Genomic DNA, 494,711 nt, shown 5'->3' with positions numbered 1-494,711 from the left:
GATGTCCATGTGCAGACTCTTCTCTTGTGTTGCTGGAAAAGGGTGTTTGCTATGACCAGTGTGTTCTGTTGGCAAAACTCTATTAGTCTTTGCCCTGTTTCATTCCATATTCCAAGGCCAAATTTGCCTGTTACTCCAGGTGTTTCTTGACTTCCTACTTTTGTATTCCAGTCCCCTATAATGAAAAGGACATCTTTTGGGGGGTGTTAGTTCTAAAAGGTCTTGTAGAGAAGATAGTGGGTCATAATTATGGCACAGTGGTTTTTAGTCTTTTCTCTTTTGCTGGCCTATTGGATCCTCACAGGCATATCCGAAATTGGTTAGACACGCAGAGTTTGGAGCCCAGCAGGCCTCACCGCAATTCCAGCATTACTTTGTGACAACATTTCACCTGCTTGTGAAATTAAATGAGATTACATGAAGTAACACTTCGGCACAGAGTAGTAAGAGTCGGACAAGACGGAAGCTATTTACGTGCACGCAATCCCTCAATAAATACTAGTAATCATTTTCACACCTTGTATATACCCTTTGGACACAACAAGTTTAATAAAGGTGAAAAGGGAGTTAAGCATAAAGTGATATTTGCGTAGGATACTATGCTGATTACTAACTTGTTAGTTACTAATAGACTCAATTCAGTTCAGTTGCTCATTTGTGTTCAACTCTTTGCAACCCCATGGACTGCAGCACACCAGGCTTCCCTGTCCATCACCAACTCCCGGAGCTTACTCAAACTGATGTCCATTGAGTCAGTGATGCCATCCAACCATCTCATCCTCTGTTCTTCCCTTCTCCTCCTGCCTTCAATCTTGCCCAGCATCAGGGTCTTCCAGTGAGTCAGTTCTTCGCATCAGGTGGCCAAAGTATTGGAGTTTCAGCTTCAGCATCAGTCCTTCCAATAAATACTCAGGACTGGTTTCCTTTAGGATTGACTGGTTGGATTTCCTTGCAGGCCAAAGGGCTCTCCAGTCTTCTCCAACACATCACAGTTCAAAAGCATCAATTCTTTGGCGCTCAGCTTTCTTTACAGTCCAACTCTCACATCCATACATGACTACTGGAAAAACCATTGGTTTGATTAGATGGACCTTGTTGGCAAAGTAATATCTCTGCTTTTTAATATGCTGTCTAGGTTGGTTATAGTTTTCTTCCAAGGAGCAAGCATCTTTTAATTTCATGGCTGCAGTCACCATCTGCAGTGATTTTGGAGCCCCCCAAAATAAAATTTGTCACTGTTTCCATTGTTTCCCCATCTATTTGCCATGAAGTGATGGGACCATGATCTTAGTTTTTTGAATGTTGAGTTTTAAGCCAACTTTTTCACTCTCCTCTTTCACTTTCATCAAGAGGCTCTTAGTTCTTCACTTTCTGCCATAAGGGTTGTGTCATCTGTATATCTGAGGTTATTGATATTTCTCCTGGCACTCTTGATTCCAGTTTATGCTTCATCCAGTCCAGCATTTCTCATGATATATTCTGCATATAAATTAAATAAGCGGGGTGACAATATACAGCCTTGATGTACTCCTTTCATGATTTGGAACCAGTCTGTTCTTCCATGTCCAGTTCTAACTGTTGCTTCTTGATATGCATACAGATTTCTCAGGAGGCAGGTAAGGTGGTCTGGTATTCCAGTCTCTTGAAAAATTTTTCGCAGTTTGTTGTGGTCCACACAAAGACTTTGGCATAGACAGTAAAGCAGATGTTTTTCTGGAACTCTCTTGCTTTTTCGATGATCCAGCGGATGTTGGCAATTTGATCTCTGGTTCCTCTGCCTTTTTCTAAATCCAGCTTGAACATCTGGAAGTTCATGGTTCACGTACTGTTGAAGCCTGGCTTGGAGAATTTTGAACATTGCTTTGCTAGCTTGTGAGATGAGTGCAATTGTATGGTAATTTGAGTATTCTTTGACATTGCCTTTCTTAGCTATAGATTAAATTACTTGAAAAACACTTGAAACCTTGTCCCACTCAGTCCAGGGAAGCCTTTGTTATTCATCTGAATTGATCAAAGAATGCTCAGCCTGTGCCTTTAACAAACAGAGCTTATTATCATGACCATTCATGTGTAGATATGTCTTATCTCTCTTTTGACACTGAGCTAGGGTTGTGTCTGGGCAATTCAGTCTTCCTCCTTTTTGTATTTCTGCTGTATAGAAATGTGTGGGAGAGTCAAAGATGAAAACCACCCTCTAGAGGCAAAGACAATGGAGAGAGCCCAAGCTCTTCCAAAAGGATGTGGACAAACCTGATAACATCTGTCTCTGGGAAGTGGGAAGAGGTTTGTGATTGAGAGTGCTAGTTGAAAGAAACTATAATTTAATCTGTAATGTTTTCATTTCTACATGGAGAAAGTACTGGTTTTAATTGAAGATTAACTTTTAAGAAAAGTGAAACCAGAGACCATGTGTTAGCTTGTACAAGCTATGTTTCCTCTCCAGGCCTCAATTATCTCTCGTTATTATATTTTAAAATGTCTGTTTTTCTATTCCAGGCATACTGCATTGGGTGCTTTCACTAAATTATCAAGGAAGAAGTCCTACCTAAGATTTAGAATAAGGGGGAAAACTAAGGGCATCAAAGTCCTAAATCCGCTCTGATTATAGTTCCTACCACCTGAATGCAATAGAACTATCCTCGGAAAATAATCTCTCCTGAGGGATATCACCACCACCTTTTTCTACCCAGCCTGACTGAGAAATTGAAACTAATTTCACACTACCATCCCTTTCACTAGCTTTTGTTTAAGTGGTCTTGGCTGGACTGAAGGGAGAGCATTTCGAGGTGATAGAAAATACACTGGAGAAATTCTCAGAAGCCTGGGTTTTTAAGTCTGTACCTAAGGTAGGTGAGTGAAATTAGTCATTCTGAAAAAAGGCCCATAGAAAAAAATCAGTAACTGGTAGCTTCCATTTAGGAAGGTTGAATCAATGTGTATAAATTTCAAAGGATTTTCATAATCTAGACAAAATGAATCACTTTTCAAGTCTAATCTACTCATTTATGGTAAAATATAGGCTTATAAAGGATTTTCACAATATAGATAAAGCTAATCACACTTCAAATCTAATTATTCACTTACAGTAAAATAAATGATCATAATCAAATGCATTATACCCTACATGAAGAATGTGATAACTCATAAAGAATGGTCTGTATATAATCTTAAAAAGAATCTTAAGCAAAAATATACATCATGCAGGGAAGACAGTGACCGGACCCATATGTGGGACACTCTGGTCCCTTTGGCAGATCTGCATTTGGCAGATAGAGATGAGTGCTCCATGCCTTACTATTAATAAAGATACCCCGAAATTCCCAACTCACCAACAAGCTAGAATTAAAATTTGGCTTCTCATGATTTTTCCTCCAGAGGTGTGAATGTGTTATTAACTGGAAGACCATATGTTGTTTTGTTTGGCTGAAAATTAGTATAGTGACAATGACAAATTGGAATATACCATCAGTTTCTGAAGTATGTTTATGCCCAGAGCCAGCTGTGGGCACTCTGACCTTTGAAAATAGTAAACAAACAGTTAATGTGTGAATGAGTCTGTGTGAGACCTGTGTGGAATAGCCAAAAAGACTCCTTGGTGGGGCTCCCTTGTAGCCTCAGTGGTAAAGTTTCCACCTGCCAATGCAGGAGATATGGGTTTGATCTCTGGTCCAGGAATATCCCACGTCACAAAGTAACTAAGCCCAAGTGCCAACTACTGAGCCTTGCTCTAGAGCCTGGGAACAGCAGCTACTGAAGCCCACAAGCTCTAGAGACTGTGCTCCACAAGAGAAGTCACTGCAATGAGAAGCCCACACACCACACCTAGAAAGTGGCCTCCACTCACTGCAACTAGAGAAAAGCTGATGTACAGCAATGAAGACCCAGCATAGCCATAAATAAATAAACAAAATGATTTATTTAGGAAAAAAAAAAAAAAACTCCTTGGTAACACTGTTGTGTCTCATTGCTCTAACAGTCCAGTTCCTTTCTAACTCTACTAATTGATAACTTGTCCTTTCTAAACTTATTCTTTCATCTATATAAAGGAGCTAAATACTGCTAACTTTATAAGGCATTGTCAGGTTCATATCAGATACTGCCTATGAAAATCCCCAAAATAATTGGACCATAAAAATTATAGGGTGCTATTATTATCAGGAAGAACTTTGATTACACCAGGACCTACATAGCTCTAGTCAGTGGTAAAGGCATGAGTTCTAGAAGAATCCAAGAAGGCCTGGATTGCAGAACAAGGGTCAGCAAACTACAGCTTGTGTGCCAAGTCCAGCCCACCTCTTGTTTTCTACAATTTACTAGCTAAGAATTGTTCTTACATTTTTTAATGGATTAGAAATATTTCACAACACACAGAATTTAAATTCAAATTTCAGTGTTAAGTTCTGATGAAGCTCAGCCATGCTTATCCATTTATGTACTGTCTATGGCTGCTTATTTAACTTATATTTACAGTGCACCACGCAAAATGCCGGGCTGGATGAAGCACAAGCTGGAATCAAGATAGCTGGGAGAAATATCAAGAACCTCAGATATGCAGATGACACCACGCTTATGGCAGAAAGTGAGGAAGAACTAAACAGCCTCTTGATGAAAGTGAAAGAGGAGAGTGAAAAAGTTGGCTTAAAGCTCAGCATTCAGAAAACTAAGATCATGGCATCTGGTCCCATCACTTCATAGGAAATAGATGGAGAAACAGTGGAAACAGTGTCAAACTTTATTTTTTTGGGCTCCAAAATCACTGCAGATGGTGACTGCAGCCATGAAATTAAAAGACGCTTACTCCTTGGAAGAAAAGTTATGAGCAACCTAGATAGCATATTCAAAAGCAGAGACATTACTTTGCCGACTAAGGTCCGTCTAGTCAAGGCTATGGTTTTTCCAGTGGTCATGTATGGATGTGAGAGTTGGACTGTGAAGAAGGCTGAGCGCCGAAGAATTGATGCTTTTGAACTGCGGTGTTGGAGAAGACTCTTGAGAGTCCCTTGGACTGCAAGGAGATCCAACCAGTCCATTCTGAAGGAGATCAACCCTGGGATTTCTTTGGAAGGAATGATGCTAAAGCTGAAACTCCAGTACTTTGGCCACCTCATGCGAAGAGTTGACTCATTGGAAAAGACTCTGATGCTGGGAGGGATTGAGGGCAGGAGGAGAAGAGGACGACCGAGGATGAGATGGCTGGATGGCATCACTGACTCGATGGATGCGAGTCTGAATGAACTCTGGGAGTTGGTGTTGGACAGGGAGGCCTGGCGTGCTGCGATTCATGGGGTTGCAAAGAGTCGGACACGACTGAGCGACTGAACTGAACTGAGACAGCATATTAGAAAGCAGAGACATTACTTTGCCAACAAAGGTCTGTATAGTCAAAGCTATGGTTTTTCCAGTGATCATGTATGGATGTGAGGGTTGGACTATAAAGAAAGCTGAGCACCAAAGAATTGATGCTTTTGAACTGTTGGAGAAGACTCTTAAGAGTTCCTTGGACTGCAAAGAAGGGACTGGGAAGAAGGCAGGGTTCAGTACTTTTTGACTGCAACCCAGAAGAAGAAATGTGCATGCTCAGTCAGGTCTGACTCTTGTGACCCCATGGACTGTAGCCTGCCAGGCTCCTCTGTCCGTGAGATTTCTCAGGCAGGAATACTGGAGTGGGTTGCCATTTCCTTCTCCAGCGGATCTTCCTGACCCAGGGATTGAACCCAAGTGTCCTTCACCTGCTGCAATGCAGGCAGATTCTTTACCACTGAATCATCAAAAGAAATATATACTCATACATATAAAACTGAAATAAGTTTTATAAAACAGTAGCTGTCCTTATAATTATGTACTCTGAGTTTCATCCCCTTTATCTAGCATCCCTTAATGTTAACATTTTACAAAATCACAGCACATTAAACTCTGATATTCTATTCTATTTCTGTTTTTTAAAAGTAGAAAGAGCATTCAATGACCAAAAATGGAACAACTTGAGCAGCAAAATAAATAATGATGGTATTTAATTATACCTCAAGGAATAAAATAAACATCCAGTAGTAAATGCTGATATAAATAAATGGAAGAATAAATAAGGAGAAGAGAAAACTCTTCCATACAGAAGAATTCCAATTAATATACATGGGAGGAATGAGAGAAAATTCACCTTTATAATATTCACAGTAATTATATGAATTAATACAAATACTTAGAACATTGTCTGGCACATTATAAGTGCTGAGCAAATATTAGTACTAAGATCCAAAAATATTGTTTATTTTCTGCCAGGTTAATTTTTTCATTTTTCAAGACAGATTAGCCTTTAGTGGCTGAAAATGCATGGACCTCAATATAGAATGGCATGTATCCTCTGTGCCAACCACAGTTCAGGCTAAAGTAGAAGAGCTGCTGCTCCTAAGTCGCTTCAGTCGTGTCCGACTCTGTGCGACCCCATAGACGGCAGCCCACCAGGCTCCCCTGTCCCTGGGATTCTCCAGGCAAGAGTACTGGAGTGGGGTGCCATTGCCTTCTCCGAAAGTAGAAGAGACAGACACTAATTTGGTGTAATAAAATAGTTCAGGGAATTCCCTGGTGGTCCAGTGGTTAAGACTCCATGCTTTCACTGTCAAGGGCCTGTGTTCGATTCCTGGTCAGGGAACTAGGATCCCATATGCTATGCTGTATGGTGCAGCCAAAAATAAAATAAAATAGTTCATCATAACTCTACTTCCATATTCTCAAAGTTGTTATGCCTAAAATATTCCAGCAAACTGAGAAATTCCAGTTTCAGTATATATATTCTTCTTAGCATTAAGGTGGTAAGGAAATATTTCAGAAAAAGACCCAGGGAAACAAAAAAATTTAACTTAAGTTAGACTTCACAAACATCCACAACTGTGAAAGGAGCATGCTTGCTGTCCGCTAATGAAACAAATTCTGCCTTTGCAGACAGTAGTTACAGTAAGTAGTGAGAGGGCTTCCCCAGTGACCCAGTGGTTAGGAATCTGCCTGCCAGTACAGGAGACATGGGTTTGAGCCCTGGTCTGGGAAGATTCCATGTGTTTGTGTGAAGCAACTAAGCTCTTGCTCCACAACTACTGAAGCCCAAGTGCCCTAGAGCTCATGAACCACAGTTCAGTTCAGTTCAGTTCAGTTCAGTCGCTCAGTTGTGTCCGACTCTTTGCAACCCCATGAATCGCAGCACGCCAGGCCTCCCTGTCCATCACCAACTCCCGGAGTTCACTCAAACTCACGTCCATCGAGTCGGTGATGCCATCCAGCCATCTCATCCTCTGTTGTCCCCTTCTCCTCCCGCCCTCAATCCCTCCCAGCATCAGAGTCTTTTCCAATGAGTCAACTCTTCGCATGAGGCGGCCAAAGTACTGGAGTTTCAGCTTTAGCATCATTCACTAAGAGAAGCCAAAAGCCACAAAAAAAAGCCCACACACCACAACCAGAGAAAGTCTATACAAAGTAACGAAGACCCAGAGCTGCCAAATAGAAAAATAATAATAATAATAATTTTAAAAAGTAGTGATACAGTCTATTACCAATCTAGGGGAAAGACTGAGAGCCACACTGCACTCTCTGTGATGAAATGGTTTAAAGATAAAAGGTAAGCTTTTAATGTATGTCAGGCACAGTGCTATATATGTCCATCTTATTTTTATTTACAAATATTCTAGGTAGGTACTTAGATTTCACAGAACAGAGAGGAGAGGACTTGTGCTCTTTCCACTAAACCAGGCTATGCTCAATTTGATTTAGTCGAAAAACCAGCCTGGTTTAGTGAACAAAAATTGTCATTTTTTAAAAATAGAAAAGCTTAAAGGAAACAGAAATAAATATTTAAACCATGGAGAGGCAGAAAGGAAGTAATTAAGAGATAAAACTACTCTTAAATAGAAAACTTCTTTATGTAACATTAAAAAAAATTAAAAGATAAACAATAGATGGTGGGAAACAAATTTTTGATGTATAATACTTACCAAAAAAGCTCATATAAATGGAGAACACTGAAATTTCTGTACATAAGTTGTCAACAATTTCTAAAAGACGGAATAGAGACAATCAAAAAACATAGGGAAATGTTTGGCTCGCTCATAAGTTTTTAAGTCAAAAGTCATAGCAATAACATGTATTTTGCCTACCAAATTAATAACAGTGAAAATAATGATGTTACCCAATGCCAACTGGTATTTTGTAAAAGAGGCACTCTCTTATGCGGCTAATAGAAATATATGCTGGCATAAACCATTAAAAAAGTCATAATATATTAAAATTCCTTCAATCAAAGCAATTCTGGTACCCTGCCTTAAGGAAATAATTTTAAATATGGAAAAATTGTTATGCCAAAAAAACATTTCTCACAGCTTTATTTATAACAGCAAAAAATTGGAAACATCTAATTAGTACATGTCTGACTGTAGAGAAATGGGTAAGTAAATTATGGCATTCTTATGAGATCCCACACAATGAAGCCTTTATAAATAACATTTACGAAGAATGTGCCAAAACATGGGGAAATGCTGGCTATATAGAGCTAGGTATAAAAAGCCAAAACCTGCTAAGAGAATGTAACTATGTAAGATCACTACAGATAGGAAAGGCTATAAAAGTGCATCAAAAGAATATAAATATGGGCCATGTTTATTTATTTGGGCAGGGGGCAGAGAGGGCGGGCAATGGCTTTCCAGGTGGCGCTAGTGTTAAAGAATCTGTCTGCTAATGCAAGAGACCTAAGAGACATGCATTTGATCCCTGGGTCAGGAGGATCCCCTGGAAGAGGGCATGGCAACCCATTCCAGTATTCTTGCCTTGAGAATCCCCCAGACAGAGCAGCCTGGCAGGCTATGGCCCACAGGGTCACAGAGTGTCAGCAGGACCAAAGGGACCTGGCACAGACAAGTGTTAAGACAATGAGATTACAGATAACATTTTCTCATTTTTCACCTCTATATTTTCAAATTGCCTTTAATACTCAGGTCTTTTATGATTAAAAAAATTTTTAAACAGGGGACAGTTCAGTGGTTAAACCCTGGCAGTTCAGTGGTTAAGACTGTGCATCCACTGTGGGGAGCATAGGTTTGATCTCTGGTCTGGGATCTAAGATGCCACATGCTGCACAGCCAAAAAGAAAGGTAACTGTATATTTATCCTTTACAGAGTAAGTACATTTTAAATGTATAGAGAAATTATATTTTTAAAACACACCACTCTTCTCTTCAAAAATCAACATAGTGCTTTAAAAACAGCGTAAAATAATTCTGACCACTTCTCAAAACCCTCCATAATCTAGTTCATATTCCCTCAGTTCAGTCACTCACTCGTGTCCAACTCTGCAACCCTATGGACTGCAGCACACCAGGCTTCCCTGTCCATCACCAACTTCCTGAGCTTACTCAAACTCATGTCCATCAAGTTGGTGATGACATCCAACCATCTCATCTTCTGTTGTCCCCTTCTCCTCCTGCCTTCAATCTTGCCCAGCATCAGGGTCTTTTCCAGTGAGTCATTTCTCGCATCAGGTGGCCAAAGTACTGGAGTTTCAGCTTTAGCATCATTCCTTCCAAAGAAATCCCAGGGTTGATCTCCTTCAGAATGGACTGGTTGGATCTCCTTGCAGTCCAAGGGACTCCCAAGAGTTTTCTCCAACACCACAGTTCAAAAGCATCAATTCTTCGGCGCTCAGCCTTCTTCACAGTCCAACTCTCACATCTGTACATGACCACTGGAATAACCATAGCTTTGACTAGATGGACCTTTGTGGGCAAAGTAATGTCTCTCTGCTGTCTAGGTTAGTCATAACTTTTCTTCCAAGGAGTAAGCGTCTTTTAATTTCATGGCTGCAGTCACCATCTGCAATGATTTTGGAGCCCAAGAAAATTAAATCTCTCACTGTTTCCATTGTTTCCCCATCTATTTGCCATGAAGTGATGGGACCAGATGCCATGATCTTAGTTTTCTGAATGTTGGATTTTAAGCCAACTTTTTCACTCTCCTCTTTCACTTTCATCAATAGGCTCTTTAGTTCTTCACTTTCTGCCATAAGGTTTGTGTCATCTGTATATCTGAGGTTATTGATATTTCTCTCAGCAATCATACTCCCTGCTCCACTTTATTTTTCACTTCTATCCATCAAAGCACCTCCATTCCTTCATCCCAAGACCTTCATGGCTACATACCCTTACTGTCCCTCCCCAATACCTACCTTTTCCACAACACAGGTCTCATCTCCTCTCCAGGCCCACCTCTCCAGGAAATCCCAGCCCTCCTTGATCCTGTCTCACAGTCTATTTTAACAGACTATAAATTAGCAGAAAATCACACCTGGTACTTGTTCTAAATCCACTCTTGGCCTGTATTCCTCATGACACTCAGAGTGACTCAATGAATGCTTGTGGTTTAAGGAAAAATGAAGGAAAACTAATATTTATTGAGCCCATGTGAAGTGCCAGGTCCAGTGCAAGATGTTTAATAGAAATTATTTTCCCACAGCAACTCAGAAGTATCATCAGCATCATCACCTCTCAGAAAGGGTTAATTCAAAACATACTGCTAACAAGTTGCAGAGTCAAGATTAACACTCAGATCTCCCTAATTCCAAACATAGTACTTAATTTTCTCCAACATCACTAGTGTTTTTGCTTGCCTCTTCGCATGGGAGTGTAACCTTCTAGAGACGAGAGAGCATGTCCTTTCATGTCTTTATTTCTAGCTCATAGCAAGCATACTCAGTATTTTTAAAATGAAGAGTGATGCTTTCAGTCTTACAAAATTGTATTTTTTACTTTCTATGTTTTGCTTACAAGGGAAATGCAGAAACCAATACATACCCACCTGCATATCCAAATTATAACTTAGCAAGTTCTAGCATGGGTACTAAGTCATTTCAAACCATATGAACTGTAGCCCACCAGGCTTCTCTCTCTATGGGATTCTCTCTCTATGGGATTCTCTAGGCAAGAATACTAGAGTGGGTTGCTATGCCCACCTCTTCCAGGGGATCTTCCTGACTCAGGGATTGAACCCCCAGCTCTTACCGTCTCCTGCATTAGCAGGCAAGTTCTTTACCACCAGTGGCTTCTGGGAAGCCCAGCAAATTCTAGAGATGGAAGGAATATAAGGCAAGTTTCACATTGGGTTTGTTGTATGCCCAGTATGTGTCTAGCTTTGTTCTGGGGGCTGTAAACAATTGAAAAACAACAAACAAAAACCCAACCCTTACACAGTGCTTCACTGTGTGTGTCTGTGTGTGCGCGTTCAGTTGCTTCAGTCATGTCTGAAAGGAGCATGTCTTTGTGTTCCCATGGAGTAGATGATAAACAAATATCTACTGAGGGGATTTCCCTGGTGATCCAGCGGCTAAGACTCTGAGTGCCCAGTGCCCGGGTTTGATCCCTGGTTAGTGAACTAGATCCCACATGCTCTGACTAAGACTTGGCGAAGCCAAATAAAAATAATAATTTTTTTTTAATGTCTACTGAGAAAAGAAAGAGAGACAGACTAGGGGAAGATGGGTGGCCAAATATTCCAGGCAAAGGAAATTGCATGGACAGCAGAGGGGGTAATAAAAGCAAGGTAGGCTCAAAAACCAGTTTGGCTAAAGGAGACTTCTTTGGGGATCAATGCAGTGGCAAATAAAATTGTAGAGCTCGGTAGTATCTGATTGTGTAGTATTTTGATGCTAAGCTAAGGAATTTTATTTCCTCTTGTTACTCATTCTGGCTAAAATGCTCTCTTCAGAGGAAGTGGAATGTCACTTGGGTTTCTAGAAGCAGAAAGGCCTCCTTAGAGACACTGAGGAATTCAGATTGAATGGTGGAATGACAGGTGGAAGGGTGGATATTCTACATGAGGAGGCCACCCCCTCAGATCCTCTGCTGATACGGCGCCAGTTCTGCCATCTTGAGAGTGGGCCAGCTGTGGTCTCTAAAGAAAGAATACCTCAACACTCACTTGCATGTCAATTTTCAGTTCCTGAGTAAACCTGAGCAAAACTTTCCTATCGCGCTTCCAAGAACAAGCACACGGTAGTTGCCAGGAGAAATCTGCTCCGATGAAAGACGAGGAAAATTCCCAGCCTGGCTGTGGAGGGGACTTGACAACCTGTTGAGCCCAGATCTTCCCTGACATTCCCCCAGCCAAACACAAATCTCCCAACAGTTTGGGCCCTCTTCCGGGCCAAAGATAGTTCAGTGTGGCCTTTGGCAGCAACAGAATGGCTACACCTGTTGGCTTCTTAAAGTAAGATCAAATACCTTTGGGGTGAAGGATAAAACCACAGTGCTTCTCAACATGTCTGAAACTGGGCTCCACTCTAGGGGAAATTCTGAAGCATCTCATGGATCTGAGAAATGACCTGTCAGCTCATCTCCTTCAGCTTCCCGGCAGGCAAGGAAACATTATCTTTAAAGAGGAAGATCTGAGGCCTAGAGAGATTAGCTGTTATACTTTCTTCTCCCTAGACTATCCCTTTGATAAACAATTGTTGTTGCCTACTAAGTGAATTCCTGAGACTAAATTGGGCCACGGGAGATGATGAATCAGATTCTGTCCTCAAGGCTTTCACAGTCTAGCAGGGAAACAGATATGTCAATTCTTTTTTTCTCCAGTTTTGTTGAGATATAATTGACATACTGCTGCTAAGTCACTTCAGTCATGTCTGACTCTGTGCGAACCCATAGACAGCAGCTCACCAGGCTCCCCCGTCCCTGGGATTCTCCAGGCAAGAACACTGGAGTGGGTTGCCATTTCCTTCTCCAGTGCATGAAAGTGAAAAGTGAAAGTGAAGTCACTCAGTCGTGTCCAACTCTTGGAGACCACATGGACTGCAGCCTTCCCAGGCTCCTCTGTCCATGGGATTTTCCAGGCAAGAGTACTGAAGTGGGGTGCTATTGCCTTCTCCGACATACAACACTGTGTAAATTTAAGATATACAATGTGATGATTTGATATATATGGATGTTGCCAAATGTTTACCACAATAAGGTTAGCTAACAAATCCTTCACCTCACATTAACACCATTTTGTGTTGGTTTGTTTTTTGGTTTGCTTTTTGCTTTTGTTTTATTTTGTTGGCCACTCTACAGCAGGATCTTAGTTCCCCACCCAAGGAGGGAACCCAGGCACCCTGCAGTGGGAGCACAGAGTCCTAACCATTGGACCACCAGGAAATTCCCTTTTTTGTATTATTATGGTGAGAATGTGAAAGCTCTAGTTTCATAGCAACTTTAAGTATAAAAGACAGTATTGTTAACTGTAGTCACCGTACTGTACACTAGATCCTCAGAATTTACTTTTTCTAAAATTTATTTTTTTAATTTAATTTATTCATTTAAAATTTTTGCCTGCACTGATTTTGTTGCGGCATACGGGCTTTCTCTGGTTGCAGTGAGTGGAGGCTAGTCTCTAGTTGCAGTGCTAGGGCTTCTTATTGCAGTGGCTTGCCTTGTTGAGGAGCACAGGCTCTAGGCACTTGGGCTTCAGTAACTGTGATTCAGGATCTTAGTTGCGCTGAGGCAGGTGGGATCTTCCTGGATCAGGGATCGAACTGGTGTCCTCCACATTGGCAGGCAAATTCTTAACCAATGGACCACCAGGGAAGTGTCAGAACTTATTCTTCTTATCACTGAAAGTTTGTATCCTGACCAACATCTCCCCAATCCAGTGTATGAAAATACTAGAGAATTAATTATGCCAGAGAGGATGGGGCAGCAGCTAAAACCTCAGAGACTAGAAACTATACGCACAATCCACCTGCCAATGCAGAGTACACAGATTGATCCCTGGTCTGGGAAGATTCCACATGCCTCGAGCAAGCTGATGAGCCGTAACTACTGAGCCCATGCTCTAGAACCTGAGAGCCACAACTACTGAAGCCTGCACCGCCTAGGGCCCAAGAGCCAAAACTGGTAGAAACCCTGTGCTGCAACCACTAAAGCCCGAGTGCCTAGAGCCCGTGTTCTGCATAAAGGAGAAGGCATTGCGGTAAGAAGCTTGTGCACCACAAGCAGAGAGGAGCCCCGACTCTTCTCAACTAGAGAAAGCCTGAGTGCAGCGGTGAAGACCCACCGGAGCCAAAAATAATAAAGAGATATACCAGTGGATAATGTCAAAATCAAAACAAATGCAGCAGGATAAAGAAAAAACAGCAACAAAAAACAACTGATGGCGACATTGTGGAGGGTGACTGAGTGATGGTGTTATGGATATTCTCACTCCCCCTCATTCTCAATCCGGTGTTTTCAGGCCTCCCTGACCAATTTACTCCTTTATCTAACCTGCTCCCAGATTTCTTTAGAAATTGCATGAGTGTCTGACAACAGCTCAAACAGTACCCATCTCTTACTTCCCTGTCAAATTAATTTAATCAAGTTCTTTAGGTGGCAAGAAACTGAATAACACTAAAATTACTTTCATTTATTTATGCAAGAAACATTTATTGACTATATATTATGTGCCAGGCCTTATTTTCGTGGATCTTACAGTCTCGTAAGAAACCAGGGTATGCTAGAGATGGCTCCTATGGGCTCACGAGCTGCTGCTGCTGCTAAGTCGCTTCAGTCGTGTTCGACTCTGTGCGACCCCATAGACAGCAGCCCACCATGTTCTGCCATCCTTGGGATTCTCCAGGCAAGAACACTGGAGTGGGTTGCCATTTCCTGGGCTCACGAGAGCCACTTGCTAAATTTTCAGAAATTTGAGAAGTCCTCAAAAATTGAATTACATAAACTTTTAAAAGTTATATAAAAATAAAGATAATAAATACTCCAATTCGTTGCCTTCTAGTGATATTACTATTGCTAAGTGGCTTCAGTCACGTACGACCCTTTGTGACGCCTTAGACTAACCTGCCAGGCTCCTCTGTCCATGGGATCCTCCAGGAAAGAATACTGGAGTCAGTTGCCATTCCTTTCTCCAATGTTACTATTATCTACGCTATTATATTTGTATGGAGGAGAAACCATATATTGGTGTGCTACAGTGCATTTCTTCCTAACTCATGGTCAGTGACATCATTGTTGGCAGCTTGAAATAGGCTATGGTGGGAGTATTTACCCACAGAAATCAGCAAATGCTACAAATCAGAGTTAGTTTTGTCCATTGTCTAGACTTAAGAAAGTGATGGAAAAAATATGAACAATGCAAATTACAAGTGTCTCATGTCTCTAGCTGTTGCACTGTGGATACCACAAAAATTAAAGAAATATTTTTCCAGTACTCAAAATGTATTATTCAGCTAGTAAGGTGCTCACTTCACTGATGAAGTCCCTACACTTTTCTCCTGTTTATTGTGTGATAAGAAGTATACACATGTTGGGGATTCCCTGGAAGTCCAGTGGTTATGACTCTACACTTCTATTGCAGGGAGCACAGATTGATCCCTGCTTGAGGAATTGAGATCAGGCAAGCAGGGTGGTGTACCACCCCCAACCAAGGAAAAAAGTATACACATGTAACCCAGTAATTCTGCTTCTGAATATATGATAGAAAAAAACAAAATCACTAATTCAAAAAGATATATGCACAGTAATGTTCATAGCAGCACTGTTTACAGTTGCCAAATATAGAAGCAACCTAACCATTAACAGATGAATGGATAAAGAAGATGCAGTACGTATATACAATGGAATACTACACAGCCATAAAAGAATGAAATTTTGCCATTTGCAACAACAAGGATGAACTTGGAGGGCATCATATCAAGTTAAATAAATCAGATGGAGAAAGACAAACCCTGTATGATAACAGTAATATATTGGATCTAAAAAAAAATACAACAAACTAGTGAATATAACATAAAGGAAGCAGATTCACAGATACAGAGAACAAACTAGTGGTTACCAGTGGAGAAGGGGAAGGGGGCAAGGACAATATAAGGGCAAAGGATGAAGAAGTACAAACTATTATGTATAAATTAAACTACAGGGAATTCTCTGGCCATGCAGTGGTTAAGACTTGGTGTTTTCACTGCTGTGGGCCCAGGTTCAATCCCTTTTCAGGGAACTAAGATCCCACAAGCCATACAGTGTGGGAAAAAAAAAAAAAACCTAGAAGGATATATTGTACAGCACAGGAAATATAGCCAATATTTTATAATAAATATAAATGGAGTATAACCTTTAAAAAGTGTAAATCACTATATTACTCAATTGTAATTCACATAATATTATACATCAACTATGCATGTACATGCATGCTAAGTCACTTCAGTCATGTCTGACTCCTTGCAACACTATGGGCTGTAGCCCACCAGGTTCCTCATCAACTATACTCCAGTGAAATTTTTTAAAAACTTAAAGCCAAATATATAGTGTCCCTCAGTACTGTTGATGAAAAAGTTAATAATAGTCAATCTAAGGAAAATTAACTTTCCTGGTGGTCCAGAGGTTAAGAATCTACCTTGCAATGGAGGGGACACAGGTTCAATCCCTGGTTGAGAAACTAAGGTCCCACATGGTGCTGGGCAACTATGCCCATGCGCTGCAACTAGAGAAGCTGGCGCACTGCAACAAGTAGCCCACACACCACAAAGAGAGTCTGCATGCTGCAGCTAAGTCCTGATGCAGCCAAATAAATAAATGACTTAAAAAAAAATTCAATCTACAGGCACCACAAGGAGCTCACCTTGGTGCTCTGTGATGACCTAGAGGGCTGGGATGAGGCAAGAGTGGAAGGGAGGCTCAAGAGGAAGGGGATATGTGTGTACTTATAGCTGATTCATGTTGTTGTACAGCAAACCAACACAACATTGTGAAATAAGTGAAAGTCACTCAGTTATGTCCGACTCTTTGCGACCCCATGGACTATACAGTACATGGAATTCTCTAGGCCAGAATACTGGAGTGTGTAGCCAGTCCCTTCTCCAGGGGATCTTCCCAAACCAGGGATCGAACCCAGGTCCTGAATTGCAGGTGGATTATTTACTAGCTAAGCCACCAGAGAAGCCCATTGTAAAGACATTGTAAACACAACATTGTAAAGCAATTATCTTCCAGTTTAAAAAAAAGTCAACCTAAGAAAGAAATGGAAAATTTTACTAGAGCTAACCTGAGGATTATAGTCTGGGAGACAGTCTCTTAGAAAGCTGTGAGCACTATTCTCCCCTTGGAAGTCAAAGCACAGTTGTAGAAGTTCTTGAGACAAATGACGTATCATGGACTGTTTACACAATCCAGATCTACAGGTACAAAGTAGCAGGTCCTGGGTGGAGTTGGCCCCTTGCAAGATTAAGAAGGAAGATTATCTCCTAAGAATTCTCTAAAGAATTGATGCTTTTGAACTGTGGTGTTGGAGAAGACTCTTGAGAGTCCCTTGGACTGCAAGGACATCCAACCAGTCCATTCTAAAGGAAACCAGTCCTGAGTATTTATTGGAAGGACTGATGCTGAAGCTGAAACTCCAATACTTTGGCTACTTGATGCGAACAACTGACTCACTGGAAAAGACCCTAATGCTGGGAAAGATTGAAGGTGGGAGGAGAAGGGGACCACAGAGGATGAGATGGTTGGATGGTATCACCGACTCAATGGACATGAGTTTGAGTAAATTCTGGGAGTTGATGATGGACAGGGAGGCCCGGTGTTCTGCAGTCCATGGGGTCACAAAGAGTCAGATACCACTGAGCAACTGAACTGAACTATCTCCTAAGGAGTAGTGACTCTTATCATGTAAGAATCAAATAGCCAGTCTATGTCCAACGTGACTCTTATCATGTAAGAATCGAATCGCCAGTCTATGTCCGATGCAGGATAGAGCATGCTTGGGGCTGGTGCACGGGGATGACCCAGAGAGATGTTATGGGGAGGGAGGTGGGAGGGGGGTTCATGTTTGGGAACGCATGTACACCCATGTTGGATTCATGTCAATGTATGGCAAAACCAATACAGTATTGTAAAGTAAAATAAAGTAAAAATAAAAATTAAAAAAAAAAAAAGGAGTAGTGACTCTTGAAAGAAAGTGAAAGTGAAAGTCGCTCAGTGGTGTCCAACTCTTTGTGACCCTATGGACTATACAGTCCATGGAATTCTCCAGGCCAGAACACTGGACTAGGGTGGCCTTTCCCTTCTCCAGGTAATCTTCCCAACCCAGGGATCGAATGTGGTTCTCCCTCATTGCAGGCAAACTCTTTACCATCTGAGCCACCAGGGAATTCCTATGTAGATGCATAGTACACAATAAAGGGGAGGGAGGAGGCCCAAACAGGCAAAGAAAAATTTTGTTTAAATTTTCTTGTCTTGGCATCAAATATGAATTTCATTTCATCAATATCCAGAGGGGATTGGCTCCAGGATCCCACCCCACCCCACCCACCCAGAGGATTCATCCATAGATACTCAAGTATATTATATAATATGGCATGGTATTTGCATTTAACATTCTCCCTTGTATTTTCTGTTCAGCTGCACCGGCAGCTTGTTAAATCTTATTTCCTGGACCAGGGATTGAATACACACTCTCTGCAATGAAAACTCAGAGTCCTAACTACTGGACAACCAGAGAATTCCCACTCCTGTATACTTTAACTTAACCTCCAGATTACTTATAATACCTAATATAATTTAAAGCTATGTAAACAGTTGTTGGTGTCCAGAAAATTCAAGTTTTAGGTTTTGGAAGTTGGTGGAATTTTTTTTTCTTCCCCTGAGTGTTTTCCATCCTCCCTTGGTTGAATCTGCAGATGGGAATGCACAGATACAGAGGGCTAGAAGACCATCTGTACTTGAGCCCTGGTTCCTGGAAGAAAGCTACTAAAATCTTTGTATTTATCTCAGTGGTAGGATTGTCTGTCTTTTGTTATTCACAATAAGCCCTTTCTCTCCTACCTTAGGGCTTCCCTGTAGCTCAGATGGTAAAGAATCTCCCTGCAATGCAGGAGACCCAGATTAGATCCCCAGGTTGGGAAAATCCCCTGGAGAAGAGAATGGCAACCCATTCCAGTGTTCTTGCCTGGAGAATTCCACGGACAGAGAAGCCTGGCAGGCTACAGGCCATGGGATTACAAAGAGTTGAACACGACTGAGCCATGACGACGACTGCTACTACTACTCTCTCCCGTCTTAGTTATGCTACTGGTTGACCTGGGGAGGTTTCCTACACAGGCTCAGTATTGGACTGGTGATCAGGAAGTCCCAATGATTAGAGAGTTTCAGTCCTGCCCACTGACCTCAGGGAAGATTTACGAGCTTCTGGTCCTGAAGGTGGCATACCATAGTTCTACTCCTGCACTCAGGATCCTTCCAGACCTTGCCCTGTGTACCTCTTCATCTGGCTGCTCATCTGTATTCTTTATAATATCCTTTACAATAAACTGAGAAACATAAATAAATATTTTCCTGACTTTTGTGACCTGTTTTAACAAATGAAGAAGAAAATGAGATGGTTGGATGGCATCACCGACTCAACAGACACAAGTTTAAGCTAACTCGTGGAGATAGTGGACAGGGAAGCCTAGCGTGCTTCAGTCCATGGGGTCGCAAAGAGTCGAATATAACTGAGCAACTGAACAACAAATCCAGATCTTGACAAGATGATTATTTTGAGATATTAGTCTGCCTTCTTCTCAGTCAGCCAGCTTTCTGAATAAAGTCATATTCCTTACCTCCTCTCTCTTGGTTAATTGGCCTGTAGTGCAGTGAGCAGACAGTCCTTGGACTCAATAACACATGGGGTTGAAAATGAGTTGGACACGACTTAGGGACTAAACAACAACAATAAAAATCTCTGCATATAAGTTAACATCAACTAAAAAAGGATGCACAAGATGAGACCTGCTAGTTAGGTTTTATCTGAGGCAAAATGAAGACTACAGTCTGGGAGACAGTCCTAGCTAACACCTCTCAGATAGCTCTGAGAAACTGTTCCAAAAAGGTAGCGGGGGAAGGTCAGTACATATGATTTTGATGAAGCAGGAGTTTAATGCAGCCAAGTGCTTATTTTACAAAAGGTTTTCTGCTGGTTGGTCATGAAGAACTGATGCCACAATGAAGGGATTTAGTGTGCTTTTCTAGATATGAGGAGGTGCAAGGATTCGGATCATGAAAACCAGCTCCTGAAAATATCTATCTGAAGACCTGTTCCACCAGTTTCCCTGGAGCACAGAGTGCTTCATTCTTTACCCTGAACTCCTTTCAGGGCATGTCAAAGGTCAACAGCTACAGCAGCACAGGGTTCAATCTCCACAGAAGCAGATGGCAAATACGCTTGTAGTTGTTGTTCAGTCACTGGCAAATGCCTTTGGCAAGAGCCAGTTTGTAGTTGACATTAAATAACCACAGTGATAATATACAGCCTTGATATACTCCTTTCCTGATTTTGAACCAGTCAGTTATTCCATGTCCAGTTCTAACTCTGCTTCTTGACCCACATACAGGTTTCTCAGGAGACAAGTAAGGTGGTCTGGAACTCCTATCTCTTTAAGAATTTTCCACAGTTGTTGTGATCCACACGGTCAAAGGCCTTAGCATAGTCAATGAAAAAGAAGTAGATGTTTTTCTGAAACTCCTTTGCTTTCTCCAGGATCCAGCATGTTGGCAATTTGATCTCTGGTTCCTGTCTTTCTCAAGCCCAGCTTGTACATCTGGAAGTTCCCGGTTAACATACTGCTGAAGCCTAGTGTAAAGGATTTTGAGCATGACCTTGCTAGCATGTGAAATGAGCGCAACTGTACAGTAGTTAGTTTGAACATTCTTTGGCAATGCCTTTCTTTGGGACTGGAATGAAAACTGACCTTTTCCAGTCTTGTGGAAATTGCTTAGTTTTGCATATTTGCTGACATATTGAGTACAGCACTTTAACAGCAAAGAAAATAGTATCTGTGAGTTATTCTGTGGGAACTATGATCCCCACCCAGGTAGAGGATGGTAACTTCAGTCTGAGATCCTGAAGAGCTTGGATCCCAAAGATCCAAGATCCTTGGAGCACCGCCCTCTTATCTCACCACCAACTAATCAGAAGAAAGTCACACATCCTGCAGCCCTCACTCCAAATTTTGCCTAAAAAAAAAAAAAAAAAAACAAACCTTTCTCCAAATACTATGAGAGAGTTTAGAGTTTTAGAGCATGAGCCATCTGTTTTCTTTTCTTGGTCCTGCAATAAGCCTTTTTCTCCTCAAAAGGCCGATGTTCCGGTTTGTTTACCTTCACTGTGCGTCAGGCACATGAACTGTTTTATAACACATTCACATTTTACAGACAGCTAGTTGTTAAACATTTTGCCAGCACATTCATCGGGGGAAAAAAAGACAAATAAGCAGATGTAATATAATGTAAGGTCTTAAGGACTAGGAAGAAAAAATAAACAGAGTCTGGAGTAGGAATGTCAGGGAATATGCTATTTCGAATGGGCAGTCAGGGAAGTTCTCTATAATTAGATAACAGCTGAGCAGAGACCTGAATGAACTGAGGAAATAAGCCATGTGAAGAGCATCTCAAGTAGAGAAACCAGCAAGGGCCAACGCTGTGAGAAGGGAATATGCTTGTGTAACCAGGGAACAGTAAAGAGGCTGGTTCGGCTGGAGCCCAGTTATCCAGTGGGGAACAGGAGATCGAGATCCAAAAAGGCCAATGGTAGAGACTGAGGTTGAGTCTATCCTGAGAGATGGTAAGTATTGGAGAGTTTTACAGAGTTGTGTCATGATCTGAATTTACATGACAAAGGATGGCTCAGGTATCTGTGTGAACAGATTGTAGAGAGAACAGAGGAGCTTGGCAAGATGAGGAAGCAGAGACCAGTCAGAATGCAAGAGATGATGTGGCTTGGACTAAGGAGGCACCAGTGGAGTTGATGAGAAGTGATTCAATGCTGGGTATATTTTGAAAATCTACCTGACAAGAAACACTATGGATGTGGGGTGTGACAGAAGATGAGTGAAGGATGACTCTAAGGTTTTTGGCCTGAGCAGCTGAAAGGCTGAAATCCTATGTACTTGAAAGAAATCAGAAAGTGGTTGGGGAAGGGCAGGTTGGATGCTGTGGTGTATATTTTATTGGTTAGAGGCTTGAGTGAACTTTCTGGAATGATGAGAATGATCTACGTCTCATTTTGACTTGTGGTTGCCTGGGGATATACAGTGTAAAAACTCAACTGTTAATATCTCTGCATTTTATTTTATAGAAATTATATCTAAACACACACACACACCCCAGAAATGATCTTTATTGATATGGGGAAGACTTAAGAACAAAGGAGTTTACTTTAAAGGTTACACATGAGAGAGAATAAGATCCATCTGGAAACTAGTTTAAATCCAAGGCTGTTTGGGGGGTGATCCTTCCATCTTTCTCATCGGTGGGGTCGGGGGAGACTCTGCATCTTCCTGTTCCTCTGGATCTTCATCACTTTCTTGGAGCTCCTCTCTACTTGTGGTATGCGGGCTTCTCATTGCAGTAAGTTCTCTTGTTGTGGAGCACAGGCTCTGTGGTGTGTGAGCTTCAGTAGTTGCAGCATGCAGACTAGTTGTGGCTTGCAGGCCCTAGAGCATGGGCTCAGTAGTTGTGGCACACAGGCTTAGTTGCCCCACAGCATATGGAATCTTCCCTGACTGGGGATCAAACCCATGTCCTCTGCTTTAGCCAGTGAGCTCCTAACCACTGGACCACTAGGAAAGTCCTTCATCACCTTCTTAAGCCATAACAATCAACAAAACAAGCTGATTGTAACATTTGCTGATTTCTGCGACAGGAATATTCCCCCCATCATTCAAGCCTCAGAGTTAGTCAGGCTACAGCAAGCTACATCATCATCCTGGGGGTGGTAGCGTGAATTAGCAGAAAACATAGACTTCAGTGCAAGCAAGTCCTTTTCCTCTCTGGGCCTGTTTTCTCATCTGTAAAATAAGAAGGTGATGATACTAATATTGCCTCCATAGGGTTGTGATGAGGATTAACAGGCATTTTGTACCTTTAATTTTGTACATTTTAAACTGTTGGCTTCCCAGGTGGTTCAGATGGTGAAGAATCTGCCTGCAATGCAGGAGACAGGGGTTTGATCCCTAGGTCGGGAAGATCTCCTGGAGGAGGAAACGGCAACCCATTCCAGTATTCTTGCCTGAAGAAAACCCATGGACAAAGGAGCCTGATGGGCTCCAGTCCAAGGGGTCGCAAAGAATTCAACATGACTGAGTGACGACTCATTGGCAAAGACCCTGATGCTGGGAGGGATTGGGGGCAGGAGGAGAAGGGGATGACCGAGGATGAGATGGCTGGATGGCATCACGGACTCGATGGACGCGAGTCTGAGTGAACTCCGGGAGTTGGTGATGGACAGGGAGGCCTGGCGTGCTGCGATTCATGGGGTCGTAAAGAGTCGGACATGACTGAGCGACTGAACTGAACTGAGTGACTAGCTCAACACTGCTGTTAATTTACTGTGTGTCCTTGGGCAAGACCCTTCCTCTTCCAGGATCTTAGTTCCTGTATTTGTAAAACATAGAGGTTTCAGTATAAATAATCTCTGAAGTCCTTCCAGCTCTAGAAATCTTAGGGCTTTCTATGACTCCAGTTAAAGAGAAATTTCAGCCTCCCTCTCTGGTTTTCAAGTACTTTTCCTGAAATCACAGGTACAAGCCACCAAGAGGTACAAGAGACAGCCAGGTAGATTCCACAGTGGACTCAGTCCAAAGTGTAAAGTTAAAATTGTCAGTCTGGGTCTGTCTGGGAAAACTCCTCCTGAGCCAAAAGTTTCCAGCACTGGGACTCTCCCTGTGACTGGCAGCTCCAGGTGCCGGTCAGTTTCAACCACTTCATTTGGATGCCTGCCAGGAACCTTCCTTCAGGAACTTTCGGTTCTCCCCGGCTAAGTAGGTGCTGAAGAGAATACCTTTTTTCCCTTTCCTTTTCTTTGTTTTATTGGAGAGAAAGAGGAATAAAAAGAAGAAAACAAATATAGAGAGAGACTAGATTAATAGAAACAGAGAGACTGAGGAAAAGAAAAAAAATCAAGAGAAAAAGATTTTTCCTACATTTTCTAACAAGAGAAAACAAATACAAACAGGGCTGAAGATGCACTAAGAGTAGACTCCGACCACGTGCTAGAGAATTTCTTGGAAAGGATCATGTTTAAAATAAACACACATGCAGCACAGATGGAGGTATTTCTTCCTTTCCTCTTAAAATATTCCTTTCCTTTCCAAAATAAAAACCAATTTTTTATTTTGCTGCCTTGGGTGTTAGTTGCAGCACGCAGACTCTCCTGCTGTGGTGCAAGGGTTCAGTAGTTGCCAATCATGGGGCTTAGTTGCCCTGAGTCAGGTGGGGGCTCAGTTCCCTAACCAGGGATCAAACTCATGTCCCCTGCATTGGAAGGCAGATTCTTAACTACTGGACCATCAGGGAAATCCCTGGAAGTATTCTTTGCCTTTTCCCACCAATTCTTAACTCTGAGGTAACCTCTGTAACTCCTACATCCAGATGCCCAATGGAATAATTCTACATATTTTTTCATTCAGGCCCATGAGTCTCCTGGTTAAATTCTAATAGGAGCTACACTTATCACCTTGGAACTGAAGAATCTAAAAGCTGAAAATTATCTCAGCTCACCCTTTCCCTCCCTGCAGTGCTTTACAAAGGAGGAAACCGAGGTTCAGGAAGGCTGAGTAACGTAAGGTGCCACAGATAAGTGACAGAGCTAGGTTAGGTGGTAATTCATACATCTCAGTGGTACTTGCCCCGTCTATCAGGGTCCCAGCATGAGACAAAGGATAATCCCCAGGCCAGTGACAGGGGGAAATTGATCATTATGGGACCTGAGGAGACAATTCTTAAAATTCTTAAAGAGATGGGAATACTAGACCACTTTGCCTGCTTCCTATGAAATCTGTATGCTGGTCTCAAGAAGCAACAGTTAGAACTGGACATGGAACAACAGACTGATTCCAAATTGGGAAAGGAATATGTCAAGGCTGTATACTGTCACCCTGCTTATTTAACTTCTATGCAGAGTACATCATGTAAGATGCTGGGCTAGATGAAGCACAAGCTGGAATCAACATTGCCAGGAGAAATATCAATAACCTCAATATGCAGATGACACCACCCTTATGGCAGAAAGTGAAGAGGAACTGAGGAGCCTCTTGAAAGTGAAAGAAGAGTGAAAAAGCTGGCTCAAAACTCAACATTCAAAAGACAAAGATCATAGCATCTAGTCCCATTGCTTCATGGTAAATATATGAGGAAAGAATGGAAACAGTGAGAGACTTTATTTTCTTGGGCTCCAAAATCACTGCAGATGATGATTGCAGCCATGGAATTAAAAGGCACTTGCTCCTTGAAAGAAAAGCTATGACCAACCTAGACAGCATATTAAAAAGCAGAGACATTACTTTGCCAACATAGGTCCATCTAGTCAAAGCTATGGTTTTTCTACTAGTCATGTATGGATGTGAAAGTTGGACTATAAAGAAGGCTGAACATCGAAGAACTGATGCTTTTGAACTGTGGTGTTGGAGAAGACTCTTGAGAGTTCCTTGCACTGCAAGGAGATCCAACCAGTCAATCCAAAAGAAAATCAGTCCTAAATATTCATTGGAAGGATTGATGCTAAAGCTGAAACTCCAATACTTTCGCCACCTGATGCGAAGAACTGACTCACTGGAAAAGACCCTGATGCTGGGCAAGATTAAAGGCAGGAAGAAAAGGGGACAACAGAAGATGAGATGGTTGGATGGCATCCCTGACTTGATACACATGAATCTGAGCAAGCTCCAGGAGTTGGTGATGGACCGGGAAGCCTGGCATGCTGCAGTCCATGGGTTGCAAAGAGTCGAACACAACTGAGCGACTGAATTGAACTGAGGAGACAATGGGATGGAGAAGAGAGTATATGGAAAGGTGTCTTCAGACCCTGCTTTTAGAAAGGTGGGGTGTGTGATTGTGATGTGGAATAAACAATCTCACATCCCTCTTTCCCCTTCCTTTAGCCTTCATTGGCTGAAACTAACCAGAAGCCAGAGGATAAGGAAGTGTGTTGGTAAGAGACCAAACTGCAGCCCTGAACAGATCTGGAACTAAAAGGAAGCAACTCTCATCTTTTTTTTTTTTTAATCAATATTTTATTTTGTGTCTGGCTTCTTTTTTAAAAAAATTGTTTTGTTTATTTATTTTTGTGCCAAGTCTTTGTGGCTGCATGGGGCTTTTCTTTAGTTGCAGCAAGCATGGGCTACGCTCCAGCTGCGGTGAGCAGCCTTCTCATTGTGGTGGCTTCTCTTGTTGCAGAGCACAGACTTTAGAGTACATGGGCTTCAGTAGTTGCAGCATGTAAGCTCAGTAGTTGTGGCTGCTGGGCTCTGGAGCACAGGCTCAATAGTTGTGGAGCACAGGCTTAGTTGATCTGAGGTATGTGGGATCTTCCCCGGTCAAGGAACAATGGAACCCGTGTCTCCTGCATTGGCTGGTGGATTCTTTACCACTGAGGCAGCAGGGAAGCCCAACCTGTCATCATTTTATTTACTGACATTTTCTAACAATGCTATTTATGCCCCATAAATTTGCCTTAAAGTGTGCAATACAGCAAGCTGCCAGGAACATAAGATACAACAGGATGCAACAAAGCTCCAAGTTAGAGCACTTTGCTCTCGTATGCTGAGGGAAGCAGAGACTAGATAGGTGGATGGAAGTATCCAGCGGCTGCTCTGCTCCTCAGCCCAGTGCTGACTCCACACAGACCTGGGGGAGAACCTTACAACAGCCTAGGCCCTGCCCTCAAGGAATCTGAGTCTAGTCTACAAAGGGTGAGGCCTGACCATAGATGACTCCTCCTGGAGACCTGTGTGATGGTTTCAGGCAGGAAAGACTTTCTGGAGAATCAACAGAGATGCTCACTAGACAAGAGACAGAGAGGGCTGCAGTCTGTCCTGGGCTGTGCGAGGAAACAGTTCGGTGAAAGCTCAGGGAGACCTCGGGAAACTTCTCCTTCCTCAGAGTAAAGTTACCTCTCCTGATTTCACAGTTACCTTTGACTGTATTCTGTCTCCTCCTCCCTTTCCCTGATTCCTCCTTTCCCTGAAGCCAGAGGAGTCTGGGGTGGAGTTAAGACTCTCAGAAGCAAGTCAAGCCAGTTCCTGCAGGCCTGAACATGTCCCGTTGAGGAATAGCCCCTGCAGAAAACAACTGGCCTCAACTGTAGCCACGGTCAGCTACTAACAGTGCAGAAAGAGGGGAAAGACCTCAGAGAAAACACAAGTCAGAACCTGACTCCAAACATTATGGCTGTTGTTCACTTGCTCTGTCGTGTCTGACTCTGTGACCCCTTGGACTGCAGCATGCCAGGCTTCCCTGTCCCTCACCATTTCCTGGAGTTTGCCCAAGTTTATGTACATTGAATCAATGACACCATCCAACAATCTCATCCTCTGGGGCCCTCTTTGCCTTCTTCCTTCAATCTCTCCCAGCATCAGGGTCTTTTCCAATGAGTCTGCTGTTCACATCAGGTGGCCAAACATAGATGAACCCAAACTGGACCTGTAGAGGGCAAAGCTAACGTTTATCAAGCCCTAACCCTGATTAGTTAAAAAACATCTCTTTCCTTGAGCTCCAATTCTACCAGCTCAGCTCCTAGTAGAGTTCTTAGAGAAGTTACATCCCATCTATGACTCTAGGAGCCCTGCTTTCAGCTTCTTTCTCCAGGGTTATTCAGGTCCCCTGTGTCCTAGGGAAAAGCCAAATAATGGCTTCCTTTGGCATAGGCAACGTGGCTAAGCCTCCTTCTCTCCATGGTTAAAACGGGAGGCTGAGCGCAGGAAGGGTAAAGGGGCTCCTGGTTCCTGCTGTGGTAAAGGCCTGGCTGGATGCTTGAAGGCTTGGAGCTTTTTGTCCAACTTAACTCCAGCTAGTTCCCATGCTCCTAGCTGCCCCATAGTTATAATTATTTAGACTTGAGTTTGAGTGAGGGAGGCTGGCCATATTCCTGAGACTGAAATCTCAACAGATGGCTCAGCCTGTTGGGAACCCTAAGAATGCTTCACACTTGTGCCCTATTTCAAAGCCCCTTCACACCTCTTATCGCAGAAGTTCCCCATCAGCCCAGAGAGTTTCAGACAGCCTACAGTCAAATAACTGGTTTATGACTGGATTCAGGATGCCACTAGGAACATCAACCTTAGACCCAGTGGTCTTTCTCCAGACTGCCTCCTACCTCATTCCTCCAACGCTCAGTTTACTGAATTTGGAGATTCAATGGCAACATCCTTTTTGTTCCTGGTATGGTGAGGTCTATCTGGCTTTAACCCCCCCCCACACACACACACACTTTTGAGAAATTGTGTGCATACATTTTTGTAAGTTAAATCTGTACATAAGTGCATGGAGGAGTTTGGTTCAAGGATGGTCACTCTGAAAAGTCCATTATAGAAAACGAAACAAGAAAACCTTCAAGACTTTACATTACAGCCCAGCCTACTCCTTCTTCCTCCCCTCTTAAAAAACATGTTTTGTACCTATCTCTGATCACACTCCATATGGAGTTTGCTTATACAGGGGTGGTGCCTCCAGAGGTTGGGAAGTAAGTTCTGGCTCCCCCTACTGGGAGTATGATGAATTCATTGGCCCAAAGGAATTACTCAGCCTCTCCAGAAGACTCTGGGACTCTGGGAATGATGATGTACCTGCCTGAGCTTGGAAAGACCCTGAGAAGCTGGGCTCCCTGAGAGGGGTGTGATCACAGAAGACTTCCTAAAAGAGTTAAGCTCTGAACCACACCTTGAAAGATTTTGGTTGTGAGCAATTTTTTTTTGGCCTTGCTGCATGGCTTGTGGGATCTTAATTTCCACATCAAGGATTGAAGCTGTACCCTCTGCATTGGAAGCTCAAAGTTGTAACCACTAGATGGCCAGGGAAGTCTGGTTGTGAGCAGTTTTGACAAGGGAAGTGCTGTGTGAATTGAGAGGGTTGGATGAGTTGGCTGGCCTAAGCAAAAGGTTCATGCCCCAGAAAAGGGAAGTGAGGAATTTTTGTTCTAGGTTTTTTCGAGCAAAGGAGCAATCAATAGTCTCTCTCCTCAGGACTTCCCTGGTGGTTCAGTGGCTAAGATTCCATGTTCCCAATGCAGGGGGCCTGGGTTCCATCCTTGGTCAGGGATCTAGATCCCATATGCTGCAACTAAGAATTCACATAATGCAACTAAAAGGTCTCACATGCTGCAACAAGTACTGAAGAGCCCATGTGCTACCCTAAGACTCAGTGCAGCCAAATAAATAAATAAGCATTTTTAAAAATCTCTCTCCTCCTTTATTACTAACTACTTATTCACAACCAGCACATGTTGGGGAAAAAACTGAGGTGTGTTTTATTTCCATTTTATTTTTAAAATTTTATTTATTTATTTTTGGCTGAGCTGGGGCTTCGGGCTTTTTCTCTAGTTGCATAAATCAGAAGCTACTCTCTCCGAGGCTACTCTCTGCTATGGTCGAGGGCTTCTCATTGCAGAGGTTTCTGTTATTATAGAACTGGGGCTCAAGGGCATGCAGGCTCAGTAGTTGGGGCTCCCAGACTCTAGAGCACAGGCTCAATAGTTGCTCCAGTAGCGTGTGGGATCTTCCCGTATTAGGGATTGAATCCATGTCTCCTGCACTGGCAGGTAGATTCTTTCCCACTGAGCCACCAGCGAAGCCTGGGAGAGGTGTATCTTAAATGACACTAGTAGATAATACAGATGAGCAAGGGAATTTTAAAAAAAATCATTAAAACTCTGCTGCCAAAATTCCAAAGGAGGTAATAGAAAGACCCATGGGCTTCCCAGGTGGCTTTAGCGATAAACAATCCGCCTGCCAATGCAAGAAACAAAAGAGACACGAGTTCTACCCTTGGGTTAGGAAGATCCCTGGGTGTAGGGAACAGTAACCCACTCCAGTATTCTTGCCTGGAAAATTCTGTGGACAGAGGAGCCTAGCGGGCTACAGTCCATGGGGCCACCAAGAGTCAGACATGACTGAGCAACTGAGCACACACACCAAGAGATCCACTAGTGATAGTCTAGTGATAACATTTCAGATTTTTCCTATACTTAAATCTAGTATGTATGAATTTTACAAGAGATGGAAGCTGCCTTATAACTTTCTTAATTAATAATATAGCCTATGTTTTGATTATTCTATGTCATTGCATATAGGCTTACCTGTTATGTACCATTTAAAACACTTTTTATTATAAAAAAGTTCCCTTATATTACATAATTAGAAAGACTAGCATAATAAGCCTCCATAAACCCATCTGACAGCTTCAACGATTATCAACATAGCTCTTTAAAATAATCTAACCCTCTGAATTATTATTAATTAATTAATTTTGGCCACACCTTGAGGATAGGAGATCTCAGTTCCCCAGCCATTGATATAACCTGTGCCCTCTGCTGTGGAAGTGCAGATTCTTAACCACTAGACCAGTGGGGAAGTTTCCCTTAGGATTATTTAAAACAAATCCTTGACATCATGTTACTTCATCTATAAATAAAATATCTCTAAGAGGTAAGATTAAAAGAAAATATAATTATTAAAAAAAAGTCCATACTCATATCGTTATTATACCTAGAAAAAGTAATAGTAATTCTTTATTATTATCTAATATCCAGTCAGTGTTACATTTTCCCTAATTATCAGTGTTTGTTGGTTTGGGTTTTTTTAGTGGCATTTTTTTTCTTGGCTGTGCCCCATGGCTTGTGGGGACTGAACTCTGCCGGCAATGAAAGTGCTGAGACATAACCATTGGTGCATGCATGCTAAGTCACTTCAGTCATGTCTGACTCTTTGCAACTCTATGGACTATAGATTGTCCATGGGATTCTCCAGGCAAGAATACTGGAGTGGGTTGCCATGCCCTCCTCCAGGGGATCTTCCCGACCCAGGGATTAAGCTCACTGCATTGGCAAGTAGGTTCTTTACCATTAGCACCACCTGGGAAGCCCCTAACCACTGGACTGCCAGGGAATTCTCTCCCTGATTATCTTTCTCAGTTGCATTGTTTTGAATTAGGATATAAACACCCTTATGCATTACATTGCTTCCTATCCCTGTCTCAAGTCTCCCTTAATATATGATAGTTCTCTTTTTTCATGCTATTTGTTTATTGAAACAAGTAGAACATTTTCCTTAGGTTCTGCATTTGGTTGTTTGCATCCCTGCTATACCATTAATATGTTCTTCTAGCCACTGGATTTTCTGAAAACTTAAAGATCCAAAAGCTTGCTCAGATCAAGTTTGATTTTCTGGCAACAGTAGTTCTTAAGCAATCCTGTTAATTTCCTATTGCAACCCATCAGGAGAAACACAGAATGTGGTGGTCTGTCTCTGTAGTAAGATTAACCAAGAATATTTAACATTTTTATTTAGAACTTCCCTGGTGGTCCAGCAGTGAACACTCTCTGCTCCCAATGCAGGGGCCCTGGGTGCTGCAACCTAAATCCAGGGCAGCCAAATAAATATATAATTTTTTTTAATTTAAAAATTTAACTCTTTCCTTATTAATGGGCTTCCCAGGTGACGCAGCGATAAAGAATCCACCTGCCAATATGCAAGAGACGTAAGAGTCGCTGGTTAGATCCCTGGGCTGGGAAGATCCCCTGGAAAAGGAAATGGCAACCCACTCTGGTATTCTTGCCCGGTTTCCTCTGTGTGCCCTCTGGTGGATGAGGCTAAGAGGCTTATGCAAGCTTCCTGATGGGAGGGACTGACTGTGGGGAAAACTGGGTCTTGCTCTGGTGAGCAGGGCTGTGCTCAGTAAAACTTTAATCCAGTTGTCTACTGATAAGGGGGTGGGGGCTGTGCTCCCACCCTGTTAGCTATTTGGCATGAGGCGACCCAGTCCTGGAGTCTACTGCCTCTAGAGTGAGTGAAGTGAAGGTTGTGTCCCACTGTTTGTGACCCCATGGACTATACAGTCCACGGAATTCTCCAGGCCAGAATACTGGAGTGAGTGGCCTTTCTCTTCTCCAGGAGATCTTCCCAACCCAGGAAATGAACCCAGGTCTCCCACATTGAAGGCAAATTCTTTACCAGCTGAGCCACAAGGGAAGCCCATACTGGCTCTATGGGAGGGCTATTGGTGACCTCCAAGAGGACTTACCAGAGATGTAGCTCCCAGGACTGCTGCTGCCAGTGCCCCCGTCCCTGTGGTGGGCCATTGCAAACCCATGCCTCTGCAGGAAGACCCTCACTCACTCACAGGTAGGTCTGGCTCAGCTCCCTGTGGGATCACTTTTCCTTTCCCCTTGGTCTCAGTGTGTACAAGATTTGGTCTGTGGCCACTAAGAGTGGACTCTCTGTTTCCCCCAGTTCTGTGGAAGTCCTGTAATCAAACCCCACTGGCCTTCAAAGTCAGATTCCCCGGGGATTCCCAGTCCCTTGTCCAGATCCCCAGGCCGAGGAGACTGATGGAGGGCCTAGAACTGTCACAACAGTGGGAACACTTCCTTGGTATTATTATTCTCCAGTTTGTGGGTTGCCCACCTGACAGGTATAGGATTTGACTTTATCTTGATTGTGCCCTTCCTACTGTTCCGCTGCAGCTTCTTTGTCCTTGGACGTGGGGTATCTTTTCTTGGTGGGTTCCCTGTCAATGGCTGTTCAACAGCTGTTTGCAATTTTGGTACTCTGGCAGGAGAAGGCGAGCGAATGTTCTTCTACTCCACCATCTCAAATCATGCTCCTCCCTCCACTATTCTTGTCTGGGAAATCCCATGGGTCGAGGAGCCTGTCGAGGCTACAGCCTTTGACTGAGGCTGAGCATGAACTTCCAGTTGTTTGTTTTGTCTTTTTGCTAATTAATGCTATGACAGGACTTCCCTAGTGGTCCAGTGATTAGAAATCCACCTGCTAATGCAGAGGACATGGGTTTGATCCCTGGTCCAGGAAGATCCTACATGCCTCAGAGCAACTAAGCGTGGGCCACAACTACCAAAGCCTGTATGCCCTAGAGCACGCGCTCTGTAACAAGAGATGTCACTGCAATGAGAAGCCCATGCACCGCAACCAGAGTAGCCCCTGCTCTCAGCAAGCCTGTGTGCAGCAACCAAGACCCAGTGCAGCCAAAAATAATAAATAGATAAAAAATACTCTGATAAATTGAGAAAACATATTAAAAAGAAATAATGCCCAACAACCATTCTTATACATCTCTCTTCGCATACTTGTCTAGAATATTTCCTAAAATTTCTGGAAGTCTGGGTCAATGGAGGCAATCAATAATTTTTGTTGTGGTTTTTTGTTTTGGCCGCATTGTGCGGCATGTGAGATCTTATTTCCCAGACCAGGGATCGAACCCTCACTCCCTACATTAGGAGTGTGGAGTTTTAACCACTGGACTCCCAGGGAAGTCCTGAGATAAGAATTTTTCAATGCAATAAATACCATTTTGCTAGGCTCAGTCTTCCCAATTAAGACCATAGTAAATAAAATAAACCACTAGCTTAGTAACAATTAAGTCAGGGCTGACTTTTCTGTTGACTTGGGCATCCTTCTTACTCTGGCTAGCAGCTCCAGGTCCACAGAGACAGGCACGGAGCAGATCCTATCATAAAGCAGGTTTAGGTGTATTAGGCCTTAACTATATCTTCTATTTTCTATTTTCAAGGGGGACTGCAGAGAGCTGTCCATATTTACTGGCTAATAAATCCAGAATGAGAAAGCACCCTGAGTCTCTACTGTCTATACTGTGAAAAGGTGACCTAGAGTAAAAGTTTAAAATGTTGAGGCAGTTTGAGATAGGAAAAAACAACCGGGGATAGGCAGCTTTGGGGATTACTGCCTCAGTTCTGGAAGGAACAGGATTTTCAGCCAGAAGCAAATATTTTTATTTATCTATTTGGCTGTGCCAGGTCTTAGTTGCAGCATGCAGGATCTAGTTCCCTGATCAGGGATTGAACCTGGGCTCCCTGCATTGGGAGCATGGAGTCTTAGCCACTGGACTTCCAGGAAAATCCTTGAGCTTTAATTTTTGCTTTTATAAGCCTTAGCACTACTATGTAAGTATAGTTCCTCTTTGTATTATCAGAAAATAAAAAAAATTTTCTTAAATCTCAAGTGATTTTGTAAAAATTGGCATCTGAAAATTCCTCAGAATACTTCTGTATTAATTTGCTAGGTTTGCTGAAATAAATTACCATGAATTTGGTGGCTTTAAAGCAACAGAAATTCATTCTCTCATGGTTTTGGAGGCCAGAAATCCAAAATCAAGATGTCAGCAGGGCCACAATCCTTCCTAGGGCTCTAAAGAGCCCTTCCTGGCCTCTTCCAGCTTCTGGTGGCTCCTGGCATTCTTTGGCTTACAAATACATCACTTCAATCTCTTTCTGTCTTCACATCATCTTCTCTGGTTGATCCCGTATGTCCTTTTCTGTCTCATAAAGTCACTCTCATTGGTGTGTATGGGTGTGTGTTAGTCACTCAGTCATGTCCGACTCTTTGTGACCCCATAGCCTGTAGATCACCAGGCTCCTCTGTCCATGAATTCTCCAGGCAAGAAGACTGGTATCTACCCTTTTCTCCTGGGGATTGTCCTAACCCAGAGATCAAACCCAGGTCTACTGCATTACAGATTCTTTACTGTCTAACTAACTCAGTGTAAGCCTATCTCAATCCTTCCTAATTACATCTACAAAGACCTTAAAGGTCACACTGATGATCTGGTGGCTTCCCTGGTGGCTCAGACCATAAAGAATCCACCTGCAATGCAGGAGACCCAGGTTTAATCCCTGGGTTGGGAAGATCCCCTGGAGGAGCGAATGGCTACCCACTTCACAATTCTTGCCTAGAGAATCCCATGGACAGAGGAGCCTGGCGGGCTACAGTCCACAGGATCACAGAGTCAGACACAACTGAAGACTAACCCTATCACTGTTCTGAGGTTCTGGTAGACTTGAATTCTGGGGGTACACCATTCAACCTACAATTTCCAGTGTTTTATTGGAAACTATTAGGAAAGTAAGACTCATTTAATAAACCCTACTCTATTTACTTGCTTTGAGAACACTAGTAGAGGATCAATTCCAATTCTTCTTAGGCTTCCCTGCACTAGTACAATAGTTGTTGTGGATAACAGAAATCTAATGTCTAATTTGAATTCCTGTCTTCATTGTGTAAGATTAAAAAAAAAAACTCATATCCAGAAAGGAGTAAAGACTTGTTTAAACTCATGTCCATAAGCATCAGTGGTAGAACTGTAACTGAACCCACATCCTCCCCTTGCAGGCCACACTCACCTTGGGGAATTGGCACTTTACCTCCTCCAGGGAAGAGCAAGTGTCTTTTTTTTTTCTTTCCCTCCAGTATCTTTAATCAGGTAATATAACATCCCCTTCCCTCAAGAAAAGAGAAAGATCTAATGGTGGAAACTTAAGCATGGTGATTGGAGCAATGATTTTGTGTTTTTAGCTGAAGGGCCAAGGGAAGCAGAGTAGTGGTGGTGGTGGTGAAGGATGCTTCTTAGGTAAGCAACACACTGTAGGGCCCAAACTGCTATACCTCAGGCCAAGGTACCCAGCACAGTGTTCTCAGCATTGACAAATGGCCTTGACCCTGGGGAACAAAGAAGCCAGATTATTATTTCCAATCCTCTATCCAAGCTGTCATCAGCTAAGGAAAAAGTAGCTATGAGTGAGGGAAGTTTATTTTAAGATGGGAGTTGATCATTTGTTTTCTTCCTGTTCATAGCACTAGGGATGTTAATTACAATTCTGAATATTGCTTAACAACAAAGGCAGTAAACATGTGACACTGAACTCACTGAGCTAATGAGTATTACTATCGTTTAAAAGTTCTGACTTCAGCAATTACACACTAATAAAGAGGAGTGTTCAGATGTGAGGCTCAACCCAGGGGGAATTTAAGAGGACAACTCACACCTGTCTGGAGAGCTGAATCATAAGTTTACACAATTCCATCTTGAGTTCAGTTCACACCTCTCTCTCTAGAGGTAGTTTAGAAACAAATTTTTACCATCTGTTTCTCTAGATAATTCTTTGGAGGAACTGAAGGCAGGAGAATCAAGTTAACAAACCTGAAATTTTTTTGTCTTCGTCAGTAATTACAGAATTAGAAGCCCATGTTTCTACCCTTCCAAACCTTCCAGCCATTTCAGCACAATAGTATGAAATGAGATGTGGGTAAAAGCAAGAAACATGGAGTATTTGTTTTCTCTCCTTCATACCCCGTGCCCCAAAATTGTTGTCTCTGAGACACGAGCCAACTGAAAAGAAAGGAAGAAAACACTTGGATTGTAGGATCTTAGAAGATTGACTCCACAATCCTAAACCAAGGATCTTGACACCCTGACTTCTTTTCCTGGGTACCTGCTCTAGGAAATGTTTAGGATCAGAGCCCTGGGTTGGCAATCTTTAGCTTTATTAGGAACAGTAATAAATTTAACATTAAATTATCTTAATGGACCAGACTAATACTAATCCACTTTTGGAGTGGCAGGGATGGGGGAACCTGGAGCATAAATGAGATTCCAAAGCCGTCTGCAAAATGACCCGAAGTATGATGGGAGGAGCCAGTAGACCATTTCGAATGAGGCATGTGCCTAAAAACAAGGACTTTCTTTCATGGCCTGGGAGTAAGGCCTGCTGGCAGGAATGGGAGGGACCACATAAGTCCACAAAGCCCTTCTGTGATACATAGCATGCTGCAAAGTCTGGCTGGAAAGTGGGAGCAGGGCCAAGATTCCACAGAGGCCAGAGGTCTAGGCCAGGCCCTCCCCACACTCTGTCACCTTTTTCTGAACATGTCTCATGCACGAGTCCCATGGTAACCCCAAACCTCAGGTTGTGAAGAAACATGTCTTTTGTTTTCATCTGCATTTCCCCCAAGTAATCTGAACATGGGATGTTTTGCAAACAACCATTACTATTCTATGGATTGGGGATTCTGAAAAATCTCATTCTGGGAAAGGCTAATGTCAGTCCCTTTCCAAATGCTTTAACTCTTCTCCTCTGGGAAGCCCTTTCAACTGCTTCAACTCCTTCACTTCCCCTTTCCTGTTTTGCAGCCTTTGATCATGTATCAATAGGTGGTTGCTTGTATGAATCATCTTCTGAAGCAGTCTCTAACAGCAGCTGTATCCAGCTTGCCTGACTCTGTGGCCCAGTCCTGATGGGTCCTCCAGAGATGACTGTGAGGAGAGTGGTAGGGTTCAGCAGTCCACCTTTCTCTCAGCGACAGCCCGCTGGGAAGAACATCACTCACTAAAGACTGGTTTCTCCTCTTACAGTGAGCATCTATGGTTCCAACTTCAACAAAATGAAAGCCTGTTCCTGGGGCACTTTCAGTCATTCTCAGAGCCCCTCCACTGAAGCAGACGGGGCCCATCACCACCCCTGGTTTATGTAAGAGGAACTGGTCACTTTGCTCATCCAGTCACTCAGAGCAAGGACTAGCATGCTCCCTCCCTGTCAGTCTGTACTTTTCTCCAAGTACCACACACTTCCTCCAGGCATACCTACTCTCAACTGGACTCCCGAGCAAATGCTCCTGGGCCAGGGTTGGGGACCAGGAGCAAGCAGGTATTAGTGTGTTTGCCCTTGACCCGCCTTTACCCTTGAGGGAACTCCTGTGTTCTGCTTCAAGCAATCCGAGAACCCCAAACTGACCTTCCAACCAGTCACTTGGGACCTTTTTCCTGCTGCCTCTTGGCTACACATACTCAAACCACTTTGCACTGGAATATTTATTTATTTTTACTTGGCAAAAAGTCAAGTGCTACATTTTGAAAAACAAAACCTCAAACAATCAAATGCATTACCCATCACAGAAGAGGGTCTGGCAACAGTACAAAACATTCTAAAATTATTTTTTTATACAAGTAGGTTTAAAATGAGTTCTGTGAGAACTAAGAAATCTACAGCTTGTAGTTTAATAATAGAAAAAAATTAAGACAATTAAAAGATCTGTAGCATCCAGCATTTTGCTTAATTCCCTGTTTATAGCACCTATATCTCTAGGTTAGAAGATGAGAATTCTAGAACCTATGGTGTATGCCTTGCAACACTATACAGGGTGGACTTGCTGTCTCCCTTCCCCATCAGCCGCCATCACCAAAGAGAAGACACTCTTTTTTTTTTTTCCAATCTCCTCAGTTACACCCAGAGCAGGGGGGACAACTGGGAAAGCGACTTGGACACTAGAGTGCAGGAATATGACTTCTTTCCCCCAGAATGGGCTGCTACCAGAGTATGTGCTTAGAGTGGTGGAGGAATGTGGGGGTGGGAACAGCTCTTATCTGCAATATGATGCATAAAAAACCAAGCAGTAACTGGTCAGTCAGTTGCCTGCAAGTTCAAAAACCTCAGACTAAACAGTTCAGGGGCGGAACAAATCACTGATCACATTGCTGCTTTTACATGCACAACGCTGTTGGCTGTAGGCCACCCTGTCGCCATCCCAGGGCTGAGCCAACAGAGTGGCTCCCTTGTCTTCAGAAAACACACATTCCACACATGAGGCACTCACTACACACAGATAAATCCCCTGCTCATCCCCACCCTCCTGAACTGAACCCATTTTAGAAAACACAAGCAAAACCCACTGGGGAGATTAGAAGAAAGGCAAAGAAGTTTCTCCTCAAAGCCAAAGGGACCAAAGCGTGTGAATTTTAGCAGACCTGAGGTCTCCCATTCCAGGTCCCTGAGAAACCATATCAGGTCTTGTCTGAAAGGAGGGGGAGGGGGGTTGGGATGGAAATTCTTTTTACTAAGTCCCACCAGACCTTCTGCAACTGCCAGAGCCGCATTTTGAACTGAGACTCTGATGTTTTGGGGGTAGTGGCCATGGATTTGACCAGATGGGAGATTGAAGTGGAAGTGACACACACACAGCAATGTCCTCCCCCAGGGGACACACAGAAGGGGAGAGGCAGGTGGGAGATGGATTACTCTGGGGTCCTGGCATCAGAGTCCCAGGAAGCTTTCAATCGAACTCAAAGGGTTTCCTACTGGTGATTTGTTTTCCTTTCTATTTTTACTTCCTATAATCAGTGTTGTTAGACTTTACAAAACAAGATAAAGACCAGTCCCAAAGCTGGACTCTGTGAATAAAGTTGTTTCTTTTATAAATATTTTAATTACAGTAATCCTCACTCCAGGTAACTTCAATGACACACGGTACTTGCAGGCACACAAGTTCTCTCTCACACACACAGACACCACACATATAATACACACACAGCCCCCAAACTTTCACAGAAAGTCTAGGACAGCAATTATATAATTATAAAGGAGCCCTACCTCTCAAGAGTGAAGTAAGGGTGAGAATGACTATGTTAATCTAAGGAACCCAGAGAGGGGAGAGTGTGTGTCACTTAAAGAACAAATACAAACAGGAATTAACAATGTCTAGTTGAGAAGCCAGAAAGAAAAAAGATAGTAAAGTTAAATTCTGTTTACCAAAGAAAGAAAAAAACGAAACAAAAAAACAAAAAGTCCTTTAGATTTCTGTACAGAGGTTCTTCCTATCAAGTGCTTAAAGCATAGGCAAACTCTGGTGTTCCCACTAAAATATGAGGGCCTCACACAATTGGAAAAAAAAATCAAAAGAAGAAATGGAAACTGAAGATGGAAGTTAGTGTAAATCTCTGCATTTTGGGAGAGAGTTGGTTGTCATTAACTCCAAAGCCCAGCATAGTTTCCATGGAGCCCTGAGGGGAGGGGACCTCCTGCCACAAAGAGTTTCGTTCCAGACGAGTCGTAGCAGTGGGTGTAAACAGCATTGGGGAAGAAATCAATGTCTGAAAAGTAATTCCTCCAGGTTTCATCATGATTCTACGGGGGAAAAAAAAAGACTCTGTTAGCACTTGCCAGGGGGGCAGAAAAGGTGAAAGAAGGGACAAGAATGCTTTCTGGGCCCCTTGAAAGGAGAAGGTCCTGTTATGTATCAGTGGATCCCAGGAGACTGGTGCTCATGGACTTGGGGCCCCATTTGTCCAAATGACATTAGGGAGGAGCCAAGTAGGATGAAGAAATGCTACGCAAGCCTAAGGTCTTCTCAGGACTGCTGGAACCAATGCTTTAATAATTCACTGGCAGTTTCAGGGGGAGGCTCCTCCTTCTGACTGTTATCACCTGCAGGTTATCCTGGGTCAACTGGTGTGTCTTCTGGGCCTCAGTTTTCCCATGGATGTGCAGACACAAACACAAAAATCACGGGACAGTGTCTTTACCTGCCTCCTACTAGTGAAAAACTATGATGTGTTAGTAGGGGTGGGAATGTAAAGACAACTTTTCTGTCACTGGCTAGTAACCATGTGAGGCCCGGGCTTACTCACCAGCCAGCCTTTGCCAGTTGTTAGTTTCAGGTTCTCTCCTGCGAGTTTGGGCTTGGACCCGTAACAAGCTGAGAGCTTCTCTTCCAGGAACCTCTGAGCTCGGATGTCATAGAACAGCAGGGAGCCCTGCCCTGTGCCCACAGTGATGATGTGCTCATAGAAGCTCACTGACCGGATCCCTGAGAGAGAGAAAAGTAAAAGGGCGATCAGATCTGTGAGCCCGAATTTCTCTGGCATTGAGTTCACATGCCACCCCGACATACCTCAGCACCTTTCCTACGGCAGACCTAGCTCACGCACAAGCCAAAGCACCGTGATGCCATACTGGCCCTCCGCACATTAACAGGACCCTTCCCGTAAGCCTCGGAGAAGTGCCTGATGATGCCTGAGATGCTTGTGGCTTAGGACCGCAAGTCTGCCCTGAGCCTTCTTGCCTCCCCTTGGCTCACTCTGTATCATCCTTCATCACTCTGAGCTCTTCTCCATTATATGTTTCTAACCCACACTGAAACTGAGGGTAATGTGCATATTTATAAATCATTACATTAACAAAGACTTTCTTGTATTTGACCTAAAACCACTACCATGGCATGGCAAGAGGTCTTTATCTGGTATTAAGTGTGTTAGGAGAGTGGCAAATCGCCTAGAACTCAAGACTCAAAGGTGCACAGTCTCTCACTTGTGAATTTAAGACAAGTCACCTAATCCCTTTGGGTCACAGGGAAAACACATCTGCTGCATCTGCGGATTAAATAAGAGCATGCGATGCAAAGAGGTTTCACTAGTATTTGTGAAATCAGTATCTTCTTATTAGGTTTGAATGCCACTCTCTAAAAGAGATTTTAGTAACCAAAATCTCTTCACTGCAGACATCATTCCTGCCAAGGCAATTTACTCTTTCCCTTACTTACACACAGTTACTCTCTCAGTTCTGAAATGTAAGTATTTCAAAGATAACTAAAAACAAGCCCCAAACAAAGGCCGTATCTGCAACATCTGCATGAAAATAAATACTACTTGAAAGAGAGAAGGGAAGCTAAAGTGTAACCCATGCAGTGCCTTTTAACTGCAGCCACGCTTTTACAAGAGAAGGGGGACAAAGGAGAGAGAAGAAGAAAACACACTTTGTTAAATTGGATCCTCTAGATTCTGGTCCCTGGGCTGTTCCCCCACCAACCAGTGTGATGCTGGGCAAGTTATTTAACCTATCTGGGTCCTAGTCTCCTCCTCTATAAAATGGGGTGTAAACTGCCTCCCACAGCGTTCTTTGTAAGATGAAATGAGATGGCTGACTGAAGTATTCTAAAATCTTTAAGTACAGTACAAGCATGCCTTTTTATTCCTCAATAAAGAATGAGGGTGCCCTCAGAGAGAATATGCTATTAAAGATTGGTGGTGGTGGTGATGGTGGGGTTTTGAAGTCTAGTTCATCCGGTGGTCAGAACTAAGTATCTTCTTTATCTTTACTGACATACAATCAATATACAATGTACTGCAAATGTTCAAAGTACACAATGTGAATTTTAACATATGTATATATCCACGACACCATCACCACAACCAAAATAATCATTATCACACCCAAAAGTTTCCTCATAGCCCTCTGCAAAATGCCCCTCAGTCGACTGCATCATCCCTTAGCATAAAATGAATTTTCTAGTTCAGGCAGAGTTCCAACAAAAAAACTAACACAGGAAAGAGAGTAGAGTGATGTGAGGGAGTACGGAAACCACCAATATCCTGACGGTTGGTTTCCATCAAAGGCTTCTGTGACCACACATTTGTCTAAAGTGTTTGAAGCTTGGCTGCCATGCAGGCATTCCAGCTCCCCTCTGTGTTACCAAACACCTTCATAAAGATCTCTGTACTTGTCTAGAAACCAATATAGAAACAGAAGGTGAAAAACCAATGGCAATGCAGCTGTAAGCCTGAGGGGCACACAGGGCTCTTACCACTGCCACGCTCCCTGGAGCAGACAGACTTGACGTTGTATGATGGCTGCCGCGGATCCAAGAAAGAGACGTGAGCTTGGGAGCCCACTGCATAGACTGACCATTCATTACCATAGGCCAGGCACACATTTTCACGGCAATACGGCAGTTTGGTGGAGAGGAGCTGAAAACAGAGAGGGGAGAAAGGTAACCACGGTAATACTAGAGAGTATACAGAAGGGCGCTGTTCTTTGCTGCCCACCTCTGTGGGCTTTCCTCATACACAAGACATGCAAAGTCAGAGATCAAAAGACATGTATTGTTCCATCCCAAGGCATGTTAGAGAAATAAAGGGTGGTGATAATAAACAAGATCTAAGTACTGAAGAGGACTGGTTAGGGGAAAAGGTCAAGCTGGAATTAAATAATGAGAAGCAGAGAGAAAGGCCAAAAACCACAGGCTGTTTCCAGGGATAACTCCAGGGCACTAAAGCCAAGGGCCCATCTGTTTTCTCTCCCAGGAAGAGCCTAACCTTCTCACTGATCTTCAGGTAGGAGACCTCGTTTCTGGCTACCTGCAGCCTAAATCCCCCACTGTGTGGTAGCTTACACTACAGAAAGCACACTCGTGGCTCTGCTCAACCCAGGCAGCCCAATCAGCGCTGACCCTGGATCCTTATCATTTAGCCAATCTTCAGAGCCCACTGAAGTTGAGGCATCCAGAAAGGGTGGTGGAGCCCAAAGGCTCCTGCGACATGAAGGAATCAGTGATTCCTGGAGCTCTGCTTCCTCTTGAAAGAGATTCCATCAAAGAAGGAATAAGTCTCAAAGGCCTCTGGGACAAGAACAGAGCAAAGGATTGACAGGTACATTTAGCTTTAGGCAAAAGCTGCTTGCAAATATTGTAAACTCATACCTTGCATTAGAGAAAGAAATGGCAACCTACTCCAGTGTTCTTGTCTGGAGAATTCCATGGACAGAGAAGCCTGGCAGACTACAGCCCATGGGGTTGCAAAGAGCTGGGACACGACTAAGCAACCAACACACATATCTTACATGATTATTTTGGAGATGACTTCTTTTAATCGATTTTTGTCAACAACTCCTAACATTTAGGTTTGCCTGCCCTTACAATGCTGCAAATAGTGCACAATGCATAAGCAAATACTGAGATGCATTGTGGAATGGAGGCCTGCGAGTTAAAGGAGTCTCTTAGCAGGCCCTTGCAATGTGAACCATGTGAAAGCATCACCCCACTGACTTCTTTAAAAGATTTTCGAGAGAGGCAGGCTAGACTCAGAAGTTCATGTACCACGTGATCACACGTCCAGACACTTCAAGAATCCATGTTTTAGATAAGAATGAAAAATTCCGAGAAGATTACAGTATTTTAAAGGTGAAACTACTAAGTCATGTTCATCACACCTTAGATAGGGTATTTTCAGTCTTCCAGAGATGAAAGTAGCCATCCAGCGATACTGCTCCCAATTCCTGCAAAAGCAATGAAAAACAGGTCATACACACAGCAACTAACATACAACAGTAAGCAGGAGAATACCTGCAGGATGGGGTCCTCCATTCCTCACTTGGATCCCATGATGGTGCCAGGGATTATTAGCCCCTCATCTCACCCTATGAAATGCAGCTGGACAACATAGTAAAGCAAGGCTGCTTCTAGTCCAGGCTTGAACGGAGACACTCAAGGTTCAAAAAACCAGTAGCATACAATCATACACATGACATCCTGTTTGACAGTTAGAACAGAGCACACACATGAAAGCCAGTTTTGTAAGTCTCAGTGTGAGAGCTTCTGTAAGTAGAGGGTCTAAGGTAGGAGATAAGTCTACCCCAACCCCTAAACATGGATGAGAGATGGGAGGCTACGGGAACTAGCCCTCAAATTGTGGTCTGACTCAAATTTTGGGAAAAGCCTTTCTTCTCTTATGGGTCTGGGTCTTCAAACCAGCAGTCTATTTAATAGTTCAGTTTCAGGAGATCTGACTCAGATGATTAGACTTGATGGAAGCATTGAAAAGAGGCTGTGAAGAATGAAAAGAAACTGAATACAAGAGAGAAGAAAGTGAGTGCACATAGGAAAATCATACCCAAAACAAAGCACCTGCAAGGTCACGTGCAGATGAGAGACAGACCAGAATGGCCCTGGGGAAACTCTGAGAGGTTAACAGACATGAACCATGCAAAGAATACTCACTGCAAGGGGTAGGTTTCGTAACTTTAGTTATACTCTTTCTCAGAGAGAGACTGTTACTGAGCATCCCTCAGTCTTCAAGAGATGCCACTTGGGCTCAGAACCGAGTTATGCAGTAAGCTCTGACTCGGGAAAAGAGAAGGGAAGTGCATCTTCCAAGACATAAGCCAAGAAACTGAAGCAAGGGGAATAGGCTTCACGGACCTCTGGCAAGCTCATACCTTGTTCTTGTTGTTGAAGGCCAGAGCCCGGACCTTGCAGTTGTCAGGGTTTGTGTCCTCCTTGGGGATGTCCTTTAAGGCCTTGTGAGTGATGTGAGAATACACAGGGACTCGCGACACATTGTGCCTTGCATCACTTTTGGTCAACACATCATCTGTCACCTCCCAGAGTCCCATAGAACCATCACGCGAGCCTGCCGGGCAAGGAAACCATGGGTATCAGACATACCAACTCACCACGAGACAGTCCCACAGAAGCCAGGACTTTCTTAGCCTAGTCCTCTGGGCACCATGTTCACATGTGCAGAAGTCTGGCCAGTGGCCCAAACCAAAATGGACAGCAGTATGCATTTTAACAGCTACACTGAGAGGATGATTCAACTGAAGTGTAGGAGATGATATATAATCATATATATGTATATTTTTTTGACCATGCCTGTCCCACAACCTGTGGGATCTTAGTTCCCCAACCAGGGATCGAATCTGCACCCCCTGCATTGGAAGCCCAGAGTCTTAACCACTGTACTGCCAGGGAAGTGGTTACATCAAAATGTAACCTTTAAGTGTAATGTGGTTGGTGAGACTTTTCAAAAGAGAACATAATACATTTGACAAAGCTCAGTAATGTTCCAAGCCAAATGCTCAGGTTACTGGGGCATGAATGCACAGGTGATTTCTACTAGGCAACAGGATCTGGCAACTTCCACTCTAGATCAGTGGTGCTGAACATTTTCTGAGTCACAGTACCTCTTCTTCAGACTTAGGAATGTTAAAGACTTCTTTCTGTGGAAAAATACACCAAGGATCTACATTGCACACTCAACTTCAGGGAGGTTCCTAGGCCCCTTAAAAGGACCACAACTCCTGAATTAAGAATGATTGTTCTACATAAGATGAATGCTTAAACATAAACTGTTTTCCTTAGGAAACAATAATGAAGCACTTAAAACAGGTCTATTGGATAGATATAAGACAGTATCAAGAACCATTAAAAAAATCCTCAAATTCCTTTCAGTATCAATATTTGCCAACATTCCTTTCAGACCAGAAGGTGCCCCTCCCACACTTTAAATCTCCTGAATACTTCACAATAAAAACTGTCTAACATGGGAGAAATATCACTCAATTTGTTTGCACCGTAAGGTCTGTGGACAGGTTCAAAACAGAGGGTTCAATGTGTGTGAAATCCAGAAAAGGACACCGAGAGAAGGGCATATCTAGAAAACTATGTAAGAGTTACAATGCAAGTTAAAAAAATAAAACACCACAAGCTTTATTATGAAAAATGTCAAGCATGTTGAAATGTTGGAAGAATTTTACAATGAATTATATACTTACATCTAGAGTCTACCATCAATGTTTTTCTTATACTTGGTATATCATACATCTATCTATCCCTCTAAATGATCCTATTTTAACCTAGTAATGATCCCATTTTAACAGCTGGAATATGTACTGAAAAAAGACTAGCAAGATGTATTTTAAAATGTTAACAGTGGCTATCTCTAGGCAGAGATTGTGTGGGTAATGCTTTCCTTTTTTATTTGAATTTTTAAAATTCTTATAACAAACATATGTTACTTTTACAGTAAGGAAAAATTTATTTAAAGAACTAATCTGGTAGCAACATGAAGATTAGATTAGAGGAGATAAGACTAGAATCAGAGAGAAAATACGGAAGGACATTGGGATAATTCAAAAGACAGATGACAAGCACCCAGAGAGGACAGAAAATAAATTGATGGGTATAAGAGATATTTTAGAAAATCATATCAACAGGGCTTGGTAATCTACGGAGACTGAACAGTCTTAGTTCCCTGGCTGTGTGCCTAGGTAGAAGGTAGGAGCATTTACCAATATGTCAACGGTAGGGAGAGGTGTGGTCCTGGGAGGGAGAGGATGAGTCTGAATACCCTGAATCTGAGGGGAATGTTCATCATCAAGGGGTTGATGTTCATCAAATGTGAACATTAACACTGGTTAACAAGTATTGAGCATTTTCACTATGGCAGCCACTAAACACTAAATCATTTATCTTCCCAATGACCCTTTAAAGTATGTATAATCATTATCCATGTTTAAACCCAAGTCTTAAAAAGACTTAAGTAACTTGTCCTCTATGCTAATAAGCGGTAGGACCAGGATTCAAATTCACATCTTTATTATCAGAGCCAATATTCTTTTTTATAATGCAGCAAAACCTATTTTAATGTTAATGGTACATCAAACATTCTTTTTTGGTAAATAATAGAACCTTGTTTATACCCAATTAAGTAAGACATCTACATTGACTTAGAACTATCTGAACTTTCTTGCTGATGTGACCTCTCAGAGTATGAAATTCCTGATTTGGATGTAAATGAAGCATAACTGAAAATTCAACAGCTTTTTTTTTTTTACTGCACTGTGCAGATTATGGGATCTTAGGATGCCAACCAAGGATCAAACCCAGACCCTCTGCAGCTAAAACGTGGAGTCTCAACCACTGAACCACCAGGGAAGTTCCTCCCCAAAAATCTCCCCCCTGCTCTCCTGCACAGCTGAATGTTGGAGCTATTAATATTTGCAACTGAGCTGCTTACTGCAAAATTTTGAGGCCGTTTCTCAATCTTTATATATATCACTCCTCCAAATTAGGCTTCTTATTGTCTCTGCACATAATGTATACTGTGATTTTACTCTCTAGCTTCCACAACTGTAGGTGGTGGTGTGTATCCTGCACACAGCTTGTCACAGGGCATCTCCATCACTAGGGTAGGGAGGTGTACCAACTTAGATTTCCTCAATTTAGATGGCAAAATTATATATTAGGAACATTGATGGGTTTTTGTTGTGTATGTAGTTTTTATTTATTCTACAGTTTAAAAGGAAGGTATGTTCTATATTATCATAATTAAAGTCTCAATAGAAGATGAGAATAGCGCATTTAGATTTTAATCTTTTTTTTTTTGCTGCTCCATGAAGCATATGGGCTCTTCCCCAATTAAGGATTAAACAGGGCCCCCTGCATTAGAAGTCTTAACCACTAAACCACTAGGGAAGTCCCTAGATTTTAATTTTTTACTATTAGTATTAGTTGACTTAACAATATTCTATTTGTTTCAGGTGTACAGCACAGTGATTCAATATTTTTACAGATTATACTCCATTTAAGGTCATTATAAAATAATAGCCATATTTCTTTGTACTGTACAATATATCCCTGTTGCTTATTTTATACACAGTAGTTTGTACTTAATTCCATACTTCTATCTTGCCCTCCGACCCCCACTGGTAGCCACTAGTTTATTCTCTTTTTCTGTGAAACTGTTTTTGTTTTTATACATTCATTTTATTTTTGGATTTCACATTCCAGTGATGAGTTTTTGTCTTTCACTGACTTATTTCACTAAGCATAATACCCTTCAGGTCCATCCATGTTGTTGAAAATGGTAGAATTTTATTCTTTTTTAATAGCTGACTAATAGTCCATTGTGTATATATACCACATCTTCTGTTTTTTCAATTTTTACTTTACATTGGAATATAGTCGATTAACAGTATTGTGTTACTTTCAAGTGTACAGCAAAGTGATTCAGTTATATGTATATCTATCTATTCTTTTTCAAATTATTTTCCCATTTAGGTTATTACAATATATTGAGCAGAGTTCCCTGTGCTATATAATAGGTCCTTGTCGTTACCTGTTTTAGCTTTTTAGATGTGGCGCGTGGCTTATGGGATTTTAGTTCCCTACCCAGGAACTGAACTTGTGCCCTTGGCAGTGAAACGCAAAGTCTTAACCACTGGACTGCCAGGGAATTCCACAGCTACCTATTTTATTAAATTTTATTTTGGCTGCTTTGGGTCTCGGTTGTGGCACATGGGATTTTCACTGCCTCATGTGGCACTGTTCGTCATGGTGCAGGGATTTTCCAGTTGTGGGGCTCCGGAGCACGTGGGCTTAGTTGCTCCTCAGCCTGTGGGATTTAAGTTCCCCAACCAGGGATTGAACCTGTATCCCCTGCATTGGCAGGTGCATTCTTACCCACTGCACCACCAGGGACGTCCCCTGACCAATTTTTAACTGGGCTGTTTATTTTTTTATAGAGTTGTATGAGCTGTTTATATGTTTTAGATATTAATCCTTATTGGTCATATCATTTGTAAACATTTTCTCCCATTCCATAGGCTGTCTTTTTTTGCTGTTTCCTTTGCCTCAGGAGATCAAATAAGACATTGCTATGATTTATATTAAAGAGAGTTCTGCCTATGTTTTCTAGGAGTTTCATGGTTTCCAGTCTTACATTTAGGTCTTTAATCTATTTTGAGTTTAGTTTAGTAAATTGGTGTGAGAAAATGTTCTATCAGTAATTTCATTCTTTTACATATAGCTGTCCATTTTCCCCAGCACTTCTCATTAAAAAGACTGGTTTTTCTCCATTGCATATGCTTTGCCACAGATTTACTGACCAGTTTTACTTCTTCGTTCTGTCCCATTGATCTGAGTGTCTTTCTGTGCTAGTACCATGCTGTTTCAATGACCACAGCTTTGTAGTTTAGTCTGAAGTCAGGGGGCATGCTATCTCCAGCTTTGTTCTTTTTTTATCTCAAGATTGCTCTGGCAGGAGTGCCCTGGTGGTACAGCGGATGAGAATCCACCTGCATCGATCCCTGGGGCAGGAAGACTTCACATGTCGTGGAGCAACTATACCCATGTGCTACAACTACCGAGCCTGTCCTCTAGAGCCCAAGAGCCACAACTACTGAGCCCAAGTGCCTAGCACCCATGCTCCACAACAAGAAAAGCCACCACAATGGGAAGCCTGCACACTGCAACAAAAAGTAGCCCCCATTCTCTGCAACTAGAAAAAGCCTGTGTATAGCAACGAAGACCCAAAGCAGCCAAAAGCCAGCAAGCAAACAAACAAAATTTTTTTAAAAACTGCTCTAGCAATTTGGGGTCTTTTGTGGTTCCATATAAATTTTAGGACTGCTTTAGTTTGATGAAAAATGTCATGGGTATTTTGGTAAGGACTGCATTAAATCTGTAGATTGCTTAGGGAAATACAGATATTTTAACAGCATTAATTCCTCTAATCCAAGACCATAGGATATCTTTCCTTTCCTTTATAACATCTTCAATTTCCTTCATAAATGTTGTACAGTTTTCAGAGTATAGTTCTCTCAGAATCAATATTCTTTCTTTCTAAATTGAAATATAATTGATTTATAACACTATATTAATTTAAGGTAGATAACAAAATGACTCAGTATTTTTGCAGATTATATTCCATTATAGGTTATTATAAGATACTGAGCATAATACCCTGTGCTATACAGTATATTCTTGCTGCTTTTTTATTTTATATACAGTAGTTTATATCAGTTAATCCCATACCCTTAATCTGTCCCGACTCCCTCCCTCTGTTTTGGTAACTATAAATTTGTATTCTATATTTGTGAGTCTGTTCCTGTTTCAGAGCCAGTATTCTTAAAACCTGCTTACTGTTCACAAAATGTAGTCTTGGAAGCTATCAGTCTGAAAACATAGAACGCTCCCAGGGTATATTAAAAAAGAGAAGGAAAGCTCTCCAAAAAAGCCAAGTCCTGGCTCCCAACAAGCCCATTTAGTTCAGGTTACTGTCATACACATAGTCCCTATAGAGGGGACGTGATTCAGACTTTGCCCTCCAGGAGCTCTCAATTCTTGGGGAGACAAATGACAGGGAATCCAAAAGCTTCTGAACCACTACTGAAAAATTTTGAACTGTGACGATGCTTGTCCATTAGACTTCTCTTCCTTCCTTGCTATTTTCTATTGCCTTGCAAAAATTCCAAAGAAAGAAACATTTATGTTCCCTTAGCTTTGTTCGTAGCAGTTCTAAACATGGGCTTTGAACTGAGAGCTGGCTTCAGATCCTGACTCCATCCCTCACTGTCTCTGTAGCCTCTGGCAAATTATAACTTCTCAGAATCTAAATCTTCTTAATTGTGAAATGAGGCTAACAATGCAAACCTTCTAGGATTGTTATGATGGTTCTAAGAAATAATATATGAAGTACTTAATTTAGCAACTCTTGTGATTTTTAAAAATCTGGGAATCTGGAATGGGCGATTATATTTTTACATATATATGCAGGCATGCTCCATCCCTCAGTCATGTCTGACTCTCTGCAACCCCACGGACCATAGCTCCTGAGACTCCTCTATCTATGGAATTATCCAGGCAAGGATACCGGAGTGGTTGCAATTTCCTCCTCCAGGGGATCTTCCTGACCCTCATCTCTTGTGTCTCCTGCATTGGCAGGCGGATTCTTTACTGCTGTGCCACCTGGGAAGCCAGGTACCCAGAAAAGCTGGCTGGCATTCTGAGCCTACGTTCTAGGCTGCTGTGGGTATTCAGAAAGCATCTGAGTATCTCTTCACTCATTTCCATGTATTTTTCTTGACTGTTCTACCATTGGGAGGGGAATTCCCCCAATCCTGTACAGCTTTATTAACATTATAGAGTTGTACAGAAAATGATAATTGCTCCTAATATTTTCCAGAGCACAACTTTTCCAAAAGCACTTTCCCAACTATTGTCTCAGCAAATCACAACAAAATGTTGAAGCTAAGGGGCCATCACACAGGCTCTTTTAAAAAAGGCAGAGTATGAGTAATAAGTGTGCCAGTACTTCCAGTACTTTCCAGATTAGGAATATACAAGGGACATGACTTATCCAAGGTCACATGCTAAGTTAGAGAAAGAGACAATACGAGGTTTTCTGGCCCCTGGTTGATGCTCGGTTATTGGGCTATTTCCAGTCCCGCTACTATCCCTTTTGTAACTTCTAGCCTCCCTCCCACCCTGCCACACCAGAATTCCTTGCAAAAGGTCAATTTACCAGACACGGCCATAGTGTCACTGATCCATGCGATGGAAAAGATCCAGTCCTTGTGTCCGTCCTTCAAGAGGAGGGCGCAACGGGTGCGGGAGGCGAGCGGGGAAAAGAAACGAGTAAAATGAGGATAGCAATGCACGCCCCTGAAAAGCTTAAAAGGCTGAATGAAAGTATCTCTAAAAATTACAATTCCCATCTCTGGTGATCACAACCCAAATGGCACGATCCTACAATCTTTAACTTTCTGTCTTGAGAAGCTCAAAGCTGGAATGAAACTGGCTGGCTTACGGGCTATAAACATGGCCGGTGGACACACTGCTCCAGCACTCTCTCTCTCGATGTCTTACCTGCGGCTCCTACACACCATTACCCACCTCTCATCCCTCCAACTTCATCCTGGCACTCTCCCCTTTGCTTCCTGGGACAACAGCTAGAACCGACCTCTATGTTCTTCCATCTTCTGAACTCTCTTCCTCAGACATCAGCATGGCTTGTACCACATTTCCTTTAAGCCTCCCTGCTCAGTGTTATTCTTATCCAAGAAGCCTTCCCAGACAATAGCATCTTCCACCACACTCTCTCCCTTTAGCCTGCCTTTACTCTTCTCCATGGCACTCACCGCTCTGACTTACTGCTGGTACATTTTTGTTGGTTTATATGCCTCCCTTCACTTGAGCACAGGCTTTAAGAGGATGGGGGGGGCTTTGTCTCTTTTATTCACTGCTACATCCCCAGAGTCTAAAACAATGCCTGGCCACAGAAGGGTCAAAAAATAGTTGCTGAATGAATAATTTAACAAACTTTTCTGACCATGGGCAGTAGGAGATGTGTAAACACTGTGGACTCAAACACCAAGCCACTGCTGCTGGCATCTGAGGTGTGCTGCGCGCACCTTTATCAAACATACCTTCTGCCAACATCTGAAGCTCTCTGTGGGGAGCGCAGTACCCACTCTGAAATCTCCACACCCACGTCTCACCATTACAACTCCTCACCCCCACCCCAGCCCCTGAGTCAGCAGTAAGCAAACTATTCCTTCCTGAAGGGCTTACGGGAGGAAGGTCCATGTTACCTGCTGGGCTCTGTCTAAAAACTTACATCTCCCACACACACAGGATCTAGTGTAGGCAGCCGGTAGATGGCAAGACTATTAGGGTTGTCTCCTCCAGTGGCTAACAGTGTTCTAGAGGGATTCAGTTCGATGGCATGGATACCGCAGCCCTGCTGAGTCACACATCCAGGCTCCCGGTCCTTCAGAATGGGAATCTTGGTGATCTGGCTTGTCTGGACATCCACTACAAACAGCTACAAGAGAAAAGAGATAAAGAAGGTGAAGTTTCTCTTCAGTGTGGCTGACCTTGGGTATAAATATCCATTCATTCACTCAGTTATCCATCAAACATTTAATTAATGTCTACCAACTGCAAAGTCAGGGCTACACTAGTCAAATGAAACATGTAAATAAGAAAACATAACAGAGATAGGTGTAGTATGTTATATAAACACAGAAAAGGAAGAAGTAAATTCTGCCTGATATCCAAAGATGGCTTCAAATAAGACTTGTATTAGACTTTGGACCTAATAAACCTGATGAAAGGTTTTCTACCAGTGCAACCGTATTATGTTTCACTAATTCTTAGCAACACATGTGTAGAAAATTATAAACAAAACACATCACAACCACTATTAGACCTAAGTATAAACCATACTGGGTTTGCTAGAGTGACCTGAGATATGAGAGAAAAAGATGTTCACATCTCAACTACTCATCTGTCCTGTGTCTCCACGTCTCTGCTTATGCCGCTCCTCCTGCCTGAACTGCCTTATCCACTTCTGTAACAAACCAACCCTCTTTCGTTCTCCAAAATTCAACTCAGAGAAATGATTGATAGAAAAGATCAGTCTTAGAGAAAGGGCATTCCCAGTGGAGTCTATTATTAAACTCTTTATGTGTCAATGATTCATTCCTTTATTTGCTCACTGAGTCAGCACCAATTCAATGCCAAGAACTGTTCTAGATGTGAGAAACCTAACTACTAGGAATGATCTCTGTCCTCATATACCTTATAGTCTAGGAAGTTTATTTAAAATTCTATCAGCAAATCCCAGCGTGAAGCCAAAACATGTCAAATCTTTGTATAAACAACCTACTGCTTGCATAGGAAGATCTATGAAAGGAGGAAGTAGGTAATTCTTAAATTTAAAATAGAAAAAGAAAAGGAAGAGTAGCTAGAATAAAAGTGTCAAACAGAGACTGGTGTGGAGGGGATTTTAAAAAGAAAGGAAGAGTGAGGGGAACCACTCCCAAACCTGTAAACCCTGACAACTATTTAAGGCCAAGCCCCACATAACTGGCACCATCACTGATGTGTCTGACAGGCATTTTCAAACTCAATGTGTCTAAAACATATTATCTTCTTCCCCTAATTGTTCATTTCATCTGATACCACCACAATCTGTCTGCTCACTCAAGCCTGGGATTCACCCTAGACCCCTAATTTCCTCCTAAATATTCTTACAGTTGGCTCCTTCTTCATCCTCTCTTCTCTGCACGACTTGCCTTCAGGCAAGGCCATCAACAAAACTATACTCCACACTATAATCATTCATCTTCCTAAAGAATGGAAATCCTCACATGTCCATTAAAAAATATGTAATAGTTTCTCTTCCCTTAAATTTTACTTCCCTGGTGGCTTAGACGGTAAAGCATCTGCCTACAATGCAGGAGACCTGGGTTCGATCCCTGGGTCAGAAAGATCCCCTGGAGAAGGAAATGATAACCCACTCTTGCCTGGAAAATCCCATGGACAGAAGAGCCTTGCAGGCTTCAGTCCATGGGGTCACAAACAGATGGACACAACTGAGCGACTTCACTTTCACTTTCCCCTAAATTCAAGCCCTTCAGCATGGCATCAAGATTCTCCTCAACGTGGCCCCTATCTATCTCTCCAGCTTCACATCCTTCCATGGATGTTATACTATAGAAAGAGCTGCTTATAAATTATTATAGTAGTAAATAGTAAATGTCGCTCAGTCGTGTCTGACTCTTCGTGACCCCATGGACTGCAGCCTGCCAGGCTCCTCCGTCCATGGGATTTTCCAGGCAAGAATACTGGAGTGGGTTGCCATTTCCTTCTCCAGGAGATCTTCCGAACCCAGGGATCAAACCTAGGTCTCCCGTGTTGTAGGCAGACGCTTTTACAGTCTGAGCCACTGGGGAAGTCTTATAAATTATTACTCACACAAAAATCTTCAATGATATATAGTGACCTTATTTCATGGTTAGGCTGTTCCAATGCCAGAAATGCTTTTGCCTACTCTTCTCTTTACCTGGCCATTATGTCCTTACGTTTCATGATTCAGTTCAGACATGTCCTCTCCTAATATTTCTTAATGGCCAGGCTGATTAAATTCCTCTCTTGCAGGCTTCCAAGGTAGCCCTCTACTCACAATACTTAGATCTTATCACAGTTTTAAAATATTCACTTGTCTCTCTTCTCCATTAAGCTAATAATGCCCTCTCAATTCCAAGAGCAGGGGCTTTATCTTATCTGGTTCTGTTCTCCTGCCCCAACACCACAAAGCTATACAGTAAGCACTTAGAGAGTAACCACCTTACCGGGGCCTGCCCAAAGATGTTAGGGGACCCCTATGTCCCTGCACTCAGAGTGGGGCCCTGGAGCTGAGTTCATCTGATATAAGCCCAGATGTCCAGATCACAGCATTGTCCTGGGGTGGCCTCCTGGCTCAGGGAGAACCAGTCTAGAGCCTAGATTAGACCAGGTCATTCAAATTCTCTCAGCAGTACGGAACTGGCTGGTGCTAAACCAAACTGGGTGGCCATTTTCTACCAAAGCCATTCCCAGAGAAAAGGAAACAGTAAACTTATGAAGCCACCCCTGGATCCTAGTGGCTTTCCAATTCCCAGCTGTTTCCTTCTGAGATCCAAGAATATTTTCTGCTCTTGGGGTTTACGAGCTAGCCCTTCCAAGAAATATGATTGCGTTTCTTACTCTTTTACAGCCTGCCAGATTTCTCTGTCCATGAATTCTCCAAGCAAGGATACTCGAGTGGTAGCTATTCCCTTCTCCAGGGGATCTTCCTGACCCAGGGGTTGAATCTGGGTCTCCTGCGTTGCAGGCAGATTCTTTACCATCTGAGCCATCAGGGAAGCCCTAACCTAACCAACATAGCCCCTCAAATGTTAAATACAGCAAAATTTACTGCCCACTTACACCTCTGTGTTGTATGGGACAACGTACCTGTAATATGTCAGCTTCTAGACCAGTGATTCTCAAACTGCTTATCACAATAACCTGGGGAAGTTTCTTTTTTTAAAAAAAAACCTACAAAACAAAAATAATTCCCATAGTCTACCATAAAACTCCTTCAAGTAGAAAGTTCTGAATTTTGGGCCAGTAAAACTGAATTTTTGTCAAGAATCTCCAGGTGAATTTACTGACTGCTCAGGTTTAAAAACCACTGATCTAGAGCTGTGCTAGTCAAAGGAATATCTGGAAGCTTGCTGGAAACCAAGAATCTCAGGCCTCACCCTAGACCTACTAAATCAGAATCTGGAGTTTCTCAAGATCTCCAAGTACACGGAAGTGTCTGAGAAGCACTGGCGTAGAGACAATCTGCTCTGTACACTAAGGACAATGTATTTGATAAGAAACAACCCTATACCTTAAACAAGTCTCCATTTCTGCCTCCCAGAAAAGGAAAAGAGAAAAGGCTTTATTTATTTGCATCCAAGAGAGTCTTATGTCCAACCTCTCCAGTTTTGGACCTGGGAGAGGTCTAGGTTTAAGAATGCTTACTTAGCAGCTATGTGAACTTGATCAGTCGTTTAACCTTTCTGAATCTTGCTTATCTAGAAAACTTAAATAATATTATTTATCTAATATGGCTGCTAAGAGATTTAATAAAATGTGAAGTATCTAGCACAGGGCTCAGGACAGAACAGGTGCCTTACAAGTACTGGTTCAGAGATAGTCTATTCTAATGTTTTGTTTCAATTCACAGGTTATAAGACAGAATAGACGAACAAAATTTCATACAAGGGAGATGCAAATGGCTGGCTCTGTAGAGGAAACCAAGAGTTTACCCACAACCTCACCCTCACCAAGGAATGACAAAGCAGCATGTGAAGGAGGGAGCCCCCTTGCTTTTTCAAAGGAAGTTTAAGAAATGTGGATGGGATGCCACATAGTGTCTCCCCAAGCTGTGTGACAAGGGGCCAAGGCTTCATACAGCTCCTCTAATATTTCCCAGAATGGGACTGCTCCCCACTCACCTACTGGGATACCTGCCAGCAACCAGCAGCATGGCAGGGTAAGCTTGAGGCTTAATGGCTCCCTGCAGCTTATAAGTTAGGGCAGAGGGAAAAAAAGAAAGCAAAGGCCTTACAATCAGGAAGATTCTAAGACCAGCGAGGACACCTCTGCCTGCATGTATCTGCCTACAGACATATGTAAATTTGCCTACACAGAAAGCTGGGATGGCTTAATAAAATGGGGGGAGGGGAGATTCACAAAGTCTCTAAAACTCAGAGTATGTTAGGCGGAAGCTAGTGGAGAAAGGAAAGTAAATCCACACAGGAGGCACAGATATCAAGATGAACTGTACTGAGTCAGATAATTAAAGGCCAGAGGGCAGCTTAAGTCTGAGAAAGGGAAGAGGACTGAAACCTAGCAGAGGAATACATTCTCTATCCCCAACAGAGACATGGAGGGGCACAGGAGAGAGCCAAGACCAAGAAACACAGCAAAACAATGGTTAGCCAATATGCATCAAAGATTAAAAATGTGTAAATGCTGCAATTACGCTAAGGAAATAATGACAAGTGAATAGCTTTAATTACAATGAATTCCATTTACTTATTTATCAATTTTTTTTTTTTTTTTTTTACTGCACTGTGGCATGTGGGATCTTAATTTACCAATCAGGGATCAAACTCATGCCCCCTGCAATGGAAGCACGGCATCTTAACCACTGGACCATCAAGGAAGTCCCCCAAGTTACAGTGACTTTTAAACTAGTGAACCACCACAGGCGATTGTGAATAACCACTCAGTGGACTATGATACAGCCTTTAAGAATGATGGAGTGGAGGAGACTTACTAACACGGAAAGTTTCTCATGCTATGTTATTAAATGAATACCCTTTTAAAGATCTAAGTCCTGGAATGTTAATTTTTTCCCTCAATAAACACATATGACATGCATTATTTTAAAAGAAAAGGAGGACTTCTTTTCTGGTGGTTAACAATCCACCAGCCAATACAAGGGATGCGGGTCTGATCCCTGGGTCCAGGAAGATCCCACAGGCCCCGGAGCAGTTAAGCCCGAGCACAACGGTAAGGCCTATGCTCTAGAGCCTGGGAGCCAGCCCACGTGCTACAACTACTGAAGTTACTGCACCGCAACAAAGAGTAGCCCTGGCTCTCCAAAACTAGAGAAAGCCTGCAGGCAGCAAGGAAGATTCAGCATAGCCAAAAAATACATAAATAATTTTAATTAAGTTTTGAAAAAAATAATTTAAAAAGAAGATTGAAGGATAAGCAAAAGAATTGACCAACTAGCCTCATTTTACATAAATCTTCATTTCTTGCCATGAATAATGAAAAATAAATTCTATAGTATTGAAGGATACTAATACTTAGTGTATAGATTATTCAGAAGAAAACAAGATACTCTCAGCTTTTTGTTCCCTAGAGAATCTTAAGGCATAAGCTCTTTTACTCAGAATTAACAGGAAGCCTTATCTCTAAACTGCAAACTACTAAAGAGCAGATTGTCATTATACACTAATTATCTGGTATATTGAGAGATCATAAGCTTTTAATAATAACAGTATTAAAACAATAATATAATCTTTTCCCCTCATTCTTATTTCCTGAGCATTATAGCACAAAGACTTAATAATAATATGGTTATGTACTGCCCACTGAAAGGCAAGACCCCTCTCCAGGTATTATTTGGAGCTCAAAACACTTGTGTGACTAAGAGGGGAAACTCTTTTGCCATATATCCTGCTGCTGCTGCTGCTAAGTTGCTTCAGTCGTGTCTGACTCTGTGCGACCCCATAGATGGCAGCCCACCAGGCTCCGCTGTCCCTGGGATTCTCCAGGCAAGAACACTGGAGTGGGCTGCCATGTCCTTCTCCAATGCCATATATCCTACACCGCCTTATTTCCAAGTTCCTTCTTTACACCCTTTCCCCAGAGAGGAGGTATATTACATAACTGCTCCATCTTTGTCAGCAAACAAGACAAGCAATGAATGAAACTGGGCAAGGCCACTTTCTCCACTGCTTTAGGATAAGAAAATACAAGATTCACCTAGCTGAAGGTAACAATTTTTTTTTAAAATTATAGAGTTTACTGACAATACTTTATCTACAATACTGGAAATTTAAAAATGCAAGAAATATTGTTCAGAATCGTATCTCTTGTCAAGTCTGTTTTCTGTTTTTCAATTGTCAAGTGCCTATTCAGTTCTTAACCACATGCCTGTATAATGATGCATAGCTATAATCAGGAGAGAGAATTCTGTACCTCATTACATTTAACATATCAAAAGCTCTGCATGTTATTACAATCTTCACAATCATGTCAATGGCTCCATAATATCACACAGATTTGATTTACCATGAATTACTTAAGTATTCTATCATTAGCATTTTGATTAAAAATAGCTTCCAATAATTATTCTGTTATGAATAGGTCAAAGGGCATAATATTTTAGGCTCTTCATTCAACAAATAATATATCCCAGGTCTTTGAAACATATGCTAAATTACTTTCAAAAAAGGGTTTTAGTGGCATTATAAATGTATTATCTATTCCACTGTACTCTTATCAGAACTAGGTAACACTTTAATTTGTATACAGAAAACATCTTTTATCTAAATCCTTTTCATGATGAAATTAAATATAATTTCTTAATTATATTTTCTCATATAAATAATATCTACATGAGTAATTTTTAAATGCTTAAGCTATTCGGGAAAAGACTAACATACAAAAAACAGGTCATTCACAGGGTAGAAAAATGCCAGCTTCTTATCTTTGGTGTATATGAATCTGGCCAGAAATACACCTAAAGAGAACCATCAAACTACTGCTACCACTTCCTCCTCCACTACTGCCATTAATCACATCAACAATTTACTAAGCACATATTCTAGGCACTTCGCTAACCAACCTCATTTAATTTTCTTCATGACTCTGGTAGGCAGATACTACTTGTTCCATTTATTTTAAAGGTGAAAGAAAGGTTTAGGAGAAGATATTTGTTCAAGGGTACAAAGCTAATAAGAAACGGAGCCCAGGACTTCCCTGGTGGTCCAGTGGCTAAGCATCCATGCTCCCAATTCAGGGGGTCCAAGTCTGATCCCTGGTCAGGGAACTAGATTCCACATCCTGCAACTAAAATCCCGAAAGGAAGATCAAAGATCCTTACTGCCGCAGCTAAGACCTGGTGCAGCCAAATAAGAAATGGAGCCTAGATTCAATTCATGAATCTCTGAATCCAAATATACAATACAGAATGACTGAACCTTATTCATAGTGAAGTGAAAGTGAAAGTGAAGTCACTCAGTCGTGTCCGACTGTTTGCGACCCCGTGGACTGTAGCACATCAGGTTCCTCCGTCCATGGGATTCTCCAGGCAAGAATACTGGAGTGGGTTGCCATTTCCTTCTCCAGGGGAATCTTCCCAACCCAGGGATCGAACCCAGGTCTCCTGCATTGCAGGCAGATGCTTTTACCTCTGAGCCACCAGGGAAGCCCCTGACTAAAGTTTACTCTAACTCTTCTAGTAGAGAGACTAAGAAATTGGAAACTAATGACCTAAGTTAAGATTTGACCTAAAAAAACAACAGGCAGAGACTTCCCTTGGTGGTGCAGTAGTTAAAACTTTCAATGCAGTAGGGTGCAGGTTCAATCCCTGGTCAAGCTTCATGATGAAGTCAAAATATAAAATAAAAAAGAATTTCTTGCTCTGTCTGTTGAGACCCGTAACAGGCATATAAAGAAAATAATTATTTATCAAGGGCTTCCTCAAAGTGATTACATCTAACTGGTTGCTGAACATTTTTTTTTTTGGCTGCGCTGGGTCTTTGTTGCTGCAAGCGCGGTTTGTCTAGTTGCAGCAAGTGGTGGCTGCTCTTCATTGCAGTGCATGGACTTCTCATTGCTGAGGCTTCTCTTTATTGTGGCTCTCAGGCTCAGTAGTTTGGGTGCATCGGCTTAGCTGCCCCGTGGCATGTGGGGTCTTTCTAGACCAGAGATAGAACCCGTGTCCTCTGCATTGGCAGACGGATTCTCAACCACTGGACCAGGCAAGTCCTACCAAACAGATATTAACCAAGATGCCTACAAGGAAATTCTTCCAGATCCATTAAACATGATGTCCCATCTGTGCCCTGAGTGTGGTTTAGAAAATACAAGGAAGATTCAAACAAATGGTCTAGATCTAAAAAGATGACAAATATATATATGTATTACTGCTATATAGCATCAAGTCTAAGCCAGTGATTCATATGAAAACTGCCTATAAGTTTGTTTAAAATTCCAATTTCTAGGTTTCAATGAAGGAAAAATCCTGAATTAGTTGGCACCAGCAAACTTGCATTTTAAACACATACCTCAAGTGACTATAATACAGTTAACAAAGGCCTACATAATCAGAAAGAAATCAAATACACATCAATTTAGAAGAATATGGACTTGCAAAGGAAGACTGAAGGAAAAGTCCAAGGAAAACAGGAACCAAATGAAGTAACTAGACTGTCTTATTAACTTTCCTCAGGAAGTGAGTAAACCTTCACTCTCAGTAACCTGGGTTTTCCCATCTTCCAAACCTCCAGGACTGCCAGAACAGGCCATATATTCACCACGGCCATGCTGAGAAGCATGCGACTCAATTCTCCAGGTGAGAAAGGTGATTAACAGGATTATTCATTATTAAAGACTACACATGAGTCTAGGAAAAAGAAAAAATGTTATCCAAAGGAGATTCAGTTAGTCTCGTCAACCAAACACCCCGTGACTTGAACTACTTTCTCTTGTTTCTGCCCAGCATCAGCCAAATGAGTCTATCTAGGGTCCCTCCACACTCCTTGCGTGTTCCGGACTCTGCTATAAAATGGACATCCCTGCTTCCTTTCCACTGCAGAAGCCTCTTCCTCCTCCAGGAAATCCCCTCTGAATATCCTAGCTAGGAACGACTTCCTTCTTGGAGCAGTCCTGGCTGACACTTCTAGTGAGGCATCTATGTTGTCATTCACTTTGTCCATAGCTATTGAGACCAGTAGCTGTTGAGACCAGTAACATGCACATAAAGAAAATAATTATTTATCAAGGGCTTCCTCAAAGTGATTACATCTAACTGGTTGCTGAACAGATGTTTTTTTTGGCTGCGCTGGGTCTTTGTTGCTGCAAGCGGGGTTTGTCTAGCTGCAGCAAGTGGTGGCTGCTCTTCATTGCAGTGCATGGACTTCTCATTGCTGAGGCTTCTCCAATCCCACACAAAGTAGCGTTCTGCTATCTTTGGGAGAAAATCAATAAATGTTTATAAATTTAGTAAAAGTAGACACAAACCACAAAATTGTCCTACTACATTCTAGCCAATGAAATGGAGAAACATTATCCTATTTCTTCTCACATTCAAACACTGTCCTGATGAAAACATCCCCACTTAACGTATAAGAGGGACTGGCGGCCTCTAAGGATCTGAAGGCCTGTAAGGCCATTCAAATGGAATCAGTTTAAGAAACCAGAAGCTGCAGTCCAACCATAATTCTGGGTTGAACCCAGTTGCCACTTTGGGGTTAGTTTCTTCCATTTATCTCCTAGACCAGGAAACACATGAAGAATCTTGCTTAAGGTCAAGCTGGAGAGCAACACTCCTAGATATCACCAGGAAAAAATCATTCCTCTGATTCTCATCTTGAACCAGATCCAGGGACCACTCACAGTCCAACAGAAAAAAATGCCTATATGTCAGCTTGACAAGCAGTAAAGACAGTTTTCTCTGATTGTAATACCTATCAAGGATCAAATCAGAAAATACAGCCTGGAGGGCAAGAGTCAACATGTTACCCCTATGTTCATTCTCCAACATCCCAAGCTTCCAACAGACTATTATGAAATAAAGAGCATACCTCAAGCTCTGAGGTGGTTGTCAACTGAGGGCACAATGCCTAAAAATGCATGTCTGCCTATGTACACTTGTGCATGTGGCCTGACTGTCACAATAACTGAGGGTCCAAGGTCCAGGGTTGCTGTCATCTATGAAGGAGAAGCCAAGAATGTGAACATCCAGCAACAGGAGGTAAAGTCCCAGAGAAGGAAGAAACCACCAAAACATTATCAATATTTTGGTTACAAAAAGCTGCCCTAAAATTCTTGAATCCTTCCATACGATTGCTGTTCAGGCCCTAATCTTTTTTTTAAAATTTTTACTTAAGTATTTCATGGAGAAGACAATGGCAACCCACTCCAGTACTTTTGCCTGGAAAATCCCATGGACAGAGGAGCCTGGTGGGCTGCAGTCCATAGGGTCGCTAAGAGTCGGACACGAATGAGCAACTTCACTTTCACACATTGGAGAAGGAAATGGCAACCCACTCCAGTATTCTTGCCTAGAGAGTAACAGGGACGGGGGAGCCTGGTGGGCTGCCGTCTATGGGGTCGCACGGACACGACTGAATCGACTTAGCAGTAGCAGCAGCATAGCTAATTTACTTATATTTGTTTCAGGTATACAACACAGTGATTCAAAATTTTTATGGCTTATACTCCCATTTAAAGTTATTATAGAATATTGGCTATATACCCTGTGTTGTAGTTTATTTTACACATAGTAGTTTGTACTTCTTTTTGTTTGTACTTTTTAATCCCCTACTTCTATCTTTCCCTTCCCCTCTCTTCCCTCTACCCACTGGTAACTACTAGTTTATTCTTGATATCTGAGAATCTGTTTTCTGTTCTTTACATACTTTAATTTTTAAGATTTCACATGTAAGTGATAACATACAGTGTATTTGTCTTTCTCTGACTTATTACACTAAGCATAATACCCTCCAGGTCCACCCATGTTGTTGCAAATGGCGAGTTTTCATTTTTTATGATTGAGTAGTATTCCATCATTGTGTGCATCATATGTATGTATGTATGTATGTATGTATATATGTATGTGTATATGGGCTTCCCAGGTGGCTCGGTGGTACAGGAGACGCAGGAGACATGGGTTTGATCCCTGGGTTGGGAAGATTCCCTGGAGGAGGAAATGGCAACCCACTCCAGTATTCTTGCCTGGAAAATCCCCTGGACAGAGGAGTCTGGAAGACTACAGTTTATGAGGTCTCAAAGAGTTGGACATGACTTAGTGAGTGAGCATACACACACATGTATATATGTATGGGTGTGTGCTTGTATCTCACGTCCTTTTTTTAAAAATTTTTATTTATTTGGCTGTGGTGGGTCTTAGTTGCAGTACTTAGGATCTTTTATCTTAGTTGCAGCATGTGGGATATAGTTCCCCAACCAGGGCTCGAACCCGGGCCCCCTGCACTGGGCATGTGGTGGCTTTAGCCACTGGACCACCAGGGAAGTCCCTCACATCTTCTTTATTTATCAGTTGATAAGAAACTTAAGTTGCTTCCATATCTTGGCAACTGTAAATAATGCTGCTATGAACACTGGTGCTTGTTTCTTTTTGAATTAGAGTTTTCACTTTTACTTTTTTTTGGTCAGAAATCCAAATTATGATCCATAATTGCTGGGATCTTACAACAGTTCTATCCTCAGTTTGCAAGGAACCTCCATATTGTTTTCCATAGCGGCTGTACTAATTTACATTCCTATGCACAGCATACAAGGGTTCTCTTTTTTCTACACCCTTACCAACACTTGTTATTTGTGGTCTTTTGATAACAGCCATTCTGACAGGTGTGAGTGATGTCTCATGATTTTGATTTGCATGTTTCTTGTAACTGAAAACGCTGGGCATGTTTTCACGTGTTTCTTGGCCACCTGGTATATCTTGTCTTTAAAGGCATATCTTCAGTTTCCGGCTGTGGTGGGCCTTTGTTGCCCCTAGCTGGCTTTCTCCTGTTGTGACGAATGGGGGCTACTCTTTGTTGCTGTGCTCAGGCTTCTCATCACGGTGGCTTCTCTTGCTGCAGAGCACGAGCTCTAAGCACATGGGCTTCAGTAACTGTGGCACACTGGCTTAGCTGCTCTGAGGCATGCAGGGTCTTCCCAGGCCAAGGGATCAAACCAGTGTCCCTTGTACTGTGAGGCGGATTCTTAACCACTGGACCACCAGGGAAGTCCCTGTATTTCTTCTTGGAAAAATGTCTATCTGCCCAATGTTTAATTGGTTGGTTGTTCTTTTGATATTGAGTTGTATAAGCTGTTGACACATTTGGGGTATTAACCCTTTATTGTTTATATCATTTACAAACATTTTCTTACATTTAGTAGGTTGTCTTCTCATTTTGTGGCTGGTTTCCTTTGCTGTAGAAAAGCTTTAAAGTTTAATTAGGTCCCATTTGCTTATTATGCTCTTTTCCTTTTCCCTTAGGCAATATATTCAAAAAATACTACTGTGACTTAAGTCAGTTTTCTTTTTAATATTTATTTTTTGGCTGTGCTGGGTCTTAGCTGTGGAACACAGGATCTTTGATCTTTGCTGTGGCATGTGGGATCTTTAGTTACAGCGTGCAAACTCTTAGTTGTGGCATGTGGGATCTAGTTCCCTGACAAGGGATTGAGCCCAGGCCCCCTGCATTAAGAGTGTAGTCTCAGCCACTGGGCCACCAGGGAAGTCCTTATGTCAGTTTTCTGCCTATGTTTTCGTCTAGGTGTTTTATCATAGTTTCCAGTCTTAAACATAGGCCTTTAATCCATTTTGAGTTTATTTTTGTATATAAGAAAACGTTCTAATTTCATTCTTTTACATGTAGCTGCCCAGTTTTCCCAGAATCAATTTTCATTGAAGACTGTCTTTTGTCCATTGTATATTCTTGCCTCTCCAGTGCATGGGTCAGGCCCTATCACTCTTGACCATTAATTCTCTCACATACAGAGGGTGACCAAAGCCTGCAATACATGAGGATTTCTGGAGCGCATACCTGTGTTAAGCCAAGCAAGGTCTTCTCAAGATGAAGACTAGTCAGAAAGGAGCTGCCAACTCTAACACCATCACATATAATAGGCATAAACTTATTTCTACTGCTTGTCTTCCTAAAGCCTTATAACATCAATTAACTTGACATAGAACTTCAGACTTTTGGAAGCATTTCCATGATGCTTTTCAATCTAGATACACTTCTGCACACGTGCCCCAGCAGAATGAACTTGCCGAGATAGCAATTCTATGGCTTTCACATCTAAAATCTTCCTCTCAAAAGAGCAAAATATTCTAAAATAAAATGAAGACTAATTCTGGGATAACTGTGAACATGTTTTACTAGACAAAGAATAACCATATGCCATTTAAAAAACGAAAACCTAGTTAGCAGGTTAATATCTTAACTACAAAATACAGGCAGATCATACAGATAAGAATGCTGTTAACCTGAGATGTACATCTGGCTGAACCCAAGGAATTCTGCAAGCATTTTAAAGCATTTTTTAAAGGAAATCCCTTTGGGAAAATAAAACAGTGAGACAAGGAGGAATGAATAAAAAATATCTGGTCAGGACAAAACTCCCACATTTTTCCTTTGTTTCCATGTATCTCAAATTGAGTTTCATATTCTTTTATGATTTTAGGAATCTGAATATGTCAACTCAAGGACAAAAAAGTTTAGCTGTCTTCTTAACTCTGGTAACTACCATTTCACGCCACCCCCAAATTAGGCTTCTGCAAGGTCCTTCTTCATCTTATCTGGCAGCAAACTGCAGCGCCCAAGTTCATTTTGTCTGCATCATAATGATTCACCAAGCCTAACAGTGAAGTCAGCAGTGTATCTCTGACCATGACTTGGGAGATGGTGAGAAAGATAAAAGTAGCTCTGGCTAACCAGGAGTTAGCCTGGGTTAGGCTTTGGGGTCTTGGTGAAAATCATTTCATAGGAGATTTTCCTGTGAAAATCCAATTTATTATTACTTAAGTCTTTCCCCAACATCCTCTACTGAGGCTCCATAGTTCCCTATGGTGGAGGTCACCCTAGCTGCAAGGAGCGATTTTATCTACTATAGGTGAGTGAGTCTCCAGTAGTCAAAAAATGGGAAATAAGAGTTCAGGTCTAAAATTAATTCCCCAAACTCTGGATACCTTATCACTCTGCCTGTCACCATCCTTCCCAAACTGACCCCTCTCAAATATCCACTTTCTTGATTTGTTTTTGGTATACTCTGGGTTTTCCTCTGACCTCCCTGCACCCCCTATAGTAGTTCTTCCTGCCCCATAAATATAGGTGTTCTTCAAGGGTCTGTTTGAACTTCTCTGTCAATATCAATGGTTCTTAACCATTTCTGGCTCCCAACACCCTTTCAAAATGTAGTGAGGGACTTCCCTGGTAGTCCATTGGCTAAGACTCTGGGCTCCCAATGCAGGCAGGGGGCCTGGGTTCGATCCCTGTCAGGGAACTAGATCCCACATGCCACAACTAAAGATCCCAAGTGCTGCAACAAAGACCCAGTGCAGCCAAATAAATAAAGAAAATGTAATAAAATCTGCTCCCCTACACCACTCTCCCCACATTATGCCCAGAAAATATACATAAAATGACATTTTTGCAATTTTACGGAAGGTTTATAAAACCCGAGAGACCTCTCTATCCTCTCTCCATGGTAATAGAACAGAACAGTTTTAATAATCCCTTATACATAGGTGACTCCTAAACCACCAACTTCAATCTTTACCCCCTCTCAAACTTCAACTAATTAAAAACACAAAACTAAATATTTTCTCTTCAAATGTTTTTTTGTGCCTGGCGAGCTACTCTTATTTAGCTTTTCTGTATAGTTCTGCACATAACCTGAGTCTGTACCACTGTATCAGCAAAATATACCTATCCATCCTGCTTCCCCAACCCATATTCCAATTAAGGCTAGACTACCTCCTCTTCTTTAAATAATTTAGCAAAAATATGAATGTACTAATGTTTCAATCCTAAAGGAAATCAACCCTGAATATTCATTGGAAGGATTGATGCTGAAGCTGAAGCTCCAATACTTTGGCCACCTGATGTGAAGAGCCAACTCAGTGGAAAGGATCCTGATACTGGGAAAGACTGAGGGCAGAAAGAGAGGGTGCGACAGAGGATGAGACAGTTGGATGACATCACTAAGTCAATAGGCATGAGTGGGAGCAAACTCCAGGAGACAAATGAAGGACAGGAAGCCTGGCGTGCTGCGGTCCATGGGGTCACAGAGTCAGACAGAACTTAGTGAATGAACAATGTCATTAATGATTAGGACATCGACGTGGGAATTCTCCAGTGGTCCAGTGGTTAGGACTCCACACTACCAATGTAGGGGGCACACGTTTGATCCCTGGTCAAGGAACGAAGATCCCACAAGCTGTGTGGTGTGGGAAAAAATAAACAATCACCACAACATAAGCTGGCCATCTAATTCCTGTAATTACTAGGCCCAGGGAATTCAGAGAGGTTGAAGGACTGCCTCTAAGTTTGAGTGTTAGCCTACAGCACAGGGAAATTCCCACTGCAGGAATCAAGCTACAGAATAATTATCAATACTTCTGCTAATTTTTTCACAGAGGACGACCCACTGCCTCAGCAAATGTTTCTATACTACAGCCCCAAGTCAGTTAGTCTGGAAATGATCTGTGTCAAATGACCTGTGTGCACATAGCTCATAAATACCAACAGCAGCCAAGAGAAAAACAGCTTCTAACCCACAGATACATATTAAGACTATTTTAGAATATAAATAGTTGTGGTATATTTTTCCTACATTTAAATCATTTCATTGACAGTAAAATTTCAATACATCAAAACTTTACTACCAAGAATCAGACATGATCTCCTCCCTCTCCAAATTCTTCAACTGTTAGCCAAAGAGAGTTCTAACTGTTTAAGTAATTTTCCTTTTAAACTGAGGGAAGTCCCAGGGAGTGCTAAGAGCATGGGAAAAGGCTTTGGATTCATTATCACCACTACTCCTTTTGAAGAATAAGGTATTGCTAACTTGAAATATTTCTGAAGATGTTTACAGCTACATTCTCAGCACTGGATGTTACCACTCCCATTTTACAGATTGGAAAACAAAGGCACAGATGAAGGAACCATTTGCCAAATATTACAAAATGCAGAGAAGAACATTGTTTCTGATTCCCAATTTTGGTTCTGAAAGCTAAGAAAAGAAAAACACTACAAAAAGAAAACAAGCTTCCACTTTGAGTCATAAGGACCTAGGAAGGAAATATACTTTAAGTCATGAGGAAACAGGAAGACAGAAAGAGGAACATATCAAGAGTAGGTTAAATTACTACTTAATGTTATTCTCACCTTCAAAAGGTCGTCAATAAATTCAAGAAACAGAAGACTATAATGATTCAGTTTACAATTAGCAACATTTGCTGGGCAAAACACTATGATGGTTTGTGTAGGGTGTACAATGAATTCCTCTAAATTCCTCTGCATCAAGTGACAATGATGACAGTTCGCTTAAAACAAGAATAGTAGCCTGAGAGACTAAGAAAAGGAAGTTTTGCAGGAGCTTGCCACCACTATTTGGTTTTGAAAGGCTTCTTTATAATAAGCAGCCTTCAACAGAAGAGGAAATGAAAGCTTGGCCTCAACCACCATGGTACTGTACTCTTCCTTAAAACTACTATGTAAATCTTTGCCTATGGAGACCTCCTTGGTCCTACAGTGCATAAGAATCCGCTTGCGAATGTGCTCGCCATGTCTATGGAAAGAGGCTGAGGTGGCTGAGCTCTAGCACAAGGTGCTGAGGATGTTGGCTTTAGTCCAGGCCACTGTCCGGGCTGTAAGCAAGAGGAAGCTGCAGCCCACCCAGGCCCCCCTCACCCTGACACCTTTGAGGTAAACAAGATAAACAACTTCTTAAACCTAAGCCTGAACATGTTGGTGTGAAAATTGGTATCCGAACCAGGGTCTTTATTTATCTGACATCATGCTATTTGTACTCTTCTATCCCAATCAATATCCACAATATCCAATCACGAATTGATTTTTATTTTTTCCATGCTTTTAATTGTTCTGGCTAAATTTACTGATAAAATTTTCCCTTCATTCACTAATAATTATCTAAGTTATGCTATGTAAAAAATACTCTCCTACTCATGTCATATTCAACTTTCTTGCTTTTGAAACCTTTTCAGAAGGCTACTTTGCAAAGACCAAGCATTTATTTCCTGAAATATAGCACCAAACACACTTCCCTACCCTTTCTAATAAAAAATACATCTTTAGATTCTATCCCCTAAAATAAAGTGTTTGCCTTATTCCTATGCAGGTCAGGAAGCAACAGTTAGAACTGGACATGGAACAATAGACTGGTTCCAAATAGGAAAAGGAGTACCTCAAGGCTGTATATGGTCACCCTGCTTATTTAACTTATATGCAGTTATATGCAGAGTACATCATGAGAAATGCTGGGCTAGAGGAAGCAACAGCTGGAATCAAGGTTGCCGGGAGAAATCTCAATAACCTCAGATATGCAGATGATACCACCCTTATGGAAGAAAGTGAAGAGGAACTAAAAAGCCTCTTGATGAAAGTGAAAGAAGAGAGTGAAAAAGTTGGCTTAAAGTTCAACATTCAGAAAACTAAGATCATGGCATCTAGTCCCATCACTTCATGGCAAACAGACGGGGAAACAGTGGAAACAGTGGCCAACTTTATTTTTCTGGGCTCTAAAATTATTGCAGATAGTGACTGCAGCCATGAAATTAAAAGACGCTCACTCCTTGGAAGGAAAGTTATGACCAACCTAGACAGCATATTAAAAAGCAGAGACATTACTATGCCAACAAAGGTCCGTCTAGTCAAGGGTATGGTTTGTAGTCATGTATGGATGTGAGAGTTGGACTATAAAGAAAGCTGAGCGCCAAACAACTGATGCTTTTGAACTGTGGTGTTAGAGAAGACTCTTGAGAGTCCCTTGGACTGCAAGGACATCCAACTACTCTATCCTAAAGCAGATCAGTCCCGGGTGTTCACTGGAAGGACTGATGTTGAAGCTAAAACACCAATACTTTGGCCACTTGCTGTGAACAGCTGATTCATTTGAAAAGACCCTGATGCTGGGAAAGATTGAGGGCAGAAGGAGAAGGGGACGACAGAGGATGAGATGGTTGGATGGCATCACCACCTCAATGGACACGGATGTGGGTAGACTCCAGCAGTTGGTGATGGACAGGGAGGCCTGGTGTGCTGTGGTTCATGGGGTTGCAAAGAGTCGGACACCACTGAGCGACTGAACTATCTTCAGCCAAGTGTGAGTTTAAATACATCTATATATGCCCTTAGGCTAGCAGACAACACCAAGGTTTTCACTATCCTGTATCCTGAATGATGCCCTGACCATCATTGTTTCCTCTCCTTTGAGGTCTCTGACTTTAAAAAAACAACATAAAAAAAAGGAAAAAAAAATCTAGAAGCAGTTGGCATAACCATAATACAACAGGCCTGCAGGACTAGACTCCCCTGAAGATTTATCAGAAAAGAAATGTGGAAGTGGAAAAAGGAATAGAGAAGTCATGGATAGATAAGAGGGGACGTAACAGAGAATAAGGCAGTCTCTTCCCCAAAGAACTGATGGGAAAACCAGCAGTGAGAGATACTAGGGCATGTGCAGCCATATATCCAGAGCCAGGAGAAAGTTCATATCCACCCAGACACTTACCGTGTTGCATTTTGTGCCACACACCACTTGCCTATGGTTCAGCCACTGAGATGCAAACACTTTATTAAGGGTCCCAAGGTGAAACTCTCTCTCCTTCAGGAGACTGGGAAGTTGCTGTGCTGCATACCCATGCAACACTCGGGAATAGCTGGTTTCATTCTGTAGCCTGACTTCTCGGTTCTTCAGGTAGTACACTAAGGATCTCTTCACTGGGGGGAGTCGCTTCCTTTTGTGAAGTGAGTGATCCCAGCCCAACTGTGGAGAGCAAAAGGAAAATCAAGGCTTTGCCAACTTTTGTCAGAATTGGGGATCCTCCCATATTATAGAACTCATCTCGCAGGATTTACATAGAACAGAGTTACAAATACAATGCAACAGGAAAGTCAATCTTGAAGGCCACAGAAAAGATGCTGCTCATAGTCATACCCATGGGAAAAAAGGACTTGGAAGACGAATGAAAGCAGGACAATAAAAGAGGACAATAGGTTTTTTAAGGCCTTTTAAAGTGAAGGATTCAGGTACCTTAAAGTGAAAGTAAAACTCGGCTCAGTACGGTTGGACTCTTTGCGATGCCATGGAATATACAGTTCATGGAATTCTCCAGGCCAGAATATTGGAGTGCCTAGCCCTTCCCTTCTCCAGGGGAGCTTCCCAACCCAGGGATCGAACCCAGGTCTCCCGCATTGAAGGCAGATTCTTTACCAGCTGAACCACAAGGGAAGCCCAAGAATACTGGAGTGGGTAGCCTATCTCTTCTCCAGGGGAATCTTTCCGACCCAGGAATCGAACCAGGGTCTCCCACATTCCAGATGGATTCCTTCACCTTAAAACTATCCTTAATAGGGAAGGGAATGAAGGGCCCAGAGATTACCATACAGACCTGGGCTGCATCTCTAATGGACCCCCTTCTCCCTCTCAGCCTGTACTCTACGCGGAGCATGGTAGGTGCGGCCCAAGAAGCCCAGCTGGGGTCCCAGGTCTTTCAGGGATGCCCTAGCAATGGCCGTCTGCCTGTCACCAGGTCCGCGCTCCTGGCAGTTGTAGAATTCGAAAAATCAAACACCAACGGGGTGACAGGAACGGGAAATATGAGTCTGAAGAGACTCAAGACTCAGAGAGCGGGACAGGGTGATATCTGTAAACTGTTTATCTAGGGGGCTTGGGTACCCATAGGGAGGCTCATTCCTGAGAGACGCAACCATCTCCGTCCCCCGGCCACCGACAGACAGACTTCACTCTCCCTCCCAGTATCTTAGGCGAGGTTTTGTCCCCGATTCTCCTCGACTTTGGTTTCCCTTTCTCCGAAGCCCAGATTGTTCTTTCCTCAAGCCCCATTCCCGCCTGTAGATCTCCCCGGAACATGCCTCATTTTCAAGTTCCCCTTTAGTTTCTGACCCCTGCGGGCCTATCTGCTATCCAAAGAACTCCTAAGGACCCAGGCCTGATCCTATAGGCTAGAACACCGCTCTACGCACCTCCGTACACCACCCCTCCCCCCGCCCCCCGCCAAGACCTTGGACCTCATTCCGGTTCCCAATGTGCGAACCCTACCCTCTGGGTGCCTCGGCCTTATCACCCGCGGCCAGGCGTCTCGGCCCTCACCTGTGGGTCCTGAGCGTCGCTCCCAGCTCCCGGCAAGGCGGGCGCTTTCCGCTTCCTGCTAACTGCTTTCCTGGCCATAGTGGGCAGCGCCGCCGCGGCCCCGCAGCCACATGGGGCGGGCGAATCGCGGGGGAGCGAGACGGCGGGTCATATACTGGGCCCCGGGGCCGCGCACCTTCGTGCGCCCGGCCCGGAAAATGGCCCGGACTCCGGGCGGCAATAGAAAAAAAAAGGCAGGCAGAAGGGAAGGAGGGAGGGAGGACCGGGGCAGGGAAAGGGAAGGGAAAGGGAAGGGGAGACAGGAACCCGAAGCTTGAAGACGACCAAGTCTTGAAAGGACGGCGAGCGGCTGGAACCAAAACACCCCCTCCCTTTCGCCCGCGCTCCGTCACCCTCGCGCAGCCGCAGTTCGTTTCGCGTCGCCACGGAGACGCTGTCCGGAGAGAAGGGCGGGGTTTAGGGCTGGCCGTAGAGTTCGCGGCTGTTGCTCACGGCCGCCCGCTCTTTTTCAACTGCCGTTTGACTGCCGCTGGAGGTTCGCGACTTCGGGGCAAAGGAATCTGGGTTTTGGCCGCCAACACTGGAGCCCCACCCGCCCATCCGGACGTACCCGGAAGTGAGGATGTTTAACCTCGCTCGCGGAAGGACTCCCTCCCAGCACGCCTTTACCCCGCAGTCGCCACGGGTTATATCTCTTGAGCCCTGTGCGTTTTCCGGAACCTGTGAAACCAAACCCTGGCGCCAAAGGCTGGACTCTGTGAGAGAAGGAGTTAACTTCCTCCCCCCGCCCCCGGTAGCTCAGACGGTAAAGAATCGAACTGCAATACAGGAGCCCCAGGTCAATCCCTTCATCGGGAAGATCCCCTGGAGAAGGGAATGGCTACTCACTCCAGTATTCTTGCCTGGAGAATTCCATGGACAAAGGAGCTTGGTGGGCTACAGTCCATAGGGTCACAAAGAGTCAAACTAACACTGCACCCCACCCCACAAAGTAGAGTCTGACTCGAAATCATTGCCAGCATACCGGACTTTCACACTGTAGAGAACCTACCCTGTTTGCCACAATTCAGCCTAGGTACCCCTCAACACCCCCTGGGGAGCTCTCAGGCTTCATTTTCCACAGTCTTCTCCCTCCACTGGCCTCCTCCTCCGCCTTACCGTCTCTGCTGCCCTAATCGCAACCGCCCCTGAGTCACGTCTCCTTTAGCTGCTGCGTGAGTCCTCGCCTCCCTTTAGAGTCCCGTGACCTGCTGGTCACCCTGTCTTTTGTGCTGTATGAAATAGGCGTGCCACCGTAATTTTTTTCTTAGGTCTCCCACGCAGTCCTGAGGACTGGAATGAACAGGGGACTGCCACTGCCTGCCTGTCCCCCAGGGCCCAGGTTGTGTCTCCATCAAGGCAGATAGGATGAAAATCTGAATCACAGAGAAGAGAGGCGCTTTTGACTTTTCAGTTCAATGAGAGCTGACATTGGTCACCAGGCAAGGGGCCTTCTTCAGGATCACCTTTGCTTCCATTTTTCAGAAGATTCTGTAGGGGTGTGAGTGCCAGCCCCCACCTTTTTTCAGGCAAAGAAATCCTTTGAGGAAGCAGAGAGCTTCCTGATGGGCCTCAGGCTGTTAGTGCCCAGTTACCTGCTGATCCCTTCAGGCTTCAGGCCTCAGGCCTCATACCTCCAGGGAGCTCTGTTGGCCCATCTGAAGTTCTGCCTAGGAGGAGATCTGGGTTTGTTTTCCAAGCCGAACCAAAGACCAGATTGAGACAGTGTCCTCCGCCATCCCAAGTCAGCACTGCCACTAACCCCTAATTCCACCTTGGGAAAGGCAGCTCCATCTTACTTGGTCAGGTCTAGCCCTTCAGAGACATACACACAGTAAGTGGATCAGAAGTGGGTCAGCTTCCTTTTTCTGAGCCTGTTGTTCCACTTCTGTCTTGCCTCACAATGCCCTGGATGACTCAGGAGCTCATTGGGCAAGAGTCTGGAATTCCTTTGAGAATCTCTAGGGTCATATTGGGCTGCGCTTAGATCTTGGTCTCCTCTGCTGCTGTCATAGGCTATAGGCTCATCCTCCAGGTTGGTGCAGTTCATCTTGACATCCTAGGAGCTATCCCTGAATATACCTTCCAGTGGAGCTCACCGTTTCTGTGGAAATAAAATAGAATGAAGAGTTATTTGAAAGTGGGTTGTTGTTACTCAGTCACTAAGTAGTGTCCGACTCTTTGCGATCCCATGGATCTCCCTGTCTCTCACTATCTCCTGGAGTTTGCCCAAGTTCATGTTCATTGAATAGGTATTGGTGTCCAACCAACTCATTCTCTGCTGCCCTCTTCTTTTGCCTCGGTCTTCCCAAACTTCATTTGGAAGTTTTAAAGTTTACAATTGTTTTTAAAAGACTGATAATATGAAGTTAACGGTGAGAAACAACTGGGACTCTCCTACATTGCTAGTGGGTGTGGTAAATTGGTACAATTTGGAAAAAAAATCTATGACCATACCTACCAAAGCTAAACACGTGTAGGAGCAGTTTACTTCTGGCTGTAAACCCAAATAGAAATGAGTGTTTTTGTCCACCAAAAGTCACTTACAAGAATATTTTACTATTCATAATAGTCATCAGTCAGTTCAGTTCAGTTGCTCAGTCATGTCCGACTCTGCGACCTCATGAATCGCAGCACGCCAGGCCTCCCTGTCCATCACCATCTCCCGAAGTTCACTCAAACTCACGTCCATCAAGTCAGTGATGCCATCCAGCCATCTCATCCTCTGTTGTCCGCTTCTCCTCCTGCCCACAATCCCTCCCAGCATCAGAGTCTTTTCCAATGAGTCAGCTCTTCACATGAGGTGGCCAAAGTACAGGAGTTTCAGCTTTAGCATCATTCCATCCAAAGAACACTCAGGGCTGATCTCCTTTAGAATGGACTGGTTGGATCTTCTCACAGTCCAAGGGACTCTCAAGAGTCTTCTCCACACAGTTCAAAAGCATTAATTCTTCAGTGCTCAGCTTTCTTCACAGTCCAACTCTCGCTTCAATACATGACCACTGGAAAAACCATAGCCTTGACTAGATAGACCTTTGTTGGCAAAGTAATGTCTCTGCTTTTCAATATGCTATCTAGGTTGGTCATAACTTTTCTTCCAAGGAGTAAGCGTCTTTTAATTTCATGGCTGCAGTCACCATCTTCAGTGATTTTGGAGCCCAAAGAAATAAAGTCTGACACTTTCCACTGTTTCCCCATCTATTTCCCTTGAAGATGGGACCAGATGCCTAATTATTAAGGTTGAAAGTAGTTCAAATGTCAACCAATAGTAAAATAGATTAACAGGATTCCCATGACTTCTTGAGGTTCGATAGTTTGCCATAATGGTTCACTGAACATAAACACTATTACTGGTTTATTATAAGGGATATTAGGGACCTCCAGGAGGCTCAGTGGTAAAAAATCTTCCTGCCAATGCAGGAGCTGTGGGTTTGATCCCAGAGTCAGGAAGATTCCATGGAGGAGGAAATGGCAACCTAGTCTCCAATATCCTTGCCTGGAAAATTCCATTGACAGAGGAGCCTGGTAAGCTACACTCCATGGGGTCACAAAGGCTTGGACATGACTGAGCATACACACATAAAGAATATTAAAAAGGATACAAATAAACAGATGAGGAGGTACATGATATCTGGAAGGATCCTGAGGCATGGGAACTTCTGTCCCCATGGAGTTGGGGGTGTTCCACCTCATGGCACGTGGATATGTTGACCAACTTGAAAGCTCTCCAGACCCTATGGTTTACAGTTTATATGGAGGTCCCATTATGTAGGCATGATTGATTAAATTGTTAGCCCTTGATAATTAACTCAGTCCCCAGTCCCTCCCTCCTTCCTGACAATTAGGAGACTGGGATTGAAAGTTTCAACATTCTAATTACAAGGTTGATTTCTCTGGTAAACAGCCCCCATCCTAAAGTTCTCCAGGGGCCCTTCTTTAATTTTTTTTAAAAATAATTTTATTTCTTTTTGGCTGTGCTGGATCTTCGTTGCTGTGCAGACTTTTCTCTCATTGTGGAGAGCAGGGGCTACTTTTTAGCTGTGGTATACAGGCTTCTCATTGCTGTGGCTTCTTTTGTTGCAGAGCACGGGCTCTAGGGCAAGCAAACTTCGTATTTGAGGCACATGGACTCAGTACTTGTGGCTCCTGGGCTCTGGAGGACAGGCTTGCGGGCTTATGCTCTGAGGCCTGTGAGATCCTTCCAGAGCAGGGAACCGTGTCTCCTGTTTGAATCTCCAGGTGGATTCTTTATCTCAGAGCTGCCAGGGAAGCCCTAGGGGCCCATCTTGAGTCACCTTACTAACATAAACTCAAGTGTGGTTGAAAGGGACTTATTATGAATAACAAAAGCTTCTTCTCTAAACATTATCACTTGGTAAGTTACGAGAGTTTTAAGAGCTCTTGCTGAACCAGAGATGAAACCAGATATATGTATTTCTTATTATATCACAGTATTACAGTAACGGATGTGTGCTAAGTGGCTTTAGTAGTGCCTGACTCTTTGCAAGAATACTGGAGTGTGTTGCCATGCCCTCCTCCAGCGGATCTTCCTGACCCAGGGATTGAACCCGAGTCTCCTGTGTCTCCTGCACTGGCAGGCAGGTTCTTTATGACTACTGCCACCTTGGAAGCCTACATTACAGTAATAGAAATCAAAATAGTCATTATTCTTGGTTGTTACTAGCTGGGAAGAGAACCCGAGGAGATTTCTGGTGTGCTGGAAATACCTATATCTTAATCTTGGTGATGATTATACTAGTGTACACATATACAAAATTTCATCAAGCTGTAGATTTAATGATTGTGCAGTTTAAGTAAGTATACCTCAATACAAGGAAATAAACTTTCTATGGGAATTCCCTGGCATTTCAGTGGTTAGGCCTCTATGCTTCCATTATAGGGGGCACAGGTTTGATCCCTGGTCAGGGAACTAAGATCCTGCAAGCTGTGTGGAACAGCCAGGAAAAAAGAAACATTCTAAATTCTTTCACCTGGATTCTTCTGTAATTTATAAGAGACAATCAGGCCAGGAAGGGGAAAATTTTTAAAACCATAGCCATAGGCTGAGATGAACCTGAGAGGACATTGAATTTACCACATTGCCTTCAGCTTTGTAAACAAAACAAAAATTCTCTCCAGATATTTGAAAAACTGGGAATCACCTTTGCCTCTCCCAGTTCTCATACCCTCTCACATACTCACACATCTATTCCATCACTAAGCCCTAATTATTTTATAAGTATCTTGAGTCAATTCACATCTCTCTATTACCCTAGTCCAACTCTGTCACTTATTGATCCCACATTTGTGAAGGTCTCCTAAAAGAACTACCAATATCCACTCTTACCTCTTTTATTATTCTGTTCTGCGTTCTGCAGATTTTTTGAATGCAAATTTGAATAAGTCATCCCCATTCTCACCTCCAGGTTAACTTTCTTCAATGTCTTTCTCTTGTTCTTTGGATAAAGATAAAATCCTTAATCTGGCCTATAAGACCTTGCATGATCTGGTTCCTAACTTGACTCCAGCTACATCTCATACCATACTCTTCTTCCTTTCTCAGGTCCAGCCATACTGGCCCTCTTTCAATTCTTCCTAACCAAAATGCTCCCTCCTACTCCAGGACCTGGGCACAGTTTTACCTCTATTTAGTTCATGGAAAGATTGAAGGCAGGAGGAGAAAGGGATGACAGAGGATGAGATTGTTGGATGGCATCACTGACTCGATGGACATGAGTTTGAGCAAGCTCCAGGAGTTGGTGATGGACAGGGAAACCTGGCCTGCTGCAGTCCCTGGGGTCGGAAAGAGATGACTGAGTGACTGAACTGAACTGAGTTCATCTGTTTGACTATTTGCCATCATAATACTTAGTCATTCTTTGGATCTCAGTTAAAACATTACTTCCTCAGAAAAGTGTTCCCTGGCCTCTTTGACTAGTTATAATCCTTCCCCTCTGAATTATTCAGTTTCATAGCACCATATGCTTCTTTGTAGCACTTAACACAATTAGAATTTTATGTTTATTTATATGATTATTTGATTAATGTCTGTCTCCCCTACTAGAAGATAAGCTCTTCAAGAACAAGAACTAGTTATTTTTGCTACCATTATATCTCTAGTGCCTAGCACATACTAGCTCTCTACAAATAATTGTTGACTAAATGGATAAATTAATGAATGAGTGCAATTTGAAACTTCCAAGATTAATGCATCCCTTGTTTGTCTACTCATTCTAGTATCTAATAAGAATCATTCATTCTTTTTCTTTTTAAATATTTATTTATTTGGGTGTGCTAGGTCTTAGTTGTGCCATGCAGGATCTTTCGTTGTGGCACGTGGGATCTAGTTCCCCAGGAATCAAACCCAAGCCCCCTACATTGAGAGGGTGGAGTGTTAGCCACTGGACCACTAGGGAAATCCCAGAATCACTCATTCTTAGTAAAGAATTTCTTGGACCTGAGCATCATCTTTTCTGTGACTAGTCTCCTACTACCATTACTCATCTCTCAATCTGGCTAAGATACTTTTCCTCTGTGCACCCACGGAAACTCTTTATGGCTAATTTATCACATTGTATTGTAATGGTCTGTTTTCTCTCCCAATATGACTGTTTCTCCAGCTAGCTTGAGAGCTACTCAAACAAATGACATCCTTACTTACCACCACATCCCTAGTGCCTGGGAAGGCATCTACCACATTTGATATATTCCCTAGATGTTGAATGACTGAATGAAGAGTAAGTCAAATGTATGTTTCTCAAAGTCCTCTAGGTATGTTCATAGTGATGTCAACAGTAGGTACAGGGAAGAGACTGTGATGAGAGTAATACTGCAATAACTTGCTTTCAGAATCTTGAGTAAATCTATTTACTTATTTAAAATAGCTTTTTTTTCTAATTAAAAAAATGTGTTCAAAGTGCAATCTTGGAAAGCAAGAAAGGAAAAGATGGACACAAAAGAGACTTTCCTGGTGGTCCAGTGGTTAAGAATCCACATTCTGTAGGACAGCTAAGCCCAAGCACTGCAACTCTCAAGCCCAGGAGCCTCAACTAGAGAGAAAACTGTGCACCATGAGGGAAGATCCAAAATCATGCAGCGAAGGTCCCGAGTGCTGCAACTATGACCCGATGCAGCTAAAAATGAAACAAATAAATAAATAAATGTTTTTAAAAGACACACAAAATAAATCATCCATAATTCCACCTTTCAGATAACCACTGTTTACATAAGGATGTGTAACTTCCTAATTCTTTTTTTTAATGTAACTGTATCTGTATTTATATATCCATAAATGGTTCTTTTAAAAGATTATTTCAAACTATACTGTTTTTAAAAACTTTTATTATTTATTTTTGGCTGAACTGGGTCTTCATTGCTGCACAGGCTTTTCTCTAGTTGCGGCAAGTGGGGGCTACTATCTAGTTGCTGTACGTGGGCTTTTCATTGCAGTGGCCTCTCTTACGGAGCACAGGCTCTAGGGCTTCAGTAGCTGTGGCTCCCAGGCTCTAGAGCACAGGCTCAATAGTTGTGGCACACGGGTGCAGCTGCTCTGTAGCATGTGGAACCTTACCATACCAGGGGTCGAACCCATGTCTCCTGTATGGGCAGGTGGATTCTCTACCACTGAGCCACCAAGAAGCCCTAAACTATACTATTTTATATTTTAAAATAAAAACCTAGATAATTCCCATTATCTTCACTTCCAAACCTCCAAGTCAGCCCTGGTAACCATTCCATCACAATGCAGTGTGCTAAAGGAAGCCCATCAATGGTTGGGGGGACAAAGGACCCGCTTGTTTCTTACTTTCTCTTTGTTTTGGTCTTGCCAGGAAGAATAAATAACAAGAAATGCTATAAAATACTTTAATACTCTGGACAAATTGGATTGTGTTATACATGCTTAGTAACAATAATTCCTCATGTTTACTTGCAGAGATTCTTTGGAACAAACAAAGCAGATGTTGTCACAACACATTTCCCTTAATGTGTTGGAGCTAATTAATTCTCTTTGCTAGCAAAGGGCTCAGGAGGAAATAATTTCTGTTAGCAAAAGTACTTGGAATTTTAATTCATACAAACCATAATAGAACATAGAAAGAAAAGAGACCTGAAAGACACAGGAGCATGAATTGGCACAGATGGCAGCTCAACAACTGCTCTCTGGTGATGTGAAAATGTTAGAAGTCCCCAAGGCATGTGAGTGGTAATTATTTCACCCCTGTGGAAATATTTTTCTGATCCTGGGTCACAGATTATTAAAGGTGGAAAATACTATAAAGATACATGTGTGTGCTAAGTTGCTTCAGTTGTGTCCAGTTCTGCGACTCTATGGACGGTAGCCTGCCAGGCTCCTCTGTCCGTAGGATTCTCCAGGCAAGAATACTGGAGTGGGTTGCCATGCCCTCCTCCAGGGGATCTTCCCAACCCAGGGATTGAACCCACGTCTCTTACGTCCCCTGCATTGGCAGATAGGTTCTTTACCACTAGCATCCCTGGGAAGCCCATTATAAAGATAGCTCATCTCATTGAATTCATACATTTATAGGAAACTGAAGCCAAAAAAGTCAAGTCACATAGGCAGAAAATCCATGAGTGAGAAATGGAACCCAGGACCTCTGCCATGTTTTCAACTATTTCTGGGCCTGGTTGAACTTGTAATGGTTTGGTTAAACTCCGGGAGTTGGTGATGGACAGGGAGGCCTGGCATGTTGCGGTTCATGGGGTTGCAAAGAGTCCGACACGACTGAGTGACTGAACTGAACTGAACTGAACCATGCAGATCCCAACTGTATAGTGTTTAAGAAATTCCCAAGTTGGTGAACACATCCATGTACTACTGAGAGGGTGATGCACCCCCAATTTCACAGGGACAGAAGCTCTTGTGCTCGGGACTCTCTCAGACCACCTTGATGTAGCTCTTCATTTGGCTGTCTACCTGTCTTCTTTATCATATCCTTTGTTATATAATAAACCTGTAATTGTAAGCGTTTCCTTGAGTTCTATGAGCTGTTTTAGCAAATAAATCCAAAGGGGAGGAGGTCATGGGAACCCCCTGATTATATCCAAGTGAAACAGAAGTTTTCAGTAACCTGGGGACCTACCACTTGCCATTCAAACCTGAAGTTGAGGGCAGTTTGTGGGACTGAACCCTTAACTTGCGGGATCTGACACTGTAGGGTCAGATTTGAGTTAACTGTTAGGGGAAAAAAGGAGGAAGACAGGGTTTTTTTTAAAGATTGCTGCATTAAAGTTAAAAGTTTAACTAACACATCCATTACTTCACGTAGTTACTTTTCTTTACGTGCGGTGAGAACTTTTAAGATTTACTCTTTTCAGTTCAGTTCAGTCTCTCAGTTGTGTCCGACTCTTTGCAACCTCATGAACTGCAGCACGCCAGGCCTCCCTGTCCATCACCAACTCCTGGAGTCCACCAAACCCATGTTCATTGAGTTGATGATGCCATCCAACCATCTCATCCTCTGTCGTCCCCTTCTCCTCCTGCCTCAATCTTTCCCAGCATCAGGGTCTTTTCCAATGAGTCAGCTCTTCACATCAGGTGGCCAAAATATTGGAGTTTCAGCTTCAACATCAGTCCTTCCAATAGACACCCAGGACTGATCTCCTTTAGGATGGACTGGTTGGATGTCCTTGCAGTCCAAGGGACTCTCAAGAGTCTTCTCCAACACCATAGTTCAAAAGCATCAATTCTTCAGCACTTAGCTTTCTTTATAGTTCAACTCTCACATCCATACATGACCACTGGAAAAACCATACCCTTGACTAGATAGACCTTTGTTGACAAACTAATGTCTCTGTTTTTTAATATGCTGTCTAGGTTGGTCATAACTTTCCTTCCAAGGAGTAAGCGCTTTTTAACTTCATGGCTGCAATCACTATCTGCAGTGATTTTGGAGCCCAGAAAAATAAAGACAGCCGCTCTTTCCACTGTTTCCCCATCTATTTGCCATGAAGTGATGGCACTGGTTGCCATGATCTTCGTTTTCTGAATGTTGAGCTTTAAGCCAACTTTTTCACTTTCCTCTTTCACTTTCATCAAGAGGTTCTTTAGTTCTTCTTCACTTTCTGCCGTAAGGGTGGTATCATCTGCATATCTGAGGTTATTGATATTTCTCCCTGCAATCTTGATTCCAGCTTGTGCTTCTTCCAGTCCAGCGTTTCTCATGATGTACTCTGCATATAAGTTAAATAAGCAGGGTGACAATATACAGCCTTCAGGTACTCCTTTTCCTATTTGGAACCAGTCTGTTGTTCCATGTCCAGTTCTAACTGTTGCTTCCTGACCTGCATACAGGTTTCTCAAGAGGCAGGTCAGGTTAGCAACTTTCAACTGTACAATATGGTATTGTAAACTATGTAGAATATTGGCCAGCCATATCTAATCTACAAAATACCTTCACAACAACACCTAGATTAGAGAAGGAAATGGCAACTCACTCCAGCATTCCTGCCTGGGAAATCCCATGGACAGAGGAGCCTGGCAGGCTACAGTCTGCAGGGTCTCAAAAGACTCAGACACGACCCAGCAACTAAACAACAAACAACAACAATAACAGCCTAGCAAAGTTGACACATACAACTAATCCCAGTCCACCCCTTGTCAACTTAAAATCTATACTTAGGTCAAGTTAGACTTAATCTCCAGATAAGAACAATAACAAAATCATACTTTCACCTAGCGTAATACAACTATCCCGCATACAACCAAAAATACACCAACTCTTTCCCCAGAAGAGGACACAAAATCTTTGGGTGACATCCATGCTTCACTTTGATAGCTTGTAAGTGAAACACTTCAACGTAAAGTTAACTTCATTAATGTGTCTTATGTTATATAAAAGGATAAGAAACAAAGGTATTTGATACACATCACAAACGTATTCTAGTTAAAGGTAAGGTTTTTCCAGTAGTCATGTACGGGTGTGAGAGTGGGACTATGAAGAAAACTGAGCGCCAAAGAACTGATGCTTTTGAACTGTGGTGTTGGGGAAGACTCTTGAGAGTCTCTTGGATTGCAAGGAGATCTAACCAGTCCATCCTAGAGAAAATCAGTCCTGAATATTCATTGGAAGGACTGATGCTGAAGCTGAAACTCCAATACTTTGGCGACCTGATGTGAAGAACTGACTCACTGGAAAAGACCCTAATGCTGGGAAAGATTGAAGGCGAGAGGAGAAGGGGACAACAGAGGATGAGATGGTTGGATGGCATCACTGACTTGATGGATATGAGTCTGAATAAGCTCCGGGAGTTGGTGATGGACAGGGAAGCCTGGTGTCCTGCAGTCCGTGGAGTTGCAAAGAATCGGACACCTCTGAGTGACTGAAATGAACAAACATATTCAGAACAACAAAAAAGAAGAAATATACATAAAATTACAATCCTTTCCTTGTTTCTGCAATGTTATGGGCACAGAAAGCAAAAATTTTGGTAGTAGATTACTAGGCATCATAGTGAGGGCACCACTTCCATTTCCACTCCTTGATTCCTCAACCTATGAATATTGGATAGTGACAAAATAGCGCAATAAATTATGCAGGCTCCTGGAGAAATCTTTGTGCATAGCTCTTATTTCAGGGGATAAATTCCCAGAAGGAAGAGTGCTAAGTCAATGGGTATAAGCATTTTTAAGGTTCTTGATAGATTAAATCCCACTACCTTTCAGGAAGATCATGTCAGAGTTCATACCCTTCAGAAACATGAGCATTGTCTATTTCAACACATTGTTATCAATTCTGCTACTACATGTTGTCACTATCAACTACTTTGAATAAACTGTTCTCAAAAGAGATTTCTGTTGAGGAGGTAAATCAAAAATCTTACAGCCAACATAAGCCAGACTTTTTTAGGTATAGTACATTGATAGAGAAAGACTGATGAGGTCTTTTCTAGTTGGAAAATTGCTGCAATTATGATAAAGAAATTTCCAAAGCAACCTCACCCTCTACTTAACATCATCACCTCCAACCTCAATAGAGCAGGTAGCACACATTCTGTTTGCTTTTGGCCATTAAAAATCATCCTACAAAAGCTAGCTTGTGATTAGAAAGACCCTCTTATAGGTAAAAACAACTAGTTTGCAATGAAGTAGGCATCTCAGTTGTATCTTGTAGAACTGAATGCAATGAAATTGTGGAACAGCCTAATGAATAAACAGGGATTTGGAACTGGAACAAGGATCCCTGTGTCTATTTTCATTTCCTAACCAGGGATTAAACTTGTGCCCCTTATAATGGAAGTGAAGACCACCAGGGAAGTCCCCAGTTATACTTTAAAAAGACACACACAGGACATCTCTGGTGGTCCATTGGTTAAGAATTCGCCTGCCAATGCAGGGGACGCCAGTTCGATTCCCGGTCTGGGAAGATCACACATGCCGCAGGGCAACTAAACCAGTGCACCACAGCTACTCAGCCTGTACTCTAGAGTCGATCAGCTGTAATTACTGAGCTGAGCACCTGGAGACTGTGTTCTGCAACAAGAGAAGCCACTGCAATGAGATGTGCATACTACTAGAGAGTACCACAACTAGAGAGTAGCCCCTGCTGGCCACAACTAGAGAAAGTCCATGTGCAGCAACGGAGACCCAGTGCAGCCAAAAGTAAATAAATACATAAATAAAAATTAGGAAAAAAAGACACACACAAGACAGTGATATACACGTACGCAGCACATAAGACACATACCATGTACCCACAACATACACAAGAAACACATACATACCACACACAATACACACAAGACATATAGCACATCATTCAACACACAGAACACACACCACATACATATTCACAATAACACAAGACCCCTACATAAACAGAGCACATACACAATGAAGAAGCTATTGTTTTCTGGCTGTTCCATAACACCTCTCACCACTTAGAGGTATCCAAGAGCCCACAATCATGACAATAACTGGTTGAAATGGTAGCACCATTACCTTGAAATGTCCCAATAAGATTTGATCCAACATGGAGGACCTGTAATTTGGAACAAGTGAATTTATCTTTTTCTCTGGAAAAAGTAAAAAGAACAATCTTGAAAAGACTTTAACATAAGTATGCTCTGAATTGTCAAAGAAAGAACAAGAGATTGAATAAAGCATAAAGAGAATAAAATATTGTGAAATTAAAACAGGCAAAAAATATGAACAGGTATACATAAAAATCAATCAATTTAATTAATAAATACTATGGTAGTTGTAATAATGTCCACAAATTTCTAGATACTTCTTCCTCCAGGAAATGGAGCTTGATTTCCCTCCTCCTGAGTATAAGCTAGACTTAGTGACTCACTTCTGAGACAGAGTATGAAAAGGGAAAAATAATAACTTTTCAGTAGAGAGACTTGGCAGATAAATTGATAAAATATAATAATATTGACAGATTGATATTATATACTTCCTGGTGTGATGAGATGAGAAGCCACTTCAGGCTTATGGTATTTCCCCCCCAAATCTATAACTCTAGTTTAACAATGGGAAAACATGAAAAAAAACTAAATTAAAGGACATTCTACAACATATCTGCCCAGTACTCTTCTAAAGTGCTGAGGTTATGAGAGACAAGGAAAGACTAAGAAACTGGAGGAAACTAAGGGGACTCGACTATAGGAGGTAATGTAATATCTTGGAGTGGATTCTGAACATGTAAAGGACGTTAGTGAAACAATTGAGGAAATCTGAATAAAGTTAGTAGCATCGAATCAATGCTACTTTTTTATTTTTATTTATTTATTTATTTTTTTGACCATGATCATATTATTATTTAAATGACATAGAAGTTTGTTAATGATCTGGTTAATTCAGAAAAATGCCAGTTATACAGTTCACTTAGAATTAAAACTTTCTGAGCTTGGATTTCTTTACTGATTGAATAACAAGTATGATTTTATTTTATTTTATTTTATTTATTTATTTATTTATTTATTTTTAAAATTTTAAAATCTTTAATTCTTACATGCGTTCCCAAACATGACCCCCCCTCCCACCTCCCTCCCCACAACAACTCTCTGGGTCATCCCCATGCACCAGCCCCAAGCATGCTGCACCCTATGTCAGACATGGACTGGCGATTCAATTCTTACATGATAGTTTACATGTTAGAATTCCCATTCTCCCAAATCATCCCACCCTCTCCCTCTCCCTCTGAGTCCAAAAGTCCGTTATACACATCTGTGTCTTTTTTCCTGTCTTGCATACAGGGTCGTCATTGCCATCTTCCTAAATTCCATATATATGTGTTAGTATACTGTATTGGTGTTTTTCTTTCTGGCTTACTTCACTCTGTATAATTGGCTCCAGTTTCATCCATCTCATCAGAACTGATTCAAATGATTTCTTTTTAACAGCTGAGTAATACTCCATTGTGTATATGTACCACAGCTTTCTTATCCATTCATCTGCTGATGGACATCTAGGTTGTTTCCATGTCCTGGCTATTATAAACAGTGCTGCGATGAACATTGGGGTACATGTGTCTCTTTCAATTCTGGTTTCCTCGGTGTGTATGCCCAGCAGTGGGATTGCTGGGTCATAAGGTAGTTCTATTTGCAATTTTTTAAGGAATCTCCACACTGTTCTCCATAGTGGCTGTACTAGTTTGCATTCCCACCAACAGTGTAGGAGGGTTCCCTTTTCTCCACACCCTCTCCAGCATTTATTGCTTGCAGATTTTTGGATCACAGCCATTCTCACTGGTGTGAAGTGGTACCTCATTGTGGTTTTGATTTGCATTTCTCTAATAATGAGTGATGTTGAGCATCTTTTCATGTGTTTGTTAGCCATCCGTATGTCTTCTTTGGAGAAATGTCTATTTAGTTCTTTGGCCCATTTTTGGATTGGGTCGTTTATTTTTCTGGAATTGAGCTGCATAAGTTGCTTGTATATTTTTGAGATTAGTTGTCTGTCAGTTGCTTCATTTGCTATTATTTTCTCCCATTCAGAAGGCTGTCTTTTCACCTTGCTTATATTTTCCTTTGTTGTGCAGAAGCTTTTAATTTTAATTAGATCCCATTTGGTTATTTTTGCTTTTATTTCCAGAATTCTGGGAGGTGGATCATAGAGGATCCTGCTGTGATTTATTTCTGAGAGTGTTTTGCCTATGTTCTCCTCTAGGAGTTTTATAGTTTCTGATCTTACATTTAGATCTTTAATCCATTTTGAGTTTATTTTTGTGTACGGTGTTAGAAAGTGATCTAGTTTCATTCTTTTACAAGTGGTTGACCAGTTTTCCCAGCACCACTTGTTAAAGAGATTGTCTTTACTCCATTGTATATTCTTGCCTCCTTTGTCAAAGATAAGGTGTCCATATGTGTGTGGATTTATCTCTGGGCTTTCTATTTTGTTCCATTGATCTATGTGTCTGTCTTTGTGCCAGTACCATACTGTCTTGATGACTGTGGCTTTGTAGTAGAGCCTGAAGTCAGGCAAGTTGATTCCTCCAGTTCCATTCTTCTTTCTCAAGATTGCTTTGGCTATTCTAGGTTTTTTGTATTTCCATACAAATCTTGAAATTATTTGTTCTAGTTCTGTGAAAAATGTGGCTGGTAGCTTGATAGGGATTGCATTGAATTTGTAAATTGCTTTGGGTAGTATACTCATTTTCACTATATTGATTCTTCCAATCCATGAACATGGTATATTTCTCCATCTATTAGTGTCCTCTTTGATTTCTTTCATCAGTGTTTTATAGTTTTCTATATATAGGTCTTTAGTTTCTTTAGGTAGATATATTCCTAAGTATTTTATTCTTTTTGTTGCAATGGTGAATGGAATTGTTTCCTTAATTTCTTTTTCTACTTTCTCATTATTCATGTATAGGAATGCAAGGGATTTCTGTGTGTTGATTTTATATCCTGCAACTTTACTATATTCATTGATGAGCTCTAGTAATTTTCTGGTGGAGTCTTTAGGGTTTTCCATGTAGAGGATCATGTCATCTGCAAACAGTGAGAGTTTTACTTCTTCTTTTCCAATTTGGATTCCTTTTATTTCTTTTTCTGCTCTGATTGCTGTGGCCAAAACTTCCAGAACTATGTTGAATAGTAGCGGTGAAAGTGGACACCCTTGTCTTGTTCCTGAGTTTAGGGGAAATGCTTTCAATTTTTCACCATTGAGGATAATGTTTGCTGTGGGTTTGTCATAGATAGCTTTTATTATGTTGAGGTATGTTCCTTCTATTCCTGCTTTCTGGAGAGTTTTTATCATAAATGGATGTTGAATTTTGTCAAAGGCCTTCTCTGCATCTATTGAGATAATCATATGGTTTTTATTTTTCAATTTGTTAATGTGGTGAATTACATTGATTGATTTGCGGATATTGAAGAATCCTTGCATCCCTGGGATAAAGCCCACTTGGTCATGGTGTATGATCTTTTTAATGTGTTGTTGGATTCTGATTGCTAGAATTTTGTTGAGGATTTTACTTTTTTAGATTGTTATATGATAAATGTATCACAGTTAGATGTTACCATTGGATGAAAAATATACAGGAAATCTCTGTATGATCTTATAATTCTTCTGTAAATATAAAGTTACCTCAAAATCGGAAGTTTAAAAAATATAAAGAGGATGTCCTTGGTGGTCCAGTGGTTAAGAATCTGCCTGCCAATGCAGGGCATATGAGTTCGCTCCCTAGTATGGGAAGATTCCACATGCCACAGGGCAACTAAGCCTGTGTACCACAACTGCTGAGCTCATGTGCCATAACTATTGAAGCCGTCATGGTGTGCCACAAGAGAAGCCACCACAATGAGAAGTCCTCACATTGCAGCTAGAGAGTAGCCCTTGCTCACCACAACTAGAGAAAGCCCACACACAGCAACAAAGACCCAGTGCAGCCAAAAATAATAAATAAATAAATAAAATTTAAGAAAAATATGTAAATAAATAAATGAATCAATTAAAAATCCTTGAGAGGATTTCCTTAAATGGAAAAGTACAGTTATTGGTGGGGGAGGGGGCCAGGTGGCCATCAATGCAACAGACATAATTTGAATAGATACAAAGAGAGACTTAGTGAATTGTAAGGTTGATCTGAGGAATTCACTGAGAGGATGTCACAAAAAGATAATATATAGTAAAAAGACATGGAGGATAGAAGTGGCATTAGTGGAAAAAATGCCAAAGTATGGGTTCTGTCTCTAGAAACTCTGAAAAGACCTGGCAAAAACTGTCTCAGTTTTACCAGAACTCTGGGAGATAGTCAAAAGTTTATAGCAACTAAGCGCTAAAACAGAGAAAGGCCACTGAAACCCAGCAGGAGATCTTTGTGATGCTTTGTCTTATCTGAGCCCCACCCTCTCCACTGCTCTCTGGTGCGGTAGCATTTTTAAAGTTGGCAGCCCATATTCCTGGTGTGGGTACCTGCTTCTGGAAGAAGCAGAGGGGACCTTGTTCCAAAAGAATAGTTTGTCTTTTTGACCTGACTGAGGTTTCCTCAAAGGACTGATGTAAAGGGCTTTCTTTTGTTTCACTTAACCTGGAACTCTATGGGGCAGAGAAGCTATACAGAGGACTTTCCTTAAAAACATTGAAAGGCAAATGAACAAATTAGCACTTCCCTGGACAAAAAAATAATAGTTGGAGCAAATGACAGGCACACCAAAATTCTAGGGAGGAAAATGCAGGGAGTGATATTCAAAGAGGGGAGGGAATAAGGACTTTGAAAGTTTCCTGTATATACTGGAATCCAGAAAGCCATATACATGCAAAGGGAAGGACACATGCTTAGAGAAGAACTGAGAAAACCATACGTTTTCACTTCTGGCCATTAGGCTCAGGGAAAGCAGGAAGTGGAGGTTAAGTCAGGGTTGCAAACAACCTGTCTAAGCATGGGAGTGAAACAACACAGATTACTGCAAAGACATGGAGATTTTTTTTGCCCCTTTTCTGCTCCTTTTTTCTTCTTCTTTCTTTTCCTCCAAGAATGTAAGGAAATCTCTCTATCCAACTACAATTAAGAAATACGGTTATGTTGGAGAAGTTACTTGCTTTTAGAAAACAAACGTTGAATTATTTAGGAGTTTCTAACTTTTCAACATTCTAATATTTCCAACTTACTCTCAAGAGGTTCAGAAAAGAGAAGCAGGTTTGCTAATTTAGTAATCATTTCTGGGTTCTACTGTGTGAGTGTGGTGGATGTCAGAAATCTGACTTGGACCTCATCTCTGTCCTCTAGGAACTCATAGACTGGTAGGAGAACCCATCTACCTAAAATGCCAGACAGCCTAAGGGACATAAGATGTGTGAAAGGACCATGGGAGCTCAATCAAGGGAGAGGACCAGGAACGCCTTCTTAAAAGAGGTCATATAAACTAATTCTTGAAGGATGTTGAGTGTTTCAAGGGAGACAGATGAGTAGAATCTGTCTTTGATTGGAGGAGTGAAGGAGAATGACCACTAATTGTTCTCCAATAACCCCATCTTTCAGTTAGTAATGAATCCTCCTTAGCTGGGTGCTTGGCAGTCAGCTGTAACACTTTTTATTTTTTGGCTGCGCTGCCTCTTCATTGCAGCTGGCATGCTCTCTAATTGAGGCACAAGGGCTTAGTTGCCCCATGGCATGTGAAATCTTAGTTTCTTAACCAGGGATTGAATCCACTTCCCCTGCACTGAAAGGCGGATTCTTAACCACTGGTATGCTATGTGTGCTAAGTTGCTTCAACTCTTTGCAACCCTATGGACCATAGCTGCCCTGTCCATGGGATTCTCCAACCAAGAATATTGGAGTGGGTTGCCATGCCCTCCTCCAGAGGATCTTCCTGACCCAGGGATTGAACATGAGTCTCTTGCACTGACAGGTGGGCTCTTTACCTCTAGCACCACCACCTGGAAAGCCCTTAACCATTGGACCACCAAGGAAGTCCCTTTAAAAAAAAAAATAATAATACACTTTTTAACCCTGATAGTACATTTTTACAGTTGGGAATGACAATATGACTACATTCTGGTCAAAAGGGAAGTAAGCCAAAATGATGCTGGCAACCCCAGGTCACGTGTTTAACAAGAAGCAGCATAACTTCTCATTCTATCTTTGGGAAATAATAATGGTGAGTCAACACTGACCCTATGGACAAATATATTACTCTGGGTAGAGTAATGAGATGGCTAGAACTGGGTGACCCAGGGGTGACCTTGGGGAACAGTGCTTCTGATCAGCCCTGCACAGTCTAGTAACTCAGAGCTTCACCTGAGACAGAAACAGAACTTCTGCTTTGATTAAGCCACCGATATTTTTGTCTCCATCTAGTCAATATCCTAACTAATAAAAGCAGGAAGAAGACAGGAAAGGTAATGAGGATATGAAACCTACTAAGAAAGGCAAACTCTCACTTTTTCCTTTCTTCTTTTTTTTTCCTCTCCTTCCCCTCTTCTAATCTATCCTTCGTTTCCTATGGGCTGTGCTCAGTCGCTTCAGTCATGTCCAACTCTTTGCAACCCTATGGACTGTAGCCTGCCAGGCTCCTCTGTCCATGGGATTCTCCAGGCAAGAACACTGGAGTGTGTTGCCATGCCCTCCTCCAGGGGATCTTCCTGACCCAGGAATTGAACCCATATCTCTGGTATCTCTTGCATTGCAAGCAGGTTCGTTCCCACTGAGCCACCTGGGAAGCCACTTGCTTCCTATAGTTATACATAAATGTATATACACACACACACACAAATACATGTATACACACACATTTGCTCTTCCGTATCCCACTGGTACCAGATTTTTAGCTCTAGACATATCAACAGACTCATATCTTCTATGTTTTTCCTGCTTAATCTGGCTACAAGTGAAATAGCTGTAAGTATGGAAACCATACTTACAGAGGTTCCTCAGAGGTTCCCCGCCTCAGCATAGTGAGGCACTAGGCATGTGGCTGAGCTGTGGACAGGCACATCTTCTTTGTCACTGTGGATGGAGGGTATTGTTCTCTTTGTACAAATCAACTTGTAGGGAACAGAGGAACCGTAATTTTCCTGGGAAGCTTTCCGTCTTTCCACAAAAGGGTCTTTTGAGGAAGTGTTCAATGTGAGAATCACAAATGCCTTTACTTTCCTTTTTCCAATCAAAACATCTAACTTCTTTATGTTACTTTATAGGGTATTTTAAGTATTGTTTTGGTCTCTTCAGTATCCTTGCTTTTGGTAACAGAATCTGCTTTTGCTTTCAATTTCGGTTCCTGTGCTTTGGACTGGGGCTGACCCAACCGTTTAACCCTAGGAATGCATACGTAATCCAGTTCTGCTCAAAGCTGGAGGTGGGGGTTGGGGGGAAATGCTTTCATAATGCTAAGATCATGACACTAGAAGAGTAAATATAATGTTGGAGCTGCTAGGATCCAGCAGGAGGGAGCCTATCTTAAAATAAAGTCAACACTGAGGGAAGCAGAAGCTAGGGATAAAAGCCAAGCATGATTACCTCTGGGAAACCTGCTGCAGTGTGAATACAGTTTCTGTCACTGGAACCAAACAAAACTTGATAATCCATAGAGCATATCAAAAACACCTGTCTAGGGGTTTCCCTGATGGCTCAGTGGTAAAGAATCTGCCTGCCAATACAAGAGACATGAGTTCAATCCTCAATCAGGGAAGGTCCCGCCTGGGTGGAGCAACCAAGCTCATGCGCCACAGCTGTTGATCCTGTGCTCTAGAGCCCGGGAGCTGCAAGAACCAAGCCCATGTGCTACAACTACTGAAGCCCAAGTGCCCTAGATCCTGTTCTCTGCCACAAGAGAAGTCACTGCAAAGGGAAGCCCATGCACCGAAACTAGAGAAAAGCCTGGGCAGCAGCAAACACCCAGCACAGCCACTACATAAACAAAAAATTTTATAATTAAAAAAATACCTAAGTGACACTTTGGCAGATGTTATGCCTACCTAGATGTTTCTTTTTTTAAAAAAATTGACTTGTATTCCATCTTATTTTGGCAAGTATTGTTGGTCCCATCTAGTAAGAAGTCTGTTCCTTTGTGTTCTGTCCATTTTGTTCTATAGGAAGAAGGACACCAGCTAGATTTTAGGGATTTTAATCCTACCTCCACCACTTCCTAACAGTGAGACTCTGAACAAATCACGGGAATACATTTGAACCTTGGTTTCCTTATTTTTCAAATGAATGTGTTATTGAATTATACTGAGGATCACATAAGATCACATATATGACTTATAAAATGCTCTAAAATGCTAAGAATTATTATAAAGTGGACTTTTAGGACCTAGGGAATCCCTCTTCCTTTCTACAGCCTGATTGTGTTGTAAAATCTGGAGTTGAGTAGAAAGGCCACATCATCCTCCAAAGATTCTACTATTTATACTTTCCTTATGAGAGTGTCTATTTTCTCAAATCTTAGCCAACACTGAGTATTATGAATTTTTAAAATATTTGCTAGTCTGAAAAAAAACAACAACTAAAAACATTTTAGCCTGATTACTACATTTTCGCCTTCTGAATGGTGCTTTCAAGGCAGCTGGAGGTATTGTAAAAAATCTTCCAAACAAGAATCCTAAAGTCTACACAAATAGCAGAAAAGCAACTTCTTTTCTCCTTCCCTGGTACCAGCTGACTATTCAGCATGGTAATTAGATAAGATAGTTGGCCAGAGGCTATTTTATTTATTTGCAATATTTTATTTTTTATTTTATTTATTTATTTACTTTACAATACTATATTGGTTCAGAGGCTATTTTAAAAACATTTTTTTTTTTATTTACTTTGGCTGTGCTGGGTCCTTGTGGCTGCGAGGGTTTTTATCTAGTTGCAGTGACCGGAGGCTACTCTCTAGTTTCAGTGCTTCTCACTGCAGTTGCTTCTTTTGTTGCAGAGCATGGGCGTTAGAGCACAGGCTCTAAAGCACAGGCTCAACTGTGGTGACACACAGGCTTAGTTGCTCCTTGGCGTGTGGGAATCTTCCCAGATCAGAGATTGAACCCATGTCTCCTGCATTGGCATGCAGACTCTTCACCACTGAGCTACCAGGGAAGCCCTGCCCAGAGTCCCTTACAAGCTGTTGGGGATCTCTTCATTGCTGCCTCTTTTGTTGTTGTGTGAATAAGCGAACACATGCCCTCAGTGAAACTGCTAAATCATGACCCAGTGATCCACATCTCTTCAAGTCCGTTTCAGTCCATGCTTGGTAACTTCTGAAATCATTGCATGATTCAGGTCAAATTTGTTCTCCCAGGAGTTGATATCTGGAATGAAGGATCTATTCATACATTTAAAATATAAAAGAATGATTAGAGGTAAAGATGAATAAAATAATATTCTACTCTATTTTGTAACTCTTCATGCTTTTTAAAACACTATCACAGCACTCTTTTGAAACTTTCAAAAGCCCTGAGAAAAAAGACAACGTCATCTCCATTCTACAAAGGAGGAATTTGAGTTCCAGAGAGGTAAGGCAACTTGCAGAAGCAACACGGTGAATTATGACAGCGTGTGTCTGTGTGTGTCTGCTTAGTTGCTCAGTCATGTTCGACTCTTTGTGACCCCATGGACTGTAGCCCACCAAGCCCCTCTGTCCATGGAATTCTCCAGGCAAGAATACCGGAGTGGGTGGTCATTTCCTTCTCCAGAATTACGGCAGAGGCAGGACTAAAACCATGTCAACAGTCTTTCTCCTATATCACACTGCTAGGGATGCCATTCACCTTCTGTAGCAGTGAAATCAACACTCACAAAGGCCCATCACAGTCTAGGAAGTTCATTCTAGGCACCAGTAGCTCTGTAAGGCCATCTGCCCCTCTGGGTCTTTGTAAAACCCCTTCTTATTGGCCAGAACCATGAGGTATCTCTTACCTTAGATCCTGTACACCTGTCATCATCAGTGTGTAGACAGTGCTAGTGAGAAAGCATCCCTCATCCTTCACAATTAGTTAAGGATAGAGTATCAAGCAGTACCCTAAGCTCCCAGGTCAAGTTGTACTGAGTGTGTTGATAATGAAGTTTTTCTACTATTAATGCGAATTCAGCTGAAACAATCAGCAAGAACCCATAAGAGAGAGATTTCTGGCCGCAGCCAAGAGATTGTATTTCAGCCAATTCTCCTAAGTATGTGAGCCAGATGGGAGAGGGTGGGGGCCAGAGGAAGAGATAAAGGATAAAACATGATTCAGGAAATTGTAAAAGAGGGAAATGAGAAAACTCTAGTGCTTCTGGGAAGGAATGTCAAGACTAGCACTTTGCCCAAGCAAAGACTCAAAGAACTTTTCACCCTCCTCCCTCCATCCCTTTCTTTCTCTCTTTTTGTTTTTCTCCTCTGCTTTCCTTCCTTCCTTCCTCTCTTCCCCTCCCTCCCCACTTTCCTTCCTTTCTTTGTCATCTTTTTTTTTTTTTTAACAGTCTGGATGTACAAGGATTTAAAAATGCTGGAGATTTAATTTCTCTAATTACTTGGAAGACCATCTGTGCCCTTCTTTGACCCTTAAACCCTTGCTCTGATGAAGGAACCACCTGCTAATCTGGCCAGTCCTCCTCTTCTCCAGTCTTCCCTACTTCCCATTCCCTACCATCTGGCTGTGGAATCACTTTTGTTAGAGAGTAGGACTGGGGGATGAAGCTCTAGGCAGAGGTCCTTCCCACCCAGCTGTGTCCCTGGTAGCTTGGGGACTGGCAAGTATCAGGAGACCACTTGACATCAGCCCACTCTTGGCCACCCACCAATATCCAAGAGCTGCCTTTGGGTGGAAACTGATTCTGGCTGAAAGAGTGTTTTTCTCCTCCCTCTGTGGAGACTTCTACTCCTTTATCTCCCTTTTGCAGACCTGACTTAAGTTCAAGGCTGAGGCATCAGGGTGAGAAAGGAAATAACTTTTCTATGCTTAAATGCAGGTTAATGACATGATAGCAGAATTCTAGTAATTACCATATATTGATCTAGTTAAAATCAGCCTCTATAATGAAAAATTCTGAGCAAAAGTGGATTTTTTCAGATTTCTATTTACCATTTACAATGACATCAATTGTGGACTGACAAAGAAGAGGACCGGAGAAGGCAACGGCACCCCACTCCAGTACTCTTGCCTGGAAAATCCCACAGACGGAGGAGCCTGGTAGGCTGCAGTCCATGGGGTTGCTAGGAGTCGGACACGACTGAGCGACTTTACTTTCACTTTTCACTTTCAAGCATTGGAGAAGGAAATGGCAACCCACTCCAGTGTTCTTGCCTGGAGAATCCCAGGGACGGGGGAGCCTGGTGGGCTGCCATCTATGGGGTCACACAGGGTCGGACACAACTGAAGCGAGTTAGCAGCAGCAGCAAAGAAGAGGACAAAGTTGGTTTAAACTATTGCATCTTTTTTTTTTTTTTTTTTTGCTGTTGAGCAGTAAACTCCCATCAATTTCACTGACTCCTTCCTACTCTCCCAAGAATATGGGATAGAAAGAAAACAGAGCTGAAGATGAGGGCAAGAGTAGTAGAAAATTGAAGAAAGTTGCTTCAGAGGGTGGCTCACGTTTCTTATCAACTTCTCTTTATTTATTTATGTTTTTGGCCATGCCACATGGCTCATGGGATCTTAGTTTCCGACTAGGGATTGAATGCTGGACCCTTGGGAATCCTAAACACTGGACTGCCAGGGAATTTCCAACTTCTCTTTCTTATATCTCACTGTTCACCCTATCCAGCCATTTCTCTGACTGATCTGCAGACCATCTCCACACTTCCAATCTTCCAGAACCTCCTTTTCACTGGAATAAGCCACGCCTACCTCTTGGTTCAGGGCTGGTCCTGGCACAAAGTCCATTAAATAAGACTTTGCTCTTACCTCTCTCTGGGTTCTACAGAAACTTCACCCAGTTTCTGAGTGTGATGTGCCCCAAGAGTTAGAGTGAGCTCAAGAGTTTTTGTTTTGTTTTCTAATCACTCTCACAATTTGGAAACACTTCTCTTTTTCCTGGTAAACCTTCTGGCCTGAGTTACAATCACGAGTTTCAATCACCTGACCAATAGGCTGCTCCTGCGAACCAGAGGTACAGGAATGGGAGCCCCTGAGGCCTAAGGAATCAGTGTCTGAAGCACCTGTAAAGCTATGTGCGTGCTAAATCCCTTCAACGGGTCCGACTCTTTGCGACCCTATGGACTGTGGCCCGCCAGGCCCCTCTGTCCATAGGGATTCACCAGGCAAGAATACTGGATTGCAATGCTCTCCTCCAGGGGATCTTCCCTACCAAGGGATCGAACCCACATCACTTATGTCTCCTATTGGCAGGCAGGTTCTTTATCACTAGCGTCATCTGGGAAACCCATAAAGTTGTGTACCAGTGCTAATTTTAAGGAATAGTTTTAGGAAGTGATTCGGACAATACAAAATTTAGCTCTTTGCTTAACACAGAATTCAGCTCTTCGTCTTGCCAGTGGAAGCAGAAATCAGAGTTAGGGTACCTTCAGAATTGGCAAAGAGATGGTTCTCTGGCCTCAGTACATAAAGGACAGGACAGCCTCAGGTGGGCAGGGCGGTATAGCAGTTCAGGGCACCAGTTTTGGGGTCAGGAGGACTAGGGTTTGAAAGTGCTAAGCAAAAACGTACACTTTCTAAACATGTTTCCTTTGTTGTAAATTGGGGTTAATGATATTGTCTACTTTCTGGGACTATTAAGAGAATTAAATGCATAGAGGAATATAAAACACTATGCTTAGGACATATTTTTTTTTCTTTTTACCTTTACTCAGTTGTGACAAAGGATACAACTCAGGAGAAACATCCAAATGGAAGAGATGTCTGGGGCAAAGAGTAGGGGTGGGGTAGTATTGGGGACTCTCCATTCCCTCTGTAGGTGCACCCATCTCCCGGTACTTCCACTTTTTAAATGTGTTTATCAACCTGGAGGCTCTGAGAATCTCTATATTAAACAGCTGTTATACCTCCTCCCTGGCTCCCTTTCCGTCCTCGGGAGATCTAGTGTAGAGTTGAAAGCTCTTTTGTTTGTTTTTTTTTTTTGGCCACACTCTGCACCAGGGATTGAACCTGGGCCTGGAAAGTGCCAAGTCCTAACCACTGGACCGCTAGGGAATTCCCAAGCTGAAAGTGTAAACTTCTTTTCACTGATCTTTTCAGTAACCAGCCCTACCCTATGACTAGGATCCCCACCCTAAATCACCTTCTTAGTATAAACTCCTATGTGATGACAGGGGCTGGTTATGAAAACTAGAAACTATTCCTAACACTCCCAAAATTTCAAAGATTTTTATGACCAGGAAGTGGTGACAAAGAGCAAAAGTTTGGCTTGTATAACTTTAGCTTGTTAATGTCATAGTTTTTTTTTTTTTTAAATTGGAGGAAAATTGCTTTACAATGTTGTCATGGTTTCTGCCATACAAAAACACAAATCAGCCATAATTATACATATAACCCCTCCCTGTTGAGCCTCCCTCCCCTCCCCCTATCCCACCCCTCTAGATCATCACAGAGTGCCTGGCTGGGCTCCCTGTGTTATATAGCAACTTCTCACCAGCTATCTGTTTTACACATGTATATATGTCTATGCTACTTTCTCCGTTTGTCCCACTCTCTTTCCCCCAGTGTCAACAAGTCTGTTCTCTATACCTGCGTCTCCATTCCCTCCCAGCCAATATGTTCATAGATACCATTTTTCTAGATTCCATATATACAGGTTAATACACAATATTTGTTTTTCCGTTTCTGATTTCCTTCACTCTATATAACAGGCTTAAGGTTCATCCACCTCACTAGAACTGATCAAATTCATCCTTTTTTATGGCTGAGAAATATTAATATAAAAGTGAAAGTGAAGTTGCTCAGTCATGTCTGACTCTTTGTGACCCCGTGGACTGTAACCTACCAGGCTCCTTTGTCCATGGGATTTTCCAGGCAAAAGTACTAGAATGGGTTGCCATTTCCTTCTCCAGGGTGTCTTCCTGACCCAGGGATGGAACCCAGGTCTCTTGCATTGCAGGCAGACGCTTTACTATCTGAGCCACCAGGGATGTCCATTAATATAAAGCCATACAGCTTTAACTTGCAAGATTTTGGGAGAGCTGAGGCACCTGGGCTCTTGAGAGCCTGAGCTGCTCCATCAGCCTGGCTGAACTTTCTCTGGATATACAGGGGTGGGCAATCTTCTGAGTCTTGAGAGCAGTAAATAGACATTGCATCACACATCCATCTCCATCTTCATGCAGAAAGCCTGGGAGCCACAGGACCCTCCCTTCTGCTGCTGGCCTCAGAAAATCCCACCCATCCTGCCCTGCCTCCCTCCCCTACAACCCACAGCCCCAGCCCTCTTTTCCTTCCTTTCTCAGCCTGTCTCACAGAAAAGTGACAAGCCTTTCCATCCTACATTTGAGATTCAGCCTTGGTCCTGGTCTCAGACTTAAGCTGTCACCCCAGAGACATCACTGTGTTAGTTACCCCTCCTTCAACTCCAGACCAGAGTCCCAGCTACCTGTATGTCATCTCTACCTTGGGGTCTCAGAAAGAGCAAGGGCAAAATCCAGCTCCTCATTTTCCCCTGAAGGCTGCTGCCACATCAGTTTCTCCATTTCAGCTCTTCCAAATGTTCAGCCAAAACGAAACAAGCAAAACAGACAAAAACCAACCAAACAAAAAACCACCTTAGCTGTCCTTCACTTGATTTATCAGAAATCTTATTACTTATATTCCTTCTCTAGCCACTGCTTTGGTCTGGGCTCATATGCAGTCAGTCATCTGATCAGGAGACCCTCATTTGGGACTTTAGGATCTGCATGGGTTTCAGGCAGGTGAGGGTGGGCAGGCCTCATCTATCAACATGACTGTGGCCATGGGAGACTGTGGGCAGAGCTGGGCTTGGAGTGATAAAGTGATAAACTACTGAGACCCCTGGGAAGGAAGCAGGTCACCCCACCGCAGACCAGCTCTTGTGTGATGGGAAGGACTCCTGCTCTTGCTTTTGTACTCCAGTTAGCACTGGTGGCCCCAGAGATCCAGAGCCTCTGAATTGGTGAATGAAATCAAAGGCAACCAAAACTAAGCATTTGGAAAACAGTGAATATTATGCATGCCATTACACTAAGCTTTTTTTTTCCTTCCTTTCTTCACTCAATATGCCAGCAAATTTGGAAAACTCAGCAGTGGCCACAGGACTAGAAAAGGTCAGTTTTCATTTCAATTCCAAAGAAAGGAAATGCAAAAGAATGCTCAAACTACCACACAATTGCACTCATCTCACATGCTAGTGAAGTAATGCTCAAAATTCTCCAAGCCAGGCTTCAGCAATACGTGAACCGTGAACTCCCTGATGTTCAAGCTGGTTTTAGAAAAGGCAGAGGAACCAGAGATCAAATTGCCAACATCCGCTGGATCATGGAAAAAGCAAGAGAGTTCCAAAAAAACATCTATTTCTGCTTTATTGACTATGCCAAAGCCTTTGACTGTGTGGATCACAATAAACTGTGGAAAATTCTGAAAGAGATGGGAATACCAGACCACCTAACCTGCCTCTTGAGAAATCTGTATGCAGGTCAGGAAGCAACAGTTAGAACTGGACATGGAACAACAGACTGGTTCCCGATAGGAAAAGGAGTACGTCAAGGCTGTATATTGTCACCCTGTTTATTTAACTTTTATGCAGAGTACATCATGAGAAACGCTGGACTGGAAGAAACACAAGCTGGAATCAAGATTGCTGGGAGAAATCTCAATAACCTCAGATATGCAGATGACACCACCCTTATGGCAGAAAGTGAAGAGGAACTAAAAAGCCTCTAGATCAAAGTGAAAGAGAAGAGCGAAAAAGTTGGCTTAAAGCTCAACATTCAGAAAACAAAGATCATGGCATCTGGTCCCATCACTTCATGGCAAATAGATGGGGAAACAGTGGAAACAGTGTCAGGCTTTATTTTGGGGGGCTCCAAAATCACTGCAGATGGTGACTGCAGCCATGAAATTAAAAGACGCTTACTCCTTGGAAGAAAAGTTAGATAGTATATTCAAAAGCAGGGACATTACTTTGCTGACTAAGGTCCGTCTAGTCAAGGCTATGGTTTTTCCTGTGGTCATGTATGGATGTGAGAGTTGGACTGTGAAGAAAGCTGAGCACCGAAGAATTGATGCTTTTGAACTGTGGTGTTGGAGAAGACTCTTGAGAGTCCCTTGGACTGCAAGGAGATCCAACCAGTCCATTCTGAAGGAGATCAGCCCTGGGATTTCTTTGGAAGGAATGATGCTAAAGCTGAAACTCCAGTACTTTGGCCACCTCATGCGAAGAGTTGACTCATTGGAAAAGACTCTGATGCTGGGAGGGATTGGGGGCAGGAGGAGAAGGGGACGACAGAGGATGAGATGGCTGGATGGCATCACTGACTCGATGGACGTGAGTCTGAGTGAACTCCGGGAGATGGTGATGAACAGGGAGGCCTGGCGTGCTGCGATTCATGGGGTCGCAAAGAGTCGGACAAGACTGAGCAACTGAACTGAACTGAATCAATGACAGAAGAAACAAAGGAAGTAGGAGGCCCCTCATATCCAAGGGAGCCCTGGTTGCTCTGCAAACTTGTTAGCTGAGAGACCCAAGTCACTCAGGACACCCAGAGCAAGTCATTACTTCTTTCTACCGTTGGGAAAACTGAGGAGTGGAAATTTAATCTTTTCCCCAGTGGAACAGCTTGCTGTAATAGAAAGAACTTGAGTTTTGAAAGTAGGGTTTTGGGATTTCCCTGGTGGTCCAGTGGTTGGGACTCCATACTTGCACTGAAGGGGCATGAGTTTGATCCCAGATCGGGGAACCAGGATCCCACGTGCAACATGGTGAGCCCCAAAAAGAAAGAAAGTAGGGGTTTGACCTGACTTCAAATGCTGATTAGGCTGCTGAATTGCTTCATGATCAGTAACCTCTTACAGTCTCTCTCTCTGTAAGAGAGATATTAATACCTAGCACACAGGGTTATTGTGAAGAGTAAATGAGATGATGTATGTGTATGCCAACCACATGCTAAGTAATGGTGGAATCTATGTTTTTGCCAATTCCAGTAATTAATTTCCCTTATTCTAATAGTGTAGTTTGATTTATCTTTGGAGAATGTACACTCTGGGGCTCTGCCGGTCAAGATGACCTTCTGCCCCAAACGAAAAACTCAGGCTAGCCAAACACTCTCCCACCCTTAAAAAAATTTTTTTGGCTGTGCTGGGTCTGTGTATATCCTTTCCTCCTGCTTAATTTTTAAAATAATATTCATGAGAATATTGCTTCTTCAATAAAAACTACTAATTGCAAAAATTAGTGGTGAACTCCAACTGCAAGGAGATCCAACCAGTCCATCCTAAAGGAGATCAGTCCTGGGTGTTTATTGGAAGGACTGATGTTGAAGCTCAAACTCCAATACTCTGGCCACCTGATGCAAAGGGCTGACTCATTTTAAAAGACCCTGAGGCTGGGAAAGATTGAGGGCAGGAGGAGAAGGGGACAAGAGAGGATGAGATGGTTGGATGGCATCACCAACACAATGGACATGGGTTTGGGTGGACTCTGGGAGTTGGTGATGGACAGGGAGGCCTGGTGTGCTGCAGTTCATGGGTCACAAAGAGTCGAACACCACTGAGCAACTGAACTGAACTGAACTGAAACCTAGGAGCCATGCCCTCCTCCAGGGGATCTTCCCCACCCAGGGTTCGAACCTGCATCTCCTGCATTGCAGGTGGATTCTTTTACTGCTGAGCCACCTGGGAAGCCCAAGGACAGTAATTATTATAATTTGGTAACATTTAATTTTGTAATGTTTTTTCAAGTCTGCTTGAGTTTATAGTGTTAACTGTAATAAAATGCGCTGACCTAGAATGTTCCTTTTTCACTTTTTTCTTTCCTAACTTATTTATTTAGTTTTGGCTGTGCTGGGTCTTTGATAAGGCACAAGGGCTTGTTGTCCTTGCTGTGTGCTGGCTTTCTTTAGTCGCAGCCAGTGGGAGCTACTCTCTAGCTGTGGAGCAGAGCTCTAGGGCACAAGATCTTAGCTGCCCTTCGGCATTTTAGTTCCTGGACCAGGGATTGAACCTATGTCCCTAGCACTGGTAGGTAGATTCTTTACTACTAAACCTCCAGAGAAGTCTCTCTTTCATAACTTTTAATTTATATATGGTGAAAAATTAATCTACAGTGATAACTTAGGTCAAAATAAATTTAATCAGGAAAGTTCTTCAGAAACACATATTTTTATAGTATTTTAAATTTTTTGTTTAATTTATGAATTTTAAATTTAACTATAATGATTTTTGAAAGGAGTAATTAATTTAGGAACAGATAAATATTTCTCTTTAAACTTCTTTAGATTTTAGTCTATTATTTTTTCCCTTTTCAATTCAATTTTTATCCTTAAGTATTTTATTTTAAAATTTATTATCATTATTATTACTTTACTTTTTGGCTGCTCCAAGCAGCATGTGGGATCTTATTTCTTGGACCAGGAATGGAATGACATGGAAGGGCAGAGTCTTAACTGCTGGACTACCAGGGAATCCCAATGCTGAATTACTTTTAAAGCAGTCTATCCATTCCTAAGGGCTTCCCAAGTGGCTCAGTGGCAAAGAACCCATCTGCTAATGGAAAAGACATAAGAGACTTGGGTTTGATCCCTGGGTGGGAAAGATTCCCTAGAGGAGGTCATAGCAACCCATTCCAGTATTCTTGCCTGGAAAATCCCAAGGACAGAGAAGCCTGGCAGACTATAGTCCATGGGGTTGCAAAGAGTTGGATAAGACTGAAGCAACCTAGCACATATGCAAGCAGCCATTCTTAAGTCTCTTGCATTCTCAACTGATCTAATTCTCACTTCCTATTCATATTTCTCCAATTGTACCAAAAAAGACTTATACAGGTGGTCTGTCCAAAGTAGGATCCAACCACAGACAAGACTGCGAATCTGGTTGTTATATCCCTTTAAGCCTTTTTAAATTTATGAGAGTACTTTTTAAAAATAACTTTAGGACTTCCCTGGTGGTCTAGTGGTTAAGAATCCACTTGCCAATGCAGGAGACACAGGTTATAATCCTGATCTGGGGAGATTCCACCTGTCTTGGGACAACTAAGCCCATGCACCACAACTACTGAGCTCAAGTGTCACGACTACTGAAGTTCACATGCCCTAGAGACTGTGCTTTGCAACAAGAGAAGCCACCGCAATGAGAAGCCCGCACACCACAACTAGAGAGTAGACTGCGCTTCACCACATCTAGAGAAAGCCCCAGAACAGCAACAAAGACCTAGTGCAGCCAAAAAAAAAAAAAAAAAAAAAACAACCCACCAAATCTTTATTTTTTAGGGCAGTTTTATATTTATGACAAAATTGAGCAGAAAGGACAGCAGTTTGCACCATAGGCCCTGTACTGCCTCCCCCACTAACATCTCACAGGAGAGTAGGTTTTTTTATTTTGGTAAACAGTATATCACATAAAATTTACCACTTTAACTATTTTAAAATCTACTTTCCTTTTATTTATGTATTTTCTCTTCTTTTTTCCTTTTAAAAAGTAATACTAGAAACTAGACCAGTTTTCCTGCTGAATGTTTGACTTTATAAATTATTCTGATTGCTTCCTCAAGCTGTCATTCAATTTGTTCTTCTATTTCTTGTAAGTGAAAGTTAGATTTAAAGGCTTCATTAGTTCAAGTTAAACACTTTCAACAAAAATACATCACAGATGATATTGTATATTGCCCCTCATCTTCCAAGGAGATACATAACACTGGTTTGGCCCGCCATTATTAAGAGTAAGACCTATTTTGATTGCTGGACTGAGAAGGTGACAGCTTGAAATTTATATTTTTCTTCACCTTACCATCAGAGTGGGGTTGCTTTGGAGATACAAAGGCACAGCTCCCTATCAACCACTCATTAATGATTAGCATCAGTTAATAAACTTTGCCTGAATTAATAATATAATTACGTACTGGGAAATGAGAATTTTAACTACTTTTTTATACATTTATTAGCAAGCTATCTTTGATATAGAAGAATATTTTCTCATTACTTGGACAATTTAGTTTCAATGAAATATGGTTTCTACTGAAAAGGTAGGATAAATGTTTAATTCTTTATGTTCAGTTTGTAGCTGCTTCATTTGGTAAAAGTACTTTTTTTCTCACTTTACTTTTCAGATTTTATTTTGGATTTTTAGAGATTCATTGTGTTTCATTCAATAACAGTCACTACTTTTTCAGTTTTCAAATCTACCTAGCTTTGGACAATAGGAGCTCCTTCAAGATCAACTCCTGTGAACTTTTGATGTAACTCCATTGGTGTTTGAAAGGGTCCTTGATTTTTCCATGTAACATCTCCTAAGTTTACCTTGTAATTTCCCTGCCACAGAAATGTAATCCACTAGTTTTCTCTGGGTTAATATGTTCTTTAAGCACCTGTATGGATGTGAGAGTTGACTGTAAAGAAGGCTGAGCACGGTGAAAGTATTGAGTCCTAACTACTGAACTGCAGGGGCATTTCCAGAATTTCCTTTTTATGGCTGAAAATATTCCTTTATATGTATAACCACTTTTTAAATGTGCTATTTTTTCCTTCATTTTTTCCCTTTATTTTTGATGGATATTTTTTGTGAGTAGAGAATTATGGGTTGCAACTAAAAACTTCATTGATGTCATTCTGTTGCCTGGCTTGCATAATTTCAGTTGAGAGATCTTTGACCTTTCTTATATCTATTCCTATGTATTTTCTTTTTCTTTTATTTCTTTCTTTTTCTAATTGCCTTTAGGATTCTTTTTTTATCTTACTGTTTTCCAGGAATGTGCCTTGGTATGGTTTGTCTTCAACCTAATTGGATAAATGGTTTTTCAGAAAAATTAAGAAAATGTGGACATTATTTAAAAAATTTTCCTGACTCCTCCTGAGACTCCAATTACACATGTATTAGAACACAAGATATTGTCTCACAGAGGAGTGAGACTCAATTCATTTTTTTTTCTGTCTTATTTTCCCTTGTGTTCTATACTGTATACTTTCTATTGCAATGACATCACTTTCATTGGCATCTCCTTTTAGTACTATCTAATCTGCCATTTTATCATCCAGTAAAATTTTCTTTTGGCCTATTGTAGTTTCCATATCTAGAAGTAAGATTTTGTTCTTCTTTTACATCTCCCATCTCACTCCATTATGTTCACACTTTTCTTTAAATATTTTGAGCATATTTATAATAATTCTTTTAAAGTCCGTGCCTGTTAATTCTATCACCTATCTTTCTAATGACTAATTTTTTTCTTAGAGTTGATTTGCAATGTTGTATTAATTTCTGATGTACAGAGAGGTGATTCAGTTAAACATATATATACATACTCATTCTTTTTTGTATTCTTTTCCATTATAGTTTACTCCAGGATACTGAATATAGTTACCAGTGTTATACAGTAGGACTTTGTGGTTCATCTACTCTATGCATATTAATTTCCATCCAAATTTCCACTTCATCCTTCCCTCCCCCCCGCCCCGTTGGCAACTACAAGTCTGTTCTCTATGTCTGTGAGTCTGCTTCTGTTTCTTAGATAAATTCATTTGTGTTAAATTTTAAATTCTACATATAAGTGATATCATGTGGTATTTGTCTTTCTCTTTCTGATGTACTTCATTTAACACAATAATCTCTAGGTTCAACCACGTTGCTACAAATGGCATTATTTCATTCTTTTTTATATCTGAGTAGTATTTCATTGTATATATGGTACCATGTTGTCTTTCTCCATTCATCTCTCGATGGACATTTAGGTTGTTTCTATGTCTTGGCTATTGTGAATAGGGCTGATATAAACATAGGGTACATTTATCTTTTTGAATTATAGTTTTGTCCAGATATATGTCCTGGAGTGGGATTAGTGGATCATATGACAACTCTATTTTAGTTTTTTGAGGAACTACCATATTATTTTCCATAGTGGCTGCACCAACTTACATTCACACCAACTGGGTAGGAGAGTTTTCTTTTCTCCACATACACTACAGCATTTGTTATTTGTAGACTTTTTGGTATGGTGGCCATTCTGACTGGAGTGAGGTTGTATCTCATTGTAGTTTTGATTTGTATTTCTCTTACAATTAGCCATGTTGAATATCTTTTCATATTTCTGTTAGCCATCTATATATCTTCTTTGGGGAAATGTCTGTTTAGGTCTTCTGCCCATTTTTTGATTGGATAATGATTTTTTTTTTTTTCCTCCTGGTTCTGGGTCACATTTTTTTTGGCTTCTTTGCATGTCTTGCATTTAAAAAACTTTCATGCCAGAGATTGTAAATGTAACATTGTTGAGAGTCTGGGTTTCCCCCCTTTTAGTAGCATTGACTTTTGTTTTGGCTTGCTGTTAAATTACTTCCAGATAAGCTTGATCCTATCAAGGGTTATTTTTAACCTTTATTATGGAAGGTCTAAAGCAGCTTTTTCTCTAAGGCTGGTTCAGTATAACTTTAAGTGTGAGATTCTCTGGGGATCTCTACTAAATTCCCCACATTTTCAATGGGTTCTCCTTTCTGGTTGAAAACTGAACTCCCCCAGCCCGGTGTGAGCTCTGGGACTTGTTCAGCTGACAGTTCTCTTACAGTCTGACAAAGGTTGTCTTTGATTAAATTCTAGCCAGGCTCCTCTGAGCCCTCTTCTTGTTTAGGACTCAATTTGAGCCTATAAAAACTATAGACTCTTAGCGCAAATTATTTTTTCAGTCCCCTTCCCTCACAATGAAAGTCTTACAAAACACTAACATTGTTTCTAACAGCTCAAGGGAGCAGCCCTAGAATAATCCTCCTTAAGGTGCACAAGAAAACTCAGTTACCAAAAAAAATTTGTTTTGTTTTATCCCACACCTGACAATAGTCCCCTGACCACTCTTTCTTAGAGCATTTACTAAAAAGGGCTTACAATTATGAGTTTTTCTCCTGTCCCTTTGAGATGTATCTTTATCTCTTATAACTCCATAGTGTCTTTCTCAAGGACTGAAAGCCATTCCTTTGAAATGTAATCATCAGAATAGATAAGACTCTCCCACGCTCTGTGGAAGGATAGAATTCTGACTTAGATAATGGCCAGTAACAAACATAGTTGCTTTAATTGGCATTTACACTGATCAGCCCTTTGTAATTTTTCAATTCCCTGAGTTTTACTCAAGCCTCTACCTTCCCCCCTGCCTTCTCCCTCATTCTCTCCTCCTCACTTCTCTACCAGTCAAAGCTGAGCTTGGTTCATGCTGAACTCCCTTCCCTGTTGCAATAGTATGTTACAGATAAAAATTTGTCCTTTTCACCTTAAGTAGTGTCTGGCTTTGTTTATCTTTGACAATATATTTAACTAGACTTATGGTGTGCTGGATCATTGAAAAAGCAAGAGAGTTCCAGAAAAACATCTATTTTTGCTTTATTGATTATGCCAAAGCCTTTGACTGTGTGGATCACAATAAACTGTGGAAAATTCTGAAAGAGATGGGAATACCAGACCACCTGACCTGCCTCTTGAGAAACCTATATGCAGGTCAGGAAGCAACAGTTAGAACTGGACATGGAACAACAGACTGGTTCCAAATAGGAAAAGGAGTATGGCAAGGCTGAATATTGTCACCCCGCTTATTTAACTTATATGCAGAGTACATCATGAAAAACACTGGTCTGGAAGAAACACAAGCTGGATTCAAGATTGCCGGGAGAAATATCAATAACCTCAGATATGCAGATGACACCACCCTTGTGGCAGAAAGTGAAGAGGAACTAAAAAGCCTCTTGACGAAAGTGAAAGAGGAGGGTGAAAAAGCTGGCTTAAAGCTCAACATTCAGAAAACGAAGATCATCGCATCCGGTCCCATCACTTCATGGGAAATAGATGGGGAAACAGTGTCAGACTTTATTTTTGGGGGCTCCAAAATCACTGCAGAAGCAACAGTTAGAACTGGTGATTGCAGCCATGAAATTAAAAGACGCTTACTCCTTGGAAGGAAAGTTATGGCCAACCTAGATAGCATATTCAAAAGCAGAGACATTACTTTGCCAACAAAGGTCTGTCTAGTCAAGGCTATGGTTTTTCCTGTGGTCATGTATGGATGTGAGAGTTGGACTGTGAAGAAAGCTGAGCACCGAAGAATTGATTCTTTTGAACTGCGGTGTTGGAGAAGACTCTTGAGAGTCCCCTGGACTGCAAGGAGATCCAACCAGTTCATTCTGAAGGAGATCAGTCCTGGGTATTCTTTGGAAGGAATGATGCTAAAGCTGAAACTCCAGTACTTTGGCCACCTCATGCAGAGTTGACTCATTGGAAAAGACTCTGATACTGGGAGGGATTGGGGGCAGGAGGAGAAGGGGACAGCAGAGGATGAGATGGCTGGGTGGCATCACTGACTTGATGGACGTGAGTCTGAGTGAACTCCGGGAGTTGGTAATGGACAGGGAGGCCTGGCGTGCTGCGATTCCTGGGGTCACAAAGAGTCGGACACGACTGAGCAACTGAATTGAACTGAACTGATGGTGTGTGAGCATGCCTGTGCATGCTTAGGTGTGCCTGACTCTTTGCAACCCCATGAACTGTAGCTCACCAGGCTATTCATAAGCATGAAATCCCATTTTAGAGTTTGCTTTCTTGGCTCACTCCTGGCCCTGATCCCTGTCAGTCAGGTTCTCCAAGAAGCAGAGATTTGAATCCTGAAAGTTTATTGTACAGAATTTTCAGGTTCATTGTGGGAGGGTGAAGAAAGCAAGGGTGGGCAGAAGAAGTTATGGGGTGAAAGGCATTCACAAAAGAGCTTCGGGCTATTCCAGGCAGAGCACTGGAGTTAGGATGAACCTGCAGAATTGTCTCTATTTGGAGCCAAGGTAACTGGGCCTTTATGCCCTTGTGTCAATCAGTCTTTGAGTGTGGGCTGCCCTGGGGAAAAAGGCATGATTAGAAATGAACCTCAGGTAAGGTTACCTGGGGAGCTTAACTGCAAATGATCAGTCATTAACACTCCTAGCAGCTGGGGGAATGAACACTTCACTTTTGAAGGGTGGAGATATGAGGGAGCTACCACAACAGTCCTAAAATATGCTTCCTATTGTTTGAAACTCCAGTACTTTGGCCACCTCATGGGAAGAGTTGACTCATTGGAAAAGACTCTGATGCTGGGAGGGATTGGGGGCAGGAGGAGAAGGGGACAACCCAGGATGAGATGGCTGGATGGCATCACTGACTTGATGGATGCGAGTCTGAGTGAACTCCAGGAGTTGGTGATGGACAGGGAGGCCTGGAGTGCTGCGATTCACGGGGTCGCAAAGAGTCGGACACGACTGAGCAACTGAACTAAACTGAACGGATTGTTTGAACCATTTACAACAGGAAAGTATTCATGCATTTGTCTAATAAAAGTTTTCAAAAACATTTTCAAATAAGCAAACAAAAAGAAATTAGAAATTACCCATAATCTTTCCTCTGACTTAACGACTGTAAATATTTTGGCACATGTGCTGTCAGAATTTCAGATTCAAAATTGTGCATGTATATATCATGTTACAAAAATGAGACCATATTGTAGACATTATTAGTAGTTCTTTTTCAACTTAGTAATGTTTTAGAATAATCGTCTCATATTTACATTCTCTGGAACATCCTTTTTTTAGAACAGTTTAGGTTTACAGAAACAAATTGAGTAGTTAGTGCAGAGTTCCCATATTCCCCCAACTCCACTGCAGTTTCCCCTACTATTAACATACTGCCTTAGTGTGGTACATCTGTTACAATTAGTGAACCAGTATTGAAGCACTATAATTGGCTAAAGTCCATAGTTTACGTTAAGGTTCACTCTGTACAGTTCTGCAGATTTTGACAAATGCATGTTATGTGTTCACCATTACAGTATCATACAGATACAGCCCTAAAAATGTCATGTATTTCACCTACTCATTCCCCTTCTTCAACCTTGGCAACCACTGATCTTACTGTGTCAATAATTTTGTCTTTAATAACCTCCTTTTTGATGGCTGCATAACATTGTCTCATATGGATTTATCCAACTACCTGTTTACTATGGGACACTGATTCTGTTATATTTATGTTACATTCTGTTACATTAATGACTAGAATGCTGATGCTAAACCTTGGATTTACACAGCAGCAAATCAAATTTTGCTGACCTTGGGCACACAATTAATTCGCTTGCTGAGATACTCATACTTAACTCTTACCGATGTTTCATTATTTTGGGGCAAAGGAACCTTTTAGATCTCACACACTGTCTTGGAAACCAAGGAAAACATCTGGCATTCACTCTGATGGGAGAACCAAAGCAAAGCTGTAAACACCATCTGTCAATTTTGCCTTCCAAAAGAGCCTTTCCAAATTTCCAGGGGTTCTCTTTGCCAACTCCTTGTCACAGTTAACACCAGAAACAAATGAAATCATTGAGATTTCTAATGATGTTCTGGGCCAGGAGGCCGGGCTCCCAGAGCTTCCTGCTCCACAGGTGTACATCCTTATAGGCTACTTCTGTGCGTGTGTGCTAAGTCACTTCGGTATTGTCAGATTCTTTGTGATCCTATGGACTGTAGATCCCTATGGACTGTCAGGCTCCTCTGTTCATGAGAATCCCCAGGCAAGAATACTGTAGTGGGTTGCCATGTCTGCCTCCAGGGAATCTTCTCAACACAAGAATTGAACCCACATCTCCTGTGGCTCCTGCATTACAGGTAGATTCTTTACCACTGAGCCACCTATGAAGCCCCACTTTCCATAAGTGTCTCCTTAAGCCAGGCAGCTGTGCATGGATGTTCACTTTGTTCTCTGTATGAAAGTGCCTGGTTGAGGGTCCAGAGAGCTAAAATCCAGCTGCATTCAGCCGGCCGAATTATAAACCCTGGCACTGCATCCACTCAGAGAGGGTGCCTTTTTCTATCTTACATAAGGCACAGTTTAGTGGCCGGCCTTGCCCTTGAGCTTGCTGCAATTAACTCTACTGTAGTTGTCTGTTTACATGTTTGTCTTCCTCCAAAAAAAAAATTTTTTTTTTTTTCCACATGGCTTAGTTCCGCAACCAGGGATTGAACGTGAGCCTTGGCAATGTAAGCACCAAGTCCTCACCAGTGGGCCACCAACCTGGTCTTTTTTTTCCTTTGGCTATGCTGGCTCTTCATTGCTGCGCTTGGACTTTCTCTAGTTGAGATGAGCAGGAGCTACTCTCTAGCTGGTGTGCGAGCTTCTCATTGAGGTAGCTTCTCTTGTTGCAGAGCTCTAGAGGTTGGACTCAGTTGTGGCACACAGGTTCAGTTGCCCCACAGCATGTGGAATCTTACTGGCCCAGGGACTGAAGCCACATCTCCTCTCCTGCATTGGCAGGTAGTCTTAACCACTGGACCACCAGGAAAGCCCTTGTTGTTGCTGTTTAGTTGCTGAGTTATGTCCAACTCTTTGCGACCCTATGGACTATAGTTTGCCAGGCTCCTTTGTCCCTGGAATTTCCCAGGTGAAAATATTGGAGTGGGTTGCCATTTCCTTTTCTAGGGTCTCCCCACCCAGGGAGCGAACCCACAACTCTTGCACTGGCAGGAAGGTTCTTTACCACTGAGACACGTGGGAGGCCCCAGAAAAGCCCTACTCTTTACTTTTATTCTTTCACAGAAAGACTCTTCCCTTGCCTTCTGTTGTTTTCTCCTGTGTTTCATATCCATCTCTCTCACTGATCTCGTGAACTACACAATAACTTTTTGAAATTGGTCATAACATTGTAATTTCTAAGCCAATTCTCTATTTTCTCCTGAAAACTGCATTTCCAAGCTCCTTTGCTGACTGGATACCAGCTAGATTCATTCACTGCCAGTGAGGCACTGGCAGAAAAGAGGGAAGGGAGAAGTCCCGGTGATTCTTCCTCTCTCTTGTAACTGTGGGAGTATTTCCCAGCAGGGCCTGCCATCCTCTGTAATACATGATTTCTACTTCCCTTCCTTGCTTGGTTCCATGTCCTGCTGCCCATCTTCCTTCAGCTAAGTCCTGCCCCCTCCAGAGCCACTGTTGATACTTCTGTGTGTATACTTTCAGTTTTTATATTTACTTACTTGTTTCTGGCCGTGCTGAGTCATGTGTTAGTTGTGGCATGTGGGATCTTCATTGTGGCATGTTTTTTGTTGTGGTACATGGTCTTAGTTGCCCCGAAGCATGTGAGATCATAGTTCCTTGACCAGGAATTAAACTTACATCCCTTGCATTGGAAGAAGGACCCTTAACCAGGGAATTCCCTCCTTTCACTTTTTAATCTAGGCATTTAATACCTATCTATATGTAGTTTTATTTTACAAAAATGAATACAATACGCATTATTCTGCAATTTGCTTTTTTAATTCCACAGTGTATTGTGATAGTCACTGCCAAATTGCTCTACAAAAAGTTTTCACCAATTTGTATTGTCATTACATAAATTGTATATACTTCTCCTGCTTTCAATCTTTCCCAGCATGAGGGTCTTTTCTAATGAGTCAGCTCTTCACATCAGGTGGCCAAAGTATTGGAGCTTGGGCTTCAGCATCAGTCCTTCCAATGAATATTCAGGATTGATTTCCTTTAGGATTGCCTGGTTTGATCTCCATGCAGTCCAAGAGACTCTCAAGAGTCTTCTCCAACTCCACAGTTCAAAAGCATCAATTCTTTGGCGCTCAGTGTACTTCATTATCTGTACAACTCTCTAATTTCCTTACTTAACTGTCTGTAGAGCATCTGTATAGACTCATGGCTCCTGGCACACAGTAGGACTTTGTCAATGTTGGATGGCTAAATGAATGAAAGAGTGTAGAGCTGCTTGTATGTCTTTCCTGTCTCTTCTCTTAAATACTCCAAATCCTAGTGTATGAAGGGAGAGAGAAAGAAGAGGAAACGCAGGAGGAATGCAAACTTGGTGCTGCTTGTCTGGAGTGCTCCTTCTAAGGCACCAGGTGTGCTGGCACTGGGAGTGAAAGACACAGGATAGGAAAAGGAGAGGACTGGCACCCTGTTCACCATCTTCTGACCCCAGGCGAGTTACCGCTGGAATCCACACCTGGAAACTGACAAGTATGAGTCACTCCTAGGAAGATTAAGAACTATTTGTTTTTCTAGAAAACTTCCCCACTTTCTTTCCATTTCTTTTTAAAAAATATTCTTTTAAATTAAAAATTAAAGTTTAGTTGATTTGTGATGTTCTGTTAATTTTTCTGTATGGGAAAGTGATTCAGTTTTTTATATATGTTTTTTCCAGTAGCCATGTGTGGATGTGCGAGTTGAATGGTAAAGAAAGCTGAGCGCTGAAGAATTGATACTTTTGAACTGCGGTGTTGGAGAAGACTCTTGAGAGTCCCTTGGACTGCAAGGAGATCCAACCAGTCCATTCTGAAGGAGATCAGCCCCGGGATTTCTTTGGAAGGAATGATGCTAAAGCTGAAACTCCAGTACTTTGGCCACCTCATGTGAAGAGTTGACTCATTGGAAAAGACCCTGATGCTGGGAGGGACTGGGGGCAGGAGGAGAAGGGGACGACAGAGGATGAGATGGCTGGATGGCATCACTGACTTGATGGACATGGGTTTGGGTAAACTCCAGGAGTTGGTGATGGACAGGGAGGCCTGGAGTGCTGTGATTCATGGGGTCGCAAAGAGTTGGACACGACTGAGTGACTGAGCTGAACTGAACTGATATGTATATATAAACATATATATATATATACACACATATATATATATATTCTTTTTTTGGTAATATCCTTTTTCACTATAGTTTATCATGGTAAACTGAATGCAGTTCTCTATGCTTTTCCATTTCTTGTTTAAAAAAGATTTATTATTTGTTGATTTGGCTGTGCTGGGTCTTCTTTGGTGTGTGAAGTTTTTCTCTAGTTTGGGCGAGTTGGGGCTACTCTCCAGTTGTGATGTGCAGGCTTCTCATCGCAGTGGCTTCTCTCTGCAGAGCATAGGCTCTAGGTGTGTGGGGTTCAGTAGTTGTGGCGTAAGGGCTTAAGCTGCCCCACAGCATGGGGGGGGACTAGGGATCAAACCTGTGACCCCGCATTGGCAGGTGGATTCTTTTCTTCTTGTAAATACTTTTTATTTATTTGTTTATTTTTGACTGTGCTGGATCTTTGTTGCTGTCAGGCTTTTCTCTAGTTGAGGCAAGTGGGGGCTACTCTTCGTTGCAGTGGGAGGGCTTTTCACTGGGGTGACTTCTCTGGTTGTGGAGCACAGGCTGTAGGGTGAGCCGGCTTCAGTAGCTGCCGCACGTGGGTTCAGTAGTTGCAGCTTGCAGGGCTCTAGAGCAGACTCAATAGTTGTAGCCATGAACTTAGTTGTTCCAAGGACTGTGGGATCTTCCTGGACCAGGAATCAAGCCCATGTTTCCTGGTTGTCAGGCGGATTCTTTACCATTGTACCACCACAGAACTCCCATTTTTCCATTTCTTAAGGATGAGTTGCCTCCATGGAGGCTGAGGGGACATGGCAGGCTGGCTCAGGAGTAGGTGGTCACCAACTTGTGTGTGCGCTAAGTCTCTTCAGTCGTGTCCTACTCCTTGCGACCTTAGGGACTGTAACCCTCCAGGCTCTTCTGTCCATGGGATTCTCCAGGCAAGACTATTGGAATACACTGTCATGCCCTCCTTCAGGGGATCTTCCCAATCCAGGGACTGAAACCACAGTTCTTATGTCTCCTGCATTGACAGGCAGGTTCTTTACCACTAGCACCACCTGGGAAGCTCCAGTTAGCTACTTGGTCCCCACTTAAAGCAAGAAGATAGAGAAGAAAAACTACTAAATCAGGAGACCACGGCTGATGAGGAATCTCAGAAAGCCCCTGTCTGATGGAGGAGGTTTGTCTCTGGTCTCAGAGAGTCGTACTCTGAGAGGAGAGGCACACGCCCAGTCCTCCAGAGGCTTTTCCTTCCTAATCCTCCATGGCACCATGGTCTTCTCATTCTTTTTCTACTTCTTGCTACTACCTTTGCATCTCTCTACTTTATCTTCCCATGCCCTATTTGTCAGTGTTCCAAAGGGTCCCAGTCCTAGAAATTTTAATTAATCTCATTTTCCATTCTTCTAGCCATACGTGCAAATTTGACTCAGGTCAAAAACTTTAAAAGTCATCCTTGAGTCTTCTGATTTTCTCACACTGTGCATCTAATCTGTGAGCAAATTCTTACAACTTTACCTTTAAAATGTACCCAGAACCTGAACATTTCTTATCACTTTCACTGCTATTGCCTCTCAGTCTACAGCACTGTCATTTCCTGCCTGGGCTACTGCAATAACCTCTAAGTGGTCTTTCTTCTTTGCTTGTCCTTCTTTGGTTTACGCTCAGTCTTGTCACTAGAGTATCCTGATAAAAATTTTGATCATTTTCCTTCTCTGCTCAAAATTCTCTAGTGGCTTTCAGCTTACTTAAAAAGCTAAAGTCCATAAAATGATCTACAAATCCCTATGTGATTTAGCCCCCTGTTACCTCTCTGCTTTCAGCTCCCATTATTTTCTTCATTGCTCACTCCATGCCAGCCACACTGGGTTGCTTATTGTTCCTAGAACACAGAAGGTGAGCTTTCATCTCAGGCCTTTGTACTTGTTCCCTTGGCCTGGCATTTTGTCCTCCTAGGTATCTGCCTAACTCATTTCCTCACTTCCTTCAGGTCTTTTCTCAGATGCCGTCTTTCCCTGGCCATCCTTTATACATTCCAATCCTGGATATTTTCTATCCCCTTTCCCTGCTTTATTCTTTTTAACAACTGTAACCATTATTATTATTATTTTCCTCTAAAATGTAAGATTTGTGACAGCAGGGTTTTTGTTTTAGTTTTTTTTTTTTTTCTTTTTTCTAAGAGAGAGCAGGGTTTTTTTTTGGCGGGGGGAGGGGGGGGTTGCAGCAGGAGGTCTTTTTATATACTGCTGTATCACCAGTGCATAGAACAATGCCTGGCATACTGCAGGCATTCAATAAATACTTGCTGGATAAATGAATGAAAAATTCATTTGTTTAAGGAGTACCACTATTCTATACCTATGTGCTCCTTACCTCCTTCCTGATTTTCAAGCTCACATTTCCTTCTGAGCATCTGTCCAGAAAATCTGCCATCATCCTAATCTCAGTTTGGCCAGCTACACTCTTTGTTATTTCCCTTGGTACTTCAGTAAAAGTTAGGTCTTACTTCTGTTAATAAGACTCCCCCAGAACTTGGCTCTTTCCTCTTCATGATTGCTCCGCCCATATAGAAGCTCTCTAAATCTTGTGAGTCCATTTCCCAAGTCTTATTCCAGTTGATCTAGTCTTCATTCCCACTGTCTCTGTTTTACTCCAGGTGTAAGTATTCAACTCAATGTAGAAGTTTACCAGACTTCCTTGGTGGTCTAGTGGTTAAGAATCTACCTTCCAACACAGGGGACAAGGGTTCAATTCCTGGTCAGGGAACTAAGATCCCCCAAGGCAAATGGCAACTAAGATTGGGCAACTGCTGAGCCCTCATGCCACACAGAAAGATCCTGTATTCTGTAACTAAGACCTGAAGCAACCAAAATGAATAAATAAACATTTGGGCTTCCTAGGTGGCTCAAGGGTAAAGAATCCATCTGCTGATGCAGGAGACACAGGAGACTCAGGTTTGAGCCATGGGTTGAGACGATCCCCTAGAGGAGGAAATGGCAACCCACTTCGTAATTTTGCTTGGAAAATGCTATGGACAGAGGAGTCTGGAGGCTACAGTCCATGGGATTGCAAAAGAGTTGGATACGACTAAGCATGCAGGCACACAAAGAAATCTACCTGGTAGTCTCCAATCCATTTTATTCACTGCTACCATGGCATCCGGTCCCATCACTTCATGGGAAATAGATGAGGAAACAGTGGAAACAGTGTCAGACTTAATTTTGGGGGTTCCAAAATCACTGCAGATGGTGATTGTAGCCATGAAATTAAAAGATGCTTACTCCTTGGAAGGAAAGTTATGACCAACCTAGATAGCATATTCAAAAGCAGAGACATTATTTTGCCAACAAAGGTCTGTCTAGTCAAGGCTATGGTTTTTCCAGCGGTTATGTATAGATGTGAGAGTTGGACTGTGAAGAAAGCTGAGCACCGAAGAATTGATGCTTTTGAACTGTGGTGTTGGAGAAGACTCTTGAGAGTCCCTTGGACTGCAAGGAGGTGCAACCAGTCAATTCTGAAGGAGATCAGTCCTGGGTGGTCTTTGGAAGGAATGATGCTAAAGCTGAAAGTCCCATACTTTGGTCACCTCATGTGAAGAGTTGACTCATTGGAAAAGACTCTGATGCTGGGAGGGATTGGGGGCAGGAGGAGAAGGGGACAACAGAGGATGAGATGGCTGGATGGCATCAATGACTCGATGTACGTGAGTTTGAGTGAACTCCGGGAGTTGGTGATGGACAGGGAGGCCTGGCCCGCTACAATTCATGGGGTTGCAAAGAGTCCGACACGACTGAGGGACTGAACTGAACTGAACCATTTAAATTCTCCTGTTGAGGAGATTTGCTCAGATCACTGCTCTCTCCACAAACCTTCTGTGGCTGTGTTTGAATTAAGCAGGTAAGTTGTCCAGAATTGATGATTTCCTATTTTCTGTTCATTTTGACTGCCCCCCTTCTGGAATACCCACCTTCTCTCAATAAAACTGCTGCACTCTTCAAAATACAATTACCTGCTCTGGAGTTCTAGACAGAAAATAGGGCTAGAGAATTAGATATCAGAATGTATACATTCTTTACCTGTAGAATCAAGAAATTGTAGAGATGAAAATCTTTCCTAATCGTTTAGCTAAAACTCAGTTTTTTCCCAGAGCAACTGAAGCCACCATCACTCTTTTTCTAGAGTTACTGTTTATGCTTCTATTTCTCCCACCAGCTAGGAACTTTTTGGAACATAGATTTATCTCATTCAGTTGTGAACATCCAGGCACCTGATTCTAGGAAACAGAAGGAAGTAAAGGTTTGGGATTGGATTACCTGGTTTAAATCCATTGAATGTCAGAATTGGAGGAGATTTATTAGAGGTCACCTTTCAACCCATTCATTTTGTTGCTGAAATTTGGCCTCTATTCACTAGTGCCTAAAAGAAACACGGAGACAGAGTTCTGGGTGAAATAGAAAATAACAGCTTTATTGCTTTGCCAGGCAAAAGGGGCACAGTGGGCTTATGCCCTCAAGATTGTGTGTCCCACCCTGGTGGGGGTAGTAAGGAGTTTTATAGCGTTCTAAGAAGCGGGGCGTGGTCAGCTTGTGGGCATTCTTATAATTGGATGGTGGTGAGGTAATCAAAAGCTTTTGGTTCCAACTTGTTTGGGGTCTATGTGCTTGCGTGTGTGCTTAGACGCTTCAGTTGTGTCTGACTCTCTGAGACCCCATGGACTATGGCCTGCCAGGCTCCTCTATCCATGGGATTCTCCAGGAAAGAATACTGGAGTGGGTTGCCATTTCCTTCTCACTTGCCTATAATTAACTTCTCCCACTCTGTGGTGGTGGTGGTGTGGGGCGAGGGGCGAGGGTAGGGGCTTCAGTATCTGCAAGACAGCTTAAATGACATAGCTCAGAATATTTTCTATAGTCCTTGAGGAAGAACTAAAGGTCCTCAACTTCGTTTAATGGCTAAAGTATTAGTTTGTAATGCTTGTTTTCTTTTTTTCTGTATTTTTTCCACTTGTCCGATTAAATTTATTCCTTGACTAAATTTTTCTACAGACAAAAGGCAGGAGGAGGACATGGGTGAGGTCTGTTCTGAAAAGGCCTTATAGGATCCTGATCCCTTACAATTTATAAATTGGGAAAGTGAGACCCAGAAAGGGTAGGACTTTGTATCAAGTCCATGACTCAGGATCTGAAGCCAGACATTCTGATTTCTAAGTAGGTCCCCTTGGAAAGCCTTTGTGCTTCTCTTTGAGATTCAGGGATCGCGAGCTTCCTCCTGGGAGGCTCTTCTAACCCCTACGCATTACCCTGTCGGTGACCCCAGCAGCTTTCCTCTAACCCTCCAGTCAGCCGGGTTCACTTGTTCCAATTGCAACCCTCCAGATACCAGCAGATGTTCGCTCCTGGGGGAAATTAGCTACGTCACCATGACTCCTCCCATTGGCTCGAGGGGTGGGGCGCGACGCCACGACGTCAGACGCCCAAAGGGGAGGAGCGGTGAGGAGAAGGAGGAGGGAAGTGGGACTTCAACATGGCGGCTGTGGTACTGGGGGTGACTACGGTGACGGTCTGGCCCGGGGCGGGCAGAGTTGGAGGTGGTAGTGTTCGCTCTTCCTAGGGGCCGACAGGAGCTCAGCAGGGACCGAGCCAGGGAGGCCGGTCGGCGGCAGCACCTTTCGGCTTCTGGCACGGCGGCTGCAGCATTCAGGTGAGGGGGCCTCTCGCTGGGGGAGGGAGGAGAGGGGCGGAGTTGGGAGTGGGAGCCGGTACCGGGAGACGGATGGGGGAGGGACAAGGAGGAAGCTGGAGACGGAGTGGAAGGAAGGAGCTGCAGCTCAGGGGGTGTGAGGGCCAAGGGGCCAGAGATGGGTGACTTGGGAAGGATTCTGGGAGAAGGGACGGGGTGAGGGGACCAGCATTGAAGGGGCGGTGGGCAGATGGGATGCGGAAAAATAAGTGAGTTCGGATTAAGGGGACTGATGTTCTGCTGGAAAATAGGCGCAGTACGTAGCTGTCTGGAACGAGAGCTCGGTGGGAAATTGAGGATGTCGGGGAGAGAGAGGGACCTAGGTTTTAGTAAAGGTGAGTGATGGGGAGTTGAGAGTGAGCTGCGGACCTGAGATACAGATTTAGTTTTCTCTGAGGCGATGAGATTAGGGGGAAAGGGAGGAGACCAGACTCGGGGCGAGTGATCTTTGGAGATATATTCGACATTGCCTCGTCTTCTCCAGGTATGTTAGTCTTGCTGCTTTTGTTTGTCGGGTAGAGACTTATCTGTCCAGTCCACCTGGACTTCAGAAACAGTTCCTAATCTTTCTTGTGAAACATGAAGTTATAGTTCATTTATTTGATCTCTAATAGTGATCTCTGACCTTTGTGTTGTCGTCACATGTTTAAAGTGTGGCTGGCCATAAAAATACATTTTATATTAAAGTGAGATAAAATTTTCAGAGTTTTTAGATCCATGGAGTGTTGCAAAACCAGATTTGGTAGTTTAGTTATCTGTTAAGTAGCTTTTGTTCTAACTCCACTTAATAGGGCTTCTTTCCTCAGTTCTAATTATTAGTGTTTTAGAATGGTGGGTAGTGGGTAGATTTGATGGATTTTTCTCTTTAGAATTTTTCCCGATTTGATGATAAGAAAAACGGCACTTAGTCTTTAGTGATAGCCAGTTCGTTCTTGTAAGTGTCCCAAACTGAAAGTTAAACTGAAAGTTTCTGTATTATTTTGTAGCAAAGAATGTAAAATGTCCGAGGTCTAAAATAATTCCTTTGTCTACATTAACCGACTTTATAAAGTAGGATTTTTTTGGTGTGTTTTTATAGTAGGTTTTTATAAATTAGAGTTTTGTTTCTAATCCATCCTATTCATTTTGTGACTTATTTATTCAGTGTTTATTACTGCCTACTTTGTGTTGCATTAATAAGTCATTATAATTATGGAAATGGGAAAATTAATGTTTCTCTAGTTAGACTCTATCACTGTACAGCTTCATTGGAAGAAACAATGTTTTTTTGGAAATGAAGACTATGGAAAAAAATTATGAAAATATAAGAACTTCCTGAATTTTTCCGTTGTGTAGTATTTGACTCAATATTTCATCGTGACATACTTTTTTTTTCATCATGACATTTTTTGTATATCTGAAAGCTTTTCTTTTTCTTTTGAAGAAGGCAGTATCCTGATATGATTGTATTACGTCTGTAATGAGTTCTCATTAGTAGTTGTTCCCATTTCTTAGGTTGGCAAATATCACTTTATCTTGTGCTACTTTTCTTTGATATCTCGACTATGGTAAGGTATTTAAAATGAGGATTCCTGAAGTTTAATTCAAATTTCTCTGAATTTTTTCACCATTATAAATGTATCTTCATTACTGTAGAGTGTAGTTGTCAGTATTATACATTTTTCCTGTTATTTAATTATATTGTTGAATGGTTTGAGGTTTTTTTCCATATGTAGATTATTTTAAGCATAACCATATTTTCCACAGACTAACCCAAACCAAAAACAAGCTACTATCTGGTCATCATTACAGGTAATTTTCTTCAGATAGCCTTTCTCAAGAAATGCAAAGGTTAGCGTGCAGTACTGTCAGTATTAGGGCTTCCCTGGTGGCCCATTGCCAGTGCAGGAGGCTCGGGTTTGATCCCTGGGTGGGGTAGATTCCCTGGAGAAGAAAATGGCAACCCACTGCAGTTTTCTTGCCTGGGAAATCCCGTGGACAGAGGAACCTAAAGAGCTGCAGTCCAGGAGGTTGCAAAAGGATCGGACACAGCTTAGTGACTAAACAACCACCTCCACCATTAAGTATTAAATAAGCTTCTTAGAATCAAGAAAACCTTGAATTGAAGCTTAAAATCAATTGGATTTAGTTTCCCACATAGCATGAGAATCCTTACTTCTGTGTCATGAAGATAACTGAAAATCTGTCCTCTTTTCCAGAATCTAATTTCTAATAGGAAAAGAGCCTTTCAGTTAGAGAAAGATGTAATCAGGGTGTTGCTTTTCTTAGCACACAGTGTCTTGTAGTATTTGAAAATAATTTGAATGTAAGAATATTATTTTCCTATGAATTGAGTTAACATTTCAGATTTTAAAAATTTTAGATAAGAGCTAGATTTACAAAGGGATAGGTGCTAACACTGGGTCTATATTAATGAACTTAGGCATCGTTAAACACTTTACATCATCTCACTTTTATTCATATGATTTGTTTGGATAGGCAAAGATAGGCTTGCTTTTTAGGTATTGAGGAAACTGAGGATCAGAAAAGTTAAGTAACTTAAACTAAGGTACTGCTCTAAATTCGTCCAGTTTCAGTGCTCTTACTCTGTCTGTTAGCTCAGGCAGTAAAGCGTCTGCCTGCAATGTGGGAGACCTGGGTTCAATCCCTGGGTCAGGAAGATCCCCTGGAGAAGGAAATGCCAATCCACTCCAGTACTCTTGCCTGGAAAATTCCATGGATGGAGGAGCCTGGTAGGCTACAGTTCATGGGATCGCAGAGTTGGACACAACTGAGCAACTTCAGTGAACTTCACTGACTCTGTCATGGTTGCATCATTTTGCCCCTCTTTACATGGTCACAGGGCCACTCCAATCCCTATGAAGTAAATTTAAACTATAAGCATGAGTTTTAAAAGTAATGTCATTTTAAACTGCTTGTTCTAATTGAAATAGCGTAGCTGGAATGACAAATAGTTCATTACAGTTTAAGTCACTTAAGATGTCATCAGTTCTAGGAGGAAATAAATACCTGAATATTTTGTACTTAACAAAATGAACTGTGTAAATTGGATAAAGGACTAAAAGTTTTTATAATTGTAATTGCTGAGTCAGGTTAGACCTGGTTCATCAAGGGCCAAAATTTGTATTTGGCAGTAATCCACTTGTGTTCTCAGAATTTTGGATTGGTCATTGTCAGTTGCTTAATGCTTACTAAACACTTCCAGTGTTTGACTCACTGAGTTGGTATATGGTATTTGTGAATCTTGTGGTTTACTGAGTCAAGAGCCAGCAGTGTGTGTTTTGGTTGCTTCACTTCCTCCCCAGTACTTGATATTGTCAGACTTTTAAATTTTTTTCTTTTGGGTTTGAAAGAGTATCTACTGTGTTTTATTAGCATTTCCTGAAGTTGAGCATCTTTTTTGTATGTTCATTAGCCATTTGTATCTTTGTGATATGTATGTTCAAGTTCTCTGCCTGTTTTTGAGTCGTCTTTTTTTCTGATTGATTTTTGAGAGTTTAATACATTTTTATGTATTTTGTATACTAATTATTTGTTAATTTATGGTTTGCAAATATTCTCTCCCAGTTTTTAACTTGTCTTACCATCTCTTCATAGTCTTTTGATGAGAAAAGTTCATGATTTTAATGAACTGAATGAACTTTTCAGACTTTTATGCTTTTTGTATCATGTTTAGGAAATCCTCTTCTGCTGGGCATGTTATTTTAATAAGTACTAAAGTTTATGTATCACATGGCATCTGATCTGACATTTAATACCAATATTTGCTTGATGAGAAAGGCCAGCTTCTCAGGAGTTGTGCTCGTATTGTATTTGGAGTTTTAAGAACCAGAGGGTTTTTTAAAAATTATTTTTTATTTAAAAAATATTTATTTATTTGGCTGTGTGTGTGGCATGGAGGATATTAGTTCTCTGATTAGGGATTGAAACCATGCCTCATCCAGTGGAAGCTTGGTATACTAACTGTTGGACCGAAAGGGAAATCCCAGGCCAGAGGGTTTTAAAAGGATTTTAAAAGCACAACCTGAACTGTACACACAGGTTATATATATTTCCCCAAGCTGGGAAACTTAACAGGTTTGTGAATGACGTATACATTTTATTGGGATTCCTAGGTGGCGCTTGTGGTAAAGAACCTGCCTACCAATGCAGTAGATGTAAGAGAGTCGGGTTTAGTTCCTGGGTTGGGGAGATCCCTTGGAGTAGAGCATAGCAACCCACTCCAGTATTCTTGCCTGAAGAATCCCCATGGACAGAGGAGCCTGTCAGGCTACAGTCCAGTCCGTAGGGTCGCAAAGAGTCGTACACGACTGAAGCAACTTAGTGAACACATATGTTTTACTAAATGTTAACCATGTGGTTTGACAGTGAGAGTTTTTTCTTGTGTGAACAATTCATAATGAGTCACTTATTCTGAGCAGTAGGATTTCTACTAAAATATGTTCATAAAGATTTTTTGATGTCTAGTCTGTCTAGTGTTGGGTTTTATCAAGAATAATTGTGAATTGTCAAAGGGCTGATTCGGAAACATTTTGGAAGAGTATTTTTGTCTTCATTTTCAAGTAATATAGTATTATATAATTAGGTGGAATGTAATTACATGATTAAATAAAAAATGTCCATTTTCACAGTTAATGAGTTGTTTATATGGGGGGTATTTTTTGGGGAGGTGGGATTAGTATCATATGTTTATGGTATTTAAATTTCGTCAGATACTTTTAAAAGAATGAAATAACTCTTCTTAGTACTGGAGAAACTATTTAAAGTTATGATTTATGATGGGAAATTCCCTGGTGGTCCAGTGGTTACGACTCTGTGCTTTCACTGCTGAGGGCTCAGATTCAGTCCCTGTCAGGAAACTAAGATCTTGCAGGCCGTGCCGCATGACCAGAAAAAAGTTATGATGAAACTTGCAAATCAGGTAGAAAATATGTGATGGAGGATATAGTTGTTCTATTTTGTTTTTTAAACTCTCTGCCCAGTTCTTTAGGCTGTGTCTCCTATCCACATTAAACTCTTACCTGTTAGGTTATTTTTATTAAAATCTTGAGGGATTTGAATTTCTCTTTTGTGTATTAAAACCTCTTAAAAACTTTTTTTCTTTGCATAAGAAGGAACTGTTCTTCTAGGGAGTTGGATGTCCTGATCCTGGCAAAGATCACGTTGAAATATAAAACATCCACCAGGCTTTAATTATACTGCAAATACTGTATAGTGTTATACAGTACACCTTTGATATTTGTGAAAGCTATTTTCCTAGATTTTTGAGAGTCCTTGCATAAATACCATACTTTAGAATGTCCCTCATAGTTTATAGAAAAGTATAATACAAAATTTTTAGTTACCCTCTGGTTTGATGGGTAAATAGATAAGAAAAACAAACTTAAAGATCGTGATGCTAAATTCCATCTTTGGCTACCTTTAATTCTCAGTCTCTTACTGTTTGTTGGGATAGGCTTGATGGCCTATCCCTAACCTTTATTAACCTTTATTAATCCTTCGGAAACTCAAGGTCAGACTGGCTTTGCTTGTTTTGTGCTGTATCTCATCATCATGGTCTTAGTCCCAGGCAGAGTTCATATCCTCTTTGTCATTTCTTCCTTCATTTGGTAAGAATGAGATCTTCCTAATCCTAGTACCTTCCTGTAGTTGGGAGTGTTAACATTTCCTTTTAGGGTTCATTGGGGAAGGATATGGGCAGTAGCTTCCTTTTTTCCTCCTTCTGGTAGATTATACCTTATTCCACTCCATGTATGATAAATGATTCCTTTCTGTGGGCGGAATTCAAAGTCCAATGTTGGATTACAAATTATTATGTGAAGTGGATTTTAGAGCTTCCCTGATAGCTCAGTTGGTAAAGAATACGCCTGCCATGTAGGAGACCCCTGTTCGATTCCTGGTTTGGGAAGATCCATTGGAAAAGGGAAAGACTAAACACTCCAATATTCTGGCCTGGAGAATTCCATGGACTGTATAGTCCATGGGGTGGCAAAGAATGGGACATGACTGAGTGACTTTCACTTTCACTTCACTTTCATGTGGAGTGGGTTTTAGGGGTAGCTAGTGAAATCTCAAAGAATTCCGTCAAAGGTTATTCTATTTCCAAGTGATAATAACAATAGGAAACCAACTTGTTCTGAAATACTTCAAAATCACTGAAGGTCTTGAATTGTTTATTGATTGTTTATTGTTATGCATTCATTCAAATGTCCCATCCATTTTCTAAAACAGGAAATTCCACCTAGTTCTTATAATTTAATAGGAAATCTAACTTTATCCTTGTAGTAGGTAGTTTTTATAATAATATTTCACTCACTTACCTGGCTTATTCAGAGATCTCAGCATTTTATATAAGCAGAATTTAAAGATAATGGAACATTTCTTCTTTGAAAGCCCATATTAAAATTATTGGAAGATTATTAAATGAGTCTTATAAATGTGGTTATATAATGCAGCCAGTAATAATGTATGACATACTCTATAATAATATAGGTCTTACTCCAAATGTCTCTAGGAAGCTATACATTTTGAGTTGTGTTTTTAAAAAAGATGATTTTGGTCTGTATGTATTGCTGACAGAATTCAGTGAAAGAGTACATGTTACGGTAACAGGCTTATTTTATTTAGTGGGTAAGAAAATTATATTTAGGCAGAATTCTAGTTTGAAATGTTCTTGATCGGTCCAATATGATAGCCACATAGATAGTGGATATATAAAACATTTTTATCATTGTGAAAAGTTCTCTTAAATTGTTCTCAATCCTTGTTAAATTTTATTGTTCATGTAGATCACCTGGAGATTGTGGTAAAAAGTAGATTCTGATTCAGTAGTTCTGGGTAGGTTTATGATTGTGCATTTTTAAAGAAATTCTCAGGTTATGTTGATGGCCCAAGGATCATACTTTGAATAGTAAACTTTTGAATTTACTATAATGTGAGGTTGATTTGGGACTTTTTATGAAATTTTTAAAATTTTTAATTTATTATATGCTTTTTAATTAGTGTCTTTTGCCTGGAGAGATTATATTGCAATGGTCAGAACTGTAGAGTGAGTTTAAAGGTCTAAAGTTGTAGTTCCAGGTTTCCTTTTTAAAAACTAACCATCTCTTTCAGACTTGAACTTTTTAGTTTGTGAAATGAGAATAGGAATACTTGTTTATATCTCACAGAATGTAAGGTTTGATAAGATGATGTATGTGATGGTATTTTCAAAACTAAGTAAGACTTCAACATATAGTTTTGAAAATTATGTAAAGTTTCTAACATGTGCTTCAATACAAGCATAATACCTTTTCACTGTCAGCTAATATCCTTATTTTCTAAAGGTAATATACTACATTTTATCCAGTGCTTCTTAGTAAGTTTAATTTATTCTTTTATGTTTAATGTCTGTCTTTTTGGATTTTTCTTTTAATAGTCTATCTGTTTGTTTAATTTTTGGCTGTGCTGGGTCTTTGTTGTTGTGCTTGGACTTTTCTCTGGTTGTGGCTAGTGGGCGCTGCCCCTTAATTGTGGTGTGAGGGCTTTTTGTTGCAGTGACTTCTCCTGTTGTAGAGCATGGGCTTCAGTAGTTGTGGCACATGGGCTTAGTTGCATCATGGCATGTGGAATTTTCCCAGACCAGGGATTGAACCTGCGTCCCCTGCATTGGCAGGCGGTTCCCAACGTGGACCACCAGAGAACGTCCCCCATTAGAATTAATTTCAATGAGATGTTTTGTCCTGTTATAGCTGCCACTTAGAGAAGTGTGCGTGTTTGTGTGTGTGTGTGTTCAGTTGCTAAGTCATATCTGACTCTTTGTGACCTCATGGACTGTAGCACACCAGGCCTCCCTGTCCTTCACCATTTCCTTAAGTTTGACCAAGTTCATGTCCATTGCATCGGTGATGCCATCCAGCCACCTCATCCTCTGGCATCCTCTTTTCCTGCCCTCAATCTTTCCCAGCATCAGGGACTTTTCCAGTGAGTCGGCTCTTTTTATCAGGTGGCCAAGTATTGGAGCTTCAGCTTCAGCATCAGTTGTTCCATCTCTCACGTCTGTATATGACTACTGGAAGAACCATAGCTTTGATTATATGAAACTTTGTGGGCAAAGTACTTAGAGAAGTATCAGGCAGTAATAGTAGGTACACCTTAAACAGATGTTGAATGAATGAGACAGATAAGTCAGAAATTAATTGCCTTTTGTTGTGACCAGGCAGGGATATTTTTTTAAATCAACAGAAGTTGATTGGGAACCAGCTTTAAGTGGGTAACAAAGGGTCGGGAAGATTCCCTGGAGAAGGAAATGATTCCCCACTCCAGTTTTTGCCTGGAGAATCCCAAGAACAGAGGAGCATGGCAGGCTACAGCCCATGAGGTTGCGAAAAGTCAGACATGACTAACACACACACTCACAAAAGTAATTATGTAGCTAGTTTTTCCATTGAGGGGAAAAAATGAAAGCCAAATAACATACCTCTTCACTTTAGAATTCTGTTTGCATATTCCTGTGTTTTCTTACTGTGCTCTTTTGACTCATTTTAGTTAATTGTGTACAATTTCTTGTGGGTTTCCTTTTAACAAGATTTAACAACATTTTTGCTGTCTGATTTATTTTCAGAAATATTTTAGAGTTAAATTATAGTCATTTTACACTAGAATGTTATATAACTTTTAAAAAGAGGACATTTTTCTTCATAAATACACTACTGTTAACCATGCCCAACCATCTATGGTAAACAATGTTTCTTTTTTTTTTTTTTTTCTTTGGCCAGGCCACACAGCTTGTGGGGTCTTAGTTCCCTGACCAGGGATTGAACCTGGGCCATGGCAGTAAAAGTGCTGAGTCCCAACCACTGGACCTCCAGGGAACTCCCAACAATAATTTCATATTATTGTATTATGTCAGTACTTACTCACATTTCCTCACTTGTTGCCTAAATGTCTTTTATGAGTTCACAGTGCAATTCTGACACTACCTAGAATTAGGTTAATGGGCTTCCCCAGTTGCACAGTGGTAAAGAATCCCCCTGCTAATGCAGGAGATGTGGGTTTGATCCCTGGGTTGGGAAGATCCCTTGGTGGAGGTAATGGCAACCTGCTCTAGTATTCTTGCCAGAAAGTCCCATGGACAGAGGAGCCTGGCAGGCTACAGTCCAGAGGGTTGCAGAGTCTGACATGACTGAGGGACTAAGCACACACACATGCACACAGGTTAAAGGCATAGTCATTCAGAAGACTGGCCAGATATCAGCCACAAGCTCAAGGGTTCCCAGAACATCTTGAAACAACTGGCTACAAATTTAGAGGTTCCCACACAGCCCTCAGGTTAGATAATTTGCTACAATGCCTTACAGAACTCAGAAAAGTGCTATATTTATGATTACAGACTTGTTATAGCAAAAAGTATACAAATCAGAGCTAGTCAGAAGATGCCACAGGGTGAAACCTGGGAAGGTCAGAAACATGAAAATACTCTCCTGGTGGAAGCAGGATGTGTCACCCTCTTGACTCATCATTGTGTCACCAGATCCACAGAATATTGTTAACCAGGGAAGCTCAGCAGAGTGTGTGTCCAGATTTCATTTCATTGACTTATTACATAGGCATGATTCATTGGCCACAAGGTTGAATTTGATCTCCAGCCCTCCTCTTCCCCTCCCTCAAGGTTGAACATATTACATGGCTTAAAATCCTTACCTTCTAATCACATGATTTGTCTTTCTGGTATGGTCATCCTCTGTCCTAAGTCATCTTGTTAACATAAACATCCAAGTATGGTCTAGGGGCCCACCAAGAAAAACAAAGATTTTTGTATCACTTGGGAAATTCCAAGGATTTAGAGGATACCTCTAAGAAAAAGGGGCTTCCCTTGTGGTTCAGCTGGTAAAGAATCCACCTGCAATGCTGGAGACTTGGGTTCGATCCCTGCATTGGGAGGATACCCTGGAGAAAGGAAAGGCTACCCACTCCAGTGTTCTGGCCTGGAGAATTCCATGGACTATACAGTCCACAGGGTCGTCGAGAGTTGGACACTACTGAGCGACTTTCACTTTCACTTCCCAGAACCAGAGACAAAGGCTAACCAAATTCTTTATTGTACAAAATGGTTTGTTCAGTTCTAGGTCCAATAAAACCACTTTAAAAATATCTTAGGCTTCCTTTTCATTTTTTCAGTATTATGGGAATTTAAAAGTGTACCAGAGAGTAAGGAGAAAGTGTAATGAACTCCCATGTGCCCATTGCCCAGCTTGCACAAAGATCACCATTTGATCTTTTTCAAGTCTTTTCTCCTCCCTTTTTTGGGGATTGGGAAGTGCCTGAAATATTTTAAAGCAAATCTCAAACTTTCCTATAAATACATTATAATGTGTTTCTAACTGATAAAACAGTTAACGTTCTTTAAAAAATATAATTATCATGCTATTATCTAACAATTGTTAGTAATTCCTTAATATAATGTAATAACCATCCTATATGAAAATTTCTCTTATTGTCTTAGAATGTCACTTTACAGATAGTTTGTTCCATTCACAACTCAGGTCAGGTCCATACTTATCACTTATTTGGTTTTCAGGTCTGTTAACTTTCTTCTGTGATATGGTAATTATCACCTTTTCATTGGAGAAACCAGGCCATTTGTCCTGAAGGTATTCCAAATTTAGGATTTGTCTGTGCGTTCTTGTGTTGTCTTTTTTGCTTGCTCCTCTCATTCTTGTAAAGAAAGGGTTCGAAGCTTGATTTAATTCATGTTTTTGTTGTTTGGTTGGGGGCAGCAGCCATCATAGAAGTGGTGCTGTGTCCTTTTTTTTACATCCCATCAGGAGGTACGTAATGAATGGTTGTCCCACTTTTTGTGATTCTAGTTATGTTCAGATGGTGTCAGCCCCATCCTTCTATTATAAAGCTCCCTGTTGATCTTTACCTAATAATTTAACATCCATTGATGATACTTACTTGAATCAATTATATAATTAGAAGTTATGAGCTTGTATCATCACACTTTTTTTCACATTTATGTTTATGAGATGCCATTCTTCTATGAAGAAGAGCTTTCCCTCATCAGCAGGGTTACCCTGAAGTGTAGTTCCTACTGGAAAGGAATGAGGAATGCTTAATCTTTTCTTTTAATTACCAGTTTCAAAGTTGGTATAATAGCTGTCTCTTAATAGTAGTAGGTTATTTGTGGTTTGTTTTTTTTCTGATAGTTTTCTATGGACCTTTGAATATCATCATAGACTTGTGGCTTTATAATGTGTGTTTAAAACAACTATAGTCATTATTTTTGATGCACAAGTTTTTAAAAATGGGTAGCCTTTTGATATAACCTGTAAATCTTTGGAAATTTTCTTATTTTCATGTACAACAAATGGCCCAGGTTTATCTTATAAGTTCTTTATCCATATCTGAAAGCAACCATTTCTCAGTGCAGACATACAGATAGCCATCAGGCACATGAAAAGATGCTCAACATTACTAATCATCAGGGAAATGCAAATCAAAACCAAAGTGAAATGTTACCTCACACCTCTCAGAATGGCTATTCAAAAAAGTCAACAAATAACAAGTGTTGGCAACTATGTGGAGAAAATGGAGCCCTCATGCACTGTTGGTAGGACTATAAATTATTGCAGCCACTGTGGAAAACAGTGTAGAGATTCCCCCCAAAATTAAAAATTGACCTACCATCAGTTCAATTGCTCAGTTGTGTCTGACTCTTTGCGACTCCGTGAATCGCAACACGCCAGGTCTCCCTGTCCATCCCCAACTGGCCATCGAGTAGGTGATGCCATCCAGCCATCTCATCCTTTGTCGCCCCTTCTCCTCCTGCCCCCAACCCCTCCCAGCATCAGAGTCTTTTCCAATGAGTCAACTCTTTGCATGAGGTGGCCAAAGTACTGGAGTTTCAGCTTTAGCATCATTCCATCCAAAGAACACCCAGGACTGATCTCCTTTAAAATGAACTGGTTGGATCTCCTTGCAGTCCAAGGGACTCTCAAGAGTCTTCTCCAACACCACACTTCAAAAGCATCAATTCTTCTGCGCTGTTTTCTTTGGATGCCCAGCTCTCACATCCACACATAACTACTGGAAAAACCACAGCCTTGACAAGACGGACCTTTGTTGGCAAAATAATGTCCCTGCTTTTTAATATGCTGTCTAGGTTGGTCATTACTTTCTTTCCAAGGAGTAAGCGTCTTTTAATTTCATGGCTGCAGTCACCATCTGCAGTGATTTTGGAGCCCCCCCAAAATAAAATCAGCCACTGTTTCCACGGTTTCTCCATCTATTTGCTGTGAAGTGACGGGACCAGATACCATGATCTTAGTTTTCTGAATGTTGAGCTTTAAGCCAGCTTTTTCATTCTCCTCTTTCACTTTCATCTAGAGGCTCTTTTGTTCTTCTTCACTTTCTGCTGCAAGGGTGGTGTCAACTTCATATCTGAGGTTATTGATATTTCTCCCAGTAATCTTGATTCCAGCTTGTGTTTCTTCCAGCCCAGTGTTTCTCATGATGTGCTCTGCATATAAATTAAATAAGCAGGGTGACAATATATAGCCTTGATGTATTCCTTTTTCTATTTGGAACCAGTCTGTTGTTCCATGTCCAGTTCTAACTGTTGCTTCCTGACCTGCATACAGATTTCTCAAGAGGCAGGTCAAGTGGTCTGGTATTCCCATCTCTTTCAGAATTTTCCACAGTTTATTGTGATCCATACAGTCAAAGGCTTTGGCATAGTCAATAAAGCAGAAATAGATGTTTTTCTGGAACTCTCTTGCCTTTTCCATGATCCAGCGGATGTTGGCAATTTGATCTCTGGTTTCTCTGCCTTTTCTAAAACCAGCTTGAACATCTGGTTGTTCACAGTTCATATATTGCTGAAGCCTGGCTTGGAGAATTTTGAGCATTATTTTACCAGCGTGTGAGATGAGTGCAATTGTGCAGTAGTTTGAGCGTTCTTTGGCATTGCCTTTCTTTGGGATTGGAATGAAAACTGACCTTTTCTAGTCCTGTGGCCACTGTTGAGTTTTCTGTGCTGATAAACATTTAAAATTATATTTCATGCATTTGAGAGTTATTCTCTTAGCAGTGTCTTTTGAGAAGTTTTCAATTTTAATGGTGTATTTTTTCATTTATGATTCATGCTGTGGTGGTATATCGAAGATGTTACCTAATCACAGGTTGGAAAGATTTTCTATGTTCTCTTCTAGACGTATGGTTTCAGATTTTACAAAGTCTGTGATCCATTTTTAGTTAATTTTTTAATATGTGGTGTGAGGTATGAATGGAAGGTTTTTTTTTTTTTTTTTAACAATATAGATATCTCTTTGTTCCAGCACCGTTTGTTGAAAAGATTACCCTTTCTCTATTGAATTGCTCTTACACCTTAAAAATATTTCATCTGTGTGTATGAGGATCTGATTTTGGATTCTGTTCTGTTCTTTTGATCTACTTATCTGTCTGTATGCCACCATACTATCTTGATAACTGTAGCTGTATAATTCTGAAGTCAGGAAGTTTCCCAGTGTTGTTTTGGCTGTTCAGGCCTTTCACATTTTTCTGTGAATTTTAGCATTAGCTTGTTAGACTATCTACAGAAATCATGTTAGTGTTTTGTTTGCCATTGTGTTGAATCTACAGATCAATTTGGGGAGAGTCAGTGCCCTAAAGATACTGAGTTAGAACCTGTGAACATGATATATCTGTCTCTCCATTTATTTAGGTCTTTGCTGTAGGTTGAAAATTTGTGTATGCCGATATTTGTATGTTAAAACCTAAACCTCAATGTGATGATATTTGGAGATTGGGTTTTTGGAAGATAATTAGGTCATGAGGAGGAACGCTCAGGAATGGGATTAGTACCCTTATAAAAGAGGTCCCTTACCCCCTTCCGTGGCCATGTAAGGTTATAGCAAAAAAACAGCTATCAACGAACCAGGAAGCAGTCTGTAACCAGACACCGAATCTACTTTTGGCTAGATCTTGAACTTCCAAAGCTTTGAGAATTGTGAAAAATGCATTCCTGTTTTTTTAAGCTACCCAGTCTAAAGTATTTTGTTACAGGAACTTGAACAGACTGAGATAGTCTTAAGTTTCTCTCAGCAGTGCTTTATAGTTTTCAGTGTTCAGGTCTTACACATTTTTTTGGTCAGATATATTCCACAGTATTTCATAACTTTGAGTGCTCTTGTACATGGTTTTCTGAGGAGGCCTTACAAATAGCTGAGAAAAGAAGAGAAGCTAAAGGCAAAGGAGAAAAGGAAAGATACACCCATTTGAATGCAAAGTTCTAGAGAATAGCAAGGAGAGATAAGAAAGCCTTCCTCGGTGATCAGTGCAAGGAAATAGAGGAAAACAATAGAATGGGAAAGACTAGAGATCTCTTCAAGAAAATTAGAGATACCAAGGGAACATTTCATTCAAAGACGGGCACAATAAAGGACAGAAACAGTATGGACCTAACAGAAGCAGGAGATATTAACAAGAGGTGGCAAGAATACACAGAAGAATTATACAAAAAAGATCTGCATGACCTAGATAACCATGATGGTATGATCACTCACCTAGAGCTAGACCTCCTAGAATGTGAAGTCAAATGGGCTTTAGGAAGCATCACTCCGAACAAAGCTAGAGGAGGCTATGGAATTCCAGTTGAGTTATTTCAAATCTAAAAGACAGTGCTGTTAAAGTGCTGTGCTCAATATGCCAGCAAATTTGGAAAACTCAGCAGTGGCCACAGGACTGGAAAAGGTCAATTTCATTCCAATCCCAAAGAAGGGCAATGCCAAAGAATGTTCAAACTACTGCCCAATTGCACTCATCTCACACACCAGCAAAGTAATGCTCGAAATTCTCCAAGCTAGTCTTTAGCAGTATGTGAACCGTGAACTTCCAGATGTTCAAGCTGGTTTTAGAAAAGGCAGAGGAACCAGAGATCAAATTGCCAACATCTGTTGGATCATCGAAAATGTAAGAGCGTTCCAGAAAAACATCTACTTCTGCTTTATTGATTACACCAAAGCCTTTGACTGTGTAGACACAACAAACTGGGAAATTCTTGAAGAGATGGGAATACCAGGCCACCACCTTACTTGCCTCCTGAGAAATCTGTATGCAGGTCAAGTTAGAACTGGACATGAAATAACAGACTGGTTCCAAATCAGGGAAGAAGTACATCAAGGCTGTATATTATCACCCTGCTTATTTAACTTATATGCAGAGTACATCATGTGAAATGCCAGGCTGGATGAAGCATAAGCTGGAATCAAGTTTACCGGGAGAAATATCAATAATGCAGATATGCAGATGACACCACCCTTATGGCAGAAAGTGAAGAAGAACTAAAGAGCCTCTTGATGAAAGTGAAAGAGGAGAGTGAAAAAGCTGGCTTAAAGCTCAACATTCAGAAAACTAAGATCTTTGCATCCGGTTATATCACTCCATGGCAAATAGATGGAGAGACAGTGAAAACAGTGGCTGACTTTATTTTTTGGGGCTCCAGAATCACTGAAGATGGTGATTGCAGCCATAAACTTAAAAGACGCTTGTTCCTTGGAAGAAAAACTATGACCAACCTAGACAGCATATTCAAAAGCAGAGACATTACTTTGGCAACAAAGGTCTGTCTAGTCGAGGCTATGGTTTTTCCAGTAGTCATGTATGGATATGAGAGTTGAACTATAAGGAAATCTGAGCGCCAAAACATTGATGCTTTTGAAGAAGACTCTTGAGAGTCCCTTGGACTGCAAGGAGATCAAACCCATAAATCCCAAAGGAAATCAGTCCTGAATATCAGTCCTGCAAGGACTGATGTTGAAGCTGAAGCTCCAATGCTTTGGCCCCCTGATGCGAAGAGCTGACTCATTTGAAATGGACCTTAATGCTGGGAAAGATTGAAGGTGGGAAGAGAAAGGGACGACAGAGGATGAGATGGTTGGATGGCATCACTGCCTCAATGGACATGAGTTTGAGCAAGCTCTGGGAGTTGGTGATGGACAGGGAGGCCTGGTGTGCTGTGGTCCATGGAGTCACAAAGAGTCGGACACCACTGAGCAACTGAACTGAAACTGTACATGATGATTTTTAGCATTTCAGCTTCTCATTGTTCATTGCTAGGGTATAAAATGTAATAATTACGTAATGATCTTATGTTCTCCAATCTTGCTAAACTTGTGTATAGTTTACTAGTTCTATTATTATTTTGTAGATTCCACTAGACTTTCTACAGACCTTGCTGTCCAGAATAAGGTTTCATAGTTTTTTTTCCAATCTGGATGCCTCTTGTTTATTTTCTTCTTTTTTTTTTGTGCTGGCTAGAACCTCCAATACAAGATTGAATAAAAGTGATGGAACGTGGACATCCTTGCCTTATTCCTGAACTTAAGAGAAAAGTCTTTTCCGTTAGGTATGATGTAGACTATAGGCTTTTTTTTTTTTTTTTTAAATAGATGCCCTTTATCGTTGAGGGCATCTATTAAAGTTAAGGAAATCCCCTTCTATTCTTAGTTTACTCAGGTTTTCAGGAATGGGTGTTGAATTTTGTTAAATGAACTCTCTGTGTCTCTTGAGATAATTGTATGGCTTTTCTTTTTTAATTTGCCAGTATGGTGAATTTCCCTGATTAATGTTTTTTTAGTTTTATTTATATTTAATAATTTTTGGCTGTGCTGTGTCTTCATTGCTGCTCAGGCTTTACTCTAATTGTGGTGAGCAGGGGCTTCTCATTGCGGTGGCTTCTCCTGTTGCAGAGCAGAGTGTCCAGGGCATGTGGGCTTCTGTAGTTGTGGCACATGGGCTCAGGAGGAGTGGTACACCAGGTAGTTGCTTGGTGTCATGTGGGATCTTCCCGGGTCAGGGATTGAACCTGTCTCCTGTTTTGGCAGGCAGATTCTTTACCTCTGAGCTACCAGGGAAGCCGGTGCACTGATTAATTTTTTAGAAAGATATTCAACCAATTATTTTAAATTATATTCAGCCAATATATGCAACCAATTTTGCATTCCTGGGAAAAACTCAACTTTGTCTCTATATGGTATACTTTTATATGTTGTTGGATTTGAGTTACTAAACTTCTTAAGAATTTTCTCTTATAATGTCTTGGCTATTTTTGTATCAAGATAATTTTTTGCTGTATAAACTGATTTGGAAATTATTCCTTCCTCTTTAATATTTTGAAAGAGTTTGTGTTCAATAGTTGATTTCACCAGTAAAACCAGCTGGCCCCTGAGTTTTCTTTATAAAATTTTTAACTTCAAATTCAGTTTATTTGAAAGGTATAGGGCTATTGAGGCTATTTATTTCATTTCGGGTGAGCTTTGGTCATTTGTGTTTTTTGTGAAATTGGTTCATTCATTTTACCTAAAATGCCAAACTTTTGGCATAAAATTGTTTCTGTATTATATTCTCTTTTAGTCTTTATAAGATCTATAGTGATGTTCAGAAGTCTTCCATTCCTGCAATCAGTCATTTTGTTTTCTTCTAAATAGCCTGGTCTGGGGTTTTATCAATTTTATTGATCTTTGCAAAGAATCAACTTTTGTCTTAATTATTTTTTCTCTTCTGTTTTTCTTAATTATTATTTAGAAAAGAATTGACATGTTTAAAATTTGAAATCAGTGGTATTCTGATTGTTAATATGGGTCCAGGCACTGATGGTTTCATTGTGCTATAGGTATTTTTCCAGACCACTGTACTTGCTTACAGTTGTCAATGTTTCTCATTTTTGTGAAAATAATATACAGTAATTGCATTATAGGTAAATTAACCAGCTTGTACATAGTTGGATAATTTGTACACCATGTTGATAGAGTCATAATATTATTCTATTAGGGAATGAGGATTTTTACAACTTATGTTTACATTTGCCTTAGAAATAGTTCTGTGTTATGTAAATGCTGCAAATTAAGCAAATCTTTTATGTTTGGAATTTCCTAAATATACTTTTAACAGAAGCTTCCATTTCTGTAGTAGAGCAAGCCAATATGTCATATTTCTGACTTTGTAGTTGGAAATTTCAGGTTAGACACTGGATGCTATATTTAAGCAACTTGGGCCAGTAACCTGATAGGATTTGTATTTCTATTCAACATGGATATGAAAAGGTAATATTAATATTTTGCTAATAGACAAAGTTCACTGTGTTGACATTTTTTTCTGCTGTGATTTTATTTTTTGCCCTAGAATAAAATATGCCAGTATTTTTCTTTTTATGACTTTTAAAAAATTTATGTGATGATGAGAGGAGAAACTTAATGGAATACTTTTACACTCTTTGGAGGGTGGTAGAGCTTTGGTTATTTTCGAGAGGAGTTTCAAAAGATTTAATACATATGTATGCTGAAGAAACACAAGGTGGAATCAAGATTGCCGGGAGAAATATCAATAACCTCAGATATGCAGATGACACCACCCTTATGGCAGAAAGTGAAGAGGAACTAAAAAGCCTCTTGATGAAAGTAAAAGAGGAGAGTGAAAAAGTTGGCTTAAAGCTCAACATTCAGAAAATGAAGATCATGACATCTGGTCCCATCACTTCATGGGAAAGAGATGGGGAAACAGTGGAAACAGTGTCAGACTTTATTTTTTTGGGCTCCAAGATCACTGCAGATGGTGACTGCAGCCATGAAATTAAAAGACACTTACTCCTTGGCAGAAAAGTTATGAGCAACCTAGATAGCATATTCAAAAGCAGAGACATTACTTTGCCGACTAAGGTCCGTCTAGTCAAGGCTGTGGTTTTTCCAGTGGTCATGATGGATGTGAGAGTTGGACTGTGAAGAAAGCTGAGCGCCGAAGAATTGATGCTTTTGAAGTGTGGTGTTGGAGAAGACTCTTGAGAGTCCCTTGGACTGCAAGGAGATCCAACCAGTCCATTCTGAAGGAGATCAGCCCTGGGATTTCTTTGGAAGGAATGATGCTAAAGCTGAAACTCCAGTACTTTGGCCACCTCATGCAAAGAGTTGACTCATTGGAAAAGACTCTGATGCTGGGAGGGGTTGGGGGCAGGAGAAGAAGGGGACGACCGAGGATGAGATGGCTGGATGGCATCACTGACTCGATGGATGCGAGTCTGAGTGAACTCCAGGAGTTGGTGATGGACAGGGAGGCCTGGAGTGCTGCGATTCATGGGGTCGCAAAGAGTAGGACACGACTGAGCGACTGAACTGAACTGACTGCTGAAATTATATCTTAAACTTTAAAAAAAAAATCTTTTACCTTTTAGAGGGTTTTCTGTTTGATTTTCAGGTACTCACAAGTCAACATAGACATGAATGTACCTTCAGCTTTAGAAGTATAGACCTTATGACAGTTGCTAATAATTTTGTTATCTTAATTGCTGCATGCAGTAATCTGAAGCAAAATATGTTAGTTGATATTTTCAAAGGATGAGGAGCCTTTGTTGATTTTGTTCCCTAGACTTGAAACACACAGTTATCTTTTCCATAACAGTTCCTCGCCTGTGTGTTCCCATTTTCTAAAAAGCTTACCTTTTATAATTTTTCTCTTTGGAACCCAGGCTGAAAATTGGTCTTTGAACAGAGGGAGTAAATTTTTTCATGTTAATTGTGATTAAAAATATATTTAGTTTCATTCTTATTCTACATTTTCTGTTTTCCTTCCTTTTCTCTTGTTTTTCAAATTCATTCTTCCTTTTGATGAATTTTCTATATTTGACTTCTTTAGTTACTTGAAAGTTGCTTATCTTACTCCTTTATTCCTGTTGGTGGTTGTTAAAATTTTTATATGTAATTTTTATATGTTAAATCTATGTGTGCTGCATATGTGATCTCTACAATAAGACAAGTTTGTTCTACTTCTTCCTTTTCCATATTTCTCCCATTTTAGGTCAACTTAGATTTCAGTTCCAGATCTATTACTTTTATGTTGGGAGTTGGACTAAATATATTTTACTGATTTATCTGCCCACTGCTTTTTCTTTCTTTCTAAAAAATATTTATTAGGCTGCATCAGGTCTTAGTTGTGGCACTCGGGATCTTTCATTACAGTACATGGACTCTCTAGTTGTGGTGTGAGGGTTCCAGAGCTTGCAATCTCAGAATTCGAGGCTTAGTTGCTCTTTGACATGTGGGATCTTAGGCCCTGAACAGAGATCAAACCCGTATTCCCTGGATTGCAAGGTGAATTCTTAACCATATTTTCACCAGGGAAGTCCCTGCCCACTGGCTTTTCTGATGTTTTACATTTCACCTACTTTATTTTTTTCCTTTTTTTTTTTAAACTTTATTGCATTGGTTTTGCCATACATCAGCATGAATCTGCCACGGGTGTACACATGTTCCTGAACCCCCCTGCCACCTCCCTCCCCATACCATCCCTCTGGGTCATCCCAGTGCACCAGCCTCGAGCATCCTGTATCCTGCATGGAACCTAGACTGGCGATTCGTTTCTTATATTATATTATACATGTTTCAATGCCAATCTCCCAATTCATTCCACCCTCTCCCTCTCCCACAGAGTCCAAAAGCCTGTTCTATACATCTGTGTCTCTTTTGTTGTCTCGCATGCAGCGTCATTGTTACCATCTTTCTAAATTCCATATATATGCGTTAGTATACTGTATTGGTGTTTTTCTTTCTGACTTCATTCTGTATAATCGGCTCCAGTTTCATCCACCTCATTAGAACTGATTCAAATGTATTTTTTTAATGGCTGAGTAGTACTCCATTGTGTGTATGTACCACAGCTTTCTTATCTATTCATCTGCTGATGGACATCTAGGTTGCTTCCATGTCCTGGCTATTATAAACAGTGCTGTGATGAACATTGGGGTACATGTGTCTCTTTCAATTCTGGTTTCCTTGGTGTGTATGCCCAGCAGTGGGATTGCTGGGTCATCAGGCAGTTCTATTTCCAGTTTTTTAAGGAATCTCCACACTGTTCTCCATAGTGGCTATACTAGTTTGCATTCTCACCAGCAGTGTAAGAGAGTTCCCTTTTTGCCACACCCTCTCCAGCATTTATTGCTTGTAGACTTTAAAAATATGGAATGCTTCACGAATTTGCTTGTTATCCTTGTGCAGGGGCCATGCTAATCTTTTCTGTATCATTCCAATTTTAGTATATGTGCTGCCGAAGCGAGCACCATTTCACCTACTTTAGATTAATTTTATGCTTTGCTGAACTATTTATCTGGATTCTTTTTTCACAGAGAAATCAATGAAAGGTGAATTTTCAGTCTTTGGATGTTGAAATGTTTTCATTTCGCCAGCTCATTTGGATACTGGGATTCTAATTTTAGAACAATATTTTATTTATTATTTATTTATTTTTGACTGTGCTGGGTCTTTGTTGCTGTGCGGGGCTTTCTCTAGTTGGGGTGAGGGGGAGCTACTGTCTAGTTGCAGTGTGTGGCCTTCTCCTTGCAGTGGCTTCTCTTGTTGCAGAGCATGTGCTCTAGAGCACCAGCTCAGTAGTTGTGGCACACAGGTGCACATTCCACAAGATTGCCCCGTGGCATGTGGAATCTTCCTGGAGCAGGGATTGAACCTGTCTCTCCAGCATTGGCAGGTGGATTCTTAACTACTGAACCACCAGGGAAATCCTTAGAACTATTCTTAATTAGATTTTTGAAGATAATAGCTCCATACTTTTATAGCCTCAGCTGTTGATAGTGAAAGTTCTTGAGGCTAGTCTTACTATTTCCTTTGAAGATAACCACTGTCTATCTGGAAGCTATTTGTTACTCAGATTTTTAAAAAACCTGGTGATCTAAATTTTTATGATGTGTCTAGATTTCAGTTTTTACAAGTGCATTTTGCTTGGTACTCACCTCTTGAATTGGAAGAGGTGAGTACCGGCTCTTAGAGGTTTTATTTCTCTTTTTCATTATTTCAGTTCTCTCCTGAGAAAGTTGTTAGACAGATTTGGAAACTGCTTAAAACCATTGATCCTGAGCTTTAAACACTTTATTTATTTTATTTTATTTTATTTTATTTTATTTTTTTGGGGGGAGCAAATAATTTTTATTTTTTTTTACAAATACACCAAAGAATCACGCAATGCTGCCAGCATTGGATGCAGTCCTGGGCCACAAGTCTGCACATTCCTTTGCAACTGGTCCTGTGATGGCAGAACCTTTCATCTCGCCTTTATTGTTTACTATGACCCCTGCATTATCTTCAAAATAAAGAAACACACCATCTTTTCTCCGGTATGACTTTTGTTGTCGAATTACCACCGCTGGATGTACCTTCTTTGTGAGCTCTGGTTTGCGTTTCTTGACTGTGGCCATTACCATGTCACCCACACCAGCAGCAGGAAGTCTATTCAATCGTCCCTTGATCCCCTTCACAGAGATGATATACAGATTTTTGGCTCCTGTGTTGTCAGCACAGTTGATCACGGCTCCAACCGGAAGACCCAAGGAAATCTGGAATTTTGCACCAGAGGACCCACCACGTCCTCCCTTCGACATCTTGAAGGCCGGAAAGGGACAAAAAGGCTTGAAACACTTTAATTGTGGTAGTTTTTTCTACCTTCTGTCCTGTTCTGTATTCAGGGCTGCATTTAAAAAAATAGCTTTGTTAGGATATAGTTCATATACCACAAAATTCATTCATTAAAAATGTACAATTCAGTGGTTTTTATTATTTTCACAGTGTGGTAAAACCACCACTGCAGTCTATTGAAAATGTTCCAGGGTTTTCAATACCCTAAAAAGAATCCTAATGCCTGTTAACATTCATTCCCTATTACTCTCTTACCACAGCCCCTTGCAGCCACTAATTTACTTTGTTTGTGGATTTGCCTATTCTAGACATTTCACATAAATGAAAACATAATATGTAGTCTTCTGTGACTTACTTCTTACTAATTCAGCATGTTTCTCCGTGTTTAACCATGCCATAGTATTTTTTTATTGCCAAATAACATTCCATTGTGTGGCTATATCATATTTTATTTATCCATTCATCAGTTGATGGACATTTGGGTTGTTTTCACTTTGTCTATGTGGGTGTATGTTCTCATTTCTCTTGAGGATTATATTTAACCTCTTATATTTCTAATAGTCTAGTTTGAACTGATAACCCACTTCAGTATCATATAAAGACTCTGTTCCTATATGGTTCCATCCTATCCCTTTTAAATGTTGTTGTCACAGAGTGCAACTTTATATACAACATGAGTGAACCTAGAGAACATTATGGTAAGTGAAATAAACCAGACATGGAACGACAGTAACATAGATTTATAATAATTCTTGTGTATTAAAACTTCTGTACAAGAAAAAAGAGGAGTTGGAAACCAAAAAAGCTATTTAGCCTATGTATCCTTAGCAGAGATCTTTATTTCTTCTTAGGGCTTTGAGTTAGTGTAGTATTCTGCCATTTTAGCCTGAAGCATTTTTAATGTATCTTACAGGCCAGGTCCACTGGCAGGAAAGTCCTTCAGGTTCATATGTCTGAGAATATTTCAGTTTTTCCCTCATTTTTGAAGGATAGTCTTTGCCAGATACAGTATTCTTGGTTGACAGTGTTTTGTTTCATTTTGCAATTTAAATATGTCATCCTACTGTCTTCTGTCCTTCATAGTTTCTTATTAGAAATTGGCTGTTAATCTTATTGAGGCTCTCTTGTGAATGATGAGTTCCATATCTTGGTTTTAAAGAGTCATTCAACAGTTTGGTTATAATGTGTTTGGGTTTGAATCTCTTTGAGTTTATCCTACTTGGAGTTCATTGAGCTGCTTGGATTTGTAGATTGACATTTTTCATCACATCTGGAAAGATTTTGGCCATTATATTTTTAAATAGTCTTTCTGTCATCCTTTTTCTTCTGAGACTTCTGTAAAGGGGATGTTGTTATGCTTAAAGGCATCTCACAGGTCCTTTAGACTCTGTTTGCTTTTCTTTATTCTTTTTCCTTTCTTCGTAGACATTGCTCTATGTTCAAGTGTGCTGATTTTTCCTTTTGCCTGTTCACATCTACTCTTGTATTCCTCTAGTCAACTTTTTGTTTCAGTTATTGAATTTTTCAGCTCCAGAATAAAAATTACAGAAGTATAGAAAAAAGAACATCAAAGCTTTCTTTTTACTTTCTTCTAGAACTAACCACTGTTAACAGTTTGGTATGAATCCTTCCTGATAAAAAAACCATGCAAATATATGTGCTTATTGAGTTTATCTTTAAGTTTTTATTTTGATACAGTTTCTGATTCACCAGAGTACTCTCAGTAATAGTACAGAGAGTTCCTGTATACCTTCTACTGAGATACCTAAGTGTTTCATATTTTTTATCTTCACTTATTCTCCTCCTGTGTCATCTATCTGTAAATTTGTATTTACATTATACATACTGTCTTTTTCATAATTGCTTGAAATATTGCAGGCATGATACCCTAGTACTACTTTACAGTGTGTGCTTTCTAAAAATAAGAATGTTCTCTTACATAGCTAGATATCAATGATAAAAATCAGGAAATTAACTGTTATTGAGTCACCCATTGTCCAGCAATATTCTTAACAACAGAAAAGCATCTTGGTTCATTTAGTGGTTTTGTCACTTAAATTGACTTTATTTAATCTGAAACAGTTTTTCAGTCTTTGTCTCATGATTTTGATATATTTGTAGAGTACAGATCATTTATAGAATGTCCCTCAAGATCAGTTTGTTTTGGTACTTCTTCATGATTAGATTCAGGTTGTTTGATACCCTCTCATGATAGATTAATGTTTGGCAGGAATACTGCAGAATTGATGTGTTTTCAGTATATCATATATGGAGGTGTCAGTTTGTCTTGTTACTGGTGGTGTTAATCAGTTTTGATTACTTGGTTAAAGTGGTGTCTGCCAAGAGAAAGTTACTGTTTTCTCCACTATAATTAATAAAAAAATATATTGGGGGGAGATACTTTGAGACCGTGTACATATCCTGTTACTCTTGTGGAACTTGAACCAGTAGTTTTAGCATTTGCTGAAACTATAGATTATTGATAATGATGGTTGCCAATTATATTAGGTTTAATTCATAGTTTTAGAAAATTAAAATTAGAAAATTTAGAAAATTAAAATGTAATTAATTGCAGCCTGTCATTTTACACTATGGCAGTAACATCTTTTTGTTTTGGTTCTTTATTTTATAATGTTCTAAACTTATAAATGTAGATCTAACTGTAACAGGTGTTAATCTTTTTTGTTCCTTTTTTAAAAAATAAATTTCAGGTGTGCAGTATAGTGATTCACAAATTTTAGAGATTATACTGCATTTATAGTTACTGTAATGATTTTGTTTCATGTACATGTCCTCTTCAAAGTTATTTTGGAACAAATCCCAGATGTAGCTTTCTAATTGTAAATATATTTTGGTGTATCTCTGAAAGATAGGAATTTAAAAAAACCGATACCATTATCCTACCTTAAAATTTAACTTATTATTTAATATTATCATATGTCCAGTGGGTGTTAATATTTTCTCAATTGTTTTGTCTTTTTTTCTCAGTTTATTTGGGTTGGGATCTGGTATCCAAATAAAGAAATCTGTATACTGTGACTGCTTTAGATTTATCTCTTACCCTCTTTTTTTTAACTTATAGATTCCCTCCTTTCTATTTTTCCTTTTTCTTTTCCTCCTTTGAAATTTTTTGTTGAAGTCAACACAATATTTTTCCTGGAAAATATCCTACAGCCGGAAGTCTGCTGTTTAATTCAATTTAATACTGTTTTAATTAGAAATTAGTGATAAGTATATGTGGGCTTCCCTGGTGGGTCAGATGTAAAGAATCTGTAATGCAGGAGACTCATGTTCATTCCTTGGGTAAGGAAGATTCCCTGGAGGAGGGCATGGCCACCCACTGCAGTATTCTTGCCTGGAAAATCCCATGGACAGAGGAGCCTGGCAGGCTACAGTCCATAGGGTTGCGAAGAGTTGGACACGACTGAAGCAACTTAGCACCCACGCATACATTTATTTCTTATTTTCTTGTTTTTCTCCTTCCCTGGTCAAGTTTTGGTGTCAGTATTATGCTAATCTCATATAATAACTTGGAAATTTGGCAACATTCATTCAGTAGGTACTTATTGAGCACTACTCACAGGGCAGTATGTTTGGTGAAATAGTGAACAAAACCAAAGTGGTTCTTGTACTTGCAGTGCTTAAAGCCTGGGGGAGAAAGCTAGGCAATAAATAAATCCTGTATAAAACTAAACTGCAAAGCTGTGTTTGTCTGCTTCCATTTTATGCATAAGGATAATTTAAGGATAATTTATGTGTTGGAATAATTATTTTCTTAAAGACTTGATAGAACTTTAAATAAAATTATTCTGGTACTTATATTTACATAAAGGGATTTTCTTTGCCTGTGAAATTACTTAGAAACCCTAACCTTCTAACCTCAGATCCTTGATATTCTGTGACGTTGCGCCATCTTTATTTGTTCCCTGTTACTGCACAGTGTTCCCCTGAGGGTAATGAGTTCTTAAGTTTAGGGAACAAGGCTGTTATTTCGTTGTTTCTATGGGAAAAAAATCATTCAGATTTCACATGACTGGGACAGTCAGACTGAAGTAATCCACTGAGTGTGAAGACTGCTGAAAGGACGAAAAGTTACGTTTGTGATTACTTCTCTCAGGTCAGATTAATAGCATCTGGTATGATAATTAGCTGCTTTGTATTTTACATTAACCAGTTATTTTGTGTTGGCTTCTTGTAGAGTGAAATAGTATTATTAGTGTCAAATAGTAAGCATTTTCTCCTTGAGAAAAACATGGGTGTGGACTATGTACACTTACTGAGTCATAGACTCAACAAGTGATTACGTGTTTTTATGTGCCCTCATAACTAAGAATGGAAAGTCTTCTGATATCTTTCATATATATATATATATGTTGTGCTGTGCTTAGTTGCTCAGCCATGTCCAACTCTTTGCAACCCCATGGACTGTAGCCTGCCAGGCTCTTCTGTCATGGGTATTCTCCAGGCAAGAATACTGGAGTGGGTTGCCATGCCCTACTCTAGGGGCTCTTCCCAACCCAGGGATCAAACACAGGTCTCCCGAATTGCAGGAGGATTCTTTACTGAATGAGCCACCAGGGAAGCCCAAGACTGGAGTGGGTAGTTTATCCTTTCTCCAGAGGATCTTCCCGACCTAGGAATCGAACTGGGGTCTTCTGTGTTGCAGATTCTTTACTGTCAGATTTTCTTCTATTGGCAAATTCTTTACCATCTGAGCCACCAGGAAAGCCCCTTATATATATATATATATTATATATATATGACTGTAAAAATGATTGAAGTACAAAGTTATAAAAGTATGTGTCTGGACCCTTAAAGATTTTGAAAAGATTGTCAGAGATCATTTACTCCATGCTTCTCTTTTTACAGAAGAAGCCCTGAATTTTTTTTTTTCCCTTCTTTCTTTCAGAAGTTTTGACTGATTCCAAACCATCCCAAATTGATGAAAGAAGTGAGACCAGAACCCAAGTTTTTTGATTTTATTTATTTATTTATTCTTGGCTATGCTGGGTTTTTGTTGCTGTGCACAGGCTTTTTCTAGCTATGGCATGTGGTAGCTTCTCTCTAGGTGCAGTACATGAGCTGCTCACTGCAGCAGCTTCTCGTTGCAAAGCACGGGCTCTGTGGTGCATGGACTTTAGTAGTTGTGGCACACGGGCTCAGTAGTTGCAGAACATACGCTCAGTTGCTCTGTGGTTGTGGAATCTTCCTGGGCCAGGGACTGAACCCATGTATGCCCTGTGTTGGCAGGCAGAGTCTTAACCATTGGACCACCAGGGAGGTTCCAGATGATATTTTGGTTCAACAATTTCTTGAAATTATTTTTTCCCAGTTAATTTTTTTATTCATAGTTTTAAAAATTTAATGGAATAGGTTTATGGCTGTATTTCCTCTTGAGATATTGTACTGTTACTCACAACTCTAAATTACATAGAGGAAAACATTTTAAGTGAATTTAATGAATTGGCTAAGATACTGACTTGAAATTTTTAATTGACTAATGATTTAGATTATCACTTCCAATACTAAGTTTTAGCTAGTCAATACATTTCTGTTCTTACATATGTTAGTCTCATAGGCCTAATAATTTCAGACTATTTATTGGCAACTATAGGAAATCATTGTTTAACTTTGATTTTAAGGGCATTGTTTTGTCTGGTTTCATTACCAAATTATGTATTAGTTAGTGATATAGAATTATCATATTTTCAGAAAGTTTGAGAGGGCAGGAAGATATGAAAAGCCACCTCTACTAAAGATTAGATGCTGTGCTAGATGTTTGGAGGATTAAGAGGCATCCAGAGTCCAGGAAAATCCTTGTTTGGATTTTTCTTGACCCATTTTGGAATTAGGTAGAGTTCTTAATTGCAGGTTGGGTCAGTAATTTGTCTTGACAGTACTGTGTTATCTTTTTGGTTATTGCTTTTTTTTTTAACTGCGTGGCAGGGCATATGGAATCTTCTTTGCCCAACGAGGGATTCAACCTGCATCCCTTGCATTGGATGCACAGAGTCTTAACCACTGGACTGCCAAAGAAGTCCCTACTTGTTGCTTTCTAAATTTTAGCAAGCTCATGTTTAACTATAATTGGTGTTTATTAAATTGTGTGAAATGAACTTTGCACTGAATCACTAGTTGCTTTTCTTTAATTGGAGGATAATTGCTTTACAATGTTGTGTTGGTTTTTGCCATACTTCAAACAAGTATGAATCAGCTATAAGTATACATATATCCCTCCCTCTTAAGCCTCCCTCTTACTTCACTGTTTGCTTTTCTTAAAGTCTTTAGTATACTACATGATTAGTAGCTTTGGTGAAAACCTCAATTGCAAGAGAAATTAGTGAAAAACCTTGTACAGTCAACAACTTGCCTTTAAAAATCTTTGTTTTTGAAGTTTTTCATGAAGCAAGCATTACATTGGATTTTACGTTTCAGAAAGTTATTTTTGGTTGTTAGCTTTCCGTATAGAGTGAAAATAGGATTTATCTATTTGGGCAGTTGTGCACTGATACTGTACTTTTGTCTGGAATTTGGTATGGAAGTGTGAGATGAGCATCCAGCTTTTTTCTAGGTAGCTAGTTGGTTGTCTCATCACTTGACAGATTTCAAATGGCACTTTAAATGTCTATATTAGGATATTTTTAGGGATTTCTACTCTCTTCCATTGATTTTATGTGCCAGTACAGGACAGCTTTAAGTGTTGTTTCTTGTAATAAGTACTTTAGTATCTGATAGGCTGTTTTCCATTTATTATTTTCTTCGAAATTTTCTTGGCTATTGTTAACTGATATTTTCACATGAACTTTAGAATCAGCTTGTCTTGTTAAAAAAAACAAAAACAAGATTAGGGAAAACAAAAACAGCAACTTAGGGAAGAATTGATCTTAATGATATTGTATGTTTTAACCAAGATTATCAATTTTTTTTTGCAATTGTGTCTTTTTTTGTGTCTTAATAGTTTTAGTGTTTTCTTTTTTTGTTGTTCAGTTCCTAAGTCATATCTGACTTTTTGCGACCCCATGGACTGCAGCACACCAGGCTTCTGTGTCCTTCACTAACTCCTGGAGTTTGCTCAGACTCATGTCCATTGATCTGGTGATGATTCAACCATCTCATCCTGTGTCGTCCCCTTTTCCTCCTGCTGTCCATCTTTCCCAGCATCAGGGTCTTTTCCAGTGAATCAGCTCTTCACATCAAGTGGCCAAAGTATTGTAGCTTCAGCTTCAGCATCAGTCCTTCCAGTGAACATTCAGGGTTGATTTCCTTTAGGATTGACATGTTTGATATCCTTGCTGTCCAAGGGATTCCCAGGAGTCTTCTCTAGCACCACAGTTTGAGAGCATCAGTTCTTCAGCACTCAGCCTTCTTTATGGTCCAACTCTCACATCTGAACATAACTGTTGGAAAAAACCATTGCTTTGATTATAGTTTGTTGGCAAAGTGATGTCTTTGCTTTTTAATATGCTGTCTGTGTTTGTCATAGCCTTTCTTCCACAGAGCAAGTGTCTTTTAATTTCATGGCTGCAGTCAGCATCCACAGTGATTTGGGAGTCCAGGAAAATAAAATCTGCCGCCATTTCCATTTTTTCCTCATCTATTTGCCATGAAGTAATGGGACCAGATGCCATGATCTTAGTTTTTTGAATGTTGAGTTTTAAGCCAGCTTTTTCACTCTCCTCTTTCACTTTCATCAAGAGGCTTATTTGTCTTCCTTTCTGCCATCTCGGTGGTATCATTTGCATAACTGAGGTTGTTGATATTTCTTCTGCCATTCTTGATTCCAGCTTGTGATTTATCCACCCTGGCATTTCACATGATGTACTCTGCATATAAGATAAATAAACAGGGTACAATATACAACCTTGACATACTTCTTTCCAATTTTCAACCAGTCTGTTTTTCCATGTTCAGTTCTAACTGCTGCTTCTTGACTTGCATACAGGTTTCTCAGGAGGCAGGTTAAGATGAACTGGTATTCCCATCTCTTTAAGAAATTTTCACAGTTTGTTGTCTTATCTCTTATGGTACATTTTGCTTCCATTGTACTTCTTATCTGATCATTGTATGTAGGAAGGCTATTTGTTTCAGAATGTTAATTTTGTACTGAGTAACACCTTTTTGTATTCTCTTGTTTGTAATAGTTTTTCAGTTTTTGGACCTCCTTGGGGAAGTCTGTCTTCTGACTTTTATACCTTTTATCTAATGTTAAATAAAGCAGTTGTGATAATGGACATCTTTGTCTTATTCCTATGCTTAGTGAAGTCTTTGTATAGTTTCTCCATTAGTATTCTCTGGCTTTGGTATTGAGTGAGATGATTTTTGTTACTATTTTTAATGTTACGTTAAGGAGATGGCTATATGATTTTTCTTTTTAGATGTATTAATATATGGTGAATTACATCAACAGATTCCTAACATTGAACTGTCCTGTATTCATAACATAAATTCCACTTGGACATGATGTTTTCCTATAAATTCTCATTTTTTGAGGATTTTTTAATCTGTATTTATACGTGAGATTTTTCTGTAGTTTTTTCTTTTATGTAATCAATAGTCCTACTGTTTTAATTTTTAAAACAATATATACATGTATTTATTTATTTGACTGCACTGGTTCTTAGTTGTGGCATGTGGAATCTTTGATCTTCATTGCAGCATGTGAGATCCTCAGTTTTGGTGTGTGGGATCTAGTTCTCTGACCTGAGCCCCCTGCATTGGTGAGCATGGAGTCTTAGCCACTGGACCACCAGGGAAGTCCCAGTAGTCTTACTTGTAAAAAAAATTAGAAACTTTTCTTTTATGTTTTTGAACCATTAAAGTCATTGGACTAAGGTTTCTTTTGGGTGGCAAGAGTGGTTTGATAGTTTTTTCAATTTCTTCTTTGGTTATATGTTAAGATTTCTGCCTCTTCTGTGGTCAGTTTTGATAATATTTTTCTAGAAGATGATCTATTTTATCCAGGTTCTCAAATGTATTTGAAAGCAGGTGAACAAAGCAGTGATTTGGGATTATTTTAATTTCCTCTTTTGTATACATATTCCCCCCAACCTCCATTAAAATTACCTTAGGTGGATGGTTTTAATTTCCAAAGAATCAGCTCTTGGGTTTATTTAGTTGATAAGTTTTTCTGAGTTTTAATTGATTATTTTCTGCCCATGTCTTTGCTGTTTGCACTCTTGTGTTTTCCCTAAGTTCTCACGCTGTGGATTTTCCTCTTGAGTACTGCTATGTGCTATAAATTTTCCTGAGTACCACTTTAGCCACATAGAGTATGTAGGTTCTCAACTGTAGTATTTTCATTGTCGTTATCTTTTGTGTCTTATTTTTGGTTGCCTTTTTTTTGACTGTGCCACTTGGCTTGTAAGATCCTAGTTCCCTGACCAGGGATGGAACCTGAGCCCCCAGCAGTGGAAGCACGGAGTCCTAACCACAGGGCTGCTAGGGAATTCCCTTCTGGTGCCCTCTTTGAACCATGATTTCTCTAAGAGACAGTTTAGAAATTCAGGTAGTAGGGCTTTTTTATTTTCTGATGTAATTTACAGTTTTTTTGCCTTTTGACTATGGGCTGTACTACTGTTGATTTTTGAAATTCATTGGAATTTTCTCTGTGGCCTAATAATTACTTAAGTTTTTTATATAGTGTTCTGTGGATGCTTAAAAAGGTATATTCTGATTTCAGGGTACTTTTGATGTAATATGTTAGATTTATCCTACAAATTATGTATTTCTACCTAGTTATTTTCTTCTTATAGTTTGTGCTTTATGAGTGTTGATGCTATGTTATTTGAAGCATTTTGTCACATTAGCCCATCATGGATTGCATTCTTTTTTTTTATTTTTTGGTTTTCATCTTTTTTTACAGCTGACAGAAACTTGACCACAGAACAGAAGCAAAAATTTGAGTCTCTAGTCTTGGGCCCTTTGGTGGCTATAGGTTGCCCAGGTTGCCCTCAGAGGGGAGTACTTTAAAATGTTTCTCTTAATATGAAGACATATTTGGATCACTTGTGTGTGTTTGGTGGCTCCTCCCCCTCAAAATTAAAAAAAAAAAGGAAAAGAAATGTTAAATAATTCTTTCTTCAGGAAGAGCCCAGGCTGTTCTTCACAGGATGTGTATACAGCAGGGGTCTGGTTTTAGCTCAAGGCCTGTCTGCTGTCAGGATCCGAACAGCTCTGGACAGATATGGCTCAGGCTGGTAGCTGGAGCCCTCCAGGAATCCGCTGATAGCTCAGCAGAGGAGCCAGACTGCCAGACAGGAGAGAAAGTGGGAGAAGGCCACAGTGTCTGCAGCCCCAGGGAAAAGGAGCCAAATTGTAGGGCCTGTGTCAGGGGCCAGAGGCAGCTCTGCCTAGCTAGCTGCTTCCTGTGACCAGGACCTCAGCTATGAGGGTGCAGTTCCCTTTGCTTCACTCTGCCACTCCCGCTGATGCCGCCCCTGCTCCCCCTGCCCCGCCGGCCCCCCAGCGCCATGGCCAGGCTGCACTGCTACTTCTGTCCTCTGTCTTCGCTGCCCACCTCCAGCTCAGTTGTAAAATCAGTCTGCCCTCTCTGAGGCCTCCTCTGCTATCTGTCATGAACTCCATTCTTTGTCAGTAAAGTAAAACACCTATATTATACTGTAGGGAACAAGGTATAAGGAAGGTTGAGAAGTGCTTGCAAACGAGACTCTCAACCAGGGCTGAACATTCTTGCAAACTAGATGTTCAGCTAGGAATCCTCTGTTTGTTCCCGTGGGAAAAGAACATTTCTTGCACAAAAGGATGTTTCTCTGATTCCTCAAAAGGAACAGACCCAGGGACAAAATGGATTCTAAGTTGATAAGGAAGTTCCCCAAAACAAAGTCTTAGCTGCTGTAAATAAGTCAAGGTAAAGGTTATCTCGCCCTGCGCCTGTGCACTGTATAGTCGCTGAATTATGGTGTTTGGCAACTTGCCCTGTAGATTGTTGTGCAAAGGATATAAAATAAAGCAGCTGTAAGAAGCAAGGGGTTAAAAGTAAAAAGATTCAAACCACTCTGCAGTGTTGGTGTTTCATTCCGTTGCCAGCATTATACCTCTATGAAGTCTGTTACCTAGAACCATTTGTGTGTTTTCAAGTATTCTTACTGGTCTAGAAACCTCTGATGTATTCTTTTTTCCTCTCTCTGAGGTCACAGTTCAGTTCAGTTCAGTCGCTCAATCGTGTCTGACTCTTTGCAACCCATGTACCACAGCACGCCAGGCCTCCCTGTCTATCACCAGTCCCTGGAGTTTACTCAAACTCATGTCCATTGAGTCAATGATGCCATCCAACTATCTCATCCTCTGTCATCCCCTTCTCCTCCTACCTTCAGTCTTTCCCAGCATCAGGGTCTTTTCAAATGAGTCAGCTCTTCGAAGCAGGTGGCCAAGTATTGGAGTTTCAGCTTTAGTCTCAGTCCTTCCAATGAACACCCAGGACTGATCTCCTTTAGGATGGACTGGTTGGATCTCCTTGCAGTCCAAGGGACTCAGCTTTCTTTGGATGTCCAACTCTCACATCCATACATGACTACTGGAAAAACCGTAGCCTTGACTAGATAGACCTTTGTTGACAAAGTAATGTCTTTGCTTTTTAATATACTGTCCAGGTTGGTCATAACTTTCCTTCTGAGGAGTAAGTGTCTTTTAATTCATGGCTGCAGTCACCATCTGCAGTGATTTTGGAGCCCCAAAAAATAAAGTCTGACACTGTTTCCATTGTTTCCCCATCTATTTGCCATGAAGTGCTGGGACCAGATGCCATGATCTTCATTTTCTGAATGTTGAGCTTTAAGCCAACTTTTTCACTCTCCTCTTTCACTTTCATCTAGAGGCTCTTTTGTTCTTCACTTTCTGCCATAAGGGTGGTGTCATCTGCATATCTGAGGTTATTGATATTTCTCCCAGCAAGCTTGATTCCAGCTTGTGCTTCTTCCAGCCCAGTGTTTCTCATGATGTACTCTGCATATCAGTTAAATAAGCAGGGTGACAATATACGGCCTTCACATACTCCTTTCCCAATTTGGAACCAGTCTGCTGTTCCATGTCCAGTTCTAACTGTCTCTTCCTGACCTGCATACAGGCTTCTCAAGGTCAGGTGGTCTGGTATTCCCATCTCTTTTAGAATTTTCCACAGTTTATTGTGATCCACACAGTCAAAGGCGTTGGCATAGTCAATAAAGGAGAAATAGATGTTTTTCTGGAACTCTCTTGCTTTTCCAGTGATCCAGTGGATATTGGCAATTTGATCTCTGGTTCCTCTGCCTTTTCTAAAACCAGCTTGAACATCTGGAAGTTCATGGTTCATATATTGCTGAAGCCTGGCTTGGAGAATTTTAAGCATCACTTTACTGGTGTGTGAGATGAGTGCAATTGTGTGGTAGTTTGAGCATTCTTTGGCATTGCCTTTCTTTGGGATTGGAATGAAAACTGACCTTTTCCACTCCTATGGCTGCTGCTGAGTTTTCCAAATTTGCTGACATATTGAGTGCAGCACTTTCACAGCATCATCTTTCAGGATTTGAAATAGCTCAACTGGAATTCCATCACCTCCACTAGCTTTGTTCATAGTGATGCTTCCTAAGGCCCACTTGCTTCACATTCCAGGATGTCTGCCTCTAGGTGAGTGATCACACCATCGTGATTATCTGGGTCGTGAAGATCTTTTTTGTACAGTTCTTCTGTGTATTCTTGCCATCTCTTAATATCTTCTGCTTTTGTTAGGTTCATACCATTTGTGTCCTTTATTGAGCCCATCTTTGCATGAAATGTTCCCTTGGTATTTCTAATTTTCTTGAAGAGATCTCTAGTCTTTCCCAATCTGTTGTTTTCCTTTAGTTCTTTGCATTGGTCACTGAGGAAGGCTTTCCTACCTCTCCTTGCTATTCTTTGGAACTCTGCATTCAAATGGGTATATCTTTTCTTTTCTCCTTTGCTTTTTGCTACTCTTCTTTTCACAGCTATTTGTAAGGCCTCCTCAGACAGCCAGTTTGCTTTTTTGCATTTCTTTTTCTCGGGGATGGTCTTGATCCCTGACTCTTGTACAGTGTCATCAACCTCCATCCATAGTTCATCAGGCAGTCTATCAGATCTAGTCCCTTAAATCTATTTCTCACTTCCACTGTATAATCATAAGGGATTTGATTTAGGTCATACCTGAATGGTTTAGTGGTTTTCCCTACTTTCTGCAATTTAAGTCTGAATTTGGCAATAAGGAGCTCCTGATCTGTGCCACCGTCTGCTCCTGGTCTTGTTTTTAACGACTGTATAGAGCTTCTCCATCTTTTGCTGCAAAGAATATAATCAGCCTGATTTCTGTGTTGGCCCTCTGGTCATGTCCATGTGTAGTATTCTCCTGTGTTGTTGGAAGAAGGTGTTTGCTATGACCAGTGTGTTCTCTTGGCAAAACTCTATTAGCCTTTGCCTTACTTCATTCTGTATTCCAAGGTCAAATTTGCCTGTTACTCCAGGTCTTTCTTGACTTCCTACTTTTGCATTCCGGTCCCCTATAATGGAAAGGACATCTTGAAAAATTTCCTTAATTCTACTATTAGAGATTTATAGTACATTTAGATTTGGTTGATTATTCAGTCTACTACCCTTATTTACCCATGAGAAAAGCTAAGGCCCCACAGTGTCTCTAAGACCTGAGAGAAAAGAAAGCTTTTTGTCATGAGTATAGGGTAGCCTGGTATTGACATTTAAATGGCATTTACATGTGTGATTTTTTTTTTTCTTTTTGGCCATACCACTTGGCATATTGGTTCCTAGCTCCCTGATCAGGGATTGAATCTCTGCCCTCAGCAGTGAAAACGAGAAGTCACAAACACTTGAGACCCAACCACCGGACTGCCAAGGCCCCTGCATTTGTGATTTTTGTCATATATATGCTGTATGGGTGTTAACTTTGTTTTCAGACTTGCAGTTTTCTGGATCCCCAAGCCATCTTTTTCTGTAAGTTGGAGAATTTCCTGATTACTTTGTATCTTGGGAAACTCCTGATGATTATAGCTCGTATTGTGTGTGACTGGGATAGCTTACTGAGTGATTAAATTGCTGCTGTGTATTATGAAGCTGTTTGTAGAGCATAATTTCTTGCAGTAGTAATTTGATGATGGTACAAGAAAGAAAAGAAATTTAGGACATTAATATTAAATTGCTCTTGGGCTTTTTCTTCCCCTTGTGAAGCTGGCGGGGGCTTGCTTAAAATGTTTTTCTTCTGGTCTCCTACCCTTACTTCCTTTCACTTACCCTCCTCACCTTTCCCTTTTTCCATTCCTTACTCTATCTCTTCTGCCTTTTGCCCTCTAGTTCCTTCTCTCTCTGCAGTTATTTCTCTTCTTGTTACCTGTTTCCCCATCTCTCTTTGTTCTTAGATGTCTTCCATCAGTGATTCAAAAATTTAAATTATTAGGTTATTTTCCTGTAGCATTTGAACTGAAATGGCACTCAGCTAGTAAAGTAGAACATTGTTTTTAATTCTTGGCCATATGAGGGAGTTCTGCACTTTATTAGTGTAAAGTTTATGAATTTAAAATGTGTTGTTGTTGTGCTTTCTACTTTTCCTTTAATAGAAGCATTTGTATTTATTTTAGTGGACATTTATAATTGCTTATGAATTTATTGTTTCCTGGGAGCATTTATAATTTTATTTGGGGCCAAATTTATTTTTTTCAGTCTTTTTTTGTGTACATTTTTTACATAGTAAAAGTAATTCAGTTCAACTTGTAAAAACAATTTAAAATTTATTTCCCATCATTCATGTGCTTTTAGTGAATACTCTTCATGCCATCACAAACTTTTTTTTATTTCCAATTATTTAATCATTTCCATGATTGAACATTTAGATTATAGGAAAATGTTACAAAAAAGTGCTTATGATTAAAATATAGGAAGTTTATGTGGAAGCTTCTGTACACACACACATAGCACTTGATTGCTCAGATGTTCCAGGAGAAGAAAGTTGATCCCAAATAGCTGTTAAATACTTTAATTAAAAATTATTTTTGGTCATGCTATACAGCCTGTGAGATCTTAGTTCCTCAAACAAGAATCCAACTGTGTCCCCTCCATTCGAAACCCAGAGACCCAACCACTGGACCCTGGGAAAGTCCCTAAAATACTTCTAATACTTCAGAGATTGACTGCATAGCAGACATTAAAAAAATTCTTAAAGTGACCAAATATGGATGAATTTCTCGTATTCTTAAGGTTTGTGAAAAATGTAATCAGAGTTGAATTCAGTGAGCTATTTTGATATTTAAAGAAGACCCCTAGATAATCTATGTTTTATCACCTTATTAAGGCATAATTTTAAAGAATTTTTAATTGTTTATTTAATACTTTATAATTGTTTATCTAGTAATAAAGGGGTATGGTGTTTTAATTTTCATGTATTATTCTTACTTTAAGAGAAATTTTGCTTTGTTGTTGATAATATGTGTGCTTTAATGGGGTGGGGTATAGTTATTTGATTTGCATTTCCTTCACTGGTGAATAATGATGTGTTAAACATCTTCTCATGTGTTTCTTCGGAGAAGGCAATGGCACCCCACTCCAGTACTCTTACCTGGAAAATCCCATGGATGGAGGAGCCTGGTGGGCTGCAGTCCATGGGGTCGCTAAGTCGGACATGACTGAGCGACTTTACTTTCACTTTTCACTTTCATGCATTGGAGAAGGAAATGGCAACCCACTCCAGTGTTGTTGCCTGGAGAATCCCAGGGACAGGGGAGCCTGATGGGCTGCCGTCTTTGGGGTCGTACAGAGTCAAATACGACTGAAGTGACTTAGCAGCAACAGCAGCAGCATGTGTTTCTTAGTCATTTGTATATCTTCTCTGGGAAATTGACTATACAGATTCTTTTGCCTACTTTCTAATTGGCTTATTTGTTTCTATTGTTGAAGTGTAGAGTTATATTCTAGATAAAAGTCCTTTATCAGATAGATGATTTGCAGATCAAATTTGCAGATCATTTTCTCCCGTTCAGTGCGTTGTCGTTGATCGAACCTTTTTTAAAAAGTCATTAAAAATTCATTTAAATTTGGTGGAACTTCTTTAAGACATTCCTGATGTTAGCTTATTCACAAAATAATTTACTAAATCATTGCCTCAAAAAAAAAAAAATCAGAGCCTCTGCTAAGCCATTTTACCGCTCAAAAACGGCTGCTTCTTCAAATAGCTGATATCCCACAATATCAATAAATATTAGGAACAGACATGAAAACACTAATTTCCTGCACCTGTCTGTGAGTATCTAGATGCTTAGATTCTCCTGCTTTCAACAGAGATTTAGAAAAAAATGCATTTCTGGTCTGTGCCTCTGTGGGAAGATTGAGGCTGCCAAGAATCTTGCTTCCAGGTTTAAAAGTCTCCCTGTATTATTGTGGTTTAGGTACATTATAATGATATTGAAGCCTGTAAGTTTCTATGAAGTCTTCGGTTCATACAAAAAAAAATTAAGTCATTTTCAGTATGGTTTGTTGCTTCTTTGAAAATTGATGATCCATATACTTTAAAATTACTGATTTTGTTAACTAGTAGAATGGCAATCAGAATGCTTCATCCCAACATCATACTGGAAATTGAAACTATTAAAGTAGAGCTTTAAAGACACTATAAAATTAGTACTTGCTTGCCATAGAGTGTCCAGAAACTGTAGAGAAATTTTATGAATTATTCCCAGTGCTGCCACTTAGAGGCAGTCACTTTAAATATTTTTAATGTATTTCCTTCCAATGTGTTTCTTTTCACATATTCTAAAATATATCTTCTTTTAAAATCTGCAAGTGTGTACTTTTTCCATAATACTTTTTATTCTTAATGGGGTTGAGGACAACCTTTATCTTCTGCTCAGTGTTGTGGTTAAGTCCATAGCAGTTAACTAGCCAGTAACTTTTAATGAGTAATGGAAATGGCGTGGTAATTGTTTGCTGTTGACACTTAACACTACCGTTGAATGACGCTTGCTGGCTAGTAGTAGGTCTTAATGTGGGAACACCTACATTACCTACAGTGTTGGGTCACTGAATATCAGGACAGTATATAGCATGACTTTCTAATCAATGTAGGACAGATAAGTTGGGATGTGAAATAAGCTATAGAACTGCCTCTGTGAGATGGCGTTGGCTAAGTTAGAATCAGGAATGGGTTATTGGAAGTGGTTTGTTCTGTTTGTTTGGTAGCTGCTTTTTTCCCCTCACTAAAGGGAGTTAATTTATTATCCTTCGATTGTAAAAAAATTTTTTTTTTAATTTTGGCTGTGCTGAGACTTCCTCATGGTATGCAGGCTTTTCATTGTGTTATGTGTGGGCTTTCTCTAATTGAGACAAGTGGGAGCTTCTCTCAGGTTGTGGCACATGGGTTTCTCTTGTTGCGGAGCATGGGCTCTAGAGCTCATGGGTTCAGTAGTTGTACTGTGTGGGCTCAGTAGTTGCCCTGTGGCATGTGGGATTTTAGTTCCTGGACCATGGGTCGAACCTGTGTCCCCAGCGTTGGCAGGTGGATTCTTAATCACTGAACCACCAGCAAAGTCCCCATACTGTCTTAATTACTGTAATTTAATAGCAAGACTTGAAGTTAGGTGGTAAGTTCTCCAACTTTGTTCTTTTTCAGAATCGTTTTGGCTGTTTCCTTTGCCATTATATGTAAATTTTATTACTTAAAAAATTGATTATTAAAGGATTTATTTTTGGTGGTTCACGGTGTATGGGCTTTCTCTAGTTGCGGCTTGTAGGCGTTGCTCTTCACTGCTAGTGCTTGGGCTTCTCGCTCTGTTGGCTCCTCCTGTTGCAGCTCACAGGCTCTAGGCGCATGGGCTTCCATAGCTGCAGTATGTGGACTTCAGTCGTTGTGGTCCATGGGGCCTAGTTGCTCCTTGGCGTGTGGAATCTTCCTAGACCAGGGATCAAACCTGTGTCCCAGCATTGGTGGGCAGATTCTTACCCACTGTACCACCAGGGAAGTTCTACATGTAAATTTTAAAATCAACTTGTCAATTTCTTAAAATCCTGTACAGATTTAATTATTCTGAAGATTTTTCACATGATAGGTATGATGTTCTTGCCTTCTTTAAAAAAAAAAAAAAGTGGAAAATATAGGCATACCTTGGAGATACTATGGGTTTGGTTCCAGGCCACTAAAGAAGACAAGTACCAAAGTAAAGCAAGTCACACAGGTTTTTGGTTGTCCAGTGCATAGAGAAGTTATGTTTACCCCGTAACCTGTTAAGTGTGTAATAATAGCATCATTTAAGAAAACAATATGTATACCTCAATTAAAAAATACTTTATTGCTAAAAAAATTGCAATATCAAAGGTCACTAATCAGTATGACAAATATAATGAAGTTTGAAATAGTGTGAGAATTACCTAAAAGTGACCAGATGTGAGGTGAACAATACTTTTGAAAAAATGGCGCCTCACTCCTTAGACTTGCTAATGTAAGGTTGAGCATACTTTTAATTTGTGCAGTAAATTGAATTGCAGTAGAATAGGATATGCTTGTAGATCATTTTGAGTATGATGCTTCTCATTGTACTGTATGTAATGCAAGTTGGTAGAGACCATGCTATAAATTCATTATTCTTATATCTTACGTTAAAAGTATAAACACTGCATCAAGGTAAATAAACTTTAAATTGAAGAACTCAGGTTGTTTGTGAAAGAGAAGGACTTTGTAACTGCTTATGTAGGGGCAAAGTGCAAAGATAGTATTAAGCTAGATGTGTGGTTTGGTGGATTTTCCTCTTTGGTGTTTTCAGTTTTGGGGGGGCAGCACCACACACACAGCCTGTGGAATTACAGCTTGTGGGATCTCAGTTCCCTGACCAGAGATCAAATCCTGGCCCCCACGGTGGAAGCATGGAGTCTTAACCACTGAATTGTCAGGAAGGTTCCCCTTTTTGGAATTTTTTACAAAATTGAAACAGTACAAAGGTGGTCCAGGTGCTAAGATTTGTACTCCCAGTGCGTGCAGGGGGCCCAGGTTCAATCTCTGGTCAGGGAACTCGATCCCACATGCCATAACTAAGAGTTTACATGCCACAGCAAAGAACAAACATCCTGCGTGCCGCAACTAAGGCCAGCGTAGCCAAACAGATAGGTAAGATTGTGCGTCATGGACTCCCTAATTCAGAAGTGTCAGTCTTAACAGTTACAGTTCATTGTCAATAAAAGGTCTGTATTTACATAACTGAGTTAAATGAGATGGTTTAAAAATCTTGAGAAAACTGCCAAATATTGACATTTGTAGTTTATATCAGGAAGATAAGTGTTTAGTAGGGGTTTTTTTTTTTTGACAGTTTGCGTATAAACTGGTCAGTGGCGAGTTTGCTGTTCTAATATTTTGTTTGTTTTCAGAACATGTAGATTACAGGATTGTTTTTGTATAGAAAAGAGGTTTCTCCTCCTTTCTGCTTTCTTTTTTAAGACTTTGGGACTGAGAAGTTTGAGGTTGTATCAGTCCTGGAACTCTTTAGTCTTCTGGGTATTTTTTTGTATCTAAATTTTCTTATGATGGTTTGTTTACATCCCTTTGAGGTGTAATGTGGCTAAGACGTATTTCTTTGTTTTTTAGGTTCTAAATGGCTTCTAAGAAGTTGGGTGCAGATTTTCATGGTAAGTGGACTGTTAGATATTATGGTTTAAGTTTTGATCTGATCAGATAATTTGAAATCACATTAGTAAATGTCCCTTTTTGTTTATTTAAATGAGCCGATTGAGAAAAATAAAGTTGTACAACAGTGTAGCATATATGCATTCCATAGAACTTCACATATAACTTTAATATTGAAGCATTTCTTCAAATAGATAGTTAAGCTTTGGAGTGTCATTGTGTTTATTATACTCGAAACTAATGGAGCTGGATAGGGAGCCTGTCTGTTTCTGTTGTTCTTCAGCAGTATTTTGAAGTAGTTACCATGCCCTTTCTTATTTGCTGGTCCATCTCTTCTCCAATCAGGTGTGAACAATTCTAAGCCTTTAATTAACATTTTATAATGTTTTGATTTAGGTATTTTTCCCCCATAAAAAGAAGTAATTTACAACAAATGAGGCATGATTAGCACGTCAATATATTACAGAAGTATTGGTAGTTGTAATGACAATTTTGGGCTTCTGTGGTGGCTCAGCAGTAAAGTATCCTCCTGCCAATGTAGGAGACACAGGTTTGATCCCTGGGTTGGGATCCCCTGGAGAAGGAAATGGCAACCCACTCCAGTATTCTTGCCTAGGAAATTCCGTGGACAGAGTCTGGCAGGCTACAGTCCATGCGGTGGCAGAGTTGGACATGACTTAGCAACTAACCAACAGGAATTACAATTTTGCATTTAAAAGCTGATAGTTTATCATCTTTTTCTGAGATTACAACCTTCCAAAATGAATACATGAGTAAATTTTGTTATCTGCATTTGATAGGAATGGAAGTACCTAGGAAGTTAAAATTAGACCATCTTTTCATATAGTAAAAGATAAACACCAGAAATATCCAGATAACACAGTTATTTTAAAGGGGTTGTAAAACGAATCTCCATTCTAAAAATTGTCATTGTAAAAGTGATTTATTAGACTGGATGGCAACATGTATCATTACGCTCTTCTGATGTACAAAATATCACTAGCTAAGTCAGAGTAGTGCGACAGTTACTATGGTTTTTAACTTGTTTATATATTTTATGCAACAGCTTTAATATTTTGAACCACCACTGTGCATATGCTTACATACATTGCTTGCATGTTTTGTTAAATCCTTTTGGATCAGTCATTCAAACTCTGGAATTTGTATTCTGTGTAATGGGTCAGGCATCAGATCTTCTAGGTAAGCTAACTCCGTTAAGGATTATTACAGGGCTTTTTCAAAGTATTCACATGATACAGAGAGGCAGATCTTAGTTGCCTCTGGATCACTTTTTCAAGGGAAAAGAGAGGACAGAGCCAAGGAGAGAGGGAAGACCTATGAGAGAAAAGAACAAGGAAACTCCATTTTCATTGGAGTGAAAATAGGTTGGACCTTAGTTTATTAGGTATTCCAGCTAAGCAGTCTAGAGAGAAGATTATAATTCTGATCAGTGAAGATTAATTTTTAAGGACTTCCTCCTCCTCTTTACATTCCTAACCGAAATATTGTTTAAATGAGACATTCATTCTATCCAAGTAAAATTTGAGAAGATTTTCTCTCTTTGGCTTCTGCTTTAATTTGCTGAGCTCCTACTTGAATTTTGGTGGCTTTAGTTCGGTTTTTAAAATAAATAATCTTATTTTTAGATATTGTGTAGTTTAAGGAATAGAAATTAAAGGGAATGAGTGGAGGATATTTAATAGGCAATCTTGTAGGCATCTGAATGCAGGAAATCAAATTCCGCCTGGACTTACAAGGCTGAAATTAGAAACCCAGGAAACGAAGTCTACAGCTCTGTCCATCTCTCGTGCTCTTCTCTGAGGATGTGCTCCATTTTTATTCTGTTTATAGACTTCCTTTCTTTGACCTACTTGTGTAGAGTGCACAGGGCCAAAAATGGCCTCCCTAGTTATGTTTGGTTCTTAACACCTGATTTTTGAACTTAAGTGGCTAGCATCATACAGCTAAAGTTTTTGTTATCTCCTGGTCAAGTGAGTATCTGATTTGACACTATTTAGTTTATGAGCCTCTGGGATCCCCCCTAAGTTAGGTATTACCTGATTGGGGATTAGATAATATGTGTGTGTGTGTGTGTGTGTGTGTGTGTGTGTGTGTGTGTGTGTAATTCTAGGTCATTTGGAGTGTGCATCATGACTGGATATGAAAATACTTTAAAAAAAATTTAAATATTTGGGCTGACTATATCTTATACTATGCTGTCTTATAACTAGTATTTTATTCTTCTTCAAGTTCATTCTTTTCGTCTGAGATTGAACTTCTTTCACTGTCATCAATAACCATATTCACCTAAATAATAGAATAATAGATATAACTTTTCAAAGACCTTTAAACATTTTTCTTATATTATGTAAATTGCAAACTTTTGGCTCGTTTAGAGCTGGCCTTTCTGAATGTCAGTCTTTAATTTTTAATTAATTTCCCACTTGTTTTATCTGAGAAAAAGTTAAATTTTCCAGAGGTGAATTTTAAACGATTTTTAAAAAACTGATTCCACAAATAAATTACTTTTTAGTATCTGGAAAAATGCCTTGAGATTCTAATTTGAAAAAAAAAGTGTCTTTGTAATTGGGCTTAATAAAACTAAACTCCCTCCTTTGAAAGGCCAAGCTGTCATATTTATGACCGTTTTTAGCTAACTTTTAGAAATGTTTATTTTGCTCTTTGTATAGTTTTTACTAAGATATTGAATTACTTTTTCTGCTGAATGATAGAAAAAAATGTATATATTTATTTTTTGGCCACACTATGTGTCGTGTGGGATCTTAGTTTCCTAACTAAGGGAACCCGTGCCCCTGTAGTGGAAGCTGAGTCTTAACTGCTGAATTGCCAGGGAAGCCCATAGATTGTTTTAAAAGTTGATGTGTTACTGCTGTAAGTAACAGTGTAATATAGAGAAGTCAGCCATCCTTTAATCACTTTCTTGTGTACAAAATATGATGCCCATCTCCCCTCTTTTAAGATTTTAGCTTTTGTTTGCAACATTTTGACTATGAGGTGCCCTGGTGTGATTTTCTACATATTTACCCTGCTTGAAGTTAGCTAAACTTCTTGGATCTATGGGTTGATGTCTTTTACTACTTTTGAAAATTTGCAGCGATTATCTCCTCTCCCATTTCTTTTGCTACATATCTCTCTCAGCCTTTTGAGACTAATCACATGCACATTAGGCTGTTTGATATTGTCCCAGAGATCTCTTAAGACTCTGTTCCTTTTTTTTTCCTCTTTGTGTTTTAATTATTTTAATTTCTTTTGACCTAATTTCAAATTCTTTAATTCTTTCCTCTTCTAAGTATTTTCTTCTGATTAGCATAGTCTGGCTTATGAACTATCAAAAATTTTATTCTCTGATACTGAATTTTTAGTGTTTTCATTTGTCTCTCTTTTTTCCATTTCTCTGTTGAAATTTCCCATCTGCTCACACATGTTCACCTATTATTCCATTAGATCCTTTAACACATTGATTACAGTTTTAAAATTCTCTGAGAATTCCAGTACCTTTGCTATCCCTGAATTTGGGTTCTTCTTTTGATGGTGAATCACTTTTTCTTGTTTTTTTTTTGTGTGTGTGTCTTATTTTTGATTTAACGCCAGACCCTGCATATTAAAAAGCTGATTTTGTAGGTTATCTTGTTTTTTTTTGTTAGGGTATGAATACCATTTCCTTTTGACTTCTTATCTTGTAGTGATACTTACATAATTGTATGTGTGTATATGTGTGTATGTTTGTCTCTCCATTTATCTATGGATCTGATTTTGCAACTGTTAACCTGATTTACAGCTTTAAGGTAATGATAGTTAATGGAATTGCCATTTTCACCTAATTTTAAATTTGATCTAGTCTTCTTTTTAAAAAACCTCAATTTGAACGCACAGTAAAATCTGCATTAAGCGTAATCTGTTTGCTACCCTCTATTAGGAATTTCTATCCCCATGTAGAATTAGTTTTTTTTTTTTTTCCAGAAAATCAGGCAGGTTACAAGATCATAAATGTATCAGCAATTTAGAAAGAAGGGAAACAGAATGAAAACTTCTCAGAATTTATCCTGAGTCGTTTACACATTGAGCCTGTTTCCTTCTGTCATGGCATAATGGCAAGCAGTGTGCAGAAACTGACCTCAAGGAACAACCCCTCCATCAGAGATGTACTTTGTTTTTTTAAATGAAACTGAGGGTAATGGTCTCAGATGTTTTAGAAGGATCTTCAGTAATAAAGACTGAAACTAAAAGGTAACTTGGGTTGAGCCAGAAAATTGTTAGCCACAGAGCTTAATTCTCTTGGCCATGTGGTTGAGGTTTTATTGAATCTATTTAATAATAAAATGTATTGAGATACAAGAGAAATTGATGTTTTTAAATAGATATTCTGATATATTGGCTAAAAATGAATAGTTCCTAAGGTATAGTTGGTTATATTTGTAAAATTATTCTTTGTAATCCTCAAAGCAACCTTATTCAGTTGTACTAATCTCTGTCCATTATTTTAAAAGTTGCTTTTTGTTGCTATCTCTTAAATCCCTTTTGCCTTTTAGCTCTAACCCCTCCTCCCAATAATCATGAAACTTCTTTACTCATTCCCTGTTAACAAAGCCTGGGGGAGGGAGCAGAAGGTTAGAGAATGTGGTAAATCACTGGGGGATTGGCTATGTTAGTGAAATGAAACTGCTTTTTAAACCAGTTACCTGTAATTGGTGCTAATAAAGGGGAATCACAGTTGTTTCAAGGTGTTCTACTTGATCTGGTCCGTCCTTAAGCCGAGACCTACTTCTGTTTATAGAATAGAAGTCATCTGTGTGCATATACAGCACTGTCATAATTTTCTAACTGAAAGGTGTGCGGGGAAACTGAACACCTTTCTTTAAAGATATTATCATTTGGCTCACATATCTTAAGTACTTTTTAAAATAGTTTTCCCCCCTTAACTCCCCATTACCAAACTCTAAAAGAACTATTCATTAAAAAAAATTTTGTTAGTATTAACGTGGATAGGTTTTCTTATATTTGTGTATCATATATGCACGTAAGTATTATTATACATAGGAGTTTTAAAATATATATGTGTCATATAATTGACCTACTTTGTGTACTTAAAATTTTCTTAAACAGAAGACTTAATTTTGTGATTATTAACTTGACTGTAAGTCTTTCCAGTGCTTCTTAGAAAATACCAGTTCCAGCTTTGTTTCCAGTTAATCAGGGCGCTAGCCGAAGGTAGACTCTTTCAGTAACTTTTGAGCACCTGTTTTCATGGAAAACAGGTAAAACTTCTCTACAAATAAAAAGAACCTTGCTTTTGATCTCTATACTGTAAAGCATTTTAAGTGACAGAAGGTTTTAGTGTTGTAACCAGGGTTTTGTTGGCAAGCTATGATGGTGAAGTGAAGTTGCTCAGTCGTGTCCGACTCTTTGCAACCGCATGGCCTGTAGCCTACCATGCTCCTCTGTCCATGGGATTTTCCAGGCAGTAGTCTTATAGTGGATTGCCATTTCCTTCTCCAGGGGATCTTCCCAACCCAGGGATCGAACCCAGGTCTCCCGCACTGTAGACAGACGCTTTACTGTCTGAGATACCTCTGGTACATTTTGTGACTTTCTGCAGAACCTTACAAATGTGCTTACATCTTGCATGAATATCTGTTAAAACCTTTTCACCACTAGCTTTGCCATTTTAGGTAAATAATTTTGAGTTTTAATAAATACTAAGAGAAGTATAAGACCATATGGTCTTTACTCTCATGAGATCTGCTCAATTTGATCAAAGTGTTGATCAGTCTTTGGTGGGCGGCAGGCAGGGGGTATAAGGAAACACACTTAATAATACAGAGTGATAAGACCTGTTCTGAGATTGAGAAGGAAGTTTTTCTTAAGCTCATTCTTAAAGAACAAGACATAGTTAATCAAGTAAATAAGGGTGGGAATGTGACAGGCATTGGCACCTGAGCAAACACTTACACAAATATGACCAATATGAAAACTTTCCAAGAACGTTAACAATTATGGTTGTGCCTCAGAAAAATTATTAAATTGAACACAGTTGTGGATTTAATTTACTATCTAAGTGAGAGACAGTTAAAATGTTTTAATTCTAGCCAGAGGTTATGTGGGAAAGAGGTAGAACCTCTCCCCCAAGGGTAGGAACAGGAGCCTTCTTTCTGTTGGAGGTTTCAGGTGTATCAGAGCAGTGTCTACTACTCTTGGGAAATGGGAATGATGACAAGATTACAAATATATCCTGACCTTGATAAGTCTTGAAATCTATGGAGTTTTTATTAAGAGAAGCCTCTTCATGGAAGATGTGTAATTGTCTTAATCTTTCCATGAGAATACTCAAGAAGATGTATGTGTGTGAGACCCAGAAACAAGCCTTATTCTACCAGCTGCTAATATTAAAAAAGCAAAATTTATTTTATCAACTGTATTTCATTGTCCCTGATACTTCTGCCAGCATGTTAGCCCCAGACTTGATCCAGAAAAGAAAAGATGGTCTGATTTGGAGTGTACACCTCGTAAGATTCATAGACAGGAACGACTTCGTTTTGTCTGGTCCTGTCAGTAGATTATAATGTCCCGTCTTTTCTGTGTTACTCATCTGTGATGGACAGAGAACATTTAGGGAGTTAAAAGCAGTTCAGTTGTGTATGGTTTGTGTCTCCTGATAATCCTAGTCTGATTCCTCTGGTCTTGTCTGGTTTTCCTTCCACATCTCCAAAATATCACTTTAAAATTTTTTTTAGGGTAGTTCTTTATATTAATTAAAAAATGATCCTTACTGGAGTAGAGAAATCCTAACCAAAGAGGTTCTTTTGTGGAGATTCTATCAAGATTCTGTCATCAGTTCAGCAGTATTTAATAAGTGCCTTATATGTGCTGGGCAGTACTGTAGGTTTTGAGACTACTTCAGTAAATAAAACTTAAATACTTGCAAGTTACTTATATTCCATTGGGCAAGACAGACAATAAATACAATTAAAATGAAAATTACATAATATGTTAGAAGGTAATAAGTGTTATGGAGAAACATAGATAGTAATGTGAGATTACGGTGGTTAGGGTGTGGGAGTAATTTTTAAAAGGGTGGTCAGGGTAAGCCTCACTTAGAAAGTGACATTTGAGCAAAGACTTGAAGGAGGTGAAGGAGTAAGCCATGTGACTATCTGAGGGAAGAGCATTCCAGATAGAGGGAGCAGCCAGGGCAGATTTTTTGAGGTAGTTTTGACCACGTCATGGTTGAGGAATAGAGAATCGCTGTGACCTAATGCAGTAAGCCAGAAGTTGAGGGCAAGAGAGGAAATGGGCATTTGGGGAGGCCTTTTAGGTTGCTATGGGTACTTTGGCCTTTGTGCCAAGTATTTATGTGTGCTAAGTCACTTTAATCCTGTCCTGCTCTTTGCGACCCTATGGACTGTAGCCTGTCAGGCTCCTCTGTCCATGACGATTCTCCAGGCAAGAAAATGAGTAGGTTGCCATGCCCTCCTCCAGGGGATCTTCCCAACCAAAGTAAAATCAAGTAGCCTCAAGTGAGAGTTCTTCCTTAGAGATATAGGGTCAGGAAAAGGTAAGCAGTCAGAGAAGGAACTCTGTAACTTCTAGTCTTAGGATAGCATAAATTAATGTTGTATCCTAGACATAAGATTATACAAAAACAAATAATAAGTTCTTTGCTGATATTTTCTACTTTATTTTTGATTGTAGGGACTTTCAGTTACCTTGATGATGTCCCATTTAAGATAGGAGACAAATTCAAAACACCATCTAAAGTTGGTCTTCCTATTGGCTTCTCCTTGCCTGATTGTTTGCAGGTTGTCAGAGAAGTACAGGTAAGTAGTAATTTTTAGTTAAAGTTTAGTACATTTACAATTTTAAGGAGTAAGAACTTAATGTATAGTGCAATAGAAAAAAAAATCTATCTCTTGTTTATGTTTCTGATAGCTCCTGTTATTGCTTGGCTCACATTGTCTCTCACACACACAGGCATGCACATATGCACACCCTCCCCCCCCCCACCCCCGCCCAGCGCCTTGTATATGTTTCTATATCTTTTACAGATCTTGTATAATCTGTTAGGTTGTATGTTCCTGGGGTTCTGTACCTTGTGCAAAACAAATTCCTATTGCTCATCTGATTTGCTTCTTCTCCTCTTTCCTTCTATAAATGTGCTCATTACCTTCTTGGTCACTCAAGTTACATAATATTTTCTCTCTACTGTGTCTTCCCTTTGCCATTCAGTTTATTCCTTACCTTAGTTTTTCACCTGGGCTATTTCCGTAGTCTCTTCAATGGGCTCCTCTGCTTACAGAGAAGCTTACAGAATTTTTCTTCTATTTTTCATAGTGCTTCTAGAATAATATCCCTGAATATAAAAACTTACAATGATTCACCAACCCTTACTGAATCAAGTCTAGATATAAGATAATGGTTGAGTACCTTAGCTTATCATCTCCTCCATATTCCCTCCAAACCAGAATACTAGTGGTTTGTTGAATGTACTACATGTATTATTTGTCTGTATCATGCTTGTCTCATGAGTGGTTATATCCACTTGAAATAGTCTCCTCTTTCTCACCATACTGAAAATGGTCTGCCTGTTAAAAATCTATTTATTCTTCTCGACTGTGCTTAAATGCCATTCCCTCAATAGCTTCTTTTTCAGTCCTTGCATCTTTAAAGCTCAGTTATATATAAGTGTATAAAATTACATCTTGAAAGCAGCAAATGCCCCCATGCTATGTGACTTCCTACACTTACTGAATGCCTGCTTTTGAGGGACACTCTGCTGTGGCTGAGGATAGAGACAAATGCCTTACACTGTCCTTGAGGAGCTTATAGTTTAGAGAAGAAGTTACATGGAAAAACAGAAGGGTACACTACTCACTCAAATACTTATTTCTGTGACTTTAGATTTTTAAAATACAACCTCTTGGTAAAGACAGGGAATTTACTAAAGCATTGCCATGTTACTCTAAAGTGTATTCTTTGGGAGAAAAAAATATTTGGGAATTCCCTGGTAATCCAGTGGTTAGGATTATTCTGTGCTTTCACTGCTGAGCACCTATGTTTGATACCTGGTTGGGAAACTAACATCCTACAAGTGGCATGGCACAGCCAAAAAATAATAAAAACTTTATTTTTCCTTCTGGTCTTTGTAGGGAATAATCATAGTGGGAGAACTTATTATATTTTTAAGTAATAGCTTTATTGATAAATAATTCACATACCCACAAAATTTTCCCTTTTAAGGTATGCAAATAAGTGGAGTCTTTTTATTATTATATTTGGAGTTGTATAACCATTACCACCATCTAATTCCAGAACATTTTCTATCACCCCAAAAAGAAATCCAGTGTACATTAGTAGTCACTCCCTATTTTCCCCTCCCGTCAAACTCTGGCAACCACTAAAACTACTTTCTGTTTTCATGAACTTGTCTATTCTGGAACATCATATAAATGGAATAATAGAATATTTAGTCTTTTATATATGACTATATAAATACATATGTGATAAGTTTATTTTATGTAACATGATGTTTTCAAGTTTTACCCATTGATTTTTATAGCTGAATAATTCCATTGTGTTGATATACCACAGTTTGTTTATCCATTTATCAGGTGATAGATTTTTTTTTTTTTTTTGGTCGTACTGAGTGGCATGTGGGATCGTAGTTCCCTGACCAGGCATTGAACCTGTGCACCCTGCAGTGGAAGCTAGGAGTCTTAACCATTGGACCTCCAGGGAAGTCCATCATTGATAGACATTTTTGATGGTTTCCAGTTTTTTGGCTTTTAGACAATACTGCTGTGACTATTTGTATACAGGTTTTTGTGCAGACGGATGCTTTCAGTTTTCTTGGGTATGTACATAGGAGTGAAATTGCTGGATTATATATTAACTGCTTTACCTTTTGAGGAATTGCCAGACTGGAGTGGCCGTACCAGTTTATAATCTTGCCTACACTGCATGAAGTTTCCAGTTTCTGCATATCCTTGCCAACTTTTGTTATCTGTCTTTTTGGTTATATACATCCTTATGGGTGTGCGGTGGTTTCATGGTTTGTTTTTTTTTTCCTTTTTGGCCTCACGGTGTGGCATGTGGGCCTAGTTTCCTGACCAGGGATCAAACCTGCATCCCCTGCAGTGACAGCAGTGCGTCTTAACCACCGGACTGCTAGGGGAGTCCCTCTTTATGGTGGTTCTGATGTACATTTCCCTAGTTTCAGGTAATGTTGAATATCTTACATGTTTTTGTATACTGAATTGATCCTCCTTTTGTATGGAGAATTTATTGAGCCAGGAGAGATGGCAATTTCCCATATGAAGTTTTACCTTGTTCTGTTTGCCTGGTGGCTTTTTTATTGGCAACAACAAATATTGAGTAAATAGTACCCTGTGTGCAGGACATTATTAGCAATAAAATAACACCTGCATTTTATTTCAGTAGTTCTCATATTATTCACTGCCTCATTGAATCATTCAGAAAATTTGTTTAGAATCCCACAGTTGTTGCTGTTGTTGGCTTTGTGGGGAATTTTCTTTTTGAGCTGTGTGAAGCCCTAATGAGTGCCTGGTTCTTTGCCTGCCATACTCCCCGTGCCCACTAATGACAAAAGAGGAGATCAAGGCTCCAAGCTCCATTCCTGTGTGGGCTAGCTGCAGTGTTTTCTGGAACTGCAGCTAGATCCCTTAAACTTTGGCTGCTTCGGGTCTCCGGGAGGCGGTTAGGCTGTGGTGTTGGTGCTGCTCCCTCTCCATCCAGAAAGGAATCAGACCTAGAGCCCTAAACAGGTAGCTTGAAGCTTCGTGTAACTTTTTCATATTTGCCCTTGGGTTTCAGATCAAAAGTCCTCAAAGCGAATCAGTAAATCATACGGAGACCTTCTACCCAGGCCCAGAAAGTTTTCATTGAAAATGAAACAGTAGTGGCGGCCACAGTACTGGAGGGTGGCCCTTAGTGTCACAGCTCAGAGCAGACTCTGGTTCACCGATTCATGGGCTGGAATTGCCGAGTAATAGCTGTGTAATCTTAAAAGATTGTTATAAGGATTATGTAAAATAGTGCATTTATAATGCTTACTCTGATTCCTAGTACTCCATAAATATTAGATGCTGTTACTTATTATTGCGCACTCAAAAATCACATTTTTTCAGTGTAGTAATTCTCCTAATTTTTTCTGTTTTTTTTTTTTTTTTAAATTGTGTGCCAAGTGTTCTACATTACTTTGGTAACTTAAAAAAAAACTCAAGGGTTTATTACAGAGGAAAGAAATTTCCAGTTGCTTTCGGGAGTAAAACTTCAGAGATCTGTGTTTACAGGTAGTGGGAAGTTGGTCACACCTGTTTTTGGTGGGCAAAACCAGTTGCAAAATTGAATTTCCTCCCTAGTTAGAAGCAGCAACCTTTGGCCAGTGTTTTCTCACTGTTCCGTTAAGAGGGAGAAAGGAAGCCCTGTGATACCCCTGGTGTTTTTCTGAGGCCCAGTAACTGACTCAGGAGTGTGTAAATGAACTTCTGGATGTATGCATTTCCAGGCTTCTGTTGTGCTGTTTGCAGCTGAAAGGTTTAGGGATGAACCCTCCTTTCTTCTACAGTGTTTTTTCTACTCTGAGGCTCTTGTCATGGTAGGCCTCTTTCCTCTCTCTTTCCCCTCTTTACTCTTACTGTGTCTCCAGACACACTGTTTAGCTTTGTTGCCTTAGGGTGAACACCAGAGGTTTTTACTCCTGTTCTAGGTGAATTTTGTTTAATATAATAGGTAATTTTTTCCAAGTATACAAATGAAATTTTTATAAATTGATCTATACTTTATACTTGAAGCTGCAAGTGGAAACAGTGACTGTTTTATCTTCTTGGGCTCCAAAATCACTGCGGACAGTGACTGCAGCCATGAAATTAAAAGACGCTCCTTAGAAGAAAAGCTATGACCCACCTAGACTGCATATGAAAAAGCAGAGACATCACTTTGCTGACAAAGGTCTATATATAGTCAAAGCTATGGTTTTTCTAAGTCAGTTTTGGATGTGAGAGTTGGACCATAAAGAAAGCTGAGTGCTTAAGAATTGACGCTTTTGAATTGTAGCACTGAAACTCTTGAGAGTACCCTGGACAGCAGGGAGATCAAACCAGTCAATCCTAAAGGAAATCCACGCTGAATATTCATTGGAAGAACTGATGGCTGAAGCTGAAGCGCCAATACTTTGGCCACCTGCGGCAAAGAGCCGACTCTTTGGAAAAGACCCTCGTGCTGGGAGAGAAAGATTGAAGACAGGAGAAGAGGGTGACAGAGGAGGAGATGGTTTGATGGTGTCACCGATTCAACAAACATGAATTTGACCAAATTCTGAAGATAGTGAAGGACAGGGAAACCTGGTGTACTGTAATCCATGGGTTTGCAAAGAGTCAGACAGTGCTTAAAGCTATTAAGGAACCTTGAAGGGAATTTTTGTGCAGTTTATACTGTAAAATCTTTTTGTCGAAAACTGAGGTAACATTGATTCATAACTTTGTGGAAGTTTCATGTATACAGCATTATGTTTTGACTTGGGTATACCCTGCAGTACCCTTACCACCAGAATTTAGTTTCCTTCTCTTACTACACTGTTGACCTTCTTTACTCAATTTTTGTCCCTTGGCTCATAACTAATCTGTTTTCTCTCTGTGTCCTTGTTTTGTTTTGTATGCTTGTGTGTGTATACATGTGGAATCACGCAGTATTTATCTTTCACCTTCTGACTTATTTCCCTTAGTATAATGCCATCAAGGTCTGTCCATGTTGTTGCAGGTGACAAAATTTCATCTTGTTTTAATGTCATATTGTGTTTGTGTATGTATGTGTGTGTGTGTGTGTATTGCACATACATAAACACATACCCCTCCCCCACATCTTCTTTATCCACATTGATGGGCATCTAGATTGTATCTGTATCTTGGTATTGTGAATAGTGATGAACACAGGGGTGCCTATATCTTTTTGAATTGGTCTTTGTGTCTTCTTTGGATAAATACCCAGAAGTGGAATTGCTGAATTATATAGTAATTATTTTGAGAAGTTTCCATACTGTTTTCCACAGTGGCTGTGCCAGTTTACGCTCCCACCAACAATACGTATGAAGGTTCCCTTTCCTCCACATTCTCTCCAACACTTGTTATTTCTTGCCGCCTTGATAATAGACATTTTAATGGGCGAGCGGTGATACCTTATTGTGGTTTTGATTTGCATTTCCCTAATAGTGATGTTGAACATCTTTTCATGTGCCTCTGATCATCTGTATGGCTTCTTTGGAAGATTCTGCTCAGATCCTCTGGCCATATTTTTATGAGGTGGTTTGTTTTTGTTGAGTTTGCACTGTAAAAATCTTAATTTGAATATGTCTAGATTTCTTAATAAGCACTTTTCCTACAGTTAGAGTACAATCTGTTCTTTGTAATTTGGTAGTGGTTTAGAGCATAGACTATATTGTCAGCCTGGGTTCAGATCCAGGCTCTACCATTTAGCAGCGTCATGAACTTGAGCATAGCCGTTGTAATGTTGAGGAAATCTAGAGAGCTAATACATAAAAAGTGTTTAGAATCATGCATGGCACCTTGTAAGTGCTTCTTAAATACTAGAGCCTGTTGTTATATTGAATACAGAGGACATTGTGTTAGATAATAGAGATCTTAACAGTGTCTAAAGCCCAGTTGCTGCCCACAGGAGGCTTGTGGTAGTGTTGCAGAAATGTTTTAGAGAAAGATTTCATGTGGTCACATGTGCTCAGCATCAAATGGTAGAGACAGATGCTATGTAAGAGTTCAGAGGAAGGAATGGGCCATCGGGAAAGCCTCATAGAGGAGGTGGTTGAGTTCTGCCTGAGCCACCAGTGAAGAATTCTAGGAAGGGAAATGGCCTGAGGGGAGAGAAGCACAGGAAGCCGCAAGGTACATATGACCTCGGTATATGATTAGAGATGGTGGGAGTTCTTTCTCATTAATTTCTCTACGTAACCAGGGAGCAAAGTCTGATTAAATCTTACAAGCTTAGGAAGTCTTAGTTTTCCTGAGGTGGGATCCTCCCATACATCTTAAATGCTGCCTTGTCCAGTTCCTTTGTCCCAGGGTGAGAAATAAGTGAATTCGGTGGGGGAGCGATGGCCTCCTGGGTTCACACCTTTCTCTGATATATCTTTGCAGTATGACTTCTCCTTGGAAAAGAAAACCATTGAGTGGGCTGAAGATCTTAAGAAGATCCAAGAAGCCCAGTGGGAAGCAGAGCGCAAGGCTGAGGAAGCAGAAGCTAAAGTGAATTCTAAGAGTGGCCCAGAGGGCGACAGCAAGATGAGCTTTTCCAAGACTCACAGTGCAGCCACCATGCCGCCTCCTATGAACCCCATCCTCGCCAGCTTACAGCACAACAGCATCCTCACCCCGACTCGCGTCAGCAGCAGTGCCCCGAAACAGAAAGTTCTCAGCCCGCCCCACACAAAGGCAGACTTCAATCCTGCTGACTTTGAGTGTGAAGAAGACCCGTTTGATAATCTGGAGTTAAAAACTATTGATGAGAAGGAAGAGCTGAGAAACATTCTGGTGGGAACCAGTGGACCCATTATGGCCCAGTTATTGGACAGTAACTTGCCTCGAGGTGGCTCTGGGTCTGTGCTACAGGAGGAGGAGGTCCTGGCCTCCCTGGAGCGGGCCACCCTAGATTTCAAGCCTCTTCACAAACCCAATGGCTTTGTAACCTTACCACAGCTGGGCAACTGTGAAAAGATGTCGCTGTCTTCCAAAGTGTCCCTCCCCCCCATTCCTGCAGTGAGCAATATCAAGTCCTTGTCCTTCCCCAAACTTGACTCTGATGACAGCAGTCAGAAGACACCCAAGATGGCAAGCACTTTCCATAGCACATCCTGCCTCCGCAGTGGCACGTTCTGGAATTTCCTAAAGCCTTCCACCCAAAGCAGTGCCAGTGAGCTCAATGGGCATCCTACCCTTGGGCTTTCAGCTTTGAACTTGGACAGTGGCACAGAGGTGCCAACCCTGACCCCTCCCCAGACGCCTTCCCTGTCTGTCTTGTCTGTGTGCACAGAAGAATCAGCACCTCCAAATACACGTCCCACGGTAAGCCTTTTAAATCGCCCTGCATTAAAACTCCACAGATTTCTAGATCCTACCTAGCAGTTGCCACCCTCACATTCTTCTTTTCAAGATTTAGGGAAGGATGGGGCATGACCAAATTGACCTTGATTACATTAAGTACATATAGTTCTGGTTATTCTTTTGAGGACATGGATTATTAGCTTTGCAGCTAACCTGGTAATGATTTTTTCCTCCCTGTATCTTTTTAATCTTTTCCTTCAAAAAGATAATGTGTAGCATGTGAATGATGTTTTCCTGCCTAATCAGTTCGTTGTTTTCCATGCTGCCGTGTCTTGTGTTTGCACTTTTTCAAGGTTTGCCCTCTTTGTGCCTTTTTACTTTTTCCTATTAATTTTTTTTTTTTTACACTTACTTTTGGTACTCCTTATTTCATCTTCTACTTCCCTCTCCTCCCTCCTCCCATCTCATTCTGCCCTGACGTTGGCTTCTGTGTGTTTGACTGATTTGGGGTTATGTTTCTTTAAACTAGGTGGTACTTTAGTAACTGGGGAAGTTTGAGCCAGAGGTTGAAATTTGCCATTTTTAAACCTGTGGATTTTAATACTGCAATTACTGTTTTTCCTCTTTTTTGGCTTACTACTAAGAATTATGCAGTTTTCTTCAAAGGGAGGGAGAGGGGAAGATTGGAACAGATTTAGTGTTGAAGGGTGGATTGATAGAAAAATTGTACTTGGGTCATCTTGAGTTTGGCCACCTGATGTGAAGAACTGACTCATTGGAAAAGACCCTGATACTGGGAAAAATTGAAGGCAGGAGGAGAAGGGAACAACAGAGGATATGGTTGGATGATATCACCGACTCAAAGGACATGAGTTTGAGCAAGCTCTGGGAGTTGCCGATGGACAGGGAGGCCTGTCGTGCTACGGTCCATGGGGTCGCAAAGAGTTGGACATGACTCAGTGACTGAGCTGAACTGTATCATCTTGAAGGAAATCTGATTTGGTCACACAGAGAAGTTGCATATACAGGGAGGTTACTTTATGTGGTTGTTTTAGCAGCACAGAACAATACGTTATTGTATTATAGAATAGAAATCATAGAAGTCCAAGAACCTTTTTTTATACCAGTTCAGATTTTTAAATAACAGGATATCAGGGCGGTATTTAGAGTCAGAAAGGAGCCTGATTGTATTGGTTGTATATCTCTGAGACCATAATCAGCCTGCTCTTAGCTGGTAGAAAAGATGAGCTTTGGCCTGCCTTAGAAAGAGTGCAGGTTCCCAGCCGTAACGTTCTTGATAAATGATTGTTTCTGTGTGAGTGCTTCCATTGTCAGAGAGCTTACTGCTGCCTGTAAATGTCCATGGACCTTGGCCCAGAGAACCTCAATAGAGTGCATAAACATCTCTTGTTTTTGTTTAATCGCTCAGTCATGTCTACCTCTTTGCGATCCCAAGGACTGGAGCTCACCAGGCTCCTCAAGTCCATGGGATTTTCCAGGCAAGAATCCTGGAATGGATTGCTGTTTCCTTCTCCAGGGGATCTTCCCGACCCAGGGATGTCTTCTGCATTGGCAGGTGGATTCTTTACTGTTGAAGTCCCCAGTGAAGCCTGTAACATCTGTTAGCCTGGGCCTTATCCTGACTCCCCCTGGTTTGTGCTTGGGCTCTGGTCAGCAGGATACTCCTCTCTGCTCCCTAATTCATTGTATGCTTTAGAGAAATTAAATACACTCCAGAAGGTTAGGGATCCTCAGCCACCACCATCCCCCACCCTCACCCCCATCTAACTTAATAGTGTTAAAGTGAACCATTGAGAGACCAAAGCCAGTGAACTAATTGCAGAGGGTATTTCTCAAACCAGAACACTCATCATTCTTTGACACATCTGATGGTGCAGTTTCTTTTGGGCCCATCCATTTTAGGGTATGAGGGTCCCTGCTTCATCCTGGCCTGGGGATTTGCTGCCCTGTGGGGGCAGGTTTAAACAGAGTTCGAGTTGTGGTGATCTTTAAGGAAGTCAAGGCCCTTACTCCTAGGGAGCACAAGCCTAGTTCCATCCTGGCTTTCTGTCTTGGTGAGTCTTTGAAGCTGCTAGTTGGAACCTTTCCTGGTGAGAGAAGCGCTTCTCCTCAAGACAGTGACTGGAGGTAGGGGGTGATGGTCGTCAGCTGGGCCATATACATCCTTCACATGGGAACTCCCAGGGAACTTCCGGAATTTAGTTCTTGTCATCTATTTCAGGCCCAGTGTTTGGGTCTCGGTTTTCAGATTTTCATGTGTCATTGTTTGTATAAACTAATCTTAGCAGTTGAGAACTCCAGGGGTCATCTTGAGAGGAACAGTCTTGAGATGCACCCTTATTCTGTGTGCAGCACAGAGCTGCCTGCTTTAGCCCTTATCAGTGTGTCTTCCCACTGTGGCTCAGCCCCGCCAGAGGCCTTGCTCTGCTCACAGCTTAGGCTCATCTGCCATCCGGTTCTCTTTCTCCAGGTGTGGCTGTATATTCTCCACTCTGTCAGAGTTACTTCAGTGAAACATTTGCCTTTTTCCTTGTACTTGAGTTCTCAATTTACTTATTGTGGCCAGGAAGGATATGAGAAGTGCCAGTTCACTCTTAAATTGTATTTCAAATGATTTCTGGTAATATATATTCTCTAAGCTTTTTGATGCTTAAATCTGTTGATCATTTCTCATGTTGCCATTGTTTTAATACTTACAGAGTCACTCTCCATCTCTAGATTAAGAAAAGGAGAGGCTTCCCTTGCGGTCCAGTGGTTAGGGATCGGCACTTCCACTGCCGTGGCCCTGGGTTCCATTCATGGACAGGACTAAGATCCGACAAGTCACATGGCACAGCCAGAAAAAGAAGTAGGAAAAAAATAGGAAGCTTTGAAAAAGAAAGACACAAAGAACTGAATGAAAAATTTAAAAAAATAAAAAATGAATTTGTTTTTATCAAAGTAATACAAGAATTTTTAATGAAACCAAGTAGCATTTAAAAGGCTTATATTGAAAAAGAGTAGTTTCCTGCCTCACCTCTCTCTGATTCCAGTTTTGCTTCCCATAGTCAGGTACTTTTAACTCTTCAAACTGTGTATACTGGGATTTATCTCTTTCTAAATTGGATGCTTACATTGCATTTTCTAAATTTATTAATTTTAGACAGGTTTATACTTCCTGTTACAGTAAGTTGAGGATTTAGCCCTTATAGTAGCCTTTCCTCCACCTTCTTGTATTTTTCATCATATTTATATCACAAGTTTTGGTTCAATTAATGTTAGTTAATTTTATGATTGGGATGGAATACTGTGGTGGTGATGAGGATTTTCTTGGTAGCTTTTATTTCTTATAGTTTAACTGCCCCATTAAAAATTGTGTAATTTCTTTATGCCTGTTGCTAGTTTTGTCCAAATGCTCCAAGAGTGTCAAAGACCTAGTGATAATTTTCTCATTCAAATACATTTAATTTTGTTGGTTAACCTATTGTTTTTGAATCCTTGAATATCCAAAAATGTCTAAATTTTATCCTCATGTATGAATACTGGTTTGGCTCAATTTAGATTTCTTAGTTGAAGATCATTTTCTTTAAAAAAATTTTAAGACATTACTCCCTTAAAAACAAACAAACTTTCAGGGACTTCCCTGGTGGTCCACTGGTTAAGAATTTGCCTGCCAACAGGGGGACGTGAGTTCAGTCCCTGGTCGGGAAGATTCCACATGCCTTGGAGCAACTAAGCCCGTGTGCCAAAGCTGTGCTCTGGAGCCCGGGAGCCGCAGCTACTGAAGCCTGCGCGCCTAGAGCCGTGCTCCGCAACACAGGCGGCCACCACAGTGGAAGCCTGTGTACCCAGCTCGAGAGCAGCCCCAGCCTGATGCAGCTGGAGAAAGTGCGCACACAGCAGTGAAAACCCCATGCAGCCAGATAAATAAATAAAAACTAAAAACAGCTCTCAAACTGAAGTACAAGCACCTCTGATTTCTAGCAATACTGTGCCATTCGGAGTTCTTCCCCTGCTCCCACAAGCTTTTGGGATCCTTTTTTTTTTCCATTTCTGGAGATTTGACATTTACCAGTGTAAATTTCACTTATTGTGCTTGACCCTCCTGGATCCTTTCAAGCAAAGGCTCAGCTCAGTCTTCAAAATCTGGTTGCTGTGGTTTGTTTTTGGTATTATACTTTTCTGTTTTCTCTGTTCTTCCTGTAAGCTGGATGTTGGACCTCCTTGATGTTTTTCTGATTTGCTATCTTTTTTCTTTCTCTTTGACTTTATGTTTTACTATCTGAAACGTATCCTTGACTATCATACCATTTAAAAAAAAATCTCATAATATTTTAAATAAAAGTTTTGCTTTATTTTAAATTTCCAGGTGCTTTGTCTTTTCCCTCTTCTGGTTTGGTCTTATGTTTGTGGCTTTGGCTTTCTATTCACTTCTGAGAGTGAGTCACTAAAAGAAAAACAGTCAAAATGTGGGGAATATGTATGTTGGGGTGTGCCTGCTGATCTTTAAGATTGACTAGTTAGTTGGCTTTGACGTGAAAGTGAAAGTTACTCAGTTGTGTCCGATTCTTTGTGACTCCATGGACTGTAGCCCTCCAGGCTCCTATGTCCATGGGATTCTCCAGGCAAGAATACTGGAGTGGGTTGCCATTCCCTTCTCCAGGGGATCTTCCCGATCCAGGGATTGAACGTGGGTCTCCTGCATTGCAGGCAGATTTTACCATCTGAGCCACCAGAGAAGGCTTTGAAGAAAGTCAAAGTGAGGTTGCTTAGTCGTGTCTGACTCTTTGTGACCCCATGGACTGTAGCCTACCAGCCTCCTCCATCCATGGGATTTTCCAGGCAAGAGTACTAGAATGGGCTGCCATTTCCTTCTCCAGGGGATCTTCGTGACCCAGGGATCAAACCCGAGTCTTCCTCATTGCAGGCAGACGCTTTAGCGTCTGAGCCACCAGGGCTTTGAAGGGAGCTCTGTAAAACATCATCATATGAAGATCTTGGGGGCTATTAAAGTTTATCTAAGAATTCTGCTTGAAGGCTAAAGAAAGTGAGGATACTGAGATAGGCTTACTCAATCCCGTTTTGGTTCTTGTACCTCCCTCTGCCATATGCTGTGCCTGGTATCTGTCCTTTTATTATTGATTCCCATTTTCTAGATTAAACCTTCTATCTCCACAGGTGGGTTGGGGAGGTCTTCCTGAGGGTTTTCTGCTGATCATTGCCTTCGTACTTTGCCTTACCCCAACAGTACCTGGTGCTTCCAAATGCTGAAACCTTCTCAGGGGTCTCCCGCTAGACGTGACTCTCCCATCTCCCACTTGTAACTTCACTGCTTCTGCCAGTTATTCTGCCTCTGTTAGCATTCCACCTTCTAAAATTTCATTGAAATACATCGTCTTCTGTTATGCCCTCTTTTTCTAACGTTAATACAGTTTTATCATCATTTCAGTGGATTTTGGAAGGTAGAATCAGTGTATCAGGCCGCAGGGTTTCTAGCTGGCTCAGTGGTAAAGAATCCGCCTGCCAGTGCAGGAGACGCAGGAGATGCAGGTTCAATCCCTGGATTGAGAAGATCCCTTAGAGAAGGAAATGGCAACCCATTCTGGAAAATTCCGAGGACAGAGAAGCCTGGCAGGCTACAGTCCTTGGGTCGCAGTCAATTATGACTGAGCCACTGAGCACACAGACACGCGTATCAGAGCCAGGCTTCGAGCATTCAGAACTGCACGCGACATTGTACCTGATGTCTGGGAGCTCCTTGTGTGAGAAGTACTGTGCCAGCAATGTGAAGAAGATGCCGTTTGGCTATTGGTATTTCCAGGCCCAGGCAGAACCTGCCCCTAAAGACAGTCTTGGGGCCCGTAAAGTGGCCGGACTGGTGTGCTCAGTTCCTGTGCCGTCGTGACTCTTGCACCCTGATGACTGAGCCCCAGGACTGTACTGCCTGGAGTGTGCTCTGGTGAGAGGGTTCAGCAGATACTGCAGGCTTCGAAGCTTCTTGGCTTCCCCCAGCTGACCTGGAGGAGAGTATCTGGTTATAGCTATAGAATTTTGAACATGCTTCTAGGATAAGCAGGCTCTTTCCCTCCTCTCTTCCTCTCCCCCAAACCCCCAAAAAAGGAGAGGGTTAAATAAAATTTTCTTGGATGATTTTTCCTGGTTCTTGGGAGATGAGCCAGGTTGTCAGCTTTTCCCATTGTGGTTCTGTCCTTCAGCCTGGGAGTGAGCTGCCTTTTTGCCTTGGGGCTGATTATTATCAGAAGTGGTGGTAGGGTTTAAGTCTGGGAATCTGTCCAGTCAGGCTGGGGGCCAGTGGTAGGAGCAGGCCACCGGTGGCCAGTGCAGTAGAGGCTGGGCCCTAGGGACCATGTTCCAGTCCTTGAGGGTACAGCCTGGAGGGGCGGTAGTCTTCAGCCTTGCTTTTGTAGCAGAGCGTGGGAGCCCTGAGCTGGCCATCTACCAGCCCAGTGATAGATGTGACGACGGACACTGGGAGGTGATGGACATGGTTACTGGGACAGTCAATTCTGGAGTGAGGGGATTTGAGATTAATGATCCCTCTAGTACTCAGATACAGCAGTTTAGGAAAGGGATAATGGAGCCCTGGAGAGAAGTCGTAGCAGCCAGCAGGGTGCTACCAAAGGCGGTTTTCAGAACTTCTTTCTCCCCTACAAACCCAGGGGATTTGGGCAGGGAAGGGCATGTGCTTTCATGTGCTACAAAAGCAAGGCTTCTTCACTCTGCAAGGCAGGATGAGGTCAGAGGACAGTCACACTTGCAGGTGTCTTCCCAACTTTTCTGTCCCTCAGCTGGAACTCCCCTGCCCCTCTTTGTTCTTCCTCAGGATGTCTGGCCAGAAATCTGGCCCTTTCTTGCAGGCAGGTTACTTGACTGGAGGCTTGATTAGGTCAGGATTGATAAACCCCTGGATCGGGCCACCTCAGTGACTTGTCTTCTGGGGCCTGGGTCTGTCTGCTTGCCTTAATCCTTTGTCTCTCTCCCACTAGGTCACACCTCCTAATCTCTCAGTGTCACAAGTGCCCAACACTCCCAGCTGTCCCCAGGCTTACTCTGAACTGCAGGCGCTGTCCCCCAGCGAGCGGCACTGTGTGGAGACAGTGGTCAGCATGGGCTACTCATATGAGTGTGTCTTGAGAGCCATGAGGAAGAAAGGAGAGAATATTGAGCAGGTGAGTGCTTGGTCAGCCACAGGGCCGGGGCAGGGGAGAGGCCCCCGATCTCGGGAGCTGGAAGTGTCCTGCCTCCGTCCTGGAGTCCCTCACACTCACAGCACCATTGTCTTTTTCTGTGATTAGGGAGGGCAGGCAGGACTCAGGGGGGCTTTGTTGGGAGTTTCCAGCAGTGCTTGTTTTGGGGGCTCTGGGACCTAGGCTGAGGGACAGACTTGGGAGTACTGGCGTTGAGGACTACCTTACCCAGTTACCCCTCTTCTCTTCTCTGCTTTTCCTGAGGCAGTGGCAGAATAGGCTTGAGGTATGGTCAGATGTCGTCTTCCACAAATGTCTATCCTGTCAGAAGCACCCAGGCAGTTCTAATATAGGGTACTGGAGCCCTAAGCCTTGAGAGCACTTTCTGACTTGGGTGGTTTCTTAGGAGAATATCCTGCCCAGGCTCTGGGGTTGACGTCAGTTGGGAGATGTGAGTCAGCTGTGACAGGAACTCCTTTGAAGACTGTGAATGCATATTTAGAAGGGTGTGTCTATCAGCAAATAGTCACTGGGGTCCTGCTGTGTTGGACACAGTTCAAGGTACAAAGTCAAGTCCTATCCAGGATGTAATAGTCAAGGTGGGGAGCAGACGTGTTGATTGTGTAAGACTTTTGGGAAGCACAGAAAACAGTGGCAGTAGGTGCTAAACCCTTTCTGTTTTCTTAAGATTCTCGACTATCTCTTTGCACATGGACAGCTCTGTGAGAAGGGCTTTGACCCTCTTTTGGTGGAAGAGGCTCTGGAAATGCAGCAGTGTTCAGAGGAAAAGGTAGGCACCTCCATGCTTCATGGGAACCCTCTGGAAAGAAGGGACAAAGCAGTCTGTCTTGGGGGCACTCCTGTTCCACAGCCTTCATCCCTCCCACTGACTGTAGGCAGAACTAGTTGGAGCAAGAATCTCCTGTGTCCAGACAGGCATGTGGATGTTTGGCTCACATGGAAGTATCAGGTTGAAGACCATCAACGATCCCAGGGAAGGGATGGGAAAAAATGACTTGGGCAAAAGCTGTACTTTCGGATGATGGAGGAGATGTGTAGTCATTTTGCCTAGGCTGGATGGGAGCATGGATGTCGATGGTGGGACCTGAATGAAGGTCCTTAAGATTTGGGGCCTGGGTGTGGCCCCTGAGGGATGACTGGCTGTGGCATCAACCTGTCTTCCTCCACGGCCCTCCTCTGCTTGCTTGGGGCCCTGAGAGGCTCCGGCAAGGATGCCCTCCCAAGCAGCCCCTTAGGCATGTATTCTGCTGCTTGGCTGTGCTATGTGGCCAGAACCCTTTCTTGAATTTGTATTCTCTTACTTTTCTTTAGATGATGGAGTTTCTTCAGTTAATGAGCAAATTTAAGGAAATGGGCTTTGAACTGAAAGATATTAAGGAAGTTCTGCTATTACACAACAACGACCAGGACAATGCTCTGGAAGACCTCATGGCTCGGGCGGGAGCCAGCTGAGATGAGGCCCTGCCTAGGCCCTGCCGCAGAACCACCCCTGCAGGAGGCCCTGAGGAGCCCACCTGTGGGGAAGGAGAAGGGGCACACTTCCGGATTTTCTTTTGGGGGTGGAAGGTCAGGTGTGGAGACTGTGCTTGCCAAGTCTCTACAAGCCTAGGTCCTGAGCTGGGGAGAAAGTGGGTAAGATTTGGGCATGCACATGCCCCTAGAACTGTCCTGGCTCCTTCCATATTAAAAGTATTTGTATCCTGAGAAGTGTCCTTCCCGCCTTGGCCCTCCAGATCGACTTCTCTGGTCTTTTTGGGATCTGTATGGCTTCAGCCGAAACCTGGCCCGGCTGCCAAAAGGAGCTGGGGAGGAGGCGGCGGTGGGGCCAGACTCAGTGCTGCTTTGGGGCTAGATGTTCCCTCGTCCGCAAGAGTGGGCTGACCTCGAATCCAAGTTGAGTGCAATTGAAAGGTTCTTCCAGGGTTTTCTTTCTTTCCCTTTTTAACAATGTCACTTAGTGTGACACTGGTTCTGCAATGTCTCTGAGGTGCAGAGAATGCCCTTTACCCCTTGGGGCCCTGAGTTTGCCTTTTCTGCCAGGCAGTTACCACACTTCCCTGCCCCAGCCTGTTTCTTTTGGCCTGGTTTGGACTACAATCTTCTGCTACCCAGGATTTTAGAGCCCTCTACTCTAGGAAGCAGTTGTCAGTTTAAGGAATCATTTGTCCCTTCCCAGCACATCAACTGGGGGAAAAGCAGGCCATGATTTAGTCCCCCAGCACTAACTCCACCTCAGTTCTCCCTGGAGAACAGCCTCTCCCTCCAGTCCCTGCTCTAGGACGACACAACGAATAACACCTAGTCATAGAAATCAGTCTCTTTGGTTGGTTTTGTATTATGTTGTACATCATTAAAGATCTAAATACAAAGGATATACAGTCTTGATGAATCTAAAGTAATTTGCTAACTATTTTGATTCTTCAGAGAGAACTACTAATAAAAATCTAAAAGGTATATCCTGTTGTGATGATTTCTTTATTGTCAAGGAATGTTTCGCTGCAGGGTGGAGGTTAGTGAGTGGTAAGCGCATTTGCTGGGGATGGAACAGAAGCTAACCATTTTCTGTCATTTCACTCCTTTCTTCCAACTCTTAGGCCTGTGCAACCCAGGTTTTTGGTTTGGAAAGGCAGGCCTAGACACAAGGGTCTGTTTAAACCTGACATAGCTCGGTTTCTGGGTTAAGGACATAGACATGTGCCTTCCTGCAAGATTGACTGTGGAAGTGAGACGGGCTTGGCCTTTGGGAGATGCACTCAGAAGTGAGAACTAAGTCCCTTGTCCTGTGAACAGCATCAGTCATATTTATGTATTCCACAGGCAGGACGGGGATTCAGACTTCTTCACTAGCTCTCAGTGGTGCTGTTGTATTCAGTGGTACTAGACTTATCCCTAGCTTCTTGTCCTTAGTTGTAATACTCTCTCCCCCACAGTCCTCCCTGTGATCTTGGCTTGGATGGGTCTCTAATTTTTGTAGTGATGATTTGAGGATACAGAACCTTTGGGCTGGGGAGCAGTAAGCTGGAAAGAGGCCACCCTCTGGTAGTCAGATGAGGCATGGCCATTGTCTCAGAAAGCCAGTTGGCCCCTCTTCTGGCCTCTAAAATTAATTAAACCCTTCTTTTAAAATTTGTAGAAGTTATCCTTTAACTTCTACAAGAGATCAAAATTTCATATCAAAATGGGTGTCAGGGCCAAGGCTTTGACATGTGAATCTCAACTTGATCCAAGGTGGCCTTGGTAAGTGATGGACTACCTGGTACTTCTTAAGCTTCTTTCTGCTAGAAAGATACACAGCAAACAACTCACATGAAGGGGTGCATGTATGTGTGTAAAACTGCTTTAGAGTCTCACTGGCCAGAGCGCTTAATGCCAAGGCACTGAACACAGGCCACTGAAAGGGCGAGTAGATGGCCAGGGCGACCCTGGATAAAGGTGAGGCTAGGAGATGGACTTGCCTGAGATACTCCAGCCATTCAGCTATTCTGTGGGGGAGTACAGTGGGTGAGGACTCACAGATAGGACTTAGGAATATGATGCAGGCAGATGGTCTCAGCAAAAGGCAGAGATGGGGAAAGAATGCAGTGATGCGAGCGCCCTCTTCCGTCTAAATACTGGGTTGCAGAGAGGGAGGGGAACTGGAAGCAAAAGACCTGTCCCGCATCTGCGGGACATTGAGTTACGGTTTATTCATCAAAAGCTAACCTCCCAAGGGCTGGTGGGGCAGATCTCACCCAACCCCCACCCCACTAGCACCAGCGTTTTAGTTTTTGACCAAGTCCTGGAGGAAGGCACAGAATCCAGCTGGTAAAACCTCTAGGCTCAGCATGTCCTCTCTCCTAGCTTGCGACCTCCAACCTGTAGGTTACCGCTGACCACCGCCCGCCCCCATCCTCAGACCCCTAAATTCAGAAACATCTACAGGGTTATTAGACCCAACTGTGTTTCCACAAAGGGTCAGTAATGCAAATCCTCAACCCCAAAGAAAAGGGAGAGACCTATTAGAAGTTGTTCAGGCTCATCTGTCCTTCCCTGCAGAAGCCCCGGTGCTTGAACTGGACAGATGCTTGCTCTGAGAGAGGAGCTGGGACCCAGCCCAGGCCATGAGTGGTGAGGGAGCGACCAGCATGGGAGGGACAAGGGAGTGGGTGCCGAGATCTGCAGGGGGACCTGGTGGAGGCCCCTCCAGCTCTTGAGAGCCCAGCCACCCCATACCAACTCCACTCTAAGACACCGCTGTCCTCTCAGGGCCTGCAGCTGGCTTGTGGCAGGCCAGGTATAGCTGTAGCTGGCTCCTCAGACTCTGGATGCACTTGGACTTCAGAACCATGATTTCATCTAGCTGAATCACAAAACCTTCAAAATCCTGAGAAAGGAAACAAAGGTCAAATGGAGCTTTTGCTGTTACTGGCCCTCTGTCATATCTGCTTTTCTAATCCCTTCTCTTGCAGGAGGATTTCAGAGCCCAGGCCCTTTCTCCAGTTGGAAAACCTGCAGGATAGTCACCATGGCATAGGGTGGGCCCCCTTCTCTACAGAGAGGTATCTGCAGGGCACAAGGGTGTTTTTCTAGAAGTACCTCTGGTCTGCATAAGGCAAGTCACTGTTACCATCACAGGGAGGGGCCTCCAATAAGCCACTAGGAAGGCAGAATGGCAAGGAGAGAGGCTGGAAACAGTGGCCTGGGAATGGGGAGTGTCACGCCATCTCCCACCTGTCCTTGCGCCCCTCAAGCCAGCTCAGAGGAGTGGCAAGAGAAGGCTCAAAGCCTCAACAAAGCTACAGTGTGGCAGCACACCCTTTCTGCACACACTGCAGGAAACAGGGATGACTATCAAACTAGCTGGACTTCCCTGGTGGCTCCGTGATAAAGAACAGGCCTGCCAATTCAGGAGACGTGGGTTCAATCCCTGGGTCGGGACGATCCCCTGGAGAAGGAAATGGCAACTTAACTCCAGTATTCTTACCTGGAGACTCCCATGGACAGAGGAGCCTGGTGGGCAACAGTCCATGGGGTTGCAGAAGAGTCAGACATGACTTAGTGACTAAATGTCAAACTAGCTGCAGGCTAAGTCCCAACAGCCCTGGAGGCTCCAGCCAAGACCACTTACAGTAGGAGCCAGCTGGCTCATCAGGGTCTCCTCCTTGAAGCCCAACTCAGCCATTTCATCCAGCTGTTCCTGGTGTGCTTGGATGACCACCTGCCTGGGAAGCAGAAGGGATGCTGTGAGCCTTGGGCCTCCCATCTCTCATGGGCAGCTTTCTGGAACTAAGCCTCATCTCTAGGCCAGGAGCTGCTGCTTCCCAAAGAGGTCGAGGCTTTGATGGGAATGAGCTCCCCACCATCTCCTGCCTCTTCACCCGTTCTTTTAAGGGCTTGTCAAGGGACTAGGGAGTAGCCATGAGGTACTGGGAAGAGACAGTGGCTTTGGGAGCCGCCCCCCAGGGCCTCCCGGGTTCACTGAAAGACAGGGCTGGATGCTGCTGCTCCGCTGGAGCTGCTCACAGCTTCCTTGCACAGAAGCTAAAGGCTATGCCACTGCAGCCCGCACGTGGCACAAGGTAGAGCCTGCCACCTAGCCTGCGGGCATTTCTCCTCTCTGTGGGGAGTTCAGGGACCACAGCAAAGGGGTCTGGGCTAGAAGCTGGAGGATCTGCCTTCTGTCAGACCCCCTTATGGGTAGAGACCACACAACAGCATGATTGTCCCCTGGCTATAGGTGGGCTCCTGCCCTGGACATCCCTGCATGCCCTTCTCTTTGCCCAAGGCCCAGGCCAAGCCCCAGTGAGCAGGCAGACAGCTGGCCCTGGGAATCGAGCCAGAGTGGAGGGCTGCGGCCTCACAGAGAAGCATCTGTTGCCACCCTGCCGTCCTGCGCCTCTAGCCCTCGAGCCCCGCTCCTTTCACATCCTCTAAGGCTGTCTTATTCTGCTGTACCATCCAGCCTCCTCTGAGGAAAGCAGCACAGTCAGCAGCCCGTTTCCTACTTTGCCATCCTGGAAGGTGCCTAGAATGCTGGGGCTCTGGGGGCATAGTCTGCTGCTTCTGTGTCCTGGGACAGCACTTCCAAGAATACATACCCACCAGAATGAAGAGGATTCTGGTCTCACTTCGGGTCTCAGGCTTGGTCACGGGATCAGATCCTCCCTTCTCTCCCTCACATCTAGCTTTCCCAGGCTGAGGGCCCACCCATCCTGGCAGGCCTGCTCCAATACATTTTACTCCTACTGCTCATGTCAGATGCATCTAGGCAGGCTCCCTTGAAAAGGTGGACAAAGCCTGTCTCTGAGCCAACCATAGTTATTCCCAGAACAGACAATAAGCTGGCATGGGAGTAGGGATGCCAAAGGGCCCAAGCCTAGGTAGGGAGAGTCCAACTTACTGTGCATGTCCCAGGGCAGGCTGACGGAGTGTCCCAGCGATCTTGGGAGAGCAGCTGGCCACCAGCGGAGAGCCTGGCCTTGCTAAGGACCTTGGGATTGGCCTATGTTTGAGCCATGCAATGTCCTCATTGTAGCAAGACAGTGTGATGGGGTCTGTGGAGAAACCCAGTTCCAGCCAGCTGGGCCCAGTGAGCTGCTTTCTCTCCTGGGCCCCAGGCTGGTCAGCCACATCACTATTTCCTGCTCTGGGGGTGAGTGTAGGCCCAGCGTGAGGTCCTCCAGGATGTAAGGTGAGGAAGGGCTTTCCCAGGAAACCCTGGGAGCTGTCCAGCTCTGTCTCAGCATTGGCATAACGGTGCCCCCGGGAGAAAAGTGCGGTCCCTCTGCTCTGGCAGGCCTCCCCCGGCTCAGCCTCTCCGCTGGGCAGCTCGTCAGGTGGGCGCTGACGGATGGGTGATGGGGACAGAGCTGGAAGACTGCCCCCAGGCTTGTCGTCGGGGGGAGATGAGGAGAGCCACAGGTGCTCGGTTGCCGAAGATGTTGGCAGGACCGCCTCTGGATCACCCGATGACACTGCACGGCTCACTGCTGGCCCCTCTGTGTCCACTGCCATGAGACCATGCGCAGTTCCATCCTGGGCCGGCTGCTCCCAGGAAGGAGCCCCCCCATCATCCAGGCTCTCCAGGAGGGACATGGTGAGCGGAGCCATCAGTCCGGAAGCATACTCAGAGCACGTGCCTAATTCACCATTAGAGTCTTCTCCTTGGAAAGGGTTACTGTTTTTCCTTGGTCTGGTCTCCAGAATTGGGCTGTCTTCACTGACTTCTCTCAGGGGTGTGCTCACTGTGTCTCTCTGGTCTGGGGATCCAGGAACTGCGATGTGGGATAGTGAGCAAGTGAAACCATCTTCCTCCAGGGATGGCAAGCTGCCCTCGGCCTGCCCAGGAACCTCACTTCTGAAGGCTTCCTGTCTGAGGTCAAAAGCAGGGCCGCCACCTCCTTCCCGATCATACACAGAGTCCACCTGTGAGCAGTAAGGCTTCCCTGCCAGGTCTTCTCTGGGAGGAGGCCCTGAGGAGCCTGAGTCCTCCTCTCCGCTCCAGTCCAAGGGCACCTGACCTGGGCTGCGGCTGTGATTGAGTGTTATCCTTCTGTGGCCTGCGGGGTCCCTGGAGTACACCCAGCTTCTAGTTACACCCTCCTTGTCACCATCTGGGCTGAGAAACAGACTCTGCTGCCTTTCAGCCACCTGCTCCTCAGGACCTTGCTCCCTCTGATGAAGGAAGAACGAGCCTTCGCTGTTCTCCGGGCTCTCTCCCTGCTTTGTGGTCCTCTGACAGGAGACATGTGAAAAAGAATCTTCACTGAAGTCGCTGTCATCAGGGTCCTCGGCTTGAGGGACTTGGGCTCCATCATGACTCTCAGCACGATGAGGGTGGAAGGGAGGAGGGATGTCACTCTGGAGCTGCCCTTCTGGGGGCCGGGACCGGCATAAAAACCTTTCCAGGGGTTGGTACTGTAACTTCTGCTGGAGGAGAGGTGGCTGCTGGAACTGCTGGTGGTAAAAGCGCAAATGCTCCTCCCTCGCCGCCTGCTGCGCAGGGATGTTGGTCCAGGCTTCAGAGGCAGGCCAGCTTGGCGCGCCCTCCTTGCTGCCCTGACCGTACTCCGCTAAGCGCTGGGCACTGCCAAAGGAGAGCTCGCCTCGAGACACAAGCTGCTTCTGCACAGGCTGCACAGTCTGCACTTTCTTGCACCGGGAGGGTGGCTTACCATGGGCCAGGTCCCCTCCTGGGCCTGGCGCCCTGCTTCCCCAGCCTAGGGAGGTTTTGTTGCCAATTGGGTTTTTCTCAGAGCATAATGCAGCTGATTCTTCTGCCCTTTTTATGGCTACATGTCCAGACAGCACGGTTCCTTTGCTAGAGCTAGTCTGAATGACCCACTCTCGGGGAGGACTCCCTCGAGAGCCACCCTCTTTGCCAGGAACCTTAGGTATAGAAGCAAAAGGGATATTGGCTGGGTGACTAGCCAGAGGATGGGCCTTCCCTCTCATGGAGCCAGATGGCACTGTGAGCGGCTGCTGAAGCCCCAGCTTGACTTTTTTGGGAGAACATTTGTCCCCTGGCAGGGCCACAGGAGAGCTCTGAATTCGTTTTGGAGAAGAGTTAGAGTTTCCAGATGTTCGATTTCGACTGTTAGCTGGCGTACAACATTTAATGCCTTTCTTTAGTTCTTTGACCCTGTAAATGACCATTTTATGTTAATGTACATTCCTGGGATTCCATTCCTATAGCTTTCAGAGAAAACAAAAACCAAAGAAAAGTATTACAAGAACTGGGAATTATTTTTTCATCTGGGAGAGAATAAAGGAAAGAATAAAGAGGATATTCTATTTCAACATGAAATACGTCACTTTACTTGAACAAAGATCGGTGTCTTCTCTGAGGATATTAGCATGCATCCAATATTCCATGATCAGGAGAGTTTTTTTTTAACCAACTGAAGGTTCATAGCAACTCTGCATGAGCAAGTCTATCAGTGCCACTTTTCCAACAAGATTATTTTTAAATTAAGGTAGGTACATGTTTTTTAAAAACATAATGCTACTGCACACATGATAAACTCCATAGTATAGTGTAAATATAAGTTTTACATGTACTGGGAAACCAATCTGAGACTTCAGTGCGATTTATCACAGTGGTCTGAACCAAAGTTGCAGTATTTCCGCAGTATACCTGTATTCTTGTCTGGGAAATTCCATGGATAGGAACTTGTGTAGTCCAGGGACCACAAAGAGTCAGACACGACTGAGCATATGCCTATAATATTACTATCGTTGTTGAAGTTAACATATATGAGTGTTCACTCTGTGCCAGGTGTGGCCCTAAGCCCTTCACACATGTCACCTCACTGAATCCATGTAACTGTTACATTAGGTAGGTGTTATCATTATCCGTGTTCACATTAAGGGAACTTAATGTGTCCAGAGAACTTGCAGACTTGCCAAGATCACTCAGCTAGCTAGTGGCAAAGGCAGGGTACTGGCCCAGATAGTTTCACTCTAGAGTCCATTCTAGTAGCCACTGTGTAAATGGTCTCTCCTATTGAACTGAGATAAAGTACACAGAGAACATCACTCAAGCCCTGACGCCCAGGGGGAGCTCCTCCTTTCATTCATTAATATTAATAACACATCTACTAGGTACCAAGTACTGTCTAGGCAGGACAGAGACAGTGGAGAAAAAGATAAGGTTCCTGTTCTCATGGAACTTAAATGATAGCTTATCTTTCCTTCCCAGTGAGTTTCATAAAATGCCACAGATACAAAAGATTCTTCAACAGCAATTTTAAGAAAACCAGGAAAACCAGGTTCCCCTCAAATAGTCTGTTAACTCTGGAGACAGCTTCTGAGAGACTGAGAGGAGGTGTTGTATGGTAGGACCAGGCAGCAAAGCAGCCAGAGGAAAGGATGGTAACGAGAGCACTGTCAAACGAGTAGGAGACACCTGACCTGGGTAAGATTGGGAGGGACCCTGGCAGATGCCAAAGTCACTGGAGCCTTGGTCTGGCAGTCAGAGGCACTGGTTCTGCCACCAACGCCCAGTGAGCCCTTTTAAGGTTCCTGCTCTTTTCTGGGCCTCAGTTTCTCCTTCCATAAAACAATCTCTTCTGGACCTACATAGCTCTGAGTACTTCTGCTTTGACAAATAATAGGCACTCTATCCCTAACAGTTAGGGCTGAGGCTGGCAGGAAGAAAACCTCATGAAGCCTTCCACCCTGGAGAAATATTTCATCTCCGGTTAGCTATTTAAGAGCCACTGATGGAGTTGTCTCCTGAACAAGGGAACATGTCACCTTCCTCTTGTCACATTCACACTGGTAAAATGACAGGGCCTACCAAAACACATTCTTCACATGGCCAGTTGCACATTCCCCTGGCAGTAAGAACAGGTTTGGGGAGCTCAAGGTCGGATCCTTGTGTGCGCATTTTTCACACACACCCCCCCCCAACTCTGACACCTGAGGGCGACTCACCGGTCAGCATAGCGCAAAGTATTCAGAGTGTGTTCAGTGGCCACATGGCTTGGTGAGATGTTGGCGATCATGCAGGTTTTGGCATTGCCAATGAAAGAGTCCTTCAGCACCTATTCGAAACAGAAGGCAGGTCAGTGAAATCAACTAACAAAGGGCATATTGACTACTTACTGTGTTCAGGACACTGGGCCATACTCATATCTACCACCTTCTACAAAAAGGCAATTCACAAAAGAAGAAACAAAAATGATCAATAAACAAACAAAACAGGTACTCACTGCACCACTAATCAAAGAAATGCAGAGAAACCATTTTACAAAATTAAAATTTGTGGGGACTTCCCTGGTGGTCAACTGGATCCCACATGCTGCAACTCAGAGTTCGTTACCTCAACTAAGATCCAGTGCAGTCAAGTAATAAATAAATTAAATTAAAAAAATAAAATTTGGGGGGCTATAAGATTAAGAAAGACTCACAGGAACCTGCTCTGGTGAGGGTCTGCTGCCCATGTACTATGCAGTGTGAACTGGTACATGCCTTTGGGAGGGCAGTTTGGTAATATGGTAAAAACCTGGTAAGAAAATGTTCCTATTTTTGGTTTGGCAATCACACTTCAAAGACTTTATCCTAACAGACAATTGCTCAACTGATTTTTTTAAAAAAAAGTATACACAGGATATTCATTACACTATTATAATAGTAAAATTTGGAAAATCTCTAAGTCTATAAACAAGTAACACTAAAAAATTATGAACTCCATACAACCATAAAAACGAATTATGGATATACGTACTTAGGTACCTGGAGAGATCTAAAACTTATGTTTGCGTGAAAAAGGCGTATGTTTCTGTAGGTGGATTTATGTGTGAAATTACTGATTTAATTAAATAGGAACACAATTTCTGGGGGTGGAGGACATGTTTTGAAAAATAACAAAGCCAATGTCAGAATCAGGACTAACCATCCAAAAGAAGGGTTTCCTGAGTCCCCAGTTGTAGTCATGTTTGAGAAGAAACCATCTAACCCATAGATGACTGATTCTAGTAAGTCAGAGCTACGTTATCATGGACTCTGCCCCAGTTCCCGTGAAGCTGTTGGTCTAGCTGCACAGAGTGAAAACTGCTCCCAGAACCCAGAGAGCCTCACCTAGACTGCCTCCTACCCAGTCTGCTCTACTGTGCAGTCTTGGTGCAAAAGGGAACCAGGGGTCCCTGTAACTGTCTTCACAGCTATTTGTACCGAGGCTGATCCCTCCATGGTCCACTCTCCTTGGTGCTTCCTATCAAAGCACGTTTTCGTGACAGAAAAATGGAAAAAAAAAAAAAAAAAAAGCTATGGTCCTACTACTCAGAATAATCAGCTGACAGAGATGCATAATTTTTCTGTGTAGTTTTTTTTTCCTCATTTCATATTTTTTAAACTATAGATCTTGGTCAGCTTTCCTGGAAGGACATGTCAAAAATCCATCTCAAAAAAAAAAAAAAAAAAATCCATCTCATTCTTTTTAAATGCTGCCATTATTTTTTGTCTTGAAACACTGGTCTATCTAAGTCTTCAACTAAGAGAGTACCAAGACAGCTACATTACCATCCCCTTCAAAGGCTCAGAGATACCACTAAATCAACAAGATTTCTTTTTGTTAGAAATAAATGGAAAGCTGCTGGACAGTGACCACTGCTTCCTGGCTGCTGTGTACTGCAGGGATCCCTGCCTGAGGATGCCCTTTCTTCTTCAAGACAGAGCTCCTAGACGGAAGGTGACTCCTCCCCTCCTCCCTCTCCCTCCGCCACATTATGCCTTGCTGGCAGTGGAAACTCTCCTGAATGATTCAATGAATGGAAGAAGGAACACACGAGTGAACCAGAACTCAAAGCTCATATTTAACTTTACCTGAGTTAATTTGCTTTGCCTGAAAGGAGTGTGGGTGTGTTCCTGATCCAATGCACGGATACATTCCTTCAGCTGCAAAGTGGGAGAATAACAAGCACATCAAATATCACATGCAAAGTGAGACTAACAGATCAGATTTTTTTTTTTTTTTTTTTAATAAACCACACTCATGCAACCTTCCTCCAAAAGGAAGTCAAAATGCCCTGGTAGTTTCTTGCTCAACAAGAACAATCAAGGTAGACTGGAAAACATCATTCTATGCTAGCTATGCCTGGTTAAGTATCCTGCCCCCGGCCCCCTCTCAACTTAAAGGCTGTGAACCTAGGATTAGAGCTGATAGCGAAGAATTGACAAACCCAGGGACCCTCCCATTGGTCCCAGAGTCCAGCTTATGTGGTGGCAGTTCTGGCTTGCCGGCTCCCTTTCTCTCCTCACTCTTCCTAACTACAAGATGCACTTAAATAGAGAAAATACTCATGCCACGACCCCGCCTCCCTGCTCACACATGCACACCGGCAGGTACAGCTTCAAGTGCAGATTCAGATACAAGTTGTCTGAATGGAACAGGAGAAATCCTAGAGGGAGAGCTGGGAAGGAACTGGAAAATCACCCAGGTCTATACCCTCATTAAAAAAAGTAGGGATGGTGGCCCAAAGGCAAAGAAGGGTATGTCACTTGCTCCCGGGCAGAGCCTCTCAAAGAAGTGCTCACTGGACATCACTAGTGCCAGCAAAAATCTGAATATATACATTTCCAAGGGCAACACTCCCATCAGAAAGAGCAGGGGTTGAGGGGACAAGACCAGGGAGGAGACACCTTCTATTTCTGAGTCATGCATCTAGGGTAAGCGACAGTAAATGAGAAGAAAGGGAGGGAAGAGAATGGAAGGGATCCCTTGGAAGTGCCAGTGCTGGGAGTTCACCAAGAAAAGGTAATTAGCCTTGAGAGTCTCCTGTGACTATTCTTGGCAGCAGCCATAGATGTCCACAGCTAACCCTTCTCTATCCAAGAAGCTGCAAGGTTATAAGATGGTATAAAGGAATTTCCACTCTTATTACAAGTCAGTCCAATATCCCCACTGGGAAGATTCTATAGAAGGGATGAACAGGTAACCAAACCTGGCCCCTGAGTTGCACCTGCCCCTTACATATTCAAATCCAAGTGTGGCCATCAATCTCTGTGAGCCCTTGGGTCCCTTTAGCCTTGCTGAATCAGAATGGAAAGTAGACTTTACCAAGCTCTAAGGGAAAAGCAAGGGACATATCCAGGAAAGAAAAAAGGGGCATCTTTGTACGCCTCACAAAGCACAAGATTTTGATCCTATTCTTTAAGGCTTGTTTCCAGGCTCCTTTACATGTTGTCTCCCATGTGAGATAAGACAGTCAAGCCCCAAAGGATACTCCACAGGTGCCATGCTTTAGTCATGTCCGACTCTTTGCAACGCTATGGACTATAGCCCTCCAGGCTCCTCTGCCCATGGGATTTTCCAGGCAAGAATACTGGGGTGGGTTGCCATGCCCTCCTCCAGGGGATCTTTCCGATCCAGGGATCCAACCTGTAACTCCTGCATTGGCAGGCAGATTCTAGCGCCACCTGGGAAGCCCTCTCAACAGGTACCTCTTAGGTTTCCTAGTTAATTCCTGGACCATAAATTTAAACATAATAATTAAAGACTTCCAGCTAAAGGCTTTAGACCTTTGGCAAATTTACTTGAGCTTCAGAATCCTGATCTATAAAGTGGGAATAAGAGAATCTGTTGTGAAGATTAAACTCACTAGTATGTAGTATGTATTCAAAAGTGTATTAGCTCCTTGGAGAAATGATTGATTTCAGGGCAAGGGCAAGGAAGAGTGTGTAACACCTTGTAGTGCTAAAAGGCAAGAAGATGCTAAAAAATTGATGAGCATGTCAAAAAGATACAAAACCAACCTGAAAGAACTTATGGACAGAACCCCAGAAAGAACTCCCAATAGCCATTTGGGAAAATGTGAGCAAGAAAATAAGTAATGATAGAAATGGATTCTAATTTAGCAAATGAAAGAAATACCCATTTACTGTTCAGTTCAGTCACTCAGTCGTGTCCGACTCTTTGTGACCACATGAATTGCAGCACGCCAGGCCTCCCTGTCCATCACCAGCTCCCGGAGTTCACTCAAACTCATGTCCATCGAGTCGGTGATGCCATCCAGCCATCTCTTCCTCTGTCACCCCCTTCTCCTCCTGCCCCCAATCCCTCCCAGCATCAGGGTCTTTCCAATGAGTCAACTCTTCGCATGAGGTGGACAAAGTATTGGAGTTTCAGCTTTAGCACCAGTCCTTCCAATGAACACCCAGGGCTGATCTCCTTTAGAATTGACTGGTTGGATCTCCTTGCAGTCCAAGGGACTCTCAAGAGTCTTCTCCAACACCACAGTTTAAAAGCATCAATTCTTCAGTGCTCAGCTTTCTTCACAGTCCAACTCTCACATCCATACATGACTACTGGAAAAACCATAGCCTTGACTAGATGGACCTTTGTTGGCAAAGTAGTGTCTCTGCTTTTTAATATGCTATCTAGGTTGGTCATAACTTTTCTTCCAAGGAGTAAGTGTCTTTTAATTTCATGGCTGCAATCACCATCTGCAGTGATTTTGGAGCCCCCCAAAATAAAGTCTGACACTGTTTCCACTGTTTCCCCATCTCTTTCCCATGAAGTGATGGGACTGGATGCCATAATCTTCGTTTTCTGAATGTTGAGCTTTAAGCCGATTTTTTCACTCTCCTCTTTCACTTTCATCAAGAGGCCTTTTAGTTCCTCTTCACTTTCTGCCATGAGGGAGGTGTCATCTGCATATCTGAGGTTATTGATATTTCTCCCAGCAAGCTTGATTCCAGCTTGTGCTTCTTCCAGCCCATTGTTTCTCATGATGTACTCTGCGTATAAGTTAAATAAGCAGGGTGACAATATACAGCCTTGATGTACTCCTTTTCCTGTTTGGAACCAGTCTGTTGTTCCATGTCCAGTTCTAACTGTTGCTTCCTGACTTGCATATAGGTTTCTCAAGAGGAAGGTCAGGTGGTCTGGTATTCCCATCTCTTTCAGAATTTTCCACAGTGTATTGTGATCCACACAGTCAAAGGCTTTGGCCTAGTCAATAAAGCAGAAATAGATGTTTTTCTGGAATTCTTTTGCTTTTTTGATGACCCAGCACGTGTTGGCAATATGATCTCTGGTTCCTCTGCCTTTTCTAAAACCAGCTTGAACATCTGGAAGTTCACGGCTCATGTATTGCTAAAACCTGGCTTGGAGAAGTTTGAGCATTACTTTACTAATGTGTGAGATGAGTGCAATTGAGGAGATACCCCTTGTCCAAGGTAAGGAGCAGCGGCTGCACTTTGCTGGAGCAGCCGTGAAGAGATACCCCACGTCCAAGATAAGAGAAACCCAAGTAAGACGGCAGGTGTTGCAAGAGGGCATCAGACGGCAGACACACTGAAACCATAATCACAGAAAACTAGCCAATCTGATCACACGGACCACAGCCTTGTCTAACTCAATGAAACTAAGCCATGCTGTGTGGGGACACCCAGGATGGGTGGGTCATGGTGGAGAGGTCTGAGAGAATGTGGTCCACTGGAGAAGGGAATGGCAAACCACTTCAGTATTCTTGCCTTGAGAACCCCATGAACAGTATGATAATGCAAAATGATAGGATACTGAAAGAGGAGCTCCCCGGGTTGGTTGGTGCCCAATATGCTACTGGAGATCAGTGGAGAAATAACTCCAGAAAGAATGAGGGGATGGAGCCAAAGCAAAAACAATACCCAGGTGTGGATGTGTGACTGGTGATAGAAGCAAGGTCCGATGCTGTAAAGAGCAATATTGCATAGGAACCTGGAATGTCAGGTCCATGAATCAAGGAAAATTGGAAGTGGTCAAACAGGAGATGGCTAGAGTGAACGTTGACATTCTAGGAATCAGCGAACTAAAATGGACTAGAATGGGTGAATTTAACTCAGACGACCATTATATCTACTACTGTGGGCAGCAATCCCTTAGAAGAAATGGAGTAGCCATCATGATAAACAAGAGTGTGAAATGCAGTACTTAGATGCAATCTCAAAAACGACAGAATGATCTCTGTTCGTTTCCAAGGCAAACCATTCAATATCATGGTAATCCAAGCCTATGCCCCAACAGTAATGCTAAAGAAGGTGAAATTGAACGGCTCTATGAAGACCTACAAGACCGTTTAGAAATAACACCCAAAAAAGATGTCCTTTTCATTATAGAGGACTGGAAGGCCAAAGTAGGAAATCAAGAAACACCTGGAGTAACAGGCAAATTTGGCCTTGGAGTACAGAATGAAGCAGGGCAAAGGCTAATAGAGTTTTGCCAAGAGAACGCACTGGTCATAGCAAACACCCTCTTCCAACAACACAAGAGAGGACTCTACACAGGGACATCACCAGATGGTCAACACCGAAATCAGATAGATTATATTCTTTGGAGCCAAAGATGGAGAAGCTCTATACAGTCAGCAAAAACAAGACTGGGAGCTGACTGTGGCTCAGACCATTTACTGTTGTAAGTAAGTAAATAAGGAAAGAGAAAAAAAACAGCTCTTTCTTGCAGTAGAAATCCAACTAATTAATGTAGACTGTGTGCTCAGTCATGAAGTCGTGTCTGACTCTTTTGCAACCCCATGGACTGTAGCCTGCCAGGCTCATCTGTCCATGGGATTCTCCAGGTAAGAACACTGGAGTGGGTAGCCATTTCCTTCTCCAAGGGCTCTTCCCGACCCAGGGATCGAACCTGCGTCTCCTGCACTGGCATGCAGATTCTTTACCACTGAGCCACAAGGGGATCTCCAATGTAGAATGATGGACACAGAAAAACCTCATCATGTGAACACCACAGTAATAATTGTTACAGGTAAGAACCATCAATGGACATTAAATTAGCAAAATTATGATGTAAATAAGCATAGTTTAAAAGTATCTGTCCATAAGGTACTTATTACAAAGGGAATAATCATAACTTCACAAAGGGGAAACCTAGCAGAAACCACCTTAACTCAGTGATCAAGTTTAACATTACCAGTAATGATATTGGCTGCTACAATATACTGAGAAGGGTATCACTTCTGCACTATTCTCGCTAAAAATTCATTATCTCAACCTAATAATGAGAAAACATTACACAAACCCAAATTCAGACACAGTCTGCAAAATAACTGGCCAGCATTTTTCAAAGGTGTTAAGGTCAAGATTGACAAAACTGAGGAGACTACAGAGCCAAGGCAGCTAAAGGTAGCACAGAATCCTAGAACCAAAAAAGGACACGAGTGGGACTGTTGATGAAATTCAAACAAGGTCTACAGACAGCTAACAGAATTGTTTTAATGTTCATTTCCTGATTTAAGTTGCTATAGTTACATAAAATGTTAACACTGGGAAGGCTAGGTGAAGGAATGCTACATGTTTATTTTTGAAGCTTTTTTAAAATCTAAAATTTTTCAAAGTTCTTAAATTAAAAAAAAAAAAAAGATGCTGACTCTCTCACCTCTCTCAGCCTCTCAATTTACCCCTCATGAGACCTGAGAGTGATGTGTCTAGTAGGAGATTTCAGTTCTAATCAAAAAGACTTGACGTGGATGGAAACAGGGCAGTACTAAAAAGGAATGGGGGTCTCTAACAGTCATGAATGAGCTCCAGGATACTGTTAAGTGAAAAAAGCAAACTGCAGAGCAGTGTTAACAGTATGCTAGCCTTTTCTTTTTTCCCATGAGAAAGGGGTGAGTACAAACAAACATGTTGGTAGAAACTGGTTACCTAAGGGGAGGGGAATGACAGGAGTGAGGGGACCGAGATGAACACTAGCCTTCTCTGAATGTGGCTTACTTTATAATTTTTCTTTAACTGAACACAAAATTGGTGAGCTTAAACACACAGAATTATTTAGAGAGACTTTGCAATATAATATTATGACTGTACATCCCAAGAGGGATACAACATAAGGGTAAAAAGGACAACTGTAAAGAAATCTTAATCTAAATTCAGTAACCATATTAAAAGTAATATACCATTATTTTGGTATACATACATATTGAGGTAGAGCAAATAAATTATATTAATGTTGTTAGGAACTAAGAATTTTAGCATAAGAGAAAAGGGAGAGAAATATTAATTAATTTATTAGTATGAATCCATGATACACTTTTCCCTTCTCTGTCCATCAAAAAGACCTAGAAGTAAGAACTAGCCCAGTGGTGATAAGCACCACTAGCACTCCTAAATGCTCCCTAACTACCATTTCCCTCTAAAACCAAGGCTTGTTGAAGAAATGGCTGATTTAAGTTCTGGCGGAAAAAATGTACAAGATAAGCCTACAATATTTTGTCATACTAGAAAGCCAGGGATTAGTAGGGTTGTGTCAAAAAGACACAGGAACATAACAGCCAAAAATGTATAAATTAAAAAGTGGAAAAAAAAAAAAGAGGAGGACAATGAGTTTATAATAATATAAAAACAAACAAAAAAGTAAAGACCAACAAACTCATGGTCATGTTCAGGTTACCAGGACATCAACTCATTCTGAAAACTGGTGAGTGAAGGCAAAGAACCAAGCATTTATCTTGCCTCCATTGCATGAGCTAGACTTCAGGATAATCAGATAGTTGGGAGAAAGTTCTTTTCAGCTAATAAATACAGAAGGAATATTAGAATTAGAATATCACCATTTTGGAATCCCTAATAAAGCAATGGGATAAAAGTAATGCTCACTGACGGTTGCTAAAACCACAAGGCATAAAAGTTGATAGGAAACATAATAATGGAGGAATTAGATTGGTAACACTTGACTCTTCCTTAATTCTCAAAATCACAAGAAGAGATAATCAGACATTCTGTGTCTCCTGATGATAATTTTAAAATTTGATGAGAGCAGAAAATGTACTTAAGTGAACCATTCACGCAACTGCAGAAATACTTCTTTGTTTCTAACTGGCAGGACTGACCAGAGGAAGAGAAGGCAGGGAGAGAGGAAGAGCTGTCTAGAACTGCCGAGAATCTGACTGGGCAGCCTCCATCTCCAACCCTGGAATTCCACTGCCTTATTCCAACCCACCCTCACCCACTTTGGCTGCATGTAAAGATGGGCATAATCTCTCAAGAAGGACTTTTAGATGAAAGGTTTAAACAACTTACAGCCAGAAGACTCTGGTTTATTTCTGCGCCTTCCATCTTTGTCTGTCTATCTGAGTCTCGGGCATCCGCTGCTCTTTCACTGCCAGCCAAGTCAATGAAAGAGATCCTAGAGAACAGACATAGCAGGCAAGATTTCTTTGGGGCTTTGGTATCTTCTTATATCAGCCAACATTTTGTGATGGCAGGAAGAAATCAACACAGGCCCATCCTCAGGAAAGTTAAAGACATTACTGTCAGTTTTCCAAAAGTATCACAAGATTTTAATCTGTCAGTTATAGCTCGCACTGTTCACTTACACTCTTCTGTTGGCTTTAACCATTTGTGAGAAAGTATGATTGAAATTAATTAAACATTCTTCCCATAAGGCTAAATGACTACAATGCAAATCACTTAGGTGACCACTTAGATAATTAAATAGAGACTTTTGTGGGCTGCTTTCCAGCTCCCCACCCCCTAAAAGACTCATTACTCAGAGGTGAGATAGGCTCATCCATCACTGTGGCAGAGTGATGCTAAGATAGCACCAGAGAGGCGATGAATGTACCCATCTGTCGTATGGCTTCTTTTAAGAAGGATGGATTAATTTTCCTTTTTTTTGACCTGTAAGCTCTCTGAGATGCATTTCCTACTATTCCTCTGCTGATACTGTGTTTCACACTAGAAGCAATCAATGTTCCTTTTAATAACTTAGAGTTGACCAACAATAGGTCATTACTTCATGGTTAATCAACTGGTGGCACTTTGGTACAATGATTTATTTCAGAGTTAATAACTCTATGGTGTATCCCTGAAATAAAGAACTCTATGGGGCAGGATGTCCTGTTGTTGACAACACATATTTCAAAGTCACATTAAGGAAAGGCAGACAATGCAGTTCTCTGCATATTTCCAGCTCACCTGCCAAATGTCCTCTTGGCTGAATCTTTGATCTGAATTTGGATGATAGCGTGAGAGCGGGAGGAGTCTGCATTAACTCCAGTGGCCCTGGTGCTGCGCTCCTTGCTGCCCTTGAGGATCACCTGAAAATAAAATCCGTAGGGTGACTTCTGCAAGGAGTAAACAAAGCCCTTTGGCTCCTAAGAGCTGGCTGAGAGCAGCAGAGACCAGACAGAAATTTATCGGTATACTGCAGTCTTTTCCCTCTATGTGGAAAACTGCCTAAATACTAAATCATAAAGAGTAAGTACCCAAGAGCAATGACAACAATGTGGAAAACTAATCTTCGGGGAGAACATTCAACAGCTCAAGAGCTAATTTACTTCTTGATCTCATACACTCTTTTTAATATCTTTGATGGATTTATCCTGACTCAACTCCACAGGGCACAACTTGGCTCCAGAGTAAGGTCCCATAATACCCATCTGTCGTAGTAACTGAAGCAAAGGACAGAAATGTGCATCCCAGAATGAATAATCACATCCACCTGTTCCACCACAATGCAGTCATAAAGGAGACCAGGCCTGACACGTGGAAACATGGAAGTAATGAGTTATCACAATTGCTACAAGCCCATGATTACCCTGGAGACCACTGCCGCTTCAAATGGGAGTGAAGACTAATGTGGATCCCTTTGGCCACAAAGGAATGGGGGAGAAGAGGTGAAGCCTCAGGAATGGCCTCAAGCCACTGAAAACATAACCATATATGAATATGCTGCCCTGATTTGGGGAAGTGTTAATTACTGAGAATCAAATAGGTGATGGACTTTAAAAACATTTGACAGAATCCTCAGTAGTCTAAGATGTGGTGAGTATGGTTATTATGCTCAGTTTATAACTGAGGAATAAATTCAAAGGTAGACTTGCTCACAAATAACTGTTTTGTGGCAGAACCAAATTCTACATCTAGCACCTAGTGTGGCTGATTCCAAAGCCCATGTGGTTTCCACTACATTGTGGGGACACTTGTGATAAATTCATCTATTTGCAGTGTGAACTAGACTAAAGGAAGTCCTATCTCATTTTTCCTCACTCTCTCAGAATTTTAATTTTTATCATATTGAACATGGCTACCGTTTCCAAATTAAGAGTTCAAAAGTTGATGAAGTCTAACTTCAACAACAGTTTATAAAATACCTTAACTAGCAGGGGTAAGTACTTAAAAAAAATTAACTAATATTAAATTTCTTCATGGCCTAAGTGATAGTTATGTCTCTAAAGATTACCTGTGCGATTTAGAATTGTATCTTAGAACCAGATTTTAAATGCACTCATTTTGTAAATAGCTTGCTGAAAGTTTAAAGGGATTACCTTATGAATCCTTTTGTAAAGAGCAGAACTTGTTACTTTACAAAACTGGATTATCAACTGCATGGACAGCTTGCTGCTGCTAATCAGAAATCAGAAGAGTTATAGTAGTATCCCTTATACTGGTTGTGGTTAAGTGCCAAACAACAACAACAACAACAAATCCTCCCCCAAAATACTGATAAATAAGGCTGGATGCTGGCTAGGTCACTTAAGACCAGATCTATGACTGAACCATCTGGTTTACTTTTCTATCTATGCCATGAAGCTTGCAGAATCTTTGTTCCCTGACTAGCGATTGAACTTGGAGCCACGGGAGTGAAAAGTGTCAAGTTCTCACCAGTGGACTGCCAGGGAATTCCTATCATTCTGATTTCACACTTTCAAAGATTATAATGCAAAGATGATGGATTACTTTAAATCTGTATTATTTTTACTAAACTTCTCTTTTTTCATTAGAAAGACAAGCTTACTGTGGAAAACTTAGAAAATATAGGAAAAATATAAAAATGAAAATATATATCTTCCATAACTTCAGAGTTAAAAAGATTCTGGTGCATTTCCTCCTCCCAGAGTTTCAGGGTTCTCACAGCTCTTTTGATACACACACACACACACACACACACACACACAGCCTTTTACAAACTTCATGAAGAAACAGAGATCTTTTATTATTTTTTTTTATTTTTTAAATTTTAAAATCTTTAATTCTTACATGCCAGAGATCTTTTAAATGTCTACATCTGTGATCTGTGTAAGCGATATGCTTGATAGATAAAGGAGAAGTTAATTATCCAAAGTCACACAGGCAGCATATGGTCAGGCTAGGGATAGAAGCCAGGTACCCTTTGCCACATGATGGCAGCAATGATGCTACTTCTGCTGGAATCTAATGAGAGCTCAGAGAGGCCTCAAGGTCATACCTAGTCAGGAACTGTGGTTACTGACAGGAAGCTCAGGGGGTGGCCTTGTGGTTCATCCCCAGGGGAGTTAAGAAAGACTGTCTTCTGAGGTACTGTTATAGAGTTTTATGTTTGACTTTTCAGTACACCTTATTCACCACGATGTACTAGGTACCTGTGAGTATATCTCAGAAAATCCAACATGTTGGCACGAACTTTCCTGACTAAATGCCTTTTAGGAAGACATGAGGCAATTTCTGGTCTATGGTCCAGTAGACCTCAGCCTCAGTAGCAGTCTGTAATCACCATGTTTTTCAGAAACTGTGGAATAAAGCAGCTGAGCTCTGAGGAGGAAAATGAGGCAGTCTGCAAAGATCATCAGACAAAGTTTGTAAGTGGCATACAACTCAAGTGTAGCAGTTAGAAACATAAATATGAAGTTAAACTGTCTGGGTTCACATGCCAGTTCTGACAATACGATTGTCTGCACTCTTGAAAATCACTCAACTTTTCAGGGCCTCAGTTTCTTACCTATAAAATGGTAATTTCATAAGTTATTTTTGAGACCAAAAAGAGATAATACATAGTAAAGCACTTAGAACTACGATTAGCACATATAAGTTCTCAATAAATACTAATTAAAAATATATACTAAAGAACTAACATATTTGTGTAAACTTCCGAAACATAAACTATTTCTTTTAAAAAATGTAAAATAATCAGAGATCTATGGAGAAACAGAGCTTTATGGATCAACAAGAGATTCCATGGCTCCCAAGTACAATTAAAAGTTTTAAAAAAGAAGGAAAAGGAAAGGAAGAAGATAAAGAACAAAAAGAGACAACCTATTTGAGAGAAAGGCAAGTCAGGAAACAGAATAAAATTAATGCATCACCTTAAAAATCACAGGCCTCCCGTTTCTCTCACTACCTCTTTCTTTTCAAAGTCCTCCTTCCATTATAAAGTCTACTGGGAAAGTTTCTTAACCTAGACCCTTTAGACAAACATGTCATATGAGTAGTAAAATGGGGACCTGCTATAATAGAAAGGAGAGACAACTGTTGAATTCTCTGGCAATGGAAAATATTTGGGGACTTATTAATAAGATTAATAGATGTGAGGACTTCCCTGATGGTCCAGTGGCTAAGACTTAATGCTCCCAATTCAGTGGGCCTGGGTTTGATTTCTGTTGAGGGAACTAGATTCCACATGTCGCAACTAAGAGGTCACATGCTATAACTAAAGATCCTCATGCCACAACTAAGACCAGATACAGACAAATAAATAAATATATTTTTTTAAAAAAAAGAATAACAGACATGACAAATTCAACTAGCATCACAGTAAGCATTATATGTACATTATCTCATTTCCTTCTCTATCACCCAACCCAATCATATTATATCCACATGTTTCAGGCTCAGAAAGGTAAGACGTGTTCAGGGACACATGGCGCTGGGACCCAGCTCCATCCAGGCTTTAATCACCAAGCTTCCAGCACAAATACTAAAGATGGGCTGTGAGCACTTGAGCAGGAGAGGCACTGTGTATAGACTAAGTCTCTATCCCTGGCATATGACTGAGACTTATCTTAGGGAAGCTCTGCTCTGTGGGCCTCTGCTACCAGTTACAGCCAAGGCAGCATTAAAACATGAAGCAGATTTTTTAGAAGTTTGGGAATGGATACCTATAAGTACATGAAATGTCTGTAAGAAAGACTTAAAAACCTGAAAGCCTATATAACTGAAAAAATGCCCATCGTTTGCCTGACAAAATCTTGATTCCAAATTTGGATGAATTAGCAAGTCCTCTATAAAGGCAGGGAAACCCTGGTGCCTGGATTGTTAAGACCAGGTAATAAATATACCTGGAAGGAGAAACCTCTTGGAGGAAGGACAACCCTGTGTGAAAAATGAAGCTGCTGGTTGTGCAGGCAGGCAACAAGTGGCCACGCCTACGTGAGCCTGTGGGTGACCTGCGATGGTGACACCTGAGGGTGACACTTGAGCAAGCACACAGATGACACCTGAGTGAGGGGAACGGGGACACCTGAGAGGAAGCACGACACCTGAGTTAGCAAGGGCTGCTGTTTCGAGTCAATAAACACTTACGAGGGTAGCCATGCCAGAGATCCATAATTTACATCAACCTTCCACCTTGGTCTCAGCTGGCTTCCTTCTTGTACTACCTCACATGTATTACAGACTGAGGTTAGTGGCGATAACGGCGATATGTTCACTAACAAGAAACTTCCCTCTGCTGGTCTTAGAAAATACACCTTAGGACAGAGCAGTGCCATAAACTCTTCCAGGGTGAGAGTGATTTGACACTAGATTGCCCACTAACACAGTTATGACCCATAGCTAAGGAAAAGGGACTTCCTTTTAGTGTTTGATCCTTTCCCATTCAATTGGTCTAATTTCTAGGAACAACAGCATCATGAGGACCAACTCTCCTGAGACTCCCAGCCAAATAAAGGAATGACTAGGGGAAGTGGGGGCATGAAGACCACAAGGAACAGGCATATGAGAAACACTCTCCTTAGGACTCTGCCGTGGGGGGAGCTCTGGACAGGTCAAGAATAGTCAAGTCTCAAGGGAGCCCTTCAACATGTCCCACCCACTTTTGTTCTGCATCTGCCTCTGAGATCATTGGAAAGAGGGTCTCGGCTCTCAGGTGACTGTTAAAAACAGCCACAAAAGGTGCCATCCTTGGATTTTGGGTATCAGGACTCAGGAGTCTGATAATCACATAAATACAAGGTCCCAGACTTTAAATAAAATTTACCTATTTGTCCCAAGAAAAAGAAACTGTTAGAAAAAGACTGGTGTCAATGGTGGGCCACTCTGCCATTTCACATACCCAAGTCCCTGGAGGGATGTATTGTGAAGCTGTTCTACAGGCGATTATTGTCAAGTACCCAACTTGTCCTTTCGGGCTTCTCCCTTTGCCTCTAGCCAGGCTTGTTGGATATACTAGAATGACTATGATAGCTACATGTTAGAATCACTGTGGGAGCTTTTAAAACAATACCCCCCCTTTCTATACTGCTGGTAGGAATATAAAGTGGTGCAGCCACTTTCGAAAACAGTTTGGCAGTTCCTCAAAAAGTATGACTCAGCAGTTCCACTCTTACACATATACTCAAAAAAACTGAAAACATATGTCCACACAAAACCTGTACATGAATGTTTGTCGCTCCATTATTCATAATAGCCAAAAGGTTGAACCTACATGCCCATCAACTGATAAATGAATAAATATGGTATATCCATACAACAGAATATTATTTAGCCATAAAAAGGAATGAAGTACATTTACCAATACTTCATTCAACAACATAGATGAACCTTGAAAACATTACACTAAGTGAAAAAAGCCAGAGTCAAAGGTTACATATTGTATGATTACATTTATATGATATGGCTAGAAGAGGTAAACCCATACAGATAGAAATTAGTGGTTTTCAGGTACCAGGTGCAAAGGAAACAGAGTAACTGCTAACGATACAGGATTTCATTTTGGTGTGATGAAAATGTTCTGGAATTAGATAGTGGTGACAGCTGCACAACTTTTTGAATACTAAAAAACATCACTGGCTTGTGTATTTTAAAAGGGTGAATGTGAAAAAACGGATTGTAAAGTACCTTTGGACGGACACATAAAAAAACTAAAAAATCAATTAGTTGCCACAAGAATATGGAATGAAAGGAACATTTTCATTGTAACTTTTGAATTCTGAATTTATGTGGAGGTATTATCCATTAAAATTTTTATTTAAAATATGACTCCCTCTCTAGCAGCCTTTACCAGAGCCTATTACCATAAAAAAGCACATTAGCAGCCTTTGAAACTGGCCCTAAAGTATCCTCTCCTGCATTCAGTTCAGTTCAGTTGCTCAGTTGTGTCCAACTCTTTGCAACCCCATGAATCGCAGCACACCAAGCCTCCCTGTCCATCACCAACTCCCGGAGTTCACTCAGATTCACGTTCATCGAGTCAGTGATGCCATCCAGCCATCTCATCCTCTGTCGTTCCCTTCTCCTCCTGCCCCCAATCCCTCCCAGCATCAGAGTCTTTTCCAATGAGTCAACTCTTTGCATGAGGTGGCCAAAGTACTGGAGTTTCAGCTTTAGCATCATTCCTTCCAAAGAAATCCCAGGGCTGATCTCCTTCAGAATGGACTGGTTGGATCTCCTTGCAGTCCAAGGGACTCTCAAGTCTCCCAAATACCTTACTTCCCACTATCAAGGCACTGAGACCTTGTAGAGAAAGGAGCCATCCTCTCAGATGAGGATTTTTATTTTATAAATGTGAAATGCGTGTTTGTCATTGCCGTTTGCCTAAGTGAAGTGAAAGTCACTCAGTTGTGTCCAACTCTTTTGAGACCCATGGACTATACAATCCATGGAATTTTCTAGGACAGAATACTCGAGTGGGTAGCCTTTCCCTTCTCTAGGGGATCTTCCCGACCCAGGAATCAAACCCAGGTCTCCCACATTGCAGGTGGATTCTTTACCAGCTGAGCCACAAGGGAAGCCCAAGAGCACTGAAGTGGGTAGCCGATCCCTTCTCCAGTGGATCTTCCTGACCCAGGAATCAACCTGGAGTCTCCTGCATTGCAGGCAGATTCTTTACCAACTGAACTACGAGGGAAGTCCGCCCTAAATCTGAGTCCATTATACTTGTGAGACAGCAAAATGAAGTCTTTCCTTGTACTTGGGCTGCTACAGTGGGGTAGTAAAGGAGGAAGATTACCTCTAAGAGGAGCTCCACACTATCCACCTGAAGCTCTCGCAGTCCCACTATTTGTACTACGTGCTTGCTATCTTCTCTTGCGAAGAGCCTGCAGAGACAAGAAGATGGTTGGTTTGGCAGAGCTCCAGTAACAGACTCTTCGTAACCCATTCCACCACTCCCCCATTATGTAGCAGTTTTGCTACTGAGTGGGATTGATATGCCTTCTCCTTGCCTACCCCCATACCTCCTGACTCCAATGCTAGGCTTCAGGGGTGGTCTTTGATTGCTGTACATAAATAAATCAACACCTCTGGCTACAAGGAACAGAATGAGTGGTTAACCCAGACCTATGCCAATCAGTGGATTCCTGGATACAGTGACTGGCTCAGGAGTTGATACAGGATCTCTGCTAATCCAATCAAAATAAAGTTTCAGTCTCTGGTTGTTAGGTACTCCTTTTTCCCTCCAGAAGTGAAAAGCGTGTGGCCTTGGGAGCAGTGGTAGCCATTTTGCATCCACAAAAAAGACCGTTTTGGAATGAAGCTAACACCATGGGAGGTAGAACAGAAATGCAAAGAAACGGAGTCTTATAGCATCTCTGAACCTCTAGAGTCAAAAGACCCTAAAGCTTCTCTAGGCTTTCTAGTTATATGAGTCAATGACTTCCCTAAATGCTTAAGCCAGTTAACAGTATGGTTTTATTTCACTACTTGCAACATAAGGAGTTCTGATACATTTTTGAAGCAGCAAGAAGACTTGGTATTGCAACTAAAGCCTCAGGCCTGAGCACAGTGTAATGAATGGTTACATCTACCACCACGAAGCTAGATCTGCCAAGGGGCAGGTATTGCATCTATCAAAGACACTAAGATTATTTTCTCCCCCAGTAAGATAGTGATTACAATGAATACTGGAATTTCACTTTGTAGCCAAACAAAAAGATTTCCTCAAAAAATGTTTTTCTCTGTCTATCCCTCACCCCAAGTTTCCAAATTTTTACAGAAGGATAGGGAAACAGCCTCATCGATGCTCATGACCTCTCAGAAGACAACTCTACTGGAACAGCTGGGCTTTGGGAATAAAAGGATCAAGCTTTCAGTGCCCTCACATCATTCCTGAACATATTTCCCAGACCCTATTCCCTGAGCTCACCATGGAAAATTCCTAATGAATAGCCTAAAGTGTACTGCAGTATCTTCAAATCATATAAACAAGAAGTATGTTTGTACAACTTTTAATGAAAAGGTATAGACACCTTATCTTTTACTTTAAAGAGTTGATTTTAAGATCTATAAACTTTGGCTTTTAGGAGGCAGACTGAGCACATGTACTTCTATCTACCTTTGTCAAAGCCTCTTTTACAGAAAATATATTAATTTAGAAACAACAGGATAGGGGGAGCTCAGGTTTTTCCACGTGAGTTGTGGGGCTTAACTTCCCCACAACCAGGCATCAGTGGATGGGTGTCACTGCATGGAAGATTCTTTTGTTTTATTGTTCTATGGAGGAAATCAAATCAACTTGAACCTCTCTGAGTGTCCCTCAATGTGGAGAAACTTTTCATCTTTAACCTAGATGTTTTATCATTGGTGCTGTATAGATGGAGAAGTCTAGAGGCTACTGTAAAAATAAAACTGAAAACCAGAAGCAGGAGGCATAAGTCCAAAGCCTGAAAACAACAGAGAACTCCTGAATTCAGGGAACATTAAGCAATAGGAGCTCATCAAATGCCTCCATACCTACACTGAAACCAAGCTCCACCCAAGGACCAACAAGTTCCAGAACAAGACATACCACGCAAATTCTCCAGCAACACAGGAACACACCCCTGAGCTTCAATATACAGGCAGCTCAAAGTTATTCCAAAACCTTTGACATCTCATAACCCATTACTGGTCACTCCACTGCACTCCAGAGAGAAGAAACCCAGCTCCACCCACCAGAACTCCAACACAAGCCTCCCTAACCAGGAAACCTAGACAAGCCACTGATACAACCCCACCCACAGTGAGGAAGCACCATAATAAAGAGAACTCCACAAATTACCAGAATATAAAAAGGCCACCCCAAACGCAGCAATATAATCAAGATGAAGAGACAGAGGAATACTCAGCAGGTAAAGGAACAGGAGAGTTGCCCACCAAACCAAACAAAAGAGGAAGAGGTAGGGAATCTACCTGAGAAAGAATTCTGAATATTGATAGCGAAAATGATCCAAAATCTTGAAATCAAAATGGAATCACAGATAAATAGCCTAGAGACAAGGATTGAGAAGATGCAAGAAAGGTTTAACAAGGACTTAGAAGAAATAAAAAAGAGTCAATATATAATGAATAATGCAATAAATGAGATCAGAAACACTCTGGAGGCAACAAATAGCAGAATAATGGAGGCAGAAGATAGGATTAGTGAAATAGAAGATAGAATGGTAGAAATAAATGAATCAGAGAGGAAACAAGAAAAACGAATTAAAAGAAATGAGGACAATCTCAGAGACTTCCAGGACGATATGAAATGCTCCAACATTCGAATTATAGGAGTCCCAGAAGAAGAAGACAAAAAGAAAGACCATGAGAAAATCCTTGAGGAGATAATAGTTGAAAACTTCCCTAAAATGGGGAAGGAAATAATCACCCACGTCCAAGAAACACAGAGAGTTCCAAATAGGATAAACCCAAGGCGAAACACCCCAAGACACATATTAATCAAATTAACAAAGATCAAACACAAAGAACAAATATTAAAAGCAGCAAGGGAAAAACAACAAATAACACACAAGGGGATTCCCATAAGGATAACAGCTGATCTTTCAATAGAAACTCTTCAGGCCAGGGGGGAATGGCAAGACATACTTAAAGTGATGAAAGACAATAACCTACAGCCCAGATTACTGTACCCAGCAAGGATCTCATTCAAATACGAAGGAGAAATCAAAAGCTTTACAGACAAGCAAAAGCTGAGAGAATTCAGCACCACCAAACCAGCTCTCCAACAAATTCTAAAGGATATTCTCTAGACAGGAAACACAAAAAGGGTGGATAAACCCAAACCCAAAACAATAAAGTAAATGGTAATGGGATCATACTTATCAATAATTACCTTAAACGTAAATGGGTTGAATGCCCCAACCAAAAGGCAAAGACTGGCCGAATGGATACAAAAACAAGACCCCTCTATATGCTGCTTACAAGAGACCCACCTCAAAACAAGGGACACATACAGACTGAAAGTGAAGGGCTGGAAAAAGATATACCATGCAAATAGAGACCAAAAGAAAGCAGGAGTGGCAATACTCATATCCGATAAAATAGACTTTAAAACAAAGGCTGTGAAAAGAGACAAAGGCCACTACATAATGATCAAAGGATCAATCCAAGAAGATATAACAATTATAAATATATATGCACCCAATATAGGCGCACCGCAATATGTAAGACAAATGCTAACAAGTATGAAAGGGGAAATCAACAATAACACAATAATAGTGGGAGACTTTAATACCCCACTCACACCTATGGACAGATCAACTAAACAGAAAATCAACAAAGAAACGCAAACTTTAAATGATACATTAGACCAGTTAGACCTAATTGATATCTATAGGACATTTCACCCCAAAACAATGAATTTAACCTTTTTCTCATGTGCTCGTGGAACATTCTCCAGGATAGATCACATCCTGGGCCATAAATCTAACTTGATAAATTCAAAAAAATCGAAATCATTCCAAGCATCTTTTCTGACCATAATGCATTAAGACTAGATCTCAATTACAGGAGAAAAACTACTAAAAATTCCAAAATATGGAGGTTGAACAACACACTTCTGAATAACCAACAAATCACAGAAGAAATCAAAAAAGAAATCAAAACATGCATAGAAACTAACGAAAATGAAAACACAACAACCCAAAACCTGTGGGACACTATAAAAGCACTGCTAAGAGGAAAGTTCATAGCAATACAGGCATACCTCAAGAAACAAGAAAAAACTCAAATAAATAACCTAACTCTACACCTAAAGCAACTAGAAAAGGAAGAATTGGAGAACCCCAGAGTTAGTAGAAGGAAAGAAATCTTAAAAATTAGGGCAGAAATAAATGCAAAAGAAACAAAAGAGACCATAGCAAAAATCAACAAAGCCAAAAGCTGGTTCTTTGAAAGGATAAATAAAATTGACAAACCATTAGCCAGACTCATCAAGAAACAAAGAGAAAAATCAAATCAACAAAATTAGAAATGAAAATGGAGAGATCACAACAGACAACACAGAAATACAAAGGATCATAAGAGACTACTATCAGCAGTTATATGCCAATAAAATGGACAACGTGGAAGAAATGGACAAATTCTTAGAAAAGCACAATTTTCCAAAACTGAACCAGGAAGAAATAGAAAATCTTAACATACCCATCACAAGCACGGAAATTGAAACTGTAATCAGAAATCTTCCAGCAAACAAAAGCCCAGGTCCAGACGGCTTCACAGCTGAATTCTACCAAAATTTTTGAGAAGAGCTAACACCTACTAAAACTCTTCCAGAAAATTGCAGAGGAAGGTAAACTTCCAAACTCATTCTATGAGGCCACCATCACCCTAATACCAAAACCTGACAAAGATACTACAAAAAAAGAAAACTACAGGCCAATATCACTGATGAACATAGATGCAAAAATCCTTAACAAAATTCTAGCAATCAGAATCCAACAACACATTAAAAAGATCATACACCATGACCAAGTGGGCTTTATCCCAGGGATGCAAGGATTCTTCAATATCCACAAATCAATCAATGTAATTCACCACATTAACAAATTGAAAAATAAAAGCCATATGATTATCTCAAGAGATGCAGAGAAGGCCTTTGACAAAATTCAACATCCATTTATGATTAAAACTCTCCAGAAAGCAGGAATAGAAGGAACATACCTCAACATAATAAAAGCTATATATGACAAACCCACAGCAAACATTATCCTCAATGGTGAAAAATTGAAAGCATTTTCCCTAAAGTCAGGAACAAGACAAGGGTGCCCACTTTCACCACTACTATTCAACACAGTTCTGGAAGTTTTGGCCACAGCAATCAGAGCAGAAAAAGAAATAAAAGGAATCCAAATTGGAAAAGAAGAAGTAAAACTTTCACTGTTTGCAGATGACATGATCCTCTACATAGAAAACCCTAAAGACTCCACCAGAAAATTACCAGAGCTAATCAATGAATATAGTAAAGTAGCAGGATATAAAATCAACACACAGAAACCCCTTGCATTCCTATACACTAATGATGAGAAAGTAGAAAAAGAAATTAAGGAAACAATTCCATTCACCATTGCAATGAAAAGAATAAAATACTTAGGAATATATCTACCTAAAGAAACTAAAGACCTATATATAGAAAACTATAAAACACTGATGAAAGAAATCAAAGAGGACACTAATAGATGGAGAAATATACCATGTTCATGGATCGGAAGAATCAATATAGTGAAAATGAGTATACTACCCAAAGCAATTTACAAATTCAATGCAATCCCTATCAAGCTACCAGCGGTATTTTTCACAGAACTAGAACAAATAATTTCAAGATTTGCATGGAAATACAAAAAACCTCGAATAGCCAAAGCAATCTTGAGAAAGAAGAATGGAACTTGCCTGACTTCAGGCTCTACTACAAAGCCACAGTCATCAAGACAGTATGGTACTGGCACAAAGACAGATCAATGGAACAAAATAGAAAGCCCAGAGATAAATCCACACACATATGGACACCTTATCTTTGACAAAGGAGGCAAGAATATACAATGGAGTAAAGACAATCTCTTTAACAAGTGGTGCTGGGAAAACTGGTCAACCACTTGTAAAAGAATGAAACTAGATCACTTTCTAACGCCACACACAAAAATAAACTCAAAATGGATTAAAGATCTAAATGTAAGACCAGAAACTATAAAACTCCTAGAAGAGAATATAGGCAAAACATCTCCGACATAAATCACAGCAGGATCCTCTATGATCCACCTCCCAGAATTCTGGAAATAAAAGCAAAAATAAACAAATGGGATCTAATTAAAATTAAAAGCTTCTGCACAACAAAGGAAACTATAAGCAAGGTGAAAAGACAGCCTTCTGAATGGGAGAAAATAATAGCAAATGAAGCAACTGACAAACAACTAATCTCAAAAATATACAAGCAACTTATGCAGCTCAATTCCAGAAAAATAAACGACCCAATCCAAAAATGGGCCAAAGAACTAAATAGACATTTCTCCAAAGAAGACATACGGATGGCTAACAAACACATGAAAAGATGCTCAACATCACTCATTATTAGAGAAATGCAAATCAAAACCACAATGAGGTACCACTTCACACCAGTCAGAATGTCTGCGATCCAAAAATCTGCAAGCAATAAATGCTGGAGAGGGTGTGGAGAAAAGGGAACCCTCCTACACTGTTGGTGGGAATGCAAACTAGTACAGCCACTATGGAGAACAGTGTGGAGATTCCTTAAAAAATTGCAAATAGAACTGCCTTATGACCCAGCAATCCCACTGCTGGGCATACACACCGAGGAAACCAGAATTGAAAGAGACACATGTACCCCAATGTTCATCGCAGCACTGTTTATAATAGCCAGGACATGGAAACAACCTAGATGTCCATCAGCAGATGAATGGATAAGAAAGCTGTGGTACATATACACAATGGAGTATTACTCAGCCATTAAAAAGAATACATTTGAATCAGTTCTGATGAGATGGATGAAACTGGAGCCGATTATACAGGGTGGAGTAAGCCAGAAAGAAAAACACCAATACAGTATACTAACACATATATATGGAATTTAGAAAGATGGCAATGACGACCCTGGATGCAAGACAGCAAAAAAGACACAGATGTGTATAACGGACTTTTGGACTCAGAGGGAGAGGGAGAGGGTGGGATGATTTGGGAGAATGGCATTGTAACATGTATACTATCATGTAAGAATCGAATCGCCAGTCTATGTCCGATGCAGGATACAGCATGCTTGGGGCTGGTGCACGGTGATGACCCAGAGAGATGTTATGGGGAGGGAGGTGGGAGGGGGGTTCATGTTTGGGAACGCATGTACACCCGTGGTGGATTCATGTCAATGTATGGCAAAACCAATGCAGTATTGTAAAGTAAAATAAAGTAAAAATAAAAATTAAAGAAAAAAAAAAAAAGAAACAACAGGATAAGTTATAACAGCTCTAACAAATAAGAAAGGGTGCTATCATTGAAGCAGGACATTTCAGAAGTCTCAGAAAGTAGGAAAAAAGAGATATAAGCCAATTGACCAAAGACATTAAAAAAAAAACCCCAAAACCCTAACATCTCCCAGCTGAAGACATTTTCAGAGTGAGTTTTCTCTAGAGAGCTCCAGAGAAGCTTTTACCCAGAAATCAGCATATCCCCATTCCTGTAGCTATCATCAAAAAAGGCAGAAATACAGGGCAATAATACATAAAGAACTGTACTCACAAAAATATCATTAAAGAATTGTATTCACAAACAAACCACACACACATACAGCACGGCACAACAGATGCTTTTATTCTTATAGCAACTATTCTTTAAAGGAAGTGGCCATTTTGACTGGAAAAGGCTCCAAATAAGGGTATTAAGCTAGAAAGAGAAGCTGTGGTGAAGCCAACTTGAAGCTTCAAAACCAACACAGAGAACAGAAAAAAGCATCTCTTCCTGAAAGTAACCCCAAAGTAGAACCCTTCCTTATTTGGCAATTGTGTCATGACTGAACCCTCAACTCCAGTACATTCTCTGAACTGTGGCATACTGAAGGTTCTTTCTTCAGTTGAAATAGTCCACAGAATGGTGGCCTGTCTAAGCCCACTTCTGTGACCTCTCCAGTTATACTACACTAGTGCCCCTCTGTGATGGGAGTCTACCTATCATGCTCTCCATGAACTGGAGCTGCTCCTCCACCCCTCCTTCCCATTCCAGTGTTGTCCTGGAGTACATGAAGCTCGCACGACCTTTTAGACAACTCTATGGGGCTTGGATACCTTTACAGCAGGATAGTGTCTATCATTTGATTTGGTTTTCCCAGACTTCCACCATGCTCAGCCTCAGCTCTCTCCTCTCCACCTGGTGTGGCTGCTCCCAACAGGTCTCAGGTCTGGTTAATTCTATCATGGCAACCTTCTATCCCTCCACTTCCCCTAGCCCCTCTCTCCTCCCTGTTCTCCCCATCAGTTGATACCTTCACAACTTTGTTGCCTCCTACTCAGTTAAAATCATGTTTCAACCTAAGCAAAACTTTATGCCAGAAGAATACAAGAGGGATTTAAAATCTGTTTTTGAAAGAATACATTTCTAAAGTACTGTGTTATGTTGTAAAGGGAATAGTTTAAGCCTTATAAAAGTCTACTGTGAAGAAAATATTTTATTTTTATTGATATCAGAAAACTATCATTAAGTTTACCCTAAGATTACTGAGAAAAAACAAGAGGAAGTGGGAAAACATTATTTATAGTTCTTCCAGTATAATAATAGATCAAAAGAATAGGAAGGGATTTAAGTATATGTTGGTTTCCTGACTTCCTGAAATTATGACCTTTTCAAAGACCACAATGAAAGAGACATAGTCTTTTGATGAACATTAGGATATTGATCACTTAAAAAATACTACTGGAAGGCTAATTTATATTTTCCTGTAGCTGACTTAACAGTTTTAAAAAATATGCCTCTGATTCAGGAGACCCTCATTCATAAAAGGGCACTGGTATACCAAAGCCTCTCATTAAATCCCACAATTCAGTGGGTTGTTATTGTTCAGTCACTAAGTCGTGTCAGACTCTTTGTGACGCCATGGACTGTAGCACTCCAGGCTCCTCTGTCCTCCATTATCTCCCAAAGTTTGCTCAAATTCATGTCCATTGAGTCGATGATGCTATCTAACCACCTCATCCTCTGCCACCCCCTTCTGTTTTTGGCTTCAGTCTTTCCCAGCACCAGGGTCTTTCCAATGAGTTGGCTCTTTGCATCAGGTGGCCAAAGTATTGAAGCTTCAGTGGGACTCTGGCTTAAAAGAATAAAGAACAGATTTACAGTTTCCCACTCATACCCAGTACCTTTTTCTTCTATTTAGAAGGTCATAAAGCTGTCCACAGTAGATTTCATAGAAGCTGATCCACACAAAAACATGCCTTCTTGGCTGGGACACTTCCAGTTGTCTGAAGATGTCTCTGGCAGCCAGAGCATACAGTCCTGGGTTCTGATGAGTTCCTATCATGGTATAGGTCTTTCCAGCACCTGTCTGTCCATATGAGAAGCAAGTGGCATTGCCTCTGGGGGAAGAATCATCTGTATTTACTTTTAAATTTTAAGAGAACTGCTAACACATATTTTTAAATGACAAAAGCCAGGTGGAAAAAGAATCCTCCATAAAATTCAACTATAAAATATACAGTCCTTTAAGAGGGCTTTACGTTATAAAAATATAGGAGGAGGAAAAGAATTCTCAAAGCAGTATTTAAGTTTTTTTAATAGAAATTTTTCATGGAACTGGTACGACCATAAGACAACTCTAGAAGATATGGAAACAAAGAGCTGATGTTAGGTGCTTTAGAGGATCCTTGAGGGGGAAAAAAAAATTGTGTTAATCCTCAAAGATAAGTTCAGTGAAAGAAGTAATAGAAAACTAAATATAATAAATAACAGAAGATCATACAATATGGTGGTGATCACTTATAAGAATATTAAGGAAGTTTAAACACAGGCAAAATCAACAGAAGCAAAATATTTGAAGGAGTCACAAAAGACCTCTTACGGCCTTGGTTTTCACTTTCATCAATAAATTACTGGGCTAATTGATTTTCAAGACCCCTTAGAGCCCTGATGTCCTATGATTCTAAGTGGAAGTCATTGTTCCTGCATGTGGATATGTGTGTGTACACGAGCTGGATGGGTGTGAAAAACTGTAAAATAAGAGGGGGACAGAAAAGTTGGGAGACCAACCTGCCAGCCACAGTGTATTTTAGGAGGAGATGAGGCCAAGATTACCTGAGTACTATGGGATCCTATGTACTATGTAGTCCTAGTACTATGTAGTACTAAACAGTGAACATAATGTTATGCAGTAAGTAGCTAGACTCTTATACAGGCATCCTATGGATTGATGCCAAAAGTAGCAAGAAAAATATTCTATTAATATGTATGGACACAGGGGAAGGGGAGGCTGGAGGTGGACAAAGAGATGAATACACAGAAAGGACATGAAGCCAGACAGAAACCAAAGAAACAGTGATTTGACAAGAGCAAAGTAATCATAGAAGTGTGAGAATCAAGACATGGGAGCAAATTAAAATGTAAGCTGTTTAGAAGCAGAGACTGGTTGGTTACTCCTTGTCTTTTAAATCATGGCTCCCAACAGTGTGGGCACTTGAATACACTGGCAGAGTCACAGTTGGGAAAAGAATTACAGGAGAAAAATGTAAACATATTGAAGAAGATCTAACAGAATAAGAATAATAAAGAACAACATCTATCTTATCTTCTGAACATTTCTGTGATGAACTTCAAGTCAAAAAAAAAAAATGAAGAAAGCTCTTACTACACTTTACAGAACTTAACCTAATAATTTCACCTAACTTGCAACTCTCTTATTCTTTATTGATAATGTCTTAACATTTAAGTGTTGACTTATTTTAGAAATCTGCTCTCTCAAAATGTACTTCTTAAATTTGGTACATAAGAAACTGAACCAGAAAGAAAGTTCACTTTAACCTGTTCATAAAAATACAAACTTCCATACAACCACAATAAAAAGACAATAAAAAACAGGCAAATGAAGATATCTGAGTGGCCAAATTAGCACATGAAATAATGCTCAGTATTAGATCCTGGGGAATGTAAATTTATTAAAAAAAAAAAAAACACACAATGAGATACAGTTCCATATCCATTAAACTGGCTAGAATAAAAAAGATTGACCATATCAAATACGGTGAGGGTACAGAACTTCAATTCTCATATATTGCTGTTGGGAATATAAAATAGAGCAAGGAAATTTGTTTGACACTTTCTTATAGACCTATCCAATGACCTGGTAATTCCATTTACAGATTTTTATTCAAGATAAATTAAGAGATATCCATAAAAAGACTTGGATAAAAATGTTCATACAGTTTTATTCATAATACTCCAAAATTGGAAAGAACCCAAATGTCCATCAAAAGAATGGATTTTAAAAAACTGGAATATTTATAGAAGGAAATATTACTCAGCAATAGAACTAGTTACATGCAACATGTACCAATATTTAAAAACATTATGTGAAGCAAAAGAAGCCAGGCATAAGATTTATAACAATCCTATTTCTATGACATTTTAGAATAGGCAAAACTAATCTACTGTGACAGAAAGCAAGTCAGTGGTTATGTAAGACCTGGAGATGAAGGTAGGAGAATTTTCTGGGGTGGTGGAAACGTTCTGTATCTTATTCCAAATATTGGTTACTTGGATACATCAAAACGCATCAAATCTACATACTTCTTAAGATCTGTGCATCTTGATGTATGTAAATTATACTTCAATTTTTAAGTTATAAAAGTTATTTTAAAAAATGAAAGTAAAAATACCCTGAAATCAACTACCCAACATTTTGTACCCATACCTGACTACTATATATTTTAAATATATAACAGAGCCCCACCAAGTACCTACTCTGTCCCATTTAATGTTTACTAAGTGTGAATAATTATTTTTAAATTAAAAAATACATCTATGAAAAGTGAGTGATAGTCACCTATCTATCCTACTTGAAAAAACGTTAATGAAACTATAGCTAGAATACATAATTCCTATTAGCAAAAGTTCAAAGTAATTACAACCACATACATCTTTTTATTCTAAGGACTTTGATAAAATAATATTGTTGGCAGCTTATATTTTTCCACTAAGCACAGAGAATCAATGTCATCAATGTAAATGAAAATTCTGACTATTTCTAAATGTTCTGTGAATCCCATTAGGAGAGACATGGAATTTTCCAGAAGAGTCTAACTTAAATTCATTAGGTCAAAACACAATTTCATATTTAATTCAAAATAATAGAAAAGCATAAGTAATGTTTACAAAGAAATATGATTTACGGAAAATAGAAAATAAAAGGCAAAAGGAGAAAATAATTTCTATCGTACCCATTGAAAATATGCTGAATGAGTGGGTGAGTAGTCTTCATGTAAATATCTTGATTAGTGCACGCCTCATCAAAGATTTCATCAAAATAAAAAACATGCTGAAAAAGAAATTTGATTTTAGAGAAAGATGCATTCTGGATTTTCTTCATCACTATCTTAGCTGACACAGGATAAAGGTGGAAATACATTTTTAACTAATAGTAACTGTCCATGACAAAGTTAGAGATAATAAGCAATTATCAACTGTCAAATGACAGGGGCTAGTTTTACTTGAGATCTCTGTAGACATGTTCTTATACTGTAAAAACTAAGCCACATGATTTTTGTTCTCTCTTAAGGGAAGTAAATTAATGAGTGTTAACAGTGAGCCAATCCTCCTGAAGTCTAGGAGAGGAACTGAATTACTGAATTCTATGGAGATTATTCTCATAGCCCAGCCTGAGCATGTGGGAAACATGAGCAAAGAGGCAAAGCAGGAAAGCACAAATAATGTTTAGAAGACAGGGAGGATTTACTGTGTTTGAAATATAGGATACTGGCAGGTAGAAAAGTGAAATATCAGGTGAGAATAAGGAGTTAGGACTATACTGTAGGGGTCTTGGGACACCAGCATTAAGGGAGAGAAGGGAATGCTTATATTTAATTTAGTACAAGTGGGAAGGCAAAAAACTTTGCAAAAGAGAGGGATGAGCTGAGCCATTTTATTGGAAGACTAATCTGCCTTATACTGTGCATGGATTGGAAACATGAACACTAGTGGTTAGGTTAAAGAAAGAAAAGGAAATTTGCTCAGTCATGTCCGACTCTTTGCGACCCCATGGGCTGTAGCCTACCAGGCTCTTCCATCCATGGAATTTTAGATTAGGTTAAGAAGGGTCTAAATTAGACAATGACAATGTAAATAAAAAGAAATGAGCGCATGAGAAATTTGGCAGCTGACTGGATGCGATAGCTGGGGAGAGAAAGGAAGCCAAGATTATTCCCAAATGAAAAACCATGGTAATCTGAAAGAGGAGAGGTAGGAGACCCCACTAGGTTGGGTCTGGAAAGTGTTAGTTCAGCAACCATAATTATTTGCATAATTAAGAGGCTTACCAAGTTGGTAGCCCAACTATATCTGGGTAAAAAATCCTAATAATTTCAAGTCTGACTGTAGTATCATAATGGCAGTCCACACATGATGAATGAGAGATGAAGTCATATTTTATACTACCTTTTGGGCCTACTCTAAATATTCAGTTAAGACAAAATTTTATGAGGAATTTTTTTTTTTTGCAATAAACAAAACTTTTAACAACTGCAGTACAGGGCACAATTAAGATTTTTTAAAAAATGGAAAGGAAACAGGAAAAATATTTTCAGCACTTTATATCTTCATACAAGTGTTACGGTTTTGTGTCTACATTCATTGAGCATCGAATCCCCTAGATTTCAGATCTTTCAGCAATACTAGAACACTAACATAGAAGAAAAAATTCTCCAGCTTCTACTGCATGGGTAGGGAACTAAGGTCCTGCAAGCTGCACAATGTGGCCAAAAAAAGAAGAGAAAAAAGTCTCCAAAAGTTAGAAGGTGAGAAAAACATGAAGCTGTGAAGCAGGACAAAGAGATCTGTGAACTTTTAGTGTTCTGAAACATGTGACTGATTTTAAGAACAGTAAAATCTAACTTTGAAGCTAGGTCATAAGTAGATGGCGGTTATACTTTTGATTAGGCTTGAAAATGGCAATAATAAAGAGCAAAATACATTTCTAAAATCCGATTTTAATGGACATGATTTATACCTAACTCATAAACAGGTCTTTAAGCAAGGAGACAAATCCTTTCTCTGCTCAGAAATCACTGTATGTTTTTATAGTTAAGTATGATATCTTATTGCCAAATTCAGACTTAAATTGAAGGTAGGGAAAATCACTAGACCATTCAGATATGACCTAAATCAAATCCCTTAATGATTATACAGTGGAAGTGAGAAAAAGATTTAAGGGACTCGATCTGATAGAGTGCCTGATGAACTATGGACGGAGGTTCGTGACATTGTACAGGAGACAGGGATCAAGACCATCCCCATGGAAAGGAAATGCAAAAAAGCAAAATGGCTGTCTGGGGAGGCCTTACAAATAGCTGTGAAAAGAAGAGAAGCAAAAAGCAAAGGAGAAAACGAAAGATATAAGCATCTGAATGCAGAGTTCCAAAGAATAGCAAGGAGGGATAAGAAAGCCCTCCTCAGCGATCAATGCAAAGAAATAGAGGAAAACAACAGAATGGGAAAGACTAGAGATCTCTTCAAGAAAATTAGAGATACCAAGGGAATATTTCATGCAAAGATGGGCTCGATAAAGGACAGAGATGGTATGGACCTAACAGAAGCAGACGATATTAAGAAGAGGTGGCAAGAATACACAGAAGAACTGTACAAAAAAGATCTGCTCAACCAAGATAATCACGATGGTGTGATCACTCACCTACAGCCAGACATCCTGGAATGTGAAGTCAAGTGGGCCTTAGAAAGCATCACTACAAACAAAGCTAGAGGAAGTGATGGAATTCCAGTTGAGCTATTTCAAATCCTGAAAGATGATGCTGTGAAAGTGCTGTGCTCAATATGCCAGCAAATTTGGAAAACTCAGCAGTGGCCACAGGACTGGAAAAGGTCAGTTTTCATTCCAATCCCAAAGAAAGGCAATGAAAAAGAATGCTCAAACTACCGCACAATTGCACTCATCTCACACGCTAGTAAAGTAATGCTCAAAATTCACATGAGCCGTGAACTTCCAGATGTTCAAGCTGGTTTTAGAAAAGGCAGAGGAACCAGAGATCATATTGCTAACAACCACTGGATCATGGAAAAAGCAAGAGAGTTCCCAAAAAACATCTATTTCTGCTTTATTGACTACGCCAAAGCCTCTGACTGTGTGGATCACAATAAACTGTGGAAAATTCTGAAAGAGATGGGAATACCAGACCATCTGACCTGCCTTTTGAGAAACCTATATGCAGGTCAGGAAATGACAGTTAGAACTGGACATGGAACAACAGACTGGTTCCAAATAGGAAAAGGAGTACCTCAAGGCTGTATATTGTCACCCTGCTTATTTAACTTATATGCAGAGTACATCATGAGAAACGCTGGGCTGGAAGAAGCACAAGTTAGAGTCAAGACTGCCGGGAGAAATCTCAATAACCTCAGATATGCAAATGATACCACCCTTATGGCAGAACGTGAAGAGGAACTAAAAAGCCTCTTGATGAAAGTGAAAGAGGAGAGTGAAAAAGTTGGCTTAAAGCTCAACATTCAGAAAACGAAGATCATGGCATCTGGTCCCATCACTTCATGGGAAAGAGATGGGGAAACAGTGGAAACAGTGTCAGACTTTATTTTTGGGGGCTCCAAAAATCACTGCAGATGGTGATGGCAGCCATGAAACTGAAAGATGCTTGCTCCTTGGAAGGAAAGTTATGACCAACCTAGATAGTATATTGAAAAGCAGATATATTGCTTTGCCAACAAAGGTGTGTCTAGTCAAGGCTATGGTTTTTCCAGTGGTCATGTATGGATGTGAGAGTTGGACTTTGAAGAAAGCTGAGCGCCAAAGAATTGATGCTTTTGAACTGTGGTGTTGGAGAAGACTCTTGAGAGTCCCCTGGACTGCAAGGAGGTCCAACCAGTTCATTCTGAAGGAGATCAGTCCTGGGTGTTCATTGGAAGGACTGATGTTGAAGCTGAAACTCCAATAGTTTGTTCACCTCATGTGAAGAACTGACTCATTGGAAAAGACCCTGATGCTGGGAGGGATTGGGGCAGGAGGAGAAGGGGACGACAGAGGATGAGACAGCTGGATGGCATCATCGACTCGATGGACATGAGTTTCAGTGAACTCCGGGAGTTGGTGATGGACAGTGAGGCCTGGTGTGCTGTGATTCATGGGGTCGCAAAGAGTCGGACACGACTGAGAGACTGAACTGAACTGATGATATCTAAAGCATTTTTGGCATTTCTCAGAAAACTTTTAAAAATGAAGAAAAATAAATGTGGGAATAAACTGGTTTTGGTTTTCCTTTATTTCACTGAGTATACAGCTATTCTCCTCTTTCTATAAGTGCTCTTGGGTAAACATTTTTGAAAACATTTATTCATTAAAGGAATTAGTATCTTTCCATCTAATAGAACTAAAGATTGATTTTTCATGGCAAATTGATGGGGAAAAATGGAAACAGTGGCAGATTTTATTTTCCTGGGTTCCAAAATCACCGTGGACAGCGACTGCAGCCATGAGAGTAAAAGATGCTTCCTCCTTAGAAGAAAAGCTATGACAACCTAGATAGCGTATTAAAAAGCAGAGACAACACTTTGCTGACAAAGGTCCATAATAGTCAGAGCTATGGTTTTTCCAGTAGTCATGTACCAATGGGAGAACTGGACCATAAAGAAGGCTGAGCGCTGAAGAATCGATGCTTTTGAATTGTGGTGCTGGTGAAGAATGTTGCGAGCCCCTTGGACTGCAAGGAGATCAAAGCAGTCAACCCTAAAGAAAATCAACCTTGAACACTCGTTGGAAGGACTGATACTGAAGCTGAAGCTCCAATATTTTGGCCACCTAATGAGAAGAGCCAACTCACTGCCAAAGACCCTGATGCTGGGAGGATTGAGGGCAGAAGGAGAAGAGAACAACAGAGGATGAGATGGTTGGATGGCATCATTGATTCCAGTTGGTGATGCCATCAAACTCAGTGAGCTTGAGCAAACTCTGGGAGATAGCGACGAACAGGGAAGACTGGCGTGCTGCAGTCCATTGGGTTGCGAAGAGTCAGACACAACTTAGCAACTGAACAACAACAATTTTTCCTTCCAATAGAACTTAAGTATTGATTTTTCTAATACTTCTGTAAGAATCTCTCATGAAAGATATGGGAACATGCAAGATTACTATTGTAATTCATAAAGTCCTCTGCAACACATACACTTTGATTTGACCATATTTTATCAGTGAAGTTTGATTAACATTCACTTCATGGAGTTCCCTGGTGGCTTAATGGCTCGAATTCTGGGCTTTCACTCCTATGGCCTGGATTCAACCCCAGGTCAGGGAACTAAGAGCCTGCAAGCTGCTCTGGGTGCAGCCAAAAAAATAAAAAATCACTTTAGCCTTGATATGATAAGAGTTGCATAGCTTATTTTTTAAAGAATTTTTTTTTCAGATTATAAATGTATTTCTAAAATATCTCTGGAAAGATACACTTAGAATATCGATTGTCTTCAAGGACAAAATGAGATTAGAGACATTCTTCATAGCATGATCTATATCCTATTTAAAAGTTCTGATTTTATTGGTATAAGAGTAATAATGCTGATCGCAGAAAAAAATTTAAACATGGATTACAACAGATAAGAATATCAAATTATCTGTAAATCTTACTACCCTGAGAGGGCCACTACTGACTTTGATATATTTCAGTACCATCTTTTTTTAATCTACATATATTCTCCTTTATTTAAGAAATTGGGGATGAAAGAAACAGCTCTGTTTCCTTGTTTTTTTCACTCATTATGTTGTTATCATAAAATTTAATGGTTAAGTATGACAGCACAATGTATGTATATGATCACATATATTAAGTAACAAAAGATCTGAAAGGATAAGATATTTAATTAAAGGACAAATAAATCAATTGTTTGAATACCTGAATAAGATTAAAAATAAAACCCAAAGAATCTAGGATAAATATTTACTTGCTACGTTTGCTATGAACCTCCCTCTTCTTCTTTCTACTTAAGGAAGAAAGAGAGGGAGAAAAAAAGGCCTCTCAACACATATTATAAGCATTGACAAGTAAGGAGTTTGACCTATGACAGCAAAGGTCCAAAGTTCAAACAGCAGAGAAAGAGCTATGGAAACTATGGATATTCAATAAGTATTGACCAATGGTAATGACAAAGAAGTAAGGTTATTGTGTTTTGGGATAATGGAAAAATACAAAAGATAAAATGATGCCTCCTTGAGGGAATTACTGTGACAGAAGCATCATTAAGGCAGTCTTGGGTAGATGGTGACTGGATAGGGCTATTACTATGGCTATAAGTAGCCATGGAACTAGATAGCATTACAACTAATTGGTCATTTGGACCATCTTCAATATAAATACCTCCCACCTAGAGCTAATAGATTGTGCACTGACCAGCAATCGATAAGGCTGTTAAAGTGATTGAGTTGGTTAGACAGTGGCCTAGTAATTTAGTGCCCATAGAAAGACTCTGCATTACTTTGACTTACTGAGAAACCCAATTTTGGTAAGCAAAGAAAACAAAGAACAATGCAAGTGTTAAAGAGGGGAGAGGATTAACAACCTGACTTCAGTGTTGAAGGATTTGTTTCAGTAGAGTAAAATCTCAGCTGACCAAGGTGAACTGTCTGCACACCAGATTACTCACCATCTCTTTTTTTTTTTCCCTTCCTACTAATCACTGGGTTTTGTACTTTTTTTTTTTCTTATGCCACTTGGCCTGCAGGATCTCAGTTTCCAGACTAGGCAATGAGCCCTGGCCACAGCAGTGAAAATACCAAATCCTAACCATGAGACCACCAGGCAACTCTTAGTCACTGAGTTTTGAAGCAAGAGACAGAGAGAATAGAATGGACATAATATGAACATTCAGGGTAAGAGAAACTCTGAATTCCCAGATCTTAATAGATTATTCCTAATTGCTTCATGATTTTAAGAGTGCCTAAATTATAATATCTTCCATCAATGGAATGCTACTTGGGGGACTGAAGGACTGAAGGAACTATTGAAAGGGTACCTAAGAGCCAGGAATAAATTCATTTCGATATCAAACTCTTTGTTCTTGGACTTAATCATAATCATCCTGGCAGGGAGTGAACATTTCTTAATGTGTTTGAGCTACCAGTGTTTTACTTAAACCCATACATGTTCAATGTGAAATCACATTCCTGGATTATCTTTACTCACTGCAATCTACCTTATACAAAGTGGCCTGTTCAGGAACCCAATTTCTACCAACTTAACTCTATGCCTAAACATAATTAAGAATCAAAATAAGCAGTTGGCTGGCAACCTGGGGCCATTTTGCTCTCCATCTTTAAACATCAGACTTGCGCTCAGCAAAGTAAGTTCACACTGAGAGACAGGAGAGAACGGAGACTGTGTGACCATCTCACAGTTGGTCTGGGGCAACTCAGTGACTGTCCTTCCTACCAGCAGTTCATTATTTAAACTCTTTTTATTCTCCCATTTGCTCTTATGACTGAATAGGTATAATTAAATTCACATAAAGCATGGTAAGTGAATGTATAATGCAACTCTATTGCACGAGAGAGGAGGAATTATGCTTGCGTTATCCCCTACTGCACTATATTTTTTAAACATGAAGGCTAAGTGTTATCAGTGATTAATGCAGCGTCACATAGAATGAATGCCAACACTCAAACCTAAAAACTGAATTTCAGAATTTGTACCCCTACTCAAACAAAAAACCTGACACTTGATAATGTTAGTTCCATCGAAGGAAAGTATCATACCTGTAGAATATACTGTGTGAGGTCAACTGCTTCTTTCTTCTCATGAACAAGTAGAGTTTCTTTATCTTTCACAGTAATAATGTTGATTTCTCCACGACGTACCTCCCTCATGCCCAGAGGGCGTTTTCGAACACAAACTCTGATTTTCTCCATCTCAGTCCAAGGATTCTCTTTCTCTGAAGTGTTCTGTCTGATATATGTTTATAAGTGGGCTTTAATTTTTAGTTAACGGAATAAAGCTACCTAAGAGGTCAAAGTATCAGTATATTTTGTTATAAATTAGGTGTAATACAAACACACACACACACATACACATAATATCTATTATATACTAAAGTGCTGACACTGAGAAAGTTCTTTCATTAGCTCTAAATCCTCCTGATTTACTTCTATCTCCATCTCTACTCAATCCCATCCAAATGCAAATTTCTTGCTTCCTTTCAATCCTTATTATTGTACATTTACTGTTTTCTTGACCATTCAATCTAATTTTTTTTTAAATCCTACCTGGGTTTATTAAGCACCTTGAATTTGGTGGTAGGTTTCAATGTATTCCCCCCGTGTTTCTCCCAGGTATATTCTGACCCTCCCTTTGTCCCTCTTGCTTCCTTTTTTTTGCCTGCCCTGATATGTGTTTATTTGTTAGAACATGATCCTACTCCCAGGACAATTTTATGACTGGTGCTGTCCACCACTAATTCATCCTTCTATTCAGACACATTTCTTCTCTGGCTGTCTTCAGTGAACTCATCTACCTTAACATCCAGAAGAGAGGCAATATTCCTTAGGTTAAGAGTACAAAATTCATCAGGTTTACTAGCTGAGCCTAATGGTGGCATATATGATACACATCTAAGCACTGACCACTTTACCTATGTAGAAATGCCTCTTAAGCAAGGTAACAAGAAAAGAGAATCCTTGAAAGTAGATGTTTTACCAAGACCAATGCCTTTGGCACATATACTTAGAATGTCTGAGAGAGACAAATCATTCCCTTCCTTTACACTTCAGAATTTGATTAATAACCCTTAAACAGCCTTTTATAATAGATTTTACACAGGATATTTCACTATATAATTGTTGCATATCAATTTCAATTTTCTGATACCTCCAACTGGCTAGAAAATTATTTTTCGCCAGGATCTAAATTAGTAAAAAGTAAGAAATAAAATTTCTAATATAATGTATAAAAAACTACTCAAGGCTTTTGAAGCATGTTATTATTTTTTTAACCAATGTATAGCAGACATCTAAAAAAAGAACCATTTTGGCTTGAAGTATGGCAAAATCCTGACGATCATTAAAAGTGAATGACAGGCATGTGGGGGTTCACTGTTGTATTTTCTCTTCTTTTGCATGTGTTTTATTTTTTATAAGAAAAAAAAAAACTTTTTTGGGGTTTTTTTGGACCATTCTGTGGGGTTTGCAGGATCTTAGTTCCCCAACCAGGACTGAACCTAAGCCCAGCAGTGAAAGTACAGAGTCTTAAACACTGGGCCACCGAGAATTTCTCAGAATAAAACACATCTTTTAAAGCATCCTAAAAGGTTCTGCTAAGCTGCTAAGTCACTTCAGTCGTGCCTGACTCTGTGCGACCCACAGACAGCAGCCCACTAAGCTCCTCTGTCCCTGGGATTCTCCAGGCAAGAATACTGGAGTGGGCTGCCATTTCCTTCTCCAATGCATGAAAGTGAAAAGTGAAAGGGAAGTCACTCAGTTGTGCCCGACTCTTAGTGACCCCATGGACTGCAGCCTACCAGGCTCCTCTGTCCATGGGATGTTCCAGGCAAGAGTACTGGAGTGGGGTGCCATTGCCTTCTCCAAAAAGGTTCTAGCTTTCTTCTTTTTTTAAGGCTCTAGTTTTAATGTGCAATATTCCCTAGAAGAAATAAACTATATCTGTCTGACATGCAAAGTTAATACAGCTAGAGTTAGGTCTGTTCACAATCTTAAATAAGTCAGGGCAACCAGTCCTCTAAATGCCTTACTTTCATTAAAATTCAGAGTCCAATAAGTTATTTTGAACTTACCTAATTTGAGGTATCCAAAGAGAATGCTCTTCGGATAGGGATGACTCACTAACAGGAAGCTTCAAGTTGGTGAGGGAGTTTCTCAGGGTTCTGAAACTCTGGCTCCTACTTAGAATTTAGGGGAGAAGACAATATTGAGAATTATTGGGACAATGAACTTTCTTAACCTCCATTTCTCTAATATAATAAGGAATGGAAAGTGTAAGATGATACAAACGGTGAGAAAGCTCAATTGAACACCTTTCGTCCTGCATCTGGCATGTATAAACCTCTGTGAGAGCACTTAGCTCACTCTATGGTTGTCTGACTTCCCACTCACCCTGCCCCCTAAGAGTCTCAGAGTCTCCAGATAGTCTAATGATCTTTATATCTAGAATCAGGACAGGCAGAGGGGGTATTCTATATATGTGAAATAAATAAAGCAGCAATATTTAAACTAAAATATCCATTCTATCTAAATAAATAATGGAAAGTCATATCTTCATTCTATTTATAAATAATTCCAATTTAGATTTTTATATGTTGTTCAATAAAAGACTAACATTCAAAAAAGTATTTGCTCTTTCATCGCTGAGCTAACCAACAGGACAGCAACAATCATGGTATTGATGGTCATAGAACAATCCAGTCCTTTCACAACTAAAAGAAGAAAAAAATACTATATGCTCTGTGCTTTGCTAAACCAAGCCAAAAAAAATTTTATTTTCAGAAAAACTATAGAATTCATTTATGTATTTCAAATTACTGAAGACATTTTTACCTTTAAAATTGGGTCCTCTATTCTTTTAGAATAAAAGAACTGGTTGGTTATGAAATCCTCTGAAACCTTAGCCAATATAAGACCATATGGAAATACTGTTTTAAGGTATGAATAATAGCCCTTATTTTTTTTTAAAGTGGCTTAAGAATGTATTTTGTTTCTCCGTAACTCACCAACTGTAACTTTTAAAATAACAAAACAGGCAATACACAGTATTTTTAAAAGAATGTATTTTCTATTATACCAAGGTTAGTATTAGGGATTACTTGATATTTCAACTCTTAGGGACCTTTTTCAAATTCTAACTCATCACCACTAAGTGAAAATAACTTATTGTCACTCTGGCTCCCAAACTGTAAATGCTATCAAAAGTATCTTACTATTTGCAATGACCAAACTCATCTGTTCTTCCAGGGCTGGAATTGTAAAAAGCACTCAAAATCAGGACCATATTTCAAATTTTGCAGGTAAATCAACTGCTCCAAAGACCTATTTAATTCAACTAGCTGAATTAAGCAGTGGTTTTTTTAAAACTAAGCTTCATGAGCCCTGGTTGAAGTTAATTTGACAATCTAAAAAAAAAAAATCCTATGGATTTTGTAATTTTTTTTTTCTACTGCAGAGGAAAGTTAACTATTTTACCTTCATGGATGCACTATATATATCATGTCAGGCTATAATAAAAACAGGTCTGCAGCTGACCCTGGGAAGTAGCAGCTGCTTGATGCACATGAACAATCATCTTTCTCCCATCTGGAAAGTCCAAATTCTTCATCAATTTCCCCCAGTCAAGGTATCTGCATTATCACCACAGAAGCTGTTCACTATTATTTTCTGTAAATACGGAGTAGTTGGTCTCCTCTGCTCAAGGAGAACCCTGCCCTTGCCTAAGGCTCCTTTCCCTCCAGAAAAAAGAAAAAGATAAAAAGTTATTACCTGATATAGGAATGAGGGATTCCATAGTTATACCCTGAAACATGAGAGATTCTTTGAATAACTGAACTATCACAATCCCCCTGTACTGGAGAAAAGTAATTAGATGAAAAGGATGAAGTCTTAGCTTCTTTTTGTATGCAGGAATCAGCGGCTGTGGCATTCAGAATTCCTGTTTGTATATGGTACTGGGAATTAGCTGGTAGCATGTGCTCCAGTACTTTTATGTAGTTAGACTTCTGTTCACTTGCAGAAAAATCTGATAAATCACACAGTTCAAACTGATTGTTGCTGGTAGTTCTGTCTTTGTTGTCAGCAGGAGAATCAAAATGCAGTTGCCTTCGAGGGCCAGATCTGGATTTCTGAGGCTTGACACACAGATTGCTTGTCTGAAGACGATAGTCTGGGCTACTGACTGCTTTATCTTCTTCCTGCATAATCTTAATGATTTTGATAAGTTGGAAGAGACGTTTGCGGTCATTCATGTCATGGACTCCCAATTTGGAGTAGTCCTTCATTGTAACGTTGGCTAATTCATCTATTTTCTGAAGGCCAAGGGCAGTAAAATGAGGATAATACTGTGCTAGTTCAGCTTCACAAAGACATTCATACAACCAGGATGTCATTTTTGTGAATAGGTTTGTTTCTATAAACTCTGAAGAGGAAAAAAAAAAAAATTCATTCACTTGAAATATAGTATATATAATACAATTATTCCTTGAAAAAAAAAAAGAAACCCACAAAAGAAATATGCAGCAAAATCCATCCCAGCATTCCAGGTTTTCAATAAATACATTTTTCTTTTAAAATGATTAAATAGCATAATATATAAACATGCTTATAATGCATTTGTAGTAATCTGTCCTTTGCTTAATAAAGAGAGACTTTCAGTTATGTACACACACAGGTACATGCACATACACATAACACAAATCACTTACTTATTCTAGGGAGTTCCTTCCAGTCTTGCAATGTCTACTTCACATATACCACAAACTACTGAAACCTTCTCCCCAACTGCTGATTGTTACGGGACTAATTTTAGATGTTCAAGTTAATGTCAAGGCATGTCGCACAACTGTTTCCCACGATTAACGAACAAAGGCTAAGAACTATTTCAAAATGGAAAGCAGAATTAAATAGTGACTCACAGAGGATCATGAATATAATTCAGAGAAAATCACATTTGTATATACTGAGTACTGGTAGAAGTTAGTTGAATAGAGGTAAAAACATCATTAATCCAGAATCTACTAATTCAGGATTTTCAGATCATTCTAAAAGGCAGGTGTTTATAGATGTCTACCTATATACAGAACAGGAATAAAAGAATTTACCTAGGAAATTAATACCATGGTCAAAAATTTTAATGGCTACACATTAAAATGTTTAAAAAATTTAACACAAGCTATTTAATTAAATACTAACAAACGATGTGGTAATAACACATAATCCTAGTCTATTATTAAAGTCAGGACCCTGGGGAGTTCTTCGTATCACTGTTAATCAAGTTCAAGTACATAAGAATATTGAAAGGTAAGTAAACTATATTTTCTCTAAAAATTTTTTTTAATAATTCAGAGTTTTCAAAATTCTATTAGTTCTTAGTAAAGCTTTTCTGTTTTTCACTTTAATTTATATTTTATCTTCCTTCTAGGAGAAACAGAAAAAGAGGTCAAGGCCAGGTAAAAGTGTTAATTAAAGGACCCTGAGTAACAAACTTCGGAGGAAACAGTCAAAGGGGCTAAAAAGCACATTCTAAACTCATCCTGCCCTTTTCCATTTGTGGTAGATGAAAAAAGAAAAATTCTTTGCAGGGCTTTCCCCCAAGAGATGAAATTTACTTCTGTTGCATTTAGGCTGGCCTTGTGACATGTTTTGGCCAACAGAAAGTGGTAGAAATGACACTATGTGACTTATAGGCCAAGTCAAGAGCCCTTGTACTGCTGTCAGTCATTAAGTCAGGTCCGACTCTGCGACCCTGTGGACTGAGCACTCCAGGCTTCCCAGTTCTACACTATCTCCTGGAGTTTGCTCAAACTCATGTACATTGAGTCGGTGACCATCCAACCATCTCATCCTCTGCCAACTTCTTCTCCTGCCTTCAATCTTTCAGGATATTTTCCAATGAGTCAGCTCTTTGCATCAGGTGGCTTATATATTAGAGCTTCAGCATTAGTTCTTCCAATGAATATCCAGAACTGATTTCCTTTAGGATTGACTGATTTGATCTCCTTGCAGTCCAAGGGACTCTCAAGAGTCCTCTTCAACACCACAGTTTAAAAGCATCAATTCTTTGAGATAGTGATGGACAGGGAAGCCTGACGTGCTGCAGTCCATGGGGTCGCAGAGAGTCGGACAAGACAGAGACTGAACTGAACTGACAGGCTTCTTTACGGTCTGACTCGCACATTCGTCCATAATTACTAGATAAACCATAGCTTTGACAATACAGACCTTTGTCGGCAAAGTGATGTCTCTGCTTTTTAGTCCACTGTCTAGGTTTTTTCATAGCTTTTCTCCCAAGGAGCAAGTGTTTTTTAATTTCACGGCTGTACTCACCATCCACAGTGATTTTGGAGCTCAAGAAAATAAAGTTTGTCACTGTTTGCATTGTTTCCTTATCTATTTGCCATGAAGTGACCAGATGCCATTATCTTAGTTTTTTGAGTTTCAAAGCCAGCTTTTTCACTCTACTCTTTCACCTTCATCAAGAGGTTCTTTAGTTCCTCTTTGCTTTCTACCATAAGGGTAGTTTCATCTGCATATCTGAGGTTGTTGATATTTCTCCCAGCAATCTTGATTCCAGCTCCTGAGTCATCCAGCCCGACATTTCACATGATGCACTTTCCATAGAAGTTAAATAAGCTGGGTGACAATATACAGTCTTAACATACTTCCTTTCCAATTTTGAACCAATCTGTTGTTCCATGACTGGTACTAACTGTTGCTTCTTGGTCTTCATACAGGTTTAAAAGGAGGCAGGTAAAGTTATCTAGTACTCCCATCTCTTTAAGAATTTTCCATAGTTTGTTGTAATCCACATAAAGTCTTTAGTGTTGTCAGTGAAGCAGATGTTTTTCTGGAATGTTGGCAATTTAATCTCTGGTTCCTCTGCCTTTTTTAAAATCAGCTTGTACATCTGTAAGTTTTTGGTTCACATACTGCTGAAACCTAGCCTGAAGCATTTTGAGCATAATCTTGCTAGCATATGAAATGAACACAATTGTACGGTAGCTTGAATATTTTTCGGCATTGTCTTTAAGAATGGGATGAAAACTGACCTTTTCCAGTCCTATGGCCACTGCTAAGTTTTCCAAATTTGCTAACATATTGAGTGCAGCACTTAAACAGCATCATCATTTAGGAGTTGAAATAGCTCAGCTGGAATTTCATCACCTCCTCTAGCTTTGTTCATAGTGATGCCTCTGAAGGCCCACTTGACTTCACATTCCAGGATGTCTGGCTCTAGGTAAGTGATCATACCATCATGGTTATCCAAGTCATTAAGATCATTTTTATATAGTTCTTTTGTGTACTCTTGCCACCTCTCCTTAACCTCTTCGGCTTTTGTTAGGTCCTTAATGTTTCTGTCCTTTATTGTGCTCACCCCTGCATGAAATGTTCCCTTGATATCTCCAGTTTTCTCAAAGAGATCTCTAGTCTTTCCCATTCTATTGTTTCCCTCTATTTCTCTGCACTGTTCATTAAAGAAGGCCTTCTTATCTCTCCTTGCTATTTTCTGAAACTCTGTATTCAGTTGGGTAAATCTTTCCCTTTCTTCCTTGCCTTTTCTATTCTTTCCTCAGCTATTTGTTAAGCCTCCCCAGACAACTGCTTTACCTTCTTGCATGTCTTTTTCTTGGGGATGTTTTTGGTCATTGGCTTCTGTACAATGTTACAAATCTCTGTCCATAGCTCTTCAGACACTCTCTCTACCAGATCTAACCCCTTAAATCTATCTGTCACCTCTACTGCATAATAATAAGGGATTTGATTTAGGTCATACCTTAATGGCCTAGTGGTTTTCCCTACTTTCTTCAATTAAAGCCTGAATTTTTCAATAAGGAGTTCATGATCTGAGCCACAGCTCCTGGTCTTTTTCCTGCTGACTGTATAGCACTTCTCCATCTTTGGCTACAAAGAACATAATCAACCTGATTTTGGTACTGACCATTTGGTGATGTCCACATGTAGAGCTGTCTCTTGTGTTGTTGGAAAAGGGTGTTTGGTATGACAAGCACGTTCTCTTGACAAGACTCTGTTAGCCTTTGCCCTGCTTCATTTTGTACTTCAAGGCCAAATTTGCTTGTTATTCCGGGTTATCTCTTGACTTCCTACTTTTGCATTCCAATGCCCTATGATTACACAGACATCTTTTTTTAGTGTTGGTTCTAGAAGGTTTTATAGGTCTTCATGGAACCATTCAACACCAGCTTCCTCAGCATCAGTATTGCGGCATAGACTTGAATTACTGTAATACTGAATGATTTACCTTGGAAACGAAATAAGACCATTCTGTTGTTTTTGAAATTGTACTCAAGTACTGGATTTCAGATTCTTTTGTTGACTATGAGGGCTATTTCATTTCTTCTAAGGGATTCTTGCCCACAGTAGTAAATATAATGGTCATCTGAATTAAATTTGCCCATTCTCAGCCATTTTAGTTCAGTGATTCCTAAAGATGTTGATGTTCAGCACTGCCATCTCTTGCTTGACTATGTCCAATTTACCTTGATTCATGGACCTAACATTCCAGGTTCCTATGCAATACTGTTCTTTATAACATTAGACTTTACTTTCACCACCAGATACGTCCACAACTGAGTGTTGTTTCCTCTTGGCCCAGCTGCTTCATTCTATCTGGAGCTATTAGTAATTGCCCTCCCTTCTTCCCCAGTAGCATACTGGACACCTTCCAACCTGAGGGGTCAGGTAATCTTCCAGTGTCATATCTTTTTGCCTTTATATACTGTTCATATTCTCACGGCAAGAATACTGGACTGGGTTGCCATTTCCTCCTTCACTGGATGTTCTGTCAGAACCCTTCACTATGACCTGGCCGTCTTGGGTGGTCCTGCACAGCATGGCTCATAGCTTTATTGAGTTATGAAAGCCCCTTCATCACAACAAGGCTGTGATCCACTTTGCTGTACACCAAAAACTAATACAACAATGTAAATCTACTCCAATAAAATTTTTTAAAATAGATACGCTTTGTATCACATTTCTTTCCATGTCACAAAAAGTCCAGCTCCTCCCTTCTTCTGCAATAATGATCAGAATCACTCCAGGAACTTTAAGAAATATAGATACCTGACCCCCATCCCAGATCCATAAGAAAACAAAAAAAACCCAGGGACTTCTCTGGTGGTTCAGTTGTTAAGAGTCTGCCTCCCAATGCAGGAGACATGGGTTTGATCCCTGGTTCAGGAAGATTCCACTCGCCATGAAGCAACTATGCCCATGTACCACAACTACTGAGTCTGTGCTCTCGAGCCCACGATCTGCAACTACTGAAGCCTGCATGCTCTAGAGTCTGTGCTCTGCAACAAGAGAAGCCACCTCAATGAGAAGCCCGTGCACCACAACTTGAGAGTAGCTTCCACTCATCACAATGAAAGAAAGCCTGTGCACATCAATGAAGACTCATTGCAATCAAAAAAATGAATTTTTTTAAAAAAGTACTCTATAAATGTATTCATTATGCAGTACACAGATTCTGTAAAGCATTTACTAAGTGCCCAACAAACAGCAGGCATAGTGATCTACCTATAGCATTTTAAAATACTTTCCTTATAAAAAATTTCAAACATCACAAAAGTAAACAGAATTGTACCATGAACTCCCATGTTATCTACCCATAGATTCTTCAGTTATCAAAATTTCCCACAGTTGCTTCTCCTATTCTTTCCTTTCCTGAAATATTTTAAAAGTAAATCCTAGATATGTCATTTCACTTCTAAATTTTCTAAACAGATATTTTCTTATGTAACCCTAGTGACGTTATTATACCTAGTAAGGTTTTTTTTTTTCTTTATTTTACTTTACAATACTGTATTGGTTTTGCCATACATCAACATGAATCCGCCATGGGTGTACATGAGTTCCCAATCCTGAACCCCCCTCCCACCTCCTTCCCCATACCATCTCTCTGGGTCATCCCAGTGCACCAGCCCCAAGCATCCTGTATCCTGCATCGAACCTAGACTGGCCATTTGTTTCTTACATGATGTTATACAAAGATGCCACAAAAAAAGAAAACTACAGGCCAATATCACTGATGAATATAGATGCAAAAATCCTTAACAAAATTCTAGCAATCAGAATCCAACAACACATTAAAAAGATCATACACCATGACCAAGTGGGCTTTATCCCAGGGATGCAATGATTCTTCAATATCCACAAATCAATCAATGTAATTCACCACATTAACAAATTGAAAAATAAAAGCCATATGATTATCTCAATAGATGCAGAGAAAGCCTTTGACAAAATTCAACATCCATTTATGATTAAAACTCTCCAGAAAGCAGGAATAGAAGGAACATACCTCAACATAATAAAAGCTATATATGACAAACCCACAGCAAACATTATCCTCAATGGTGGAAAACTGAAAGCATTTTCCCTAAAGTCAGGAACAAGACAAGGGTGCCCACTTTCACCACTACTATTCAACACAGTTCTGGAAGTTTTGGCCACAGCAATCAGAGCAGAAAAAGAAATAAAAGGAATCAAATTGGAAAAGAAGAAGTAAAACTCTCACTGTTTGCAGATGACATGATCTTCTACATAGAAAACCCTAAAGACTCCACCAGAAAATTACCAGAGCTAATCAATGAATATAGTAAAGTTGCAGGATATAAAATCAACACACAGAAATCTGTTGTATTCCTATACATTAATAATGAGAAAGTAGAAAAAGAAATTAAGGAAACAATTCCATTCACCATTGCAACGAAAAGAATAAAATACTTAGGAATATATCTACCTAAAGAAACTAAAGACCTATATATATAAAACCTAGTAAGTTTAAAAATAATTCTTTGGTATCTTATACTCAGTCCATAATATAATTTACCCAATTATCTAAAAGAAAATCTCTATATTTAAATATATAATGCATATATATTTTAAAGTATCTTTTTACAAAAGTATTTTTTTGTTCAAATCAGAATAAAAACAAGGATTGTGAATTTCATTGTTATGTCTCCTTTTTTCTCACAGGGCAGTACCCCATTCTTTCTTTTTTCCTTTATATTCCACTGACTTAACACAGAAACCAAATATGTCCTAAGTATGGGATATATTACACTAAAAAAATTCCTCATTGTTCATCTGAAATTCACATTTAACTAAGTGTCCTATTTTATGCTGGCTTAAGCTGGCAACTCTATATTTGAATCAAGTTCCACAATTTGCGCAAAAATATTTCATAGGTGTTACCATGTGCTTCACAGTATATCACACCAGAATACATTCAATGTCTGCAAACTGCAGACTGATTTCCTTCATTGCAATCTCATCAACCAATTAATCCAATGGTTTCGCCCACTGATGACTGTTATCTGCCTCAATCATTTCACTGGGATTGCAAAATGGTGGTTTTCTGAATCTATCACTCTTTTTGGAATTTTCCTATAAAGAAAAACTTTCTGTCAACAACTAGGGCTATTTGATTATCCAAAATAGAGTTAGCACATGAAGGCAGGCATGAGTATTCTTTCTTTTTAATTTCTAATTTTCAGAGTTAAGTAGTGGCTAGTTATTTTGGATGGTATCCAATGAGGAGTTCTGGAGTTTTGCTTTTCTTTTTTTGGGAGGTGGGGGTGGGGGGTTCAAATTCACTATTAACTCATGGGTTTTTATATATTTCAAGTGTTTCAATCAATTTTCTTAGTCTTGAGAGCCGAAATCTAAAATCAGCTTTTTTTCAAGAAATATGTATTTCTGTTTTGGAAGTAGCTGCCCTTTGTCCCACATCCAGCTAAAGGTTATGTATGCCTGTCTTAAGCAGAGAGGGCCTGGGCATTAGCAAAAGAGGGAAAAGAATGAGCACAACCACACTGGCTTTTATCTTCCTTTTGCAGATAGGAAGAATTCTATACAGCCACAAGTAGCTAATCTAGAATAGACACTACTTACTGCCTATCACTTACCTAGAGCCAGACATCCTGGAATGGGAAGTCAAGTGAGCCTTAGGAAGCATCTCTACAAACAAAGCTAGTGGAGGTGGTGGAATTCCCAGTTGAGTTATTTCAAATCCTACAAGATGATGCTGTGAAAATGCTGCACTCAATATGCCAGCAAATTTGGAAAAATCAGCAGTGGCCACAGGACTAGAAAAGGTCAATTTTTATTCCGATCCCAAAGAAAGGCAATGCCAAAGAATGTTCAAACTACTGCACAACTGCACTCATATCACACGCTAGTAAAGTAATGCTCAAAATTCTCCAAGCCAGGCTTCAGCAATATGTGAATCGTGAACTTCCAGATGTTCAAGCTGGTTTTAGAAAAGGCAGAGGAACCAGAGATCATATTGCCAACATGCGCTGGATCATCAAAAAAGCAAGAGAGTTCCAGAAAAACATCTATTTCTGCTTTATTGACTAGGCCAAAGCCTTTGACTGTGTGGACTGCAATAAACTGTGGAAAATTCTTCAGGAAATGGGAATATCAGACCACCTGACCTGCCTCTTGAGAAATCTGTATGCAGGTCAGGAAGCGACAGAACTGGACATGGAACAACAGACTGGTTCCAAATAGGAAAAGGAGTACATCAAGGCTGTATATTGTCACCTTGCTTATTTAACTTATACACAGAGTACATCTTGAGAAACACTGGGCTGGAAGAGCACAAGCTGGAATCAAGATTGCCAGGAGAAATATCAATAACCTCAGATAAACAGATGACACCACCCTTATGGCAGAAAGTGAAGAACTAAAGAGCCTCTTGATGAAAGTGAAAGAAGAGAGTGGAAAAAGTTGGCTTAAAGCTCAACATTCAGAAAACGAAGATCATGGCATCAGGTCCCATCACTTCATGGCAAATAGATGGGGAAACAGTGGAAACAGTGTCAGACTTTATTTTTGGGGGCTCCAAAATCACTGCAGATAGTGATTGCAGCCATGAAATTAAAAGACGCTTACTCCTTGGAAGGAAAGTTATGACCAACCTAGATAGCATATTAAAAAGCAGAGACATTACTTTGTCAACAAAGGTCTGTCTTGTCAAGGCTATAGCTTTTCCAATAGTCATGTATGGGTGTGAGAGTTGGACATCCAAAGAAAGCTGAGCACAGAAGAATTGATACTTTTGAGCTGTGGTGTTGGAGAAGGCTCTTGAGAATCCCTTGGACTGCAAGGAGGTCCAACCAGTCCACTCTAAAGATCATCAGTCCTGGGTGTTCATTGCAAGGACTGATGTTGAAGCTGAAACTCCAATACTTTGGCCACCTGATGCAAAGAACTGACTCATTGGAAAAGACCCTGATGCTGGGAAAGATTGAGGGCAGGAGGAGAAGGGGACGACAGAGGATGAGATGGTTGGATGGCATCCCTGACTCAATGGACGTGACTTTGGGTAAACTCCGGGAGTTGGTGATGGACAGGGAGGCCTGGCGTGCTGTGGTTCATGGGGTTGCAGAGTTGGACACAACTGAGTGACTGAACTGAACTGAACTACTGTATATTTGAGTTACTAAATATTCTCTCTAGGTCAATTTCTGACTTCAGTGTCAACTCCAAAAATTAGTTGTGGCTTCTGGAAAGCTTTATTAAGAAGGATATTGAGGCATTTACAATCATTAATAGAAAACAAGATGACAATTTGGGGGCTGGGAAGGGCAAGTCATTTCCATTTTATTTCTTGCAGCCCTTCTTACATACTGAAGTTAAAAATGTACCACCGACACCTTTGTCGCACTGTGACAATGAGGATGTCAGTGTAGTTCCTCAATATAAAAGTGACAGGATATAATAATCACTAAGAAGTGGAAGGACCAGACAATGGAATATAGATAAAAATTTTTAGTAAATTAAGTATTTTAAGAAATCTGTCTGTTTTAAACATCCCCTACTATTACTAGTTTATAAAGATTCAGATAAAAATAGCAAACTGATAAAACATGAGTTAGAAGTCAAGGTGGATGACTATTGATTTTGCTTAGTGTTTGAGCTTTCCTGTTACATTAGCTATAACTTCACTGGTTTGCTTTTCTCTCTTCCTGTACCCATAGTAAATAATCCAAATCTATTTCAATTCTTTCTCTCTTTTTTTTTTGGTGAACCACAAGGCACAAGGATCCTAGTTCCCTATAAGGGATAGAATCTATGTCCCCTGCAGTGGAAGTGTGGCATCCTAACCATGGACTGCCAGGGAATTTCCCTCAATTCTTTCTTATTAAGCTCTGAAACAGCTTCAAAATCTCCTTTTGGGTGTGAGTACACGACAGGGTACAATTCCATGAGTTCTGACAGTTGTAAACACCTGCAAAACCATCACCACAATTAAAATACAGAATATTTCCATCACCTTCAGAAGATTCGTCACATTTCTTTGCACTCCATCCTACCCTCTGCCCTTGGCCCTAGCCAACGACTGATCTGACTCCTTGGAAAAAACCTTGATGTTGGGAAAGACTGAAGGCAGAAGGGGATGCCAGATAATGAGATGGCTGGATGGCATCACCGACTCGATGGACATGAGTTTGAGCAAGCTCCGGGAGTTGGTGATAAGACAGGAAAGCCTGGCGTGTTGAGTCCACGGGGTTGTAAAGAGTCAGACATGATTGAGCGACTGAATTGATCTGTATGATGTTTCTGTCATTACATATGTTTGCTTTTCTGAAAGCTTATGTAAATGAAGTATACAATATATTCTCTTTTGTATCTGGGTTCTTTTATTTAGCATAATGATTATGAGATTCATCCATAATGCACATGTCACACCCTCATTTTACTCAGGAGGAAAAAGACTAGAATAAATCAGTGAATTGCCCAAGTTTTAACACAGCTCTCAAGGAACAGTTCTCAGATTCAAACTTAGGTCTTCTCGTGGCTAGTCCCATGTTCTTTGCACTATTCCATGCTGCCTCCGTCAAAAGCAGCTGCAAAGACAGCTCCCCGCCAGCTCCCCTAAGAGGCCCACTATGTACCCTGTTCAGCAGAATGGCTGCCTCCTGCAGATCTGTGCTGCAGCATGGTATCTCTCACAGCTGCCACCACCAGGAAAATGTCCTGCAAATCAGTAAAACCCAATGGAGGCCAGATGGGCAGATTTTTACATGAGGGCCCACTCACGTTCAATGCCCCAAGTATGCACAGTGCTCCTTTGTGACCCAGAGAATGCTAGGTCTCAGCTGTTGGGGTAACAATCAGAAATAGAGTCTTGGAAGAAATCCAGTTGGCAGAAATTCAAATTTTCTTATCCTGGTGGCAGAGAAAATAAACTGGAAGGGGAATTCATGCAACTTTATACACAATTAAGGAAGCTGATTCACATTCCAGGATGTGGATAAGATCCAACTATTTAACATGTCCCCTCAAACTTTTCATTCATCTATCTAAACTATGTAACTCTACCCACCTAAACTGCCTGAAACTGAAGTTGGAATCAGATAACTCTCAGTCATTTAGCTGTGTAACCTTGGGCAAAATCACTTAGTTTCTCTGAGTTTCATTTCCCCCTCTCAAAGGATGTGATAAAATATTTATGTAAAACTAACTTGAAAATTTTAAAGTACTCCATAAAAATGGAGCCATACTCTTACTCAGCACTGGGTCACTGTGCCTGGTTTGTAAGAAGTGTTGACTTATTAGAAACAGATACATCATATTAAAGATTTTTAGAACTATTAAAAGGTGGTTTCTATTATTTGATTTATAAAAAGTTGAATATGTAAGAGATTCAAAAGGTAAGAGATTAGAGATATGGAAGTAGAGGAATTATACTTGCAAAATACACTAATTAATAGCAGTACTATGTGTAGGCTTCTACTAACTTATTATTTCATCGATAACAACTGTACAAATACTTTCCTCTCCTTCACTGACAGGGGGATTCTTTACCACTGCACCAGCAGGAAAGTCCAAACACTTAGTTACTATATATTATATAGAGATATTAGATGATGCTACATACCAAAATACTAAGGTATAATTTATGTATAACAAACCAGACCAATTTTAGAACAGTTTCATAAGTTCTGACAAATACATACTCGTGTAACCACTGTATCAATCAAAACACCAATACAACCAAGACAGTCCCATCAAAAGATTTCCCAGTGCCCTTGGGAGTCAATACTCTCCTCCACCCATGGTCCCAGCTAATCTTTGATTTGCTTTCTGTCACTATGGCGAGTGTATTTTCTGCAATTTTTCATAAAATAAAATCGTATAGTGCCATTGTTAGTTTAAATCTATTTAATATACAAAGACTGAAATTTGGGGGATTTTTCCCTTCCTAGGTCTTTGGGAAAAAGTTAAAATGATTATACTGTTTTTCATAGCTCTTTTTTCACTGACCTAAATGACATCTGCTAATAAGGAAAAATTTTCTTATATCAGTCCAATTTAACAGAAAAATGAAGTGAAACAACTTTGAAGAAAATATCACAATCTACTGCTGCTTGACTGTATAAACGTCAATTCAAAATCTCAATTTTCTTTTTTTAAAAAAGTATTTATTTATTTGGCTGCACCAGGTCTTAGTTGCAGCACATGGGATCTTCACTGTACCGTGTGGGATCTAGTTCCCTGACCAGGGATCAAACCCAGGGCCCCTGCATTGGGAGCCCAGAGTCTTAGCCATTGGATCATCACAGAAGTCCCTTAAGACTATTCAATATTTCCAATAGGTTATTGCTCACTATAAAAGTAGACAACCCAAATCTAAGGTCTATATATTCCTGGTCAATCAGAAAAACGGGGAAAATCGCCCAAGTTCTAAAGCAGCTAAGCTATTTTCAGTTTCTCAAATTCACGTTACATTTCAAATACTTAAATTATCAAAGAGAAAAAGGAAAAAAAAAGGGTCAATACACCCCCCCAGAACATCATTAAACTTTAATAACTTTTTTGAGATATAATAAAACATTTACTTCTGTAACTAACAAAAACAAAATTAATCACGGAAGAAATCAAGAAAATGTATTGAAAGTTTCTGTGGAAATTTAGGCTGTGGTTAAGAGCTGTTAAGAAGGTACAGGCTGAATTATTTTTTAGACTCTTGTAGCACAGAATGAAAATCTCAAGAGCTTTGTTGAATAAATTAGAAGAGCATTCCGAACATGTTCCAGGTGGGCGTTTATGGCCATAGTTTTTAAGAAGTAATTCAATATAAACCTAATAATGCATAAACTAAAGCCAGTTTCATTTTATTAAGAATATTAGGAACTCTACCCTCACTTATTTTAAATAAATCACCCTGTTTAAAACAGAAAGAAAATCTGACTCAATTGTCCATGTATTTCACATATCAAATAATCTGTTACTTTATAATGTTTAACTAAATAATTCTTTAAAGGGGTATTTATTTTTGTTATAAAGAATAGAATGAAGAGGAAAGTAAAATGTGGTTTTGGGTAACTTTTATGGTAGAAAAAACAAAAGTTGGTAACATTTGTGTGTCACAGACTTTTTAAAAGAAAAATATTCAAAGTTAATTCAGAAATAACTCATATTCTCAAGTTTTAAAAAATTCACTCCATTCAACAACAAAATTTCAAATTATTTATGCTGAGCAATCCCAGAAACAACTAAAATTTCACAAATGCTACAAATAACCAGATCATTTGTGAGGTAATTAAAAACACACACACAGTAAATATAACTTAAATTAATCCTAGATCAAACCTGACAAATAAAACTTACAAAGCTCTTTAAAAGACCATTAAATTTTAAAATAAATATTCCACATGGAAAAGCCTTTTAAGGACACTTTTAGGAAGTTATTTATAATGTAATTGTAAAAGAGTAATATTTACTTCTAAATATGATTCGATTATGTTAGAGGAAACATTTTTAATGATATGGCAGAGAACATAAAGCTTTCCAGAAAGAGAAAATAAGGGGCAGTAAGGCAGGTTATCTTCACTAAGGGGAAAAAGATGTGGCAGAAGAGAAAACAAATTAAAGAAGGGAGAGTTATGGAGAACATTCAGAACAAAGGATTATGGGGGTAAAGAACAATGAAAAACAGTGTGGCGTTATCTTACAAAGTTGAGTGTTTATATAGCCTACAACCAAACAACTCAACTCTTAGGTATATTCCTTAGAAAAACCTCTGCACGGGAGCTTCATGAGGCACACACAGAAAATGTTCAGAGCAGCACTGTTCACAAAAGCCAAAAACAACATAACCTGAATGCCCACTGGCAGGAGGATAAACAAACTTGGGTATATTCAAACAATGGAACATTATACAGCAGTGGTAAGAGAACAAACTATACTGAACAACTTATCAAATCTCAGAAACATCATGAGGAAAAAAACAAATCCCAGAAAACAATGTCCCTTTTCCTAAGGCTTCAAAAGCAAGCAAATCCACTGCATTATTTAGGTATCAAAATAGAAAATGTAGGATAAAGGTTATTTCTGATGGAAGAGCAAGAAAATGGTGAACAGGAAGAGAATACAGGATATTATCCACTAGGTCTTAGGTATTTATTCATTTTGTATTATGCTTTGTAACTTACATATATATGCTTCATAATACCCTTTGGAATGTATCACATAATATTTACATTAAGATAAAGGGGGAAAAAAGAATCCTACAGCTTTCCCCTTCAACAGAGACCATCCTGTCTATAGCTGATCTAGGGCATCAGAGGATGAGATGGTTGGATGGCATCACTGATGCAATGGACGTGAACTTGGGCAAACTTTGGGAGATGACTGGAGGACAGGGTGGCCTGGCATGCTGGAGACAATGGGGTTGCAAAGAGTTGGACATGACTGGGAGACTAAACAACAACAACAAAGTCTATAATACTAGGCCCATGAAGGATTTCCTCACACCTTGTAGTCTGGCTTGAATGTTTAAAACTTTTAAAAATTTCAATATTTAAAAAGCAGGAACAATTAAAATTAAGTTATGGCTGTACTCTTTAAAAGGACATATACTACCCTATACACCATAGTCCCCCTGCTCCCCATCCTTTATACCTACCAACTTTATTCATTTCCATTAATTGGTTAGCCCTGTGTACATCAGAGTTTGAGAACTAGGATCTGCTTCAACACCTTCATTTTATGTGGTATCTGAGGCACTGAATGATTAAGTGACTTGCCTAAGGTTACACAGCTGTGATAGGCTAAACCTCAGTGGTCTTTTCAAACACCTTACTATTTTCCACTTTCTATTTACTGAGTTATATATGTTTTAAATGAATATACTGTTTCTGAAAGTAAGGGACTACATAGGCAGGTCAGCAGGCATTAGAACATACTATATGCTCTCATTAATATAGAGGTGATGTGAAATATTATTCAAGGACTAAAATAGCTTCTGACTGCCAAGAAGTATTTCTTTATCTGAGTTCCCCTAAATTGTGACAATAGCCACTTAAAAAATACATATCTATATAACAACTGTATTGAGATATAATTCATATACCATACAACTCACCCATTTAATGTTCCAAAGCCTTTTAGTATATACCTTTTTAGTATGTGTAGTACTAAACCACCAATCCACCTGGCCCTAGGTAATAATGACCACTTTAAAAGTCACAAAGTCACACAGTAGTGTTAGTAACTGCATACAATACAAATCCAATATTCTCAATGAAACTGCATTAAGACGTCTGTATAGCCTACAATAGGCATAAGATCCCTAATTAAGAACACAAGAATTCAATGCTGCCAGTGGGAGGTTAAAAGGTGGATAACAGAGTATATACTCTTCCTCCAACAAGGGAATTAAGTTATTTCAAGCTCCAGATATTGTTCTATCTATAGACCATTGGTCTTAAGAAAGGGATACTAGACACCTGCTTAAAACAACAGCTGCAAAGGGATAAGAATATGATTCCTAATGTAATTCTTAAGGCTAGATGTGAATTTTGGGATACAAATCACATGAGTTATACCCAAAAGTACCTTGTGAAAGATTATTTTTGCAACTGAAAAAAAAAGTTTCAAGGTTTATGGTTAAGTAGCTAATGCTTTGCAATTACTGCAATTTCATTCAAGAGCCCCACTATGACACTTTAAAATTTCTAAGTTTGGTGCAAAGCATGGAAGCAATCACCTAAAAATAAGCATAACAAAACTGCTGGACTCATTTATTTTAAAACAGTGCAAGTATTGCTCTCTCTAAATACAGAGGTTTAATTTTGAAAAAATTCCCTGCAACAGGTGGTAACCAATATTGGGTTTAAACTCAGTGTTTTATTTTTTAAATCTTGGTCTAATCCAATTATGGTGGTGCTAGTGGTAAAAAGCTTACCTGCCAATGCAGGAGATGTAAGAGACATGGATCTGATCTTTGGGTTGGGAAGATGCCTGGAGGAGGGCATGGCAACCCACTCCAGTATTCAAGCCTGGAGAATCCCATGGACAGAGAAGCCTGGCAGGCTACACACGGGATTGCACAGAGTTGGACACCACTGAAGCAACAGTGCACATGTACAATCCAATTGTAGATGCTGGTCACTTTCAGATTTGTTGCCATTTTGCAGTTATAAAATACTTTTCATAAAATACATCTCACATGGTTAATAGCTATTACAATATAGCTATATTTGTATTGCTACATAACTTTATATAATATATAGTTATGGTCTTCTATAATGATATTTTTGTAGAAAAAATAACTATTATAGTTTTTATAAATTACTAAGATGGTAAGAGATTCTTTTACTCAGGGTTATACTCTCTTGGGAACTGTTACCACAATGGCACTAGAAATTATTTCTAAAGGAATGCTGCTGAGAAAACAAAGAACAACTAAAACAATTCCATTCACTGGGATCTGATGCTGGGAAAGACTAAGGCGGGAGGAGAAGGGGACAACAGAGGATGAGATGGCTGGATGGCATCACTGACTCAATGGACATGAGTTTGAGTGAACTCCAGGAGTTGGTGATGGACAGGGAGGCCTGGCGTGCTGTAGTCCATGGGGTCTCAAAAGAGTCGGACACAACTGAGCAATTGAACTGAACTGAATTAATTATGCTACCTGATTAATCTTCCAAGACTTTTTGTTGAGAGATGGCAATTATCATCACCTCGCTTTATATAAATGAAACCAATCCATAAATTTATTAAAAACAGCTATATGAATTTGTTTTGACAGCAATCAGATATCTGTATGTTGGCTACACAATTCTATACCACTAGTTCTAAGTTCTAACCAATCAAATCTCAACATAAGCAGGTAACTTAAAAGACTATAATAGACACTACTACTCCCCATTGCTTGTGAAATCTCTACTAGTCGTTTTGGCCTGGATATCATGCAATATTATTCACCAGCTACTTCAGAATCTCAGTGTAACTTTATCTCACCTCACAATAAAACTAACCATCTTATAGTATCTTTTCCTCCAACCTGCAGCAAAAATATGCAGGTATCACCATCAAAATGTCCTCAAGAGTGAACATCCAAACTATCTGTCAACAACTAAACTCATTAACTCCCCACAAAATCTGTTCCTCCATTTCTCTGTGCCTTGGAGAAGTGGGGGCTGGGGTGAGGTAAGTGACAAAATACCACCTATCTAGACACTCAGAGCTAAACAGGGAAGCATCTTTAGACTCCTTCCCCTTTAATCCCAAACCTAATCAACAGGTCCAGTCAATTTAATCTCCCAAGTATGTGTCACATCTCCCCTTAGATATCCTCATTCCTACTACCACAGAAATGGTTCAGCCTCAGATGGTGGTTCACCTAGATCATCATGTGCCTCTTAACTGCTGTCCTCACCTCCAGTTTTGCCCCCTCCAAGCCACTGACTGCACTAGAGAACCAGATCATTATTTTGAAAGCACAGTTATGACCATGCTGCTCCCTTATTTAAAACCTTTCAGTGGCATCCTATCTAAAGGCCAAAATCCAAGTTCCTTAGCATGTCCGACAAAGCTTCTCATGCTGGGAAAGATTGAGGGCAGAAGGAGAAGGGGGCAACAGAAGATGAAATGGTGGGATGGCATCACTGACTCAATGGACATGAGTTTGAACAACTAATAGTACAAGACAGGGAAGCCTGGTGTGCGGCAGTCCAGAGGACCATGGAAGAGTCAGACACAACAACAAAGCTCTACAGTCTAGCTTATTCCTCTCCCCACCTCCCTCCTTAGTTCAGTCAACTTCTTAGACTGTTATCTCTGCATTTATACACACTGTACTCTTAAATGGCCTCCTCTGACTCTCATCAAACCTCACTTTAACTTTCTCTTAACCACTGATTAAAACACAAATGAGTTTTTTCTGGTTTCCCCAGATGCGGTTGGATTTCCCTTGTATGTTCATATCATACTTTTTGCATATTTCTATTACTGAAGCTACATTCTGTTATATTATCTATGAGTATGTCTATTTTCTTCACTAGAATATCATCTTGTGGTCAACGAATGTGTCTTATTAATCTTTTTATCCCTAGAACCTAAAGAGTCCTGGGAATAATAAACATTCAATAATTATTCAATGCATAAATATCCCTACACTATTTTTAAAACTATAAAAAAGCATTTGATACCATTTGTAGTCACAGGTAGTAGAAACTTTTCTATCAGGCATAGTTTGATTACTTAGGAAAACTATAGCAGGGTTGGCAGTGCCTTGACTCACTGCTTCTGAGCAAGAAAATGAAAGAAGTTCCTATCACACAAACGAATTGCTACGGACAAAGCTATGGTTACAGTAATAAAAACTTTTCATCTAGTCACCTACTGTTAAACAGGCAAAAAATGATAGTGACTTGGAAGAGATTTTTGCTTTTGTGAGGATTAACTGGGATAATGTAATAAAGTGCTAAATAAGCAATCAAATAACATAAGCACTCAAAAAAAAACAAAGACTAAGAATAGAAGATATACATTGGTCTCTGCCTTGAGATCCTGGTACAGAGCTCCTAAAACCCTTGTAATTTCCCAAGTGATAACAGCACTAGGAGTATCTCTTAGTGACAACTCTGGGTCAGCTCCTGGATGGAAAGACTAAACCACAAAGAGAAGCTTAGAATTTTCAGCCACTCTGGAGGCTCCTAGTCTCCAGAGATGGGAGAAGGGCTGGCAATGGAGTTAATAACTGATCATGCCTGTATGATAAAGCCTCCGTGAAAATCCCAAAAGTGCAGGGTTCAGAGAGCTTTTGGGTGGGCGTATTCATCCATACTGAGAGGGTGGCACATCCCAAATCCACAGGCACAGAAGCTCCTGCACTTGAAACCTCCCCCGTCTACCTCTTCATCTGACTGTTATCCGAATCCTTTATCATATCCTTTAATATATTGGTCAATATCCGTGTTTCTCTGAGTTCTGGGAGCTCCTGCAGCAAATTAATTGAACCTGAGGAGGGGGCTTGAGAACCTCCAATTCGTAGTCAAATCTGACAGAAGTTGTGGGTATCTGAGGACTTACTACTTCTAACTGGTATCTCAAGTGATATGGGAGCAGTCTTGGATCCCTTAACCTCTAGGATCTGACACTACCTCCAGGTAAACAGTGCTGGATTGAGGTAAATTGCAGAACACCCAGCTGGTGTCATGGAGAATTGTTTTGGCGGGGAGGGGGAACCCTGACACATGTGGTTTTTCCCTACGCAGGAAAAAAGACATATTGGTGGAAAAATGAATTTTTCCAGTATGAATGGTACCTATTAGTTTATGCTTATGGAAAAGTCTTCTTGTTTAATAGGATGATGAACATCAGAGTCCTTGAGACATCATCTTGGGAAGTATATAATGATTACAACAAAGTACAAGTAGAAATCCATCACTCATTTAACAATATCTGTCGATGACCTACTCTGAACAAATTATGAATAGGCTTGCTGAACCAGTGCAGGAAACTGGATTAATTTATCAATTAAACTAAACAGATCTGAGAAGCATATTTCAACTCACTTTACAAACAACAAAACTGGAGCCCAGAGAAAGAAACTGCTGTTTCTCAATGGGAAGATGAGAGAACCATACCCTAGTTTGCCCCAAGGCCATACTATGAATAGTTAAAAGATTTTCATTTACAACAGAAACCAAAAGTTTTTAACGAAGTGGTATGTGGGTAGTACATTACTGTACTATGCTAAGAAAAATGTAATATTTATATAAAGGCCTTGATACAGTGCTTTTCTCATGGTAAATGCTCAATAATGGTAGCTATTACCTCCAGCTGTATGGTCTTTGGAAGGCTGAGTGCATGGTATCTACCTGGCAACAACTGCTTGACTAAATTGATAATAGAGCCACAGGACTTCTAATCTAATTTAACCTTTTGATTTTCCAGATGGAAAAAGAGAAATCTAAAAGAGCTAAATGACCTGCGAAGCCAGCCATAGGGAGTGAGTTAGAACCAAGACCAAACCCTGAATCCCCAGTCGGGTTTCCATTACATGTCACAGGTCTGTGGCTTAGTTATGGGGTTTTATTCAAACTGTCATAGGAAAGTAGTTAAGAACAGAGCTGCTATACCTAACTTTTTTCAATCTTTTTATTAAAGTCAGCATTGAGCTATGATTTTTATATAAGAATCAGCAAAGCATAATGGCAACATATAGTCTTATGAGTTAAAAACGAAACAACAGTCTTGGTAATGCAATTCTATCAGGGACACCTGATAAATGGAAAGGCTACCAGAGCAGCTGTTATATGTGCTGAAGGAGACTAAAAGCAGAATACAAATACAAAGGAGAAAAGGATTTAAATAAAACGTTTTCCAAAACACACAAATGTGACAATAGCTGTGGGTTACTAAGAAACTGACATTATGTCTCTTGGCATACAGCAACAACAGAATGGTTTGTTTTAAGCAACACTAACACAAAGTTCAATAAGAAACACTGGGAGACCAAGACTAAAAGCCACGAGGTAGGAAGAGTTCCAGTTAGCAACCAAAACGTTCTCCATTTCACAGAGTGGAAAGATTAACCGCGAACTTTCAGGTCTTTGTGCATTAAGGGATTAGAATACTCTCCTCCTAGTTCTATAAAAACTAAAAAATAATCTCTGTATGGGAGGAAAAATGGGGCAGGGCATAGAGAGAAATCTAATCTATTTGTGGAATCTAAATTCAACTCAACAAATATTTCCTGAGAAATCTACTATGTGTGAAATATGTTAAGATGCTTGCCTTGCCTCAGAGACTTCAGAATTACATGGGAGAAGGGAGAAGAATGGGGTTCACGGAAGTACGCAAATAACCCAAAGCAGAACAGAAGCGCTCTGAGAGAGTTTCCAGTCAGGGCTATGGGTTCAAAAGCAAGACTCCGAGACTCAGAAAAGGTTTCACAGGAGAAGTGGGGAAGAAGGGTAAGCGAGCGGGTGAATGGCCGACAGGGAGAGGTCAACTCCCGGTTTCCTTTACAACTGCCCGCCTCTTCACGCGCTCGGCGGGCGCCCTGCTCACCCTCTCCGGCGAGGGCAGGCACTAAGGCTCTCGACCAGGCCAACCCGCCTTGATTCTCTTCCGCCATTTCTCACCTAGGAGGCTTCCAAATTCCTCCTCGGTCAACCTTGTCTGAAGACTGAAGATAACGCTGAGAGGAGAGAGCCCCAAAGAGGGCAACCGGAGCCCTCTGTGCTCACAAGCTGGAGCCTGCGGCCAGGCCTCATCCCCATGGCAACGCCGCCAAGCGCCGGTTCGAACGCCCGCGCCGACGCCCGCGCTCCGGCAGTCCCACACAGTCCACCAATGAGCATCGAGGGAACTCGTGGACGTGAACCGCCTTCTCTTCTAGAAGGCCAATCAGAAACCCGATTAAACAGTGGGCGTAACTCTCAATTTCCGTCGTTCAACCAATCGTTCCGCTGAAATGAAAATCTCGCGATGTTCTAAGTGAGAGAAACGCACCTTTGAGGCGGGTTCAGGATCCTTCCGCCCCGAGCTGTTGGTCTGCTAAAGCGCAACCCAGCTCTTGGGATTGGTCGACGGACTGCCAGTCTTGCCCAAGGTCCGTCTTTTGCCTTCTCCTACTTGGGGTGAGTAGCCTTACAGAGGGATTACTGGGTTTAGTTCTCCGTGGAGAAACTGAGTCTCGGAGCAATGAGAGTCTGCAGCTGACTAACCTCCGGTAGCTGTAGGGTCAGGAGTGGACTTGCCCTTCTCCAGCTGGCTGTGGGGCGCGAGCAGGCCAGACTCCAGCCGCTGCAGAAAGAAAGGAGGGACCCTCTGGGGGCCCCGCGAGCCTTGTTTGTCCCGAGACGAGTGGTGATCGGGAAGGTCGTCGGAAACCCAGAGTACTGGGTGTGGGGCCCAGCGATCCGAGCGCCATACCTTGCCTTCCCTGGGCCTCAGTTTTAACTTTGTTATTACTATTTAAACCCTGCCTACTTTCCAAGAGAGGTTTTATATTTACTAATTACTTCCTTTATTGAATGGATACTATCGTGACAGTTACAACAGAAGTAAAGAAAGTCACAGGAGAGTCCTACTACCTAAAAAACTTCTTTTTTTCTTGTGGCCTAGTTTGGACCTTATTTATCTATTATATCTCTTAAGGGGGAAATATATGAATGACATTAAATAAGTTGAATGCAATCAAGTAGCCAAATGTAGCTGGTGTAGAGTCTAGGATGGGCAGATCTGCTTTTGAGTCCCTACCCAGACTCATCTCTGGGCTGTAATTTTCTTTTTCCTCTTCTGAAAACGGGGAGTAATGCCTCATGGGGTTGTTGTGAAAAGTAAGTGAAATAATGAAGGTAAAGCACTTGGCAAAATGCCTGACAAGTAGTAACTCTTCCAAAAGTGGTAGCTATTATCTTCATACTAGAAATAAGAAAATATATTAGCCAATGGAACCAGTAGATGTACTGTAATTGAGTGGCCAATTTAGTTCAAAACTTGTCAGTTAAATAATAATTAAGGAAACAATCCATTCTTCAAAAGAGTGAAATTTCTTCCTAGTAGCTATATTAAAACATCTTGTGGGTCTGTGAGGGATATATGTACATGGTGTGATGAACAGTGTGTTCGCTGACAGTTTTGTAGAAAATATGAAAAGTCATTTTTTTATTCAACTTAATGAAAGCTAAGAGCATGCCATTAAAACATAACAGAGAAGCTTTCTGATGACGTTTTATACAGGGGTTAAGTATGACATATATCTAGTACTTCTGATATGTCAGACCCTACGTATACATTATTTATTTTAAACTCTACAACAACTGTTAATAGTAGGTTGGTATTCCCTTATTTGGAAAATGAGCCCTAGAGAAGTGTGTTGCTCAAAATAACATGCTGTTGAATTAGGGAGCTAAGTCTTTCTCACTGCAAAGCCAGCCATGCTTTTCTGTGTTGTGCGTTCTGTTTTTGATTGAGAAAAGATGAAAATACTTGGAATACAGGCAGTCTTTACCATCTGAGCCTCCAGAGAAGCCTCCCAGGTGATGCTGGTGGTAAAGAACCCTCCTGCCAATGCAGGAGACATAAGAGAAGGGGGTTCAATCCCTGGACTGGGAAGATCCCCTGGAGGAGGAAATAACAATCCACTCCAGTATTCTTGCTTGGAGAATCTCATGGACAGAGGAGCCAGGAGAGCTACAGCCCATGGGGTCACAAAGAGTCAGACACGACTGAAGTGACTTAGCAAGCAAGCAAACTCCTAGTCATCCTTTAAAACCCTTATGGAGTACCCCCCTTGACCTAAAGATAATCATTCCTTCTTTGCTGTCTTTACATCTCACACATACCTTTGTGATGCACAAAACACATCTAGTGACTTGTCTGTTTAAATATCTTCCACTTTCACTAGTATTCAGCTTCCTATCTATTCTTCAGTCCTGTCACACTGCTTGTCGAATGGAACACACTCAACAGACATTAGATGAGAGAATAAATCCTTTCAGGCTCTAGTATTAGAATTCCTCATGTTTGCTTTCCAGAATTGTACAGCAGATGGCACTAATAGGCCACTTAACAGTTCTTCACCAGAAATGATTTTTGTCCCAACCTTGTCTGACTTTGACTTCATCCTTGAAGCCAGTATTCATGTCATTACAGGTGAAATCTCCCATTTCCTCCCTCAGCCAAACAGCAAAGATAGCAAGATGACTCAGCAGCTTAGTCTCTGAAACAGTGGCAGATGTCCAGGTAAAGTTGAGGCTGAGGGAACATTTTCTTTGTCTCAACTCACCAGTTTATGGTAGTTGGGGGCTTTTTCTTTTCTTTCTTTTTTAGCTTTATCTTTTTGTTGATGTTGTTTTATTCAAGGATGGGAGCCTTATTTCTGTTCACTTCTTCGAAAGGGAAGAAGGGACTAGGAGAATTGGAGAAGAGACCGTTATGATGTGGGATGTGAAGAGAAGCTGAGCAGTCACATAGCTAGCTGCTTGTAGGTAGGCAGAGCTGACCTTCCTCCTCATAGTGGAGTGGCCTGGGCAAATTTCCTGGACACTAGTGCCCCAAGTTAATTACTTGTGTGCTTGTCCAAGGCTGGCATCAAGCATGTCCCCAGTACTTGGTGCTTGAGAACCCTCAGGCTACACTGGGTATGGTTTTGAACGTGTGGTTATAGGCTCCAGCTCCCCAGAAAAGAAAAAAAGCAGAGGCATAGAAACCTTTATCAGAGAGACAAAGTTTTGGGGCATCAGACTATACCCCTCCAGGGTTGTCTTTGGGGAACAGGATCTTCATCTATGTCAGCCTCCAACTAAAACGTCTATGAATAGGATTCCAGTTAGACATTTTAAAAATCCTCCATGTGAATGTAGATCAAAGTGTGGGAATTTGGGGACTGGAAGCGATTTAATAAATCATTTTCGTATCCTCTCTCAGGGCCACTTGTGCCCTAAGCCCTGCTCTTTCGCGATAAGCAAAGTTGTATAATGGAAAAAATACAAACTTTGGAGTTAGACTTGGTTTCCCTGGTATCTCTGATGGTCAAGATTCTGCCTGCAGTGCAAGAGACGCAAGTTAGATCCCTGAGTTGGGAAGATCCCCTGGAGAAGGGAATGGGTACCCACTCCAGTATTCTTGCCTGGAGAATTCTGTGGACAGAGGAGCGTGGAGGGCTACAGTCCATGAGGTTACAAAGAGCCAGATGCCACTGAATGACTAATACTTTCACTTTTCCCTTTTACTTAGATTCAAATCTCAGCATTCACAGACCAGTTATGTGTTTGGGCAAGTATTTTAAACATTTTGAATCTGAATTTCCTTATCTTAAACTGGAGGTAACAATGCTTATTGTGAAGATTTGTCTTGAGCATTATAAAAGATAAAAAACCTTGCATGGGGTAGATTCTTAATTGATAACATGGTGGGATGAAATACCGTTTCTGCTAGAGGGATTTTAGACTAGGAGGAACAGGTTGCAGGAGGATTTGGAGAGCTCTTTCTAAAGGTACATTTGTGATGGCTCCTGTGGTTGAGCTGTGCTTGCAATAGCACTCTGATTAATTTGATGAAAATATTGGACCACAACACATCAGTGTAGACATTTATCTGTGAATTATTTTTTGGCACCTAAGTCCTCAACCTCCTAGGCGGTGAGGGAATTGTATCTACAGAGAAAGCCAAGAGCACTTTTCCTTAGCTTCTGGAACCTTCTGATGACATTGAGGGGGGGTTGTTCAGGTTTTTTTAAACCACCTAAGGCACTTTGCCACTTTGCTGAAGTGTGAATTGCCTGCTGTCAGCCTGGAGTTCTCACCTCCGCAATCTGGCTGCAGGCATATTTGCATATTAGATGGTGTGTTATTTAACCCCCTGAGGTTTGAATCCACTCAGAGTTTGTGTGCTGGAGTGAGTGTATATATGTGTATCTGTGAGAGAGAGAGAGAGGAAGAAAGAAATCTGGATACTTTAAAACCCCAGGACAGTTTCAGCTCCATGGTCTCCAGAAAAACAGAAAACCTCCAACAATAGCTCCATTGACTTTTATGTAAATGGCACTCTTCAGGAAAACACTGGGCTATTTCCCAAAGTCCCAGAATATAACCTGAGCATTTGTTTGAGTGGGAGGTGGGGAGACAGTTCTGTTGAGTCAATGAACATCTGTTGAGAGCTGCTGTGCTGGGTCCCAGGAGATAGCTCACAGTCTGGCTCTTACCTGCCAGAGGTACAGAGATTTACCATACTAGGTGTGCATGCTTGTGATGGCTTTGTAGCTAAGCTTGAACTGAGTTTCCCAGGGGGCCCTTCCTGGATAGTTCCAGGTTAGGGCTGACCTCAGGAGAATTTTGTGCAAGATTTGGAAGGCTGAAGTGAAATAGCAGCCAGTCCACTGTGAAGGACAGAGCAGGATCCTGGGCATGATTGCAGGACATACCTCTGGACACTGTGGTCTGCTGGCTCACTTTAGGGTGCAGGACAGCACCCAGGCCCGCAGCTCCCCGACTCCTGCTGCATCGCCTTCTTCAGCTGTTCTGAGTCCTGGGTTGGGTGTACACTCAGCTGTGTGGCAAAGGCACCAGCTTCTCCTGCAAGTCATCCAAGTCAATGAGCTTGGAGACAGTGGACAGAAGTTGATTTGTTCTCACAGGTTCCAGTTTTCCTTGTTGTCTTCCACTTCACAGTCAGCTTTCCTTTCCAACTGCTGGCATCACCAGCTTACAGAGATTTCAGGCCTAACACCAGATGCCGAGGTGACAGAGGTACATGGGTTTCTCCATCAACTTCCTGATTGGACAAGGTCTATTCCCTACCCTGAATTCTTATAGTATTCTGTTTCTCTTATCAAACATGACAGTAGTAGATTATTCAGGCCATGTTAAAGGCCAAGAAGATGGAGGGATTAGAAGCCAGAAGGCTTCACAGAAGAGGTGACATCTGAGTTGTTGCTGAAAGGATAAGGAGATGGTTGCATGGATGGGGAAGGAAGGAGAAATTGTAGAGTTCAGCTGGCTCAAGCCATGATTGGAGGGTGAGCAGGAATTCTGCCTTTCTGTCCTCTCTGGGTACAGAGCACAGGTAGAAAGTGAACATCTGTCTGATCCTGGCTCTTGATCCTAGCTCTTCTGGTCTGGCTGTTAGCTGTGGTCACTGCTGAATACAGGTATCTACTGAGATACAGTTTTGCTAGGGTGCACCCTTATCACTAACCTAAGCCTCCTCCCCATAGGACAGTACTGGCCTGCTGCCCTCTCCCCAGTGGTGCCACATGGCCACCGCAGGCTTGTCTCTCTTGGCCCCCATGGAGGCATCTTTGTTTCCTCATGCAGTGTTGGTGACAGCAGTGGTGTGAAAGAATGCCCAGGGGCTTCCTGTCCTAGGCAGGGTGCTGTGCCCTCTAGCCTTGGATGCCTAAGCTTGTCCCAATATCCATCTCATGGGACTCTACTCGAAGCAGGGGCAAGGTACCCTACACCTGTAACTTGCTGATGCTTTCTGATCATCACGATAGGAAGGCCTGGGATCAGGTACCTTTTCTTACCTAAACCTGTAGCCAGTAATTTGAAATCTTTCTTCACTAGTTCTTTGGTGACAGGGTTCTTTCTGGCTTCCAGAATAAAGTCTTCAGCATGTATTTATTCCCTGGGAGACCAGGGAACAGAACACCACATTTAATAAAAGCCCTGATACCGGTTTATGTATAAATTTTAAACTCAGAAGGATCCACACTTTACATACTGTTATGAGCCACTCTTTTTCCACTTAGTGTGTCTGAAAGTCTTTTTACAAGCAGCACATTTGTCTCTACCTCATTTTTTAAAAAACACATTTTAATTCTTATTTATTTTGGCTGCACTGGGTCTTCATTGTGGTGCAGGGGTTCTCTTGTTTACGGGCACAGACTCCATAGAGCTCAGACCTGGTGGTCGTGGCACATGGACTTGGTTGCCCCACAGCACATGGGATCTTAGTTCCCCAACCAGGGATTGAACCCTGCATTGGAAGGCAGATTCTTAACCACTGGACTGCCAGGGAAGATCATCTTGATTGAGCAGCATCAAGGGGGCCATGGAGATCATCAACTCCTATTCCAGCCACTCCTCTCAGCATCAGTTGTGCCACCCAGGGGCACCAGCTTCTTCTCTGGCCCTGGAATCCTGCAGATGAGGCCCTGCAGCTCAGGCCTTTCCCTGCCTGGGCCAGTCTCTCAGACCTCAACTGCACTTTAGACCCCTGGTTTTCTTTCAGTTCTGCCCTCTCACCTGGGAACCTTTGTCCATGCCGTTCCCTCCACCTGGAACACACTTTCCTCCTTCCCTTTGTCAGTTTACCTTTTATGCATCCTTTACTTCTCTGCTCAAATACCTTTCTTTCAGGAAGCATTCCTTATTGCTTCTCGGCCTTTTGGCTAGGATCAAGTGTAAGAAGCATACCTTGATCTCTCAGGCAAGGTCAAGTTTCCAATCATACATTTTCCCTTTGGAACACAGACCTTATTGACAAATGTTTTTAAATTTGCTTAACTATTTGTTTAAAGTCTTCCTCTCCTACTAGACTATAAACTATATTCTATATTCACGCGAGGGCAAAGGCCAGGCACAATACTTGGTACATAGTAGGTGCTCCATAAATATTTGCTGCATGAACAAATGCCACAAGTTTTTCTTTAGCAGAGCCTTACTGAAAAGATCTTCCATGTTTTTTGTTTTTTGGTGTGTGTGTGTGTTTTTGGCTGCATGCATGGCATGCAGGATCTTAGTTCCACACCCCCTGCAGTGGAATCTCAGAGTCTTAAAGGCTGGACCACCAGGGAAGTCCCTCCTGTCTTTTGTTGTTGACATTTTTTCCTGCAGTGGAAAGAAGACTAAAAAAGTCTGTTGTTATTGTATGGCTGATTATAAAGTTAATGTTCTCTGTAAATTTCCAAATAATACAGATATATATGGAGCAGAAAATGAAAGTTTCCTCATAATCTCATCCTCAAGAAAACAGTATTAATGATGTGTATCCTCTTCCAGACATTTTTCTGTGCATATTGAAGTCTACTGAGTGCTTATTAATCAGCAGGCACTGTTCTAAACCATTTGACAAAGTTAAGTCATGTAATCTTCACAGCAACCCTTTATAGCAGAGCTATCATTATCCTGTCTTACAGCTGAGGAAACTGAGCCTTAGGAGCTCATCACATGGTGAATGAGTGGCAGAGCCTGAACTTGAACCCAGGCTCCAGGTTCATACTCTTGACCACTCTGCTGGTTCGCCTCTGATGGGATGGGAAGGAGACTTTCTGCCATGGGTGCTCCTTTATATTTTGAATTTTGGACCATGTGAATGTATCACATTCCAAAACATAAAAAAATCAGTAACAAATAAATGTTTAGAACACTAAACCACCATTCCTAAGTGACCCTTCTAAGCCATCAGAAACCACCTTGTTTCCCAGAGAATGCTACTCAATACTCTGTGATGGCCTATATGGGAAAGAATCTAAAATGGAGTGGGTATATGTATAATGATTCATTCTGCTGTACAGCAGAAACTAACCAACATTGTAAATCAACTATACCCCAAAATAAATAAACGATAGAAGTTAAAAAATACAAAGAAACCATACTTTGGGGTCTCTTTGCTCCAGAGTCTCAAGCTGGAGGCTGAGGGAAATGGGATTGTGGATTTGATGATGACATTGTACTGCATCTCTCCCATTCCCAGTATCTCTCCAGTTTTGGTGAGTTTACACCTGAGGATCTCCCATCTCTACATATACACATGGGCCCTGCTCCAGCAGGGAGACCCGGAAGAGTTGGGACAGACCCACACTACCAGGTAGAAGCCAGGGCCTGCAGTTAACAAAGGCCTGTCTGACTCCTGGCTTCCCTGCATTGGTCCTCAGCATGTAGGTGACGAGGTCACTGTTAGCTGGTCTGTGTGACTCCCCGGCGCCAGAGTGCTGCCCCCCTCTGGCCTCCTCAGTATGGATCTTCCTTTTTGGTGTAATTTGGCACATCTTTTGTTACACCTTCAGATAGACCATGGCCCTGAGAGCATGTGGCTTGATCATCTTCCGAAGACGCCTCATCCCCAAGGTGGACAACACTGCCATTGAGTTTCTCCTGCTACAGGCATCAGATGGCATTCATCACTGGACTCCTCCCAAAGGTGAGAGGCCAGGGGGTGGGCTGTGGGGAAATGCCAAGCGCTGTTCAGAAATCCACGCTGCCAGGTACCCTACAACACTTGCTTCCCAGTGATTGTGTAGCAGGAGGTGGGTGTGTGGGCAGAAACTCTTGGCCCTTTTTCTGCATACAAGGTCTACAAGGCCAGGCCAGAGAAGAACTGAAATAGAACTCTGTGACTGAATACCAGGTTTTCTTGTATTGGTCACCAGAGCGTCAGCCTCTCCAGTGAATGGTGGGGAAGAAGAGGCACTGGGCTGGCAGCTGGGGACCCTGGGGCCAGGTCATTACTGGGCTATAGGTTAAAAGTGAACAGCCCCCAGACAGAAGGGAGCACAGACTTTAAGGGAAAGTGGGGTGGGGGAGAGGTGAACAAGACTCCTCCAGGGTTGGAGGAGGGCTTCCATGATAGCTCAGATGGTAAAGAATCTGCCTGCAGTTTGAGAGACCTGGGTTCGAACCCTGGGTTGGGAAAATCCCCTGAAGAAGGAAATGACTACCCACTCTAGTATTCTTGCCTGGAGAATTCCATAGACAGAGAAGCCTGGCAGGCTATAGTCCATGGGGTCATAAAGAGTCGGATGCGACTGAGCGACTAACATCTTAGGGTTGGAGAACAAGAAAGTGGGAACAGGAAAAACAATTGGCACATTTGAGTTCCACTGAGGAGAAACAAAGTGGAAAAAAAAAAAAAAGAGATGTCACCAATACTATGAATAGGAATATTCACACTTGCCTCCTGATCACCTGAGTCACACTGCATGGTGCCTCTCGATGAAAGATTTCAAAGGATATCTCTGAATTTCCCTGCCTTAGGCAAGGGAGAAGTTACCATCTTAGCACTGATGGGCAGAATGCTAAATAGATGCTGGGAAGGTCAGGCATAATGCTAAATAGATGCTGGGAAGGTCAGGCATAATGCTAAATAGATGCTGGGAAGGTCAGGCATAATGCTAAATAGATACTGGGAAGGTCAGGCATCCCGAATCAGTGTCACCTCTCTGCCCACCAGCATCCCTCCCACCTGCCTCCCCCGATGCAGTACCTGTCTGGCTTTGTGTCCACAGCTATATGAGGTGCTTCTAGAGAAAATCCCCCAACAGCCAGGGACAGAAATGGAATTTTAAGTCCAGACTCCTGGTTGCTTTCTGTGGGAGCTATGCAGCAGCAGCTGACTGGAGCGCTGCTCTGGGGACCCCTGGGAAGGAGGAGACTAGGATGTAGCCCTGCCTTTGAGCTAAGAAGAGAACAGCTAAGAATTCCTGCTTCCCATGAGCTCCCGAACCAGGAGGCCCCCAACAACTTGTTGAAACCATGTGTTGATCGAGGCTGCCAGACCCCTCCCAGGCCTTCTTGGCCCCCCTGGGCAAGCTGAGAATTTGCAGGGAGGGCCTTGAGGCAAAGCCGAGGGCTGCTTCCAGTCTGCAGAGCTTCAAGTTCTCTTACAACAGTTTCTTGGCAGTTGTCTGCTTGAGTTTGGACCTTGCCAACAAATTTTCTTAGAACTGGCTCTCAGCTTGTCCTTAGCCTAAGTTCCCATCAGGATTTTCCCTATGAAACTAGAATCTGGCCTTACTCAGAAAGATGAAAACAATTTGGAAGAGCCTTGATAGCTACTTGGAAACAGCTGCCGATGCCTTGGTATAGGGTTTAGAGCCTGACCGTTGGCCCTGGGACTTCAGGCACCAACTGTAGACGATATTAAGTCCTCACTGTGGGCTATAAGCGAAGAACTCCCTCTTCAGCCAGCTCCCACCTTGCAAGAAAGGACCACCCTTCCTTGGGAAAGTCACGTTAAGGTCTCCCAGGGAAGGGTCTCCCTGAGAACATGGGATGAAGAGAGCTCCAGAGAAAAATAGAGCAGAGGTCTGGGGGAGGCCGATTTCCACATCGAGGAGCAGCATTCTAGACCAGACTTGCCAAATATATGGTTTGTTTCACTCTCTGTAGCGAAGATGGGGTCGGGAAGGGGCTTGCCCAGACACCACAGAGCCAGACCCTACCTGCCCTGTACCCTTTTCCCTGCCAGTTTAGGATATTGCCAAAGCCTAGCAACACCTAGAAAAGTCACCAGAGACCCCAGCTTTAAATCATCTGACCTGGAAAATCTAGCTTTGTTGACGATTATATTCGCTTCCTCTTCTTTTTTTCTCACCAGGCCATGTGGAACCAGGAGAAAGTGACTTGGAAACAGCCCTTCGGGAGACCCAGGAGGAAGCAGGCATAGAAGCAGGCCAGCTGACCATCATTGAGGGCTTCAGAAGGGAGCTCAGTTACGTGGCTAGAGAGAAGCCTAAAATCGTCATCTACTGGCTGGCGGAGGTAAAGGACTGCGATGTGGAGGTCCGCCTCTCCCACGAGCACCAGGCCTACCGCTGGCTGGAGCTGGAGGATGCCTGCCAGTTGGCTCAGTTTGAGGAGATGAAGGCAGCACTCCAAGAAGGACACCAGTTTCTCTGCTCCAGAGCGACCTGAACTGACCAGAGTCGGGCCTTTTGCCTCAGTAGGATCCTTCAGGGCCTTCTGAGATGAACTGCCTTCACTTCATTTCACTTCCTTGGTCTTTGGCTCATTATAGCAGAGAGCAGGGAGGCTAGTAAAATCAGCTGAGGACTCTCAGAGGAGAGCAAGCAAGAATCTCTGCTAGGTGGAAAAGAAGGGAAAGGAGGAGTTAAAAAAAAAAAGCCCAGGTCCAGTGAGTGCCTCCTTATACTTTATGAATAAACTTCAAGCAGCTTCTCTCTCCCTCTAACCTGCTGTATTTATTTCATGGACTCTTGCCCTGGGCGTGGAGGGGCGGTGGAGAAAACTAGAGTGGATCAGAGCTCCAACCTTAGCCGGAGGGAACCTTGGGTCCAACCACTGTGCCCCAGAGAAGCTGAGGGAGGGAGTCAGAATCAGGGAGACCCAACATGACCAGGGTAGCTCTTCTGTCCCTGAACCTCCAAGCACTCTTACCCACCCCACTGACATACCTGAGATGTTGTGGCTTTTATCAGAATGGACATACAAGTGAGTGGGACTGGAGCGTAGGAATTGGGTCTACCCGCCATATCCACAGATGCCGAGGACCCACAATGGGACTCAAACATCCGCGGAGTTTGGTATCCATAGTGGGTCCCCCAATTCTCCGCAGATAATGGAGTACGATTGTACTCACTAATGTATCTTTTCCTGGCACCAGGGACATATGTTGCAGGTGCTCAGTATTTCCTAAAATAGAGACCCAGAGAACATTGGAACAGATCCCCAGTCACAACAGGGACAGGAGGGTCAGGGAGCCCTGGGCCACCACGTCAATGACACACACACTCCAGCCTCCCGGCCCAGTCCTGACTCCCACAGTCAGCGTGGTGTCAGTGTGACTGAGGTCACTGGCGAGGAGCAGGCATGAGCCTGGGGCCTCTGCTGGGCCACCTGCAGCCCTGTCACTCCCCTGTGCCGTCCTCGCCTACTGCGGCCTTCACCTTTAGCAGGCCTTGCTTATTGCCATTCCTTTCTTCCTACCTACTCCCTTTCTCCACAATTCTGTTGGAAGATCCAGAGACGCAAGAGTTAGGCCCTGGCCCTCTTTTCCCTTGCTACTAGGGCTCACAGAACGCAGGGAAGGTGTTAGATCCTACAGCCCTTCCAGGAGCTGTTAGCAGCTGGGTTCATGTGGATTTCATTTGAGGGTTGTTGCCCAATGAAGTGCGGAAGATTGGCTGGGAAGGGGCATTGGCAAAGGTCAACCTGGATTACCAGGGTCAAGAACAGGCACCCCCAGACAAAATAGAGAAGTCGCCACGGTCTCTGACAGGCTTCCAGATGTTTTCAGTCACCGATTCTCTGTGCAGACAGGGCAGAAGTACTAGTGAACAGGATCTTGGAGCCCTGCCAGGGGCCTGAACGGTTTTGTTCCTCACCCCTCTGAACGGCACTCCCTGAAGGAGGCCTGCTGCAGGAAGTTTTTGGAGCTTAGTGTTCTCTTTCCAGGCCAGCAGGGACCACATCCTACTGATTTAATAAATGCCTGCTGGGCAGTGGTGCCAAACCACAGACTGGCTGCCTCTTAATGAGGGCTGGCCAGCCCTGTGCTCTCAGCATGGGAGTCTGAGGGAGTCTGTGGAATCTCAAAATGCTCAGCGCTTGTACATCAGAGTTCGAAGGGAACTGGAAAATGACCTGATTCTGCTGCTCATTTTTTTTTAAGCTAGGAATATTGAGGTTTAAGAAGGTAGATGGCCCTGGCAATTGTCTATATGTGAGGTCCTTCGAGAATTAGGTGCCTGAGGGGACTCTTATTTTAGAATATCTTGTGTAGCTTTGGAGTCATTCTTCTAGGCCTTCCAGAGTTTTCCATTAAAACACAGGTACTTTGGAGAAGGGGGGTGGATAAATTGCACTCAGCTGCTCGCTTTGTGGGAAGAATTGACAGGTGTGACTGGGGCATGTTAATGGGCAGTGGATGAGGGAGGGTGAGAGCAGAGCTGAGACTGGGATCTAACAGGTGAGTGGGCTTTGTTGTCATCACCACTTTGCTTTTGGCTGCCTGGGCTTGTTCAAGGGTCATGGGGCTAAGACTGCAATTTCCCCTTCAGTCTCAGGCCCTCCCACCAGGTTCCAGAGCATCTCCTCCTGGGAGCTTTCCCTGACAACCACTCATTCTGTAAACACGGTTCTGTCCCCACCTACACCCAAAGAGGCTTCTCTTGGAGTTGCACTTGTTTTCCCGACTACCACCTGCACCACCCCAGGGTGAAATGTTAAGTCTTCAGTCGTGTCTGACTCTTTGCAACCCCATGGGTTAGAGCTCACCAGGCTTCTCTGTCCGTGGAATTCCCCAGGCAAGAATACTGGAGTGGTTTACTATTCCCTTCTCCAGGGGTTTCTGACCCAGGGATTGAACCCAGGTCTCCTGCATCGAAGGCAGATTCTTTACCCTCTGAGCCACCAGGGAAGCCCATCCTGGGGTGAAGAAGCGTCTAGTAAATTAATCCCCACGAGGATGGTCCTAAGTTGCCCCCTCTTGGGGGCCTTTGATAGAGGCTCTGGAAAACCAAAATGCCCTCTTGACTCTCAGAAGCAGTATCTTACACCCCCACAGTAAGCAGTTGTTTGCTGAATTGAAGACCTAAAGGCATGACGCTATAGGGGTGATTTTAATTGTAGAATTTAAATTGAAATACTGGTGCTGGTGTGGGACCCCAAGTGGGGCCCCCACTTGTGAGAAGCAGAGGCTGACTTGCTCCCTGAGTGATCCAGCGGGTCCCTTAAGCTCTAGAGGGCGGTGCCAACCTCACTGCTGCCCCCTAGAGGCTGTGCTAGAGAGTCCAGCTAAGCTTGCTCTCCACCTTCCTTCTAACCCTCCCCCTTCGCTTCCTTCCCCTCCTACCCTGCCTCCACCTCAGATTATGTAATAGGAAGCTCTCAACAGAACCCCCTGAGGAGGGGAAAGGGGCTATGGAGGGGAAAGACAGCACTAGGATATTGAGTACTGAGGCACAATCTCTTCCTGTTCTTCAGACTGGGACCCCCCCTCCCCGCCCAGGGACTGAGCCTCTTCCTCTTCAGCTTTCTCCCCTCCCCCAGGCCCACCCTTAGACTCAGGGCTTAACCTCATAAGGCCAAGAATTCTCCTCTCTCCTAATGGGTGAGGGGGTGAAAAGGTACAAATTTTCAGTTATAAAATAAATAAATACAGTCTTTGGGCTGTAATGAACAGCATGGCCGTGACTATGGTTAATAATGTATTGTATTGAATGTAGGTAGGAGAGTGGATCTTGAATGGTCTCATTACAAGAAAAAAATTTTTTTTGTAACTGATGACAGCTGTTAACTAGACTTACTGTGGTGCTCATTTAGCAATATATACAAATAACGAATCATTACACTGAATACCTGAAGTTAATATAATGTTATTGATGCCTCATTTTAACAAAAATTTCAGTTTCTCTTTTCCCCTATAGTCCATTAAAATGGTAAAGTACTTTGAAAAAAAGAAATTCTCTCCTCCCCTCAAGCTGCTGGAAAGATCCTTGGGCATGATGAAATAAAATAGCTAGCCTGAAGATAAAAACCACGTTGTTCCTTGGGAGCTGGGGTGTGTACCAAAGAGGGGAGGGCGTCAGCAGAAGTCCCACTGAGTTGGACAATGGCAGGAAAGGAAATCACCCAGTTGCTGCTGCAGTCTTCTTCAAGGCTGGTCTGGGCAGGCCTCCTCTCATAGGGATGGGCTGTGCAGCTGTTCCCAGAACAGAAGGGAGTATCTTTTCAAATGATTTTCAAAATATGCTCATAAGCATGTGTGTGTGAGCAAAACAGAAGTGTGAGAGGAATTTAGATCTTCGAGGTCTTGAACATCAGAGCTTGAATTTTTTCCTAAATGACCTGATTGAATTTCAGAAAGATTTCCTTGGCTGCCTGCTATACTGATTGAATTTAAGGGTTCAAGAGTGGACAGAGTTAGGAATCCACTGCAATGGTCCAGGCTGGAACTGATAAGATCTGACATGGGGTAGTGGCCAGGAGATGGAGAAGTCAATACTGCCCTGGATTTGAGAAAAGGAACCAGAAATCCTGGTGAGGGGAACCAAAAAAAGAAGACTTACTTGCTCTGTAGCCAACCAGGGTGAGGGATCCTTTGCCCAAATCTGGGAGAACAGAGCAAAGATCCTCCCAGAAAATTCAAATCTTGGTCTTGAGAGAGGACTTGGCCAGAGTTCAGCCGACTCATATAGTGCTGGAAGGGAAACTGGGGCAGACTCTAAGGCTGCACATGGTCACAAAACGGGAGTGTTAGTCCCCAGTCCCAGATATTCTGCAGTGTCCACTCAAGCTCCCCACTATTACTCCTGGAGAAGGGAGCTCTCCATTCCTGCATACCAGCCTCCCCACCCCCACCCTCAGTGGTACAGAAAAGACCTGTGGGAAACTGGCCATGACAAGGCTGCTGGAAGCTCCATGGAGGGGGGCTAGCCCTCCCTCCCACCCTGATGTGCAGAAAGACAAACATGAAATGTACAAGAGGTGCTAGCAGGGATGGTGGACTGGACAAGGCTCCAAGGGGGCAGAGTTTCTGGCATCCTAGCAAATGGGTAGAGGAAGCTTTTAGTCCTGGTCCCTCCCCTCCCCCCACCCCAAGACCAGCTCATTCTCATGGTTCCTACCATTCCAGTCACCACCCCAAACTTCTTGAACCTCTCTTTTTTGTTGTCAGTGGGGGAAAGGGAAACACTTCTTGGTCTAGAATCAGACCCATTGGGTGGCTGCTTCAAAGACATACATTTCCGTGATTTCACAACCTTGGATGTGTATAGACAGGAGCTGGGCCAAGCTGTTGAAAGATGGGTGAAGCCTGGGTGGCAGATTCTAGGTATCTCAATACAGAACATCAGGTTCCAGTCCAGCCTTGGGGACTAATCTGTGTGACTCAAGTCAATGCCCTCTTCCCTCTCTGTGTTTTAGTTCATTCATCTGTGCTTTTGTGATTAATGATGTCAACGGCAGAGGCCAGACTAGAAACCAGACCACAAGTCAGGGCCTGTTTGGCTGGGATGTGGCCAGTCAAGGGCACTCTGCCCTCTGGCCCTGCCTTAGCACACAGTGAGTGCTCAGTGGGCATGGTGTGTCCCCTCTTCCAGCTGAGCTGCCTGCCCTCAAGGCCCTCTTAACATTCTTAACATTTGACTCCATTTTTTTTTTTCAATTGGATGCACCACATGGCTTGTGGGATCTTAGTTCTCTGATGACCAGGGATCGAACCCTGGCCCCCTGCAGTGGAAGCGTGGAGTCCTAACTGCTGGACGGTCAGGGAACTCCCTCAGTGCTCTTCTAAAGGATACTCCTCCTCCCGGCCAGATGACTTAGGCCCTCCAGATTACTTTACCTACCCCCCCCACCACCCTCCCATGCCATCTCAGTACACACTTGCTTGGTCCTGGGCTATAGAACTTTATGCTACATGTTCTGTAATCTGAACTGTCCAACATGTGAGCCACTAGTCACACATGGCTTTTGAACACTTGAAATGTGGCTAGCATGCCTGAAGAACAGGATTTTTAATTACATTTATTTAAAAATTAAATTTAAGACGTGATATGTGACTAGAGGCTACCCAGTAGGATATAGCACAAGTTTTAGGCAGTTTTTCTTCAGTCTTTGTTTACAATCAAGAGTTAATAGGAGTTACCATTTACTAAACACTTACTTCTTGCCAATTTTTGCATAAGTACTTTACAGGCACATCTCAATGAGTCCTAGAAATTTTATATTAAAGATAAAGAGGCTGATGCTTGAAAGGTTAGGTCAACTGCTTCAGACTGCATAGTCTGAAGTGGAGGGCCATTTAAATGTGAGTCATGCTCTCCAGCCATTCAGGGAACTTCCCAGGACCCAGCTTAGGTGTCTTCCTTCTACAGTCACTCCACACATATCCCACCGCTGTGCACCAGGACCTAGGAAGGCTCATCACTGAATACTGACTGGTAAATGCTCTTGACCAAAAAGAGAGGGAAGCTAATTCCATGTACTCCCCATCTCCTGTGGACTCCTGGCTCCTGACATTCCACTTCAGATGTCTCTCTTCCTGCTTTTCTCCTGAACCACAGTGTCCCCCAGGTCACAAAATCAGAGCTCAACTGAGTGCTGTGTGTAGAGGTTTGGGAAGAGGGTATCACATGCAGGCTCAGAGCAAGCCAGCTGGGCTGGGACCTGGAGCCTGGAAAAAGTCCATATTGTTTTTAAGCAAGAAAACAAAAACCAAAAAACTATTATAATAGCTTTTATTGAGCACCTACTTGTGCCAGGCACTTTACATACATCTGTGCTTATAATTCTCACAACAACCTGGGAGGTAGGCATTATTATCACCATTTTATAGATGAAGAAACTGAGGCTCAGAGAGGTTAAGCAGCTTACTCAAGGCCACACAGTTTGTAGATGAGTGGCAGAATCAGGGGTGAGTGCTCCTAAAGTTTCACTAGCATTCTTCACAAAGAAAATCGAGGGGGTGGAGGAGTGGGCAAAGAGATGCATTCTCTAGGGGGTGAGGGGCTGATTCTTCTGTCAGAGCTGTTAAGGGAAGCCGGTGCTGCTGCTGCCGCTAAGTCGCTTCAGTGGTGTCTGACTCTGTGTGACCCCATAGACGGCAGCCCACCAGGCTCCCCCGTCCCTGCTGAACTCTGCCCTATTTCCCACCTCCCCACTGCTGGCAAGCCACTCCTTCCCCAGACTCAGCTGCAAAGGCAGAAAAACTCTCTGGCTGCTCTTCTTCGCAAAGAAAAGTAACTAAAATGAAAAATCTTACCCTTTGTGTATATTTGTGGGTGTCATTGTGTGCGGTAGTTTGTGTGCTGAAGCACACCACCACCAAAATAAAAACATCCTTTCCCCACTTCCCTGGGTTTTTTTTTGGTCTTTTTTCCCCCCTATTTTCCCACCCAGCTTGTGGGATTCCTGGCCTGGGGATCAAACCTGCGCCCACTGTGGTGGAAACATGCAGTCCTAACCACTGGACCACCAGGGAATTCCCTAACGTGCCTCCCTTTTAAGCCACACCTCTGCCATGTGTATAGGGAGTGAGGCAGCTGAGAAATCTAGACAGGGCTGTTTATTTTCTACTAGAGTCCCAGGGACATCACCTAGGAAGGGACCAGGTTGAAAGTCAAAACCTCAAGTTTGCTCCCTGCCCCCTCCCTCCAGGCTTATGCAGCCTCAGAGGTATTATGTTAATTCCATAGATCCAGGGACCCGTGATGCCTCTCTCTCTCTCTCACACACACACACACACACACATACACACAGAACACACACACACACAGGTTCTTGAGTTAAGGCACCAAGTCTGGCCTGCATGGCCTTGTGAGTCTTTGCCCATCAGGCAGTGGCCCTGGCCCAGGGCTGAACCATGTGTGTACACAGATGTCTAAGGATGGGGTTAGGAGTCTCTTCCCAAATGAGGGACGATGACGATGGCTCTGTCCTCCCAGCCTTTGGGAGGGGACCACTTGCCTCCTTGTCAGTTGGCCAAGTACCTCCATCCCTTGTCGCCAGCTGGGTGGGACCAGGTCAGCCACAGTTCAGGCAAGTGCTGAGAACTCAGGGCCTGGCACTTTCCAATACCAAGAATGTGCCCTTTCTAAGTGTGGCAGGAGGCTATTTTGGGACCTTCAAGAGGACCAAGCCACCACTTCAGAAGGACAAAGATGGAAGGTGAGGCTTCTTTCTGTGCTTTTCTGTTTTTGCTTTGGCCATGCCACTGTGGTATGCAGGATCTTAGTTCCCCTTCTAGGGATTGAACTCCAGCCCCCTGCAGTGGAAGGATGGAGTCCTAACCACCTGACCACCACGGGAAGTCCCCCTCTCTGTGCGTTTAAAACCCAACTGTGTTTTACAGGAAGAGGGCTGATTTTTTTCCTCTGAGCTCTCTTGCCCCCACCCAAGGGAAGGAGTTTCTGTAGACTGGAGTGCCTGTGGAGAGGAGGGCTCTAACAATTGTGCGTTGGGTGGGGGGGCAGGTGTTGCTCCAGTGTCTTCTCCCCCGCCCCTACAGGAGCCCGTTCCAGCACATTTAGGTCAATTACCCACTTAGTGGGTGGTATAAAGTTGGGGACTTCCGGAGGGATAGACGGCACGGTTGTGATTTTGAGGGTTAAAGGGCTACATGAAGACTAGGGTTAGGGCTGCCAGGCTTCTGGGCCCTGGGCTGGGTCAGGATACCCAGATGAAATAAGCGATCTCGTCCAGGTCAACGGGGTAATCCGTGAGCAGCACTGGTGTCTTGTCAAAAAGCTCACCTTTATAGCTGCGCCACTTGCCTGCGGGCAGGTAGACGTCCCGCTCCTGCTTGCCCGGCTCCAGTACGGGTGCCACGAGCAGCGTGTCTCCGATAAGAAACTGTGAGTCGATGCGGTGCGCCGTCTCATCGCCCGGCGCGATCCACCAGAGGGGGCGCACGATGGGGTCGCCCGTGTCAGTGACCTCACCCGCCAGCTCCAACAACAGTGGTGCCACGAGCGAGGCCCTCAGCGCCGTGAACTTGTGCGCGATGGCCACCACTTCAGCGTCGTACCGCCAGGGTGGAACAGAGAACTGCATAGCTGGCATGAAGGCGGCCACTTCCAGCCAGCGCACGTACAGCTCGCGCTCGGGCACATCACCGCCGCTGGTTGAACGCTCAGATACAGCGTTGCCACCCACCATATCGGGCAGGATGAAGGGGTAGCCCAGCATGCTGACAGTGAGCACCGCGGGGATGAGCGAGCGCAGCCCCAGATCGTAGCCCCACACCGAGTCGCGGTCCACCAGGCGGAAAAAGCACGATATGTTCTGGGACTGGTAGCCCACGCGGACCTCGGCCAGCGAGAAGAAGGGCAGCGCCATCTCCGTGTAGCGCCGGCTCCAGATGTTGGGATCAGACAGCGGCCTGTAGGTACTGAAGTCCCGGGGCAAATAGCTGACTTCACCAGCGTCAAACTTGAAGGAGGCCACGGAGTAGCGCGAGCGCAGTCGCCTTAGGTGTCCTTGGAACCAGTCGCGGGCCTCGGGGCGGGTGAAGTCAAGCACCGCGCCTATGCCATTCCACCAGCGCACGAGAGCCGGCAGCCGGCCGGTGGGTTCGCGCACAAACAGCTCCCGCTCCACGCCCTCGCCAAAGCGGGAAGAGTTGTAGTTGACAAACGGGTGCACCCAAAGCGTGACGCGAAAGCCGGCGTCGCGCAGGCGGCGGAACATGTCACTGGCGTTGGGAAACTTGGCCTCGTCGAAGTCGAAGTCGCCGTAGGCAGGAGTGTACATGTCGTCGATTTCCAGGTGGCTGCTGTTGAAGCGGTGCTGACGGATCTGTTGGGCGAAACGCTGCACCTTGTCCTGGTCCACCGCGCGCCCGTACAGCACCCATGTGGACCAGATGGGGTCCCGGAAGGCTTCGGGTGCTGGGACCCTCGACGGCTTGTTGAAATAGCGCCGCACCATGTACTTGTGGATGGAGGTGACGTCCGAGCCGACGCACACGCGGTAACTGAGCTCGGGTGCAGCGGCTCGGCCAGCTGGCGGCTTGTAGGGCGTGTCGTGGTAGCGCGCCTGCAGTCGCAGGGAGCGCTCCGTGCTGTTCCAGCCCAGGTGGAAGGGCACCGAGTCATTGACCTTGATGGCGGCCGCGCGCGACGACAGCCAGTAGCGCTCGAGGATGCCGCCAAAGGCGGCATCGGAGGAGTAGACATCGCTGGTGACGAAGGGCTGCGGCTCCTGCTGGCCGTCCAGGCGGATGGGCCAGTGCTGGGTCTTCATCTCGGCGCCGCCGTACCAGTGCGCCCCAGCATCGCCCAGGAACATGGCATGCTCCACCGCGCGCCCCGGAGCCGCCTCCTCCCAGCGCACGCGGTAGCACATGACTGTGTCCTTGGGTCGCACGGTCTGGATGAAGAAGTGCAGCGGGCGCCCATCCGCTGTGCGAGAGCAGCCAAGCAGGGCGCCGAGGCGGCTGCAGGAATCCAGGTCCAGGACGCCCGAGCGGAAGGCCAGGCGGAACACCTGCTCGCCCTTCTGGTTGCGAATCGAGAAGCCACCGCGGTTGAGGTCCAGCAGCTCCGCGCGCAGGCGTTCCGCCTTTCGTAGAGAGGCGCTGTAGTAGCACCAGGCCACCACTGCGGCCAACACCAGCAGCAGCCCCAGCACCGCGGAGCCCAGCAGAGGCTTCAGCTCTTTGGACGGCTTGGGCTTGGTAGGGGAAAAGTTGTCAGGCAAGAAGGTGTACATGGTTGTGGCTGTGACGGTCTCAGGAGTCTTACGATCTGTGTGGCTCCCAGAGCGACGGCGGGGGTAGGCCTGGGAATTCTCCTGAGAATTCTGGGGCATCAGCCCCCGGTTAAGGAAGGAGCGGGCAGGGGGGCCACCCGACAAAGCCAATCTGAACCTGGCCGGCCTGATTCAGGAAGGGGAAGAGAGAGGTGGAACTGAGCCTTCTCATTCCATAGTATTTACATTTGCTTCTGTAAGACAAGTGTGTATTTTGGGCAGTTGTATACTGGGACGTCAAGACTTTACTCTTACCAGGATGTTCTGTCTGCACCTTACCTACCCTTTCTCATGGGCACCCTGCTTGCCAAAATTAGTCAGGACTCTGAAAGGGGAGGTAGCTCAGAAGGTAAAGAATCTGCCTGCAGTGCAGGAGACTGGAGCTTGATCCCTGGGTTGGGAAAGTCCCCTGGAGAAGGGAATGGCAACCCACTCCAGTATTCTTGCCTGGAAAATTCCACGGACAGAAGAGCCTGGCCAGCTACAGTCCATGAGGTCTCAAAGAGTGGGACATGACTGAGTGACTAACACTTTCAGTTTCTGAAAGGGGTGGGGCAGATGACATGCATCTCCATTTTCCTGGTGGAAGAACAAATCCAGACAGAGTCAGGGAGCTGTCCAGGATCACAGAATTAATCAGGCCTCCCTGGATCACACATGGGGGCTGTTCAGGATGATGAGAAGGGCAAGGATCTGGAGAAGGCCTAGTTTCCCAGAGTGGTGGCCATGATGTGAGAAGGGAGATAAGCCTGTGAGCTCCTTGAGACCTCTAACACAGTGGTAGGCTGGTTTTCCTATGTAGGAGGGGAAGAGGAGAAAGGAAGGGGAACAGCTCAGACATGGAATTTAATCTTGAGTCAGAAGCCATATTAAATCTGGAGATTAGACAAGATACTTGAAGCCAGACTCAGTCCTAGGGCCTGGTTTCGGGCGGGGGGTGGGGCAGGGTGAGTTTTGGACATTAGGAAAGGTTCAGGAGCCTAGTATGAGGGCTTGGTGGCTTCTCACATCTCCCTCTCTTTGCTCTCAAACTCCCCTCTGCTCTCAGCCATCAGGACCACTGAGTCCCTGTCCCTGCCCGCCTTCCTGCTCTGCTCCCAGCACCCACATCTGTGGGCCGGTTACCTCCTGGTTTTGTCTCCAGCACTCTCCCACTGACCTGTTTGCTCCTCTCCTAGAGAAAGCACTGTTATTTCTCTCCTGTACCACTGCAACACTTCCTCAATAGGCCTCCCTGATTTCAACTTCTTTTCCCCCCAAGGCCTTCTGCTCCCAGATACTAACCTGATCTTTCTAAAGCAGTTATCAGATTACATCTCTCCCTAGTTCAGGGAGCTGCTCAAGACCCCCATGATGTTCAGAAGACTAAGCTTTGCAAATTGAGGCTCAAGGCATCCATGGTCTCACTGTCCTTCTGGTTCCATTTCCACCCAGGCCTATCCTGTGACTACCAACCTCATTCCTTCCTTAACCTAAATCCTTCAGGCCACCTGCTTTAGGAAATTTCACCCACCCATCTTGGGTCAATTTCTTTTCCCCACCCCCAACTCTCTGGCAGTCAGACACCCACTACTACACACATACACTTATGCATACTGTATGCTAAAGACAGATATGACTGCAGAGAAACACAAACTTGGGTGGAGGTGTGTCCCAACCTGCTGTTCAAGCCTACTGACCCTTTCTGTCCCAGCCCTCAGGGCAGAGTCCAACAAAGAAATAGCACCAACCAGGTGCATACACAGATATATATACACTGCCAGCCCGCCAGCTGCCCACCTGCTTCAGCTGGAGGTTGGGGGGGTGGTGGGGAGGAAAGAGGAGACTGACAAACAGTAATTAGACTCCTCCCAGATGCCAGTGTCTGTTTCCAAGTCCCCAGAGACTTCCAAGGACTTTCCAGAATTGCTCAGGGTTCTCACCTCCCCCCACCCCCCAAAGACATTATCAAGAATGCCAGATGCAGATCAAAAGTTTGATCCCAGATGTCAATATACAGCTCCCAACAATATCCTCCCCCACCCCCTACCAGTGAGGTTCAATCTTGGGGCCTTATTCTCTGAGCTTCTTCCCCTAAACTCTCAAAATTGGTTAGTTCCAGCTGGTCTAGAACAGCCTCTTACTCCCTTCCTCTCATCCTACACGATTTAGCCTTCAAAATTCCCCCACCCCACTAAGGACTCCCTTCCTGTAGGCATAGGTTAGAAAAGTCCTGGAAAGTGTAGGTAGTAGCCTTTAGCTGATGCCCTTAAGCTAGTGTTAGTCGCTCAGTCATGTCTGACTCTGTAATCCCATGGACTGAAGCCCACCAGGCTCCTCTGTCCATGGAGTTCTCCAGGTAAGAATACTGGAGTGGGTTGCCATGCCCATCTCCAGGGGATCTTTCCAACCCAGGGATCGAGCCCTGGGTTCATGCAGGCAGATTCTTTACCATGTGAGCCACCATGGACACCCTTAAGCCCTTAAGCTAAGCAAGACCCAAAGCAGGCTTTGGCGGACCAGGCTGCCAAAATTCATTCAAGATAACCAAGGTCCCTTCTGGGCACCTAGGAAGAAAGGGTCTGTATCTAATATAAGAGGGACAGCTCATCCTCAAAACGTTCATATTATGCCGACCCATCTACTGACCCCTGGAGGCATGGAGAGGCCACCAAGGTGTCCTCAAAAGCCTTTTCAAACACTTAGGTTCTAAGAATCTTTACTTACTACAGTTCTGAGGTTGTTTGGTGAAGGACAGAAACCCACAGGCCTTGTGCTGTTCTCCTTAATGCCACCATGGCATCCAACCCTAACAATAATGCTAAACAGGGGGCACAGCAGCGGTGCCACTTTACAGATGAGGAAATAGTGGCCCAAACAGAAAAAGGAGCTTGTTTGAAGTCACTCAGGTAGCAAGGTTTCTTGAGTCCAATATCCCAGTTTAACCCCCACAGGGTAAGTTTTAGGAATGGGAGATAATGATTGGCTATCTGAATGCAGTAGAGGAAAGGAGTTTTGTGGCCAAAGGGGTGGGACAGGCTTCCATTGGGTGGATGTGGGCATGGTGAGGCCTGTCCTCCCAAGGGCTGGTGCTGCTGCTGGCTCCAGAAAGGCTTCTTGGGGTTGGGAAGTGGCAATTTTAACTGCATCTGGTACAGGGACTGTGGTTCCGGTGTTAACGGTGGCCCTGGAGACCCCTGTAATCTGCCGCCTCCGCCATCTGGCCAACCACAGGGTAAAGCTGGTAGGTGGGGGTTTGCCCTAGCCAAGTCTCTCCCCACTTAATGGTCAACCTCAGTCTTGGCTTCCAGCCTCTAGCTGGTTCTAACCGGGAGGGTCAGGCCCAACACAACTGAGGGGAGGCCATTCCACGTTGAGTTGCTTGTCCAACACAATTCCCAGGGGTAGGATGGGGGTGGAAATGTCAAAGGCAACTCGATCCGGGCCCCTCTTCCCGTCCTGCGCAGCGAAGGGATCCGGGGATATCGAGTGACTGAGCCTACAGCCTGGAATACCCTACACCCCCTGCCAATGCTGCAGCTATAATGTGCGAAGGGACAGACTGAGGTCAAGGGGCCGGTCGCCAGCTGGTGACCGCGGCCCAAAAAGGAGTTCAGGTGTCCAGGTTCACCCCACCTACTCTTCTGTAGGAGAGAAAGTGCAGGAAATACTCTCCCCCAGCACCCTCCACCCAAGGTTTTCCCGCGGGGCTCACTCACGGCAGTGACCCCAGAAGTGGGGGTGAAGGGAGGCTACCGCAGATCCCCTCCAAGCTCGCAGAGGTTGAGCTGCTACGGTGCGACCCGCGGCGCTGCCTCGCTGGGGACTGCCGAGGCCGTCCTCAGGCCCCGCCCCCTGGCTGTTCGGCCACGCCCCGGTCATTCGGACTCGCCTAGTCTCGAAGTCCAGCTCCGCCGCTGGCGTCGGACCATCCTCCCACATTGTCACGCGGACTAGAGGCCACGCCTCTTAGACCCTACCTTCCCCCACCTCTGCTCTTTGCCCAGCTCGGGGCAGCTCAGGCCAGCCGCCTGCCTGGTGCTCCCCGGCTCACCCTCCGCTTCACCGCCCCCCCTCAGTCCCCGCCCCACTAGCCTGCAGGCCCGCCCCTGGTGGACTGTGGCTCAACCACACGCGGGCGGGGCTCTGCCCCAGGCCTGCTGGGAAGTGTAGTTCTGGAGGAAAGTGCAGCTGCCGAACGTTATGGCACCCCGCTCCAGTACTCTTGCCTGGAAAATCCCATGGATGGAGGAGCCTGGTGGGCTGCCGTCTATGGGGTCGCACAGAGTCGGACACGACTGAAGCGACTTAGCAGCAGCAGCAGCAACAGCAAGGCTAAATTTGGGATGTGTATGAGAAGGCGCGAGCCTCAGGGTAATGGGGCAGAGCTGGCTCTCAGGATTCCTTTTCCTCCAGGTTTGGGCAGGTTGAGGCCGTCTTGGTATAACGCTCTCATCAGCTCTTTTCCCATGTGTAAAAAGGGAAGGGGAATTCTGGGAAGATCCCAGCGGTTCAATGCAGGTTGGATCCAGTCAAGGACCCCACGGAGTGTAGCTTTTTTCCGTCATCCGGGAGGCCCAATCTGTCAGTTCCCACCGGATCAGACCAGCAGTGTCTGAGGTTAGGGACTGGGAAGACCAGATTCTGCTCGGTATTTTGCAAAGTCTTCCCCCACCCACTTCCCTTGGTGACAGCCCTTATAAGTGCCTGTGCTGTGAGGAGGTGGGCGTGCCCCAGCATACACCTGCACCCATGAGGAATGGGGTGAAAAAATACCAAAGACCCTAGAGACTCCAAAACACCCCAAACCTTGCTTCTTGAGGGACAGAGAAACAGGGCTTTGTTGTGTGACTTGAAATGAAAGACTTCTTGGTCATGAAATCTTCCAAAATTGTTCTGGAACCCACCGCTTGGACTTGGGTCAGGGAGGGCAGTAAGGGGTTCTGTGTGGACTTTAGGGTGGCTGTGACAGAAGACTCTGGGGACAGAGATCAAGAGATTGGGTAAGGGACATGGCTTTGACTACAGGATGGAGGATTCTGGTCCACTGAGATAGGGGGGTGATGGGACATCTAGGTTGGAGGATATTGGGGAAATGTCAGTTGTGCCCTCCTGGGATGGGAGGTGAATGGGACCTCCTGAGTGGCTAGGTGGGCCCGTTGGTTTGGGCTCTGGAATAGAAAGGAGGAGGACATGCCCCTCATAGAGCTACTGTTATGTGTCAGGGGGGCACTCAGTGCCACCCATGGGAACTACTGAGATGATGGGGTGGGGAGGGCTCAGTGCAGGATGACTTTGAGAAACTGCATCTCCGCTGATGAGGTGTGGCAGAGGCCTGAGTGACTGACTCCTCATGCCAGCCCTGCTGGGTGAGGACACTGCAGGCAGCCTTTAGGGTGAAGAATTAATTTATTGTTCAGCCCCCTTGGCCCGGCCAGCCCGGGCTTCTACCAGCAGTGGTAGTCAGGATAGGTCTCGGACACAAACTCAGGGTGGACAACATAGTTGTTTCTCTGCGAGCCGCCAGTCTTCTTGAAGTGACTTGTGTCCCATCTGTGGGGAGAGATGGGTCAGCCCTTTTGGACCCTCATACATCTGACTCCAGTTCTCAATGACCTCAGGTACTACTGTTAAATTTTTGATTCCCAATACCCACTTGCTAACATTGATTTCCTACCCTTTAATTCAAAAGCATCAATTGATGCTTTTGAACTGTGGTGTTGGAGAAGACTCTTGAGAGTCCCTTGACTGCAAGGAGATCAAACCAGTCAATCCTAAAGGAAATCGGTCCTGAAAATTCACTGGAAGGACTGATGCTGAAGCTGAAACCCCAATACTTTGGCCACCTGATGGGAAGAACTGACTCATTGGAAAAGACCCTGAGGCTGGGCGAGATTGAAGGCAGGAGAAGGGGATGACAGAGGATAAGATGGCTGGCTGGCTTCACTGGATTGATGGACATGAGTTTTGAGCAAACTCTGGGAGTTGGTGATGGACAGGGAAGCCTGGCATGCTGCAGTCCATGGGGTCGCAGAGTCGGACACAACTGAGCGACTGAACTGAACCCTTTAAGTCAAGCCCTGAATCTAACACCCTGATCTCTTGACTCTAAGCCCCACTGAAGCCCCACTGCCAACCTGTGACTCTTCAATGCCAATCTCCATGCCCTCTCCTGGGGCTCTTATTTAGTTGCCAATTTGACTTCCCCATGGCACTAGCGCCCCCTTGTGTCATTTTCCCGTCGGTGCATTACAGCGAACAGTTCTCACCCCAGCTAGTTCCTGGGTCCCCCGCCACTCAAGGTTACAGCTTCTTTTGTGGTTGCGATTTTGCATGTGTGTGCGCCAGACTTACCTAAGGTTCGGACAGGGGTAGTACGACGGCTGGGGAGTTATAACAGCACATTGCATTCCGGGTCGGTGCTCGCAGGGAGACACACTCCTGAAGGAAGAAACGGTGGGCAGGAAGGAGTTGGGCCTTTTGATTTCTCTCCACACCCCAGCCCAGACCAAGACCCTGAGCAGCGTGTCTTGGTCTGTTCAGGTATCTGTCCTACGGCTCGGAGATCCTCCCCTCCAGCCTCCTGACCCTTCAAGATCTCGAAGTATTGCCTCCGGGAAGACACCTGAAAGTCCCTCTCCCCACAAGGCCGGGTTTCTGCCGCCCAGGCTGGCCACGGAGAACGCTGTACTCTGGGGAGGGTTGGGGGTCCAGTCATTGAGGATCCTGGATCCTCGCTTATCGAGGAGGCGATTTTCTGAGGCTTAAGCACTTTCTCCCTCCTCCATACCCTTGTGAGTGATAAGACCCAGTTTCACTCAATACATCAGGCTCTCTCAGCCTGGGGAGGGACGGGGTGTCCCCACAGGGTTAGGGACAGTGTTCAGGACCCCCTCCCCCTTTCGCAGTTCTCTAGGCAGACGCGGATGTTGGAGTTCTCGCAGGCTCAGCCCGCCTTGTCTAACGCCAGGTGCAGGGAGATTGATGGCAATCTGAGCTTCTGCTGAGCGCCCGAGCCTCAGTTTCCTCCACAATAACACGCGAGGCTGTCTATCTCCAGAGGTGGTACGGGGCTCCGAGGAGGCCAGGACCCTTCTGTTACCCACGCGGTCACCATTTCCTTGCCCTCTCAGAACCCAACGATAACCCTGCCGATGTACCAACCACGAGGCCCAGGAATAGGGGACACTATTCTGAGGACACGTGGTGCTCCGCAAGCTAGAACCTGCGTCTCCAGGGCCTGGTGGCCAGGTTGGGGGCAGGGCCAGCGAGCGAGGGAACGGGATGAAATTGGTGCGCGGGATTTGTTCCTCCAAGAAGCTCTCCAGCGGAGCCTCCAGAAGACAAACAAGAGCCAGGTGGACCTTGAGCCTAGCTGGTTCAGGTCTCTAGCCTCAGCAGTCTGCTCAGGCCATGAGGCCCGAGGAAGGGACAGGGAGGCGCCCAGTAAGGGGACCGCGCGGGCTGGAGGCGGAGTGGGGTCTGACACAGACGCCAGGCAGAGCTAGAAGTGGCGCGGGATGCCAAGCCCGCAGGGGAGGCGGGGCGGGGTAGGGCTGGGCTCTGGGGGCGGGGCTTGTTTGGGGGCGGGGCCCGGCGACGGCGCGGCCCTGCGAACCTTACAGTAGGCAGCTCTGTGCATAAAGGCCGCAGGCGGCGTTCCGTGCAGGGTGGCCCGGAGACGGAGTAGTCCATCCCACGCAGACAATAGTGGCGGCCGGAGCAAGCGCTCTCATATCCCTGAAAGGGCAGGCGGCCCGGCAGCGGGTCCACACACCCGCAGCGGGGCGTGATCTGCGGCAGCGGCTGGTTTCGTGACAGCGAGTTCAGCATGTTCACCACTACCTCGCGCTCTGAGCCCGCGAGCCCCGAGCCCAGAAGACCCAGACACAAAGTCATAGGAACGGCCAGAGAGGAGGTCAGAGACAGGAAGAGATGGAGACACAAACCGAAACAGGGTTACAACCTCTTCAAGGCCCCCAACATTTGTTCTATACTTCGAGGCTCCATCCCTCCGGCCTTCTGGTCTACCCACTTCCCACCGCTTTCCCTCCATCTGTTACCGTAGGCATTGAGTCTCTCCGGTTTAGGAGGATACACCAAGGGCATTCCTCGAACCACTGTCTCCATCCCGGCCTCCTGGAAGTGGCACAAACGCTACCTCAAGTTCTGACCCGGAAGAATTCCTCCCTTGGTGGGTTCTCCCAGAACACCCAGACTAATCCCAGGCCGCGCCTTCTACTCTTCTGCGCTCTGAGTGTTTGGGGTTGTCTCCGGGCAACGCAGTTTATTCCGCCTCCCTGGGGGGTGGGCATGGGGGTGGGGGAAGTGGAGCTGTAGGTGGACCCGGTCTGGACCTGGGTCCCTGACATCCCTGTCTCCGCGTTTGCCTTTGATTTGATCCCTCCTTAATCTAGCCGACTCTGTGTCACTGTGTCTCTCTAAAAGGAGTTTTAAAATATTGCATTGTTGCCTGTCCATCAGAATCATTTAAGGATCTTGTGAAAAATTCTGATTCTTGAGAAAGTTCTAATTCAGAAGGGTTCAGTTAACCTGAGGTCAGCCATCAACCTACAGCTAAGAGCCCCTATTCTAGCCTGCAATCCTCTCATATTCCTTCTTTCTTGATGCCTGAGGTCATGTCCGGACTCTTTCCTATGTCCTTGGAAGACTGTCCTGAATCTCTCTGCTCTGCTGGATGGCCTTGTTCTGCCTCCTTTTGTCCTTGTTATCATCACAAACGAGGGAAGAGAGGAGCAGGTAGACTCAGCTTATCACTGACTCCTTGGCCAGACCACTAGAGAGGGGCCAGGTGGCAAGCTTCAGGAAGGTAGCATGTCAAGGAGTTCACACCAGCCCCTGTCTCCACACAGCCTAGCCAGAGATTAGGACCCTGGAGACCCAGTTGCTAGAGATTGGGACGCAAGGGCCCAGCACAGCTTCACTCCTGAGCTCCCTTGTTTCCTAGGAAACATAAACCCTATTGTCACAAGTGGGAAAAGGCCTTGGAACCTTGGTGGGAAAGGGATGAGAAACTAATGGTGAAATGCCAGACCCTGTGATTTGGGAGGCAGATGGTGGGGGTGCCATCCCAGGCCCCAGGCATCTTTGCTGGGCACAGTAGGTACCTTAGGCAGCCGGGGAAGGTATGTGGTACATTTGTCCCAGCAGTTGTAAGGTCCCATCCTCCATGTGTTATACCGGTTACTGCACAGGTAGTTTGGGTTGCCACACAGGTAGTTTGGGTTGCATTTGTCTGCTTGATCACAGGGGTGGAGATATATAAGACAGGATTACTCCTTATTTTTTTTTTTCTAGGATTACTCCTTATTCTATCCCAGGATCTGGGGAGCCCCTAAATGTCTCTCCTCTGATCCCTACCACAAAGCTGGACTTCCACTAATCTCCCTTAGACCAGAAAAGCCCATCCTGGCCCCACATTTGTCTTAGATACTGAGATGCAGCCTGAATCCCACCTAAAGCAAGCTTCTGAGTGGGGTCTGTGTCCTTTGAGCTGGTTACTTTTCATCCTAGCACCACCCTCTCTGAATCAGCCAACGTGGAAACCCTGGAAATGGGCCTCCTTCCAAATCTTCCCTTCATCTTCCACATGCAGGCTCAAAGTCTGCTTATTCTGCCTCCTTAAAATCACTTGAGTCTATTCCTTCCTCCAATCCCCCATGATCTTACTCCTGTATTTCCGCAGTGCCTAAGCCAGGAGACAATAATGTCATGGTTAATAGAATGGACTCTGCAGACAGACTCCTGTGGTTCTAATTTCAGCTTTGCCAGATATTAATTGTGTGTGACCTTGATCTAGTCAATTTCATCTTGTCTCTGTTTCCTTACTTTTGATATGGGGCTAATAGTACTATCTACCCCATAGGGTTGTTGTGAGATTTAAATAAGTTATCATATGTAAAACACTGAGAACAATGCCTGGCACACAGAAGACTATCATCATCATTATTACTGTGATTATTATTGCTATTAGTCTATTGGTCTTCCTACCTCATTTTGAAATCCTACAATCGAATCTCTACATAGAAACTTTGGCACTTATCATAAATGAAAATCCCCATGTAAAAACCCTCCAAAGCTGCACCCACCCAGTCACCTAAGTCTGTCCTGTAAGTTCCTCTGTGATCCACCCCACTAACAGTGTGAAGGAACACACCTGAGAGATTAGGAAAGCAGGGCTAGGGGCCACAGAGGAAGAGCAGGTGTGTGTACATGTGGGGTAGTGTGTTGGGACTGAGGGGTCCAGGTTGGACGGTTGGACATACTGAGTTTGAAGTGTTTGGGGCCAGTTAGGTAAATCTGATCATAATCAGCTAAAGGAGAGTGGAATTCTGGTGAGAGGTCAAGGCTAGAAATAAAGACTTGGAGTTGTCAGTAATTAAAGTTGTGGGTTAAATTAAATGGTCTCAGGAAAGAAATGAGGGAAGAAGGCTCAGATCAGCACCCCGAGAAACCCTATGTTTCCAGAATGATTAGACAAGAGACCCAGGAAATTGAGGCATCAGAGAAGCTCGTGGGGTTTCACATCTTTCATAAAGTAGAGAGTTGTCAGAGTGATACGCACAAGGTAGGTCTCATAAGGAAAAGACTGAAGAGTCCCATGGATGAGGTAACTAGAACCATACAAGACCAATTTTAATAACATTAAGTATAAGTGTAGGAGATGCAGATTCCCAATTTCAGTTGAACATTAATCAATTCATTCAACAAATACTTAGGAAGCCTGATGCTATTCTGGATGGAGGGGGCCCAGTTCTAAATAAAACAAGACTTTCTTCTTTTTTAGAATGTATAGGGAGACAAATAATAAACACCTAACCAAATAAGAAAAATGATTTCTCATAAGGCATAAGGAGTGACTCTTATTTTCAAGAATTTTGGCTGTTAGGGGGAGGAGCAAGAGATAAGTTTTAGGCAGAGGAAAATTAGAAAAGTCTTCCAGGTTGAGGAGAGAGAGGTGTGGTGAGGCAGGGCCACCCAGAAGATGGGAGAAGATGGCACCCAGAATACACATGATGGAATTTGTTTGGAGGAGGCTAATGCTCCCTTCCTTACTCTAGGGATAAGACCAAGGCCTCTTCCAGTTCTTTGACACAGACTGGGAGCTCCCAAAAGGTAGAGCCTGGATCTCCTTCTCCAGGGTCAGGGGTCAGGGTCAGGGTCAGGCCAGATGGTTGGGACTCAAGTTAGAATGGGGGAGATAAGAATAGAAGGCCAGGTTGTGGATGGGGATAAGGACCAGGGTGGAGGTCAGGATTCAAGTTGGGTTCAGGTGTAGGGTCTTTGTTGGGGTCACTGAATGGGTGAGCAGTAAGGCCCTACCTTCCTCTGGACAGAGCCAGTATTTCTCAGGGAAGTAGGGGTGGCTTGGTATGGAACCCTTGCAGCTGTAGTCCTGCACAGCACACTTGAGCATCTTCTGCAGGGCGTCAGGATCCACATGGCGCTGTGCAGTCTGAGTCAGGCCCTGGGCAAGGGAAGAGGGGAAGAGATGGCTAGGTGCATGGAGACCCCAGCCTTGGTATCCTGCTGGACCTAGATTTAGCTCTTGAGGTCAGCCCAGGTGGGTGTTCCACCCCTCCCTCTATGCTGGAGGGATATCCAAGCCAGCTTTGCTTGAGTCACCCTTTCTTCCATCTAAGGACTCGGAACCTGATGTTTGCCCTCAGTCAGAATGACTTCCTGATGTTCTCATTCCTGTCCTTTCCCTGACTAGGACTTCTAAGGGCAGAGCTAGGTGTCTTGTCTTCTTTCTTCCAGACTGTGTGCTGCCTGGGCTCAGGGTCTGGGTCTCCCCCGACAGATCAGTAGACCTGTGGTGGAACCTGGAGCCTCAGGACAGGCTGGCTGCCCTGGGAGCTGGCTGCCTTAGGCAGGTGTTTAGGACAGGGAGGACTCTCGAAGAATCTGGCACCCTAAAGGAGATGAAGAATGGGGCCTGAGGGGCACCTACTTTAAAAATCGAATTCTCTGACTCCAGCCTGAGCTGAATTCTGCTGTGGCTCTCATCTTGACACCAGTATTACACTTGACCCTGACATTCACGTTGTGCTATTTTTCATCCTAGCCTGGCTTTTCCCCTGATCTTGGTTCAGACTCTAGGTCCCTCTGCTTCTTGGGGTTCACCTCATCTTATCCTATCACCCCAAATTCCAGATCAAGGTCTCCCTTTGGAGGCTCCCTTCTCCTCAGCTAAATGTAGATTGCCAGGTTAGTTGTGGGCCCATGTCTCTGTAGGCATCCAGGATGAAAGGCAGCTGGGTTACAGAGGTGGGCCACCCAGCAAAGTCAAATACCAGAAAGGACTTCCTCATCATGGGGGGCAGCAAGGTGCTGGGCTGGTGACGTTGCTACCACACTTCCCCCATGTGATCTAAAAAGCAGAGGCTTCTCTTGGCCAGGGGTGAGACCTTGCTGCTCCTAACGCTCCTGCTGCTGCTGCTGCTGCTAAGTCACTTCAGGCCTCTCTGACTCTGTGCGACCCCATAGACGGCAGCCCACCAGGCTCTGCCATCCCTGGGATTCTCCAGGCAAGAACGCTGGAGTGGGTTTCTGTTTCCTTCTCCAATGCATGAAAGTAAAAAGTGAAAGTGAAGTCACTCAATTATGTCCGACTCTTCGCGACCCCATGGACTGTAGCCTACCAGGCTCCTCCGTCCATGGGATTTTCCAGGCAAGAGTACTGGAGTGGGTTGCCATTGCCTTCTCCCCTAGGGAGAGAAGGCAGGGGCTCCTAGGCCCCTGAAAATCCCTTAGCTGAGGGGCTTCTTGGGTCCTGCATGCCAACTGAGGTTTTGTTCTGTGGGCAGATCCTGCACAGTCATACTCCATATGACTTAGTACTTTCCTAAGTTTTACACACACACAAACACATGCAAGTCCAGACACATAGATCTGTGCACCCAGATACACTCATAGCACACATACAGATGTACATCTATGCAAACGCAGTCAGACATGCTCACAAACCCACAGACATGTGCGCTCGTGTGTACGTGTGCGCTCGTGCATGCGCGTGCGCATACACACGTAGTCATTTAAAAGAACCCACAGATATCTTCAGTGTTTCCCTTTAGGGCTTTCCTCAGATATTTATTATCTTTGTTTGTCTGTTCATGAATTGGAGACTATAAAGACTAACTGAAGGCTTCGAGCTGTGGGTGGGCATCATTGTAGGCTGATCTGGCTAGACTATTTGTTGCAAACTCTGTCAGTATCTGTCTTTTCTCTCGGGTTGATCAGATCTCTCCGAAGAGACTCTTTCAATCTTTGGCTTGAGAGTTGTACCTGGCTGCCAGTGTTTTGAGAACCTAGTGGAGAATAGGGCTGGTGGGGGGTTTTAGCATTCAGCATATGGAGGTTCACCTGTTTTCAATATGGTACCCTGACCTGAGCTGGGCCTGGAATTCCCAGTCCTGAGATCCTTGCCAGAAAATAAGCCTTCTGACTTTTGCAGAGATGAGCAAGTAGTCACCCTATGGCATGGAGTAGAGGAGGGAGTTAGTGGTTTTAATCGTTTCTTTTTATTTTGTTAAAGCCAAGCATTATGCAGGATCCTAGTTCCCAAATGCCACCAGCCAGGGATCAAACCTGTACACTCTGCATTGGCAGCATGGAGTCTTAACCACTGGACCACCAGAGGAGTCCCTTTAATGGCTTTTTAACAGCGTTCAAATCATTGTTTTGGCCTTGGTCCTGTCCCATCTTAGTTTCAAAGAAGCCTAATATTACTAATTTCTGAACCTTTTGAAAATTCCGTAGTTTTAAACTGAATTATGCCTTGTGTTTCCCACTGTTCGCTTTGGATTCAGCTTTCTCAGAACTGTGGACAGTTACTTAACTATCACACTTTCCAGCTTCTGAAATTTTGTTGTCATTGTCCCACTTTTCACTATTTTTGTGAACTGATGTCTTAAATGTCCACTTATTGTAGTTTTAGAGGAGTTTTAGGAAGGGGTCAAAACATGTGCTCAAGCTTAACCCAGAGAATCCTTTATACATTCTACATATTCTTTTGTCAGTTACATGTTGCAAATATCATCTCTCAGTTTATGGCTTATATCTTCATTTTCTTTTTGGTGACTTTTGATGAACATAAGTACTTAATTTTAATATAACTGAATTTATTAATCTCTTAGGTAGTGCTTTTGTGACTTAGGAAATCTACCCATAATCTAAAATAATGGAGATAATATATAATTTCTTCTAAAAACTATACAGTTTTACTTGCTATATTTAAGTCTTAATTTGTCAGGAACTGGATCTTGTGCTTGGGGTGAATTAGGGATCAATTTTATTTTTAATCTACATGGGTAATCAGTTGTCTCATTGAGTAATCTACCTTCTCCCACAAATTTTTAAAAGTATTTATTTACTTGGCTGTGTTGCGTTTAGTTGCGGCACACGGGATCTTTTGTTGTGGGGTGGGGGCTTCTCTAGTTGCAGCATGTAGGCGCCAATGAGGGCACCAGCTGGGTAGTTGCAATGTGCAGGCTTATTTGCCCTGCAGCATGCGGGATCTTAGTTCCTCAACCAGGGATCAAACCTGCATTCCCTGCATTGGAAGGTAGATTCTTAACCACTGGACCAGCAGGGAAGTCCCTCCCACATATTTGCAAAGCTACCTCATCCTGATACATCTTTTCCCATAGCTTTACTTTCTTTTAAAAAAATTTTTTTAATGTATGTACAATTTTTAATATTTATATTTATTTATTTGGCTGTGCTGGTCTTAGTTGTGACATGTGGGATCTTTAGTTGCAGCATGTGGGATCTAGTTTCCTGACCAGAGATCAAACCCAGACCTCCTGTATTGGGAGCACAGAGTCTTAGCCACTGGACCACCAGGCAAGTCCCTCCATAGCTTTACTTTCAATCATCTCTGTTGCATATTGTTTCTATTTATGTGTGGCTCCATTTCTGGTCTATTTTATTCCATTAATCAGTTTGTATATCCCTTCAGTAATACTATGCTTTACGAATTTCTGTAGATTGGTAATAAATATTATTATCTGATAGAGCAAGTCCTCATTTTCTTCAGGTGTGTTTTAGCTAGTCTTGGGCCTTGGCTCTTCTCTATAAATTTCAGAAACAGATTGATAAATTCTTCGAAGAATCTTATTGAGATTTTAATCAGAATTGTATTGAATCTCTATGTTAGTGACTTTTCCTCTCCAAGAGCATGCTATGCCTCTTCATTTAAGTATTTTCTTAAAGTATTCAAAGTTTTATAATATTACCCATACAGTTTTGCATAGACTGTTATTTATTTCTACTAAGTTTTACTCTTTGGTGCTCAATTGATATATACTTTAAGATTATGCTTCCTAAACACTTGTTTTTGATGTAAAGAAATGTGGTTGACTTATCTTATATTCACCTGACTTTCTAAATTATCTTATTTGAATAATTTTCAGATTCTATATGTACAACTGTATCATCTGTGAATAATTGAATAATGACAGTTTTTATAAAAATTCCTTTCCTATCCTTGTATCTTACATGATATTTTTTTCCAATATACAATTTACACGGTATTGTTTTCCAATATTTTGGTTCTTTCTTTAAATTTTACAAGCTAAAATCATTATAATGATTTTCTGTAGACAATTTTGCTTAAATTTATCTTATTTACCAATTTCTTAGCTCATCCTTCCTTCTTGTATCTCAAATTTTCCTTTTGTGATTAGTTCCCTTTCCTCAAAGTATATCCTTTAGAAATTCTTTTATAGTAGGTCTTATGATAGTAAATGTTTTAATTTTTATTTGCCTGTAAGTGTCTTTATCTTATTTATTTATTGGTGTTGAAAGGAAGATGCATTGAAAATAATTTCTCTCTGCATGTTTTTAAGGTCATCTCTTATGCTGGTGTTGTGCAGCTTTGGATGAGTTACCTAAGAATCCGTGGATTCATTTCTTGTTAGTTGTGGAAAATTCAGAGCCTTTTCCTCTTCGGATAATTCTCCTTTCTGCTCTTTCATCCTAGGACTCTGAGTAGTTGTGTGAGATCTTCCCCTTCTTTCATGTTGCTTAATGTTTCTTCCATATTTTCTCTCTGTCTCTCTGTGCTGCATTCTGGAAAATTTATTTCATTCTTTCACTTTGCTGACACTCAATTTTTTCTTTTTTTAAATTTTGGCTGTGCCTGGTCTTTGTTGTGGCATGTGGACTCGTCATTGTGGCACGTGGGCTCCTCTCTAGCTGCTGTGTGCAGACTTAGCTGCTCCACTGGCATGTGAGATCTTAGTTCCCTGACCAGGGATTGAACCTGAGTCCCCTGCATTGGAAGGCAGATTCTTAACCACTGGACCACCAGGGAAGACCCTCATTGACACTCTTAAGCTGTGTCTAATTAGCTCTTTAACTCACCCATTGAGTTTTTGGTTTTAATATATATATCTTTTATTTCTAAAATTTCTATTCATTTAAAAATTTGTCCTTTTAAGAACATAACCTCTTATTTCTTGCTCTTTTTGATGATTTCACACTTCATTTTTAAAGACTCGTAATTATTTTGTATTCTTTGTTAATTCCAATATCTTATGTCCTTGGAGGTTTAAGGCTGTTGCTTATTGTTTTTACTGCCTCTGTCGTATGGTGGTTTGTTTCCTTTTATCTCTTATTATGAGCTCAGATTTGAATGACTGTACTTTGAAGGGTACCTAGAGACCTACATTGAAGATATTTTCCAACACAGAATATATATACATGTTTGTGGGGGTGGGGTGGGGGCAGGGAGCCAGGGATCATTGGATTTTCTGGTTCAGTTTGAGAATTACAGGTTTAGGTTGCTCCATCTTGCAGCTAGCTTAAGGCTTAAACTCCTGCTTGTAGTACTGATAGTGGCATTTGTTCTCAGGGCAATCCTGTCATCTTAGTATACTTACCACTCATCTCCACTGACAGTCCAAAACAAAATAAAAATTAATTTTTATGCAAGACCTAGTTGTTTGGAACCAGGAGCGTCCTTCAGTTTTAGACCACCATACTGTCAGAAGCAGAAGCCTTTTCTTTCATTATTAATCCTACTGCTATCTAACTTTCATTCCTTTCCACTCAACGAAGCTGTATAGTCAGGTGGCTAAGGGTTACTACAGCCAAGAGATCCCTTTCTGTGCTGACAACATTTGATACTGAGCTTTGTCTAATAATACTGTCTTTGTTGGTTTCTCTTGGATTTTTCCTCCTATCACTCTGTCTCCTTTCATGGCTCTTATTCCTTTACCTACCCCCTGAATATTGATGTTCTCCACAGTTCTGTCCATTTTCTTACTCTTTTTCAGCAATCTGAATTACTCCTATGGTTTTAGCTACCACCTATGTGTTGATTTCGAAATCTATGTCTGTAGCCCGGACCTCTTTTCTTTGCTTCGGATAAGTATATCCAGCTACCTATCAGACATCTTTACCTGGAAGTCCTTGAATATTTTTGCCCCCAGAAGAACCCCAAACCTCTCTCTAATGTGCATTCCAAATCTCAGTTGGTAGCACTGCCATTCTTCTAGTTTTCCAGAGCCCTAAACCCAGGAGTCATCCTAATCTCTCTCATCTTCATATCCAGATGGTGACCAAGATGTGTTGACCTACTTCCTAAAAATTCTCTCGTAATAAGTTTGGAAAAGCAGGCAGGCATTTTCATATCTTGCTGGTGGGCGTGTTGATTATTATGACCTCATCACAGCAATCTGAAGAATATATCCAAAGTTTCTTAGATGTGGCCTTTCTCCCAACAGTTTCATATCTATGAATTTATCCTAAGAGAACAGTTGATGTACACAAAGAATGTACAAGAATGACTATACTAGCAAACTTTTATAAGCAATCTAAGTTTCCAATAGTATAAAATTCCTGAACTATATTTTGGTACATTCATAAAGTAACACACCATACAGTTATTAAAATTACATTATTGAATATTTTTGACACAGGAAAATGTACTTGATAGATGGTTTTGCAGAAAAAGCAAGATTCAAAACATGGTATACAACATGACACCAACTTCATAAAATTTTTTTGCTTCCTGAAAGGGCACAGGGTAATAAATTACCAGTGGTTATTCTAGGTAGTGAGAATTATAGGACTTTTTCTTTGGGCTTCTCTTAGTTGTCCCCATTTTCTGCATTGAGCATATATTTATTTTGTAATTACAAAAATAATTTTTAAAATGTCCTCCTAGTCAACAAATTCCCCTTTTCACTGCTACAGACTCTCCTTATCTCCCACCTACATCCTCTCCCCTTATCCTTCACCATCTCATGGGGCTTCCTGCCCTCAGTCCCAGTCCCTTCAATCTCCTGCCTCTGTGGCCAGAGTTGCTTACAATCCAAGCATGACACTCCCAGGATCAAAAACCTGGAGCATTATGACCACATTTCGCAACACAACCTGTGGCTCTTCATGGTTTGCAGGCTCCTCTCTTACCGTAGGGCTGGTTCCTCTCTCTGCTCTAGTCCTTAGTAACTGGTGGGTCCCCGCCCCGGTGTGGCCCTTTTTTATATCTCTTCTGCTCGAAACGTCCTCCTCCTGGCTCTCTTTTTTAAAGTCAATTAATTTATTTTTTTGACTGCGCTGTGTCTTTGTTGCTATGCACAAGCTTTCTCTCGTTGCAGGCTTAGTAGTTGTGGAGCACGAGCTTAATTTCTCCGTAGCATGTGGAATCTTCCTGGACCAGGGATTTAAACTGTGTCTCCTGCACTGGCAGGTTCATACTTAACGACTAGCCCACCAGGGAAGTCCCTCCTGGATCTCTTAGTAGACCTGCCCTTCAGGTCCCTGGAGTGAGCTCTTCTTTCTGATTCTTCTACCAGCACAAGCCTCTGCTGTTGCACGTTTCACATTGGGCACTTTGTTCCTTTCTTGCTGAGAGCTCCTCAGAGGCAGGGCCTGGCCCTTCATGGTTGTAACTCTACCATACCTGGCACACGTAAGTACTCAGCAAAGTTGTGTTGGATGGTACACACAGATTATCTTCCGTGGGCAGAGTCACAATTAGACTCACACATCTCCTCTCCATTTTGTGAAGCTGCACACCTCCATTTGGCCGCCTGTCTTCCACCACAGGAGACTGTGACATGCATGCATAAAAACATGCCTGTAGGCACAGCCCACAGGCAGCCTCAGGGCCTTTGCACTTTCTGATCACTCTGCCTGGAATCCTGTGCTTTCAGTTCCTCACATAGCTCAAAGGTGAGCTAGTTGTTGCTCACTTTTCCAGTCTCAACTTAATATCACCTTGAAAGAGAGAGAGACCTCTTCCATCACTCTCAATATAAGTAGCTCTCTCTTACTTTTCATTTCCAGTACCATGTTTATTTCCTTTACAGAATTTTGGACAATCTTGTTTATTTCTTATCATCTGTCTCTCTCCATTCCCTATCCTGGTGGAGTAGCAAGGTACCCTGAGGGCAGGATCTTGTACTACTTTATATATATTAGAAGTTCTATGCCTAAGCAAATGAATCATATACACACAAAACTACAAATAATTACAAACACAATGACAGCCACACCATCAGTCATCCAGACACCCACAGTCATACATTCTGGACTGCACTCCCCCAAATCTCCCACACCAGCTTCCCACTTACCCGGGTCACAAACTTGTTGGCTTCCCAGGCCCACAGAGGTGGGTCCTTGTAGACCTCCTTGATGGAGGTAGGGGCCCTGTAGGAGTCACTGTAGGTGCTGATGGGGGTCTTGGTCTTTCGGGAGAAGAGGAACATAGTGGGGTCTGGGGGACGCCGTCGTGGGCTTTACCTACCAAGGGCTCCTGCAAGACATCAGTGACCACCCCTTCTTTCCCAGACAGCCCAGCAGGTACCCCTAGCTGCTGTGACCCCCTCCTGTGGAGGGTCTCTCAGCTTCCCTCCCTCACAGCCTTCTTTCTCCTACCCCACCCTGATTCCCTCTCTACGATGGGCACTGCCCATTATGATATCATCTGGCTAGCCCCATCTCCGGGGAGGTGAAGATTGACTCCCCACCCCAGTCTCTTCCTGCCTTCAGCCTCTCAAAAGGGCCCAATTTCCAAGAGTTCACAAGGTCCCCGGAGACCTTCTAGGCCAAGCTTCTCACTGTGGTGAAGAGGAATGGAGATTCCGAGGGGTCGAGTTCAGAGGGTCAGTTCTCTGCCCTCCCCGGCCCATCTGCCCCTGGCCCCGACCCCAGGTAGGGAGCTGAGGCTAGCTTGTTTGATGCTTTTAATATCATTATTTGTGTTACACGATACACAACCAAGGATGATGGTCAATACTGCGATGGAAATGTTAAAAAAAATAATATACACACGGCTCATGTCTTCCACACACCTTCCTGGAAATAAATTAGTGAGCACGGAGAAACCTGGCTGGGTGGCAGCCAGTGCTGAGGGCAGGGAGTGTTAAGGCAGTATCTACAAGGGGGAGGGCGGCAGGGGCAAGCCAAGGCCTCCGTTCTCCCCTCCAACCTCCTGGGTAGGAAGGTGGGAACTGCGCACTCTCCCTACACCCAGAGGGTGCTAGCCACCAGCTTCCTACTTCTCTCCACCACATGGCCTCAGCGAGAAGCCCCTGTCTGCCAGAGGATTAGGTATATCTTGTGGGGAGGGAGCCTTTCCCTTGTTCCTCAGGGCCAGAGAGGTTGAGCAGTGGGCCAGATTCACACGGCATGTCAGCAGCAAAGGCAGCAGTCTAAGTGAGCCCTGGTGGGGGCCCTGCCTGGAAAAGAGGAAGTACCCGTGTTCTTGAAGGGTGAGTCAAGGAGCCTGGGGTGGTGGTAGTAGGAAGCACGGCTCTGGTGCCCAGATGACAGGGGGTGGGTCTGCTGAGCAGGGTGGGAGCAATGGGCTCAGATGGGGGCCAGTCTGGGCCATATGAGTCCTGCAGCTGACTTCTCTGTCCTTTGCCTCCACTTGGCATTTCCTCATCATCTAACCAGGGTCCCTGAACTAAGAGGAGGTGGGGTTGGGTTGGAGAAGTTGAGGGGAGCTGGCAGCCCCCGGGTGTGGTGCAGGGAGAGGTGATACCCTCCTAAGCCAGCAGCCTTGCTCTCTCTTCTCTCTGCCCTCTCCCCTTTCCAGCCTCCCAGGACGGCAGCCAGGGACTGGGCTGTGGGTTTGGCCTGCGCACACTTGCAGCATGTGAGTGGTATGTATTAGAGTGGACTGGCCAGCATGTGTGGGATGGGGTCAGCCTGAGGAATGGCCCTGGGATATGGGGTTCAAGGAGCAGAGACCTGAGCGGGTGTAGGCCATCTGTGCTTTCATTTTTCTTCACTTGGGGGCAGGTCTGCATTGCCCAGGCCCAGGAGAGGGCCTTGGTTCCCTCCTCCCTCTTGATTTTCATCCTCAGCTTTTCTGGCCACCACCCCCGCCCCTCCACCAGTGAGTAACAGTGGCAGAAGCAGCAGTAGATACATGCATTCTGACTCTCACACACCCCATAGATACAGCTATACACTGTATGCAGCTACACACATAGGTACAGTTACACACACAGGTACAGCTACACACACAATAGATACCCACATATACATATACATTCACAGACACACACTCACATCCCCCCAAAGACCCACATGTATTCAGACATACACAGGTCCCATAGGAACTTCCCCCTCTTTTCTCCACACAGACATGCAGCTCAGGAAGACCCCAGGTATACTTGAAGACTCCCAGAGACCTCCCTATCCACCTCCAAGGAAATTCCTACAAAGAAATTTCTTCAGGTTTGAAATAACCTTCCAAATAATTTCAGATGCTGCTCACTATGCCGTGGAGGAAACAGAAGGCCAGAGAACGTAACTGACTTGTTGGAGGTAAGAGGAAGCGTGCCTGAGCGAGGACCAGAACTCAGACTTCTGACCCCCAGCCCAGGGCTGTCGGTCCACTGAACTGCTGAGCAGCCTCTCACGCTGTTAACAGGTCACACAGTCATTTCCCCACCACGGTCACCACAGTTATCTAGAGAGACAGGCCCAACCTAGAGATGCAGACACACATTCTGACAGCTCCAGGTACGCACACACTCTGCCAAGCCATCCCTACCATACACTTGCTGCCACTGTATTCTCCCAGGCTTGCTTTCTTGAAGATTCTTCCTGGGAAGCAGCCTCTAGGACCTTGTGCTAGAGTAAGACCACAATGGGGCTTTTGAGGCCAGCCTTACCTCCTGCTTCCAGCCCAGGACAGATGAACAGAACAGAAATGTGGGGGGCAGGGGAAGGGGTGCAGAGAGATAGATGTTAGTTAGGGGCAGCTGAGGACGGATCATACCACCAAAACTCTGGCTGTCTCTAAGGCCCACCTCACCCGCCACGCAATCCAGACAGCAAGGAAGGAGGTGAATGGGGCAAAGAGGAAGAAGATGGCAGTGATCCGATGGATGGGGGACAATATCCCACTGGGCAGCTTTGCCAGACTTCCCATCTGGAGATGAGGGGAGAAACGCAAATGGTACATGGGCCAGCAAGGGAGCATGTGGAGGTGGCTCTGTGGGGCTGGGCCCTGACCCTGTCGGCCTGGACCTTTCTCCCTCCCAGCCCCTTTCCTTGGCTGGTGCTGGGGGTTCCTGGCTTCACTGGGGTGGAGCCAAACCCTGGCTTTGTGATCCTGCCCCTTACTCATTACTGTTAGCCTCCACGAAGTCCAGTCACCACTTTCCTCCACCAGACAGGCTTCGGGGAGGGGGCAGGATGCTGGGCAAGGTCCCCCAGGTAACTGAACAAACAGCCCTCCCCTCCTCAGCCCCCCTGGGTGGAGAGAGACCCGGTTTTGGTTTCTCCGGCTCCATGAACACACAGAGGTACACGTCCTACCATAGGAGGAAGCAATGACTGTTACGAGGTTGGCGGCTGTAGGGGGCGCAGGGCCCCGGGGGGCAGGTGGACGAGCAGGGGAGGGGTTGGCCCCTGCCCGGTCCAAGCTGGCCCCTGGCGGCCCCACCCCGGCGGCCGCAGCGGCCCTGCCCGCTACTGGATGTGGCAGGCGGTGGAGGACGTGGCCTGGCAGCACATGCAGGTGGGGTTCACGGACTTGGGGGGGATGAGGTCCAGGTCCTCGTCGTCAGGGATCTCATCTAACCGGTAGCCGTCCTTCAGCAGCTGGATGTTCAAATCTTGGTTGATCTGCTGCAGACAAAGGGGAGGGAGGTCAGGCTCGGGGCCATCCGGAGGCACCAGCCGTCCACATCCAGCCCTGTCCCATCCCTGGCTCTCCAGAAATCCCAGGCTTTGCACCTCCTTTAGGCCCCAGCCTCAGTTCTGGCCTCCCTTACAGGCACATCCTCTTGGGGCTCCACCTGGCTCTGCTACTCACCCCACCCCTTTCTAAGGGCAACTTCTCACCTTGGGTCCTGATTCTGTTCGCCCCGTCCCTATTTCAGGCCCTCGCCCATGAGGTGTCGCCCCTATGCCACATCCCATTGTAGTTCAGGGCCCTGTTCCAATCTGGGTCAGAACCCCGCCCCTAACTCTGTGCTCCCAGCACTGTAGGCGGAATCAGATCTCAGCCCCATCCAGCACCGGCTCCACCTCAGTTCAGTCGCTCAGTCCTGTCTGACTCTTTATGACCCATGGACTGCAACACACCGGGCTTCTCTGTCCATCACCAACTCCTGGAGCTTGCTCAAACTCATGTCCATCGAGTTGGTGATGTCATCCAACCATCTCATCCTCTGTCATCCCCTTCTCCTCCTGCCTTCAACCTTGCCCAGCATCAGAGTCTTTTCCAATGAGTCAGTTCTTTGCATCAGGTAGCCAAAGTATTGGAGTTTCAGCTTCAGCTTCAATCCTTACAATGAACATTCAGGACTGATTTCCTTCAGGATTGACTGGTTTAATCTCCTTGCAGTCAAGGGACTCTCAAGAGTCTTCTCCAACACCACAGTTCAAAAGCATCAATTCTTTGGTGTTCAGCCTTCTTTATGGTCCAGTTCTCACATCCATACAAGACTACTGGAAAAACCATAGCTTTGACTAGACAGACCTTTGTTGGCAAAGTAACGTCTCTGCATTTTAATATGCTGTCGAGGTTAGTCATTGCTTTTCTTCCAAGGAGTAAGTGTCTTTTAATTTCATGGCTGCGATCACCATCTGCAGTGATTTTGGAGCCCAAAAAATTAAAGTCTGTCACTATTTCCATTGTTTCCCCATCTATTTGCCATGAAGTGATGGGACTGGATACCGTGATCTTAGTTTTCTGAATGTTGAGCTTTTAGCCAACTTTTTCACTCTCCTCTTTCACTTTCATCAAGAGGCTCTTTGGTTCTTCTTCACTTTCTGCCATAAGGATGATGTCATCTGCATATCTGAGGTTATTGATATTTCTCCCGGCCATCTTGATTCCAGCTTGTGTTTCTTCCAGTCCAGCGTTTCTCATGATGTGCTCTGCATATAAGTTAAATAAGCAGGGTGACAATATACAGCCTTGATGTACTCCTTTCCTGATGGGTACCAGTCTGTTGTTCCATGTCCAGTTCTAACTGTTGCTTTTCGACTGGCATACAGATTTCTCAGGAGGCAGGAAAGGTGGTCTGGTATTCCTATCTCTTGAAGAATTTTCCACAGTTTATTGTGATCCACACAGTCAAAGGCTTTGGCATAGTCAATAAAGCAGAAGTAGATGTTTTTCTGGAACTCTCTTGCTTTTTCTATGATCCAGCAGTTGTTGGCAATTTGATCTCTGGTTCCTCTGCCTTTTCTAAATCCAGCTTAAACACCTGGAAGTTCATGGTTCACGTACTGTTGAAGCCTGCCTTGGAGAATTTTGAGCATTACTTTACTAGCGTGTGAGATGAGTGCAATTGTGTGGTAGTTTGAACATTCTTTGGCATTGCCTTTCTTTGGGATTGGAATAAACACTGACTTTTCCAGTCCTGTGGGCACTGCTGAGTTTTCCAAATTTGCTGGCATATTGAGTGAAGCCCTTTCACAACATCATCTTTTAGGATTTGAAATAGCTCAACTGGAATTCTATCACCTCCACTAGCTTTGTTCATAGTGATTCTTCCTAAGGCCCGCTTGACTTTGCATTCTAGCACTCTAGGTGAGTGATCCCATCATCTTGGTTATCTGGATCATAAAGATCTTTTTTGTATAGTTCTTCTGTGTATTCTTGCCACTACTTCTTAATATCTTCTGCTTCTGTTAGGTCCATACCATTTTTGTCTTTTATTGTGTCCATCTTTGCATGAAATGTTCCCTTGGTATCTCTAATTTTCTTGAAGAGATCTCTAGTCTTTCCCATTCTATTGCCCACTGCTCTGCTCAGGGTGTTTTGGTTTTAGCCCCACCCTTTTCCCTAGAGTGGTCCTACTAAGGTGCTTTAGGGTAGGAAGCAGTGGGGCCTCACCTCAGCAGAGGAGTAGCCAGAGGAGGAGTATCTGGACATGTCAAAGTCATCATCACTGGCCGCAGAGGAGAGAAGGCAGAGAGGAAGTGATTTCCAGACATTAAATAGAAAACTCTCTTTACCCTCCCCCACATCAGTCAGTACCTCCCCCTCCCCCCACACTTCTAAATAAACAGCACAATCTTAGCAGAAACCATGCTTGCTGTGGGAATGCAGTTTTAAGACAGGTTCCTTAGCTCCACCCTTCTAAATACATGACTACCTTTAACCTCCTTCTAAATCAAGCTGCTACTACCCCACAGCCTTGCCCCTCTTTTTCCTAGGCTCAAATCACCTGGGTTTGTTGGGTTTTCCCAAAGTCTAGATCTAGCCAGGTCTGTGCCCCGCAGTAGGGCTCCCCCCTCAGAGTGGGCAGGGCACTACAGCATCAGGGCCCATTTTAGGGGCAGCTGCCGGGTCAGCTGTCCCGGGACAGCAGCAGATTGCACTGATCCCCTTTCCTGTCTCTGCTCCCCCTATCTCCATTCTTTGGGGGAATCACCCTCAGAGAGCTCCTGGCTGAGGGACACCCTCATTCTGACAGTAGAGCAGGTGTGGCCTGTTCAGCCCACTTGTTTATTCCCACTCCCACACAGCTCTGCCTTGCCTGGCTGCCCCGATGTCTCCATACACACCTGTCCGTGTCAAGGGCTACCAGTGGCTTCTCATCCGGGCTCTGGTCAAGCGAGGAGTAGCCTTTATTTGGGACGACCAGCCTGGGTGGAGAATTTGGGGGACTGGATTGGTGATTGAAGCACACCAACCTGGCAAGGAACTGGGCTGGGCCACACCCCACAATCTCCCTCCCCGCCCCCACCCCACCCTACCCCATCCCACCCCGCCACCTTGATCCGATGAGACTCTCTCCTCTCAGAGAGGAGCTGGGCCTGAGGAGGGAGGGAAGAGGGGAGGCTCAGAGCCAGCAGAGACAGGACCCGGCTGGCAGGGTCCTGGTGGGGGTGGGGCGGGGCCCTACCTTGTCCGGGCCATGACGTTGTTCTTCTTGGGTTGCTGGTTAACAGGGCTACCCATGCTGCCATTCTTCAGGGAGCCCTTCCGGGCCAGCTCCCGCTGCTTCTCTGCAGGGGAACATGGGGAAGAAGCTGTGTCCTGCCTCCAGGGCCACCCTGCCTTACCACTCAGGACAGCCTGGGCTGGCCTCCATGGTGAAACTCCTTGCTTCTCTAAGAACTGAGGCAAGGATCCAACTCTAGGCCCCGCTGCTTGAAAGAGACAGTGCTTTCCTCTGCCCAACCTGAGGCAGATAGTGAAGGGCGACAGGAGGAGGCTGACCCCCACCTTCCAGGAACTGTACTCCCAAGTGGGGCAGCTAGCATGTGCTCAATCCAGAGAAAGGCTGGAGAGGGAGAGATGGAATAGAAGGATGGCAGGGCTTCCTGCAGGTGACACCTTGAGGTGGAGTGTGAAAATGTTAGTCGCTCAGTTGTGTCTAACTCTGTGACTCCATAGACTGTAGCCCACCAGGCTCCTTTGTCCACTAGGTTCTGCTAGGCAAGAACACTGGAGTGAGTGGCCATTCCTTTCTCCAGGGGGTCTTCCCGACCTAGGGATTGAACCCGGGTCTCCTGCACTGCAGGCAGATGGTCTACCTTCTGAACCACCAGGGAAGCCCACTTGAGGTAGAGAGGAGGGCATTTGAGGAAGGAAGGGTAGTGTATAGAAAAGTGCATTTAGAAGTGAGTGTAATAAGTGCGGATCTGGACGGGATGGAGGGATGAAGATGGAGGAAGGTTGGGTTAGAAAAGTTATATACATTTATTCAGTCATTTATTTATTCAGCAAACATCTGTGTCACCAGTCACGTATCAGGTCTGTGCACAAGGGACTGGGGGCCCCCTCTGATTACAGACTTGGAGCATGAAGGCCTGAATGCCAAGCAGAAGAGTCTGGGCTTAATGGAAAAGGAAAGAAGCCACTGAAGGTTATGGAGCAGGAGGGGCAGCATGGGGCAGGCAGGGTAAAGGCAGCAGGCTGGGGGACCCCTCTGCCGAGACTACTTCTGACTCCTTGGTTAGCATATGGATTCTCCGAGGCTCTAGAACCTATCAGATTCATGGGACTGGTAACCAAGGGACCCATTGCCTGGTGTGTGGCTCTCCCAGTAGTCAGTTTCTTCCTGGGCCCTACAGGAGGCCTGTCTACCCATTCCTTCTCCTCACAGCAGCTCTGATACTGGCAAAAGGACTACCGGGGAAAGCTCTCACAAAACAACAAGTTCCAGAGAGGAAGGATGGGATGGGCATTTATAGATACTGTGACTCTGGAATTTTCTTGACCTCCATGTCTCTCATCTCCCATTCTATCCCTCATTCTTTGCCACTGCTCATCTATCTCACGCCCGCAAACCCACCTCCACCTCCTTTCCCGCAAGGCAGCAGCTGCCATTACCACCCCAAGCCTCTAGGGGGTGCAATTTGCCTTATAAGTTCCTGGTGGGGATTCTCAGTGCACCTGGAATAAGGCTGTGGATTTTTCTAGAGGAGCTGTGGTGGTAATACAATGGTCAGGGGGGAAGGTATTGTTTTTAAGAGCATGTTGGAATTGTTGGAAACAGTGAAAAAATGCTAATAAACTGCAAAAGCAAAATACAGACTACTGTGCAACTATTAAAAGAAGTCATTCTCTATATACTGATATTAGAAGGGGCTCTAAGACATTAATCAGAAAACAAAAAAGAAAAAAATTTCAGAAAATGTGGACAGTATGATACCACTTGTGTTTAAATACAATATAAAACTAGAAAAAACTAAAAACCAAAACCAAAATGCTTGGAATGATTATCTCTGGGGAGGAGAAAATGATGGGGAAGAGTAAAGAAGTTATACTTGTTAAATACTTATGTTGTTAAATTAAACCATAATAAGAAAATAAAACTGGCTGCAGTTTGAGTCTGGCGTCCTGTCCTGGGAAGATGAACAAATTCCACTGAGAGGACTGTTCTCTTGTTTAGAAAAACAGCCTGAGGGGCTCCCTGGATTTGGTCTGGAAGGAGAAAAGCAAGTTAAAAGGAAAAAAGAAAAGCTGAATAATATAACAGGACTCTGAAAAGGTGTCCTGGCAGCTGCTGAGCAAGGTTTTGAAACATTTCTCAGGACAAGGAGAGGGCCCAGTATTTGATGGGCAGCTGGAGCCTGGGGAGAAAGATGAGCAAGAGGGCGGCCAGGATGGCAGAGAAGCTCTGAAGGATGATCATGGCCTGCATTTAATTGTTAACTGTTTCCTGGATGCACTGTGTTAGCTATATTTTCACTTGTGAAAACAAATTATTTATTTATTTATTGATGGCTGCACCTCATGGCCTGTGGGATCTTAGTTCCCTGACCAGGGATTGGACCTAGGCCCTCGGCAGTGGAAATGAAGTGTACTAACTACTGGACCGCCAGGGAATCCCTAAAACCATTTTTTAAAATTAGAAGTCTGTTATGTATGGCAGCCTTGGGTGAGTGAGATGGTCCCTGAGGGAGAGAGGTGGTGTTGGCGGGAAGTGAAGCGAGCGCAGCAGCTGCAGGAGCTCTGGGCAGTGACTGGGAGAGAGGTGGCTCAAAGGAGTGAGCGGCAGCATAAACTGACTTTGGAGTGGACGTGAGATAAACCCCCAAGGGCAGGGTGACCCTGGGAAGCCAGGAGAGGTTTGAGTTTATTAAGAAACTAAGGGAAAGTTTCTCCAAACAGGAGCCAACAAGATCTGGAGATATCCAGATAGGCTGACTAGGAAGGGGGAAAGGGGCTCAGCTTCTAGGGGAGAGGAGCCAGGTTCCAGGCTTCGGGAGCCTCACTCCTTTCTGCCCTCAGACACAGGAACTGATGCCTACTTCTAAGGCAGCTAGCTTCCTCTCAACCTGGTCCAGTGTTTGATGGGGCTTCCGACCCTCTCTCTGGGGTTCCTGCAGCTATGCCCCAGAACACTTGGAGCCTTCTGGACCCCAGAGATGCCTCTAGAGCTCTGGGCACCTGTAGAGAATTATCACCTCCCTCTTGGCCTTGCAGGAGAGACGGTACCTGTGACTTGGTGGCTAGAGTCTTGGAATTGTCTAGCCTGAGCTGTACCTCTTTGCAGACCCAGCCCAGCGCACCTTGCCTGTCCACGCCCAACATCTCCCTCACCCCCCAGACACACTCACCCAGCTTCACTTGGAGCGGGGATGGTTTGTAATTCATGGCTACTGACTCACCCTCCCGGGCGTCACAGTCTCCGTCTGAGATGGAGGCGGCGGCTGGGTCCTGGGGGAGAAAGCAGGGGGACAGGGACCTGTTAGGAGGTAAACACAGGGGGCTGTTCTCACCTGTCCTCTGTGGGTATTTCTCCCTGGCAGCGGATGGGGTTCAGGAAGGGAGGGATAGACCCGTCTACCACGGAAGGAAGATCGGGAGCTGGGTGGAAGAGCCCAGGATCTCGGCTCTATTTACACCCATCTGGGTGTCTGTCCTTTAAGTCCTGTGTCATCTGCCACCCCCAGGAAGCCTACTGTGATTCTTTAAACCCACAGGACCACATTCTCTTGCCTCCCATACTTGTTGCCATGCTCCTTAGGGTCCTGCCTTGTTTAGAAAGATCTTTCTAGGTTCCTGTGAGTTTAAGTCTGGATTAAGGTCTGAGCAGGTGCTCCCTGAGACGGTCCTTCGCCGTTTCCCCAGCTCTGGCTGATCCCTTCCGAGGATCCAGAGAACTGACTGGCTGAGCCAGGCTAGACTTTCAGGCTGTAGCCACGCAGTTCTAGTGAGAACTTCTCCATTTCACAGATGGATCCTAAAGAGTGTCTCCCGAGAGAACCTGAATGGTTGGCTTGGAATGGCAGGTGAGAAGACAAACAATGGCAAGTCAGCCGGTGGCCAGCTCGTCCTGTGTTGCCCAGGCAGGGCTGGACACTACAGATAACAAGACAGCATGCATTCTGTGCATTGTCCAGGGTCTGGAACCATTTTGGTCTCTCTCACTGCCCTCTTTACGAACTTCTTCCCATTGCTATGGGTGTTATGCTGTCCCAAGTCCTACTTTAGCCTCACTATTCTCTCCAGAACACCCCCAAATCTCTGCTACAAGATCCAGGGCCTTATCCTACTCTGCCTCAGTCAGTTGGAAGGCGCTGGAGTCATTCACCCTCTCCCTGAGAAATTGATAACCAGCCAAGGACGTAGGATGCTGCCATCCTACCATCCACCTAGGGTCATAGAGTGGTAAGCCTAAGGTCAGAGGATCACAGAGAGGCTCCAGAGCTGTGCCTATTCTGCCTCTGGGGACATGGAGAGCAGACAGAGAGGCAGGGAGAATGCTGGAGGATGGGCCCTGTGGGGCCAGGCCCAGGGATCTGAGTGGCTTCTGGTGACCATTAAAGGAAGGCTATGCAGCCATTATGGCGGTTTAGTTTCCCTTTAGAATGAAGCAGGGGGGATGAAAACATGCTTGCCACTAAAGGAAAAGGGAAAAGTCTAGAATGTTTTGGAGGGAAATCCTGGCCTTGTCTGTGTTTCTTTAGGCTATCCAGAGTGCAAGGCCTGGGTGGGCTGTGTTGCCACAGTGGTTTGTGAGTTCCTGAGGGCAGAACCCAGGCCTGTGTCCTCTTCTCTGATTCCCAGCCTTAGCTGTCACTGAGGGGAATGGGACAGAAGGGTAGAACAGGTGGGGGGTACTGGGGGCTCAGTGCATGCATCCCAGGCAACCTCTCAAGCCACTGGTCTTTGCAAGTCCTTCATCCTCTGCCTCCCTGGCTTGGCTCCTCCTTGGGAGGCTGATCTCTGGCAGCACCTGTCCCCTGCTGCCCTGGAGAAGGAGGCCTCTAGTGACCCATCCATGTCTCTCTGTGGTCAAAACAGTGCTGCCTGCAGGGGACATGGAGACCAGCCGGTGAGCACTAGGCTGCAGGGACGCTCACTGCCAAGGCTGCCTGAGCGAGGGCTTCTCAAAGGCAGAACCCACAAATGTGCCCGTGGGGCCCTCCCAGGGAAGTACTGGCAGATTTCCAATTTCCCTTCCTCTCTCTGTGGTGTTTGTCACATGTCACACACACCATGTCCATTTGGAAAGGGTTTCTCCCCTGGATTCCAGGACACTGTGCCTCCTGGCTCATCTTGCCTCTTTGACCATTACCTCTGCCTTCTCCCACAGTTAACTTCAAGAACTCAAGTCCTTGGGCGTTTGTGGCTAACTTTTCCCTCCTTGATGCAGATGAGTCCATCAGAGTGTCTTCTCTCAGGCTGGAGGTCCTGGCAACACTGGAGGGGGCCAGTGCAGGAAGGTTGGGGCCTGAGTGGGAAGCTGTTGAGTGACTCTGGTCACAGGACCCACATGTATTCCCTAAGGCCACTGGGATTCCTGAGTGACAGTGCCAGTCCCTTTAGGTCAAGAGCCAGCATGTAAAGCCCTAGACTGCGAGGTCCCATTCAGCATCTCCCCATCACTGTCCTTGATGGAAGGCCATCTTTGAGGCAGGAACAAAGATTCTGGCACTGTGCCTGCAAACTGAAGCCTTCACTGTGGGCTTCCTGTATGTCTTTCCTGGGAAGTGCAGCCAATGCCCCATGACCACCACATGGAAATGTAATCAGGGAGATTAGATGTGAAATATTCACGAATACAAGTATCAGAGAGGAATCCAGGCAGAAGGAAGCATCTGGCTCGAAGAAATCAGGGAAAATTTAAAATGCCCCCCAAGGACATCTGACAGGAGTTAGCTAGATCCAGAAACTAGAGTGGTGATTAGCAAGGTTATTAATAAACACTCAGCAGAGACAGACACTGAAATGCATCTCTAACAGCAGCCCATGTTTCTACAACCCTGCACACAAATTCTCCAAAGACTATGGAGATGATTAATAGCTCAATCTCACTGTTTCTGGGATGGAATAAATCAGCTAATGACCAGAGCAAAACCAATATAACTAGAGGAAGGCAGAAGTACCAGAAGAATCTTAAGAGTTAGTCTGGTCCAGTGATTTTCATTCAACCGTGTTTCCTGAACCCTGTGCCTTGGGCAGAGCTGAGTGCGAGAGGAGAGCAACAGGAGGGGGTCTGGCTTCTCTGAAACCGGAATAGATCTGTTTTTATGTATTTATTTGGCTGTGTCAGGTCTTAGCTGTGGCACACAGGATTTCCACTGTGTCATGTGGGATCTTGCAATGCGGTGTGTGTGCTCTCTGGTTGTGGTGCGTAGGTACGTTGTGGCACACGGGGCTTAGCTACTCTGCAACATAGGGGATCCTAGTTCCCAGACCAGGTGTCAAACCCGCGTCCCCTGCATTCCAAGGTGGATTCCCAACTACTGGACCACCACGGAAATCCCCAGAATAGATCCATTTTGATTTCACTTACATAGGAGCCTTTCTGCAAGATTTTGGTTGAAGAAAGGGTTTTATTGCCTTAAAAGAAAGGTGAGGGAGGGAGTTTAAAACACATTGATTTAGCCCAATCTTTTAAAAATGCTTTACTATAGAACTTGTTAAATTTACATGAAAACAGAGAAAACAGTATAGTGAGATCCTGGGTACCTACCAAACAAATTATTAGCTTCAACAAATTACCACTTAGACTATTCTTTAAAAAAAAAATCTTGGATCCTCCATTTATAACACTAGCTATGTGATCTGGGCTTTAGTTTCTACATCTGTAAAGTGGGGCTTACACTAATACCTATGTCAAAGGTTTCTGTGAGGATAAGGTGAGACTATATAATCTGGTGCTTAATATTCAAGCATTTAGAGTAGTATTTAGTATATATACTACATCCAGCACACTCTATGTGTGGTATAGCTATGAGGCTTTTATTAGCACAGGCTCTGTGGGACACACAGCCATGAACAGTGTACCCTGGCAGTGACCAATCCACAGCACCAGCCCTGTCACCACCCGGGTTGGGGCCTGGCTTATGTGGGGAGATATCTGTGGAAGAGATGCTTGCTCAACAGGGTGAGGAGGGGCCTGATCAGGGAGCATTCTGTCTCCTCTCTCTCCTCACTTCCTTACACTGCATTTCCCTCACTTAGTTAACAGCAGTCAGCCTGGGACTCATCAAGATATATAGAAATGGACCCATCCTTAAGGAGCTCCCAGTAATTATTAGTAAACGTAACAAGAGTCATAAAAGTAGAGGGAAAGGGACAAAGGGAGGGTGATCAGAGAAAACGTCCCAGAAGAAGACTCTTGAAAAGATCTCCAAACATCAGTTTCCCAGTTATCTTAAGAGGAAGGATGTTCAGAGAACATCTGCAGAGGCTCAGATGCCTGAAACTAGCATTGCATATTCAAGAAATGGTCAATATTTTGCTACAGTTGAAACCTAGAAGGTATGATGATGAAGAGTGACAGGAAATAAAGTTGTGGGGCCAGCAGGGCTCAGATCATGGTGGAAGATGGGCCTTGATTTTGTTCTTTGCTCAGAAGATGATGGCAGAGGAGCCAGTGAAGCCTTGAGTAGGGGAGTAACATGATCAGATTCGAGATGGAGAAGAACACTCTAAAAGTCATGTAGAAGATTGGTGGGAAGGAAATGAGACTGGGATTTAGGGACCTGTTGCAACAGTGCCAGCAAGAGATGACAGAGGCCTGAACTAAGCAGAAGATAAAAAGTCATAAAGGAGGATGTTAAAGAGAGTAGAGTGGCAGACCTTAGGGATAAAATGTAGAAGGAGTCCAGACACTCCTAGTTTTCTGTGTGGGGTAACTGGGAAAGGGGTGCTTGAAGTAATTATTAAAACAGACAGTGCAGGAGAAGGCATAACTATGGTCAGGGAAAACCAGATGAGCTCAGTTTGGGACAGGTTGAGCTCTGAAGTGTCTTTCGGACACTAAATGACATCATTAGTAGGAACTGAGGTTCAGGATCTCAAGAAAGAGCTGTGGACTGATGGTAATTGAAGCCCACAGAGGAGAATAAACCTTTCAGGGAGAACAAGCACAGTGAAACAGACAGGAACCAAGAATAGTATCCTGGAGAGCATCCAACCTTAGGAAATGAGTGGAAGAAGAAGGCTGACTGGAGCAGAAAGGCAAGATGTAGAAAAAGATCCAGGAAGATATTCAAGCAGTTTCCAGGTGAAACAAATCAATAATGTCAAACTAATACATGAGTCCATAAGATAAAGATAATATTTAGAAATGAGGAAGTTGTAGGTGACCTCAGCAAACAGAGGTTTGGTTGAATAGTAAGGACAGAGCCCAGATTACAAGGGATGTAGGAGGGGATAGGAGATGAGGAAGTAGAAACAGTGAACACAGGCTGCTCTCTCAAGGAGCTACACTGAGAAGAGAGAGTGAGAATGAATGACAGTCAGAGGAAGTTTTGGAGTCGAAGGATTCTTTGGAGGGAGGGAACACATGACCACTGTTTCATACTGAGGGGAAGAAAATTGAGTAGAAAGGGAGATGTTCGATGGACTATGGTCTTTGAGGAGTCAAGAGAAGATAGAACCAGAATCAGATGAGAGGAGGAATGCTCCTTACTGAGATGGAAGGGAGGTGAAGATGGGTGGAGGATGCAGATAACATAGAGACAGGAAGGTGGGTGGAAGGTTAAGGGAGTTCATTCCTAAAAGTCTAGTTAAGTAAAAAAAAAAGGGGGAAATGCTAAGGGGTTGAGGAAAAGAGGGACTCTTGGTGGCCGGACAGGAGTGGAAGGAGATCAGACTGGCAGGGGTTTCAGCTACAAATTCTCAACTTTCACCCGCTCTTGATCTTGCCTTCAGGATGAAAGGCACTCTCCGTGGTGCTGAACAATTTTGCCTTTGTCTTATGGACTGAACACAGATGATTCAAGGTAACAACATGATTCAATTTTCGCTTTCCCACAGGAAAGGTAACCTCTGTCCTCACCTTCAAGCACTAATTTTCAGGAAGATGGAAAATGAAATGGATTTAGAATGAGGTATGAAGAGGCAAAGTGCTTGTATCAACATTATCTAACCTCTCTTTGCCTAACACACATGAATTTCCCTCTAGTTTTAGGAGGGAGCTGGTGGAAGCAGTTCTGAGTTATGAAATGCTGAAAGGCTACCTCTGGAATAGTCATGTCTGTACCCTGTTCAGTTCCCCTGGGAGAAAGCAGAACAGCCTTAGAGCAGGAACAGGAACAGGGCCAGGAGGACAGGTAGTACTGAGAAGGAAAGGAAAACAGGGGGTGATCTGGAGCTCAGGCCACTCTCTGATGGGCAGAGAGACAGCAAGATAGGGTATCAAAGAACAACTCTGTTTCTGTCACAAGTGGTTCAGCTCAGAAACTTCCTGAGGCTGTGGCTCCCTGAAGAGTTATGCTACTCCCCCAAAACATCCCTTGGGAGTGGGTGGTAATAAGCATGTTTAGATGTCAATATTTTAGAGGGAGATCCAAAAGAATGCAATTCTATGCCTTTCTGTCCAATGCCCATGGTTTGGCAGAAACCTAACGTCCAGTCCAAGAATATTCAGTAGCAGTTTAGGCACTGGTTAGACCTCTTGGCTTCCTTGCAGATGGCTGTCCATTCAGCCTCTAAGGCATTCCCATCCCTCTCTGGCTCAACATGAGAATCATTTGGCCAGTGACAGTTCCTACTCCAGAGAAGGATCTGAGGTCCTGTGAATACCATGGTTGGGGAGCTCCCACTTTATCCCCTATCTTCCTCTTTGCTAGCATTTCTGCCAGGCAACTGGCCAGGACTTCTATCCTTTCAGGACATATTAAGACCCTTAGGGGCCCCACTTATAGGGAAGGACAAAGACCTCTGTTAGGTGTAAGGTCTTTTGGGGGATATCTGGAAGGCGGGGTGGTGAAGAACAGAAAAGCGAGGGAAGTCTAGAAGCCTGAATTCGGGAAAGGGGTCAGAGGACCCTGCCTAGTTCAGAGAGGCCTCTCTAATCAGTCTAAATCTCTTCACTCTTTAGGTTTTTCTCTATAAGAAGACTCAGTTCAAACAAAGTCAATACTGAGTGGCACTCCTTTCCAGCTCTGGACTGGGTGCTGGTAGTAGGGAAGAAAACACACCTTCTCCACACACACCACAATTCTTCAGAGCATTATGGGATGAAGCAAAGCTCCCTAGAAGGAGGCAGAAAGGATTCTCGTGGCTGGGCTAGAGTTCAAGCACTCAAGGGGGTCTTGTGTATAGCTGAAGATTTTCTGTTTCTTTAAACAGCTCCTAGGATGGAATTCATCCCCCAAAAGAAGCACCACCCACCAAGCTTTAGTAGCTTTGTGGTGACTGTCATTGGGGAATCAAAATGCAGAAACCCATGGCTAGAAACAACTTTAGCCATGGCGAGTTTAATAGATTTTTCTATTATAAAGTGATACATGCTAAAATTTAAAAAATCACATTTAGTTTTACCACTTTGAGGCGATCTTTGTTAATGTTCTAGTGTATCTGAGTCTTTTATGTATACTACAGTAGCAACACTAGGGGCTTTCCCTCTCTAGAAGCTGGTGTTTCGCCTGTCCTCATGGTCACAGGCGTGGGCCTCTAGGTAGGTACATTGTTGGGTCTATGTGGTCCCGTCCTTGCTTAGACCAGGAGGAGCCCATCAGAGCATCCCCCAGAACTGGGAAGTGGGGCTTCTACGAGGAAACGTGAAGTGGTAGCAGAGAAGGTCACTGGCAGGGAGACAAGAATAAAGCTGATGTTCAGAAAGAAGAAACACAAGAGACAGAAAGTCTTCCCTAAGTCTCAGGTTCTGGTTCCAGAACTTGTCCTGTCCCTCTAAGGTTTGATTACATGCCTGTCCTCTTGTATTGGACTTCCCTGGTGGCTCAGATGGTAAAACATCTGCCTACAATGCGGCAGACCCAGGTTCAATCCCTGGGTCGGGAAGATCTCCTGGAGAAGGAAATGGCAACCCACTCTGGTATTCTTGCCTGGAAAATCCCATGGACAGAGAAGCCTGGTAGGGCTACAGTCCATGGGGTCACAAAGAGTTGGACATGACTGAGTGACTTCACTTTTCCTTTCCTCTTGTATTAGGAGAAAATCTAGTGTCCTTACAGTCTAGTCACCTTTTTAGCTTAAACTAGCTTGAGTTGGATTTTGTTACTATAACAGAAAGTATCTGCTAATAATTATTCATAGAACAACATTTAAAGAAAAACATACTGTATCTTATATTTTATATTTAAAAAGTTAGTATTAGGGCATATTCAATTCTCCATATTTTTACATAGTTTTCTTAACCATCAGCTTAATGGCTACATGATATCTATAAAGGGGACATACAATAACTTTTTAACCCTTCACTTATTTTGGACATTTAGGTGGTTTGCAATATTACACTATTATAAATCAAAAAGTGCAAACGCTTTTAAGATTCTTGATACATACCGCCAAACTGCTTTCCCAGAAGATTCTTCCAATTTACAATGCCTCTAGTCACAACCAATAGCTATAGCTGGTTTTTTAGTATTTTATTTTTTACTGTGTACCAGGGTATTTTAGGTCATCACATCTATCTACTGGTTTCCAAGAGAGCTCTTCTCCAGTCCTATTTGCTTGGTTCCCCCTGGGGAATCTTCTTTCAAAGGATAGAATTTCCTCTGGGCATCATCTGCCAGACAAAATATTCCTGACTTGAAGCCACTGATTAAGAACAAAAGGCAAGAAGACTGTTGCACTGCAGCTTGGGCAAGGCTCTGGTAGCGCATGGAGCACTAGCACTGTCAGGTAGCGGGCTGCCATGCTCCAGCTGGCCCCTGGCCCGTGCACGTCAGCTGCAGGCACTGGGACTGAAGCTGCAGATCCAGGAGGCAAACCTCACTGAGGAGGTCTCCCTTGCTTTCAGATTTAGGGTGAGACAATGAACCAAAATGGCTCTGGAGTTATTCCAGAAAGACAGGCAGCTCCCACTCCCTTACCTATTATTTAGTTTTCAAAAATAGCTGCTCAGAAACAGGGAGAGAAAAGGATGGTGAAAGATACGAAGCTAGCACTGGGATGGCAAAGAACTGGATTCATTTAAAAAGAAAATTGCATTTATTTATCTTTGGCAAGGCTGGGTCTTCATTGCTGCGGAGGTTTTTCTCTGGCTGCAGTGCGCAGGCTTCCTATTACAATGACTTCTTTTGTTGCTGAGCACATGGTTCCCTGGCATTTGGGCCTCAGTAGTCACAGCAAGAGGGCTCAGTAGTTGTGGTTTGCAGGCTCTACAGTATGGCCTCAGTAGTTGTGGTGCATGGGCTTAGTTGCTCTGAGGCATGTGGGATCTCCCCGGACCAGGGATTAAACTGTGTCTCCTGCATTGGCAGGTGGGTTCTTTACTACTGAGCCACCAGGGAAGCCCCAGATTCATCTGGGGGAGACAAGGGATGTGTGAATTTTTAAAATGATTTAGAACCCTGCTTTGCCTTCTCTGTGGTTAGGGCTGCTTATCCTACATTGATGTTCTGTCATTCCTATTCACCTGGAAATCCTATGAACAAAAAGCCTTTGTTTGGGAGATAGGGCAAATGCCTAACTCAGGGACAACTAGATAGCAATAGTGGCTTGGGGGAAGCCTCTGCAAAAAGGCCTTGGGGATGAGCCTCCTGACCCAGGAGACAGGGGCAGGGCCAGAAATTGAGAAACCTTGGTTCCTCCGGGAGGCTTGACTTGGCCTAGTCCTTGAACTTCATCCCTATCCCCAAGCCCATCCTCTGAGCCAGATGTTAAGCAGGCTCCTGTCTTACCTTGGACCGGGCAGAGACACAGGTCTTAGCCTCTACAGTCTGGTGAACCAAAATGTTTTTGAGTCCCACATCCTGCTCCTCTGTCACCTGCTCCTATTTCAACCTCTTTAGGGAGAGGCCATCTCACTTAATGGAGAAAGGAGTAAAGGTGTAAAATTCTTTTAAAAAGTAGATCAACAATGGTTGAAGTGATAAATTTTATGTTATATTTATTTTACCACAATGCGAAAAAATGGGGGGAAAAAGAGATTAACTGGTAGGGCCTGAGGCAGAAGAAGATGGTATGAGGGTGGAGAGTGGAGAGGAGGCAGTCCCTCCTCTTATTTAATTCAGTTTCGGCCAACACAGACTTTGGAGACGAGACTTTGCATAGAAATGATTCCAAAATCAAGGGAGTTAAAGGGGACAAGGGATCTGCAGTTCTAAGGGCCTTCTACTTGGACAGGGTTGAAAGGAGGCAAAGAAGGGGGTTGGATACTCAGGGATAATGGGGCTTTAAGGAGTGTGGTCCAGAGGACCCTTTGGTTTCTTTCCAGGATATGGATCCTAGTTCCCCAGTGTAAAGAAGGTGGCACAGAACACCAAGCAGAGATGCTGTCAAAGAACTGAAAGATGGTGTTTGCTTGGGAGAGTCCTTGAGACTGGTCCCTTATCCCTGCACATGGTAGGGAGCTGAAGCAAGAGAAATGTCAACAAACATTGACATTTGGCCTACGCCAGACTACTTGTGGATGGAGCTTCATCTGGATCTTGGCTCCAAATCTCACTTGAGGATGTTTGATAAGCTTCAGTTACTCAGCAACTTACCTAAGCCTGCACTGCCTCATGACTCTTCTGGACTCCTGGATTTCCCAAGAAGGCAGTTATCTGAAAGTCTATGGGATGTCTTCCCAGGGCTGCCATCTCTGACCCCTTTTCTCTGGCCTTGGAAGAGTAAAGAGCTACTTGTCTGTGGTGGACAATGGACTTGGAGGGCTGGTATGAAGTAGCTTCTCCCCTCTGTGGCATTTCCTGCCTCTGCCTTTCCTCTCCCTTACAGACTCATCTAACTCACCAGCCTCCATTATGCCTGGCAAGCACCACTTTTTGCCCATAAAGACAACTGGCATTTCTCTGGCCAGAGCAGTCCCCTGTTCTTTCCTTTTTCGGTCATCCCAATAGTTAGGCATTGGTGAGCTTGAGAGTGAAGTGTTAGTCACTCTGTAATGTCCAGCTCTTTGAGACTCCATGGACTGTAGCCCGCCAGGCTCTTCTGTCCCTGGGATTCTCTAGGCAAGAATACTGGAGTGGGCAGCCATTTTCCTTCTCCAGGGGGTCTTGCAGACCTAGGGATCAAATTTACATTGTAGGCAGATTCTTTACTGTCTGAGCCACCAGGGAAGGTTAATGCTTGCAACTTGTTTAAAAAAAAAACAACAAACAAATTGATGTTCACTGAACAACAACAAGGCGGCAGGCAGGACAAAATGCATTTTGAGGAGGGAAAAAGACCCAGACCTGGTTCTTGCCAAGAAGTGAAAGTGAAGTGAAGTGAAGTTGCTCAGTCGTGTCCAACTCTTTGCGACCCCATGGACTGTAGCCTACCAGGCTCCTCAGTTCAAGGAATTTTCCGGGCAAGAGTACTGGAGTGGGTTGCCATTTCCTTCTCCAGGGGATCTTCCCAACCCAGGGATTGAACCCGGGTCTCCCACATTGCCAGCAGATGCTTTACGGTCTGAGCCACCAGGGAAGCCAAGAAGACTTTAGTCTAAAGATGGGGAATTGACAGGCACACAAATTAGCTTGTTCAAGGCAGAGAGAGGAACATGAGAGGCAGGAACGCATGAAGGGTGGGGGGAGCACAGAGAAGGTGATGGCAGTGGAGGTTGTTTATCCTCCCAGACAAAGAGGGTCAGGCTCTTCTTTGATCGGGGGGCTTCCCTTGTGACTCAGCTGGTAAAGAATCTGTCTGAAATGGAGGAGACCTGGGTTCGATCCCTAGGTTGGGAAGATCCCCTGGGGAAGGGAAAGGCTACCCACTCCAGTAGTCTGGCCTAGAGCATTCCATGGACTATATAGCCCATGGGGTGGCGAAGAGTCAGACACGACTGAGCAATGTGCACTTTTACTTTGATCAAAACAGAGGATCAGCTCTTAGGTCAATGGGTACTTTGGCAAGAAGACTCAAAGCAATGATTGGTGAGGTTTAGCCCTAGGGCTAGGACTTTATTCTCACTACTTTTTAATGCTGCTGCTACTACAACCCCTACTCTATCATGGGGCACCCAGTCCACCCTGTTTCTGTGGGTCAAGTACAGAGATGCAAGGGGCTCAGTACATCAGGGTCTTTTCCTTTACCACGATATACACAGACAACTCTCCCATAAGGAAGGGTCAAAAGGCTGTGGGTGGGTGGCAGGAAAGTGTTTCCATTGGGAAGGCAAATATGAATTCACAGTCCTAAGATAGGGATACGGTAGCTCTGGTGAAACAAACCCTTACTGGCCCCAGCAGTCACTCTCACCAGGCCTGTTTTGTGCCGCAGGGAGGTCAATGCTAAGGTCACTTGGGGGCTCAGGGCCCAGCCCAGGAGAGGAGGAGGTCAGAGAAGGGAGGGAGAGGCTCGTGAACCCTATCTGAGTTTCCCTAGAGAAGTCAGATGGTGGTGGAAGAGTAGGGGGAGGGGAGGTTCTACACTAGCCCAAGCTCAAGGCAAGATCTCAGTTGTGAAGATAGCCATTTGCTGGTTATGCGTCTCTAGAGGGAAACAATACTCCTCTGCAAAGCTAGATGATCGTGGAGTCCCTGCTGGAAGGGCTTCCCGGGCCGTCCTGTCACTCCCTGGCTGGTGCAGTAATGCTGAATGGATAACTCAAGGCTACCACCTCAATGCTGAGGCATCCACAGGTAGGGAGCCTGAAACAACAAATAATCAACACTTACTTAAAGAGATCCCTAGAGCTCTGCAGCCCATCTCTCTGAGGAATGTCTTCTTTGCTCTGATTACATCTGAGCAGGCTTCATCTCTTCTAGACCATTCTGACACACCTCTACAGCTTATATCCTTCCACACCACTGAGCATATCTATGTACCTTTAGGGTGGTACTTTTTAAACAGTAATGGGCATACAAATCACCTGGGAATATTGTTTAAATGTAGATTCTGATTCAGTAGGTCTGGAAAGAGAAAGTGTCAGAGTCTCAGTTGTGTCCAACACTTTGCAATCCTATGGACTGTGGCCTGCCAGGCTCCTCTGTCCATGGGATTCTCAGGCTAGAATACTAGAGTGGGTTGCTCTGCCCTCTTCCAAGGGATCTTCCCAACCCAGGGACCGAACCCAGGTCTCCAGCATTGCAGGCGGATTCTTTACCATTTGAGCTACTAAGGGTCTCAGTAGGTCGGGAGTGGAACATGATTATGAATATCCACATTTCACAGAAGCTCCAAGGTGATATCAGTGTTCTCAGTTCAGGGACCACACTTTGAAGAGCAGGGCTCTGGGCCAGCCCCTCTACACTGACACCATGCCAGGGCAGCCCCTCAGAGTGCTCTCTGCCCCAGCCTTAATCTGGTTAATTCTTAGTGTGAAGAGAGGATGATGATTTGGTGGGGGAGGAGATTAGGGACTTACAGCAGCAGAGCTGATGCTGTTGGAGGCAGCTCTGATAAGACCTCTGGCTGGGACCAGGCAGGGAGCTGCTCAGAACAGCTTAGCCCAGGTGTGGTTCTTCTGGAATTTATCAAATTTTTTAGCTAGTACCTCTTGAACATCTGCTGTTTGAATAGTTATGGTGCTAGGTGCTTTATGTATGTTGTCTCATTTAATCCTCCTAAAAGACCAAGTAAAGTAAATATTCCCATTTTAGAAATGAAGAGCCAGGTTGTATAAAGCAATATGTTCAAATTCACACTTAGAAGGTGGAAGCACTAGGATTGGAATCTAATTTGCTCATTTTAAAATATCCCAGCCCCTCCTCAGAGACATCAGATGAAGTCATGAGATTAACAATACATTAGAACTTAGCTGAGGGATGGTTGTCTTGTAAAGCAGGCACTTCAAAGGCTGGCACTAGTTTAATCACATCTCTAGTGCTCTGCACACTTTCGGAGCTCCTCTTGAGAAAATCATGCATGCTTTCTGATCATTGGCCTCCTGCTCAATGAGTTCTCCATAGGAAGAAAGTATTAGAGACAGGAAGCTGTCAATAACTCAAGATGGAGAGAGAAAGAGAGACTGGCAGGAAGCAGCAAGCAGGAAAAATCCCTGGGAGCTGAGAGTGCTAAGCCCATGAGAGGAAAGCAGAGGGCAGTACAAGAAAGGGAGACAAAAAGGTCTCAGCCGCGCATTCAGTTCAGGTCCCGCACTTTATATTACATTCTAGGCACTGTGCTGGGTGCTGCTGATACAAAGACGATATGGCTTTTGCCCATGAAGAGCTCACAGGCCAGTAAGTGAGGTAAATGAATACGCAGATAACCGAAAGAAGTTTGTGTTGAGTGTTTTAGGGACATAAGACAGAAGTATCTATCCCACTCTTGGGAATTAGGGAAGACTTCTTCAAAGAAAGCTGAGGCATGAAGGATGAGTAGGAGGTAGATGCGAACCAGATGAAGAAAGGAACAGGAGAGGAGGGGAGTGGGATGAATTAGGAGATTGGGATTGACATACATACACTACTATGTACAAGTCACTAATAGATCACTAATGAGAACAGGAAGCTCTGCTCAGTGCTCTGCAGTGACCTAAATGGGAAGGAAATCCAAAAAGAGGGGATATATGGACACACATGACTGATCTGCTTTGCTGTATAGCAGAAACTAATACAATATTGTAAAGCAACTATATTCCAATAAAAATTAATTTTAAAAAGAAAGGAATAGAAAACAAAAAAAAGGAGTAGGAAGAAGACACGCATGACTATATGGCAGGCAGAAGGAACGGCTCAATTTTGCTGGGATATTACATGTAGGGGTGAAGTGGGAGATGATGGGACTAGAATGGGACGAATGCTTAAAATCACGAAGGGCTTTGTATATCCTGTTCAGGGCTTTGGACTTTAACTGGAAATAATGGGGAGCAATTGAAGGATTTTAAGCCCATTGTCAGATTTATAGAAATATATCACTCTGGGAGTGGTGTGGGAGGATAGAAAGGAATGAGCAAACTAGAGGCAGGGCACCAGATAAGAGGCACTGCAAGAGGTGATAAAAGCTGGCAAAAGGCAGTCAGTGGGGTTGGGGCAAAGGGGATGCAGAAGAAAAACACATCGAGGTCAAACTGTCAGGACTCAGTGGCTGATTGCATCTGAGTTTGAGGGAAAGACCTTGGCTAGGATGACTCCCAAGCTTTACCCTGACTCAGGTGCCTGAGTGAATTGTGATACCACCAAATAACAGAGAAATAGAAATAAGAGTAAGTTTAATGATTTTGTTTTGTGCAGGGGTGTGTGTATGTGTGACTGTAAATATGAAGGTGGGAAGAAAGAACTTGGCCAACACCAAAGCTGAAGGAGGTGGAGTAGAAGAAGACTGACAGCTGTGGTCAGACAGACAGGGGACCAAGGGGAGGCTGATGTCATGGACGTCAGGGAAGGACAAGGTCTTGAGAAGGACAATGAGACTAAGGGATGGTTAAGACTGAGGGAAAGAGCCAACAGAGAAGGGTGAGCTATTCAAAGACATCCAGAAAAAGAGCTTAAGACATAGTGTTTGTTCTCTGGTTTGCTGACACTTTGGCAAAAACTTAACTTTGTTCTCAACAGTTATGGGTCTGATCTTTGGGAAGCTTGAGGCTCCCCACAGAGAGAAAACCTTCAGTAGAGAAGTCCAGCCATGGTCCGGAGATCAAGGCAGATTTGCTGTTTCTTGGAAGTGTAGGCACGAGTGGGCTGAAGGCAAGGTGTTCTAACTGGGGTCTGACCAACCTCAAAATAACAGCAAGCAGAGGGGTGTGTAGTTGCCCCAAGTCCTGGGATGCCCCACCATGAGATGGCAAAAACAGCAAAGATCCTTGGGTTTCTAGTCCTTTGGCAGGAAGCCTGCACAGACCTCAGCCTAGGAATCTGGGGCAGAGGGATTCAAGGGGGACAGCTTGCATTGAGATTTTTCTAGAACCTGAATACCCACTCCATCAACTATGAACATCCAGTGGAAGCTCAGTCTCAGAACCTATACTCTGAGTGACTGGGATTATTTAGTGATCAGGATTTCATACCCTGAATACCTTCAATAATACATTTTGGCAAAAGTAAGGTAAAACTAAAGAACTGCTTGACTTTATTTTTTTAATAGTTTTATTTCTAACATCCTATGCTGCTGCTGCTGCTGCTGCTGCTAAGTCGCTTCAATCGTGTCCGACTCTGTGCGACCCCATAGACAGCAGGCTCCTCTGTCCATGGGATTTTCTAGGCAAGAACACTGGAGTGGGGTGGCATTGCCTTCTCTGCTAACATACTATAGCTTCTTTTTATTTCTTAAAAAAAAAAAATTCTTTTTTTTTTTTTTTGGCCACACTAAGTGGCTTGCAGGATTTTAGCTCCCCAACAAGGGATGGAATCCAGGTCATGGCAGTGAAAGCACCCCAGTCCCAACCACTGGAACACCAGGGAACTCCTTGACTTACTAATAATTGCTAATCAGACACCCTTCTTATGCAGATAACATCACGCTTATGGCAGAAAGCAAAGAAGAGCTAAAGAGCCTCTTGATGAAATTGAAAGAGGAGAGTAAAAAAGTTGGCTTAAAGCTCAACATTCAGAAAACTAAGAAAATGGCATCCAGTCCCATCACTTCATGACAAACAGATGGGGAAACAATGGAAACAGTGACAGACTTTATTTTCTTGAGCTCCAGAATCACTCCAGATGGTGACTGCAGCCACAAAATTAAAAGATGCTTGCTCCTTGGAAGAAAATCTATGACAAACCTAGACAGTATATTAAAAAGCAGAAACATTACTTTGCCTACAAAGTTCCATCTAATCACAGTTATGATTTTTCCAGTAGTCATGTATAGATGTGAGAGTTGGACCATAAAGAAGGCTGAACACTGAAGAATTGATGCTTTTGAACTGTGGTGTTGGAGAAGACTCTTGAGAGTCCCTTGACTGCAAGGAGATCAAATCAGTCAATCCAAAAGGAAATCAATCCTGAATATTTATTAGAAGGATGGAGCTGAAACAGAAGCTCCAATACTTTGACTACCTGATGCAAACAGCCGACCCTAGCAAAGACCCTGATGCTGGAAAAGATTGAAGGCAGAAGGAGAAAGGGATGACAGAGGATGAGATGGTTGGATGGCATCACTGACTCAATGGACAAGAGTTTGAACAAGCTCCGGGAGATGGAGAAGGACAGGGAAGCTGGGTGTGCTGCAGTCCACGGGGTTGCAAAGAGTTGGACACGACTGAGCGACTGAACTGAACTGAACTGAACTGTGAAAAAAGTTAGCGAATAGTACAGAGTGGATGTAATAGACCCTAGTTTCTGTGTCTCCTGCAACTAAACACCAGAATCTGTGAGTGAGTGCCCAGGGCACTGAAGTACAGGAGAGCCATGCTTGTGCTAGGGCAGAGGACCGGCAAATCCAATGAGGTTGGACTGACTTCTCCCTGAACCTTGACTTTGGGGGCCTACTGTATTTTGAAAAAAAAAAAAAAAGTTTGGAAAATGAAGAGACTGTGTTTGGTTATTTACAAAAACAGATCTGTGAATGCTGCTAGAGTTGAAGGAATGTTTTATGCTATTTGATACATTTGAAACAACCCAACAAGCTAAAAATTTTTTGCTGTGAAAGGAATGTTTGTTCTGTAGGGTTAAATTTTGGTTACAATAAGAAAGGAAGCTCCAAATGTTCCTATATTCCCTGTCAGGGGAATAATGCTTTTTTCTTCACTCTACAACTTTATAGCAGTCAGAAAGTTAGTTACAAAGTTAGTCTCATCTGGCTGGTAAGCAGCCCAGAATAACCATTTTTCAGGAGTATTTTGGCTTCCATGTGTGCTGAGTTGTTTCAGTCTCCCCGGACTATTTGCAACCCCGTGAGTGTAGCCCACCAGACTCCTGTGTCCATGGGATTCTCCAGGCAGGAATATTGGAGGGGTTGCCAAGCCCTCCTCCAGGGGATCTTCCTGACCCAGGGATAGAACCCTTATCTCTTACATCTCCTATACTGGCAGGCAGGTTCTTTACCACTAGTGCCACCTGGGAAGCCTTTTGGCTTCTATGGTGGTGGTGGTTTAGTCACTAAGTCGTGTCCCCATGGACTGTAGGCTGCCAGGCTCCTCTGTCCATAGGATTTCCCAGGCAAGAATACTGGAGTGGGTTGTCATTTCCTTCTCCAGGGAATCTTCCTGACAGAGGGATCAAACCTGGGTCTCCTGCACTGCAGGCCTATTCTTTACCAACTGAGCTACCAGGGCTTCTATATGGACACATAATTTCACAGGCAGTAGGAATCTGCCTTGTCATATTACGGCCTCTACTCTTTCCCCTACTCCCTTCTATCTTTTGCTCCATTGAAAACCAAAGCATTGGCTCCCTGGTGATTTTATCCTATTGCGATGTTTAAGAGAGTAATTCTCCACTTCTTGTTACATGTAGCTGGGACTAGGACAAGTTCTTTCTGTATAGGTAGGAAAACTGATGGTCTGTGGGAAGAATTGGAAACTCCTGGGTTGCAGAGTACAGTCGACCCTGGGCTGCTTTGGATTCTGAGATAATTGTGCCACCCACCCCCTTCTGGCCCAGTTCCAACCAGCTGCAAATTGTCTGGATTGAGCTGCTTCGACTCACTGATGTTATCGGCCTCACAGTGCCTGGAGCACACAGATAGGAACAGGCAATGGCGCCGTCTCACCGGACGTAGTAATGTAATTTAGTTTCTGAAATCCAAGTATAAAATCTTGGAAGACGACTTTTTTAAAAATCTCCGTCCTCAAGAGGGGGGTGATGGTGTGGAATTCCCAGCAGAACCATCTAAATAGGGAAATGGCTTCTGTCATACAGTAATAAATAGTTCAAAGCCGTGCAGAAACACACAGAGGATTTGTAGGCAATGTAGGTGTCGAGTCTTTCTTGTTTCCTCTCTCCCACCTCCTCTGGGCTGTGAGGATCACTCTATTCGTGTGAACCCCAGGCGAGAGCCTCTCCTGAGTGTTCTTTTGAGTGTGCCCTGCTAGGGAGATGGAACCAGCCTCTTGTGGGGGAATGCCATAGCAGTTTGAGTGGATCTCAACTACCCTTCCCACTTTTTTTGGAAAGGAGTTATTCAGACCAGGATGAAGGCAAAGAAGCAGTTACTTGCCTTCCCTTCTGTTTCCCCAACCTCATCTCAGGCACTTTTCCCCAGGCTTACTACACTTGGCATCACAGGTCTTCTTTATTTCTAATGGAGCTCCAAGATCCCCACCCCCACCCCACCCCATCCTGCTCCTGCCCCCCTTCTGGCTAGATCTTGTCCTTCATGGCTCAGTTGACACATCACCCTTTAAAAGTAGCTCCCTGGGACTTCCTTGGTGGTCCAGTGGTTAAGAATCTCCCTGCCAATGCAGGGGACACAGGTTTGATCCCTGGTCTGGGAAGATCCCACAAGCCGTGGAGCAATTAAGCCTGTGCGCAACAACTATTGAGGCTGTGCTCTAAAGCCTGGGACCTGCAGTTACTGAAGGCTGAATGCCCTAGAGCCTGCCTCCACAACAAGAGAAGCCACTGCAGTGAGAAGCCCAGGCACCCCAACTAGAGAGTAGCCCCCACTTGCTGCAACTAGAGAAAGCTCATGCATAGCAAGGAAAACCCAGTGCAACTAAAAATTATTTTTTTTAAAGTAGTTTCCCATGAACACCAGGTTCCCTAGTGTTCCCTACATTAGGTCCCTCTACAACATACTCTCTTAGTCCCTCCCCCATACATTTCCTTCATGCAGTTGTCCAATTTTACTCTAATGATTATTTGTATAATTTATTTGCTTAACAGATCTTTAGGAAAGCAGGGACCGTGCCAGCCTCCACCATATCCTCCCAGTGCCTAGCATGCAGAATGAACAGACATAATCTGATAGCAGACAAACAGGTTGCTTCTATTTGGTTTGAAGCTGCAGCAAGGATATTTCTGTAACAGAAAGGTGGCAAAGGGCTGGTGGCCTGCCAGGTGGTGCCAGGGCCTTGTCTAATAGTGCCTCAGACAGAGGTGGCATTCTGTGCTTTTTGTAGGACCACTTCATCTATGTAGGTGAAAGACCCCCCTTCAGGAAGTTATTTTGGAGAATAGCCAAAGTAGGAATCCCCCAAACCTTCACTCACTTGCTCACTTGAAGGCTTGACCTTGTTAAAAACTCACTTAAGGTTCATGGTCGAAGTAGCAGCTCAACTCTCAGTCACCTTCTCATGGAGACTGATCACTCCCAGCTGAGCAGACACAGCTTTCTACATGACTCAAGGGCCAGGCTCAGATTCTTCTTGCAGATAAGCACACCTATCACCATATGAGTAAGGCCCAACTCTTACTGTCAAGTGTCAGAGGAGTGGGAGGGAACCTGCCTGGCATCCCAACCATCAGAAAGCCCTTTGGAGGGAGGTGGCGGGGGGAGGGGGGGGCGGTGGCGGGGCGCTGCTCTGCTCCTCCGTGTGTTCAGAGTGCTTTCTGACAACCTGGGGCTTACAGTCATGTGTACCAGGCATGAACCACCCAAGGCAGGGGAGCTCTTGGGAGTCAGACATCAGGGCAAGGAGATGGCAAAGAAAAACATGAGAAATCTCCCTGAACACAAACACAGCCTCTGGCTGCAGAGTAGGGCCTGTGGATTGCACTGACTTTGAGAGTCTAGACAGGTCTGTTTTTATTCAGGCCCTGAGATTCTAGGAAGAGCCTCCAGGGCAGAGAGTAAATGAGCTGTCCCAGGTCGATGCCAGATGGCAGCCCTGGGATCAGAATTCATGAGCCCTTCTTTCCAGCCAGCTGCTCCCTCCCCTGAGTCCTGAACTATTTCTTCTTCTGAATACTCAGGATTGTATTCAATTTAGTAAGGTTTGTGGTCACATAATCACTGCTCCTAAGGAAAACAATGACTACAGAGCATCAGATGTAAGGAAGGCAAACATGGGGCGCCTTTGCCCCTGAGAGAACAGCCAAAAGCAAGCCCTGGCTGAGGTTAGGCCTGTTCTACTTGAACAAAACCCAACACAAACAACTCTCTTGGGATCTGGCAGAGTCCTCATCTGCTCTCATTTCTTCTCCAGGCTTCCTTGTGTGTCAAAGGCCTGTGTTTAGCTCCATAGTAAGGGTCTCTCCTGGAAGCAGAATACACGGTTTCCAGGCAGAAGAGAGGGGCCAGGCTGGGGGACGGTCTGGATCCAGATCCTCTTTTTATCCATAAATCAGTTGCTTCATTGTTAATGCTCCCATCTCCAGGAGGACTAGCCCTAGTCCTTCCAGCCCAAACTCTGCCAGGTCCACCCAGGCCTCAGCGAACACTGGATGTTCCTTCCCCATCCCAGCCTCTCCCTGATCCATTATGACTACCTGGTGCTAAGAGAGGGAGCCTGCAGCTCCCTGCAGTTCTCAGTCAGGTTTCACTAGTGAAACCTAGTGGTTTCACTACTGCTACAGCACCTGCTTCCGTGACCAGCAAGTTCTCTGAGGATAAGGTATGTAATGGCCTTGGGGCTCAGACACTGCCTTCAGTCAGGGACCCGGGAGCCTATGAGATATAGAGGGAGCAATGGAGGAGAGCCTTGCACAAGGCCCAGAGCAGGGCTGGTGGTAGGGTTTGGATCCCGAGTGTTTTCACTCAGGCTAAGTGCAGGCAGACTGACTTTCCCTCCTGACCTGCCCAGGCAATTAAAGTGCACAGTTACCTCATTTGCCAGTATCTGATTCATTTACCCATATAAGAGGCCTGGAGGTGGAGGAGGAATTTCAACTAGAAAGTCCAGCCCCTAGTAGATGATTATGATTTCTCTGCCCTTCCAGACACCTCACACACATCCCTCCTTTAAATGACTTGAGGCATAAGGGAGGAGACCTCCCTATAGGGCTGATTTAACTCTCCTCTACCTAGAGGCCATGTGCATGTCTAGAGTTGGGGTGACAGGCTGTTTTGTTTCTGCTTCTACTTGCTACAGCTGCCCCCTCCACCTATGTCAATGCCCTTCCCTAAAAAGAGATGTCTTTAAATCCAGTGTCTTCCCACTGCCAGGGTGAAGATGCAGTGAGAGCTCATGAAAGGTTCCAGCTTCAGACCTTGAAACCTGTTCAGTGCTTCCCCTGTTTCCCCTGCCTCATACCCTCTACTCTCAGACTGAAGAGGGGAGCACAGGACTATTAGAGACAAAAGCTCTTTTAATACTTCTTGTTCTATTAGACTGTTACCACTCCCACACCCCCACTCACTCAGTGTCGTACAGCCCAGAGGTAACAGGGTAATATATCCTGATCAAGGACAGCTCAGGATATGATATGCTTGTCCTGAAGGCTTATGTCACTTTCACGGTGATGGAGACCTCAACAGAGAGCTCAGTCTAGCTAGATGTGTATGGGGGTGATGTGGGGTGGGGCAGGGGCTGGAGGAATTAAGGGGGAGTCCCTGGATCCATAGGACTAATATTGGAAAGAGAAGAGGCCAGACTCCTTTCACAGCTAGAGACATGTGCAGGAAAGCTGCTCAGCATCAAATAAGTAAGTGCCTGAAGGACTCAGGCACCTAGACTTTTCAGACCTGGCAGGGACCAGGCTCTTTTAGGAGCTGTCCAGGGTCCTGAACTGCCTTCACCTGAAGACCTTGGTGACTTTGAACAAGAGCCCTGCCTGTCAGTTAATGCAAACCTTAAATGCTTCTGGCTGCTCTCTGCTTATCCCTGATACCAACTGCCTGCTTGGACCCATGGCCCACACAGCCTGAAGTAGTTCCAGCATGACTCTAATCACTCTCTATGGCTGCAGACTGGGCTTCACGCCAGCAGCCTGACTCCCTGGCCAGCTTTGCAACAAGGGGTGAGTTTGAGGATACTGGTGTGTGTGTGAGAAAATATCTCCCAGTCCCTGTGGAAGCTCAGGACCAAATGAGCCTGGCTCAGGGACAAGGTGGCCAGAGGGAAGGGAGAAAGTTCTCCACGTGACACATCCCTAGACAGCTTGGCGGCTCCTCCCTCCGCCTCAGTGGCTGCTGCACACACATGCTGACACACACACGCATATACACAAATCCCAGATTCTCTGTACTGTCACTGCAGAGCCTGTATGCTGCAGCAAAGGCAGTCTCCGTTGTCTGCGCTTGAGCAGAGTGCACCTGCCTTGTTCCCATCCTGGACGTTACAGAAATTTGGCAAATAACATCAAAAGTTAAATAAATAAAGTCCTTCTTTCTTTTTCGGAACTCAAGAGGAATTTGTAGTCATTGTACAAAGTCCAGATAAGCAGAAAAGAAAAAGAAAAAAAATCATCACCCTTAATCCAATCATCTGGAGCTATATCCAATGTAAACCTCCTGGCACACAGCCTGGATCCTTGTATGTGTGTGTGTGTGCATGTATGTGTGTACACCCATGTGAGTGTCAGTAAGAGGCAGTAGAGTGCAGTGGTTAAAAGCATGAGTAATAGCTCTGTCATTTACTTATCTGTGTGGTCTTAATCAAATTTCTTATATCTCTGGGTCTGTTTTTCATCTTCAACATGGGGAAAGTAATAGTACCCATCTCACAGGGTTGTTGGAAGAATTAAATGGGATAAAGTGCTTAGCACAGGCCCTGACATATGGTAAGCAGTCAATAAAGGGTAGCTCTTATCATACATACATACACCCTCATAGAAATCATTCTGTAGTACTATTTAATGCTCAGTTTTAAAACATAGATTCTTTTCCATCTCAGATAAAAGCTGAAGAGAAGATGAGTAAGTTCAGTTTTCTTCATTTCCTGTCTGGCCCAACTTTCTAGGCTCCTGTAGGGATAAGCTGGGTCCTGGGAAAGAGAATGGCCTTCAAGTTCAGGGAGGTAAATAGCAGTCATTGATCCAGGGCATCTAGCTTTCAGCCTGAGTCCTGCAGCCAGGAGACAGCAGGGGCTTCCTGCCATCAGAGGTCAAGGTCCTCTCCTCTTATTGAGCTTTAGGCCACAGCCCGCTGGCCCACTTGCTCTGGCCAGCACTTTCTACCCCTCTGCCCTGGAGTGTCCCACTCTCCTCTAGGGGCTCCTTCCTCTTGGCACCTACACAAGACTATTTGCCTGGTTGAGCCTGCTCCCTTGATGCCTGAGTCCTGGCTGAGCTCCCCCCACCTCTCCTGTTCTGATACTGACTTCCCAGTTAAAATCCAATCATCTTTTCTCAGGTGATCTTGGGCAGTGCTGACCAGATCTTTCTAGACATTCTGTTTTCCCTTGGCTTGTATAAAAATATTCTATCCCTATTTGTTTTGACCATCCTCCCCATGGCTCCTCCTCTCATGCTCCAGATATATATGACTTTCTCAGTAAGGCTGCTGTCTTTCTTTCCACATGGCCTCTCCTGGCATGTGGAAATACAATAGTAACATAAACTTATTATTTCAAGCAATCTCTCTATGGGTTTTATTCTCAAATTTATATCTCTGACTGCTCTCTTAAGCTCCAGACCCACATTTCCAACTGCCTACTAGATTCACTGATGTCATACCCCTCTCCCTAGGCTAGTTCTTCCTTTTAACTACCCTTATTTTGTTAATACACAACCACTTTCCCAGTTAAATAAGCTCAAAAAATCTTTTAGCTTTGAAATCGTTTTGTTTACAGAAAGTTATGAAGACAGTGCCGAGAAAATCCATATACCTTTCACCCAGGTTTTCCTAATGTTATCGTCTTGTAGAACCATGGCACATTGATTAAATCAATACTGTTCACTAAACTGCAGACTCTGTGCGATCTCTCCAGTTTTTCCATTGATATCCCCTTTTCTGTCCCAGGATCCATGTTGCAATTCATTGACATGTCTCCATGGTCACCTGAGTTTCTCAGTCATTGCTTGACTTTCAGAAGTAGAAATGACTGAAAAGGTCAGGCATTTTCTAGAATGTTCCCTCAATTTCTATTTATCTGTCATTCTCTCATGATTAGACTGAGGCTATGGGGTTTCTTGGAAGAATACTATATAGGTGATGTGTCTTTCTCACCACAGGTTATCAGGGAAACATGACTTCATGCTGGTGATGTTAACTAATCACTTAGGGTAGTGTTTGCCAGATTTCTCCCCTATCAGGTTATAATTTTTCTCTTATTCTGACTATATTCTATTAGTTAAAAACAAGTCACCAACTTCAGGCCACACTCAAGGGCAGGGGAATTAAGTTTTACTTCTTAGAGGGAGGAGGATCAAAGAATTTATGGACATAAAACTACCATAGTAAACAATACAAATTTTGGGAGAGATTCTGATAGACTACGCAAATATCTTGCTTCTCCTTAAAGTTTCACCCACTAGTTTTTAGCAATCAGTGGATCTTGCCAGCAGCAATATGTATTATGATGTTCTAATGGCTATTTTAAAATTTCCCTCATTCTTTCTATAAATAAATGTAAACTTTAAATTTTAATAAGCTTTTTTTTACATAAAAATTGGAATTCTTCTGAAAGGAAAGACTTGTCCCTTCTTCTAAGTTTACTTGTTTATATATTAAGTCATTTATTTTTTTCAGTATGGATTTATGTATATTAATATCCCTGGGGCCGGTTATAATCCAATGCAATTGTTATTTATTTTGTTGCTCAAATTATTCCAGTTTTGGCCACTGGGAGCTCTTTCAAGTAGGCTCCTGTCTTTTTGACCTGTCTATGGGATCATTTTGACCCACTTCTTTTTCCTTTATCTTTCTGGCAAGTTAATCATGAACCTATGGTAGCACTTTCTTCAAAATATCTAACACTTATCTTTTTTTAATAAAAGCATTCTCTCAGCCAACATCTTGCTTCAGGTCCTTATCATCTTATTCCAGGCCCACTACACTGGTGACCCACTCATCACCCCAATGTGTCTCTTCTTCTTCCAACTTACCCTGTGCATTGCTCTTAAATTACTCTTCTGGGAATTAAACACTGCTCTGATTACAGCATTTCCTTGTGCAAGACCCTTCAATGGCTCCCACCACTTAAAAACTCCTTGACCTGACATTCAATAGTTGTAACAACGTTTTACCAATCTGGCTGCTTCTCCAATTGCTCATCTTTCCAAATCCTTTGTTCTCTTTGTTCCAGCTGTCAGCCCTATATGCAGATGACTTCCTATTTCTGCCTCTGGTCCTAACTAGTGAATCATTTTAAGCCATTTAAAAAAAACTTTATTGGTTTCTTTAACTTACAAAAGTAATACACGTTGATGGGGGAAATTAAAACAATACAGAAGAGGTTAAGATAGAAAATGAGTCTCTACTCTCCTCTGCCCTCCCCCTTCCTTAGGCTGGTTAAGAATAAAGTGACCTTTTGAGATTGTTCAGTATCTCTCCTACATCTCCCTATCACACTTCTTTTTCCTTTATCTTTCTATCACAGCAAACAGATTTAGAGACATGCTTATGACTTCAGAGTTTATAATAAAAATCAGAAAAGGTTAAATTCAGAAAAAAACACATATTTTCATATGTATATTGCACTTATGCTTTCAAAGCCTTTCCATTTAATATTATCTCACTTAATCTCTGATAGTCCTAAGAGCTAGAAACAGCAAGACTATTGGAACCATTTTTTCAACAGCATTTGCTAACTTCATGTCTCTGGGTCACATTTTAGTAGTTCTTGCAGTATTTCAAACATTTTCATTATTATTATATTTATTATGGTGATCTGTGATTAGTGATCTTTGATCACTGATTGTTTGGGGGCACCAAAAACTATATGCATGTAAGATGATGAACTTAACAAATGTAGTGTGTACTCTGCCTGCTCCACCAACTGGCCATTCCCCTGTCTCTCTCTCTTTCCTTGGGCCTCCCTGCTCTCTGAGACACAATATTGAAATTAGGCCAATTAATAGCCCTACAACAGCCTCTAAGTGTTCAAGTAGAAGGAAGGATCAGATCTCTCTCAGTTTCAGTGAAAAGCTGGAAAAGGTTAAGCTTAGTGAAGAAGGCTGTCAAAAGCTGAGATAGGCTGGAAACAGCCTCTTGCCCCAAACAGTTAGGCAAGTGAATGCAAAGACAAAGTTCTTGAAGGAAATCAAAAGTACTAGTGAACACAGGAATGATAAGAAAATGAAACAGCCTTATTGATAATATAGAGAAAGCTTTAGTGGTATGGATAGAAGATTAAACCAACCACAATATTCCCTTAAGCCAAATCCTAGGCCAGAGCAAGGCTCTAACTCTTCAATTCTGTGAAGTCTGAGAAAGGTAAGGAAGCTGCAGAAGAAACATTTGAAGCTAGCAGAGTTTTTGGTTCATGAAGTTTAAGAGAAGCTGTCTCCAGAACATAGAAGTGCAAGCTGAAGCAGCAAGTGCTAACATAGAAGCTGCAGCAAGTCACCCAGAAGATACAGCTAAGATAATGAATGAAGGTGGCTACACTAAAGAACAGAATGTTCAATGGAGTAGATGTAACAGTCTTATACTGGAAGAAGATGCCATCTAGGACTGTCATAGCTAAAGAGGAAAAGTCAATGCTTGGCTTCAAAACTTGATAGAGGACAGGTTGACTCTCTTGTTATGGGGTAATGCATCCAATGACTTTAAGTTGAAGCCAGTGATCACTTACCATTCTAAAAATCCTAGGGTCCTGAAGAATTATGCTAAATCTACTCTGCTTGTGCTCTATAAATGGAACAACAAAGCCTGGGTGACAGCACAACTGTTACAGCCAACTGTTGAGACCTACTACTTAGGAAAAAAGATTCCTTTCAAAATATTCATGTTCATTGACATTGTACCTAGTCACCCAAGAGCTCTGATGGAGATGTACAATGAGTTTAATGTTGTTTTCATGCCTGCTAACACAACATCCATTCTGCAGTCTATGGATCAAGGAGTAATTCTGACTTTCAAGTTTTACTACTTAAATATATTTTGTAAGGCTATTGCTGACATAGAGAGTGATTCCACTGATGAATCTGGACAAAGTTAGTTGAAAATCTTTTAGAAAGGATTTTCATTCTAGATACCATTAAGAACATTTGTGATTCATGGGGAAAATATCAATATTAACAGGAGTTTGGAAAAAGCTGATTCCAGCTCTCACAGATGACTTTCAAGGGTTCAAGATTTCAGTGAAGAATAACTGCAGATGTGGAAGAAATAATAAGAGAAATAAAATTAGAAGTGGAACTTGAAGATGGGACTGAATTGCTGCAATCTCATCATAAAGCTTTAATGGATGAGAAGTTGCATTTTATGGATGAACAAAGAAAAGTGGTTTCTTGAGATGAAATCTACTCCTGGTGAAGATGCTGTGAAGATTGTTGACATGATAACAAAGGACTTAGAATATTGCATAAATTTAGTTGATAAAGCAGTGGCAGGACTTGAGAAGACTGACTCCAGTTTTCAAAGAGGCTTTTATGTGGGTAAAATGTTATCAAATAACATCGAATGCTACAGAAAAATTGTTCACGAAAGGAAGAGCCAAACAACGCGGCAAATTCTTTGTTGTCTTATTTTGAGAAACTTTTACAACCACCCCCCTCAATGCACACATTTTTTAATTAAGGTATATATATTGACTTCCCTGGTCGCTCAGATGGTAAAGCGTCTGGCTACAATGCAGGAGACCTGGGTTCAATCCCTGGGTCAGGAAGGTCCCCTGGAGAAGGAAATGGCAACCCACTCCAGTATTCTTGCCTGGAAAATCCCATGGATGGAAGAGCCTGGTAGGCTACAGTCCATGGGGTCGCAAAGAGTTGGACACGACTGAGAGCCTTTCTTTCTTTTCTTTTCTTATTGTCTTTTTAGACATAATGCTATTGCACACTTGATAGAGCAGATGCATGTGCTCAGTTGCTCAAATCCACAGTTCACAATAGGGCTTGTTCTTGGTGTTGTACACTCTGTGGGTTTGAACAAATGTAAAATGACATGTATCCATCACTATGGTATCAAACACAGTATTTTCACTGCCCTAAAAATTCAGCATCTATTGTTCATTCCAATTTGATAGAGAAAAGAGCTGACACTCTGTAAAGCTAAGCAGCTTCCCTGAAGTCCTCTAGCTAGGGCTTGGTCCTAAGTCTCCTGACCCTCTCCTACTTTACCACATAAAAGGACCACACTGAGAACCACAACAGGATGAGCAGCGGCACTAAGGGGAGAAAGGCCAGGAGCCAAAGAGAACCACTCAGAAAACTGACACATCAGTGATCATATCTTTACCTTGGGGAATGTGAGAATAATTTTGTCTCCATGTTTTTCTTTTATGGTGAAGTGAGAATGCACATATCTAAACAGGAGGTAAGAGGAATGTATCTGATCAATATGGATGGCTTTCCATTCTCAAAGAAATGCTCTGCCTCCTGAAATCTTCAGGGTTCTGCAAAATTTGAGAAGGAAGTAAGAAGAATTGGGTCAAATGTAGCCAAAAGAAAGCTGGAGGTGCCCAGCAGGGGCTAGACTGGCCAGACAAGTGGCATATAAGTATCTGGCAGCATCTCCATAGTCAATTCATCTCACCGATTTGTTACATGTCTGCTTGGAAAATGTGGGAATTATGAGGCAAGAGCTAATCTCTGGGTAGGCAATGACACAGTAGAAAGAAAATTATTTTTGCCAGTTGTTTCCTAAAATGGGGAAAAATGATTTAGAGAAAACCTAACACTGATTTTCCATCAATTGGTTACAACAAATTCAAATACATAGAAGAATGTGAAAGTTCCCTTGTAAGTCAGAACTGTTAACAGTTTGTTAGATATTTTTAGACTTTTAAAATGTATATATAAATTTAAACATAGATTAATCAGATCATCCATATTCCAAATGTATGGGAGAATGTTAACTATTATGTTAGATGTATTTTACCAAAATAAGAAATATATATCTTGAAAATCTTCCCATGTTAATCTGGATTAGATCTTCAGTTCAGTCACTCAGTTGTGTCCAACTCTTTGTGACCTCATGAACTGCAGCACGCCAGGCCTCCCTGTCCATCACCAACCCCTGGAGCTTACCCAAACTCATGTCCATCGAGTCAGTGATGCCATCCAACCATCTCATCCTCTGTCGTCCCCTTCTCCTGACCTCAATCTTTCTCAACATCAGAGTCCTTTCAAATGAGTCAGCTCTTCGCATCAGGTGCCCAAAATATTGGAGTTTCAGCTTCAACATCAGTCCTTCCAACGAACACCCAGGACTGATTTCCTTTAGGATGTACTGATTGGATCTCCTTGCAGTCCAAGGGACTCTCAAGAGTCTTCTCCAACACCACAGTTCAAAAGCATCAATTATTTGGTGCTCAGCTTTCTTTATGGCAACCCACTCCAGTGTTCTTGCCTGGAGAATCCCAGGGACGGGGGAGCCTGGTGGGCTGCCGTCTCTAGGGTCGCACAGAGTCGGACAAGACTGAAGCGACTTAGCAGCAGCTTTCTTTATAGTCCAACTCTCACATCCATACATGACTACTGGAAAAACCATAGCCTTGACTAGATGAACCTTTGTTGACAAAGTAATGTCTCTGTTTTTTAATATGCTGTCTAGGTTGGTCATAACTTTCCTTCTAAGGAATAAGCGTCTTATAATTTCACAGCTGTAATCACCATCTGCAGTGATTTTGGAGCCCCCAAACTAAAGTCAGCCACTGTTTTCACTGTTTCCCCATCTATTTCCCATGAAGTGATGGGACCAGATGCCATGATCTTCGTTTTCTGAATGTTGAGCTTTAAGCCAACTTTTTCACTCTCCTCTTTCACTTTCATCAAGAGGCTCTTTAGTTCTTCACTTTATGTCATAAGGGTGGTGTCATCTGCATATCTGAGGTTATTGATATTTCTCCCAGCAAACTTGAGTCCAGCTTGGGCTTCCTCCAGCCCAGCGTTTCTCATGATGTACTCTGCATATAAGTTAAATAAGCAGGGTGACAATATATAGCCTCGACGTTATTCCTTTCTCAATTTGGAACCAGTCTGTTGTTCCATGTCCAGTTTTAACTGTTGCTTCCTGGCCTGCATACAGGTTTCTCAAGAGGCAGGTCAGGTGGTCTGGTATTCCCATCTCTTTCAGAATTTTCCACAGTTTATTGTGATCCACACAGTCAAAGGCTTCGGCATAGTCAATAAAGCAGAAATAGATGTTTTTCTGGAACTCTCTTGCTTTTCTGATGATCCAGCGGATGTTGGCAATATGATCTCTGGTTCCTCTGCCTTTTCTAAAACCAGCTTGAACATCAGGAAGTTCACGATTCACATATTGCTGAAGCCTGGCTTGGAGAATTTTGAGCATTACTTTACTAGTGTGTGAGATGAATGCAATTGTGGGGTAGTTAGAGCATTCTTTGGCATTGCCTTTCTTTGGGATTAGAATGAAAACTGACCTTTTCCAGTCCTGTGGCCACTGCTGAGTTTTCCAAATTTGCTGGCATACTGAGTGCAGCACTTTCACAGCATCATCTTTTAGGATTTGAAATAGCTCAGCTGGAATTACATTACCTCCACTAGCTTTGTTCGTAGAGATGCTTCCTAAGGCCCACTTGACTTCACATTCCAGGATGTCTGGCTCTAGGTGAGTGATCACACCATCGTGATTATCTGGGTTGTGAAGATCTTTTTTGTATAGTTCTTCTGTGTACTCTTGCCACCTCTTCTTAATATCTCCTGCTTCTGTTAGGTCCATACCATTTCTGTCCTTTATTGAGCCCATCTTTGCATGAAATGTTCCCTTGGTATCTCTAATTTTCTTGAAGAGATCTCTAGTCTTCCCCATTCTGTTGTTTTCCTCTATTTCTTTGCACTGGTCACTGAGGAAGGCTTTCTTACCTCTCTTTGCTATTCTTTGGAACTCTGCATTCACATGGATTAGATCTTCCTTTCTTGTAAAAGGCTGGCCTGCATGTATGCTGTGGGATGATGTACCATGATTTATTTAATCAACCCCCACTGATGGAGATTTATGTTGTTTGCTTTCTTTTCTTTCCCTCTTCATTATTATAATGTTGCAGCTATTTATAACTACTATACTGTTATAATATTACATAATATTAGATATATATTTATTGATAACTATTATAATATCTTTATACACTTGTCTATTTCTTCAGTTTAATACATTCTTAGAAGTATGACTGCTGAGGGGGTCAGTGGGCGTGCACACATTGTATTGCCAGTTTCTTTCCACAGAGGCTGTGATAATGTATGTCCTCATCAAAAGGGGTTTGGGGGGATACTCAGGTTTTGAAATCAGAAGATCTGGATTATATGGGTATAAGGCCAGCTGGTTGTATGATCTTTGGCAAATTATCTTTCTTAATATCCCTTTACTTTCCAGGGCCAGTGTTAGAATTAAATGAAATAATGTATATAAAGCGCTTTGCAGCATGCCTGACACCTATAGCAAATGGTAGCCCTTTGTTGCTCTGTCTTCATTTACTTTGTTTCCATCTGGTCTAAAGGATTCATCAAGGAGCTTGGGATATTAAGCAACTTGAGTTTTTCTAATCAACAGCAAGAGATATTGCCCTCTCATTGAGTCTGAATTTCCCAGGAAAGCTTTGCAGCCAATTTGCAGAGCTCTATCTTTAGTGACTAAATCACAAAAAGACAAACTCTCCGCCTCTCAATGATCTTTCCTAGGATCTTAATCAGGCCATGCTTGCTCCCTAGGACACTGTGATCAGACCATTTCCATGGCTGACCCCTCAGCTCTTCAAAACAGGCCACTACATTAAGCCCTGGAGGCTACAAAGGGCTCATGGAAAACAGGTAAGAGACAGACCGTAAGACACATGCTCTCCGGGACACTGGGGAGTCCAGCTTGAATCCCCTTCCCTGTGCCCGTCCAGAGTCTGACCCCAAAGCACCAGGTCTGGAACTGGATTTCAGTTTCTTGGGGTTTTTAAGTTCCAAAAGTATGGGTTTAGGGTTGAAATTAACTAGTTACCCTGTGACAGAAGGTGCTCAGTGACAACACTCCAAACTCCCAAAAGGGGGCAGTGTCGTGCTATGGTTAGGAGCATGGGGTTTGACTACACACCTGGGCTTGAAACTGGGCTTTGCCACTCATTACTGTGTGACCTGGTCTCATTTGCCTCCTCTGAAGAGTAAGAGTGTACCTTCTTCACACTGTTGAAAGGATGAAATTAAACTTCTCTCTGGTGGCAGACACACAGTAGTCATAGAAAGTAGGACACACATCTGTAGGGAGTATGGTTGAATATGATAGTCAGATAGGACATGGGGTTACCAAGTAGAGGAGACAAGAAGATTGAATCCATTCAGTTTATTTATTCATTCGTTTGTTCATTCATTCATTCAACAGGTATCTAGTGAGTGTTTACTCTATAAGAAAACTTGTGAGGCACGGGAGACAAAATGGGAAATAAAAATAGATATGGTCTCTGCCTTCACATAACCTGGTTTTCAGAAGGATCCATGAGAATACAATAATCATACAAATATATGTAAAATTACAAATGTAAAAAGTGAAAAAGTACTTCCCTCAGGGTACAGTGGTTAAGAATCTGCCTGCCAACAATGCAAGGGACATGGGTCTGATCCCTGGTCTGGAAGATTCTACATGTCATGGGGCAACTAAGTCCATGTGCCGCAACTAGTGAAGCCTGTGCACTCTAGAGCCTGTGTTCTGCAAGAAGAGAAGTCACCACAGTGAGAAGCCCCTGTACCGCAACTAGAGAGCAGCCTCCGCTCCTTGCAAGCAGAGAGAAAGCCTACACGCAGCAATGAAGACCCAGGGCAGCCAAAACTTTAAAAATAAATAAATTTTTTAAAGTGAAGCAAGAAGAAGGCCACTGACCAAGTCTAGAAGCTCAAGAGGAGCTCCCTGTGATGAAAGTATAGCCGAGCTGAGATCTGAAGGATGTGTCAGAGCAACCAAAACAAGGTAGAAGGTGCACAGAAGGCATTTCAGGCAGAAGAACAGGAACAAAGGGCCGACAGCAGAAGGGTGCCTCGGACGCCAGGGAAGTGGAGGAAAAGCCAGTGAGGCTGGGTGTGGTGATGGGCTGAATGTGGTATGAGATAAGCTGGAGACTCTCATGGTCTGTGTGCAGTTTGGAAGAGAATTTCCAGACACGAGGCAGAATGAGAAGAGAATAGTTTCTTAGAACGGGAGACGGTGTTAGAAAAGCAGGCCAGCTCAAGGGAGAACTGGTGTTGAACAGGGGTCCTTAGTTCACTTTTATACTCAGGGTACAAGGAGCAGGATAGGGGTCTTGTGGGTCATTTGCTGATTGGATGAGGCCCGTATACTGGGCGAGGGAAGTAAATACCTTCTCCCTGTGTGGACTAGGAGGGGAGAGAGGTTACACTGCTCAGGAGGACCTGAAATCCATCAGTAGTTACAACATGGGGGAGAGAAGGATGATAAGGGTCTGGTTTTTCCGTTCCTGCATTTCAAGACCCTCCTTGGTTTTATCTGCTCTTTTGTCCTTGGGTCTCCACAGAGACCAGACCATACAAGGGCCTGTAGGCCACGTTAAGGGTTTGAGTATTTATAGCAAGCACAAGGGGGAAGCCATTGAGCTGTAAGGTGCTGTACTGGGTATCCTTGCTACCTGGCAATGCTTTCCTCTGATATCTCCTTTCACTGGGATGGAAAGGATAGTGCTCCCCACAATTCTTGCTGTAGCTGTCTCTGTCAAGAGAGTGACTACACCTAGATCCTCACTGCCCAGGGAAGAACTAGACATAGGAAGAATGTGAATAGCGGCATCCAAGGCTGCGAGGCTCATCAGAAATTCTGTACTTGGTAGATGAGCTGTCACTACAAAGCTAATGTTTTCTGGCTACTGTGTAGCCAGCCTCCACTTCTCAGCGTTCCTGCACTATTGGATGCTCCTTTCTTTGTTTGTTTTTAATTTTTTTTTTTTTTGGCTACACCGTGTGGCATGTGGGATCTTAGTTCCCAGACCAGGGATCCAACCCGGGCCCCATGCATTGGAAGTGAAGAGTCTTAACCACTGGACCACCAGGGAAGTCCCTATCAGATGTTCCTTTGCATTGGACAAAACGACTAAGGGACTAGTAGCTGTTAGGCTTGGGTGGTGGAAGTGCAGCAGCACTCCTGTGGGTGGGAGCAGGGCCCCGGGTGGGTTCAGTTTGCAGGAAGTGGCTCTCAAGCTCTGTGTGCCCTCCTGGTTAGCTGGCTCGCAGTACCCGTGGCGCTTTCACTGCTTGTTTGGGGCGCATGCACACTTGGAAGTGCGTTATCTTTACAGTCTCTCCTCTGTGAAGATGGGCACCGGGCAGTAAAGATCCTGGGCCGTGCAGGAACGCTAAAATCCCAGAAGGTGGGGGCTATGTTCTAGCCCTCAGAGGCTTTTGAACTTGGTTGGAAAGAGAAAGGGGCCTGCCTATCCATCCCCTCCTCCTGTCTCTCCCGGACTCTCTGGGCCCACAGTCCAGCTAAACAGGAAACCAGGCTTGGGTCCCTGCCAGGGCCCAGGCTGGGGCAGGAAGCTCAGGAAACCACTGAGAAAGACCCTCTTTAGCATAAAAGAAGGCTGCTCAGAAATGCTTGGGAAGGTAAAATAAACCCAGCCCCTGCTGATCAGTCTCCCAGAGGAGGAGGGGACTGGAGCTGCTGCTACTCACCAGCACAGTCGAGTGTGGCCCTCACAGAATTCACAGAGGGCACACCTAGGGGCTTCGTGAGGAGAGACAGTGCTCTCTCAGTGAGGACAGACTCCAAGGAAGGGCCCTCCCTCAGAACCCAGGTCCACAATGAAGCGGGCTAGGCACATGTGGTCTAAAGACATCCTGGGGCCATCTTGGGTTGATAAGGAAGGAAATGATGGTATAGGATAAGGGCAGTGATAGAAAAAGGACCTAAAGAAGAAAGGGCTAGGGAGAGCTGTGATATGTCTGGGGACAAAGGCAGAGAATTGACAGGGGTTCTCTGTTGTTCAAATGTGAAAAAAGCACCTGATGAAATAATGGACTGAGTCACACACAGACAACAGATGTGTGGTGGCCAAGGTGGGGGAAGGTGGGTGAGGGATGGATTGGGAGTTCAGGACTAGCAGATGCAAACTATGACATATAGGATGGATAAACAACAAGGTCCTACTGCACAGCACAGGAAACTACGTTCGTTATCCTGTGATAAACCATAATGGAAAGGAATACGAAAAAGAATGTGTGCGTGTGTGTATATATATATGACTGAATCACTTTGCTGTGGAGCAGACCTTAACACAACATTGTAAATCAACCATATGTGCTTAGCTGCTTATTCGTGTCCGACTCTTTGAGACCCTGTGGACTGTAACTCTCTGTCCATGGGATTCTCCAAGCAAGAATATTGGAGTGGGTTGCCATGTCCTTCTCCAGGGGAATCTTCCCAACCCAGGAATCAAACGGGGGTCCTCTGCATTGCAGGTGGATTCTTTACCATCTGAGGCACAGGAGAAATCAACTATTCTTGAATTAAAATAAATTTTTTTTTAAAAAAGGAAAGAATGGACTGAGGTGATAGCCATCAATGGCTGCTAAAAACATTAGGTGAAAGGCTAAAGAGGAACCTTTGTGATGGACACATCAGGCTAACTACACCACTAATCAACTCAAACAACACAAAACGTGGGACAGCCATGTGTCCAGTGCCTCCTGATATGATGCAATGGGAAATATGGAGCACCACCTTGGAAGTATCCTTCACAAAAAAGTTGAATTAGAATCTGATCGGACCTTGAGGTTTAGTTACCACTCTGCAGAAATACCGGAGACAGAGGACTACAGATGAAATAATAATTGAAGGTAATCTAGTGGGTGGGTACAGACGAAACAAGACTAGCCCTAGGTTGATAATGATTTAACTCGAGCGGTTCACTTTACCTTTTTCTCCACTTTATGTTTGAAATTTTCCATGACAAAATGATTTAACATTTTTGAGAACGTCTGCAGACTAGAAACTGCCTCCTTCTCCAGCCCACTGACCTGTGACGAGAGTAGTTGCAACGGGGACTTTTTCAAATGTTTCCTGAACCCTGAGAGTTGGCCTTTGAGAACTGAAATGAAAGCAGGATGTCATCCACTAGTGTCAGTAGTGGGTTCTCCAGGAAGGCCCCCTCCACCAACAGGACTATGCAACAGCCAGGGCTCGGAAGGCCAGGGGCAGAGCCTCCTCCAGCCCAAGCCCACTCAATAGAACCTGCTCTGGGAACCAATGGGAGCACAGAGCACTTCCATCTCTCAGTTCAGTTCAGTTCAGTCCCTCAGTCGCGTCCGACTCTTTGAGACCCCATGGACTGCAGCACTCCAGGCTTCCGTGTCCATCACCAACTCCCGAAGCTTACTCAAACTTATGTCCATCGAATCTTCCATCTCTAGCCTGGCCTAATCAGGGCCCTACCAAGGAGGCCAAGGACTCTCCTTATTTGGTGGTAAGAATAATAAACCATCTCCTCACCCTCTCCTGTAAAAATTCTCTTGGGAAGCACTGGCAAAAAAATGGAAATCACCAGCCTTTTAATCACCATCAACCTTTAGATCAGAAATGATGCAGTAATTTGCAGTTCATTTTCATATACATGATCTTATGTTTATTTTATAAATAGTTTAAAAGATTAGGAGCTTGGCCAAAGGTCATAACAAAAGGGCTGGAGCTGGAATATGCCCAGCCAACTACCTACCAGGGCTGTGCACAGCATGGGCAGGCCCATGCCCCTCACTAGCTCTCCCTGATCTCTGTGCACAGCTCCTGTCCCGAGGCCCATGCCCCTCATTGCTGACGGGTTCTTCTTGGTGCCAATGTTTTCTATCTTGAATATCATCCCCCAGCCTGGTCTCCTTCCCTGACTCCATGTAATAATGTTCCCTCCTCTTCCCCAAACTACTTACCAGCCACCACCACCTTCCTACATCGTGATCCCCATTATCCTCTAAGTTTATGACCTCCTCTGAGCCAGGGCTGGAAGCAGCAGACTTGCTGAGATCAGAGAGGACTTTCTGGAAGCTGAAATCCTCAGGGAACCCCTTTGGGATTTGCAGTAGGCCCAGTGCAGGTCCTTCTCACCAGCTGCTGCAATTAACATGTCAACGTGACTGCTGGCTTTCCCACCAGAGGCACACCTGCCCCTGGGCAGAACAGTTTGTAGCATTTGGTTTTTGTGCTAAGGAGAATGTGAACCTCATGCCTGACAGACAAAGAACTGGACAACAAGGTTGACACTCTTCCCTTCCTCTAAGAGCTCATCACCCTCTGATATATACTCCTGATATATACTTTTTCATCTCCAAGAGGATGCATGCAAGTCATCCAATGGTGGAAGACCCAGGTAGGAGTTCTTCATCAGCAGAACTAAGTTTTTTTGCTCACTAAATATTACACATCACAACTCTATTCATAGCTTTTCCAGCCTCACAACAAAGTGGGCAGCACAATCATCAGCTGTGCCACCAACAGGGAAGTGGGCAGCGCGATCATCAGCTGTGCCACCAACAGGGAAGTGGACAGCGCGATCATCAGCTGTGCCATCAACAGGGGAGTGGCTGGATTGACTTCTCCACGTTTCACTTTTTTTCAAATAAGTGCCCTTTAAATCTTTTTTTTTTTTTTAAGATTTAATTAATTTGTCTTTGGCTGTGCTGGGTCTTTGTTGCTGTGTGGGCATTTTTTCTCTACCCTCCAGTTGCAATGCTCGGGCTTCTCATTGTGGGGGCTTCTCTTGTTGCACAGCATGGGCTCCAGGTGCTCCAGGTTCAGTAGCTATGGCTCACGGGTTCTAGAGCATGCACTCAATAGTTGCGGTGCACGGGCTAGTTGCTCCATGGCATGTGAGATCTTCTCGGACCAGGGATCTTCCCATGTCTCCTTCACTGGCAGGCAGATTCTTTACCACTGAGTCACCAAGGAAGCCCCTAAATCTTTTTTTATTTTAAATCCACTTATTTGGCTGTGGTGGGTCTTAGTCGTGGCATGTGGGCTTTTCTCTAGCTGTGAAGCTGCATGGGTTCAAATGGGCTCAACAGGATGAGCAGCACAGCCCCGTGGCACATGGGATCTTAAGTTCCTGGACCACGAATCAAACCTGCGGCTCCTGTACTGCAAGGCAGCTTCTTAACCACTGGACCACCAGGGAAGGCCTATAAGTCACTCTTTGTCAGAGTACTCAAGCTCCTTCTCATCCTGTGGTCTGAGCTCAAACATCACTTTCTCACGGGAGCCTCTCCTGACACCCCCAATCAAAGGTGGGAAGCTTTATTTTTCTCTCATGCTACCTTGTTCCTATCTGTTCTCTCTCTTGTCATAATTTGTCACTGTAATTTTGTTTGTGCATCTTATCTGTTTGACATCTCTCTTTCCCACTGGATTGCCAGTTCATAAAGGCAAGGCCCATGATTGCTTTATTTACCATATTATTCCTTGGGTCTGGTATAGTGTTTTGAGGTGCTCAAAAGCTATTTTTTGAATCACAAATGAGTGTCCCAATTCATGTATCCCCCTGAATCTCTCATAATTCCCTACATGTTCCATATACTCTGCTAATGAAGTCCCACCTAGTCATCCGCCTCTGGGTCTCTCCTGCTCCCTTCTTTAGAATCACCTCGCAACCTCCCCACTCTTACTCATTTTTAAAGGATGCAGCTATAGTCTTCTATAGTTTTGTTTCATGAGAGCAAGTTTCTTCTTTGCCAAACTGTGAGCTTTGGGAGTAGAAGCTATCCGTCCAGGAGTTAAAAATGGGTGGCGGGGGTGGGGGGTGGGGGGGAGTTGGGTGATGAGACTCACAATGCGTCATAAGTGGACACTGCAAATCAGGATGTTATATGTATCAAGTTACATGGTAGAGGTTAGAAGCTCTGGGGATTGGTTGAGAACTCAGTACAACAGTCAGGGAAGGCTTCCTGGGGAAGAAGAGTTTATATGGATTTCCGAAGCATGGGAAAAAATGGAATAGGCTTAGAAGGAGAGGAGAGAGAATATTTAATAAGAGAGGAGGCCTTAAGATGCCAATAGATGAGACGAGGTGAAGGGAGGGCCTTGCTGGACCTACTGGGAAGAAAGTTGGCATGAATGGTAGAAAGTATGGCTAGCTGGAAGGAAAAAGAGTATAGATGCCTTAAAAACCAGCAGAGAAATAAGTTGATACAGAAGAACTTAAGCTCAGATTGTGAGGGAAATAACATGGGCCTGAGAGTCAGGATGCCTGAATTCTATTCTCAGCCATGCCAACCTCTAGCTGGGCAATGGCCAAGTCTATTTATCTTTGTGGAATTCTGCTGGCATATTTGTAACATAGGCACAAATTATTTTCCCAATCTATTGTACAACGTGGGGTTCAGGTGTTTTGGAAACATCTTTGCATCTACCTTAACAAGGAATCCAAGATAAGGATAAGACAATTGTACCCATAATCTTCACACAAAGACAATGGATTAAGGCCACAGGATAGGTAGAATGGAGAATTCGTATCTTATTGAAGGAGAAGAAAGAATACCCGGAAAACATGGCATTTTTGATTGACCTTGAAAGATAGGAAAGATTAAAAACACTTAATAACAGACAACTAGGAAAGTGCTGCTCATACTAAGCTCCACAGTGAATTTTGGGGGGCATGTTTATATCACACACAAATAGAGTCATGTTTAGTGCTGGAATGTTGTTCCTAGCTCCTGCTCTACAGAGAGTGTGGCATTTTGCAAAGAGCAATGTGTCTTCTAGGTGCCTGGCTTCTGGCCCCATTTAGGAACTGCTGCCACAGGAAACACAAGGCAATGGAATCCAGAGGCAGAAGCATGTCCACACTGCCACCCAAAGGCCCTGGTTCCTCCCTGTGAAGCCACAGGTAATATGAAGTCTATCCATCTTTCCTTCCTTAACTCTAGTCCTTCAGGCATTTGAAAACCTTAAAATGCTTTAATGCTTTTTCTGAGACTGTTGCTTTTTCTGCTTTGTTTTTACTGGCTGAACAGCCTCAGTTCTTCCAACTATTCCCACAGGACACGGTTTTGACTCCTTTCATTTCCAGTCCTTTCTTCTTTTGAAGGAGAACATCAGCTGCAGATGCAGCATTTGGACGGTGCTGACCAGTGCAGAGTAGGACTCTCGCCTCCCAGGACCTGAACTCCACAATTCTATAAACACAGCCTAATAGCACACTAGCTTGTCTGGTGGCTGTGTCACACAGTGGACTTCCATTAAGTATCTGTCCACATAGCACTAGCTCTCTTTGAGGGTCTACCCTAGTCTACCCACTCACACACCCTCACCTAGGTTCCTATTTAAATTCCACGGTGCTGAATTCAACCAGCTCCATCTCTGAGCATGAGTCATGTTACACACAGGCAGCATAGTTTCTACTAAGTATGAAACCACTACCTTACTAGCCCCTGTGGACTTTTATCTATATTAGCAGCAGCCTGGCCTAAGATTTCATTGCAGGTTCTTGCCTTGGTTCTACATTACTAGGCAAAGGGCTACCCTATTTCAGATGTGTCCTAAGCTCAATATAACAATAGGTACAGGGACTTCCCTGGCAGTCCAGTGGTTAAGATACTGCACTTCCACTGCAAGGGGCCCAGGTTTGATCCCTGGTCAGGGAAATAAGATCCCACATGTCATGTGGTGGGGCCAAAACAAAAAAATAGGTACAGCCATTAAATATGATCATAAAACTTCCACTGACAATAAAGAGAAGTACAGTACCAGTGTTATGAATGGTGGCAGCCCCACAGTTATCTATACTTGGTCAGATCACATGAAGAGGTCTGTGTCTATGGCCAGGAGTGGGAAACTCAAAAGCGCCCACTGGAGCAGCTAGGATGTCTAGAGATTTGGAAACCAGAGTCCAGGAAAATGGTAGAAGGAAGAAACAAAGCCTGTTTAGCTTGGGTAACAGAATGCTAAGGCTGTATAGCCCACAGTAGAGCCTTTCCCCTCCCATAACTGCTGGCTTAAGGATTTCCTCTTGGAGCCTACTTCTTCTTCTTGCTCCTTTGGCTGTGGGCTTATAGTTTCATCTTTAGTGTGGCCAACCGCTTATGAGATATTTATGAGATCTCTCTCTGAATCTGCCTCTCTTCCCCTCTTCTCTGCTCAGCAGAGTCAAGGTTATTCCATCTTACATGGCCTATTTATTTCCAAAGGATTGTTACCTTTATTATCAAGTCAATACTTCAGAAACCCATGCTGAAGATCAGGGTAGGAAAGATCAGTTTTCCCCATTCATCTCTTAAGGAGCCATATCCTAAGACTCCAGCCCTCAGTAAAACAGACTGCTAAGCCTGCTACCATCTCCAGGAGAATTCCTTTCCTGCATTGCTTGCCTAGGATGGCTATGACGATGCAAGGTTATGGCAAGCAGAACACTAGAACTGGCATCCCCTCACTGAAGACTGTGGCAGACATGAGAGCTCAACCAGGTCACTGTTTCTCTTTGAACCAGGACTTAGTCTCAGAATTCACCTTAACACATGCTCCAGGCAGCCGGGACTAATCAGTGGGCACTGGAATAAGGGGTGAACAGAACTGAGGCATGCAGCAGCCACACCACAATTAAAAGTAAAATACTAAATGGGTAAAGTGTACAGTACAGGAATTATATCTCAGTGAAGCTGTCAAAAAAAGAAAAGTTAATGGTGAAAATTTGCTGGTTTCACCAAAGCAGCATTTAGGAGAGGGACTTGAAGGAAAGCAACCCCCACCCCCCGCCTTAGCATTATCTAGAGAAAAAACTAGGCATTTGATATTTGCTTCCATACCTGACCAAAGTTCACTAAGAACTTCCTACCGATTGCAACCAGTTCCGATCCTCACATAAAGCAGCAACATCCTATTAGAAACTAGCAGGAGGCAGAATGGTATGGCTTATAAAACAGGCTCAGAAGAGCTTGGCAGAATAGAAACCTAGACTCGATCAGAACAGAAACTAATTTCTTTTTAAAAAAATTATTTATTTGTTCTATGCCAGGTCTTAGCTGTGGTATGTGGGATCTAGTTCCCTGCAGGGATTGAACCTGGGTCCCCTGCATTGAGAGCACAGAGTCTTAGCACAGTCACTTAGCACAGTGACTGCCAGGGAAGTCACAAGACTAATTTCTAAGTCAGAGTTTCCTAAGAGTATTCCACAAAACACAACGGTTCTGTAAGATGTTAATAGATATAACAAGGAAAAAGTTGCAAAGTTACATAAGCTTGAGAAACACTGGGTTAAACAAAGCTGGAAAGGTTTCTTTATTGCAGGGCTTCGCAGAGTCTTTAAAATGCTAGCAAACATTGTGATAGGATAGAGTGTATAGGTTCCCAAAGGAATTTGTCTATAGACTCTTTTATCCCCCCATAAAGTATCTCAAAGGACCAATATTCCTAAGAATGTACTATAGGAAATGCTGATCTGAGCCAGGCTTGCCTGAGAGCTTCATTAATTCCTTTGTAAGGATAAAACTGGAAATTAATATGGGAACTATAAATCATTTATAGTTTACACATAATTATGTTTAAGTTAACTACATTGTAAAATATATATGGTTCTCACACCACAGTTTGGTGCAATTAATTCAATCAATCTTCGTTAAAGTACCCCTTCAGGTACTGCTCCAAATAGATAGATGGGGTGGACTCTGGTTATGACATCCAAGAGTCTGGTGATGAAAACAGGAAAAACCAGGCCAGGAACCACAGTAGCTGGGCTCATTTGTGCCTGGGTGTAGCCTCTTGTCATACTTAATACTTCTTAGGGCTAGAAAGGTCATTCAGAGAACACTCTTTATAGCCACTGATGTGTGTGTGCTTAGTCACTCAGTTGTGTCTGACTCTTTGTGACCCCAGGGACTGTAGCCCACCAGACTCCTCTGTCCATGGAATTTTCCAGGCAAGAATGCTGGAGTGGGTTGCCATTTCCTCCTCTAGGGGATCTTCCTGACCCAGGGCTGGAACCCATATCTCCTTCATTGGCAAGAGGATTCTTTAACACTGAACCACCTGGGAAGCCCCCTTTATAGCCATTAGTCCCCTCTTACTTGTATACACACTCACATACATTATTATCATTATAGAAACTTAAAATTCACCCTCAAGAGACACAGCCATCTGATCCTTAATTTGACATCTCTGAATAACAACAAACACAAGTATATATTTGCTTGAACTGGTTCCTAATAGTGTAAAGTGTAGAGGGATCTTCTACGGCCCCCACCTACCCATTCCTCAGGCCAGACCTTCTGGGCCTTCTTCCTAGACAACTTCCCCACTCCAGAGTCCCTCCCTAAAAGCAGGAGCTCACTCTGCTGCTCCAGGGTGAGGCCTCTGGGTCATGTGCCAGTTTCTGAACTGCAGAACCAAGCCAGATCCAGAGCTGCTCCCAGCTCTGCCCCTTCCTTCCCTTCTCCCGCCCAGACAGCCAGATTCCCACCAGAGTTTCCTTAGGAAACAATGACTTGAGAGTCTGCTGAGCCACGCCTCTTGCTTCCTTCAACTAGCACCTCTGGGTATTAGCCCTAAGCCTGATTCTCTGCTTCCTGCCTCCTCTGGGGCTTCCTGCACCAGTTCTTCTGGGTTCTGCTGGAAGACAGGAAGCAGCTAAGCCAAGATGCTGAGTCTCAGGACTTCCCTGGTGATCCAGTGGCTGAGGCTCTGTGCTCCCAATGCAGGGATTCTGGGTTCTACCCTTGGTCAGGGATCTAGATCCCACATACCACAACTAAGAGTTCACACGCCATAACTAAAGATCCCATGTGCCGCATCTAAGACCCAGCACAGCTAAATAAATGCATATTTTTAAAAAGAAGAAGCAGCTGAATCTCCCATGTCCGCTTTCCAGACAAAGGGCTCCATCTGCCCTCTCAAAGAGGGCGGAGGGTCCCTGAAGCTGATCAGGTTCAAGTGAGGCTCTGCTCACTCTGAGCCATAGTCAGTCGAGGGCAGCAGGCAGCTGGGGGTTGGAGATGACTCAGCTTGTCTCCCAGCCACCATGGAACCAGGTAACCTCCTGGCACCACATGCCCATCTGCAGAGGCTACACTAGGGTGTTTTGAGAAGCCAGCTCACCCTGGAGCGATCTGAACCCAGAAGCCTGCTACCCTGCCTGGAAGACGGCAGCCTGGGTGCTGCTCCTACACCAGGTGCAGCTTTCCAGGCTGGTCTCAGAGAAGAAAGGTTATGACAGCCAAGGAACATCTGTATATATGTTCCTTTCCATTTTGACTCTTGCAAGTGAAGCAATAACTCATACAACTATTCTAGAAGAAATCAGTGAACCAATCAGTAAGAAAACCAGAGGTTTGACCAGAATGATGGTAGAAGGCAAGGCCAGGCCAGAAACTGCAACATCAAACACTCTCACAACCAACAGAGAATTTTATTTTTCCTATATCAGAGTGCTGCTGGGAAGAAAAAAATCGACCATGGCTCCTCACTGCCACAAATTCACTTGCATCCATCAAAGCAGGTTACAGAGGAAAAGCGTTCACTGGCAGGTGAGTGCATTTCTCCATATCGTTTTGAGGCTGTGGGGCCAGTGTCACTCTGCTCTTCAGGTTTTCGGGACTCCTGGGTCCCCCATCACCCCCAAGATTGCAGCTTCAGCAGCAAAGCAGAGGGAAAAACAAAGCAGTCTTCCCCCATACAAGTGTTCCTGATGCCAAGAGGTACACAGACCCTTCAAATTTCCCTGGGCAGTGATGGTACCTCTTTGCCATCCAGATATCCATGCCAGAAACCTGGGAGTCATCCTTGACTCCCCACCTCTCCACTCTACCTCCAAATAGGTACTGTATCTGTATATATGTTCCTTCCTCTCCTGCTTTAGTGAAGGCATTCATCATTTCTTGCCTAGATTATTATTGTGTGTGTTAGTCACTCAGTTGTATCTGACTCTTTGCAACCCCATGGACTGCAGCCCACCAGGCTCCTCTGTCCATGGACTTATCCAGGTAAGAATACTGGAGTGGGTAGCCATTCCCTTCTCTAGGGGATCTTCCCAATCCAGGGACTGAACCTCGATCTCCTGCACTGCAGGTAGATTTTTTACTGTCTGAGCCACCAGGGAAGCCCAGATTATTATTGTACCCACCTTCATATTAGCTTCCCAACCTCCAGTCTCACCTTTTCCAGTCTCTCAACCACTGCTGGAGTGACAGTCCTAAATTCAAATTTGGTCACGTTATTTCCTTAACTATAAGCCTTCAATTATTCTAACGCATCCTTTTGATCCTTCCTTTATGCTCTTTACCTGGAACTCTTGTCCTCACCTCCTCATATTGACAAATATGCCAATATTGACAATATTGCCAAGTTTCTGGTCCTCTTCTAAGAGCCCATTCGGCAATGTCTCCTCTGTGAAGCCTTCTTTGACCACTAGATGAGAGGCCTTGGTGGACCTGGTTCTTACTTCTTACAGGGCTCATTACCCCGAGTGCCTCGATCTGTCTTGACTGTGTATATCCATCTCTGGAGCAAGAGGGTGTGCTACTGAGCCCAGCACAACATTTAGCAGAAAGCAGGTTGTTAGTGTTTGTTGCGGAGAAGTCAATGGCAACCCACTCCAGTACTCTTGCCTGGAGAATCCCAGGGACGGAGGAGCCTGGTAGGCTTCCATCTATGGGGTCGCACAGAGTGGGACACAACTGAAGCGACTTAGCAGCAGCAGCAGCAGCAGCAGCAGCAGTGTTGACTGAGGAGATGAGCAATAAGGGAGGAGCTGGAGGTCTGAGCAAACCTGATCCTCACTTTGCAATATAGGAAGAGAGAGAAGGGTGTGCCTCTTTCAGAGCCTGAGAAATGCTACTGGGTCATGAACTACGTGGACCACTAGGAGAATCCACTCTTACACTGAAGAGTCATCTTCCTATGGATATAAGGAGGTGACCTAAGGTGCCCCAACCACAGAATATATGTAGGTCGATTTCCATAGCGGCTTCTTGCTAGCTTTACAATGTTCCCTCTGCCACTTTCAGGAGCTGCTGTGGCCCACCCATTAAATTAATGTCCTGACCATCCCCACCCCAGAGTGCCAGGAGTCAGGAGGAGTCTGAAACTCTTTTCCAATCTCACGTGGTCAAAGGGTCAGAACCTCAGCATTCCCCCTGGGAGGTATCCCTCTTTTCCAGGAATGCCCTCCATTGATCTCCACCCTTTCCTAACAAGTATCTAAAACCTTCCTGTAGCCATATGAGCCCAGCCTTCTCCTGGCCTCCCCCTAGAGAGATCTCACTTGTCTTTATCTGTAAAGTACCTGGAACTGAGCATATGCTCATGAACTAAACAAATGTGTTCATGGATAACCTGGGTTTCAGTGAGACTAGGCTAGTATTTCTCTCAAGTGCACAGAGACCCCATCTGGTGCCATATGCCACCCCCACCCCACTTTTTTTGCACCAAATCTCTTCCTCTCCAATTACAGTCAAAGAGAAGACATAAACTGTGAGGCTGTACCAACCAGCCCAGCAGACAGACAATAGGGCCAGAGAGCCTATCCCTGCTGCTAATACAAACAATAGCCAAAATTCAACCCACCTGCTCAACAGTGAACTGTGGACAGCTGGGAGCCTCTCTAGATCACTGCAGTGTGTGGCTTGGCCACAGAACTGACATACAACGTGTGCCTGTCCCTGGCAGTTTCTCAGGGAAAATCTGTGCTCAGAAACACTCAGGAGTGTCTAGGAGATAGACATAGCAGGAGAGGAACCCAGGGACTAGGTCTCCAAGAGGAGCTCTCATTCCTTTCATAAAGAGACAGAGCTTGCGGAGCTCTCAGGGCTGGGCCCAGGCCTGGTTCAGCTGCAGAGACGCAGCCATACCAGTTTGGTGTGATGAGGAAAGGAGGGAGGGGACTCCCTTCAGGCAAATTCCCACCCGGGACAGGAGGCTCCTGCAGCTGTGGCAACAGCAGCACCAACAACAGAACAGGGACCTCTTCCTCTTCCTCCCACAGGGAACTAATGCTTAAATTAGCACCTTGGAAACACCCAGATCTGCGGGCTGCGCTTTTTCTCCCAGCTCCTGCCACTCCCCTAGGCCTCCTATTCAAGTGAAATTTTCTTTTTCAAGTAAAATAAAAAAGATGTTTTCCATCTAGAGTTCATCTTTCCAAGTAAGGAATAGCCCCTGGATTCTTCCAGCCACTCCAGGGTGGGATAGGGTTATTTGCTGATCAACCCTATGTGACAGGCTACTGTCAGTAAGTACAGTTTGGTCCTGAAGGGGCAATGATACTGACACCAGTATTGCCCTGTTTCCCTCAGGATTTAAGGAAACAGCCCCCACTCTGCCTTCAGAGGGCCTCATCCTGAGGGGGGTGAGCATGAACAGTAACTTCTGTGGAAATGTGAACTCCAGAAGTCAGGGCTATATCTGTATTGCTAACCACTGTGTCCCTAGTACCTAGCGCAGTACCTGGAATAGAGCTGGTGCTCACCAAGTATTTGGTGAATGAATTTGCTGGAACAATGACATCAGGATGCTATGATATTCTTTGGAAGAGCAAGGAAGTATTATTCAAAGAAACAGTTTGTCTTCACTTCATAAATAGGAAAACTGAGTCCAGAGAAGAGAGATTTCCTAGAGATCTCAATAAATAATGGCAAAATATGAACTAGGTCACAGCTGAGTCTTAGACCCTGGTTTTCACGGTCTACCCAAACACCCCTAAAGAGCTACTCTGCTCTTTTCTGCAGTATGCCACCTTGATTCCTTATGCCCCAAAATGAAGACTCTTGGGGAAACTCCACACAAGATTTTATTGGTCTCAATAGGACAAAGAGCACTTAAGGAGTTCTGTGAGTGTGTGCACGCGTGCTAAGTTGCTTCAGTTGTGTCCGACTCTTTGCAACCCCATGGACTGTAGCCCATCAGGTTCCTCTGTTCATGGGGGTTCTCCAGGCAAGAACACTGAAGTAGGTTGCCATGCCCTTCTCCAGGGATCAAACCCACGTCTCATGTCTTCTGGATTAGCAGGCAGGTTCAATACCCCTAGTGCCACCTGGGAAGCTCAAGGAGTTCTAGGAATCCTCAACTTTGACGTTGGAACAGAGATGGGGAGGTAGAGACATGCAGGGCAATGGCTATGACCCCTGAATGGGGGATGACTGTATTGCTGTTTCCGTAAGATTCAGCCTCAACAAAGTATCCTCTTGCGGAGAAGTGCTCCTTTAGCCTTAAAGAAAAGAGTCTAAAGTCAGTCAGAGCTTTTCTGATAACTGCCTCCTTGCCAGAAGCACTTCTACTCTGGAGCCACACAGACCAGAAATAGTTCAGAAGTCTTTTGAGGACACTACTCACTCAAACAAACCATTGTTGATAACTTCATTCAATAACAGAGGCATCAGGGATGACTGGGGAGCCTGGTGACCCTCTCCTTCTCCCCGCTCCCTGGAAATCAGCTATTGCCTCCCATCTTAGTAACCCCAGATAGGAGGCAAGAACCAACTCGTGCTCTCTTCTGATGCCTTGGATCTCTTCCTCTGCTCCTTCATCTGCCCTCCTTTTGATTCTTGCTTAGATAAGAACTGGAAGGGCAGTCTAGCTTGATAAGCTAGGTTGGCTGGAAGGATAATCCAGAAAGGAACATTCTCTTAGCCAGCCTGAAGTTCTTCAGGTTCATGGGACAGACTTCTTAGCAGGATTTTCTGGCCCTCAAACAATCCAATAATGGCATCAGGCTAGGAAAAAAGTCCATCAGCATCTCTCTCCCCCGTTTAATACTGTACACTTCTGTAGAACTTCTCTGGGCTCCTAGAACTAAGTCATCAGGAAAGGAGGAAAAAGCGACACGTCTCCTGCCAGGTGGCCTCTAATGATTCCCTCTACCATCTCCAAAAGGTGTGGCTTAGAGTAGGTCATGGGTCCCTGTCAAGGTCTGTCTTGGCTGCTGTAATGGACACATTACTTGCTCAGAATGCCACAAAGCACATCTGTCAGCCAGGGCCGGGGTGGGGGTGGGGGGCAAAGGTAGAATCTGTTCCTCACGTTCACGTAACACAGAGGGGAGAAGGTTAGGAACCCCAGAGCTTCAAGACTTGGAGAGCTCTGTTCAGCTCCAGCTGAGCTCAGAGAATACCGCACCCACACCTTCAGATTCTCGGCCTGCCTTGCCTCCTTCCAGCTCCCACCCGGACTCCAAGTGGGAAAGAAGGAAAAGCAAAGCGAACAGAGCCGAGGCACTCCCCTCCTTCTCCCTCTCCCTATATCAGTGGAAGAGACGCCGCCGCTAGGCCTCAGCGTGTCTCCCCGGGCAAATGTACAAGCCAGTCAGGTATACACGGGGAGCCGACCCCAGTGGGAATGGTCTCTCCCAGGCCAGCCTCCGTGCACGGCCCTCCCCCTTCCATCCCCTCCGCGCCGGCAGCGATGACATCATTCTTCCCTGACTCCCGGACCGCGGGCAGGATCGGAGCCCAGCAAGGGCTCCCAGCACGCAGGCCTAGGATGCTCGGGGCTCTTCCGAACCGGTGGGCACAGGAGGCTCCTGTGCGGCCCCGCCCCCTCTCCAGCCGGTTCCGAGCTCTCTCATCTGAGCCCTGGATTCTCCATCTCGCCGCCGTGCTCTCCTCTTCCCGGCTCCTGCATCCCCAGCCTAGATTGCGTGCACTCTCCTCCGGAGAAGAACCGAATCCCCGGGTCCTGCATGGACACCGTCCCCCTACCGGTCCTCGGCCCGGGCCCCGCGTTCCCACCCATTGCCAGTGAACTGTCGGGCAGGCCCCTCCTCGTCTACAAACCTATTCGCGTCCGTCAGACTGACTGCTCCTGGCCCCCTCCCCCGCTCTGAGCATCATAGGCCTCTAGGTGTAAACGCCTCCCTACCTCCCATCCTCGCCCCCTGGGCCTGCCTCCGGCGGTGCCCCATGACAGTTCCCTTCCTTTCCCCGCTATGGGCCTCCACTAACGTTGTGCACCACTGTGCCCCCGCTCGGTTCCATCCGACGGCGCTCCCCGTAGCTCCCTCGGCCTGCCTCCGCTGACAGTGCTCTCCGCCCTTACAGGCCTCTTTGCTGTCATCCCACATATTCTCCCACGGTTTTCTCGTCCTACAAGTACCCCTCCCCCGGCGATGCGTTTTCTTGGCTCTCTACCCCATCCGAGGCGTCCGCACAGTCCCCAAGGCTGGACTCCCTCCCTCCCCCTCCGGCAGCGCCCCCTCCCGGCCCTGGCCTGCCCGCCGCCCGCCCCCTCACCAGCGGCTGCATCTCCGAGTGCGCGGTGGGCACCTGGAACCGGTCGATCTCCTCCATCATGGTGCCGGCGGGCGAGCGGGCCGGGGGCCGGGCGCGGCCGGGGACGCCGACGGGGACCGCGCAGGGCGGCGGCCCCAGGTGCCGGGTGGGTGGTGCAGACTAGGCCGCCCCGGACCAGTCGGGCAGATGGAGGGTTGGGCGCGGGGCAGGAGATCTGCAGGCGGGCTGAGGCCGGCGTGGCTCCGTCGGCTTGCCTAGCGCTACAGCGTCAGTGGCCGGGCAAAGCCGCAGGTCTTGCCTCGCCTCCTCCTCCGCCGCCGCCTCCTGTCAGCAGCTCAGCCACTGCGGTGACTCGGCAACTCCACTTCCGGGTCCGGGACACCGCCTGAATCCTGCATTATTCATGAGGAGGCGGTGTCTGGAGACCGAGTCCCTCCCGCATGCAGGAGTTCTAGTGGCGCGGCGGCCGGTCGTCTTGCCTGAGGGGGCGGGGCCTAGTGGAGCCGGTGGTTCCCCGCGCGCCTAGCCCCGCCTTCCCCTCGAGCCGGGAGGGGCATCAGAGGCGCCTGCGCCTTGGCTGCTGGTTAGTTGCCGGGTAACCGCGTCGAGGGAGGAGACGATTCCCTTCTGCAAGGGCGCGGAGGACCCACAACGTCGGCTGTCCCCAAAGAACCTCTGAGACTGGGAATTGAAGTGGAAGAGAATCTGGATTTTCTGTGCATTATTGAGGGGACGGACAAACTTCTTGTCCTCAGGCAGAGGAGCGTTTTGTAGGCGCTCCAAGTGTTGAGATGCTTCCTGCCTCTTCAAAGATGCCCCACAAACAACCGCCTCCTCGTAAGCAGGTAAAACACCTCGACCTGCTCTGTCTTGATGACCTCTGACCTTCGCTGCCAGTGACCACCGATCATACCTCTGCTACTGACGCTTCATCTTCCTTTCCCTGTTGACTTTCTCCCTGTGACTCCTGGCCTGTGTTCCCAGTGACCTCTGACCGGGTCCTGCTCTCTCCCACTAATCCTAGCCTCCTCTCCCACACTGCCCCAAACTGCTGTTTCCTACCACTCTTTCACTTGTCCTCCTCTCACCATTACATTCCCTCACTCCATGACCCACCCTGACCAGCCCATCCTCCTTAAGCTCCCACCCCCTCTCTTACCAATATGTTCCTCATTGCCGTCACAGTCTTGTCCCAAAGAATTTATTTTTCCCGTCTTTTTCTGAGTGCCCAGTGCTGGGCTAGGTGGAGACACAGGCCTTTGGGAGCTCACAGAAGAAGTGCAGGAGAACTGTACAGAGACACAGATTATATGGGGTTGTATGCTTCAGGTCTTCTGTTTTGGGAGACTTGTGAGGAGAGAGCACTCAGACAAAGAGGAAAGAAGCTCTTTTCCCATCTCCTTTCACACACTGCACACTCCAAACTGGCCCATCCAGACTGCCCTTGTTGCCACCTGGACAGATGTCATCTCTTCTCACAGGAAACCTAAGAGTCACCCTTCTTAACCCACCCAGCTCACCCTGGGAGGAGAAGCAAGGCCCAGCTTCTTGAGGAGCTCTCTGTGACAAAGCCACTCAGTTCTTCAAGGATCACTTTTTCCAAACTCTTTACAAATTATCGGGCTTCCCTGATAGCTCAGTCAGTAAAGAATCCACCTGCAATGCGGGAAACCTGGGTTTGATCCCTAGGTTGGGAAGATCCCCTGGAGAAGGGAAAGGCTACCCACTCCAGTATTCTGGCCTGGAGAATTTTATGGACTCTATATATAGTCCATGGAGTTGCAAAGAGTCAGACAGGACTGAGTGACTTTCACTTCACTTTCACTTTATGAATTATCATCTTACAATTAATATGCAGTTTCTTGCTTTGTGAAGCAGGGCTCCTATTTATTTATTCTTAAATAATATCTCAGGCCTAGGTATTTTGAGATTTGGAGACCGTATCTGTGTGCCTGCTGTTTATGACTTTACATATTTGGGTCTGGCTTCCTCTATATTGGGTTTCCCAGGTGGCACAGTGGTAAAGAATCTGCCTGCAAACGCAGGAGATGCAGGAAACTCAGGTTTGATCGCTGGGTCGGGAATATCCCCTGGAGTAGGAAGTGGCAACCTGTTCCAGTATTCTTGCCCAGATAATTCCATGGATGGAGGAACCTGGCAGGCTACAGTCCATGGAGTGGCGTCTAAGCGGCTAAGCACGCACCCCTCCATACTGCTTGCCCGGTCTCCTTTGCTTCTTTCACCTGGCCTTCCATAGCAGGTGCGCCCACCATTCTTAGATCTCTGCAACCATGGAAAGGCTGCTTTTCCCGTATGGCCTTGCCCTAGTTTTATGTCAGGGTTGAACTGTGTTTTGAAACTCGTACTGTCCTTGGGGCTGCTGACTCATAATATACATGCAGTTTGTTTTAAATTTGGCATTGCTGAGGACTGGTTCACATACAACAAAATGGACCATTTTAGTTGTATATGTTGACAGGTTTTACAAAGTTATACAGTTGTGAACCACTACCACAATAAAGATATAACACACTTCCTCTACTCCCCAGTTACCTTGTACCTCATCCCAGTCCATTCTCCCCAACTTCCTAGCCCCAAGTAATTACTAGTCTGCTTCTGTCAACTACAGATTGGATTTTTCTAGGGGTTTGAACAAGCTTGGGAATCAGTTTCTCCAGTCCATTAGGGGAGACATTAGCGGTTTTAGGTAAACTGAGAGTGGAGAGAGGTGACAGCAAACAGAAGATAGAAACGTGGGTCAACTGGCCTTGCATACACCAATGCTGCTGCTTTGGAAGGAAGGGTTGTTTTAGAACAGGGTAAATATACTTGTGTGGGATGTGAGCAGAAGCTGGGTTGTGCTAGGTTATATTCATCACTCTTTTGTCTCCATGAGGCCTATAACCTGGGTCAGTTATGAACTGGATGTGGGACAACCTAGAGAACCTTGAGAAGTCCCTGTCCTCTGGAAACTCAGGCCTGTGGGGGAGACAGAACAGGGGCATATAAAGATAAGGGAGGATGCAATCTCTGGGGTTAAAAGGGAGAGAGGTATGTAGGTTGGAGCAGCAGAGAAGCTTCAGAAGGAGGCAGCTATGACTTGGAGGCTTGCAGTGGAGAAGGAATGTCAGGATTGGATTTGTCAGGGGATGGAAAAGAATTTAAACTCCATTGTTTGTATCAGTGATCAAGTCTTCTATTGGCTCCCTCTTGCTCTCAGAATAAAGTCCCAAAAGTCCAATCAATGTTTTTGTATGGCCTAGAAGGCCTTGGCAGGTCTAACCTTTGCTACCCACCTGATTTCAGATCTCATCATTGCTCTGTGAAGATCCCTCAGTTCCACCACACCGGAACTGCCCTCACTTCCTGGAAAATGACATCCATGCTGTTGTTCTCCTCTAAGCCTTTGACACTGCTATTTCCTCTGACTTCTTGGTACAGTCTTTTTGTCTGCTGCCACCTGCCCCATCCCAACCTGCCCCAAATCTCTCCTTAATCTCCTGTTCATACATCACATCTCAGTTTGCCCAGCATATTCTCCTATCAAGGGTTAAGGTCCCTTTCTGGAGGCAGGATGTAGTGATATCCCCACTAGACTATAAATGTCAAGACTCTGATGTCAAGGATCATGTCTGTCTCATTCATTATTGATTCCCCTGAACCTAGCACAATGCCTGGAATATATTAAATCCTGAAAATGGGTGGAATATGAATTCTGAATGCTTCCAATTGTTGTTTGGAAATTTTGATCTGGGTGAGTTTGAAGGATAGAAAAGCATGAGCCTTGGATGAGGAGACTGGTGGGGAGTGATAACAAGGAATTGTAACTGTAGAAGCACACTTTCCTGGGTTTATATTTATATCTGCTTTGGTAGTAAGGCTGTGAATGGTTCAGATTTGAAATATATGTACCCATGCTTCAAGAGCTGGGCATTGGAAATTGAGGACAAAAATGCTGATGATATAAATATTCTCATTCAACAATTATTTATTGAGCGCCTACTATATGCCAGGTATTGTTCTAGGTATTGATGATATTTGTTGTTGTTGTTTAGTCACTAAATTGTGTCGGATTCTTTTGGAACCCCATGGACTATAGTATCAGGCTTCTCTGTGCATGGATTTCCCAGCCAAGAATACTGGAATGGGTTGCCATTTCAGGGGGTTCCTTCTTTAGGGGATCTTCCAGACCCAGGGATTGAACCTGTGTCTCCTGCATTGGCAAGCAGGTTCTTTACCACTGAGCCACCAGGGAAGCCCATTGGTGATATAGCAACAAATAAAACAAACACAAAACCCTACTCTCAGGGAGCTTATCTTTTAGTTGGAGATAAATTGTCAATAAACAAATAAGTAAAATATATTGTTTGCCAGATGATGGGTGTCCTAAAGAAAAATAAGGCAGGGAAAGGAACAGGAAGTTCAGGGAACCAGAATATTATGGTTTCAACATAGCGGTTTGGCAGGGGAGACGGGGGGGAAGCAGTGGCTCATAGAGGTGACATTTGAGAAAGACCTGAAGGCAGTGAAGGAATTAACTGTGTGATATTCTGGGGGGGAAGGCATTCCTGACAGAGGGCATAGTAAGTGTAAAGTTCCTGAGATGGGAGCTTGCTCACACATGTTCTGGATCAGCGAGGAAGGGAGGAGGAAAGTGGCAGGAAATACGGTCAGAGACATGTTCCCCTCTATTCCAGAGGGTTAATCAAATAACAATGGCATATTAAACTGATCATGATGAAGCTCCATGAATCATAATTTGTAATTAAAATTCATGAACGTCAGGCACCATAAACCAGGACCAGCTCAAAACATCACTGGTAATACCCAATAACAGAGTGTCCTTCCTGAAAATTTCGAGAATTCCAACTGGCTGCATGTGTGTATGCAAGAGGAATTTTGCATCGTTGCCAAACATTGCCTGACAGCCAGACTCCTCAGCAGAGAACTGAATTAGAGTCTTCTGTGAACTCCAGTTAAAGGCTAATTTTAGTTTATGACTAACAAGTTTTAGTACTCTTTTATAACTCAGTTACCATAAAAAAAAAATCAAAAGTCTGGAATTTTGCATCATTTGCCTGTAGGAACCAAAGGAAAGTCTTGTCTTTTTGCATCACTTCGTGTGATCTCTTCAAAAGCCCCTCTGGGACAATACTTTAAGAAATACTGATCTTGATGAGGTGTAGCGAGGGTAGGGGTAAGTGGGCAAGAGTTGCAAGGCCAGAAGACAGTCTTAGATGATTCAGAGATTTTGAGTCTGATGACTAGGCCTGGGATCCACAGAAGAAAGGACAGGAGGAGGTGAGCAGAATCGAAGACAAGTTGATACACTTCTCTTTGTCCTAAGTTAGATCCTCCCTCTTGTGACCCTTCTCAGTGTCATCCTTGCTTCCTCACATCCTTACACTCTCACCCTCATCTCTTCTTCAAGCCCTCGATCTGAGACTTTGCCCCTTTACTTCCTAAATCTCTTGAATCAGATCACTTTGTTCCTATTCATGGCCACCCCGTTAGCCCTGTCTACCATCATCTCTCACCTCGACAGCTGTAAAAGCTTCATCAAGCTTTATCACTGGTACTCCCCTCATCTACCCAGGTCCCTTCCAATCCATTCTCTATACCATACCAAGGGATCAACTGTCAATCTGATTATGCCACCCCCCACTCAAAACCCTTCAGTGACTTCCTACTTCTTTTAGGAGAGGAACCAGTTGTTTATCTTATTAATTATTATTATTATTCATTTGGCTGCCCTGGGTCTTAGTTGCAGCATGTGGGATCTAGTTCCTTGACCAGGGATTGAACCCTGCCCCCCTGCATTGGGAGCTTGGAGTCTTAGCCACTGGACCATGAGGGAAGTCCCAAAGAGGGACCAATTTTTTAAAAAAACCCTCAGGTAAAACAAACAAACAAAAAACCCTCAGGTGCCCATATGGGCTGAGGTCTGCTTGGGTGTCTAAGCCTTCACTTGTACCACTGTTCCCCAGTCATTGCTATACTTCGGTTCTTTGTTGTCCCTTCTTTGTGGAACATTCTCCATGCCCTCTCTCCCTCACCGCTGCACTCACTCACAAGACTCTGGTCCAAACAGCAGCCCCCACAACCACCTTAATGGTCTGTGTCTTGTTAATGAAGAGAGTGAAGTTTTCTCTATATTTATAGTTTCATTGTCCGTGATCTTCTCTTCTAAAGCATGCATCGCAGGGTGTAATTATTCACTTGTTTGTGTAATTATTTTATTAGTGTATGTCCCTCCCATTAGACTGTGAAGTCTTGAGAGCAGGGCCTGTGGATGGTTTTCCTCACAGCTGTATTCTCAGCTCCTAGCACAGTGGCCATTGCTCTTGATGAATGATTGTTACAAGAACTATGGGAAGCAGCTGAGGAAGTAGCACTGGCGCAGTGGAAACCTGTGGTTGGTGATCCTAACACTGATTCTGAGGAAATCAGGAAAGATTTCTAGAAGGAACACCATGATTCAAGGTTTGGACAAAGGTCCAACATGTAGGATAAGAACTGACCAGAGAGATTAGAAGACTAAGGTCTTGGAAACAATTTTAGAGATAAAAAGCAGACTGAATTGAGCTAAGAAGGCATAAAGACCATGTAGACAGGATTTCTTTTTTTCAGATGAAATTAAGGCTTGAATATGTTAAATGCTAAGGTGAGGCATTTGCCTGGCAGAAACAGAGAGAAGTTGAAGATGAAAGAGATAAAATGAAGACTAGAACCAAGTGTCTGAGGATGTGGAAGTGGGTCAGTTGTGGCCAAGGGGTGGAACACTTTATAACAGAAAAGGAGAAAGGAGGAAGGGATGGATGTAGATGAGGATAATTCAGAGGCTTAGTGACAGGAAGTTGAAAGAATTTTCTTTTCTCTTTCCCTAGTAGTGTTACAGAATTCCTTCTGGAAGTGATAACTAGAAAATAAATTTTGCCAGTGGTTGTTCCATTTTGTTATGATTACAGTCATGCTATTTTCGGAGTTATGGTCTGAGGTTTTTCATGCACAATTATCAGATTACAAAACAGCTGGGAGCATTTGAGGCCAGAGCTTGGTCTCCACCCCCATCCTCTACCCCTCACCTCGTTTACCGCACATTGCTAGTATTCAGTACTTGCCAGGTAGTCGAATAATAATAGTAGAGGTGTCTTGTGCTTATCCTTGGGCTTTGCAGCCTGCAAGCAGATGCTGAAGAATAATTTTGGTTCTCTGGCTCCAGCTGTGAACAAGCCATATGAAATTGTTTTCTGCCAGCTAGAAATTGGTATGGAGTGTTCAATTTTCCCAATTGCTGAGACTGAGTGGTATGGAAGAAGTGATCAAAGAACACGGCTGTTGATCAAACTGGTTTCCCTGCTTTGTGTCTCACAATACTTTGTCCTATTCAAAGAGTCTCTGGATTCTGGTAGTGTGTTTATGTCTTCCGTTTAGCTCATTTCCTAGATTTGAGAACCCTTGGAGTGGGACCAACTCAACTTTTATTCTTCTTTAGCTGCCATCCTAGCATCTGGTACATAGTAGATGCTTAATAAATACTGGATGAATAAATAATGACTGAATGAATTACTGGGTGAGTAAATAATGACTGATGGAAAGGTGTGTGCATACATGCTAAGTTGCTTCAGTCATGTCCGACTCTTTGTGACCCTATGGACTGTAGCCTGCCAGGTTTCTCTGTGGGATTCTCCAGGCAAGAATACTGGAGTGGGTTGCCAAGCCCTCTTCCAGGGGATCTTCCTAACCCAGGGATTGAACCCACATCTCTTACCTCTCCTGCATTGGCAGGGAGGTTCTTTATCACTAGCGCCACCCTGGAAGTCTGATGGAAAGGTATGTACTGCAATACCCTGAACGCTAACTTTTCCTTGTAGGCCTGCAGAAGAAGCAACTCATGCCTCCTTTGTTTTAGTCAAAGCACCCAATTCTGTTAATTTTTTTAGGGACCCCACTCCTGATATTAACCTTCTTTTCCTATTTCTATTCCTATCAGACATCCATTTTCTCAGTTACTTATTTTTTCCATGTGTCATACATTCAGCCTCAAATCTTGCTTTGGAACAAATTGGAATACAAATGGATAAGACAAATCTGCTAATCCCTGGACAGACACTTGGATCCAGGTCCCTGCATCTTTGTTAATGATTCTGTTCCCTCTGCCTGGAATGCCTGAGCCTATCCAACTTCTGCCCTTTATGAGCCTGGAAAACCGTAAGGCACAATATATGTGCCTTTAGCTAAGCTCTGTAAGTGGCGAAGAATAGAGGCTCACTTATGTTACTTCAAATACAAGGTGGGATGGTGAAGAGGAAGGTGTATATTTTAGGGGTTTGTGGGTAGATATTATAAATACATAAATAGCCTAGAATTAGACTCAGAAACCTCTTTGTTCTGAAACAGATGTTGGTACTAATTTCTTTCTCCATGTCTCTCATAGCTTCTCTATTTTTCTTCTTCTTCTTAATATTTATTTATTTGCCTGCACTGGGTCTTAGCTGAGGCACGTGGAATCCTCGTTGTATCATTCAGGATCTTTTGTTGTCACTCAAGGTCTCAGTAGTTGTGGCACATGGGCTTTAGTTGCTCCGTAACATGTGGGATCTTAGTTCCCTGCCCAGGGATTGAACCCACATCCCCTGCATTGCAAGGCAGGTTCTTAACCACTGGACCACCAGGGAAGTCCCCTCTCTACTTTTCTTAGCAACTATATTTCATTCCCTATTTTCATTTCTCAAGCAGTCAACTTTTCTATGGTTTCAGCTCCCTCGTTACTTACTGTGTTTTCAGCTCATCATGGCTATTCTGGCCTCTTCTGTCTCATAAAACGTCTCCATCAGTATCCACATCCCTCCACCAGTTCTCTCTGTGGTCCCAATTCAAACCCTTGGAGAAAAAATCTGATTGTCTCCAGCTTACCTGTTCACGCTAGGCTGTATCAAGGAGGGATAAGGTCCTATGACTCTCTAAGGAGTCAAAGCTGTGAAGCAGGGCAATTTCCATTAGAAGGAGGTATGGTCTTTCCTTGGCTCCTCCTGTGCAGCATATAACCTGCTTTATTGAGAGTAACTTCTACATTGCTTCTGATAAGTCTTTCTCATACATTGTTCGGAAAGGGCCTCAGATATTTTCCAACGTTGTTGCTTCCATTCAGGGCTGATATTTACATTACAAAAGGTTCTGTCCTTTACAAAAGCCTTTTACTTTAAGAGGTTTTTTTTTTTTTTTTTTAATAGCACATTTCTACAATGAATTTTTAAATGCATCACACTCTATGCATAACTTTTAAAGACCTTGACATAGGAAATATATTGTGGCCATGATGGAGCATTTCATACTGGACTCACCATCTCACTATGAACAGCCCGTAATCCTGGACACAATAGGTGAAGCAGCTGGTTTCGGTACTCGCCCAATCCTAAGGGAAGGAGAACACCCAAACATGAGTTACATGTTTATCTTTGCTTTCTGCATTGGGTCAGTTTCTTCTCTTTTTAAACTCTTTTTTCAAATGTATAATTAATTAACTAATACTTATTCATTTTTTTGGCTGCCCTGGGTCTTAGTTGTGTCATATGCCCTCTTTTAGTTGTGGCATGCAGGATCTCTAGTTGTGGCACATGAACTCTGAGTTGCATTGTGCCTGACCAGGGACTGAACCTGGGCCTCCTGCACTGGGAACATGGAGCCTTAGCCACTGGACTACCAGGGAAGTTCTTGGGTCAATTTATTGATCATGGCTCAGGGAGAGAGATCCAAAGGAGAGCACTGTGATACCAGTGATATCCAATGTTGGAATTAGTAGGCAATGGCTTGAAAGCAGTTGTTAAAATACATTTATGGACTAAAAAATGTATTCACTTAAAGGATGGGGAATCTAAGCCTCCAAAATGGAAACAATAGAAAAATAAATATCAGAAATGAAAAATTTATTGGCTAGTCCTAATAGTAAATGTGAAGATGGACCACTGAAATTATCCAGTCTGAAAAACAGAGAAAAAACAAGATTAGAAACAATAAAGAGCCTTAGTGACCTGTGGGAATATGTCATATTTGTATCTGTAACTTGCAAGTAGCTGGAATCCCAGAAGGCAGAAGAGGAGAGGGAAAGTAGTTAAAAAAAAAAAAATTGTCAAAAATCTCTTAAATTTGGTGGAAAACATATTAGCAGAGGTTCAATGAGCCCAAAGCAGGATAAATCAAGGAAAACCAAAGGTAGGTTGCTCACAATCAAAAAACTGAATGCCAAGGATAAAAATAAAATCTTGAAAGTAACCAGAGAAAAATGACACAATACACAGAATGGAATAATAGGGTCATGACTGACTTCCCACTGTAAACAAAAGCAGTCAGAAGACAATGGAATGTCATAGTTAATGTACTGAAGGAAAATTACCATCAAGCCAGAATTCTGTGTCCAACAAAAATATCCCTCAAAGGAAGACTTTTCTATAAATACATTTTCAGATAAACTAAAACTGACAAAATTTGCCATCAGCAGACCTTCACTACAAGAAGTACAGAAAGCAGGACTTCCCTGGTGGTCCAGAGGTTAAGAATTTGCCTTGCAGTGGAAGGGATATGGGTCTGATCTCTGGTTGGGGAAGAATCCCCTCTTCTCCCACCTCTGCCTGGAAACAACTAAGACCTGACATAACCAAATTAATCTTAAAGAAAAAAAAAGAAGTATGGAAAGAAGTTCTTTAAGCAGAGGGAAAATGACACCTGATGGAAGCGCTGTCTGTGGGAAGGCCCCAAAAGTACTAGTAATAGTAATGGGCAGAAAGATAAAATACTAGATATTTGGCTTCTATTAATTTTCTAAAGAGGCATATGACTGTTTGAAACAAAAATAACACCACTGTAAGCTAAAGCTTATAATGTATATAGAAATAAAATATGTGGCAACAACCTCAAAGATGAAGTTGTGGTGGTAAATAGAATTAAGGTGTGATGGACTTGGAAGAAACACAAGCTGGAATCAATATTGCTGGGAGAAATATCAATAACCTCAGATATGCAGATGACACCACCCTTAGGACAGAAAGTGAAGAGAAACTAAAATGCCTCTTATTGAAAGTGAAAGTGGAGAGTGAAAAAGTTGGCTTAGAGCTCAACATTCAGAAAGTGAAGATCATGGCATCCGGTCCCATCACTTCATGGGAAATAGATGGGGAAACAGTGGAAACAGTGTCAGACTTTATGTTTTTGGGCTCCAAAATCACTGCAGATGGTGACTGCAGCCATGAAATTAAAAGATGCTTCCTCCTTGGAAGAAAAGTTATGACCAACCTAGATAGCATATTCAAAAGCAGAGATATTACTTTGCCGACTACGGTCCGTCTAGTCAAGGCTCTGGTTTTTTCAGTAGTCGTGTATGGATGTGAGAGTTGGACTGTGAAGAAAGCTGAGCGCTGAAGAATTGATGCTTTTGAAGTGTGGTGTTGGAGAAGACTCTTGAGAGTCCCTTGGACTGCAAGGAGATCCAACCAGTCCATTATGAAGAAGATCAACCCTGGGATTTCTTTGGAAGGAAAGATGCTAAAGCTGAAACTCCAGTACTTTGGCCGCCTCATGAGAAGAGTTGACTCATTGGAAAAGACTCTGATGCTGGGAGGGATTGGGGGCAGGAGGAGAAGGAGACGACAGAGGATGAGATGGTTGGATGGCATCACTGACTCGATGGACGTGAGTCTGAGTGAACTCCGGGAGTTGGTGATGGACAGGGAGGCCTGGCATGCTGCGATTCATGAGGTTGCAAAGAGTCGGACATGACTGAGCGACTGAACTGAACTGAACTGAAGGTTATTAGTTTGTTAAATATGAAGTGGTGTGTTATTTATTCTTAATAGACTATGATTGGTTTAAGGTATATACCATAAACCTTAGAGGAACCACTAGAAAGTAATACAAAAGGGCACAGCTAAAAATCCAACAGAGAAAATAAAATGAAATACTAAAAGCCTCAACTAACATAAAAGAAGGGAGAAGATGAACAGAGGAAAAAGTAGATGAAAAATAGAAAACAAAGGGGAGTATGGTAAAGACAACCACACCAATACTTTCAGTTGAAAGGCAGAGATTATCAAGCTAGGGGGGGAAATAAGCAAGACCCAACTTTATGCTGCTTGTAGGAAGTATAGTTTAAGTGTAAAGACATAGAAAGTTTGAAAAATAAAAGTGTGGTGAAACATACCATGCAAGTAGCAAGCATAAGAAAGCTGTATGACTATAGTATTATCAGAGCTAAGTAGGCTTCAAGACAAAGAGTATTTCCAAAGAAAAATATGGACATTTCATAATGATAAAAGATCAATTCAAGAGGTGATATGAAATCTCAAATGTGTATGTACCTACTAATAGCACTTCCAATTACATCAACCAAAAACTGACCAGAGCTGAACGGAGAAATATAAAAGGATACAATGATAGCTGGAGATTTTAACACTTTTCGCTCATTTGAAATGTGTAGATCTGTTAACCAACTTGACTTAATTAACATTTATAGAACCCAAGAACGGCAGAATGTTAAAAAAAATAGACCATACACTGGGACGTACAGTGAGTCTCTGTACATTTCAAAATATTAATACCTTACAGGTTTTCATTCAATTCAAAATCAATATCAATCCATGACAGAAAGAATCTCAGGATACTAGGAATAGTTTGACCAAAATGAAATTAATCATAAATAGCAAATCCCCATATTTAGGAATTGACAAATGCACTTCTAAATGTAAAAAAAAAAAAAAAGAAAGGAAATTAAAAAATGCTTTTAATTGGATGGGCTTCCCAGATGGCTCACTGGTAAAGAATCCGCCTGCCAATGCAGTAGATGCAGGTTCGATCCCTGGGTTGGGAAGATCCCCTGGAGAAGGAAATGACAACCCACTCCAGTATTCTTGCCTGGGAAATCCCATGGACAGAGGAGCATGGCAGGCTACAGTCCATGGTATTGCAAAGAGTCAGACATGACTGAAGCCACTTAGCACACACTGGGCATTTATCTGCACTTAGACTTGTTTTGGGGCTTCTCAGGTGGCACTAGTGCAAAAGAGTTGGACACGACATAGCGACTAAATAACAACGATGAAAATAAAACATCACAAACTGTGGGGTCATGCTGAAGTTGGACTTAATAAAAATGTGTAGTTTTAAATACCTATTTCAGAAAAGAAAAAAGATTTAAAATCAATGTTCTAAGTTTCTACCTTAAGAAAATAGAAAAAGATGAGCAAATTAAATCCAGAATAACAGAAGCAAAATCTATTTCATTGATTCCCTTTCTTTTACTAATTTATTCATTTATCTTATTGTTTCATAGAAACACTGAGAAGAACAATAGAGAAAATTAACAAAGTCAGAAGTTGGTTCATTGAAAAGGTTGATAAAATTGATAAAACTTAGCAAGCTTGGCTCATCAAGAAAAAAAGAAAACACAATAGCCAATAACAGGAATGAAAAATGTGATATCACTACAGATTGTACAGACATTAAAAAGGGGAATAAATGGATATTATCAACAACTTTATGGCAATAAATTCAACAGTGTAAATGGAATGGACAAATTTATTGAAAAAAACAGTTTGCCTTAACACAAAAAGAAATGGAAAATATGAAGGCCATATCTACTTAAAGAAATTGAATTCATGATTTAAAATGTTCCCACAAAGAAACTCTAGGCCAAATGGGTTCACTGATGAATAGATATGTCAGGAATAAATATAACACCAATCTTATACAAAGTCTTAGAGGAAACAGAGAAGGGTATAAGTTCCAACTGATTTGATGTGAGTATAATTCTGATATAGAAATCAAAACTATTATAAGAAAAGAGGATAGGCCAACATCCTTCATGAATACAAATGCAAAAAAATCTGACAAAATATTAGCAAATCTGTTCCAGCAATATGTTAAAAAAATAATAGACCAAGTGAGGTTTATTTCAATAAGACAAAGTTAGCTCAACATTAAAAACCCAGTCAATATATTTCTTCACATTAACAGAAAAAAGGGGAGGGAAACCATATGACAACATCATAATAGATTCAGAAAAGAAGTTGACAAGATTCAACTCTTCTCTTTGTCAGTCAGTCGTGTCCAACTCTCTGCAACCCCATGGACTGCAGCACACGAGGCCTCCCTGTCCATCACCAAGCCCTGGAGTTCACTCAAACTCATGGCCATTGAGTTGGTGATGCCATCCAACCATCTCATCCTCTATTGTCCCCTTCTCCTCCTGCCTTCAATCTTTCCCAGCATCAGGGTCTTTTCAAATGAGTCAGCTCTTCGCATGAGGTGGCCAAAGTATTGGAGTTTCAGCTTCAACATCAGTCCTTCCAATGAACATTCAGGACTGATTTCCTTTAGGATGGACTGGTTAGATCTTCTTGCAGTCCAAGGGACTCAAGAGTCTTCTCCAACACCACAGTTCAAAAGCATCTCTTCTTTGGTGCTCAGCTTTCTTTATAGTCTAACTCTCACATCCATACATGACTACTCGAAAAACCAGAGCCTTGACTAGATGGACCTTTGTTGACAAAGTAATGTCTCTGCTTTTTAATATGCTGTCTAGGTTGGTCATAACTTTCCTTCTAAGGAGTAGGTGTCTTTTAATTTCATGGCTGTAGTCACCATCTGCAGTGATTGTGGAGCCCCCAAACTAAAGTCAGCCACTGTTTTCACTGTTTCCCCATCTATTTCCCATGAAGTGATGGGACCAGATGCCATGATCTTCGTTTTCTGAATGTTGAGCTTTAAGCCAACTTTTTCACTCTCCTCTTTCACTTTCATCAAGAGGCTCTTTGGCTCCTCTTCACTTTCTGCCCTAAAGGTGGTGTCATCTGCATATCTGAGGTTATTGAGATTTCTCCCAGCAATCTTGATTCCAGCTTGTGCTTCTTCCAGCCCAGCGTTTCTCATGATGTACTCTGGATATAAGTTAAATAAGCAGGGTGACAATATACAGCCTTGATGTACTCCTTTTCCTATTTGGAACCAGTCTGTTGTTCCACGTCCAGTTCTAATTGTTGCTTCCTAACCAGCATACAGGTTTCTCAGGAGGCAGGTCAGGTGGTCTGATATTCCCATTTCTTGAAGAATTTTCCACAGTTTATTGTGATCCACACAGTCAAAGGCTTCGGCATAGTCAATAAAGCAAAAGTAGATGTTTTTCTGGAACTCTCTTGCTTTTTGGATGATCCAGCGGATGTTGGCAATTTGATCTCTGGTTCCTCTGCCTTTTCTAAAACCAGTTTGAACATCTGGAAGTTCACGGTTCACGTATTGTTGAAGCCTGGCTTGGAGAATTTTGAGCATTACTTTACTAGCATGTGAGATGAGTGCAATTGTGGGGTAGTTTGAGCATTCTTTGGCATTGCCTTTCTTTGGGATTGGAATGAACACTGACCTTTTCCAGTCCTGTGGCTACTGCTGAGTTTTTCAAATTTGCTGACATATTGAGTGCAGCACTTTCACAGCATCATCTTTCAAGATTTGAAATAGCTCAGCTGGAATTCCATCACCTCCACTAGCTTTGTTCATAGTGATGCTTCCTAAGGCCCACTTGACTTCACATTCCGGGATGTCTGGCTCTAGGTGAGTGATCACACCATTGTGATTATCTGGGTCATGAAGACCTTTTCTGTACAGTTCTTCGGTATATTCTTGCCACCTCTTAATATCTTCTGCTTCTGTTAGGTGCATACCATTTCTGCCATTAATTGTGCCCATCTTTGCATGAAATGTTCCCTTGGTATCTCTAATTTTCTTGACAAGATTCAACATCCACCCACAAAAGATGAGAATAAGGGCCAAATGAGATGATGCACTCCAAAGTGTTCAGTAAACTGAAAGATGCTGTATAAACGGAAAGTTTTTTTAGTTTCATCCCTCTGCTGTACACCCTGAGATTTATAGCTTCCTTTCTGACAAGGATTTCATGGGACCTGGACAACACACTTTCCAACTATTCAATAAATGCCCTCAGAATGAGAGTCAATCGGCATGCACAGCAGAGCATGGTAGAATAATAAAGTAATAACACTGCCTCTGGTACTTGAGTGCTTACTGAGTGCTGGGCTCTGAGTAAGGTTCTCATCATGTATTGTATTTTATCCTCACAGCAAATCTAAGGAAAGTACTAATATTTTTCTCTGCCTTATAAGTGAGAGAATGAGGATTAGGACATAAATACCTTGCTCAAGGTCGCACATGTAGTTGGTGACAGAATTAGGAATCCAGCCAGGCTTACACTAGAGCTTCAGGTTTTAAACCCTACCCTGCCTTGCTGTCTCTAGCCTAATTTGGGAAGAGGCCCGTAGCTTTGGCTTCTTCCCTCTTGGTCTTCCAGGGAAGTGTGACTTTGGTCTCATGTTCCTTTTTCTGCATTCTGAGCATTATGTTAACACTGCATTAATTGGAAAAAAAAAAAAAAACCTACCGTCTTTAACTGTATTAACTTTAAAAATTCTTAATTAGCATTTTAAATTATAAAATAATGCACATTTACATTTAAAATATTAAAACCATGAGAATGAGTATAAGGTAAACCACATTTTTTCCCTTCCTTACAACTCCCCAGTCACATTCCCTGGACCAAACCACTCTCAATGGAATCTACATTATTCTTCCAGAAATTTTGTGTGTGCACACATTCTTAAAGTAAGATGATGGGTTATCTGTATATGTAACTTGCTTGTTTAACAATAAAAAAAGCTTGGAGGCTTTGCATAACAATACATAAAAGTTACCTCATTCTTTTAAAAATATACATAATATCCCATTGAATGGCTATACCTTAATGTATTTCACTAGGCCCCTATGGATGAATATTTAGTTTTTTTCCCCCATTTTTGAAATATTACCAAAAGGCTGCAGTGAGCAATTTTGTACATACATCTTATGCATATGTATTATGCATAAGTATACATATGCATATAGTATGCATATATATACACAGTATATATATAAATACTATCATATTTATATAGGAAAAATTCAAAAAAGCAGAGTTGCTGAGTTGAGAGGTATATGCATTTGAAATTTTGGCAGGTATTGCCAATTAACCCTGCATGAGTTGGCATGCCCACAATAGTGTATGATAGTACCTGTTAGCCTTTATCTTTGTTGTTGTTTAGTCGCTAAGTCATGTCGTATTCTTTGTGACCCTAGTGGAAGCACACCAGGGTTCCCTGTCCTTCACCAACTCCTGGAGTTTGCTCAAACTTGCCCATTGAGTCGGTGATGCCATCCAACCATCTCATCCTCTGTTGCCTCCTTCTCCTCCTGCCCTCCATCTTTCCCAGCATCAGGTTCTTTTTCCAGTGGGTCGGCTTTCTGCATCAGGTGGTCAAAGTATTGGAGCTTCAGCATCAGGATTTCCAATGAATAATTCAGGGTTGATTTCTTTTAGGACTGACTGATTTGATCTCCTTGCTATCCAAGGAACTCTCACCTAGTGTTTCAAAATTTTGAAATCACCTTTAACCATACTTATTGAGCACCTTCTGGGTACTTTAGACACTGCGCTAGGCTCAGGGATTTGAAATGCAGTCAGTGAAGCTGGAGAAAGATTTGTTGGTAAATTACTGTTCCTTTGGGACTAAGAGCTTTTACCCTTTTAGAAACGGAAACTGCAAGCTGGTGAGGTATTTAGTTTCAATTTAGCTTAATGGAAACCTGTTAGGGAGTTTTAAAATAAGGACCAAGACAACTGAAATGGTGAACAAAATCTCCTGGGGCCCCAGGAAGGAGGATGCAGTGTCTGTGGGTTTGCATGCTTCAGACAGCTGCTCTTTCCAGAAAAGAACACATTTCACCAAGGAACTCTTGGGTGGGCATGTGAGCTGCTGAAGACTTGTAGTCATCCCTGGGGCAAGTGCTTCCTAGTAAGCAAAGGAACAGACAGATCCTGCATGGCTAGGCAGAGCAGGATGTATAAGTGGGAATAATAATACTACCAACAGTCCTTTATTGGGCACAGACTCTGGCCAGGCACTGCAATTTACATTTTATGTACATTGACTCATTGAATCCTTATAACTATGGGCTATGGTTGCCTTCAGAGGGCATTGGTATGATGCCCATTTAAGAGATAAGGATACTGAGAAGACAAGTAACTTGCCTAGCAGATGGCAGAGAAGGGACTCGAACCAGGTATGGTTGACTTCAAAGGCCATATTTGGGCCCCATGGGTATATCTGATCACATACTTGTTTTTAAAATAATATCTTCATAATAGGGAGCAGTTTAAGAAGTTTTGATCTCCTGACTTACCCCTGAAATATATTCAGGGACAGCTGGATTGCTTACACTGTGCAGTATGTCGTGTATCAAAACAAGTCTGCATGCATGCTAACTTGCTTCAGTCATATGCAATTCTTTGTGACCCTATGCTCCTCTGTCCATAGGATTCTCCAGGCAAGAATACTGGAGTAGGTTGCCATGCCCTCCTCCAGGGGATCTTCCTGACCCAGAGCTAGAATGCCTCTTATGTCTCCTGCATTGGCAGGGGGGTTCTTTACCACTAGTGCCACCTGAGAAGCCCCAAAACAAGTCTAAGTGCAGATAAATGCCCAGTGTATGCTAAGTGGCTTCAGTCATGTCTGACTCTTTGCAATACCATGGACTGTAGCCTGCCATGCTCCTCTGTCCATGGAATTCTCCAGGCAAGAATACTGGAGTGGATTGCCATGCCCTCCTCCAGGAGATCTTCCCTACCCAGGAGAAGAACCCGTGTCAGATCTCCTGCACTGGCAGGCAAGTTACCACTAGCGCCACCTGGGAAGCCCCAAGTGCCCAGTAGGTGGCAATAATAATCATCTGTTACACTGAATTTTCTTTTTCAAAGCATGCTTCCGTGGCTGTGGCAGGAAAAGAGTTGGAGATGTGATGGATGCCATGTTAGGGATTTGGGGATTCCACTCGTGGATGACGGGGAGCCCTTAGAGGCTTTAAAGTAGAAGAGTGATCAAATTTACATTTTAAGAAGATTACTTATAGTGATTAAGAGTTTGGGAACATGTTCATGTTCAGCTCTGGGTCAGTTGCTTCATCTTGCTATGCCTCAGGGTCCTCATCTGTAAAACTCCTGTTTTACAGATTTTAATGATGTTATAATCCTTCCCCATAGGATGGTTATGAAGATTAAACGAGATCATGTACATAAATTGCTTAGTAAATGGTTGGCTCAGGGTCAGTGCTCAATAGCTGAAAATGGTGATAGATATAATTCTGAGAGTGGAGAGAAAGTGGAGTTAGGGTAATCAAATGCAGTTTGGCTAGAGGGAGTAAGGATTTGAATTAAAGGGGGATATGAATGGAGAGGATAATTATAAAAGATATTAAAGTGATAGAATTGTTAGACTTAGAAATAAGATGCCAGTAAAAGGATGAGGGAAAGACAGGTAACTGATGGCTCCCAGTTTCCAACCTGGGTGCTTGAATGGTCGTACACTTGAGTGAGATAGGAAATACCAGAGGAGATGGAAGTTTGGAGTGGAAAAAAAAGATGATGGTTGGGGTATAAAAAGAACACAATGAGGTTGATTTTTAAGATAATGACTATGAGTACTCTGTCACAAATTTGAAAATCTAAGCTTTGTCATTTGAGCTTCAAGACAAAGAAGAAGATGAATCCGTGGGTGGGCATAAGAGCACCCAGGAGAATGTGTAGAAACAGAAGACTAGGGGGTCAAGCAGCCATTCCCGGAGGGGTCAAGGATATTGAGAAAGAACTATTGGGGGTGGAGAAGTTTCTAGATGGAGCGAGGGAGCCCTCAGCAATGTCAGGTCCTGCAAGAGAACTGAGAACTAGGCAGTGGAGTCATTACCAGTTACTGCCCTCAGGATGCTCACACTAATATCTCTTAACAGTGAAAATAGGAAAGTGCTTTACTATGAAGGAATTCGCTGGGACATCTGTTATCCCATTGATCATCAGGGTTACTCTGATCGCCCTGGTGGCCTGCGGGGGCACCACTCCCTCATGGGCTCCTCCCTTGACTGCACAGAATGACTGAAATGCCGCATCCAAGAGTAGAGGGTCTTCTTTGGGCAGTGTTTTAGAATGGGGGATCTCCCTTGCTGGAATCTCCTAGCTGCCTCTGGTGTGCACTGCACTATTATGCTTCTTTTCATAATTCTGTCCCCTTTTGCAGAACAAAACCTGGAGACAACAGAGTATCTATTTGAAGTTACATTTCGTCCTTCATTTCTCCACAGCCAACGCTAATGGTGGTGATGTGAGGCAGGGCAGATCCTTGCCCAGAGTGCAGACAGAAAGAATAGAGGGAGGTAGGAGAAAGGTCCAGATTAGATGATGGAACTGGCAGGGGCTAGCTGGGTAGGGTTTTGTTAGGCCAAGATAGTGGGAGCCGAGATAGGGCTTTCTGGGTGGTGCAAGTGGTAAAGAACCCGCCTGTCGATGCCGGAGATGTAACGGACGCAGGTTTGATTCCTGGGTCCGGAAGATCCCCTGAAGAAGGAAATGGCAACCCATTCCAGTATTCTTGCCTGGGAAATCCTGTGGACAAAGGAGCCTAGCAGGCTACAGTCCATGGGGTCGCAGAGTCGGTCACAACTTAGCATGCGTGCACAGAGCGGGAACAGGGAGGGAGAAGGAGAAGGTGGCGTTCTTGGCAGAAGGAATGGTGAAAGCAAAGGTGCAGAAGCGGGAAAGCAGAGGCCAAGCTCAGGGAATGTGAGTACCTTGCTGGCGTGCATCTCAGAGTGGTGGGAGAGCAGGCTGGGCCAGAGACACGCGGTTGCGTGATAGAGTTCCGAGGGCCAAACGAGGGACTTTGGGCTGTCTTCTTCTGTGGTTTGACAGCTTCTGGGAGGAACCCTCAAAAACCTTTCAGGAATTCAGGCTTGTCTGTCTCAGACTTCTCCTTCTGGAAGACCAACTGCCCAAGGTGGCGGCCTGACATTCAATCTCCTTTGTCATGGTTGGGAAGTCAGGGTTGTAGCTGATTTCATTGGCCTGTATTGCATTTATTATAGTGTGGCTTTTACAGTGTGTTAATTGAAATATTTCCAACTGCCAAAAACAATTACACTCAAATTGCCTTGTCAGTTCTTTTATTGCCAGATAAATGTTTTACAGACATATTTACGGGGGGCAATGGTAACTGGATCTCGTTTCCTATTTAGGGCTGGCAGCCTGGGGTGGGGTTGGCTCTCCAGTGCTCTGTTGTGGGCCAGAAAACTGTTGGACATTGTGGCGCTTCCATCTCATTACCTTAGGGATCAGAGGATCTTCAAAGGAAAGCCGCTTTCTGGCTCATGTGGCTTAGCCTCAGAGGAGGGTTCCCATCCCTGGAAACCTAGACGACCTGGCAGAAATCTGAATCCTGCTGCTGCCCTCCTAGCAACAATCCCTGCCTAAGCCAGGACATGCACTTCTCACCCTCTGGAATCCCCTCCCCATCCACCATCAAAGCCTCTCCACAGCCCCTGCCATGGAAGAGTTGCGAGAGTCCTTCCCGTCTAACCCCCTCACTTTGCATTTGGGAAACTAGGACCCAGAGACCTGCTGTAAGATCACTCAGGTGGTCAGCGAGAGCTGGGAGCCAAGGTCTCTGCCTTCACCAACATGTGCCCTTTGGTTTCTTGACTGCCTTGCCCCCTCCTTCAAGGCCTAGACCTGCTTCTTCCAAGCTTAACACTCCCCAACACACACATCTCCAGTCTCCACCGATCTCCTTTCTTGCTCCATCACCTGAAACAACTATTTGTTCAGTGTCTATACTGCAGGGTTTTGTTTTATTTCTTTGTTGGAGCATTTTATAGTTTCTGTTATTGTTCTGCTCTTGCCATTTCACATGCCATTTTCCTCTTCTGGACAGCCTTTCTGAAAAACATTTTCTCCACTTGGATAACCCATACTTGTCTTTTGATATTGAGCTGAGATATAGCCACCTCAGTGAGGCTTTCTTGTGCACCCAGGCTGGGTAGGTGTTTCCATGCACGAGCACCCTGGGCATGTGTCTCTACTGCTGGCACAGAGCAGACTTTCAAGAGAACATGCTGAGTGAATGAGTGAGTAAATAATGAGCACTGATCACATGCTTCTGTCCTCCATGGACCTGAGAAACAGGGATAGGGACCTCATCTCTCTTCATCTTTGTCTCACTGCCTAGGTTAGTCCTTGACAAATGAGTAGGTGCTCAACAAATGTTTATCTAGTTGAATCCAGCATGCCACTCTTGGGGCTTCCCTGGTGGTCCAGTGGTTAAGAATCCGCCTGCCAGTGCAGAGGACACGAATTCAATTCCTGGTCTGGGAAGATCCCACATGCCACACGGCAACTAAACCCGTGTGCCCCAATTACTGAGCCTGTGTGCCACAACTACTGAAGCCTGTGTGCACCAAATCACATGCTCTCCAACTAGAAAAAGCCCACATGCAGCAACGAAGACCCAGCATAGCCAAAAATAAAAAAATAAATAAATAGATAATTTTTTTAAGAAGCATGCTACTCTTGGGAACATAAAATTTTAGCATGCTAGAACTGGAAGGTCATCATATCCAATCTTATGCATCTTACGGTAGATGAGAAAATAGGCTTCAAGAGGAGAAACATTTTCCCAGGGTCATGATTACTAAGGGGTTTGATGGCATTCATTCATATATTCAATACGTGTTTTGAACACCTGCTATATTCTGAGACAGCAGTGTACGAAGCAGAGTACCCAAACCTTCATCATAAACAACTGTTTATAAATGTATTCTGCCCTCAGAATCCCCTTAATGCCTGGCACAGAGATGAGCACTTAGTATATGCTTTTAAAAAATGTTTGTTGAGCTAACTGCAGGTAAGAAATGCCAGGCAGTAAGTTACCCAGGTGCTCTTCAGGGATCAGTCTCACTGATGCTGGAATCAGGTTGCCTCAGATATAGGGCCTCCTTGGCTGGGCACCTGTTGTCAATGAGAAGACTGTCTGTGAGATTTGAGGAAGCTCAGTGTCGCTTGTCTTTGAGGTCCTTGGGCAGAAGCCCCCCTGTAATTCTCTTTCTGATATTCCTATGGAGAGTCACTTATGACTTATCTTCTGTTTCTGTTCTTTTTTCAGAGCATCGCCATGGGCAGAGGAGCCAGAAAGAGAGTAAGTGCTGAGACCACGCAGCTTCTCAGCAAAAAGCTAATAGCATTTCTTCTGTTGAAATATTAGTTATAACTTTTTAAATAAAAGCAAAAAGAACGTTAAAATCATCCTTAAACCTATCACTCCGGGAAACCTCTTAGTTAACATGTAATGCTATATCTTCCAGATATTTCTATGCACATATAAAAATTACATGTATTTATTTGTAACTGGAGTCAAACTGTATGTTCTTTTACAACCTGCTTTTTACATACTATTTAGAGTACTTTCCATTGTCAATAAATATACTTTCATAGAATCACTTTAAATTAATGCACACTATTTTACCTTATGTTCATTAAGGCCATTCCATAATTTTGTTCAACCATGCCCCATTGTTGGACATTTAAATATTTCCTCTTTTTCACTATTATGAACAACCCTCCAACAAACATTCATGCATTTAAATCTTTAGGCCTATCCTTATTTTTTTCTTAATATAAATTCCTATAACATAGAAATTTGAGTCAAAGAGTACAAATAATATGTTGGCCAAAAAGATAGTTCAAGTTTTTCCTTAACATCTTATGGAAAAGCCCAAACAAACATTTTGGCCAACTCAATACTTATTAGGCTTTTGAAAAATATTTCCAAATTGCTTTTTAGAAAGGTTGTACTAATTTACAAGTGCCCATTTTCCCACAGCCTCGCCAACATTAGATATTGGTTTTGTCTGTTTGGCTTTCTTTGGTTTTAGTTTTAGACAGTTTTTTTGGTTTCATTTTGTTTTGTTTGCTTGCTTGCTTGTTTTTTGTGTTCAGAATGTACTGGTTAGGATGGTTTCCCATCCGTCTGGATTTAGGGTGCTTTTAGTGCTGTCTTTGTCTGAAGGCACATCCTTCTGTAAGCTTTGCAGTTCCTCCTGTAGGCTGGCTGAAGACAGTAGAGCAACACACGAAACTATTGTTTGTGCGTGTTGGCTAAAGACAGAGGTGATTTTATAGATTCCTGGGCATTTCACATCCATGAAGTAGGAATTGGGGCTCTACACCAGGCGCTTCTTCTTGTGTCTCCTCTTCTGGACAGGGATGAAGGAGATCCTCTGTGTGTTCTCGTGGGGAAGCAGTCACTGCCCTTCACCAATTTAATAATGAAAAAAATTGCATTGTTTTGTTTTGCATGTCTTTGATTGCTAGTGAGGGTGAATATTTTTTAATATGTCATGGGCCACTGTGGCAAGGTATTAAACTATCTATCAGGGAAGGGGAAAACTTCTAGTTATTGATTTTTTCTGCTTCAAGGCTTTGATAAGGACTATGAGGCTTCAAGTTACAAAGTACTGGGAGTATTTCTGTAACAATAACCTTAAGGTGGCAAACTAGAAGGTAAAATGTGAATGAGAGTTGAAGTAGCTTAAAGAATGGCTGGGGGCCTTTTCACAGCTCGTCCCGGCTATTAGCTTCCAGGCTGCATGGGAAGCGGTAAGAAGGAGCCGGTTCTGGTCTCGCTCCTGGGGCCAAGGACCCAGCACAGTATTCCAGCTAAGCCCAGACCCTCAGGCCTGAGGTGGCCATGATCTTCCAAGCAATGCGAACTCCGGTCTAAGCAATTCCTCTGGATCCTTGCATGAGTGCTGTCTTGTATGCTTTATGTTCTGTGTCTTGGGGCAGAGCTTGGCTTCTGGGAGGATGGTGAATGAAAGGGCTTCCTACAGTGCTGCTTGCTTGTCTAAGCAGATAAGGCTCTTGTTTCTCATGGGAGGTTTTTGTCCAGGATGAAGACTCAGGGACTGAAGTAGGGGAAGGGACAGATGAATGGGTGCAGTCCAAAGCCACAGTTAAACCCCCTGACCAACTGGACTTGACTGATGCGGTAAGTGAGCAGCATCTTACTCCCACCCCTTCCACCACCTCCAGCCTTGGAGATGGACTCTGCGCAGAACCTAGGTTGCCAGATGTCTGCTTACATCCCAGGGTACCTTCAGAGGGGGTGAGGGCCTCTACATTTGACCCTCTTGGTGTTTCTCTCCCTCAGGAGCTGAAGGAGGAGTTCACCCGGATTCTGACGGCCAACAACCCACATGCACCCCAGAACATTGTCAGGTACAGCTTCAAAGTAAGTCATCCTCTCTAGGGTAGAGGCCTCTGGTGCTCCTTGGCTTGGTGACTTGCTATGTTGCAAAAGCCCCTCAGCTCTTTTTTAAAAAGTTAATTTTGGCTGTGCCGGGTCTTTGTTGCTGCCTGCAGGCTTTCTCTAGTTGCAGCAAGGGAGAACTACTCTCGAGTTGCGGTGTGCGGGCTTCTCATTGCAGTGGCTTCTCTTGTTGCAGAGCACGGGATCTAGGGCAAAGGCTTCAGTAATTATGGCGCATGTGCTCAGTAGTTGTGGCTCACTGGCTTAGTTACTCCACAGCGTGTGGGATCTTCCTGGTCAAGGGATCAAACCCATGTCCCCCTGCATTGGCAGGCACGTTCTTAACCACTGGACCACCAGGGAAGTCCTGCCTCTCAGTTCTTGCAGAGATCACCTTTAAAGTGAATTCGCTGGCTGAAACTGAGATTTTATGTGGAGTTTTCTAGAGATTTTTGAAATTTCTTTATGAATCTTCCTTCAGTCTCACTAATTACATTGTCTTAATTGCCCTGCAGAGCCACTCTTTTCAAGAATCCTGAAGTGAATAATTTGGTAGGAAAAGTACTTTTCCAATGTATGTAATGTGTTAGTCACTAACATCAATCATTGGGTCTCCAGAAGCCAGTGTGGCAGTGTCAGGCCCTATATTAGAACTTTTACATAGGATATCTCATTAATCCTCAGGTTTTTTGCTATAGGAACAATTTTTAACTTCATTTTATGGAAACCAAGAGTAAACAGATAAATTATAAAAGTCACATAGCCAGGATTCAAAGCAAAATTTGAACTAGTTTGATTGACTCTAAAGGAGAAGGCAATGGCACCCCACTCCAGTACTCTGGCCTGGAAAATCCCATGGATGGAGGAGCCTGGTAGGCTGCAGTCCATGGAGTTGTGAAGAGTCCGACACGACTGAGTGACTTCTCTTTCACTTTTCACTTTCATGCATTGGAGAAGGAAATGGCAACCCACTCCAGTGTTCTTGCCTGGAGAATCCCAGGGATGGGGAAGCCTGGTGGGCTGCCGTCTATGGGGTCGCACAGAGTTGGACACAACTGAAGTAAGTGACTTAGCAGCAGCAGCAGCAGCAAAGCAACATTACACCGCTTCTTTAAAAAAAAATGGTATGTATACATACACACGTACAGATACAGAGTTTTGACTATATAAAAGAAATCTAGAAACCCATGGTACTAGCTTCAAAAGATTTTTTTGTTGTTGTTGCTTTTTGCTTCAAAAGATTTGAAAGAGCAATGAATATACAATGGAAACTAAACCTCCTTCTCCTGTCCTTTTCCTTGATGGCACACTATGAGCAATTTCTTTCTCTTTTTTAAAAACAGTTTTATTGAGATATAATATTTACATACTATAGAATAACCCCATTTAAAAGTGTACAATTCAATGGCTTTTTGTATATTTACAGATTATGCAACTATCACCACAAGCAACTCTAGAACATTTTCATTTTCCCCCAAAGAAACCCCATACCTCTTAGTTGCCACTCCCTAGTTTCCCATTTCTTCCAGCCTTAGGCAACCACTAATCCCTTTTTCAGCTTTAGAGATTTGCCTCTTCTGGACATTTCATACAAGAGAAATCAAATAATATGTCATCTTTTGCGACTGACTTCTTTCATTTAGCGTACTGTTTTCAAGGTTCCTTCATGCTGTAATATGTCCCAGTGCTTTATTTCTTTTTATTGACAAATAATATTCAATCGTATGACTATATCATATTTAATTTACTCAATTGGATGTCCATCAATTGATGGACTTTTGGATTGTTTCTGCTTCTTGGCTATTATGAACAATGCTGTTATGAACGTTCATATACCAGCTTTTGTGAATTTTTCTGTGAACACGCTGCTTTTTATTCAAGATTGAGTAGGCACCCCCTCCACAAAGAGGTGGGACAAATTCAGGTGTATTTCTTGAGAGGTCCCACTCATGAGTTGTGCTCATGGTGTCCCTCAGGCAGCCTGTTAAGAGGCAGGGGGTAGGTGGCAGAGAGAAGCTGCCTCACGTCCCTGAGCTTATGCTGGAGTGCAGCATGCTCTATGAGCTCCTGTTCTTTTGACCTCTGAAAGAGGATCTCTTTGGGACTCAGTGGGAGGCATGCTACAGGCAGAGGGTTGGTGTCAATGTACCTCTCTTGCCCTCTTGGAAGCCCAGTTATTAGAAGAGATTCCTGTGAGTCAGCTGCCAGCTGGGTAGCCGTGGGCTCCCAAGCAGGCTCACCTCCTCCAACTTTCTAACAGCCTCCCAGGCCTGCCTGGCATTCCTCCCACAGAGGTGGCCTCCAAGTCCTTCCCTGAGATCTAAGAGCTTTAGGTCTCCAAAGCTATTACTTTCCCTTGAAGTGCTGGCCAGGGGAGGCAGAGTGTTCAGATCTAAGCATGCCTCTCCTCCTTGCAGAAGCAATGGAATCTGAATTCCATCCCTAAATTGAAGAGGAAGGTCCTAGTCACTACTGGGGACAGGATGAGGTGACATCTTAAATGACAACTATATGGATAATTTATTCCCATGGACATCTCCATTGTCAAAATAATAGCTAATATTTTTACTGAGCACTTATTATGTGTCAGACACTCTGTTTTGAGTGCCTGATAGAGTGCTTTCATTATTTTCAATACTTAACTATCCTGCAAACTACTCATTCTCATTTTGCAGATGAAGAAATTAAGGCTTAGAGTGGCTAAGCCTAAGATCATGCAGGTAATAGGGAGCAAAATCAAGATTTGGATCCAATTCTGCCCATATCCACAGACCATGCTCTTGAGCACTGCACTGTCCCATCTCCCCATCCATCTGTGTTACTGAGAGAGGAAGAGCTTTATGGTGACTTTCAAAGGCAGAATGTCCCATTCTGTGTGCAGAAATAGTGATTCTTTCTGTTCTCCAGGGATAGGTGGGCCTGGTACCAGCCCATGGGTTGGTTTCCTCTGTGGTGAGTTCATCTCAGTGTGCCATACAAAGGTAACACTTTTCTGTATGACTTGAAAAGGGCTGGGGACTTCCCTTGTAGGTCCAGTGGTTAAGAATCTGCCTGCCAATGCAGGAGACACGAATTCAGTTCCGGGAGGATCGCATGTGCCTCAGAGCAACTAAGCCTGTGTGACATAAGTACTGAGCCCATGCTCTAGAGCCCACGAGCCACAACTGCTAAAGCCCATGATCCCACAGCCCGTGCTCCACAGTAAAAGAAGACATCCACACACCACAGGAGAAACCCATGAACCACCACTGGAGAACGCCCCCACGCAGGAACGAAGACCCAGCGCAGCCAAAAATCAGTGAGATAAGATACATAAAGGAATGAACCCCTGCTCTCAAACTTTAGGGCTAGGATGCTGACCACTAAGGAGGTAGCCTAGAGGATCCAGACTATAAGCTTTATAAAAGCAGGGACCATATCTGCTTTTGCTAAGCTTTGTATCTCTAGAACCTAGAAAATACTTGGCACATTGTGTCTATTCAAAAATTATTTGTTGACGAATGAATGAACAAGGTTGCCTGTGCTTTAATAGTAGCCATGTTTCTCGTTTGCCATGTGACTTGACAGGTGCCAAGCAAGCCCCAATCTTTTCTACATTTTTGTGATCCTCTTAAGGGATGGGGGACATGGTGTCTCTGAGGATCTATCCAGCCCTGGCATCCACTAAATAGAGTGGAGAAAAGGCCAGGTCAGGTGTGTTTGTTGACTATGTGTGACCTCTCTGAGTTCTGGTAAGGGAGGCAAAATAGAATCTCTTGACATGGATGAAGGAATCAGTGACAGGTCAATTCAGAGTTACTCAGAGTTGGAAGAATGTATTTTAAAATATGTCTTTGACAGCACATGTAAAATAATGAAATTAGACCATTCTCGAATACCATATACAAAAATAAACGTAAAAAGGATTAAATACTTAAATGTAAGACTGGAAACTATAAAACTCCTAGAGGAAAGCATGGGCAGAGCACCCTGACATAAACTGTAGCAACATGTTTTGGATCTGTTTCTTAAAGCAAAGGAAATAAAAGCAAAAAGAAACAAATGGGACCTAATTAAACGGTTACCTAATTAAATGGTTACCTTTGCAGAGCAAAGATATCGGTTGATAAAACAAAAAGACAACCTACTAAATGGGAGAAAATACTTGCAAATGATATGACTGATAAGGAGTTAACTTCCAAAATATACAAACAGTTCATATAACTCAACATAAAAAACAACAACAACAACAAACAACCTGATGGGCAGAAGACCTGATTAGACATCTTTCCAAAGAGGACATGCGGATGGCCAGCATGCACATGAAAGGATACTCACCATCACTCAACATCAGGGCAATGCAAATCTAAACCACAATGAGATATCACCTCACACCTGTCAGAAAGGCTATCATCAAAAGACCACAAATAACAAATGTTGGTGAGGATGCATACACTGTTGATGGGAATGTAAACTGATGCAGACACTATGGAAAACAACATAAAGGTTTCTGACAAAAACTAGAAATAGAACTACTATGTGACCCAGCAGTTCCACTCTGGGTATATATCTGAGAAAAACAGAAACATTACTTCAGAAAGATACATGCGCCCCAGTGTTCATAGCAGCACTATTTATAATTACCAAGATATGTAAGTAATCTATGTGTCATCAACAGATGAATGGATAAAGATGTGGTGCATATATATATAATGGAAAACTACTCATAAAAATAAAATTTTGCCATTAGCAGCAACATGGATGGACTTGGAGGGTATTATACTAAATGAAATAACTCAGATAAAGACAAGTACTGTATATCACTTATATGTGGAATCTAAAAAACACAATGAACTAATGAATTAACAAAAAGAAGCAAACTCACAGATACAGAGAACAAACCTAGTAGTTTCTAGTGGGGAGAGGGAAGGTGAGAGGGTAGTATAGGAGCAGGGGTGTAAGAGGTATAAACTATTAGGTACTAAATATAAAATAAGCTACAAGGATATACTGTACAACACAGGAATATAGCCAATATTTTACAATAACTATTATTGGACAACAACAAAAATTGGAATATAACCTTTAAAATTGTGAATCATTATATTGCACACCTGGAACTTACATAATATTGTATTGGGTTGGCCAAAAGTTTATTGGGATTTTTCTGTGAGGTGTTATGAAAAAATCCAAACAAACTTTTTGGCCAACTCAATACAACAGCTATACTTTAATAAAATTTTAAAAGGAAAGCAAAAAAAGTCTTAACAAGAACTTAAAAACAACCACAACTTCATTTGTTTTCTCTTCTTGAAACTGGAATGCAGTGAAAACTTCAGGTTAACTGAGGATTTAGTAAGTGATAATTCTGTTAGCAGATGGACCATCTCAGGCCTTTCGAGTGAAGGCAGACTGTATTTTGATGCCAGCCCTTTGGGGACCCCTGGTCTGATACAGCCCCTTTCTTCCCAGGAAGGCACATACAAGCTCATTGGCTTTGTGGACCAGCTGGCAGTTCACTTCACCCAGGTCGGGAACCTGATTCCCAAAGACTCAGATGAAGGGCGGCGGCAGCACTACCGTGATGAGTTAGCAGCCGGTAAGCCCCTGGGTCAACCTGAGGCTGCAGCCCAGAGCCCGGTCCCCTTTCTCTGGTCACTGTAGGGAGGAGGTGGCTAAGCCAGAACACTGCAAAGCCTCTTCCTTTCTAACAGCTGGCTCTCCTGGGGAGGTCTGGGAGAACCCTGGGGCAGGTGAGGTCTGAAAGACAGAAACCAAGAAGGCCTTGCTCTGCCAGGGGATAGGGGAGTGTGTGGGACTTTGGGCTCAACAGCAATATCCCACCAAGGTTCTCAGGAGTCCACCAAGGTGGTGATTTCAGAAACAGAAATCCTGGAAGAAGAAGAAGAGCCCAAGGAAGCTGAAGCTGGGAGTCAAACAGATGTGCCTATAGTCGAGGTTCAGTATAATATTGCTGTCCATCCCACCCCTTCCCTGGAGGAGGGAATGGCAACCTACTCCAGTATTCTTGCCTGGAAAATCCCATGGACAGAGGAGCCTGGCAGGCTTCAGTCCATGGGATCACAAAGAGTCAGACACGACTGAGTATGCACTTGCCCACCCCTTACGGTTCCAGCTTTGTCTGGAGGCTTTAAGGACACTCGAGGGGTGGGGACTGAAGGTGAGAAGTGAAGAGGCCACAGGTGCCAAGACCTCTGGCATCATCCTTCCCTCACACTCCCATCCTACCCCCAGACACAACTTCTCCCCACTCCCCACCCCACACCACCTTCTTCTCACAGCTCAGTCCTGGTCCTATGGGCCTTTTCTTTTCCTCTCAGGCATCTGAGAAAGTGACTGAAGAAGAATTGATGACTCCTAAGCAGCCCAAGGAGCGAAAGCTCACCAACAAGTTCAACTTCAGTGAGAGGGCCTCACAGACCTTCAATAACCCTCTCCGGGTAAAGCAACCCTCCACCCAGCCCCTTTGCCTCGAAGCTCCACACTGTCCATAGTAGGGAAGAAGCAGGCCTGACCCCAACCCCTGCAGCCCTCAGCCTGGCAGGTGACAGGGCAGATGGAACCGTTTCGCTCTCCAAGGAGAGCTGGGAGCATGTGTTCATGTCCCTATGAGTCATCCAGGCAGGAGTTCAGAGGGAGTAACAAGGAAGCTGGATTCCTCTATCAAGAGACTGAAACCTGAATTGGGCCTCAAAGCTGAGGTCAGAGTTTGGGGAAGGTAGAGGAGATGAGAGTGTGCCGGGGAGATAAGACTAGAAGCCAGTTTGACTGAAGCTGATTGTCTCTTTGATACACTGGCTGGTATTTCCCTGGCTCATAAATATGGAGGAACCTGCTGCTACTTCTGCTAAGTCGCTTCAGTCGTGTCTAACTCTGTGCGACCCCATGGGCTGCAGCCTACCAGGCTCCTCTGTCCATGGGATTTTCCAGGCAAGAGTGCTGGAGTGGGTTTCCATTGCCTTCTCCTATAACTGCATAGTGATACACCAATTCAACTTACTGCTATGGGGGAAAAACACCATTTAATGAGAAATGAAGACAAAGCACAAACCCGACTAAGGGCACACACTCTGTGGACCGCAGCACGGCTATGACCAGAGCAAGTGGGGGGACGGGGGAGGGGAGATGGATGGGTAAACTACAGCCTCGGGGGGCAGAGGAACCTGAGTACGGGCTGAAGGCACCTGTCAGGGTTTCAGGTGAGAGACTCACATATGTAAGGCAGTGTTCTACACAAGTCAATCTGGGAGGAGGGCAGATATTTACAAAGGAAATACAAGCAAAAAGAAACAAATGGGACCTAGGTAAACTTAAAAGTTTTTGCACAGCAAAGAAAACCATTGATGAAATGAAAAGACAACAGGGTGGGTTTTTGGCAGCTCCTAACCACCCTCTGTAGTAGACAAGTTTATTGGCATTTAGTATATTCACCTTGTTATTCAACCTTCACCACCATCTATTTCTAGAACCTTTTCATTTTCCCAAACTGAAACTGTACTGTTAAAGACTAACTCCTCAACAATCCACCTTCCCCCAACCCCCGTCCTCTGGGGCTACTCCCATTCTACTTTCTGTCTCTATTCATGGGATCACAAAGAGTCAGACACGACTGAGCGACTGAACTGAACTGAACTGAACTGAACTGAACCACCCTCTGTAGTCCCTGTGCTGACACTGAATAATCTGGATGAGACATGATGAGGGGTGGGGGGCAGGGAGGTGCACTCGCCTGGTGAAGCTAGAGACCCCAGCATATGGGAGAAATCATCTTGAGGTGAGGAAGCTTGGCCCAGTGGCTTGCCAGAGGTTGATTGGAGCGTCCGGAGGCTGGCCAAGGCCCGACTTCTTGTAGATCTGTCCATCCCCTACTTGGAGTTCTTCTTGATTGAAACTGTCATAGTCGGGCTTCAGTGGCCCTACTTTCTAGTTTAGGCTTCTTCTGAAGGAGGCTTGCATGAAAAATCTAGGCTTTCACTGCATCAGTTTGTCCTTTGCCCAGGCCACTCTTTACTTCCCCAGTGCTATGTCCCACCCCTCCCTCAGTCCAAGAAAAATGCTTCTCATGTGGCTATACCACTGGGGAAAGAGGCTTTCTGTGGGTCACCTGTTGTCATTGTTCTCTAGGACCGAGAATGTCAGATGGAGCCTCCTCCTAGGACAAACTTTTCAGCCACAGCCAACCAGGTGAGGCCCTGGGCCAGTCTAAAAGCCATCACTCCCCACCCCACCCCCATCCCATATCCTTGTTTTGCTCCCTCAACAACAAGGGAGACTGGTGTGGTCATAGATTCCTCTGGAAGTCTGCTCTCCTCATCCACCTACTTCCTGGCTCCTTGTCCAATCTCTGAACTCCAGGCACATGAGACAGTAGGTCTCTACTCAGAGGGCTCAGAAACAGCCCAGGATAAAACTGTCCAATGGGGACACGGGTATGGTTTCTAGAAGTTCCTCCAAGACGGGAACATGTACATTTCCCAGGAGTCTCTGCAGCCTGTGGCACCTCACAGCTGACTCTGCAGTGTTAGTACTCTGACCCTGCCCTTCCAGCAGCCTTCAATGTTCCTGCAGACCCTCCTTCCCCCTCAAGTCCCATGAGATAACCACACTGATTTGGGCAGGATATGGTGCTAGATAACCTGAGCTCAGTCCCCAACTCTGCTGTTCACACTGTAAGATCCTAGGCAAACCATGTCACTCTTCATGCCTCAGTTTCTTTATTTATCAAATAAGGATGACAAACAGCTTCACAGAGTTGCTGGAGGGCTCTGAGTGAGATAACGGAAGTACAGTGCCGTGTGCAGGACCGGTCCCTGGGGGAATTACTAAAGAGAGGATGTGCCTCTCTGGCCTGCAGGTGGCAGTGACTACTCAGCTCTGGGGAGCACACAGAGCTACCTGGGGCATTTGCCCAGCCCCTGATCCATGTGGCTTCCTCTGCTACTATCCTTGGGCTTCTCTTGCTGTCAGATCCAGTTAGCAGGAATTCCCTTACTTTTGTTTATCTCTTTATGCTGAGAAAGTATGATCAGGGCTGTAGACAACAGGCCTGAGCCAATATGTTTATCCCATCTCTATAGTAGGGGGTCATTTTTTAAATTTCCTAGTTCAGAGTCTCATAAATCACTACGAAAAAGGTGATCTAGCTGATCACTGCCCATTTGTTCTGCCTGGCGGAAGTGGTAGGCTGGAATGATACTGATCTCCTGCTGATAACCGAGCCCCTGGGTTGCAGGGTGGAAAGCCCAGCTTTCAGGGGTGCCCTGAGAGTCCCTTCATTCCTGTCCTAGAGCTGACCATTAGCAGTGAGTGTCACTGAATGCATAATAGCAGTGGGCCAAGTAGAGGATGCTATGAAAGCATGTGACTGGGTTTAGGATCAACTCCTCAAGCCGTAAAGGCTGAAGAGGACCTGGCCAGGTGAAGATTTTGCCCTGAGATGATCCTTCTCACCTTGTCTTTGCCTAGTGGGAGATCTATGATGCCTACATGGAAGAGCTCGAGAAGCAGGAAAAGACTAAAGAGAAGGAGAAGACAAAGACCCCAGTGGCTAAAAAGATGGGGAAAATGGCCATGAGGAAGATGACTTCCATGGAGTCCCAGGTTTGGTGAGGGCTCCCATGGCTCTGTCACAGAGAATGACTGAGTGGGCTCTTGGCTCCTGGGTAGAAGGAAGCCTGGCTGTCTGGTAGGACTTCACAGGCACTTAAGGGCAGGGGGCATGCTAGTGATACTTATGAACAGCCCTTTCCTTGAAGGAAAGTGTGAGGAGAGCTATAACCGCCTCTGGCATTCCACACATTCCTCCCCCTCCCCCACCCCTCACAATTTCTTATAGGTCTGGAGGCTGGCAGGAATTCAGAATTGTTGGGCTAGGGAACAGCGGGAGACATGGATGTTATTAAAAGCTTGATATGCACCTTGGGAGAGCTGGGGAGGCTTCCCAGGGCAGAGTGGCATGTGAGGATAAGGCTCCACCTCCTTGGGCAAAAGCTCATGAGGTTTGGGAGGGAGATTTGCTTTTTGGGCTTCAGTCCTTGGGTTTACTTGCACTCAATTCTTCAGGTCCAGGAGGCAAGTCAGAGCTAATCACAGGTACCGGAGAGTCCAGGCCAATGAGTGGCCACCCTGGGCTGGATTTGCAATGAAGAGCTATGCAGGAGTCATAGTAGAGGTCATGGTTGGGAGCTCACTGTGGAAGTAGCCAGCATAGGTTGGGGTTCATCATGGAAGTTACAATGAAAAGTCACTGCAGGGATGGTCACCACAGGGAGATGCTGAGGAGCCATGTGTGTCCCTTCAATAGAGAGACAGCTGGGTCAGGAGCCAGGGTCCTAATAAGGAGATCAGGATGAGTCTGACCTGCAATGGGGCAGGAAGGACAAGGACCACAGAAAGCTAAGGTCACGTTCAGCACCTTGGAGAGCTCCCACCAGCTCTCAGGGAAGTAGTTCTGCTCCACCCTGGAATCGAAACCAGAGCACACTCTCCCTTTCTCTGAAGTATGCCCACTTCCACTCAATTCCATGCCCAGGATAAAGTCACATTTTAGGGGAGGTTTGAGGGTTCCAGGCCCTGACTTAATAGGAGCTGTCCAGTTGAGTTTCATGTAATCAGAGCAAGTACTTGGTGATCATGACTGTGCTGGTATTGGAACCCTGAGGTGAAAGATAAGTCCTGGCCCTGCATTTGCCTTGTCTGGACCCTTAACCTCTCCTGCACCATTCCCTAGAGTTTAGGGGTTTCAAGGGGGTTACTGGCCTGGGTCAAGATTCACTTGAAGATCCATCAGGGTTTGGCTATGAGCTCTGTACTGGGAGCATGGTTAAAGAAACCTTAACTGCAGTCACCAGGACCCCTGAAGTATAAGAAAGATCCCTTTGATTAAGGCTGAAAATTGTCCTTAGGTCTCAACCCAACCAGAATTGGTGTCTAACACCCTCAGAGAGGCAGGACCGCACCAGGTTCTTCCAGCTTGGCTAACATGAAAAGCTGTGATGTAGGCAGATTCCAGTCCTCTGGACCAAGAAATGCAGTGAAGCAGGATACTGGGGGTATAACATAGCCAGTTAATACTTTAGTATTCTCGGTTGTCATAGAGCACAGCAAATTCCCACTGGCTATCTATCTTATATATGGTAGTGTATATGCTTCCATGAGTGGGAGGGAGGTTCAAGGAGGGGACATATATATATCTATCGGTTCAGTTGCTCAGTCGTGTCTGACTCTCTGCAACCCCATGAATCGCAACATTCCAGGCCTCCTTGTCCATCACCAACTCCCAGAGTTCACTCAAACTCATGTCCATTAAATCAGTGATGCCATCCAGCTGTCTCATCCTCTGTCGTCCCCTTCTCTTCCTGCCCCCAATCCCTCCCAGCATCAGAGTCTTTTCCAGTGAGTCAACTCTTCACATGAGGTGGCCAAAGTACTGGAGTTTCAACTTTAGCATCATTCCTTCCAAAGAACACCCAGGGCTGATCTCCTTTAGGATGGACTGGTTGGATCTCCTTGCAGTCCAAGGAACTCTCAAGAGTCTTCTCCAACACCACACTTCAAAAGTATCAATTCTTCAGTGCTCAGCTTTCTTCACAGTCCAACTCTCACATCCATACATGACCACTGGAAAAACCATAGCCTTGACTAGACGGACCTTTGTTGGCAAAGTAATGTCTCTGCTTTTGAATATGCTATGTAGGTTGGTCATAACTTTCCTTCCAAGCTGATTCATGTTGATGTATGGCAGAAACTAACACATTATTATAAAGCAATTATCCTTCAAATAAAAATAAATAAATTAAAAATAATACTTTAGTAATCTGTTCGGCCTTCCCCCAAAGGAACTGATCTCTAACTGTGGATCCCAAGTACTAGGACAGGCTGTCTATAGACCAGAGTGGAGGTAAGAGTTGCCTTCACCTTTGCTGAGGCTCAGCATGTGAACAAAGTGATACCCCTTTACAGACCTGGATCTGATTAGGTTGGTACAAAGCTCAAAAGTACGGGAGAGGAGAAAGCAGAATAACTTCATGATACCCTGAGGAAGGTCTGCAGTGTTAGATCTCAGGTTTCTGTCTCATTAATAATTTGGGTGAATGTACAGAAATGAATGCAAGCTTTTCTGATCTGAACAATAAGGACAGGAATGGGGGAAAGGGCTCAGAGGCCACAAGTTCAGTTAGAACCAATAAAGAGCCACGTCTGCTCCAGTAGCATAGTTTCCTGAACCACACTCTCTCCTCAGAGCACACCTGGAGCCCTGAGTCTCCCAGGACCAGGCTGGTCATCTGGGGAGGGATGTCTCTCTGTGTGGGGCTCAGAGCATGGGCCCTGGAGTCCATAGGTTTGAGTTTACATCCTGACTTTGTCACCAAGCTGAAAATTTTAAAAACTTGTTCTCTCATCTGTGGTGGTGGTTTAGTTGCTAAGTCATGTCTCTGACTCTTTGCAACTCCATGGATTGTAGCCCACCAGGCTCCTCTGTCCATGGAATTTTTCAGGCTAGAGTACTGGAGAGGGTTGTAATTTCCTTCTCCAGGGCATCTTCTTGACTCAGGGGTCAAACCTGTGTCTCCTACATTGGCAGGTGGATTCTTTACCAACTAAGCCACCAGGGAAGCCCAAGGAAACAGCCTAATGGTACCTGATTTGCAAGCTTGTCTTGAGAACCCAAGATGATGTATGCACAGCCCCAAGATAGTCCTTGCTTGATCCTAGGTGTTGACTGTTAAGAGGCCACCAAGGCTGATGGAGCTGGGCGGGGCCACCTGAGGGAGTACTGATTTGAGGAATGAGGCCCTGTCCTCCCACATCAGAGGAGCTGTCCCCTGACACACACACCTTTCTGTGGCTGGAGGACAGAGTTAGGACCATGGGGATAAGACTCAGGGAAGTAGGTTTCAGTTAACAGGCTGTCTGACCACACGAAATACCACCTGGCATGGGGAGAAACACTTGCCAGGAAGCTGCTGAGGGGGACAGATTCTTGCTTTGGGTCAGGGGGTAGGGGGAGTAGCTGGTTCCAGGTGAGCTCTGAGGCTTATGATTATAAGACTCCAGTGAATGTCCTTGGTGAGTTTTCTGGAGGCAGTTTTGAAAACTGATGAAAGAGTCTGAAAGGGCAGCCCCCAAGTGTGACTTTGTCAGTCCCCACTACACCAGGCTGCATGTTCCCTCTGACACCACCATCACTGTTACCACTGGGCACTGGGTGAATAACACCACGCTGATTATTACACGTTCTACCTGTATTAGGGTCCTACAATAACCCTATGATGCTGAAGGCATCATCCATCCCTGCTGTAGCGGGAGTACTCTAAATCATGGAGACCTTCACATACCTAAGGTTGCCATTGGGCTCCTAATCTGTGGGAGGCGATGGGCATGCAGACCTGTGTGGCCCCAGAACCCATTCTGTTAACCTCTGCACAATGCTGGCAGTCCTGGGAAAGCGGGTCCCAGAGAGCTGTGGCCCTTTGGGGCCCCCTTGGAGGGCTGTCCACTCCACTGGTTCATTCCTGCCACCTGCCCTCGACATGCTGGACCTGTCTTGCCAGCCCCAAACTCTTCGCTCCTCTTTCAACCTGCTGTAGTGGTGTTCCATTGAGGACGTATGGAGTTTCACATGATAATGAATTTGGTTTTTGTTCAGATCGAGTCATTTTCCCTGATATGAAGCTTCCTGCTTTGCCTTTGGCCATGGGCAGGGCCTTGAGTTAGAAGCCAGTTCTGTCTCATACTCCCTATAGTGAAGGCATGTCTCTTTCCCTTCCCTGGACCTTCCCCTCAACTTTTTTTAAAATTTGTTTTTAATTGAAGGATAATTGCTTTACAATATTGATTTCTGCCATACATTAACATGAATTAGCCAAAGGTGTATATATGCCCCCTCCCTCTTGAACTTTCCACCCACTTCCCACACTTTCCTACCGCTCTAGATTGTTACAGAGCCCCAGTTCAAATTCCCTGGATCATACAGCAAATTTCCACTGGCTATCTATTTTACATACCCCTCAACTTTTGACTGAATAAGTTGGACCACAAGATTTCTGGGACCTTTAATGGGAGTCCTTGTTTTTGCTCAGGCTGCTGAAACCTCTGTCCCCACCAGAGAAGCCTCCTCCCGGCCCTATCTGCTCTCCCCTCCAGTACCCCTTCTGGGCTCTCCTCAGGGCCCTATCTTGTGTTTAGAGATGAGCCATCTCCAGAATAAACTCAGGATGAAAGAGCAGGAGGCAAGCTCTACCTAGGGGCCAACTATGGCAGTGCAGACTCCTTGTGCCACTTGTGAGCTGGGCATTCCTGGAAGAGGGTGGTGAGGAAAACCTTTACAGAGCTATCTGGGGTGGGTGGGGTCAGAGAGGCTTTGCTAAACCAATTGCAAGTCAGGGCTGTAGCTCAGGGAGAGACCTGCCAGAATGGTGGCTTATGAGGACTGGTGGACCCTGTATCTCCACAGAGTGATGACATCACCAAAGTGACCCAAGCAGCTAAAATCGTGGAGCGGATGGTCAACCAAAACACATATGATGATGTTGCTCAGGGTAAGATTTAAAGTGCGAGCAACTGCTATTACTACTTTATTAAAAATCGCTCATACAAAGTGAGTATTTGAGTGTCCCATGCTGGGTCCTACAGGGGCAAGAGGAGAAAAATAACCCCTCTCTCCTCTGGATGTCACTAGGGAAATAAGACTTACACAGTTCAAATAGGAACCATGGCATAAGAAAAAATGGGTGTCGTGATGTGACCTGACAACGGTGCATAAAGACGCCTGCATGCTAGTTATTTAATGTCATCTTCCCCACAATTGTGGGAGGCAGTGGAGCAGAGATTTTATCCCTCTTCACACATGAGGAAGCCAAGGCCAAGGGCACCCAAACCTGGGTCTTAAGCCTCCTAGTTCCGTGTCCTGTTCTCTGCTCTGCCCAGTTTAGGGACAGTCTAAGTGCTAGACTGCAGACACAGACTGCTCTGGTCTCCTCGAGAATGGAGGAGGAGGAAGTGAGGCGCGGCCATGGTCATGGAAGGCTTCAGGGAGGGCTGAGCTGGATGCCAAGGGATAAGTGGCGTCTGAGTGGGAGATTAGCGGAGGGCAGACGTTCGGGCAGGGGACGGCACGAGCAGTGACTCACTCAGTAGTGAAAATGAATGGAAAGGACTCTGGAGACAAGGGACAGCAGGCTCATTGTCCCTGACAGGGGCTCTCTTGGAAAGTGGGGAGAGTTCAGGCTGGAGAGATGGTTGGAGCCAGTTAAGAAAGGGCCTTGAATATCGCGCAGGGAATCCGAGCTTTCTCTGCAGAGTTCAAAGCTTCCTCTGTGTAGGAACAGAGCCTGAGGACAGCAGGGCTGAGGAGGGGGAGGGTGTGACGAGGCAGAAGATGGGGCAGAGGCGAGGATGAGGTTCCGCTGTGGGTCGAGTGGGCCTCCCTGCACCTTACTCAGAATGCATCTTCAGCAATGGAGAAAAAGGAGCAGTTATAATAGTGAAAAACAAGTACCAGCCCTCCCTGGGAATGGCCTCTGTACCAGGTGTTGTGCTGTGCCATTTACACGTATTATTTTATTTCATCCTGACAGCCACCCTGTCAGGTGAATACCACTATGACCTCCATTTTATGGATGAGACATTCAGGCTGAAAGGTTGCCACTTGTTCCAAACTGCAGCTAGCCTGAGGTGTCAGGGACACAGTCGGGACTCGAAGACAGGTCCCCCGGATCCAGAGCCTAAGCACTTCAGCACAAGACCACAGAGTCACTGATCTGGAAGAGACATTTCAAATAAACACTCAATAGGTCTATGCGAGTGATTAATTAGTGATGTGGTGAAGCAAGAGATTGATTCAGAAATGCTTAAATCCTGGGGGCCTGGGAAATTCTGGCGTCTTTGACAGAGCCAGGGAAACGGAATCCTTCCCATGGCATGAACAGCACATTCCCAAGTGGCTTGTATTTCCCTGAGAGGTTGTGCATTTATTTGGAGCGGCTGCCTCCCTGGAGTTGGCAGTTCCCCACTGCTGGCTGATCTCCTCTGCTGACAGCCCAGGGCTCTTCTCCGTGACTTGATGCTCATTGCTCACCCGTGGGACAGAGAAACCAGGGCTGCCAAGACCAGCCGCCTAAACAAGCCCCCTTGTTATCATTCAGGCTGGAAAACGACCTTGAGTGCTTTTCAGAGCTGTCAAAAGTACACGGCAGCTGTGAATGAATTTGTCACTCACACAGCTTGGCTTCCTGAAACCCAGTCTCTGCAAGCAGCCCACTGAAGGGCTGCAAACATGATTAATATCCATGGAGAAATTGGCCTTGGTGAACCTTTTTCATTTATAAGAACACAGACACATAAAAATGCATTGAACTTTGATTTTTTTTTTTAATTGCATACACTTTTCCCTTTGGGAAAGTGTATTTGTGAAGGAGAAGTGAAAACAGAAGTGTTACCAATTAATCTCTCCGAAATGAAGTCTTTTCAAAGACAGCCCAAGCTCAGGGATTTCTGATGTGATCAAGGCTCACACCTCTGACCACTCTAATCTTTTTTTGTTCTGAGCCATTTTTGAGGATTTTATGTAAGTCCCCAAACATCAAAGTGTGGGACATTGGGAGAGAGGCTGGGGCTGTACCTGGGCCTATCCTTGACCATGGTGTGTGAGAGGATCATTTTCTACTGGGGCACCCTTGGTTGGAAAGAAGACTGAGAACTATTTCCCTTTTGTTGATATATTTTGTTGCCTTCTTTGAACAATCACCGGGTGCCCGCTCTGTGGCCGGCCCTGTGCTAGGCACTGTGCTTCCTGTTCCCTTAGAGCTGTGGGCTGGGGGAGACAGGCGAAAGGACACCGAGAGGCAACGCTGTGTGGCCCGTGTTTCAGCAGACCAGAGGCAGGGGTGGGGCGGAGGAGGAGGTGAACTCTGTCTGCTCAGCAACAAAGTGAAGGCCTCGTAGAGGAGGAGGAGCTTGATCTGGATCTAGAGTGAGTGGGAGTTTCCAGGAGGAGCAGAGCATTTTCGACACTTTGATGTAGAGAGTACGCGAACAGCTGGCTGGAGGTGACATGGTAGTGGCTTGGAGCCTTGGTTCAATCAGGAAGCGCCTGTGCCAGGGGAGCCACCAAGGGGTTTTTCAGGGCAGTGGGGAGCTGGTTTATTTGTTCTCCCTCTCACGGCTCTGCGGAATGTGGACTGGAGGAGGAAAGTCTGGAGGTAGGGAGACCAGCTGGGAGGGTGGTGTTGTAGTCTGGGTGGTGGCTGTTGGGGACTGAACCTAGACTGTGGCTATGGAGCTGGAGAGAAGTGAGTGGATTAAAAAGATAATCAGAAGGAAAATATGAGGAATGATGAAAAGAGGTCAGTGAAGGATTACCAAAATTTCTGGTATAGACAAGTAGAAAGATGGGTGCGGCTTCTGCCTAAGTTAAAGGAAATGAGAGGTAGAGAGAGTTTAGGGCAGGAGATGAATTTGAGTTCAGAGCACCCATGAGGGAGCCAGGCGGCTTCACTGTGGTGGGCTTGGCAGTGAATATGAAGATGGGGAAACCTGGAATTTTATCCTCAGGGACATAGCCACTTTAGTGTCAGTTACCTCCAAAAACAACGATAACAGTAACAACAACATTACAGAGAGCTTACTCTGTGCCAGGTATTTTTCTAAGTACTTTACGTGTATTAGCAATGAATCCTCACAGTAGTCCTTTGAGGTAGGTATTCTTACGATTGCCACTCAGACACACAAAGAGGTTAATTGTTTTGGCCAAAGAGGTACAGACAGAAAACGGTAGTCCAGGGCTCACTCAGTTTGTGTGTATTTAAGATTTTAAGTACTATGAGGATGCGGCTGACGAGTATCGGGACCAGGAGGGTACCCTGCTGCCTCTCTGGAAGTTCCAAAATGACAAAGCGAAGAGCCTGGCCGTCACCGCCCTCTGCTGGTGAGTAGAAGCATTGCAGAAAACCTGGAGTGCCTGAGCACCTGCTGGGTACCAAGCCACAAGCAAGCAGCTCCTACCCAAGCTCAACCACCTTGAAGGTGACACATAGCATTATGGGAAAAAGTGAGACTGGGATTCTTATGGAACCGCCCTAGGTCTCTAAGGTCAACAGTGTCTGTCTGCAGTGCAGTTAAGGCACCAACGTACATGGGAAGGCTTGTATCCATGGGCAAACCATGTCCATTTCCTAGGCTGATGGGTTCTTATTTCTTTTGCAGGAATCCAAAGTACAATGATCTGTTTGCAGTGGGACATGGCTCCTGTAAGTCATCCGGCTATTTGTTCATCTGCTTACTCAACCAACAAACACTAAGTACCTACTCAGTGCAGAACTCTTTGCCAGGTGTGAAAGATACAGAGATGACTAAGGTCTAGTCACACTGCTCACAGTCTAGGGGAGAAGCCCCACCATCACACTGGCAATTAGTGCTGCGTGAAGGAATATGCCAAAATGAGCCTCGAAGGAGTTATTACGGTGAAGAAAGAGGGGCAGAGGACTTCCGTCTGAGGCAGCAGCAAAGGTCTGGAGGCAGGAGAGATATGGGAGGAAATGAGGCTGTAGAGGGGGCGGGGCAGCCCCAAAGGGCCTAGTAAGCCATCCCAAGAAGCTTAGACCTTCTCTCAAAGGGAAACCACTGAAGGAATTTGAGAAGGGCAGGGACACCACCACTACAGGGAGGAACTGCAGGCAGGAAACTGGAGGCTAGAGACAGTTGGGAGGGAAGGCATCCCAAAGAGGGCAGGCTCTGAACCACCAGCGTGGAGTGAAGCTGGAGAAGTGGGCTTGAGAAGCATGAGAAGGTGGACTGGGCCAGACCTGGGAGGGCCTGGATGGTGGGATCTGCATGAAGAGAGTTTCCAGAGCAGCCCCTGGAGCAGGTGGCGGACAAGGGTTTGATGTTCATCACTGGCCCCTGCCCCCTTGGAGACCACTGCCTTATGGGATGTTCTCTCCCCGGCAGCTTCCCTCACCCCTCAGTGGGAGGCAGCACTGTGGGAACTGTGTGGCTTTCCTTCGTGTTTCCTGGGCCCTGCAGAAGCCCCTGCCTCCCCTCTGGCCTGGACATTCCCCCTTCCTAACAGGAGAGGGCCCCAGACTTCGTGCAAGCAGCAGCTCCCCGGGCTGACAGCGCGCTTTCTGGCTGAGAGAATGAGCTTCTGCAAACAGAAAAACCTTCCCATTCTCCAAGCTGCTGCTGGCTGGCAGGCGTACAAGCTCCCGGTCTCTGCCCCTCAGACCGCCTGCCCGCCCAGCCCATTCTTTGCCCGGGGTGGGGGAGGAAGGCGAGGGCCAAGAGGAGTGGGTGTTTGTCATTCCTCTCAGGGAGGAAACCCTTGGAGCTGCTCCCAGTCTCATGGTCTGGGCCGCCTCCGAGGATGCCCTAAATGCCCGCTTTGTGTCCCCACTCCCGAGGGTGGGCTGCTGCCAAGCAGGAGGCAGCCACCCCCTCTGGCAGGGAGCTAGCACATTCCTCCCCCTGCTGCAGCTACTGGGCCTGGACGTGGGCCGGGTGCTGAGCGGGCCTCCTAGGAGTGGGTGTGGACCCCTCTCTGGGGCTGCTCTCAGCCCAGGCTGTTTGCCCAGGACTGAGGTGGGGAGAGTGGGGAGGCTCCCCAGCAGGTGGGAGGAGAAACTGCTTCAGCTCTCCCGTCTCCTCCTTTCACCGAGTGGAGTGTCAGCTGGCTGGGGTCATATAGAGGTTGTCCTTGGGGCAGTGTTAGCCAGAGGCAGTGGCGCAGAGTGACACCCCCACCAGGAATTGATGGCCCCAATTCCAATGGGCCCAGTGGGCTCTTTTGAGCAGGTGTGCGCCCTGGAAGGGTCTCTTTGTCCTTTGTTGGCCACACCCACATGTCTGGGTAGCACTACTATCAGCTGCAGACCTTCTGGCTGGAGGGTCACTTCCCAGTGATGTGGCCTGGAGCTGAAAGCTGCTCTGAGCCTTGGTTTTTCCTCTGGTGACCTGGAGAGGCTGACGCCTGGTACCCTCTATCATGTTATGAGACACACATGGAAGAAAAGCAGCAAATGTGCCCCTTGAGCTGTAGGAACCTTCTGCACAGAAAGGACGAATGTTGCTGATTTGTCTGTCTTTCTGTTTCCTAGCTTTCTGGCAGGGCTGCAGAGAGAGGGGCTTGTTGGGGACAGGGAGGAGTCAGACGAGGCCCCACCTCTTCTCTTAGACAGCTGGGCCCAGTAGAGGCGGTAGTATTATTCTCACTGGCACGGGAGCTGTTGGCCAGCTTTCCACTGGGCATCTATTCCTCACAGCCTTGCACATCTCAGTACCACCCTGTGGAGGCCTAAGCAGAGCCAGGCTGGACTGGGACTCAAAGGGCTCCTGCACTCACTCCTGAGGTTGCCCCAGGGAGCCCCATGCTGCAAATACCCGGGTGTCCCCTTGGAAGAAAGTGAGCAAAGCCAAGGCCAGGAAAAAGGCACCTTAATGCCCGCATGGTTTGCTGTGAGGAGCAGCTGCTCACCAACCTCAATTACCCTATCTTTGGAAATTCCCAGATGCCTGCCTCCCATCTTCAGGCTTTGCCTCATGTGAACAAACTCTGAAGTGAGAGTTTGGGTTTGTTGTTGGGCTTGACCCTGATGAGTTCAGCCCAGGACTCTTTTTGCCTGAGATACCCCAATGTTGACTCTCTAACCTGATCAAATAAGACTCGGGCAGGGGAAGGCAGGTACCTAGGAAGGACTGGGGCCGAGCCCGCATTTGGGCACAAGGCCAGTTGGCTGGAGCCAGGCTGGGAGCAAGCAGGTGGGGAAGAGAGCTTGGGCAATTGCCTGCAACAGCACAGAGCAGTCACACCTGCCTTCCCTCGTGGCTGCTGGGTACCAGGTGGTGGGCATGTCAGGCTGCATAGAGGGCTGAGACTGGGGCTCCCCCTGGGGCCAGGCTTTGTGTCGCAGCTGAGTGGAGAAAGGCTGTCAGCAGGTGAGAGCAGATGGAGGAACACTGGAGGGCAGAGGAAGGTAGTCTAGAAGAGATGGCCCATGGGGCAAAGCTGGGGTGCAGTTGTGTTGGCCTGCTGCGCTGAGTGGGTGCTTCCCAGCTCATTAGGCCATTCACAGCAGGGAAATGGGGACTCCTTGCGATCTGTCAGGCAGGGATGATGGATCAGACCGTGTGTGTGTCCTGACTGGCTCTCACACAGGAGACAGGGAGGAAACCTTCCAGCGGGTCATGTCTTAGAAGGGTGGATGAGCCAGCTGACCTTCAGCCCAGCCTCGGAGGGACAGCACCCTCAAAAGTGGCCAAAGTCAGGCCCTGAGCCCCAGTATTACACCCATTCCCACTCTGTCCCACCGCCTCCTGGCCGGTCCCTCAGCCTGCCCAGGCCAGGGATCCACTTGTAAGGGATTTAAATCTTCCCTGGTCATTTATTTGTCAGCTTCACTAATTAAGCAGTGTTAATTTCATTTACTGAAAATGGAAATTCATCCACCTCATTTCTCCCCGTTCATCCTCCACACACAAAATCCATCACTCCTCAGCTGCAGGCTGCGTAAAATTTACAGGACTAATTATGTTGTCAGGTCTCTTTGTAAATACAGTCCATAAAGGCCACTGTGCTCGCCCGGTTGTAGTGCAAGGGCATTCCTGTTGTTAGTTTAATTACTGGTTAGTTATTTAGGTTCTCAAATGTTTGCCTCATTTTCCCTAAATCAAATTAAATGTCCCGCTTGATGTATTCTGTCTCCAAGGCCTTGCACTTATTTCCCACACTATTTAAATGTCCCAACTCCTAATTGGGTGAGAGCTCTAGGAAAAGCCCAGATGCTGGAAGGCTGGATCCAGCCTGGCACCACAGTCTCAGGGTCACACTGGCAGTTTGGAACCCTGTAACACTGATGCCCCTTCTTGGGGGCAGCGCTGGGCTCGTCCCCTGCCTTTGGAGACTGAAAGTCCTAACCCAAGGGACAGTCTGTGCCTGGAGTCCAAGAAGGCAGGGCTGGGATGTGGGAAACTGAAGGAGGGTTTCCTTATTGTCATCAGGAGAGCTGGGGGTCATTAGCTTCCATACCCCTGATTTCTAGAGGGACTGCTTCCAAATCACCCTAGCAAATGTATCATCTATGGCCTGTTGGGCTGCCCCCCACCACAGATCTGCTAGCCCCACATCGCCCCACTGTGAGATCAGAGAAGGAGAAAGTGATCGAGAAACCCACAACTTAAACGTAACTGGATAGGGAGTGTTGTAAGTCAGAAGCAAAAGGTCCCTACCACATGTGTCAGGCCGCAGACAGGACATGGCAAAAACCTGCACTGCTGGGGGAGGAGGAGCCTACCATTTATAGGGGAATTGACATCAGGTTGGCTCCTCAGTCGCCAAGGAAACCAGCAGCTGGGTGGGGGGCAAGCACTTAGGTAGCTGTTGAGTAAGCCCTGTGATTAAGAGGATTGGAAAGTCATGTGAGCAGGTGGAGGTGAAGCAGGGGCTGGTTGACTGAGGGATGTGCAGGGAGCAAAAGAACAACCATGTTGAGTGACCTCTCCCTCTGATTCCTGAAAATAGAGTTTGGGTCACACTTCCCCGTGACCTAGTTAGTTTCCTATATCTGCAGTAACAAATTACCGTGAACATAAGGGCTTTGTTGTTGTTCAGTTGCTACGTCATGCCCAACTCTTTGTGACCCCGTGGACTGCAGCACACCAGGCTTCCCTGTCCTCACTATCTCCCAGAGTTTGCTCAAACTCATGTCCATTGAGCCAGTGATGCCATCCAACCATCTCATCGTCTGTCATCTCCTTCTCCTTCTGTCATCAATCTTTCCCTGCATCAGGGTCTGTTCCTATGAGTCAGCTCTTTGCATCAGGTGGCCAAAGTATTGGCCTTCCACAGAAGGCCATTCAGTGGCCTTCCAATGACTATTCAGGGTTAATTCCTTCAGGATTGACTGATTTGAACATAACAGCTCAAAACAACACAAATCTATTGTCTTACAGTTCTGGAGGTCAGCGTCTAAAATGGGTTTTGCTGAGCAAAAATCAGGTGTCAGCAGGGCTTTGTTCCTTTTGGAGGTTTGGAGGGCCATCCATTTCCTTGTCTCTCTTAGCTTCAAGGCTGCCTGTATTCCATGGCTTGTGGCCTCTTTCCAGCTAGCAAGTGCCTCATTCTGACGTCGGCTTCTGGTGTCAGTGCTCTGACCTGCCTGCCTCCCTCCTTCCCTTATAAGGACCCCTGTGATTACACTGGCTCTACCCAGATAATCCAGGATAATCTCCCCATCTCAAGGCCTTAACTTAATCACATCTACAAAATCCCTTTTGCTGTGCAAAGTAACATATTTATGGGCTCTGGGGATTAGGACATGGACATGGGGGGGAGGGCATTATTCTGCCCACCACAGCCCCTCTGAGAGCCTCTTACATGACTTAATAAGGGAATCATCAAACAGCTGCTGCCTTGGGCTCAAGCCCTGGGCCGGATTCATCAGGGAGCTGCAGGAAGAGAGGAGGAGGCCTGCTGGCTGTCGCTGGCTTGGCACCCTTGTCTCTGCAGCTTGGCACCTACTTCTCTCTGACCACTGGCCTGGCTTAAGCTGGATGCCCCAACATGCCCTCTGCCTACTCTGCACTCCCCAAATCCTGAGCAGAATCCCAGGCTTCTCCTGACCGCCAGGACTCTCCAGAGTGGCCCCCTACCATCTAGAGCTCTGGGCAGGGGTGGAGTAGTGGTGCTGCCTGGGCCCCAGGAGAGGGTGCTGAGGGGAGTGAGAGCTTCATTCGATTGTGGAATGAAGCCATCCTTCCCCTGAGACAATGGCTTTCTGAGAAGGGCCAGATCACGCTCTATTAGGGAGTTGACTCTCCTCGCCCAAATCTCCTGAATCATTGAAGGCCAGAGTCAGAGAGGCAGTAGAGATTATCCAGCAAAGCAGGGTTAGCAGGAGGCAGCTCTCCCTCTGAGACAGGAAGTCTTCTGGGCCATGCCAGGCCACGCTCCATCCTTTGGTGGCAGGCTAAGGAAAAATCTGCTCATAATAGTAATACACCTGTAATAACAGAGTATGGGTAGAGGAATTCCAGGGGGTAGGTGGGCACTCATAGTGGAGAAGCCGAATGGTCTAGAGGGCTTCTTGGAGAAGGCAAAATTACAAAGTGAAGCTAAGGCCAGACCAATGGCCCTCCCTCTCCCCCTGTCTTGGAGTCACAGGCCAGATGGTTTATCACCTCTCCCTTCTCCCTTCCTCTCTCTCTCCCTTTCCCCCTTCCTCTGATCCTCTTTCCCTGCCACCCAGCCAACATAGATTCACTGAAATCCCATGGCCCAGAGGAACCTGAAATTCCTTCACTGGCCCCAGACGTCAGGGCTCCTGCCTCTTTATATAATGGAGTGTGGAATTGGGGGCTTCTATCTGTGTTGCTGGACCTTCCAGTCCTGTGCTGGGGAGCCAGGTAGTTTGTGGGATTTAGGATGAAGTACCCCAGAGCCCAGGGCTCTGTGAGCCTTGAACGTGATGGGATTCTACCATTCACTGGGAACTGAGGCACTGGGAGTGACCTTGATGTCAATGTCTTACTGGGACTTCTGGTGACCTGGTCAGTGGCATCATACTGGGAATGATGGCAGGCTGGGCAGTGATGTCACCAGGACTGCTGGTAGCCTCAGCGATGATGTCACATGGAGACCACTGGTGGTCTGAGTGGTGATGTCACGTTAGGACTTTTGGAAGACAGGATGATGCTCTCCTGTAGCACTGTTGCAAGTTGGGGCCCTGACATCACCCTGAGTACACTTATAGGATAGAACAGTGAGGGTTCATAGGGGTCCAGAGTCAGGGACAAGAACATCATAGAATAAGATGGAGAGGAAGCCCTAGCTGAATGAGAGTTTTTCTGTTTTCCTGGTGTGGTTTGGCAGACAAAGCCCTGAACTGGAATTCAGGAAACACATGGTCTAACCATGATTAGAAGCTGTGATCTTTATGTCAGGACAGCTTGTTTGGTTGAAAGTAACAGAGACCACTTGAGCCAGGTTAAGAACGAGAGGCTTACTGTCAGGATGTGTGTGGCCTGGGAGCGCTGGCAGGGTCTAAGTGTGGCAGGTTGCTTGCTCTCTGTGTCCCTGTCTTATGAAATCCATGCTTCTCTCTGCCAGAACTTTCCTCTCATCACAAGTGGCTGCCCTGGCCTTTACACATCTCCTTGTCCAGATTCTGGAGGGATTATTTGCTTTGCCAGATACCCCATTGCTCCCAAAAGTCCAGTGCCCCCTTGCTCTCCTTTCTCTACCTTCATGTAAAATTTGGATTCGTGCTGTTACCATGAGCAGGGTAACTAAACAGGATATTGGATGTGACAAGCATCAAGTGATAGGCCTAATGTACTTGGGCACATCGTTTCTACCCCCTGGGCCTCAGTTTGAAGTGAAAGTGTTAGTCGCTCAGTCGTGTCTGACTCTGCAACCCCATGGACTGTAGCCTGCCAGGCTCCTCTGTCCATGGGATTTCCCAGGCAAGAATACTGGAGTGGGTAGCCATTCTCTTCTCCAGGGGATTTTCCTGACCCAGGGATGGAACCCAGGTCTCCTGCATTGTAGGCAGATTCTTCTTTACTCTCTGAGCCACCAGGGCTTCAGTTTATCCACCTATATAGTCTGGGGGCCATAGTTCAGCATCTGGTGGTTCTGGGAGCAGGTCAGAGATGTTCACACTGCAGAGTTACTGAGCCAACCTAGGGTTTCCAACCCTCCTTTCCTGGTCCCACTGGTCGTGAAGGTTCTGTGCACATTTGTGGCAGGGCAGGGGCTGCTGGAAGTGTGTCTAGAAAAAGCGAGTCATCGCTGCTGTCCCTCAAGGGACCAGATCCCTGGGGCATAGTGAGAGCCAGTGTGGGGATCATGCCCGCCTTTGACCCTTGGGGCAGCAAGGAGAGCATCCAGATCCTTAGCCTGAGCATCTGTCACCCAACTGCCCACCTTTTCATTCACCCTCCTGCCTGCCCACTCCTCCCATCAGTCTTGCTTGGCATCCAGGCCACAGGGCGTACAGGGCGTCGACAGCTCACCTCTGGCATGGCAGTTCAGAGTCTGATTACCTGGCAAGGGCTTGCCCATTCAGCCTCAGGGGTCTGGCTCCCTGTCACCACACCAGGAGCCACCGAGGGCAGGCCCATGTCTCCAGAGGGCTGTGTCTGTCCCTGCCAGGCTCAGCCCAGAGGGAGGCCCCAGTCAGGATTTGGGTAATGAACAAAAGGAGCTATGAGGGACTGTTCCACTGCCTAGTTCAGTTCCCTTCATGGTCTGATTGGGAAAGACACTCCCCTCTGCCAGCTGTAGAACTCTCCCCGAATTGAACAGTCAGCTCTCGGGGCTTACCCTGGACCCTGTGAGATGAGGTACTGCCAGCTGCCATGCCTACCTCGAGGCCAGTCCCCTGCTGGCTCGGCGACATGCCAGGCACAGGGTGACCAGCCTGACCTCCTCACTTTCCCCAGAACAGAAGCCTTTTCCTTTCTGAACCACAGTGTGCCTCCCTGTGGTTCAGGCTGGTCCCTGGTACCTTCCACTCCAGGGGCAGCCACTCATTACATAGGGCCGCCTGTGCCCATGACTGGGGAGGGGTTCTGTTGACAAGTAGCCACAGCAAGGGAAAATGGGCTTCCCTGCAGGCAGCTGCGCTGGTGGGCGTGCCAGCTTGCTCACTGCAGGCCACCCTGGCTCCCAGGAACCGTCAGCTCTGTCTGCAGCAAGCCTGGGCCAAGGGTACCTGGGACGGTGGTAGTTAGCTCATGCCCAGAGCCCGGGGAGCCCAGCCCAGTCACTCGCTCCCCCAAAAAAGGGGCAGCCTTAGGAATAAGACAGAATGACTCAGCAAAACTTACCAAGTTGGGGCTGCCTCCCTTTCTTTCTTATCCACGGGCTCCACACCTCAGGACTGGCCGTTTTGTCGGGAGGGCCTGATCTGCAGTTGCGGGGGTCAGAGGAGCTAGCCCTGGGGGCCCAGGGGAGAGCCCTTGTGTCAGCTAAAAGGCTGCCTTAGCATAGGGTCCCCAAGAGAGGGGCAGGGGGTTGTTCTAGACATCTGCCTCGCCAGCTCTGGCTCCTCTGAGCTTGGGAAGGGGCCTGGGCGGGTGGCGGGAGAGCCAGAACTGAGGGCAGGGGCTGTGTTCTGTTCAGTGACTGCATGATCACGATGGGCGCCGGGTGAACAGAGAATGAAAGACTGGCATCACCCCCTCGCCAGGGGCGGGCAGGGAGAAGGACGTCTGCTGAGCGGCCCGCTGTCGGCCACCAAACACTGTGCCCAGGCCAGAGGGACAGATAACATGGTGGCCTACCGAAGCCCCACTGGCTGACCTGGGACTCCTCGAATCTGGGAGCAAGCGTAGAGCTGGGCTTCCCGCGTAGCTCAAACGGTAAAGAATCCGCCTGCAATGCAGGAGACCTCGGTCAGGAAGATCCCCTGGAAGAGGGCATGGCAACCCATTCCAGTATTCTTGCCTGGAGAATCCTATGGACAGAGGAGCCTGGTAGGGCTAAAGGCTACAGTCCATAGCGTCACACAGAGTCAGAGACTGAGCAACTGACAATCTCACTTTAGAACTAGGGCTCGGCTGCAACTGGGGGCTGTGGGGCCGGAGGGAATGGGAAGATGCCCACAGGTGGCTAGTGTGGGACCACACAGACAATTCCATGTTAGTCCAGACAGAACCCCTGTCCTTGGCTGGGGATGAGGGGTACACAGCCACTATCCCAGCACCTAAGCACAACAGATGGGCTGGGCATCTAGGGGTACTGCTCCATCCCAAGCCCACCCACATCCTTCATGTATCAACTCTTTGAGCTGGCAACCCCCTTTCCTGTACCCCCAGGGAGACTAAGGAGAATGACTGTCCATCCCTCAAGTACACCTGGTCACCTGGTCTGTTGCACCCATTGCTGAACCCCAAGGAGGGGGTGGGCCAAGTATCATGGTTCCGTTTTGCAGACGGAGAAGATGAAGACCAGAGAGGACCCCCCAACCTCCCCATACTCTCTGTGGGAGACAGAGGGGGGCAGGGCTTGTCAGCCCTGTAGGGGAGGGGCTGGGACTTGGACCCTCCAACCACCGCTGCCTCTTCCCCGGGACAGATGACTTCATGAAGCAGAGCCGTGGCATGCTGCTCGTATACAGCATGAAGAACCCCAGCTTCCCTGAATACATCTTCAGCAGCGAGAGCGGCATCATGTGCCTGGACATGCATGTGGACCACCCCTACCTGGTGGTGGTGGGCCACTATGATGGCAACGTAGCCATTTACAACCTCAAGAAGCCCCACTCCCAGCCCTCCTTCCGCAGCTCAGCCAAGTCTGGCAAGCACACGGACCCAGTGTGGCAGGTCAGCCTCGGAACCGAGTGGGAGGCAGCGGGTGGGCATGGGAGCCACGGGAGGAAGGGACCCTGGGGAGGAGGAGGGCCACAGACCAGAAGTTGGGGACGACAGCTACCGGCTTAGAGGCCAAGGAGCTGGGCATAAGAAGGGCAGAGATGAGTATCAGGAGGCAAGAGGGTCTGCTGTAAGGGTGGTGGTCTCCTGCCCATCCATCTGCTAAGGACCTCGGATCTCAGGAGTGCTGCTCAGTGACTCAGATTCGGTGGCTGGATGGCTCCGGGCCTGATGGGCCTCCGCTGCATATGTTAAGGGCTCCAGGGATCTACAAAAAGTGAAAGTCTTAGTCGCTCAGGTATGTCCGATTCTTTGTGACCCCCATGGACTATAGCCCGCCAGGCTGCTCTGTTCATGGGATTCTCCAGGCAATGGCCATGCCCTTCTCCAGGGGATCTTCCCGACCCAGGGATCAAACCCAATTCTCCCGCATTGCGAGCAGATTCTTTACCGTCTGAGCTACCCAGAAAGCCAGGGGGCTATGGTCTTCCTCAACTGCCCACAGGGACTCTGTTCTGCCCTCTGGGCTAGATTTGAGGGGTCTCCCAGAGAAGGGTAGGTGCTGCTGGTTCTCTGCCTTCCAGGTGGGGCTGTAAGACCTGGCAGGTGGGGCCTGTGAGTACCCAGCTTCTCCAGATAGGCATGGAATGGGACCATTGTAGTTGCTGGGGCTGGATTTCACCCTGACTTTGCATCTCCCATGTTACTGCGCTGGGAGTGGGTTTCACAGTTTCGTTCTCAGAGCCTCTTAGCTCTGGCTTCACAGCCCTTCCTCACTGTGTTCCAAAGATGTCCCTTCTTCTGAGCCTGGGCACCCTTACCTCGTGGTCTGGCCTGGGAGAATCTAAGCACACGTTTCTGTCTCAAGTTGCCCAAGGCCTCTGGGGGGCTCAGACAGTGCTGGGGTCTGTCTTCTCATTGTCCTCTGCCCCCTGCCTGTCTGGCCCTGAACTTCCTGAGTCACATGGATGCCCAGGCCCTGGCTTTTGGTCCCCAGACAGGCCTGAGCAGAAGGAGGGTTGCCCAGGCATAGGGGAAGTGGGGACCTCTTAGCTTCATCCTTTACCCGGATCTGGGGCACAGGAAGGAGGCACTTCCTCCCACGAAATACCCTCCCCTCAACCAAGGCCAGAGTCAGAATTGCAGCTTCAGGGGTTCTTTCCTCTGGAAAGCCTACCTCCCGAGTCATCATGTCCAGGCACACGGGGCTCCAGACATGGGGAGGATGTCTGCAGAGACATTAAAGTCTATGGAAAGAAAAGACTTGCTTTGATCAAACTAAGCCAGCATCAGACCTGCCCTTGCTTTGCCAGCTCAAACACACAGCCCAGGGCCAAGCGCAGAGCATCTCAGGGTGGCCTGACTCTCCTCAGGCCCAGGAGAGGGCGAGAGGCCAAGGCCAACCAGCCTTCTCCCTCTCTGCTCTGTTCTCAGAATCAAATAGCAAGTTGGAGAGAGAAGTGGGGCTCGCAGGAGACTGTTCCCCCTTGCCTGGATGGGTGCCAGGGAGACTGGATAGGGTGCCCTTCTGTTCTCCCAAAGTCCTTTCAGGACAACAGGGCTGCTGCCTTTGCAAAACCGAAGACTGAGTTCTTGGCTGGAATCAGGGCTTGTGACGTGGGAGGGGCCTGCCTGTCTCTGTCTCCTTTAACCACTTCCTGTTCTCTTCCTTTGCTTGCTCTCATTCCCTCCCTGCTTCCTCATTCGTCTCTGCGTTCATCCATTCATTCAGCAACTCCTTCCTGTTCTCTCCTCTGGAGGCTGATGATGCTCAAGGATTTGGTCTCCGGAGTTCCTGGCGGGGACACACAGCAGCCAAGGTTGAGCAGATAGGACATGTGCTAATTGCCAAGGAGGGCTGAGGATTGTCCAAAGTGCTGGGGGATGAGAAGCAGGGACTGGAAGGCCAAGGAAGTCTCCCTAAAGGAAGAAGCACCTGAGCAGAATTGTGAAGCATGAGGAAGCATGCACTGATGAAGAAGGCTGCAAAGGGCTCACATGCACCAGAAAGACACGGGCACAAGCAGAGGGGCCTGCTGGGAAATGATGCAACACAGGGAGCACAGTATACGGGACAGGGAGGAGCAGCGGGACCTGAGAAGAGCCTAAGTGCTCAGTCCTGAGTGTGCTTCTCCAGCAAGGAGGAAGCTTGGATTCTACATGTCAGTGGTCTCAAATGAAGTGTTAGTGCAGGCGTGCTAAGTTGCTTCAATCGTGTCCGACTCTTCGTAACCCCATGGACTGTAAAGCCTGCCATGCCCCTCTGTTCATGGGATTCTCCATGCAAGAATACTAGAGTGGGTTGCCATTTCCCCCTCCAGGGGATCTCCCCGACCCAGGAATCAAACCCACATCCCATACGTCTCCTGCATTGTCAGGCGAGTTCTTTACCACTAATGCCACCTGGGAAGCCTAGTATTAGTGAAGTACAGAAGCTCAACGTATTAGAAAGATGAGAGTGGGGCTGCTCTGATAAGATCAGGGTCCTGATTGCTTGAGGGTCCCCTGTCATCACTCCCCACATCCCCTGAGCAACTTTCCCAAGGATCCAAGAGCTCCTCCCAGCATAATTTGAAAATCACTGTCCAACCATCAGAGGATTTGGGGGCGAAGAAATCCCACAGTCATGCAGTGTCCTGGAGATATCTTCCAGCCGCAGCATGAGAGAGCTTAAGACTGAGCCACAACAGGGGCATTGGAGATGAAAATGAAAATGAGAAAATAGGGTTGAGAGCTGTTGAGGAGTAAAATCGAGAAGGAAGTGACTGGCTGGCTATGCGGGAAGGGAAAGTTGGTGATGGCACCTGAAACTCTGGTTTGGGACAACCTGTAGGATGTCACAGAATTCTGGACAGAAGTTAATACAAGAAGCCAGAAGAGGCGTCCTACAGGCAGTTGGTTGTATATTCAGGAGCTTGAAAAAGAGCTGGGGCTCGTGAAGGAGGTGTCAGAGACATCAAAGTCTTAGGTCCTTCTTTAAGGAAGAAATGTCTTGGGAGAAATCAGACAGATTGTTTTCGATCTCAAAAGCCAGGCTGGGGGCCGAAGGACTTTGTTCTGTTGGTAACAGGGAGCCATGGAAAGTTTTGGAGCCAGGGTCTCCAAAGGGGACAGGGTTCCGGTCCCACGGCACAGGCTGCCTCCCATCTGGGTAGCGTAGCCCTGTTCAGGCCTGGCTGGGAAGCCCCAACCAGCAGCACTCTGCAGAATGTGTGTGTGTGTGTGTGTGTGTGTGTGTGTGTGTGTCTGTGTCTGTGTCTGTGTGTCTCTGTGTCTGTGTGTCTGTGTGTGTGTGTGTGTATCCTCTGCTACACTGGGGTAGGAGGCAGGAAGGATATGAGCAGACCCTGGGGTCAAACACACCTGCCCTGATGAGAGAACGTGGAAGAGAAGGAGTCAGTGGTGCAGGCCTCTGTCTCCTCCCTACCGCCTGCTTCCTGGGCATTCGTTCATTCTCTCAATCCCACTTCCACCTGCCCTCTTTATTCCTACCTTCCCACCTCCACTCCAGGAGCATGTGTGCAACTTGCACACACACACACACATACACGCACACCTGCAAATACATGCACCACCCCTGACTGGGCATCAGGCTGCTAAGTGGGGTGTGAAATACAATTTCCATGCGCGCCAGTGGCCACTCATTAAACACTTCCCTTTGCGGCTCCCCTGTGCCTCTTACTGTCTGGCCTTTGACACCCCCATCTGCTCCCCACTTTAAAGGGACTACCTTTACGCAGAAGAGGGAGCTGTCTCGGCATCAAGACTGCTCTGACTTGTGCCTCACAGGCTGTGCGGTGTTCTAGGCCTCTTGGCAAAAGCACAAAAGAGCAGCCTGCCCAGACAGGCCCAGGCAGGACGAGGTCCGCCCTCCTGCAGCTCTGACAGCCAGGCCTGGAGGGGGGTCCCCTGGAGAAGAAATCCCCTCCATGCTCCCACCCCACGTACACTGCTCAAGAGCCAGGTTACAACTGTGGTTACAGACAGCACCCCTGGGTTCCTGTCCGCCCTCACTGGGCCTCTCCTTGTGACAGGGGAAGGATGGTGGTCCCAGCGCAGGAGGCCTGGAGGCTGGAAAGCTCTGGGCACCCAGCCCTGCCCCAGCCCTCCCGGACACAGCTCTGCCGGGCCTCCACATCTGGCAACAGAAACTTGAGCCTCAAGCGTGTCATCTTCATAAGACAACAGCTCTGTCTCCAAAACACTTTCCCATATGTTTGCTTCCAGCCCGGAGAAGATGGGTGGGGAAGAATTATTAACCCCAATTTGCAGTTGGAGAAATGTAGCTCATATCTGAGATGCTGGGAGCAAGATTTTAGAAGCAGGAGCTAGTGGTGAAGTGAAGGTGGGAACAGAAGAAAGGCTACCTGGAGAAAAACCAAGCCTGGATGGGGAGGGAAGCAAGCAGGAAAAAAAGAACCTTGGCACCTTGATTCCTACGATGGTGGCTATTACTTACTTATTGAACACTTAATATCTGCAGTGTTCTGACCTAAGAGCTTCACATTCATTATTTCATTTATTCCTTACAACAAACTCGTGCTATTATGGTTTCTGTTTTAGAAATGAAGAAGCTGGTTGATGGGCTATCGACATAAGGAGGTCGAACGCAGAGCCACTGCTTTCTAACAACTTGTTACAAAAATAGCTTCCTATTCTGTATTGGGGTTTGGGAGCTCCCCATACCCTTCCCCACCCCATTCCCTTGCTCCCCTCCACCTCAGATAGTAAAGATTCTGCCTGCAATGCAGGAGACCTGGGTTTGATCCCTGCATCGGGAAGATCCCCTGGAGAAGGGAATGGCAACTCACCCCAGTATTCTTGCACGGAGAAGCCGCATGGACAGAGGAGCCTGGTGGGCTACAGATCATGGGGTTGAAAAGAGCCAGACACAACTGATCAACCCACACCACATATGCCCCACCCCCCATTCCCAACCAGAAGAAGGGCTTGTTCTACATCCAAACGGATTCCCAGGAGTTTTTCTCAAGGAGCAAAAAGGGGTCTGCAGATGGAGGTGTCTGAAAGTTAAGGTTACAATGGACATCCTCTTTCCCTTTGTAAATAGTATTTTTATACTTCATCCTAACCATCTCAGGTTTTATACATGGAATCCCACAAATCGGGGTTTTCTGTTCCTCCCCCTATGTGGGTGAGGGTGGGGAAAAGGTACGTATTTAAAGAAAATAAAATTCAACAACAAGTTTCTCTAAACAAATAAACAAAAAACAGGGCTCCTATCTGCCAACACAGAGAGGAACCAGGTACCTCCACTGCTGAGCCCGGAGACCGGGGCAGTGCCCCACTGGCACATTGCCTCAGGATGCTCAGGGTGGGGGGGTGGTGAGTGAGGAGGGAGGGCAGGCCCATCATGGGACCCTAGGAAATGGGCTCCCGGAACTGGCTTCTGGGCCTCAGAAGGGTCCTTGAGTGAGCCCTGCTCAGCTCGCAGCCCTAACCCGACACCCTCGCAGGGCCCCAGAGCTCACAGTGTGGAATGTTGCAGGTCAGGTGGCAGAAGGATGACATGGACCATAACCTCAACTTCTTCTCTGTGTCATCCGACGGCAGGATCGTGTCTTGGACGCTCGTGAAGGTGCGTGTTTCCCAGGAAGGGTCATGCAGGGGTGACGATGGGGAGTGGTGGGAGCCAAATGGCAGGGGACTCCAACCCTGCCGGTCCAGCCCCACCGGTGCGCCTCCCCATCCCTGTGTGACCACAGAGCGAGCTGGTTCACACTGACGTCATCAAGCTGAAGGTGGAGGGCAGCACCACGGAAGGTCTTGAGGGCCTGCAGATACACACAGTGGGTAAGAGCCCCTGCACCTCATCTCCGGCCTGGCCACATCCCCCTGGGCCCAGGAGGTCTGGTCCTCCCTCTTTCTGCACACCCTACTTCCCCTCCTGCCGGGTAGGAGGAGGTAAGGAGAAAGCCTGGTCCTGAGCAGTCTGCAGACCCTCCCTGTTTATGCAGATCAGGCCCCTGTTTACCCAGATCCCATCCCTGTTTACTCAATTCCTCCCCTGTTTATGCAGACCATATCCCTGTTTGCAGACCCTTTCCCTGTTTACCCTGACCCCGACCCTGTTTAACTCAATCCCCACCTTGTTTATCCAGGCCCCATTCCTGTCTGCAGAAGCCCTGGCCCGTTTGCAGAGTTCCAACTGCCGGGCTCTAGCGGCAGCCCAGAGACCCAGTTTCCGTTTGCCTGGCTGGCTCCGGCCCTCATAGTACCCAGACTCAGGCTGTCCCAGGGGAGGGCCTACTGGGTAGAGGTGGATGCTGGGGGCTTCCTTCCCTTCCAGAACTGGCCTAAAGCAGTTCCCTCTTCTCCCAAAGGCTGCGGTACTGCCTTTGATTTCCACAGAGAGATTGACTACCTGTTTCTGGTGGGCACAGAGGAGGGAAAAATCTACAAGGTGAGGTAGCGCTGCGCCGATGCCAGCTTCTTACAGGGCCACTAGACCTGGGAGGTTGTCATTCTCAACAGACCATATTTGGATGGATCTCGGGGCTCATCAGTACTAGAAGGCTTTCTGGGGAAAGAGAATGCACTGCTTTCTTTAAAAAAAAAAAGTATTTATTTTTAATTGAAGGATAATTACTTTACAGTATTGTGTTGGTTTCTGCCAAACATCAACATGAATCAGCCATAGGTATACATATATATGTCCCCTCCCAGAATGCATTTGTTGACCTGCTTGGGTGTCAAGAAGAGGGACTGACTGCAGGAAAGGAGATGAAGAATCTAGAGGGTGACTTTAGCCCAGCTCAGCATTTTCCCCTCACGTCCTGCTCCCTGCCTGGGGGTGAAGGAGGTAGAGCTGGGCACGGGGGTTGCGGGGGGAAGAGGTGGGGCTTGGAACATCCTGAAAAGACTTCCTAGAGGAGATCTGAACTTGAGCTGAGCTTTGAAGCTGGGTAATAAGGAAACCTATCTCTGAACAATGGGTTCATCCCAGCTGGTGGTGGGATGGAACTTGGTGGCCCGCTTCTGCCAGGTCTCAGAGTTAGTAGGTGAACATCCTTCTGAACCTTCATCCATCCAGAAATAGCTCCGCTGCAAGCTTTTCTTAGGCTCAGAAACTCAGAATGTTAATTACAGGCAGCCTCCCGGGAGCCCCTGAGGCCCAGGCAGAGCTGATCTGAATGCAAAAGATGTCCCCACCCCCCTTCTCCACCCCTGCTTGTGGCTGCGGGAGACAGGAAGAGACCAGTCAGTCACTCAGTCTCCTGGAGGGAGGAAGTGAAGGGCACAGTGGCCAGGGCAGGAAACCAAATGAGAAATCAGGAGACTGGGACTTGTTCCTGGCTCTGCACTTGCTTTTCTGGGAGCAAATGAAAGTGAAAGTGTTAGTCACTCAGTCATGTCTGACTCTTTGCGACCGACTCCATGGATTGTAGCCCACCAGGCTCCTCTATCCATGGGATTCTCCAGACAAGAATACTGGAGTGGGTTGCCATACCTTTCTCCATCTTCTCAATGCAGGGACTGAACCCAGGTCTCCCACATTGCAGGCAGATTCTTTACCATGTGAGACACCAGGGAAGCCCCTACCTGAGAAAGGTGGGATGTTTACCACCGCTGCAAAGATTCTGTCTGTGGACTGCTGGTGGATCCAGGGCTCTGTCTGCCTGTCCACAGGCCTTGGCGTGGACACAAACTAGACCATACCGCCACTAGAACCCCTAGACCTGTTCTGCCTGGGCTCAGGATTGTACTGTGCTTAGTCGTTCAGTCGTGTCTGACTCTTTGTGACCCCTTGGACTGTAGCCCTGCCAGGCTTCTCTGTCCACGGGATTCTCCAGGCAAGAATACTAGAGTAGGTTGCCATGCCTTTCTCCAGGGGATCTTCCCAACACAGGGATTGAACCCAGGTCTCCCACATTGTAGGCTGATTCTTTACCATGTGAGACACCAGGGAAGCCCCGAAATACTGGAGTGGTTGGCCTATCCCTTCTGTAGTGGATCTTCCTGACCCAGGAATTGAACCAGGGTTCCTGCATTGCAGGCAGGTTCTTTATCAGCTGAGCTACCAGGGAAGCCTCAGGGAGCAAAGGCCGTTTCTGCCTGGCCTGGAATCCTCTGGGCAGGCTTCCTTCACCCTCCAGGAAGGCTCCCCTGCCCACCCAAACCTCAGTCCCTTAAGCCCCTCCTTTCTCTCTGGTTGCTTTGAGGGTGAGATGAACAGCCAAGAGCTTGGCCCCAGCTCAGCTGGGACAGTGAGGCAGGGCGGGGACAGAAGAGGAATCTCAGGGTCTGACCCTCCAGAGCCCCCTGGGGAAGTGGTGGCTGACGGCGCTCACTCATGCTTCCCCACCCCCACCCCAGTGCTCCAAATCCTACTCCAGCCAGTTCCTCGACACCTACGACGCCCACAACATGGCCGTGGATGCTGTGTCCTGGAACCCCTACCATACCAAGGTCTTCATGTCCTGCAGCTCCGACTGGACAGTGAAGATATGGGACCACACCATCAAGTGAGGGGCCTGCCCTCCCTCAGGCTGCACCCTGGGCGGGGACCGGTAGGGTTCTGGCACCATGAGCCCTCTGTTCTCTCAGCTTTCTGCCCTTCCCCACTGCAGGACCCCGATGTTCATCTATGACCTCAATTCAGCTGTGGGAGACGTGGCCTGGGCACCGTACTCGTCCACTGTGTTTGCAGCAGTCACCACCAACGGGAAGGTAAGTGCCCCTTTCCTGACCCTGCTGACCCCCTACTGAAGACAAGATGAGCCATCTCAGCTGTCCCTCCTGGAGGGCCCACCCCAGGCCCAGGGCAGCTGGGGGAAGGCGGAACATAGGACTTTGTGTGTCCTCAAGGGCCAGGCCACTTGGGGCCCTGTCAAAAGAGGGGTCATTCAGGGACTTCCCTGGTGGTCCAGTGGTTAATAATCCAAAGTGGGGGGATACAGGTTTGATCCCTGGTCCTGGAAGATTCCACATGCATGGGGCAACCAAGTCCATGGGCCACAACTGTTGAACCCGCATGCTGCAACTACTGAAGCCCACGTGCCTAGAGCCTGAGAGCCTCAACAAGAGAAGCCATTGCAATGAGAGGCCCAGCTAGAGGATACCCACGTGCTGGTAGAGGCCCTACACAGCCAAAAGTAAATAAATAAGAGAGGGATCTGTCATCCCATGAGGCCTGGAGGAGAGAGTGGAGCTGTTCACCTTGAAGGAGAGAGCAAGATAGGAAATAAGATCCCATGAGGAGGAGCTGTCTTCTGTGAGGGCCATGGGGAGGGAGCTACAGGGTGGGGTGCCAGCTTGATGTAAAGAGAAACTTATACACCAGAGTCAATCTGTGGTCGAAATAGCATCTGAAAGGTAGTGAGGTCCCCATCCCTGGGAGTGTGCAAGCTGAGTCTGAGCGGGCAGGTGGGAGGGGTCTGTGCAACAATAAGAATTGGTGAAAGCTCAAAAACAGCTTGTGGGGAAATTTTTTTGGAGGGAAAGTTTTTATGCAACATAATTTACTTATGGACTTTGATGTAAGCTGAGAGGCACCTGCCAGGAAAGAATAGAGTGTATTAAGGCATCACCCTTAAGTCAGTCATTTATTTGCTGAACAAATGTCTAACCAAGGGCCAACTGTGGCTCCCAACTCCAGGCCAGGGCCTGGTGATTCAGGTGATTCACAGAGCTTATGTTCCAGTGAAGGGAAAGAAATAGAATACAACAATCAAACCCCCAATAGAGTTAAGTGCTGGGCAGAGATCAGAAGAGGATAACATGTGTACACCAGTGTTCACAGCCGCATTATTCATAACAGCCAAAAAAGTGGAAACAACCCAAATGTAATTGATGAATGAGTAAACAATAAGTACTCTATCCATAAGAAGTATTACTCAGCACTAACAAGAAATGTACTACTGATACATGCTATATCATGGATGAACTCTGAAAGCATGCTTAGTTTAAGAAGCCAGTCTCAGAGACTTCTCTGGCTGTCCGGTGTTTAAGACTTCGCCTTCCAATGCAGGAGGTATAGGTTTGATCCCTGGTTGGGGAGCTGAGATCCCACATGCCTCTTGGCCAAAAAACCAAAACAGAAAACAGAAGGAATATTGTAACATCTTCAATAAAAACTTTAAACATAGTCCACATCAAAAAAATCTTTTAAAAAATTAAGAAGCCAGTCACAAAAGACCAAACATTTTCTGATTCCATTTATGCAGGTCTAGAATAGACAAGGAGAAGGCAGTGGCACCCCACTCCAGTACTCTTACCTGGAAAATCCCATGGATGGAGGAACCTGGTGGGCTGCAGTCCATGGAATCGCTAAGAGTCGGACACGACTGAGCCACTTCACTGTCACTTTTCACTTTCATGCTTTGGAGAGGGAAATGGCAATCCATTCCAGTGTTCTTGCCTGGAGAATCCCAGGGACGGGGGAGCCTGGTGGGCTGCCGTCTATGGGGTCGCACAGAGTCATACACGACTGAAGCGACTTAGTAGCAGCAGCAGCAGAATAGGCAAATTTACAGAAATAAAGTAGATTTGTGGTTACCTAGGGAAAGAGGGGAGAAGGCAGTGGCACCCCACTCCAGTACTCATGCCTGGAGAATCCCATGGGCAGAGGAGCCTGGTAGGCTGCAGTCCATGGGGTCACTAAGAGTCAGACATCACTGAGCGACTTCACTGTCACTTTTCACTTTCATGCTTTGGAGATGGAAATGGCAATCCATTCCAGTGTTCTTGCCTGGAGAATCCCAGGGACGGGGGAGCCTGGTGGGCTGCCGTCTATGGGGTCGCACAGAGTCGGACATGACTGAAGCGACTTAGCAGCAGCAGCAGCAGGGAAAGAGGGGTTGGGAGAAAGTGGGTATGACTGGTAGTAGGCATAAGGGTTCTTTTGGGGTGATGAAAATGTTCTATACTTGGTTGTGGTGATAGTTATATAACTGTGAATATACTAAAGAACAGGAATTGTATACTTTAAATGGGTAAATTTTATAGTATATTAATTATACCTCCACAAAGCTGTTATGGGGCTTCCCTGATAGCTCAGATGGTAAAGAATCCACCTGCAGTGCAGGAGACCTGGTTTCCATCCCTGGGTCAGAAAGATCCCCTGGAGAGGGGAATGGCTACCCATTTGTGCCAGGAAAATCCCATAGACAGAGAGTCTGGCAGGCTACAGTCCATTGGGTTGCAAAGAGTCAGACATGACTGAGTGACTAACACTTTCCTTTTCAAAGCTGTTATATCTTTAAAAATAGAGCGATGCACAAGGAAAGGACTGGGTGGTCTCTTAGATAAAGTGGTCAGGGAAATCTTTAAAGAGGTGACATTCAAGTAGAGAGCTGGGTCACACAAAAGGGTCAGGTGAAGATGAGTGAGGCCTTCCAGACAAAGGAACTGCTAGTGCAAATGCCCTGAGGGGAGAACAAGCTGGAAAGGTTTAAGGAACAGGAAGTTAGTTGCCGGGATCTAGTAGGCAAAGGGCTGAGAGCCTGAGATGAGAGCAAATGGTGCAGAATCGAGAGAAAGAATCAGAATTTTTATGTAGCATGCCCCGGGGAGACTATTGGAGGATTCCAGATTTTTAAAAGATAAGCTACACAGAGGATGGATAAGAGAAGGGTGGGGGGAGATGAAGCAGGAAGACCAGTTAGGATGCTGCATAGTGTAGGCAAAACTTGCTAATAGTTTGGACTTACAATGCAGTAAAAATAAGATCCAATATTTGTTCAGCACCTATATGGCAAGCACTGTCCAAGCACCTGACATATATTCATTTGGTAGAAACCCTGGCTCTGCCACTTACTGGCAAGTTAGGCTTAAGAGCCTCCATCTCCTCATTTATAAAATGTGGAAAATAACAGAACCTGCCTGATAGAGTGGCTGTGACTGCTGTAATTAGATGAGGCAACCAGGTAACATGCTTGCCCAGAGTCTAGTACATCATACTGTAGAAGTTTCTCAGTTGTGTCCGACACTTTGCGACCCCATGGACTGTAGACTACCAGGCTCCTCTGTCCATGGAATTCTGCAGGCAAGAATACTGGTGTGGGTTGCATTTCCCTTCTCCAGGGGATCTTTCCAACCTAGGGATTGAACCCAGGTCTCCTGCACTGCAGGCAGATTCTTTACCATCTGAGCCACCAGGAAAGCTGTAAGTGCTCCATAAATGGCAACTGCTATTACTGTTAATTCTGTAGAGACTTAAATTTTCTCCTAAACATTTTATTGTCATTCCCTCAACCACAGGAAAAACAGAGACACAAATCACCTCTCCTACTGCCTCCAGCTCCAGTGTGCTAGGCTTCTGTCTATTTCCCAAGAAAGTCCAGGGGCAGTTCCTCTGGTTGTGGGGAGCGGGGACAGGGACCCCATTTCCCTGATTGTGCTGACACCTACCTCTTCACAGACCCACGTGTTTGACTTGTCCATCAACAAGTATGAGGCCATCTGCAACCAGCCCGTGGTGGCCAAAAAGAAGAACAAGCTCACCCACGTGCAGTTCAACCCCATCCACCCCATCATCATTGTGGGCGATGACCGAGGGCATGTCACCTGCCTCAAGCTCTCACCCAACTTGCGCAAGATGCCGAAGGTGCAGTCTTGGGGAATTTGGGCTGCCAAGGAAGTCTCCAGGATGGCGGGATGGTGGGGAGGGGGGTGGTTGGTGAGAGAAAGGGGAGGAGCCAGGGGATAGCCCCAGGTTTCTGGCTTTGGAGGCCCAGGGTAAGGGTGATGTCATTGTCCAAGTGAGAAGCATAGAAGTAGGTTTGTAGGGGGACAGATGGGTTCTGACACGCTGAATCTGAGCCCCAGGTGGAAACAACAGGTAAGCAGGTGACTAGAGTCCAAAGTCTGGGGGCAGTACATGGGCATCATTGACTTGCTTGGTGTTATCCAGGCAGGGGCTCAAGGCTTAGTTTCCAGTCATTTGCTGGGCTTGCACAGAGCTTCAACTCCAATGGTCCCTGAACTGGGAGCTGTGGGTCCACACAGGAAGCAGGAAATGAGCCAGGAGGAGGGTAACTAGGTCAGTAGCTAGGCAGTCCTCCTTTTGAGCTCTGGTTCCTTTCTGGGATCTAGAATGATCCAGAGATCCTGACCAGAGCCCAAGGGCTCTGAATACAGGCCACAGAGCCCAGAGCCATGACCTCAAAGTCTAGATCTCAGAGTCCCGATTCAGACTTAAGAACCTAGACTTTAGAATCCAGAGCCCAAGGGTCCAAATTAAAAATCCCAAACCCTAGATCCCAGTCCTGTCCATTTGGGTGCTAGGAGAGAATTTGCTCCCTGCTAGGTTCTGGACCAAGGTCAGAGCTGAGCTGGGGCTGAGCCACGTTGCCCTGATGACTGTACCCCCTGGGTTGCCATTTGATGCCTTTACTTGCAGTCTGAGGAAACAGCAGGGCCCTCTTTCAACTGCTGACACCTGCCCCCATGTGCCACCACCAAGGCAGGCACCACTGCACTAACCCTCTCATGCCAGCCTAGCCTATTCCCCACCATGGCCAGGGAGGCAAGGGCTAGGATTTTGGCTGGGCCTGTAATTGTAGCCAGCTGGGGGAGGGGGTGGACTTGGCTATAAATACTCAGAAGGCTGCTGAGTGCCTGCAGCTGTGGCCCAGAGGCTGTGGGGTGGGGTGGGGTGGGGGGTTGGGGGTGGGCGTGGTCTGAAACTCTGCTAAGCCCTGCTAGTTGGCCTCCAGGAGCTGGAGGAAGGCAGTACAATTTGTGGAACAGATAAAATCTGTTCTTGATTTAGTGAGGAGCATGACCCAGGCTTAGGCTGGTAGAGTTGGATAGCCCCGTGGGAGGGATGGTGGTGACCCCTCGGGGCTGGGGGACAGCCATCACACGTTGAAGGGAGTAGATGTGGCGGGAGGCCTGCCTTGCCCACTCTGACCCAGGGAGGCGAGGATCTCCCAGTCTCAACTCCTCAGAGCAAGGGTCAGCATCAGTATCTCTGAGGACCTGAGGACATGGGTACCTGGGAGTCAGAGAACCTGAGCAGGTGACAGCTGGGGGCTAGTTCTTGCGTGGACTGGCAGTTCCTCTGAAACTGTCACCTGACTCTATCAGCAGCCAAGTGACTTGGGCCAGAGGAAGTCCTGTGGGCATTCCTCCTGCCCCCCTCTGCAGGCTGCAGTCTCCCTGATCTCCCCAAGAGGGCTGGGCCACAGAGGCCTGACTGCCCAGCCCAAGGAGGGTCCAGTGACTGGTGTCAGAGCCCACCAAAGGTCAAGGCCTACTTTCCCCAGCTACTGTCTAGATGGCAACTATAGCTCGGAAAGGCAAGGAACTTGCCCAGAGTCACATAGGGAGTTAACAACTAAAAGCCAGGCTTCCTGACTCCCAGGAGATGAGGTGAGGGTGAGAAGAGAACATGAGGTTAATCTGGGAGACCGAGAGGGAAGGGAGAAAGAGACATCTTTGTCCTCTGCCTCACGAGTGTCGGGGTGAGCGGGGCAGGGGCAAAGGCGCTGAGCCTCGAGGGGAGGGGGAGACAGATTTGGGAACAGGTGCAGGAGTCATGCCAGGAGGAAATCTGAGCTCCACCGGGTGTTGGCAGCCAAGATGGGCCAGAAAAGGGCCTGCGGGCCCCACCTCTCCCCCCACCTCACAGCCATGGCCAGATCCGGGCTGGGTCCCCAGCAGGCAAGGCTGGGGCAGGTGCCAGTGAGCCCTGGGCACAGGTGGCTGAGAGGGCAGGGGGCTCGGGTACAGAGGGAAGGCAAGAAATGGCAGCTCCCCCAGCCCAGCCCAGCCCACATCACATTGCCTGGTCAGAAGGGAGGATGGCACTGGTGCTGGTCTGCTAAGGAGCTCGCAGGCCTGTCACACACACACCCAGTGACCGAACACTAAGTAAGTGTGTGTGTGTGTGTGTCAGTGTGTGTGTGTGTGTCAGTCGTGTCTCTTTTGTGACCCACGGACTAGCATGGGATTTCCCAGGCAGTGAGTTGCCATTTCCTATTCCAGTGGATCTTCCCGACCCAGGGGTCGAACCCATGTCCCTTGCATCTCCTACATCTTCAGGCATTCTTTACCACTGCACCACATGCGAAACCCCGTGGCCAGGGGTAGGGGGTGGGGTCATTAATTCAAGACCCGCTGTTCTTGGAGACAGTCCCAGCTGAGGACATCTGGAACCACATGGGACATGCCATCTGCCTTCCTGACACCCTCCCTCACCTGGGGATAACTGACACAGCAGGCCTGGCCCCAAGTGGTACCCCACTCCCTGCCTGAGCTGGAAGTACTGGGTCAGAGTACTAGGTGAGGGCACCTGTGGCTCTGTCCACTTTCCCTCCACAAACACACACCTCTTAGCTCCTTGTTAGGACTCAGCCAGAGACTTTCCTGTAGGAAGGGTGGTCCTGACTGGTAGAGGTCTGGGACTACAGCTCTTCCTGGCTTGCCCCACCCCAGCCCCCCACCCCCACCACCCCCACCATCAGGATACTATGTCCATCTGAGGTTCAGAAACAAGAGCTAGATGTTTCTTCCAGGCCTTAGCTGGGCCCTGGTCATCGAACCTGAGATGGGGAAGGATCCTGCAGAGGTGGGGGGAGGCAGGGGTCCAGAAGCTAACTGGGCAGGAGAGGACATGGCAGTGCTGGGGTAAGCTGGGCTGAGGAGGTGATGCTGGGAGGCAGCAAGAGATGGCCCCTCCCTCACCAGTCCTCCCTGGTGTGTACTTCTCTTCTCCCCAGGAAAAGAAGGGCCAGGAAGTACAGAAGGGGCCAGCTGTGGAGATCGCAAAATTGGACAAACTGCTGAACCTGGTGAGGGAAGTGAAAACCAAGACCTGAGGGCCTGGCCTCCGAACCTGGCCCATGTCTTGAACCTAGTACTTGTAGCCCCTGACCCTGATACCCCAGTCCAGCCTTAGTACCCAGTATGTGTCTGACACTACCCCTGATCAGGTCCCAGTGCCCTGCTCTGGCCCTGGTCCCATCACCTCACCCCAGGACTTGGTCCTCAACCCCTGTTACCCTCTCCTACTTTGCACAAATAAACCTGTGTCTGGAAGTCTACCCGCATCTTTAATTTTGCTACAGCAGGGCACCCAGGAAGAGGAGAGAATCTCAGGGTAGAGTCTTAGATCCATTTATTATCCAGCAAACAGTAGGAGGACCAGAGGAGGGGCCCAGCCTGGACACCCTCCCATTATTGCCATGGATTCTAGTTTGCTTCCCCAACCTTGAGGGCCGAGAGGCGCTTGGCCTAGGGGGAGGGTGGACCCCACCCCCGACCGCTGGGATGGAGCAGAGTCCAGATGGCCCTGGCCCTAGCACCAACTCATGAACCCCTGCCCCAGGCCTGTCTACCTAGGGGCAGGGCCCCTCTTGGAGCCAGGCCGACCAGACACTGGGCAGCTAGGTCCAGTTCCACACAGGCTGGACTCTGAGTTCTGGACCCCAGGCCAGCTGGACCCTGGGATCCCGATTCCAGATGCCAGGTGGGGTGGACTTAAGTCCCAGACTCCGGGGTAGGCCAGGGGCCTTCAGGGCTGCAGCAGGTAGCTGCCTTCATGGCTGGGCTTCTGGGGCGGGGGCGCCTTCTCAGGACAGGGGCCAGGGCTGGAGTTGGGACTGGATTCGGAGAGGGAGTCGATGTTGGCAGAGCGCGAGTGGCAGGCCCAGCAGAGAATGACCCAGAGCAGCAGCAGCAAGAAGCCGACGAGGCCGTTGCAGATGATCGCGATGAGGGCCCCCTGGGAGAGGGCTGCCCCCATGACCGGCGCACCCTCAGACGAGCACAGGCTGAGAAGCTGCCTCAACGGCAGGACCCATGCCGAAGCGGGGCGCTGGGACAGCCGGCCTTCCACGCACTCAGCGATCCCTGGGCAGTGGAGATGTCTGAGCCTGTGGGGGGGGGTACAGAGAAGAGGCAAAGCATGGTGAGGAGGAAAGGGGAGGGTGAGGCCGAGGAGGCGAGGGTGGAGAAGAGAGCCCCCTCCCACACCTCCGGCCTCCCAACAGGTCTAAACACCTCACAGAGCCAGGCCCTGGCTCTGGGCACCTGGATGGGGGTGTGGCCACAGTAGGGAAGCCGGAGTGGGCATGGCCTGGACCTGCCCACTGAACGTCCAGCCCTCAGAAGAACTGTAAGAGTGGGTGGGATGGAGGAAGCCCAAGGCCTTGAAGGATGGGCACTGTGCCCAGCTTTGGTGTGGCCTGGGCACCTCCCTGCTCTCAGGACTCCAGCCAACCAGCCCAGGAGACCTCCAGAGGTGCCAGCCACACAGAGGGAACTTTGTGGAGGCCTGGCAGGCGTGTGTGGGTCTGTGTATCCAAAACTGTGTACCTAGGTGCGCCTCTCAGAGAGACTGTTTCTCCAGGTCAGGTGCGTGTGTCTCTGTGTCTGGCTCTTACTCTGTCCCTTGGTTCTTGCCTGGATGTGCACCTCAGCCTCTGTATACCCACCTCCGGTGTGTACCCATCTGTAGCTCTCTTTATATCTGTCTCTCTTATGTGTCCCCATCTCTGAGTCCTGAGTGTCTCTCTTGTGTCTCCTTTCTCTCCTAGTCTATTTCTTTGTGTATCTCTGGATCAGTCTCTGCATGCCTAGGTCTCTTGTGTCTCTCGCCTCTCTTTCTTCCCCGCTGTGTGTCCATCTGTCCCCGTGGACGTGTCTCACTCCCCTCTCTGTGAGGTCTCTGTAGTTCTGTGCGTCTCTCGCGTGTCTTTGTGTCTGACTCTCTTTCTCCCCGGCTGTGTCTCTGAGTCTTAAGCCTTTTTATCTCCGTCTCTGGTTCTCAACCCCCATGCCCGTGGTGGGTGGGCCCCTCTTACCTGAGTTAAGACCGGTGCGCGCCCGCGGGAGGATCCGGCGTAGCGGGATGCTGGGCGCCGAATGATGCTCGGGAACCTGCGGGCGGGGGGCAGCGGGAGGCGGGCAGGGGTGACTTCCCCTCCCCAGGCCCTCCCCCTCGGCAGCGCAGCCTCCGCCGGCCGCTCCCGCCGCGCCGCGACCGGGGCGGCCTCTGCCGCGGGCGGTCTGCGGCGAGCGGCCACCTCCTCCCCCTGGGGCGGCGCCTCCTCCGCGGCCGCGGCCGCTCGCCTGCTCGCACGGCGGCGCTCGGGCGGCGGCGGCGGTCTGGGCGCGGAGTTCGGCTAGGCTCGGCTGCGTTCGGCTACGTTCGGCTGGGCTCGACTGGTCTCTCGGCTAGGCTCGGCCAGGCTCCGCTGGCCGCAAAAACAGCGAAGGAGCCCCGCCTCCTGGGAGGCTGCGGCCGGCGGCTTGCCGGAGGAGGAGCCATCCCTCGCCGCTGCCGCTATTTAATTGGCTCCCCGTGCCAGGCTCCCTTGCCATTGGTTGTGCCCTGGGGAGAAGACTGTCCCGCCCCTTGTGCGGGCGGGGGCGGGGGTGGGAGGGCTGAAGGGGCTATTCAGTCTGGATCCCTCCCCCGGGGAAAGGGACAGGAGCCGGACCCGCCTACCTGCGGGGATTTCTTGCACCTACCTCACCAGGAAGATCTGCACACCCAAAAGCTGAGAAAGGCCAAAGCCTCTGTATCCCTCTACTTGAGGGGACCACCTCTTCATATCTGCGAGAGGTCTCTGTCCCCTTCATCTGCAGGAAGGCACTGGGATACCACATCCGGGAGGAGACCGAACCTCTCCTGGTGTTGAAGTCCCCTATACCCCCGCACGTCCACTCTCACCTGAATGTAAACCCTGCATCCCCACTTCAGAGGGTCTGTGGTTGGTTCCACATTCCCTCGCCTCAGGAGGTGTGAGCAGCTCTGACAACATAAGTTGTTTTGACACATGTTGAGTTCCCACCCAGTATCGGTCAGGGCTTCGTACTCTGACCTTCTATGGGGGAGCCTAGGACAGAGGGGAATGGGGTATTTTGAGGGATGGGTTAGTCCCGGCTAGAATAGAATCAGGTACGACTGTCCATCCTAGAAGCTCCTGACTCCTCCATCTAGAAGCTCTCCTAAGAAAAAGGTCTGCTTGGGCAGGAGCCATCAGGTAGGGCTTCCTATCCGACTTCATATGCCAGTGATTCCTCAGTGTTCTGAATGGACCCTTTTCTCATTCCACTAGACGTATTCTCCCATGGGTAAGCACAACTCTGAAGCTATACTGTGAAGTCTTCTCAGTGCTCCCAAATCCAATGTTAACTTATCTCTGGACTTCTAGATGCAAATCCAAGTGCCAGCCAGAATCAGAGTGGTGTTGATTTCTGGTTCTGCCACTTAACTAACTTTGTGATCTTAGGCAAGTTACTCAACCTCTTTTAGCCTTGGCTTCCTCATGTGTGAAATAGTTTAGCCTCAGTTTCCTCATCTGTAATAGCTACCTCTGAGGATGGTGTTTATACCAGACACATCTCAGCAAATGCCACATCTCAACAAATGCCAAGTGACACAACCCCAGGGACCACATGGGTAAGGGACCCCCTTCCCTCAGTGACATTTCTATAAATCCAAGTGCTATCTTGAAAATGAGACAAGGAAGGGTAAAACAACCTGAAAGGCTGAGTCATCCAAACCTACTGAGTTACTTAGACCTGTCAAAAATAAAATTCAGACCCGACTGAATTTACCAGAGAGGATTAATTTTAGTTTCCCCTGCTCCTGTTACCCAGCAGGGTGGGGGCACTGTGAACAAGATCAAATCAGTTCTAGGAAAGAGAGAAGACTAATAATATTGCACATCTGAGTGTAATATGAGTGAATTTGTGACCCAGCTGCAGGAGTTTAGATTTTACCCAGAAGACAGTGGGGAGCCACTGAAGAAATTTTGAACAGAGGAGTAAATGCGATCATATTCAGAAATTAGAAGGATGATTTGGGCTGCTGGGTAGAAGGAGGGATTGAAGGCATTTGAGAGTGTGGGTGAGGGATTGAAATGACGTAGGGAAATAGGAATGGGGAGATCAAGAAAGCATTGAGAATATAATTCTCTAAATTATAATTGTCAGGACTTAGAGCCCTAGACCTATAGGATATGGGGAGTAAGAGGGAGGAAAAGTCTGGGATAACCCCCTGGCTGGTGATAGGGATGCATGTGTGTGTGTTCAGATGCTTCAGTTGTGTCTGACTCTTTGTGACCTATGGACTGAAGTCCCCCAGGCTCATCAGTTCATGGGATTCTCTAGGCAAGAGTACTGGAGTGGGTTGCCATGCTCTCCTCCAGGGGATCTTCCCCACCCTGGGATGGAACCTGGGTTTCCTGCATTACAGACATATGCTTTACTGCTGAGCCGCCAGGGAAACCCGATGATGGTGGTACTGTGATGCTATTTGCTAAGAGAACACAGGAAAAGGAGTAAGTTTCAGCAGGGGTTTGAGGTGGGGAGGTGATGAGTTCTGTTTTGGGTATGTTGAATTTCAAGTACCAATTGGACATCCAAGTTGAGATGTTCACTAGATGGTTGGATGAACAGGTCTGAGGTACAGGAGAGAGGTCCAGGTTGAAGATAACATTTTGTGAGTTTTAGCAAAGGAGCAGTAGTCAAACCAGGAGAGTGAAAGAATTCATCCAGGAAAAATAGGAACTGGTTTAAACAAAAAGATACATTTATAATCAGATACCTGAAACCTAAAGACAAGGACTGAAACTAATAGGAACAAAAGCCATTAACTTCTCTCTCCTCTTTTCATCTCTCTTACTTTCTGCCTGTCTCCTTCATTTCCATCCTCTGCCTTGCCTCAACATTGTCATCCCCACCCCAAGACTGGCTTCCAGTGCTCTTCTGGTCCATGTGCTGAAAAACAAAACTTCATACAACCCCAAAGCTTAAAATCGTACTGTCTAGGCATCCAAAAAGACACTGGCTTCATTTTCTTGGCTGCAGTTTGCATGTTACTCAGGAAGCACTTTGATTGGCTCAGCTTAGTTAGAGGCTTGGACCAATTAACTGGGTCCAAGGAATGGACAAGGATCAGATTGCTTAACATGACCCTACTGTCATAACTGCATGGACTTTGGGATGAGTAGAACAGAAGAAGAGAGATTCTGAAAAAGCTGAACGGCATTTGTTCGCTGTAGTCCATTGTTTGCATAACACAAACACATTGTTTCCCTATATGTATGATTCCAAAAATGCCCTCACCTATATAATCCAACTATCCCACTATATATATGCCAATAAATTAACTTCCTTTTCAGTGGAGGACAGCTCAATGACACATCCAGCTGCTGCTTCTGGAGGGTAAATCACAGGACCAATATTCTTCTTATCCTTTAAACCATTCCTCCCCACCCGCCCACAAAAAAGCCTCCTGATATTTAGAGATGGAAGAAATAGAGAGTAAAATGGAGTAGAAAGAAAGCATTGTATAGTGACCACTAATTATATAGTGGCCATTATATAGTGGCCATAATAGAATGTATTTTGGCCATGAGTAACAGTGAAAATGATGGGACTAGAAAATCTCTTGGCAGCTATTGGTTGACTCACTTCTTTGACTACAGAGTTCTCCATCAGCCAATCTGGCTGCCCCAGGTTTTGCCCACAAAAATGAGATTCCTTATCCAGTGCTCTGAGAGCACCATTGTGGGAGGGTTTCTCTATGGGACACTGAACTGATTAGCACTCCACTTTCTGGTGGTGTCTTAGGGATTTTTCTGGAATTGAGCAGTCACACATCTCTGCATTTATAAGGATTGGATATGGTTTTATTTTTCCTCCCAGATGACACTATTCTTTTACAACTATTCTTTGAAAATCAGCCATCTGTCAATTTCATCTGGGGTGGGGGTGGGGAGAATTCTGTTGGCTAATATCATATTTCATTGATCTTGAGGCCCATTTTTTTCTAATGTAAACAACTCTAAAATCAGAATACATCTTACCATTAATGGCATGTAACAGCCTCTATTTTTTAATTTCAAGCCTCTATTTTTTTTAGTGATTCATATTATTCATTTAGTAATTCAAATAACTTGCCTCTTATAATTGATGGAGCATGCGATTTACTAAATATAGCAATTTTATCAGTCAGAGTTCTTGATCACAAATAATGGAATCCACTCTGAATAGTTGAAGCATGAAAGGGATTTGTTCAAAGATATCGTGTAGCTCAGCGTTGTTAGGAGGGTTAGGGGAACGGGCCTGAGGCTGTTTCTAGGAGCAACACACAAACCACACCATGCAACCTGATGAGGAAGTGGCAGTCATCCCCGCTCCAAACACTAAGCCCTATGTCACTTAAGTGGTAAGAACTCAGTGTTTTTTTTTTTTTTAATTAGAGGATAATTACAATATTGTGATGGTTTCTGCCGTAGGTCAATGTGCATCAAGAACTCAGTATTGTAACCACAAGGAAGCCACTGCTGTTGCGACTACCACTCCCCAAAGCTAGACACTTGTGCTATAGGAAATTGAAGTCCTATGTCCAACCTGCCTCCTTTCAATATCGGTCAGAATTTGTTAAATAACACAGTAGTTACAAACAAACCCCAGATCTTACTGGCTTAAAATAGCAAAGATGTATTTCTTGTTCAGCTATGGTTCCAGTGTGGGTGAAAGGGAGAGGAAGAATCTCACTGTGGTCAGTGAGGGATCTAAGCTATTGAAAGCTCTACCAGCTTATGATGCCACCTTCTTCTTTTTTAAATAATTTTTTAAAGTATTTATTTGGTTGCACTGGATCTTAATTGAAGCACACAGGGTCTTTAGCAGTGGCATGTGACCTCTTGGTTGCAGCATGTGGAATCAAGTTCTCTGACCAGGGACTGAACCTGGGCCCTCTGCATTGGGAGTACAGAGTCTTAGCCACTGGACCACCAGGGAAGTCCTGATGCTACCTTCTTGATATGAACCTTCAGAGTTGGCTGTGGCAGAAGAGAGTGAGGTTGGAAAGCATACACTGGCTTCTGCTCACACTGCATTGATCAAAACAAATCTCATGACCACAAGCACAGTCCTCCTGGTGCTTAGAAGGAGAGGAGAACCAGAAATACTGCTGAACTTTAGTGATATTTACCTCGCTCAGATTGCTCACTTCCAATCAAAGATTCATGTGGGGGAAGTAGCATGCCTGTAGACAAAATGCAAGGAGTGCCTGGAATTTTAGTTCTGACTTCTGTATTGAGGAGGCTAGGTTTTCAAATGAGAATTTTGCCCAGATAGAAACACTATTTAAAAGTTGAAAACATCCATGAATACCACAAGACTTCCACTTCCATAATCAATGCTAGAATTTTGTAGAACCACACTCTCTGAATCTTCAGGTTTGCCAAGAAGATGCAAGGTTTGTGCCAGATCTTGGAGCAGTTTCTCCTTTTTAGCACTATGTCTGGAAGCACTTTTAGTCCCTCTGACTGTGGTTTCTGGCTTCCTGGGACATCACAGGCTGGAGTGACAAGGCTGGAAACCTTTCTTCAACCTGTCCTTGAATGATGCCCTTGCCTTTCCTGCATTCTATTCAAGTCACTTTATGGTGAGAGGCATCATCACGTTTGCCTGGCAGGGTGGTAGTGGTGGTGGTGTTTAGTTGTTAAGTCGTGTCCGACTCTGCAACTCCATAAACTGTAGCCCTCCAAGGCTCCTCTGTCCATGGGGTTTCCCAGGCAAGAACACTGGAGTGGGTTTCCATTTCTTTCTCCAGGGGATCTTCCTGATCTAGGGATTGAACCCGGGTCTCCTGCATTGATAGGTGGATTTTTTCTTGTTTAAACTGCTAAGTCACCAGGGGAGCCACACCTGGCAGGGTAGAGATATCCCAAATGGCGGTCTGAAAGCAGTTAGAGGACTACAGAGCAAGTTTTAACTTATTTAACTCAGATATGGAAATGTTTCAGTCTTGACCTCAGACTGCTAGGAGCTAGATCATTTATGCACCTTGCTGAACTGTTCTCTGATATTGATGCCCTGGACCTGAGAGGCCCAGGTCCCAGCAATCAAGATGGAGGTACATTGCAAAAGCCATAGGAACTGACAAGCCCTGCTTGTCGTCCCCACCCTGCCTTCTCCCTCTCCTTTCTTCTCTCCAGACAAGCATCTTGTACTTCCTCAGTCACCACAATAATAATAACAAACCCAACTTCTGATAATGCTCAAGTTGATAGTTTAAATCCAGGTACCTAACAAAATGTTGGTTCATCTCTTTCAGTTCCAGTTCAGGCTTATGCTTCTCAGTTCCAGCTCCAAAATTTCTAAGGACTTGCTCTCATCAGCCTGGCTTTGGTCAGGTGCCATTCCTTGCACCAGTTATGGAGCCCTATACCAAGGTCACAGATGTGGAGCCCTGCACCAAGGTCATCCCTGAAACTGACTGAACCCCATAGCAACCATTGCCACGAGCCCCCCTGATCTAAACCAGCCAGCCCTCTGACTCCATATTAGATAAAAATATCCACCCTGTTACCCACCCTATAACACCCTATTGATATTGTTGTTCAGTCACGAAGTCATGTCCAAATCTGCAACCTCATAGACTGCAGCACTCCGGGCTCCTCTGTCCTCCACTATCTCCTGGAGTTTGCTCAAAATCATGTCTTTGAGTTCGTGATTCTATCTAACCATCTCAGCCTCTGCTGCCCTCTTCTCCTTTTGCTTTCAGCCTTTTTCCACATCAGGATCTTTTCCAATGAGCTGGCTTTTCACATCAAGTGGCCAAGTTATTGGAGCTTCAGCTTCAGTATCAGTCCTTTCAGTGAATATTTAAGGTTGATTTCCTTTAGGATTGACTGGTTTGATCTCCTTGCAGTCCAAGGGCATCTCAAGAGTCTTCTGCAGCACCTCAATTTGAAAGCATCAATTCTTCAGCGCTCAGCCTTCTTTATGGTCCAACTCTCACATCCATATATAACTACTGGAAAAACCATAACTTCAACTATATCACTTTGTTAGCAAAGTGATGTCTCTGCTTTTTAATACATTGTCTAGATTTGTCATAGCCCCCTAACCAATCACCTAATGCCACCCTTCCAGCAGGAATTTTCTTTGTCTTGAGGCTATAAAAATTGGCTGCTAGCCCATGAAAGCTGTTGGTTCTCCCTGGTCTGTCAGGGGATGAACCCACTGTTCTAACTGCATCTTCTGCTCTAATAAACTCTATTCTCCATTCATTCTGCCTCATGTCTGGAAATTGTCTTCCAACCTACGCTTGGACCACAACACCAATGACCTGTGGAGAGGGAAGGGAGGTGGGGTCATAGGATGTGACTCCCATGAAACCATATGAGTGAAAGGCTGTTCTCACCAGAAGGGAAAAGAAACGTGAAGGAGGATACCATACTGATGTTCATGGATACAGGGGAAAAGATACATGTTCAAAGTAAGTAAGGAAGAAGCTCTCAAAGAGACAGAACATAGTTTTATGTTCTACTATATTTACAGAAGGGAACATAGTTTTAAGGAAGCCAAGAAAGGACAGAGGTTCAAGAAGGAGGGAGAGATCAGCAATCCAAAATGCCAAAGAGAGGGCCAGGTAGTTCATAGGAAGGGACCACTGGACGTCAGAACAAGGAGGTTATTATCTTGGCAAAAAGCAGCTCACTCTATATTTGCAGTGGGCAGTGGAGATGGGGTATAGTGGTTTCAGGAGTAAGTTCAGTTCAGTTCAGTTGCTCAGTCATGTCCAACTCTTTGCGACCCCATGGACTGCAGCATGCCAGGCATCCCTGTCCCTCGCCAACTCCCGGAGTTTACTCAAGCTCATGTCCATTGAGTCGGTGATGCCATCCAACCATCTCATCCTCTGTCATCCCCTTCTCCTCCTGCCTCAATCTTTCCCAGCATCAGGGTCTTTTTAAATGAGCCAGTTCTTTGCATCAGGTGGCCAAGGTATTGGAGTTTCAGCTTCAACACCAGTCCTTCCAGTGAATATTCAGGACTGATTTCCTTTACGATGGACTGGTTGGATCTCCTTGCAGTCCAAGGGACTCTCAAGAATCTTCTCCAACACCACACTTCAAAATCATCAATTCTTCAGCACTCAGCTTTCTTTATAGTCCAACTCTCACATCCATACATGACTACTGGAAAAACCGTAGCTTTGACTAGACAGCCGTTTGTTGAGAAAGTAATGTCTCTGCTTTTTAATATGCTATCTAGGTTGGTCATAACTTTTCTTCCAAGGAGCAAGTGTCTTAATTTCATGGCTGCAGTCACCATCTGCAATGATTTTGGAGCCCAATAAAATAAAGTCTGTCATTGTTTCCATTGTTTCCTCATCTATTTCCTATTAAGTGATGGGACCAGATGCCATGATCTTAGTTTTCTGAATATTGAGTTTTAAGCCAACTTTTTCACTCTCCTCTTTCACTTTCATCAAGAGGCTCTTTAGTTCTTCTTTGCTTTCTGCCATAAAGGTAGTGTCATCTGCATATCTGAGGTTATTGATATTTCTCCCGGCAATCTTGATTCCAGCTTGTGCTTCATCCAGCCCAGCATTTCTCATGATGTACTCTGCATATAAGTTAAATAAGCAAGGTGACAATATACAGCCTTGAAGTACTCCTTTCCCTATTTGGAACCAGTCTGTTCCATGCCCAGTTCTGACTGTTGCTTCCTGACCTGCATACAGATTTCTTAAGAGGCAGGTCAGGTGGTCTGGTATTCCCATCTATTTAAGAATTTTCAAGAGTTTGTTGTGATCCACACAGTCAAAGGCTTTGGCATAGTCAATAAAGCAGAAGTAGATACTTTTCCTGGAACTCTCTTGCTTTTTCTTACTTCTGGAACTCTCTTTCCTTTTCTGGAATTCTCTTGCTTTTTCTTACTTCAGGAATAAGAAGTGCATGCAATATAGATTACTGACTGGAAAAATTGGGTGGAAGGAGAATAGATACAGAAGGATGCGGAATTAGAGGAGTTTTTTTCTGAAATGTTTTTGGATTCCCCTGGTGATCCAGTGGTGAAGACTCCACACTCCCAATGCAAGAGATCTGGGTTCAATCACCAGTCGTGCATACTGTGCTCAGTTGCTTCTATCGTGTCCAGCTCTGTGCGACCCTGTGGACTGCAACCTACCAGGTTCCTCTGTCCATGGGATTCTCCAGGCAAGAATACTGGAGTGGGTTGCCGTGCCCTCCTCCAGAGGATCTTCCCGACCCCGGGATCGAACCCAAGACTCTTATGTCTTTCTATCTGCATTGGCAGGTGGTTTTTTTTTTTTTTTTTTTTTTTACCACTAGTGTCATCTGGGAAGCCCTAATCCCTGGTCAGGGAACTAGATCCCACATGCCGCAACTGAGACCAGCACAGCCAAATAAACAAATAATAAAAATAAATTTAAAAAAAGAACCCTGAATTCCAACTCAGGCAATATGATTCTTTAAATAAATAGAAATAAAATAAAAATATCTTATGTGTTTCTAACACAGAATTGTTTAAATACTGGTGAGAAGGAACCAGGACAAAGGATATAATTGATAGCTATTTTTATTATTACTCTCGTCTCCCCCGGGCTGCACAGATCCAGGCATGAATGGAGAGGAACGGAAGCCAAGGCCCTGGCAGAAGGTGTGAACCAGTTTGACTTTTCCTCAGCCACATCAGAAAGTAGGGTGGAGAGAGGAGGCGCCTGGCCTTGACGCTGGGTGACCCAGGCTGGGTCCCAGAGCACCCTGGGATCGTAACATGGTCTCTGCCGGGACAGAGAGGCTTTGTGTAGACAACAGAGAATCCCAGGCCTGGAGCCAGCACCTCAGGTGGTGGCAGGGTTGATACAAAGCAGTCATACTCTGGGATGGGCAAATGTGCCATGTGTTCTGGTTCCCCATCTCAGAACCATGCCTGTCGCTGCCCACTCCCCATTTGATCATCTTCCCTCCTCCCTGCCAAGCAGTCACCTGCTTGCTCAGCTCCACTCCCTACCTCCCATCACTCCTCAGCTACTGCCCCCACCTTCTGTGCTCAGCATCCCTCAAGCTGGCTCACCAAGGTCATTTTCATCTCCTTGTCACAGCTAATGAATACACTTCTGCCTTTATCTTTGTTGACTTCTTGGCTAGTGAGGCCGTTGATCCCTTCTTAAAACACTACCATTCTTTGTCTTCCACGAAGCCACTGTCTCTGGGAACATTTATTCCTCCTCCTAAAACAACAACTGTTGTTTATGAAGCACCCAGAGCTGTACAGGCATCACAAATTTCCTTCACCTGCACACAGACCAGGTCAATGGAGCAGATGAAGGGATGGGGGATCAAGGCAATTGGGGGGCTTTTCTAAAGCCCCATAGCAGCAGTGACATCCCGGATTAAAACCCAAATTTGAAGGACTTCCCTGGTGGCCCAGTGGTTAAGAATCTGCCTGCCAATGCAGGGGACACGAGTTTAATCCCTGGCCTGGGAACTAAGATCCCACATGCCACAGGGAAACTAAGCCTGCATGTCACAGCTACTGAGCCTGTGCTCTTGAGCCTGGGAGCTGCAACTACTTACTGAAGCCCACGTGCCCTAGAGCCAGTGGTTTGCAACAAGAGAAGCCACTGCAATGAGATGCCTGAGCATCACAACTGGAGAGTTGCCTCGGCTCACTGCAACTAGAGAAAGCCCGCATGCAGTGACAAAGGGCCAGCACAGCCAAAAATAAGCGAGTTAATTAATTTTTCTAAAAAATGAATTTGCTGCCTTACCCTCAACTCCGCCATGCTGCGTGGCTGTCTTGCTTCTCTGGCCCCTCTGCAGCCTCCGAGGTGGGTTATCCTCTCTGCACCCACCCTCCTTTCCTCTTCTCCTCTCCAGTGAGCTCCTCCCCGGCATCATGAGTTCAGCACACACTGTTGTGCCAACAGCGCTTTAACACCAACCCAGACCTTCACTCCCAAGTCCCAGACTAGTATTTGTTGCTGCTGTGGTTATTAGAAGCTAAGATTTATGGAGTGTTTACAACATAGTAGGCACTGTACTAACTTCTTTATATACGTCATCTCATTAAATCCTTACAACCCTAATGAGATAAGTGTTGTCTTCCCATTTTCCACTTAAGGAAACTGAGCCTTAGATTAATCACCTTGTCCCAGGTCAACAGGAGCCCAGGTTACCTGACCCCCGAGCACATTCTAGTAACTACTGACTGGATGCTTCCATACTTATACTTGACGTGTCTGCATCTGAGCCTGGCTGCCTCTTACATGCTACGTAACCACAGGCAAGTGACTGAATGTCTGAGCCACAATTATTATCAACTTCCCTACAGCCTATCCTCCTCCTACACTCACTAGTTCAAGAAACAGCCCTACAGTCTTCCAGTCAACAGGGCTTGCTCAGGTCTCTTTCTCCTCCCTTCCTCCCTACGCTCAAGACGTGGTGGTTCTGTGCTCTGAAAGCACAGTTCTCCAAACTGATTTTTACCAGTGGGGACAGGGAAGCGTGGAGGGGCAACACAGGGGTAGGGGAGTAAGAGGTACAAACTACTGCGTATAAAATAAGCTACAAGAACGTACTGTACAACACAGGGATATAGCCAATATTTTATAAAAATTATAAATGGAGCATAACCTTTGCAAATTGTGAGTCACTCTATTGTACACCTGGAACTTATATAATATTGTACAGCTACTGTACTTCAGTTTTTAAAAAAAATTTTTTTAAGGCCAAAAAGGAAAAGACATGTTTCCCGTTGCCCCGGCCCTCGTGCTCACACACCGTTCTCTCAAAGCTCCTCACGCAGCCCTGTTTCCACTCTCACCACCATGGGTTCTGAGGTCACTTCCGCCTTGCCTCCTCTGCATGGCCCCAGCACAGTCTCTCCCAACACAACCTCCCCAGCTCCCAGCGCCCCCTGACTCTCAGCAGAAGCTCCCGAACCTCAGCCTGGCTTTCAGAGCCCAGCCTGCCCACGTCCACCTTCTCTGCTGCTCCAACTCTGCACCCAGTCGCTCCTCCCCACAGGAGGAGCCTCATGTTCCCACCTTCCCCTCCAGGGTGGCATTCTCTGCCTCTCCACAGTCTCTCCTACAACTGGTATGTGCTTGCTTTTCTGGTAACACTGAGTCCAGAGATTGGGTGTGCTCAGGCTGGCAAAATGGGTAATGTTTCTCTATTTTATAAACCAAATACTTATATAAACGAAATGTATTTTATATAAATTATATTGTTGCTGTTGAGTCCTAAGTTGTGTCTGACTCTTTGAGATCCCGTGCAGTGCAGTAAGCCAGACTCCTGTGTCCTTCACTATCACCGAGTTTTCTCAAACTCATGTCCATTGAGTTGGACTTGCTGTCTAACCAACTTGTCATCTGTCGTCCCCTTCTCCTTTTGCCTTTAGTCTTTCTCAGCATCAGGGTCTTTTCCAGTCCTTCAGTGAATATTTAGGGTTGATTCCCTTTAGGATTGACTGCTTTAATCTCCTTGCTGTCCAAGGGACTCTCGAGAGTCTTCTCTAGCACCACTATTCAAAAGCATCAATTCTTTAGCACTCAGCCTTCTTTATGGTCCAATGCTCACATCCATATGTGACTATTGGAAAAACCATAGCTTTGGTTATATGGACCTTTGTTGGCAAAGTTATGTCTCTGCTTTTTAATATGCTGCCTAGGTTTGTCATAGCTTTCCTTCCAAGGAGCGAGTGTTTTTTAATTTCATGGTTGCAGTCATCATCCACAGTGATTTTGGAACTCAAGAAAAGAAAATCTGTCACTTCCTCTACTTTTTCTCCTTCTGTTTCCCATGAAATGATGGGACTGGATGCCATGATCTTAGTTTTTTGAATGTTGACTCTTCTCTTTCACCTTTACCAAGAAGCTAAATGGCAACCTACTCCAGTATTCTTGCCTGGAGAATCTCACGGACAAAGGAGCCTGGTGGGCTACAGTCCATGGGGTCACAAAGAGTAGAACACGACTGAATGACTAACACACACACACACACACACACACACACAATGTTCTGCCATTAGGGTGGTATCATTTGCATATCTGAGGTTGTTGATATTTCTCTCAGCAATCTTGATTCCAGCTTATGATTCATCCAGCCTGGCATTTCACATGATGTACTTTGCATAGAAGTTAAGTAAGCAGGGTGACAATATACAGCTTTGTTGAATTCCTTTTCCATGTTCCAAGTCCGGTTCTAACTGTTGCTTCTTGACTCACATACAGATTTCTCAGAGTAAAGGTAGGATAGTCTGGTATTCCCATCACTTTAAGAATTTTCCACAGTTTGTTTTGATCCACACAGTCTTCCCTGGTGGCTCAGATGGTAAAGAATCTGCCTGCAGTGCAGGAGACCCACGTTCGATACCTGGATTGAAAAGATCCCTTGGAGAAAGGAATGGCAACCCACTCCAATATTCTTGCCTGGAGAATTCCATGGACAGAGGAGCCTGGTGGGCTTCAGTCTATAGAGTCGCAAAGAGTCGGACACAACTGAGTGACTAACAGTTTCACTCTCACACAGTCAAAAGTTTTCATGTAGTCAGTGAAGCACAAGTAGCTGTTTTATATACAAATACATACATTCTATATATTTGCATAAATATATAAGCCAGATATAGAACAATTATTAATTAATTATTTACTTTTTGGTTGTGCTGGGTCTTCGTTGCTGCCCAGGCTTTTCTCTAGCCACAGCAAGCGGGGGCTACTCCCTAGTTGTGGTATGCAGGCTTCTCATCACGGTGGCTTCTACTGTTGCAAAGCATGGGCTCAAGGTGCATGGGCTTCAGTAGCTGCAGCATGCAGGCTTAGTAGTTGCCGTTCGTGGGCTGTAGAGCACAGGCTCAATTGTTTCAGAACACAGGCTTAGTTGCTCCGCAGCATGTGGGATCTTCCCAGATCAGGCTTGGAACCCATGTCTCCTGCATTGCCAGACAGATTCTTTACCACTGAGCCACCAGGGAAGCCCTATATAACAATATTATATGAATTAAATATATAGTTGCACAGCGGTGTGAATACACTCAAAAGCACAGAACTATGCTCCCCTGGTGGCTCAAATGGTAAAGAATCTGTCTGCGATTTAGGAGACCTGGGTTTGATCCCTGGGTTGGGAAGATCCCCTGAAGAAGGGAATGGCTACCCACTCCAGTATTCTTGCCTGGCAAATCCCATGGACAGAGAAGCCTGGTGGGCTACAGTCCATGGGGTCACAAAGAGTCAAACACGACTGAGTGATAACACTTCTACACTTTATGCACTAAAATGGTTCAAGTGGTAAAACCAAACCAAATTAAATGTAACTCCTCTCCAAGGTCCCAAGCAGTAGGAAGGTCATGGGGGGCACCACCCCACTGCATTCTCTTTAACTGTGCAGAGACACTGGATATTTGATGCTGTGGTGTACACGGTCTCTACTGAGATTCCTAGGTTGGAGCTCAATGTCCAGGATCCTTTCTTCCCAAGCCTGCCCTGACCCCTCTCCTAGGTCATCATTAGGGAGTATTTGTGGGTCTCACTTACCCATGTAAAAGCAGACCCCCCTCTTCATTTGGAGGGATTCTCTGGGTGACTTTCCCGTTCTTTTTAGCAAAATCACTTCAAAAAGCTTAGGCCTCCAGAAGGCCAGAGTCGGGAAGATGTCTGTGACTGGCTCAACCTTGAACCTGAGATTGTCATCCCAGGAGAAAAGGAGGAAAAAGGCCCAGTCGTATGCCTGAGACAGGAAAGGGAAGACAGCAACCCTATAGGCTAAGCTGGCACACCAATGTCTGCCTCAGGTGGCCAGATCGCTTGGGAGCAGAAATCAAAAGGTGTCTCTCCCTGCATGTACAGACACACACTAACACAGACACATAACCCACAATCAGAGACACACAGCACACAAGCAAAGGCACATGTGTGCACAAACAACAAGCTTACCCACAGGTACGGGCATGCGCATGAAAACACACATTCATACAGTACACATATGTCTAACATTCACTGCACATGTCCTGCATATCCAGGAAAATACACTTAAAGGGGTTCACGGGTCTCCATAACACACACATACAAGTGCATACCCAAAGGTAAACCTATCCATAGACTCAACAGGTATCAGCAAATGTGTTTTGGACCAATGACCAAGGAAAAGAATTCAGAGATAAACACACAGATCAGTTTTCTAGAGATTGGAAGCATGCGAGTAATGAGGAGGAGAGGCTGCTGGGAGAGAGCCAGGTGGAAATCGGGAAGGGAGAGGTCCTGACACCAAGGAATGAGAGTAGTGATTATTTACATGGCACCAACTGCTCACCTTGCCCTCACCTACCCATCTGTTCATTTATCAGTTACTGAGCTGCGTCTTCTGTTGGGCTTGGGAAGCAGGGAGCCTGGTCTCCAGCCCTGACCTCACATGCACAGGCTGGGAGCGAGAGACACCTATCCATGTGCAGCTCTAACAGAGAGTGGTGAGTGTTGTGAAGAAGGATACACAACCCCCTCTGGGCGATTGGAAACTTGAACATTGAACGCGTAGGAGTTGGGAGGATGAGACAGATGGCTATGGAGGTCAACTTGGACCAAAGGAACAGCACATAGGAATGTCTGGTGTTAGTTTCCTGTTGCTGTTTTAATAAATTACCACAAACTTAATGGCTTCCAACAACAGATTATTCTCTTACAGTCTCAAGGTCAGAGGACAGAAATCAGTTTCACCGGGCTGATGTCAAGGTGTGGACCTGGGAGGGGAATCAATTTCCCTGCCATTTCAGCTTCTAGCAGCTGCCTGTGTTCCCTAGCTTGTGGGCCCTTCCTACATCTTCCAGGCTGTGCTTCCATCATCCCATCACCTTCTCCTCTGACGACTCCTTCATCTTTTCTATTAGGATAGCTGTGATTGCATCCACACCACCTGTTAATCCAGGATAATCTTCCCATTTTAAGACCCTTAATTCAATCACAGCTGTAAAATCCTTTTACCATGTAAATGAACATTCAAAGTTTCTGGGAATTAGGATGCAGACTAATTTGGGGGCCATAATTCAGCCTACCACAAGGTGGGTGGTGGATTATCTCACAATCTTCATGACATCTTCTAATGTAAATCTTGTTATCCCCAGATTGAAGAGGAATCTTAGGCTCAAGATTAGGTGATTTACCTTAAACCAAAAGGGAGAGAGAAAGAGAAAGATAATAGTTTTTTTAAAACAGAAAAAAGATGCAAATTTATTTTTTAAATGATTTTTAAGTCATATAAAAGAATACAGAGAAAAATTCAACTGGTCATTCAAAGATCTCACCAGACAGAAATGGTCAGTATTATTTGTATGCATAAAGCATTAAGGGAGATTGAGAGATGGAGAGAGAGGTAAAAATAGAGCCAGACACAAAAATGAATGAGACACACTATAGAAGTTTTTTTTAAAAAAAACCCAAAGGGCAAAGTGCATTGTTGTATTTAAGAGGGGAAAGAAACTAAAGTGAAAATGAAGAAATAAACAAACTTCAACTAAATATTTCCTCACCTCAAAAAGCTATTCATTCTTAAAAGCACCCTCTCAAGTTAAGAAAAACAATTTCACTTAAGAGATTAGAGTAGGATTTTTACAATTATGTTTTGGTTTTATCTGCATATTAGTTGCTCTGAACTATGAAAGAAAATGTGATTTTCTGCACTCCCTCCCACCCCTTTCCTCCATTCAAGACTGTGTTGCCAATGTTGTTTTTATTTTATCAAAATTTATAATATTTACTGGAGAAGGCAATGGCACCCCACTACAGTACTCTTGCCTGGAAAATCCCATGGACGGAGAAGCCTGGTGGGTTGCAGTCCCTGGGGTAGCTAAGAGTTGGACACGACTGAGCGACTTCACTTTCACTTTTCACTTTCATGCATTGGAGAAGGAAATGGCAATCCACTCCAGTGTTCTTGCCTGGAGAATCCCAGGGACAGAGGAGCCTCGTGGGCTGCCATCTATGGGGTCGCACAGAGTCGGACACGACTGAAGCGACTTAGCAGCAGCATAATATTTACATTCCGTTCTGCAACTAAAATTCCTAACAGTTAAATCTTAATCTAAAGGAATTAATCTTCACCACCAGTCCTCTTGGGGCTTCCCAGGTGGTTCAGTAGTGAAGAACCCAACTGCCAATGCAGGAGACGCAGGAGACATGGATGCGATCCTTGGGTTGGGAAGATCCGCTGGAGGAAGACACGGTGACCAGAGGAGCCTGGCGGGATGCAGAGAGGAGCCTGGAGGGATGCAGAGAGGAGCCTGGCGGGATGCAGAGAGGAGCCTGGAGGGATGCAGAGAGGAGCATGGCAGGGTGCAGAGAGGAGCCTGGCGGGATGCAGAGAGGAGCCTGGTGGGATGCAGAGAGGAGCATGGCGGGATGCAAAGAGGAGCATGGGGTCGCAAAGCAGACACAACTGAGTGCCTGAGCACGCTCCAGTCCTTTTACCATGAACTTCCCCTTCTCAGCTCATTTTGGTTCATCTCTTGGCTGGTTGGATTTTGTCCTTGACTAGTTTTTCCAGAAGGACTCCTGAGTTCTGTATCCCTAAATTCATGATTGAGATCAACTCCTTGGTTCATTATGTTTTGGGGGATGACATTTTTTTACCCTCAGAATTTTGTAGATTTTGTTTCATTATCTTCGTTTGATGAATGTTACCTTGGAGAGATCTGAGTTCAGACTGAATTTCCCCTCCACTGACATGACTTGCTTTTTCTGCCTAGATTTCTCAAGTATTCTTATTTTATCCTCTAAGTTTGGTTACTAAATCAGTGTGTCTTAATGTCAATGCTATTCCGTATCAATTCTTCTAGCATATGGTGTGCACTTTCAATCTGAATATTCAGTTCTTGTTTCATTTCAGGGGAAGCCTTCCTGTGTTTCATACCTTAATAACTCTTGCTGTTCCATTTTTGGAACCTCAGCTTTAGGGCTGCTAATTATGCTATGGTAGCTTGTCTTTGTCCTTCACTCTAATTGCTTGAATGTCTTTACCTTTCCAATCACATTTACTCTTGGTATTTCAAGTCTTTCCTACACATTACTTTGCTGTCCAGTCATATCCATTCTGTGCTTTGCTGTTTCTGGTTTATTTGTTACATCTGTAATGGTACTGTTTGGGTCCTTTATTATTTTTCCTTACTTCTGTGATCTCTCTTTCATCTCATTGTTGTTTTATCATCCTGTCTTTGGGTTCCTGTTTTATTGATTTCATACTATTATTACAGCCTTCCCTAACAGGAAGAACTTGCCAGAAGTCTGCCTTTATTCCTTTGGTTGTGTTTTCTTCTAGATTGGGCTGTTTATCTTGTTTTTGCCTTCTGTCCTCCTGTTCCTTTCTTTCCCTGCCTCCTTCCCTTCCTTCCCACCTATGTCACAGCTATGATCCATGTGCCTAGAGGCCATGCTCTTTCCTTTCCTCTTATATCTGCCACATTCACATTCAGCAGACCTCTCCTTGCTCTGGAGTCAAATGCCTGCTCATCTTGTCTGGACCATTTTATCTTCCCCTGGGAGCTATGGTTTAAAAGCTGGCTATTGCTTTCAAGTCCACCCACCCCATCTCTGTGGCCTGAAGGTGGCTTGGGTGGGGCTGCCTGCTGACCTTAATGGGGCCTGAGCGCTGCCTCTCTGAGGCCTTGTTAGAGATCCTGCTGCAGCTAGTGGGTGGTGCACTCCCCATCCTATAGCTTTGGAGCCCCCAGCCTCAGACCAGTACTCTGGAAGATACCAAGCCATAGCACCTCTTCCTGCCTCTCCTGAGGTCTCATGGACGAATACAGCAGGAAGATCCCCTGGAGGAGGGCAGAGAAACCCACTCCAGTATTTTTGCCTGGAAAATCCCATGGACAAAGGAGCCTGACAGGTCCATAGAGTTGCAGACTGACTGAAGCAACCTACCACGCATGCACATTTACAAAGCATTTCTCCCCCCACCCCCAGCCGCTCCCCCAGATTTTCCCTGAGGCTACCTACTCACTCAACAGTCCACTTCTCTCAGATTACAGTGTATTAGTGAGAATTCTTGGTGTTCTGTTGACTCGCCTTTTCTCAGTGCTACTTTTGGCCATGGGGTTAGGAGACATACCACTCACGCACTGCTTCAGAATCTTCTGTTCCTTTCCTTGGCTATCGCATTTGAAGGTTTATAAAAAGAACTTCCTTGTTTGGTTGGACTTGAGCTTGTAACAGCATTTTTGTTTTGGTTTGTTTTGGCTTTTGTTCAGTTTGTTAGTGGAGGGTAAGACCAAGTGGAGTGATTCTGTGATGGTGACGTCTCTTTGCTGTCCTAACTCGGAGATTCCCGGCCTTGTTTGGTCCATGCCTCTCCCATGACGGACCCCGCCCCCCCCCCGCCCCCAACTATGGACAAGATCCTACCAGCCCCATCCCCATGACTCTTAGGTCCCAGTGGTGAGACTGGGGTCCACAGAACTAGGCCTCTGCACAGAGTGGGTACCCAGCCCACTGTGAAGAGGGATGAGCAGGGAGTGTTTCACAGAGGCAGCATCAGAAGAGATATTTGGTAGGGAACAGCAGGAACCAAGACATGGAGATAGGAGCACTAGAAACAGTGATGGATGAACGGGGTGCAGTGGGATGGGTGTGGGGTGTTCAGCTGGAGCAGCACCAGCTGAAGGTAGCAGGAGGGGAGACACTGGAGAGGAGGGCAGGCAGGGCCAAGGCATGCAGACTAGCCTGGGGACTGCCCCTGTGCGTGACCAAAGCACTCAGTGTCTGCACTCTCAAGGATCCTCTGGTGTGCAGGCGCGGGCACAGATAGGGAAGCCTGGGTCCACCTCTCCTCCCCATCTCAGCTCCTCCCAGGGAAACTTCTCTGATGGCCCACCCACAGCCTCCCTGTCCAGGTGCCCCAAGAGACTCCTGCTCCATCCCCTATAGCCACGCACAAGGCCTCAGCTGCAGCCGCACTGGGCACATGCTGCCACATCACAGACGTGCCCCTGCTCACCCAGCCACACCAAAACATGACTGCACAGCTGCACAGCATCACACAGACATGTCTGCGAGGTTGCGGGCACCCTTCACACAGCCCCACACTGTCTGGCTCCCTCTGGAGCCTTTGGATCTGATTCTCTTGAGAGCTTGCCCTGCCCCCTGCTGGCCACTCCCCAAGCCATTGCCCTCTGGAAGGACCCAAATCGTCCACTCCCTTCAGGGCCTTTGTCGTTGGTCAGTCGCTCAGTCGTGTCCAACTCTTTGCGACCCCATGGACTGCAGCACGCCAGGCTTTCCTGTCCATCAACATCTCCCAGAGCTTGCTCAAACTCATGTCCATTGAGTCGGTGATACCATCCAACCATCTCTTTCTCTGTCGTCCCTTTCTCCTGCTCAAAGAAGCTTCTAGCCTTGAGCAACCTCTCCCCTCAGACCTCAGGCACTATCAGACCGGGCTCCTTTGGATCGCTTGCTCACAGACAGGCCTCTCCCATCAGACCAGTGCTGTTGGCCAAGACTTTCTCAAATAGAGTGACCAACTATTCTATTTTCCTGGAAATGAGGGGGTATTCAGTGCTAAACCTGGGAAAGTCCCAGGCAAACTAGGGCTAGTTGGTCCTGTTCTCAGACCCTTGTGTCTGCAGAGTAGACCCTCCTCAGACTGGTCCCTTTGGAAATCTCTGGATCGGCCTAGGCCCTCACACTGGCCCTTCCAAACAAGATCTCTTCAGCAGCAAGTGTCCCAGGCCAGCCTCCCTCAGACCAGTCTTGTCTACAGGCCCTCTCAGACCCACTCACCTCCAGATTAGCCTTCCCCATCAGAGTGACTGTCAGCCTCCCTTCCAGCCTCCCTCCTCAGACGAGCTCCATCAGACTTCTCTCCTCAGACCTCCCTCCTCTCTGCCCTCCTCTGAGAAAAGGGGTGAGGATTGAACTCCAGTCCTTCCAGGCTTTAGCCCTACATCCCCAGGTAGGTGCTAGCTCTTGAAGGTTCTGTCTCTACCTGTCCATGTTCAGTAGCTCTGGGCATAGTGAACACATGGATCTCAAGACAGAGACACAAAGGTGCTGGTCCCAGGGCTGGCTTTGGAGCCAGTATCCTATTTTTTACATGTGAAGATAAGCTTTCTCAGAGCCCCAGCCTAGGGAGTTGGTGAGCTTTAGGGAGTTCTCAATGCCAGGGGTTGCATGGAGGTATTCCTGCCTGCAGTCTCCTGACCACCTCCCTCTCCTGGCCTGCGGCTGAGAGGCAGGCATGGGATGCCTGCACTGATCACTGACTGCCCGGGAGGATGAAGGGTGGGCAGGCAGCCGAGAGGGGGCAGCAGAAGCCAGGACAGCCCCTGGCTCAGGCCAGGGAGGCATGGCAGCCAGGGGCTGGGGTCTGGACCAGGACAGGAACACGGAGAGAGAGGCAGAGAGAGGGAATGGATGCCAGAGTCTGGAAGAAGGAAGAGAGACACACAGCTGGGGCTGGAGATATACATACGCAGAGACAGACACACAGGGAGAGACACGGAGACTGAGCAATGGGGACAGACCCACAGGGACAGAGGGAGGGAAGCAGGAAAAGACAAGACTGAGAGAGAGAGAGAAGGGACAGAGGCAAAGACAGGGATGGAGAGAGAGAAAGAGATGGCTAGAAAGACAAAGAGGGCAGCAGACACACGAGACATACAGAGAGAAACACAAGGATAGAGACCAGAACAAAGGTTCAGAGATAGGCATGGGACAGAGACATAGGCATAGAATGGGTTCAGAGAGATGATGGGCAGACAAGGTAGTGCTACAGGAATGGCACAAAGGAAGGTTCCCGTGCCCCTTGAGAGAGCAAGAACTAGTGAGCTAAAAGGCTGGGCTGCTTGCTCTGTGGGGTGGGATCCAAATCTCCCCCAGCAGTGCCCCACCCCCACCTCCACCAGCAGGGTTTTAATTCTCCAGGTTCTGACTGAGCTCCAAAAACTGATGCCAAGGCTGTCCTCAGCTCCCCAGAACCACGACGAGATATAACGGATGCGGAAGAGCCAGCCTAAGGAGGCAGCCACAGACAGCAGCCAAGACCCTCCCCAGGCGAGCAGCCTCTGCAAGATGGGGGATCAGGACTCCCAAAGAGGGATGACCACCACTGGGCCTGGGTCCAGTCTGGTCAGATGTGGGGACACTGTCCCTGAAGCCCCCTAAGGGCTTGGGATGGGGCTGGGGCTCTCCGTTGGGAATGGAGTCAGGGAGACGCCTTGATCCTCCTCTCCATCGGCCTCTGAGGTTCCTGCAAGCCCCCTCCCTTCCTTCTCCTCCCCAGGCCCCACATAATTGCTTTCCCATGTTGCTAATGGAGACCAGATTGATGATGCCCAAGCCTTGGGTGGGCGGTGGGTGGGTCAGGGCTGACCAGGGCTCTCAAGGCAGGAAAGAGCATGCGCCTGAGACCCCCTACTGTAGCCCTCCTACCACAGGACAGGGAAGAGGGAGGCTTGGACCAACCTTGAGAAGACAATGTCCTTCTCAAGAGTTGGTGACCCCCCTATGCCCTCCACCCCTGGAATGCAGGTTTCAGGCCCAAGCTTCACCTCACAGAGACCAGACAGACACTGGGGATCCAGGACACAGAGATGGGTCCACAGTCGCTTCTCAGGAGGTTCTTCCTGGGAGCCCCTTCCTGTCGATGAGGAGCAGCGTGCTCATACAGCTGGGGCTATCTGGCTTGAAAAACCACAGGTGTTTCTAGCCTGACACCGGCCTCTGCCTTCCACAGCATCTCCAGCCTGGAACGCCCCCTTGTCCTCCAGTGCCCAAGCTAGAGGAGGGCTGGGCCCATTTGTTCTCAGGCATTCACCTACCCAGAGTCCTGTCCAGGCCTGACTCATCAGTGCTCCTGGAACCATGAATCCATCCTCCCAGGACATCATCCCGGGCGGGCATGGAGACCAGCAATGGAATGCCCATTTCCTGACCCTGGCTTGAGGAGGAGGGCTTAAACCCGGGCTGCATGTGTGCCCCGGGGGTCAGCGGCTCAGTGGTGGTATGGCTTGGTGCATGCTAGGGGGTGGAGGTGGGGGAAGTGTGCGCTGGCCTGCATGTTCACGGCTTTGACTCCACTTCTCTCCTTGCTCCAGCTGCCCAGAGCACAGCCAGGCTTGGCTCTCTGGCTGGGGCTCTGGCCTAACCCTGTGCCCCTACCCCTAGGCCAAAGGTGCCTTCCAACTTGGCCCCAGCCTTGGGCCTTCTCAGCCAAGGAGCTGCAGAGGGGTGGCTCTGACAAGAACGGGACTGGACCTGAGCAGGCCTGGGGCAGCCTGAGGCTCCTCCTCTGAGGAGCAATCAAAGGGAACCTGGAGTCCCAGCCTGGGCACTGGAAGGGTGTGGGTGTGAGCAGGGCATGGGGCTGCACCAAAGACTGAGCACCCTATGAAGCCAAAGCCCGCTCCTCTCCCACTCACACCGAATCCTCGCTGTAACCTAACACCGGGGTAGATCACACAGTCCACACTCCCCGTCCTGAGTCAAGTCCCAGGTCACATGCCAGGTGGCCTCCTCCGGGCAACCTCCCCGCCCGCCCAGGCTCAGGCCCCTCTGCACACTGAGCCCCGAGTTCAGGCTGAACCTTGGCCTGTGTCTCCTGGCTGGCAGGGATGACAAGCCCTCCATTCAGAGGATGGAGCCTGATCTCCTCCCCTTCATGCCCCTCTGCCCTGTGGGTAAAGCCAGGCCTGGGCACTTGTGGATGCAGAAGCTCCGAAGACAGCCCTTAACAGGCCACGGCCCTGCCAGGACTTAGCAGCCTGCAGGGCTGACTAGAACCCACTCCAGTATTCTTGCCTGGGGAATCCCATGGATAGAGGAGCCTGGTGGGTTACAGTCCATGGGGTTGCAGAGAGTTGGACACGACTGAGGAACTAAACAAGCAAGCAAGGGCTGTCAGGACATTCCCAGGTGAGAGCTGCCTTGCCAGCTGGGACCTTTCATTCCCCACAACTCCGCCCGTGACCTCCAGGGAGTGCTCCCTCCCCACCAGAAGCAGAAAGCCCCGACCCCAGACACCTCCTCCTGGGAGCTGACCTGCCCCTCCCCACCTCTTCCCTCTTCCAGGCCTGGAAGGGGAGGGGTCCTGGGGTGAGGGTTACCTTCCCAAAGCGGGTCTGTTCCAAGGACTCATGAAATGGTGACGTTTAATGAGAACCCCCCCACCCCCACCCCTGTATATACATCTATAAAAAATTCAAATACAGCAAGTTACCATTGAGTCAGACTAGAAGGGACTGACAGGGCATTAAATACTGTGGGGTGGGAGCAAGAAAAGTAGAGGGTCGTACAAAAACAGGTGCAGAGGTGGGGGACTGAAAAGTGTGGGCGCTGGGGGGAAGGGGATGGCTGGGCCCCCCCAGCATCAGGAGCTTATAATCTGATGGTGGCAACAGAGACCCTGGGACAGACAGGAGGGGGGGACAGGAGGAGAGACTGGATGTGAGGGGCTCCCCTCAGGCCCCCCCAAGGGCTCCTGGGAGTCGCTGGCGTTGGAGGGTCCAGCCCCAGGGGGGCAGGATAGGGGCGAGTGGTGGGGTCTTTGGTGGTGGGTTAGCTGCATGGCCCCCTCCCGTGAGGGAGGGAGGTGGGCCGGCATGGGGTGGTGGGGCCAGGGGAGGGACGGCAGGCCCGGGCCTGCCGGGGTCTCTACAAATTGTGTCTGAAGAGAATGCAGAAGGCTCTCCTGCCCGTGTGCAAAATAGAAACCGGGGTCTTCGGGCTCAGCTCCGGCCTCCTGCTCCTCTGCAGGTGCGCTGGCGTGTCCTCACAGGATGCCGGGCTCTGGGGGGCGAACAGGGCAGGAGGCCATAAGGGAAGCGGCTGGCCCGGGGGTCCCCTCAGGCTCCTCTCTGCCGCCCAGCCTCACTCCACTCACCAGATCAGGAGACTGCTGGCAGTGGTGGCAGCGGCAGCCAGGGCCAGAGTAACAGGGACACTGACGAAGGAGGGCGCCGAGGTTGCCCCGCCGCTGCCCAGCTCCCCGGGGTCACAGATCTTCGTGGTGGGCGGGGGTGCCAGTGAGCTGGTGGTGCTGGTCGTGGTCTCTGGGGAACATGGAGGAAACTCAGGGAAGGGCTTGGCCAGGGCTGGGGTTCCCCCTGGATCTGGGGGTCCAGGAGACATGGCTTCTGCCTCCTGTGTCAGACCAGTGCTGCCTCCAGCCTCACCCATCAGGCAGGTCCTTACTGCTTCCCCCAGGCACACAGATGACCCCTCCATCCAGTGGCCCCTGCTGAGAATCTCCAAACAGCAAGGACAAGGAACAGCAGGGGTTGGATAGACCAAGGGGAGTGTGGCAGCCACACAGGGTTCAGAGAGCCCTAGGGCAGACGCTCCAAGTCCCAGGAGGACAGGAGGCAGCACGAGGTGAGGGGAGGCTCACCGGGGGCCTGGGCCTCAGTGGTCAGGTGTCGTGGCTCCTCCGTCCAGGGCGTGGCGTGGGCAGCCACGCTCCAGTCGCTCCACGTCCCAATCTCGTTGTCCTTGGCCGCCACCTGGATGATGTACTCCTTGCCAGCGTAGGCATCTGTGATGGTGTGTGCTGTGCCGTCTGACAGCTCCACCTGCAGCCAGACCACCACGGAGAGGGGCGGGGAGAGGGACGGTGGACCCTGGAGGTCAGGAGAGTGAGGCACCCCCGGGAGACAGGAGGATGCTTTGGGGAGGGGAGAGGAGTGAACATACCCCTGAAGGGCATGAGGACTTCCCTGGGGGAGGGAGGGGCTACTGAGAACACCCCTAGGGGAGAGGAAAGACACCTCAGGAGGAGACCCTCCACCAGGGAGCGGAGACAGTCCTAAGGGAGATCTTTAAGGAGACAGAAAGCACCCACACCCTGAGGGGAGAGTCAGCAGGACTGTCTCCAGCTCTCTCACAAGCCCCTGACCTCGGTCCCAGCAGGAGGCAACACGAGGTTGGGGTGAGAGAGGGTTAGTGCGGTGCTGCCCTCTTCCTCCCCCATGAAGAAGCTGTTTAGCGGGAAAGCCACACGCACAGACTTGGAGCTGGGCTGTCCGAGCCCAGATTTCAGCTCCATCCATCCCCTCCTCGCTAGGTAACTTACTTAACTTCCACTTGCCTTGCAGTCCTCATCTGTAAAATGGCATTAACGATCTCCCTCACAGGGTTGTAATAAGGACGCAGGCACAGGGCGAGGGCCAAGCAGACTTCAGCCAGCTCTGTCATTATCACGGGTTCCAACTCGGAGCCCGGGTTCCCAGATGCCCAGCGCACCCATCAGCCTGGCCCCAGCTGGGTCTCTCCCTCAGGGAGGCCTCCAGCCTGAGGCGGAAAAGGGGTGGGGGGCGGTTCCGGGGCAGAGGGACAGCTGCTCCATTTCCTCCTGGAGGCATCGCTACCCCGCCCCCGCCTGGACAGCCCCATCACGCTGGTCTCCCCCACCCTCCAGGCTGGCCTGCCTGTCCGGCGCCCCTCCCAGGCCCAGGCTGGGCTCTGGTTCATCTCAACGGCACCCGCTGCCTCATTAAGCCGCCTCGTAAACAGGGGCAGCCGGCAGGGGCGGAGGAGGGGCCACTCTGGGCCACGTCTGGCTTCAGGGCTTTTTTGGTCCCCATTCCAGTCTTCTCCCAGCAAGCCAGGGTCTGGGCTACCTGACCTGACAGCCTGTGAGTACAAGAGTGTGTGTGTGTGTGTGTGTATGTAGCTGGGTCCAAGTGGGGGGGAAGGCTGAGAGCCTGAGAGTACAAGTGTGTGTGTGTATGTGTGTGTAGCTGGGTCCAAGTGGGGCGGGAAGGCCTCCCAACCCCTCCAGGGTCCGTGGGCCTCAGGTAGGAGGTGTGGGTAGAACCAGAGTCAGTATGGAAGACATTTGGGACCCAGACCTGGGCTCAGTGAGTCCTACTCTAGCCCTTGACCAGTTCCACCTCTGGTCCCCTCTGGCTCTGCAGACTCCCTCTGCTAAGTAGACCCAGCTCATTCAGCTCCTTCTCCCCCTCGCCAGGATTCCACCCTCAGGCCCCCTGCTTTGATTTGTCCCCCAGATCTTTCCCCACATGGAGAGAACCATGGGGAGCAGTTCAAATGACCACCTCACTGGCAGGCCTAGGGTGGGCAACCCACCACACCTCTAGTGATGTGCTATAAGCCCATGGCTCTCCAGGAAGCCATGTCTCCTAGGCGTGGGCCCTTCTAGTCAGGTTGTCACTGATCCCTTAATCCACCACCTTCAGAGAATGGCTCCACAAGTGGCAGGAATTCCCGAGTTGCTGGCATCTGCCTTCACTAGGAGGCCTCCCTCCAGCCTGTGGCCACATGCCCTCCGGCCTTCCTGTTGAGTGAGGCCCAGGGCCTAAAGATGCAGGGAACCCACGCTCACCTCCCCGGTCCATTTAGAGAGCCCCTGCCAGACCTCAGGGCACCCATTCTTGTGCGATTCCTGGCCTGTATCTCTCACTTCCTCCTGAAAAGCCAAGTGATGTTTTTCTCTGCTTGCCCCTCCCCATCATACACCTGCCTCTCCCCAAGACTAAGGACTGGGGACAGTCAATGCTGTTCAGAGCAAAACTCAAGTTCAAAAGAACCATACATCTAGCCAAGCACCATGCTGACGTGACACGGAACAGGGCTAACATGGGCCACAGGCCACACGTGTCCTTGCCATGTAACTCATATACTCTGCTCTGCACATGTCAGCGTGGGAGTCAGTTCTGCCCATGGTGCAGGCCAGTGCGTGGCCTTAGCATGTTAGTCACATGCATGGTGAAAGCATGGTTCCTGCTGGGACCACGTGTATGTGTGCATGTTCCCGTGTGTGTGTGGTGGGCAGTGTGCCAGGTCCACGGCAAGGCGTGTGTGCTGCGACGCGCAGGGCTGCTGCCTGTAGCTCGTTAGCAGGGGTGGGGGGCTTGTGAAACTAGACCCTGGTTATTAGCAATGCATTAGTCGCGGGCAGCTGGCCAGGCAGGAGGGACTCCGGACTCTGTCAGAGAACATATGAGCATATGAGCAGCCTTGTGGGGGCCAGGCCTGCAATGAGGACAGGCGCCCTGGAATTGAATTACAAACTTTAACGGCCAGCTGGGATGGGGGCATGAGGAGATGGGGCTGGAACCAGGTAGACGTGGTGGGGGTACAGGGTGACCCTGAGAGCCAGCCTGGGTTGCCCCAGGGAGCATCCTCCCAGCCCCAGTCCTTGCCTTCAGACTTCCAGCCCTCAGACAGCACCCACAACCCCAGGCTCTCAAGGAGAGAGAAACTCCAGTCTGCCCCGAACCCTTGGCAGATCCCCAGAGCTCTCTCTCATAGCTTGATCAGCATTCCAGACAATAGCCTGACCCCGTGCTGCCCCTGTCCACGGCTTGCTTCCTGGCCCAAATCACCTTCTGACCCATGACTTAAGGCTGACACCTAACTGAGGCTTGACTCTGGAGCCATGACACTAGTCATGGCCTGAACTCACACCTTGGGTTGAGCTTGACTCTACTGCCTGATTCTGACCCCTGGAGCCCATCTGTGAGGACAGGGACCATCCTGTCCCTTGGGTCCAGGCCCAGAGCCTGGTCCAGAGTGTAGGAGAGAAGTCTGATCAGGGCTGAAGCCAGAGACAGGAAAAGGGAAACACTGCCACCATCTGCCCCCAGCATCTCTCTCCACTATCCCGGGGAGTCACATAGACAGGCGTGTTTGACTGTCCTAATGGCGGTCAATCAGGATGCCCCCCCTCAGCTCCATCCATCCTTCCAGGCCCACCCTCCACCCCAGAAAGCCTCTCCGACTGCTCTCAGGCTTCCCACTGGAACAGCCAGCAGCAAGGACTCCCATGCCATGTGGCTCTGATTCCGGCTCTTGGGATCCAGGCAGGGCACTCACATGCTGCCACTGGTCCAGGATGAGGGGTCGATAGCGCAGAAAGAACTTGAGAGGAAAGGACTCGGGGTCGGGCCAGGTCGACGGGGTCTGCCACGTCACCTCTAGCCGGCGCGGGTTGCTGGGCACTGGCCGGGCTACCACGTTTTCCGGAGGGTCAGGCTTCACTGTTTAGGAAACACAGCTTTGGTGCCACACTGATCTCTTGGAACAACCCCAGTCACCATGACAACCAGTGCACATCGATAATCATTGGTCTCCTCTGTTGTCAGCTTTGGCAACTACTGTTAACAACCATTTCATTCCTCCCACCTTTCACATCCCTGTCATCACCAATGACTGTCACCAGTCACTGTCACCAGCTCATGATATCAACATCATAAATTTCATCCCAACCCCATCCTCATGATGACCAGCATCCCAATGACTAAGCCGGTGTCATGCTCTATCATGACCCTCATCATCACCTGGATCACCCACTCCTGTACCAGCATCATATACTACCCCCAAGCCTGGCTTTCCACCTCAACTTTTCCAGTTCCCAACTGAGACACGGCCTCCCTTGGAAGAGTCTGGGCTTGAAGCTGCTCTGCGGGTCAAGGTTAAAAGACAGTTCACAGGTGTTGCAGATCTGGGTTGGAAGTGGGCTGAGGATCTGATGGAAGCAGCTAAGGGCTGAGGTCATGTAGAGTCTGGCGGAGGACCCAGCCATGGTGGGGGTGTGGGCGGAGGCAGAGGGTCTGGCTGGGATGGGACAGGGGCAGGCAGGGGGTCTGGTTGGGATGGAGGCTGGGAGGAGGGCGGTCTCTGTCCCAGCCCTGTCTCCTATTCTGACACCTCATTCATCACAGGCCGTAAGGAAGCCATTAGCGTGGTTGGGGGGGGCGGTGGATTGGAGGCTGCAGCTGCACAAGGGTCTGGCCCAGCCTGCCCCCCTCCCCCTCCTGCATGCTCTGGGAGCCAGAGAGATGAGAAGAGCTGCTGGAGAGGCCTCTCGGCCCCAGCAGGTAAAGGGCATCCACTCAAATGTTCACAGGTGTGTACATGCCATGCGTGGATGTACATGTTATACATTCCACACACACCTGGGCAGACACTCGTGAACATCCCCACGTGTGCTCATACACACTTCCGGCAAACATCCACTTACACACTCCCGCTGCAGGATGCAGCAGGGAGCCCCTCCCTCCCCGCAGTCCCCACGCACCGATGGTGAACTCATCAAAGGTGATGGCTGTGGCATTGTGGCCCAGGGCATTGCTGACACTTATCGAGACCTTGTACTTGACGGTGGAGAACAGGTGCATGTAGCGGATGTGGCAACGGTTCTTGACGGCCGGGTCCTTCTCACAGACCATTATTTTGGAGCCGTGCCTGAGGAGGGGTGAAAACCAGGCATCATCACCAACCTCAAGGATCGGGCAGGGTGGAGGCTGGGAGAAGGTCGAGCCCAAGGCTGGGCTACAGGGTGTGGATGGAGGGCATGGAGGGGGCCCGGGAGAGGTCAGGGTTGAACCGGGTCCTGGGTGTGTCTACTCACAGCACAGTCACATTGAAGGTGTTGGGGATGTAGGTGGGAGTGGGCAGATGCCAGCTGCAGTAGAAGCCCTTGGGATAAGTGTTGGAGCGGCAGCTGAGCACAGGCTCCCGCGGCGGCACTGGGGGGGGAGGGGTGAGGACAGCACGGTCAGGGCGTTCCTGAGCCCCCCGGGCCCTCGTGCAAGTGTGGGGACAGGTGGGCCCCAAAACCCCAGCTCTCCCTCATCAACCCAACAGCAATGCCAGAGGTGGGGGTGGGAAGTGCTGTCAGCGAGGGTCTGAGGCTTCCCAGGCCACAGAGAGCCAGATGTTTAATTAAAGAAAAACAAGGGCTGTATGGAGAGGGAGCCCCCCTCCACCTGCTCAATGGAGGCGGGAACCATGGGGAGCAGGGGGCTGCGGGCCTCAGCTCATCAATCACGGGACGGAGGTGATGTCTGGGGGAACTGGCCCCAGCCCCACGTCTCCTGCCACCTTGCGTCCATCTCCAGAGGGAGATTGCAACAGAGGTCAAGGGTGGGGGTCTCCACCGGGTCCTCTGGTTGCTGGGGTGATCAGGGTGCACTCCCGGCCGAAGACACATTCCAGGCTTCCCCTCAGGAGAGAAGAAGGGCACAAGACAGCCCTGGGGGCTCCACACAAACGACAGCACTGTTCACACTCGTGTATGTGTTACATGTGTGTGTGTGATGTGAGTGAGTGACGTGTGATGGAATGTGGGAATGTATGTAGGAGGGTCTGTATATGCAGCTCACACCACATGCCTACACGTGTGACTGTGTGTGTGTGTTGTTCCGTTGGCGTGTACTCACCCCAGCCCCAGTTCCCAGCTTCTCCATCAGACCCTTTAAGAAGCCCGTTATACAGTCAGCAGCTGCCTTACTCTGGGGACCGCAGAGGGCCAGAGAGGGCTGGGGACATGCCTGGGGTCACACAGCAAGCTCGAGCCAGTGCCAAGCAGCAGGATGGGAATACCCACTGGCATGACCACACCTATGTACTTGGGAAGTCCTCCCTGCGTCCTAACCACTCTTTTTGCTGCTGTGAGCGCTCAGCCCAGCTGTCCCACCCTCGGGTGTTGGGTAAGGCGTGAGGACAGCCGGCTCAGGTTCCTGGAAGGAGGCAGTTTCTGTGATCTGACCCAGGCAAGGAATGTCCGTCCACAGCTCCGGGGATACTGACACCTCCCTTCTGTGCCCTCCCACCCCGCCCCCTGCCTGACAGGTGGACAGGAAGCGGGAGGGGGCAGCTCAAGAAGCCAGGGATGGTGAAGGGGAGGGCATGTCTACGCCTGCTGAGTGGCTGTGGTGATACACGGCGAACTGTGGGCTCTCATCCAGGGTGCACGTGATTGTGAGTGACTCTATGTGATTTCATGTTCATGCCCAGTATGTGTGAGGTTTATGTATGTGCTCAGACCCCCAGGGAGCGATCCAGCTCTGCAGCAGGAGTGATGAGGGTGTCAGACGGGCACGAGGGGAGCTCAGGACTGATGAGGGGGCCAGAGGGGCGTGAGGGGAGCTCAGGACTGATAAGGGGGCCAGAGGGGCACGAGGGGAGCCCAGGAGTGATGAGGGGGTCAGAAGGACATTAGAGGAACTCAAGAGCAATGAGGGGTGTCAGAGGGGCATGAGGCCAGCTCAGGAGTGATGAGGGGGTCAGATAGGCATGACAGCAGATCAGGAGTGATGAGGGGGTCAGAGGGGCACGACAGCAGCTCGTGTGTAGCAGGCAGAGTGGGCGACGGTGTGGGCTGAGATGTCTCCAGCCCCAGGCCTGCAGGGAGAGTTGGGGGCCAGTGGAGCCTGCACAACGGGCAACCTGCCTGCTGCCCGCTGCGGTCTGTCTCCCCTGGGAAGCCTTCCTGGCCCTGAGTTCATCTTGTGTCTGTCCTGTGTTCATCCTGTGTGCCTCACATATCCCTTGCCTATCTGCCCAGGGGCACAGAGGCATGGGGGTGGGGTGGGGGGGGCGGCCAAGGACACAGGAAGTGCCTTGTGGGGACCTGTGGGCCAGGCCAGAGCTGGCAGTCACCCCAGGAGGAAAGGACATTCCGAGGTCGGCTGAGAAGCCTCCACTCCCCTCCGCACCCCGCCCCACCCTCCCTTAGCCCAGGCTTCAAAGGAGAGGGCGCTGGGGGGTGAGGACTGAAGCCTGCAGAGTCAGCTCCCTGCCACCTGGGACTCTGGAGGGCAGAGCAGAGACAGACTCGCCTCCCCATTGACCAGCTCCCTCCGTTCCCCTCTGACCATCCTCCCCCCTCAGATGAGCCTCCTCTCAAACCTCCCCCTCAAACCAGTTCCCCTCTCTGACTGGTTGACTGGGCAGGTCATGGGGGGCGGTGGTAGGGGGCAGGGCTTTGTCTGTCATCTGGCTACTCCTGCCTGGCCCTGGGCCCTGAGTAGGGAAGGGCTTGGGTTTCCTGACAGGGACCAGGTTTCTCAGAGGGAAAAGGAGGAAAGAAAAACAGAGAAAAGGAAGAAAAGGAGTGACTCGCTGCAGCTGGAGCCCAGCTGAGGGGCTGGGTGGGTGGAGGTGGGGTGCTGTGAGAGACCAAGTGTGAGGCTGTGGGACAGTGTGCAATTAGGAGGCCTGTTGTGAGTGTGCTGCACGTCAGGGGAGAAGCTGTTTCTGAGAGGCTGCAGTTGTGAGGCGGCGTGTGGAACTCTGATGGGCTTCCTGTGTGTGACTGGGAGTCCGGGCAGCTGTGTCACCGCAACTGGACGTGTGTGGCCGGATGACTGTGTTTGTGTGGGACTCGGGGTAAGGCTGTGCGATGTGGGGACTGTTCACACGTCTGAGGCCGCGTGGCCGAGGTCCTCTGTACAGAGGCATGTAAATGCGCTGTTGTGTGTGAGACAGTGATAGAAGACCACGGACCTGCGACGCTGTGTGTGAGACAGACCTGAAGCCTGAAGGTGTTTTTCAAACCGTGGGTGTGGGAAGGTGCCCAGTGTGTTCACACATTTAGCAGAACACACCGTGTGAGAGCATGTGTGTGAGCCGAAGCCCGTGCGCACGCGTGTCACGTTATCACAGACACACACGCTCCGGGGTGCCCAGACTTCCTGAGTCGCCCCTGTGGGGGCTCCTGAGATGCCCAAACGACAGCATCAGCCTGCAGCAGGGCGTCCTAGCGCCCCACGCGGGGCCGCGTGTGCGTGTGCATGCGTGCGTGTACCCTCGCTGGCCCAGGGTTTGTTTGTTTTCCTCCTAATTGGCTTGTTTTTCCATGTCCAGCCCACCAAACCGCATGTTTTTCCTCTCATCTCGCCAGCCCGCCTGGGCTGGAGCCCCCGGCACGCATGAGGCCTGCCCAACGGCTTAGAGAGGAGGAGGGGCAGGCTGCCCACGCCCCTGGCCAGGCCAGATCAGGCCAGGCAGGGCGGGGTGACCCTTCCAGCTCCCGCCCTCCCGGGCCGCACCCACACTACTACTCCTCCTCTTGCCTGGGCATTCAGGGCCCGTGGCCCATCCTAACCTTATCTCGTGACATCTCTTCTGGACTCCCAAATGCCCACCTTCCACCCATCTTTTCTCTCCCCAACTTCTTCAACCATGCACTGCTCTTTCCTTCCCAGCAAACAGAGCTGAGGAGGAAGCGATGCTGAACCGAGGGGGACTAGAGTTCCTGTCTTGACCAATCAAACACGAATATTTTAAAACTGGACAAGGAACTGTCTATTTAAAATTAGTCAGTCCCTGATTTATTTCAGCCTAAAATCAGAATGACATGGAATTAGCAGTGTCTAGGGAAACAAAAGGATGCTACTAAAAGGAACCTTGTGATCCTGTTTCCTAATGTGTGTGTTGGTGGGGGGGTGTCCTTTCATCACCTTGGGTAGGGGCCTCTTTAGAAGGGGGTGTGATCATCTGCCTGAGGGCAGAAAGGTGGGTCAAGAGGAAGCAGTTCAGGGATCAGCCTGGTTAAGGGGACTTACAACAAAATATTTTTATGATCAGGTTCCCTTGGAAATAGAGACACAAAAATCTTACATGTTTAAGATAAATATTAAATAATTTTTAGTCTGAATGGCCCACAAATCAGGGGTAACTCTGTCCTGTTCTCTGAGAGCTGGTGAGAAGGATAATTTGATATTGAATGTTGCCAAACCCGGTCTCTTGTTACTAATATAAAGTGACTGAAACGATCATGATTAATGTCCCATGTTCCTCTGACCAACCCTAGAAGGAAACAAGGCAATGTGAGATAAGTACCTGATAACTAATGCTACAGCCAATTCACGGCCAGCACCCCTCTGACAGGCAGGGCCTGAAGAGTGGTCAGCGCTATATATAAAAAGTCTGGGCTCTGGTCACAAAGAGCAGCTGTGGGCATGGCCTGTGGGCATGGCTACCGGAATTACTTCTAGACCCAATCTCCCTTCAGTGACCTCTCAAAGAAAATCAAGTAACTGGGAATGAGGGCCGGAGTCACCCAGGCCTGGCCATCACAGCCAGCTTTGTCCATCAGAAGCCTTCTGGGGCTCAAGCTGATAAGACACGGGTGTGGGTGACTTGTGCCAAGTTGGCCTCACCTTTCTTGCATGCCACTCAGCATGTGGCCTCTTTCCCCACATGAGGGCCCAGGGCTAGGCTGCGGGGTCCACTTCTGGTGCACCCTGTGGTGGGCCAGGGAAGACTCCAGTGGGCAGGAGTCACTCCACCCTGGGCTTGCGACTAAGATGTTTTGTTATGACTGCCGTCTCTCCAGTTTAAACATGTAAAAAGGCTTTTCTGTGGGGAAAGGAACATCCCTACCAAAACATACTTTCCCCTCTCCTCTGGCCCCACAGATGGGTCAGTGTTTTTGTGGAGGATGCTGAGCAACCCTTCAGCCTAACATTTCCCACGGTTGTCCACATCTATCGCCTGACAATGGGGCAAGGACCCGCTCTCAGGCCCCTCAAGCATTTCTTCCCCTTGGTAGATCGGCAGCTCCGAGGGAGTAAGCAGAGTGGGGTATATTGCCCAAATGGGATGAGGCTAGAGAAGCCTGAATCCTTGGCTCAAGGAGAAAAGAAATGAAATTATGTTCGGAGTATTTATTCTGTCAGTTGATGCCTCCAGCTGAGCACCAAGGACCTGCCCAGCTGACCCTCAGCAACACTGATAACCTCCTCCTCCCGAGCTTCCTAACACCACTTCTGAATCGCACTCACTTGCTCCCCCTTCTCCCTTCCTGCCGGGCTCCTTCTGATCTCTCATCTCTTTTCGTGGCTCATTTCCTTCGATCAACCCCTTTTACGGCGATGGTCTTCAGGGCTCGGTCCTGGGTCATCTTCTCTCTTCATCCCACAGTCTCACCCTTGACCATCTCATCCCCTCCCAAAGAATTAATGCTGACAACCACCCCCTTCTCAATTCCCATCTCCAGCACAGGCCTCTCCCTGAGTCCCAGAACCTCAGATCCATTGGCTACCAGCCATCTACTCCTGGTTGTCCCCCAGGGACCAAAACCCAACATCTACAGCAGATGGTGCCGCAGATCCCTCACCCGTACCCGCTGACCGCCTCTGCAGTTATTTGCCTAAGAGCTTTCTTTGGCCACCAAAACCTGCATTGCCTGCCGGGGCATCAGGCCAAAAGTGCTGGGGAATGAAAGCCTCCCCGCCCCTGCCCCCTCTCCTTAGTGTGTAAGCATCCAGGCTCCTCAGCCCTCAGGCAGGAGAACTCCAAGGCACTTGCCCTGCCTCCTCAGCTCCTAGAGCTCCCCCAGCAGGGTGGGCTCCAGCCACCCAGAAGCAATGGCTAAGTAACTCCCTCTTTATTGGATAACATCACTTCCTTTTCTCTATCATTTCTCCCATGCCCTAATGATGTTTCTGTCACCTGCCAAATAAACTACTTGCCTGTGAACTATCATCTTGGGTTCTGATTCCAGGGAAAGCCAAACTGAGACACCGCATGAACAGAACACACTGCCTCCTCCTCCAGCTGACCCCTGCATCTTGTCTCCGTTGCAGCAATCGGTCCTACCAGCTGTCTTGACTCTTCCCACTGTCCACTCTCCCTACCTCTGATCCATCAGCGACTCCTGGAGGCAAAATCATTCTTCTCAGCTTCCCAACCCCATGTTCCAGTCCCAGGTCTTCCTCCACTCTCTTGCATCCCAGCAACAGCCTCCTTCCTGCCCCTTGCTTTGCCCACCCACCTGCCAGCCCTGCAGCATAGTGAGAAAGATCTTTTAACAACATGACCCTGATCATGTTCCTCCCCTCCTTCAGCTCCCTTCTGCCATTTACACCAACCCAAGTGGCCTTCCCAGGCCCTTTCAGCCTCTGAGGACTATGATGACATTCAGCTCTCAGCCAGAAAGAACTTTTTCAATGTATCTTCCAAATTCCCCAAGTCTCCACGTGCCTCCCATTCCAGGAAGCCTTCCTTCTTCCCTGGGGCCTCCTAGACTGTCCACACCTCTCCCAGCATCACCAGATATCCCATTTTCTCCCCCAAGGCCCTCGCAGCCAGCCCCGGGGAGAGCATGCACTGGAACAAGGCCAACCCAGCTCGGAGCTGTGACCTAGGATTCCTCCCACCAGGCCCCACATGGGCAGTGCCCTGCCAGCCCTCCTGAGCCCATCTTGTCATAGGGGACAGGATTTCTGGGTCTCAAAGACCTCCAGTGGAGGGTGGATACCAGTGCAAAATGCCAAGGGTCTGCACTCAGGGGGCGACACTGGGCTCAGAGGTCGGAACAGTAGGCTTAGACAAGGTCAGAGGACAGGGGTCAGGACCTCCACCACCACCAGGAAGGGGATGTGATCTGGGCCAAGGGTCTGGGCCTCACGGACTCCCCCACTGAGTGAAGTCGGGGGTCACACGAGGGGTTGGGAGTCACACTTACAGCCCACATGGAGAAGCACCTGGTGGCGCAGGTGCCAGGAGTCGCGGTGGAAGCAGGCGTAGAGGCCGCCGTGGCCCAGCTCCAGGCTCCGGAGCACGAGCTGAGAGCCGTTGAGCAGGTCAGGGGCCAGGTCTGTGCCATTCACCCGCCACGTCACCGCCGCGTCCCAGCTGGCGGTCCCACACGGCAGAGTCACGTCTGAGCCCAGGCGCTCGTACTGCACATGGGGAGTCTCTGTAGGGGGTGGGGAGGGCACAAGGCAGAAGTCACAGGTCACAGCCCGGCCCAGCACTTCCAGATGATAGCCTAGAGAGAGCAGGCGCCCTGAGGCTCAGGGCGTGAGTGTCCTGGGGAGACAAGGGATCTGCAAAATTCCTTCCTGGCATGCAAGGGCACAAGTAAGTGAGTGTCTCCAAACTTGGATGTGTGCGTCCGGGGACTGTGTGTGTGACTGGGCGATGCTGTGTGTGTGTATGAGAGAGAGAGTTTGTGTAGAGTGCTGGGACAGAAGACCTAGGTCACCTCCAGTCACCAGGTCCTTTTGAAAGTTTTCCTGACCCCCAAAACCCCAGCCTCCCGCCACCACGAGGCCCAGCCCCAGTCACTGACATCTGCCAGCCAGGCAAGCAGAGCCAAGGGGCCCCCTCTTGAACTCCTTCCTCTGTCTCTGCCCTTCTCTTCATCCTCCCCATCCTTGTTTTTGTGTCCTGCCTTTCTCCCTCTCCCCGACAACTCTGAACCCCCGACCAGGCCCTGTCCCCCAGCGGTCCAGGGCAGCAGAAGGAGGAAGAGTAGGCACAGGAGCCCTAGGGAGCTCCTGGCAGCTGTCAGCATGGCGGTGAGGCAGGAACTGCATGGGGTGCGGGTGCGGGTGGGGAAGCGCAGGGACTGTGGGAGCTCTGACCATGCCTCTCCTGCCCTCAGGAGGGGCCTGTCAGAGCCCACAGCAAAGCCCAGCCCTGGCCTCAGCCACCCAGGCATGATGGACAGAGCCCAGGAGACTGGAGTGGAAGGGCGGAGGGGGCAACTGTTGAGAGGAGAGTGAGGTGAGGAGGCAGTGAGACAGAGAAAGTCCTGGACACTGACCTCCAGACATGGCCGAGCAGCAGGGCATGGGGAGACACAGGCCTGCCCTCGTCATCCCGCCCCCGAGCCTGGAAGGATAGATGCTTCCCCAGACCTGCAGTTCTGTGTAGTGAGGGTGGGAGGGGCAGAGCAAGAGGGGTGGGGGGCTGCGGGATCCCTCGTTAACACTCCCTGGGTCTCCCCTCCAGAGAGCCACCCCGCTGAGTTGGGGGATTTTCAGAGGCAATTCCTGTTAACGAGCCAATTAAGTTGGGCCAGTGGCCTCTTAATTAGACTTGTTAACACCACCGGGGCTGCAGGAGGTAGGGATCCCCCTATGCTGCGAGCGGCCCCCTTCCCCTCCCTCACACACCCCTCCCCAGCCCTGCTTTTCTCTGGGCTGGAACATCTGTCCCCAGTTGCTGCCTCTGTGGCCCTCCCCAGGCCAGGATCCCTGTGTGTCTGCAGGGCCCTGTTCTGCCCCTCTCTGAGCCTCTCTGTCCCTGTCAAAGGAGAGGGAAGCAGGAAACCCCGCCAGCCCTGACCACTCGTCCGTGGGGCCTGGGACCAGCCGAACAGAGGATGAACAGGCGGAAGGGTGGCGGCTGGGGGTGGGGGGGACCTTGGAGGCCGCAGCTGTGAGGCTAGAGCAGAGATTGACTGGGGGCCTCCCTCTGACCAGAGGCCCAGGGTCCAGGGCTCAAGCCATAGAGCCGCCCCCAGTCCACCAGCCCTAGCCCCCAGCCCCTCTCCAGCCTCCCTTCCAAAAACCTGGAGCTTCCAGGAAGCAGGCCAAGCCCCTCTCTCTGCATACCGCCCCGCCCCCCAGCAGAGATTCTGCATCCAGCTGCCTGAGGAGGAGGCTGAAAACTGACCGTGGCGGGGGGGTGGTCAGGAAGAGTGGGGGGAGAGGGGCATGGTCATTAGGGTCCCAAGGGCTCTGCACCGACACTGACCAACAGGGGCTCAGAACTCACGTGGCCCCAGCATGGCTCACTAATATTGGGCCAGGCAGGAACAGCCACAAGAGAAGGACACCCACCCGACGGCACAACAGATGTGATGGCAGTGGGGTAATACAGGGCAGGGAAACTCTGTCTGCCTCACAAAGGAAACGGAAACACGCAATCTGACAACGACGACAAACCAACCATGGAAGGGCAGGGCAGGAGTAGAAGCATGACAACGCAATGACAGGCGACCACCACAGGCCACAGCGCAGAGGCAGGGGAGAACGTGAGGCGGCTGTCACGGCGCCACGACTGCCACAGGGACACCACAGCAGCAACACACACGGCCACGCCACAGCCCCAAAGATGGCAGTGATTCAATCCTTTGTCCCTGGACAGCTCCCCCCACCCCCCGCCCCACGGGTGCCCCTCCTGATGTGCTGTCCATTTCAGAAATTAAATCAAGCCGCAGGGGGAGGATGGGGTTCTTGGCCCTGACGCAGTGACAAATGCTCCGAAGGAATCAGCTGTGAAAAGGTTGTTAGAAGCCAGGATAAGAGACAGAGACAGGATGAGGTCATGGACACGGGGAGCGCACAGGGACAGAGCCGACGGCTCCCTCACACCTGTGCACACAGGCTCACTTGGGGACCACATGCCGGAAACGGTCCCCCGCCCAGGGTGTCCTAAGCAACTTCACATCACCACACACATAGGATGAGGACCGTCACCGTAAGAAGAGCACGCACACACGGGACAACCGTCCACAGGTCAAGGCCACACTGGGACACTGTCCCATGGCAGGGACGTGATGACATACGTGTAGAGGAATGGCACTGTCAGCGAGAGGCACAGTTACACACGGACGCATGGTCTCACACACAGAGACACAAACATACAGAGAGCAGACACAAAGAGAAACGATCAGGCAGGGCGGAAAGTCTCAGCCACAAGGACACAACTGCTCACAGGCCACAGCCACATACCGGCCACGTCACACACAAGGATATGACCACACAGAGAAATGCACTCCAACAGGGACACAGCCTCACCCACACAAGAACACAGTCCAGTGCACAAGGACAGTCTCACACCCAAAGATGCAGCCTATGTCCCCACACAGGGCAGGGGCCAGGCCACTGGGAGAGGCCACCGGCAGGTCTGGGCTGGTCGGGTCAATACAGGAGCCCCTGGCATATGCCGACTGCAGGTGGGGCTCGATGGGCTGGCCCGGTGGTGCCTTCAGACCCTAGCCACTGGGGAGCAGCCATGAGGTAGGCCAGGATCTCTTTGGGCCTCGGCATTGGGTTCACAAGGAAGAGGCCACAGGAGCCTTGACCTACTAAACTCTTTGAACCCACAGCCTTGAGGGTCATGGAGCTCAGTCATCCGGGCCTGCTATGTGCCTGGGCCCCACCTTCTCGGCTTCTACCTGGGCCAGCTGAGGTGGGGGCAGGACACAGCCGAGGGGGGAGCTCCCTACACTTGGAGCCTCATTCGAGGAGTTTTGAGGTCAGAACTTGGGCTCATGTGGCCACCTGAAGTGCTGCCTCAGATGCAGATGGGCTAAGGGTCACGTGGTCACCCTTCCCAGCAGGGGTGCAGCTCCATGCAGTCTCGCTCTGCGTGTTTGTGTCCCTGTGAGGCGGACACAGCTTGCATGGACAAGTGGCCGGGGAATCGGGGAGGCTATCAATGGCCCCGCCTGGGCACCCCCCGACCCCTCCAGCCATCCCAGCTCACTGGTGGGCCAGCCTTCTCCCACCTGCCCATCCCCTCAGCATGTTCTGGGGCTACCATCCCTGTCCCAGTATACCTTCTAGGATAAGCGAGGGGTTTTCTTATCTACTGTCTCTCCCAGTGCCTCCCACTGCACCCCCCATAAACCTGAAGGGACCCCACTTCACCAGGCCCTGCCCCTGCTGCTGCTGCTGCTGCTAAGTTGCTTCAATCGTGTCCGACTCTGTGCGACACCATAGACGGCAGCCCACCAGGCTCCCCTGTCCCTGGGATTCTCCAGGCAAGAATACTGGAGTGGATTGCCATTTCCTTCTCCAATGCATGAAAGTGAAAAGTGAAAGTGAAGTTGCTCAGTCGTGTCCGATTCTTAGCGACTCCATGGACTGCAGTCTACCAGGCTCGTCTGTCCATGGGATTTTCCAGGCAAGAGTACTGGAGTGGGGTGCCATTGCCTTCTCCGGTCCTCTTCTTTATCAGCCCACAATTAATGTCATTGTAAATGGTAAATAGAAATCTGAAAAAATCCATTTTTGCTCAGGATTTTTCATTATAGAGGCTGATTTTAACTAGATCAATATATGGTAATTACTAGAATTCTGCTATCATGTCATTAACCTGAATTTAAGCATAGAAAAGTTAGCCGCCCACAATGTAGGTCCTCAGTTGTGTCCAACTCTTTGTGACCCCGTGAACTGTAGCCCACCAGGCTCCTCTCGTCCTTGGAATTCTCCAAGTAAGAATACTGGAATGGGTTTCCATGCCTTTCTCCACGGGCTCTTCCTGACCCGGGGATCAAACCCGGGTCTCCTGCATGGAAGGCAGATTCTTTACCATCTAAGCCACCTGTACCCTGTATCCACACTAGTGGGAAGAGGATCGGACAATCTTCAGCCAGAGATGCCATCAGCATGAAACCACCCAGCAGTGACTGGGGGGTTGTGCTTATGGGACAATGTCAGTGGGTCACCCCGTGTATCAGAGTCACGACTCATGTTCATGTGTGACAATGCCAGCACACGGCAGTATGTGGCTCTTGGGTGGGTGCATACAGTTATGCCAGAGAGGGTCCTGCTCAGCTCTGGGAGCGCCCCTCGTCCCCAACCCACCCCGCACTCACCCTGCGGACTGTGTCTCTGGGCGTAGACCACGGCAGCAGCGGCAGCGAGCACGGCACAGCAGGCCCACGGGACAGGAGCAGCCATCTGCTGGGAAAAAAGTGGGCGGCGGGGAAAGGGACAACATCAGCCCAGGCGGCGGCGGCCTGGGAGCACCCCCACCCCATTCTCAGGGAAGACTGGGAAATCCCAGCCCTAGGGCCAGGGCACCTTGACCCCAAACGCCCTTCTTAATGGAGCTCAGGACCCTCTTCAAGCAACAGAAAATAACCTTATTGGCATCTGTAGGCAAAGGTTTGCTGAGATGGTAGAAGGCAACCTACAGTGGTTTGTTGTTCGATAAGGAAGCTGGCTGCAGGATGTAGTCAACCGCAGATGAGTTATAGAACACTGGTAATGCTAGGGCCATTTTTCTAGAAAAAAAATAACTTTACTGGTGAGGTTAGCTAATTAGCTATAAACACTGCAAACTGAAAGGGTAATGCTTTAACTTGATTGGAAGTCTATACATCTCCAAACTGCCTTGAACGGAAGGCCCCTGCCATGCTTCTGGGGAGAGACCCTTGGATCTGCCCTACCATGTTACCCCTACCTGCACCCCCTCACCCCCAAGTGAGCCTTGCCCAGCAGGGCTCTGGGATGTTCAGAGCAGCAGGGTATCAGGGCAGTGCTACATTGTGAGCAGGTCAGATGTGGTTTCTGCTTTAGTGGACACCAGTGATCATGAGAAGGATGAAGGCTTTTCAGATATATGTCCCAGTCAGGGACCCCAGCCTATCACCCTTCAGCCCAGGAGCCTGAGAGCCCCAGTTCAGCAGATGTACGTCAGTGTCTGCACACTCCCATGTGGGTACACACTGCACAGTCAGGATGTGTTTCCAGAAGCCAGGATGGACCCAGTGGCCCCTCAATGCGTTGTCCTGCTTCTAGGATGGGTCCAGCTGCCCTCACACTGCTCCACCCCAGCACACACCTATACCTAAGGAGAGGGAAACGGCCAGCTCCTGCCCAAAAGGTTCCAAATCTCTCTCATTCCAGTCCTGAAGAGAGACAAAGTTCTGTCAACAAGACAGAAGCAGAGATCCAGAGACAGACCACTCCCACTCAACCGGGGCCCCTACCAGAGGCACAGTCAGACACACAGCAAAGACTCTGCCCCCAACAGGAGACAGAGCCTCACAGAAAGAGCCTACACACAGGCTGGAGAGACTGCGTGGGGCACCAGCCAGAGAAACAGGTACATCAACCAGATAACCAGCCAGAGACACGGCCAGAGAACAGCCAACACGCAGTCAAAGGGCCCACCAGAAACCCTGTACCACACTCAGCCAGATGCAGGCAGATGTATCAGAGAAAGAGCAAGAAGCCCAGTCAGAGAAGCAGCCATCAGCGACACAGGCCAGGGACACTGTCAGAAACCCTGCCAGAGAAACTGCCTGACGCACAAGCAGAGAAACACCAGGGAAACTGACAGACGCAAACAGGCATACACCCAGAAAAACAGCCGGAGAGAGGGCCAGAGACGCAGCCAGATGCTCAGTCAGGAAGTCTCCACAGCACTCAGAACACTGCCAGGGACACTCAGACACACAGTCAGACACATTGCCAGAGACACCGTCAGAAACGCTGCCAGAGAAACAGCCAGAGAGGGCTAGAGCAGTGTGGGTGTCAGCCTGGAGCGGGGTGGGGGTGGGGGAGTGCAGAGAATCTGACTTCTGGGGGCTCCTTCGGGGAAGGGCGGCTGCCTGCCCACGGCTGCACTTGCCCCTCCCCAGGCCAGTCTTCCCCGCTGCACCTGGTGCTCCTTCAGCCACAGCGCTGGAGCCCCGGCTGCCCCTCCCTGGCACGGCTCGCCTCTCTAGGCCCCGACTGGCCTCAGCAACCCCTCCCACATCTGCGACTCCTGAGGCCTTTGCTACCACTTGGCCTGGCTCCTGACCCTCAGCCACTCCCCCCTCTCCAGCTACTCCTCAGGCTTAGGAGGTTAAGACAATGGCCAAGGACACAGTCAGCAAGTGGTGGGGCCAAGAAAGGAACCCAGGATGAGCCAGCTCTAAATTCAGAGCTGGTGTGAGAAAAACAGATAAGAGGCTGGAAGCCCACCTGGTTCTCCCCACCCCCCACAGCTTCCCTCCGCCTTCAACCCTTGCAGGGAGCCCTCAGACCCTCCCCTAAAACCTCCACCATCTACTTTTCTCCTCACAGCCAGCAACAGACTCCACCTCAGGGCCAACCTGCTGCCCAGCACATGGGAGAGGACCCAGGGCCTGGGAGGCAGATGGCAGACAGAGGGGACAGAGGTTAGATGGCAGGATGGGAGTAGAGAGACAGGGTGGTCCTCTTCTTCCAGCTCCTTCCTGGTCCCAGCTGGGAGGGGCGTGGGGGGTGAGAAGGCCTGGCATGAGTGAAATGCATACAAGCACACACACACACACACACACACACACATGCGGGTCCCCACAGGGGGAGGGGTGGCTTCTTCATCAAAGTCGCCTCCATCAGCCCGATGAGTTACTGTAAGGGCCGGGCCCTGGGCCAAAGAGGCTGCAGCCATGGGAGCCGGGCGCTGCTGAGAGCGCTGCAGAGACAGGGGGATGGGGTACCAAGCAGATGCTGCACGGCTGGGGGCACCCAGAAAAGGGAGACACCCGGGGAGAGGGGAACGGGGAGGGAAAGCTGTGAGCTGAGACCCTGAGGGACAAGAAAAGACCAACACAGGGAGAAATGGAAGAAGAGACACAGGAAGACACAGGGAGCACAGGATACTAGCAGAGATTCAAGGGCAGCGGGAGAGACACGACCTGGAGAGAGCGACAGAAATGAGACACAAGCAGGGTCTCTGTGCCCACTGACAGCATCTCTCGAAGCCCACTTGGCTCCGGCAGTGTAAGGGGAGGATGCTGTCAGTGCAGCCGTACTGGCGGATCTGAGATAAAAGCAGGGCTTCCAGGGGGCTGCAGGGCTTCTGCCCATAAAGCCAAGAGCCTCGCCCCTAGGGGATAAGAGTAGATGGAAACCCCACCCCACCTACAGGTCCAGGAAGTCCCAGGCCACTTTGACTTCCCTCTTCCCTCTGAGTCCCAGCTGGACCCATTCCCAGGTAGGGAAGCTGAGGCCAGAGACATCCAGGCTACACCTCTGCCCTGCCCTAGCTCACCTCAGGTCACCCATCCCAGGGCAAAGAGCATCTTTCCCAGGAATTTTCCAAGTCCACACCCACAGCTCTGGGATAGATCTAGAGCATAAATCCTGTAAAGCCCCAGATGAGGGCTAGGCAAACTGGCCCAGGCTCTATAGACCCTTCCAGAGCCAGCCTGGCCTCCAGCCCCAGACCCAGCAGTGAGGAGAGAGCAGAAGGCACCCCACTAACAAGTGCCCAGCAGCCCAAACCCCTTGTGAGCAGAAGCCCAGTGTCGCCACATGCATACACATAGGTGACTCATCAAGAGGCCATCCTGGCCCCCAACTTACCATCATGTTCCACGATGACACAAGGACACCACTACACAGTAATAACAACATTCACTAAAAATGACACAGGTGTGCAGTCGACAATGCCCACAGGGGTACTGACAGTCACTACAGTGAAAATGATGCACTGAGTCACGGTCACATCCAATGATGCCAACGAACAGGGGGATGACACCTGTTGACACTGACATAGTCACAGTGACAGTAACCTTGGTATCAAAGATGCAATGAGACTGCCAGTCACTCAGGCTGACAATGACGGTGACATCCACAGTGATACAGGGAGGCTGACAGACTCAGTAAGATGGACAGTCACACAGAGTAACACCAGCCTGCAGAAATGTTGACACCATGGAGGCTGACAGTCTCCAGCCATGACACTGATAAGAGTGACAGGCTCCAGATCAGGGATCTCAACTACCAAGTTTCTGGCTTAGGATCCAGGGCCCAAGACCCCTCTTGCCAGTGCCAGCAAGTTCCCAGGTACCCTGAGCCCCGACCCTCACCCCCTGCCCAGCCGAAGGCAAAACCTGAGAAAGGGAAGTGTGATTTTGGGAAAGCCCCTACTCATCCTGCAGAAATAGGGCAGGTTAAGTTAATCAACCCAACCCTGAGGAATCCCTGCCACATCCAGGGTGAGGGTGGGAGTTCTGAGCACCACTGCCTGGAGCCCAGCTCTGACTGAGTGTGTACTGATGTGCAATAGTGTGTTCAGAGGTTTAGCCTTCTGGATGTTGGTTGGTGTGGGTCAGGTGGGCTCAGTCTGGCCTGGAAAATGAATGAACAGTGAGGGCCTACGTGGTGCCTTTGAGAAACTGAGACCCAGTGAAGGTCACTGGCCTGGACCCCACCCTCCTAGCCTGGGGCTGGGGTGAGGTCAGGAGTGTTTCTCTGATGGAGAGCATCTGGCCTACAACGGGGGCCATGGGGATATCTCCATGGCTTCCAGTCCCCTTCAGCAAACCTGGACTCTGGGTTCCTCCAGGAAAGGGGAAAGGCACTCTCTCGGGGCCTCATCCCCTTCTCCTTGCCCTGCAGTAGCCCTAGGGGACACATCCTGGGAATGAGGCAAGAACCCGGGACAAAAGGACCCACTGATTCAAAGGCCTGGGAAACTCTACAGGCCTCAGACCTGCAGAGGAATTAGGGTGAAGGGAGGAAGAGAGGCACCTACTCTTGGGGACGGAGAGAGAAAATGAGAGACAGAGCAGGCGCAGAGATAGGGACAAGGGCATGGTGGGCAGGGAGGCTCAGACCCGGCTGGCTGAGGGGGAGCCTGGGAGAGACAGTCTGGGCGGGCGCGAAACTCCAGGAGCGGGAGGAGGGGCTGAGGCCAGAAGGCCCCCAGATCCCACCAGGCCTAGGCAGCCTGGACAGCGTGGGCGGTGAGGGCGGGGGCAGAGGCCAGAGGAGTCCAGAGGCCGAGGGTGGGGGGGAGGCCAAGGAGGGAGGCCTGGCCCCTGGCAGCTGGCCCGGCAGGCCCCCCATGGGGGAGGGGGTGGGCCCAGGTCAGGGGCCAGCTCCTGGGCTGGGGCTGCTGGCCATGGGGCAGGTTCCCACTCCCCATGGCGTCTCTCCCTGTCTCTGAGTCTCTGGTCTCTTTCTTTCTCTTTGAATCCAGACCCGGCCCTCCTCTCAGCGCCCCCCACCCACCCACCCTAAGGGGCACAGGACCCAGAAGCTGTGCCTGGGTTCAAGCCTTATCTCTTCTTCCAATGCCACCCCATCCCCACACACTCCAGGGGCAAGCCCCCTGGGCTTTGGGGGAAGGACACTGCCCAAACATAGAGCCACTCCTCCCTTATAGAAGTGGGGCAGGATGAAGCTGAGCACCAGTGGGAGGGGGGCCAGGAGGGAGGCGGCGGGTGGGGAGCAGTCCCCCAGCTCCAGTCTCTGGCTGAGGTTGTGGAAAAGGAGGCGGCCCAACGTGAGTGAATTGGGGGGGGTGGGTATCCGCACCTGCTATTGTGACCTCCACAGCCGGAGATGGGGGCCTGGGGCGGGGGGACAAGATTCCAATGGATTTTGGCAGCGGCTTGGACTCTTGAGTGCTCACAACCCCCACCCCCCAACCTCTTGCACCATGGGGACCCTGAGATCAGCATGTGCGTGCCCTGCTGCACATGTGTGCTGGCGTGTTGCACGCTTCCCACGCCGGGCCTGGCTGGGCCACTGGGAGGTGTCCAACAGAGATACCCATCCGAATCACACCACCCAGGCCCACACGTGGAGCCCCGACTCGAGCCCTGTGTGCTGCCTGTGACCTGGGCGCTGGCTTGTCCACGCTCATGTTTGCAGGCCTGGACAAGAGCAGTCCTCTAGAAAGTCCAGGCTTGCTCCCTGGAAAGTCATCTGACCCAACCCTCTGCCTCTCCAATGGGGAGCAGGAAGGGGCAGAGAAGTTCATATCCTCCCCGTGGGCACATGGGCTCTGGACAGCTTCACAGCATCCGAGACGCAAGCGCTAACTCCCCTCCCCCTAGCCCCAGTCCAGAGTCCCTCCTGGCTTCTAGGAGAATCAGGAGGATCTCTCCATACAGAAGAGGGCCACACACCAGTCAGGTTAGGTCTAGGGGGAGCTAGGCGGCTCCTCATGGAGGAACAGACGCTGCAGGAGGTTATAGACAGCTGGAAGGCCTCCATGGAAGGCGGGGGATGGGCAGGTCAACGGGGCTGACCAAGACTTCCCTCAGCTGACAGGGGAGGGGGCTTGCAGCAGACTCACAGCAGATGAGGCAGGAAGGAGGCTGCAGAGCCCTCTGTGGAGACAGAAGGATGGACAGAATCACTCTCTAGGCCTGGGGGCTGGGACAAAGACCTCTTTGCCTCAGCCTCTCCCACTACCCCCCACGCAGGGCCCCATCACCACTATGGTACAGACACAACCTCGAATACATACACAGAGGTTGACGCTTGCAAGGTTGTTTGTATGTGGGCGCATGCACACACACACACACACACACAGGGAGGGGTGGGCAGTGTGTGTGAAGCGTCGATGTGTAACAAGAAGAACTAAAGATGGTCTTTCAGACAGAGTCCGAGTTGAGCGAGGGGAACAGAAACTTCAACTGTCTTCACGTGTGCTGTTCTCCTCAACCCCCCTCCACGCACGCACACTGCACACACTACTGAGGAAGCTTCTGGTCTGCTGGGCAAAAGCAAGCCATCCTTCCTCCCCCTTCCTCCCCTCTGCACAGTGGGGAAGCCAGAGCAATCTGTTCCTGATGGGTAAACACAGGCATGAGTATGTGCGCACACATGCTCTCACACACACACGCTCTCACACACACACACACACAGACACTCGCGATCCAGGGGCACACAACACCCGGCGCTTGCTTCACCCCAAGACACACAGGCACACTCAGGCTCTCACTACCATCGCAGAGCTCCCAAATCCCCCCATCTCCACCATGCACTAGAGCTTCACAGACACACCCAGGCACCCCTCTCGCAGACACTGGCATCGTATTCTCCCATTACCGCCACTCATCACGGCCTCCCACGTGGACACCCACTACCACATCCTCGCACACGCTGGTGTGCACGCACACAAGAATCACAGTCACAGTCACACACAGACTCTCACACACACAGACTCTCACACACATGCTCAATCAAAACAGTTCTGGCCTCACATATGGATACCAGCACACACTCAGAACAGTCATCCTTGCACACAGATACTGTAGCACCTCCAGAAACTCAGACTCCACAGTCCCCACCCCCATTACCCTCAGCCCTAACACCTCTACACCCAGCAGTGAGAAACACACACATACACACCCAGAATAGTCACTCCCTGCTGGGACCTTGGGTTGCCAGGCCCGTGCTCAGAGGAAGGGAAGATAAAGCTCAGGGTGGCCTAACACAGAAAGGGAAAGTTTCTAAAAATCAAGGAAACAGAACACTATTCCCTACTTGGCGCCTTTCTCTCCTCACCCTGCTTTCACCAGCATTCAGGAATGAGGAGAGATCCTGGCCAGAGTGGAGCGGTGAGGAAGCCCCCAGGTGAAGAGATGGTGGCACTGGTAGCAGCAGGAGCCAGCAAGCCCCAGAAACCAGCCTGCTCCCCAGGGCCCTCCCGCCTCCCCTCCTCACCACTTCTCCAGGAAGAGCAGCAGCAGCTCACAGCCTAGCTGCCTGCTGTGTGAGCCCGGCCCTCTCTGAAACCTCTCTGTGCCTACAGCTGTCTACAGGGCACCTGAATGTCAGGCCTGGCTTCAGGGAGTGGGGGAAGGGGAAGGAGATGAGACCTTGACCTCAAGCCCCAGCCCCTGCCAAAGCCCTGTCATCACTGTCCGACCTGAAGAGAAATGGGGACAGCCCTGGCCAAGCCAGCGCTGCCTTAACAAACCACCAGGACAAGAATCCTAAAGCGTCCTTGGACCCTGCAACCCCGCCCCCCATCACAAGAGAAGACGCTGTGTCGCTGTCCAGGCAGAAAGGAATCCAGGCTGGTCTGGCCAGGCCCCAACCAGGGAACAATCGTCAGTGCTGTTGACATCCTCGCCACTTGCTGCTCCAGGTGTAGTGTGAGCCCTGATGCCCCATCCTAAAGAGAGCCTGCCTGGGCTCCACGGACCAGGCCTGGGAGGGAACACCGGGCGGCAGAGCCTAAGGAAACCAAGCAAGGCAAAGCCCAGGAAGCCAGGTGAGGGGGACTTAGGGAAAGTGACAAAAGAATTCAGGCAGCCGGGTTAAGGGAAACTAGGTGACAAGGCTCCAAAGAACACAGGCTGTGGGGGCCAATGAGACCTGGCCGCAGGGACCAAAGTTATTTAGCTCAGAGGTGGGGACCAACGGAGCCAAGCAAGAGGCCCACAGGATGTAGGAAAAGAAAGATACTGGGAGCTCATCCCTCTGTCCGGACGGCACCCCCACAACTGGGGCCTCTCTCTCAGTAGCCCCCTTCCCACCCTGGTGGTGGTCCCCTCCCCCAGGCCAGTGGACACGGCCAGACCCCTCCTCTTGCTGGAGGCCTGGTCCGGCTGCAGCCAGTGGGCCCCGGCCCCATCCCTGGGACCTCAGGAAGTCCCAGTCCCTCCCACCGGCTGCAGAGGCAGAGGGGGGCTGCTGGGGGGAGAGAATAAGAAGAGGAGAGAGAGACAGCTTGGCAGGGGGAGCGCCGAGCAGCCGCGGGGGGCGGGGGCCGAGAAAGGAGCGGGAAGCGCCGGGGCGGGCTGGCGGGCGGCGCGGGCGGGGGTGACAAGTTCTCCGGCCCCGCGGCCGCGCGGCCACTGACCTGGGTCCCCGCGCAGGCGCCCCGTCGGTGCCTCCGGCGCTCTGTGGGTCCGCCCGTCCGCCCGCGGGCATCGGGCCCCCCGGGGTTCGGGGCTGGGGCCCGGACGGCCCGGGGAGCAGGCGTGTCCCCCCCCACCCCGGAGCGTCCCGGCGGGCGGGGGGCCGAGCCGTTGCGAGCGAGCTGGGCGGCAAGCGGGCCGGGAGGCGGGGAGGAAGGAGCGCGCGGCGAGCGAGCGAGCCGAGCGAGCGGAGGGAGCGAGTGAGGGACGGCAGGCAGTGAGGTCATCCTTTGAATCTAATTGTCTGAGTCAGGAGGAGATGTGGCACTCGAGGCAGGGGGAGGGGAGGGGGAAGGGACCCTCCCGGCTCCGGCCCACCGCCACCCCCGCCCCTCCTCACCCCTGGGGGCTGCCGCGGCCTCCCCTCCCCCGCCCGGGCCGAATCTTCTCGGGCCAACTGGGACCAACCCTGGCCGGTCTCACTCAGGGCTGACCTCTGCTGCGAAGGGCTCTCCGTCCCACATCACCCCCAGAGAGTCTCGTCTCTAGGGGGGACGGAGAGCCCCCTCCCGGTCCAGTTTGCCTTCCTGCCTATGTGAGGTCAGGGGAAGCCCCCATTCCACCCCAGGTCTACATCTGCCCTCTGAGGAGAAAGAGGGAACTTCCACCAGCCTTCCTAGGGACCTTGTACACTCTAGAAGCTGGAGTCCCCAACTCTACTCCCCGAGTGACCTGCGTTGGAAATTTGGGGGAATCTGGACATTGAACCACAGCTCACCTCCCTCCTTCCTGAAGATGCCAGTTCAATGCCAGCCAGTCCTCCAGTCCTGCACTTTGAGGGGCACGAGGACCCCCAGTGGACCCCAGGGTCCCCCTACTCTGCATGCCCAACCCTTCAGGAGGGGCAGAAGCCAGGCCAGACACCTAAGGTCCCCAGAGGCTGCTCAGGGGAACAGGCCACTCCAATGGTTTGGGGAGGGCAAGATGGCAGTTGGTCCCTGGACTTGTCAGGTGTGTGTGCACACCCATGCATGCACACAGGAGCACATGCACACGTGTGTATACACACACACCCCCACGGAATGGTGGAGGGAGACCAGGAGGCTGGGGATGCTCACACGGACGGCCACACAGCTCTCCCCTCGTCCCCATGGGGGAGGGGTGATAAATATTTAAGGGGCTTTTAGCTCTGAAGGGGCCGAAGCTGGGGGAGGGAGGGGGATCCACGATGCCTGATTAATGGGGTTACGGGCTCGGATCAATCCATCCGCCCGCCGTCTCCCTCCCCCTCCTCCTCCCTCCCTCTGCCTAATGCGCTTTATCAGGAGACGCTTTTCTGACTTGGCAGCGTCGGGTGTTTTAAATAGACCCATTTAGAGCAGGGGTTGGGGGAGAACGGAGGGGGGGAAGGGAGACAGAGATTGAGACAGGCTGGGAGACAGAGACGAATCAGAAGAGAGAGAGACAAGCCCGGAAGAGAGAGACTGGGAGCGGAGAGACAGAAGGAGATGCAGAGACACGGAAATAAGAGGCTGAGGATGACACTCCCGCAGAGGCTGAATGGGGGGGTGAGGGGACGGTGATGGGAGGCCAAGGGGAAGCTGGGGGGCTGAAGAGCAGAAACAAACAAAAAAGAGAGAGAGACAGACGCAGAGAGAGGAAAGGAGCCACCAATAGCAAGGAGAAACGGAGAGAGAGGTTCTCTGCAAGGGCTGAGTGCTAGCCTGGGAGACAGCAGATATCCTTTATTTCCAAAAACAGTTTTTCATTCACTTTGTTAAATTAAAAAGCTGTTTTTAAAGCGGTGCTGAAGGTGCTGCTGGGGGAGGGTGGACAGAACTGCCAAGTCCTCCCTCACAGCCTCCTCCTCTGCCCCCACAGAAGCCGCCTCAGCCTTTCACCGGGAAGGGGGGGGTGTTCTGTAGCTCCCCTGCTCTCTGCACTCCTCAGGGATCCCCAGGGACAGGGTCAGGGCATCTGAGCTACTGTTCATTGGCAGAAAGTCCTTCCTGCTGTCTGGCCTCAGTCCCTCCTGCTCCAGGGAGCCCATTCTCTTGCCTGACCGCTAGCCTGTTCTCCGACCCCAGTTCCGGCTCCCTAAGGTGTCCCCAGTGTGTGTGGGGTGATTAGCACAGCTCAACAGCTCAGTTTCCCAACCGGCCACCAAGCTCCTCCCAGGTATTCCCCTCATTGTTGTGCAAATCTGAACTTCTGATAGACACCCCACTCCAAGTCTTCAGGTCCTCTGGGAACCAGGAGACTAAAGTGTAAGTAACCCTCTCCAGCCTTCTAAAGTCCCTTTTCTACTCTTTAGAACCCCAGCTCCATTTTAGGTCCCTTTTATGGCCATAATGTTGTCAGCCTGAGATACACTCGGCTTGGACCCCACCCTCGACAACACCCCACTGCTAGTTCTGACCCCCCACACTCCCACCCCACTTCCAGGCCAGGAAAATGGCCAGTCTGTTTGGGAGCTGAGATGAAAAGCCCTGCCGGCCTTTGTGGGCCTCTGGCGGGTTTTCGACAATAGACCCTTCCGTTCCGCTCCAGCGCCTCGATTTCTTGAGCACCCCCACCCTGGGGCTGCCAATCCAGGGGCCTTGCCTGGCCTGAATGAAAGGCAGGGAGAGTCAGGCCCAACCCCCAAGGCTGGCTTCAGAAGATTTTGGACTTTCTGACCCTCCATCCCATCTTCTCCAAGCTCAGCAGCTCCCCACCAATTAAGCCAGAGAGATGCTTTGGGCAGAGAAGCAGCCTGACAATGAGACAGAAACATGCTCCCATATCCGGGATTCAGCCCCAGCAGTGCAGAACTGAGTTTTCTGACCTGGCTTTGCCCTTGCCTGTGTGATGGTGAGTAAGTCTCCTCCCCTTTATAGGCCTGTCATGGGGGCATGAAAAGCCTCAGGAGGAAGGAGGAGGGAAGAACAGGAAGGGATCTCAGACCCTCCTTCACTCACATCCCCAGACCTTCGGCCCCCATGGCACCTGCCCGCTGCCCTGAAACTGACCTGCCTCCCCCGGGCCCCCAGCACATACCTCTTCACCAACTGCTGCACACCGAGCACATCAATGTCCTTCTCTTCCTCCAGACCAGGCTCTTCCGGAGACTTCTGAAACCAAGGGGGCAGGATGATGTGACAAGGCTGGGTTCTAGAAGGGCAAAGGGCACAAATCAGAGGCCACAGAGGAGCCGCAAACCTTAGTCAAACTCAGAGCTCATTTCACACTCATAACCCCACTGTGAGAAAGGGAGACTGAGGCAGGCAGCAGGTCAGTGTCCAGAGGAGAAAAAAATTGGGAGTGGTCCAGACTCCCTGAAGTACCCTTTGCAGACATTAGGTTCTGAACTGCAGGGACAAGGAGAGGCCAGAAGCCTGACACCACACATAGATGCAAATCCACAGACCATCTGAAATCCCCACACAACCGGTTCACAGAGACAAGTACCTCCACGTCACACACATCCTCCCATGCACACTCACACAGGGACACATGGCCCCCAGCAGGCAGAAACACACACCATCATGCTGTCTTCTCCTCATCACCACTATGATTTATTGAGCATCTGTTATGTGCCAGGAACTGTGTTAGGCACTTTATATACATGATCTCATTTAATCTTCATGACTTCTCCATGAGGTAGGTTCTATTATTATTCCCATTTGACAGCTGAAAAAACAGATTCTGGGAGGTTAACTTGCCCAAGATCACACAGCAGATCAATTCCAGAGCAGAGATTTGAGTGCAAATCTCCTTCTGGAGCCCTTCTACTATTGCAGCTTCCCTCTGTAGATCTCTCCCCCGCCAGCACAGTGCCTTTCCCAATAACAACGGAAACAGCTAACACTTGCTCAGGGCCCCTGATGAGCCAAACCCCATGATGAAGACCTAACATACAGTTTTGTACCAGATCACCGAAACAACCTTTGAAGGTAATCTTGTTCCCATTTTGCAGATGAGAAAACTGAGGCTCAGAGAACAAAAGCACTTTACCTTGCCCAATGTCACATGACTGGTGCTGAAGAAAGCTATTCTGAAAGTCATTGTTGCTTCTAGGACTCCAGTTATTTGGACAGAGCCCTTGACTTCTACAAGACCCTGGAAGATTCTCAGGATCCAATTGCTCCATTCCCCACAACAGGTCCCAGCTGCATCTGCCAAAGGCACGATAAGGTGCCTAAACACATACGCATGAGAAAGGAACTCCATGTCATCTAAATCTGCCCGGAGAGGCAGAGGTACCACCAACCAGGGAGAGATGGCCAGAAACTCAAACAAGGTGTTAGGGACAGGCTGACTGGTGGTAAGAGATACAGACACACCGACAGGCCCACAGAGATGGAGACGTAGAGGACAGACAGACACACGGGGCTGAGGGACGACAGAGGCAGTGGGGAAAGGAGACAACAGAGGGAGAGGAGGATGCAGGCTGACATGAAAAAACAGACAGATACACACTGACGTACACAGGCAGACCAACAGAGTCATCCAACATTCAGGAAAAGCAAACTGAAAGCAAAACAGGACTCGTGTATAAGTGAATGTGTAGGGGAGTATGCATTCGAGTGTGCCTGTGTTGGGGGCATGCAGAGTCTGTATCACTACACACATTACACCAGCTGCTTCTAGCAGTTTCATCTGATTAATAATAAATGCTCCATAATTACAGCCGCTCCCCCCAGCCCTTCTTCCTGTTATTTTTGTCAGCTGCCGCCAGGCCAGCCCCCTATAGACCCCAGGGCCCCCTCCATCCTCACCTGCTGCCTTATAGGGGGCTGAGAGCTGGGGAAGGAGGCCAGACTCCCAATCTGAAGGGGAATACCCATTTCTCTATGTCGGATTAATGCCCCATGCCTCTAAGAAAAAGGTCATGCCATTTAGATCTCACTCAGAACCCTCCCCCAGCTCCTCTGTTCCCCTGGTATAACCTCTGAGCCCTAATATGGCCGAGGGGCCCAGGTCTGGGATGCAGAGAGACAAACTCTTGATCACTCACTGGCTGAAAGAAGTCTCCATTCACCAAGTTACCTCAGCCTCAGAACCCCACAGGCTCAAACAAGGAAGGGACCAGGACAGCGACCCCCACCCCCCACCTCATCATTCCCACTCCGGCAGCCTCAGAGTCTCTGCCCACTTGTGTACCCCCACGCTTTGGACACCCAGTGGCTCTGCCTCCATTCCTGAGCCCCCTCCTCAAGTCCACCTCCTCCCAGGCCCCCCACCCTAGCTCTCCAAGGCAGCTCTATCAGAGTCAGCTGTGGGTTTGTGCTGATCTGTTTCTAATCGCTGGGGCCTGGTTCATGCTTGCCCACCCCCACCCCCCCAATATTGATTCCATTATTTGGAGAGTCATTGACGTCAGGGACCTGGATGGGTGCCAAAACCCCGTTCTCTCAGGGCCTGGGCCAGGGCCCAGCCCCCATCCTGCGATTTCACGGAGGGGCCTAGAAAGGTCAGCTCATGGGCCAAGGTCACATGACATCTGTCCTCAGAGGCTGGGCTCATCTTACCTTTCGGGGACCACTGGGAGTCCCTTTCTCCTGAGGGAGAGGGGCTCCATAGAGGCCTGGGGGTCAGAAGTGAGGTGGGGGCGTATAGCACGGGTTGTGGAAGAAACTCACTGGGACTTGGGCTGCAAGGAAGAGCTCTAGGAGAAGGGATAGGGTCAGTGGCTCAGAAAAGGCTACCTGGGGAAGATAATTTTCCTTGGTCACACACCATTTTGGAACATCCTGAAGCTGGACTTGAAATGGTTACCACTGACTACTTGATTTTTATGTCTGTTATCAGTTGTATCTCCAGGCTCTCTCTGAGAAGGAAATTCTTGGTGACGCAAGATAACAGATTACCCTAAATGTTGCCATAATGTGACTAACTGGCACCACTCTTTCAGAAACCTTTGTTCCCTACAAAGCAAAGGCTCTTTCTCCTGTTTAACTCCTGGCCCATGCTGCCTGCCTCAGTTTCCCTGCACTCTCTCTGTCTCTGCCTCTGTGCCTATCCCATCAAGATGCAGCCACTGCTACCCCAGCACCTCCGAGGCTCTGGCTGCACAGGGTATTTTTAGGATCTGAACTCTGTGTTCTCAGACAGACATTAATAACCAATACAGACAGTCCATGGTGCCCACAGCAGCTAAACCTCAGAAGTGAAGTGAAAGTCGCTCAGTCGTATTCGACTCTTTGCGACCCCAAGGACTACACAGTCCATGGAATTTTCCAGGCCAGAGTACTTGAGTGGGTAGCCGTTCCCTTCTCCAGGGGATTGTCCCAACTCAGGGATCGAACCCAGGTCTCCTGCATTGCAGGCGGATTTTTACCAGCTGAGCCACCAGGGAAGCCCATCCTCAAGGCTCAGACCTGGGGTCCACTGCTTTAGCTAGAGTCCAAGAAAACGAGATTTAGAGAAAGCAAGGGACATGCTCACGACCACATGGGGGAAAAAGCATTTTCCCATCTTCTGAAAAATCCTGAAGCTGGGGAGAGGACAGAAGTGAGCTCTGATCTCTGCCACAGACCTTTTCACGGAAGAAGCTGCCCATCCTTTGCACTCCTTCCCTGAATACAGGGAAGTCCTTCCTTTAATCTTGCTTGCAAATCACTTAGGGGTGGCTCAAATCAAAAAACAGGGTTAGGCCACAGAGGCTATTGAGTCTCAAGTCACAAGCCCTGGAGAGTCCCCTCTCCCTGCAGTCTGTCCCACTCAGTGTTCATTCCTCAACATTTTTTAAGCACCTAATCCCTGCCACCAGGGAATTAGGGACATGGCCCTGCCCACCAACACCACTCAGTCTGGTTGCAGAGAAAGATTGTTTACTCAACACTGGCCTCCCACTGCCTACCTTGTCTATACCAGAGGCAGGGTCGGTGGGAGCTGAGGCTTGTGGACCCCCACCCCTAAGTCCCAGATTTCACAGAGTTAGTCACTCTGCAGCCTTGCTGAGCACTGCAAAGAGGAAGTAGAGGCAGTGTACAGTGGGGCATTCTGACCTCCCTCAGGACTAAGGATGCTTCAGTCCATTCCTGAACCCCAGGAGTCACCACTCTAGTCTATTAATAACTTTGGCCCCTTCGGACTTGTGTTCCAGCCCCAGCTTCGAGGAGCTGGTTCCTCACAGCTGTAGGGTCCAACTCTTCCCCACATCTGCCCAGCTCTTCCTCTCACCTCCTTGGCTCTGGTGACCCCCAACCCAGCATGGCTCTATGTTTTGGGGGCCCTCTTTGCCCTCTGCAGAGGTAAAGAGGGGCGATGATCTCAGTGCCCTCAGCCCACTGGGACCACGGCCTCCCCAGCCCCTCCCCACAGGAAGCTAGGGTCTGGGGTGGGTGTGGTCACCCAGGGCCACTGGAGTTTACACAGCTGAGGTATTCCCCCGACACACCCCCAATCCCTTGGTGGGTCTGGAGGAGGGGTCAGCTCTCTTCTCAGCCTCCTAGTTCTCTGGGACCCCCCTCCCAACCGGGCACACATGGTCCCCCCCACCCACAACCCATCTGCATTTCAAAGAAAATACGCTCCATCTGTTTCCGATTCATTTACACTTCAACTCACCATGGGGGGGCAGAGCAGGGCTCCTTGCCTTCAAGCCCTTCACCCCCATAGGGGGGCTGGAGAGCACGTGTCCTGCTCTGGGACAAGGAGCAGTTACAGCCTAGCCATCTGAGCCTGAGAGCCAGATCCCTACTTCGTGGGGTGCTGGTGCACTGGCCTCCACAAAAAGAAGGGTGTAAAGCCCCGAGCAGTGTCTTCAAGGCAGGTGGAGTCCTAAGACTGATTGCAACCTGACCCAACTGCCACCCCATCCCACCCCCGAAGAACTACTGCTCTTTTGGGAGGCAGACTGGAGAACCCCAGGCAGATGCTGGAGACAGGATGAGGACTCAGGCATTCCAGGAGACACTGGGAGATATAACAAAACGTGGCCCAACCCCGTTCCAGCCAGGGAAAAGGAGAGAGAAGAGGGTGTGTTCCACTAGTCTTCTCCTCCAGCCACCTTCTCACCACAGATCTGGGGCTACCATCTCCCGCAGAATCAGAGATTCGCCATCTTGGAGAGGTCAAAGAAGCCAGATGTCTATCCCCCTCAAGTCAGCCGTCACGCTGCTCCCATCTGAAGGATGACTGGGATGGGGGCGATGTCTTGGGAAACATTAGTCTTATCTCCCCATACCTGACCCTCTCTATCACAGGAGAGGTACCCAAAACTACTGAACAAAACTGTGCATGTACATGGTTCATAGGGAACCCTAAGGGTACATGTCACCCCTGAACCAAAAAGCCACTCAGCCGTCCTGAGAGTGATTGAGAGCCTAGTCTCCTCTGGAAGAACAGGCAGAAAGGTTTAACTGGGTGTTTCCCACCACTCTCCACCAGCCCACGACCCAAGTAATGGACATGACCAAACACATATCTCTTCCACTCCCCACCTCTGGAGAACACAGATCTTGTAATAGTCTCTGTTCCGGTCCCCAGCTGCCCCGAGACATACCATAAACCAGTGAAAGCATGGGTGAGTTGAACTGTGAGTTCTAAGTTCCCCTGGGAGTGTGAACATAATCCTAATGTGGGTTTGAGTGTCCCAGAATGGAAAGCTAACTTAGTGTGATTTTAAGTGTGAATCCCAGGGTTTCCATGTGAATATGAAAGCCTCAGGTTGCAAGTACCAGTCTGAATGTGAGCCGTGGGGTCTGAATCTAAGCCCCAGGATGGAAGCAAGTTTAATGTAACTACCAGGGATGTCAGTCTGAGTGTGAACACCAAGATGGAAGTTTAGGTTTGAGTGTGAATGCTGGTCTCACTGTGCATATGACTATAAGCCCCAGGGCTGAAATGGGAGTCTAACTGTGAGCCCCAGGATTCCCAAACAAGTCAGTACAGGCAAGAGTCCTAGTGTTCATGTGAGCCCCTGGTCTTCGGGGCTTTCTGAGTGTTAGCTAAGGTTCCCCATGTGAGTCTGAGCATGAGCACTGGGGTCCCTTTATAAGTATGGGTCCCTAAGTGATCCCAGGATGGAAGTGAGTATCTTGCGTGTCCTAGTGTGAATCTGAGTGTGAACTCCAAGATGTGAGCATGCATGTATGAAACCCAATGTCCTATGTGAGTCCTTGAGCTCAAATGAACCCCTGGTTCCCCAAGTGAGTCTGGGTGTGAGCCCTAGAATGTGTGAATCTGAGAAAGCTCCATGGTGCCAGTGTGAGTCCCAGTGTGAGCCTTAGGACCTCTGGGAGTTCTGAGCTTGGGGTCTAGGTCTCAGCATTAGCCTATGAGCCTCAGGACAGAAATGTGAATCTAAGTGTGAGCCTAGAGTCCCAATGTGAGTCTGAGTGTAAACTCCAGGACTGAAATATATCACTGGATATGACCAGAATATAAGTGTGAATCTGAGTGGAAGTCCACCATCCTGTGGTAATTCTGAGTGTGAGTCCATATGAGTTTAAGTGTCCCAGTACGAAGCTGAGTATAAATTCCAGAGCCTCTAGAAGTCTTGCACGTGAACTTTAAACTCCTACTTTTCACATAAGGCTCAGGGTCCCAGTCGGAGTATCAACCGTGATGGAGTGTGAATGAACCTGAGCTGCATGGCACCAATCCCGACCAGGAGCCCTAAGAACCAGCCCAGAGGATCTGTGTGGATTTTGGCAGTGGAACAGGTATGCAGAATCTATGGAGACACAGTCCCCTCCACCTACCAAGCTCTGGCTAGCCATACAGCCATAGAAACATCTAATTGTTCAAGCTCCATCATCCCCATACATGCATTGGTACACAATCATACCCAGAGTTAGACACACAAAAATGCACTCAGTGTTTCAGACCCCCCGACAAACAGCAATTACAGATGCACAAACACACCCAGCATTTCATACACCCACCACCTCCGTGATTACAGCCACAGGAATACCCCCAGTGACACAGACACAATTACATTAAGTACTACAGGCAAAGCAAATAGCGTTACAGACACACTTCTCCAGCGGCATGCACACACACACCCAGTGTTGCAGACACAACACTGCCAGCCACACAGACACTTCTCAAAAGAGAGAGACTAGACGGAAAGAGAAAGAAAATCCTGAATTTTCAACAAGGCGTGAAATAGTCCTGCCTGCCTGAAGCTACTGACGGGGGGAGGGGGCCAAGGGAGCGGGCGAGCGCGAGATCTAGCGCTGGAAGAGAGGCTCGGGAGAGGAGAGGCTCGGAGCCGAGGAGGAGAGCTGTCCGTCTGGTGACCTCCCCGCGGCCCAGCCCCCACGCACCGGGTGCTACACTACTCCAAGCAGCACAGGGACACCCAGGCTGGCTCCAGCAGAGCCGCACTAGGGGAAGACACACACCGGCAGACTCACAAAGAGGCGGGGATACACCGCAGGCGGACTCACACGGACACACAACACGGGAGCACTTACAAAGAGATTCTGGAGGAGACCCACTAAACGGAGATACATCCAGGCGGACTCACGAGGAAACCACAGGCAGGCTCGCGCCGACACACACACACACACACACACACACAAGCGGATTCTCATGGACACCTATATACTGGCGGACGCGCAACCTTCCGTTCACACCCCTGGGCGCTTTCAAGTCCAGATTTCTGCTGGAGAAGGAAGCCGCCTCTGGGCGCGCGGGGGTCACTACGACCCCCCAGCTCCGGAATTTTCCCAGACCCTGCGCGCGACGTTGAGAGGTGAGGGAGAACCCGGTGCTAGGGCAATCGATCCCTGCCACCTCCCGCCGGCCGACTGTCCGCCCCACCACCACCACGCCCAACCCCCGGCGCGCCCGGACGTGGGGGGCTGCTTCTTCTGCGCCCCCGCCCCCGAGTTTACGGGCAAAGTTTCCCGTCAACTTTCTTGTCCCCCCCACCCCAGTCTCGGGCCCATACACATCCCCTCCCTCTTCCCGCGCGCACGAGGGCCGCGGATCTGTCGGTCAACCTGAGGGTTTGAGGGTCCGGCCGCGCGCGCTCCGCGCGAGGTACTCACCGCGCTCTCGGGCCGCCGGGGCTCCGCGCCTAGCTCTTCGACCGCCTCCGGCAGGGAGAGAGGCAGGGAGCGCGGAGCTAGCACCGCCGCCGGATCCCGCCGCCGAGCCCCGCGCTGCGCCGGCTGCAGCCGCCGCCTCCGCTGCCGCCGCCGCCCGCTCTGCACCGGCTCCTCGGCGCTCGGCGGCTTTAACCCCCCCCATCCTCCTCCCTCCCTCGCGCGCTCCCTCCCTCCTTCCCTCGCCCATGTGACCGCGGGCGCCCGCCCGGCCGCGCGCGCCCTCGCTCCCCTCCCCCTCCCTCCTTGTCTCCCCGCGCCTCTGCGGCCGCGCGCCGCGACCCCCTCCCGACCACGGCCCCCGCGCGCCCCCGCCGTGGCACGCTCCCGCTCCTGGCACGCGCGGGCACAGTCATCCTGCGCAGGCCTGTGAGACCCCACTCCCCCTCACTCAGGCTGGCTCCCGCCCTCCCCCCGCGGGCACACTCGCCCGCACTGGCACGCGTGGCCCCCTCGCCTTCACCCTCTCTCGGGAACGCCCTCCAGACGGCTGTAGTCCCCGTGCTTCACGCGCAGCCGGGACCGCGGGTCTCAGAAACGCGCGCACACCCACACCCACACCCACTCCGCCGGATTCCCCAGGGCCGCTGGGAGGGTATCCAATCCCCCAGGGTCGCTCATTCACACTCCCTCGTTCGCTCAGCCTTGGCCAGGTCTCCGCGGCGCACACTCCCGCAAGTTCGAGCCCTTAGTGCCTCGCACGGACACCCTGGCACACCCGGGGCCAACTCTCAGGGTCCTCCCGCCAGCATCTCCGTGAGAAGAGCTGGAGCAGGAGCCCCCAGGCCCTACTTTGGGCCGGAGAGGCCAGCCGCCTCCGCCCCTCCCAGATCTACCGCCCCCAGCAACGACGCCCCCTCTCCCAGTCTTAGACACGTATACCCCTCACATCGAAGGAAGGGGGACTGTTTGCTCGCACGACCCGAAGTGGACCAGGCTGAAAACCCAGGCCCTCCCCTCCCATCAACTTTCCGGTGATACACCACAACTACCCCTTTCCCCTCTCCTTCACCATCACCTAACTCATCCCCGGACACACAGCCTGGGATTGACCGCCACTGGGATGCGGGATGTAGGGAGTGCGCCCTTTTTGCCCGGGTCGGCAGTGCCAGAGCGCGAGTGCCAGAGTTGGGCGCTGGAGGTTCACCCCTCGAGCTTCCCTTTCGCAGCCTGGGCCTCTGGCGGGCTGGTGTGCTCACTTCCCGCGCCCCGGGGCCTAGGGGTCTGGCTATTACAGGGAGGCATTCAGGTTAGACAACCGGACTACTTCTGAGGCCACAGAAGAGCGCCACAGAAAGGGTGAATGCCAGGGGGCGGAGAACGAGTGGCCCACCCCCATCCCCACCCCTTGGATTTTTCATCTGACCTTTGACCCATAATCCCAGCTGCCTGGCCCCTCCGGGGAGCTGTGCGAGGTTTGCGGGCGGGGAAGAGGGGGAAGGAAGTATCTCGCTACTTCCTCACACCCTTTCCTAGTAGGCTGCCCAGAGCGCCCGGGCCCTTTTCCCAACAAATGCCTCAGGGACTCCCATTGCAGAGGAAAAAACCTTCCTGCTACTGCTCGGGCTTTTCACTTTTACTTCCGTGGCCGCAGGATCCCATCAGTGCAACCAGCAGGGGTCAGCCGGGGCTGGGGCTCAGAGAGGGCCAGCTGGGGCTTAGGGACACACGGAGAAATAGTGACTTCCAGCCGAAATCAGCTCACGCCCACCCACAGTAGGTGTCTTCTATCTGGCCTCTCTGGATAAGGAGCCTTCAAGTACCCACGTCGCGGGCGGAGACAGGGTGGTGGGCACCGGGAAGGAGTGGAAATGGTGCGACAGAATCTGGGGGTGAGGGAGGCGGCGGTGGGGGGGGGTGTCAGGAATTGCCTCTCCTTCTGTGCCGAAACTAGGCCTGGGAGAGGTTGGACGCTGAGG

At 45.1% G+C, this 494,711-nt stretch overlaps 11 protein-coding genes, 1 long non-coding RNA gene, 2 other non-coding genes and 1 pseudogene across 46 annotated transcripts; 3 read left to right on the top strand and 12 right to left on the bottom strand.

Annotated features, from left to right (window-relative positions):
- Positions 1–37,622: 37,622 nt before the first annotated feature.
- On the bottom strand, positions 37,623–74,795 carry DCAF12 (DDB1 and CUL4 associated factor 12). 7 transcript variants are annotated; one of them, XM_069575880.1, is made up of 11 exons: positions 74,075–74,158; positions 73,527–73,636; positions 72,917–73,349; positions 71,315–71,569; positions 52,554–52,760; positions 51,459–51,519; positions 44,590–44,783; positions 43,585–43,650; positions 42,182–42,344; positions 40,230–40,408; positions 37,623–39,726 (listed from the first exon to the last, which is right to left on the bottom strand). In XM_069575880.1, exons 3-11 carry the CDS (start codon positions 72,992–72,994, stop codon positions 39,568–39,570), a joined length of 1,362 nt encoding a protein of 453 aa, XP_069431981.1. In that variant the 5' UTR covers positions 72,995–73,349; positions 73,527–73,636; positions 74,075–74,158; the 3' UTR covers positions 37,623–39,567. The 7 variants fall into 7 exon arrangements, with proteins under 7 accessions (XP_069431981.1, XP_069431980.1, XP_069431978.1 ...); XM_069575879.1 differs by having other exon boundaries at positions 73,968–74,110; XM_069575877.1 differs by having other exon boundaries at positions 73,527–74,158.
- Positions 74,796–120,991: 46,196 nt separating this feature from the next.
- Positions 120,992–188,109, top strand: UBAP1 (ubiquitin associated protein 1). 4 transcript variants are annotated; one of them, XM_069575870.1, is made up of 7 exons: positions 120,992–121,238; positions 163,305–163,345; positions 171,054–171,178; positions 177,524–178,447; positions 185,434–185,616; positions 186,323–186,424; positions 186,967–188,109. In XM_069575870.1, exons 2-7 carry the CDS (start codon positions 163,312–163,314, stop codon positions 187,105–187,107), a joined length of 1,509 nt encoding a protein of 502 aa, XP_069431971.1. In that variant the 5' UTR covers positions 120,992–121,238; positions 163,305–163,311; the 3' UTR covers positions 187,108–188,109. The 4 variants fall into 4 exon arrangements, with proteins under 4 accessions (XP_069431971.1, XP_069431973.1, XP_069431972.1 ...); XM_069575871.1 differs by lacking the exon at positions 120,992–121,238 and adding an exon at positions 121,303–121,761; XM_069575872.1 differs by lacking the exon at positions 171,054–171,178 and having other exon boundaries at positions 121,006–121,238.
- On the bottom strand, positions 142,256–142,362 carry LOC138434793 (U6 spliceosomal RNA). The gene has a single exon (XR_011254874.1). It is a non-coding gene; the product is annotated as a U6 spliceosomal RNA (small nuclear RNA).
- Positions 143,240–143,699, bottom strand: LOC138432326 (large ribosomal subunit protein uL14-like). The gene has a single exon (XM_069573695.2). It carries the CDS (start codon positions 143,692–143,694, stop codon positions 143,272–143,274), a length of 423 nt encoding a protein of 140 aa, XP_069429796.1. The 5' UTR covers positions 143,695–143,699; the 3' UTR covers positions 143,240–143,271.
- Positions 180,251–184,443, bottom strand: LOC138433354 (uncharacterized). Its single transcript, XR_011254279.1, has 2 exons — positions 184,167–184,443; positions 180,251–181,314 (listed from the first exon to the last, which is right to left on the bottom strand). It is a non-coding gene; the product is annotated as an uncharacterized lncRNA (long non-coding RNA).
- On the bottom strand, positions 187,975–258,314 carry KIF24 (kinesin family member 24). 3 transcript variants are annotated; one of them, XM_069575867.1, is made up of 14 exons: positions 258,139–258,314; positions 236,489–237,140; positions 234,793–234,900; positions 232,763–232,952; positions 225,225–225,322; positions 222,156–222,371; positions 213,056–213,143; positions 206,047–206,168; positions 205,150–205,255; positions 197,962–198,033; positions 196,072–196,181; positions 192,035–194,275; positions 190,763–190,856; positions 187,975–190,018 (listed from the first exon to the last, which is right to left on the bottom strand). In XM_069575867.1, exons 2-14 carry the CDS (start codon positions 237,109–237,111, stop codon positions 189,878–189,880), a joined length of 4,209 nt encoding a protein of 1,402 aa, XP_069431968.1. In that variant the 5' UTR covers positions 237,112–237,140; positions 258,139–258,314; the 3' UTR covers positions 187,975–189,877. The 3 variants fall into 3 exon arrangements, with proteins under 3 accessions (XP_069431968.1, XP_069431969.1, XP_069431970.1); XM_069575868.1 differs by having other exon boundaries at positions 234,793–234,897; XM_069575869.1 differs by lacking the exon at positions 222,156–222,371.
- Positions 258,315–258,483: 169 nt separating this feature from the next.
- On the top strand, positions 258,484–269,416 carry NUDT2 (nudix hydrolase 2). 3 transcript variants are annotated; one of them, XM_069573973.1, is made up of 3 exons: positions 258,484–258,636; positions 266,514–266,647; positions 268,823–269,416. In XM_069573973.1, the coding sequence occupies exons 2-3, from the start codon at positions 266,521–266,523 to the stop codon at positions 269,137–269,139; spliced, it is 444 nt and encodes a 147-aa protein (XP_069430074.1). In that variant the 5' UTR covers positions 258,484–258,636; positions 266,514–266,520; the 3' UTR covers positions 269,140–269,416. The 3 variants fall into 3 exon arrangements, with proteins under 3 accessions (XP_069430074.1, XP_069430075.1, XP_069430076.1); XM_069573974.1 differs by having other exon boundaries at positions 258,518–258,608; XM_069573975.1 differs by having other exon boundaries at positions 258,628–260,746.
- Positions 269,417–275,409: 5,993 nt separating this feature from the next.
- MYORG (myogenesis regulating glycosidase) lies at positions 275,410–283,481 on the bottom strand. Its single transcript, XM_069573972.1, has 2 exons — positions 283,137–283,481; positions 275,410–279,565 (listed from the first exon to the last, which is right to left on the bottom strand). The coding sequence occupies exon 2, from the start codon at positions 279,496–279,498 to the stop codon at positions 277,354–277,356; it is 2,145 nt and encodes a 714-aa protein (XP_069430073.1). The 5' UTR covers positions 279,499–279,565; positions 283,137–283,481; the 3' UTR covers positions 275,410–277,353.
- A 1,326-nt stretch (positions 283,482–284,807) lies between these two features.
- SPMIP6 (sperm microtubule inner protein 6) lies at positions 284,808–301,066 on the bottom strand. Of its 3 annotated transcripts, none has more exons than XM_069573960.1 (7): positions 299,025–301,066; positions 290,761–290,905; positions 288,546–288,676; positions 287,481–287,556; positions 287,036–287,270; positions 285,772–285,858; positions 284,808–284,970 (listed from the first exon to the last, which is right to left on the bottom strand). In XM_069573960.1, exons 1-7 carry the CDS (start codon positions 299,157–299,159, stop codon positions 284,865–284,867), a joined length of 915 nt encoding a protein of 304 aa, XP_069430061.1. In that variant the 5' UTR covers positions 299,160–301,066; the 3' UTR covers positions 284,808–284,864. The 3 variants fall into 3 exon arrangements, with proteins under 3 accessions (XP_069430061.1, XP_069430062.1, XP_069430063.1); XM_069573961.1 differs by having other exon boundaries at positions 287,041–287,270; XM_069573962.1 differs by lacking the exons at positions 288,546–288,676; positions 290,761–290,905; positions 299,025–301,066 and having other exon boundaries at positions 287,041–287,270; positions 287,481–287,672.
- FAM219A (family with sequence similarity 219 member A) lies at positions 299,624–360,022 on the bottom strand. Of its 8 annotated transcripts, none has more exons than XM_069573963.1 (6): positions 359,629–360,022; positions 308,944–309,043; positions 305,778–305,880; positions 305,437–305,517; positions 304,763–304,817; positions 299,624–302,541 (listed from the first exon to the last, which is right to left on the bottom strand). In XM_069573963.1, the coding sequence occupies exons 1-6, from the start codon at positions 359,686–359,688 to the stop codon at positions 302,383–302,385; spliced, it is 558 nt and encodes a 185-aa protein (XP_069430064.1). In that variant the 5' UTR covers positions 359,689–360,022; the 3' UTR covers positions 299,624–302,382. The 8 variants fall into 8 exon arrangements, with proteins under 8 accessions (XP_069430064.1, XP_069430068.1, XP_069430069.1 ...); XM_069573967.1 differs by having other exon boundaries at positions 308,995–309,043; XM_069573968.1 differs by having other exon boundaries at positions 299,624–302,538; positions 308,995–309,043.
- On the top strand, positions 359,621–429,220 carry DNAI1 (dynein axonemal intermediate chain 1). 4 transcript variants are annotated; one of them, XR_011253899.1, is made up of 21 exons: positions 359,621–360,473; positions 382,701–382,733; positions 384,486–384,584; positions 384,747–384,827; positions 390,297–390,423; positions 390,673–390,782; positions 391,166–391,285; positions 392,970–393,029; positions 394,311–394,445; positions 399,301–399,385; positions 402,654–402,771; positions 403,050–403,093; positions 412,918–413,165; positions 418,720–418,809; positions 418,937–419,024; positions 419,555–419,634; positions 419,898–420,033; positions 421,548–421,696; positions 421,802–421,901; positions 425,593–425,778; positions 428,897–429,220. XR_011253899.1 is itself a non-coding variant. In XM_069573957.1 (20 exons), the coding sequence occupies exons 1-20, from the start codon at positions 360,420–360,422 to the stop codon at positions 428,993–428,995; spliced, it is 2,106 nt and encodes a 701-aa protein (XP_069430058.1). In that variant the 5' UTR covers positions 359,621–360,419; the 3' UTR covers positions 428,996–429,220. The 4 variants fall into 4 exon arrangements, 2 of the variants coding, with proteins under 2 accessions (XP_069430058.1, XP_069430059.1); XR_011253900.1 differs by lacking the exons at positions 425,593–425,778; positions 428,897–429,220 and adding an exon at positions 423,398–423,477; XM_069573957.1 differs by lacking the exon at positions 419,898–420,033.
- LOC138434530 (small ribosomal subunit protein eS27-like) lies at positions 383,582–383,739 on the bottom strand (annotated as a pseudogene).
- A 57-nt stretch (positions 429,221–429,277) lies between the features above and the next one.
- ENHO (energy homeostasis associated) lies at positions 429,278–431,177 on the bottom strand. Its single transcript, XM_069573956.1, has 2 exons — positions 430,982–431,177; positions 429,278–430,051 (listed from the first exon to the last, which is right to left on the bottom strand). Exon 2 carries the CDS (start codon positions 429,919–429,921, stop codon positions 429,691–429,693), a length of 231 nt encoding a protein of 76 aa, XP_069430057.1. The 5' UTR covers positions 429,922–430,051; positions 430,982–431,177; the 3' UTR covers positions 429,278–429,690.
- Positions 431,178–435,865: 4,688 nt separating this feature from the next.
- Positions 435,866–435,938, bottom strand: TRNAG-CCC (transfer RNA glycine (anticodon CCC)). Its single transcript has one exon. It is a non-coding gene; the product is annotated as a tRNA-Gly (tRNA).
- A 19,141-nt stretch (positions 435,939–455,079) lies between these two features.
- On the bottom strand, positions 455,080–492,942 carry CNTFR (ciliary neurotrophic factor receptor). 8 transcript variants are annotated; one of them, XM_069573954.1, is made up of 11 exons: positions 492,736–492,920; positions 484,787–484,860; positions 479,230–479,263; positions 473,036–473,120; positions 468,164–468,397; positions 461,318–461,435; positions 460,985–461,151; positions 459,781–459,944; positions 456,335–456,515; positions 455,828–455,996; positions 455,080–455,733 (listed from the first exon to the last, which is right to left on the bottom strand). In XM_069573954.1, coding segments are annotated over exons 4-11 (1,119 nt in total). In that variant the 5' UTR covers positions 479,230–479,263; positions 484,787–484,860; positions 492,736–492,920; the 3' UTR covers positions 455,080–455,732. The 8 variants fall into 8 exon arrangements, with proteins under 8 accessions (XP_069430055.1, XP_069430051.1, XP_069430050.1 ...); XM_069573950.1 differs by having other exon boundaries at positions 484,787–484,900; positions 492,736–492,916; XM_069573949.1 differs by lacking the exon at positions 479,230–479,263 and having other exon boundaries at positions 473,036–473,123; positions 484,787–484,900; positions 492,736–492,942.
- Positions 492,943–494,711: the final 1,769 nt, after the last annotated feature.

Source organism: Ovis canadensis, chromosome 2, assembly GCF_042477335.2.
Source record: "Ovis canadensis isolate MfBH-ARS-UI-01 breed Bighorn chromosome 2, ARS-UI_OviCan_v2, whole genome shotgun sequence".
Classification (NCBI taxonomy): domain Eukaryota; kingdom Metazoa; phylum Chordata; class Mammalia; order Artiodactyla; family Bovidae; genus Ovis; species Ovis canadensis.
This window is presented reverse-complemented; position numbering and strand designations above follow the sequence as displayed.

What these genes read in the sequence shown, in the direction of transcription:
- DCAF12 (XM_069575875.1), bottom strand. Translation starts at nt 72,994, where the DNA reads ATGGCCAGGAAAGCAGTTAGCAGGAAGCGGAAAGCGCCCGCCTTGCCG. An exon ending in GTGGCACAAAATGCAACACG is followed by an intron (nt 52,761 to 71,314) that starts GTAAGTGTCTGG and finishes TTTCTCTTGTAG; the next exon opens with CTGTTTGTAGTGGATGTCCA. An exon ending in ATCCTGTGTGTGTGGGAGAT is followed by an intron (nt 51,520 to 52,553) that starts GTAAGTTTTTAG and finishes CTCCTCTTGAAG; the next exon opens with GACGGACACAAGGACTGGAT.
- LOC138432326 (XM_069573695.2), bottom strand. Translation starts at nt 143,694, where the DNA reads ATGTCGAAGGGAGGACGTGGTGGGTCCTCTGGTGCAAAATTCCAGATT.
- UBAP1 (XM_069575870.1), top strand. Translation starts at nt 163,312, where the DNA reads ATGGCTTCTAAGAAGTTGGGTGCAGATTTTCATG. An exon ending in AGGTTGTCAGAGAAGTACAG is followed by an intron (nt 171,179 to 177,523) that starts GTAAGTAGTAAT and finishes ATATCTTTGCAG; the next exon opens with TATGACTTCTCCTTGGAAAA. An exon ending in AGCAGTGTTCAGAGGAAAAG is followed by an intron (nt 186,425 to 186,966) that starts GTAGGCACCTCC and finishes ACTTTTCTTTAG; the next exon opens with ATGATGGAGTTTCTTCAGTT.
- KIF24 (XM_069575867.1), bottom strand. Translation starts at nt 237,111, where the DNA reads ATGACATCCTGGTTGTATGAATGTCTTTGTGAAGCTGAACTAGCACAG. An exon ending in CTTTGGATACCTCAAATTAG is followed by an intron (nt 232,953 to 234,792) that starts GTAAGTTCAAAA and finishes AACATATATCAG; the next exon opens with ACAGAACACTTCAGAGAAAG. An exon ending in TGAGCCAGCTGGCTCCTACT is followed by an intron (nt 190,019 to 190,762) that starts GTAAGTGGTCTT and finishes TTCCTTTCTCAG; the next exon opens with GATTTTGAAGGTTTTGTGAT.
- NUDT2 (XM_069573973.1), top strand. Translation starts at nt 266,521, where the DNA reads ATGGCCCTGAGAGCATGTGGCTTGATCATCTTCCGAAGACGCCTCATC. An exon ending in TCACTGGACTCCTCCCAAAG is followed by an intron (nt 266,648 to 268,822) that starts GTGAGAGGCCAG and finishes TTTTCTCACCAG; the next exon opens with GCCATGTGGAACCAGGAGAA.
- MYORG (XM_069573972.1), bottom strand. Translation starts at nt 279,498, where the DNA reads ATGCCCCAGAATTCTCAGGAGAATTCCCAGGCCTACCCCCGCCGTCGC.
- SPMIP6 (XM_069573960.1), bottom strand. Translation starts at nt 299,159, where the DNA reads ATGTTCCTCTTCTCCCGAAAGACCAAGACCCCCATCAGCACCTACAGT. An exon ending in ACCTTCCCCGGCTGCCTAAG is followed by an intron (nt 287,557 to 288,545) that starts GTACCTACTGTG and finishes TGCCACTTCCAG; the next exon opens with GAGGCCGGGATGGAGACAGT. An exon ending in TACCCCTGTCCGAACCTTAG is followed by an intron (nt 284,971 to 285,771) that starts GTAAGTCTGGCG and finishes CTCTCCCCACAG; the next exon opens with ATGGGACACAAGTCACTTCA.
- FAM219A (XM_069573963.1), bottom strand. Translation starts at nt 359,688, where the DNA reads ATGATGGAGGAGATCGACCGGTTCCAGGTGCCCACCGCGCACTCGGAG. An exon ending in GTAGCCCTTGACACGGACAG is followed by an intron (nt 304,818 to 305,436) that starts GTGTGTATGGAG and finishes CTCTGCGGCCAG; the next exon opens with TGATGATGACTTTGACATGT. An exon ending in CTGGCTACTCCTCTGCTGAG is followed by an intron (nt 302,542 to 304,762) that starts GTGAGGCCCCAC and finishes CTTTGTCTGCAG; the next exon opens with CAGATCAACCAAGATTTGAA.
- DNAI1 (XM_069573957.1), top strand. Translation starts at nt 360,420, where the DNA reads ATGCTTCCTGCCTCTTCAAAGATGCCCCACAAACAACCGCCTCCTCGT. An exon ending in ACACGGACCCAGTGTGGCAG is followed by an intron (nt 413,166 to 418,719) that starts GTCAGCCTCGGA and finishes GGAATGTTGCAG; the next exon opens with GTCAGGTGGCAGAAGGATGA. An exon ending in CCTGCAGATACACACAGTGG is followed by an intron (nt 419,025 to 419,554) that starts GTAAGAGCCCCT and finishes CTTCTCCCAAAG; the next exon opens with GCTGCGGTACTGCCTTTGAT.
- ENHO (XM_069573956.1), bottom strand. Translation starts at nt 429,921, where the DNA reads ATGGGGGCAGCCCTCTCCCAGGGGGCCCTCATCGCGATCATCTGCAAC.
- CNTFR (XM_069573949.1), bottom strand. Translation starts at nt 473,120, where the DNA reads ATGGCTGCTCCTGTCCCGTGGGCCTGCTGTGCCGTGCTCGCTGCCGCT. An exon ending in ACCTTCAATGTGACTGTGCT is followed by an intron (nt 461,152 to 461,317) that starts GTGAGTAGACAC and finishes ACCCCTCCTCAG; the next exon opens with GCACGGCTCCAAAATAATGG. An exon ending in TCCTGGACCAGTGGCAGCAT is followed by an intron (nt 456,516 to 459,780) that starts GTGAGTGCCCTG and finishes GTCTGGCTGCAG; the next exon opens with GTGGAGCTGTCAGACGGCAC.